This window comes from Ahaetulla prasina, chromosome 1 (assembly GCF_028640845.1).
Source record: "Ahaetulla prasina isolate Xishuangbanna chromosome 1, ASM2864084v1, whole genome shotgun sequence".
NCBI classification, from domain to species: domain Eukaryota; kingdom Metazoa; phylum Chordata; class Lepidosauria; order Squamata; family Colubridae; genus Ahaetulla; species Ahaetulla prasina.
In genome coordinates, this window is record NC_080539.1 from 55389406 (window position 1) to 55826452 (window position 437047).

At 38.6% G+C, this 437047-nt stretch overlaps 5 protein-coding genes and 1 long non-coding RNA gene across 19 annotated transcripts; 3 read left to right on the forward strand and 3 right to left on the reverse strand.

The window, feature by feature from the left end:
* Window positions 1-20934: 20934 nt before the first annotated feature.
* On the reverse strand, window positions 20935-293102 carry KCNH1 (potassium voltage-gated channel subfamily H member 1). Its single transcript, XM_058165313.1, has 11 exons — window positions 292966-293102; window positions 246085-246208; window positions 243781-243887; window positions 236266-236394; window positions 230800-230918; window positions 223792-224184; window positions 197060-197486; window positions 139744-139943; window positions 138079-138331; window positions 127905-128101; window positions 20935-21777 (listed from the first exon to the last, which is right to left on the reverse strand). The coding sequence occupies exons 1-11, from the start codon at window positions 293036-293038 to the stop codon at window positions 20935-20937; spliced, it is 2865 nt and encodes a 954-aa protein (XP_058021296.1). The 5' UTR covers window positions 293039-293102.
* An 18817-nt stretch (window positions 293103-311919) lies between these two features.
* RCOR3 (REST corepressor 3) lies at window positions 311920-340139 on the forward strand. 4 transcript variants are annotated; one of them, XM_058165314.1, is made up of 12 exons: window positions 311930-312221; window positions 313239-313295; window positions 323852-323929; window positions 326135-326187; window positions 327088-327249; window positions 328541-328665; window positions 329999-330077; window positions 330924-331142; window positions 332728-332805; window positions 334352-334409; window positions 336007-336245; window positions 336708-340139. In XM_058165314.1, exons 1-12 carry the CDS (start codon window positions 312056-312058, stop codon window positions 337050-337052), a joined length of 1659 nt encoding a protein of 552 aa, XP_058021297.1. In that variant the 5' UTR covers window positions 311930-312055; the 3' UTR covers window positions 337053-340139. The 4 variants fall into 4 exon arrangements, with proteins under 4 accessions (XP_058021301.1, XP_058021297.1, XP_058021299.1 ...); XM_058165316.1 differs by having other exon boundaries at window positions 312140-312221; window positions 326104-326187; XM_058165318.1 differs by lacking the exon at window positions 336007-336245 and having other exon boundaries at window positions 311920-312221; window positions 336708-336943.
* A 4648-nt stretch (window positions 340140-344787) lies between these two features.
* LOC131189270 (uncharacterized) lies at window positions 344788-371212 on the reverse strand. The gene is made up of 3 exons (XR_009152959.1): window positions 371082-371212; window positions 360059-360166; window positions 344788-345493 (listed from the first exon to the last, which is right to left on the reverse strand). It is a non-coding gene; the product is annotated as an uncharacterized LOC131189270 (long non-coding RNA).
* TRAF5 (TNF receptor associated factor 5) lies at window positions 346467-369834 on the forward strand. Of its 6 annotated transcripts, none has more exons than XM_058165321.1 (12): window positions 346467-346766; window positions 346998-347084; window positions 358781-359007; window positions 360365-360422; window positions 361017-361118; window positions 361767-361931; window positions 363618-363695; window positions 364032-364106; window positions 364347-364439; window positions 366542-366682; window positions 367574-367742; window positions 369082-369834. In XM_058165321.1, exons 3-12 carry the CDS (start codon window positions 358790-358792, stop codon window positions 369657-369659), a joined length of 1677 nt encoding a protein of 558 aa, XP_058021304.1. In that variant the 5' UTR covers window positions 346467-346766; window positions 346998-347084; window positions 358781-358789; the 3' UTR covers window positions 369660-369834. The 6 variants fall into 6 exon arrangements, with proteins under 6 accessions (XP_058021304.1, XP_058021306.1, XP_058021302.1 ...); XM_058165323.1 differs by lacking the exon at window positions 346998-347084 and adding an exon at window positions 355545-355768; XM_058165320.1 differs by lacking the exons at window positions 346467-346766; window positions 346998-347084 and adding exons at window positions 355059-355331; window positions 355545-355768.
* On the forward strand, window positions 371125-384495 carry LOC131189269 (protein FAM133-like). Of its 5 annotated transcripts, none has more exons than XM_058165335.1 (7): window positions 371125-371266; window positions 373045-373149; window positions 374220-374366; window positions 375824-375876; window positions 379466-379546; window positions 381430-381522; window positions 383225-384495. In XM_058165335.1, the coding sequence occupies exons 2-7, from the start codon at window positions 373080-373082 to the stop codon at window positions 383273-383275; spliced, it is 495 nt and encodes a 164-aa protein (XP_058021318.1). In that variant the 5' UTR covers window positions 371125-371266; window positions 373045-373079; the 3' UTR covers window positions 383276-384495. The 5 variants fall into 5 exon arrangements, with proteins under 5 accessions (XP_058021318.1, XP_058021322.1, XP_058021320.1 ...); XM_058165339.1 differs by having other exon boundaries at window positions 371146-371262; XM_058165337.1 differs by having other exon boundaries at window positions 371165-371293.
* A 3116-nt stretch (window positions 384496-387611) lies between these two features.
* RD3 (RD3 regulator of GUCY2D) lies at window positions 387612-405008 on the reverse strand. 2 transcript variants are annotated; one of them, XM_058165334.1, is made up of 3 exons: window positions 404365-405008; window positions 393217-393536; window positions 387612-391936 (listed from the first exon to the last, which is right to left on the reverse strand). In XM_058165334.1, exons 2-3 carry the CDS (start codon window positions 393510-393512, stop codon window positions 391639-391641), a joined length of 594 nt encoding a protein of 197 aa, XP_058021317.1. In that variant the 5' UTR covers window positions 393513-393536; window positions 404365-405008; the 3' UTR covers window positions 387612-391638. The 2 variants fall into 2 exon arrangements, with proteins under 2 accessions (XP_058021317.1, XP_058021316.1); XM_058165333.1 differs by having other exon boundaries at window positions 404075-405008.
* Between the last annotated feature and the right edge of the window lie 32039 nt (window positions 405009-437047).

Genomic DNA, 437047 nt, shown 5'->3' on the forward strand with positions numbered 1-437047 from the left:
CTCTGGGTTATGCAATGTTTTGAAAGTGCCATCTACCATCTACCTACTTATCTATCTTCTATCAATCTATATCTATCTATCATCTGTTTGTCCATCTTCTCTCTCTCTCTCTCTCTCTCTCTCTCTCTCTCTCTTCCCCCCTCTCCCCCCCCCAACTGATGGAGATTTTTTCAGCAACAGTATTTCTTTCCAAATTATTCCATAGATTTAAGAATGAATTCTGATAGATTATCTCCTCAAGAGCATATTTCTGAAGCATAAAATCTAATTCACCAAGATTCCTCCCCAGATACAGATATCAATATTGAGTGATGATTATTTTTTATATTACATAAATGAAATGATATCACCAAAGTCGTAAGACTTAATTCTTACTAAATCACATCTATATGATGGAAGGAATAAAAAGGTGGCAACACCCACTTTTAGCGACAAGGCCAATCATTACTCATTAAAGGAAATAACTGGATAATCAATCCAAAATTGTTGAATAAGATTTGATTGATTGCTCTGCTTGAGAAGATCTCTGATAAAATTCACATGCCTGTGAAATCGTTATATGAAATTGTTATTTTATCCCGATTTGTAGGATTTTATTTGTTTTCTAAATCACAAAATGAATACCTATCAGCATGTATGAAACTGGTATGATACAGGATTGCTTGGTATAGACCGCAGAATTAATGACAGCTGCTTCCGATCATGAACATGTATCTGCCAGTTACAGAAGTTCAACAGATCTGAAAGGCACTGTGTGCGCATCAAAAAAGGGCTCAAAAGAACAGCTTTAGACCTGTGAGCACAGCCTTTTCCTGACAGTCATTAAAGTGGCCTGCTGTTTTTAGGTTTTTGTGCAAAACTGGAAAATGATGGTGCAGCTTTAGAAAGCAAATTAACTTTAATGAGTAGATGCTTACTGTAGCAGCTGTTCTTTCTTCTTTCAAGCTGATGCAGAAGCCCTGGGAGGTTGGAGAAATGCTATGCATATTTGTGTGGGATTTGAAGCACTGGGTGCAGGCCCCTACTAGATTTCAGGAGGCTGGTGTTAGTCCATTACATCTGTAAATCCACACATTGATAGAACTCTTCTCCTTAAAATGTCCCAGGAGAATGATGTATGGATAAATCCTATGACATGAATTTTAATTAATTTGTAAATTAAACATCTGTAGGACACTTGGGATATTCCCTCTCTTCCCTCCTTCCCCACCACAAGGTTGATCAAGTTATTTAGGTACCTGAGGCAGACAGCTCAACAGTACATTCGTTCTTTCTTCACAGCGAAAATATAACATTAAATAAAACTTCTCTACATTTTGCTGATGTAAATCTAGATGTGTAAATCAGCTACTTCACTCTGAATGAGTTGGGGTGGCACTATGCAGTATAAACTGGGAATTGCTAATCCCATCCTCAAGCCAACATGCTGACAGAAATGCTCTAAGTATCGTTCCATCATTCCTGTTCAAAGCTTCAGAGAGCAAAACGAGACTTTGCGCTGGTAGAGTGTTCTTCCAGTCATTTTTTAAAAATACTTTTTATTAAACATTTTTTTAAAAAAAACAAAAATAAATTTTTGACATTTTTCTTTCCAACAAGTTTGCATCAGTAACAAATTTCTTACTTATGCATTTTTTCTCCCTCATTCTAATGTATCTTTTATACATATACTTCTAATATTAGTTTATTTATTTACATATATACTTATAAATAAGCGTTTACACAATTTCATTTCTTCAATTTTTGTTTCTTCCAGTCATTTTTAATGCAAGCGCCAGCACAAAATAGGTTTTGCCAATAACTGGGATCTTCTGTTCATCAAAGCATTTTACTGTTGTGCACGTTGCTACTGGTTGTTGCCACAATTTGCCCCTTGTCTTTTCTGGGAGAGAAGTTAAGGAGGAGACGGTCTACAATTTCCCACTAAGAAAAATCAATGGGCAGTGTTAATTTTTACTCCTGTCAAAATTTGATGTTTAGTCAAACGTTGTTGTTTTTTATTTGCATTTATATCCCGCCCTTCTCTAAAGACTCAGGGCGGCTTACACTATGTCAGTGTAACGTTCGTTTTCCTTTAGTCCTTCTGTTTCTTAATTTCTTCCAGCAGCATATGGCATCATTTCCTAGCCATTTTCAAGACCTGAGTAAATATATTTGAGGTCATGACAGAATAGATTGTGCATGACACAAGTATGACATCACAAATGTTGGGTTGGCCAAGTGTTATTATGCAATTCTAGGAGCGTTGTACAATTTGCAGCGTTGGCTTGTTTATATGTGTTGTCTGTCAACATGTGAAAAATGGTTGGGTTTAAAGTGTGGCACGTGTTTGGGTAAAAATAAAGGGAAAGAAAAACAAAAGCATTTACATTTGAGATCATTATAAAAGACAACTGGAAGATACAGATGAGACCTTTCTAAAATCTAGGTGATAGTTTTTTAAAGAGGCATGCAATAGTGATAATAGAAGATTTAAATTATTCTCACATCTGCTGGGTATCTAACTCTGCCAAGAATCAGAAGACCAGCAAATTCTGATGACAACTTCATTTGTCAGAAGATGGAAGAAAGAACAAGAAGTTATGTTATCCTGGACCTGTCCTCAGCAAGAGAGAGGAAATTATTGAAAAAATAACATAGAGTGCTATTGGGAAATAAAACTCATAATTATGGCCTTCACACTATCCAGGGCAGGAGGAGATAAAAAGAACTGACCTTTACATTGGATTTGGGGACAGAATGGATATCCAGGAAATATGTGCAATACTCAGAGTGTAAAGAAAAAGGATTTCTACAAGACAGAAAAGTAGATTTCTAAAGCCGGCTTGGATACATGCAGAGCTCTCTAACATACCAAAGAGAAAAAAGACATGCTGGGGAAATAAAAGGAGGGGAGCATAACAAAAGAACATTATAAAATGTAGGAAAGGTAAATCTCATAGTAGGCCAAGTTTTGCAGGAGAATCCAAAAACAACAAAGGGTTCTTTGAGTAAATTGGAATCAAAAGGAAAGGCAAAGAGAATGTAGATTTTGTTCCAAGGAGAAAATGATGCTGATGCTGATAATGAATTTAACTCTGTTTTTGGTCTGTCTTGCCTCAGAAGAGAATAAAAATCCTAGCTGCTCCTTATGCCAGAGGAAAGAAAGAAGAGGGAACTGCCGTTTAGAATAGATAAGGAGCAGGTAAGGGAGAATGTAGCTGATTCAAGCAAACTCAAGTCTCTAGGGCCAGATGGATTTCAACCTAGGATCCTGATGGCATTAATAAAGCAGATACCAGAACTGCTTTCACTAATCTTTGAGAAGTGAGGGACTGGTGAGACCCTAGAAGAGAGCAGAGGAGAACAACTGTCATTATTTTCAAAAAGGTGAATAAAGAGGGCTCATAGACATTTCAGCTTGACATCTATACTGTACTGGACAAACTCTTCAAACAGCATGTTGTAAGCAGTTGGAATTGGATAGATGTGTCATAATTAACAAAAGCCAGAGTGGGTTTGTCACAGCAAATCATGCCAGACTAACTGCATTTTTTTTTTTGAAAGGCTTACTAGTTTAATAGGCCAGTAGAATCTGCGGACATAGTTCTGTATATCTAGACATCAGCAAATCAGTTTGGCACATGATTATTAAATAGTAGAATATGGGCCGGTTGGATTCAGAGTTGACTGACTGACCATAGCAAGAGAATGTTCATCTATGGCTCTACTTCAGCTCAGATGGAAGTATCAAGTGGAACGTAAGAAGACTTTGGCTCCTCTGCTCCTCATTTTAGTAATAATTTTCTCTAATGGAATTAAAGGGGCTTTATAAGTGTGCAATAACAGGAAACTTATACTTTAGATTTAGAGGTCTTTTTTTGTGTGTGTGCTATTTTCAAGGAGCCCCTTGAAAATCTGGTGACATAAAGAGAACAGAAGGGAGGGGAGATCTTTATGAACCTTTCCTTTCTCGGAAATATATATATATATATTTAAATGTATAAAATAAAATTCTCTTGACACCAAAGTAGTAAAAGAAGATGATAAAATGAAGTGCATAGTTATACATTTATTCTTTCTCTTGGGGCCTAACGAACGGATAATCTCCATTTCCCTCCTAAGAAAAGGCTTTTTTAAAAGAATTAAGAAGTTCTCTCTTCTCACCCTCCCACATTATCATTTCACCACTTTCTCTTTCAAATGGACTTACATCCCCATTGGCTTCCATGTTTTTAATGTACTGTTTTGTGTTGTTTTGATATTACTGACATTTTTTGAAGCATCCACTTATTCTGAGCTTTAATATTTTGGAGGCAGGAGAGTGGCAGAGTTCCTCGTTTCTTTTTTTTTTTTTTTTTTTATAAAAAGTTTTATTTTTACAATCATATCAAATAATTCATCCAATGTACAGTTGTATACAATTAGTCGGGCTTGCCCAGTCACCACCCCTCTTTTTAACACTCTTCCCTCTTCTACCTTCTTTTACTTTCCAGACCTTCCTCTCCTTCTCTTATCTACATCCGCTCCTCCCTCCACCCTACACCTTCCTTCTCCCTCTACTATCCCTCTTCCTTCCTCTTCTCCTCTTTCCTACCTCCTACTCTCTTTTCTCCCTCCTCACCGTTCTAAAATGGTAACTATGCAGACCCGATCCTACATTAATTATATTTCTTCAATAATCCCTGTACATTAACCATCACTCCATCTCTACCAAACCCCCAGTTCCCTCCCCTTACCCCCACCCCCATCCCGACTTCCCAGAACAAAATGCAGGGTATCAAAACTAACAATCATAATCCAAAATAATTCCTAAATTATAATCTCTAGTCACACCACACTTAGTCACACTCTCAATTCCCCTCTCCTTCAAAAATATATCTAATACAAAATATTTCCTAAATTTACTCATATGCTATTCGATATTTTTTTATCTGATACTTATTTTGAATATAATCAATCCACATTTTCCATTCTAAAATATATTTTTCTAGTGTATAGTCTTTCAAGTAAGCGGAGATTTTGTCATCTCTGCCAGATTTGATACTTTGAGTGTCCATTCTTCGATTGTAGGTAATTCTTCTTTCTTCCAATACTGAGCAATCAAAAGTCTTGCGACTGTTATTAAGTTCAAAATCAATTTAGTCTCTATAGCTGTATAGTCCATAATTATTCCTAGTAGAAAGAACTGGAGTAAACTTAATCTTCTTTTCAAAATATTCTGCATGATCCACCATACTTTAATCCAAAATGCTTTAACTTTTTACAAGTCCACCATATATGGTAATAAGTAGCATCTTCACAATCGCATCTCCAACATTTAGCAAGATCTAATATGTGTTTCTTGTAAACAGGTAATGTCATTTTAAATTGTTTCAAATAATGAAATACTTTCCTTCTCTTCTACGGTGAGTTCAGGCCATTAACATTCCAAGATAGGAAACTTTTGGAACACCAGCCGCTGATCACATTTTACTCTAGGCCTTGCTCCTCCCACTGTTTCCGTTCTAGTAGTTGCCAGTTGTTGTTGTGCCTTCATCTCTTGTTCCTTGCGCTTAGCAGCAGCTCTTGCCAACCTTTGTTCTTTTGAATCTAAACCCGTCGTAGGTATTTCCAACACTTGTAATAAATCTTCTTCCATCACAATCTGTTCTTGTACCTGCTTCACTTCTCTTCCTTCACTTCAGCCTCCTTCTTCTAGCTTCCAATGGGGGAAGACTTCCAACTTTTAATACCTCAACATAAAATTCTCTTGCTTTTCCAACCGTATTGAAACGATGTACTTTCCCTGCATAATATACTATTATACCAGTTGGAATATCCCATCTATATTCAATCTGATGTTTTTAAGTTCATTCACCAGGAAGGCAAATTCCTTCCTAGCCCTTAACATTTTGGTGGAATTTCCTTTAATATCAAAATATCTTGACCAGCAATCTGAATCTTCTCCCCTTATATGAAGCTTGCAAAATCTGATTTCTCACTGTTCTGTTTGTAAAATAAATAACAACATCCCTTGGCAACTTTTTTGCCTTGCTATCCAAGAATTCACGATATATTTTATCAATTTGATAAGCCACATCTGCTGGACGAGCTGCTAATATCTCAGCAAATACTTCAGAAAAAATTTCCCTTAAATTCTCTTCCTTATTTTCTTTCAAACCTCGAATTCTAAGAGCAAATTCCATATTTCTATATTGTATCAAAACTATTTCATCCTCTGGTTTTCCATTTTACTTTGAAATTCATCCATTTTATTTTCTAATTTTAAATTATGTTGCTTAATTTCTTCAACCTCCTCTTCCAATAAAATCACATTCGTTGCCAAACTTCGTACTGCCATTACAAATCCTTCTTTAACTTCTTTATTTCCCACTTGAATTTCTGATATCTGCTCTTTCATTTCAGACATCTCATCAGTTATTACTTTAAATTTTTCTTCTATAAAGCCTTTTAAGTTCTCTTGTAACGCCTCTAAATTCAATGTTCTAGTCTCTGCTGTATGAGCTGGAGAGGCACCAGCTGATAAAGTTCCAGAGCTCTTTGTTACAGTAGACTTTAATTGTTTGGCTGCCATCTTCTATAAAATTATTTATTTATTTATTTCCAACTTAATATTCACTTTAAATCTTCTTAACCTCTAAAAAACACAGTCTTTTAAAGCAGTATTTAAAAATCTCCCCTAGATTCTATCAGCAGGCAGCAAAGAGTTAAAGAGTAAGAGCAGCAAGTAACATGCAAATTACCAACTGCAGACGGCAACGCTGAAAGTATCGCTTTCGCTTTCCACTCGTTAACTTGTTAACGATTCGCCTCCATTTTTTTACTGTTTTCAAGCTTGTTACAAAGTATCGGGGAATCGGCTTGGCTACTTGCTTAAAGTTCTCCCACTTTCGTTCTGTCCGGTATAATCCTTTATTGTCCAAAATAAATCTCGGCGTTTGGTCGTGGTGATTGGTTCCGCCAAAGCAGAAGAATCCTCGGATCTGGAGCTTGACTTCCGGTTTGGCACCGTAGGTGATGGTGGTGATCTTTACGATCACCAACCTCTGGATTATGTGGAATCGCTAGGACAGCTTAAACCCCCTCTTCGGGAGAAGGAGAAGGGGTGAGCTGAGGGCAGAGGTTGAATTTCCCTAAAGCCCCTGAGAAAAAAGGGGTTTGAAGGGTTAAGTTCCCTCCAGTAACCCAGAGTTCCTCGTTTCTGGAGACTACCTTGTATTCTTCTTTTACATTTCTTGTATGTTTCCTTTTTCCATTTCTGATACAAGTTTCTCTTTGTTGTTTTAGAGAGCTCTGTATATAAGCATGTTGGCCTCTTGAGATCTTTTCCATTTTTTTCCTTTCCTAAAACAAATTGTTTGTGGCTGCATCTTCAGCGTCCAATTTTATAGAATTTCCCAGCTTTTGTGGACAATTTTTTCCAGAAGAATTTTAAGCCACGATAACTTTGGTGGGCATGCAAAAAAAGCTAAAAATGCATACATGTTACAGGGGATTTTAACGATTAAATATTCAATTAAATCCAGAACCATTTTAGGTTTCATAACCTAAACTGTTAGAAAAACTATGACGATTACTCTAGTAAAATTACTATATGTACAAAGATAGGAAGATGCAGCATGTAGGATTGGGTGGTGAAATTGATAGAAATTGCTGAGATGGACAAAACTGATTTTTGACAACCAAACTTATTAGAGAAAAGATAATATGTATATTTATTGATGATTGAAATCCCCTTATATATTTTATGTGTGTGTAAAATAAAAAAGAGCTAAATTAGTTCTAGGATGATTGGACAGGGTAGATTATAGAAAGAAGTATGTTGTAACCATAGAGTAAGAGGTAAATTAATAATTGTATATTAAGGCTGTAAAGAAGCTACTGCTTTATATTTTTCTTTATATCTTTTTTCCTATTTTCTTCCGCTTTTTCTTTTATTGTACTTTTAGCTTTTTATGTTATTTCTCTTTTTTTCTTTTCTCTGTTCTGTTTTAATTTGTGTTAAGTTATATTATTATTGTTTTTAAGACTTTTAATAAAAATATGTTTAAAAAATGTTAAATGTTAAATGTTGGACTTACCTTCTTTTATAAATATCCTTCTGAAGCCGTCTGCTTCTTCTTGATTCCTCATTGTCTGGATTTCACAAATTTCAAGAATAGTTTTCCCTATATAAATGAATGGCTTACTTCCTTTCAAACATCTCAGCTCTAATTGTCAAAGATCTATGAAATGCATTTGTTCTTTTCTGAATAAAATTTCATATGGTATAATAATGTCTTATTTTGATAGTATCATGTAAGTAGTGCAACTAGCAGCAAGCAGCTTTGTGATGGACAGCTACATAATGATTCCCTAAAGTACTCTGCATCATCTAATTAAACTTGTGTGATTTCTAAATGACACCTCAACATAAACTGTGATGCCATTTTATAAATAAATATGGCTAAGTGGTTACCATTTCAGTTTGCAATTAACTAATTATGCTGACCTACTTTAACCTTCCTCAATTATGTTATTTTGTAGCTCTCCCTTTGGTATTTGGTTTTAGTAAAACTTTCAGTAACATTAACAAGGACAGCATTGCTCATACATATTACTTACGGGTTAACAGAGTTGGAAGGAACCTTGTAGATCATCTAGTCCAACCCCCACCCAAGCAGGAGACCCTACACCATTTCTGACAAATATTAGTCCAATCTCTTCCTGAAAGCCTCCAGTGATGAAGCTCCCACAATTTCCAAAGGCAAGCTGTTCCATAGATGGATTGTTGTTACTGTCAGAAAATTTCTCATTTCTAGGTCGAATCTCTCCTTGATCAGTTTCCAGCCATTATTCCTTATCTGGCCTTCAGGTGCCTTGGAAATAGGTTGATCCCTTCCTCTCTCTGGCAGCACCTTAAATATTGGAACATTGCTATCATGTCTCCCCTGGTCCTTCTCTTCACTAGACTAGCCATGTCCAGTTCCTATAACCGTTCTTCATACATTTCATTTCTCTATGTATTTCACATGTTAATTTTTTTTCATATAGGTGATGAGCAATTTTCTATTTCTCCTAAGGTTTCTGGGAAAAGTCATTCCCCCAAATCTTTACATGATCAATTGATGTGCTCAGAGTCAAGTAAGTAAGAAAAGAAGACTGCACTTCATGTAAGAGCATTGTAATCAAACCTAAAATTTAGAGGGCCTTGAACTCTGCTTATTGTGAATCTGGAAAGGGGACTTCTTAATCTCTCAGCCCTGCCTGGCCTGCTGAGCTATCATTGCTGGCATCGTAAGAAGTGTCTTTCTTAAACTGAAAGCAAACCTCAAAGGCAATCGCGCACGATTGTTTTCAAGCTCATCCGCTCAGCCTTTGGAGAGAAACAGTAAAAATGCAGTCATTTATCCAAACAGGAAAGCACACACTGCTGAGGAAAGGCATGGTAATGTATAAAATAGTTTATTACTATAATAAATAAAATTTAATTTTGTTTTTACAAATATTCTTTGTGCTTGTTTAAAAATGTCAGTAAGGGAGTATTAATGTTGGTGATGGCAATTTCATCAGAACATTCCAAACAGAAGATACAGGCCTCTCTCTATTGGCAGCTTCTTGGCTGACCACAAAAATAGTTTCTATTTATTTTGCTTTATTCATGCTTGAAAAGACAAAGTGACAAATGCAAATCATCAAAAGAGAGAGGATTCTGGGGGAAAAATGAAAACGAGTGACATACATTTGTAAAGTGCCAGAACAACTGCATTACGGTTTATTCATCAAGTGTCCATGCAGTGGTGGCAATGGAAGAGTCTGACCTGTTTCCAGCCAAGGGGGAAAAATACAGAGCATATGAAGATACAACAATATAACACATTCATTATGAAAAGTCATATTACTTCATAGAGCAGTTCATCCTGATACAAGATTATTGAAACATACTACCTATTATTCAAAGGGTTATTCTTTTTTTTAAAAAATGCTCATTTTAAAGTTAAGTAGGAATTATACCAAGGTAGTGGTGGGGGAAGGGATCGTTGCCCTTTGAAATTTCACTTTTAAAAAAATCCTCCCAACATAGGGCATCCCAAATCCAGTTACAATAATACGGTGGGATTCCTCACATCAAATCGTTTTGTACAACATTCAGGAGTCATGTGGAAAAAGACAATTACAGCAGCAGAGAGAGAGACACCCACTTGGTCAAGAGATAATGGAAGGATGGGGTCGGGGGGGGGGGAGAGGCTTTGATCAACAGACCAAGACAAGGCCCCGATCTTTGAAAGTGTCCATGATGAGGTGATCGAGGGTTTCCCTTTGGGGAAAAGGGGTAAAGGCTACAGCAAAACTAGTGCGAAGGCAGTATGTGGAAAAATCTATATAATTACTGACAAGTTATTCTTATTAGATTTTAAGAAATCTAATCAAAGTGCGTTATATCTTGAGGCAACACTGTAGTGATCTGCACTGTACAAAACATTATAAAGGGAGTCCACAACAGCATCACAGTTTCAGTTCTATCACTTACAGAAAGGCTCTTAAGGCTAAATGTTAAAATATCTTATTGCAGGAAGCTTGGTTTCTATTTAACTTGAATAAATCATCACCACAAGATTTGGGGTGGGGGGGAATACCCACAGATCAAAGAAACGGTACTAATGATAATGTGACTTATACCACCTGCATTGAATGCTTGGAGGCATCCCACTAAGGCTTCCTTCCTTCAAAGTGCTTATTCTTACTTTGAATGTTGGTGCCTGGTCACTACCCTTGTAACCTCTGAAGGCTGCCTTCCCTAATGGGTTTCCAATGAGTACATGTTAGCCACTGTGGCACAAAGTTAGGAACTTCAAAGCAGGGAAACACAGCACTGAATGGATGTCCCTCAATTTAGCATTCCTCCCCCAAATGTGTTTGGATGACAACCTCCAGGCAGGTGTCTATGCTGCTGGAAATCCTACAAGTTGTAACTCCAGTGCAACATGAGGTCATCAGGAATTGGGGAAGACTGCAGAGAGGGATACCTGAAAACAGCAGCACCCAGAAAGACTCTGTTTTGTGGAAACTGCAGTAATAATAAGCACTTTGGGAGGCCTTCTAACAGAGAGAAAATATCCTACCTCGGAGATATAGATGTTCTGCTCACAAACCAACTGTGCATTACAGAAATACAGTGGGAACCAACATAACATGAAAGCCCTGCTGTGAACATTAGAAATCTCAATGCAAAACATACAGAATATCACCTGATTATATTGGCACGTTTCAATAAAAGATGGAGGCAGGCCATTCTTGAAGTTACTAATGACATTTTCATTCATGAGACTTAAGGTTGCTCTTGCATCCACTGATCTACTACGCACACTGAAAGTTGTATTTCCAGTTAAGTAACACTTTTCCACAAATATTTAAATAAGTATAATTAATAATGACCAAGTATCTAAATATTTGAAGTGTGACTTAGCACTAAAGTTTAGCAAATATTGATCAGATCCGGTGTAAGTAAGTTTTCGTGCATTGAGCAACCATAGACATCATTACATTTCATTACTAGACTTTCTTTAGCACTGAAGGTTTGCCCTAAGGAAATATAATCTTGATTCCATAATAACCAGTTAGGGGTCACTCCTGTGCCTGTTTTTGCAGAAGAAAGAATGTAATGTCTTAAGCTTTGCTAAACATATTTCAGATTGCAGCCTAAATATTGTGCATTATATCCACTTATAATTTTTCAGGTTCTCCTGTCATCTTTTCAATTCCTAATTGTTGGGCAAAGAGTAGCATTTACAAACTGCAAGTCATACTTGGCGTAGTTCAAAATAAGCATTTGAACCACACGATAGGGAGAGGAATGTTATTAGCAGTTAATTTGACAGGGGAGCAATTTTGTAAAGTTTTCCTTAATATGCCAACACAAGCCCAACAATTCCCACTGATATTCATGCAAACTATCACGATGTAGTGCTTGTAGCAAAGAGCTTGTAGAAAAAGCAGGAACTTCTTGTAGGATCAGGAGGACATGTACACTCACCGAGAGAGCACTTCAGCTCTCTTTAAATTTTGTTCTCAAAAGCCAAAAGCAATATTGCATATGTGCATCTGTCTTGACTGTTTTGTTGTCCCAAATAATCAGTACATTATATTTCTAGCTGAAAGCAAATGTTTCATCTGGCTGTCATCTTTCTTATCCATGGTTATATAAAACCCATGCTATGGTGTACACACACACACACACACACAAACACACACACACAAACAAACAAACACAAAAATTCTTTTGGTAGCTTTCTTATTGCAATCTTGATATATGTGTTATATGGAACATTTTAGAACGTCAGTTTGGAGAATCAGAGCTTTTCAATATCAAAGCCATCTGATTTGTGTATGGTGTTTATAATGCCTGTCCATTTGATACCACATGCAATAATTCATGGCATCGTGCATGCTCCCTTCCACATCAACAAAAGGACATCAACAATCAGATTACGAGGCAAGTGCAAAAGCCCAAACTCATTTCAGGCTTGCATCTTCACTGCAGAGTAAATAGATTGCTGACTTACGACAATACTAAAAATTATATTTTTGGGCCTCGTGTTGTATGCCTGCTATCCTAACATTGACATTTTAATCTTGTCCTAAAGATGGACCTCGATGTCTCTGTTTTTCTTTCAGTGGCTAAATATGATTCATTTTCATATTTATGCTGAATGATTTATAATACATTTCAATTATATATCTGCAGATGTGTTCTAATCATTTTAAAATGTGTCGGGTCATCGTCCAACTGCATAATTGTAACCCACAATTTATAATACAAACTTGAACAATACCAGCAAAGAGAAATCCTAAACACAACTGGAAATAAATTTGATCCTTGTTCTCAACTGGACAAAAACAATCTATTATCCACGGATGGAAAAATGCCTTTGTTTTTGATACGTCAAAGGACAGAAATTATTTGCCCAAAAGCACCTGTTCTAAACTAATACCTATATGTGTGTGTCACATCTGCAAAATCCCATGACGGTCTTTTGTTAATATAAAAATAATGTCCTATGTGGTTTCATGCCAAAATCTCCACTCAGTCAAAACAAGAAAACAAAAATCAGCCAGGAAGTTCACAGCAAAAAGCTCTTTCAAGTCCTTACAGTGAAGTACTGTAGGAGTAGAACATCACCTTCTTGACGGTTAAACTTGATGTTCTCTGGAAAATCAGGACAGCGCTGTAAATGAAATTTAAAGCAAGAAGTGTGTTTTTAATATTGCACATTATAATTGTAGATACAAATACATATATTCCAAAGACACAAAGGGCTTTTAAAAATGATTCTAAGAAGTTGTATCATTTTATAGCACTTTTTAAAAACTAAGCCTGCAATTTAAACAAAAATCAAGTATTTTATCTGAACATCTCCAAGAAAATTTCAAAATATAATTTGTCCACGTAAGCATCTTTTTACCCTTATAAGTTTTACCACTATAAATTTCCTGTAAGTCGTGAAAACACACTAGATTACTCCCAATGGAGTCAATACTTAAAATGGGCTAATGAGTAATCTCTCATATATATATATACATGGGGTTGACCAATCATACTTAAAGACCCACTGAAACAATCTGAAATCAATTCTCTTTTCTGACATTTTCCATCATTTTTCATCATCATGCAGAAATTTTTGTCATTATGGTGATTTATCAACAAGTATTCTCAATCAATCCTTTTGTTTGAAGCTGTAGGCGTTCTGGGTTACAAGGCTTTTTCCCTGAGTAGATGGAATTTGGGTTATTTTTATAATAGCATTGGTGAAAGCATTAATACCCTCAGAATATAGACAAAAGATAGAAAAGCAGTAAACAAAATATCTATGGAGATTCTCAATCATCCAGGTCATCGTTGTCCCAAAGGTGCTTTTTGTAAAAGGCACCTGAACTTTCTTGGTTTTGGTTTTTGAGAATGTTTTGCTTCTTATCCAAGACCTGAAGACGTTTCTTGGATGAGAAGCACAATATTTTCAAAGCAAAAACCAAGACAGTCCACTTGCTTTTTGGAAAAAGCACCTTTGGGACAGGAAACAAAACCCAGTCATATTTATTTATTTAGTGTAGGGAACTCAATATTCTGAAGACAGAATTGTGTAATCTGGGACATCAGTGATGGTTGCCTCTATGGGAGTCAACAAAACATTTTTTACTTATAGCTGTATTGCAAAAAATATGCATATTATTCGGGAGAGGGGGAAAGATTTCATCATGTGGAATAAACCCATAACTTAGGAGTTTCTTGGCTCCAGTGTCTTTGGGCCTGTGATGAACAAACTTCAAATATAAACATGTCATACTTAGGAACTCCAAAAAACTTGTAGAGTATACTCATATCCTTACACTGAAGTTATATAAGCCTTATTCTAAGACACAGGACAGCAGGGGGGAAAATCTGATCTCATACCTGATCCTGCAAGTTGCCGTTGTCAGTGCATTAAAAATAATCTGTTGTTGATCTTAGTGATATTACATTTTTCCTTGTAGGGCACAGCTGAACTAATGGGGAGTAGGAATGGAAAAGATAGCAATGGCCCTATGTAGCATTGCCACTATTTTTTCCCCCTGTAAAAAGTTTACAGACTTTCTATACTTGCTATGTAGCAAAGCCTGTGGGCAGGTATTCCTGAACCAAACTGGCTTCAGAGTAGCCTCCAAAAATGCTTAGAATTTCAGTATCTTGTCTTCCTCCATTATTACTGTTGTTCTGCACAACCTCCTCCCACAAAATCTATCAGCCTGCCAATGCCTTGCTTTTTCAATCCTCTATACTTTTAAAAGTCACCAGGTGGCAAAATATAGACAACACGGGATCAATCGAGCCTATGCTGTGTTGGTCTGATTTAATTCCATTCAAAATCTCTGTTTAAATTCCCTTTAAAGACCAGAGCTTAAAATTCACAATCTTTGGGGATGCACTGCTCAGAAAACAGAACAAACAGCCACTGTGCTCCTTCCCCATTAGGGTATTTAGCCCTAGAAATTGCTTTTGGCTAACCAACCAGAAATTCAATTAGTCAAACCAGAGTTCATGTGGCCGTAGATGATAGTATATCATAATCTAGCAATGTCCCTCTCAGTGACCATAATCCTTCCATAATAAGTGTGCAACTCAGTACATTAGAGTCTGGACTTAAGGACCTCAGGGATAGTGATGCCCGTATGTCTTATCAGGACTAAGCACCACTTTGTGGCTGAAAAGAATTAAATATTTTAAAGCAAAAAGATAATAAAATGAGCACCAATACTGGCCCACCCCATCTATGGATTATCAAATAATAAAATGATCACTTGAAATTATGCCCTATGGCCACCCATAAACTATGTCTCTTTTATAATTTTTAAAAAGAATATTGTGATGAGCAGCAGTAGCATTTTTGCTATGTTAACATCCTGCAATAAGAAGGCATTCTATTTCACACATATTAAACTACAGCATCATTTTTTAAAATCACAATTACATTCTCTCTCTCTCTCTCTCTCTCTCTCTCTCTCACACACACACACACTTAAACGCTGTCACTTTTAATAACACATAGTACCTATAAAAGCCTTAATAATATATTAATTACATTTCTAAGCTACCTTACTCTAGATGATAAATCTATACAAGATTTATCTTCCTCATCTTCCTTTCTTACAAATGGCTATAAGTATGCCAAGGCAATTTTAAAAAACTCGATTAAAGATTTTCTACTTACAGTATACCTTTGTACATAGTGCAAGAATAATTTCCCAGTTGTACACATCTTAAACTATTAATGATATGGCTTTACACTGATTAACAGATTAATAAATTTAAAACTTCACAATTTTGCATATGGATAAATGATGATTTGAAGAGAAGAAAGCCTATTTTCAATAATGCACACCATATGTAATTTAGGATTGAAATGTTTATGTTCTTGGTATTCTCTGAATTTGGTTGTTGTCCTGCAGAGGTTTGGTTACCAAGCTAGATAACATATTAACACAAGAACTGTAGGAAAACATCCAAGCTCAGAGGCCACTAAGAACCTCAAGGCCCATTTTCTTCATTTTTGGTTGCTTCCTATATGACCACATTAAGGCTGTGAGAAATATGGCATCTTCACCTGATTGGAGAGAAGGAGCAATTTATCTCCTAAGATGGCTGCTCCCACTTACAGTTTTTATAAATTCAGACATTCAGACTAACTACATCAACAGGGATCCAAAGCACTTATTATATAACCAAAAATAAACTTCTGTCTGAAGTGGAGAAACTTTTGCTCTTTCTTTCAGCTGGACCCCACACATTTCCAAATGATGCTCTGAAAATACAAGAGGCCAGGATAGAAAAAAGGTAGCAGATACAGTAGGGTCCAGTACGAAAGAGCTGTATTCATAGGGATCAATATATAGGGAAATCTGTATTGTCAGATGGCAATGAATAAGCTGCTACTGTAGGCATTATGCCACAGGTCGGTTGGAATCCCCATCATTATCAACTTCATGTGCCTGCACAGAATACAGAAGTATTACTTTCCACAACAGAGATGAATGCCGTGACAAGATGAGAACTCTGAAAATCTTGAGTACAGCTCAAAGGGATTTCCAAAAGTAATAATATGGTTCTGCTTTTCATGTTAATGAAATCTAAATGTAGAATAAAGCTAGTCCTACATTTACAACTACAACGGGGACTGGAAAATTCATTAAGTGGTGCAGTCATTAAGTGAGACATCATGTGACTGCATCCAATTTTATATCTTTTTTTTGCTGTGGATAATAATAGCACTTAGACTTATATACCGCTTCACAATGCTTTCCAGCCCTCTCTAGGCGGTTTACAGAGTCAGCATAATGATGATCCCCACAATCTGGGTCCTCATTTTACTGACCTCGGAAGGATGGAAGGCTGAGTCAACCTTGAGCCTGGTGAGTTTTGATCTGCCAAACTGCTGGCAGCCGACACTCAGCAGACATAGCCTGCAATACTGCATTCCAACCACTCTGCCACCACGGCTCTCAGTGACCATCACGTGACCATAACTTGTGACCTTTCCTGCTGACTTCCCCATTGATTTTGCATGTCAGAAGCTGGGAAGGTTGCAAACAATGATCACACCTGAATCATGATTATGTGATCATGGAGATGCTGCAATGGTCCTAAGTGGATCGGTCATAAGTGTTGTGACCCAGGCCCAAGTAGGTAGTAAGAAATTTAGTCTGTAGAAAAATAAACTTTATTCGAACAGCTGGGAATTACTTCATTCCCAGCATCGTTCAATTCAAAGTAAAACAAATGCCTCCCAAACACAAATTCTTCAGTTATCTCACAAACCTTAGTCCAATTAGGCAAACTGCCAAAGGCCCTTCCTGATAAATGTCCAGAAGTCACAAAAACAAAGATATTCATGAAGCAGAGGACGCAGCTACAACGTTTTCCAGCAAGCTGAAACACTGGTGCTGGTCTGTTTTAAGCCTTATGGAAGGGGCCAATCATCTCTTGGCCCTACTCCTGAGTTGTCCTCTCTGCTTGAGCTGCTCTTGCCTTTTGGCAGCTCTTCTCATGCATGCATTAAGAACAGGCTCCTCCTGTTCCTCTGCCTCACTACTCTCTGGAGGCTCTGGAGTCCACACCGCACTTCCCGATGGCCCTGGCCTCACCTCAGTCTCATTGCTGTCTGATTCCGTTGCCAGCTCCATAGGCTGCTGACAGACCACAACACTAAGTCACTTCTTTTAGAGCTGTGGTAACTTTGAACAGTAACTAATTGAATGGTTGAAAATCACGACCTACCTCTAAATCAGATTATTTTTTTTTGGTCCTTTCTCTAGGAAACATTCTGTACCTCTCTTCCATATGCAAAGAATCAGCACAAATTCTACAAAGCACAGTCAAAAACCAAAAAAATATTCCTGAGCAATCAAGCTCTTTGCTCCTCAGCCTTCCTCCCACTCCCATTTTTGTTTTGACCAAGGTTTGAGATGCATTGAGGTTAATTAGGCTACACTGACTATCTATTTAATCTAACATATGATTACTGCCAGAGTGCTGCTAAACTCTGATCTAGGTAGGCAGAGGAAGGAAAAGGGCTGTTGCACTGTAGAAGGAAAGAGAGGAGGACAGGGGAATCAAATCTTAAACTTGGATCCTAGCTTCCAAACGATGGTAAGCAGGGTGGCATCACTATATCTGTATTCAATAATGTTGTTTTTATGGAAACCCTGTTCCTGTCTAATGATACAACAGTGTCACTAAATTTAATTGTTCTGACATAATTATATGCTGGATGTTTAGGCACAAATTCCCTGTTTAATTTAGAAAGATCTATTTTTTGACTGAATCTCCTGGCCTCAGAAACAAACACATAAAATTAGAACGAAAAGGCAGATACAGTGTTATGTATCTGATCCAGGAAACTAAGGAAGTTATGTCCAACAGCCCATAGACCAGCGGTTCTCAACCTGTGGGTCGCAACCCCTTTGGGGGTCGAATGACGATTTGCCAGGGGTTGCCTAAGACCATCGGAAATATGGGAAGTATACTTGCGAGTCGAAGAATTGCACTCCAATGGTTGACTCCACAAGCCAGCTGCAGGCTCTTCAAATCACTAGCCGAATTCGGCTTCAGGCACGATGAATTAAGAAAGAGAGAAATCTTTGCTCTGATGTCTCCCTCTCAAGCCAGCTACAATCACTCCCAATTGCTAGCCTAATCTGGCTTCAGGCGCGATAAACTTAATAGGGGAGGAGTCTCCGCTTTAATGCCTCCGTCCTCAAGGCAATCACAAGCAGTTCAGATCGCTAGCCAATACGGCTTCAGGCGCGATAAATTCAAAATGAAAATAATTTTACGGTTGGGGTCGTCACATTGTGGGGAATTGTATTAAAGGGGTCGCAGCACTATAAAGGTTGAGAAACACTGCCATAGACCATAGGCCAACAGCCCAAAAGAAGTATATAGAAAAGGAAAAATAGAGGTAAATAAAGGTAAATAGACCCAGCTGGCACTGAAAAGGATCTTAATTGGCTATTGCTATGTTATCTTTCTTCCTGCAATTGCTGCAGGATTAAATATCTCAAGACATACTATTTTAGTACTATGGTTGCTCCAATTGTGCACTAGCCCTGCTCTTAAAAACCAATACTTATAAGTTGCATCAGTTGGTTCCTTTATATGCTTTGAAATTATCCTACGATATCTTTTCTTTTATGTACACTGAGAGCATATGCACCAAGACAAATTCCTTGTGTGTCCAATCACACTTGGCCAAAAAAATTCTATTCTATTCTATTCTATTCTATTCTATTCTATTCTATTCTATTCTATTCTATTCTATTCTATATTCTACAGATGACAGATCAGTTATCCGTCCCAACAACCACCAGTCCATGGTTTTTCCTTATGTCCAATGCTATGCCAGGAATTTTAAAACATAAATTATTAAATAAGTCATTGTGGATTATTTTGTTCATAACACTAAATCATAATAGTGTGTATATAAAACAAAGAAAGCACATTATGGTTTAGTATAACCACATTCTGATTGTAAAAATAATTGTGAAATCTATGAGAAATCTTGCTGAATCACAGACCATATTTTCTTTGTCAAGCAGATTCGATTTCTCTTTGATGTGATTGTATTAGAACCCTTGCACGTCTTCCCCATTATGTTTCATTCATGACCTAATCAGGTTATCTTAAGAAAAGATCAGAGAATAATCAGAGCTTTTAGAATAAGAATAAACACTACAACACTTCTTCATGAGGTACTGGATACCATTACAATGAACAAATACATTGAAATGGTTTGTTTGTTATTAATGCATCATTGCTTCTAATGTATAAATATTTCAACATCCTTTGGTGTTTACAGTGCTGAAAAGAAACTCCATGATAAAATAAGTAGGTTTTTTTTAAAAAAAATGAAGTAAGTACAAAATGTGATAAATATTTAGTGTGGGCAAGAAAGCCTTGTCATTAATACCACTCGAGGTAAAAGCTTTTGTTTGAAAAAGCTTCGCTACTTCGGACGGCTGAGCTCCTTGGCCAATTAGTATTCTATTTTTGTAAAGAGATATTACCAACTATGTGGTAAGTTATAATGCCTGCTATGAATCATAGCTGAAATTAAAAACTATACTTCTTGATAACAAATTCCATAAATGTCATCTCATTTCTGGGTCTTTTCTTGGTTACTTCAACAGGAATCCCTAAAAATTCTGATGAAGGTGGGGGGAGGCAAAATAAGTTCATTTCACCAGGCAAGAACTTATTCAGCTACCCACCAACAAATTAAAAAAATGTAAAGTCATTTTTGCAACCTGAAGCTTGAAAAGGACACAGTTGAACTTCCCTGGTCCAATTGCCTAAAACTTAAGTATTTTTAAAGTGGAGTGGAGGAGATTTCTTCCACCATACATACACAATAACATCTCACATGAGAGAGCCACATGAAGCTTCCCACTCAATAAGGATCAAAGTTGTCACAAACTGAGTCTGGGGTTGTTGTTTTTTGTTGGTTTTTTTTTTTTTTTGTGGAGCCCTTCTATAGATATTATCTTATGATCAGGGAGAATTGGGTCTCACACATTCCATTTGAAGAGATTCTACAAACTTGGTAAATAATGTATGTGAAGCTAATGCTTGAACTTCAGTTCTCTAGTTTGTTTTTGTCAAAAATAACTTTGAGTGGAAAAGGATGCATGAATGAAGTAGGAAAAACATTATAAACTGTACCCTTGCTGTCAAAAAAGACTTCAGAGTCAGCTGCCATCTTGACATGAGGTTGCAATTCTTGTCACTGTACCATTAAGGGAGAGGGGACATGGTTAACAAGCTGGCCCCTCAAATCATGATCATCAAAAAAAAGAAAGATTAAATGTTCGTTTCCTTAAACACATTAAGTGGGTGTTGGATAGTGTTTTTAGGGATATTCAAATCACTCCTGTTTAAAGAACCACTCAGCTTGCTCCAAACATATCTTTTTCTGATTCTGGAGATTGGGGTCTTGATATTTCATACAGCTCCTGTGGTGTCTGAGAGCTTCTTCGAGAGGCTAATATCCTTAATATCTCAGAAAGCTGTTTTTCTATATTGGTCATTTTTGTATTTAAAGCTTTGATGTCCTCCTTCAATTCATGTTTCACTTCCAGCATAGTTGCCTGGAGAGTTTGTTCAGGGATAGGGTAAAAAGTGTGTTTGACTTCTGCAAGGATGGGACTTCGATCCTGAGGACTTCGTGTTTCCCCCACATTGTCCAAGCGCAGGTCACTTTTTGTGATGCCGCTGTCACAAGAGTCTGTCTTCTTCAATGTAGCTTCACCTGTTGCTTTTGTTCTTTCTGGCAATGTTTCCATGGATTCAGCTTTGGAAACTTTGTTCCAGTCCTCTCCCTTGGCACAAGCATCTTTGAATTTTGCCCAGCCTTTACGCTTTGGATAATCTCCTGTTGCTTTCCCACCAACATAGTCTGAAACTGGAGCTTGTAGTTTGGCCTGATCAGATACACCTGATGTTGAGGCAGACTGATAGGCAACTGGGGTTGCAGGGCTTTCCCTTACAGTGACAATGCTAGCTTTGACAACTGTGTGGGAAGAGTGGTCTCCTAAAATGTTGCCCTTTTCAACATCAAGGTCTTCTCTGCCTCCTCTTTCTGCAGCTAGTCGGGCTTCCTTCTGCTGCCGAAATCTTTGGAAAAGCCGACGGACCGGATGGTCAGGTGGCAAGACCAAAGGGGCTTCATTCTTCCTTTTCATTCTCTCTTCTTCTTCTCGTTTTACATCACTGATCTTCCGGAATACAATCTGTAGAGGGAGAAAAAAAACATGACAAAATAGGATATCCATTCCTGCATTTTGACCTATACATACGACTGCTGTATCACAGATTATTTATATTGAGTTCAAAATATGTTTTCCTATTACTTAAAAATGCACAAGTTTCCACATGTGGATTACATCCAACACAATAAAGGTAAAGGTAAACGACTAGCACATATGTTCCCGACCCTAGGGGGCGGTGCTCATTTCCGTTTCAAAGCTGAAGAGCCAGCACCATCTGAAGACATCTCCATGGTCATGTGGCTGGCATGACTAAATGCCAAAGGCACACGGAACGCTGTTACCTTCCCACCAAAGGTGGTCCCTATTTTTTCTATTTGCATTTTTACATGCTTTTGAACTGCTAGGTTGGCAGAAGCTGGGACAAGTAATGGGAGCTTACCCTTTATGCAGCACTAGGGATTTGAACTGCTGAACTGCCAACCTTTTGATTGACAAGCTCAGCATCTTAGCCACTAAGTCACTGCATCCCTCTCCAAGACACTAGGACAATATATATACAGGATATATATTTTTAGAAACATTGCTGTGGCCACTGGAATACCTGAATTGCATCAATGCTAGCATTAGATGAACAAATAAAAATTCATAGCTCAAATAGTTATAGAAAATATATTTATCACTATATTCCCAAGAACAGATTATGAGGATCTTAGTTTGCCTCAGAAAATAACTGAACATACGAAAGTTTACTGCTATAGACAATCATTTAGTGTTAATCCTTATTGCTTGAATATTTTGATGACCCATGAGACCTTATTTCACAATAAATTGGTCAAAAATGGAAGGGTCTTCGATTGCTGCTATATTTGTTATGTAATATATTCCTTCAGAATGTCATAGAGCTGAAACAATCAGTGGTCTTTAAATTAAATTAAATAAATAAACGCATAATCACTTCTTAGAAAACCCATCCAGGGTTTTCATAATACATTGCAATTCACTAGAATTCTTTACTCTTTTTGTTCTTACCCATTTCAAAATGTATGATAAAATTCCTATTTTCATTATGTGGACCTAGTTCTGAGGCTTTAAAAAATATTCCTTGCCCAAGGCAATACTGTTCCATCCATTAATGTGGGTACTTGACTACTTGTCACAAAGTAATATTTTGAGAGAAGATTCTTTGCCTTTGTAATGAGAAGCTAATTGGTACTTCTGAGAAGATGAGACAAAATATTTTTAGCTTAGAGACTTCATTAATTAAAACATTACCTAATAGTACTACTGTTGTGTCACCACTTCATCCAGAACACATACTCAAAGAAAAATATGTTTCTGTTTCATAAATAATGGATTCATCCTGGAACTTTTTATCAGAAAGCATACATAATGGAAGTAACTTAGATAAAAAGAGGTAACTAGTTTAGATTTTAAAAAGATAAGTCTTCTTCAAAAGGAAACTGGCTTAGCAACCAACAGACAGTTTTATTAATGGACAAGTTTCATGGAATATGAAATCCTCAGATGGTCAACTTGTGTTTATGCACAAGTAGATACAGATAGCTTGGTAATCATATGATGATGGAATTTTAAAAATTTCCTCTGCAAGAAGTTTAAAATAAGCAAGTTTAAAATAAATTAAGCAAAGATATATTACAATAACAACTGGTTGTCTGAACATTGTTGAGTGAAATGCCTTTATTCAATGCTTGTGGGATATGAAACTTTCCTCTTGATTCCAATCCAAACTGATAGAATCAAACTTTTTGAGAAATTGGTCTGCCTCCCTCTCTTCAAATTCAGGATAATGAAGCAATTTTTTTAAAAAAAGTAGAACCAATGTGATGGAATTGTTAAGTTTTAGGACCAAATCATCAGTCAACCATCAGATACTGAGTATCTTCCTGGCCACTCTGAAGTTCCCTGAAAAGTGGAAGAAAACTGAAAGGGAAAAAGAAAAGGGTAAAAATGCTGGAATGAAACTTTTTTCTATGGAAATGCATTAATGGAATTTAGAGTCATGTGACACTGTGATTATTTATAGCTTTCTTGTACTGAGGGTTGCTAAAATGCCACATGACATCAGGCTAAACAAAAACAAAAGAACAAGCCCCCCAAAAATCCTGCCTAGATGAAGGTCTTGGAAGTAAAAGGGCTTAGATAGTCATCAAAGGCATATAACAGAAAATGATGAAAAGGGGGGAAATGATCATATAATTTAGATCCTAGTGGACCAATTAGATAAAATGGCATATAGAAATAAAGGCAGGAGTGGATTGCAAAAAAACAACAACAACATTTGGAACAAATAGTCAATAACTTATTTGCAGGGGTTTGTGGTTGAGACAAACCCACAACCTTGCCTTATACACTGTAAGCCGCCCTGAGTCTTCGGAGAAGGGCGGGGTATAAATGTAAACAAACAAACAAAAAAACAAACAACCCCCTAGGTATAATCATATAGACAGGGACTGTTATTTTTCCTATCTTTCTCCTACATACACTGAATCCTAGAACTCCTGAGGGTGAATGAACAAATGCAGCTCTCTTATTTTCTATAAATGCTCTGGTGGTTAATATCAGACCTGGGAGCCGAGCTTGTTAACAACAGCCTTATACAATTTTCAGAGGCCAGCCTGACAGCTTTTAGATTTATAGAGGGTTTCCAAGTCCAGAGTCCAGAGACCACGGTCTTACAATGGCACATTTATTATGATATTGTTGCATTCATTAAAATTGTTTTGTGTGCTCATGCACCCTCAAAAGCATACATGCACGGAAGTTCAACGGTGAAATACCATTAAATCATTTACGTTGCAGATTAAAACTATTTTAAATGGCAGATTCTAGACTGAAATTGTGGCATGCTTTAAAATCTCAAAATTAAAATGGGTTGAGCAGAAAAATATGAAGATTCGTAAGTTCAGTTGTAGCCTCCATGAGCCATCCGCCCCTCTACCCTCCCCCGCCCCCAACATCCTCAGGGGGATATCATTTAGCTTGCAGCTACTCTCTGACACTTTCACTTGGCACAAGCATCACATTGTAGCAAAGACTGAAGCTATTATGTGGTTGGAAATAGCTACACAGCATGCATTATTTATACCTTTCACTTTAAATGTACTAATGCATTGCCTCTAACCCCTCAGACTCCTCAAACATTTGGCATATAATGGACCGTGGGTGAGGCAGCTTGAAAAGGAGCTATTGAACACCTGGTCCCCTAGGATGAAAACATTCGGGGGTGTGCCTAAGTGTGATTACCTGATGCACTTAAGACCAGTCTAGCTGAAAAGTACATTCATCTAATCTAATTTCACAAATCTTTACTGAATCAACTCAGCAACCATGTTTTATTTGTTTCCCATTTTAGCCATATTCAGGTATTTCCAAACCAAGCACACGTCACAACTGACGAACTGTGACGAATAGCCTCCCTAATATCCCTGACTATGGTTTACCCTCAAATTCTGTCATACCTTCTCTACCTGTCACGACTTTGAAGGTACTGTCTGTCCTCACTTTTTAATCTGGTTCCATTGTAGCCACAGCTATCTCTTCCAAGCAAGGAACTCATGCACCCCACCCATGCAATTCATACTTGCACCAGCTTCCAACCACCCTTGCCCCTCACAGCCACACCCAACAACCTCCCAGATTTGCTTCAAGAGGTTGAGCAGTCCGTATGGTTCTGGAGGTTTTAGAAGTTCCACCAAATATAACCACCATTCCTCATTCACCCTGGTGTCATCCAATTTCAGTGAGTTAAAAATCCAGATGGTTGGCAGATTGACAACACCAGGTCCAAATCCAACACAACAGTGCCAACCAAGGCCGAAGTATGGAAAGCAACAAGCCACAGCAGCTGTAGTTGTCTAGTCAAAGTGAGCAAACTCTGATCTGATATTGCCTCTGTTCCTTTTACCTCCCTCCTTTGCCACTCAATATACCACCTTTATTTTCTTGTTTGGCAAGAAGTATCTCAGGTGTTAAGAAAGAACACTCTACGCCAGCCCAGGATAACAAGGGGGGGGGAGTTCACACCAGATCACAAGCCTCACTGCATCCAGGTATAAAGGAAAACATGATATGCTGAGCTGCAGATTTCTTTACATTACATCAGTCTCGTGTTGACTTGCATAACTGCTGCTTGATCCCACATCTCTGCTTGGTCTCCACCACAGCGCACTAAAAATGGGGTTGCAACCAAAGCCACAAGGATTGCAGGTCTTCCAGGTGATTGGTAAATGCCATTCTGGCAATTCCCAAATCTCCCATTCACTACATAACCAGCCAAGCAATTCTGAATCCCACATAGCTGGCATAAACTTCTAGACACTATTTTTCTATGCTTAATATCCATGAGTAAATCATCAGAGTTACTGAAATAAATAGAAGCATTTAATAAAGCTTATGGATGGAGCATGTGAAAGACTAAACAAGACCAGCCATGGTTTTAATTAATGGTAATGATATCTTGAATTTTGAGAGGACTCTATGGAGATAATATAAATTAAAACATAACGAGCAAATCTTGATATTCAAATTAATTCCTACTCCCAAAGAGTAAAATGATACCCTTTATGCAGGTACTTCTTATACTGGTAGCTCGTTTTTAACAGGTTGCCTTCCTCATTTTTTTTAAATCAGAGGTCTCCAACCTTAGTAATTTTAAGGCTTGTGGACTTGAACTCCCAGAGTTCCTCAGCCAGCTTTGCTGAGAGGAACTCTGGGAGTTGAAGTCCACAAACCTTAAAGTTACTAAGGTTGGAGACCCCTGTTTTAAATGGTAAATTTTAAATACAGAGGGGAAAAAAGATCAGAAATGGACAATATATTTCAGAAATATCCCTTTTACGCAGAGACTTGATAGTAGTTCTCCAGTAGCTTGAAGGACTTTCACAAGGAAAAGATATGGGTTTAGAAGCTGAAAATAAAACAAGAATCAGAGGAAGATCCCAAGTTGAAAGGAGGATAAATTTTCTGACTATTAAGAAGTAGAACAGTCTGCTCCTGGAGTTGTGAGTGCTCCATCATTGGTTTTCTGTGCTTGCACACCTGTTCATTTGGAATGGGATGAGAATTACTACTTTGGGTGGGGATTGAACTAGAAAATGTCTAAGGTCTCTTTTGAATCTATCATTCTATGAATATAAATATTTAAAATACATTCTGTGTGAGGGGCAGGGACCCACAAGCATTTGGGTCTAACATGAGAAAAGGGCTGCTTCCAATCTGGCATGGGCACATTCTCTATGCCAGTGTTTCTCAAAATTATCAATTTTAAGATTTGTTGACTTGAACTCCCAGATTTCCCCATTTTAAAGTTGTTATAAGCATTCTTCATGTGTCCTCCTATATTTTTAATATTTTATTTGTATGAATAGCAGTTTTAACCAGATTGTATTAATAAGGTGAGCAAACATATTAGGATTGAAGGTTCTAAAATTCTCTCATCAGGATTCCTTACCAATTTTCCTTTCTTTAAGGACCTTGTACTTTGCTATATACCACAGCAGAAAATGGTTTATGTAACTTACAAAAGAAAAGTCTCTTTCTCTAAGACAGAAATATATTGTAAAGGAACAAGTCCATGGAATATAATGTTTCTTGCCACCCCCATGTATTCCCTTTATTGTAGCCAATGACACAAATCAAATGAACATTGGATATAGAACAAACAACAAGAAATAAAGGGCACTGGGAGGAAGGTTTTGCATTTAAATGAAAAGGAAGCATTAAAACAGAGAGAAAAAGAGAAGCCACGGTAGAGCTAATACAAATAATAAGCTTTGTAAAGTTTTCACCCTGCCTAGTGCACCTGTAGCAAGCAAAGATTTCATCTAAATGGTGACATGAGCAAGATCAACAACATTTGTATGTAAGTTTGATATTGCAATGGCTATATGAAAGAGATAGAATTCAGTTGTAATATCACACTGTACATTCTGTCATTTGGCTCTGCCCACCATTCTCTAACCTCCTCCAGATGTCTATGACTGCTCCCCTTTGCAGTAAAATGTACCAGGAGACGATGAGTTCTAGTTCTGCCTTACACATGAAAGCTGGCTGGATGGTTGTAAGTCATTCACTCTCTGCCCAACCCCCATCAGAGCTTGTTGTTGTGGGGAAAATAGAAGGAAGGGATATTAGATATGCCTGCCACCTTGAGTTATTTATTAAAAAAATAATAAAGGCAGAATTTAAAAAATCTAAAAGAAAACAAAAACCATTCTAACAAACTTTTCCATCGTTGCTTACAAATCTAATGATCAGTGAAGGTGGGTATAAGCCAGGAGAGAATTTTATTTGATATTTCCCATAAGAATATATATACTTTATCATACATTTATTTGGAGGCTTTTAAAAATTTCTGATGGGAATTTGGAAGCATTTTAAAAATAGCAGATGAGAGTGAAAAGAATAAAAGAAAGACTATGAAACGAGGCTGTAATGATGAAGTTATTCACTAGTGCAGGGGTCTGCAAACTTGGCTCTTTTAAGACTTGTGGACTTCAACTCCTAGAGTTCCTCAGCCAGCAAAGCTAGGAGTTGAAGTCCACAAGTCTTAAAAGAGCCAAGTTTGGAGACCCCTGCACTAGCCCAATAGAAGACTAAATGATAAGAAAAGCAAATGGAGATACTCCAAATTGGAACCAGTCAGAAGATAATACAACATGGAAGGAAGCAGAATCCAGATTAGAAAAGAAAATTCCTCTTTCTCAGGACACTGGCCATCTCAATGTGTGACATCAGAAGAGATTTCAGGAGGATGCTAGTTCTGTTCACATTTAGTTGTAACTTGGGGTAGTATTTTTACATCTTAAATTTATACAAAATTCATATTCTGGGAATCTTATTCACTTAAAATATTGTATTCATCTATTTTTTTTCTCACAAGACTGTCCTGATTATAGAAAGAATGATGTCAAAATTCCATCCCTAATCAATCTGGCATCTGCTGCTTGCACTTATTTTAGGAGCAGATCTTATTTTAGGAGCAGATACCGAGCCAAAGATGCATTTAATGTTGCTTCATTTTTTTTAAAAAAAGGGCATGAATCATTAACATAATTTTGTTCAGTGATACATCAAACAATGAAACAACAAAGAGGGCAGAAATTAAGCAAGAAAATAAAAAGATTGTATATATAGTTTTTTCATACAGGTTGCCGGGATTTTCACCTCACTGGGTCTACATACCAACAACAACTAGGATGCAGTAGATTATTCCGTAATTGTAGTTTACAACAAAAGGGGCATTTATTGCTTGATTTGCACAATCTTAATTGAGTCTCAAAATAATTTTTCACTCAGACTGATAAATCAGATTTCTGAAATGAATTCAGTTAAGGGATACATCACTGATAAATTGTTGAAGCTTTTCCCCCCCCATGATAGAATAGTGCTCAACTTTGAGAGGGCCTCTGTGGCTCAGACTGGTAAGACAGTCTGTTATTAACAGCAGCTGCCTGCAATTACTGCAGGTTCAAGCCCCACCAGGCCCAAGGTTGACCCAGCCTTCCATCCTTTATAAGGTTGGTAAAATGAGGACCCAGATTGTTGGGGGCAATATGATGACTTTGTATATAATATACAAATGGATGAAGACTATTGCTTGACATAGTGTAAGCCGCCCTGAGTCTTAGGAGAAGGGCGGGATATAAATGCAAATAAAAAAAAAACTTTATCAAAAAAAAGTCACATCACATAATTTTATTGTTCACACACACAAAATAGAAATAACTTCATATTATATCAAACATATGGTTTCACAGTGGCTCAGTGGTCAAGACTCTGGGCTTGTTGGCTGGAAAGCTGGCAGACCAGGTTCGAGACCTGAGTGCCACAAGATCGGGTGAGTTCCAGACTCGCTCCAGCTCCTGGCAACCTAGCAGTTCAAAACCATGCAAATACAAGTAGATAAATAAGTACCACTTCAGTAGGAATGTAACAGCACTCCATCATGCTGGCCACATGACCATAGAAATATCTTCAGACAGTGCTAGCTCAATGGCCTTGAAATGATGAGAACTACAACAACTAGTGAAGTAAAATTTTCAAGGACTCCTTTACTTTTTTTTATATCAGACATATCAATTTTAAAATTTTCTTTATATCTTTCTACTTATAGGTATGTTGTATTATTGATGAAGTATGAATTTTCTTTAAAATAATAGATCCATGTTATTTCTTCTTTTCAGATATTTCTATGGAGATTCTCAATCATCCAGGTCTCAAAAGTGCTTTTCAAAAGGCAGTTGGATTTTCTTTGTTTTTTTCTTTGAAAATATTTCACTTCTCATCCAAGAATTTTCTTCCATTCTGACTAAATGATGGGGAACATAAGGATTTATATTCTTTGTATTCATCTAAAGCAGTGTCTTCTGACTGTATAGATAAACTCCCAAGGGGCCTGAATGACTCCCAGAGAACTAATGACTGACTTTCAGACTGCAAAGAATATAAATCCTTATATTTCTCACTATTCAGAACTGAAAACGCTTCTTGGATGAAAAGTGAAATGTTTTCAAAGAAAAAGCAAAGAAAGTCCAGTTGTCTTTTGAAAAGCACCTTTGGGACTCTCTTCAAAAGCTAATGTGAGAACTTGAGGGCAACAAAGAATACATGTGTTCTATGAAAGAGAGGAATGATAACCACAGAATCCAAAAAAAATTCAGTTGTATTTAAAACTGAATTTTCTTATTTTCTTATTTGTCTAATGTAATTCATTATCCAAGGAACTAAAAATGGTGTACTGGAAAATATATCTGTGGGCATAATTGTCCAATATGTTATAATTATATAATTTTGGAAATGACATAAAGTATATAACTTGTATCATTTGCAGGGTGCCATGAGTCTTCACTTTGAAGACTCTGCCCAAAACTTGCCACTCTTTTTAACAAACTGGACACGGACAGCCACCACCACAAACTGGACACGGACAGCCAAAGAGACGGAGGAGGCCTACAAACCATAGAATGCCCAGGTCTATATTACGTCATGTTTGTATTATTACATCATATTTTGAGAAGTTTGGCAGATATAAGTAAAATTAACAAGTTCTGCAAGGCCCAAAATTAATTTTGTTGCTATGGCATCTTTGTCATTTTAATGTCACATGTGAAAAGTTAATAGAATTTTATTTAAAATCTTCTTATTATTAGAATAGAATAGATTTTTTTTATTGGCCAAGGAATTCGTCTTAGTGCATATGCTCTCAGTGTACATAAAAGAAAAGATACCTTTATCAAGAATCATTAGGTACAACACTTAATGATGGTCACAGGGTCCAAATAAGCAATCAGGAAACAATATCAATATAAATCATAAGGATACAAGCAACAAAGTTACAGTCATACAGTCATAAGTGGAAGGAGATGGCTGATGGGAACGATGAGAAGATTAATAGTGCAGACTTAGTAAATAGTTTGACAGTGTTGAGGGAATTATTTGTTTACTGCTTAAAATCAGCCACCTCTACGGGGGGAAAAATCCCCTCATACTACTTATAGCATTCATTAAAAACATCAAGAAAATGACAGGTTCTAGAGTTAACTAGAAACTCCATAGCTGATCAGAGAGAATATTTTCAAAGTTTTTGGCATTTATCATTATGTAAAAATAAGAGATCACTGAGAATATGAATGAGGCAATATGCATTTCTTTTTATAACACAGAAATATTCTTTTATAATGGCCACAGTAGGATGGAAAAAGTATGTCGGATGAAAGTTTACTTAGAATTTATTATTTTGAGTTGGAATAAATGTATTCCCATATCACTGATTAATGACACTGAAGAAAGGCTTTGCATTTTGAAAGGGAAAATATTGTTAAATTCAACTCACTTGTATCATCTTTCAGACTAAAAAGTATGTTTGCTGCCAAATGCTGTACTGCATTTGGGGAAAAAAACTACATTACAAGAATGCATCTTATACAATGTTAGTGAATAAGCTGGGATCAGAAACAAGCTTATCTCAGGATGTTCATCTTAACACAGTGGAACTTATTTTTGAGAAAAGCAAGCAAGGAGATAATACAGGATTAAAAAGAGGCGTGGGAAACGGGAGGAAAGGAAAAGAATGTTAAATTTTAATTAAGTCATCATCTGACCTACATACATTCTCCTGCAATAGTATAATAAAGTTAATTTTTTAAAAAAACAAGAAAATCAATTCTGGGCATTTTTTGCAGACATTATTTTTTTTATGGCAAATCCAAACCCAAAACCAAGAATCCAAGACTGAGGCCCTGGAGTGAGTTGCCTCTATGCAACTCACTCCAGGGCCTCGCTATGTCCTGGCTTTCATTGATGTGATATCCAGCTTTACATCTCAGCCCCAAGCTGGAGAGGTGAAGCTGACAATGTTCTGATTGGTGTCTGGAGGCTTTACATTTCCAGCTGGAGCACTCCTGACAAGACTGAGGGGCTGTGGCTGTTTGGCCCTCCTTGGGGTTGAGGAAATTTCCATCTTGGATGGGCAGTACTGCCCTGTTTGAGGCTGTGCACAACTTGGGGGCCCTTCTGACTCCCAGCTGCTCTTTGAAGTGACTGGGAGGGGCTTTGCACAGATTCAACTTATGTAACAGTTATAGGAAGGGAAAACCGCATATGTTTGAGGAATAGGAGAAAAACCACAACTAAGACAATGTCATATTTTTAAAAAATTGAGTCTAAGAAAGAAATATAATTTTTGAAAGCATCGCAGATTGGATCTTCTCAACTTCTCACAAAGATAAAGGGAGGAGGGAAATGTATTCAGACTTCAATGTAATGTAATAAATTAATATAATTAAAATCATCATCATCATCATCATCATCATCATCCAGCATAATTATCTCGTTTGCTGTGTATACTGTCATTTTGTATAACAACAACAACAACAGAGTTGGAAGGGACCTTGGAGGTCTTCTAGTCCAACCCCCTGCCCAGGCAGGAAACCCTACACCATTTCAGACAAATGGCTATCCAACATTTTCTTAAAAATTTCCAGTGTTGGAGCATTCACAACTTCTGCAGGCAAGTTGTTCCACTGGTTAATTGTTCTAACTGTCAGGAAATTTCTCCTTAGTTCTAAGTTGCTTCTCTCCTTGATTAGTTTCCACCCATTGCTTCTTGTTCTACCCTCAGGTGCTTTGGAGAATAGTTTGACTCCCTCTTCTTTGTGGCAGCCCCTGAGATATTGGAACACTGCTATCATGTCTCCCTTAGTCCTTCTTTTCGTTAAACTAGGCATACTGAGTTCCTGCAACCGTTCTTCATATGTTTTAGCCTCCAGTCCCCTACATTACATATGATTATATTACATCATATGATATATGATGTAATATAATAGTCATTTATAACTTTGGTTTCTTAGCCTGGTCTACCTTGGAAGAACTGACACAAAGGGGAAAAAATTTAAATGTCATACTGGACATACAAGTATGTTCCCTTTACCATTTTTTCCTTTGTGGATCTCTTAATTTCTTCCACAATATTTTAATTTATAAGGGCTTATTTTTCTCTTTCTGGATTTATGAATATTGATACAGTAGATTTCTCAATATTCTTTTTTCTCCATACACACCTTCTTTATTTCTGTTAGATACCACTTCATACATTGCTTTTTATTCTTTGAACTTCTCAAATCTCCTTTTTTCATGGTCTCATCAATTCTACCCAGCCCTGCCCAGTCACAGCTTACTCGGTCTTTCCCTCAACCCATTAATTCTTCCTCCATGTATTTGCTTCATGTCTCATTCTCTTTATATGGCAAACCACTTTAGAGTACCGGTACTTCTTTCATATTGTTAATTCACATTTGTATTCAATCCACATTAACTGAGTACTTATATAAGAAAGTAACAGCACTGGAAGAAACCTTGGAGGTCTTCTAGTCCAATCCTCTACTTAGGCAGGAAACCCTATATCATTTAAGACTCTATGTCTTCTTCTTTATGACAAACCTCAGTATCTGACTGTATTCTGCATGACTGCATGATTGTATTCTGTATTGAATCTGACTTCATTCGACCTGTTTCAAGTTTATCCTAACATCTCCAACTCAACATTGCATAACATACTGGGCAGAAACTTGCTCTGTTACTCACTTGCTCTCTCATCATTATGATTATCATCATCATCACCATCATTCTAGCCATTGTCTATCCACTGCAGGGTGAAGATTCTTCTGCATGTTTCCAACCAATACGGTCCTAAGCTTTCTTTTGCCAGTTGACATACTTGCTGATGTCATTGCTCCATCTTGTTTTACATCTCTTTTGTGGACATTTTTAATCAAGTGGAATCTATTCTATGACTGCCTTAGTCCACCTGCCATCACTTCTTCTTGCTAGGTGACCAGCCCATTTCCATTTCAATTCTTTTACTTTTTTTATGGCATCGTATATTTTTGTTTGTTCTCTAATCTATGCGCAGGTCTTTTTATCTTGTCTTATGATGCTGAGCATGTATACTTCCGTGGCTCTTTGAAACACTCATACTTTTTGTATAGATTGTGAGGTTAGTGTCCATGTTTCTCTGGCATATGTTAGAACAGGTAGCACACACTGATTAAAAACTTTTCTCTTCAGGCATAGGGGGATGTTGTTCTTGAAAAGTATGCTTAATTGCTCTTTCAGCAAACATTTAGTCCTTGCAACAGAAGGAATTCCTTCCATTACATCTTATTAATTGCCCTTCTACGAACATTTGCATGTCTTAAAATGTCTCCATCCATCTCCCCAGCTTCAATACATATATACTAACACATACAAATACATCTACTTGCTTTTTCTGCATTTATGTATAACATGGATCGCTCTTTTTTTTTTTTGCTGTCGAATATAAGTACTTTGGTCTTGGAAACATCAGTTTTCAGTTCAAAAGTCCTTGTTGCATCATGCAGGTTATTTAACATCTACTGCAAATTATTCAGGCTCTCAGCTAACCACAGGCTGATAGCAATTTACTTTCTAATAGTCTTGCTCTTTTCTTAAACGAACGATGGTCTTTCTGGTTGAAACAGACTCTAATGATGGCTAACAACAAAGCAATACTAAAACTAACCATTAAAACTCACCAGACAAATTTAGACAACAGTCATTAAACAGGAGAGGACAAAACCAAAAAAAATTTAAAAAACCAAAGAATAGACAGAATTAGCTAGAAGAAAACAAATTCAGAGAGCAACAAAAAGTCCTGAAAAAGTCTTACCTCAGTCTGCTATAAAATTGCTAGCAGATAGGGAAATAGAGCCAAACTACATTCTATAAAACTAGAGCTGCCATAGTTTAAAGGAATTCTTAGTTGGCAGCTTTGGAAAGAATACCTTTTTCAGCAGAATGTGCTCAGTTTTATGGTGAATATCAAAAAGCTAACACCTACTTCCATTCAAAATAATGTGTCAATGCCATAACTGGATGAAAGAGAATAACTTTTTTTTCTCCCACATAAAGAAACTTCCTTTCCAAAAACTTTTTGTTAATGGATGTAATTTTAGAAATACTTTTGTTTACTTTACTTCATAAAATGAAACACCAGGGTGATAAAAGAATGTGAATGAATAGAGCAGATGTACACTTCTAACACCTCGTTACATCCAAGAGTTGAAAACATTTAATTAATCTTCATAGCATTCCCTGCATATTCTGTTGACAAAATATAAAATATAAAAGGACAAAAACGGATTTTTGCGGAAAAAAGTCAATTTCATAGAGGAAACAGTGGCAGAAAAGAAATAGTACTTAATTTATAAGAGCAGGACCAGCCAGCATTAAACCCTTTGTGTGTTAGTTTTCTTAAAACAGGATTATGGGTTTCTGGATTTTTTTAACTTGAAGAGCTGCAGGAATTGATGGATACTTTTAACAACTCTCAACATCAAACAAACCCCTTGATTTTATAAGCAGGTACATACAGTATGCCAAAAGAACACAGCAATTTTTACCAATCTGATGCTATAATACACAGAGGATACAGTAAAGACTTAGTATCAATAAAGGACACTATTTGTAGCTCAGGGTTGAAATAAGGATCCTTGGTGCTCTCTGAACTTGGTTGTTTTCTTGCAGATGTTTCATTGCTTACCTAGGTAACACCATCACCATCAGTGTTAGTCTAGGAGTTCTTCAAGAAAACAACCATGCTCAGAGAGACTTCTGAAGACTTAGCATCTTGTGGAAGTGGTATTTAACTACTAGAACCTGACACCAGCATGTGAAACTTAGATCTTGAAGATTGTTAACTACAATTTCCAAATTCAAATGAAATGGAAAACTATGGCTATTGTTAATAGAAGACATCCTTGTTCTTTTATTGGCTCACAGGAGAAAAGATGCAAAATGTCTGTGTTCGCTCAGAAGAGCCATCCTATATGTTTCCCCACATGGATCACAAATATAAAGAATTTCTAATGAAAACTGTATGATGTAAGACAATATGAAAATGTTGCTCTTTGAACTTTGAGATATTCATGTGAGTTAATTAACTAATGGAATAACTTGCCTTCGGAAGTTGTGGGTGCTTCATCACTGAAGGCTTTCAAAAAGAGACTGGACAACCATTTGTCTGAAATGATATAGGGCTGTGATGCCGAACCTATGGCACATGTGCTGGAAGTGACACACAGAGCCATTTCTCCGGGCATGTGGAGCCGTCGCCCATTGCTCTTCCGGGTTCCAGCTCGCCAGCCAGCTGGTTTTTACACACATGGGCACACTGGAAACAGAAAGAGCAGCCACCCATTACGCATGCATGCTCCAGGAAGCAGATCTATCTGTTTTCAGTGTGCGCATGCAAGTCGGCCACTTGGTCTTCTGATTTCTGGTGCGCATGTACACACGAAGACCAGCAGTGGCAAGAGCAATGGGCCCGCGTGCCAAAAGATGTGGAGCGGGGAGCCCAGAGCTGTTGGCCAGGACAGGAGGGCCAGGGTTTCCCTCCCTCCCCACCTGAGCGGGATTCTTGCATGGCCCCTGGCGGTCTAGAGCACCTGGCCAGCTTGGGCGCCGCAGAAGAGCTGGCCAGCCCCATACAACCTCCCCTGCCACTTCTGCAAAGGAAGCGCAACCGCTTCCCGGTCAGTGCACTGTCTCCAGTGTTTCCCCTGCACAGCCCTGCCGCCCCAGAAGAGCAGCAACAATGGCAGTTGCAGGGGGAAAGGCAACAGCGTCAGGCTGGCTTGGGCACATGGGGCAGCAGGGCAGCATTTGCTGGCTGGGCAGCTGGCTGCCCTACCTGCTACTCCTTCCCCTAGCCATGTTTAACTTTGATGAGTTTGAGCGGCAGCTAAATGAAAAACAACAGAGTAAGCAAGTATGGTTGGGGGCAAGCAAGTCAGCTGGGTTCAAAGCCAGAAGAAGAAAAAGAAGTACATGATGGCAGTGGCTCTCCCCCTCCCCTTCCCTCTCCTTGCATGGCATGACAACGCAGTTCTCAGCACAAGGCAGCCAGTTGCTCAAGTGTCCCAGCCCACCAGGCGAGGGAAAAGCAGCAATCTTGGCTTAAAAGGAAAAAACTCAGAATCTGAGGCCTTTGCCACCCTGCCTGGGCTCCTCCCTGCTGGGAGCCTTTATGTTCTGTCCCCCTCAAACACCCTCCAAAAGACACATGAGCTGACTGTATTTGCCAGCAATTTATTCTTGCTACAGATATCAGCTCTGGCAACGAACCTGCGATTGCCTGCCAAGTCCTCCTTATCTCTTCAGTGCTACTGCGGTCTGTTGCTGGAGCAACCCAGAGTTCAGAAGTAAACAGAAGTCCGAAAAGCCAATTCCTGAGTCTCACAATAAAGCAGCCAAAGTTTCCAAAAGTCAGTTTTTTGTCCATCACGGAGCCCAAAGGCAGCTCCACCCACTTTTATACCCTGTGGGGTGTGGCTCCGTGACTCAGCACTCCCTGGGCCGGCCCCTTCCTTCCTTTTGCTGTGCACGCTTCACTCGGCGTCGCTGCCTTGCATCTAGCCATGATTGATCCTCCTCAGCTGGCTCTTGGGGCGTTGCCAGGTCAGGGGAAAGAGGCCATGTCAGCTCCTCCTCCTCCACCTGGCCTGCCTCTGGAATCTGGAGCGGAGCTAGAGGGGAAGGTTCTGCAGAAAGAAGCCCTGTCGGCTCTTCCCCCTCACTCTCCGAGTCACTCTCTGCCAGGAAGCCCGGCTTGGGGCCTGCAGACACAACACTTTGCAGCTTCGTGACTGCCCTGCCGGTCCACCACCCACAGGCTTCCCCAGCCACTTGCCAGCTGGAATTTCTGTGGGTCACAGCCGGGCAGGGCTTGCTGCTGCTTTTGTCTTGCCTGGTGGGTCCAGAGCACTTGACCAACCCAGCTGCCTCATGATGAGAACCGCGCCACCCCGCCATGCTCGCCTGGCTGACTGCAAGTCTTTAGGCGAGCTCAGCATGCATTGCTGGGATGGAAGGCAACCATGTAGCGGCCTGTTCCCTGGTGAGACAAAGCAGTGGCTCGCAGCCCTACCATCTTGGCCTCCGAACATGTGGCCTCCACCACCCTACCTGGGCTCCTCCCCACTGGGAGCTTCCAGCCAAGCAGGTGCTGCTGGCAGGGCTTTGGCGGACCAGCAGCTGGTGAGAGGGGGTGCTGGGTTGCCTGCACAGGCGACCCCATGGCCCATGGCCGCTCAGCGAGGCTGAGAAATCTTCTTGGCACGCTCTGCCAGCTGCGTGTGTCCCCTGGACTGTGGCCATCACCGCCTCCCCCTGCAGTGGCCAGAGAGCCCAACTGGCGGGGGTCGGATGGGGGTCCTGCACTGTTTGAGGTTGGGCGCTGCTGGCTGAACCAACGCCAAGAGCAGATGGAGCTGGTGTGGCTTTCGCCAAAGCCCCAAAGATCAAAGCAGCAGGCATGGCGGGGGTGCTGCTCCACCTGTAGATGGGCCTGTCGCCCAACTTCCAGCATGCCTGCCACTGCTCCATTGACTGAGCCAACACCAAAGAGAAGGTGTGGCTGGTGGGCTTTGGTGGACCAAAGCCACAAAGACCAAAGCAGCAGGCATGGTGGCTCCCAGCATGGAGGAGCCCAGACAGGGCAGCAGAGGTTGCACATTTGGAGGCCAAGGTGGCAGGGCTGATAGCCACTACTTTGTCTCAACAGGGAACAGGCTGGTACCCAGTTGCCCTCTGTCCCAGTGACACGTGCCAGGCTTGCCAAAAGACTTGCAGTCAGCCGGGCGAGTGTGGTGGGGCAACGTGGTTCTCGGCACGAGGCAGCCAGGTTGCTCAAGTGCCCCAGACCCCCCCAGGCAAGAGAAAAGCAAGAGAAAACCTTCCTGGCTGTTACCCTCAGAAAGCCTGGCTGGCAAGGCAGCAGGGGAGTCACAAAGCGGCAAGGCAGCTGAGGGACAGAGATTCAGCCATGGCCATCAGAGGCCACTGGTCTGTGGCTGCCTGGCTCCCTTTGTAGTCCACATATGTATTGACAATAACAGATGAATAAAATTTCCAAAGTGAAACAATCTCAGCTTAAAGGGGAAAAAAATTGTATCTCAGCTGAGAGTTAAAAAAAATGCTGCCCCGTGCTCTGGCCGGTCAGGTGGGAAGGGAGGGAAGCCCCAGCCCACCCATCTTTTAGCTGTCTGTTAACCGCCCTGAGTCCTTCGGGAGAAGGGCGGTATAAAAATTAAATGATGATGATGATGATGATGATGATGATGATGATGATTATCTTTGCCACCGCCATCTCCTTGCCCTGGGTGGCTGTTGCGCTGTTGCTTCTGGGCATGGAGCAGGCCGTTCGCGCCAGCAAAGATTGGTGCAGGATGCTTTCCAGGCCCAAAATGGGACACGGGGGGCCGTTGCACAGGGGGGGCTGGGATGCATGCACAGGTGGGGGTGGAGGTAGTGCGTGCATGCGCAGTCTTCTGCTTAAGCAGGGGGTTGAACTAGAAGATATCTGTGATCCCTTACAACTCTATTATTCTATTTTAGAATAAATTATTATTCTATTATCTATCTATCTAATAGATCTAATATCTATTATTCTATTTTCAATGTTCTAAATTCTTGATCTGTTGAATGAATAGATACACTCACTCCAGTGATTTAAAGCTTCTTTAAAATCTGAATTCAATAGTATCAACTGATATTAGTTTTTGATTGAATTACTAACCCAGTGTTTCAAATCAAAAGTAATAAATTAACTAAAAAAAGTTCAAAAATATAAAGAAAATATTATAGGCAAAAATAGGTAATGCACAAATATGCATTTCCAGAAATTTTGCAAGATGTGTTGCACATTCAGATGGAAAACATTTGGCTCACAACTTTCATGCTAGATAAATGCAGCGCAATAATGCCTTTTGTTCTCAATAATATTATCTACCTTCCCAGTGCCAAAGCCTATTTTAATGAAAGAGATGAGAATACTATGTAATCTCCACAAATCCTGGTTTTGCAGCTCTATGATACTGGCTACAGGATACATTCATTAAAGGAGACTGCAGCAAAGCAAATAGAGGAAACTAAATGGAGTCAGATGCTTTATCCTCCAACTCTTTTTGATATTGCACTGATCCAGAAATATATTACATTTGTTATATATAATTTCTATGAAGAATTTTTGTTATAATAGTAAAGTCTAATGTAAACTAATCTAAAGAAAGAAAAGAGAACAGAAAGGAGTAAAAAAATTGAAGAAAAAAGAAAAGAATAAAAGGAAAAGAAATATATAAAATTTTATATATAAATATATAAAATTTTATATATAAATATATAAAATTTTTATATATTTTTATATATAATTTTATATATAAATATATAAAATTTTATATATAAATATATAAATTTTTTATATAAATATATAAAATTTTATATATAAATATATAAAATTTTATATATAAATATATAAAATTTTATATATAAATATATAAAGCAAGGCTCGATTGGATGCCAAATCTGTTGTCCATGCCTGTATATTTCTTCTAGTTAGGTGACAAAATAAATGGTTGCCATCACTGCTTTGAAGATTATTGCAAGCACTATCTTATTTTTCTGTACCCAGTATTTATATTTTATATTTTGAATTTTCAGGACATTTTAACAAAATATTTGTGCTATTCCACGAATAAATAATTTATGTTGTGCTTGCATTGACAAAGTCTTTAATATGAGTCTAATAATTTTACTGAATCAGATCAAGAATCTATCTTATTTTTCTGTACCCAGTATTTATATTTTAGATTTTGAATTTTCAGGACATTTTAACAAAATATTTGTGCTATTCCACGAATAAATAATTTATGTTGTGCTTGCATTGACAAAGTCTTTAATATGAGTCTAATAATTTTACTGAATCAGATCAAGAATCTATCTTATTTTTCTGTACCCAGTATTTATATTTTAGATTTTGAATTTTCAGGACATTTTAACAAAATATTTGTGCTATTCCACGAATAAATAATTTATGTTGTGCTTGCATTGACAAAGTCTTTAATATGAGTCTAATAATTTTACTGAATCAGATCAAGAATCTATCTTATTTTTCTGTACCCAGTATTTATATTTTAGATTTTGAATTTTCAGGACATTTTAACAAAATATTTGTGCTATTCCACGAATAAATAATTTATGTTGTGCTTGCATTGACAAAGTCTTTAATATGAGTCTAATAATTTTACTGAATCAGATCAAGAATCTATCTTATTTTTCTGTACCCAGTATTTATATTTTAGATTTTGAATTTTCAGGACATTTTAACAAAATATTTGTGCTATTCCACGAATAAATAATTTATGTTGTGCTTGCATTGACAAAGTCTTTAATATGAGTCTAATAATTTTACTGAATCAGATCAAGAATCTATCTTATTTCCTTAATTTACATAATCCACTTTTATACACATCTACATCAGAGCCATCATCACTGTTTGTGGCACTCAAGTTATTTATTATTAGCAATAATATCTCGGTTACAATACGTGAATAACTGTCAACTCAATTGCTTTCATATTTTAATGCAAGATTCCATTTTTGATCCTGATAACCGCATAGCGGGCTTACTTCCTAAGCCATTGCGGGCCGGAGGTCATCGAGATTGCGGAAGCCCTGGCAGAGCCAACGCCGATACAATCGGTATCGTGGCCGACTCTGCAGACTTTGCTGAAGAACCATTTCGCACCGGCGCCGTCCAAATACGTGCAGCGGTTTGAATTCGGACGTAGACAGATGGAGGCGAGTCCGCCGGTGACTACATGGCGCTTTAAGAAGAGCGTCCAAGGACTGCGGATACCGAGACTTAGGCGAAGTGCTACTCGAGCAACTCATCCGAGGGGTCAAGGACATCCGTTCTGGCGGCGACTGCTAGCCAGGAGCAACCTGACACTAGCCACCGCTCTGGGCGAGGCCAGAGCACACGAAATGTCTACTAAAGCAGCAGAGACTCTGCAAAGCCTCTTCAATCCAAGGCGAGCGCAAAGCCAACGCCAGTACACCAGGAGGAGATTCAGTCCGAATCCGAAGGTGAGGCGAGGATGAGGAAGGGTCTGCCGGACGAAACGCGACACTGAGGACCGTGGCGAGTGCGGAAGCTGCGGAGGGCAGCATCAGCGCCAACGCTGCAGGTTTAAAGACGCAACATGCCGGCGGTGTGGGAAGAAAGGACACTTAGCTCAGGTTTGCAGGCGGCCCAACCTTCCGCCGAAAATTCAAATCGGCCAATCAAAGCGGAACCGGAAAGGCGGCCCGCGATTGGTTCAAACAAGAAAGGCGAAGTCTAACCAAACGACTGTCATTATAGGCGCGCCTCAACCAAAGTGGAAAGAAGATTTTCACAAAGCCCAAGATCGAGAGTACGGTGCAGGCTTGAAGTAGACACGGGATCAGCGATCACCATCATGTCCTGGGACACTTTGGCGAAGTCGCTGCCGTCCGTCCGCGCCACCTGCAAGCACACCACTACGAGTCCACGACTACCAGGGAATCGCATCCCTGTTCGAGGGACCACCTCCGTCCGAGTCGAGTACGGCCTCACAAGAAGACCCTGCCCATCACGATCGTCGAAGGAACTCTGCCCAGTCTGTTGGGACTAGACTGGTTTCGTGCCCTGGGCATGGGAGTGACTGGCATCTACAGAAGTGACTGCAATTTGAAAGACATTCTCTTTAACGAGTTCAAGATGTCTTCAAGGACTGCCTGGGCAAGTACAAGGGGACCCCTATTTCCTTCAACTTAGACCCCAGGTAGCCCCCATTAGGCTTAAGGCGAGGAGAGTCCTTTGCCCTAAAACCAAAATTGATAAGGAGCTGGACAAGCTCATAAATCAGGGGTTTTGGTGCCAGTCGATCACGCAAAGTGGGAGGCAATCGTCACCCCATCAAATCGGACGGGTCAATTAGAATTTGCGCTGACTACAAGGCGGCGCTTAACAAAGCCTTACAGAAAAGCTACCGGTTCCGTGGTGCAACATTTATTGCACTCCTTGGGGCAAGGGCAAGTCTTTGCAAAGTTAGACTTGGCCCAAGCCTACCAACAACTGCCAGTAGCGCCCGCTGGCGAAGCCCAAGCGATTGTGACGCACAGGGGGCATTCAAGTGCACCGATTGCAATTTGGGGTTAGTGTGGCACCAGGGCTGTTCCAAAACCTGATGGAACGACTACTGCAAGGGCTCCCAGGGTAGTTCCTACTTGATGATGTCCTAATTTCAGGGAAAACATGGAGGAATTGGGGAGCGGTTAAGAAAGGTCTTGAGCATTTTCCGGACAGCGGATTAAAAGTCAAGACAAATAAATGTCAGATAGGGGTCGAATCGGTCGATTTCTTGGGCTACGGATAGACAAGAAAGGAATTCACCCTACTGAGAGCAAAGTTAAGGCAATTAGGAAGGCTCCAGCGCCCAAAAACAAAGCAGAGCTGCAGGCATTCCTGGGATTGGTTAATTTTACGCGGTCTTTTAAAGAACAAAGCAACCGTTGGAACCGCTGCATAGGCTCTTAGGGAAAAATACTGTTTGGTCTTGGGAAAGTCAGAAAATAGGGCTTTTGAAGCAGTAAAGAACCTGCTCTCAAGTGATAGCCTGCTCATCCAATATCACGACTCACTACCCTAGTGCTGGTTTGCGATCGTCCCCTTATGGGGTGGGGCTGTACTCAGCCATAGACTTCAAACGGCACAGAAGCCCTATAGCGTTCTACTCTAGAACGATGTCCTCCCCAGAGAGGAACTACAGCCAATTAGACAAAGAAGCATTAGCCATTGTATCAGGGGTCAAAAAATTCCATGAGTATGTCTTTGGGCGGAATTTTGAAATCGTGACTGACCACAGACCGTTACTTGGATTACTGGCTGGCGACCGCCAACGCCTGTGGCACTTTCGCCACGCTTGACTCGATGGACTATATTTTAGCCGCTTACTCATACAAGCTGCAGCATCGACCGGGAAAAGAAGTGGGGCATGCAGGCGCATTGAGCCGATGCCCACTGCCAGGGCGATCAAGACCCCACTCCGGGACACCCATCCTCCTTATTGACTCGTTGGACTCTGGCCCAGTCACATCAAAGGAAGTGGCTCGGGCATCATACCGACATTGTGTTAAGGACTGTACTCGGTTGGGTACAGAGAGGGTGGCCGCTGCGCCGAGCAGTTCAAAAATTTGTTAAAAAGCGTGATGAGCTCTCGGCTCAAGGGGTGCCTGTTATGGGGTGATCGTGTAATAATTCCTGTTAAGTTAAGGGCAAGGTATTGGACCTCCTCCACGAGGTCACCCAGGCATCGTAAGGATGAAGGGTTAGCTAGAAGCTATGTATGGTGGCCACTCATGGACGCAGAGATTGCTGAGAGGGTAGGGAAATGCCAAGCTTGCCAAGAGTCCAGACCGCTACCCCAACAGCCCCAGTCAGAGAATGGGAAAAGCCCCAAGGGCCTTGGTCAAGAATCCACATTGACTTTGCTGGCCCTTTCACGGCCAAACGTTCCTAGTGGTGGTGGACGATTTTCCAAATGGTTAGAGATCATACTTATGAAGTCCACCACAGTCAAGCAGTAATCGCAACCCTCGCCACCTATTCGCAATCACGGGTTGCCGGACACTCTGGTGTCCGACAATGGGCCCCAATTCACGGCAGCCCAGTTTGAAGAGTACCTGGCAGAGGAAGGCATCCGACATGCCCTCTCTGCACCTTTCCACCCTGCGCCGAATGGCCTTGCAGAGCGCTCCGTCCGGAGCGCTAAGGAGGCATTGTCCAGGCTCAAGCCAGGTGACTGGCAAACAAAATAGACTTTTTCCTAGCCGTCCAGCACAGAACCCCAAGCACAGCCACTGGAAAAGCCCAGCCGAATTGCTAATGGGACGGAAACTCCGTGCCCACTTGACCGTTTGAACCCCATTACACACCCGAGGGTTACAAGGGGAGCTAGAAAAACAAGGGAAATGAGCATAGGCGACCGGTGTGGGCCGAAACTATGGGGACGGCCCTAGTTGGGTCGGGACAAGTAACAAAAGTAACAGGGCCAAAATCGTACGTGGTAGAGCTACCAGACAACCGAGTGTGGCGCCACATAGATCAGTTAAGGAAACGAATAACTGACCAAACCAAACCAACAGAGACAGGTAATGACCAATACCACTTTGAATCCACAGCTGACAATGACCGGGGGCGCAAGACTTAGCTGAGGTCCCAGAGTTCCAGCACGCCATCAGGTCCCGAGGAAACAGCAGGAAAATTCCAAAATTAATCCAAGGCCGGATGGCCAAGAAAAAGAGTCGGCCAATAATCCAGAGCCCGATGGCCCAGAGAAAGAGCTGGGAGGAGAAAACAGCCCCTCCGACCAGCTCAAAACACCACCCAGAACTGAACCGCGCAGGTCAGAAAGAACTAGGAGACGCCCAGGTTATTTGCGTGACTACGTCGAAAAATAACATGTAAATAAATATGTAAATAAGACCAAGTGTTTTCTGGGAGGGGAGGAGTGTTATGTATTAACAGTTGTGCCTTTAAATATTTGAGCGGGAAATCAGCACGTTGCTGATTGGACGAAGCCTCCAGCAGAACTGTATAAAAGGAGAGGTTTTTCCCCCAGCCTGTTGCTGGGTTCACCCTATATTAAAGAGCTGTTGTCACTACCCTGGTCTCCAGCCTCGTTACTTCCCGAACTTAACAATGAAACTGGTTATCTTGATCATATCTTATAAAAACTAACACAGAATTTATTTTCCATGAGTATCAGAGGTGGGTTTCAGCAGGTTCTAACCAGTTCTGGAGAACCGGTAGCAGAAATTTTGAGTAGTTCGGAGAACCGGTAGCAAAAATTCTGACTGGCCCCACCCCATCTATTCTCTGTCTCCCAAGTCCCAGCTAACTGGGAGGAAATGGGGATTTTGCAGTATCCTTCCGCTGGATTGGGGAGGGAATGGAGATTTTACAATATCCTTCCCCTGCCACGCCCAGCAAGCCACACCCAAGCTATGCCACGCCCAGCAAGCCACACCCACACAACCAGTAGTAAAAAAATTTGAAACCCACCACTGATGAGTATCCATTTGCTTTTTATAATTAATTACAAAATCTATCAAAGTGTCAATATTCCAATTTTCCTCAAACTGTTTATAACTTTCTGAGATAAAAATCTTATTTAGCTTTTTGCTATTTATTTGAGATTCTTTCAGATTCTGTCCTGTAGTCTCTTCATGAGGAGCAACCATCTGGAGCACATGTAAGCAATCTACTGTCCTTTTATTATTCTGAGGAACTGGTCTACTCATCAATTCCTTGGTTCCTTGACATAGTGATTGGCTTCACTTTCACAGAACCATCTTACATTTGCCCCCAATAGTCTTGAAATATACTTCAATTAAAAATATAAAGCAAGGCTCGATTGGATGCCAAATCTGTTGTCCATGCCTGTATATTTCTTCTAGTTAGGTGACAAAATAAATGGTTGCCATCACTGCTTTGAAGATTATTGCAAGCACTATCTTATTTTTCTGTACCCAGTATTTATATTTTAGATTTTTGAATTTTCAGGACATTTTTAACAAAATATTTGTGCTATTCCACGAATAAATAATTTATGTTGTGCTTGCATTGACAAAGTCTTTAATATGAGTCTAATAATTTTACTGAATCAGATCAAGAATCTATCTTATTTCCTTAAAGCAGAAGAAAAAAGCCTTCTCCTAAACTGATCCACATCATCACATATGGTTTCAGGTCACTCTGTCTAAGGCGAATAGCCTACAATTTGTTTCCTTAATTTACATAATCCACTTTTATACACATCTACATCAGAGCCATCATCACTGTTTGTGGCACTCAAGTTATTTATTATTAGCAATAATATCTCGGTTACAATACGTGAATAACTGTCAACTCAATTGCTTTCATATTTTAATGCAAGATTCCATTTTTTGATCCTGATAAAGCTCTTAGAACAGTTGATCATATATTTACAGATTTATAATTGAAATGACAGAGTAAATACAGCTAGGAGATAGAATATTAAAACCACAAACATCACAGAAAAAGAATCAGTTTCAGCACAGACCAAATGCCTGGCAAAATTAAATGGTTAAAGTATGGGATAGTATGTTCAATGGTACCTTTTTAGGAAAAAATTCCTTCATCCCTATATATAGGATCTTTTCCTGCATGAATACAAGTAAGGTGAACCTGAAGGCAATTCTTTCTGTAATGGCCACCATGTTTTGGAATATCTTGGCCCCGGAGATTTTCCTAGCACCCTCTTTATTAGCCTTCTGTAATAGTTACAGTGATTTTATTTGATTTTGCATTTGAAATTTAGATAGCTGACTTTGTGTGTCATCATGTTCTCTGTGATCTTTAACCCCGTCCATCATCATAATTTTTAGAGATTAATGGTAATAAAGAAATATTTAAGTTTGTCTATTCTAATGCCATTTTTCAGCAGGGCAGACTTTGAATCTGAATTTACGTATTATGGAAAAAAGGAGACACAGTCAGAATGCTTTCTATCAACAGGATGGATTGCTCATGAAGCTCACCAGCCCTCCCTGTTATCAGCTTCATATAGTTGTAGAACAGGGATGTCAAACTCGATTTCATTGAGGCTGCATCAGGATAGTGTTTGATCTCAGGGGGGATGGGGGGGATGGCCAGCTTGATGTCACTTGTGTTGGGGACACCTGTAGTGACCCAAGCACTCTGACAGCAAAAACGGGCTCCCAATTTCCATTTTCGGCTGCGACGGCCTCCTGCAACCCTCTGCCAGCTAAAATGAAAATTGAGGGCTGCGCATGACCCTCCTGAGTTCTGTTTTTGCTGGCAGAGGCACTGTGGGCTAGTCTTTCGCTGTTTCCAGGGTGGCCTCATGGGCCAGATCTAAGGACCCAGCAAGCCGGATCTGGCCTACGGGCCTTGAGTTTCACATCCCTGTTTTAGAATAATCCAGAGCAGGATGTGGATCCTTGTGAGGATGACAGGATGGTACTGTTGCATGAGCAGAAATTCAAGGGATATCACAAGTGCCTCAGTACTTCCAGTTAGATTCAAACTTACAACAACTTACAATTGTTATCAGAAATATTTTACATATTGATCAGAACCATCCAGCAGTCATTCTAACTGGCCAAAAAGAATGTCAAAAACAGCCTCCTGCCAATGCAGTGGTGTACTATATCTCATTTATCGTGTGTGATTTGTGGCAAGGCAAACAACAACAATAGCCTAAACCAAAAATAAAAACCAATTTATTTATTTATTTATTTATTCATATTTTTATACCGCCCTATCTCCCTAGGGACTCAGGGCGGTGTACAGCCATCTAAAAACAACATAAATATACACAGTAAAACATTAATCTAAAAAACTTATTAAATAGGCCGAATATTTAAAATAGACATAAATAATAAAAGCCCAAGTTAAAACCAAATCTAAAATTTAAACAATTAAAATTTAAGAATCTAGTCCAGTCCTGCGCAAATAAATAGATGTGTCTTAAGCTCGCGGCGGAAGGTCCGAAGGTCAGGAAGTTGACGAAGTCCTGGGGGAAGCTCGTTCCAGAGGGTGGGAGCCCCCACAGAAAAGGCCCAATTTAATGAAACACTAAGAAGTCTGGCTTTCTCTGAAAACATATGCATACACTGTATGTATAATCTCATTTTTCTCTTCGTTATTCATCTTCGTGTTATCTTCTTATGCAATATTCCTAAAAGACATAGCTACATTTTCTGCTAATTCTGCCTTTATTTTCTTTTCCATTATGTATGCTTAATTTATACATTCTTCCTTTTTATGTATTTATATTCTGACAGCAATTTTAAATCAGAAATTTCAAATTTCTTCTTGTGAATGCAGGGAGATATTTCTGAAAAGCTAATATTTTTAATATCCTTTTGCTACTTTTTTCTTTTTTGCTAAATAAAATATTTCATTTTATTGATAATCTTTTGCCAGTTTTTGCACATATCCATGTTGTATCACTGATGCTTATTGAAAAAATGGTACTGGTAACCCTATTTTTTTCCATACAGAAGCTTTTTCATTCTAACTCTCACCTACATTTTCTATACTATTTAAAATCTGAGTGTCCAATTTCATATGCTCCTTGTAATAACTCACACACATTCCCCTATCTTTCTTATTTAGCTATTCTGGCTAAATACAGAATAGCTTCATTTCAGTACAGTCATGCTCCCAATATAGTTTGTCAATTAATTTGGTTTTTAAATAACTAGCAAATTCAGAAGCTATTCAAACACTGCGAGCCTTTTAGCTAGGAAATACAATTTCTGGGGCCAAATACAAAGGTGACTGAGAGAGATGATGGATGACTAGCAATGGTATGGACCCATTTGAAACACAGAATGAATGAGATCTAAGACCTGCAAGCCTTCTTTATATCCAACAATCTAGCTCATTAGGTTAGCAAATCAAAAGCAATCAGATGTGAAATAGTCACATGATACTTTTGGGCAGTGTGCACATTTGTGACAGCATAGTCATCTTGGTAAAAGTCTTTTTTAAATTGAACTTTCTTCTTTCTTGAAGGAAATGTGCTAGGAATCAGGTACTTATTGATTCTTCCCCATCCCAATCACAGAATTTCCATCTGATTCTGTTCTCAGATGGGGCACTAGTTGTCTTAAGACATGGGTCTATCCTAGGGGCCTCTGGTGGCTCAGACTGCTAAGACAGTCTGCTATTAACACAGCTGCTTGCAATTACTGCAGGTTCAAGTCCCACCAGGCCCAAGGTTGACTCAGCCTTCCATCCTTTATAAGGTAGGTAAAATGAGGACCCAGATTGTTGGGGGCAATAAGTTGACTTTGTATATAATGTACAAATGGATGAAGACTATTGCTTAACGTAGTGTAAGCCGCCCTGAGTCTTCAGAGACGGGTGGGATATAAATGTAAATTAAAAAAAAAGATAGGGGGCTTGAAATGATAAAACAGCTTTTTAAATCATAGCTGCATACCCAACTATACTGACTTCACTAATTTGCTGCTCCAATCAACTGTGCATTTGCAGATAACTGGGAAAGACTTGAAAAATAGCTATACTCAGATTTCTGGACAATGCAACGGCCTCAAAGTTGGAGGAAGTGTGTTTTATTTGTTCCAATGTACTTTGTGAAGCACTTATATTATTTGCTTTCCTATGCTGAGAGTTCAATCTCTCCTTGTTTATTTTCGCATGCTGAGCATTAAAGTAAAGATGGGCTACAAACTTCATTAAATAATTGTCTTTCTGATTTTTCACCTAACAGTTTAATACAGCCCATTAAGCTACATCTCCTCTATAGTACACAAAGCTTTATTTGATCAGGATTTTCATCTCCAATCTCTCCAGGATTCAGTTTCAAGCTTTCTAATCAAACCTGTGATGCTTTAGCTAAAACCTTTTATAATGCCTTCTATTGGTGCAACTCATCCTGCAACCCATCCTTCAAACAGACCACTTCCCCCTTTCTTTCTTTCAAATGGAAACTGTACCATTAGTGTCAAGAAAGCAAAACTCAGAATGAGCTGAGAGTAACAAAAGACACCAAGAATAAGAGGAAAGGCTTTATTTCCTTTCAAAATAAGAAGAAAACATTCACACCACAATGCCCAATGAAGAAGGGAAAATGCTGATAGGCAAAGCAAAGACAGAGCTATCCAACTCCTATTTTGGTTCATTCTTCAGCAAAAATCCGTGTATATTTCACAAAGAAATTGCAAAGTACTAGGCAGAATGAAAATGCCATAGTGAACCTTGAGATTGATAGGAAACATGATCAAAGAAGACCTGTATTTTGAATGAGATTAACAGGATCAGAAGAATTGACTGCAAGGAATCCTGGAGAACTAGCATAATGCTAGAGAAGAGAAACTATTGTCCTTCTTTTAAAGGGGGACAAAGGGAAAATCCAACAAACGGACCAATGAGAGTTTGCCATCATCACCAGAGTTTCTACAGCAGCTTCAAAGCTTTTCCTGAGTTCAGGCAGTACAAAATGTTAGGGATGTGCTGTGTTTTAAATCAAAACTGAAAAACTGCTTCAAACTGGCACAACTAAGATGCTGTACTTATCATAGCATCCTTAAAGAAGTATCTTTTCTTGGTACTTATCCAATAGCCATTTGATGTTATTATGGCTCATCACACGGTCCACCAGATGTTTAGACTGGATTTTGCATTTTTGTCACCTGTTAAGTCCTTCCCAAGGACATGGGATAGGCAGATGTTATTTGATGGTTTTAAAAGTATCATTGTAAGCTGTGTCTTTTGCAATTGACTAATGAAATACTTGCTTGCAGTCATTCTATCTCTCTTTGCTGATCTTTGCATTTTATCCATTTTTTTTTCTATTTCACTGTTTCCAAGCATTGCCATGTCCATCATCCAGACCATTTTTTTTGTCTTTATTAATGACAATTGTTAAGTCTGGGCTGCTATTATTATAATTTTAACAGATGTACAGAAGAAATAGTATATCCAAAAAATGAATTAAATATGAAATTGCAATACCAAAATGAAGAAGAGAGAAAATAAACAGAACCGTTATAATTAAAATGCTAATATACATAAATATATACTATGTAATATAATAGCCACATAATTTTTTTAAAAAGTGTGTTTAAGTAGGGCTCTAAAAGGCTGCAACAAGATTCAAAGCCTGTTTTTGGCTTAAGATTTCAGGTATCAGGATGTTCTTACAAAATGTCTACTGCATGTTCTGCACTCATGAGACCACACCTGGACACCATATTTCCATAATGTGGATTGAATATAGGAAAGTGATAAAAATGATTCAACATCATGTCTTATGAAGACAGGCTGAAGGAATTTAGGATGTTCAATCTGGGCAAAAGAAGACAGAAGGAAACATGACACCTGTTTCCAGATATATAAAAGTATGCCACCTGAAAGATGGTTCAGAACTTACCACTGTTCCAGGATCAGACATAATGGCTTCAGATGGCAACTACCTAGTTTTCATCCCTTGGACCAGCTCTTTTGTTTCCTTATGACAGTTGCTGGTTTTGTAAGTGTCCACAGTAATTCTTCCATTGTTTGATCAGATAAGTTTTAATTCTCTCATCAGAAGAAATAAAGATATTTATTGGTTCAATTCTTTTTCTTTAAACACAGTTACAGATTTTAACTTGGTGAAGGCTGTTTTGGGCAAGAACACAAACATGTCACAAGCATTGCAGAATCCTATTCATTATCTTCACCTTTGTTTCTTAAGGCATCACCAGTATATAAGACTTTTATTTCTTCTTAGTTTCTTTTCAGGCTTTCTGATTAGGTAATTGCATCCTTTCCTCAATTACAGGGAAAATTTATTAGCAATTTCTCATTAAATTCCCCATCTAACTCCACTGATAAATTCTTTTGTGCTTTACCTACTTGTTTATTCACTTCTGTAACAAAATCAGCATTTTTCAGAATAGCAATAGCAGTAGCACTTAGACATATATACCATTTCACAGTTCTTTACAGCCATTTCTAAGTGCTTTACAGAATCAATATATTACCCCCAACAATCTGAGTCCTCATCGGAAGGCTGAGTCAACTTTGAGCTGCTCAGAATCGAACTCCTGGAGTGAGCAGTGATTTAACCCACAATATTGCAGTCTAACCACTGCGCCATCATGGCTCTTATGTTAAGGTTCTCTTCATATTTCAAAAATTTGTGCAAACATGTACAGATGAAGTATTACATAAAAACACATTTATTAGAATTGTACACGAAGATGCATACCGATTCCTAAATGGGTTTGGGTCTTTTTCTTTTTTCAATAGACTGACATGACTACCTTACCAATCAATTTTAGTATATCAAATCAATTTTAGTATAGCCTTCAACTTCAAAAATTTGCAATTGATCACTTAGGCTGGAATAATGGCTGAAATTAACAATGTTAAAAATATGACACATGGAACAAAATCACAATTGAATAACTTATTATTTCTAACTTTCTCTCATACATAATCTTTAAGAATATGGAATGATTTCTAGTATGAATAAGAAATGAAAAACTCTCCTTTTTAAGTGAAAATTGCATGACTGCACCTGTGGGCTACAATTGTACTTCAGAATTTCTTTGCTTTACAGCAGGGCTTTTCAAACTTGTGGGCCACAGGCAGGATGTGTCATGTGCTGGCCACGCCCACACCCAATTTAGCAAAGGGGGAAAAGTCACTATACGTCACATGACAATGCTGTGACAATGTGAGTTTGACACCCCTGCTTTACAGCCTCATAAGGCTATAACCCCAAATGGCCGGATGAGCCCAAATAGTAGGGAAGGCTTCCAGAATCTAACTCATGAGGAAACCAAGTAAAAGGGCAGAACTTACCACTGTTCCAGGATCAGACATAATGGCTTCAGATGGCAACTACCTAGTTTTCATCCCTTGGACCAGCTCTTTTGTTTCCTTATGACAGTTGCTGGTTTTGTAAGTGTCCACAGTAATTCTTCCATTGTTTGATCAGATAAGTTTTAATTCTCTCATCAGAAGAAATAAAGATCTTTTTCTTTAAACACAGTTACAGATTTTAACTTGGTGAAGGCTGTTTTGGGCAAGAACACAAACATGTCACAAGCATTGCAGAATCCTATTCATTATCTTCACCTTTGTTTCTTAAGGCATCACCAGTATATAAGACTTTTATTTCTTCTTAGTTTCTTTTCAGGCTTTCTGATTAGGTAATTGCATCCTTTCCTCAATTACAGGGAAAATTTATTAGCAATTTCTCATTAAATTCCCCATCTAACTCCACTGATAAATTCTTTTGTGCTTTACCTACTTGTTTATTCACTTCTGTAACAAAATCAGCATTTTTCAGAATAGCAATAGCAGTAGCACTTAGACATATATACCATTTCACAGTTCTTTACAGCCATTTCTAAGTGCTTTACAGAATCAATATATTACCCCCAACAATCTGAGTCCTCATCGGAAGGCTGAGTCAACTTTGAGCTGCTCAGAATCGAACTCCTGGAGTGAGCAGTGATTTAACCCACAATATTGCAGTCTAACCACTGCGCCATCATGGCTCTTATGTTAAGGTTCTCTTCATATTTCAAAAATTTGTGCAAACATGTACAGATGAAGTATTACATAAAAACACATTTATTAGAATTGTACACGAAGATGCATACCGATTCCTAAATGGGTTTGGGTCTTTTTCTTTTTTCAATAGACTGACATGACTACCTTACCAATCAATTTTAGTATATCAAATCAATTTTAGTATAGCCTTCAACTTCAAAAATTTGCAAATTGATCACTTAGGCTGGAATAATGGCTGAAATTAACAATGTTAAAAAATATGACACATGGAACAAAATCACAATTGAATAACTTATTATTTCTAACTTTCTCTCATACATAATCTTTAAGAATATGGAATGATTTCTAGTATGAATAAGAAATGAAAAACTCTCCTTTTTAAGTGAAAATTGCATGACTGCACCTGTGGGCTACAATTGTACTTCAGAATTTCTTTGCTTTACAGCAGGGCTTTTCAAACTTGTGGGCCACAGGCAGGATGTGTCATGTGCTGGCCACGCCCACACCCAATTTAGCAAAGGGGGAAAAGTCACTATACGTCACATGACAATGCTGTGACAATGTGAGTTTGACACCCCTGCTTTACAGCCTCATAAGGCTATAACCCCAAATGGCCGGATGAGCCCAAATAGTAGGGAAGGCTTCCAGAATCTAACTCATGAGGAAACCAAGTAAAAGGGCAGAACTTATAACCTACTTTCCCCACTCTCCTGGCCTTTGGCATGCTTACCCTTATGTTGGTGTAAGTAGATAACTGGTTGTTGTACTTTATTTAAATTCAATGGAGAGGAAGGGATTTTAAGAGAGTAAGCAGGCACACAATGAGGAATACATATCACAAGGAACCTGCTAGCACCAGCTGTTTGCCTAGTGCACTTGTAACTGTGAACCATTTGCTACCTAAGCAAATAAAAACCTTCAGTGTGAAACGGATTAGGGTCTTGTCCATGTAGGGCAGCAATGGAAGCTGGTGGGGCGATTCTAATGAGGTCTAATTAAGGTCACAACTGATCTTGTTGACTTGCAACTAACATTATTTTAAGGAATGTTGTGCTGTGGAGAAAAGTGGCTCAGGAAGTGATAGCTTGTTTAGGCAATCCACTTTGTGAGATGGGAGGAAGGAGAAAAAAGTGGGTCAGACATAGGAACACATTTACTAATTGAATGTAATAGCAAACACATAACTTAGAGATACTGCAAAGGTTGTAAATGTGGGCATTGGTTGTGAAATTATTTCTCTATAATTATTATTGCAAAAGGTCCGTGTCTAAGGCAGCTGCTAAATGACAACTATCTGTATCTTTCATCTGCCATCATATATTTGATCTAAAGACAGCAAAACCTGTAGCCTTGTCTCATCAACCTCAGCAGTACTTCAGCAATTCATAACTGTCCAGAAAACTGCTTAAAAATGTATTTCCTCCAATTACCTTTCACCAACTTGTCAGCTTCAGTGATTTGCAGCAAGCCATTAATAAAAAAAGTCTATGCTAATTATGCCAAGTCCGCTTTTCCTTCCAGCAGCAGCTTCCTAAATCCTGACCAAAAACTAACAAGACTAATTGATAGAAAGATAATAGTAAATCCCAACTTGTTTCTCTTTTGATGTACAAACACAAAATCATAAACCTCCAATGACATTGTCAAATATCAAATACAGTCATGATTTGATAATGTTTCCTTGATTTGATTTATTGAAAAGAAACAAAGCCAGTAACAAAAATTAATTTAATTTTCCTTAACTAGCAGGACATATTATTTAAGATAAAGGGTTATGTTTCTCTACTGATAGATGCAAAATCAGTTTGGGGGCAAAGAAGAGCCATCAAGTAGATAGCAAATTTGTTAGATATAGTGACATCATGATTAAGCAGAAACATTCATTTGTAAATCAAAAAAACAATTTAGCAAATAAGTGAAACTTTAAAACAGCTCAAGAAGAACCCATGGGATTATTTTTGTTTGTTTTTTTAATCAACTTTATATAGACATCCATATGATACAAGGTGACTCAGAGGGGGGTGAATAATAAAACAAATTAAAACATATAAAATTACTTAAAATGCTTAAGGAATAAGCAGAAGGTAACAAGGGGGGTCAAATCAAATTCGAATGTAAAATAGAATGTAAATTCAGAATGTTATACACTACAGGATCAAGCCAAATGTGCAGGCTCCCTGAGCCACAGATCTGGGGTGGGGAAACACATTTTAAGGGCTTTCTAGAATGTCATAAGGGTTGGGATTGAGTTCACCTCAGGGGAGGGGTTCATGTTACAAAGGGCAGATGTCACAGGAGAAAAGACTTGTCTCCTAGATCCCATCAGATGAAAATCCTTAGCAAATGGAACCCACACCATGCCTCTCCTGTCAAATTGACAGGTTGATGTAATTTGGAGAGGCAATCCCTCAAATAATCTTGCCCTAGGTTACAAAGGGCTTTAAAGTTCAAAACTAGCAGCTGGAATTGCTCCCAGAAGCAAACTGGTAATTAATATAGCTGATAGAGCAGAAGTTTGAAGTGTGTCCTCCTTGCATTTTATACAAACTGAAGCTTCCAGATACTCTTCAAAGGCAGCCCCATGTGGAATATATAACACCATCCACGAAGTGTTCATCGGTTACAAAAAACTGAGGAACAAAGAGAGAGAAAGAAAAAAAATTGGCCTGCTTCATCTTTTAATAACTAAAAAAGGCTTGAAAAGGAAGACCTAAATAGGGATGTGTGTTGTGGACTTAGAAATTGCTCTTGCTTTTTTTCCTCTCTAGGATCTACATTAAGAATATCCTCTAAAATGCTTCCCTGCCCTGTTGGCTTTAACAGCAGTACAAGACTCCTCCCCAGGAACTTTCCATTTAGATGCTGGCATTATGGTACCACTTTTTGTGTCAGACCCATACCTGTCATATTACTGTTAAGAATTCTGGTTGTTCCCTGTCAGAGACGTGGTTTATCTGCACTTGAAAAAGTCTGTCTGGGGACATATTGGACGAGGCATCAAGAATTGAAATAAAGCGATGCTTTATATAGCTTCTGCTTCTTCAAAGCTCTTTGCCTGTAGCTGTCTTTACACTGCTGTTTAGTGAAGTGGAACGCACTAATGCTGCCCGCCTTCTCCCAGCTGTAACCTTCAGAAGGCAGTTCTGAATGCGGTCAGCATGTAACCTGGTGCACGTAGTTTTCCTGGCTGTTGACAGGTCTCGCTAGGTTAGCAGTTAGATTCTAGGCAGCATGAAAAATCTGTGAATTTAATGGATGCTTAATGGCTGGAGTTTATTTGTTTATGATGAGATTTTGCCTTCAATGGTGTTCTAAACAAACCCCTCCCCATCAGCTCCATTATGCTTTCAGTTTATGACTAGGAATTCACACTGGCCAAAAGCAGTTATACCATCCTGGTGCAGTAATTTGCTGCAAGCATGGATGCACATGGACTTTTCCACCTGGAAATACTGTACTGATCACTTCATTTAAGTAAAAACTCTGGGCCTGGGTTCTTTATTACATGCATAACTTTTCTCTTTTAGCGGTGAGTGAAGTAAAATCTTGGTTTGATCAGAAACCAGACAAAAGTTTTTCAGAGGAAAAAAATATTTATGAAACAACTGAAGAAAATAATGATGTTTCCTTCAGTCCTTCAATAAGGGCCTCTGGTGGCGCAACAGCCTATTATTAACAGCAACTGCTTGCAATATTGCAGGTTCAAGTCCCACCAGGCCCAAGATTGACTCAGCTTTCCATCCTTTATAAGGTAGGTAAAATGAGGACCCAGATTGTTGGGGGGCAATAAGTTGACTCTGTATATAGTATACAAATGGATGAAGACTATTGCTTGACATAGTGTAAGCCGCCCTGAGTCTTCGGAGAAGGGCGGGATATAAATGCAATAATAATAATAATAATAATAATAATAATAATAATAATAATAATAATAATAATAATAATAATAATAATAATAATAATAATAATAATAATAATAATAATAATAATAATAATAATAATATTAAGGGCAGAGATTGATAAACATTATTTCGCATTCCGACAGAATAAATGGTCTTAAATTGTAATGTATGAAGAGAATAGAGAAATTGCAAACTATGGTTCTCTCTTCTGGAGACTTTAATGTCTAACAGAGAATCTTTAATGATCTATCAATTGAAAAAACCTTGTCAGTCACTTAAAAATCATGAACATGGGTTCTTAAATTGAGTTTCTTCAATGATGATTCTATAGCTAACAAGAATAGTTGTAAAGAATTTAGATCACTGACTAAAATGTAAATATCTACTTTGTCTCTCATTTACTTGCACTGACTAGTTAAATTTAACCCAGTTAAATTGGACAGGCTTCATGTAATTTTCATTAATGTAACTCTTCCCCTTCTATACACATACTAACTTCTTTATTTCTGTAAGCATATCTTCTGTACCCAGAGTCAAATCTTTATATTAACGTCTTCCTTTTAACCAGATCTTTTTCTTACAAATTCAGAGTTGCTGAACTATAGTTCCTTGACAAATGCCTTTATTAATGCTAATTAATGAGTTTGACCCTGTGGCTCCCGAGGACATGGACAGGTTGTTGGGTAGGTTGAATGCCACCACGTGTTTACTGGACCCGTGCCCCTCTTGGCTGGTGCTGGCCACTCGAGAGGTGACACGAGGCTGGCTCCAGGCGATTACGACCGCTTCTTTGGTGGAGGGTGTCTTCCCGGCCGCCTTGAAAGAGGCGGTGGTGAGGCCCCTCCTTAAGAAGCCGCCCTGACCCGCTGTTTTAGGTAATTATCGTCGTCTCCAACCTTCGCCGAGGCGAAGGTTGTAGAGAGTATGGTGGCATATCAATTTCCCTTGCACCTGGATGAAACTGTCTATCTAGACCCGCTCCAGTCCGGTTTTCGCCCGGTTACAGCACGGAGACGGCTTTGGTCGCGTTGGTGGATGATCTCTGGAGGCACAGGAATAGGGCTTGCTCCTCTGCCCTGCTCCTATTAGACCACTCAGTGGCCTTCGATACCATCGACCATGGTATCCTGCTGCGCCGGTTGGAGGGATTGGGAGTGGAAGGCACCGTTTATCGGTGGTTCTCCTCCTATCTCTCCGACCGGTCGCAGTCGGTGTTGACGGGGGGGCAGAGGTCGGCCCCGAGGCGCCTCACTTGTGGGTGCCCGCAGGGCTCGATCCCCTCGCCCCTTCTGTTTAACATCTACATGAAGCCGCTGGGTGAGATCATCAGTGGTTTCGGTGTGAAGTACCAGCTGTATGCGGATGACACCCAGCTGTACTTTTCTACACCGGACCACCCCAACGGTTATCAAGTGCTGTCCCGGTGCCTGGAGGCCGACGGGTCTGGATGGGGAGAAATAGGCTCAAGCTCAATCCTCCAAGACAGAGTGGCTGTGGATGCCGCATCCCGGTACAGTCAGCTAAATCCGGCTGACCATCGGTGGCGAGTCATTGGCCCCGATGGAAAGGGTCCGCAACTTAGGCGCCCTCCTGGATGAACGGCTGTCTCTAGAAGATCATTTGACGGCCGCCTCCAGGAGAGCGTTCTACCAGGTTCGCCTGGTACGCCAGTTGCGCCTTTCTGGACCGGGATGCCCTATGCACGGTCACCACGCACTCGTGACGCCTCGCCTGGATTACTGCAATGCTCTACATGGGGCTCCCTTGAAGGGCATCCGAGGCTGCAGTTAGTCCAGAATGCGGCTGCGCTGGTGATAGATGGAGCCCCGTGGCTCCCGTGATAACACCCATCCTGCGCAGGCTGCACTGGCTACCTGTGGCTTCCGGTGCGCTTCAAGGTTCTGGTGACCACCTTTAAAGCGCCCATGGCATTGGGCCGGGTTACTTACGGGACCGCCTACTGCTACCGAATATCTCTCACCGACCGTGCGCCTCACAGAGAGGGTCTCCTCAGGGTGCCGTCAGCGCGGCAATGTCATCTGGCGACACCCAGGGGAAGGGCCTTCTCTGTGGGGGCCCCCACCCTCTGGAATGAACTACCCCCCGGACTTCGTCAGCTTTCGGACCTCCGGACCTTCCGCCGCGGGCTTAAAACATATTTATTTAACTGTGCAGGACTGAGCTAGATTTTAAATTATCGGTTTTAAATTGGGTTTTATTCTATATTTTTAATTCTAAATTAACGGGCTTTTTAGAATAAGTTTTTTAATTGTTTTTTATATTGTATTTATGTGTTTTTAAATGCCTGTACACCGCCCTGAGTCCTTCGGGAGATAGGGCGGTATATAAATTTGATTAAATAAAATAAATAAATAAATAAATAAATAATTTAATTATTAATTTATAATTGCATTCTCTTGAGCTTAGTCAAATTACAATTGCAAAATAGCATCACTGGTTGAGTCAAGAAACAAAAATGCTTCATACTATTTGCCTGTACAGTATGTCTTGATTCATAATTCACCAGGACAAAGAGGTCTAAAAACCCAGCTCACACCACTTGTTAAAAAGGGCAGAATCCCAAAATGAGGCCTTCACTTCTGTAAAATTACTAATTAGCACTGAATATTTCTTGTGTAGAGAGGTTGAAAGGAGCAATTTAGATTCCAAGACACACAGATGATGTTCTTTCAGAAAGTCTATATCAAAATATTTTTAAAATCAAAATGATTGTACTAGTAGAAGGCAGCAATATAAATTTGAGATATCATCATAACTTGCGCTTTTTTTATATAAAATATTTTCTAATATAATATAATGGTAACAAGATGATACATATACTGTATCTTAAAGTTGAGAAACTGATTAAACGTAGCTGGTATTAAACACATATTAATGTGTTTAAATATTAAAACATAATTTAAGATTATTACTGCATTTTTCTAAGTTTATTTTCTTTAAAAGGTGTGTATTTTATTTTGGAATAGCAAAAGCAGCATATTTATAAAGAATACTCCTTATTTGGGGCTTTTATAAAACTTGAACATCATCATACAGGAAGTGGTCAACTTACAATGTTAAGAATTTCCATTCCTAACTAATGAGGCCAAAAAGTGTGACTGTATTGCTTAGTGACAGCAATCCTGCATTCCAGAGGTGGGATTCACTTACCTTTCCTACCGGTTTGCAAATGTGAGTGTGCACGCCCACCTTTTGTGCATGCTCTTCCATGCATGCTCTTCCATGCATGCTCTTTGCTCACATGCGCTCCTTCGGCGCATGTGCACAGTCTCCAAAACGTGGCTAAATAGGACAGCATTACATGCAGGTGGGTGGGTGGGGCCGAGGCCTACCGCATGTAATGCCACTACCGGACAGAACCAGACAGAACTGGCTAAATCCCATCACTGTTGCATTTCCAGTTGCCATTGTTTTAACCAAATGCCATAGGCATTAGGTGAGGCAACTTCCTGCTGGCCTCCCACAAACCAAAGTCAATTGGAAAGCCAGAAGGAAGTTGCAAGCACATAGGGGCTGAGGGAGGATGATCGCCCTTCCTTGCCAGCTTCCCCATTGACTTTCTGGTCCTAAGTGCAAACCAGTTGCCAACAGCCCAGATCATGATCTTGGTTCTGTGAGGGTGCTGGGACAACTGGAACTCTGAAGATTGGTTGCAACCACCGTTCATTTATAACTTAGGTAGCTGAACAAATGGTCATAACGCAATGATTACCTGTATACCATTACTCTCTTCCAATACTGCCTCCCAAATTCTGTTCACCTCAAAGCCAAATCTGTCAACAAACCAGTTTTCTAGGGTTTTCTGATTTACAGAAATGATTGTTTGATATTATCAAACTTTGGATTTAACTATGACAAACTATATAGATAGCAACAACTTCTATAGCTTCAAAGGATGAGAAATCTCTGGGGAATAACCTTATCAACAGTTACTACTTATTGAGGAGACAAGTTGGACCTTCAAATTAGCATTGATGCCTGGCAACTGCCAGGACCTGTCCTTACAGTTTTCTTGGCAAGATTTTTGGAAGCAGCTTATCGTTGCTTCCTTCCAGAGTCTGAGACAGAGTGACTGGCCCAAGGTCACCCAGTTGGCTTTGTGCCTAAGGCGGAACTAGAACTCTCAGCTTCCCAGTTTCTACCCTGGGACCTTAATCACTACACCAAGCTAACTGCCATGATGCTTATGTTACAGTATGTAGCTTAAAATCCAAGAGTTGGAAATAGTATGCTAAATACTAATTCCTTTGTGACTGCTATTGCTTTTGTACTCTGCTTGTGAACATCCCAAAGGCACAGAATAAGCTGAAAAGAGTTCAGAAAGCTAAATTAAATGGACTTTTGATGTGATTCATCTCTGCATTTCACATGTCCTCAGCAAATCAGAAGAAATTTCACAAGAATTAATAAATGCTAGCTACAGTGTTATCATTGCAGATAAGCAATAATTGAAGACAGTGCTCACATTGAATAACAAGGAAGAAGGGAAAGAAACCTAGATTTTGAAAAGATGACAACTTTTCAGTTAAATGCAGAATATAATTGGCAGCAATTTTCCTGAAAATAGTAAAGGCAAGCTAGCTCTTCTTGTCTCCCATGCAAACAAAACTCCTGATACTTCTAAGCAATGGATTCCTTGAGATGAGTAGAACTGTTCCATGTACAGTACAATAGCCAATAAACTGGATTAGGATATATGGATATTTGAATCAAACTGGGATTAAAATTTTAAAAACAAAAAAGTTTGAATCAAAAAAGCACTAAATGTGAACAAATATATTGGTCAGACTGTTGGAAAGACAACTGTGTTCTGGACAATATACCAAGCATATCTTTTTCCCTGATGTCTCATAAGATCAAACAGCCCTGGGACATTTTGTTAGAATCCTAAAAAAATTTCTAGGACAGTCAAATGTGATTAGCTGCCAATAAAAAAAAAAGCAGGTGAAATATACATCAGGTTTTGTTTACAAGATATATTTAATGCTTCTTCTGAAAGACTTACAGACAATTTTTTTTTCTGATGGCAGCTTAATGCAACAGCCTTATGGGACAACTTATGAGATAGATAAAAATACAAAATAATGGTGCTGTCATATCACCACTGTACAGGCGAGACATCTCGTTTGCAAAAATAATGTTTGAGTATCATTATGGTGATTCACAGAATCCTTGATATTGCATAATACAACCAAAAAGGATTGTGCTCAAATTGGCTATTATTTGCGAATGCAATTACAACTCTAAGTAGGCAATTTGTAAATGGGCTGTGCTGCATGTAATAAGAGAGTACAATGGAAAGCAAATGCAGGAAAGACTTCTTTTTATGTAAGTCAGAGGTTTGACTCAAAAGCTAAAACCAGAATCTGATGATAACAAGGAAAGAAATAGAAAACCCAGCTCTTGATACAACAGCACAAGTCCAAATAAGCATCCTTCTTTTGTCTTCATAATGTTGTGTCCAAGGAAATTAGAAAGAATTTACAAATATGGACGCTGCAAAGCTGTATGACTTGCTATTCCTTTTGTTGAAAAGTAGGCAGCAATCTTGTAAATATTATTGCAAATAACACAGCATTTTATATGCAATTAAATCAATTGTTCTCTTACACTTGCAAGTGAACAGAGCAAAAGCCTCAATTGATTATATAGAGCAATATGCTACAATCTTGCAGCTGGAGGTCCAAACGTTGGTTTCAGACTTCTAACCAGGGGTGAAATCCAGCAGGTTCTGACAGGTTCTGGAGAATTGGTAGCGGAAATTTTGAGTAGTTTGGAGAACTGGCAAATACCACCTCTGGCTGGCCCCAGAGTGGGGAGGGAATGGAGATTCTGCAGTATCCTTCCCCTGCCATGCCCACCAAGCCGTACCATGCCCACCAAGCCACGCCCACAGAACCAGTAGTAAAACAATTTGAATTTCACCAATGCTTCTAACATGCCTTTTTTGTGCACTTAGAACAGTTGGTGATATTCATCCATTTTGTCTGATTAATTTGAAAGTAATACAAGTTCTTAAGTTACTTATTAATATTGCTAGACTGCTCCATTCCCAGTCTACTCTGAATGATAAAAAATAAATAGTACAATTAAAACCACCAGCACTACTACATTTATTTTGCAATTAAAAATCAATATAGCAATAGCATTTAGACTTATATACCACCCCACAGTGCTTTACATTCTCTGGGTGGTTTAAAATGTCAGCATACTACCCCCAAAAATCTGGGACCTCATTTTACTGACCTTGGAAAGATATAAGGCTGAGTCAACTTTGAGCCAGTCAGGATCGAACTCCTGGTATGTGGGCAGAGTTAGCCTACAATACTGCATTCTAACCATAAGTTGAGGGACATAATGGATATGAGTTGCATAAGTAGTCTAGAAATCTGGCTCAGTCATTATGGGAGGGTCTTATGAGTGTTCCCTGCCTTTCTGAGGAACATATATTGTGGACAGATCTTTTCAGTAGTACTACTGAAAAAGATCTTTCAACAATATATGTTCCTTAGAAAGGCAGGGAACACTCATAAGACCCTCCCATAATGACTGAGTCAGATTGGCACTTTTAATTCTGGCAAGGCATCACCTGATGTATGGTTACTGGTAATAACCAGTAGTTTAAATTGAGTCTAGAAGCTTCTGGTCATTTCCAAAGACAACCCCAGGCAAGCAGTTATTAAGGTTTGAGTTATTATTGTCAGGGCATCCTAGTCTAAATATGGCCATAACTGGTACTTCAAATGAAGCTGGGTAAACACTCCCCATACCAGCTTTCATCAACTGGAGTCATAAATCCAGGAAGATTCACAAATCACAAACTGACTCTTTCAGGGGAGAGTGACAACAATAACCGCTGCTGTTTGGGTACCACAGTTCTTGTCTGATGGACAAAGTGCTTCATGTTGAAAACTAAACTTGTTTCACCCCATCCAGGTTCTCAGACCCTCCAAGCACTGTTTCATAACATTCATAACATTTCCAACTTAGCTCAGTATAATAAGATACAACTGGGTGTCATCTCTACATCAGGGAATCTCATTACAGTCAGCAAATGACCCCCATTAGTAATTTCATTAAATTGATAGTTAAAAGAATATAGGGAAGAATCCTGAGCAACTTTGCATGGAAGTAACGAAGAACCAATGCAGCATCAACTGGTATTGTCCTCTCAGGTAGTGGCAGAACCACCACTCCTTTCCCTGACAAGTGAGCCAAGAGAATGACATGGCCAGTGTCTCTGAATGCTACTGAGAGGCATTAAGAGGAATGCATTGGCCTATCAATGTCCCAAAAAAGATCACTCACCAGATAATAGTCTGAAATTTGGTATAGGTGTGATCTTTCTTCAAGAGCATCCAATTCTTGTATTTCCCAGTACTAAGTAAAAATTTCAGTTTCTTGCTGAATGTCCAGATAAATGGCTTTATTTTGAGCTCCCTGTTTGTTTTGGTTGCCCTTCGTAATGCCATTCCTGATAAAATTGGTGACTGCAGTATGTCTACCTTGTCCTTTGGTAACCCTTCCCACTTCTCAAAGCAATTACCCCTGCTCTTCTTCAGTGTGCAATTTTATCACATCCATGGTGGAAGGAATCTTGGGGTAGCTCCTCAGCAGGGGTGGGGAACTATGGCCCTTTTATGACCTGTGGACCTCATCTCCCAGGGAGTTGAAGTCCACAAGCCCTAAAGGGGCCATAGTTCCCCACCTCTGCTCTACCCAGAGGACTTTCACTGCCATTCTCAGCTTTTGTTGTCTGCTGTCCTTCTCAGTGCTATTGCCATTTCTCTTTCTCCTTTCACCAATGAGCTTTTTAATTGGACTCTTATGAATCCATCCTACATCAATTTAAGGGATTGCTGTTTGTTTACCAATGGCTTAGTTTTAGAAAATCCCATATTATGCACTTCACTTAAAAACCACTGAAACAATACTTTACACAAAACAAAAAACTCCTAAAAGTTTATGGCATAGGAAATGCATTCCTATTCTGTTGAGAACAAGTAAACAACTATTTGCATTTATTCCATGTGAGATTATGAAGTATTATATACTTTTTCATTTTGTATGCCAGCAGTACGTTGTAGGATTATTTTAGAGGCACCTGAATTATACATTGATGCACAAACTGAGTTGTCTTCTACACATTCCAAGCACTTGCACATAGAGAAAAGGGGAGTAAGTGAGTCTGGGGCTTTAGGATGGTGGGTGGAAGGGTTCAATCGATATTTCTCAAACTTGGCAACTTTAAGATGTGTCGACTTCAATTCCAAGAATTCCCCAGCCATCCTTTCCCCTGAGGCATTTCCCCTGGCTGGGGAATTCTTAAAATCTTAAAATCTTAAAGTTGCCAGGTTTGAGAAACATTGGGTTAGATAAATGTCACTGGGAGAAAAGTAGCTGACAGATTGCTTTGGAAAACCTTTCAAGGGAGATTTTTAAAAAGCAATTGTAAACATAATAAATATTGACTGCATGCTGTTCTCACATGAAAATGCAATAAAATCTGCTGTTTGCCAATCAAACAAAGGATCCAACAGATATTAAGCTTCTCCAGATGACTTAATTCAGCTCAGACAGACTTATGTAGCAAAGACTCATTCAAACTCACCTCCTGGTGTCTATGTGAACCTCTCTGTGTAATGTTTTTTTTTTAAGCAACAAGCACTTTACCACTCCCATTTTCAGGGATCCTTTTTCAATTTCTCAGTTCAACCTACAGCTCTGAAATTTCCTGTTTTTGATGCTGCTTAGCTTAGATTTGTTATGAATTGCCACCTGCTAAGGCTACATAACCTTTGAAAGAAGCAATAGTGGTAACCAGCAGTGATAAGACTGCAAAATAATTAATCAAAAATAAAAAATAGTTCTTATCTTTGCTCAGAAAGTAAACTTCAGAGCAAAGCATAGTAAGAGTTTTTCTAATTAAATGAAAAGCTTTCGTAACCAAAAAGTATGAATTTACACAGATAACGTGAAACTTCCCTATGGGTTCTACACATTTGAGAACTTCCTGAAGATACAAGCTGACCCTACGCATATGTAGTTTGTACTTATAAAGAGCCTGAATGAAGAATGATAGACAGCATCCTCTTGCTTTCTCTATATCAGTGTTTATACAACTTTAAGGCATATGGACTTCAACTCCCAAAATTCCACAACCAGCATGCTGTCTAAAAGTGGCCAAGTTTGAAAAACACTGCTATGATGTCACCTTTCAATTTTAGCAAAGGACTAAAATTTGACCTAGAAGTTGGCTGGAATCAACTGAACCCAAGCTTGCCATCTGGCATCAAGCAACTAGACCTTGGCATTATTAATTATGTCAGCAGTCTTACCCAAAGGCATGTCTCCTGCAAGATTTGTTTTTATTGCCAGCCACCTAGGTTGTAAGCACAAACAAAGAAGGCCTTGGTACAGTACAGCAGTCTTAACTGCATCATGCTCCTGGCAGTTGCATAAATAGTTTTATATTGGGGATTGGGAATCTGGGGCATTGCTAGAAACCATATTCAATCTTTTGGGACAGGAAGCAGAGGAAGTGAATGCAAAAAAACAAAACAAAGCATGCATGTTACAAATGGCTGGAATTGTGAAATTCAATATTATCCTTGGCTATGTGCTATTTCCAAGGTTTCATTTCTTTAGAGTTTCCCCCCAAAAAATCTTTGACCCTGATGACACAGATAAACCTTCAAGTAGCCTCAACGACTCTCTAAAAGAAGGCAAATGACCAGCTGTTTGCAAGGAGTATAAATCCTTCCATTCCCCACCATCCAGTCAGAGATGAAGAAGCTTCTTTGGAGGAGAAGCAAAATGTCTTCAAAGGAAAAAACAGCAAAAATTCCAATTGCATCTTTAAAAAAAAATAAAATAGAAATCTCCATAGACACTCTAAAGAAACTGTTTTATATGCTTTATATGTTTATATGTTTTATATATATTATTGGTGAGAAATGTCAACGTCAAAAAACAGCTATGAAGTGTCACCCAGTTTCAGGGCGTGATCAGAGGAGGGTCTAGGGCTACAATATAGTTGAGAACATAAGGTATATAAAACACCCCACCCCCACACGCAGTTTAGCTTTAGTATTTAATTTTCAAAAACCCAGTTTGGATCAGTAGTATTTTCTTCTAAATAACAATACTTTCTCTGAATCTTTTTTTTTTTAAAAAATACCATTGAAAATAGTTAATTATGATTGCTGTAAAGAAAGCAAATATCGTTTTAGTGCCATAGATAAATGAAAGCAATTAAGAGCTTGAAAAGTAATAGCAAAGATTAAGCTTCCATATGAAGCTACTAAATTAACTAAAAAGATTAACATTCAAAGGTGTGCTGTAGACAGTTTAAATTCACGTTTTGAATGGACCAGTTTCCAACACAGAGGATTTTTTTTTTCTTACACCCAATGGTTAATGTGCTCAATTTCTTCTCTTCAGCCATCTTACACACACAAACACACCATTCTTTGTGGTTTCAGAGCAGTTTGCAAAGCACTTCCCTATCTTCAAGCTCTGTGCTATGACAACTCTCTGTGGACTGCCGTGCCCTGTGTTTTCTGATAGTATTAACTGCAATGGTAATTTCATACAGTTTCCCATTGCCAGCGCTGCCAACACTGATCTCTAGAAAAAAACTGCAGGCAAAGCAGCAACTGGAGACCAATAAAATAGTACAGCACTGACACTGGCTGGAAACATTAAGCTTGCCACCTTATCTTGACTTATAGTGTATAAAGAGTCAATCTCTATGACAGGTCACTTTCTATTTTATCAGCAGCAACACGAGAACCACATATTCTTTGCAAGCTTCTGAATTTTTTTGCAGGATCCAATCTCGGTTGGTCATCAGGACCAGAGGTTTTATCTTTTGAGCCTTCAGACCGGGGTGAAATCTAGCAGGTTCTGACAGGTTCTGGAGAACGAGTAGCGGAAATTTTGAGCAGTTCAGAGAACTGGCAAATACCACCTCTGGCTGGCCCCAGAGTGGGGTGGGAATGGGGATTTTGCAGTATCCTTCTCCCAGGAGTGGGAAGGGAATGGAGATTTTGCAGTATCCTTCCCCTGCCATGCCCACCAAGCCATTCCCACTAAGCCATGCCTATAGAACTGATAGTAAAAAAATTTGGATTTTACCACTGCTTCAGACTCTTGCTGGAGCCCATCTTCAGGGAATTTCTCTCTGTATTTTTTCCAGAGGTGGTATTCAGCAGGTTCTGACCAGTTCTGGAAAACCAGTAAATACTACCTCTGACTGTCCCTGCCCCATCTATTCTCTGCCTCCGGAGTCTCAGCTGATGGGAGGGAAATGGGGATTTTGCAGTAACCTTCCCCTGGAGTGGAGAGGGAATGGGGATTTTGCAGTATCCTTCCCTTGGAGTGGGGTGGGAATGCAGATTTTACAGAATCCTTCCTCTGCCACACCCACCAAGCCATGCTCACCAAGCTATGCCTACCAAGCCACACCCACAGAACCGGTAGTAAAAATCTTTGAATCCCACCACTGATTAATATTAGAACTAGTTTGGTCTGCTGGTTAAGGTGCCAGGCTAGAAACTTAGACCATGAGTTCTAGTTCTACTTTAGGAATAAAAACAAGTTAGGTGACCTTGAGCCAGTCACTTTCTCTCAGCCCTAAGGAGGAGACAATGCCAAACTATGTCTAGAATCCTGCCAAGAAAACTGCAGGGACTAATTCAGACAATTGCCAAGAATCAAGACTGACTTAAAGCCCCCCCCACACACACACACACATTACAAATGTCTCCTTTTTCATCAAGTTGAACAAGAAAACTATTTTAAAAACGACACATGTGGGAATATGATGTCATATAAACATTAACCAAAATAGACCACAGGTCCGATTGGAAGGTAATGGTGATCCATGGAAATGGATTTTATTTCATGAAGGTATTAGAAATTACATATCATAACAATTGGTAAACTGATAAAAGTATTAACATCTCCAGTATAAGATATTATTATGTTAAAAATAACATTGTGAGCCCTATGAAAGTGGTACAATTATCCAGAAATGGATTATCCAAAAATTATCCAGAAATATCCCAAAAATTTCCAGCTATGTGAGTTTATGATAGACAAACAATATGGGCCAGAATAGAAGGTAGACCAAGTAATACAATGGCAGATGTTATAATTAACCTTGGTCAACCCTCAACAAAATGCCATGTACTAACAAGACAATACAGTATTCAACATTTAAAATAGTCAATACAATTTCTCCCTTTAAGCAAATCAAGGAAGAGAAATGGTGAAATAGTCTTCCTCAACACAGTATTCTCCAGGTGTGTTGGCATTGCATTTTAGAGAAACCAGCTAACATATCTGGACTGTACCAGGTTTCAGGAGAATGTAGGAGAAGCTGCTTCTATAGCAAGTCTACAGTTATTTTTTATTCAGCACTAATTAAATGTCAGTATCTCCCTTTTTACAACAGTGACAGCATTTATCAGTAGTAATCAGGTAACAGGTAACATTTTGTAATCAACATCCCTGAAAATATATGAATTACCTTTGTTATGAGCATCACATTTCATGTGTAGGAAAGTGAATTGAAAATGACAGTTGTTACCTAACATTTTCAGGAAATGCATACAGAGGACACACTTTGATCTAAAAGGCTTAATTGTTTTCCAGTTTGCATTTTGATACCAATTTTGTGCAAAAGATGTTGAAGTTTTTAACTGAGAAAAGTTCAAGCTGCATATGATAAGGGGCAAGCCGTACATGAGTCAACCCAACTAGACTTCAATCAACAATAGGTCCAAGCATGGAAATAGGATTATTTCCTGTTTGCAATTCTGTATTCTGTTTGATCCTGTGGTAGAGCTAGTTACAACTCCCTTGAGATAAATTGGAACTGGATAAAAGAATAGCTGAGGGTAATATTTTATGTAAAGTAGCTTTCTGGTTCTTCATAAATTACATAACTATTATGAAGGGGATAACACATATTCCCTAAAACAATAAAGGAGAAACAGTGATAGCCTTGCTCCAGCTAGTACACATTTAAAGGAAGCTGAAATGGCTGGGAATAGCCATTCTCCAATAATGGCAGCTTCTGAAAAGGTACAATTTACACACTGGTTTCTTAAAGTAACAGTGTACTAGATAATCATAGGACCTGAGCTACACTGTCACAAATACCCAAGTACAGCAAGGAGCCAGATTTATTTGCAGTCAGATTTTCCTGGGGAGGGATCAGTAGCTTTACCAGCTGTCATACAATATGGAAACATCCCTTATACTAGGTCAGACTTCTACTTCTATAAATCCTTATGATTTATATTGATATATTGATCATCAATTGTGTTGTAAATGTTGTACCTTGATGAACGTATCTTTTCTTTTATGTAACACTGAGAGCATATGCACCAAGACAAATTCCTTGTGTGTCCAATCACACTTGGCCAATAAAATTCTATTCTATTCTATTCTACTTTAACTATTGCCAGTTTCAGAGGTGGGTTTCAGCAGGTTCTGACCAGTTCTGGAGAACCGGTAGCGGAAACTTTGAGTAGTTTGGAGAACGGGTAGTAAAAATTCTGACTGGCCCTGCCCCCATCTATTCTCTGCCTCCCAAGTCCCAGCTGATCCGGAGGAAATGGGGATTTTGCAGTAACCTTCCCCTGGATTGGGGAGGGAATGGAGATTTTACAGTATCCTTCCCCTGCCATGCTCACCAAGCCACACCCACAGAACTGGTAGTAAAAAAATTTGAAACCCACCACTGGCCAGTTTGGACTTCTGGACAGAAAATCTTTCCTAACTGGAGAAGCTGGGGAATAAAACCGGCTTCTTTTGCATACAAGGTATATGCTCTGCTCTGAATTAAGTTTGCCCTTGGCAAAAGAACGATTAGTGAGGAATTAACAGTATATTTTTATCTTTAGCTCTACTATATCTCTATTTCAAAGTATCTTTTTTCTTTCTCATCATTCATTTATAAAGACAGACCATAATAATGCTTGATTTTGTATTTCTCTATGGCCTGATTTAGAGATGTGTTGCCTGTCTTTCCTTTGAATGCTGTTAAGTAATAGTTTTTGAGGGCCTAGCCTAGTTTCATATGCAATGTTTATTGTATAGTAAATATTGTTTTGCAATTTCAGGCTGCAGGTGAGGAATTGTATTCTTCAATGATCCCTGTATAAAAATGTCCTGGAAGCAAGAAAAGTAATATGCTTGGGCAATATATCCAATCGCAAAAAACAAAAATAAAGACCTTCTATGTTCATTGCTGAAATGCTGTGTCTGTGCTCTGGAGATCACGGTCTATTTCATGCTTAATCAAGCATTCCCAACTATGAATGATTGGTGACCAAAAACCCCCCCAAAAACCTCTTGCCAGTCACTGTAGCTTTGAGCCTTGAGAATACGGCCACATCTAATCAAAGAGAATTAAATGCGCTTGTAAAGATCTCGGTTACTTTCTTAAATTAGACAGGAAATGAAGCAGCAAAGGAGAATTGATCTCCAAACTAAGAACTCAGTTACTATGGCATTCATTCCTTTGGATCAGGGATCGGCAACCTTAAACACTCAAAGAGCCATTTGGACCCGTTTCCCACAGAAAAGAAAACACTGGGAGCCACAAACCCTTCCCGTGCCTGACTATTTCTTGAGCAGCCATAAAACTAGCATATGTAGTTGAATTAAACATTCTGTTTTCTTCTGAAACTTTTCTTTTCTTGGATTTATCCATGGTTGGCCTACAGGGGGCCAAACAGCTCAATAAATTGTATGCCAGATGGTGTCACACATTGGCAGTTGTGACACCTATTTTGAGCGACAGGGAGCCGCAGTAGAGGGATGAAAGAGCCACTTGCGGCTCCAGAGCCGCGGGTTGCTGACCACTGCTTTGGATAGAAAGAGCTAGTGAAAAAACAAAGGCATTGTATAGAACACGGGTAGTCAACCTTTTTATACCTACCGCCCACTTTTGTATCTCTGTTAATAGTAAAATTTTCTAACCGCCCATTAGTTCCACAGTAATGTACTGTGTATCATCATCTGCGCATGCCTCTCACGCATCGTGGATTGGATTGGGGGGGGGCGCTGGCTACCAGCTCTGCCTGTCTGTTACAGCTGGGTGGTGTGGGGGGAGATGCGCGAGTATTCTGGGTCGAGGCTCTTTTGTTTGCGGTTCCACTATAGCGCCATTTAGTTTCACTTACATAACGTGAACTAAACTTATGTGCGGGCAATATAAATAGTATATTTTCAGAAATTTAAATTGTCGCGGGGAATTTTATGAAAAACAAATGAAAATGTTTTTAAATAATGCTATGACATTTTTTAAAAAAGTCAATTAAATTAAAAAAAAGGAAAGTGCTTCAGTATCAGACAAAACCCCTACTGCCTACCATGAAAGCTGGAACGCCCACTAGTGGGCGGTGGGGACGAGGTTGACTACCACTAGTATAGAATTATGGCTACACTAAAACTGCGTAGCTATTTTATGTTATCAATATGCTCAAACCCTTTTATAAGAATCTAGAACTTGTTTTCTTGGAATCCAAACCTCAGTTCTTTCAGATCCTTTACACATGGCATTCCAGAACAGTGTTAAGACCTGGCTCTGCCAATTGGGCTGGAAGATCCAAAAGTGTTGTGCAATCCCGGATGTGATTGGTGGGCTGATGATGTTTCCTCTGCATTTTAATTTTTGCAATTGTTCCTTTTAACTTTGTTTCCATCCGGTTTTTTAACTTTGTTTTTAAATAGCTTCTATATGATTTTACTGTTTTCTTTGTAAACTGCCCAGAAGCATGCAAGTGGGATGGGAAGTAGTGAACTCCAAGGCTAACATGGAGCAATGGCAACACTCCTCAATTCAGATCATATCACCATTACCCTGAGAATTTTTTTTTTAAAAAAAGGTGTAATTTGTCACATTTACCAAGTTTTATGTTAGGTTCACAGCATGGTGACCAAGAACTCCTGAGCCACCTCCAAGAAAGGAAGGTTAAAGTCTCGCAATATCATAACCTTTGGGGATTTCAATGCACAACTAACGATGGCTGAATTTTAAAGCAATGGGCAGGAAGAAAGATGCTGGGAGAAAGAGATACATTTGGGAAAGGTGTACTTAATGTTTTATCTCTATTCTGCTTTCTACTATCATGATGAGAGGTCTGACTTGGCTTGTATTACCAAAACCGGTGATATCCACTCTGGCCACAGGAAATCCCCCTCTCAGAATTGGGGCCACCTGAGTTTCAAGTATGGCACCAGCCATGACCCAGAGTAGGAACAGTGGGGTGGCTATAATTAACAGAGAGATCTTGTAAGTTTTAAGATACAGCATTCCACAGGTGGCCAGTTGTGAGCCTCTGCTTTTTTATTTATTTTATTTTATTTTATTTTTATTTTATTTTGTCACAACAGTATATACAAACATCAACATAAACAATAATTCATCATGAGAGAAAAAGTATATATAAGTAAAAGTATAAGTAAAAGTATGCATATAATACTATAATGAAGAGAACAATAGGACAGGAATGGTAGTGATTAGATTGGATCGCTGCCAGTATAGCAACCTCCCGGCTGTTTAGTGGCTTCAATACTTGAGTCCCTTGAAGCCATATCTGGAGTATCGCAACTAATGGTACTGTGGACCTTAATGTGCCTTCCTCAGGCACAGATTCATGGACAGCTCAGGAATTCATGATCAAGATGGATCTGCCTTCAGTGGCTATGTATATGTTGGTTGGCCTTGATTGCTCCTATTAGTGTTATTTACATTATTCCATTGTCTAGTTTTTAATGTTTGGAAACTATATCATATTTCATATTACATTGCATTTTTAATTCCTTGTTTTCATGTTTATTGATGCTGTTAAGTTGGCCAAGTTAAAACTAATAAATCAAATATATAAATGCCAAAGGGAAGAAATCCTGGTAGATTTTCAGATTTCCAAGTCTGATGGCTAGACTTGACAACAAGAAAAGATCAACTGTAAAGTTCAGCCTAGCTCAGAGCCAAATCAAGCATCAAGCTTCAAACTTCCCTGTTCTCTATGATAATCAGACAAGTGGCAATGACTGCAAAGTAGAATACTTGGTCCCGAGCCTTTGCTGAGACACTTGCATGCACCAAGGTCCCTGACTGTGGATGGTGATAAAATTCTGCTTATGTTTGTGATGAAGCTAAAGTTGAACGATGAGCAACATACTGGTCAGAAAAACTTTAATAAAGACACCTGTAGTCACAATTATTACTTATCACAAGCATGAAGTGGAAAAGCAAGTCAATTTGCAAAGCTATTTAAAAAAACTAATTACATTTGGTCAGGTTGTAAATTGGACAAATTCATCATTTGTGTATTTTGTGATCAAAGAAAAGGTGTATGTTGTATCTAAGATGTTTAATTTGAAAGTGGGGTTGAGTTCTGATTCATTCTCAGTTAATCAGCACATGAATATACGTATTTAAAAAACCAGCATTTCCCTATTAACAGAACATTACAACCAACTCATAAATATGAAATAATAATACTTACAGTAGCTCATACAATTTGATATTCCATAATTGGTTTGCTTTATTTTGGGTTAAATATCAGTACCAAAAGCAATCTTTGGAGTTTGGCAATTATCATTTATAACAATATGTTATGAAACAAGACAAGTGTGGCTTATTCAACTATAGCTTAGCCTAACTGGTAAATACAACGTGATAATAATAATTAGACAAAATTAACATGTTTAAACATGAACATTTTAAAACAATGATGAAACACTAATAAAAATTAGTGCAGAAATTACATATTTTCTGTTTACATAAATCATTTTTATCGTATCTTATTTATAAAGGTCTCTGACAAAATGAAACAAGTAAGAACATCCTACTGATTTATTGTAAGAGACCATAGTCAGAAGCAATATGTAATGGGGCAATTCAGAGCTAGATACATAGAACAGTTGAATATAGTCATCTGTTCTAGAACAGTGGTCTCCAACCAGTGGTTTGCGGACCACCGGTCCACAGAGAAATATTTGCATTTCTCTTGAGGAGCCCAGCCGAAGTTTTCCACACCGCTCACGCTTCAGCACTTTGACTCCCAGGGATAGAATGGGGTCCTTCAGGCAGTTTGCTTGGCCACCCGTTACTGGAAAGAAGCGCCCAGCTTCAACCCTAGCTTTGCTGTCCATTGCAGCTAGAAATCTCAAATGTGGCCAGGAATGAATGTTTCTCTTGTAGCCAGCCCAGATGCTAAAATGACCCCTGCAAACTCTTATCTCTTGAGGAGCGCTCACTGAAGCAGTGAGGGAAACTTTGGCCAGGCTCCTCGAGAGACAAGAGTTGCAAGGGGCCGATTTAGTGTCAGCAATGCACAGCAAAGCTAGGGTTGACTCTGGCTGCTTCTCTCTGCTATAGTGCTTCCCAGATGTGGTTTACCACTCTGAGAGCCCCAAGCGACAGGAGACTAGGGCTGCCTTGGTACCAGCAGCTGATGCAAATATACCGCGGCGACGGCAGAATGCTGATGCCGCACAAATGCAAGTAGCGCTTCTCTCCCGCACCTTCCAGCCATTGTGCCCCCTCCGCCACAACAGCACCATTAACTTGGTCCAGCCGGTGAGGGCTGCACTCCTTTTTGCACACTGTACCACCTGCAAAGTTGCACATTGCATGTGCCACCCCCCATGGCGGAGATTTCCAGTCCCACCATGGGCCAGTCCCATATTCCAGAGCTGTAGTAGTCACAGGACTGGCCCTTTGGTCATCCTGGAGCAGCTCCTCCACCTGGGTGCACTGGCCTGCTGGCCAATTTTCCCACCAATGTCAGCAAGTCTGCCCATCTTCATTTTCCTTCACTCAGATTGACCAAACTTCTAGAATATATGTATTAAAAAAACCAGCACAAGGAACACAAAAGAGGTTTCCAGGCTCTGTGCCTGGACCAGGCGCTTTCTCTTGGGCCTCCCACCCGGATGCCTCGCAGAAGCAGACAGGTAGGCCCGAAAGGCAGCTGAGACCCCTGTTCTAGAAACCTGTGTATACATTTAATAGACTCAAAATTATTCTCAGAACTTAATACTACAAATGACTGTCATTTGATACTCTGTAACAATCTTGAATTTTCAATGGAAAACCTGCAATCCGCACAATGAAAAACTGGATATTTTTTTGACAAAATTATTATGGAACCTGATTTTACAGTCTATACTGTCAATCCTTTGAGGTAGGCCAGGTCAGGAAATAGACACTGTAAGAGCTATTACTGTACAACTTCATTTTCTAGACCCAGGCTTTAATAACTGAATTTTGAAAATCTGACAATATATCTCCTCCTCTCCCTCTTATACCAAAAGGAGCCAAGGATGGGCAATCTTAAGATTCTTTCTTATGTTTTCTTCTTTTCCTGGATTAAATTCTCATTTTACTAAGAGTCACTCTATCTTTTTCCAACAAAACACAATTAGTTTATTCCATTTAAACAGTCTATATGGTCAATCTTGTCAGTGTTTTGACTCTGGGCAAAGACAATAATCCAAGTAATTAGAAAGAATTAAATAGGCAATATATAACAATCCAGAAGTCCAATAACTGTCTTCTGTCTTACAGGTCAGTATGAAACAGCAAACACCAAATAACGAAACCAAACAGGGCTTGTCTAACAATCCAGTTTTGGTTCTTATGGGAAAAGACAGATCTTTAAACCCTACAAAAGGCCAACAGGGTCAGGACCATGCAGATCATGCAACCAAGAAGTCATATCCATGAGTTCCACAAGATAGCATTGCTTAACAGAAGGACAACGAAGCTTGGCCACCTGTCAGATCTGGTGGGGTAAGTAAACACAGTTCGAGATAAGAGATTCTACATGTAATCTCATTCTATATCAGGTAGGACTTTATAAACAAAAATATATAAAGGAACTTAATGGGAGGCAATGCAGCTTGCCAACCAGTGAGGTTACATGAGCACATTATGACAAACCCAAAAGGCCTGCGCTGCCTAATTCTGGACCATTTGCGGATTCCAAATGCTTTCTATCCAGAGTGCATTATAGTAGTTCAAAGAGGAGATAACTACTGTAAGACATGAGTGGCTGTGAGTAGGACCTCCTCATCTAAAAGTAGGCATTGTGTCACTTTTATCATTGCAAGGTAATCCTTAAGAAAGGCTCTTACCTTCTTCAATCAAGTACACTCTTCATTTTCTGAGAGCAGCACTCTAGGTATTACTTACGCTTCTTCACCACCCGGTTTTCTCTGTGGTCCACATACATCCATAAGGACAATTCAAGTTGACCTTTCATTCCATGCAGCAAGTAAGGCTTTTGGTCAAACCACTGCAGAAAAAACAATTGCTACCAACCTGCCTTCCATTGAAGACCTGTTTATTGCACGAGTCAAAAAGAGGGCTTTACAGACCCCTCACATCCTGGACATAAACTGTTTCAACTCCTACTCTCAAAACAATGCTATAGAACTAGACACAAGAACAATGTTTTTCCCGAACACCATCACTCTGCTAAACAAATAATTCCCTCAATACTGTCAAACTATTTACTAAATCTGCACTACTATTAATCTTCCCATCGTTCCCATCACCCATCTCCTTCCACCTATGACTGTATGATGTAACTTTGTTGCTTGTATCCTTACGATTTATATTGATATTTTTTCCTGTTTGCTTATTTGTAGCCTATGACTATCATTAAGTGTTGTAAGTGTTGTACCTTGATGACGGTATCTTTTCTTTTATGTACACTGAGAGCATAAGCACCAAGACAAATTCCTTGTGTGTCCAATCACACTTGGCTAATAAAAAAATTCTATTCTATTCTATTATCAGAACTTCAGGGATAGCCCCAGGGTCTCTCTTGAACCCAGTAGGATTCAATGGGTTGTCTGATGCAGACTGATCAAATTAGTCTTATTCCCTGTAGCAAGGGTAAAGCCACTGGGAACTCCAAGGCTAACAAGGAATAATCCGACACGGAGCAATGACAACACTCCCCAGTTCAGATCAGCTCACCATTAGCTTGAGATTAAAACAAACAAGTGTAATATGTGGTAGTTACCAAGGTTTGTGTTAGGTCCACAGCACGGTGACCATGAATTCCCGAGCCACCCCCAAGGAAAGAAAATTGAAGTCTCACAATATCATAACTTTCAGGAATTCCAACGCACAGCTACAGATAGTTGACTATTATATTTAGTGATAATTGTTTCTCAAAACAGTCATGGAGGTTAGAAACAAAGAAAAAGAAGTGTGATATTAAGATGTTTGTTTAAAGGTTTTTAGGTCAACTGCACAGCAGGTAAACATATGTTTAAACTATCACAGTTCATTTTCCCTTAGGCTACAGGTGGGGAGAGTCCTTTAAAGGATCTTTCAAGAAATTTTTATGCATACATAGTCAAAGATAATAATTTTCCTTTAATCTTTGGACTAAAAGAAAATAATAAATTATAAAGTAGTATAAAGTATAACAATAAATTAAAGAGTATAAAATAGGGGGAAACTTGTATCAAATATCACCGAAAGTACAATTAAACTCAAAATGTATAGTCTATCTCTAGGCATATGGTACCTCAATTATCACCGTGTATGTCTAAAGCTGAAATACCTTCCATGTTACCCACATTCTTTCCATAGTGTGCTTGTAATTTTAGCACTATTTGTATTTTGAAGTAATAAATGTTGACCAGAGATTCAGATAGATGTCTACGTTTCCCATCAAAAGTCTCCCATCTAACTACTATTTGCCTCAGAATATATTTCAAATATTGCTCAATGTGATTGATTTTTATCCAAAAAGAATATGGCAATTCTTAATTTGACCCCTTGACTCCACTACGGTCTCATTTCCTGTTTATCGGGAATGAAAAACAGCTTTTTGCTTTCTTTTAAATAGCTTGTAAGAAAGAATTGGCCAGATTATATGTGAACTGTATATCCTATGATATCTAGATGTCAGTGATTAAAAAGCTATGGGACAAACAGGAATAGGGTTGGTGCTTGTTAGCCATAAGTCTGAATATATTTTTATCAGAATGGATCACATTCTTTGGACTCTTTCATACCCAGGATATTTCTATACATGTCCTACAAATTATCACTGTATTTAAGCAACAGTGTGCCATAATCCCATTATAGGTTTTATAGCTGAACTATTCTGGTTCAGCTGCTTCAATTTTATCCTAATAAAAAGAATTCTAAAATGGGAAAGGCATGTCAACATACCAAAAGTTAGTCTAATATTTATTTAGGATCAGTGAGGTCAGAGACTGACATTACTCTCATTTTATTGAGGGCTTAAGTGGAAGAGGTGTCTTACAATCAGCTTTCCTTCTTTAAGCCCCCCTTCTAGTGAAGATTTGATCTTAGGGTCCCAGGTGAAGCCAGAAGAAGAAATTGACAGGTGGAATCACAGAGGAAAACCAGCTTTTAGGTAAATAGATAAAGCACTAAGACTGAGCACAGCACTCAAATGGACCATTTCATAAAGTATTTCACAAATTTTGTCTTGCAAATTTCCTCTTCATTATTGGGCTGTATGTAAAGGCAAACAGCTGGAGAGCTTTTATGGCTTCCAAGCATATAATTCCACTCTCAAAAATCTTGGCTCAAAATACTTTGCTGCCCGATGAAATGCACAATGTGTGTCCCCTTTTAATGCTGATAGACAGACATTCTAAAAAGTATTGCTGCATTACGTAGACATCAGTTCCAATTTTCAATTATTCTCCACCACTCTGAAGTTTTACCCTCTAAATAATCTGCTTTGCTTGTTATACAGTAGAATTTTTGTGCTGAAGTGTTTCTTTTTGTGTTTATGGTAGATAAAAGAAGCAAAAGATACAAACTTCATGACCAAGTCAATCAAATGACAGCCTGCTGTTTTTACCATACCAAATCTGATAATTAGATAAAACAAGGAACTATCCTTTAATTTCAAAAGTCCATCTGTCATTGCAATGCCATGTTTACTCAGCAATTAGCAACAGCTGCTCTGCCCTTATAATAAAATTTAGGAAAGGAAAAATTGTGGAGATTATCTTTAGAACATAATTATCAAGCCATATCAACCAATGATCCCAAAAATATATTTGCAAACTAATACTATTCCTTTCTAACTAGGCATTTGCCTTATTTTTGTTTGAGGCTGGCAGTGAAAAAATATAAACAGTGAAGTTCTTAAGATCACTGCAGGTGGCCAAAGTAATTATCTACTTTCTAACTAATCCAGAGATTTATTTGGTTCTCCTGGAGACTAATTACATTTGCCCAACTGGACTTTTTAGTCAACTATAGACGTTTGAAACGTCTACTGCCAAACAATTGTGCACCCTTTCTCTTACACAAATATATCAAGGTAATTATGGCTAAATGAAATTACACAGGGCCACATGATATGAAATTGGAACAATTCCTAGATCAGTTGGATCATATGGAGGCTTCATATGACTACCATGGGAATCCAACAGATATTTTACACCTAAGAAAAATGTTTCTCAACCTTGGGAACTTTAAGATGTGCTGTAAGAACATGCTGGCCAGTGGAATTCTGGGAATTGAAGTCTGCACCTCTTAAAGCTCCTAACTACGCTGCCTTCGACATGACCTCAGTTTAACTCATAGAATCATCTATTACAATGTCCTTCCTGTCGAAGACTACTTCAGCTTCAATTGCAAGCATACATGAGCACACAATAGATTTAAGCTTAATGTTAACCGCTCCAATCTTGATTGCAGAAAATATGACTTCATATTAACAACATGAGTTGTTAATGCTTGGAATACACTACCTGACTCTGTGGTCTCTTCCCAAAATCCCCAAAGCTTCAACCAAAAACTGTCTACCATTGACCTCACCCCATTCCTAAGAGGTCTGTAAGGGGTGTGCATAAGAGCACAAACGTGCCTACCATTCCTGTCCTATTGTTTCCTTTCATTATATCCAATTATAGTTATTACATACTCATACTCATATATACGCTGATATATTGTATAATTATTTCATGCTTATGTTTATATATACTATGTGAATAAATAAATAAATAAATAAATAAATAAATAAATAAATAAATAAATAAATAAATAAATAAGTTTGAGGAAAAACTACCTAGGAGGATTAGTGCTGAATACTGAATCTGAAAAAATTAAGAGATAGTGAAGGGAAGGTTAGCGCTCTAAGGTTAGAATTGTTAGAATCCCATTTTGAATGCATAGGTTACTAGGAATTTTTAATGCACTCCAATTTCCATTATTAGAGGTATTAACCCAAACACAGAAAACTTATCTTATTTATGCCATGAATGAAATCTGAAAGAAATATACGCTTTGAATATGTTGGTTGCAGCTAATACAATGACTAAATGGACATATCGACTCAGCTTTCCTAGCAATAGTATGATAAGAGTTTGCTTCCTTCTGGGATTTCATCCTCCAAGTTTTAATCAGGCTCAAACCTGCTTAGCTATAGAACCCAGAAAAGGATAGCCAACTGTTGCCATATACTGAGAAGCATGGAAAAAATATGCATCTAATAACGCACATAGTTGCTACACAAATATCTAGTTTCAACAAGCTTGTATCACAAAGTTGATACAACAAAATAGAAAGGGAAAACACTATGAGAAAATATATTTCCACTTACACATTATTAATCTATTCAAAGCAACCCTTCTAATGTTCCACTGCTGCCAGTTTTCATTATATATTCAGGGTTGTGGGGGCTTTTTTTTTTTTTTTTTTTTGGTATTCACAGGGGATTCATTTTATAAAACTCCTGCTGAATTCAGCTGGGACACTTGCTGACAGCTTGAATGGCATATTAGTCCTAAGCAGAACATTGAATAGTTCCAGAAATAGCAGAATAGAAAGTAGCTGCTCAAGAAGCAACATACAGTGCATAGAAAAGGAAACTCAGAATTGGCGATTGGTTAAAAAGGCAGTATAAATTATACATTTTGATTATTACCTTTATTTATGCCAATAGTGATTGAAAAATGTATTCGGAAGAGCAAGTTTTTTTAAAAAAAGATTGATGTACATAAAATTGATCAAACCATTACAAATTAATCAGCACAGACAAAAATTTAACATTCCATATTAGTGCAGAGATTTTGTGCTTTTTTGTACTTGGAATGCTAAACATTTCATTCATTCAAATTCATGATTCTGAGTTTAATATGTCATCCTTGAGATTGCAAGTTTGTCTATATTTCATGAGGTAGTTCTCAGCTAAAATAATACTGTACATATAGGGAAGGAGATGGAGTACCAAAACAAAGATGATGCCTGGATACTAAAGTTAGATGGAACAACTATGCACTGTAAATGTTTACATTTACATGAAAATTTACAATCTAATCTCAAAACTGATAGATCCTGATTTCTGAATCTCAAGCATGCAATAAACTTCAGGAATATTAATACTAAAGTTGTCATAGTCAAATATTGTTTGTCTTGTCATGCATGCATCATTAAAATAACCATGGTATAAATTAGTAAGAAGTTGCACATTTTATAGGAAAAGATACATCTCTGTTTCTAAATTTATTTATTTATTTATTTATTTATTTAGATTTTTATACCGCCCTTCTCCCAAAGGACTCAGGGTGGTGTACAGCCAGATTATAAAACAATACAATATACAAATTAAAACAGAGACTTAAAATAACATATTCCATAAATGGCCGAAAATTTAAAACCATCAAATTTAAAACCCATAAAATTCATAATACCCCAATTAAAATTATTTAGAATTTTAAAAAGTTTAAAAGATTTAGGCCAGTCCCACTTGAATAAATAAATGCGTTTTCAATTCACGGCGAAAGGTCCGAAGGTCAGGTAATTGACGCAAACCAGGGGGAAGTTCGTTCCAGAGGGTAGGTGCTCCAAAGAGAAGGCCCTTCCCCTGGGGGCCGCCAGCCGACATTGCTTGGCGGACAGCACCCTGAGAAGACCCTCTCTGTGTGAGCGTACGGGTCGGTGGGAGGCATAAGGTAACAGCAGGCGGTCCCGTAAGTACCCGGGCCCTAAGCCATGGAGCGCTTTAAAGGTGGTAACCAAAACCTTAAAGTGCACCTTTATGAAGATATGAAGATATCTGTTTACAATGATCTACATGAACCTACAGTACATGATCTGTCTCATCCACAAAATGAAAACTCTGGTCTTGAGAAATTGCTTGGTTATAGGAAACATTGGTTGCTGCTTTATGGTTATCAAGGAAATATAAATACAGGAGTTGGTGAAAAAAAACTAAAGAAGGCTCAAAATTATGCAGCAAAACACTTCTGCATCTATCCAAGCATAGTACATAAAATCATCTGCTACAATGTCCTACCTGTCAATGACTACTTCAGCTTCAACCACAACAATACACAAGCATACAACAGATACAAACTTAAGGTGTTAAACCCCTCCAAATTCGATTACAGAAAATATGACTTCAGCAACAGAGTGGTCAATGCCTGGAATGCACTACCTGACTCTGTGGTTTTATCCCCAAACCCCCATAACTTTAACCTTAGACTGTCTACTGTTGACCTGTTGATCCCATTCTTATGGGATCTGTAAGGGGCATGCATAAGAGCACCGGCTTGCCTACCATCCCTGTCCTACTGTCCCCATTTATTTGTATCCATTCCATGTATTCATAATTATGTTTATACTTATATCTGTTATCTAATGCATGCTTGACAAAAATCCAATTTCATCTGATTATATCCAAATACTGATTTCCTAAAGTTCAAATGAGTCAGGCAGACATTCAGCCTAGGAATGATACTGAATAATTTTCAACAATACTGAATTTTACAAAACTCCTCAGTTGAGGACATTATGTTTTCTCTACCCTGGCTAGCAACTGCTCATATTAATTTGACAGAGCTGTGAAGAAATGTTGAGAAGCTGATAAAAGGAATCACTTGTATGGGTGGGTTGCCTGCTCATGAAAAAGAAATGAAAAAAACTCCTATGGAATATGGAAGCATAAAACTTCAGTTGTGTATCAAACAGGTTTTAAGCTTTGAATTTTATATTCAAAAATAACTTGTCATTAAAACGAATAAGCCCATTTTAATTTTTTGTTATACAATACAAATTTACAAAGAAGAAAGGCTGGAATTCTTGGTTTGTCATTGTGGTTTGTCATTGTGTCACAAGAAAACGGAACTAGAAGTGATCAAGACTTAAAATCTCCTATATCAGGTTTAAAGTATTCTCATATTATTACATAAGAAAGCACAGAAAATAGGAGTTGAACTGATAATGCATCTCAACAATCATTTTTTACACTAGTGGCTTTGGCATAATTTTTCAAACAGTACATAAAATCTATGACTAATTCTTGCCCATCTTGAATTTCTCCTATAGATTGTGCAGGTACATTATAAAATGTTATCTGACCACAACAAAGCAGGAAATAGCTGACCACAAACTATTGTGAGGAGAGTTGCTTTCTCAGAAAGAAAGAAAACATGACTTGTGCTGACAGAAGAAGAAAATGGAGTTTTAAATTAAGACAAGATTTCACTCCATACAGAAAGGAGTAGGATAGAGGACCAATGAGAAGGATGGGTTTATAGCATAGCACTATAACCCAAAAGAAAGTTTAATAAGAGAAAGCTCTGCGCATGCGCAAGATGGCGCTGTTCTGAAGACTCGGCTCCGGCGAGGAAAAAGGCCCCTCCGATGCTGGCAATGTCCTGACGGCCCGTCTAGCCGCTTGCTGTCCCCGGCCCGGGAGATCTCTTTTCGAGCAGCCATGGGAGAGGTCTCTGGACCTTCTCTTACACATGGCTGCCGAGAACGAGGCCGGGTAGGCTGGCGGTGGATTCGGAGGCCATGTTCTGAGGCTCGGAGGTGGGGCGATGAGTCGGCGTTTTCTAGCCGGCCGTTTTTCGGCCGATTCGTCTCGCTGGCGGGCCTCTAGCCTTGACCTGCCTTCCGCCCTCTTCTGACCATCGACTTGGACTTTGGGGGTTTCAGCCTCTGCAACTTGGATGAGAGCGGAGGTATTACATCTACCCTTACTACTGCCATCTGCCTCTTGTGCCACGGTTTGTTGGCTTTCTCCCTGCTGCCGGATTGTGGACTTGGCAGCCTTCATATCCTCCAGCCTCTCGGAGAAGTTCAGCCTTTTATATGGGCCTGGCCTCTTGGGGGGATAAGGCTGGAGAGACCTGGCCTCTGGGGTGGTTAGGATTTATTCCTGGCCATGTCTGGAGGGGGTTGTTGGAGGTTTGCGGGGAGATGATGGAGGCATTCCGGAGCGGTTCCCCTGTAACCAGTCTGTGGTTGTGACTGTGATAACATCATCCATGCCCCCCTCGGCCTTTTTGGGACTTCTATGGCCGTTTTTGGTCCTATTAGGACTTTTTGGGGGAGACAATGGGACTTATTTGGGGACAGAGGAAGACGGAGGAGGATGTGCCCAAGGACTGGAGTGCCATCTCCCCTCACCCCCGGTTCCAGGATGTTTGGACTATACACTCGACAGAATACCACCTAGACTGTCATTTGGTGCCTATCGCTGTTCCATTCTGCGTCCGTCCTCATTCTGGACTAGTACCATCTGCTACCACCTGCCATTCGGAGATGGAGCTTTTGTTTTTGCCGATTCTTAGTCTCAGCTGCTACGCACTATACTTATGATGAACTCTTGCGCCTGCAGTGCCCCGCCTCGCAGGAATGGCCCTCCTCACTACCGAGGGCCGGCCTCCATGACGGGTCTTGGGACCCACAGAGGTGGCATGCGAAAAAGAAGAGCTTGTGGGGTTTTTTAGAGAGGGAACTTTTAAGGGGTGGGAGGGTAAGGGCGGGCAATGGGGGTAACCCGTCGGGTAAGGGGCCAGTCTCTGCACATGCTCGCGGCGGTCTTTCTTTATCAGGTTCGGAGGTTATGGGGGTGGAGGGTGTTCCTATTGATGAGGGTGGTTCTATTGACACGGTAAGTGGGAGAGGCAGATATGGCGGAAGCGAGGGGTCATACCAAGTTTCGGGAGCGCGTGCTCGATGTCTGAAAGCGATCATGCTCCGACCCCTTGGACTTCTCCTGCCTCGGATGGTCAGGATCCCCAGAGCCCGGGCCTTCGGTTGATGTTGTGCAATGCTCGGTCCGTGGTGAACAAAGCCCCCCTTGTTTGTGATCTTATTCAGGGGGGTTCCGCGGACCTTATAGGCATTACGGAGACCTGGTTGGGCACGGAAGGGGGTGTGCCCCTCGTGGAGATGTGCCCGCCGGGTTTCCGTGCATTCCATCAACCGAGGCCCAGGGTAGGGGTGGTGGGGTGGCGGTTGTGATTAAAGAGAGTCTAGAGCCGAGGGAGACCACTGTGCCTCAGATTGCCGGGTGCGAATCCTCTTGTGAGATGGGGTCATAGGTGTCAGATGGGTTTGCTGATCGCACCTGGCTCCTTGCTACGTGACAGCTGCCCTGCCCGAGCTCCTGGAGGTGCTGGCGGGGTGGCAGTTGAGACCCCAGACTTTTAGTCATGGGGACTTTAACTTGCCATCTTCCGCCCGCCATCGACAGCGGCTCGGGAGTTCATGGCTTCCATGACGGCCTTGGACCTGACCCAGGTAATTGATGGCCCTACTCACATTGGGGGTGGCACTCTGGACCTGATTTTTCTCTCTGGTCAGTGGTTGTGAGATCTGGACTTAAAGGAAATAGTCACTGTACCTTTGTCATGGTCAGATCACTCTTCTTCGCCTGGACTTTCTGACCGCCATTCCCCACCGCAGGGAGAGGGAGCCGACCCGTTGGTCCCGCCCCAGGCGCCTGTTGGACCCGGATGGGTTCCGGACGGAGCTTGGGCCATTTCCTGAGGGACTGGCTCACGGCACGGCCGGGGAACTTGTTGCGGCCTGGGAACGGGCCGCGGCGGGGGCCTTAGACCGAGTCGTGCCTTTGCGGCCTCTGACCCGGCGCAGGGCCCAACCGCCCTTGGTTCTCCGAGGAGCTGAGGGGATGAAGCGCCGGAGAAGACGCCTAGAGAGTTCCTGGAGGTCTAGCCGCTCGAAGCTGATCGACACTAGTGAAGTCCTATACTAGGACTTACCTAGTGGCATTGAGGGAAGCGAGGCGTAGCTACGCCTCCTCATTGCATCGGCAGATAACCGCCCGCCGCCCTGTTTGGTGACTCGCCCTCCTTCATCAGGGGAGCGGGATGACCCGCTGCAGGACGGGCTGAGGAGTTTAACGGTTATCTATACGATAAAATCGCTCAGCTCGGGATGGTCTGGACCAAGATTGCGGTGATGCGGGTGAGACGCCGAGGGTGGTCTTGGCGACATTATTTGGGATGAGTTTGACCCTGTGGCTCCCGAGGACATGGACAGGTTGCTGGGTAGGTTGAATGCCACCACGTGTTTACTGGACCCGTGCCCTCCTGGCTGGTGCTGGCCACTCGGGAGGTGACACGAGGCTGGCTCCAGGCGATTACGATCGCTTCTTTGGTGGAGGGTGTCTTCCGGCCGCCTTGAAAGAGGCGGTGGTGAGGCCCTCCTTAAGAAGCCTTCCTGACCCGGCTGTTTTAGGTAATTATCGTCTGTCTCCAACCTTCGCTGCGGCGAAGGTTGTAGAGAGTATGGTGGCATATCAGCTTCCCTTGCACCTGGATGAAACTGTCTATCTAGACCTGCTCCAGTCCGGTTTCCGACCCGGTTACAGCACGGAGACGGCTTTGGTCGCGTTGGTAGATGATCTCTGGAGGGCCAGGGATAGGGGTTGTTACTCTGCCCTGGTCCTATTAGACCTCTCAGCGGCTTTCGATACCATCGACCATGATATCCTGCTGCGCCGGTTGGGGGATTGGGAGTGGAGGCACCGCTTATCGGTGGTTCTCCTCCTATCTCTCCGACCGTCGCAGTCGGTGTTGACAGGGGGCAGAGGTCGCCCCGAGGCGCCTCACTTGTGGGTGCCGCAGGGTCGATCCTCTCGCCTTCTGTTTAACATCTACATGAAACCGCTGGGTGAGATCATCAGTGGTTTCGTGTGAAGTATCAGCTGTATGCGGATGATACTCAGCTGTACTTTTCACACCGAACCACCCCAACGAAGCCATCAAGTGCTGTCCCGGTGTCTGGAGGCCGACGGGTCTGGATGGGGAGAAACAGGCTCAAGCTCAATCCCGCCAAGACAGAGTGGCTGTGGATGCCGGCATCCCGCACAGTCAGCTAAATCCGCAGCTGACCATCGGTGGCGAGTCATTGGCCCGATGGAGAGGGTGCGCAACTTAGGCGCCCTCCTGGATGAACGGCTGTCTCTAGAAGATCATTTGACAGCCGCTCCAGGAGAGCGTTCTACCAGGTTCGCCTGGTGCGCCAGTTGCGCCTTTCTGGACCGGGAGGCCCTATGCACGGTCACCACGCCTCGTGACGCCTCGCCTGGATTACTGTAACGCCTCTACATGGGGCTCCCTTGAAGGGCATCCGGAGGCTACAGTTAGTCCAGAATGCGCTGCGGGTGATAGATGGAGCCCTCGTGGCTCCCGTGATAACACCTATCCTGCGCGGTCTGCACTGGCTACCTGTGGCTTTCCGGTGCGCTTCAAGGTTTTGGTGACCACCTTTAAAGCGCCCATGGCATAGGGCCGGGTTATTTACGGGACCGCCTACTGCGACCAGATACCTCTCACCGACCCGCGCCTCACAGAGAGGGACTCCTCAGGGTGCCGTCAGCTAGGCAGTGTCGTCTGGCGACGCCCAGGAAGGGCCTTCTGTGGGGCTCCCGCCTCTGGAACGAACTCCCCCCAGGACTCCGTCAACTTTCGGACCTTCGAACCTTCCGTCGCGAGCTCAAGACACATTTATTCATCTGTGCAGGACTGGCTTAGTTTTTTAGATTTTAAATTTAGAGGGGTTTTTAAATTGATTTTAATATCTATATTTTTTACTTTTAATTAATTGGGCAGTAGAATAAGTTTTTTAATGTTTGTTTTAATTTGTATATTGATGTTTTTATATGCCTGTGAACCGCCCTGAGTCCTTTGGGAGATAGGGCGGTATATAAATTCAAACAATAAATAAATAAATAAAATAAATAAATAAATAAAACTCCTGCTGAATTCAGCTGGGACACTTGCTGACAGCTTGAATGGCATATTAGTCCTAAGCAGAACATTGAATAGTTCCAGAAATAGCAGAATAGAAAGTAGCTGCTCAAGAAGCAACATACAGTGCATAGAAAAGGAAACTCAGAATTGGCGATTGGTTAAAAAGGCAGTATAAATTATACATTTTGATTATTACCTTTATTTATGCCAATAGTGATTGAAAAATGTATTCGGAAGAGCAAGTTTTTTTAAAAAAAGATTGATGTACATAAAATTGATCAAACCATTACAAATTAATCAGCACAGACAAAAATTTAACATTCCATATTAGTGCAGAGATTTTGTGCTTCTTTGTACTTGGAATGTTAAACATTTCATTCATTCAAATTCATGATTCTGAGTTTAATATGTCATCCTTGAGATTGCAAGTTTGTCTATATTTCATGAGGTAGTTCTCAGCTAAAATAATACTGTACATATAGGGAAGGAGATGGAGTACCAAAACAAAGATGATGCCTGGATACTAAAGTTAGATGGAACAACTATGCACTGTAAATGTTTACATTTACATGAAAATTTACAATCTAATCTCAAAACTGATAGATCCTGATTTCTGAATCTCAAGCATGCAATAAACTTCAGGAATATTAATACTAAAGTTGTCATAGTCAAATATTGTTTGTCTTGTCATGCATGCATCATTAAAATAACCATGGTATAAATTAGTAAGAAGTTGCACATTTTATAGGAAAGATACATCTCTGTTTCTAAATTTATTTATTTATTTATTTATTTGGCGAAGGTTGTAGAGAGTATGGTGGCATATCAGCTTCCCTTGCACCTGGATGAAACTGTCTATCTAGACCTGCTCCAGTCCGGTTTCCGACCCGGTTACAGCACGGAGACGGCTTTGGTCGCTGGTAGATGATCTCTGGAGGGCCAGGGATAGGGGTTGTTCCTCTGCCCTGGTCCTATTAGACCTCTCAGCGGCTTTCGATACCATCGACCATGGTATCCTGCTGCGCCGGTTGGGGGATTGGGAGTGGAGGCACCGCTTATCGGTGGTTCTCCTCCTATCTCTCCGACCGTCGCAGTCGGTGTTGACAGGGGGCAGAGGTCGCCCCGAGGCGCCTCACTTGTGGGTGCCGAGGGCCAGGGTAGGGGTGGTGGGTGGCGGTTGTGATTAGAGAGAGTCTAGAGCCGAGGGAGACCACTGTGCCTCAGATTGCCGGGTGCGAATCCTCTTTGTGAGATGGGGTCATAGGTGTCAGATGGGTTTGCTGATCGCGTACCTGGCTCCTTGCTACGTGACAGCTGCCCTGCCCGAGCTCCTGGAGGTGCTGGCGGGGTGGCAGTTGAGACCCCAGACTTTTAGTCATGGGGACTTTAACTTGCCATCTTCCGCCCGTCATCGACAGCGGCTCGGGAGTTCACGGCTTCCATGACGGCCTTGGACCTGACCCAGGTAATTGATGGCCCTACTCACATTGGGGTGGCACTCTGGACCTGATTTTTCTCTGGTCAGTGGTTGAGAGATCTGGACTTAAAGGAAATAGTCACTGAACCTTTGTCATGGTCAGATCACTCTCTTCTTCGCCTGGACTTTCTGACCGCCATTCACCACCGCAGGGAGACGGAGCCGACACGCTGGTTCCGCCCCAGGCGCCTGATGGACCCGGATGGGTTCCGGACGGAGCTTGGGCCATTTCCTGAGGGTCTGGCTCACGGCTCGGCCGAGGAACTTGTTGCGGCCTGGGAACGGGCCGCGCGGGGCCTTAGACCGAGTCGTGCCTTTGCGGCCTCTGACCCGGCGCAGGGCCCAACCGCCCTTGGTTCTCCGAGGAGCTGAGGGGATGAAGCGCCGGAGAAGACGCCTAGAGAGTTCCTGGAGGTCTAGCCGCTCGAAGCTGATCGACACTAGTGAAGTCCTATACTAGGACTTACCTAGTGGCATTGAGGGAAGCGAGGCGTAGCTACGCCTCCTCATTGCATCGGCAGATAACCGCCCGCCGCCCTGTTTGGTGACTCGCCCTCCTTCATCAGGGGAGCGGGATGACCCGCTGCAGGACGGGCTGAGGAGTTTAACGGTTATCTATACGATAAAATCGCTCAGCTCGGGATGGTCTGGACCAAGATTGCGTGATGCGGGTGAGACGCCGAGGGTGGTCTTGGCGACATTATTTGGGATGAGTTTGACCCTGTGGCTCCCGAGGACATGGACAGGTTGCTGGGTAGGTTGAATGCCACCACGTGTTTACTGGACCCGTGCCCTCCTGGCTGGTGCTGGCCACCGGGAGGTGACACGAGGCTGGCTCCAGGCGATTACGATCGCTTCTTTGGTGGAGGGTGTCTTCCGGCCGCCTTGAAAGAGGCGGTGGTGAGGCCCTCCTTAAGAAGCCTTCCTGACCCGCTGTTTTAGGTAATTATCGTCTGTCTCCAACCTTCGCGGCGAAGGTTGTAGAGAGTATGGTGGCATATCAGCTTCCCTTGCACCTGGATGAAACTGTCTATCTAGACCTGCTCCAGTCCGGTTTCCGACCCGGTTACAGCACGGAGACGGCTTTGGTCGCTGGTAGATGATCTCTGGAGGGCCAGGGATAGGGGTTGTTCCTCTGCCCTGGTCCTATTAGACCTCTCAGCGGCTTTCGATACCATCGACCATGGTATCCTGCTGCGCCGGTTGGGGGATTGGGAGTGGAGGCATAAGGTAACAGCAGGCGGTCCCGTAAGTACCCGGGCCCTAAGCCATGGAGCGCTTTAAAGGTGGTAACCAAAACCTTAAAGCGCACCTTTATGAAGATATGAAGATATCTGTTTACAATGATCTACATGAACCTACAGTACATGATCTGTCTCATCCACAAAATGAAAACTCTGGTCTTGAGAAATTGCTTGGTTATAGGAAACATTGGTTGCTGCTTTATGGTTATCAAGGAAATATAAATACAGGAGTTGGTGAAAAAAAACTAAAGAAGGCTCAAAATTATGCAGCAAAACACTTCTGCATCTATCCAAGCGTAGTAAACAAAATTATCTGCTACAACATCCTGCCTGTCAATGACTATTTCAGCTTCAACCACAATAATACACAAGCAGACAATAGATACAACTTTAAGGTAAACAACTCCAAATGAGATTGCAGATAATATGACTTCAACAACAGAGTGGTCAATGCCTGGAATGCACTACTTGACTTTGTGGTTTTATCCCCAAACCCCCATAACTTTAACCTTAGATTGTTTACTGTTGACCTCACCCCATTCTTATGGGATCTGTAAGGGGCATGCATAAGAGCACCGGCTTGCCTACCATCCCTGTCCTACTGTCCCCATTTATTTGTATCCATTCCATGTATTCATAATTATGTTTATACTTATATCTGTTATCTAATGCATGCTTGACAAAAATCCAATTTCATCTGATTATATCCAAATACTGATTTCCTAAAGTTCAAATGAGTCAGGCAGACATTCAGCCTAGGAATGATACTGAATAATTTTCAACAATACTGAATTTTACAAAACTCCTCAGTTGAGGACATTATGTTTTCTCTACCCTGGCTAGCAACTGCTCATATTAATTTGACAGAGCTGTGAAGAAATGTTGAGAAGCTGATAAAAGGAATCACTTGTATGGGTGGGTTGCCTGCTCATGAAAAAGAAATGAAAAAAACTCCTATGGAATATGGAAGCATAAAACTTCAGTTGTGTATCAAACAGGTTTTAAGCTTTGAATTTTATATTCAAAAATAACTTGTCATTAAAACGAATAAGCCCATTTTAATTTTTTGTTATACAATATAAATTTACAAAGAAGAAAGGCTGGAATTCTTGGTTTGTCATTGTGGTTTGTCATTGTGTCACAAGAAAACGGAACTAGAAGTGATCAAGACTTAAAATCTCCTATATCAGGTTTAAAGTATTCTCATATTATTACATAAGAAAGCACAGAAAATAGGAGTTGAACTGATAATGCATCTCAACAATCATTTTTTACACTAGTGGCTTTGGCATAATTTTTCAAACAGTACATAAAATCTATGACTAATTCTTGCCCATCTTGAATTTCTCCTATAGATTGTGCAGGTACATTATAAAATGTTATCTGACCACAACAAAGCAGGAAATAGCTGACCACAAACTATTGTGAGGAGAGTTGCTTTCTCAGAAAGAAAACATGACTTGTGCTGACAGAAGAAGAAAATGGAGTTTTAAATTAAGACAAGATTTCACTCCATACAGAAAGGAGTAGGATAGAGGACCAATGAGAAGGATGGGTTTATAGCATAGCACTATAACCCAAAAGAAAGTTTAATAAGAGGAAGAAAGGAGAAAAACACCTGGTGTCCCAGGTTGATCTGGCCCATTAGTTCCAGCTTCCGTCAGCCTCTGTTCTCTACCTCTGAGAAATCAATGAAGTACAAATGAACAGTGAGAACTCAGAACTTCAGAATATCCAAATGCAGAAAAGCAGTTCACCTTAGACATACCTTCACAAACATTTTCTTTTACTTGGCCTCCCTCAAATTATGATGCTGAGTTTTATAAACATTTACAAAACATCTAATACCCAATCTTGTAAGCTTTTATCCAGCCAAAGAACAAAGTGCCAAATGTGGTTTGATTCCTAATTCTCACAATTTAGTCAAATAGTCAAGAAAACATGTAATGTGGCTATACCACATTAGGTATTTCACGAGAAGAGTATACCACTTCTCTACTCGCAACAGAATCCCTTATGCCACCAGACTTGAAATTCTGGGCTTGGACAGAAGCTGCGCCCCCTGTGGTCTGATCTAAGGATAGTACACAAAATTGTCTGCTACAACATCTTACCTGTCAATGACTTCTTCAGCTACAACCACAATAATAAATGGGCAAACAATCAATACAAACTCAAGGTAAACTGCTCCAAACTCAATTGCAGAAAATACGACTTCAGCAACAGAGTGATCAATGCCTAGAATGCTCTACCCGACACCATTGTTACAGCCTCAAACCCTCACAACTTCAACCTCAAACTTTCTACTGTGGACCTCACCCCATTTCTAAGCGGTCCATAAAGGGGGTGTGCATAAGTGCACCAGCGTGCCTACCATCCCTGTACTACTGTCCCCATTTATCTATACTTACTTCCTTTGTTTATGTTTATGTTTATACCTATACCTGCTATCTTGTACATTTGACAAATAAATAAATAAAATAAATAAAAATAAATAAAATAGATATGAATCATATGATTGCACAAGAAGTAAAGTAAATGCAGGATCTCTTAGCAGAGATTTACTGGAAGTTCCCACATCAATACTATTCTGGGCTGCCAGTTATATATATATGGAGCCAGCATCTGATCAAACTCAAAGTATTTATTATAGCGATAAATCCTTTAGTAACATAAACTTCTGGCAGACTTCAATTTTTCTGTGTAGACAATGAGCTTTTTTTCCAGATAGTCCTGAGGAAAAAAAAATACTTTTTCAGAAAGTACCCAAAAGCGACCAGCATCTAGTCCAAAGTCCAACTTATCCAAAGCAGCATATGGATAGGATCACAGGCAGACAGAGATGGAACACTGTTACAAACAATTAATGAAACCACTGTTTCCTTTGTTATCAGTTTGGCTAATTTGCTGAGTCATGCCTCTTCCTTTCAAGTGGATGTTTGGACTTCCCTTGCTCTTCTCAGCTCATGACATGTTCCTATGCTTTTGCCTTATCTAGCTAAGTAGAGAGGACAACATAGTTTAGGCTCTGGATCAGACTTATGCCTTCCTGAGCACAGTCTCTTCAGCTAATTCTTGGTACAGGATGAGGCTGTCACTGGTCAAGCTCTTCTTCTGACTGATCCATAACACAGAGTAACAAACCCCTAACTATGCAGGACTTCTCAGTCCTGAAAAGTTGCATCGGGTGTATGGAACTTACTGACAGGCTTTGGTTGCTAAATGTGGGAAGCCCTGAGGGCCGAGGGTTATTTCACAGACTCTGAAATAACTTGACTGACAGACTCTGGTAAATGCTGGATATTCAAGGAGGGACTCCAGGAAGATTAGATCAACTGATTGATCTAAGTACATTATGTATATTTGAAAGAAGTTAAATAAACACAACCAAAGCCCAAACCGTGCACAACAGAATGGATTTGAACTTCACAGTTTGTAATCACTATGTGGTACCAGTAAGATTTTTACTATTTAATGATATTCCTTGAGATCATAAACTATTTATGTGTTGAAGGGGGACCTGTATCATGCAGTCTGACAAGTACAGAATTCCTAAAGTGTAAGTGTGAATGGTTTTGACACAGATTTTTTTTCATATATTTGGAAATATGTGTACGCTGTAGCTGTTGTCATCAAATTATAAGATGTTACAATATATAGATAGAGGTTATTGGAGCTGCAGAGACATTAATAACATGTAGAAATGATAGAAATATACATAAAAATATTTTCAAAATTATGATCATGAAAAAATTAACTATGATAATACGGTAGAAAATGACAAGCTTAGGCCAAAGTTTACAGAAAACTGCAAATGTTTATATACTATGGGAATATACTGTAAAAAAGCCTACCATTTTAGGGTTATATAAGAATGCCAGTTATGTATATATGCTTTCAAAGGCTGCATGCATAATTCTCCTCATATATTTCTTAAGAAACAATTATATTTACTTCAGCAAGATGGCCTTGAAGCTCTTTTAATATCTATCCTTCCACCCTCCCTATCATGAAATTCCCTTTTAGATAAGAAATGGCATGCAAAGCATGAAACAAGTAAGAAACGGGAAGCAAAAAAAATGATGGCATGTAGTAAGAAAAGAAAATCTATTTTATGCCAACACCATTCATTCTGTACTTTCTAAACTGGCAAATAATCCCTGATGAATTTTATAAATTCATATCCTTCACACATTATCTTTTGTTTTTTAAACCTTTATCCCTATCTTTTTCTGGCTTTCATTAACACCATCCAGATTTGCCTCTGTCCTCTTAATATACTTAATCTTGATGCATTTATTTTGTGACTAATATCTCATTCATGCTCTATATAGTTGGAAAAAGGAAAGAGGAAAATATAGGTGGATTGCAGGGTTTACTGAAACTGAAATAAAGCAGGAGACTGACATATCGGTCAGAAGCCCTGATGGTGCAATAGTTATAATGCAGCATTGCAGGCTAACTCTGCCCCACAGTCTGAAGTACGATCCTGGTGGAGCTCAAGATTGACTCAGCCTTCCATCTTTCTGAGTTGGTAAATTTTTTTTTGTTTTGTTTACATTTATATCCCGCCCTTCTCCGAAGACTCAGGGCGGCTTACAGTGTGTAAGGCAATGAGGAGGAGGAGCCAGGATTGTTGGGGACAATATGCTGACGTTATAAACCTCTCAGAGAGTGCTGTAAAGCACAATGGAGCAGTATATAAATCTAAGTGCTATTGCTATCATTCCATTTCTGCCACTCCAATGATTTTTTTCACAGCTAATATTTCAAACAACCAAAACAATTCCTTTATACACGGACATCACCAGATGGAATACATAGGGAAATCAAACTGACTATATTATTTCATATTGTTATATTATTGCAATTATGATATATTATTTTGTATTGCATATATTGATGCACTTATTAATTTAAAGAAGTTTGTTCAGAATTGCAGATGTTGCACATATGGGGGGGGGTGGCCAAAATATTTATGACATAAAATTGAGAAGTTAAATATAACTCTAATTTGAAATTATGGTTTCTTGAGATTGTTTTTGTCAATATCTGAATTAATCTTTCTTCAACAAATGGGCAAAAAAATCCAGTGTCCAAGCAAACTGCTCTAGTGAGGTCTTTGTATTGATGAAGTAACAATAATTTGATCTTATCCAATGAGATTTCAACCCAATGCCCATAACCATTGATAGTTGTCGACAAACTGCATAAAATTGTAGTAATTTAATCAAGAGTCCTAATAATTAAATCCTGTTGCAAATAAAAATGGAATTAGCCATGACTTGCTTCTATGAAATTGGTAGTCCAATCCTATGGACATTTAGATCTGAGGTTATTCCTAGTGCAGTCTCGCAAACTTCCTCCTTGACTACGTTCATCTCTATTAACATTATATCGTTTTTTGCTGAAAATATAATCATTTAATGTATCCTTTATGTTTCAGACTATATTGGGACGAATGAGAGAACTCATGAGAGAATATTGTAAAGTGCATATTCATTAAAAAGAATAAGAGAGCAATTTGATTAAATTGCTACACTGTGAATCAGCTTTCCAGAATGAAATGGTGTGATGTCAAGGGCCATAGTTATCCTCTACCTCAGAACAGTGGTGGGTTGCCCCCAGTTCAGACAGGTTCTATAGAACCAGTAGTAAAACGGGCAGGAGGCTCCGCCCACTGACCCAAATGTCATCAAAACTCTTCTGCGCATGATGTGAACTGGTAGTAAAGGTAAGTAAAACCCACCCCTGCCTCAGACTGATATTGCATTCTGCAATTACTGAGCAATTTCTTATCCCTCCCAAGCAAAAATGAAGCCTAGTACTAAAGGAAACAAAAATTAAAGTATTCATAAAAGATCTTTAGACTTTTTGCCAATTCTCAAGGTACAAAAAAGAACACTCTGACTGTAACACTGAACAAAATTAGACAATTATTTTAGCTCTTAAGATATTTTTCTAGATATTCAGGAGTAAGAACCCATTTTAAGTAATATGAAATTAAGGAGACATAATTTTACTATGTCAATGGAGAATATCAGTCATAGTACATAGCTGTACCAAAGGTTCTTTTTCAAAAGGCAACTGGACTTTGCTTTTCCTTGAAGAAGTTTTGCTTCTCATCCAAGAAGCTTCTTCAGTTTTAATACTCATGCACAGCATATATGTCACACAAAAACACCATTTGTGTCCAAATCAGGGATCCTAAACTACTTTAAAGTTGTGGGCAACTGTGTTTCAAATATACCTTTTTGCATGTGCCATGCATTTGTTTTGGATTAAATAAATAAGGGAAGAGATCTTTCACAAAAAGACTAGGAAGGGGTATAATTTTATTTATGTGTTACATTTATATTCTGCTTTTCTTTCAGGAGTCAAATATAAAACACCACTTTCTGTCTGTGACTTGAATCTGTCTTAGTCAAATATTCAACTGTATAATAACATACTGTTTCTTAATTAGAAAAACACACCTGTAGGCCATTTTTCAAAAATCAAACAACAAAATGAAAACATTACAAGAATCAAGATTACCGCTTCTTATAGTACAAAGTATGTAAAAAGCAGATTTAATAAAATTCCATCAGGATTTTGTGCATTCTTACATCAGATAAGCAATTGGCTTTTGTGGCCAAAAAATGCACTTTTGGAGAAGGAATGTGTGCTAATGGAAAGGTGTGGCCATCTAATGGTTCAGGGCAGTCTTTCAGAGTTATTTATCAGAGCTGCATATGTCTAACTCATGCTAATGCTGCAGAGGGAAACTTGTCAGTCACACATTTGAGAAACAAACTATACCAGGATTAAAGAAAAAAAATACTGCAAAATGAATTTTTGTAATAAAAGCTAAAAATGGTGTGGAAAACTGGAATGGGAATTTTTTTTTCAATGTTAATGCCTTACTCCAGGGGTGGGGAACCTTTGTCCTTTTCTGACTTGTGGACTTCATTTTTGCCTGGCTCAGAAATTCTGGGAATTGAAGTCCATAAGTCATAAAAGGGCCAAGGTTCCCCACCCCTGCTTTACCCAAACAGAATATTAAACCAAATATTAAAGAGAATCTCTCATTTGACATTCAAATGAAAATGTATTTGCTGTTACTAAAGTTTTATAAAATACATAACGGCGCCAATACTTGAAAAATGATTAAATAATTGCCAGCTGTTAAATGAGTAGACAAGGGATTTGTATACTGAGACTTTGAACAAGTCCTCTGCCAAACGATCTTAAATAAATATAGTTTTGTTAGAGTAAAAGGAAACATTTTGTAGGAGCAAACAAAAATATTGACTCTTTAACGTATCACATCCCAATCAGAAATGGGAAGCCAAGGATTGTAAAAATGATTTCAGGATTGTTGTACTTCATATCTAAATTGTCTAGAACAACTTCCTTCATCCTGGCCTAGGGAATCATTGTGGTTGTAAAGGTTATTTTAATAATTAGAATGTAGAAGTTTTTGGAAATAAATGGCTCAGATAGGCTAATGTGGAAAGAAATCAATAGTTCATTGATGCTAGGAGGAAGGTTGATTTCTGGGGAAATGCCTAAGCAAAGTTGGAAGCAGATTCTGGAAAGTGGCAGTAGGTACTACTACTATTCTCCTCCTCCAGTGAGGCTACCTGCTAGTTTGGAAACATTGGAAATGACTACCTCCTTAGAACCAAGAGAAGAGCCTATTTGCAGTCTGATTGGAATTAGAAAACCAAAAACCAAAAAAATCCTTCTGCCACTGCTTCCAATTCTAATTACTACCTTCCAAAACTGCCTTTGGCCTTAAAAATGGATAGGGAATATTTCATATACCTAATTTGACGCTCCAGTAGGTAGCCTTGTAAACATTGATAATTACTAAGTGTGGTAAAGTGCTAAGCAGGCAGTCAAAAGCTCTCAGATTGGAAGATGGAGCAATACAAGGAAGCACAAACAGTACAAAACATTCCTGTCCTCCACAGGTTCTCTAATTGGATTGGTATAATTTACTCTGTGTGGAGCTGCTGTTGAAAATTACTAGTAAACATTGGCTGGGGTTAATGTGGCTGCATACATCCTTACTGATCAGACTCAATATTATTTTGTGACATCTCTTCTTTGGGAGCTGCACTGACTACCAATATATTTCCAAGTGCAATTGGAAGTGGTGGTTATTACCCTATTAACTTTTTGCAAGGGATTTGGGTCAGATGTTGGGTCAGGGTAGAAGGGATATCTTGGTATTGATGTATTTTTTCAGAGAATGATGTTATTGCTTATCCTTAGGCATAGGCACTGGGGGTTATATGTTGTGAGTTTTTCTATATTTTAATATTTGTAAGCTGCCTATAATCACTTGTAGGTGGCTATATGGTTATATAATATAAATAAATATTAAAGCCCACTATAGCTTTGTATCTCTGAAGCTGCTTGTCCTGGTAGATCAAGGGTGTCAAACTGGTGGCCTGTGGGCCGGATGCGTCACATGCAGGCCACACCCACTCCAGCTTCACAAAGGGGGGAAAAGTCACGAAATGTCACATGACTCCGTGAGCTTGACATCCATGCGGTAGGTTGTGCCTGGCAAATATGGCCAAGTGAAAAATGGCTGATAAAAGGCCCTCCTTATCTTGAGGTGGGCATTTTCTGTGGAGTTTCTTTCCTACTTCATGGTCCTATGGAGATTTCTCAAGAAATGACTTCTCTAAGAGGCCTTTGAGGTTGATTTTTGACTGACTGAGACATGGTGCCAGATTTATATTGTTCATTTGATGTTACTATTTTGGTTTAATGATTGATTATATTTATTATTTATTGTGTAATTTCATTTTACACCTGCTAAGAGACCTCTTGTTAGAAGCAATATATCAACCTTATAAATAAACAATAGTCTATAGCCCATTCAGTCTCAGCAGGTAGCAGCACTTTGCCAACCTCATCTGGGCTCAAAAACAAAGGAGAATCGGGCCTGGTTGACAGTTGAATGGGAGACTTTGGCGAAATACCAGGGCTATAAACTAGCCTGAAAGATGAAAATGTATCACAGAAAATGCCACGTTGTACACCATTTCAGTCCTGCTCTTAAGAAAACAGCATGGATATGTCCATAAAGCCACCAGGAGATAATTGAGCTCTTTCTGAAGACTTTACCAATTATACTTAGGCTATGAAAGGTAATTCTTGAAACTATATGTACAAAAGGGCATCACAAAAATGATAGTTACAAATTAAATTAGCAAGGGGAAAACAGTATCTTTTCTAAGAAGAACTTCTGTCATAGCCAACATAACAATTCTGCAGTATTATGAAGCCAATTTTTTTTAGGAAAAGATTTTTTGCAAATCAATATTTGTTTTCAGAATTTAATATACAGAAGCACCTCTAAAATTATTAAGATGTCAGTTTCAGAAGAAAACAAATCTCATACTTGATGCCATTATGCAACATCTAAATGGCCTGAAGTTTTCTTGTAAGATTTTTCAGCACAAGGAAAGATACTGTAACTATTCTTTATAGGGAAAACACATAAGGAGTAAGAGTTAAATAGAAAGATAATTTTAGTTCTGAAGTTACTATACATGAAAAATGTGAATATTATATCCAAACACAGTCAGTTTATACTGATTATTGATGTCTTATAGTTGCCCACACTCTACAGAGAGAATATTAGGACAAAAGGAACTTTGATCTGCAAGTCAATTTATCTGAGCATTCATCCCTCATAGAAAAAAGTAATATATATTATGAAATACCAGTAACTTTTTAAACAAAAGAATTATCTTCCAAGCCGATTTTTGGCAATGCTATTACTGATCAATAGAAGAGTATTTTTATACTAAAATGTAGACACAAAGATTTTTATTCAGCCTCATTAATTACTATAAAGCTTGGCACTTAAATACTTGGAGAGAGTAGAGCAGCAATAAAACACAAGTTAAATTTTCTGTTCCTCAATGGAATACATGCTCTTCCATTTTTAAATGGCACTGTTCCCTTTCTATATCGATTATAAAACATAGTTCAAATCTAGCTACTATGATAGTAATCTTAAAATGAACATCAATATACAAAATCAGTGTGTTTGTAGATACTGCATAGCTACTTGGCTTATGGAATCAGAGTTAGAAGGAAACTCAGAGTTCATCCAGTCTAACCTGTGATCTTGTTGGAAATCTGCTATGTAGCATCTTTGATTGGTACTCTTTCAGTTCTGCTAAGAGACCTAGAACAAGAGAGGCATTCTGAAACCTTTATGCTAAGGCTGAAGAATTTACACTAACAGAAAAATTTTATTACAGTCTAACCTATAATCCTTCTCTTTTCTATTTTTCAGAGCACAATAAATGAGTTCAGTTATCTAAATGGCACTGAATTATACAATTTAAGATGATTCTTAAATAGCTTTGCTGTTATCTTTGTTTCCACCTTGCTCTTGGTCTGTACACTTCTCATCATCTCCAATACCATTTTTCCATTCATGTTTGTTTATCCTTCTTAAACTGTAGGGGCCATGATATTTCAGATGAAACGTAACTAATCCAGAAGAGAGTGCAATTCTACCTTCTAACAAGTTGAATATCATATTCTGTTCAAATGGCTGAGAATTGCATTATCCTTTTAAACTGATATCTATTACTGCTGACTAGGAGCATGGTGGCTCACATGGTTGAGTTGTTGCTGCAGGATGGGAAGAGTTCCTGTTATTTGCTCCAGCTCATGCTGATCCAGTAGTTTGAAAGTGGGCAACTGTGAGTAGATAGATACTACTTCAGAGGGCAGCTTAACAGGGACATGAAAGGAGCCCCCAAATGGGAATCCCCCAGGCAATAGTGATATCATTGACTAATCCTTTCAACTGGGAAACATTTCAGCGCTCCCAATATGACTCTAGTAGTAGTAGCACTGCTGACTCATGTTTTGTTAAATCAACTAAAACTACTAGATTATTTTTATATGTAGTGTTGTCAAGCAAAGCATCATCTATCCTGTATTTATGAAAGGGATTCTTCCTACCTAAATACAAAAATTTACATACTTTTATTTGGGGGAAATTTGTCCTATCTTGTTAAAACTATAGTAAATATTGGTTGGTTGAATATAAATTACCCCACCTGGTCCAGTAATTTCTCTGTTTCTTTTTCTAAGATATTTATAAAGATTTTTAGCAACATTACAGCTAGAGTAATACCCAGAGATACCAGATTAGTGGCTCAGATGACTTTAAATATAACCAAATACATTCAGCATGCTAAGTTATCAGATATAAGCAATCTTCGTGGGAGATAAATACAATTTTCCTCTTCAGAAAACAACACACCTTTAAAGATCATTTGCTGGGTAGTAAGGAGTAGAGAGTTCTTCTTAAGTCCCCACTGAGCTATTCTAATAAAGTCATGGTTAAATATTTTGCAAAATCCTAAGGGTTATCAAAATTTTATTCTTATTTTCTGGAAATCATACTTGCTGGAAAATCTTGCACATGTTTGAATAAGGTAAGTCAAATTTAGGCAAGTGATTGGACAATACAATATGGCCACCCTTGTGGAGATCTGGAGAATTCTTATCTGCCTCAGTACAGGGATATTATATCACTGGCATTTAACCTCTCTACAAATTTCAAATACAATACATAATTGCTATGCATGATACTATGTAATAAAAAAGGGATTCCCCCCCCCATCTTTGATGGGAACAGGGGTGGGTTCTAATTTTTTTTACTACCGGTTCTGTGGGTGTGGCTTATTTTGTGGGCATGGCTTGATGGTCATGTGACAGTGGGTGTGGCTTGATGGTCATATGACTGGGTAGGCATGGCCAACTCAATGTATCTCATGTCAAGGGGTACCTCGCCTGGCCCCTCCCCTCCCAGCCATTCCTTTCACACCCAGCCTCAATGTATCTATAGTTCTGCAAAAATGTTGTTCACCTTTTTTCAACTTTATTATCTACATACTATAGATCAGGGGTCTCCAAACTTGGCCACTTTAAGTCTTATGGACTTCAACTCCCAGAATTCCTCAGCCAGCTTTGCTGTCTTAATGTGGCCAAGGTTAGAGAGCTCTGCTATAGATGCACTTTCATGGACCACTGAAAGGAGGAAATGGCTCACATGTTTTGCCCAAGAGTGTGATAGGCAACAGTCTTTTAAGGGGTGCTAGAAAGAAGGGGGGGGAAGCATTTTCCAAAGCACCAGAAGGCAAAACAAGAAGCAATGGATGGAAACTCAACAAAGAGAGAAGCAACCTAAAACTAAGGATAAACTTCCTGACAATGTGAACCTATATAGGTTTCAGTCATAATTTTACATATAAAATAGCCATTCATGTAATACAACCTGCATATTGTTCAAAACAATCATTAGTATTATGGCTGATGTTTGACAGCAAGCCTAAAATCCCCATTCCCTCCCCACTCCAGGGGAAGGTTACTTCAAAATCCCCATTTCCTCCCCACCCCACTAATCTGTTCTGGGAAGGAATCAAACTCCCCCCTCTTCATTTCCCAAATAAAATATCCCAGATAATTAAGGAATAATCAAGCTGCTAGCAAGGAACCTGCCTGGAATTCCACATTCCTGCCAGCTGCATAAAGGAAACTTTGTAAGCAGAAAACAGCTACTGGTGCTTACAGATAATATAAAGTGGAAGCCGGAAGTTCGGCTCCATTTACAAGCAGGCAGAAAACTCATTCAAGACAGGATACTTCACAATGGAAATCGCCCAAACCTTTTTAGAAACACAAAGCCCATGTTGCACAAACCCCAAAACTTCAAAAACATTGAACCATATAAGAATTCCTCCTCTTATTCAATTTGTTGTTCAGCTGACCCAAAAAGGAGCTTCCAGCTCTGTCAATTTAAAACGAGAGCGGGTTTCCCCCTCCCTTCTTCTTTGCCAAGCGATCTCCTGGCTGAGAAGCAAGCCGATCAGTTAGGAGGCTTCTTGGCTTCTCAATTTAAAGTGACAGTGTCTTGTTTTTTTTTTCCTCTTCTTCGACAAATGAGTCTTGATTTTTTCCTTCTAGCCGATCAGTTGGGAGTTGGGACGCAGCAATAGATTGGGGGTGGGGCCAGGCAGAATTATTACTACCAGTTCTCCGAACTACTCAAAATGTTTACTACCAGTTCTTGCGAACTGGGGAGAACCGGTAGCAATCCACTACTGCGTGGGAACGCAATTAAATCTCAAAATTCTGGAAGAAGAATTTAATTATAGCAATGATCACTTTTGAATTCAATCCAGATTAATATCCTTTCATTCTTGACACTATTTCTTCTTATTTTCATCACATTCAATACCTCCTTCCCACTGCATTCAACTTCCTTTCATGTTTCTCTTGAGAAATCAAACATTTCCATAATATGTAGTAAGCTGTTCCATACAGCCAATTTAGCTTCATTTGACATTCAGTCTGCCTTTTCCACTTCAGATCTCAATAGCTGCTTATCCCTAGAAGTGAGGATGGTTTGCAAGGATAGAAAAATATGGAGAGGTAAAGTGAACAGTTTTGCCTAAAGTAGATTTAGTTGTATTTCCTTTCCTATCCTTATCTCATGCCTTTACTTATTTAGCTTATTATTGTTCATTTCTTTGCTATGCTTTAGATAATACTCCAAAATGGAATTATGTGATGAGTATGTAAAGTCTGCCTTTCTAATAGGGAGCATGGAGAATGATAATGTGTCTCATTGATTAAAGTTGCATTCACATTTCAGGGAAGAATAGCTATTTTAATAAGAACTGCCAAAGCGAGGGCTTCAAATGATTTCCTTTCAGCTGTACATTATTAATAGAATCAATTAGCCAAATTTATACTCCAGGAAAAATATTGATAAGGTAAAGGTTAAAGAATGATGAGAAGTGACTTAAATATGAAAATGGCATACAGTTTAAATGTACTATGCACATGCTATGAATAGTATTATCTTTTTAATTCATAAGCAGCAGCACTGCTAGCTTTTCTAAATTAAGTTGCTGGGGGAAAAGAAAATATATAACAGAATGATAGAACATGGAAACAGCTAATGCATTGTTTCTGATGTATAGCTTTCAGATCCCAGAATTCCACCACCATTTATGAGAATTCTAGGAATTAAAGTACTCACCCCTGAAAATTGCCAAATTTGAGAAACATTTATAGGAGTTTCCCAGTTCCAACCTGTTTGCCAGTAGGTGGCAGACTAGTCAATACAATCACAGTAACAGAACCGAGCAACATAATTTAATGCTTTGGGCATGAGAGAGAATTATATGCTTTTTGTGTAGAAAGAGTTGCAATCGCTTTGAAATATAGGCACACATACACACACACACTTGAATCCCATTTTAGGGCATGATAGTCAAGGACTATTTCCAAACTATACCTTCCATCATTTCTGGCATTTAAGGCTCTATTTGCAAAGGCTAAAAAACAGAAGATAAAGGAGCTGATCATTGCCCCAGCTCCCTAATGGAAATTAATCCTCCAGCTTTTCTAAGATCTCACAGTAGAGTCTTTGCTACTGCTAGCAAAAGCTGAACATTTCCACCAACCTCTGAGGAATGTTGTCACAACTGGAACAATGGGCAATCATGTATGTTTTGCATCTTAAATGACAAGTTGTGATTTAATCACCCAAGAGTTTATAACACACACTTTAAAGTAGCAAATAAAACCCAATATGTGTCAAATTCTCAGACTGCAGGTAGGCAAGATTATCTCTGTGTGTACAAAGATACTTCAGGCATTTCTCTTGAAGTATTGAGACCGCCTACTGTGACTCTTTCCCTCTGGGTCTCTTAATAAAAAAGAGGAGAAGCTGGATGATTGGTGCACAGCAAAGTGCCAATTTCCAGCCTATCCATTTACAAACCCATCAATTTGGGGTGATGTGATTTTCCATTTTATTCAAAATATAAAACTTGACTTATTTTTTAAATCCCAGATTTGTGACCCAGAAGAAGTCAGTCACTCTATTTTAAAAAGTATATAGAAATCAAATGGTTCTTCTCTCCTACAAATCCAAATGGCCAGCAGAGATAACAGTAGTCATTAAGTTAAATCTGCTTAAGTTAAGTCATTAAATCTAAGCAGTATGCTGGCTGAGAAATATTGTATATGAGTGCATTTTTGTAGGGCAGCAACTTGAGGAAAATTGAGAATTAGACTAGGGAAAATTTCACTCAAATTTCCACTCAGCTAAAACACTTCAGGGGTCTCCAACCTTGGTCCCTTTAAGACTTGTAGACTTCAACTCCCAAAGTTCCTCAGCCAGCAAAGCTCTGGGAGTTGAAGTCCACAAGTCTTAAAGGGACCAAGGTTGGAGACCCCTGTGTTAGATGACTGTGGACCTTTCAGCCAATCTAACTAGAAAGATTGTTGTAAGGATAACAGAATATTCTGGATATATCTGAGGAAGGGTGGGATAAAAAGGTCAACTTATTCTAGGAACATCTGCCACACTACAGACAAAGCTAATCAAACTAATATGCTGCGGATATATCAAAATGGTAATATTTTGATAAGAAAACCATAGGGCAATGTAATATACTGGATTTCACTCAAAAAAGCTGTTTGGAGTTACACAGAGTAGCTCTTTAAAGCAGAGGTCTTCAAACTTGGCAACTTTAAGACTTGTGGACTTCAACTCCCAGAATTCTCCAGCCAGCATAGCTGCCAAGTTTGAAGACCTCTGTTTTAAAGCAGACACATCTTTTCCTGGAATCATAAGGCAGCTATAAAGGACATTTGTAGGAATATTTATTTTTCAGATATCCAATAAGATCTAAACTTACTACATCAAAGTTGAATTTTGGTCATGGGGGCATTTTTGACCTTCTTCTCTTTTTACATACATATCATGAAGATGATATGGCCCAGCCTCCAGCTACATTTAGAAAACTTCATTTCATATTAATCACACTGGAAGCAATTATCTGTACACATGAGCCTATGGCATTAATCAAAAGCTTTGAAGTGTAAACTATATAAATACATTTCTCTCAATAAGTTCACATTTTTAAAATAAATTGGATCTGTACATATACAATAGAATAGAATTTTATTGGCCAAGTGTGATTGGACACACAAGGAATTTGTCTTGGTGCATATGCTCTCAGTGTACATAAAAGAAAAGATACGTTCATCAAGGTACAACATTTACAACACAATTGATGATCAATATATCAATGTAAATCATAAGGATCTATGTAAATCATAATATGACCACTGTTGTGCCCTAGGGTCATCTTATCATCTTTTGGGACCTTCTGACAAGCAAAGTCAATGGTGAAGCCACATTCACTTCACATCCATGTTACTAACTTATCTACTGCAGTGATTCACTTAACAACTGTGGCAAGATAGGTCATAAAATGGAGCAAAACTCACTTAACAAATGTCTCATTTAAGAACAGAAATTTTGGGCTCAATTGTGGTCATAAGACAAGGACTACCTGTATGGCAAAGACCAAGGAACCAGAGAGTAGAGCAGGTCCTTGGAACCTCTCTGGAAAAAGAGAATATGGAAGATCAACCACATGTGTTCCAGGCCAGGGGTCTCCAACCTTGTCAACTCTAAGACTTGTGGACTTCAACTTCCAGCTTTGCTGGCTGAGGAATTCTGGGAGTTGAAGTCCTCAAGTTTTAAAGTTGACAAGGTTGGAGATCCCTGCTCCAGGCAGCTACTCTTCACAAGGAGACTGCAGGTAGCAGTTTTCTGTGGGTTTGAGCACTGGGGAATGATGGGATTAGTCATCCTGCTTGCAACCGTAGCACAGATTTTTAAAGAACACTAAGTTTACAAACCTCCTTTCTAATCACTTTCAGAAATTTCTCATTAAGTATTTTAAAGCTATTAGAGACCTTCAGAACCTCACATTAGAAAACTGAGTCAGTCTTCAGTCCTGTACAAAAGAGCATTTTAGTTATAAGCTTAAGAATTTAAAGAATCTGAAACAGCAAAAAAACTAAATAAGAGTTTAATCTTAGAAAATTATTCATAGACTAAGGTTCCAGGTAAAATTGGAATATTGAATCTTTTACAGTAAGATTTTGGAATTAATTAATAAAGTACAAATAGTTTTTATGGAAAATAGATCCTCTTTTGGTTTTTACAAAACATAACATAGATAAGCAGTTTCATGATTTCAAAAATGGGACACTAAAAGGAAAATGCAGATGACAAACCAAGAGATATTTTTTCCTATTGGATTTGCAAAAGTGGTTAAAGGTTTGAAGAACTCTGCAATGAGACAAAGAAGAAATGAAGAGAAATCAAATCCTACAATAATATTTGAACTAAAGTTTAAGACTGTCAGAAATAAAAAGGAGGAATATAAAGTTGGTTTATTTAATCAAGGTTAAAACAACAGTTGTTACTTCTGGCTACCCTTTATGGACTTTCTGCAGACATCAAGACTGAACATGTTTTCATATTTTATGGATGTATTTATAGATAAGAGATGGAATGTGATATAACTTTAGTGGTGGTAATCAGTTACTAACTTTGTGTAAACTTGTGATAAAGGTTGGAAATAACTTCTTTGTATGCTACTTTTCTTTTTATTCTGATTTTTCTCTTTTTTCTTTTTCCATGCACTTTTTACTTCTCTCTTTTCTTTCTTTAAGTTTCATTTGTATTAGATTTTACTATTATAATCAAATGTATATATGGAACGCTTACATGTGCATTTAGAAGTACACCAAATTAATTCACTGGCACGTCTATCATTTCTTCTTTAACAAAACCATTTTTTTAACAATATGTTTCAGATCTTCCAAAAGACCTTACATAAAATATTTTATGTTTTAATTATAAATGTTTAAAAAGCTGTATGATTTTTAAGCTCTCCATATGCTGGTGTAATGATTGGATCTTGTTACGTTTGGTACTCTTGCCAATTTCCTGATCATGATTGTATTGGCATAATGGCTTGTAAATACTAGTGAACTTCTGCAATATTAGAATCTTTTGCTGAAACTTTTAAAAAAATTTAAAAGAACAAAATAAACAAACCATTACAGAAGTGCAGACACAGAGTTATTGAAGCAGAAGTCAATATGTTATAATTTGACCAAAATTTTCAGGATGGATACTACTATATGAAGGAATGTCAAAATGACATAATACTATACAAACATTTAATTTACCACATCATCTGCCAACTTTAAAGGAGAAACATGACATGAAAGTATGATGGGACAATAAATGGATTGTGTTAAAACCCAGAAATGCAGCCTCATGTTTCTCAAATGCAAGAGAATTCACTAGCACTTCAATCTGCAATTACAGTACAGCAAGATTATAGTTAAAATAGGACTTGAGGTAAAAAGTCTTTTGCAAATCACGATATGATTGTCAGAAGAAAAATACTGTGTTGAATGTGACAGTCAAAGAATGCTAAAATGCCTTCTCTATTGACCACATGGTATCTCAAATAATCTATGACACAGATTCTAACAGATTTATCATAAAATAAATAGCTTTAAACAAGGGCTGGAGACATATAAAGTACTGCTGTAGTGACTTAAACTCAAACTAGGCTAGCAATATGATACACCATTGAGGACCCTCCTGTTTTCATCCTGGGTTTTTAAAGGAACCTCAATAAAGCAATGCCTAGAATATCCTGGAGCAGAAAAAAAGCCATGATTTATATTTCAAAAGCAATAACTGGGTTGGGACTGTGATACATGAAAAAGGTATTTCATGTTAGGTATGAAATGGAGTGAGACTTGAAAAGAAAGAGAATATTGGATTGGTTTCACAAATCACATATGAGTTTGCAGGATGATTTGCATGTTGATCTTACTCAATTTATAGAAGTTAATCTCATGTTACTTTTTGGAAGCCACGTTTCACTGAATGCCTTGGAAGCAAACATTGCATCACTCTCAAAAGTCAGGGAGCTGCAGTTTATAGAAACTGACAAAATTGAATACTTTTGGTGAATGTTAAAAGGAAGTGAGGTAAGTAGTATGGTAAAGGAAAAATCCCAGCCTCCCCTGAGTAAGTCACAACAGCAGAGAATAAGCCCCAATATCAAGAATGAGTATTGACACACTTAAGCTTAAAAGCTATCATGATAATGGAGCAGATTCAGGGGTTGGGGAGGAAAGTTGAGGGAGATGGTAAACGTTGGAGGCAGTGGTGGGTTGCTACCGGTTCTCCCTGGTTCGGGAGAGCCGGTAGCAGAAATGTTGATGTGATAGTGAACCAGTTCACTCCGACCGTCAGCTGGGCCCTCCTGCCCGCCACTGTGCTATACCTATCTTTATTCCTTCATTTTTAGCCCAGCTGAAAAGCGCAGCAGAGCGGATTGCCATGCCTCAGCTCATTGGTGGGTTTTAAGATTTTTTACTACCGGTTCTGTGGGTGTGGCTTGGTAGGTGTGGCATGGCTTGTGGGTGTGGCTTGGTGGGCACAGCAGGGGAAGGATACTGTAAAATCTCCATTTCCTCCGGATCAGCTGGGACTTTGGAGGCAGAGAATAGATGGGGGTGGGGCCAGTCAGAATTTTTACTACCGGTTCTCCGAACTATTCAAAATTTCTGCTACTGGTTCTCCAGAACTGGTCAGAACCTGCTGAAACCCATCTCTGCCTCAGCTGTTCAGCAATTCAATGCGCTTGCGCAAAGTGCAAGTTTGGCACGCTTGCAAGCAATACGCAAAGTGCATGTGCGAAGTGAACCAGTGGTAACACTGGTTAGAACCCACCACTGGTTGGAGGTTGACAAAAAGAAACTTAGAAACAATGTACCTGACAGACATATCAATTCTGTATTATTACATTCCCCCCATCTTTCTATGTTGTCTAGCTTTGATAAAACCTATGGTCTAGACCAGTGGCCTCCAACCTTTTGGGCACCAGGAACCATTTCCATGGAGAGAGGTTTCCCTTCGGACCAGAGGAGGTGCGGTTTCATGGGCTGCCTGCAACCCCTAGATGGGGCTTCACTTGTTTGCATGGCCTGATTTCTGGCATTCCATGGACTGGTTCTGGTCCACGGACCAGGGATTGGGGACCCCTGGTCTAGACAGAGAATAGAACTGGTTGTTCAAGCTGCTTAACCAGAAGGAAAGAAAGGAAACCAGAGGCTACAGAAATAAGTACTTGCTTATATGCTCATTGGAAGCCTCATTGGTACTGTTAGTGAGAAAGTAACTCCTACATGCTACTGCCAGAAGAATTAACATTCTTGGTCAGGCATTTTATTTCGAGCATGACTTTGCATAGCTTAGGTTCTAAAGAATCTGTTTTTGTCCTCAAATCCTGTTCATAATTTCTCAAAGATTTGGGGAGAATAAACTTCACTAGGTTCTCTTCACCTTTGGAGATGCTGATGTTTGCTTTCTCTTATGTGTTGCCCATTTCTCTGTCTACAAGGGTCTCTGAAAAGCAAAAGTCTGAAAGTATAAAGTATATCTCCCAGATGTTCAGTGAATACTGAAAAAAGACGTTTCAGCATAGAGCTTACACTTTAGATATGATCAAATCTCTGTTTGTCATCAAGTGTATATTTAGCATGAGGATCTAACCAATATAACTTTTTACTGTAAAAGTAACAGATGTAGGTTCCTCTTATTCTCATGCTACATTCACATATGGAAGTTTGCCCCCCAGATTTTTTTAAATCAATTAACTTAATCAGATACTCATTCCATGTGATAGTGTTTTATGCATACTCAAGTTGATTACACCAGGTATTTTATAGACAAATTCCTACCCTTCACTCAAAAACAACAACAACAAAAAAAAAACTACAGCTTTCTCCTTTCTCAAATATACAACCAATAGCTCCTTTTTCCAATATTCCAAGTCAGTTTAGTCTCTCATACAGCCTAAAAGGCTTACATTTTAAATGATGGAGTAAAATGTTAAGGCACAAACCATTCTTAAAAGAGCTAATGCAGTCCTAGGAAGTAAGCAGATTCACATTCACTCTCTCTCACTCTCACTCTCTCTCTGGTAGGACATGAACAATCTTTTAATAGGATCGTGTGTGCTATGACTTGCATCTGCTTAAGAGAAAGCACATGTACCCAGCCATGGCTGGGAGAAAGTAAATTGAGAGCAATTGAGTACAAGAAGTGTGCACATTACACCAAAGCAAATATTTGCTAAAACCGAAGAGACAAGGCCTTTGCCAATGAGCCAATTAGGGGCATTCCATTGATGACTGTCAAGGAGGTTATTAAGGTTCCAAACCAGAAAGAGCAAAGAAAGGAAGTAAGCTAATAGTTGTGTAGATTTTCTCACAGAAACCTCTGTATACTTTTAAGAACTCTTCTAACGGATATAAGTATATTCCAGAAACCAGGTAATAGCCAATTATTGCCTCACTGCTGGTGCAACTGGTGACAATAAAGGAATGATTTAGTGTTTTTGATTAGTTGTCTTTCTGCAATGGTGCAAATATATCTTTGGCTGGGTATATATCAAAAAGCTTAAATATATTTATTCTGATTATAATTACTGCTCTTACTGCCAATGCACCTGGTTCTTTACAGAGCACACAAGAAAGTAAAGGAGATTTATCTAAGAAAGCATATCTAAGAAAAATTCCAGAATTTATCCAATGGGCACACTCATCCCTTTGGCAGCCTAACTGTTTTGAGGCCCACATTTTTTTTTACTCAATGCTCAACGGTCATGTCCTCTACAACAGGGGTCTGCAATCTTGGTCCCTTTAAGACTTGTGAACTTCAACTCCCAGAGTTCCTCAGCCACCTTTGCTGGCTGAGGGACTCTGTGAGTTGAAGTCCACAAGTCTTAAGGGGACCAAGGTTGGAGACCCCTGCTCTACAACAACTATTATTATTTAGTATTATTATTTATTATATTTGTATACCGCCCTTCTCCCGAAGGACTCTGGGCGGTTCACAGCCAATAAAAAACACAATACATACAATACAAATTAAAAACTATATAAAAAACTGATTCAATAATGGCCTAAAAATTTTAAATACAGTTTAAAACCCCGTTTAAAACCCTGATTAAAACCCTAAATTAAAACTATGTTCAAGCTAGTCCTGCACGTTGAAACAACAGCGTCTTCAGCTTGTGGCGGAAGATCCGGAGGTCAGGGAGTTGGCGAAGCCCCGGAGGCAGCTTGTTCCAGAGGGCGGGAGCCCCCACAGAGAAGGCCCTCCCCCTGGAGGTCGCCAGCCGACAACTATGCACTGTACTTACCTTGATGCTGTTTTCCTTTGTGAAAGAATCTTCCCTTTCTATTTTATTCACAGAGAATTTGAGAATTGCTTTCAAATGATTCTTTATGGTGCCTTCCTACTTATTTTAATGTTGGAGGTAAGGAAAGGCACCACTCCTGCTGCTTTCTTTTTTTAAAAAAAATATATGGTTGGTGGTATATTATTTTTGCTTCCACAAACCTGAAACCTCCCTGGCCACCTCTACTACTACATTTGAATGAGAAGTCCAATGAGAAGACATTTGCCTGGGCAGGGGGTTGGACTAGAAGGCCTCCAAGGTCCCTTCCAACTCTGATGTTATGTTTATGTTTATGTTTATGGCTTCCCTTCAGTTTTAATTGAAGTTGGGGAAAGCTGAGAGCTTTCAGAGCATTGAAGAAATAACTACACAGAGAAGGATGGAGCATTATCCAGAAACTGTTGTCTGTCTCTTAACTAACAATGTACGAGATAGTCCAGTACACATCACCGCTGAGAGTTTCACTGATATTTGCTTCTCCTCTGATATGTTTTCTTTTTCATACACAAAATCAAGGAAAAGGTTTCTGCACAGTGGTAGCTGAAATCCCATCTTGAGTTTGCACTAAGCCTGCAATCAAAACAAAGATATATCTCAAACAGTGACATATCCTTCAATGTCTGCTTCCTTTCTCTTCTCTCTACTTCCTTGTGTGCTCTGTAAAGAACCAGGTGCATTGGCAGTAACAGCAGTAATTATGATCAGAATAAATATATTTAAGTTTTCTGGTATATACGCAGCCAAAGAAATATTTGCACCATTGCAGAAAGACAACTCATGAAAGCACTAAATCATTCCTTTATTGTCACCGGTTCACCAGCAGTGAGGCAATAATTAGCTATTACCTGGTTTCTGGTATATAATTACATCCGGCTTGCAACACTCAGGCTGAATTGTAAATGGGCTGTCATTTCACCAGATGTTTTGCTAAGTCTCAGAAAGTCAAACAAGATCCATAATTAGCACTCAGCATCCCAGGCCCCTAGAATCAGCTGCTCTTACAGTTACAAAAGTTCTTTTATGTTGCTTACTCCCACTGAAGTTTCAGCTGACTGCTATAAGCATGAAGTCTGCTGCTTTGTAAGTGCTTAGGCAAAAGTTTTTGCTGACATTCATACTGATTGTTGGGTATTATATGACTGAACTATCTGATCAAGCGATCTTTTGTGCCTTGGGCATTATTTTTAATTGGGTCAATAATCTTGTTTCATAGCTTTTTTTTTAGTTCCAAAACTGTTTTTCCAACAACGTGTGTGATTAGTGGTCTGTAAAGGGTGGATTTCCAAACAGCTCCCAGCCAGAGTTAGTGTTGGGGATGATAACTACAGTTTACCATGGCTTTGTGAAATAATATTTACTCATTCAAACAATTTCACATTAAAACATTAAAATATAAAATAAAATTAAAACAATTCCACTAACTTTGCAAGCATTGCAATAAGAATTCTACACAAAAAAAATGCATTTTCTGTTTAATCCTACCAAGGTTCATAAATACTGACTTAGTTGAGACTTAAATTTAAGGGATTTTGCATGATAAATATGTTAAAGAAATCCTTCCTTTGGCTAACGTTTCAGTTACCACTTTGGATGTCTCTCCATATAAGCCACAAATAACAAATTCAATGAAGTACTTGTAAACAAGCATTCCCATTAAGGAAGCTTCTAGACAGTTAATTGCTATGCCAGACATCTTCAGTGACAATAGATAGGCTTTCATGAAAAATATAAACAAGCTGACACCCAATCAGGAAGGCAGGGTATATTTCAGATCCTGATAGTTAAAGAATTTCAACTGGTTAGTTCCAGGAAGACAACCTTCTCTGCTGTTACAGCTGCCCTTTGGAACATCTTACCCCCAGAGGTAAAGTAGGCCCCCATTATTCTAGTTTTCCAAAAGAGTGTTAAGACCAGGCTCTGCCAGTTGGCTTGGAGATTGAAGAGTGATGTGTGATCCTGGGGGTGGTTGGTGATATGAGGACACTCCCTCCACCTTTTAAATCTGTAATTGTTTAACTTTTTAAAGCTCTGTTTTATCTTTATTTTTAATTGGGTCAATAATCTTGTTTCATAGCTTTTTTTTTAGTTCCAAAACTGTTTTTCCAACAACGTGTGTGATTAGTGGTCTGTAAAGGGTGGATTTCCAAACAGCTCCCAGCCAGAGTTAGTGTTGGGGATGATAACTACAGTTTACCATGGCTTTGTGAAATAATATTTACTCATTCAAACAATTTCACATTAAAACATTAAAATATAAAATAAAATTAAAACAATTCCACTAACTTTGCAAGCATTGCAATAAGAATTCTACACAAAAAAAATGCATTTTCTGTTTAATCCTACCAAGGTTCATAAATACTGACTTAATTGAGACTTAAATTTAAGGGATTTTGCATGATAAATATGTTAAAGAAATCCTTCCTTTGGCTAACGTTTCAGTTACCACTTTGGATGTCTCTCCATATAAGCCACAAATAACAAATTCAATGAAGTACTTGTAAACAAGCATTCCCATTAAGGAAGCTTCTCTAGACAGTTAATTGCTATGCCAGACATCTTCAGTGACAATAGATAGGCTTTCATGAAAAATATAAACAAGCTGACACCCAATCAGGAAGGCAGGGTATATTTCAGATCCTGATAGTTAAAGAATTTCAACTGGTTAGTTCCAGGAAGACAACCTTCTCTGCTGTTACACCTGCCCTTTGGAACATCTTACCCCCAGAGGTAAAGTAGGCCCCCCGTTATTCTAGTTTTCCAAAAGAGTGTTAAGACCAGGCTCTGCCAGTTGGCTTGGAGATTGAAGAGTGATGTGTGATCCTGGGGGTGGTTGGTGATATGAGGACACTCCCTCCACCTTTTAAATCTGTAATTGTTTAACTTTTTAAAGCTCTGTTTTATCTTTATTTTTAATCTACGCTTTTACACCACTTTTTACATTTTTACTGTAAACCTCTCAAAGTCACTTAGCTGAGATATGCAGTGTAGAAATGTGATAAAGAATAAATAAAAAAACTCTTAGGGCTAAAGGATAAGTGATACAGAGAAAGCATGCTTACATATATTTGGAAAATTTCCCTCTTCCCCAAGAGCCACTATATTAGTGCTTATAATTTTATACCTTTCTAAAGGTATAATCTCTCATTTATTCATTTATTTCTCACCTTTATTATTTTTACAAATAATTCCAGGTGGCAAACATAGACAACACTACTTCTTCCTTCTTTTTTTCCAACAACAACCCTGTGAGATGAGTTGTGCTGAGAGAGTAACTGGCCCAAAGCCACCCAGCTGGCTTTCATTCCTAAAGTGGGACTAGAACTCACAGTCTCCCACTTCCTAACCTGATGCCTTAACCACTAGACCATGTCCACTTGTTCCTATAAACACTGTTAATTGTCCTTCAATTTGAAAGTCCTGTTGAAATCAGTGGGAATTAAGTTCAGTTAATTAAAGCTGTGGCAAACCATTTCTGAAAAATCTTGCCAAGAAAACTGCTAGGACTTGTCCAGGAAATCTCCAAGAATGGGGCATGGCTGAAAGAAAGAAAAAAAATAGCAATAGCACTTAGATTTATATGAAATTTGGGTCCTCATTTTGCTGACCTCGGAAGGATGGAAGGCTGAGTCAACCTTGAGCCTGGTGAGATTCGAACTGCCAAATTGCAGTCAGCCGGCAGTCAGCAGTAGCCTGCAATACTGCATTCTAACCACTGCGCCATCGCGGCTCTGATGAAGACTACAGTCTTATAGTTGATTTGCAAAGGCGTACATTAGCCTGCACTTGATCTGGATTTATGCATCATTCTAAACCATTATTTGTTTAAACATAAGTTTGTTGGATAATCCACAACTGTGTGGGGTGACACATCATATGGTTGACACAAATAGAAGTGGCAAGCAGTGGCGTTATAAACCAGCTTTTTTCAAACGTGGCAACTTTAAAATGTGGGCTGGAGAATTATAGCAGTTAAAGTCCACACATCTTAAAGTTGTCACATTTGAAAAACACTGTTGTAAACCAAAGAGACAAACTAAAAATAAATAAATTTCTCAGTCCAAGTGATAGCCATCAAGACTTCTTAAAAGAACTTACAGTATGAATTGGTTGGTACTATATGCAATTTCTATTTAAGGCTGATATACTCTCAATAACTGAAAATGTGTACCTAGTTTTTAAATGTGTACCTAGACCACAGCTGCGATATAAGGATATCTGCAAGAGGGACCTAAAGGCCCTGGGAATGGACATTAACAACTGGGAAACCTTGACCTCTGATCGTTCAGCTTGGAGGCTAAAGACACAGCATGGCCTTCTCCAATTTGAAGAGACACTTATTTGGCAGGCTGAGGCAAAGAGGTCCTGGAACCAGCAAAATCTGGTGGCTGGGCAGGGGCCAGAATGTATCTGCCCTCAGTTTGGAAGGGATTGCCACTCTCGAATTGGCCTTTTTAGTCACACTAGATGCTGTTGCCAGAGCACGATACCATAGTCTTTTGAGACTGAAGGATGCCAATAGAATAGTTTTTAAAAATGAATCAAGGGGTGACAAAAGAAATTATAGACCAAGTAAGCTGAACATCTAGCCCTATGAAAATGATTGAAGGAATTATTAAAATGGAAAGAAGCAAATACATTAAAAAAAAACCAACCTTGCACAAAAGGTACCAATATTTCTCTATTTTGTGTTGGGGGGGTCAACATTGGAAATCCAATAAATATTGTACTCTATGATGTTTAAACTGGATTTGGCAAAGTCCTCCTGTGCAAACAATTGCAATGAGATAAGGGAACAGGTGCTTTATGGACTGGCAATTGGTTGAAAGGTTGGAAACAGAAAGAATAAATATGCCATTCTCAGTTTGCAAGATATTCAGAGTGAGATCTCACAGGGACTAGAGTTGGAACTGACTTTGTTATAACTTGTATATAAGTTAAATACACCTTATTTTTTTAAAAAAATACAAGAACATTATTATGTCAACTAATCAGTTTGGAAGTGGTTTAATTAATTCGTGTAATTGCTAAATCAAAGTTCTCCCAAATCAAGAGAACAGGAAATCATCTTAATTTTATATGATGGCACATACTTTCCTCACAATTCTTAAAAGACTTTGGAATCAGTGAAAGAAAGTACAACAGAAATAAAGACGTCATTTTAATTAGTATTTTAATTTACAGTATGTACATACTGGATTCCCTACTGTTGGAAGAAATATCCATCTGGGTTCAGTTCCAAGTGGGGACAAAGACACTGGAAACATGGAGGCTGCTTGGAAAGATGGTTTAATGGTGGTCAGGATCACATGGCTTGAGTTCCTGAACAGAAAAGGGATGAGATCCTGTGCACTCCCTGGCTTTATGCTTTTTCTGAGCTTTGAACTTTTTGGGGCACAGGAAGAGTATCCCAATTGGTTGTCAGACTCTGGTTGTCAGACTCCCGGGGGGACGGGGGGTGTCTTAGCTAGCCTTGCTCGCTGATTTAATCTTCCCAGGTGTCATGTGATGAGTTTCAGTTGCTAGATGGGTCCTATTATGTTGCAGATGATGGCCCATTGACAAAGGTGGGGGGAATGAGTGAGCCTGGCTGATGCCTTAATGGCCCATTGACAAAAGTGGTGGGGAGGCAGGAAGCTGCAGGGAGCTACTTTGTCCTTAAAACATGTTTCTCCATTTTTCATCCAGGGAAATATAATATTATGCCCCTTTTTAATATGTTCTAAAATATTTCATTCTTCTAGGAGGGGGGTGGGTGCTAACTTCCTACACTACCTATAAAATGTTTTATAGTGCTTGACATTTCAGAGGAATTTGATATATAGGGAGTCATTCAGAATAACTTCTTCATTCACAGGAACTGTCTAGCAAATTAACTCAAATATGAAATAAGGAAGACTTAAGATGGCTGCCTGTTCCCTTCTTCCATTTTCTGCTATTAGGCCTTTTCTGTAAACTCTGATACCAGGTATGGCTTCTTCTTCTTAAATGATACCTCAAGTCAATATTCCTGTTCTTTCGTCCTCAAATCAAAACATTTCAGACTTCAAACCATGAGAAACTAGATGTTTATAAGAGTGCATTACTGTTTCCGACAGGATAATTAGTTGAGCACTTTTTTTCAAAACAAAACCATTTCCCCCCAAAAAGTTCCCATCTGGTATGCTTCATCCAGATTCTTAACAAAACATTTCCATTTTCTCCTATTTACTTTTCTCAAAACATGCCAGGGTGAATCTGAATAACTGATTCCAATTTGCAAACAACTTTTTTTTCACATAAATAAATACTCAATATCAATCAAATTTAACTATGTTCATTATATAGAACCATCATTCACTGCAACCCAATTAATATAATTATCTCAATAATCAGATAAAAATTATTACAGACTCTTCTCCCTGTAATAAATGTTTTATTGGCAATAGACGAAAAGAGGAAAATTGCCCTGCTTAAAAATATCTTTTCAATTCAGTCCCCTGAAACACTTTTTAAGCTTTAAAGAAACACTAAAATAAACCAATTTATTTTTCCTTTGTAACACTGTTGAGGAGCTGCTGATTCAGTTCTACAGAGGAATTATTGAGTCTGTCATTTGCACCACTATAACTGTCTGGTTTGGTTCTGCAACCCTACAAGAAAGACACAGACTTCAGAGGATAATTAGAACTGCAGAAAAAATAATTGCTACCAACCTGCCTTCCATTGAGGACCTGTATACTGCACGAATCAAGAAGAGGGCCGTGAAAATATTTACAGATCCCTCACATCCAGGACATAAACTGTTTCAACTCCTACCCTCAAAACGACGCTATAGAGCACTGCACACCAGAACAACTAGACACAAGAACAGTTTTTCCCCGAAGGCCATCACTCTGCTAAACAAATAATTCCCTCAACACTGTCAAACTATTTACTAAATCTGCACTACTATTAATCTTCTCATCGTTCCCATCACCATTCTCTTTCCACTTATGACTGTATGATTGTAACTTTGTTGCTGGCAATCCTTATGATTTATATTGATATATTGACCATCAATTGTGTTGTAAATGTTGTACCTTGATGAACGTATCTTTTCTTTTATGTACACTGAGAGCATATGCACCAAGACAAATTCCTTGTGTGTCCAATCACACTTGGCCAATAAAAAATTCTATTCTATTCTATTCTGTTCTGTTCTGCTGTAAATTTAAAATGCCAGTTTTACTTTTCATATTTCCCTCTTTATTGAGGTCTTGAAGCACACAGGACACATCTATGGAAAGTGGACTTCTATATTTCTTCTCATGCATTAAGAAGCTCTTAGCTTTTCACAGAAAATTATACTTATAGGACTGACATTATTACTCCTTGTATTAAGATTAGGTTCATAATTGAAAAGACTAGGAAGGGGAAGAAAGTCTCATTTGCCAGTGGTGGGTGGATTTTTGTTACATATGTAGCTATGTAAAACATTGCTGTTTTGCTTTATAAAGCAAAAACAAGTCATTTTTTTTTGGTGGCTGCTGTTGTGTATTTATTTTATTTTATTATTTTTTTTATAAAAAAGTTTTATTTTTACAATCATATCAAATAATTCATCCAATGTACAATTATATACAATTAGTCGGGCTTGCCCAGTCACCACCCCCCTTTTTAACTCTCTTCCCTCTTCTACCTTCTTCTGCCTTCTTTCCAAACCTTCCTCTCCTTCTCTTATCTACATCCTCTCCTCCCTCCACCCTACACGCCTTCTCCCTCTTCTACCCCTCTTCCTTCCTCTTCTCCTCTTTCCTACCTCCTAGTGTATTTTTTTTTTTAGGTCCTCAGGGACAGCCAAAAGCCACAGAGGCATAGTTATGATATAAAAGAAGGGAGGTTGGGATTTTTCAGATGGATTTACCCTCCCAATCCCCCCCTTTTAAAAAAGAAACAGGAAAAAAAATATATAGATATATTAAACCTGTTGGAGAATTAATGCATCTCTTTTGCTTTCCAACTAAAAATCAACAGAAGCCTGTGCTTTGTTATTTGGCAATTTGCCAGAGATATTCACCAGTCGTATGAGGACTTTGGACTGCCAAAAATACAATGTTGGAGGCAATGTAGTCTACAGGTCATTTGTCCCTAAGGTAAAAAAGCAGAGTACTTCAAGAGGTATCAATAATTATTCTACTTTTGGTAACGCCAAAGCCCTTCATTCCCTAGACTGCTCCAAAATCAATCTGCTAATATCAATCTGGAATTAATTAATTAGTTAGTTAGTTAGTTAGTTAGTTAGTTAGTTAGTTAGTTAGTTAGTTTATGATAATTCTGGTTGAAAATCATCTATTGAGAATCATCTATTGTAATGTCCTTCCTGTTAAAGACTACTTCAGCTTTAATTGCAATAACACAAGAGCAACCAATAGATTTAAACTTAATGTTAACCGCTTTAATCTAGATTGCAGAAAATATGACTTCTGTAACAGAATCATCAGTGCTTGGAACACTTTACCTGACTCTGTGGTCTCTTCCCATAATCCCAAAAGCTTTATAACCAAAAACTTTCTAATATTGACCTCACCCCATTCCTAAGAGGACCATAAGGGGCGTGCATAAGAGCACAAATGTGCCTACCGTTCCTGTCCTATTGTTTTTCTTTTTCTTCTTCTTATATATATATATATATATGCTTATACCTCCTAATATTTACTCATATATATGTTTATATACTGTATAATCTTTTTGTATGATACGTATATATTGTTGTGACAAAATAAATAAATAAAAGTCTTCGGAGAAGGGCGGGATATAAATGTAAAAAAAATATAAAAAAAATAAAAAAAATTAAAAGTTAAAATCAGACATTTAAACCAGGAACACTTGGGGAGGATGAAGGCTGAGTGGGGGGAGGTGGGATCAACCACCTCCATTGGGCTATTCCCCCACTGGGCAGACCGGCAGAATCATATCTTTAGGCCCTTATGGAAAGATAGGAAGGTTGGGGCCAACCTCACAGCAGGGGGCAAAGCGTTCCAGAGGACAGGAGCAAAGCTCTGAGGTCCTCAGAGAAGAAATAATGGAATAATGGAAAATGTCATCATGATATGAAGCCAAAATAGGAAAAAATAAAGCTAAGTCTTCTCTACAGATTTTTACGAAAAAGTGAAAGTGCAATATACAGTGTGAGTTTTTCCTATTTTGCTACATTTCTTTATTTCTTTTCACATTTTGTGGGTATAACACCAAACCCCCAATAATTTTTCACAGCATTTACAGTATATACTGCATACAACAGTTTGTACACAGAACACAAAAGTTCTTCAGTGGACAAGCATAAAGGTACTGATAATTTGTCAATTTGTTTTGAGCTTTTTGTCTTGTTGCTCAGAAACAATTAGTCTGCATAATTGTTATTTGTTCTTTTCACTTGTCTTCTTTTTGGTATCTTACAGAATACGGAACAACAGAGTTCTTGGAGGTCTTCTAGTCCAACCCCCTGCCTAGGCAGAAAACCCTACACTACTTCAGACAAATGGTTATAACTGTCTGGTTCGGTTCTGCAACCCAACAAGAAAAACACAGACTTCAGAGGATAATTAGAACTGCAGAAAAAATAATTGCTACCAACCTGCCTTCCATTGAGGACCTGTATACTGCACGAATCAAGAAGAGGGCCATGAAAATATTTACAGACCCCTCGCATCCTGGACATAAACTGTTTCAACTCCTACCCTCAAAACGACGCTATAGAGCACTGCACAACAGAACAACTAGACACAAGAACAGTTTTTTCCCGAAGGCCATCACTCTGCTAAACAAATAATTCCATCAACACTGTCAAACTATGTACTGAATCTGCACTACTATTAATCATCTCATAGTTCCCATCACCCATCTCTTTCCACTTATGACTGTATGACTAGTTGCTGGCAATCCTTATGATTTATATTGATATATTGACCATCAATTGTGTTGTAAATGTTGTACCTTGATGAACGTATCTTTTCTTTTATGTACACTGAGAGCATATGCACCAAGACAAATTCCTTGTGTGTCCAATCACACTTGGCCAATAAATAATTCTATTCTATTCTATTCTATTCTATTCTATTCTATTCTATTCTATTCTATTCTTAAAAACTTCCAGTGTTGGAGCATTTACAACTTCTGGAGGCAAGTTGTTCCACTGATTAATTGTTCTAACTGTCAGGAAATTTTTATCTTATTGTCATGTATTTAATTCAAATAGAATCAAAAGAGTTAGAAAAGGCTATTGAATCTAGTTTACTGCTTGGCCCAGGAATGAAATTTAAAACATCCTTGACAAATGTCTACTTAATTTATGCTTATCTATGCATTGTACTGAAAAAGGGCACTATGTTGCCAACTTTATGCTGAGTGCAACGAGTTCCGATGCAAGAATTAAAGGGTTGCATCCAGATTACTTCCAATTCATCCATCACCTGATATGTGACCATCGCTATTATGCTACAAAAATTGTTTTTAAGAATATTATTTCCAAACAATAGAACAAACCTAGACTATTTTAACATATAAGCACATAAGAAACCAGTCAGACTCTGCAAAGGATTGGATTCATAGATTCAAGCAATATCATAATCAAGATATGTGGGTGCTGCCAAGTATGCCCCAGGTGCTAATATATAAAATAAGAAAAAATATTAATGAAAATACTGCATTGCTTTGCACCCAACGAAGTAGCCATAGAGATATATTGAAACAGTTTTTGCAATATATGTTAGGAGAGAAAAGGGATATGTGGGCTGATTAATCTCCATACATCTTCTGAAATGTGCTTGAGCCTTGAAAAAATGTTTATCTGTTGTTATAGCAAACAACTCTATTTAAAATATGTCAGACTTCAATTCTACTCTATTCCATGCTCAGTTTTTCAGGAAGGCAAAATAATAACATTATTAAATATGTTTGCTACCAACTTAGTTTTCATAAATGTTAGCTTTTCTCTGGCAGAAGCCTAAAATATACTGGATATTATTGTATATTGATTTTGTTTCACTTAAAGTTGTAAACAAAAGGATAATTAATTCCATGCTGAATTTGAAGTTATTGTAAGAAAATGTCTTTCTAAAAATCACTGCATATTGCTAATCAAAAGTTTTACTCTTGGAATATATTTTTTTCCCAATATTCTACCATTCTGGTGGATAAAAATGGCTGCAACAATTTTGTCAGATATGTTTCATAAAACAAAAACATACATCTTGAAAATATATTTTCTCATTTATAAGAGCAGTTTCAGACCTAACAGACTACAACCATGTCAATATTGGCACATTCCATCTCTGCTCATGAGAATTTTTGCAGAAAGTTACAGAAATATAAATATGTATACAAAGGTATAGGATACATACACTTTATTTTAGTTGCATTCGTTAAATGGTTTGCTCTTGTGAAACTTGCTAAAACTGTCCTGAATGTTTATATACTTAATTTGGGTGTTAAAAATAAATACTTTTATTTATTTTCCACAACTCCCAACTTGTGAGATCATTAAATTTTCTGTTCACTGGCATTTATTCTATTTCAATGTGTATCACCATTTATTTCTAAATACCGTATCTAGATTTTTGTTATTGACAATCCCAAATAATTAGGAAACTCATATAAGACAGGATGGAAAAGCAAAAAACCCCAAACATTTAAGAATGGGAACAATGCTTCTTGGAATTAATCACATGAGTGATCCAGGTTCATTATGAATCATAGGGTGAACATGATGAAATGACTCTAAAAGGATGTATTTTTCCATACACCAATCTCCTCAGCATTCTAACTCTCTCTTGTCAAAAACAGAAACAAAGGAGTTAGAAGGCGTGAGGGTGTGAAGTGCTCACAAAATGTCTGTTTTAATACATTTAAACACCTAGACTTCACCTAATTTTTTTCTACCATACAGTAGATTAATATAGCTCTCCATAAAGTAGAAAACAAGTTATCCAAACATGAAAGCCTTTTTGATGCTGTTGAAAGGACCAACTCAGTTTATGTGTATGTTTGGACAAAAATAAATCCCAATATGCAGAGGTCATAATTAAAGAGAAAGATAATAATTTTGTTGTATTTTGCTGTGTACATCTAAGCAGTTTTCCCAAGGAGCAGTTGGAAACATATTCTGGCTGTTTCCCAGTAATTCTCACCTTCAAACCATGTTCTGTCTTTTGCCACCATGCAAATCAGTTGGACACAGCTAGAACCAAAAATAATATCATGCCTCTGATTTGTTTACATCTTCAAAGAGCAAGTCTGAGGCTGGAATCAAGAGTCAACGAACCACGAAAAGGTCAGAGGCTTTTCACATCAAATAAACAATTAAGTTAAAAGCATTATTTTCCCTAGTTCATGAAGTTCAGAGTTCTCAGCAAGAATTTCAATATATAATTTCAAATGGCTGCTGCACTGAGATAGTAATAAATTAAAACAATTGTACACCTTTTGGCTTTCCACTCAAGTGGTGTGATTACAGAAAGTGTATCAAGATAAGTTGATTGATTTGAATGTTGGTTTTTTGGCTTGGTTCCTGTTGACATCACTGGTTTTGGTTGTAATTTGGGTTTTTTTTTGGTTTTACAGTATACCAATCATTCATGTTGGGCAACCATACAAATCTAAATAAATAAATACATTCTTCTTGCCAAGAACACCTGGAAACTATAGCATAAGGTAGTACAGTTAGCATGCTAAGAATTTTCCATCCATACTGTTTATTATCCAAAAGCACAATTCCAATAAGCTCTTAGCTCTTCTTTCCATCCATTCCATAATACCTTACCCTTTTTCGCAAATTGTAGGTCAGGATGAGATTCCTGGAGAAAGAATGTGAAAAGGCTGTGTAGAACTCCAGCACTTTCTGTAAGGCATCCCTTTTAATTACATGAAGGTCACAGTAAGTCAAAGCCCTTACATTCGCACACGACTGGGCAAGAGTGGTCTCTTTCCAGAAGACATCACCAAAGACATCCCCTTTGCCTAGGGGGGAGAAAGGATCTGCAATCAATTAATTGCTTCCATGTTAAGAAAATTATCAAAATGTAACTGCAAATAATTCCAGAAAGTTTTCACTATTATTAAAAGTTACATGCCTTATTTTATGCACCAAATTAAACACAAAGGAAATATTTAACTAAAATGAGAGACTGGATACAGTCTTTGTAGCAATAAGCAGCCAATGAATATCATTTTTTAATTAGCACTGTCAGGCCTAATCAACAACCAAAAATTTATATAGATTCAAATCAGTAGGATTCATTATTAGAATAATTTGCATTCTTTTCTTTTTTTAAAAAGACTTATTTATAGCTATATTTTATGAACCTTGGCGCTTCACAGCAATTATAAAATATTGCAATAAAACAGCCACAGTAAATTAAAATAAAGCTAAACTTAAAATTATATAGCACAATCCTGCCAATGTCTTAATTCACCCAGGTGAATTGATCTGAAACATTTGGTGGGACAGACAGAAGAACAAAGTGCAGTGGAGTTTGTAATAGTTTCCGGAAGTTTTATCAGTGTAGCCAATGTCACCTCCAGATCTAGGATCATCTTGGACAAATAAACCTTCCAGACCCCACACCACTGGTGAAATCCAATTTTTTTTACTACTGGTTCTATGGGCGTGGCTTGGTGGGCGTGGTGTGGCTTGGTGGGTGTGGTTTGGTGGGCATGGCAGGGGAAGGATACTGCAAAATATCCATTCCCATCCCACTGTGGGGCCAACCAGAGATGGTATTTGCGGGTTCTCTGAACTATTCAAAATTTCCGCTACCAGTTCTCCAAACTGCTCAAAACGTCCACTACCGGTTCTGACAGAACCTGTCAGAACCTACAAGATTTCACCCTTGCCCCACACCTCTCATTTCCTGGAAATGGGGTACTACCAAACACTTCTCCCAAGAAAGACACCTTGGACAGGTTGAACCAACTGGAGGATGTGGTGCTGAGGAGATTCAGGTAATAAGTAATTATTAAGTAATATAATGTATATCACTCTATGTATATAACTCACTCTTCAGTATAATAATTTTGACAAAGACATCTATGGATATATGACAAAAATTATAAATGCTATCTAACAGCTTGATTTCTTTTCTTTTACTGGGCTTCATAGCACAGAAGGCAAAATGAATACCTGTTAAGTGTCATCTGAGATTCTTGTCTCAGACTTATTCTCTTCAGCCATATTTTTGTTTGATTTTAAGACCAACTGTCTTAAAGCATGTCTTTTAAGTTCTTTCATTGACATCTATTTTTTTCATATATTTTTTACCTGAAGAAACTCTGGATATTAGAATGTATCTTAGTATAAAGATCCAGAGGATAAAAGGATCTTGCCCCTGGAATCTGAAAGAATATTTATTTTGTCAAATGTCTGTTGTGTAAATTATATGGAAACAAAATACAGACTACTGACCACAATTGAGCCCAAAATTTCTGTCGCTAAGTGAGACATTTATTAAGTGAATTTTTCCCCATTTTATGACCTTTTTTGCCACAGTTGTTAAGTAAATCGCTGCAGTAGTTAAGTTAGTAACACTTCTCCATTGACTGTGCTTATCAGAAGTTTACAAAAGGTTACATGACCCCAGGATATTGCAACTGTCATAAATATGAGTCAATTGCCAAGCATCCAAATTTTAATCATGGGACTATGGGGATGCCACAATGGTAGTAAGTGTGAGAAACAGTCATTGTAACTTCAAATGATCACTAAATGAACTGTTGTAGGTCGAGGACTACTGGTAGATAGATATGTTCAGATCCGAAACAAAACAAAATCGTAACCCTTTTAATATTTATTTATTTATTTATTTATTTATTTATTTATTTATTTATTTATTTATTTAATTTCCTGCTTTTATTACTTTTTACAAATAACTCAAGGCAGCAACACACACAATATTCTTACTGACTCCTATTTTCCCTACAACATCCACCCTATGAGGTGAGTTGGGACAAGAGAGTGATGGCCCAAAGTCACCGAGCTGGTTTTCATGGCTAAGCAGGATTGAACTCACGGTCTCCCACTTTCTAATCTGGCACCTTAATCACGCAACCAAACTGGCTTTCTTTTTGGAATCAGTTTAGACAATGGTGGGATTCAGCCAGTTCGCACCACTTCGGGAAAACCGGTTAACTTTCTGAGCAGTTTGGCAAACTGGTTGTTGGGAGAAATCATTAGGGCAGAGAACCGGTTGTTAAATTACTTGAATCCCACCACTGAGTTTAGATTAATACGAAATTAGGTTTAACTGAAAATATCCGAAATAATTGCAACTGTACAAAGGGGTTTTGTTAGGTTTTTTGTTTTTTAAATAAAAGATTTCTAGAATAGAATAGAATAGAATAGAATTTTATTGGCCAAGTGTGATTGGACACACAAGGAATTTGTCTTGGTGCATATGCTCTCAGTGTACATAAAAGAAAAGATACGTTCATCAAGGTACAGCATTTACAACACAATTGATGGTCAATATATCAATATAAATCATAAGGATTGCCAGCAACAAGTTATAGTCATACAGTCATAAGTGGAAAGAGATTGGTGATGGGAACTATGAGAAGATTAATAGTAGTGGAGATTCAGTAAATAGTCTGACAGTGTTGAGGGAATTATTTGTTTAGCAGAGTGATGGCCTTCGGGGAAAAACTGTTCTTGTGTCTAGTTGTTCTGGTGTGCAGTGCTCTATAGCGTCGTTTTGAGGGTAGGAGTTGAAACAGTTTATGTCCAGGATGCGAGGGATCTTTCTATAGATCTTTGCTGTATCACTTTCCTGTTGCACTCAAACGTGATATAGTAGGGCATGCACTGTTTTGCCATGGTAGCACAGACCCACATTATTAGGTTGCTAGCTACATGGAACCCAGTTTGGCTACATGAACACCAAAGTTGCTGAGATTGTTTGAGGACACAGAAGAGTAGCTAGAGATTTATCTGGAGCACTTATGGGTTGGAGGTTCAGGTAACAAATGTCTGAATGGTGCTACAGCTATGCCTATGAGGTTAGGAATAGTTATCCATCTGGGTTTAATTCTGGATTAACCAAGCTTGAAGAAATCACAAGAAGGAACCATATTAAAACTGAACAGCACTTTCTTAGATCTACATTGAGTTCCTTTCTCTTTTTCTAATGGAAAATACCAAATTTGACCTCGGGTTTTTTTTAATCCTACACAAATAGATGGTGTTTTCAAAAGGAGAGCTGTTTTGTTTTCTAATGGAAAATACCAAATTTGAGCTTTTTTTAAAAAAAAAAAATCCTACACAAATAGATGGTGTTTTCAGAGGGCGAGCTCTAACTGTTATCACACAAAATATATTATTCCATTTTTCTCTGGAAAAGAAAGATGTCTTCTCATGTTGGACAATGTCTACTTGCCAGGAAAGGGAAGATCAGAAAGGCAATTGTAAGTCTAATGGTTCAAGAGGCCAGCTTTTTTCTTTGAAATCAAATCAGAGCAACCTGCCTTATTGCTGGACACAGTGAACTGGTTGCCTCAGTCTCCAGATGCTAAGTAAAGATTGGATTATTAGAGCTACAATTTGTTGATCACGCTAAAGTACTGTGAGCTGAAGATATAATATTTTTATGTGGAGATTTCCTGCAACCTGTACATTTTTTCCAGTTAAAAATGGTGAAAGGGTATATCTTACATGGATTAGGATAATAGCCTATGTTATGAAGCTAGTATGGATTAATGTGCATTATTCAATTGAAATTACCGAGTTGGACTTTTGTAACAGCAAGTTCGATGCTAGTTTACAGAATACTGTGTATTTATATCGTTAGTGGGCTTATTTCCAGAAAAGTATGCCTATGGTTGGAGCAATCTTTTGCTCTCAAGGAAGAATGGCAGAATTCCAATACATTATTAACTCCATGAACTATTCATTTCTTGATATAATAAAAACATCAGTCAATACTTTAATATAAAATACAATATGTAATTGAAAAGTAACATCCAGGTGGATTCAATATTCCCCACGGTCTGTTTTCCCCAACCTTTCAAATATGTTGAGCTTCAATTCTCAGGATATCCAGCTAGGATTTCCATTTAATTGCTGTTTAGTCATTTGCTCTTGATTTGACAAAATTCCAAGCTCTGTTTGTAGATTTGCAGAGTAAGATTCCTTGCTTTTCTGGGCAAGGTTGAGATATTTTTGTGCTTCTCTATAAATCTATTCCTCTGGGATACAACTAGCATCTCTGGCACCTCTATATAAATGAGGTAAAGCAATAAAGCAAAGCCATTTCAGATAAACATTACAACAACAACTATCTGAACACGTTAAGATGGCAATTAGATAAAATTAAAGCAGCAGGATTTTCCTTCCCTGAAGCAAATGGACCATTTAACACCCTCTTCATACAGAACAAAAGATACAGAAAGTTCTCCATAGGAATAACATTATTTTCTTTAAATTCTTCCTCCGGGATTATGGTTATGTAAATAATAATTTACTCTGGAGATCTGAGGACACAAGAGCCATGCTTGCCTTCAGTGCAAAGTGTTATCTTATTCAGAGTAAATAAATGAAACCACCCATCCCCTGGTGATGGTAAACAAATTAAAACATTCAGATTTGCGTCACAAAAGTAGGCTTTTTATATGTGCTTATGCCACAGTCATAATAACCCTTTTCATAATGCTTTCTATTAAGAGGCATTTCCCAATCTGGCGCAACTGGTTCATCTCACTAGCCAAATTTCAGGATAGCAGGTGAAAAACAGGACCTTGACTCTTCTGATAAATCAATTTCAGAAAGTACACATAAGAAGAAAAAGAATCCTACCTCCTTTAGCCTCAGGCGGCAGGCAGGCAGGCAGGCAGGAAGGAAGGAAGGAAGGGGGAGGGAAGGAGGGAGAGAGGAAGAAAGGAAGGAAGGAAGGAAGGAAGGAAGGAAGGAAGGGGGAGGGAAGGAGGGAGAGAGGAAGAAAGGAAGGAAGGAAGGAAGGAAGGAAGGAAGGAAGGAAGGAAGGAAGGAAGGAAGGAAGGGGAAAGAAGGAAGGAAGGAAGGGGAAGGAAGGAAGGAAAGAAAGAGAAAGAAAGAGAAAGGAAGGAAGGAAGGAAGGAAGGAAGGAAGGAAGGAAGATTGATTTATGAAGTTCCTGAAGAGAATGTGGAGGAGTGCAAGGAACATGGAATCACACAAAGCCAGCCATCCTCCGAATCTAATCCAGGCTGTAATAATAGGCACACATATTTGGGACTAAGCCTTACAGAAATTCATGGGACTTAATTCTGAATATGCCTACAACTGGGATTTTATCCTCTTTCCCTCAGTTACTTCTCCCAGGCTTATCTCACGTTATTTAAAACTGTTTGATGTTGAGAGAAGCTTTCAGGGGATTGTATGTGAAAGACAGGATGAAACTCCTTCTCTGAACTTCCTTGATTTATCTTAGGATCAAAGCCAATGTTTATTAAAATAAATGTCACACTTTCCTGTGGATAGTGTCAGTGCGAAAACAGACCAGCAGAAGCTAATATTCTAATAATGGAGAGTTAGCATTGTTACATTATTTAGAGTAATATTCTAGTTTTAAACAGAGTAACAGAAATCCTGTTTATATGAGAACTATTGATTAATAACTTCCCTGTGAAAGAAAAGGAAGAAAAAAAAAGAATCTTCTATCTATATTTGCTGATGTTTGACATCAGTACCTAAAAAAGTAGCATTTCACCTTTTCTTCATGCAAATTCTATCCACATTTCTTTCCGTCTCAGGATGTCTCCCACTAGCAGGTTCAATATCATTAACAAAAAGTCTCCCCAAAACTCCACTATCTTCTCTTAAGTGGTGCTTCCCGGCCAACTCTATTACACAGTGTTTATATATGCAGAGGGAGAAAAAAGCCCTTTAATTTAAAAGCCATTAATACATTCATTCACCTTTTTTAAAAAAATCAACACGAAGCATACAAGTCAAAGTACCATGGACTACCTATAAATTCAGTTTTTGGGTGGGTTTGGGTTTTCTTTTTGGGGTCCTTCTGTTACAGGGAACTGTGTGTTTTAATTAGTGCTAGAAACAGACTCAGATTACTGCTGGCTCTTGTCTAAGAGAAAATTGTCATGTTTTTTTGTTCCCAGTAGCCCTTGGTACACTTGACATCTGTTTAGCACTCAGGTTTTTTTTCTAGGCAAGTCTACATGACTGCACAGCTGGGTTGTAGCACACGCAACTTAATAACTGTTTCAATTGCATTGAAGGCTATTAACTCATAGCAGAGTCAGTAACCTACCAAAACTCATTACAAAATTCCAGCAAGCATTTAAAATCACAACAGCTTGAGAATGGAGAGATTCAAGAACTCAGCTTTTAGCAAATTTAATTATATGATTCTATGTGAAGGCAGGTAGCAAAATATTAGAGGTAGTCCTCATTTAATGAGTGCCTTGTTTAGCAGTTATTTGCAGTTATGGTGGTAATGGAAAAGTAACTTTTTGACCAATTCTCACATATATGACCGTCACAGGTCTGTAAAGCAAAGGAAAGCTGAAGAAAGTTTGTAAGCACAGCAGTGGTGGGTTGCTACCGGTTCACCCTAGATCGGGTGCCCCAGTAGCAACGGTGGCGGGAGGCTCCGCCCACCCACCCGGACACTTCTGCGCATGTGCGGAAGCATCGCACATGCACACGAGCACGCACGCGCCCACGAACGAACTGGTAGCACCAGGTTTTGAAGCCCGCTCCTGAAGCCCAGCTGTGGTTTCACAAAGCTCATCTATACTCCGTCTCCCATATATTAATATGGGATCTCAAAATGTGGTCCAGGAAAGTCTGCCTGTTGGTCTGCTTCAGCATTCTCTCAACATGGGGCAGAGCTCATTCATCACATCAGCTCATGAATGATGAAAACTAGCGAGAGGTCACTTGCTGCTTCGGATCTTATCTCCCCACAATGCTGAGCTTCCAACCAACATCTGATTTTAAGAATGGATCTCACATAGTGATGGGGCTGGGAAGAGGGCAGATGTGACTTTTTGATAGATGACCTATCATCCTACTTCAGGCTCCTTGCTAGTGTCAAGCCATTACCCAGTGCAGATGTCCAGAAGGAAGGAATATGTGTACTCCAACTGAAAGCAGCTAACAGAAGCTAGGAGATTCCACTCCTACTGTATCATCAGCTCAGGCACGACAAAGGGGCTACATATTAGAAGGGTCCTTCAGGAGAAATTGGTTTAGTAAAACCCTTGGCCTCAGCATCGGCTATGATACAAAGGTTGCATATGAATAGGTATTCATCAGAAATTATTAGCCTGGCACCTTTGAGCCAAAGTTAGGAGGAAGTGTGACTGTGCACAGTGTTCATAAAAGCCCAATCTTTCCTTTAGTTTTATTTTAACTTAATATCATTTTTGTTAGGAATTATGTCTACACATCCTCCTTGCAACAGGGAAAAGAACTGCATTTTAATTACTCTTAGCTGTATTATCTGTGTAAATATAGAACTTTAAAACACAAAGGACAGTTCACCTAGCATGTAAAATGCTACTGCAGCCAACTTTATATTGAAAGTAGGAAGCTGTGCCTCCTAGAACAATATTTCATTTGGTTAGGTTATTCTTCTTGGCTAACTGAATACATTTTGTTCCCTTGTATAATAAACTTACTATAAATCAAGTTTATCCAGAGGCCGAGGGAAAATATACTTCAATTCATGGTTTACAGGAGAAACAGAAGATAAGCTACAAACCCCTTCTCCCTCCCCAAAACTCTCATAACCAGTGGTGGGATTCAGCCAGTTCGCACCAGTTCAGGAAAACCGGTTGTTAACTTTCTGAGCAGTTTGGCAAACTGGTTGTTGAAAGAAATCATTAGGGCAGAGAACCGGTTGTTAAATTACTTGAATCCCACCACTGCTCATAACTCTCCTCTGTCATCAAGGTGGAACAAGGGAAGCCACAAAACTTTCTGTGATATCAAAAACCAAAAGAGGAACAACCCCAGTTACAAGCCCAACAAACAACCGAAGTGCCACAGCCAACTCGCTGCGGGATAACTTGCCGCAGGACAAAAATTACATAAGATAGAAGAAATGGTGAAATAAAATAATTAAGGGATTTTAAAGGATGCAAAAGGTGGGACAAAATGAAATGTGAATAACAAAAATTAAAATAATTTTTTTATTATTTTAAATAATTAAGTAAAATTGTTGAATTATCCTGCAACTAGTTTTCCCATGGCGAATTGGCCACAGCAAATTGTCCTGTGGCGAATTTGCAGCAGTGAGTAGGCCGCAGGCTGGTCATGGCAAGTTGTCCAATTCCAACCCAAAAAGACAAGCAAACATATACCAGTAGCTCAAAGGAATCCTTAACATAATAAAATTAACAGCCAGGGATTATTGGCTCCAGAAAACTGCACAGCAGACAAGGCATCCCTAAATTACCAATGCTGGAGTGCAAACAATTCTACCAAATAATGTTGTTTGCTTATATTTGGAAGCATGTGGAAATGTGGCAAATGTTTTCAATTTAGACATTACTCCCTTCCTATTAGCATTACGAATGTGGAGTCCTTAGTGCTCTCTGAGCTTGGTTGTTTTCTTGCAGATGTTTCATTACCTAATTAAATAATGAAACATCTGCAAGAAGACAACCAAAGTCAGAGAGCTCCAAGGAGTTCACAGTTCAACCCTGAACCCTGAATAGAACCCTAATATTCTATTAGCACTATGATTGCATCAAAATGCAAAGAGCCTGACTGAAGCTCTGTGCATGGGTATGTTGTGCATGTGCATGGGTTGTATGTCAGGGTTTTTTCAGGTAATTGTTTAACAAAGATCGTAAGTTTTGTGGTGACTGTACAGGTCCAACTACTGACTTTGGAGAACTATGTAAGTGGAGCTGAGCAACTGACAGGGGTTGAGGAGGTGTGTTGTGTCTTGCCAGCTTTTGCTAGTGCCTTCAATCAATGGACAGACTTGTGTGCACTAGACTAAAACAAGACCAAAACCATGTCAGAAAATATCACAATGAAAAAAAAAATCAGCAATGGGAGTAATAACAGTAAATAAAAAGCTCAATACAGGTAGTCCTCGATTTACAGTTCACCTAGTGACCATTTTAAAAAATGACTTATGACCGTTGCAGTATCTCCATGGTCACATGATTTACATTCAGATGCTTGACAACTGACTGACATTTATGATGATTGCAATGTCCCGGGGTCATGTGTCCATCTTTTGCCATCTTCTTCAAGCAAAGTCAATGGGAAAACCAGATTCACTTAACAACCGAGTTACTAATTTAACAACTGCAGTGATTCACTTAACCAATGTGGCAAGAAAAGTTATAAAATGGGGCAAAACTCACTTAACAAATTTCTCACTTAGCAACATAAATTTTGGGCTCAATTTTGCTCGTAACTTGAGGACTACCTGTAATAAAATTAGCACCGAAACAATAAAGGTCTAAAGACATTACTACAGTTTTTAAAAGAGCTGAGAAAACTAAAAGGCCAAAAGAGAAGGTAGCATAGGTGCCATAAGTTTTTCTACAGAAATATTTCATAAATAGAGTACCCCCATAAAAAAGATAAATCTGTCTATCAGCTTAGCTTTCTATGATTCCTTTATCATTCATTAAACAAATGTTGCTGTTTGAAAGAGCGTGGAAGGATGCTCTGGCCAAATCTAACAAGTAGACATTTTGTTTTATACTGCAATTCCAATACTAATTATTGCTATATAGTCTATGTCAGTGGTCTCCAACCTTGGTCCCTTTAAGACTTGTGGACTTCAACTCCCTGAGTTCCTCAGCCAGCTGGCTGAGGAACTCAGGGAGTTGAAGTCCACAAGTCTTAAAGGGACCACGGTTGGAGATCCCTGGTCTATATTACACGTTGCTAACATATTGTGAACCTTCTACCAACAGAATTACAGTTTGTATTTTATACACAGATATGCTCACAGATAGAATATAATAGAACTTACCCAAAATTGCAACAACTTCATCATCTTGGATCACCTCCAAGGATCCTGAAACCACAAAGCACAGATTGTCCACGCTTTCACCCGCATGGTAAATCAGATCTCCCGGAGCACAATGCACAGTCTGAAATTCCATTGCAAGAGCTCGCAGGCACCCATCACTAGCCAGTCTGAATGCTGGGTGCTCTTTAAAAACTTTTCGATTCAGATGTACACAGATATCTGCTCTCATGTCCTTAGGACAGATCTGTAAAACCTAGGACAACAGGACCAAAAATAAGTGTGTACAAGCCTTAAACAATGTGTTAAAACCCTGTGTGAGATTTAACTTTTGTTAATAATAATAATATTAATTAATCCTTAGTGAATTTGCCAATGAATTTATTCTTTCTTTCTAGTCAGTTCTAGCTAGAACTAGAAGCTTATTCTCTTCTGTTTCTCACTGTAAATGTTAAACAAAGGATTGTCGAAGGATTTAGAGGCAAGTTAAAGAAACAATGCCTGTTTGATCTGGGTTTTCCCACATTTTGCTTAATAATAAATTAAAGTAACTTCAGAATATTATAGTTTTACAAGGCCAGAAAGAAAATAGTGATTTAAGTCAAACTTATTTTCAGATTATGGTAATTAACTATGAAAATAGAATAAATTAATAAAATATTTACTTGTTATAAATACAAATAAGTATAATAAAATAACAACATCATGGTAAAACTCTTAATCTGTTTCATTTGACTGATAAACTTGTTGCTACATAACTGATCATCACAGTTTCTTCCAACTATTATTATGAACCTGTTAAGTATTATATTTCAAAAATTAATTCATAACCATAAAAAGGTCAGACTTAATCTTTCTCTTTATTAGCTTTAGTTTACATTCTTAAGTACAGGGGGTAAAATAAAATCTCAGGGTTTAGAGATTCAAGGGATTATATGAAATTTGAACAGATTTGCTCAGATAAGTATGTAACATAACCACTAGCACTAACTGCAGAGTACAAAACACACTTGTTATTCGTTTTGTAGCATTTTTCAATTTTTGTATGTATGCAAAATCGGTAGAGCTTGAGAAGTTGGCTTGAGAATTTGAAGATCAATATTAATCAACCATGTACAGGGATTATTGAAGAATTAATGTAGGGTCGGGTCTGCCCAGTTACCATTTTAGAACGGTGGGGAGGGAGAAAAGAGAGAGTAGGAGGTAGGAAAGAGGAGAAGAGGAAGGAAGAGGGGTAGAAGAGGGAGAAGGAGTGTAGGGTGGAGGGAGGAGAGGATGTAGATAAGAGAAGGAGAGGAAGGTTTGGAAAGAATGCAGAAGAAGGTAGAAGAGGGAAGAGAGTTAAAAAGGGGGGTGGTGACTGGGCAAGCCCGACTAATTGTATATAATTGTACATTGGATGAATTATTTGATATGATTGTAAAAATAAAACTTTTTTAAAAAAAATATATATTAATCAACCAATAAATTTGGTTGTTAAATAAATAAACCAGTACTTATTGATTTTCTACAAAACAAGAAGTCAGGGTGGCAGTAAAAATATAGGGTATTTTATGGTAGTTTAGTTTAGTTTTTAGTTTAGTTTACTTTATTGTCATTGCACCTCGTATAATGAAATTAAAGAGCAGTGAAAAGCTAGGTAATGCTAGATTTCTCAAGGGACCTCACCTTTTCAGTATCAATGCCCCTAGACATTGACCAGGTAGAAACAATGTAATCCATCACACGTTCACTCAAGCCTTTGGGCACTTGATAGAGCTTCAGGAAGTCCCGGACACTGTTCAGCATTTCGTGATATCGGTTTGTATTAGCATACATTTGCTGAAAGATAGTTGTCACATTCCCAAAAATGGTTGCGTATAACAGAGCTGCAAGTAGAAGAAGGTGGGGAAGGGGGAACAAAATGAAGGTGGGCCTTCTCTGAAAGAGGCAGATGGTTTGGCAACTACAGCAATTCATTGCAGTATTTGTGGGAGAAAATAGCATCAATTCCATTAGTTGCATCAGTAATAATTATCTTAATTGTTACAACCCTGAGCACTGATGCCATTTATTGCCTATTGGTACAAGCCTTTAGAGATGTCCTTTCAAAATTGCATGTATTACGTAAAAGAAGGATGCCTCGTCTTGATACAAATTCCCTTGTTTCAATTAACAGTGCCATTTTCAATTTGTTTTATGTTAAATGACTTACTGAGTAACTCCACAGCTGTGCAATTAGGGAAACATTTTCTAACCCTGGAGGCTGCTCATTCAATTCAAGCTTGATGTCACCTTAAATCACTACCTCCCATTCACTAAACTGTAGATAGGCACAGCCTCTTTCACTGCTGTAAATAGAATGCATATATTTATTAACTTTTGTAAGCTTACCATTCCCAAAGAGAAGTTTATGGAGTCTTACAAAACTTAAAAATGTCTTGTACAAAAAATGGACAGAAATTCAACAAAAGCCAACTCAACAAAAGCCCTTTAGTAGCTTGAGCATGAAAGGTCTCTGATTTTTTCCACTTGACAGATCAGATTATCTTCAATAAAAGTCAAATAAATGTGCTTAGAAAGAATGTTACAGTTGAGAAGCCACAACAGGAGAAGTTGACACTCAGGAAGATGTCAGATCCAGAAACAAGCCTCCATATTTAACAAGTGTCTGATTCTTTCATGCAAGAGATGCAATTCCACCTAAAAAGGAATCTAAGGAAGTATTGCTGGGGAAAACTCTGCCAAAGATTTTGAAATATTTCTGCCAGCAGTACAGTTCAGAGCTCTCAGGAAACCATTATACTAAGTTGTTCTATCTAACCCAGATGGGATGTACTGAGAAGACCATTGGGGATGGGCGGGGACTGATAGGCAAACTTAAAATTCTGAAAGCAGGTCTTGAATGCTTTCCCAAAATGATTGCTCAGAATTCTGCCAATTTACAAAATGGCTACCACAGGAGAGATAGTGATCACAGACCAATCTGCTGAAAGATGAAAAGGTGGGTTTATTAGTTCATGCTTATTAGTTCTTTTCAACCCCTATTAGGAAATATTAGGACTTGAACCTCAATGGTTTATCTATGGGTTGCATTATTCCTACAAGTATATTTAGGTCCTGTCCACTACTGTTATTTGAGCTAAGCCAGTATTGGTGCTATGCCTGTACATTCCCAAATCAGTGTCTTCCAAAGGAAGCTGAAGCCATTTTCCTTTGGCTCAGGTATGCCTTAACTCCATGTAGGATCTTCACTGGGAGGAGGCTGATTTTCCAATTGTGAGAACTATTATCTCACCCTATTCCCTACTACCTGAGCTTACTTCCTGGTAGATTTCATAGGGAACTTTATTGGCAAATCTCTTCTTAATCCCTCTAGTCAGTTTTATAATGCCTGTAAAAATGTGCTGTCCTGACCATCTCTGCTTATGCACAGATCCAACTATTGTATCAATCCAACCTCTGAGTAAAGGCCAAGGGTGAAATATAAAATTTGTTACTACCGGTTCTGTGGGCATGGCTTGGGGGGGGGTAATGTGACTGGGTGGGCATGGCCAACTTTTTTTTTTTATTTTTAAAAGCATTTTTTCTACAACCTCTTCGGTTGTAGGTTCTGGCAATCAGGCAACTCAGCTGGGATCACCAGAGGAGCCTTTTAAAAGCTTTTTTTTTACCAAAGAGGCCGAAGAGGTTGTAGAAAAAATGCTTTTAAAGCGTTCTGACGATCCAGATGAGCTGCGAGAATATCAGAGGCTTTTTTTTTTACTTTTAAAAGCATTTTTTCATCCGAAGAAAAAATGCTTTTAAAAGTTTTTTTAAAAAACCCTCTGATGATCGCGCTGCTCAGCTGGGGCAGGGGGGTGGGGGACAGGGATTTTTGCAACTGGTTCTCTAAACCACCACCCGCGATCACTACCAGATCAGGCGATCCGGTCCGAACTGGGAGCATTTCACCCCTGGTACAAGCCTTTACACACACTTTCTCTACACAGAGAGATTCTGGAACCATAGTTAAAATGTTGGGGAAAGTTCCTACTTGGGGTTGCAAATTTGTGATGTCATGGCATCTGAACAGCTTTTAACAGAAATTTATATCACTTTGAAAAATATCACCTTGACACCAGAAAACTTTCCACTCATATCAACCGCTCAGATATTTTGTGGATTTGCCAAAGACAAACAGTATATGCTGAAAGCACAAGGGGGAGCCAGTTATTTATTTTGAATGGGAATAATTTTGTAGTCTCCTATTGGATGACTGAAGGACACACTGAGTGGTTCAGAGTTCTCAACGTTTAGCACTTCAAATTAGGACAGGTCAGGAAACAGACTCCACAAGACATGCTGAAGAAGCTCCATCTCTTTATATAGGCTTTAGTAACAGAATCTTGGAATCCTAAAAGCCTCTCTTATATCAGAGAATCAAGTTTCTGATGATGTTACCTAGTTCGGTAATGAAACATTTGCAAGAAAATAATCAAGTTCAAAGAGCACCAGGGAACCCACAGAATCAAGTTTACATTTCTTTGCAACATTGCTTCTTTTCCTGGGCTTAAATTCTGTTTTGCTAACTGTAAATTCCTTCTCCAAGGTCATCTCTGTGGTCCTCAATCCAGAATTCCTTGTCAGGAAGAATGAAATAGACTGCAAAGTTTACCTTGAAATGCTTACAAGGAGGTGGAGAGTAGAAATAGTTCCCTGAGGAAATGCCCAAGTCTTATGCTAATATTAGGCCATTTTTTAAGTATCCCTAAGATGATGTTCATGTGATGTGCATCAGCATTAATGGAGAGATGGTTTATTATATAGCAATCATGTTCTAAACAATTTAAATTGCAGCAGTTGGTATCAAACTATCTTCAATCTTTCTTTTTCTTGGATAGGGTTGAAAGGATCACAGGCAATAGGTTCTTGAAAAGAAGATTAATCCCTGAGATAAAAATAACCAAGAATGAATGACCAGCATTTAAATATCTCAGCAGAAACAGATAGATTCAAATGGCCAATCATTCTAGAAATCTTGTTTTTTAAAACCAAAAACATGCCTCCTCCCATGTAGAATTGTCCAATTCCTCTGATCATCAGTAACGGTTATCTTGATTTTGTGACATCCTATGGAACTTCATTTAACACTAATCAGAAAGAAAAAGGTTTTGGTTGTGAGGCTTCTCTACCGAACAAGCTTCTCTCCTGAAATTAAGCATGTACCAACTTTATTATGGCTGTAGGTAAAAGATGGCCTTGAATGCTGTTTTTTGTTTTGAACAAAGTCAAACTAGAGTCTTGGACTTTAAGAGAGCTAATTTCAATAAACTTAGAGAGAGCTTGAGAAGGATTCCATGGATGAGAATCCTCAGGGGGAAAACAACCCAAGAAGCTTGGGAAATTTTGAAAAGTGAGATTATAAAAGCGCAGTCTAGCACAATACCAATGAAGAAGAAAAATAATAGATCTCAAAAGAAACCAGCATGCATGCATAAAGAACTATCTGACAAATTGAAAGACAAAAAGGACAAATATAAAAAGTGGAAAGAGGGGCAAATAACTAAGGCAGAATATCAGCAAATAGCCCGATCCTGTAAAGATGAAGTGAGGAAAGCTAAGGCTCACAATGAACAAAGGCTAGCGACAAAAGTAAAAAATAACAAAAAAAGCTTCTTCCAACATGTTAAAAACAAGAAAAAAGTCAAGGAAACAATTGACCCATTGCTGGGAGAAAGTGGAAAGAAGATGACAAGCAACAGGGAGAAAGCAGATCTACTTAACTCATTTTTTGCATCTGTCTTTACACAAAAGGAAAAAACAATCCAACCTATCAAAAACAGCACTACAAAAAACAGATTAGAAACACAAGTTAAAATAGGGAAGAAAATGGTAAGTGAACACTTGTCTACCCTAGATGAGTTCAAATCACGAGGACCGGATGGGTTACACCCCAAGGTTCTGAAGGAACTGGCAGACGTGATCTCAGAACCACTGAACTATATCTTTCAAAGATCCTGGAGCACAGGGGAGCTGCCAGAGGACTGGAAAAGAGCTGATGTAGTTCCCATCTTCAAAAAAGGAAAAAAAACAGATCCAGGAAACCACAGACCTATCAGCCTGACCTCAATACCGGGGAAGATTCTGGAAAAGATAATCAAGCAACGAATCACCGAACACCTAGAAGCAAACAAAGTAATAACCAAAAGCCAACATGGGTTTGTCAAAAACAGATCATGCCAGACTAATCTTATTGCATTCTTTGACAAAATGACAAAATTAGTAGACCAGAGGAATGCTGTCGATATAATTTACTTGGACTTCAGTAAAGCATTTGATAAAGTAGACCATAACCTACTACTAGATAAAGTAGAAAAATGTGGGTTAGACAGCACCACAACCAGATGGATTCGTAACTGGCTGACCAACCGCACTCAACGTGTAGTCCTCAACGGAACTACATCCACATGGAGGGAAGTATGCAGTGGAGTACCCCAAGGCTCTGTTTTAGGCCCAGTACTCTTCAACATCTTCATCAATGACTTGGACGAGGGGATAGATGGGGAACTCATCAAATTTGCAGATGACACCAAGCTGGCAGGAATAGCCAACACTCCAGAAGATAGGCTCAAATTACAGAAAGATCTTGACAGACTTGAACATTGGGCGCTATCTAACAAAATGAAATTCAACAGCGAAAAAAGAAAGGTTCTACATTTAGGCCAAAAAAACCAAAATGCACAGGTACCGTATATGTGGTACCTTGCTCAATAGTAGTACCTGTGAGAGGGATCTTGGAGTCCTAGTGGACAACCATTTAGATATGAGTCAGCAGTGTGCAGCTGCTGCTAAAAAAGCCAACACAGTTCTGGGCTGCATAAACAGAGGGATAGAATCAAGATCACGTGAAGTGTTAGTGCCACTTTATAATGCCTTGATAAGGCCACACTTGGAATACTGCATCCAGTTTTGGTCGCCACGATGTAAAAAAGATGTTGAGATTCTAGAAAGAGTGCAGAGAAGAGCAACAAAGATGATTAGGGGACTGGAGGCTAAAACATATGAAGAACGGTTGCAGGAACTGGGTATGTCTAGTTTAATAAAAAGAAGGACTAGGGGAGACATGATAGCAGCAATATCTCAGGGGTTGCCACAAAGAAGAGGGAGTCGGGCTGTTCTCCAAAGCACCTGAGGGTAGAACAAGAAGCAATGGGTGGAAACTGATCAAGGAAAGAAGCAACTTAGAACTGAGGAGAAATTTCCTGACAGTTAGAACAATTAATAAGTGGAACGACTTGCCTGCAGAAGTTGTGAATGCTCCAACACTGGAAATTTTTAAGAAAATGTTGGATAACCATCTGACTGAGATGGTGTAGGGTTTCCTGCCTGGGCAGGGGGTTGGACTAGAAGGCCTCCAAGGTCCCTTCCAACTCTGTTGTTATATTATATTATATATTAATGCGCTCAGCTCTTGGTATCTATGTATTTTTTTTTGCAGAGTGATGGAAGAGATTTGATTTTTATCCAGGATGCTGGTGGTGATGATGATAATTTTACATCTCACTCTAGTCAATTTTTTTTTTTATTTATTTATTAAATTTTTATACCGCCCTTCTCCCGAAGGATTCAGGGCGGTTCACAGTCAAATAAAACAACAATGAATAAATACAGAATAAAATCAATAATTAAAAAACTTATTAAATATGGCCCCAAATTAAAATGCATTTAGAACAATAAAACCCACTTGAAAATTTAAAACCAAATAATAAAAACTTCTAAAAATTCTATGCCAGTCCTGTGCAAATAAATAAATACGTCTTCAGCTTTAATAGACCTAGGTGGTCCCCCATTCTATATTAAACAATGTCAAACCTGCTAAGTTTCAACCAAAATTATCCCTACCAAGTTTTTTTAGATTTTAGGTACATGATCTCATCTCAGGGTTTTATCCTTTTATTTGTATTATTGGTGGTTTTTTGTACACTCAGCAGAGAAAGTAGCAAAGTGCTTATGGAAAAAGGATTAAGATGGGACATTATTTATTTGTACAGTGCTCATTTTCTGGAAGAGAACAGCGTAATGCACAGAGGAAAATTGCCATAAAAAGGCCCAATGGCTGATTAAAATTTTAAAAATGCAACATTAGGTATATTATTACTACAGTAATAAGCCGCCTGCAGTCACCTATGTATGAACTGAGCGATTATATAAATTTGTCAAACAAACAAACAAACAAACTCCGCCGACTCCAACATGATCTGTGTTTAACACACAGAATCATCTATTGTAATATCCTTCCTGTAAAAGACTACTTCAGCTTCAATCGCAACAATACAAGAGCAAACAATAGATTCAAACTTAATGTCAACCGCTTCAAACTTGATTGCAGAAAATATGACTTTTGTAACAGAGTTGTTAACGCTTGGAACTCACTACCTGACTCTATAGTCTCTACTCAAAACCCCAAAATCTTCAACCAAAAACTGTCTACTATTGACCTCACCCCATTCCTAAGAGGACTATAAGGGGCGTGCATAAGAGCACAAAAGTGCCTACTGTTTCTGTCCTATTGCTCTCTTCATTATAGTATTATATGCATACTTTTACTTATACTTTTACTTATATTACTTTTATCTCTCGTGATGGGTTATTGTTTATGTTGATTGTATATACTGTTGTGACAAAATAAAATAAAATAAAAAACAAACAAACAAATAAATAGTTCATGAATGCAGTTAATTTGGAGCCAGTTTGGTTGTGAAGCAGTTTTGGCTCTGCACGTGTTCTAGTAAGAATATTGTAAATTATTTTTAATCCTAAAAGCCAGCCATGCTTCTCCTGGAAGAAAATTTAATCACAGGACAGCATTTCCCAAAATAGTTTTCTTTGAGTCAGCATGCTACAGGCTAAAATCACAGAATAGTACCAACATCAATAGTTTTATTTTTTATGTGCTCATAACCAGATGTCATGTGCCCATAACCAAGTCATCCCCAATTTATGATAGTAAAGAATTTTAGGGAAGACAATCTTTCAAGTATTTAATACATTTACTGCTTTATTAATACTTTTCTTACTAAATTTATATACCACCCAACTCCCAGTGACTCCATGGAATCTTTTTGGTAGTGAAACTTTCTTTTTTAAAAAAAATATCTTTATTAAATTTAAAAAAGAAACGCTAAAATACAAATTAACATAAAGGGGAAAGGGAATAAAAGGATAAATTCAAAAGTGCCAAAAATACATCAAACAAATAGACTAGCATTCTCAACCTTTTTGACACATCTGAAATTTGAGAACATATTTGGCCGAACAACAACCAGACAGCAGCATTCAAATGGAACTCTTGGACCATATTTAAAGGTAGAAGATGTAGCATGCAGTGTCAGTTCAGTAATCCAATTGTGAGGACATAGGTCACTAAATTAGAATATTCCGTCCCTGGAATATATTCATAAATAGATAGCAATGGAGCAGAAATGATTGCTACATTTAGAAGCTTGAAAAGGAAAAATTATGACTTGGCAACGATAAGAAGGCATCAATAACTGAAAAGCAGTAGTTAGTCTTGATTTAGTTCAGTAGCCAATTATTTATACAGATATAAAAAAAATCATAGAAGAATTGAAGTTAAAAGATACAGTAATTTACAGGTGCATTCATGTGATGGAAATTCAGAGAAGGAAAACATAAAAGATGCGAATTTTAAGAAATGGTTTTCAGGTAGCAACTACCTAAAAGAACTACCTAACAACTACCTAAGAGAAAGCAAAATTGAGAAAGCCTAAATCAGGATCCTTTGATGAGCAATGTCATCATGCAAAGAAAGACCAATTCAATGTGATCTCAGTTTTAATCCAGATCTCAATAAAGGTACTGTCCTGTTTTTAAAATATTTACTCTTCTCAGGAAATGTTCAGAATAGAGGGAGGAATAACAATATCTGAATTATTTCTCAGAGTGGTCTTACAACGAAGCCATCACAATCTGAACAAGCAGTACATTGAGCAATCATTTATCTTAGGGATCTTTTTAGGATCATTCACTGTACAATACATCATCACAGCATTTCAGTATCTTTTCCTGAAGACCTCCACCATGGCTGCTGCACCAAGTGATAATCTGTGGTATATTTCTTGACTGCTTGTTTCTTAACTGTTGATGGTTGATCATAAAAGTCAGAAGCTACCCGCCACTTCAGTATCTTCATTGTCAATTCTAAGATTGGTTACAGATAGTCCTCAACTTATGAGAGTTTGTTTAGTGACCATTCAAAGTTACAACACTGAAAAAAGTGACTGATGACCATTTTTCACACTTATGACTGTTACGACAGCCCCATGGTCACATGATCAAAATTTGAACACTTGGCAATTGACTCATATTTATGATGGTTGGTCATGTGACCCTCTTCTGCATCCTTCTGATAAGCAAAGTCAATCGGGGAGCCGGATTCACTTAACAACCATGTAAGTAACTTAACAACTGCAGTGATTCACTTAATGGTGGCAAGAAATGTCGTAAATGGGGCAAAATTCTGTTAACAAATATCTCGCTTAGCAACATAAATTTTGGGCTCAGTTGTGGTCATAAGTCAAGGACTACCTGTATTGTACATGTTGTTATTAATTTGGTCTACTTTCTTTTAATTTCATTCTCATTTTTTCCATTCTGCTCCTGATTTTTATAATTAGGACTTGCAGATCCTTTGCATTTTTGGTTATCAGCATAGTGTAATCAGCATAGCTAAAATCAAATCGGTCAGTCCTAGAGGAGATCAACCCTGACTGCTCTTTAGAAGGCCAGATTCTGAAGATGAAACTCAAGTATTTTGGCCACTTAATGAGAAGGAAGGACTCCCTTGAGAAGAGCCTAATGCTGGGAAATTGAGGGCAAAAGAAGAAACGGGCTACAGAGAATGAGGTAGCTGGATGGAGTCACTGAAGCAGTAGGCGTGAGCTTAAATGGACTCCAGAGGATGGTAGAGGACAGGAAGGCCTGAAGGAACGTTGTCCATGGGGTCGTGATGGTTCGGACACGACTTTGCAACTAACAACAATAACGTTAAACCATGCTTATCTTCTTCCAATTCAGCTTCCCTATATTCAGTATATTGGTGAATATATAAGGGGAAACTATAAAGCCTTGATCACTCCTTTATCAACCTGGAGCCAGTGTATTTCACTGTGTTCTGTTTATACTGTGGCTTCCTGATTTGTATCTAAGTTTCTCATGTGGTCAATGAGATGTTATGGGACTCCAATTTGACTGAGCACTTTCCACAGCTTGACATGATTGGCACAATCAAAGGTCTTTCTACAATTAATGAAGCACAATGTGACTTCTTTTGGATATTCTTTGGCTTTCTCAATTATCCAGTGTGTGTCAGCAATAATATCTCAAGTTCCTTGGCCTTTTCTAAAGTCAGTCTGAACATCTGGCATCTATTTTTCCACAGAGGGCTCTAATCTGTGCTGAATGATCCTAAGCATTGAATTGAACTGAATTGAATTGAATTGAATTGAATTGAATTGAATTGAATTTATTAAATTTCTATACCTCCCTTCTCCCGAAGGACTCAGGGTGGTTCACAGCCAACATAAAACAGAATTCATACAATATACATAGATAAATTAAAAACACTGTAAAAATCTGATTAAATTTTGGCTAACAATTAAAATTAAGTTATTAAAATCAAATAATAAAACCCCAGTTAAAACACAACCCATTAGGCTAGCCCTGTGTGATGAAACAAGAGAGTCTTGAGCTCGCGTCGGAAGGTCCGGAGGTCAGGGAGTGATCATAACCCTGGAGGAAGCTCATTCCAGAGGGCAGGAGCCCCCACAGAGAAAGCTCTCCCCCTGGAGGTCGCAAGCCGACATTGTTTGGCCAACGGCACCCTGAGGAGACCCTCTCTGTGGGAGCGCACAGGTTGATGGGAAGCTACCGGTGGCAGTAGGCGGTCCCATAAATACCCCGGTCCTAAACCATGGAGCACTTTAAAGGTGGTTACCAACACCTTGAATTGCACCCGGAAGACCACCGGCAACCAGTGCAGCCTGCGCAAGAGAGGTGTTATATGGCAGCCACGAGTGGCTTCCTCTATCACCCGCGCAGCCGCGTTCTGGACCAGTTGGAGCCTCCAAGTGCCCTTCAAGGGGAGCCCCATGGAGACAGTGTTACAATAGTCCAGGTGGGAAGTGGCGAGGGCGTGAGTGACCGTGCACAAGGCATCCCGGTCTATGAAGGGGCACAACTGGCGAATCAGGCGTACCTGACAAAAGGCTCCCCTGGCGACGGCCATCATGTGATCTTCTAACGACAGCCGAGCATCCAGGAGAACACCCAAGTTGCGAACCCTCTCCATAGGGGCCAATAACTCTGCACCAACAGCCAGCGATGGAACCAGCTGACTGTACTGGGATGCCGGCATCCACAGCCACTCGGTCTTGGAGGGATTGAGTTGAAGCCTGTTCCTCCAGACCCGCACGGCCTCACATTATTTTGCTAGCATGTGAAATTAAACATATTGTACAATAGTTTACACATTTACACATTTCAAGATGGACTCAGCCTTCTGAAGTGGGTAAAATGAGGACCCAAACTGTTGAAGTTTGAAGTCTGTGTCTGTCTTGTTGGGTTGCAGAACCAAACCAGACAGTTATAGAGATGCAGATGACAGATTCAATAATTCCTCTGTAGAATTGTATCAGCAGTTATGGCCAGAACCCAACAATAAATTAGGTATATTTAAGACTGGTGATTTTAATGGCCTTGGAACACAGCCTGTAATAACATTTTCAGCAAAATTGGACTTAATTGAGCAACTTTTCCACTTTCAGCCTAATATTTCATTTTCATCAAGGCACTCCAAACATGTGTTCCAATTGTTAATTATAATTCCACATGCTACATTATAATTACACTTGCTCAAAGGCATTGTATTCCTGCATGAATGATCTTTACTTTGCTATTAGTTACTTACTGAAGAGACAATAAGAGCAGTGAAGACTTATAAGCACATGACGATAAGCTGACCCACCAATGTTTCTGTATAAAGTTTTAGCTCCATGCCTTTGTGACTCACTTCTTCAAGTCCTCTGCATTTATAAAACAAAGTATTAAATATTCTTAGTTTTTACCATTTTTAAACAACTAACAAGCAAAAAAGGAAAAAGGAAAAGCACACTTAACTGATTATGTATTTTCAACTCAGAGTAGATAGCCATGTAGATAGACCTTCTCCAGGACAATCTAGGAAAACTCACTGACCACGCCCATCTCACTAATGCCAACTTATTACAGCCATATCACCGCAGCCATTTTGCCACAGCCAAATTGCCATAGGACAACTCACTGTGTCCAGCTGGCAATGGGACAACTCACTGCGGGACAAGTTCACACAGGAAACTTGATGCAATAAATGTTATCCACCACTGTTTTCATTTTGGTCTATTGACACAATTCAGCACAGTTGAGTTATCCTGTGTGGAATTGTCCCGCAGCGAGTTGTCCCGTGGTGAGTTGGCTGTCGCATGTTATCCCATTTCATCACCAGGACGATCAATGGTTAACTTTGCTCTTCAGATCTTGCAGTAGTGCACTCATCACCACTGTAATTAAGTTGATCCAATAAATCCCCCAAATATCTGATATTTGATATATTACTTACCTAGCTACAAAATAAAATAAACTGAAAAAGGAAAAGAAGGTATTTTATTACATAGTATTACAAATAGCAGACAATATAGAGAAAAAAACTGTGTTAACATGCAGTATTTCAATATTCATCACATAAAAAGTTGCAATATGAAAAAAATATGTAGCTGTCTTATTTCCAGTTGGAAAATGAACAACTGTATATTTTTCTAAGATTGTAACATTTCATATTTGGGGAATGATTATTTTTGCAAGTTAGCATCTTAATAGTTTTCCCGCATTTCTTTTCTTTCTAGTAAACTTCCAGTTACTATCACATTGTTTACCAATTATTCTTTTTTTCTTTCTCAAAGCTCCTTTAATATTGCCAGGGAGCATAAATTCTTGAACATGAAAAAATACAGCTCCAGGATGACAGGGAATCCTGGCCTCTTTTCCCTTTGGCCTTGACAAGAAATTAATCACTCTGTTTTCTACTCCTAATGGAAATAGAAACGCTGCTGTTGGGATTGCTTTCATTGATATTTCTGCACTGAGCAAGGGATAGGATACAGTGCTTCTTCATGGTCCTTTCCAACAGTCATATATAATAGGCTGCTGAGGGAAATGAAATAATAAATAATGGAAGGAAACTATGACAGTGTATATCTATGTGACAGTGTGTAGGTCTTAGTTGGTCTTAGTCTTAGTTGGGTGGAGTCCTGTTTATTGATAATTTTAAACAGATATTTTTCAAAAGAATTCAGGTTACATGCACAATGTTTTATGTATGATCTATAAAGACATAAACTTATTCTCTTCTAGGACAAACTCACTAAATGTGTACAATGAACTCTGATTTAACAGTCCTATATTTACAGTATCTGAATGGAAAAGGTAAAGGTTTCCCCTCTGCAGTCATGTTTGACTTTTGGGGTCGGTGTTCATCTCCATTTCTTAGCCAAGGGAGCCAGTGTTGTCCGAAGACATTTCCATCATCCTGTGGCCAGCATGACTATATGCCGAGCCACACGGAACACTATTATCTTCCCACCGAAGGCATACCTATTTATCTATTTGCATGCTTTGAAACTGCTAGGTGGGCAGGAGCTAATGCAAGTAATGGGAGTTCACCTCATTGTGTCCTGCTTGGGTCTCAAATCTAGGTTGTCGACTTTGCAGCTGACAAGTTCAGTGCCTTTAACCAGTGAGCCATCATGCCCAGAGGTGGGTTCTACTTACCTTTACTACTGGTTCGCATGTGCGCAGATCACCTATGATGATGTCCGGATCAGTGGGTAAAGCTTCCCACCAATTTTACTACCAGTTCTTGTGAACCGGTCCGAACCAGGGCAATCCACCACTGATCATGCCCCCCTCCAACCTGAATGGAAGACTACTCTAAATTTAATAAGTTCTCCTTGAAAGAAGGAAGAGTAGACAGGGAAGAAAATTGTAAGCACAGATTATTCTGTGCTATACCTAGCTATTCTGCCTTGCAAACCTACAGTTGCCAACAGAAACAAATTATAAATATTTTCCCCATTCCCCCAATACACCAGGATGGGAAATGGGGTTCAGTTTTCCTTTTGTTCTCTCTCTCTTCAGCAAAGTGGCAGGTAGTTCCACAGATCAGCAGAAGAGAAGGTAGACAAGGAGGAGACTTCACCAAAACTCTGCTGAGGATTGTGAAAGGAGGGGAAATAGCACCAACTTATATTACACCTGGAAAGATGGATGACCCAATGGGTCGTGGGTTGTCTATTAACTACTACTGTGATATGAATGAGGCTCTTTTTTTTTGCTATACTCAATCTTGAATGAAAAGTTAAATAATTTTATGGTTTTAATATTGACATACTAAAATACTGTTAATATTATATATATATATATATATATTTAAAAATCTTACTCTCAATACTTTAAGCTTTCAAATAATGGAATGTTCATAATTTTTAATCTTGTTTCATAAATATTATTGCACTGAAATCTGCATTGAAATAATACAGCATATCCGGGTTGTGTTATTACATTACAATAAAGACAGGAGGGAAAGAACTTTGTTTTAAATCTACAAGGGCAAAATGTTTTTGGAAGCAGCACTACAATTAGGAAATTATTTCCACTAATTTGTTTGTTCAGCCTTTTTGGTGGCCCATTTTATTTTTTAAAAATATTTGTATTGTTTTGTTTACTTTGGCCTTACCATGACAAAATTTTATTTTGTTGTAAATATTGCTGCCATATTTTTGTCTTTGTCTATTATTTTATTGTTTTAAAAGATTTAAATTGTTTTTATGATGCTTGATATGTTATTCTTTGGACTGCTATTTATTTGATCAGTGTAAATTACCATAAACCAGCTTCTTGGGATCACTCAGGTATATATAAATAGGTTTAATAAATACATGCATAAAATAACTGTTAATTATTTTATTGGACTGGCCAAAATTTTATGATGAAAAAGGCCAGAACACTTTTTCATCATATTTAAACTCAATGTGTTATGTATTTGAATTATTGGAGAGAAATTTGGGCAGGAAAAAGCACGTTCCTGATTAGCTGGTGCCGCAGCCCAAATACTATATAAGGAGGGCTGTTCTGCTTTTTCCTTTGCTGGGTTCTCACAATAAACTTAAGAGCTGATGTCACCAATGACTTTCTCCTGCCTCCTCATTGCCCGAACTTAACGTTGGCGACAAGGGTGGGATGAGGTTGGCAGTGAGACCGAAAAAGAGCTGATTTGAAAAAATAGTTTAGAACCCAGCCAGTTATAGGGCAGCCACATAGGAATGAATCAAAATGACTAACTACACACTGCCAGCGCCATTTGACCCAGCAAAAGAGTAGTGGGGGTCATACATGCTAGTTTTGAATGCTTCCTCAAGGCTAACGAGTTGCAAGGGGTATCGGACAATCGGAAGCGTGCATACTTCTTGAGCCATTGACACCGCTGAATTGTTATCGTAGCCAACGCCCGTCCAGTCAGTGCCCTGGCCAGTGTTACAGATGATGCTCAGAGCGCACTATGCCCCGGTGCCATCGAAGTTTGTGCAGAGAGTCCAGAGTGAAGGAGAATCGATTAGCGTTTACATGGCTGCGTTGAGAAAAGCCGCGACCCATTGCGAATATAAGGACTTAGAGGACTCCCTTTTAGAGCAGCTTATTTGTGGAGTAAGGGACATTCATTTGCAGAGGCGGCTCCTCGCCAAAACTGACCTGACTCTCAATATTGCCCTAGATGAATCTAGGGCACATGAACTTTCCACTAAAGCTGCTGAAACATTACAAAAACCAACATCGCTGAGTTCACCTACTAAAGCGACACTAGTCCACAGTGAGGAAATCCAGTCTGAGTGTGATGGCGAGAATGAGGAAGAGGTTTTCCAAACGGGGAAATCGGAAAGAAGTGAGAACGATGAGTGCGCAAGTTGCGGAGGCCATCACCAGAGACAAAATTGCCGGTTTAAAGAAGCCATCTGCTGTAGATGTGACAGAAAAGGGCACCTAGCATGGGTGTGTTGAGCTCTCCAGCCGTGCCGCCAAAAGTCCAGAGCCAAATTTAAACCAGCCTATCAGCAGAACCCCAGCTCTGCGAAACACCCACCTATTGGCTCAATCAAAAAGGGCGCAAAGTTCAACCACACCACAGTACGAGTTGGCCAAGCCTCAATGAAACCGGAAAAAAAGATTTTTACAAGAGCCTGCATAGAAGGGGTGCCATGTAAAATGGAAGTTGATACCAGATCATCGATCACTATCATGTCCTGGGATACGATCACCAAAGACCTTCCAAGCGTCATGAAACGATAATTGCAACCTCAGAGACTAAGAGTCCAGGATTATCAAGGGAACCGAATCCCTGTCCGAGGCATCACCACAGTTCGAGTCAAGTATGGACAATATAAGAAATCGCTACCAGTCACCATCGTAGATGGACATTTGCCTAGCTTGCTAGGTCTCGATTGGTTCCGGGCCCTTGGGATGGGCATCACTGGAGTCTACAGTGTTGGAGACGACCTGAAAGAGGAACTGCTCCAGGAATTGGAAGACGTATTCCAGGACAGCCTGGGCAAGTATGTGGGGACCCCCATTTCATTTAATTTAGATCCAAAAGTAGCTCCGATTCGGCTCAAGGCCAGGAGGTTCCTTTTACCCTTAAACCTAAGATTGATAAAGAACTGGATAAGCTAGTGAAACAGGGCTTAATTCCGGTCGACCACGCCAAATGGGAGACACCGATAGTCACACCAGTTAAACCAGACGGATCTGTCCATATTTGTGCCGATTACAAGGCGACGCTGAATAAGGCATTGCAGAAAAGCTCATACCCTGTCCCCATAGTCCAACATTTGCTGCATTTGCTGGGACCAGGGCAAATCTTTGCCAAGCTTGATTTGGCTCAGGCATATCAGCAGTTGCCTGTTGATAACAAAACAGCTGAGGCACAGACAATAGTAACACACAGGGGTGCGTTTAAGTGCACCAGACTCCAATTTGAGGTCAGCGTTGCCCCTGGCCTGTTCCAGAACCTCATGGAATGTTTATTGCAGGGTCTACCAGGGGTAGTACCCTATTTTGATGACGTTCTGGTGTCAGCTAGTAACATGGAAGAACTACGAGAAAAACTGTGAAGGGTGCTGACCATTTTCAGAGCTGCTGGACTTAAAGTCAAGCTCAATAAATGTCAAATCGGAGTGCCCTCAGTCGAAATTTTAGCATATCGGATAGATAAGGCTAGTATCCATCCAACAGAGAGCAAGGTACGGGCAATTCAGAAGGCTCCCCCACCAAAAAACAAAGCGGAGTTACAAGCTTTTCTAGGGCTTTTGAACTTTTATGTGGTCTTTCTAAAAGACAAGGCAATTGTGGCTGAACCACTGCACAGACTGCTTGCTAAAAATACCCCGTGGACTTGGGGTAAGTCTGAATCTGCAGCTTTTGAATCTGTAAAAAAGCTACTGTCTAGTGACAGTCTATTAATTCAATATAATGGGATTTTGCCTCTCGTTTTGGTATGTGATGCATCACTTTATGGAGTGGGAGCTGTTCTCAGCCACAAACTACCTAATGGGACAGAAGCCCCCATTGCCTACTTCTCCCGCATCTTATCAGGAGTCGAGAGAAACTGTAGTCAATTAGATAGAGAAGCTCTGGCCATAGTTTCGGGAGTTAAAAAATTCCACAAATATTTGTTTGGGAAGCATTTTGACATTGTTACTGACCATCGGCCATTGTTGGGTTTGTTGGCGGGAGACCGCCCTACACCGATTGCCCTGTCTCCCAGATTGACTTGCTGGACCATATTTCTGGCAGCATATTCATTTATTTATTTATTTATTAGATTTTTATACCGCCCTTCTCCCGAAGGACTCAGGGCGGTGTACAGCCAAGGATAAAACTCAATATATATACAATTAAAACCAGAATTTAAAACAAAGCAAATTACAAAAAAGGCCGACATTAAAATTTAAAAATTTAAAACCCTAAAACAATAAAAACCCAATTTAAAATAGTAAAACTATTATGCCAGTCCCGCTTGAACAAATAAATGTGTTTTTAGTTCATGGCGATACCATCTGACCCACCAACCGGGCAAGGAATTGGGACACGCGGACACTTTAAGCAGGTGCCCCTTGCTGGACACGATTCAAGACCCGATTCCAGGAACCCCTATACTACTGATTGACTCTTTGGACACTGGTCCAGTCACTTCCACCGAAGTGGCTAGGGCATCAACTAAAGACATTATTATCCGCACTGTAATCGGCTGGGTGCAGATGGGGTGGCCCGTTGCAACGGGCGAGGAATTTAAACAGTTTGCAACTAAATGTTCTGAATTGTCTGTGCAAGGGGGATGTTTGTTATGGGGAGATAGAGTCGTTATCCCATTGTGTTTAAGGGAAAATGTATTGGATTTATTGCATATGGGGCATATGGGCCTTGTGCGTATGAAAAGTCTAGCACGGAGTTATGTGTGGTGGCCCCAGATGGACCAAGACATTAGTGACCAGGTAGGCAGATGCAAATCTTGCCAGGATTCTAGACCACTACCCGCAACGGCCCCGGTGAGGGAATGAGAGAAACCCCAGGGACCGTGGTCTAACGTGGCAAACATTCTTAATAATAGTAGATGCATATTCCAAGTGGTTGGAAATAATATTGATGAAAACCACGACTGCTGAAGCAGTCATAAGAGTATTGCGGCAACTATTCGTAACACATGGTCTGCCGGACACACTAGTTTCGGATAATGGCCCGCAGTTCACCGCCACTCAGTTTGAAGGGTACTTGGCTGAAATGGGCATCCGACATGCCCTTTCAGCGCCATTCCATCCGGCTAGCAATGGCCTTGCAGAATGTTTTGTAAGAAGTGCCAAGGAGGCACTGTCCAGGATTAGCCTGGGGGACTGGCAAGCCAAGATTGACACGTTCTTGGCCGTCCAGCATGGTACACCTTGCATGGCCACCGGCCGCAGTCCAGCTGAGTTGTTAACGGGAAGGAGACTGCAATGCCCATTAAACAGATTAAATACAAATTATTCCCCTGATGGGTATCTGACACTAAGAGATAAAACAAGGGTTTTTACAATAGGGGCTCCCGTCTTCGCCAGGAATTACAGTGAGGGTCCCCTCTGGTTGGCAGGAACAATCTTAGAGGTAACCAGCCCAAAATCTTATGTAGTTGATATGGGCGATGGGAGGGTCTGGAAAAGGCACATCGACCAACTACGAAAACGGTTAGAAGCCAAAATAGAAACACAACAACCAGGCCCTCATTACCCACTGTTTACACCAACAGCTGACTCAAGCCCGAAGTGGCCGGAGGACTTATCTGGGAGTTGCAAAGTCCAGCGACACCCCACGGTCCAACCAGAAGTCAGCAGGGAAGATTCTGCCCCTAATCCAGGTCCGAAGGGCCAATTGGAGGAGCTGGGAGGAACAGAGAGTCCCTCTGACCAGCTTGACTCCCCACCAGGGAGGTCAGCCAGGCTTAGGTTGCGCAGGTCAGCCAGGCTTAGGAGACGCCCCGGCTACCTGCATGATTATGTTTGTAAATAATATGTAAATACTGAACTAAGTGTGTTCTGGGATGGGAGGAGTGTTATGTATTTGAATTATTGGAGGGAAATTTGGGCGGGAAAAAGCACGTTCCTGATTGGCTGGTGCCGCAGCCCAAATACTATATAAGGCGGACAGTTCTGCTTTTTCCTTTGCTGGGTTCTCACAATAAACTTAAGAGCTGTTATCACCAATGACTGTCTCCTGCCTCCTCATTGCCCGAACTTAACACAATGGATCAATTTTACAAAGCTTTGTGAGTAAAACATGTAACCAGAGGGGCCATTCCAGCATACCGGAAATAATATGTTAGATCTAATATAACTGAATTCTTTCAAACTATCTTTCTGCAATAAACTTTGAATGTGTGCTGAAACGCAGCATCTGGTTTAAAAGTAGGCTAACTAGCTTGATTTCATTTGGACTGATTTATGTGTGATTCTTCCTTCTCCTTGTTTTTTCTATAATTCCCTATTGACAATCAATTCCTTTTTAAATCTAGAGCTTTGGCTTCATTGATTTCATAAGGTATTTCTCATTAAAATCTTCCTTGTATGCAAGACTGCATAGTGCACAGCTGTTCCCTAAACTTCAGGGTTTGCAAAAGTTTGTCTAACTTCTGTATTTCTGAACTTTAAGCAGATATATCTAAAACAGCTTCCTTTCTATTTTCTTACAGTTGGATTCAAATGAATAATCCTTTGGTTAAAGGCTAAGAATTCCCCAGCTGGTCAGAGAAGGGGATGTTGGGAGGTTCAGCCTAACATTCAAGCATAAACAGGGAGGATTTTGCTACTAAGATTTTAAATTATCCTTCCTTCCAGTTTTAACAGGAGTGTTAAAAAATTAATGTACAGAATCTTAAATATGCAATATTAGAACTGCCATTAATCATTGTGTTATATCAATTTAATAAAAAACATGGTTGACAATCCAAAAGGACACACTCAATCTATAGTTCTAATTCTGGTGCCGATATCACAACTATAAAAAAAGACAAACTTAGAATGCATCCATCACATCTACATCTAGCTGAATGATTTGCCACAACAGTGCTTCAATAGTGGGTTTGAAGGAGTTACGCTTATATCTTTCAAGTTATAGTTTAGAGCTTTAAAATTCCAAATGGCATCCAATACCTAAGCCATCTCGCATACTCCAGCTTGACTCCATTCAATTCATATATATTATCCAACCACACAGCTGTTTCTAATAACAGAACTGGGGTGTTGTTGTTGATTCACAAAATATCTTCTGATCGTGCCGACTCAGAAATGCAATCCTCCAAAATTAAATTATTTATAATCTTGCCCATTTTTAGAAAGGAATAAAAGAGATAATTTTGTGTCACCCTGAATAGCAAAAAACAAAACAAACAAACAAAAAGTTTCCCTTCAGCTAAGCTTTACTTTTGGTGGTTTCATAGGTGCCTCCATATTACATTCTTGGCAAGAATTTGAAAATAATTTGCCAATACATATCCTATTGGGATGATTTTCCACTTCCCAGTCTAGATTACTGCCTGAGACTTCCTGATGCTACTGCCATCCAAGCACTACCAGGTCTGGCTTCTGAATAGAATAGATTTTTTTTTTATTGGCCAAGTGTGATTGGACACACAAGGAATTTGTCTTGGTGCATATGCTCTCAGTGTACATAAAAGAAAAGATACCTTCATCAAGGTACAACACTTACAACACTTAATGATGGTCATAGGGTACAAATTTAACACTTAATGATACAACACTTAATGATAATCATAGGGTACAAATAAGCAATCAGGAAACAATATCAATATAAATCATAAGGATTACCAGCAACAAAGTTACAGTCATACAGTCATAAGTGGAAGGAGATGGGTGATGGGAACGATGAGAAGATTAATAGTAGTGCAGATTTAGTAACTAGTTTGACAGTGTTGAGGGAATTATTTGTTTAGCAGAGTGATGGCCTTCAGGAAAAAACTGTTCTTGTGTCTAGTTGTTCTGGTGTGCAGTGCTCTATAGCGTCGTTTTGAGGGTAGGAGTTGAAACAGTTTATGTCCAGGATGTGAGGGATCTGTAAATATTTTCACGGCCCTCTTCTTGATTCATGCAGTATACAGGTCCTCAATGGAAGGCAGGTTGGTAGCAATTTTTTTTTCTGCAGTTATCCTCTGAAGTCTGTGTCCGTCTTGTTGGGTTGCAGAACCAAATCACCCGCACTGGGAAGGCCACACCTAAGGATGGTTTAACTAGGTCAAAAACTCAAATTTATTTAAATTAAATTAATATATATTTAATCGTTTCAAACTCTTCATGTTAAAAAATATACTTCAGCAGAACTTTTGGATGGGCTTGGAACTGCATTCACAGCTTAAGGAGGATATCCATATGATAGGGAATGCCTCTGCCCATTTATGTATTTGTTCTGGGTGTGCTATGCAGGAAAAATATCTGATAAGACACACCATCATTCTGCAAGCATTCTGATCTAAAACTAGATCAGCCTCTCCTGGCCTGGAGTGGCATTTCTCCAAGTAATAGTGCTGTGCTTCTGAAGGATTCCAGGAGAAAGAGGAAAGAGGAGGAGGAGGATTATTGTTGATTTTTATTTTATTTATTTCCTTTTTCTCCTTTAGAACATTTTATGTGTTCTTTTCCTTAGCTGAAAGTCTAGGGCTACAGATATAATAGAAATAATGGATTATTTAAAAAACAAATGCAATACAATAAAAATAGCACTCCAGAGCCATAACTGAAATCAACAACTACAACTTTCATTTACAGTTTCAATGATAAAAGCAAACTGAGATTGCCAAACTATACAAATTGGAGGAAAAATGAGTAAAGTAGTAAAGACAATGATTCCCTCAAGTCTAAATCAACTCTGATGAATATGATAATTAGGGGGCTGGAAAACATATAAAGAACAGTTGCAGGAATTAGGTTTGTCTTGTCTAGTGAAAAGAAGGTCTAGGGTTGACATGATAGCAGTGCCCCAATATCTGAGGGGCTGCCACAAAGAGGGAGTAAGCCTGTTCTCCAAAGCACTAGAAGGCAAGATGAGAAACAATGGATGGAAACTAATCAAGGAGAGAAGCAACTTAGAACTAAGGAGAAATTTCCTGACAGAACAATTAATCATGGAGGGAATGGATTGCCTTCAGAAGTTGTGGGAGATCCATCACTGGAGGCTGTTAAGAAGAGACTGGACAGCCACTTGACTGGAATGGTGTAGGGGCTCCTGCTTGAGCAGGGGTATTAGACTAGAACACCTCCAAGATACCTTCATTCTGTAATGCTGAATACTTTAGCATAGCCATATATTTTCCTTTACATTGCCGCCTTCTAAGTTTTTTTTGTTTTTGTTCTATTACTTCCCAATCTAATCTATAGCCCTGAAATTTCCTGGTCATGTTTCATCCAAGGACCACCTAAAAGGGTAAAGGTTCCCCTCACACATACGTGCTAGTCGTTGCTGACTCTAGGGGGCGGTGCTCATCTCCATTTCAAAGCCGAAGAGCCAGCACTGTCTGAAGACGTCTCCGTGGTCATGTGGCCGGCATGACTCAACGCCAATGGCGCACAGAACGCTGTTACCTTCCCACCAAAGATGGTCCCTATTTTATCTGCTTGCATTTTTACATGCTTTCGAAACTGCTAGGTTGGCAGAAGCTGGGACAAGTAATGGGAGCTCACCCCGTTACACGGCAGCACTAGGGATTCGAACCGCTGAGCTGCCTACCTTTTGATCGACAAGTTCAACGTCCTAGCCCCTGAGCCACCGTGTCCCCCAAGGACCACCTAAGACACCACAAAACTGTACATGCTTTCATATGAATAATGTAATGCCTAAGTAAACAATTCTCTAGTTCTTCAGAAAATGAAAAACTAGATTTCTGAAGTATTTTTCCTACTAAAAACTCATAGCGCTTTTTTTCTTTGGAATGTTTAGTCCTTCCTGATCTAGCACCAACAGGTTTATCATCATCATCAATGTGTTAAAATTTATAACTGAGTTTATCCAAAGCCATGGATAAGCTGGCTGGTGTAGAGTTGTACAAATTCACCATGAAGGGAAGATGGCAGTAAAATGTGTCAAAATGTGCAAAAGAGTGGCGCTGTTGGAAGAAATATCCATCTGGGTTCAGTTCCAAGTGGGGACAAAGACACTGGAAACATGGAGGCTGCTTGGAAAGATGGTTTAATGGTGGTCAGGATCACATGGCTTGAGATCCTGAACAGAAAAGGGACGAGATCCTGTGTGCTCCCTGGCTTTATGCTTTTTCTGAGCTTTGAACTTTCTGGGGCACAGGAAGAGTATCCTGATTGGTTGTCAAACTCCCAGGGGGTCTAGGGGTCTTAGTTAACATTGTAGGTTGTCCCTCAAGCTTGCCTGAGCCTTGCCATGTGGTGAGTTTCTGTTGCTAGATGGGTCCTATTATGTTGCAGATGATGATGGCCCATTGACAAAGGTGGGGGGAGTCAGGAAGCTGCTTTGTCTTTAAAACATGTTTCTCCATTTCTCATCCAGGGAAATATATTCTGCCTTTTTAAATATTTTCTAAAATATTTCATTCTTCTAGGAGGGGGGTGGGTGCTAAATTCCTACAGCGCAATAGAAAAATAAGATGTATGACTTGCAGAATTTTATGTATTACAAAATTAAATCATCTTGAACATTAAAATGGATTTCCTTTTCCATTTCACAGTGCTAATGAACAGGTCTCTACTTAAATGAAGTCAGAGTCATTTTAGAATGTCGTTTTCCTTCTGCAGTTTATAGACAGTAATGCATGCGCCATTTTCAATTACATTGTTGAAATTAAATCTCCAATGAGGGATGCTGTTTTGAGCCTTTGTGACAATAACTCAAGCTTTTGCTTTCAGGTTGTTGCTTTTCCTAAACTGCAGAATTAAAGTGATAGTGTGAAATGCACCTTCAGGAGTGCTTGAAGGATGTTTTGGTTAGCCATGGAAGCCCTATAATACAGAATTTTCTAGAAAAGCAGAATGGTTTGCAGTATTGACAGAGATTTACTACGGTTCTCCATGAAGGATGAAAGGATTTGATGAATATTAAGGCAAAAAGAAACAACATTGTTATAAATGTATACTACAGGTCACTCAACCAAATAGAGGAAATAGGTGAACTTTTTTGTAGAGCCGGTTAGCGGAAGGGTGCAGAAAACACACCAATATGATAATGGAGAACTTTAATTACTCTGACATCAATTGGGAATGAAACTGCAGCAACTGGTAGATTGAACAGTTTCTTAGCTGACAATTTTGTCATCGAAAAAGGAGAGGAGAGAAGTAGAGGGTCAGGTATACTGGACTTGATACTTACTAATAGGGATGAAATGGCTAAGGGAGTAGAAATCTGAGAGAATGACCATGTCATAATAGAAAGTAAAGGTACTTTACAAGTCAGACTAGTGTTCTAGATTTTAAGAGAGCTGATTTCAACAAACTAGGAGAAAGAATAGAATTTCCATTCTATGGATGGAAATCCTAGAAAGAAAAACCATTCAGGATACTTGGGAAACTCTGAAAAAAAATGGGATAAAGGCCCAAACAGAAGCAATACCATAAAAAAAGAAAGATCAGAAACACCTGTTGAGACCAGCATGGTTGCGCAAAAAGCTGTCTGAAAAGCTGGATGTTTTCAAGAAAATATTGTAATAATATTTCAATAGGCATCATTTAAAAAAAAAGTTAACCAAAAGAAACACTCCAAAACTTCCTCACAAATTCAGAAAAATAGTATCTTGGGCCCAGGCACATATGTGACAAGGTCTCAACTACTTCACATCATTCCCATACCTACTGTAACTTTTGTACTCTCATAAAAGGTTAAAATAATCTCAAGCTATCCAAAGGTGTCCCAAAACTCTTTTAAACCATGATTTGTTGATAAATAAGCATAGTATGGTTTACATATAATGCTAAGCTATGGCTAAGACCACAAATGACATTAGGTTAAAAATAACTATATTTTAACATAGTAGAATGGAAAACAAGAGTTATTGTTACACCCACATGGACTTCATTTGTTTTAAGCTTCTTATATTTTCCTCCCTTCACCCATTTTACTGAAGAATTTTTTTTTAATAATCCAGAAACCCTTTTTCTTACTAGTATAATAATGGATTTTTCATATGACAGTATTGTTTCATTGAATACCTGAATAATACTCACTGCATAACCTCATAATTTAATATTTTTCTCACTCCTACTTTTTCTTTGGTGTGAGATCTAAGACCCAGGTTCTTTATGACCTTTGATGTTTCAAAATATAATAATATCACTCAAGATTTAGCAGATACCAGCATGATATAACTAATGAGGGTTGTATGGTAGAATACTGACTTTTATTGGGTTACTATTTTTCCTGTATTATTTAGTAATTGTATTTTATTATTATCCTTAAAAAAAATTATTTAGCAAAACTGTAAGTCATCTGGAAATCCAAGATCACATGCTTAATTTACCAGAAATAAAACCCAAAACAAATAAAAAATACAACATTTTATCAACATAGCATTCCTGTCTTCAGAATTAACAAATTATAAAACCATTTAAAAGTTGAAACGTGGTATCAATAATAGCTGCAACTCAAAAGCCAAGGGGTTATAAATTGTTACAAATCATGTATCCTAAATTTTATTTCATTTTTTAAAAAACTTTTAGAACAACATATGAAGAATTCCATTCAATGCCAAGAAATGTTTTCTGTTACTTAATTACATGTATATATTTGCCAAAAACTGAGTCTAAATAACTTACTTAGATCATATATGATATTGTAATCAAGTAGCAGCTAGATATAGAAACATTCTTCTACTTTATTATGTGTTACTATCAGTTGCCCCAGGACATTGCAATATATCAACATTAATGGTTTTTTTTGTTTGTTTTGCACCTCATCGTGTGTGATGTGTCACTTCCTCACATATCAGGAGATGAATTTCAGACCTTATATAGGAGAATACTTGAGACTTTAATAGAGAAATATTTAATATAATAAAAAAATAATATTATTTTAAACAAGCAGCTTAACCAAAAACAAGACAATAATTTCACCGGCCGTGGAGTTTAGCAGTGAATAGGGGCTATAAAGGAATAACATACAGTATCAATTGTAGAGTGAAAGGGCTGTATATACTAGTCCCATATATTACATTTTCCATGCATATTCATCTACTCTTATCAATTCCAAACCTTCCTCTGGTCAACTAAACACAGAAGTGCTAATGAGATGAGATGTCTGCATGAACCAATCAAAATGGTTCATTCTTCAGTCACACTATAACATTACAAGAACAACCATTCAGCCACGACTACGATAAGGGAGTTCTAGCCCTAAATATGAATGCTTCCATGGGAGGTGATAGCATAGACTGTGTGCATGGGAATTGTCTCTTGAGTGATACCACCTATGCAATCACTCTGGACTGCTCACTGCTCTTCCTGTATTGAGATCTGTACATGAACATATTGTCGAAAAAGGACTGTTGATTCAAAAACAACACAGTAGAATTCTATTTAAAATTATCTTGGCAACTGTGCAGAGAATGTTCCTTTCAGGAAGGAGCCACTATTTTTTTTTTTAAAAATGTCATTTGAAACGGCTTTTGAAAGGGTTGAAGCTGGTGCGATGCGATCCAATGATTTTCAAACCAGACAGAATCAGTATGGAACATAAAAATGGTATTTCCAATTCTTAAAACTAGCCAAATTTTGATTTCTGCTTTTTACTGAGGGCAAATCTTTTGCCTAAATGTGAATGGTTTCTTGTCTTAAATAAAGCAACTTATCTAGCCATGTGCAGTATGTGACTAGTTTACTGCTAGTTAATTCTGCTGAAATTTATTGCATAGCTTTGTGTGAAGTCTGACAGCTATTTCCCAGGAAAAGCAAGATGACATCTGTAGGAAAGGTGGCATTTGTGCCCTGTCTTCCTGGCATCTTTCATCTGTTGGCAGGAGTATAGAAAGAGAGAAAGCCCTCAAGAGGAATTCTATCCCACACTATGTCCTATATTGTTTGTGTGCTCATGAGTTCACACAAATGTCTAAAGAGGATTTGTTAAGTTTTGAGGAGTGCAGCTAAGAACTAGACCATTCTCTCCTTCAAGCCTTCAAATGATATAACCTAAGATACGAATCCTTAACCGTTTTAAATTGGTATAATACCTGGAATTTTGAGACCATGTAGCTACTGGTATAAATTGATAGCCATGCAGAGATTGGGAGGAAAAATGGAGGAGGAAGAAAGGATGGAGTGGAAGTTGCCTGAAGAGGACGTGGCTGGTTGGCTAAACTATAGAATGTGTGTATTTTGTATTACAACCTTTTCCTTTATTGCTATTTAATTAAATGAAGCTTTCTTGTACAGAATGTCCTCTGCTTGCACTTTTTGTATATACCTATGATGTAAATGTTATAATCTATTACTGTGTTTTAAACATCTGTTCAAGCACATGAAAGACAAAGTGTGGGTAATCTGACACAGATAAAATTTACTTCATGAATTTCAATAGATGCTATAATTTCAGGGAGTTAATATTCAAGAATTTTAAAGTAACATTTCTTTTAATGTAATTGAAGATAAAGCTTTTTAAAATTATTGTTTTGCTTGCACTTAATACTTACCTTACCTATTTTCTTAACAAAGACAGCTGAGTTCATATGGTGTAGCTATTGTTATACAATTTGTTTGATTTGGCTTACAATGTGATAATGGACAGAACACCTCTCTCTAGGTGTCTGTCCATTATCAAACAGAATCCTAGGGCAGCGACTTCTTCTCTGCTGTGAGTTCTAATTTGCGTTGTTCTTCCACAGAATGAAACAAACCTTATTTGAGATCTTATTTAAGATCTCAAATTAAACTAGGCAGCAATCCTTCTGCTGTCAAATGCTTCTCACGATCTCATTCAGCTCTAGAAACTACTGTACATAACTTTAACTGCCTTTGACTCAATTTTCTTATATGTTTATCTTAAGTACAAAAATATTTGAAGAAACTACAAATTAACAGATTTGTTAAATATAAGTCTCTTTGCTGCTTTCTCCAGGAAAACTGTTATTTTTAAACAACAGTGATGAAAAAATACTCTGCAAAGACCTAATGAGACAATTATCAAATAGTACTAATTTTTTGAACTACTTCTTACAGTTTTGTCTGTAAGCTGTCCTATGTATCAGCACTTTAAAAAAAACAACCTTACATATGAGAGATTGTTTGTTCTATTTCCAGTTATATAGGTCAAACGCAATAAGTAAAAGCAGAACACTGACTCTATTAAGAGGCAAAATACTGTTGACTCCATTAAAATGTAAACACTTGTGCCTACTATCATTATCACAGATGTTAGAGAAAGATTTACAAGCTCATGCATGCAAGACACTTTGTCGATTCAGTTCTGCATAATGAACAAATTACATTCTGCACTACATTATCTTGGAAAAATCAGCTGGGTAATTGGCCCAAAGCGGGAGAATTAAACTTGTTCTGAATTAATAAGAAACTGGTTAGTTTTGATCTCATGTTTCATACCCCAATGCACAGCATACTTTAAAAAAGCCAGTCAGGCATGCGGAATGATTATTCAATAGCAAACAAGATCTAGGTCACCAAAATGTCACTCCCTCCTGCCATTCTTACATCTTGTCTAAAAGTTATTTTAATCCTCTTGGGCAAGGAGAGTAGGAATTCCTATATTACTATTATTTCCAGGTCTAACAAGGGTTTCCCTAAGGAAGAGCAATAGCTTCACTTTAAGAATAAGTGACCAGATGCCCTCCAGATATTTCGCTCACTGGCTTTGTCACTGGCCTCCTGGTTGACTTGAAATCTATAACATATTGGTTCTTTTCCCATCTTCTAGCATATGTTGCACCTCACTCATCCATTTTATAGTTTTAATCCCACATCCTGATTAAGGTGTCCATTGCCACATACCATAAAAGCACACATATACTATGAATGCAGGTTACACCTGAATATTAAGGAGTCCTGGTGGTGCAGTGGTTAGAATGCAGTATTGCAGGAAAACTCTGCCCACAGCCTAGAGTTTGATCTTGACTGGGCTCAAGGTTGATTCAGCCTTCCATCCTTTCGATGTCAGTAAAATGAGGACCTAGATTGTTGACATCAACATGCTGATGTTGTAAACCACCCAGAGATTGCTGTAAAGCACTATGGAGCAGTATATAAGTTTGTGCTATTGCTATTGCTATATTAACCTGGGCTAAATTAGCTAATTCTTAAAGGTACAGTATTTCCTCAAACTGTTTCATTTTCATTGTGCTAGGGGAAAAGATTTTCAGATAAACTTCTCAATGTAATAAATCTTGGATTCATACATTGCTTTTTAAGATGACAATGGTACTTTCAACAAGGTCTCTTAGAAAATGGAAAAATGTGGGAATTATAAATTACCATTAGAATGAATGGTGTTCTTGTTTTATGACCATACTAGCCAAATGAATTCATTCTTTTTCTCTTCTTTCCTTTTGCTCTCTCCTCTTTCTCTTCAGTTTTTCATCTGCCTTCACTTTGTATACCAACACTGAATGTAATCTGCCCCAGAGGGTATTGCGTTCTATCTCCCAACCCATGAGATATCCCTCTTGCAAAAATTATTTTAGTATATTTTTTACAAAATACAGTGTTACCCTAAGCTTGGTAACTTCTCCAACAGACATCTATCTCTCTATCTCTAAATATTAATGTAATACATAGGCATTCGTGCCTGATCACCTGTTAGATCATAGCCAAGGTCTCATGAATAAATATATTTATTTACACATTTTTAAAAATACACAGAAAAATCCCACAGTTAGAAAAGTACACATGCTAAATCGAGAAAAGAGAGAACATAATAAAAAACAAAAGGCAGAACAGAAAATAGGGGAAAAACTGAGTAATCAAGGCAAGTTACCTGCATAGGAAGTACTAAAAGACACATGAAAATTTCAAAAACTATTGTAAAAATCATCAAATCAATGGCAAGTAAAATGTATCATTATTTAATTAGTGGGGGAAATTGACTTTTCAAAAATGGATAAATTACATATAGTAATTTAATATAGTAATTGAATATAGTAATTTAATATGTGAAATATAGTGCATCACCAATTTCTCAAAATAATTGTCTTAACAATTCCCTACACTTTAAAAATAGACATATGCCATAGTTTTTGAACACAATTCCACATAACATTAATGTTAAGAAATTCCCAGTAAATCTATTTTATATATTGAAATATGATTCCAAAAGGATGCCATAACTCATAAATCATATAGGTTAACAATCTCTCTTTTCTTTTTACCTCATGTACAGAGAAAAATTTGATATCTATCCTTTCAAATACAATAGTTGGGGCACCAATAATCAAAACAGAATCATCACCATACTTCTTCCCCATCATGGCATCGAGGCTACCAAGACTCTTGGCAAACAAATGAACAAATTTCACAGAGGGCTACATCCCCGTCTTACATAACATAACATAACATCAGAGTTGGAAGGGACCTTGGAGGCCTTCTAGTCCAACCCCCTGCCCAGGCAGGAAACCCTATACCATCTCAGTCAGATGGTTATCCAACATTTTCTTAAAAATTTCCAGTGTTGGAGCATTCACAACTTCTGAAGGCAAGTCGTTCCACTTATTAATTGTTCTAACTGTCAGGAAATTTCTCCTTAGTTCTAAGTTGCTTCTTTCTTTGACCAGTTTCCACCCATTGCTTCTTGTTCTACCCTCAGGTGCTTTGGTGAACAGCCTGACTCCCTCTTCTTTGTGGCAGCCCCTAAGATATTGGAACACAGCTATCATGTCTCCCCTAGTCCTTCTTTTTGTTAAACTAGACATACCCAGTTCCTGCAACCGTTCTTCATATGTTTTATCCTCCAGTCCCCTAATCATCTTTGTTGCTCTTCTCTGCACTCTTTCTAGAGTCTCAACATCTTTTTTACATCGTGGCGACCAAAACTGGATGCAATATTCCAAGTGTGGCCTTACCAAGGCATTATAAAGTGGCACTAACACTTCACGTGATCTTGATTCTATCCCTCTGTTTATGCAGCCCAGAACTGTGTTGGCTTTTTTAACAGCTGCTGCACACTGCTGGCTCATATCTAAATGGTTATCTTCACTCAACTATCTCTTTGCAATGAAAACTAGATCTCTATGGTCATCCACTACTGTCAGTCTCACCATACCATTATAGCTACAGACTGCCTTTCATCACAGACCCTACCCCAAGCAAGTTTACAACAACATGAGGAAAGACCAAAGCAGTGTAACAGCAGTCCTCTATCAAGGCTCTTTACCCGCTATCTCCACTGCCTGCTGAATGGCATTCCACAATAGCAGGCCATATGTTACTTTCCACCCATCTCTTCCTCCAGTTTTCATCCAACTATGTCTTCTCCTCCATCAGTACATGCCATCACATTCAGCAATCCATTCCTTCCCATCCCATAGATCTCTTCTTCTATCAATCACCTATCCAAATCCCACAGTACTTATACTTACTATCTATTCATTCCAGTTGAAAAATAAATCCCACTTTAAAGGCCACCACAGGCTCTATTCAAAATGACAATTTTTACATATTAACTCAACTCATACATATTAACCATTGATCCTTTTAGGAATAAAAGAGTAGAAAGTGCTTCCATTTTGAATAGAACCTTTTCTAACTTCAACAGCAAGTTTTTTCTTATTCTCTGACAATCTCATCTCCTTGCTTTCTTCCTTGTTCCTTAGTTCCAGTTCCTAGATTCTGGTTTTCCACACATTACAGACAGCTGCTTACATCCACGGCTCCCAATGAAAAGCATTTTTCTAGAGGATTTCTCAGCTGTTTTTAATTTCTTCTTTGAGGACTATGGCTAAGTGCTTTTTCCAGAGAAATTGCCCTTGTTTCCTAAAAACATCCTCAAAAACACTATAAGTCATTTATCTATGTAATATAATGGGTTATCTTTCCCTTATAGTATTGAGCACAAAGCAGGATTAATCAACAGTTAAGATCAATAAAATATTACAGCATTACAAAAGCCAGGAGTAGAGAGGAGAGGGAGAGATACATTTTAAAAAGCAGTTATTTATTTGTTAAATGTGATTCATCAGGAGCAGATATCAAGCGATTTTAAAAAATGAACCTTACTTCAGAATCTATGGTACTTTATATTGAATAAATTAAGATAGCCTTTGAACATTGAAAGTTCTGCATGGAAAGTTCAGTCACTCATCAAAGAAAGCTCAGCTTGAATTGAAGAACACTCAAGGCAAACAATCATTTGCCTTGAGTCAAGACAATGCCTGAATGAAAAAATTGTTTTTCTTGTTCCATCCAACACTTAAAGCATACACTATTCATAGCTATGAATTTGTCTCTTTGAGATGGATCTTAATTTTCAAAAGAACTCAAATATAAATTCATGCCTTTCAATTATTTCTAATAGTCCATATTTTTTTAAAAAAAGTCTAATGATGGTTTGATCATTTCTAAGACTGAAATCCCAGCAATGAGCCAAATTGAAAGCAGTGCTGACTGTATTAATCCACCAGCAGTTTCCTTTGTAATTTCTGATCTTACTTAATGGAAGAGTATATTTTCCTGAAAGTTAATTAAAAGACACATATAAAATCATTTACTCGGCTATTCTATACTACCGTATATACTCGAGTATAAGCCGAGTTTTTCAGCACGTTTTTTGTGCTGAAAAGCGCCCCCTCGGCTTATACTCGAGTCTACCCTTGCAGCTGGGCCGGCAGGATGAGCCCAAATGCTGCCGGCATGCTTTGCCAGCTCGGCCGGCTCGTTTTGGGGCGGCGGCTGGCCTCCGGCGTTTTCTTCCGCCGCTTTTTGATGGCGGCGGCGGTGGTCGGCGGAGGGGCGGAGGGGCGGGGCGGAGGGGCGTTCGACATTTTCGCCCCTCTCACTGCCTCCTCTCGCCTCGGAGGGGCGGAGGGGCGTTGTCACCCCGCCTCCTCTCCAAAAGCCAAATTGAGTGCGGCGGCAGTGGGGTGGGTGGGTGGGTGGGGAGGCCGCCGTGAAGTGCCGGCAGGACGAGCCCAAATGCTGCCGGCATGCTTTGCCAGCTCGGCCGGCTCGCTTTGGGCGGCGGGCCTCCGGCGTTTTCTCCCCCCGCTTTTTGAGGGGGGCGGCGGGGGGGGCGGGGGGGGGGGGGGGGGGCGGGGGGCGGAGGGGGCGTTCGACATTTTCGCCCCCCTCTCACTCGTCCTCCTCTCGCCCTCGGAGGGGGCGGAGGGGCGTTGTCACCCCGCCTCCTCTCCAGCCGAAATTGAGTGCGGCGGCAGTGGGGTGGGTGGGTGGGTGGGGACGCCGCCGTGAAGTGCCGGCAGGACGAGCGCAAATGCTGCCGGCATGCTTTGCCAGCTCGGCCGGCTCGTTTTGGGCGGCGGCTGGCCTCCGGCGCTTCCGCCGCTTTTGATGGCGGCGGCGGTGGTCGGCGGAGGGGCGGGGCGGAGGGGCGTCGACATTTTCGCCCCTCTCACTCGTCCTCCTCTTGCCCGCGGTGGGGCGGAGGGGCGTTGTCACTCGCCTCCTCTCACTGCCTCCTCTCGCCTCGGAGGGGCGGAGGGGCGTTGTCACGAATAGATCCCAATAAAATGCAAAGGTTTCAAAGCATGTTTTGGAAAAGCAGCGAGGATGGGGGAGAATGCTGCCTTGAATGTGAAAAGAAACGTGGAAAACTCCAACTACAGTATAAAAAAAACATTTGCACTCAGTACTTTTTATTTTATTTTATTTTTGCCAAGTTTTCCCAGGTTTTTTTCCCTATGGAAATTGGGGAGGTGGGGAGAAAGAGGTGAAAAGAAAAGCCTCTTGGAAAGCGGAGAAATACGGCAAGAACAAACGATTTCTCCCCGCCTCCCGGCGCCATCCTTCTCTCCCGCCAGTCACACGGTTCAGTTTTTTTTCAGGCTAACTATACTTTGCGTTTCACTCCCCCGAGTGAACATTGTAACCCAGATCACCCGAGACTTGCTCGTAAACAGCGAGCAAAATTACGGTAATCTCCTCTGCCAAATCTATTCCCAAACCCTCCGCCCCGCAACACCTCCGCTCCGCAAAGGCAAGAAATGAACGCCGAATCCGAGAGGGGGGCAGGAGGAGGAGGAGGAGGAGAGATGGGGGCATTGCAAGCTAGGGTGGGAAGAAGGAGGAGGAAGAAGAAGGGAGGCAAAAGAAACCGACCCTCGCGCAGATCAGCAAATTAGCTTTCCTTCTCCAAACCAATTTTTTTTTAAAAAAAAAACCCGTTCTACCCAGAGCAAATGGCAAATAAGCAGCCCGTTTTGAGTCTGATTATTGTTTCGCGGTGGTTGCCCTCTCTGATCTCCTTGTACATGACAAGGCACCTCTAACCCAGCGCTTTGTGTTTGTTATTGGTAATTCTCCTCTCCTTCTTCCATTGGAGTCCTCTCCTTCCTTTCCGAACGGGCGGGCGATTTACCTTCTCTGCCTCTTTTATTTTCCTGGAGGTGGAGGTGTATTCCTAAGGATGCCTTCAGTGCTGGGGAAGGATCGCATCCATGGACGGAAGGGGGGCGACGCTGCCGAGAAGCCGCTGCTTACAGAGAGCGAAAGAGCCAGGGAGACCTTGGCATAGGTGGGCGGCTGGTGTAAGGAAGGAAAAGAAAAGAAAAGGGGGAGTGAAAATAAGAGCAGTCCGAGCTCTGAACTGGGGAACGAGAAGGAAAGAAAGAGGGAGAGAGAGAGTAAGGACTGCCACTGGGGTCAGGGAGCAGAGCACCAGGAAACAGGGCGCCAACGCGCATACTACACACACACAAACACAGAGCCAGCTCCTCCCTGCCGCTGTTGAATCTTACTTCACCGCACTGAGTCCTTCGGGAGAAGGGCGGTATAATAATAATAATAATAATAATAATAATAATAATAATAATAATAATAATAATAATAATAATAATAATAATAATAATAATGATGATGATGATGATGGTGATGATGATAATGATAATGATAATGATAATGATAATGATAATGATAATAATAATAATGATGATGATGATGATGATAATGATAATAATGATAATGATAATAATAATAATAATAATGATGATGATGATAATGATAATGATAATAATAATAATGATGATGATGATGATGATGATGATAATGATAATGATAATAATAATAATGATGATGATGATGATGATGATAATGATAATGATAATAATAATAATAATAATAATAATAATAATAATAATAATAATAATAATAATAATAATAATAATATTCAGCCGTGCTTCGCTTTGATGGCAGCCTGACGTAAAATGGGGGGCAGGGGGATACATACACGGTTAGGGAAAAATAACAAAACAATGTTTTGGGCTCAATTGCAGTCTTAAATTGAGGACTACTTGCAATTTGAACCTTATTGGACACTTCATTCCTGGAGGGTTTTTAAAGAACAGACTGGACAATCCTTTGTCTGAAACAGTATAGGATCTCTTGCTTGAGGAGTGGGGACTGGACTAGAAGATCACTGTTAATTTGGGATATGTTCAAAGCCCACACATCTGATGACATAAAAAAATTGGCAAAGTCATCTCAAGTCACTTTGGCCGTTATTCCAGGTGGGCTTACATCTGTATTGCAGCCCCTAGATGTCAGTTTAAATAAACCTTTCAAGGACCGTGTGCGAAGGATGTGGCATGAATGGATGACATCTGGTCAAGCTCGTCTGACAAAAGTTGGAAATCTGAGAAAGCCAGACATAGAACTAATAGCACAGTGGGTTCGTGATGCATGGGAAGATATTCCAGAGGACATGGTGCAACGTGCCTTCAAGAAATGTGGCATTAGTAATGCTATGGATGGCAGTGAAGACAGCGCATTGTATGAGAGTGACAGCAGTGATGATGACGACTGTGAACTCAGTGATGGCGACAACGTATATGCGGATAACATCACAGAAGCTGAAGTAGCTGAAGCTCTGTTTGGACAAACAGATGATGAGGAGGAGAACTCCAGTTTTGAGGGATTTTAGCTCTCGTTAGCTTGGTTGCTGTTACTTTTAAAGATACTGTATTTTTGATACCATATTCTTTTTGGGGACCCCCTTTTGCACTTTTATTGTTTTTCGTTCAAATAAATATTCATGTTATTTTACTTGGCTCTATCTTTATTTTTTACATTGACCAGTAGCTGCCTCATTTCCCACCCTAGGCTTATACTCGAGTCAATAGTTTTTCCCTGTTTTTTGTGGTAAAATTAGGTACCTCGGCTTATATTCCGGTCGGCTTATACTCGAGTATATACGGTAAATTCATAAAATTATGGAAAACATGATAGTATTTGTTTCCACAACTGAAAATCAAATTATATCGCAGGAGTGGATAATTTACAACTCCCCAATCCCATTTTTGTGGCATTTGGAATACCATTATCATTAAATTTTATTAAATTTTATTAAATTAAAATTAAATATCATTAAATTTCAGTTTCATGAAATCACAGGCAACATGTAGTATTAGCGTAGTTTGGTTTCAAAAGAGCAAAACAATCCACCGCTACCGTAACAAACTAAGAAACCTCATCAGAGGCTCCATTTTTGCTTTCCCATTCTCTTCTCCTGGTGTTTACATCACAGTCCACAGCCACAATAAAAACTACCAAAATGACAATTACAAAAAAGTTGACCACTGCATGTATCTTCACTCTGCATGCAGATTGGGAAGAAAGCATTTTGTTGTGAACTGTATAAAATCAGCAATGCAGTTTTGGCAAAAACTGTAGGCCCGTGACAGGTGGCACGCAGAGCTATATCGGTGGGCACACGAGCATTGCCCTAGCTCAGCTCCCAGCTGATTTTTGGGCCTTCCAGTCCCACCAGAAGTCAGCAAACAGACCTCTAGAGGGCCTCCAGGCGGGGTGGGGAAGGCCGTTTTCTCCCTTCCCAGGCTCCTAGAAAGCCTCTGGAGCCTACAGAGGGTGAAAAACAGGCCTATTGGGCCTATCATTCCATCACGTGCCAAAAGTGGGGGGGAGGGGGCGTGCATGCGCAGGGGGGAGGGGTGCATTGAATTATGGGTGTGGGCATGCGCCACCACCACCATCCGCGTTTGGCACACAGCAGCAAAAAGGTTAGCTATCACTGCCATAGGCTATACTGAAAACTGAAGACCAGCAAGAAGTATACAGCTGTATTAAGGGGTTTCTAATGAATAGTAATATGAGTAATCTCAAAATTGGAAAACTGAGCAAATTCTGCCTAGAGAAAGTCTGAAACATTCAATGAATTTAGGGAAATCCTCAGGGCTCACTTCCCATTAATACTTTCAGTCACTGACTGAGACAATTCTACAAAATTCTTCAAAAAAGTATTCAATAACCTGGAATATAATTGTTTTCAATGTCGCAAATATGGGTACCTCTTAACTAAGGAATCATCTTGAATGTGGGATTTATAATGAAGTACTCCAATAAAGGTTTGTTGTTGTTGTTGTTTTGTAGTTAAATGTGAAATTTGCAGTGGCTCAAAAAGTGTCATTAGCTAATGAAACTACATCACTGATATCAAGGAAGAAATAACTAATGAAAATGCTATCCACATGAAACAGACTGAATAGTGGATACCAGGGTCAGCAGAAATTAAGAAATGCATCTTCCACAATGTGTGCAGACAGAGGTAGGTGTATAGGTAGTCCTCGCCTTACGACAGTTTATTTAGTGACCATTCAAAGTTACAATGGCACTAAAAAAGGTGACTTATGACTGTTTTTCACAGCTATGACCATTGCAGCATCCTCATGGTCACGTGACTAAAATTCAGACGCTTGGAAACTGACTCATGTTTATGATGCTTGCAGTGTCCCAGGATCATGGGATCCCCTTTTTGCGACTTTCTGAGAAGCAAAGTCAATGGGGAAGCCAGATTCACTGAACAACCTTTTTACTCACTTAACAACTTCAATGATTCATTTAAAAATGATAGCAAAAAAGGTCGTAAAATGGGGCAAAATTCGCTTAACAACTGCTCACTTCGCAAGAAAAATTTGGGGCTCAATTGTGGTCGTAAGTCAAGGACTACTTGTACTAAGCCTCTTCAGGTTACAATGGGTTGCATCGGTGCTCTGTGAACAGACTTAGAGAGATGGAATGCAGATTTTGTTTACAAAGAAGTCTTACATGAACTTTATTGATGATGAAGATCAACAGGTATATAACATTCAGAATCTCTGTGACAAGAAACTTCTGCAACAGTATCCATTGATTGTCTATAAGATGGAAGTCAATTCTGGACCTGCAGTGTTCATAATAAACAATAATAGTTTCTATTGTATCTTTTCAGGAGTTTCCTCCTATCTAATTGTTGCTATCGTGTTTTCTTATGATTACAGTGAAAAAGAAAACTTTTTTTTTCTTCAAGAAAAACTGTCAGTCATTATTCAGAAAAAAAACTCAGAAATGCTTTAGGGAGAAATTGGTTCAAAATCCCCAGAGGTTCTTCCCATTACTACTGACTAGCTAACACATGTTATTGACAGATTTCCCAAAGTACTTTCTGGGGAACTAGGAACTTAAAAGGGGAAGCCATTGTTATTCTAGTTGGATTCATCTATTGCAAAAATTTGTGTCAAAGTCAAAAATATGCCTTTTGCACAGCATTGGGGGAAAACGGAAGAGTTTGAAAATTTTGTCAAACAAGGACTTCTCGAATCAACAACTACATCAGTTCTGAAATTTAGCAGGACATACATGGAGAACATAAGTGTCCTATGAAAATAGTATCGTTCTACATAGACAGAGGTCAATCAACTGTTCCATGTTCTTTCCAGAAGGAAAGCCTTTGCAAAAGTTGATCTAACCCAAACTTGGCAACAAACAGCTATTGATGATATTACAGTAGATGTCCGAACCATGATCACCTACCATAGGACTTTCCAAGCTTAAGGATTTCAATGATCCTTGAACTTAAGGGTTTTGTGGATAGGACCCTTACTGAAGTTGTCACAACTGCATCCCATTGTCACAAAGATTGGTCAGGCTGAACAAATGATGTAGCCAGCCAAAGATTCCCTGAAGCAATGATGGCTAACACTTATTCATGACTTATGAAGCAATGATTGCTAATACTTATTCAGACTTAATTAAGGACTCACAAGATAAATACAAACATATTCTTGAGCAGGGGTCTCCATACTTAGTCAACAAGTCTTAAAGGTCTTAAAGTCCACAAGTCTTAAAGGGACCAAGTCCACAAGTCTTAAAGGGTCCACAAGTCCACAAGTCCACAAGTCTTAAAGGGTCCACAAGTCTTAAGTCTTAAAGACTTGAAGTCCACAAGTCTTAAAGGGACCAAGGTTGAAGACCCCTGTTCTAGAGACACTGTTCTATTAGCACAATTCTCTGTTCATTTACATCACAATTACAGTTCTCCCTCATTGGATATTAGCTAAAAATGAAATGATATTATGTGTTCCAGGTTCCTACTTTATTAAGAATCAAGCTAAAACAAAGAGGAAACAAAGAGAGAAGGAGCCACCTTTCCAGGAATCTATTTTATAAAAGTTGTTTGATCAGGGTTTTGAATCCCTGAGCTGCTGTAATATATTGTATAGCCCAGATTCTGTAAACAAGTTTTTCCAAAGGTATATAACTGGGCAAGATCTCATTTTCCAATCCAATGTCTGCTGAAAAGCAGAGACGGGCATGATCTTTTTAATTCTGCATGAATGACTTTCTGGTCTACATACCTGCAGAGAAGAATGAGAAAATGAAGGCTTCTTCCCTTCCCCCCTCCCCCCAATTTAGACTCTAGCCCATTGATGCATAGGCATCCTCAGATTTAAAGAGACATACTTGAAAATTCTCTTTGTGCATTGGATCTAATGCAGAATTCTGTCATTTGATACAGGGATTTCGATTCCCCAGATATCTCTCAAAGGACAAATGCAGCTATCTTTTTTAGGCCATCCAAGCAAAAGGAAGGAAGGAATTAATTATTTGCAGATCATCTGTTCCTTACTAGTATTGTTTCAAGACCTGATGCTTTGGTGCTAAACTAAAGCTGTTTAGTTCTTTATTTATAGTTCAGCCCCAGCTCACACCCCCTTGGAGTGACATGTAAGATCAAGAAAAGCTGACAGCAAGAGTTGCACTGTATTGGGGAAATGTTAGCTGTCAGAAACAAATCAACTGCAACAATAACAATCCCCCCTTTTTTTTTTTTTGAAAACCCCTCCACACAACTTTCATTTGGACACTCTGTATGGTTTTGGCAAGCACCTGCAGAAAACCTTTATATTCCCTTCTTGACCTTGTATGCAAAATTCATCTGAAATCACTTGAACAGCACCCTGTAATGTTCGGCATTTCTCTTTTCCTGAGAAGAAATGCCCCGTTGCTCAACCCTCTTCAGTGTTGCATCTTATTTTGTCTTGCTAATAAAAAAAGAAACAGCGAGTGGATCACCTTTCCTCTCAAGGGATTTATGTATCTCACAAGAAGTAGAAAGAACAAATTACCACTCGTTGGTTTTTTTTCTCTTCTTCCTGAGAAGCTTTGGACAAATCTATAGTTCAATCTAGTTCAAGCTTTTTCCTTAGAGATCCTAATTTTCATGGTAACAGCCACTCAATACTCCACAAAAAGTGCTCACAATTAAGGGGAAATGAGGTTTAAACATAACCAACATTTTTTTTATCACCCTCACCCTATTTTTCCTGGATTTTTTTAACTATCTCAACTGAGGGAGCATTCTTGAGAAGTTGACCAATTGCAATTACATAGGTTATATACTGACCATTCATCAAATTAAGGTATTTTCTAATAATGGATTTGGGATATATTTTTTCTCATGGGCAATAACAATAAATGATCTTTATCAATTTTTGAGATGGAGTGAGATGCACTCTAAATTGCTGTGTCTCTAGCATCAACAAATACAGCATGACAATCTGAATTATTCCCCATGATATTGTTTCTTAGAAGTCTCATAAGGGCTATAGCCCCTTTTTAAGGAAAAATCAGTTCTGTCCTGAATGTCTGCTCTCCTCACAAGCAATTCTAACAGTGAATTGTCTGTGCTTTTCAACACTGAAAAAGAGTATTCCAGTTTGTCAGCACAAGTGTAGGCACATTTCTGTCTGCAAAAATCTGTGTTTGATTTCATATTTCTATTTCCATCATCACTGTTATTCACAATAAATGGGAAAAAAGACTGCAATGGCTACGTATATGTGTTATATATAAAAAAAAATATTTAAATTGCCAGTACTTTATAAGTTTAAATTCCTGGCAATAGATTTCAACGTGAAACCATGGAAAGCTGCTGCCCAAGTAAATAATACACTAGACGGACCAATAATCTGACTCAATAAATGCAGCCTTTTGAACACTTATATTTTAAAATCAAGTTCCAAGTTTCATGACTTACATAAACTTAATTTTACATCAAATACAAACTAATTGATCAAATGCGTATTCCATTTAAAATCTCAACATTCTCTACGAATTGCTTTAATCTGGTGCTGAAAGGAGAACAAAAGGAATCTTTCCGGAGGACTTCAGTCCTCAGAATTGTAGCTGATCTTTACTTCTAGAGCAGGGGTGTCAAACTCAAGGCCCGCGGGCCAGATCCAGCCCATAGGGTGCTTAGATCTGGCCCGCGGAGCTACCCTGGAAACAGAAAAAGACCAGCCTGAAGTGCATCTGCCAGTGAAAATGGAGTGCACAGCCCTCCCGAGCTCTGTTTTCACTGGCAGAGAATTGCAGGAGATCCTTGCAGGCGAAAACAGAGATTGGGAGCCCATTTTTGCTAGCAGAGTGCCACCACAGGCACCCCTGACACAAGTGACATCGAGCTGGCCACACCCACCATGGCCACGCCCACTATGGCCCCCAAGATCAAATACAACTGTGATGCTGCCCTCCATGAAATCGAGTTTGACATCCCTGTTCCAGTGTATAAACCAGAATTTTTAAATCATTGTTGCTGAATAAGCCATAGTAGCATAGTTTACACATCATGCTAAGACACAATGGGTCAATTCATGCATCATTTTATTTACTGATTTAATTTATATAGCTAATTGTGCCAAGTTAAAACCAATAAAAACCCAGTACTGGGTGAAGCTGATCTATATTCCTTCCAAAAATTGAGTTTTTCACAGCCACTCCACATTGCATCCTTTAAAAGTAATACCTAACACAATGTAACATATCATGCTTTATTTATTTCATATATTAGATAGCATCAAATCACCTTCTACAAAATCTTTAGCATAAACTCTGAAATATTTCTTATAAAAAATCTATTAAGTTAATGGTGCTTTCACTCTTGATTATCTGACAAGCCCCCTTTTTCCATTCTTATTTACCCTCAAAAAAGCAGCAGGTTTCAGAACAACCCCTCTCTGAAAAACAGCCCAACAGGAAAAAAAATTACATGGCTCTTGTCAGAGACGAGAATTTAATTAGATGTAATTCAAATCCTAATGAGGTTAATTGCAGCATGCCAGCATCAACAATTAACTCAGAGCTGCCAGCCTTGTGCATCCAGCAGTTGCAATGCTTACAATTAACTGCACACTGCTTTCAGGTCCTCTGACAAAACCCAGGAAAGATCAAACACTTTTCTCCAATAATTACGCAGGGTCAGCAAAGTCAAAAAAGTCTGGTAAATTAAAAACAAGAAAGAGAAAAAGGTGAAAAAGAAATGGCCAGGTTGGCAACCTGAGATAAAAATGCCAGCAACATAATAGCAATTTTCCTTCCTTCCTTCCTTCCTTCCTTCCTTCCTTCCTTCCTTCCTTCCTTCCTTGCCTGCCTATCTTGCATGGGTACAAGTTTCTACTTTCACCTGTAAACTTCCTCCCTAAACACATATTTTTGTCTTTGAAGCTCAAGATCACTGTTTCCCGGCCATCCACATTTTGGTCTCACCTGGACCCCCACAACTAGAAAAACTAGGCCTGATGTTGGTTCTGCAATCTCTTTCTCAGCCTGGCCCTATGCCTTTGACAGCTGGCAGTCATCAGTCCATGAAACCTAAGTATCTCACTACTAACCCCCTGGCAGTTCTATCAACAGTGTTATCAATATCAGAGTAATAGCCAAGCCTGATATTCTTCTTCTCCTCCACCTGAGGTTCATTAAATGCACAGCTGGGCCCTGGACCACAATCCGGACAAGTCAAAACTTGGAAAACTGAAATTAAAATTGAACAGCAATCAGTAGACGGTAGCAAATCAGAACTAAAGCTTAAAACAAATAACAATTCCAGCGCAATATGTCAGAGAAGACCCTGATGCAAAATAATACACTTCTTATCCCAAAGGAACCATCTGTAGAATCTAAAATGCTATTTGCTAAGAATCTGTAGGTAGTCCTTTATGCTTCACGGAAAAGATGTAGTTTTCCCCTTCACCAGACAAAGGGTTGGTTCAACAGTTCTTACGATGGATGGATTGTTTTTACTTGAAAATAAAAGTTATGGGTGAAGAGATCGTGCTTAGGACTGTGTGGTATTAGTACAACCCATCATTCTCCTGCTTCACAACCCCTTCCCCAGTTTTATGCTTCCACAGGGGAACCTTCCATTCATACTTGATAGGTATTCAGAAGGCTTGTATTTCACCATGGACATTCAGGACTTTGAGAAGATGAGAAAAAATGTGCAGCTTCAGTCCTTCCAGCTATAGCTTTTTTAGTTCAAGATTTGAGGTGCATGTTTTTTGACTTGAGACCAGCTTTCTTACACCTCCATTCTGAAGCAGGGAGAAAATCCACATTCTTCCCATTTCAGCCTTATAAATGCAAGTAGAAGCCTTATAAATGACTTGCCTTCCCAGTTTATTTTTCCAGTGGAAAACTCTGGGAGCCTTATCAAAACATTTCTATGTATGTAAGTAGACCAGAGGTGGGTTTCAGCAGGTTCTGACCAGTTTTGGAGAACCGGTAGCAGAAATTTTGAATAGTTTGAAGAACAGGTAGTAAAAATTCTGACTGGCCCCAATCTATTCTCTGCCTCCCAAGTTCCAGATGATCAGGAGGAAATGGAGATTTTGTAGTAACCTTCCCCTGGAGTGGGGAGGTAATGGAGATTTTATGTCCACCAAGCCACACCACGCCCACTAAGTCACACCCACAGAACCAGTAGTAAAAAATTTTGAAACCCACCACTGACGTAGACATGAGGTTTCTGCAAAAGCAAGATTAGCAGTAGGATTACAAATGCAAAGAAAAACCTAGCTCTTTAGAGAAGGCCTGAGCGAGCAAAGGTAGAAAGAAAGAGACAATAACAAACAGTTATAGTAGCTATAGGTACTATACAGATTGCGACACATCCTCCTGGAGAACACATATCTATGTGATTGCTAAATCAACACTAACCTGATGTTACATAATCAATCATGTTAATAAGTATGTATAATGAATAGGTTCAGGGGTCTCCACATGGTATATTGTATGAATCCAGAAATGTTTTATAAAGACCGCGCTTGGAATACTGCATCCAGTTTCGGTTTCCCCAATGTAAAAAAGATGTTGAGACTCTAGAAAGAGTGCAGAGAAGAGCAGCAAAGATGATTAGGAGTCTGGAGGCTAAAACATACAAAGAACAGTTGCAGGAATTGGGTACGTCTAGTTTAATGAAACAAAAGACTAAAGGTGACGTGATAGCAGTGTTCCAATATCTCAGGGGTTGCCACAAAGAAGAGGGAGTCAATCTATTCTCCAAAGCACCTGAAGGCAGGACAAGAAGCAATGGATAGAAAGTAATCAAGGAAAGAAACAACCTAGAACTAAGGAGAACTTTCCTGACAGTTAGAACAATTAATCATTGGAAACTTGCCTCCAGAAGTTCCAACACTAGAAGATTTTAAGAAAAGATTGGACAACCATTTGTCTGAAATGTTATAGGGTTTCCTGCCTGAACAGGGGTTTGGACTAGAAGACCTCCAAGGTCCCTTCCAACTCTGTTGTTCTGTTAAACCATGATTGATGTCTTGGAGTGTTGTATTAATTCAGTAAGTGTTTTATTAAATAAATCATAATTAAACAGATATGGCTGAGCACAATGAATAAATCCATTAATAATTTCATTAACATTAGCCATGGTTATTTACTCTACTATGCTGCACATGTCATTTTGTTCAGCAGAATTTATTATCACATAAGAAAGCACAGGATTGTACCTTAGCCTGAAGTCACAATCATTCATTCACCCATCAGTCCTGCTCACTCACTGCAACTGCATAGTCTTATGGACTGACAAAATATAATTAAGATTTTCCCAAAGTTAATGCTGCTTTAATTTTCTTCTTTCTGCTTCTTGTCCCCTTATAGAGATACTGAATGGGTCCTTCATGAGTCTGACTAGGCTTAAATTTTGTCATTCACTATTATTTGCCCCATTTCTTCAGATTAAGCATACTTTTTAAATGCCGTGCTATTCTGTTTTCATCCAGCACATGCATGCCTGTATAACTCTACTGCTAGTCTGTGATGATTACACATAAGGTGGATGCACTACATTTTTATTACATTACAGAACTGGGCAAATGAAGGCAGAGGAATTGGGTTCTTTATCCCTGAAAAAGTGTGCGAATGAGTTTTGTATTACCTGATTGTTGTTCCCAAAAAATTCCTTGGTTCAGCAACAAAAGAAAAGCAGAATAAAATATTTTCAAATAGCAACATTTATTTTTCATTCCTCTCTTTGCTTTATCCTTGTTTTACTTGGCTGTAAACCACCCTGAGTCTCTTGGGAGATAGGGCGGTATAAAAATATGATTAAATAAATAAATAAATAAATAAATAAATCCTGTATATAGGGATGGAAAGTATGAAATATCTTATCCCTCTAACTTTTTGGAACCCTGGGAGAGGAGGTACCATCCATATCGCAGATGACACAACAGTGATCGGTGACATTCGAGACAATGATGAATCCGCAAACAGACGGGAGGTTGAACGACTAGCCTTGTGGTGCGACCGGAACAATCTGGAACTGAACACACTCAAAACCATAGAAATGGTGATAGACTTTAAGAGAAATCCTTCAGTACTTCTACCTCTCACAATACTAGACAACACAGTATCAACAGTAGAAACCTCCAAATTTCTAGATTCTACCATATCACAAGATCTAAAATGGACAGCTAACATCAAAAAAGTCATCAAAAAAGGACAACAAAGAATGTTCTTTCTGCGCCAACTCAAAAAGCTCAAACTGCCCAAGTAGCTGCTGATCCAGTTCTACAGAGGAATTATTGAGTCTGTCATCTGCACCCCTATAACTGTCTGGTTTGGTTCTGCAACCCAACAAGACAGACATAGACTTCAGAGGATAATTAGAACTGCAGAAAAAATAATTGCTACCAACCTGCCTTCCATTGAGGACCTGTATACTGCATGAATCAAAAAGAGGACTGAGAAAATATTTACAGATCCCTCACATCCTGGACATAAACTGTTTCAACTCCTACCCTCAAAACGATGCAACAGAGCACTGAACACCAGAACAACTAGACATAAGAACAGTTTTTTCCCGAAGGCCATCACTCTGCTAAACAAATAATTCCCTCAACACTGTCAAACTAGTTACTAAATCTGCACTACTATTAATCTTCTCATCGTTCCCATCACCCATCTCCTTTCACTTATGACTGTAACTTTGTTGCTTGTATCCTTACAATTTATACTGATATTGATTGTTTCCTGATTGCTTATTTGTAGCCTATGACTATCATTAAATGTTGTATCATTAAGTGTTAAATTTGTACCCTATGACTATCATTAAGTGTTGTATGTGTTCTACCTTGATGAAGGTATCTTTTCTTTTATGTACACTGAGAGCATATGCACCAAGACAAATTCCGTGTGTGTCTAATCACAGTTGGCCAATAAAGAATTCTCTTCTCTTCTCTTCTCTTCTATTCTCTTCTCTTCTCTTCTCTTCTCTTCTCTTCTCTTCTATCTCTGGGGGAATAGGCAGGGACCATTATAGAGAAGGCAATCTTCCTTGGTGCCATAAAATGACAACATTTAATAAAAAGGACTCAAAGCACATTTACTTTTCTGAATGTATTGGGCAGCCAGAAATGATTGGACCTAGGCAGTTTCTCAGGTATCCAGCCCTATGCCATGAAGAGCTTTAAAGATAATGACCAGCATTTTAATTCACTGCACATACAAAAACCAATTGGCAACCAGTGCAGCTCATGTAACAGAGGTGACATATGGACATACAAGATGAACCTGTACAAAAATCTTCCTGGCCAAAGCTGCCACCTGTTCTCCCAGCTGAAGCTGCAAAGGAATCTCAAAGTGCATACCAGTCTTAAATGGAGAAGAGTTACTCAAATCCAAGATCAACAATGAAAACAACCCTGATTGGGGGATGGGGGTGGGATACAATCACTAAGTCTTATCAGGACTGAGCCAATATCTGTTCTGCTGCATCCAGAACCAAACAACCACTGAGGTAAGAAGCAAACCACTGCAACACAGTGCCTCCTACTCCCAACCACTGCAGCTGGTCCAGAAGGATATAACATAACATAATAACAGAGTTGGAAGGGACCTTGGAGGTCTTCTAGTCCAACCCCCTGCCCAGGCAGGAAACCCTACACCATTTCAGACAAATGGTTATCCAACATTTTCTTAAAAATTTCCAGTGTTGGAGCATTCACAACTTCTGGAGGCAAGTTGTTCCACTTGTTGATTGTTCTAACTGTCAGGAAATTTCTCCTTAGTTCTAAGTTGCTTCTCTCCTTGATTAGTTTCCATCCATTGCTTCTTGTTCTACCCTCAGGTGCTTTGGAGAATAGCTTGACTCCCTCTTCTTTGTGGTAGCCTCTGAGATATTGGAACACTGCTATCATGTCTCCCCTAGTCCTTCTTTTCATTAAACTAGACATACCGAGTTCCTGCAACCGTTCTTCATATGTTTTAGTCTCCAGTCCCCTAATCATCTTTGTTGCTCTTCTCTGCACTCTTTCTAGAGTCTCAATATCTTTTTTACATCGTGGCGACCAAAGCTGAATGCAATATTCCAAGTGTGGTCTTACCAAGACATTATAAAGTGGTATTAACACTTCACGTGATCTTGATTCTATCCCTCTGTTTATGCAGGCCAGAACTGTGTTGGTTTTTTTGGCAGCTGCTGCACACTGCTGGCTCATATCTAAATGGTTGTCCACGAGGACTCCAAGATCCCTCTCACAGTTACTACTATTGAGCAAGGTACTACATATATGGTACCTGTGCATTTTTTTTTTGCCTAAATGTAGAACCTTACTTTTTTCACTGTTGAATTTCATTTTGTTAGATAGCGCCCAATGTTCAAATCTGTCAAGATCCTTCTGTATCTTTAGCCTATCTTCTGGAGTGTTGGCTGTTCCTGCCAGCTTGGTGTCATCTGCAAATTTGATGAGTTCCCCATCTATCCCCTTGTCCAAGTCATTGATGAAGATGTTGAAGACTGAAGATGTTTACTGGGCCTAAAACAGAGCCTTCGGGTACTCCACTGCATACTTCCCTCCATGTGGATGTAGTTCCATTGAGGACTACACGTTGAGTGCAGTTGGTCAGCCAGTTACGAATCCATCTGGTGGTGGTGCTGTCTAACCCACATTTTTCTACTTTATCTAGTAGTAGGTTATGGTCTACTTTATCAAATGCTTTACTGAGGTCCAAGTAAATTATATCCACAGCATTCTAATTTTATCATTTTGTCATAGAATGCAATGATATCATGGTCAATGATATTGAAAGCCACTAAAAAAACATGGAGCCCCAAGATAGATACTCCACCCCCATCCTGGCTCTGGTAAAGTTCATCTACAAGTACAACCAATGCTGTCTCCATATTACATGTGTGTGTGTGTCTGTGTGTATGTGTGTATGTATGTATGAATTCAATATGCAGATATTATAAACCTCTTATTTTCTATTATTTTTATGACAAGCTTGATTATTTTTTGCAGAGCTCTGTGATAATTAACTGCTAACAAATAACAAAATTAAAGTTGAAAAGTTAGTAATTTTTGGCTGTTGCATTCTTTCTCACTTCTAAACTGTAATATTTGACAAAAAAATGTATTTTCCTGTTGGTCTCCCATTTTTACTTTGGTTGTGAAAATGTTAAGATAAATATGAGGTGAAACACATAAGTAATTGGGAAAGTAAGATAAACCATATAGACCTCAGTTATTCTGAATAAATATAAAAATGCAATCTGCTTACTTTTTGGCTTGAATGGAAGGCCCACTGTATTCAATAATATCAAAGAAGTGTGTATTTGAGTACAGCCTCTCATTTCTCCAGTTTCAATGGAATATCTGCAAAGTATCGAGTGGACTAAGGGGTTTTTCTGTAACTGAAGTAAGAAAAGACTTTAGTTACAGAAAAATCTCCAGTTCACTCAATATCTGTTTATTTAGTTAAGAGATATAGAAAGTGAACATCACCAAAAAATGCATCATTCTAAGAAATCACAGCCTTCTAAGATGGTATACATTGCATACAATCAATGGTAGCAGTACTACACAACACACCTGATTTAGCCAAATATACCAACATTAAAATATTAAAATTTTCTGAATCAGAAGAATACTCATGGTATCACCACTCTTAAGTGTCATAGTAGAGACTGTAATGTAGAGTCTAAAAACTATAGCACCCACACATATACAACAAAAATATTGATCTGGTATGTAGATGAAACAACTAGAAAAGACATATGAAACAATTGACAACATCTTCAATGGAATAAAATTTACAAGGGAAGAGATGAACAGCAATACACTAACCTTCCTGGATATCTTCATCAGCAGTGGTGGGCTACAACTGGTTTAACAACCAATTCTGTGAGCGCACACTTTGCACACACGCGCCTAACATGCTAGGATGCAGTGTTCAAAATACCGCAATTTGAAGCTCAGCTAATTACCTTCTAAGGCAGCTGTGGTAAGTAGAACAGTGGAGGCATGGAAATCAGCTGTGCAGCGCAAATCAGATGAGCCAGAAAGAAGGAAATATAGGACAGGATATGACAGGGGTGGGTGGGCAAAGCCAGCTGATCGTCAGAACTACCAGTTCACCTGAACCGGTCTGAACCAGCATCAGCCCACCACTGGAAACAATGGTTATGCAAGTCTATGAAAAACAACCCACACAACCAAGTGGTCCACTATGAAAGTAACAATCCAACTTCTTACAAGAGGCAATCTGTAAGAATATTATTCAGATGCTCACTGCAGCGTATGCGGCCACAGAATCATTGCCTATTGGTTTCTCCTTAGCCAGCGGGAGAAATGAGCGGCCGTCATTGGCCAATAGTTGATTGCTGCTATATAAATAGCAGCTCTGAGAGAAGTTGGTTTGTTCGGTAATATTGCCTTTTTTTTACTTGCCGTTTGTTTTTGTTTTTTTGTCAGTGAGTTGTTAATAAAGAATTATTGCTTACCGTCAAGCTCTATTCCTTTCTTCATTTTTTGAATGAAGCACTCACTACCCAGAGTCCCTCTCTGAGGGAGATGGGCAGTAAAGAAGTATGAAATATAAATAAATAAATCGCACTGCAGCACCCAGGTCACCTATCCAACTTCTTCCAACAAAAATGGATACCCATGCAATTTTATCAAAAAGTGCTGTCCGTTCAACCCACTATAGCACAATCAACCAATCCTATGAAAAGGATAATAGCTCCATACATCAAAAATGTCTCAGAAACAACCGACAGCCTATTACAGCCCCACAACATCACCATAGCACACAAAACTGAAGCCATCCAAAATACCTTTAGTAAACCAAAAGACCAAATTTCTAAAGGGAAAAAAAAAGAATCCTTTACAAAATAAAGTATACAGCAGCCACTATGTAGGACAGACAGGCAGAAAATCAGCAGAGCACATCCATGAACACCAACTAGCAGTCAGAAGACATAATGAAAGCTCCTTAATTTCATAACACATGCACAGATTAAACCGTAATTTCAGTTGGGAAATTGTGAGCATCCTAGGCCAAGCTAAATCCAAATTGGGTTTGGCGAATTCCTAGAAGCTTGGCATTCAGATAAATCAATCCTCAACAGACACAGAGAGATAAGCTATATTTATTTGCCATTCAAAAAAGACAACAAAAAAAACTAACAAGGAAACAAAAAGACCAGAACATATTATCTCTAGCAGCAACAGCCAGATAAGCAGGAATTAACAATAGACCAAATAATCAATCAGAAAACAATACCCTAATCAAGAGATTGATTAGGGTATTGTTTTCTGATTGAAGAGAGAGAAAAAACCACATCCTTATCAACACAGGCAGTGCAAGGGGTGGATTATCATCTGTATGCTGATGATACGCAGCTTCACATTTCCACCCCGAACCACCCCAACGAAGCCGTCGAGGTGATGGGCCGGTGTCTTGAGGCCGTGCGGGTCTGGATGGGGAGGAACAGGCTCCAGCTCAACCCTTCCAAGACTGAGTGGCTGTGGGTTCCGGCGTCCTGGTACAGTCAGCTTACGCCATCGCTGACTGGGGGGGGAATACTGACCCCCAGGGGAAGGGTGCGCAACTTAGGCATTCTCCTGGACAATCGGCTGTCCTTAGAAGAACACTTGACGGCCGTCACCAGGGGAGCATTTTATCAGGTTTACCTGATTCGCCAGTTGCGCCCCTTCCTTGATCGGGACTCCTTACGCACGGTCACTCATGCCCTCGTCACTTCCCGCCTGGACTATTGCAATGCTCTCTACATGGGGCTCCCTTTGAAGAGCACCAGGAGGCTCCAGCTAGTCCAGAATGCGGCCGCGCGGGTGATAGAGGGGGCACCACGTTGCTCCCATATAACACCCATCCTGCATGGCCTGCACTGGCTGCTGGTAGCTTTCTGGGTGCAATTCAAGGTGCTTGCACCTTAAAAGCGTTCCATGGCTTAGGACCGGGGTATTTGCGAGACCGCCTTCTGCCACCGATTGCCTCCCAACGACCTGTGCACTCCCACAGAGCGGGCCTCCTCAGGGTGCCGTCGACCAAACAATGTAGGTTGGCGGCCCCCAGGGGGAGGGCCTTCTCTGTGGCGGCACCAGCCCTATGGAACGAGCTACCTCCGGGGTTACGCCAACTCCCCGACCTCCGGGCCTTCAAATGTGAACTGAAGACTTTATTATTTCACCAAGCGGGACTAGCCTAAGAATGTATTTTAGCGAAATTTTAATGGGTTTTAATCGGTCTTTGACCATTTTAGTGATTCGGCCATTAAATATTTGCTTTTAATTGTTTTTAAATAGTGTTTATTTATTATATTTATATTATAGTGGTATGTGTCTTTTAATATTGGCTGTACACCGCCCTGAGTCCTTCGGGAGATGGTGCGGTATAGAAATGTAATTATAAATAAATAAATAAATACAAGTTACTGCATATAAAGAAGGGAGCAAAACCCACAATCACTAATACTAATGATGTTACCTAGTTGAGTAATGAAACATCTGCAAGCAAACAACCAAACTCTGGAAGGCACCAAAGACTCCATTGTATAAAAATGTATTGAACTTCAGTAAAAAAAAAAATCTAAGAAATGATAATATAGCACTACATAAACTGGTCAGTACTCTGTCAAGTTTCCTAAAACTTTCATAAAATATTGGAACTAATACAGCTTTCAGTCCAAAAACTTGTTCGGTATTAAATACAGCTTTGGTGGCATATCAGTTTCCCCTACACCTGGATGAAACTGTCTATCTAGACCCGTTCCAGTCCGGTTTCCGGCCCGGTTACAGCACTGAGACGGCTTTGGTCACGTTGGTGGATGATCTCTGGAGGGCCAGGGATAGGGGTTGTTCCTCTGCCCTGGTCCTATTAGACCTCTCAGCGGCTTTCGATACCATCGACCATGGTATCCTGCTGCGCCGGTTGGAGGGATTGGGAGTGGGAGGCACCGTTTATCGGTGGTTCTCCTCCTATCTCTCCGATCGGTCGCAGACGGTGTTGACAGGGGGGCAGAGGTCGGTCCCGAGGCGCCTCACTTGTGGGGTGCCGCAGGGGTCGATTCTCTCGCCCCTTCTGTTCAACATCTATATGAAGCCGCTGGGTGAGATCATCAGTGGCTTCGGTGTGAGGTACCAGCTGTACGCTGATGACACCCAGCTGTACTTTTCCACACCAGGCCACCCCAACGAAGGGTAGGGGTGGGGGGGGTGGCGGTTGTTATTAAAGAGAGTCTAGAGCCGAGGGAGACCACTGTACCTCAGATTGCCGGGTGTGAATCCCTCTTTGTGAGATGGGGTCATAGGTGTCAGGACCTCACTAGTGTCCGATCAGCCTCTGAACGGCTAGACTTCCAGGAACTCTCTAGGCATCTTCTCCGGCGTTTCATCCCCCTCAGCTCCTCGGAGAACCAAGGAGCCGGTTGGGATCTGCGCTGGGTCAGAGGCCGCAAAGGCACGACATGGTCTAAAGCCCCAGCCGCAGCCCGTTCCCAGGCTGCGGCTAGTTCCTCGGCCGTGCTGTGAGCCAGACCCTCAGGAAACGGCCCAAGCTCTGTCCGGAACCTCTCCGGGTCCATCAGGCGCCTGGGACGGAACCAGCGTAGTGGTTCCGTCTCCCTGCGGTGTTGAGTGGCGGTCAGAAAGCTATCGAAGTGCTGTCCCGGTGTTTGGAGGCCGTACGGGTCTGGATGGGGAGAAACAGGCTCAAGCTCAATCCCTCCAAGACAGAGTGGCTGTGGATGCCGGCATCCCAGTACAGTCAGCTGAGTCCACGGCTGACTGTTGGGGGCAAGTCATTGGCCCCGATGGAGAGGGTGCGCAACTTGGGCGTCCTCCTGGATGAACGGCTGTCTTTTGAAGATCATTTGACGGCCGTCTCCAGGAGAGCTTTTTACCAGGTTCGCCTGGTGCGCCAGTTGCACCCCTTTCTAGACCGGGATGCCTTATGCACGGTCACTCACGCCCTCGTGACGTCTCGTCTGGATTACTGCAATGCTCTCTACATGGGGCTCCCCTTGAGGGGCATCCAGAGGCTTCAGTTGGTTCAGAATGCGGCTGCGCGGGTGATAGAGGGAGCCCCTCGTGGCTCCCGTGTGACACCTATCCTGCGCAGACTGCACTGGCTACCTGTGGCCTTCCGGGTGCGCTTCAAGGTTTTGGTAACCATCTTTAAAGCGCTCCATGGCATAGGGCCGGGCTACTTACGGGACCGCCTACTGCTACCGAATACCTCTCACCGACCCGTGCGCTCTCACAGAGAGGGACTCCTCAGGGTGCCGTCAGCTAGGCAGTGCCGTCTGGCGACACCCAGGGGAAGGGCCTTCTCTGTGGGGGCTCCCACCCTCTGGAACGAACTCCCCCCAGGACTTCGTCAACTTCCGGACCTCCGAACCTTCCGTCGCGAGCTTAAAACGCATTTATTCATCTGCGCAGGACTGGATTAGATTTTAAATTTATACTGGTTTTAAATGGGTTTTATTATTTATATTGCTTTTTAATAATTCGGCCATATAGAATAAGTTTTTTAACTGTTATTTTAGTCTGTATTTATATGTGCTTTTTTACCTGCCTGTGAACCGCCCTGAGTCCCTTGGGAGATAGGGCGGTATATAAATATGATAAAATAAAATAAATAAAATAAATAAAATAAATAAATACTTGTACAGCATTATAGGACAGATATGGACCACTACAGCATTTTTACTTTCAGTGATCTAGAATTTTTCCGCAAGTTTTTTTTTATTCTGCTTCAGTACTGAAGCATCTCAAGCATTAAATTAATTTTCAATATAGTTATTTCATGATGTCTCTAGCATTATCTAATACCCCCTTTTCTCTCTTACTGAGTCATGAGCTTCATCTTTCAAAGTAGCTTACGCATATAGCCTATTACTGCATTTGCAATGAATGAGGGAAAACACTTAAATAATTTTTGATTAACATTTACTGTTTTGCACACTAGACAAAGGGAACTTGTTTTCATAGTGGAAATGCCATAATTTGTAATTTTGCATTCATCACAACTATTCCCTTCATATTCCTCCCAGCCATCAAAATGTATCCTCAACAGACAATGGATTATGTGAGTTACTCTGGCCACAGACACTAAATTCTTTGAAGTTTTTTATTCAGTTTTATGCCCAATTATAAAAAACCATCTTGAATAATATACAAAGATGTATATTATTTGTGAAGTGCCTTGATTTCTCTGGAAATGTTTTATGCGATATTATTGTATTTGCTTTTCTGCTAGATGTTTCCTGAACAAAAACATCTAACCTACTGTAATTGCACAAACAACAAAACTTCACTGGACTCCAGTGAATTATTTGAGAGTTGTGTTATTTCTCTTGTCAGTGCTGATTAAAAGACTGGAGTTGATACTGTAAGGGGTTGTCAGGCACAGAATACTGCTACAGAAAATTGAAAAGGTCAGGATAATTATGAATTAAAGCAAACACACGTAATTGTGACAGATGTGTGCCTTGCTGTTTTATATATGGCACTATTTGTTGAACAGATTATTGCAACTTCCCAGGGCACAATACAGGAACCAACAACCCAGAATTTCTACTGCTACCACAATCTGTTTTAACAGAACAATTTGGGCATTTGTATTTAATATTAGTTTAATGAAAAATTCTCCATTCTGGGCACATATTTCCACCACCACTATCATTTCAAATAAGATAATATACTAGTGCACTAAACTTTTGCACTTACAGATTTCTTTAACAATATTTAAGGAGATTTACTGTAAATTAATGCCAGTAAATTAAGACTGTCCCAATACATTTAGAACTCACTCCAATTAAAATATTTGATACCTACAAAAGCCTCTGTATCCTTGTCAGTATAAACTCAATTAACAAATTCACTGTTCTTTCAGGAAACCCCTTACAGTATGTGCCTGAGGAGGCTGCTTCATGGTATATAATGAGCCTTCAGTGCCATCATGGGCATGATTAATTCTAACATCTATCCGCCAGACCTTTTTAAAGCCATATTTACTGCTATTTCAGCAGGAAATAAATGCTGATGGAAAGTGGTTACTAGAATTAATTCTGCAATATTCCAAAGTCAACTTACCCTTGTTCCAATCTATTCTCTCCCTATTTGCTGAATGCTTATTAGATTCACATTCTATGTAATCAGCTGTCAGCTTGCCACATGGTAGGTCACAGATGCAAAACATAAACAAATTATCTGATTTTTCCCCCTTGATCATCATCTTTATATAAAGATATAAAATTGGACCATTTTGTATTGGCCCTAGAGCTCTCCAATACCATGGCCAGCCATAGGGACTCATGCCTATTTGACTGGCCCACCCCAGGAAGCTGCAATGCAGTTTCAGAGGAAGCTTGAGTTTTTTCCCTGAAACTTAATACCTTATGCCACCAGACTTGAAATCCTGGGTTTAGAAAATTTAGAATTACGGCGCCTTCGGTATGACCTGAGCATAGTTCATAAAATCATCTGCTACAATGTCCTACCTGTCAATGACTACTTCAGCTTCAACCACAACAATACGCGAACACACAATAGATAGAAACTTAAAATGAACTGCTCCAAACTTGATTGCAGAAAATATGACTTCAGTAACAGAGTTGTTAATGCCTGGAATGCACTACCAGACTCTGTGGTTTCATCCCAAAACCCCCAAAACTTTAACCTTGGACTGTCTGCTGTTGACCTCTCCCCATGCCTAAGGGGGCGTGCATAAGAGCACCAGCGTGCCTACCGTCCCTGTCCTAATGTTCCCTTTAATTGTATTCAATTTATGTATTCAATTAATGCTTATACTTATATATATTATCTAATATGTACTCGAATAAATAAATAAATAAATAAATAAATAAATAAATAAATAAATAAATAAATAAAAAACTGCTACACGGCTCAGTCTTGTCACAGCTTGGAATGAACAGGTGACAAAGCAGGTAACTGAGGCCCTGGAATGAATTGTTCATTACTCTCCTCTTGGTTGCAAAAGATGGTGCATTCATCATGCAGCCAAGTAAAATATTGATGTTTAATGTCTCCTTGTTTATTATAAAAATGAATTGGGGGGAAAAATCTGATTTATCACGGAGAGCTGATAGTCAAAAATGATCCCTTCAGTTTGTGGAAGTGAATAAGATCCTGGGGGAAGGGGAAGGGAAAAATTAAATATTTTCTATAACTCCAATGTCTTGTTATTCCAGGGATTCCCCCAGCAGACTTGGGAGAGAAGACCAGAGGGATCTGTGAAAAGGTAGCGCAGTTTACAGAAAATCATACAGTTCGAAAGACTAAATTAAAAATTAATGCGTTGATACTTACAGCCAATCATCATCATAGCAACAGCAAAGATCTTCTCTCCATCTGTCGTTGGTGCAATGTTCCCAAATCCAACACTTGTCAGACTAGTCATTGTAAAATATAATGAAGAAATATAAACAGAATCCTTGCTTGGTCCGCCTTCCCATTTTCCAGTTGTTGTGTTCAATTGATAGGGCGATCCTATGGATTCCCCTAGCTGGTAGAGCCAGCTTTCATTTCGTATTGTGTTTTTATCCTCATTGATCACTTCATAGTCCCCAATACTGTACCAAATGCAGGCCAGCCAATGGGCTGCAAGACCAAAGACACACACCAAAAGAACCAAGACAGCCGCTCCATATTCAATATAGTGATCCAATTTTCGAGCCACACGACCCAGTCGAAGCAGCCTGACTACTTTAAGGGAACTGAACAGACTACTGATGCCCTAAAGGAACAAAACAAAACAACCCATTAGTATTTAGTATTATTTTATAATGTAATATTTTTGTGAAGAATAAGTTGACTACATATTTACATAGCTTCAAAGTCCCATTACAGTTGCAAAATTAAATTTATGGAGATCAAATAAGTAATTTACCTAAAGTCAGCTTTATATTTGATACATCCTATAAGTGAGAAGGATGAAGACTTAGATCCCAAATGTCAGAAAATTAGATTGATTAGTTTATAGTAAATCTGACATGTCTTAATTTCCATGGCAATTAAATTGCTTCAGTTGTTTCAGCAGAACTGAAGAAGAATTTGGATTGGGACACAAGATGCTGAACAATTATGCAGTTATGTAGTCAACATTGTTCAACAAATCATGGATTTATCCTTGTATTAGGATCTCATATATCCCTTTTCAATTTTGAAAGCATCCTAAAATATCCTAAAATTTTTAAGTATTTATTTAATAAGAAGTTTCTTTGATCACTCTATCATAAAAAATATTCCTCAATTTCTCTTAGAAATAACTTTCAACAAAAACTATGATCTACTCTTAAAATACATTTGATTTCACTGAATCAAAATAATTTCATATACAAATTGCTAATGATACATTAGCCTTCTGCAACCTAGTATACCTGTACCCTCGAACTATTTTGCATAATAAATCTCATTATTTCTAAGCAGCACTTTCACTGTATATACAAACTGATGGTTGATGCCAGATTGAAGAAGTCTGCTTTATATCCTTATAATCAATAATTTGCACATTAAAGGAAAACAATGCTATTTGGACTAATGGAAATTACTTCCTTACCATATTTCAAAATGCAATATACTTCTGCCAAACACACAACAATCTAACAATTTCAATTAAATGATTAAAGCAAGTTTAACAAAAGGAACAACAAATTAAGTATATAAAATAGTTTCAATGATGCCAGCAATTATTTGAACAAAATTCCTTTCTGAGTTTTTTTTTTATCAGCCCCTTTTTCATTTAGATGAAATGGGATCTGGCAAACAAAAATAGAACTGACTGAGCATTTTAAAGAAATTGTCATTGTAGCTTGCTTCTTCGTTTCTTCATTAATTATTTTTAAGGAAATATATGCCAGAGTCAAAAATTCTTTAGAACAGGGGTCTCCAACCTTGGCAACTTTAAGCCTGGAGGACTTCAACTCCCAGAATTCCCCAGCCAGCTTTATTGGCTGGGGGATTCTGGGAGTTGAAGTCCTCCAGGCTTAAAGTTGCCAAGGTTGGAGACCCCTGCTTTAGAATATTTAATACATCACTCAAATATATGAATTAGAAGCACCTATATATATTTCTATACATACTTAACAAAAACGTAGATTCCCCTGTGACCTATGGGACATATTTTGCAATGGCACTATAATCTCAAACAGACAGAAACACACACACACACACACACACACACACACACACACACACAAACACTTCACACAATATATGAAAAACTAAGTTATAACAGCAATTCAATCTGAAATATCAACAAGGTCTTAACATTTTTCAAAATTTCCCTTCTGCAAATGCTTATTCTGCCTTCATCTTATTGTTAAATTCAACATAGAATGGATCTATGCTAAAATACTATCTAGGGTCCACATGGGACTCCCCTTCAAAAACATTCAGAAGCTATAGCTGGTACAGTATGTCTGCCATTCCAGGAGAAGGGGCTTGCTGTGAAATCCTGTCTGTTCAGGAATTTCAGCTCAAGAACAGATTTTTCCAGTATGGTCCCAGCCCGGTTGAACATTCTGACACCAAAGGTGAGATCTACCTCCATCCTTCTGGGCTTCCAGAAAGGTCTTAAAAGCTGGTTTTGCCAGCTGGCTTCAGACCTGATGGGGGCGTTCTTCACTGGATGTGGTTGACAGGGTAAGAAGACTTCAGCACATGCCTTCCATCCCCTTGGTTTTAGTTCTTATTTAAGTCTTCTTAATTTTAACTGTTTTTATGTCCATCTTTTTACTATTTTTAAGCCACCCAAAGTCACCTTATTGCTGAAATGGGTGACGTACATATTTAATAAATAACTAAATAAAATAACAATGGTACAGAAAAGGTACAGTCCCTAAAGTCAGCCAAAATTGTGCCAAACAACATTGGCTTAAAGCAATGCTGCATGCATTAATTGTGATACTGAAGCGAAATAGGGCTACACAAGGTTTGTGCAAATCGAGTCTTTCTTTTTCCATGCCTCAATTAGGATTCAGAGAAAAAGTAGTCATTCGAAACAGCCCAAGGAGATAATACATGCAACTGCATAAAAGCTACCGCTGACACTAAAACAAAAAACGTTTAACAGCATTTCTCAAACTGAAAAAAAAGTCAGGTCACCTCTTGCAACTGAAGAGCTACCCAGAGTAGGGCCTTCCATGTTCCACCAATCTAACCTTTCATAGTGGTAGGTCACATGGAGGTGTGAAAGTTAGTTGGTCAAAAGTAAACAACCCAATCCTGGATCAAGGCACTATTAAAAAAGGATTGGATAGAAAGTGCACTCTCACAGAAAAGATAATTGTGTCTGGCCATTTACATAGAGTGGGCAGGACAAAGAGGCAAAATAAATTGGATTTTCATTGCAGTATAAATAGAACTGGAATTCTTTCATAATGGTTTCACAGTTCTGCTGCAATAAATCTGCTTATCTCAGTCTTCATGTCCTGAGAAACTCTTGCAGTATTTTGCCTTGCCAGCTGAGAAGCCTGATAGGAAGCATCTATAAAGCAGGAAGCCTATACAAAGAAGTAATCCAATCTCCAGGTTGCCTGGAGTGAGACAAGACTGTTTACCCTCCCCTTACTTATTTAGCCTACATACATGCAGAATATATATTGACGGAAGCTGGGTAGGAAGAAAATGAGTGTGGGCTTAAAATTAGAAGAAGAAAACTGGAAGAAGAAACATCAATAATGTGCACTATGATAATGACCTTATTCTTATAGCTAAAAATGCAAATAATTGGCAAGCTCTAGTAATGAAAGTCAAGGGGCACAATGGAAAATGGGACAAGGATTAAATGTAAAGATCACAATAATCACAATAGACACAGCAGCCAGTTCCAGAATAGACAATGAAAATATCAAAATGATGGATAGCTTCTGCCTTTGAAGATCATCTATCAATAGTAGAACCAGCAGTCAAAAATACACTGCAGACTAGCACTTAGTAAAGTAGCCATGAAGGAGATGGAAAAGATATTCGGATGCCATGATGTGTCTATACCTACAAAGATCAGAATTGTTCAGGCAATGGTTATCCTGGTGACATCTATGGAAGCAAAAATTGGACTTTGAAAAAGCAAGATAGAGAGAATATTGATGCTTTTGAACTTGGTGTTGGAGAAGACTCCAGAGAATCTCAAGGACAACCAAGAAAACAAACAAATAGTTCAATGAACAAATCAATCCAGAGTTCACACTTAAGGCACAGATGATCAGGATCACATTATCATAATTCCGATATGTTATGTAAAGACCTAGTTCTTTGGAGACGTTTATAAAAGTGTAAAGTTATAGTAAGAGAATCTTACAACTCTGAAAGCATTCTCCTCTCCCCTTTACCTTCATGAGAACTAGGGAGAGTTCTGTCTGAGACATTTACTCAGGTTACATTCTTGTTCTTGACTCAATCCTCTTTTATCTAAACCACTATCTTGAGAGTGGTTCTTTTCCTGCCCCTCAAGACCATGCCTGCTGCCCAAAACAGGTTGCTAAAAGTTGACACTAATAGGACATAATATATCAATCAACGAAAGATCAAAATTGCTTTTTTCATCAAACCTGGCCAATTGTCTCCTGCCCTAAAGTAAACCAGTTTGCAAAAGAGCCAAATGATCAACTTCCTTCAAAACTTGTGTGATTGTCATTTGCCTGACAGCTCTGAATAAAAAATAAAATAAAGTCTTAGAATAATGATGTAGTTCAAGGATCATTTCCTCACCACCACCACCTCTGAAAATTGCCTTATTACATTAAAGGATTAGGACAGCCTTCTCCAAGAAAGCATTAATCATGGGCATAATTTAGCTCATCAGTCTACCTCTGCAAAAGGCAAGAAGCTCTTCCAGCTTGTCCATGTCTACAGGTCAAGGTGAAACTCATCCATTATATTGGACAGCAGCTTTCTCAATTTTCCACTGTTCAAACCTTCTTTCAGGTTATGTACAAGTTTACAGCATGAGTCAGAACATGTGCAAACTATTTTTATCATTATGTTTTGCAAACTTGTCACAGCAGGTTGTAGGTGTTACGCAGAAAATCTTACCGAAGACAGGACAAGGACATGAAAGCCAAAAGGGAGTAATCAAACTGGGAAAAGTGGTTTCCAGCAGATGCAATTCTTGTTCAGGAACATGCTGGCTTATTTGCAATTCTAAACGTTGCTTAGCATCACCAGGATAACTATTTTTTGAGTACTTCTTGACACATATACAATCTTATTTATTCCCCAAGACTATGGCTAATATTTTTGTTTCAAATGAGATTCAGGTGCCCACTTGAGATTAATCCTTCAAGGGAGGTTCAATTCATAGAAACATATTAGGCCTAGGAACTAATCACATGACTGCAATGGATTGCATATAATGCACTAGGTCCATTCAAACATGTTCCAATCTTTTATTTAACACTTCCTGTGGGCAGTGGTAGAAATAATACAGGAGGTGGTTTTGTTCTCCTAATGCTTGCAAGTTTGTGTAGCAGCTGAACTATTACTAGCAGAGACTGGGCAACCTATTGCTGCATGCTGCCTCTGCAAGATTTTCACAGGACCCTTAAAGAAAAAGATGTGCTGAGCCTCCGGTAACTTAATGGATCTCTTTAAGTAAAATATTTTTCAATCCATAACTAAAATGTTGGAAAAAATAAATCTAGAATTCCAATCTCAAAACTTCCACTGATGTCCTTACATGGCTTGCAATACTTGGCCACTAAAACAGAGGTCTCCAACCTTGGTCCCTTTAAGATTTGTGGACTTCAACTCCCAGAGTCCCTCAGCCAACAAAGCTGGCTGAGGAACTCTGGACTTTGAAGTCCACAAGTCTTAAAGGGACCAAGATTGGAGACCCCTGCACTAAAAAATAATTCATAAGTGGAGATTCCATTCACTTAAACGTTTCTCATCTCTGTGCCGGTAGAACAGATTGCACAGCTACAGGAAGCCATACTTATAAGAGCCATGGTGTCCTAGTGCTTAGAATGCAGTACTGCAGGCTACTTCCGCTAACTGCCGGTTGACGGCAGTTTGGCAGTTCGAATCTCACCAGGCTCAAGGTTGACTCAGCCTTCCATCCTTCCGAGGTTGGTAAAATGAGGACCCAGATTGTTGGGGAAAATATGCTGCCTCTGTAAACCACTTAGACTGGTAAAGCACTGTAAAGAGATATAGAAGTCTAAGTGCTATTGCTCTAGTTATTGCAATGAAGTTGTAATGAATTGTGAAAATGCTTGTTCAGTGGAATGCATCATGCTCTGGAAAAGCAGAATCAAAATACCAGATCTGTCACTTGTATAAGAGGTAAGAGAAAAGTTTTAGGCTAGCAATCTTGTATCAATGTGCCAAGAAATATTAAGTAGCACTCCCCCTATTGCATTGTCTAAATTAAACATTGTCATAATGTCTATGGAGATTCTCAATCTTCCAGGTCTTGGTCGTCTCAAAGGTGGTTTTCCAAAGGCAACTGGACTTTCTTGGGAAAGGGGGGGGGTGTTCCTTAAAAACATTTAGCTTCTCATCCAAGAAATTTATTCGGTTCATGTCAGAACTAAACAGAACTGAAGAAGCTTCTTGGACAAGAAGTGAAACGTTTTCAAAGGAAAATAACCCAGAAAGTCCAATTGCCTTTCGGATCACCATCTTTGGAATGAACAATTTCATAAAGTGTGATGGAGATTTCTGAATTCAACTGAATTCAACTGCTCTCAAATTCTGAAATTGAATCTGCTGCCATGCTATAAAAATAAAATAAAATCCAGCAATAAAATATTCTGGTGAATCCAAAAGTAAAAAAAGCAGGCACCAAATCACTGAACAGTTTCTCCTGATAAGAAGCCTTTCCTGATGCAGGTAATTCTAATTTCTCACTACTACTGATATGACTTATTCAATCAATCCAAGTTGAAGCTACCTGTTAAATAGTCAGCCTGGAGAAGTCAATGTATATTGAACCACAAGGCTTATTGTGTAGCTTGGGGGTATCATTATTTCTCATCAGCCTAGCCTACCTTACAGGCCCATTGTGAATCGTGTATGCTGCCACGAGTTGTTTTCAGGAAAGCTGTAATTCAAATGTAATAAAGTAAAATTATAAAAATATAAGTGAATTATCTTCAGGGAAAGCTATCTGTTTTCTCTATGTTTTGAAATTGCTATTACCCGGTCACATAGGTATGCTGAGGCCTGAGAGAAGTGACCATGATATCTTGGTAAATTAGGAAAGGGAAACTCTTCCATATGGTCATGAAGATATACAGGTGGAGATGGTAGAAATAAAGTCATTAAGAATCAGGCCATGGTGTCAGAAGGCCTGGGTTGAATTCTAAGTGAATCTCAAAAAAGGCAGACATTAAAAATCCATAGGTCAGGACCAAGGCTGTACATTAAACATTGATGTCCCCAGGTGCCCTATAATGTAGGGATTAGCAATAAGTGCTGCAGACCAAGTGTTCCTTGTGCATCCTAAGCTACCTTGTGGTCTTCAGGCAAAGCTAATTCCAGGGCCAGTAATGAAGAAATCTACAAGTGCTTGTCCAATCAAAACCTATGTAGGAGAAGATGCCATCTTATGTCAGACTTTTAATATCTTTGGTCAGTACAGGTAGTGCTCAACTTACAACAGTTCATTTAGTGACCTTTCAAAGTTATAACAGTGCTGAAAAAAGTGACTTGTGACTGTTTTTCACACTTACAACCATTTCAGCATGTCCATGGTTCGGATGCTTGGCAACTGGTTTGTATTTATGACGGTTGCAGTGTGATCACCTTTTGCAACCGTCTGACAAGCAAAGAATCTGGGGAAGCCGGATTCACTTAACAACTGCAGTGATTCATTTAACAACCATTGCAAAAAAAATCATAAAATGGGGCAAAACTCACTTAAATGTCTCACTTAGCAACATAAATTTTGGGCTCAGTTGTGGCCATAAGTCTACTTGTACTGGAAATCCATATGACAATTATTTTAGACACTACCTAGCATTATGTATCTATAAATACGAGTGACTCTGGTGAAGTTGAATTCTAATGTGCCATTATTATGGCTTGAAACTAGGTTTAATAGATGTCCTTCTCCTAAAAACATTTACCTTGAATTCTAAGATTGCTACCTACTAACTGAAATTAGAAATGGTGAAAAGCAGAGCTACATATTCAATGGATAGAGACTGCAAGGCGTTATCTTTTTGGCAATGGGTAAATATGAACAGCTCATTCACTAAACTTTATATCCAATTTTAATAGTTTTATAGTATGTATATATGGGATATGATGGCTTAAACCCTGTTAATTCCAAATCTCTCTTCCTCTATCTAACTCACTGTCTACAACTCTTAGGGAGAGCTGACTAGGTTTATTATCACTAGCCATTGACTCTGGCTAAATTGTTTTTCCTCTGACTTACTGGAGAAATGCTAAGTAGCACCACCTCTTCCTTCCACATTCTGACTTGGTGGGAATGTGTATATTAATGGATAACTCTTTTTTCCAGAATGAGACTGTTGTATTGGCTCACTAAAAAAAAACACACCTTTATTTCTTGTAGAAAAATCAGAGACCCAGAGACAAAGAAAAAGGAATTGAAATTGCTTTCTAAAATGGTTGACTTTAGCTACTCTATTCAGACCCAAATTTCACATACGTTGAACCCAGAGGTGGGTTTCAGCAGGTTCTGACCAGTTCTGGAGAACCAGTAGCAGAAATTTATTTATTTCTTTAAATCCCATCTATTTTCTGCCTTCCAAGTCCAAGCTGATCGGGAGGAAATGGGGATTTTGCAATATCTTTCTCCTGGAGTGGGGTGGGAATGGAGATTTTACAGTATCCTTCCCCTGTCACACCCACCAAGCCATGCCACGTCCAACAAGCCACACCCACAGAACCAGTAGTAAAAAAAAAATTGAAAACCACCACTGGTTGAACCACCAAAACAGATAAACAGCCCAGTCTATAACTAAAAATCACAGCTGGTTTCACTGACTACTTGCCACCTGAACTCAGAATGGCACACACAGAATAATATCAGGTCACAAATTCCAGCTTTATCCTTACATCTCAACATCTGGATATTTAATCAGAAACAAAAGTTGAAATGAAATACCTTTTCTGGCCACTGGAAACAATCAGAACTCAGTATCTTATTCCGTTGTTAGAGTAAGAAAGGTAGCAGTCCACGCTAATTGCTATCAGTCAATCCTTTTTCAGAAAAATCATCCATTCCAAAATTTAAAACAATTTTGAAAACACAAAAATACACACACGAAAGAACCCAGTCAAAATGAGTCAGAATGCTGCCCCTCCCCAAGGTTCTGAGCACATAGTCAGCCTTCCGTTAATTAAATAAAATGAAATAAATGTTCAGTCAACACACACAGCACAAGGAAAACAAACTATTTATCTACATTATTTCATTAACACCTATTTTAGCAGTTTACAGGCATTAAGTGTTTTAAGTGCAGCAGGAAAAGCAAGCCACTGGAAAAAATAAGAGAACCCTAATTATCTAATGTAAATTGCATCATTTGCTTTGGGACTTTTTTTCCCCACTGTTAACAGCCAAGGATTGTATTCGCTTGATTCTGGCATATTACCAGAAATGAGAGGAGAATGAAGTACAGAAAACTAAGCAAGAGGTGCAAAAAAGAGTATAGCGAGACTAGGGCTTGTACTTGATCCATGGCAGTCACTGGAATTCTTTCGTAACTGCTTCGTAATTTTGCAACAGTTAATCTATTTGTCAGATTCTTCATGTCCTGGAAAATAATTTCTTGCAATATTTGCCATGTCAGCAAAAAAAAAGAATTGAATTAATTCTGGTGACTCCTTACTCCCACTATATTGGAGGCAAATTTTATGTTTTCTGTATTTAAACCATGGCCACAAACACCTCTACCAACCTTTAATCACCGAACAGGTCACTAATACCTTCCTTCAGCAGCAGACATACACAACCCAACATCAGAAGCAGGTAACTGCCCTGGATGAAGAGTTGACTCAAACTGTGGACCAAATGGCACAAATGTCCAGGCAGATCTAACAATTACCAGTTGTCATAAAGCTTACTACAACTATTTATTTATTTATTATATTTATTACATAATTATTCGAAGTAGAATAATTTGAGCTTCATCATTTGTGTTTCAATCAAAAGTTCTGAAGTGACTTGTTCCACAATCCATTTGTTTTCTTGACAACCCATGGTATTTTCTGAAGTCTTTTTCATCATCAGAGTTTATTTTATATGGCCACTCATCTCACTTGCATGAATGGCATACAGTTAAACCACAAGTAAGGTCATAATATTCTACCGTTAAAAACAATTAAACATTAAAAAAAATACATTTAAAATTCAGTAATAAAAAGACACGAGAAGAGTGAACTTTAACAATATAACCATTTAATGCGCTGCATATTTCCTTGGGATCTCACAGCCCAATGGTATTTGGGCCAAGTTTTAACGCCTTCTGGAAAGCCAGAAGGACTGGGGATCAATATCACCTTGGGAGAAATGAGAGGGCAGGTACAATAGCAGAAAAGGCTGTCTGTCTGGATTCTGCCAAATGAAATTCCACTTCTGCTGGCGCTGATGTGGCAGACTGATGTAAGTGGGACTATACTGCCTCAATCCTTGGATTCCTCGCCAGATAAATATGATGTTAACTCCAGTGAATGAAGTCCTTCATCACTCAATGAGAATAACGTGCCCCCATGAGACAAGGGAGATTTTCCATAGATCTGGGCAAGATTTATAATTGGATTCCTAACTAGGAGGTGGAGTGGCTGTCAAATGGAAAATCCACTTCCTGGAAAGCAGCACTCCTGTTCTGGATGATTAAAATTAGCCTTTGCCTTAACTCTCATCTCCTCAGCCAAATCTTCATATGTGGAAGCCAGCAGAATCCAATTAGCCTGCAGAAAGTAAAACAGGTGCAGAGAATATCCTTGTTTCAGGAGAATTGGGGTAAAATCAGCCTATTAAACTTCCTTTCTCTGAATCTACTATGATATATTTGTGGATTTCACTGATTGAGTATATGCTATCAAGTTACTTTCAACACTTAGCAGCCACTAAAACAGCCTTTCTCCAGGCTGATGTCTCCCATTCTAATCCTTTGGATCTTCCACTGGTATACCTATTGTAATTGAGTCCATCCACCTTGCCAAAAATCCTCCACTTCTTATTCGCCTTCCGATTTCCCCACTGTGAAAGACTTCTAAAAAAAGCAAGTTGTTTACATAATTATGCGAAGTAGAATAATTTGAGCTTCATCATTTGTGTTTCGATCAAAAGTTCTGGAGTGATTTGTTCCACAATCCATTTGTTTTCTTGACAACCCATGGTATTTTCTGAAGTCTTTTTCATCATCAGAGTTCAAGGGCATCAATATTCTTTCTATCCTGCTTTGTTCTACTTCCACAGAATGTTACATGGAAAATGATTGTCTGCACAATTCTTATCTTGGTAGGTATTCAACAAATCATGGCATCTGAATATTTTCTCCAAGGCTTTCTTTGCTCTCAACCAAAGTTTAGTTTATGGAATATTACTTGATAACTATTTCCTTTACTATGGATGGTCAATTGAAAAAAAATCAAAAATTATATCCCACCTTGATATCTTCACTATCAATCTGGGACTGGTTGCTGTATCTGTTGTCAATATTTTGGTCTTTTTCATATTTAATTTTAGTCCTGTTTCTTCACTGACTTCCTTGACTTTCATTACTGCAGCTTATAATTCATTTGCATTTTCATTCAGCAGAGTAGTTTCATCAGCATAATGCAGTTTATTGATGTTTCTTGCTCCAGTTTTAAAACCAGGTTCATCTCCTTCCATCGATTAGATAGGCATTTTTCAAGCAATTGCTGTAAATAATCCAAGCCTGGACTGCTGGGAAATCACTTACACAAATTCAAAAATGGAAGCATCTAAGAATTAACTAGGACTCAGACTTACTGTACCTTGCTCAATATCATAATTTGATTTTTCCTATTACTCTCTTACCACTGATTCTGGCTGTGTCATATATTTTGAAGCCCTGAGCGAATCTGAATCTACAGGAAATTTTACAAATTCTGTATTTGATGAAATATAAATACTTTATCTATTCAGAGAATAAAACCAAAATGAATTTTAAATTTTTCGATGGTAGATTCTTGCTTTTCATCTCACTGTTTTTGACCATTTTGAAAACTTGCAAATTTAACTTCTCCTTTAATGCCTTATAGTTATGTAGTGGTGTATCAAATATGGTGGCCAAGCTGGGGGCTAAAGGCCCAGAGATCCCCAATTATAATTGAATAATTTTTCAATTATTAAACCAATCCAATCTAATCATGATCTTCTGTCATGCATCCATAGAACTCAGTCATTTATAGAAGTCATCATGATGGATAGGAGCAGGTCAGCATGTGAAAATGAGTTGTGGGTGAACATGGTAGACAACCTCAAGTGTACGTACTGTGGTGTCGTGTGTGTGTGTGTGCACGTGTGTGTGTGTGTGTGTGCTTTCAAGTCAAGTGTGTGACTTATGGACTTGTGATGACTACCTGGACTAGACTCTGCTATTGCCTCCTTCTGCAGTTTAAGGGAAAGTAACTGGTCCAAGATGCCTTTTGTGTCTAGAATTAACAGTCTCCCTGTTTCTAGCCTTACACCTTAACCACTACACCACTACACTTGCTGGTGCCCCCTCCTCTGCTGAGAGATTGTGTATGCAAGTCTCAAACACCAGAATAGGTCTCTTCCTTCAAATATAGCAGCTAATTGCTTTACCGATTGCTGGACATCATTTGCCTTGCCTTGCCTGACAGCTGCATTTATTCATCTGCACTTATCTTTCAGTATTCGTACTTCTCAGAGTGTTTCAAAGTAATTTTAAAGAGAGAGAAAATCCACGCGAACAAGCAGAAAGAGCATTTAAACTATCCTTTATAAAACTGATTGTAAGAAGGTAGAAATTAAGCAAAAACATGTACCAAACTGCCTCCATTCATTCAAACATGAACAAAACAACATAAATGAATTGTGTGCATTTTATAAGAAGTCACAAACAGAGACAGAAATGACAGGAATGAATTGAGAACAGCTTTGTCCATAGTTAGAAGAGAGATTATGCACCTTCCAGCATGGACATCTTCAGGTGGATGAAAGGGAGAAATGCTATCTCATATGAGATTATGTAAATTGCGCAAGGGTGTTGTGATCCAACTGATGCAAATTATATAACTGGATTGTTTGTGCTGTGAAGTCATGATCCATGTGACTTCATTCTCACAGCACAGTAGGTTCTAATGGCATTACTGCTGCTTCTTATTCAGACGTGACTCTGCCTTCACGCCCAGAATCCACTCAGCTGGGTTGATTCTTCGTGCTGCCTAACTTTTATTAACTCGCCTGAGGTGCTTGTGCTCTATTCTAGTGCCAACTATAGCAATATAAAATGCTGTGCTTGCTGCAGTCATCTATGCTTAGGCACAGTTAGATTTTGATTTGTTTGTATCACACACATACAGAAACCCACACACCAAAGAGATGACATCTCCAATTGTCAGGCAATGTCCACTGGTAGGCATAAATTGTTTGTAAGTTATTTTTGGTTGCCACTGTTTTGCTTGTGTGGCTTTTGTTCTGTTTATATCTCTATATTTTATTGTTACATTGACACTTTAAACTCTCTGCCCAGAGTCACTTTCACAAGATAGGTGAACATACAAATATAATGAAATAAGTAAATCACTCCAAAAGCTATTAATGTTTAAAATTAAAAAGCGTAATCTCTTATATTATGTTTTTTTTTAAATGTAAATCTTATATGTATAAAATGCAAAACAAAGAGCCTCATCTAATATATTCTTGCACATGACAGGATATGAGCAATTTTAAGACAGCATAAAAAGCAGGGACTATTTATTACTTGAATCAAATTAAAAGTGTCAAGCCCATGATACATTTCAATGTTCACACTCTCAAAGCACTTTTTGTACAAACTGAATACAGAAACACATTTCTCATCCTAATGCTCTTCACTGGCACCTTCTGCTTGGACTTCGTTGTTCTCCTTTCACTATTACCAACGCTTAACAGAAGCTGTTTCACCATTTTGCTTTCCTTGTTCTCACTCATCTTTCATATTTACTCTGCCCGCAAAACCCTTGAGGGACTCCCCCATAGCATCATTACAGGACTAAGCAGGTGCTGAACCTGAATCTTCATATCGAACTTCTCTCAGTCATTTGTGAATGCTCCAACACTGGAAATTTTTAAGAAGATGTTGGATAACCATTTGTCTGAAGTGGTCTAGGTTTCCTGCCTAAGCAGAAGGTTGGACTAGAAAACATCAAAGGTCCCTTCCAATTCTGCTGTTCTATTCTATTCTATTCTATTCTATTTAGTAGCCCAACTGATCGCCGGTTGGCTTCATGCGATCCCTTCCTTGACCATTCATATTTTTTAAAATTAATTTTTATTTAAGAAAATTTATATGGGCGCCCAACTCACTCTCAGTGACTCCAGGCAGCTTACAAAGATAAAATAAGGATACATTATCTTTTCAAAGTGATGTAGTGATTTGCTGCAAATCTTGGAAGCCAATAGCCTCTTATTTATTGATGCTGTATTTGGTCAGTTGCTAGATTCCCATCATATTTATAAGCAAAATTGTAAATGACTTTTCATAGGTTTGTTTTAAACTTTTTAAACTCATTGACCTGAGCTATAATTCAAGATTGGCTACTCAGGTAATAGATCTATAAGCCTTCCCTCGCAGTTCCCTAATATTTTATATGTCCCTCAATCCAGAGACAAACACTGTACATTTCTGGATCAGTCCTATAGGTTCAGAGGTTTATATGCGCTACATAGTAGAACATTGTCAGATCATGCTGGTTGATTCAATGTCACAACCAGAAGGCCAAATTATGAGGGCATAGATCTCTTAGTTGTATAAAGTGCTGCTTTGGTAGTGAGTTTTCAAAGTACAATAATGTACAACTTAACAAGATCAACTGCACTTCTTTGACAACTGATGTTACCATATATAGTATTATCCCCGGGATATAATTTTAATCCTTACTTTATTCATCTTTAAACAGTCTGTAAAGGGCTGCTTATCTCTATTCCACCAGGTGGTTAGTCATGGCAAACGTATTTTTTCAAAGCAAAGGAATCATATCAGTTGATGAAGAAATAGTAAATGCAATCAGTAATATTTATTCAACATATTTAATTTAAACTATTGGATTTAACCAATTTTCTCAGTTCACACCAGATGATAACACCAGCTACACAAAAACCAGCCCTAATCTCTAAGGCATTAATGTTCTAAATTATTTGTTTAAGTGAGCATGGAATCATATCCATTGTTTCCTTCTGCTGTAATGGGAACAGCATGGTATTTCATCCAGAGTTGCTTCCACATTTGAGGTAGTTTATAAATGAATTAATAATCCTTCTTATCCCATTATTATTTCTCTGATTTGTCTGGGCAAGAAAATGTTATCTGCCACTAAGCCTAATAAGAATGAGAGATGATGCTCAATTTTGCAACTTCAGCAAGCCATCAAATAGTGTGGCTCCTGCCAGAATAAATAAAGGAAAACTACAGTTTTAAAATTACAACTTGGCTCAATCCAGATGTGGTTATATTTAGCATGTATCCCACGTGACATAACCAAGAAATTCAACAACCATGAAGCAGGCACTGCACTGGATAGAGAAGGGAATGGGAAGGCAGCAAAGCCATGTCTAAGTGAATTAATGAGTGGTTAGTGCAAGGTTGGAAAAAAGATGAGCCATGTAAAACCCATGTTCTGCAGCCTTCTTCTGGCATGAATAGCCAATGTGTGAATCAGGTAGGCTAGATGCCATGGTTGCCTATACAAAGAATTTTAACTTTTCAGGTCAATCACTCAAAGATCCTGACAGAAGTAAGCTGAAGATCCTTTTCAGGCCAATGGGGCACATTTAACAGAATAACAGAGTTGGAAGAGACATTGTCTTCTAGTCCAACCCTCTGCACAAGCACCAGACCCCATACCATTCCAGACAAGAATTTGAAATAACTGTCCCTTTAATTAGCATAGCTTTTTACAGTGCTCAACAGGGCCCAAACATGTCTCAAAAGTGATGAATCATTGTAGTCAGGTCTAGTGCTCATTTTTCTGACTGAACTGTATGCTACCAAGAAAGTAGGAAAAAGAGACCCTGTCAACAGGATCAGCCTCACTGGGCATCAACCTTATCCAGTACTGGATTCATTGTGCTGGATACTGAGGCGGAGTTTGCAAATTTACGAGACCGCCTGCTGTTACCCTTTGCCTCCCACCGACCCGTACGCTCGCACAGAGAGGGTCTCCTCAGGGTGCCGTCCGCCAAACAGTGTCGGCTGGCGGCCCCCAGGAGTAGGGCCTTCTCTGTGGGGGCAGTGACGCTCTGGAACGAACTTCCCCCCGGCCTGCGTCAAGTGCCTGATCTTCGGACCTTTCGTCGTGAGCTCAAAACATATTTATTCATTAAAGCGGGACTGGCATAATTAGTGATGTATTTTAATTGGGTTTTTTAATATTTTTTAACTTCTTAATTTAAATTTTAATAATCAGCCTTTAAAATTTGCTCTTTTTAATTGTTGTTTTAAATTGTATACATTTTTGTTTTATTTTGGCTGTACACCGCCCTGAGTCCTTCGGGAGAAGGGCGGTATAAAAATTTAATAAATAAATAAATAAATAAATAAATTACATAATACATAATAACTCTTAAGATCTCTCCCCCACCCACATACATATACACCATCCCATATGCATTATATTCCAGGATTCTTGCAAACTTTATAAATGGTGAAGCATTTCTAAAAATAAGGCAACTGGCAAAGATTGTGCTACATTCATTCTAAGTAGGGAATGATTATATCGAAACTAAATTACTCAGCTTACAACTGCTGTTCCCTTACAGTGCAAGAGAAAAAAAGCCAAAGGGAACAGAGTGTGATTTTAACCTTAGCTCATTTGATTAGTATGATTGAAACCATGTCAGTTCTCCCTCTAGTCATATTCTTGAATTCAGACAAGCTTGAATTCAAACAACCAGTTAGTCTAATCAGTGATTTAGCATGTCATGGGAAATATAACCATAGTTTCATATGCCCCATGGACAATATGCCATATAATGATTTATTTGTTTAACACATTTATTCATTAAAGCGGGACTGGCATAATTAGTGATGTCCTTCGGGAGAAGGGCGGTATAAAAATTTAATTAATAAATAAATAAATTACATAATACATAATAACTCTTAAGATCTCTCCCCCACCCACATACATATACACCATCCCATATGCATTATATTCCAGGATTCTTGCAAACTTTATAAATGGTGAAGCATTTCTAAAAATAAGGCAACTGGCAAAGATTGTGCTACATTCATTCTAAGTAGGGAATGATTATATCGAAACTAAATTACTCAGCTTACAACTGCTGTTCCCTTACAGTGCAAGAGAAAAAAAGCCAAAGGGAACAGAGTGTGATTTTAACCTTAGCTCATTTGATTAGTATGATTGAAACCATGTCAGTTCTCCCTCTAGTCATATTATATTCTATCTTCTTTTTTGTAAAATAAAAGTATTACACAATATGGCTAAGAGAAGCAGCCTCCAGATTTATTTTTAAAAGATATTTTCTCCTCTCCCCACATACTTGCCAATAAACCATATTTTTAATTCAATTATCTGATTATTTTTTCTCAAAGTCTATTGGCACTATTTCTAGCAATTGTACAGAAGCTAGAACAGGAAGCTTCTAGGAAGAAGAAACTGGAAGTAGCAGAACCTGCTCAAAAATTCAAAATAATAAATTCACTGTTTTCATCCCACATGAACGCACAAACTTGAATGCAGGATTTCAACAGCTGCTCTTCCAATCATTTTCCATAAAAAACTCTCCTCAGGACTTCTATCATACCCCTTAAAAGACTAAAATCTGTGTTTTCTTCAATCTATAATTTTCTACATATTTCAGAGTATATTTCCTTCAAAGCACTGGAGTGGATTATGGCAACTGGAATCATTTTTATAATTCACACTAGTCCAGGGGTGAAATGCTCCCAGTTTGGACCACATCGCCCGATCCGGTAGCAATGGCGGCGGGTGGTTCAGAGAACCGATAGCAAAAATCCCTGCCTTCCCCCCCCCAATGCCCAGCTGAGCCGTGCGATTGTCAGAGGTTGTTGTTGTTTTTACTTTTAAAAGCATTTTTTCTTTGGCCGAAAAAATGCTTTTAAAAGTAAAAAAAAAGCCTCTGATGATCGCACAGCTCAGCTGGGATCATCAGAACCCTTTAAAAGCATTTTTTCTACAACCTCTTCGGCCAAAGAGGCTGTAAAAAAATGCTTTTAAAGGATTCTGGCAATCAGGCAACTCAGCTGGGATCATCAGACTCAGAACCCTTTAAAAACATGTTTTCTAGAAGCTCTTCGGCTGAAGAGGTTGTAGAAAAAATGCTTTTAAAAGTAAAAAAAAAGTTGGCCACGCCCACCCAGTCACATTACTCCCCCTCACCAAGCCACGCCCCAGAACAGGTAGTAACAAATTTTACATTTCACCCCTGCATTAGTCATATTCTTGAATTCAGACAAGCTTGAATTCAAACAACCAGTTAGTCTAATCAGTGATTTAGCATGTCATGGGAAATATAACCATAGTTTCATATGCCCCATGGACAATATGCCATATAATGATTTATTTGTTTAACACATTTATTCATTTACTGCAGCTTCTATGCCAGCCAATTCCCAAAGTCTCTGAGCAACTACATCCACAATTAGCATTGAATAAAAAGGGTGATCAGCCAAAAAACCCCAACAACTATAAAAATACATGAACATAATTGTATCACCAAGAAACACGGATCTTCCACATCCCCAGACACACTTCTGAACAGCCACGGCTCTTAAGCGCTTCAGATACACATTATGTAGCTACAGCAATTGTGTTTTGTTTTCCCAGGGTTACATTTTTTTGTTGAAGCTTCCATAAGGATGCATCCTATGGGAAGAATTAGACATTTCATTTTCCCCTCTGGTAGAGGACTTAAGAACACAAGCATGTTCCTGACTTGGCCTGAGGACATCTAGCATTGCTCTAGCCATTTTAATTCTCATTTAGCTTGTTCTAAAACTTCTGTTATCAGTGGGAGAGGTGCAATGAATGCTGTTTATCAAGGTCTGGTGCTTCCCAGGTAACTCAGTTTTTTTGTTAGTTCTCTGCTGCATCTAGTTTTAGGATATGCGTCGTCATCATCAAAGGCCGTACAGTATCTTTCTAGCACTATGCTTATATGTTTGATGCAATGATTTTAACATTCTCACTGTATAGTCTTGGTCACTAACTGAGCAGTATACAAGTAGATTGGAAGAGACAATACATTTTAAAAAATAACTTCTCCCGTAGTTTTCCTCATTGAGATCGATAAAGACTATTCTGGATTTTTTTCCTTTCATGTAGAGAGCTTTTAAAGAATACAGGAAGGCAATACCCACACAGCCTTTGTGCTCCATGAAGTCACCAAAGCTAAATCAGTGATGTTTCCAGAGCTTATTTCAATATTTCCTAATTTCCTAGCAGGCTTTCGAAAGCTACTGATTTGATAGCAAAAGCAACTCATCTTATCCTTAGGAACACAAAATATTGTGACAGGAATTTTTAGAAGCAGAATAATGAAACAGAAGGAATATTGAAAGGCAATAAAAGTATAGAATTTATGAACCTAACACAGTAGTATGCTGAAGTATTTAATTTTTAGCTTAAATAATATTTTTCAATTCAGAATAGAGTTGGAAGGGACCTTGGGGACTTCTAGTCCAAACCTTTGTTCAAGCAGGAGACCATTATCAATACCCTATTTAAACAAGATTCTTAGAACCAAAACATAAATACCTTTAAACATATTGATAAATTATTCAAACTATGTTCAGAAGGTTTATATAATATATTGTTAGAATTTTAAGAACAAGAAAAATATTACAGGGCAATAGAAAAGATTATTTAATATTACTTTATCAGATATAATGGGAGGATTACACTAATTGTGAAAAAGCTATAAATTGGTTGGGACATGTTGGACATATAATTAAAAAAAATATTTTAGACATACTGAAATGAAAATTCACTGACTTTCACTCATTCCAGGCCTTCTACACCTTCAACAATCTCTGGAAAGCTCCAGGACAGATTTTTTTTAAATTCTTTTTTTATCTATCCTTTTTACTGTGTTATTATAAATTTTGATACGTTGTATCAAATACAGTGAAAGTCATACAATATAATTAAAGATAGTTGACATTCTCTTATTCAGATAGCTTAAGAATTTTGAAAATACAGAAAAAATATTCTATCATTATTAATTACAATTTAGGATATCAATATTACAAACACTTGGTGTTTATACTTAATATTAAAATATATCCATTGTATTATTACTTGAGATACATATTAATGAAAAAAGCTGGATTTATTTATCTTTAAATTTTTTAACAAGAATTAAAGTACCAAAAAGTAGAAAAAGAGAAAAAGAAAAGGAAATATTAGATTTCTGACATTCTCCTCTTTGCAATATTTGTAGATGTTGGAGCCCCTAATAAGTCTAAGTGATTATATCTATCATGCTGTGTGATGTATTTTGTGTTCCCAATCCATTGTTGTCAGAATTGTATTTTCCGGTACTTTGTAACATTTATTTCCACTGCTGTAAGCATATTTCTCATTTAATTATTATGTTTCTTGTTGGTTTTTTCTAAGATTATACCTAATAGGAAAAGTTATGTTTTCTTTTTGAATATAAATTCCAAATTTTTCTGCACTCTACTGTATATATCTTTCCAGGATTTTTGCAGGGTTCTTTTTACTTGTCTACCACAGGTAATAAGACATTCCTTCTGTTTCATGACATGGCCAATATTTACTATGGTATGATTTGTCTATCTTAAATACCATTGATGGAATTATGTATCATCTATAAAACATTTTGTACCAATTTTGGGAATGACTTTGTATGAATCTTATAGATTTAGTCCATTATTCTTTCCATTGCTGTATTGTAAGGGTTAAAGTTTTGCATCCATTTGATCATAATTTTGTTCGTTCTGTCTCTTTGTATATTTAAATATGCCATTGGTGGTCCAGGTTTTGTATTACCATTTCAAATTCTGTTTTTGCTTTTATGCTTTTCATTCCTTCTGTTTCATGACATGGCCAATATTTACTATGGTATGATTTGTCTGTCTTAAATACCATTGATGGAATTATGTATCATCTATAAAACATTTTGTACCAATTTTGGGAATGACTTTGTATGAATCTTATAGATTTAGTCCATTATTCTTTCCATTGCTGTATTGTAAGGGTTAAAGTTTTGCATCCATTTGATCATAATTTTGTTCGTTCTGTCTCTTTGTATATTTAAATATGCCATTGGTGGTCCAGGTTTTGTATTACCATTTCAAATTCTGTTTTTGCTTTTATGCTTTTCATTCCTTCTTAAGATCTGATTTTATGCCAATAGTACTGACTATTTGTAAATATATCAGCCATGGTATATTTGAGTCTTTACTAAGTAATGCTGTGTTTTTAGCCTATTTGTGGAATCTGAGTGAATCATATTTGTATATTTAAATATGCCATTGGTGGTCCAGGTTTTGTATTAGCATTTCAAATTCTGTTTTTGCTTTTATGCTTTTCATTCCTTCTTAAGATCTGATTTTATGCCATTAATTTAGATTAGCTAGAAAGCAGGAAATCCGACAATTCTAGCTAATACTGTATGACTGTAACTTTGTTGCTTGTATCTTTATGATTTATATTGGTTTTAAATGAGACGTTGTAAGGGACTAAAATTGCAGTGTAGAAAGTTAAAATCAGAATCACCCAATCCCAAGTAGTCTTGAAAACACAATAATGTAAAATGATATGTGGTGGGGTCTTTGGTGCTTCTTGCTTGTATTGTGGGAGGATTTCAGAGCCCAACTGCAAGACCTATAGAAATGGGGGAGGGGAGAGATAAATAAATAAATAAATAAATAAATAAATAAATAAATAAAATAAATAAATAAATAAAACTTGTCCACCACAAGTAATAAGACATTCCTTCTGTTTCATGACATGGCCAATATTTACTATGGTATGATTTGTCTGTCTTAAATACCATTGATGGAATTATGTATCATCTATAAAACATTTTGTACCAATTTTGGGAATGACTTTGTATGAATCTTATAGATTTAGTCCATTATTCTTTCCATTGCTGTATTGTAAGTGTTAAAGTTTTGCATCCATTTGATCATAATTTTGTTCGTTCTGTCTCTTTGTATATTTAAATATGCCATTGGTGGTCCAGGTTTTGTATTAGCATTTCAAATTCTGTTTTTGCTTTTATGCTTTTCATTCCTTCTTAAGATCTGATTTTATGCCAATAGTACTGACTATTTGTAAATATATCAGCCATGGTATATTTGAGTCTTTACTAAGTAATGCTGTGTTTTTAGCCTATTTGTGGAATCTGAGTGAATCATATTTGTATATATAATTACGTTGTTCTTGCTGTTAATTATCTCTGACATAAAAAGTATTAGTCAGGACATATTTTCACAGAAGAAAAAGAAGAAAGGGAAGCTTTCTTTCCTATTCTGTTAGTTGAAACTCTTTCAATAAAAACCCTCTTTCATTATATGGAGTAAAAATGCAGACAATCCCATGCATTTGGTGAAAATGTAGTTATGAAAATAATCTGAATTTTGGTACTCATTAAATATACAGTTCCTTTTGAACAGATTAATAACAATTGAAAGATGATTGCCAGGATATCAGTTGTATATGTTTATTAACATCTAAGAAAAAATCAGAACAGGTATTAAGGTCCTTTGGGGAAAAGAGGATGTTTTTAAAAGGGAAGAAGGGATATATGACTTAAGTTGAAATCCTTTGTGCCTGCTTGCATGGAGTTGAAAGTTTTTCGCAGAGAGCTCTTTCAGCCACCACCATCCCTCCAGAGATAAGAGGGAGCCCAAATCCAAGTAGGATTTTCATCCTCTGAATAAAAAGACAGTTCAATGTGACTCTGGGGAAAGTGGAGAAATCCTGGGAGGCCTGGCTCAGGTTGTGTGTGTCTCAGCGGTGAAATCCTCTGAAGTCTGCTACCAGTTCTGTGAGTCTGCTACCGAGCGTGTGCTTTGCACGCATGTGCACAGTGCTAAAAAAGGAACATTTTGAAGCCTTCCAAGTCTGCAAAAGTAAGTAGAATAGTAAGGGGGGGAATCCGCTATGCCATGCAATTTAGATTAGCTAGAAAGCAGGAAATCCGACAATTCTAGCTAATACTGTATGACTGTAACTTTGTTGCTTGTATCTTTATGATTTATATTGATACTAAGTGTTTCCTGATTGCTTATTTGGACCCTATGACTATCATTAAGTGTTGTACCTTATGATTTTTGATGAACGTATCTTTTCTTTTATACACACTGTGGGCATATGCACCAAGAAAAATTCCTTGTGTCTCCAATCACACTTAGCCAATAAAAAATTCTATTCTGTTCTATTCTATTCTATTCTATTCTATATAAATCGCACGTCACAGCTGATCACCACCCAGTTGATCGTCAGAAATACCGGTTCACTCGAACCGGTAGCATTTTTTACTACCAGTTCAGGAGAACCGGTCCAAACTGGTAGCATCTCACCACTGGTGTGTCTCCCTGCTCAAGGACTGAAAATCTAGCCTGGAATTTGGCAGGGATGATTTTCAGTTCCTAAGCAGGGAGGCAGTGCAGGGTTTGTCTCAGAAGGGGAGGGGAGGACAGTGAAAATCACATATAAGTGTCTCTTGGCTCAGGGGTTGAAAATTTTATTTGGATTTTCACGGAGGGGATTTTCAACCACTTAGCAGAGAGATATCATGTGTTGCCTGTGCTGGGCTTCTCAGGGTCTCCTCGACCCCACCCCACCCCCTGTGCTTTTGCGGTCCTTACCTGGGACTCACAAGATCACTTAATAACTGCAGCCAGGGATACTAAGATTATGGTTGTTGAGCAAAGCAGTCATATGGCATCTCACTTAATGACTCCTTCACTCAACATCTGAGATTCCTGCCCCAATTTTGTTCATAAGTCAAAGGCTACCTGTATAGTACAAATTATTTTACAAAATGCCCTTCCAAAGAAAAATTAATCACAGATCTTTAACACAAAAGATCTTACCTACGATACTGAACACCTTAAGACCGATTTCGAAATAGAATTGTGCACAAATGATGAACATGCAATTGCTAAAAAGTATAAACGTTTATTGAACTTTGAAACAGAAGAACAAATGAAAGAATAGTGAAGCATGTAAGATAAAGCAGGCTAAAATGTTTGGTTATAACAAAGAGATCAGACAATGGGTAATGTGGTTGAAAGGATTGAAACACTACAATATGTTATAATCTTAAAGAGAACATTTATAAAATAATGCATTGTTGTATATGACACCAGAGAAAAGGTTTATAATGTATAAAGCAGGGGTGAAATCAATTTACCTTCCCTACTGGTTCAGAAGCGCACACGCACTTCCGCACATATGTGCATTTGTCGCTGACTTATAACCTCCTATGGGCTTTTGGCATAAAACAAAAAAATGTATGTATGATTTATGGTTTGATTATCAGATAGGATAGATTATAGAAAGAAGAATGTCATGTAACTTAAGGGGAAAAGATACATGTATAATTGTATTTTTAACTTTTAAGAGGATCTGAATTTTTCCTTCTTTTCTTTTTCTTTTACTTTTTCTTTCTCACTTTTAACCTTCTCTTTGATATTTTTCTTTTTTCTTCCTTACCTTGTATTAGTTTATAGTAGTTTTTATCTTATTTTTAAGACCTTATTCACACACACACACACACACACACACACACACACACACACACACACAGGTTTTCTTTTTCAATCACATTCTGACAAAATGGATGATGCCCTCTTCCCCCACAAACATTCCCATATTCTTTCACCTATTTATTAGTTTCAAGTTGCCTATATCTCTTACTTTATTTCAAAATAACGAAAGAAAACAATTGAGCCTAAAAGTAAGTAAATTTCACATAGACTGTATTTGAAGTCCTTATAAATTAATAGTTGTAGTATAGGATGACAAAACAGCATTAAGGTAAGCATATAATATTAATAGAGAACAGCTGGTATAAATCCAGAAAACTGGTCTCTTTTCATTCTGTTTTGGTTCATGGTTTAAAATAGTATGGAAACAAAATTCATAGACTCACCTCATCAACATTCTCAAATGCATTGATCACATCATATGGCAAACAGGAGAGAAGGTCAATTACAAACCAGGTCTTCAAGTAATTCATGCGGATCAGCTTTGGATCAGAGATCACCTCTCCAGCAGGCCCAACAAATGTGGTGTGAAAATTAAGCACAATGTCTACCAGAAAAATGACATCTACGATGCTGTCCACTACCAGCCAGGCCACATTGTTCTGCTTGGTTTTAAATGAGACGTTGTAAGGGACTAAAATTGCAGTGTAGAAAGTTAAAATCAGAATCACCCAATCCCAAGTAGTCTTGAAAACACAATAATGTAAAATGATATGTGGTGGGGTCTTTGGTGCTTCTTGCTTGTATTTTCACGGAGGGGATTTTCAACCACTTAGCAGAGAGATATCATGTGTTGCCTGTGCTGGGCTTCTCAGGGTCCCCTCGACCCCACCCCACCCCCTGTACTTCTGCGGTCCTTACCTGGGACTCACAAGATCACTTAATAACTGCAGCCAGGGATACTAAGATTACGGTTGTTGAGCGAAGCAGTCATATGGCATCTCACTTAATGACTCCTTCACTCAACATCAGAGATTCCTGCCCCAGTTTTGTTCATAAGTCAAAGGCTACCTGTATAGTACAAATTATTTTACAAAATGCCCTTCCAAAGAAAAATTAATCACAGATCTTTAACACAAAAGATCTTACCTACGATACTGAACACCTTAAGACCGATTTCGAAATAGAATTGTGCACAAATGATGAACATGCAATTGCTAAAAAGTATAAACGTTTATTGAACTTTGAAACAGAAGAACAAATGAAAGAATAGTGAAGCATGTAAGATAAAGCAGGCTAAAATGTTTGGTTATAACAAAGAGATCAGACAATGGGTAATGTGGTTGAAAGGATTGAAACACTACAATATATTATAATCTTAAAGAGAACATTTATAAAATAATGCATTGTTGTATATGACACCAGAGAAAAGGTTTATAATGTATAAAGCAGGGGTGAAATCAATTTACCTTCCCTACTGGTTCAGAAGCGCACACACACTTCCGCACATATGTGCATTTGTCGCTGACTAATAACCTCCTATGGGCTTTTGGCATAAAACAAAAAAATGTATGTATGATTTATGGTTTGATTATCAGATAGGATAGATTATAGAAAGAAGAATGTCATGTAACTTAAGGGGAAAAGATATATGTATAATTGTATTTTTAACTTTTAAGAGGATCTGAATTTTTCCTTTTTTTCTTTTTCTTTTACCTTTTCTTTCTCACTTTTAACTTTCTCTTTGATATTTTTCTTTTTTCTTCCTTACCTTGTATTAGTTTATAGTAGTTTTTATCTTATTTTTAAGACCTTATTCACACACACATACACACACACACACACGCGCGCGCAAAGGTTTTCTTTTTCAATCACATTCTGACAAAATGGATGATGCCCTCTTCCCCCACAAACATTCCCATATTCTTTCACCTATTTATTAGTTTCAAGTTGCCTATATCTCTTACTTTATTTCAAAATAACGAAAGAAAACAATTGAGCCTAAAAGTAAGTAAATTTCACATAGACTGTATTTGAAGTCCTTATAAATTAATAGTTGTAGTATAGGATGACAAAACAGCATTAAGGTAAGCATATAATATGAATAGAGAACAGCTGGTATAAATCCAGAAAACTGGTCTCTTTTCATTCTGTTTTGGTTCATGGTTTAATATAATATGGAAACAAAATTCATAGACTCACCTCATCAACATTCTCAAATGCATTGATCACATCATATGGCAAACAGGAGAGAAGGTCAATTACAAACCAGGTCTTCAAGTAATTCATGCGGATCAGCTTTGGATCAGAGATCACCTCTCCAGCAGGCCCAACAAATGTGGTGTGAAAATTAAGCACAATGTCTACCAGAAAAATGACATCTACGATGCTGTCCACTACCAGCCAGGCCACATTGTTCTGTTTGGTTTTAAATGAGACGTTGTAAGGGACTAAAATTGCAGTGTAGAAAGTTAAAATCAGAATCACCCAATCCCAAGTAGTCTTGAAAACACAATAATGTAAAATGATATGTGGTGGGGTCTTTGGTGCTTCTTGCTTGTATTGTGGGAGGATTTCAGAGCCCAACTGCAAGACCTATAGAAATGGGGGAGGGGAGAGATAAATAAATAAAAAGTAAAAACATTTTTAAATTGAAACCTAAAAACTAAAACATTTTCATATTAATTTACATGAACCATCTTCCCTAAAAAGTTACTTTCCCTGTAGAGTTTGCCTGCTTTATCATCAGCACTGCTATTTTTAAGCCAGTGAAATGTGCTGTTCAAATATCTTTAGAGGATTGCAACATATGGGAAGCTATTTATATATTAGTTACTTACCTAATTATCTCCAACATATCTATGCCATTTAGTCAAGCAACTCCAGGCAGTTTACAGGAAGGAGACGATCAAAATAAGAATGCAGGAACTTGTTTCATAACTAATATCTAACCTTGATTTTATCTGTGTGTATATAAATACATACATTAAAGTCTGTATCCTCTGGTAAAACTCCTTAATCACTCTTGGGCAATGCACCTAGATCACAATACAGGAAACACCTATATGCCACAGTGAAAAAAAGATACATTTTGAGGAAAAAACAGTTGGAAGGGGGAAAAGGTCTGTCTGTTCTGACCTAGGCTTCCTGAGACAGTAAAAAGCACACAATTAGTCCCCAAAACCCTCTTTTTATTTCAAAGGCTGTGAATTCTGTTCATTCCCAGCCCATGATGAGTCACAAATAGTTTGTAAAGAGTCCGACAGAAGTCTGCCACAGTCCTTCGGGATAAGGCTGATAAGCACCCATCTTTATCTCCCTTGACATGCTGCCAAAGACCTAATTGCCAATTAGCTTTGCAAGGCCACATGGAGCACAGAGTCAAATGGAGCTTCAGAATTTAAACCGACCAGCACGAACAAAGTTGCTTCCTGCAAAGACTCACATGCCTTTGCTCCTCCTTTGTCTTATGGGAAGGGCCAATCATCTCCATGATTGACTCTCCCGAGTCACCCCTTTTGTTTTAACTGTTCTTGCCTTCTGGCAGCACTGTACATGCGTGCACTGGGAACAGGCTCCCTCTGTTCCTCTGCCTCACTGATGTCAGACTCTGGAGACTCTGAAGTCAGCACATAACTCCCAGATGGCCCTGGCCCCCTCTCTGCCACCAACACAGAGCCCTCATCCGAGCCTTCCCCAGACTCCAGGACTGGCCCATGTTCGTCCCCAGACTCCTCACTGTCTGACTCTGCCAGCTCCACAGACTGCCAGGGGACCACAACACTGTCAGTCCTTTGAGATGACGAGATAAGGCCCTTCATGACATGGGGCTGGGTTATCTGAGAGACTGTCTCTCCCCTATTTCATCTGCCCCATGCTATTAGGTTTGACAGAGACAGCATATTGTAGTCTTCCAGATAATTAAATTTAGCAGGTCTGAGGAGATGGACCTTCTCTGTCTCAGTCCCTGCCTTGTAGTATCTTCTCTCCCTGGAAGTGAGATTAGCGCCATCCCTCATATACACTGACTTCTTCTGAACATTTCACAAGTCCCTCAAGACCTGGCTATGTTACCAGGACTGCGAGTACCAGGAGACTGGGAAAAGTATGCAATGACTCCCTTACTGTAGTTAGCATTATTCTCTCCTGTTGTGTGTGTGTCAGCCTCCGCTTTAATTTAGTGTATTTCTCCTACTAGATTATCTGACTATTTTATTACCTTGTTAAAAGTTTGCTCTACTGATTGTCTTACATGCTTTATGGAGAAGGGGGGGGAGGTTTTCACTGTTCCCAGCGTCGGCTGACATTGTATGTGGGGAGAGAATGCCATTTTCAAAACCAGAGGTTTGAATTGTGTTGGCGCGTGAATGTAACGGCAGCTGCTGATTCCACATTCCATTCGGAAGATTGACAGAGGGAGAATATCGGAAGTGAAACTACACGTGGCTGAGGAGAAAGAAGACATTGGACTATTATTGTATGACCTCTAGTAGGGGGAGGGTTCAGGAGAGAATATGACTCTGGGGTTTTGATTTACTTCCAGTTCCAGCTTTGCTTTCACCGCATCCAGACTTGTATGATAAAGATTACCAAATTCTTCAACATGATGGAGTTGGGTTTTTATTTTCTCAAACACTGATCTGGGGCAGGCTGACAGTGTGTGTGTTTATAGTTATTATTTAATTATGACTGTTTTTATGTATTTATATTTTTTAATTAAGTGCTTTACACTGCCCAGAGTCACTTTCATGTGAGATGAGAGAAAGAAGAAGGAAGGGAGGGAGGGAGGGAGGGAGGGAGGGAGGGAAGGGGGAGGAGGAGAGGGGAGGAGAAGGAATCCCCTTTTCAAGGTTAGAACTAAATTCCTGTACACCATATACTCTGCCAGAATAACTCTCTCCCACAGTCAAGGGTGAGCCAGGTAAGTCATAAGAGAACTATACCTCCCTCCCATCCACCAGGTAGACTCAGCAGTTTGCCCAGTTTTACGGATGAAAAAGAGCCAGACGGAGTCAGGATGTTCCCCATCTCCCTTGTTCATGGCAACTACACCTGAAGTATCCACTGAGGCAGAAATGACCATTTCTTCTTCAACCTGGGCCTCACTGTCTGTTAGTGGCATTAGGTCATGAGAATGGGGTTTGTGTGGAATTTGCATACTGATGTGCAACATAAGATTTGGGGCATGAACATTGGTTGCCATTTCCCAGGACTGCTCTGATTCAGTGCAGCTGTTCCAGGGAATCAGATGTTCTAAGCATCCCCTTCGGCATTTAATCCAAAATTATATCAAAAGTGTTTCAAAAAAAAAAGTAGTCAATACATATATTGTTTATGTATTTCTGGCTTTTTGTGTATAGGTTATTGTTACATTAGTTCTGAAAAAAATCGTATCATTAAACAATAACAATTAAAACCATCCAAAATGGCTAAACATGAATAGGTATAGCAATGCAGGCAGAGTTCCTTTTTTGTTCCTGGGAGAGTTGGCAGCCATCTATTATGTAATGTATTTTCCAATTCTATGAGTGGGCATTATTCTTACATTAGCATTCTTTTTACAAGCTGAACTACAAAGCAGATCAAGTCACTTGTGGATGTATTTCATTTTCCCACAAATATGAATACATGAACTTGAATCCAAGCAGGACTGGATTTTAATAAAATCTGTAAGAAAGACAGCTTTGAATCTGAAAGTTTCTATTAAAGGATATTGCCAGATGGGCCAATTCAGCAACATTATACACTGTTGCTGAATTGCACACTGCTTGAAATGTACACTGTTTGAAAATGATGCAGAAGTCCTTTGGCTTTCACACAGGCACAGCATGACTTTGCTATTCATTACAAACATTATTTTTTTCAGGTTTCTGCATAATCTTGAAAATAGATGCTGTTTCTGCTTTAAGGAGTTGAATAATAATTTGACTTAAAATAGCCATAACTTGCTTAAAAGCCTGAAAAAGATGGATTGCTTTGATGGCTAGACGAGAAGTGTGATGTTCACAACTTGGTGATGTCTGAAGCACTTCTTCTAAGCCATTTCCAAAGTATTTTAATAGGACCTGAGCAGGTGATAGTACCTGGCTAATTTATCTGGACTTGGAAGCTAAGCAGAATTGTCCCCACTTAATGCTTGGATGGGAGATTAAATATAATTACTATAAACTCTGTTACCAAAACAATGGATAGATGTGTCCATGAAGGCATCAGAAATAAAGCTTGATTCAAGGAAAAAATCTTTTTTAGAAAAAATTGCAGAGCAGTTTGCAACTTTTTAAAAAATTACATAGCATGTATAAATCATTTTCTCTCCAGCTTGCACACTACTTTTTAACAAGGAGGAAAGAAGAAACAGACACATTCAAGGCCAGGCAAAGAAAATGATTACTAATAAAGAAAACTGGTCTTACAAACAAAGGTAGTAGAAGCTAGATAAGTTTGGTCTGAAGTTGGACCTTAATTCAGGGTTATGGAAACAATACATGGGAATGAGTAACTTAAGCAGTATGTATGATAAAACAAAAAGAGAAAGAGTTAAAATGACTGAGTATTGAATGAATATGGATTAAATAGAAATGTGAACAATCAGATGGAAAGAAGTAGTTGAGGTAGTTAAATCATATGGAAAGTATAAACAAGGATCAAGTTGCAAAACAAATTTATGAAGGAAGAGTGAATAGCATCAAGGAAGTTTTGAGAAAATTATGGATGGATATAGTTGATCAGATTCTTTTTAAAAAGTAGGGAATTTGAAGACAAAGGCAAGAAATTAATCAGTGGTAAAATAAAAGATGATTTGAAGGATAGAAAAGAATGGAGAAACATACTGAATGATATAAACTAGATTACATTATAGTAATTATAAATTAAACTTATTTAATTTCCCTAAATTTATTTAATTTCTTTTGCTTACTATATCTTATTTCATTTCTGTATTTTGCATGAATTTCTTTTCTCCAAAAAAGGGAATTGCAAGACGGGTACATATTATTATTACTGATATTACTGATATTAATCATATCTCTTTTGATGTCCTCTTCCCCATTGGGTTTTCTTTGCAACATCTGTTGATTCCTGATGAACTCTATTAGAATTTGGCTCACTGATGTTGAAATAATGAGTGCAATATTTAACTGGCAATTAATACGTGCAGAAACATTATCTTGACCTTTATTGTTTATAATTAACTCACCAGCTGTCCTGATTTAAATTCATATGAAGTCTTGTCAGATGCACCACCAGTTAGTACATAGTTGTCAAACAAAAAGCAAAAGGCCCCTTCAAGTGAGGTGTCACATACAAAAACAATCTACAACAGATCTTAACACTTGTTACATTCAGACTGAACGAAGGAAATAAGCCCGGTTCAAAAACCCATACATATGCCCAAGTTTGCATGTAAGTGAATTCTATGTTTATTGAAATCTATGCTGTATATCACCAATTTCAGGCAAAGAAACATTGCAGCCATGATAATTAATTTCTCCAGCTAAGTAGGATACTGTTTTGTCTGAGGGTTGTGTTGTTGTTGTTGTTGTTTTGTAATAATAGCATGAAAAGCATAGCTGAAGCATCATGGGGAAAGAGAGGCAATGTTTCAACATCCCAAAAAATCTGTTGTTATTCATAAGTTGCTCACTAAATAACACCCATTTTGCCAAAACAGGAAACATCAATTAACATATGCCAAAAACAGAATGCCAAGATGACATCAGGGAAGACGGCCTATATGCATGCTCTCCCAAACAAAATGGCAGTATTATATTTCTATTAAAATACATCTTATCACACAGTTTATGTTATAACCCAATCTAGTCTCAGTTCACAAGCTTAGGCAGAATGAATCAAAAATGACACAAATTAAAGCCCCAAAGGGAATAACTAAGAACAAAGAGAAAAGAATCATAACTTCAATCCCGACAGCATTATTCCAGTGATCAGCAGTCTGGGCACAGAACTACTCAGTTGTAGTAGGATTTACAAAGACTGGACAGTGATTCTGCCTGCAAAATATTTGCTTCCAGTGTTGGCAAAAAGAACAAGTAGAAAGAGATTAGCTGTGGAAGTTTGTACATAAAACAGCTTTTATGGGAAGAATCAGTGCAGCTTGTCTGTTTGTTTGATAATAAAAAGGGAGGCAATGGAATATCACTACAGCCTCATAAATGTAATATTCTGGCCTAACAGAATTATACCTACTTGTGAAATTTTGATCCAAAGGTTAGCACGTGATTTCAATGGCAGAAACAGCAGCGTACATATATGGCAAAACTAAATTTAAATCTAGATTGTTTTCAGAGTAGATTTCTTTACCTTTTATACTGCAAATAGTATGTGGGGCACATGATCTGTTACTTTAAATTACAGCCCTATAGAATCCATTGAGTAATACACCAATATGTTTGAATTACCATATAAGAGCATCCAATTTGTGTCTGAATTGTTTTTGTTCATTGAATAAATTTAGGCAGTTCTTTTATTGAAGAATTTTAAAATATAAGTTTAATGAACTGGGGAGTACTGAATGTTGGGACCCAGCCTAAAATCTATGGTCATTCATTTATGGTAAGAGACAGCTCCCAACTCTCACCTTCAGCTCCAAACTGGTACAGAGGAAAAAGACAAACAGCCCAGGCTTCAGCTGGAGAGGGGAAAAAATCTTCCTTAGTTACAGAGGGCTTAGTATCACTCACAGAGCCCCAGAATTCAAGCCTGTCTTTCAAAGCAGCCCAGCTCCACCTGAAGCTCCTAGGTAAAGTGTAAAACTGTTCATCTTGCCATAACAGGCAGGTCATGATTGGATCAGTGTTATGGGACTGTGGACCCTTAAATCTCCTTGATTTGCAATGTTAACTCTCAGCTGATTCCCCAACAGTAGATTACACTTCTGAGGGAAAGCTATTGGTTCCAAAAGAGTGGATCAGGGGTGAAATCCAGCAGGTTCTGACAGGTTCTGAAGAACCAGCAGTGGAAATTTTGAGTAGTTCTGGGGATTTTGCAGTATCCTTCCTCTGGAGTGGGATGGGAATGGGGATTTTGCAGTATCCTTCCCCTGTCAGGCCCACCAGCCACACCACACCCACCAAGCTACGCCCACAGAACCAGTAGTAAAAAAAAAATTGGATTTCACCACTGGAGTGGATGCTCTTTAAGTTATCACAACATTCATAACATTCAGATAGAATAGAAACATGGTGCAGACTTTACCTCTGCTAGACGGGAATGCTTGTGAACATTCTCTCCTTTCTGCACACTGGGGGCAAGTTGCTGCAGGACGCCTCGGCTGCTTGTTAGTGCACGTGTCAAACGAGCAAACTTTCCCCAACCTAAAGAAATTGCACAATAGTTACCACCACTCCAGTTGAACTGAATTTGAGCAAAAAAAAAAAAGGCTTTAACCTAAAACAATGCAGTGAATTTACACTGAATTAAGAAAAATACTGACAACAAAGGCCAAATGCTTATCATTCATCCCCTTAGGGCAATAATAAGCAATGGGCAGATTTTGAATGTGGAGATCTGGTCATAGGCATTCTCATGCAGCTATCTTTTGCATAATTAAAATGAGTCATTCATTATTAGAATGCAGAAAAAGTATAAAGTTTTATTTCAAATTGTCCTCCCACTGTATAGATAATTCATTTTAGCAGTTACCCTTTGAGTTACTGCATGTTTCTACTGCCACACATCTGGACATACTGTATATGTCAATGCACAGTGTTTTCAAACTGGTTACATATCTACAGACGCAAAATAAATAAGTAAGATAGCTCATTAGAATGAAATGTCTGTCTGAAACACTACAGTAGTAATAACAGTTGGCGCTGACCATGGTACTGAATAGCACATGCTGTTTGTTTTTAAAAGAAAATTCCAGTACTGTTCTTTTTGCTCCCTTATATTAGTTCTATTTTCTTGTGGGGTTTCGTTTTTGTTTTGTTTGTTTGTTTTAGGCATTGTCATGTACTTTTTTCATTGTTGTGGGTAAATTGTTTTTATATACTATGTATTTTATTTTACAAACCAGCTCACTTGATTTTGTTTTGTTTTGTCTTGTTTTGTTTTGGAGAGATTATATTTTGTTTTATTGTGTTTTGGAAAGAGAAGGTTTTAAAGTAATGGAAAAGCAGAGTGAAATAAGTCTGTTTTATTGCTGATCTTTCATATATGCACAACCCGTTCACACACATATACACAAAGTGGGTGTGGAGGGCATTCCTATTTAATTTTTAAAAGGATCTTTTTGCTCTTTAATTTTTAGGAGGGTTGAAAATATAAGACAATATTTAAAGTAAGAGCTCCTCCAGTAAATAAGAAGCAGCCTAGTAACTTTCTACTTTCATCTGACTAAGCCTTGAAAAGCATTGCTTGGTCTAGATAAGAGATATTGCAGAAGAACAAAAATAGACGTTGTTATCATGGTTGTAAAACCGCAATAATGAATAGAGGAAACTCAAAAGGGAGGCCAGAATCAGAACAGAACCAGGACTGAGGATGTCCTACTTCATCCTAGAATGCATAATTCTTGTTTACATCCACTTAATCTTATTGTAACACATCAGGAAAGAATCCTAAGGAGAGACAGAGCTGTCTCTCTTCCATAGAAAATAGTCAGGGACTGATTATTCACATTAGCCAGGCAAAATGAAAATGCAGTGAACTTTTGCTGTGACATGAAAAGCCAATGTCAAGAAAACACTTCTTTTTGAAATTTATTTTATGGAATTGATACGATATTAAAAGCAAACAAAAATTTCAAGAAATTCATAAAATGTGATTTTGTCCATGAGTTCATGTTATAAAGCATACCCTGATTCCAAAGAACTATGGAACTCAATTCTTCAATGTATTTCAGGGCACTTTGCAGCCTGATTCTGGCCATAGTTATTCTGAAGTAAATCCTGCTAAGGTTTTACAGGGCTTGTCTGTAAGTAAATGTCCAGGGTATTGGACATATTTTCCTTAATTAAAAAAGGCTTTCACATCCATGTCACACAAAAGTTGCCTTTGAATCTGAAGAAAGTTTCAAGATCAGATTATAACATGCTTTAGGTGCAGCTCAAGGTAGTTGATGAATAAAAGATGGCCTGAGATTATGTGGAGTAAACACAAACCCATTGTGTGAATCTCAGCTACACTTGGATATCAGAACGTAGCATATTGTTTTGTGAACTTAAAAATCTATCTCCAGATTTTCCATTTATAACTCTATGTAAGAGTTGTTTTCAATAATTTCTTGAAAAATTCTAATCAATAGGGAAGGATCTTGGTTCACTTGAAGAGCATGTTCCTAGTCCTCCATTCCCCTGATCTCCCAAAATGTTGACATTTTAGATGTTGATTATTTATTTATTTAGTCATTCATTCATTCATTTCTATCCTGCCACAACCTAAAAGATTCTTGGTGGCTTTTGAAGAATAAATAGTACAATTAAAATATCCATTTTGGTATAGTAGTTAAGGTATCAGACTACAAATTGGGAGATCATGAGTTCTGGACTCATCTTAGACACAAAGACAGCTGGGTGATCTTGGATCAGTCATTTTTTCTCAGCTCTATGACAATAACAAACCACTTCTGAAAAATCTTGACATGAAAACTGCAGTCCAGGCATTCCCTGGGAAACAGACATGATTGAAAGGAAGAAAAAAATGTCTAAAAATCAAAGTTATAAATAGGACAATAAACAATCTTAAACCAAAATAACTTAAGTTTCTTTAGGAAACATCTTATTTTATCTTATTCTACTAAGGCTGCATATTTACCCTAAGTGGCTAATTAGAAATTATATTTAATGGTTTATATAAGCAGACTTAACACTAAACAGCCATTCATGAACTGCCATTCAATGCAGATTGAATTTAGTCTTTTGGACAAAGATTAGTTCAGAATCCATCTCTGCCTATAGGAATTCATCTTATAACTAATCACCATTCATCCAAACATTGGAATTAGTATATGCTTAAATTGTTAGGGTTCAGCCACTGGATCTTCAGCTTAATAATACTGCCACCACTCAGCCTTAAGGAAGTGGCAATATAGCAATAGCAATAGCACTTAGACTTATATATCACTTTACAGTGCTTTACAGCCCTCTCTAAGTGGTTTACAGAGTCAGCATATTGCCTCCAACAATCTGGGTCCTCATTTTACCCACCTCAGAAGGATAGAAGGCGAGTGAGATTTGAACTGCCCAATTGCAGTCAGCCAGAGTCAGCAGAAGTAGCCTGCAGTACTGCACTCTAACTACTGCACTACCATGGCTCAGGTTTTTTTATAGATGGCAATAAACAATTTAAGCAAACCTGAAATACTCTTTCTAAAATGTCCTTAAGGTATTTATAGTGGATATTTTGGCATGTTTTTGTCTTGTATGAAGCAAACAGCTCAACGTAAAGTGTGGAATATTGAACCAGGTATCAATAACATGGCACCTCTAGTTTTACCTGGTATATACAATATGGTAATCTCCACGTTATTATTATTTTAAATTAATGTGTGCCAAAATTTCACAAGCTCTTGCCAAATATTCTTTCAATATTCTTGCTGGAAATATCCCAATATTTTCTCATTTATCGTGGTTTTCCTTGGATAATAATATAAAAGTAAATTACTTCAGTTTATAGTTGATTGTATTCATTCATTTACATAATCTGCCAAGTGTTGGGAGATTAAGCAATGATATGTTTGCATGTATTTTTGTGCTTACTCTGTTAATTGAGTGCATTTTACAGTTTTTAAAATGATTTTATTGGGAGCTGTCCAGAGTTGTGTGAAAGATGAGCAGCCATACAAATGTTTTAAATGAATGAATAACATCAGGTAGCTTTTTAAAGCCAACCAATTAATGTTTTATGTAATAACAACAGAAACTATTAATAGAAACATATGATTTACTTAAATGTTAGACTTTTATTGTGTCTGGAATGGATAATGCAGTTTATTTATGGGGTCTAATTTCATCCTTTGCTTTCTCATGCCATTTCTAAATAATAGGTTACTGTCATTTTCTGTCAAATATCACGTCTCACTTTTGTGATCTATATATGCAACAAAAATAGTTTCTACTTTGACAATAGCATTCATATGAAGCATACAACAATGAATATTTGTATGGAAATTACAGATTTATGCTAACTGCCACTAGTAATTCCATCGAAGTGTCACAGAAAGACCCTACAGATTGCCTAAACCTTACTGGTAGGGCACACCCAATCTAAGCCCCAAGGCTATATATCAGTGATGGGTTGCCCCCAGTTCGGACCAGTTCTATAGAACCGGTAGTAAAACCAGCAGGAGACTCCGCCCACTGACCCAAACGTCATCAAAACTCTTCTGCGCATGCACGATGAGAACCAGTAGTAAAGGTAAGTAGAACCCACCCCAGCTATATATAAGTCACAAAGTGTAACAGAAGAAAACAAGATTAAATATTTGGGGATAGCCCTATTTTAGTAGAGTGTAATTGGATCTGGATTACTCATTGCTGGGAGATGTGCAGAGGGCATAGTCTTTAGAAACTATTTGTCAGAACAGAAATGTTGCATTTACAAAATGAATTTATTAATAAAGGAGAATATTTGTAGTTCACAATTGAAAATGAGGGGTCCCATAAAAATAATAAATTCATGACGGGTCCATGGTGCTCTCTGAGCTTGCTTGTTTTTTTACAGGCGTTTCATTCCCTAACTAGGTATGAAAATGTCATCTAGTTAGTCTGCAAGAAAACAAGCAAGCTCAGAGAGCACCATGGACCCATCATGAATTTATTATTTTTATGAATAACTCAAGGCGGTAAACATACCTAATACTACTCCTTCTTCCTTTTTTCTCCCCACAACAACTCTGTAAGATGGGTTGGGCTGAGAAAGAGTGACTGACCCAAAGTCACTCGACTGGCTTTAATGCCCTAAGGCAGGACTAGAACTCACGGTCTCCCAGTTTCTAGTCTACATAGCAAATTATCTAATGATCTCAGTTGTTTTCAGTTATCTCATAATTGATCCTGCTTACATTACAAACAAAAACTGCAAGAAAAAAAAGTAATATTATATGGGGTTTCAAAGACTGCGTAGCCTATAACGGAAACATAAAGATAGTCACAAGGAAAAGGCATTGGATTGGGATATGATCTGTTCTAGGGAATGACCAAGAAATGTAATTCTGCAATTTCAAAAACAATCTCAAGGTCCAAGACATGGAGATGTAACTTGAAAAGGATAATGCACTATTGCCTCAGCTGAGAGCTTTTGAACTTGCTGATCAAGGCTGCAGTTCCTTGATCTGCAAGAAATATCATCAGAAATTTTTCATGGCTTTGCCATTGGTTCCATTAATTGTTAACATCTGAAAGAAAAGAAAGAACTGTCAGAGGCCTGGTTGGCGTGGCCTTGACATGCTGTTGTTGTTATTGTTCTTGTTGTTGTTGTTGTTGTTGTTGTTGTTATTATTATCATCATCATCATCATATAGAGCACAGGCCAGAAGCAGTAGTTTTCTATGTATTTCGAAAAATGTTTATCCTTCAGAGTCAGTTTGCACTAGCTTCCCTAGCTTCACTCAGATTCTTAACAGATCTTCTAAAACCAAAGCATCTACGAAAGAGAATTATTCCATTCTGAAATGCAAAACAAATTATATTTCATATGCAACAGAGAAAGTAAATAGCGAACCTTTGCATGAGTCATCCTCAATAGGCTGTTTGAAAGCTGTGATGTCACTGAAAGTGCAAAGAAACAAAACAACTTTGTCCTGTTCATTTCGAATTGGAGCAATTTTCACAAAGAACCAAACAGGAGTCCCTGGAGAGAAAGCACCATAGAAAAACTGGTCAATGACATAAAAACTGAACATCATCCTACTACAGCATTGTTTTTGCAAGCAAAAGAAATAAAAGAGTGTTTGCAAAGAAAAACCAATGCTGCGTGACATTAGTTTTCACTACAGAGGAAATAGGCAAAGCTGGAAAGGTCACATATAAATTTACCATAAGCACATATTCAGACTACTTGTAAAACTACAATAGAAATCATGTTCAAAATGAACATGAAATTCTGCCATTTCAAGTTGTTTAGTGTGGTTTGATTTTGCATAAATTCAGCCTGCAAAAGGATTTAGTGATTCCAAAGTTTTAATTTAAGGGTCCAGAGACATTTTACTAGAAGAGTACTCAAACCTCCTGCTCAAAATAAAATTCCCATTCCCACCAGGCTTGAAATTTTAGGTCTGGATAGCCTCGAACTATGCCGTCTATGTTCCGACCTATGCTTAGTTCATAAGATTATTTACCAAAACGTCCTACCTGTAAATGAATACTTTAATTTCAACCATAATAACACAAGGGCTATCAATAGATTCAAACTCAATGTAATTCGTTCCAATCTTGATTGTAGGAAATATGACTTCTGCAATAGAGTGGTAAATGTCTGGAACACTCTACCTGATCCTGTTGTTAGTCTTGCTAATCTCCATACCTATTACATTAAACTGTCCACCGTGGACCTTTCATGTTTCTTAAGAGGTCCCTAAGGGGGTGTGCAAAAGCGCACCAGCGTGCCTACCATCCCTATCCTGCTGTCCCCATTTATATGTAATAATTCTATGTGTTTATAGCTATATTTTGCTTATTTATATCCTTTTATTTGTGCCCATTTTTATCATGTGTCCATGTCTATGTCTATACAGTTACTTGTTTCCTTGTACTTTACTGTTGGAGTTGCAAGCAAAGAGCTGTGGTGGCACAGTGCTGCAGGCTACTTCTGCTGATTGCCGGCTGACTGCAATTTGGCAGTTCGAATCCCACCAGGCTCAAGGTTGACTCTGCCTTCCATCCTACCAAGGTCAGTAAAATGAGGTCCCGGATTGTTGGGGGCCATATGCTGACTCTGTAAACCACTTAGAGAAGGCTATAAAGCACTATGAAGTGGTATATAAATCTAGATGCTATTGCTAAGTGCTATTAGCATATACAAAGCTTAACTTAGCTATCTCATGAAATCAAGTCAATAATTTATACAGAGTGGCTGGCATCCTGAACAGAGTTGTCCCACACTACATCTACATTTACATCTACACTACATTTGCTTGAAGATACTACATATAAAGATTTTTCCAGTGGCACAACTCATTTCAACGGGATCATACTCCTGCCCTTTAGATGTTCAACAGAGGAATCAGAACACAAAGACATAGGCTCTTCCCACATTCTATGATTATAAAATGTAGTCTAACAATGTAGAAGAAAGGTTTAAAATTTCAAAAATTTTCAAAGTTTCTTTGAGACTAGAATAGGAGATGTTCATCAAGGGAAATTACATTTCTGTCATAGCACATTCAGCTTTCCTAAAACTGATTTTCAATCACAACCAGAGACTGCAGAAATTCAGGTCATAAAAGACCACTGCTGAAATACAACTGTTAAAAAGGGTTTTGAGCCAAACAGACCACAGCGAGGGCTATGTATGTTCTGTGGTAAACAAGTGGGATTTCTTCACTGAGACTATCTTAATTCTGAATAACATGTATAAATTAGGTCACCTGCCATTGTTTTGCTAGTTACGGAATGAGATCTGCCAAAAAAACATTGGATTGAAGATGAACTCAGGGAGCTCAAAAAAAATCCTCTAGAAAGAGGCCAAGAATTATCTTTTTTCTGGCTTGGATTAAGATCTACACCCAATATAAATTTCTGGCTTGTTGATTCATAAATCTACCTCAACTTCAAACTTTTAGACTTAAATCACATTGCTCTTAAATCACAAGCTCTATGGTGGATCAGAAGCTCATCATGATGTTTGGGAACCAGGACAGCTGAAATAATCCAAGCTATTTCTGATTTTTTTTTTTAAGAAACAACTTTGTTCTAAGCTATTTTGGAGCCAAAAACTGAAAGCTCCAAAATATTAAACATAAGCCGGGAATGCTGGGTTTAGAAGTCACACTCCAATGCCCAAACCTACTGCATGCTGAGTATAATGGAAATTATCCATTAGTGGGAACGGTTAAATATAAAACCTGCCATAGAATTCTAAGGGGAACAGTTTGAGAAATCTGCCCAAATAGATATATCAGCACTGAATGAAGTGCACTCCTCTCCGTCTTGCTCTGATCCAAAATCCACAAAGAAAAAAATAACAAGAAAGAAATACATCTGAAAAAGAATGGCTAAGTCATGTACAAAAAGAGGGTATTACAAATTTAAATCAGCTTTAAACTGCAAAAATTTATGCAACAAAGAACTTAAGAGAAATTATGCTAAAAGAGATTACGAAGAATTTACATTTAAAGAGTATATAAATTAGTCAAAGTTATGACTGGGAGAGGAGAGAGAAAAGTTATGTTAAAAAAAGCCCGTCATGTATTAAAAAAAATGATAACCAAAGTTGGTAACAATATTCTGAATGGATCTTTCTAAAAGGAAAATATCCATCAACCTGTCTATTAGTTTTCCTATCCCCAGTAGATTGAAATACTATTAATTTGGACAATAAAACAGAATACATTTATACTAATCTATGTTTCTCAGCCCTGGGGTGTTAGAGGTTTAGTTACTGAGACACCATAATCTAGACTGCCTGGGCTGTTAAAAATGAAATTGCTAAAAGTGTATAATATTTCTCTTAATTATATTGGCATAGTAAAGCACAGTACTGAATGCTGTTAACATAAGAGATAGAATTGCCTTTTGAAACTCTTAAACTAAAGCACTGTTGAATTTTAATGTTGTTACTGCATCAAGTGTAAGAGCCCATATATGGTATTTGCATTTGGATATGTGATACATCTGTTATCTATCTATCTATCTATCTATCTATCTATCTATCTATCTATCTATCTATCTATCTATCTATACTTATCTATCTACCTATCTTCTCTACAGTTAAGTGTGTTTAAGGCACAGGAATATCAGTTAGGGATTAACTGCTCTAGCATAAAAAAAGCAGAATATACAGGGGGAAAGTATCCAAACTATGATACAGGGCTTCCTGGGATTAGTGTTTCAAATCATGCCTTCAGTCCCATAAATATCATTTTGGACATCTTAAAAGATGCTATGAGTTCTGCCATTGAATCCATTTTGTGGGGTAGCTGGTACAAGGACTTAAGAAGCTCATTGAAGGATTGAAGTCTTTGGCGTTCTTCTAATCCAATGCTACAGCTGAAGTCTTCATACCATCCCAGAAAATTGGCTCTCCTGTCCTTTCTTGAAAACCTGCAAGTATGGAACAGTCATGAGTCCAAGAGGTAGGTTGTTCCATTGCTTAATAGCTCTCCTGGTGTATTCCTGAGAAATCCTTTTTTCTTCGTATGTCATTCCTTGATGTAAGCTACAATAACTCCAGGCTTATATTGTGGATATTGTCTCCCTTCTATTCCATATTCAGTTTAAAGCCCACCAGATGACCTGAGCACAATGTCTTCCATATATATTCTCCCCAGTCATAGTACCTTCTCCTCTGCCAGGTTATTCTTCAGAATGATTATCCTATGAGGTAAGTGGACTGAAAAAAAATGACTAGAGTACCGGTAAATACGTACATAACTGTGGAAACTGAATTTCCACCGTTAGGTATGTATTGGGTAGGTAATTTCCCTAGTTTCCCTAGCTCTTGTCCAATGCACAACAAAATGCATAAACCTATTCTTAAGTCCGTAGCTCTTCCAAAAGCTGCCACTAAATTGCAAGTTTTGATATGATGGGATAGGAGTCAGTTTGTTGAATTGGGAGGTTATAAAAATTGAATACCTAAACATAAATAAATATATTCTTACTAGCTGGACACCCATGCTTCGCTATGAAACTATGTGATCAGGCGTGATAAATTGAGACTAAAAGCCTGAAATTTAATATAGAATGTGTAACTCCATAGCATTAGAGCATGTTAATATAAGGCAACTGGTAGTTGGAACAGAAGGGGAGGAGGAGAAGAGTGTTTCACCCCGCAGACCAGATGAGTCACGCGCTGGCCACACTCACAGCCAGTTTAGCAAAAGGGAAGCATCAGAGCATGATAATATAAGGCAACTGGCAGTTGGGACAGAGTTCCTTTCAGGTGGGGAGGGGGAGTACAATGTCTAACTCCTTGGCATCAGAGCGTGTGAATATAATACTGCATATGAAATACTAATTATCTGATGGTCATTTCAAAAAATCTTTTCTTAGCAAGCACCTAGAAGCCAAGAGAAACATATGTGCCAAATTTCAAGTTTGTAGGCTTTACCGTTCTGGAGATTTTGTGATGAGTTAGTGGTATTTGGCTTTTATATATATAGATATACATGGAAAGTAATTAATTGCATTTGTTTTTATTTCATTTTAAACTTCAGTTTCAGTGGAAGCTTTTGTCCTGGCCCTATCTATTCAGTTCAGGCTGCACCTACTTTTCAGCATTTGTATCTAAACACAACTTGCAATGGCCAACAAGAAAAACTATAACCATACACATTCCTGTCTTAACCACTGAACCACACTGGCTCTAACTCTAAATAATAGTGGGGTTAAAACTTTGTATGCTTGAGTGAAAAATACCACAACATGGCATTTTCTGATAAAACTGAATGGTACAAAAAGCAAGTTGGATAAAAAGAAGCATTCCACATAACTACATTTTTCTACTCCCCATGTATGTTGGTAACCAACTTGGATAGAGTTCAAATTTTGATTAGACAGATTCATAGAGCAAAAATATACCAATGACTGCTAGTTTGAATGGCTATATCTTACTCCCACTGGAAGCCATATACTTTTAGTTAATGAAATCAATTGTGAGGAAATATGATCAGAATATATGTTTTTGTGCAGCTACTGAGGCTCTTGCAAAATAATATGGAACTAGATATTTTTTGGTGTGGTCCAACAGGCCATTTTTAATGTGATGCTTTTGTTATGCTTCTAATGTAGCAATAGCCCCAATTCACTTGCTCCGATTTCGTTTATAGAAGCTTTTCATGCTAAGTATGATGTGACTGACAGACTGACAATGACAGGTTTGTGCAATGGGACTGTTGCATCCAGAATCCTGTCTCAGAATTGACAATATCTCTCGCTATAACCTGATAGACTAGAAAGAGAAAAAATTAAACAAAAGATGACAACAGGCAATGATACAATGCTGAGTATTTACGTGGTTATTGTAATAGTTGTGCTGAGTCTTTGAAAATGGCCAAGCAAATATAACAATGTATCCAGATTGCCAGTACCAGTCAATGCCATGTGTAGCTTATTGTGAAGTTCCTCACATAAGTACATCACAGCTGGGACTTTATGGTGATCACTGCAGGGAAGCCAAGGACTAATTAAGTTGGAAGGCTGATATACTCTCATTCTTCCTATCTCTAAGCAGTTTTTTAATTTGTAGTTCTTATGCTAGCAAATGCCAGGAACCTCTGATAGTTTCTCTAGGGTTCTTCAGTCAAAAGATTATACACAGTGGTTATGCTACTGTGAAAGACAACTTGCCTGAGAGGATAAACCTTCTGCTAAAATAAACAGTCATGGAAATCATCAACTCTGTTACCAGTTTATGGAGAGAATTAAAGAAGCATAACAGACCAGAATTCTCTGGTTCTTTTTCTTAGCAAAAGGTGAAATCAGGATGTTAGGTGAACTGGAATCAACTATTTTTTTCCCTCATGGAACATTCCAAATGGAAATTGCTTTTATGAAGTTGTTGTTAACTATCAGGGATCAAGATAAATCCAGACAACGTAACACTCTGTATTAGAGACAATATCCCAGTCCATTTTATGTAGGTTTTTTTTAAAGATCCATTGAAAAGATTCTCAGCTATTTTCATTTGTAGCTTTTTTAAACGTAACATACATTTTTTCTAACATACTTAGTTATCAATGTAAGTCCCATAAGATATATTTGGTTTTACATGAACTGTTCCAATATGATTTGCTACAAAAATTATCTAATATAAACATTTTAAATATACAGATACATATGTAAGTTGTTTTTCTTTTTTTATATAATGCAGAACAACTTTCAAAAACGTATGGATTCTTTTTCCAAATGTGGAAAAGGAATCCTAAGAAAGAGGCTTTTTGTGTAGATTTTTAACTGGAAGTAGACACCAAGAGATTGGAATCTTTACCATCACTGGTCTCTCTGGAAAACTGCTTCCATGGCAAGTATCTTTGATATCTCTACTAGACAACCGGGGGTGAGGGAGCAGGCAAGTACAGAATGAGTATGAAAACAATGTATAACGAGATTGGGTATTTATATTAGAGAATTAAGGTGAGGAATGAATGATTAAGCTACTTCCTTGGGGGAAAGAATTCAATTTGTTGTATACATCTTTATCCCTAAGTAAAAGCTGTTGGGAAGTCTCATGATGGAACTTCTAAGTTCCAAGTAGCCCAGGTGTTAGCACAGTGGTAGTCAACCTGGTCCCTACCGCCCACTAGTGGGCATTCCAGCTTTCATGGTGGGCGGTAGGGGTTTTGTCCAATACTGAAGCACTTTCCTGTTGTTTTTTTAATTTAATTGACTTTAAAAAAAAAATTCATAGCATTATTTAAAAACATTTTCATTAGGTTTTCATAAAATTCCCCGTGACAATTTAAATTTCTGGAAATATACTATTTGTACCTCCGCGCATAAGTTTAGTTCACATTAGGTAAGTGAAACTAAATGGCGCTATAGTGCGACCGCAAACAAAACAGCCTCATCCCAGAATAGCTTGCGCATCTCCCCCCACACAACCCAGCTGTAACAGGCAAGCAGAGCTGGTAGCCAGCGCACCCCCCCAACCCAATCCACGATGCGCGAGAGGCATGCGCATACACAGCATTACTGTGGAACCGGTGGGCGGTTAGAAAATTTTACTACTAACAGAGATACAAAAGTGGTGGTAGGTATAAAAAGGTTGACTACCCTTGTGTTAGCATATGCCTTACCAATGTTACTCGATCTTCCAGTTTATCATTGGGTATGAAGCGTGTTCCATGTGTAAAATGTATTGATCTTGAAGTGAAAAGTAGAAAAGGCAGTTAGCATTGCAAAAATCATTCCAATGTAACCTGCTTGTTTTCTTAATAGGACAGAACTACACATGTCACTGGGAAACTATTCATGAAAAAGGACAGGGAGAGAAATACCTACAAGAGCCATTCCTGCAACAGTGGCAAGACATATTTCAGGGAACATTGTTGAAAAAGAAGCCAGAAAATTAACTTACTATTTTTCTTGTACATCAAGATTTCAAATGAGTTCACCTCATAGTTCTCAAAAGTTTGCCGAACCTTATCAATTGTGTCTTTATCTGTCAGCTCTCCATACATGAAACTGCGAGGAAATAAACAAACAAGACAGATGAGAATCACAAGCAAGACCTCATGGCACGACAGGCTTAAATTGTATTAAGTATTCGCTGAGTACTCTTTCTGAAGTCACTTTCATAGAGAGTGGGCTGGTTTATCTTATATGCCACTCCAATCAGCAACTGGCATTGAGAGGCTTACTAACCTTGCTCAATAATTAAAAAAAAAAATTATAGGAACCGTAATAACAGTTTGTTGTTAAGTGAGGTTATTAAATGATATTTGTCTGCTACAAAACCATATCCTGTTGGTGAGACCAATTCTCTTTTCTTCCTGTAATTCCCCAAATCTGTTCAAGAGGTTGGATGACATTTCAGAAAAGATGTGGATAGTATGGAGGGAAGGGTAGAATGATGAAATCCTGTCCTGAATAGAAGTCTGCTTGGGTATCTTTGGATACAGCTGAATTGGAAGAAGAGATTCCTCTCTAAAAGCCATTATACAATGAGAATTTCACAATAAATATTGGCTTCTACATATTATGTGCTTCTTTTTGCTGGGCCATCTCTCATGTGTATTTGCAGTTCTATGTGCACTCCTTAGAAGCCATTTCTTCTCAGGGAACTGAGGAATTCGATTTTCAAGACAAAAGACCATAGAATGCTCAAACGGAAGATTGTTGGTAATTCCCAAAAGTGTAATTCCCCCAAGATTCTTGGCAACCAGCAATGGCAATTAGCGTGCTATAAAACTGCATTAAGTTCATGGCAAGAGAAAGGATAAAAACCTGATTGGTGCAAAAAGGGAGATTCAATAGTTGCTTAGCTCAGTAGTGCTACATTACCCACTGTGGAGAAGGGTGGGGAGAATCAAAGAAATGAGGAGTCAGCTAGGGCAAAGAGTTTAGCACAGCAATTTCATACTGTGTTTTATTTAGACACAGGGAATTAACTTTGCACTCTTTCTTCAAGAGTAGCAAAGATCCCAACTTCTCCTCTTCCCAGAAAACGTATTTTAGGGTTTTGACAGTGGCAGCATCTAAATAACCTCAGATAACCTCAAAAAGTGAAGGCAAGTTCAATATGGTTAGTACTCTAATTAAAAAAAACCCACCTAGGAGTCCCACAGCACTGTCTGGATATTTGGTTGGTATGGAAAGCAAGAGTCAACCAGTTCCAGACTGTTGCAAGAAAACAACTTGAATGTGTCCATGTAGATACTATAAAGCAAGTTGGGAGAAACTTTTTTTTAATATTAACAACCCCACTGTGAAATCTGAATCCAGTTGGTAAAAGGCTAGACTGAACAATATGACTGCACAACAAACTGAGAAGGGAAGGGGAAACGGGAAGGAGAAAATAGGAAGGGAAGGAGGGTATGTGGGCATACATGTGGCACTGTTGGCACAATTTCTTACAAAGTACATTTTTTTACAAGATTGTAAAACCAATCAGTTCCTCAATAGTATTTAAAGTAGGAGTTAATTGCAGGTACACCATTTAATAGTATGGTAAAAGGTGGGAGAGTAAAGAAAGAAAGAAGGTATGACAATTCAGTTAGGAAATCTAGGTCAAAAGTTCATCTGAATAATCTCAACACATATGCATTAAGAGCCTTATGACACATATGACCCATAAAATCTGGGAATGTAGGGGGTTGTGATTTAACCTATGATGGGCACTAAATTTTGAAGGTAGGGTTACAAGCATGATTTATCAGTGGGAAATCAAGACTCATTGTAGATTGTATCTTAAGAAAATTTGGATCCAAATCCTTGTTCAGCCCTGTAGATTGTTACAAAACTCTGGCTGAGCAAATAAGAGCCAATTTGGTGTAGTGGTAAAGACACCAGGATGCTGTGAGTTCTAGTCCTGCCATAGGCACAAAGCCAAGTAGGTGATCTTGAGCCAATCACACTCTCTCAGCTCAGGAAGGAGGCAAGGTCAAACGATTTCCAAAATCTTGTCAAGAAGTAGTTGCCAGGAGTCAAGATTGATTTGAAGATACATACGCAATTTCCTTTAGATGGGAACACATTATATATAAGCTTCTTGGAAGATAGAAAGGATCCAGAATGTCGTTCCTTCCCTGATCTCAACAGTACCCGTTCTGTAGTTTAAAATTCAAGGGACTCATTTTGTTTAACCAAGAACACAGAAATATTACCAGTTACTTTACAGAAATATAAGCCAGTAACTGTAAATAAGCCTGTACTGAAATACCTGCAGGTGCTGCTCTTTTGCATAACTTCTGCTCGGTGGTATCCTGACAGCTTGCAGAATCCATCATTGCTGTATACAACAGGCCAATCCACTATCTGCGCATTACCCAGGACAAAATTTGTATCTGTTTGAAACAACAGTTCTGTTAGACGAAGAAGTTCCATGGCATATTAATTATACAATAGACTTCCTTGTTCTCTTCTCTAGGTCAAATATTATCCGGCACAAAAGAGTTAGAGAAACCTGGTAATCTTATGTTTATATACACATATTATATATGTTTCCCCACCTCAGAAATTAAGAATATTCTTTGGCCTGAGAGTCTTGCTTTCATTCCAGCAACTAATAGCTAAATTAGATATGACATTAATCGCCTGAATACTCTCTCTCTCTCTCTCTCTCTCTCTCTCTCTCTCTCTCTCTCTGTGTGTGTGTGTGTGTGTGTGTGTGTGTGTGTGTGTGTGTGTGTGTGTGTGTTTTAAAGAACATTAGAGTAACTGCAGAGAGTGGAGAAAGAGATTGATTCACCCCTTTCATTCCTGTCTTGGTCTTGATCAGATTGCTATTTGTTCACATCCTGGAGATAAACTGTTTCAACACCTACCCTCAAAACGACGCTATAGAGCACTGCACACAGAACAACTAGACACAAGAACAGTTTTTCCCCGAAGGCCATCACTCTGCTAAACAAATAATTCCCTCAACACTGTCAAACTATTTACTAAATCTGCACTACTATTAATCTTCTCATCGTTCCCCTCACCAATCTCTTTCCACTTATGACTGTAACTTTGTTGCTGGTATCCTTATGATTTATATTGATATATTGACCATCATTTGTGTTGTAAATGTTGTACCTTGATGAAGGTATCTTTTCTTTTATGTACACTGAGGGCATATGCACCAAGACAAAATCCTTGTGTGTCCAATCACATTTAGCCAATAAAAAATTCTATTCTATTCTATTCTATTCTATTCTATTTGCATCTGCAGTTCAGAGGCTATTTCAATTGTCCTTGTTAGAAACTGAACTGATAATGAATTAATATTTTGACGTTGTCACTGTGCTTTCACTTGTCTTGCATCATTTTTACTATGGGTATTATTGATATGTAGCTCTCCTCACTTCATGGTGCTATGCAGGCATGTGCAATGATAAAACCTGGCACTGAGCAAATCATTCTGATGCAGGCCAAAAGCCTATCCTAAGTTTAGCAGCCCATTGACTCAAACAGGGCATCCATCAAGAAACTGACTTGTGTAGCATAGCTTTTCCCCTAACAGCTGACTTTATAAATTGTTCCAGGAGATCCTGGGTTACTGTGGAAACTAAGAAGTGGTTCCTTGGTGGAAATATTGGTAAATAGTATTAATAAGAATAATAAGAATAAGAATAAATACAATACATTTCTCTAAGAGAGAGCTGGCCACAAAAAAAATCAGTCTTCTCCTATAACTAGTATAGTATAGCCTTTATTGTCATTGTACATCATGTATATAACAAAATTGGTTAGCTAGCAATTTATAGGAAGTATAGGAATCAGAAATTATTTTATTTTCTACAAAATGAAATGAGGACCCACATATACATAAAATATACATGGCCAGTTGGAGTCTCCTGAAAGAGCTTCCATGCCCTTGGCTTAATTTGTAGGCTTAATATTTCTGAAGTGTACCCATCCTCTTTTTTTGTCTATTCCCATAATTACTCATAGATTGCAGATGTGTGTATAGCTTATTTTAAATGAATTAAAGGAGGCTGGGTAGCAAGTGCAATGATATAAGTACAAATTTGATAGATACGTAAGTCCATTTTTGTAGGAAAATAATGGCAATATTAGAAAAAGGAAGCATACAGAAAACTAGAATCTATAAATTAGGAATAAAAATAGGAATTTACATATGATTTAATTCATTAGTGATCATTTAACATAATTAATATTAATTACTTTATTACAATAAAATATTACAATATAATTTTGCATATGTGAAATAAGATAATTAGCTATGATAATCATCACAGCACTTTTCACCAGTTATTAGTGAATAATAGGATTAATATGAAAATACTATTTTTTTAAAAAAAACCTTACATTTCTTGATCTTGTAATGGATTTCTGATATTTGTAAATCATTGACCATAGAAAGTATATTTTCAATTTCTTTCCCCAAACTCAAACCACTGTATTCCCAGCCAATTTTGTCAAGTAAATCTGAAGCTGAACTAGCAGATTGGCTGCTTCTGAGTTCAGGTTCTTACTCTTCCAAATTTGGCATGGATTTTATATTACACAGTCAAGAAATTAATGCCTTTATGACTGGGATTTAGGCTCAAAGTCTAGGGCTCTACATCACCATTCAGAGAGTAGCAAAATTTGATAGCTATGGCAGGAGCATAGTGGCCTTATGTCAGCACCTGGTTTGCCTTGGATATGCAGATATTCATAAAATGGAGACTACCTAACAACATCAGTCACTGAAGTCCACAGTCCCAGCTGCACCTCTAAATCCAATTATACTACAATTCTATTTCAACATTTGGCAGTCCATGTATTTGCTGCACAATATTTGCAAGCACTGCCAGAAATGTTTATCCAAGTGATGGCAAGAGTGTTAACAAAGCCATAATCACCATAAGAAACAATGGTCAGCAATTAAGCTCAGCCTGTTACCTAATAATACTCTGACGAGTTGCCCTGTTCTATAGCCTATTGCCCCAAAATAAGACATATCCTGATAATAAACCCAATTGGGCTTTTGAGCACATGGCAATAAGACCAAGCACTTATTTCAAGATTCAAAAAAATGTAAGTCAGGGTCTTATTTTCAGGGAAACACAGTAGCTAGTCTGAAGAATCATGTGTTGGCAGCATGATCCTCTCAGGAAACAAAGGCAATATGATGTACATCAAGCATGACCAATATTAACCAGCAATGTCATTCTCTAGAGATATTATCTTGAATTTCAAAGTCATTGACAGAATGAAGCACATGATGTCACATTTTCCATGCTTACATCTTTCCCTGTCATTGAACCATTATATGCAACATACCAGTGACAGCCTATCAATTATTACAGAATGTGTGCCCTCACACTATATCCTTTCATATATGCATATGAAGGGTTTCTGAAATGTTTCTTTATTCACAGGATCAAAAGGGGCGAGGAAGCCCCTCTCAATGAAGACTGCTGTTTTCTCTTCTTTTCCAAATATTTTAATAACTTAAAAACCACTAGGCTGCATAATTTCTTTTTCCCCCCAGTGTTGTGATACGTAATAGATAGATATTTATCTCCACCAAAATCCAAATAAATATTCTTATATTTGGAGGCAAGCTTAATTCCAACCAATAGCAATAATTAATGAAGATCAAACAGTCCTGAGATTTAAAAAAAATCTAAAGACAATTATATTAATTTGTGGAAAAGGTGGAAAATTATTAACAAAGCAAGGCAATTGTTACTTCTGGACAGAAACAAGTAAAGAAAGACTTTATGTATTCTGATCTTTTATTATATTATCACAACCCTAGAAGAGGATATGAAACTCTTCCCAAAGATCAGGTCACCATTTCCCACAAATAAGATTTGTAAAACCAGTTTTTGCTTTGGTTTGTTCCCTGTTCAATGGTTAGGTGATAACTTCGATGTGCTAAAATGCTTTCCAATATCACAAGTCTGATGTTGCTTCCAGAAATTAATCAATACAACCTCATGTTTCTTTTAAATAGATACTGAATGTGCATACATTACTTGATAAACATTCAAAACCATCTTTACTCATATAACAATTTATTGTGTTTCAGTGGTAGTCAATATGTGCAGTATGCGTGCCAGGAGTTATATTTGTAAATGTATGCCACATCAAGATCCTTGCAATGCAAGCATTATTCCTATAATTGAGGTGACATATAAATTGATATAACTAGAGGACTGTATGAATATAAAAGAATACAAAAAGCTGCATTATGTTACATCAGAATACTTAGGTGAGTATTGCTGACAGTATATGATTGCAATGAGTTTTATATCTAGCAAAAGGAGGGTGTTCACAAAATACTGAACCTAGGATCATTTGTATATCACTATAGAAGCCAGTAATATGTCTCTGGTTGATAGTTCGGTATCAAGTAATTAACTCCCCAGATGGGAGCTCCTGGCATTCCAACTCCTTGCAAGAATATCTCCTTTTCTAGTAGATATATTTGGCTCTATAAACAGTATTCCCCAGATACACTCTAGATGGGTTCTTTTCCCCCCATTTTATAGATAGTGTTAAAAAAAAGTTTCTGGGGATTTCTTTCAGTCAATTTCTACCCTGATCCCAAATCATGAGTGGAGAAAAAGCAGTCAAAGCTCTTTTAGCCTATAAATGCATCATACTACAGAGAAATTCTATAAGGAATCTTTAGCCGAGATCAGTAGGTCTACCATCCACTTAAATCTACTAAAAGTAGCTCTAAGACCAGTAACAATAAGTTTCATTTAACGAACTAAGGGTAGGCGAGCAACTTATAGCTTTCAGCCAAATCCCAAATGTTGCCTGCAAGAAATTGGCTTGGGCCTCTAGCCAGTGACATGTTCCTCTCTCAAAGCCTACTTGGTGAAAATAAGTCAAGAAGCAAAAGAAAAATCAGGATGAGAAAGAGGTAAATGAGTAAGAAACCAAGAAAGGGGAAGAGGACTGTTGCTCAGTTTAGCTTAGGGCTTTTACCCACTATCAACATGCAGTTTGCACAGATTTATCAGGGAGAAGTTTTTCAATCAGTCTACTAGAAGCAATTGGGTTTCATGCAGATAAAACATTTGAAAGCAAATGGCTTGTTGACCATGTGCAGAGGCTTCCAAATAAAAAGGGCTGAGACTCAAAATTGTAATCCTTCCTGGGGGTGGCTTAATGTGTTTATAGTGATAAAGATGCACACATAAGATTTTTATACAGTTCTACATTGCTATTTCTACATTTCATTTTTTGCAAAATAAAAAGATTATTCATATGGAGTCAGAAGAGACATTATTGCTATCATCAGCAACAGAAAGACACAAATCAGGGAAATTGGAACATTCAGGTTTATAAACCTTCCTCGCCCCAAAACTAAGAATACCCTTTTTTCCATGAAAAGTTTTTCTCATGCTAAAGCATGCAAAATTCAATCAAACACAACTTTAATGTTTATATCCACAGGTCAAATTCATTTACAACTGTTAGAAATAACTTATGTACCCTTTGCTGTGAAATATGATGACAATATAACAGCAGGACTTTTTAACTTCACTCCTGCATTGTTATATCTCTTCATTTTTACATAGTTTGTTGCAGCATTTTCCACTAACAGTATGTTTAACTTTACTGTAATTAATACTTCAAACAATTTCTCCCAAATTGTCTCCAAGCACTCCAAATCCTATAAAGATTAAACTCCTATTAGCTGTCTACATAGTTCCACTAATCTAGGCTGCAAGAACTGGAATACTAAAAAGGCAATACTACAGGTGGTCCTTGAGTTAACCAACAGCAGTTGCAATCAGAGTTTCCATCACTAAATGATGCAGTCGTAAAACGCAATGTCCCATAATCACATCATTTAGCAACAGGAATCCCGGCAATCCCAGCTGATGCTGCTAACCGAATCACACTAATTGTTAAGCAAGGATCCTCCCTGATCCAAGTCATTCATGGACTGATCCTTCCCAGCCCCAAGCCTCAGTAAGATAAGAGACTGTCTCCTCTTCAATTCCTCTTGTCCACCTATCTTCCCATCCATCTTTCTCTTTTGATCACACTCATTTCACCATCTCTGCCAGTCCTGCATTCTGCTGGCCCTGCCACTCCTAACTCCTTCCTCCTGTTGCTGCTGAAACACACCTAGCTGGCTCTTCACAAAGCAAATGTTTTGTGAAGCAAATTTTACAGTTAGCACAGGGCCCCCTCAAGGCTGTGTGCTCTCCCCACTTCTCTCTGTATACCAATGACTGCATCTCTAACAATCCATCTGTTAAACTACTGAAGTTCATGGATGACACAACAGTGATCGGTCTCATTTGAAACAATGATGAATCCGCATACAGACGGGAGGTTGAATGACTAGCCTCGTGGTGCGACTGGAACAATCTAGAACTGAACACACTCAAAACCATAGAAATGGTGGTAGACTTTAGGAGAAACCCTTCCATACTTCCACCTTTCACAATATTAGACAACACAGTATCAACAGTAGAAATCTTCAAATTTCTAGGTTCTACCATATTGCAAGATCTAAAATGGACAGCTAACATCAAAAACGTCATCAAAAAAGCACAACAAAGAATGTTCTTTTTGCACCAACTCAGAAAGCTCAAACTGCCCAAGGAGCTGCTGATCCAGTTCTACAGAGGAATTATTGAGTCTGTCATCTGCACCTCTATAACTGTCTGCCTTGGTTCTGCAACCCAACAAGGCAGACACACTTCAGAGGATAATTAGAACTGCAGAAAAAACAATGCTACCAACCTTCCTTCCATTGAGGACCTATATACTGCACAAGTCAAAAAGAGGGCTGTGAAAATATTTACAGATCCCTCACATCCCAGACATAAACTGTTTCAATTCCTACCCTCAAAACGACACCATAGAGCACTGCACACCAGAACAGCTAGACACAAGAACAGTTTTTTCCCAAATGCTATCACCCTGCTAAACAAATAATTCCCTCAACACTGTCAAACTATTTGACACTGTCAAAGTCTGCACTACTATTAATCTTCTCATCGTTCCCATCACCCATCTCCTTCCACTTACGACTGTATGACTGTAACTTTGTTGCTTGTATCCTTACGATTTATATTGGTATTGTTTCCTGTTTGCTTATTTGGACCCTATGACTATCATTAAGTGTTGTACCTTATGATTCTTGATGAAGGTATATTTTCTTTTATGTACACTGAGAGCATATGCACCAAGACAAATTCACACTTGGCCAATAAAATTCTATTCTATTCCATTCCATTCTATTCTATTCAATGTTCAGCCTAGTCCAAACTGCATGCAGCTTTCTCAGGAGTCTTTGGAAGACTTTGTCTTCCAAAACATCCAAGCATGGAAAGATCACGGGATCTCTGTCTTAAGTACTTTTTGCAACTTCATTACAAATTTGGAGGTGGACAGGAGTTTTTTCATTAACTGAACAACATTTAGCAAGATCTTGATAGTACTAAAAACCCTAAGCAAGGCACTTTTCTTCTCTTAGGAAAATAGGAATAAAGAGGAAATATAGAAATCTCCATCTTGTGAGCCATTTGGCCCATTTCTAGATCATCAGACCCTACTTATAGTCACTCATGCCCTAATCATCTCCAGATTGGACTACTGCAACATGTTCTATATGGAGCTGCCCTTGAAGAGTATCTCGTACAGAATACAGCATCATGGACAATTATGTGCACTTCTAGAACAGCACATTTTAATTCCTGTCCCACAATCTACATCAGCTGCCAATTTGCTTTCAGTTCCAATTCAAGGTGCTGGTGATAGATAGACAGACAAACAGGACAGGACAGAACAGGACAGGGATAAAATGTCTAAAATTATGCAAAACATAGCATGGAGAAAGGGATTATGAAGTTATCCCTTTACTGCAATATTAAAACCCATCGTCATCTGGTGAGAAATCAAAGGAAGCTTTTCCCATAGTGTAGAATTAAATTGGAAATTTAACCCTACATGATGTCTGCTATCTCTGACAGCTATAAAGGGTTGTTCTCTCAAAGTCATAAATCACAGACATTCAAATTATCTCCATCTTTAGGAAACCCACTCCTTATGAAGTGATACAGAAAAGTAAACCTTGGCTTAGAATCATAGAATTATAGGGCTGGAAGGGGCTCTGGAGGTCTTCTAGTTTAATCACTCACCCAAGACAATCCTTATACCATTCTGGTGAAATGGCTGTCCAATCTTTTCTTGAAAAGATTCTGGGAGGAAGAATTGTTCTGTCAGGAAATTTCTCCTTAGCTCCAAATTGGATCTCTTAAACAAGCTTCTACCCATTGGTTCTTGTCCTACCCTCAGGACCTTTGGAGAATAAGTCAACCTTCACATCTCTGTGCCTGCCCCTCATGTACTAAAAGACAGCTATCATGGCACCCCTAATTCTTCTCTTTGTTAGGCTAGAGATACCGAGTACCTTTAGCCATTCATCCAGACCCCTTATCAACTTTGTTGCTCTTCTCTGTGCTCTTTCTAGTGCAGCATCTTTTTTGTATTGTATAACCAGAACAAGTATGATGATATCCCTTCTTGTGATCTTGATGCTATCCCTCTGTTGATGCAGCAGTAGTCCATCAGGACACCTAGATCCCTGTCACAATTACTTCTGTTGTACCAAGTACTGCCTATTCTGTACCTGTGCCTAAGTTTTTCCTGCCTAAGTGCAGGACTTTACTTTTGTCACCACTGAACTGCATCTTGTGGGATGTGGCTCAATACTCAATACTGCCATGGACCACCAAAGCCAACCACCAAGAGTTATATTCCGGACCTTCGAACCTTCCGGCGCGAGCTTAAAACACATCTATTTATTTGTGCAGGATAAATCCAGGATACTGGATTAGAATTTTAACTTTAAATTTAATTTTAATGGGGTTTTTATCATTTTAATTGTAATTTTAAATTTTGGGCCTAGTTAAATAAGTTTTTAAATTAGTTTTTATTGTGTATTATATTTGTATTTTTATCGGGCTGTAAACTGCCCTGAGTCCTTCGGGAGATAGGGCGGTATAAAAATTTGATAAAATAAATAAATAAATAAATAAATATTCTGGAGTTGCTTTCCACCTTAGGCACTAGGGGTCACACTATCTCCCAAAGTAATCTAGGACTGTAGCCTTGGACATACTAAACACTCAGAAATCTCAAGGGCCCATAAATTGACCCATCAGTGTTGTAAAGTAACATGGAAAATGTTAAGCAAAGAGGCCTACAGATATGTCTCCCATTATAAGTCTTACTTGCTGAGGAAATTCTTATAACCTACAAAACCATCAAGGTTCCCTGAACTCCTTCCAAATCCAATATATAGTTCGACCAAGGAAATCATTTCTTATGTTGTTCTAAAACTGGCAAATGAAAGCAAACACAAGCCCTATAAGAGAATATGTCTTAGGAAGAAAAACAAGATAAACATTTATTTTACTAGGCACAGATAGCTTCTGGCTAAAATAGTCGCTTAAAATCAACACCCATGGCCTAACTAAAAGGCCTTCAAGAAAAGCCAGCACAATTTTTATTTTGATGCCCTTAAAATTTTACTCATCCTTCTCCCCCACATCTCTATTACTGAATATGATCCTTTCTTTTTTCTCCTCAGGTCAGCCATGCTGAAACAAAAGACAAGGAGCACACCCAGAACTACTAGCTTTAACTTTATTGTAAGATTACATTACCGTAACAAAATCTTGAAAGTCTGGAAGTGCAATACCTATCACCTTTACAGTCCAAGAAATTTGAATTGGGAATGCTGCTACAGAGCTGTACAGAACAGTATTAATAACCCTGTTAAGTTACCAATATCTGCATGAAGCCTGACTGAAGGAATCAAGAACTCCTACAATCTGCATGGCTCGCCCATTTTCTTTTATATATTACTGTCAGGTGAGAAATGAAGGCTGAGTGTTTGCAGAAATGATTGGAGACAGACCTCAAAAACTAGGCAGTCCCTGGATCACTATGGCTATGTATCTGAGAGAAATCCTCTATTTTCTTTGCTAAGCAGACAGTTTGATGAGGGAGAAATGAAGGCAAGGAGGATTGATTCTCTCCTCCTAGATTGATTCTCAGCAGGGAAAACCGCCGTAGCAGAAACCATGATGCTGTCCCTCTCTCTCTTACTTATACACACACTTCTCTATCAAGAAAGGTGTTGTCAAAGCCAGCCAGCTGTTGGGAATGAAAAATTGAAGGAAACAAGAAACAATGCATCCCTTGAATACTGCGTTTTCAGGCCACTTCTTACCAAATTAAGAGTCCTTAGATTCCATAAGAATATGGACTCATATCAATCCCAGAAGCACTAGATTTTATTGTTGCAGTTCTTTCCTTGTCTATATCAATAGATCCTGATTCTTCCCTTGCTAGTCCATTGTTAATAGTGGGTTGGAGTCTGTTGTCAGGGCATTCAAAAAATAGGCCAGTTCAACAAATAGTTTTCCCATAAACACCACAACTCCCAACAGAACAGGCCAGGACCCAGAAATTAATCATATCCTGAGAACGCTCAGAATATGTTAGTAGATCCTTGTGCCTACCAACTGCAAAGAAGCACATTCTTGCTAAGCAGCTTCCATGTCATGATAAAGCTTGAAGCGCAGCAAGCAAATTGGTCCTTCTGTCGCTGGTTCCATGGAGCTACTTTTCACCATCTGGCTCCAATAACTTGTTTATTTATACAGCCTGCTGCAGTCCAAATCAACTCTTGATGCTTTACCTAACATACCCAATTTAAAACATTTGTAATAAAATTTAAAAATTAAAAACAATTAAAATAAAACCAAACCCCAAAGATCAAATTAATCAGTAAAAATGTAAAAAAAAAAAGTTTTCCAAGTCTAAATAAAACACTCTGCAAAACAGCTAAAACATAGCACAGCCTGATACAGTTTTCCTGACTTGCCAAAAGTGAGAACTAAGAATATCTTCTTCCAAGATGATCTAATAGATTCCTCATTGGAGCAGATGGTCCTGCAGGCCTTCAGGTGTCAAGCTATAAAGGACTATAGAGGTGAAAGCCAGCACTTTCAATTTCATATGACAGCCAGTAAAAGGCCTGTTGCATTGCTTTCCCAGAGTTACATGCTAGTTAGTAAAAGGGTTCCTATAATTCTGGATCATCTCATTGTAACTTCCAAGTGGTCTTTAATGAAACCCATGTAGAGGATATTGCAATAGACAAGTGGGTGATAATGAGGACAACAACTCATACGGGTGACACCAAGCGTGCCTACTGTTCCTGTCCTAATGTTCCTTTTGATTGTATCCAATTTGTATGGTTATTTCATGCTTATACTTATATATACTGTTGTATTTGACAAATATAAATAAATAAATAAATAAATAAATAAATAAATAAATAAATAAATAAATAAATAAATAAATAATACTTCCTACACATGGTGGCCATTTCCATCTCATGGGCTGAAACAAACACAGTGACCATGAGGCACAAGTAGATCAAAGGTGGGGAGGAAAAGTATAATGTGATCTGGAGGATCGAGTAACAGTGGAAACATGGAGGGCTTAAAGCAGGGGTCTTCAACCTTTGCAACTTTAAGACTTGTCGACTTCAGCTCCCAGAATTCCTCAGCTAGCTTTGCTGGCTAAGGAATTCTGGGAGTTGAAGTCCACAAGTCTTAAAATTGCCAAGGTTGAAGACCTCTGGCTTAAAGGATTTTGCCTTTCTGCCTCTTTTCCTCTTTCAATACCGTGTGTTGTAAACCAGGGGTCTCCAACCTTGGTAACTTTAAGACTTGTGGGCTTCAAGATTTGTGGAAGTCTGTTATATTGTGGATGTAACTTAAATGATTATTTGTTTTAATTGACACATTTATAGACAGTAAAAGTTATGAAGTTAAGTTGGAAATATTGTATTTGAGAGACTTTATTCGTAATGATATTTGATTGATGGAGTAGTATTGGAAGATCGGACATTAAATGTTATGACAATTGAAGAAATATATAAGTGATGAAAATTTGAGCTCCAGAAGATGGACTGCAATTTAAGAAATGGACTTATGAAATTTGAAGGAATATACAAGCGAAAAAAATTTGAATTTGAGAAGATGGATTAATTTTAAAAATGGATTGTAAGAAGAAGTAATATGTGAAGTTGGTACTGTTTCTTTTCTTTTTTCTTATTCTTTCTTATCTCTTTATTTTTATTGTGAGGGGATCTAAAGTTTTAAAGTTTTGAGGGTGGGAGTTTATGTATATTTTGTATACTTTAGCTTGTGATTGTTGGTCATAATACCCGGTATTTGCTCTGGGAAGTCCGGGGGGGGGAAGGGGGAGGGGGGAAAGGGGGGGGAAATGATACATGGATTGGTTATTAATGTACAGTAATGTTTGAAGATATGAAATTAAAATTTAAAATGATATTGGGGCTGCCCGACTACCATTTCAGAAAGAAAGGGAGAGAGGAGTAGAAGGAGGGAAGAAAGTAGGTAGGAAAGAGTTGAGAAGGAGGAGGGGAATAAGAAGGTTAGATAGGGTGGAAGAAGGGAGGAGTGGAGAAGGAGGAGAGGAAGTAGGAAAGTGAAGGAGATGAAGGATGGGAAAGTAGTGGGGGTAGAGGGAGGTTGTGAAGAAAGGAAGTGGCAGTCGGGCAGGCCCGAATCAGTAATAAATAAAAATTAATGATTAATGATGGATAATAGTTTGTACATAAATACGATGTTGGAAAATGGAAATTTAAAAAATTTTTTAAAAAAAGACTTGTGGAAGTCCACAAGTCTTAAGGTTGCCAAGGTTGGAGACCCCTGTTATAGACCATAACTAATGCTTTAATATTAGAAAACTGGAGAGAAACTGGAGTAGTGATAATATCAAGTTGACAAAATCCCTTGAAGTCTTTTCCCTTTATAGTATTGGTTAATGAGATCTGACACAGAAAAATGGGGAAAGTGATAATTGAAATGGAGTTAACTTAAAAGAATTATACCAAAAGTCTTCTAAAACTTAAATAAAAATATAAGAATGAAAGATTTAATTTTAAAACGTGTGATTTTGCTGTTCCAAAGAAAACTCTGTTCAGAAAATGCAGTATACTATAAACACTGCATTGCTTCTCAGACCTTCCCAACAAGGATAAAAGAGAATGTGCTTAGCAAAGCAGTATGGAAACAGGTCCCTCTAGTGTTTGGTGTCAGGTGTCTGCACTATCAAGATGCATGTTAAACCTGCTGTGCTATATTATTAGAAAAAACATATCAGAATAACAGATTCGGAAGGGAGCTTGGAGGTCTACTAATCCAACCTCTGCTCAAGCAGGAGACCTTGCTTTTTAAAATTCTTTTTAATTCTTTTATTTTTTTTATTTTTAAGTAAATTCTCACTGAATTTACATAAACATACATTACCGCATAAAAGAGTAATCTGCAGCCTTCAAAAACAAATTAAGATATGATATGCAATCTATTTTTAAATACCATAATTTAAAATTACCTTTTTATTTTATTTTTTTAAAGGGCGACAATTGAAAAGTCAAGTCCCATGGAACATTCTCCATTGGCATCCTTCAGTCTCAAAAGACTGTGGTAGTGTGCTCTGGAAAGAGATCCTAAACCAGCATCTAGTGTATCTAAAAAGGCCAATTCGAGAGTGGCAATCCCTTCCACACTGAGGGCAGATACATTCTGTCCCCTGCCCGGCCCCCAGATTTCGCGGGTTCCGGAACTGCCTTTTTGCCTCAGCCTGCCAAACAAGTGTCTCTTCGAATTGGAGAAGGCCATGCTGCGTCTTTAGCCTCCAAGTTGAACGATCAGAGGTCAAGGTTTCCCAGTTGTTAATGTCCATTCCCAAGGCCTTTAGATCCCTCTTGCAGATATCCTTATATCACAGCTGTGGTCTCCCTCTGAGGCGCTTTCCCTGCACTAATTCTCCATACAGGAGATCTCTCGGAATCCAACCACCAGCCATTCTCACGACATGCCCAAGCCAGCATAGACGTCGCTGTTTCAATAGTGTATACATGCTAGAAATTCCAGCACATTCCAAGACTGCACTATTTGGAACTTTGTCATGCCAGATCATGGCAAGAATACGTCAGAGACAGCACATATGAAAGGTGTTCAACTTTCTCTCCTGCCGTATGTAAAGGGTCCAAGACTCACTGCAGTACAAGAGTGTGCTCAGGACGCAGGTTCTATAGACCTGGATCTTTGTATGTTCCATCAGCGTCTTATTAAGCCACACTCTCTTTGTAAGTCTGGAAATCGTGGTGGCCGCTTTACCAATACATTTATTCAGCTCAGTATCTAAAGAGTGTTGGAGGTAGTTGAGCCGAGGTACACAAAGTCATGGACGACCTCCTGTTCTTGTGCAGAGATTGTAATACAGGGAGGTGAATCCACGTCCTGACCCATAACTTGTGTTTTTTTCAGGCTGATTCAGTCCAAAGTCTTGGCAGGCCTTGCTAAAACAGTCCATAAGTTGTTGAAGGTCTTCGGCAGAGTGAGCAATAACAGCAGCATCCTCAGCGAAGAGAAAATCCCGTAAGCATTTCAGCTGGACTTTAGACTTTGCTCTCAATCTAGAGAGATTAAAGAGTTTTCTGTCTGATCTGGTCAGGATATAAATATCCTCTGTTGCAGTTTCAAAAGAATGTTTCAGCATGACAGCAAAAAAGCTCCCGAATAAAGTTGGTATGAGGACACAGCACTGCTTCACTCCACTTCGAATGTCAAAGGAATCTGATGTTAAGCCATCAAAAACTACAGTGCCCTTCATTTCCTCGTGAAAGGACCTGATGATGTTGAGGAGCTGAGGTGGACATCCAATTACGGGGAGAATTTTATAAAGGCCATCCCTGCTAACCAAGTCAAAAGCTTTCGTAAGATCTATGAAGGCTATGAAAAGTGGCTGTCTTTGTTCCCTGCATTTCTCCTGCAACTGTCTAAGGGAAAATACCATGTCAGTAGTGGACCCATTGGCTCGAAATCCACACTGTGATTCTGGATAAACTCTCTCTGCAAGCACCTGGAGCCTCTTCAGTACAATACAGGCAAGCAGCTTCCCTACAACTCTAAGAAGAGAGATGCCACGGTAGTTTTTATAGTCACCCCTGTCACCTTTGTTCTTATATAGTGTGACAATATTTGCATCCTTCATGTCCTGTGGTACTCCACTTTCCCTCCAACAAAGACAGAAGATTTCATGCAGTTCAGTGGGGAAGTTCTCTTTGCAGCACTTCAGAACTTCAGTAGGGATGCTATCTTTCCCAGGTGCCTTGCTGGAGGCAAGGGAATCCAGGACTGTGTTTAGTTCTTCTAAAGTTGGTTCATTGTCAAGCTCCTCCAAGACAGGCAGGCACTCAATGTTATTTAATGCTTCTTCAGTTACCATATTTTCTCTGGAATATAACTCAGAGTAGTGCTGCACCCAACGTGCCATCTGCTGTGCTTGGTCCTGGATAGCCTCACCTGTAGCAGATTTCAGAGGGGCAGATTTCTTCTGTGTTGGACCTAAGGCATGCTTGATGCCATCATACATCCCCATGATGTTGCCTGTGTCAGTTGCTATCTGGATCCAAGAGCAAAGCTGCAACCAATAATCCTGGTGGTCTGTTGAACTTTGCTACAAGCAGCTTGCAGAACCTGTAGGTTGTGCTCACTGGAACAAGCTTTATATGCAATTAGAGCTCACATTTTTTTCCTCGATGGCTGGTGTCAGCTCCTCCAAATGGGCTTCAAACCAATCTGCTGTCTTTCTGATCTCCTTACCAAATACTGACAAGGCGGTTTTATTACAAATAATTCTATTCTATTCTATTCTATTCTATTCTATTCTATTCTATTCTATTCTACTCTTTGTTCTATTCTATTCTATTCTATTCTATTCTATTCTATTCTATTCTATTCTATTCTATTCTATTCTATTCTATTCTATTCTATTCTATTCTATTCTATTCTATTCTATTCTATTCTATTCTATTCTATTCTGTTCATTATTCTATTCTATTCTATTCTATTCTATTCTATTCTATTCTATTCTATTCTATTCTATTCTATTCTATTCTATTCTATTATTCTATTCTATTCTATTCTATTCTATTCTATTCTATTCTATTCTATTCTATTCTATTCTATTCTATTCTATTCTATTCTATTCTATTCTATTCTATTCTATTCCTGTTCTGTTCTGTTCTAATTCTGTTCTATTCTATTCTATTCTATTCTATTCTATTCTATTCTATTCTATTCTATTCTATTCTATTCTATTCTATTCTATTCTATTCTATTCTATTCTATTCTATTCTATTCTATTCTATTCTATTCTATTCTATTCTATTCTATTCTATTCTATTCTATTCTATTCTATTCTATTCTATTCTATTCTATTCTATTCTATTCTATTCTATTCTATTCTATTCTATTCTATTCTATTCTATTCTATTCTATTCTATTCTATTCTATTCTATTCTATTCTATTCTATTCTATTCTATTCTATTCTATTCTATTCTATTCTATTCTATTCTATTCTATTCTATTCTATTCTATTCTATTCTATTCTATTCTATTCTATTCTATTCTATTCTATTCTATTCTATTCTATTCTATTCTATTCTATTCTATTCTATTCTATTCTATTCTATTCTATTCTATTCTATTCTATTCTATTCTATTCTATTCTATTCTATTCTATTCTATTCTATTCTATTCTATTCTATTCTATTCTATTCTATTCTATTCTATTCTATTCTATTCTATTCTATTCTATTCTATTCTATTCTATTCTATTCTATTCTATTCTATTCTATTCTATTCTATTCTATTCTATTCTATTCTATTCTATTCTATTCTATTCTATTCTATTCTATTCTATTCTATTCTATTCTATTCTATTCTATTCTATTCTATTCTATTCTATTCTATTCTATTCTATTCTATTCTATTCTATTCTATTCTATTCTATTCTATTCTATTCTATTCTATTCTATTCTATTCTATTCTATTCTATTCTATTCTATTCTATTCTATTCTATTCTATTCTATTCTATTCTATTCTATTCTATTCTATTCTATTCTATTCTATTCTATTCTATTCTATTCTATTCTATTCTATTCTATTCTATTCTATTCTATTCTATTCTATTCTATTCTATTCTATTCTATTCTATTCTATTCTATTCTATTCTATTCTATTCTATTCTATTCTATTCTATTCTATTCTATTCTATTCTATTCTATTCTATTCTATTCTATTCTATTCTATTCTATTCTATTCTATTCTATTCTATTCTATTCTATTCTATTCTATTCTATTCTATTCTATTCTATTCTATTCTATTCTATTCTATTCTATTCTATTCTATTCTATTCTATTCTATTCTATTCTATTCTATTCTATTCTATTCTATTCTATTCTATTCTATTCTATTCTATTCTATTCTATTCTATTCTATTCTATTCTATTCTATTCTATTCTATTCTATTCTATTCTATTCTATTCTATTCTATTCTATTCTATTCTATTCTATTCTATTCTATTCTATTCTATTCTATTCTATTCTATTCTATTCTATTCTATTCTATTCTATTCTATTCTATTCTATTCTATTCTATTCTATTCTATTCTATTCTATTCTATTCTATTCTATTCTATTCTATTCTATTCTATTCTATTCTATTCTATTCTATTCTATTCTATTCCATTCTATTCTATTCTATTCTATTCTATTCTATTCTATTCTATTCTATTCTATTCTATTAATAAACAGCATTCTAGAAATATTCCCATAGTTCAGATGCATTTGCTTCAGCAGGGCCTAAGAGAGTTTCCTTGAGTGCTTGTGCAAATTGCAGGTCTTGTTGATGTCGATTCTTGGTCTTCCTTACTTCTTCGAGTGATGCAATCTCTTTGTTTGCAGTTTTATTCTGCTGCACACCAAGGAGTGGTCTGAATCGCAATCAGCACCCTGATAGCTGCGTGTGATTATAATATTGGGATGGTTGGAGCGCCTGGTAAGAATCAAATCGAGCTGGGTGCTTCAATCTTGGATGTCTCCAAGAGACTTTGTGTTGAGATTTTGTTTTAAAGTATGTATTGCTAACACAAAAAACTTAGTAGCAGCAAAACTCCAGCATGCTTTGGCCATTTTCATTCATCTTCTGACTCGGATGATTCAGAAAGTGAGGAGAAGACCTGGCAAGCCCTGCTTCTCTTGAGCCCTTTCCTCCCTGGCACCCACTCAAAGGGAGGAGGAGGGCCGGCAAAGCCTGATTCCTGGAGCCTTCTTCTGATTTGGCAACGCCCAAGAACAGTTTTGAGTGATGCAAGACTGCGCAGGCGTGACCGCGCAGCAGCGGAAGAGTTGGGACAAAGCCAAGTAATGATTGTCATGCAGTGACATCTGCAGAGACTATAAATAGGAGGAGGGACTTCCTGGTTTTTTGTCTTGGATAAAGCAATGAATTTTCGCGGGCAAACTGTATCAACGGAGGGAAGAATATATTCGTGAGTAATTCTGGCCTTATCTGTAATTTCCTTGTTATCTCCAGAAACGTGGCAGGCCCGTGGGTAGACGTGGCCAGGACATTTATATATATGTAAATAAATAAGTGTTGTGACCCAGGTTCCTGGACCCTGACTCCTGGACTCGGATGATTCAGAAAGTGAGGGAGAAGACCTGGCAAGCCCTGCTTCTCTTGTGCCCTTTCTCTCCCTGGCACCCACTCAAAGGGAGGAGGAGGGCCGGCAAAGCCTGATTCCTGGAGCCTTCTTCTGATTTGGCAACGCCCAAGAACAGTTTTGAGTGATGCAAGACTGCGCAGGCGTGACCGCGCAGCAGCGGAAGAGTTGGGACAAAGCCAAGTCATAATTGTCATGCAGTGACATCTGCAGAGACTATAAATAGGAGGCGGACTTCCTGGTTTTTTGTCTTGGACAAAGCAATGAATTTGCGCGGGCAAACTGTATCAATGGAGGGAAGAATATATTCGTGAGTAATTCTGGCCTTATCTGTAATTTCCTTGTTATCTCCAGAAACTTGGCAGGCCCGTGGGTAGACGTGGCCAGGACATTTATATATATGTAAATAAATAAGTGTTGTGACCCAGGTTCCTGGACCCGGACTCCTGGACTCGGATGATTCAGAAAGTGAGGAGAAGTCCTGGCCAGCCCTGCTTCTCTTGAGCCCTTTCCTCCTGGCACCCACTCAAAGGGAGGAGGAGGGCCGGCAAAGCCTGATTCCATGGAGCCTCCTTCTGATTTGGCAACGCCCAAGAACAGTTTTGAGTGATGCAAGGTTATGTAGACTTGATCGTGCGCAGCAGCGGAAGAGTTGGGACAAAGCCAAGTCATAATTGTCATGCAGTGACATCTGCAGAGACTATAAATAGGAGGCGGACTTCCTGGTTTTTGTCTTGGACAAAGCAATGAATTTGCGGGCAAACTGTATCAATGGAGGGAAGAATATATTCGTGAGTAATTCTGGCCTTATCTGTAATTTCCTTGTTATCTCCAGAAACTTGGCAGGCCCGTGGGTAGACGTGGCCAGGACATTTATATATATGTAAATAAATAAGTGTTGTGACCCAGGTTCCTGGACCCGGACTCCTGGACTCGGATGATTCAGAAAGTGAGGAGAAGACCTGGCAAGCCCTGCTTCTCTTGAGCCCTTTCCTCCCTGGCACCCACTCAAAGGGAGGAGGAGGGCCGGCAAAGCCTGATTCCTGGAGCCTTCTTCTGATTTGGCAACGCCCAAGAACAGTTTTGAGTGATGCAAGACTGCGCAGGCGTGACCGCGCAGCAGCGGAAGAGTTGGGACAAAGCCAAGTCATAATTGTCATGCAGTGACATCTGCAGAGACTATAAATAGGAGGCGGACTTCCTGGTTTTTGTCTTGGACAAAGCAATGAATTTGCGGGCAAACTGTATCAATGGAGGGAAGAATATATTCGTGAGTAATTCTGGCCTTATCTGTAATTTCCTTGTTATCTCCAGAAACTTGGCAGGCCCGTGGGTAGACGTGGCCAGGACATTTATATATATGTAAATAAATCAGAAAAGGAGGCCTCTGACTGACTCTTTGCTGGGAGTATTGGGGGGAGGGAGACAGAACATTTTGTCCAAGACCTGACTAAAACATCTTCCACCAAAGATGGACCAGCAGCAGGTACAGCAGCAGTTACAGCAGCTACAAGCGGCTAATCAACAGCTCCAGCAGCAAGTGGCTCACTTGGCAGGCCCGTGGGTAGACGTGGCCAGGACATTTATATATATGTAAATAAATCAGAAAAGGAGGCCTCTGACTGACTCTTTGCTGGGAGTATTGGGGAAGGAAACAGAACATTTTGTCCAAGACCTGACTAAAACATCTTCCACCAAAGATGGACCAGCAGCAGGTACAGCAGCAGTTACAGCAGCTACAAGCGGCTAATCAACAGCTCCAGCAGCAAGTGGCTCACTTGGCAGGCCCGTGGGTAGACGTGGCCAGGACATTTATATATATGTAAATAAATCAGAAAAGGAGGCCTCTGACTGACTCTTTGCTGGGAGTATTGGGGAAGGAAACAGAACATTTTGTCCAAGACCTGACTAAAACATCTTCCACCAAAGATGGACCAGCAGCAGGTACAGCAGCAGTTACAGCAGCTACAAGCAGCTAATCAACAGCTCCAGCAGCAAGTGGCTCACTTGGCAGGCCCGTGGGTAGACGTGGCCAGGACATTTATATATATGTAAATAAATAAATAAATAAATAAATAAATAAATAAATAAATAAATAAATAAATAAATAAATAAATAAATAAATAAATAAATAAATAAATAAATAAATAAATAAATAAATAAATAAATAAATAAATAAATAAATAAATAAATAAATAAATAAATAAATAAATAAATAAATAAATAAATAAATAAATAAATAAATAAATAAATAAATAAATAAATAAATAAATAAATAAATAAATAAATAAATAAATAAATAAATAAATAAATAAATAAATAAATAAATAAATAAATAAATAAATAAATTTAAATAAATAAATTTAAATAAATAAATTTAAATAATAAATAAATAAATAAATAAGACCCAGGTTCCTGGACCCGGACTCCTGGACTCGGATGATTCAGAAAGTGAGGGAGAAGACCTGGCAAGCCCTGCTTCTCTTGAGCCCTTTCCCTCCCTGGCACCCACTCAAAGGGAGGAGGAGGGGCCGGCAAAGCCTGATTCCCTGGAGCCTTCTTCTGATTTGGCAACGCCGCAAGCACAGTTTTGGGGAGAGGCAAGACTCCGCAGGTGTGACCGCGCAGCAGCGGAAGAGTTGGGACAAAGCCAAGTCATAATTGTCATGCAGTGACATCTGCAGAGACTATAAATAGGAGGCGGGACTTCCTGGTTTTTTGTCTTGGACAAAGCAATGAATTTGCGCGGGCAAACTGTATCAATATATTCGTGAGTAATTCTGGCCTTATCTGTAATTTCTTTGTTATCTCCAGAAACTTGGCAGGCCCGTGGGTAGACGTGGCCAGGACATTTATATATATGTAAATAAATCAGAAAAGGAGGCCTCTGACTGACTCTTTGCTGGGAGTATTGGGGGAAGGGAAACAGAACATTTTGTCCAAGACCTGACTAAAACATCTTCTACCAAAGATGGACCAGCAGCAGGTACAACAGCAGTTACAGCAGCTACAAGCAGCTAATCAACAGCTCCAGCAGCAAGTGGCTCACTTGGCAGGCCAACTTGCTGCCAGGAATGTGCCTGCAGCCCCCCATCCTCCCATCCTCCCCCTCCTCCTCGTCGCAAGTGCCCGATAACCGTGCCGGATAAGTTTTCTGGGCAGCCTGAGATGTTCCCGACCTTCTTGGGACAGTGCCAGCTCTACATGGCTATGAGGCCAGAGGATTTCCCAGACGACCGGGCTAAGGTGGCCTTCGTGATTAACCTTCTTTCCGGCTCGGCTGCTCGATGGGCCACGCCCCTCTTGCTCCAGGACAGCCCCCTGCTGGCGGACCAACAGCGTTTTTGGCAGCACCTGCGCACCATGTACGAGGACCCCGTTCGAATGCTGACGGCAACCAGGCGCCTTAAGGAACTCCGTCAAGGGAAACGCCCCCTGCAGGAGTACATCGCCGAATTTCGTCTTTTGTGCCAGGACTCTGACTGGAATGATGCAGCGCTGGTGGACGCGTTCCAGGAGGGACTCTCAGAGGAATTGCAAGACGAGCTGGCCCGGGTGGAGGCGCCGCGGACCCTCGACAACTTGGTGCCCCTTTGTCTCCGCCTCGATGCCCGTCTGCAACGGCGACCGTCCCGTCGCACCCCCCGGGACCCGCCGTCGACATCTGCACCCCCACTTCCTGCACCACCAGCACCCCGGGTCGCCCCACGTTTTGTAACCGCTGCGGAAGAGCCCATGGAGTTGGGAGCGGCCAGACCTCGCCTGACAGCCCAGGAGCGGAACCGGAGGCGCCAAGGGGGATTGTGCCTGTACTGTGGGGAGCCCGGCCACTTCGCCGCTTCTTGCCCCAGAAAGCGAAGTGGGGCACGCACGCCGGTCCCCGAATCACAGCGTGACCAATCGGGAAACGGAGCAGGCCCGACCTCGGGGAAACCCTAGGTCGGGCACGTACTAAGCCCCCACTGGACGTTGTGGAAGTAGACTCTGGGCCCCCTCAGCATCTGATTCTGGACACACGGATATGGTTGGGGAACCAGTCGGACGGGCTCCAGGCGCATGCACTGGTGGACTCAGGGGCCACAACAAACTTTATGGACCAGGCCTTTGTGACCCAGTTTGCGGTCCCCGGGGTTCCGGGGGACCCTCCGGTGCGGGTAGAGACAATTGATGGACGAGAACTGGTGTCCGGCCCCATTAAATTCACCACCCAGCCTTTGCGCCTGGCTATTGGGGACCATGAGGAGGCGATCCAGTTTTATGTCACGGCGGACCTTCATTTTCCCTTGGTCCTTGGGATGGCCTGGCTTCGGACCCACGATCCTCAGGTGGCCTGATCGCGGAACGCCATCTCTTTCCCGAGTCTGCAGTGCGTCGACCACATCCGCCACACCTGTGCCGGCCAGAACGTCCCCACCGCTGCCATCACCTTGCCTCCTGAGCTGACGGACTTCGCCGACGTGTTCAGCGAGAAGGAGGCGGACCGACTACCCCCGCATCGGCCCTACGATTGCCCCGTGGACCTTCTGCCCAACGCACCACTGCCTGTGGGACGCCTGTATTCCATGTCGGAGCCCGAGTTGGCCGCCCTCAGGGACTTCCTGGACAAAAACCTGGCCCGAGGGTTCATCCGGCCTTCAAAGTCCCCTCTCTCGGCCCCGGTCCTCTTCGTGAAGAAGAAGACAGGGGACTTGCGCCTGTGCTGTGATTACCGCCGGCTAAACGCCATTACGGTGCGGAATCGCTACCCCCTGCCGCTCATCCCGGAGCTACTGGAGAGGTTGCGGGAGGCCACGATCTTCACCAAGCTCGATCTCCGGGGGGCCTACAACCTGGTGCGGATGTAAGGAGACGAATGGAAGACGGCATTCGGCACCCGATACGGACACTACGAATACACTGTCATGCCATTTGGGTTGACCAACGCTCCCGCCGTTTTCCAGCACTTCATGAACGACGTGTTCCGAGACATGTTGGATCGGTTCGTGGTTATCTACCTGACGACATCCTGATTTACTCCCGGTCCAGGGAAAGCCACCTTCGACACGTCGGTCTGGTTCTGCAACGCTATGGAGCAACAACTCAATGCGAAGCTGGAGAAATGCGTCTTCTTCCGGACTTCCATAGAATTCCTCGGGCATATCATCTCGCCCGAGGGCATAGCCATGGACCCATGTAAAGTAGAAGCTTTGTGTAGCTGGGAAGCCCCTCGTCGGGTGAAGGATGTTCAGCGCCTGCTGGGCTTCGCCAACTACTACCGGACCTTCATCCCGGGCTTCGCCACACTGACGGCTCCACTTACCCAGCTCCTCAGGAAGAAGGTTGCGTTCCGGTGGGGTCCCCCGCAGCAAGAAGCATTCACAGCCCTCAAGAAAGCCTTCGTCACGGAACCCGTCCTGAGGCATCCCGACCCGCTCCGGCCTTTTGTGGTGGAAACGGACGCGTCCAATGTGGCTCTGGGAGCGGTGCTGCTACAGGCTCCGACGAATGGTGGCACACTTTTTCCCTGCGCTTACTACTCCCGGAAACTCAATCCTTCCGAGCGCAACTACACTATCTGGGAAAAAGAGTTGCTGGCTATCAAGGCTGCATTCGAGGCTTGGCGACACCATCTGGAGGGGGCCCGACATCAGGTGGAGGTCCGAACGGACCATCGGAATCTCGAGCACCTCACCACAGCTCGGAAGTTGAACCAGCGGCAGATCCGGTGGTCGTTGTTTTTTGCCCGGTTCAACTTCCGCGTGACCTACATTCCCAGCGGTCACAACCGGAGGGCGGATGCCCTGTCCCGCAAGCCAGAGTACCTCTGCGCCAAGGACCCCCTTCCTCCACGGACAGTGCTGCCGGCAGAAGCCTTGGCCGCAGCACGGGAGCCAGTGGACTTGCGGGCCCAGGTGCGAGAGGCGCAGCGCCAGGACGCCTGGTCGCAGCAAAGGAGAGCGGAGGTGGGCCCCGCGTCTCCTTGGACCTTGGAGGAGGACTTACTCAAGTTTCGGGGGCGATTATATGTGCCCACAGGACCACTCCGAGCCCTCATGACCCAGTGCCACGACAACCCTGCAGCAGGACATTTTGGGTTCTTCAAGACCTCCACCTGGTGACACGGACCTTTGGTGGCCCGAGTGCGGCATGATATACATGCCTACGTGACATCCTGCGTACCGTGCCGGCAAGCCAAGACCGCCACGGGGCCCCTCCCGGCTCCTCCAGCCCTTGCCGACACCCGACAGACCCTGGGGCGATCTCTATGGACTTCCTGACAGACCTGCCGCCGTCCTCTGGGTTCACCACGGTGCTGGTGGTGGTGGACATGCTCACCAAGATGGCACACTTCATCCCATGCCGGACTGCCCACAGCCGCAAAACGGCCCGCCTCTTTCTGCAGCACATCTTCCGCCTCCATGGTCTACCGGACAGGGTGGTTTCGGACCGGAGTTCAGTTCACAGCCCGCTTCTGGAAGAGCCTGATGGCGCGTTGGAGGTGCAGGTGTGTCTGTCATCATCGCACCATCCGGAGACCGACGGGGTACAGAGAAGGTCATCGGTATACTGGAACAGTATCTCCGTTGCTTCATCAACCAGCAACAGGACAACTGGGCCGACTACCTGTCCCTGGCGGAGTTTGCTTTTAACAACTCTCAGCACACCTCTACTCAGATGACCCGTTCTTTGCCAATGTGGGTACCATCCGCGCTCTTCCTCTGGCACCACCGACTCTCCTGTTCCCGAACGCAGACCTTCCTGACGGAATTGCATGCGGTCCAACAGTTGGTACGCCAGCAGCTGAATCGGGCAAAGGAGGACTACAAACGGTCCGCCGACCGCTCCCGACGGGCAACGCCCCGCTGGCAGGTGGCGACCCGCTGTGGCTCTCCACCAAACACCTCCCCTCCGACCGCCCGGTAAAGAAGTTGGACCACCGATTCATCGGCCCGTTTCCTGTCGAGGCAGTCATCAACCCGGTAGCCTACCGACTGACCCTGCCACGATCCATGCGGATCCACCCCGTTTTTCACCGGTCCCTTCTGGTTCCTGAGGCCACACCGAGTCCCCTTCGGTGCCCAACAGCACCCGTCACTGTCGCCGAGGACGGGTCGGAGGAATACGAAGTCCACAGCGTACGAGACTCCCGCTGGCTGAAGGGTCGTTTCCAATATTTGATCGCGTGGAAGGGATACGGGACTGATTTCTCCTGGGTAGATGCCTCCGACGTTCATGCCCCTGACCTGGTGCAGGCCTTCCATGAGCAGAACCCAGCCCGACCGCATCCCGATCGTCAGCCCCGGGGGAAGGGCCCTGCGGTGAGGGATAGTGTTGTGACCCAGGTTCCTGGACCCGGACTCCTGGACTCGGATGATTCAGAAAGTGAGGGAGAAGACCTGGCAAGCCCTGCTTCTCTTGAGCCCTTTCCCTCCCTGGCACCCACTCAAAGGGAGGAGGAGGGGCCGGCAAAGCCTGATTCCCTGGAGCCTTCTTCTGATTTGGCAACGCCCCAAGAACAGTTTTGGAGTGATGCAAGACTGCGCAGGCGTGACCGGCGTGCGCAGCAGCGGAAGAGTTGGGACAAAGCCAAGTCATAATTGTCATGCAGTGACATCTGCAGAGACTATAAATAGGAGGCGGGACTTCCTGGTTTTTTGTCTTGGACAAAGCAATGAATTGGCGGGCAAACTGTATCAATGCCGCCGATGGTATCAATGCCGCCGATGGTATCAATGCCGCCGATGGTATCAATGCCGCCGATGGTATCAATGCCGCCGATGGTATCAATGCCGCCGATGGTATCAATGCCGCCGATGGTATCAATGCCGCCGATGGTATCAATGCCGCCGATGGTATCAATGCCGCCGATGGTATCAATGCCGCCGATGGTATCAATGCCGCCGATGGTATCAATGCCGCCGATGGTATCAATGCCGCCGATGGTATCAATGCCGCCGATGGTATCAATGCCGCCGATGGTATCAATGCCGCCGATGGTATCAATGCCGCCGATGGTATCAATGCCGCCGATGGTATCAATGCCGCCGATGGTATCAATGCCGCCGATGGTATCAATGCCGCCGATGGTATCAATGCCGCCGATGGTATCAATGCCGCCGATGGTATCAATGCCGCCGATGGTATCAATGCCGCCGATGGTATCAATGCCGCCGATGGTATCAATGCCGCCGATGGTATCAATGCCGCCGATGGTATCAATGCCGCCGATGGTATCAATGCCGCCGATGGTATCAATGCCGCCGATGGTATCAATGCCGCCGATGGTATCAATGCCGCCGATGGTATCAATGCCGCCGATGGTATCAATGCCGCCGATGGTATCAATGCCGCCGATGGTATCAATGCCGCCGATGGTATCAATGCCGCCGATGGTATCAATGCCGCCGATGGTATCAATGCCGCCGATGGTATCAATGCCGCCGATGGTATCAATGCCGCCGATGGTATCAATGCCGCCGATGGTATCAATGCCGCCGATGGTATCAATGCCGCCGATGGTATCAATGCCGCCGATGGTATCAATGCCGCCGATGGTATCAATGCCGCCGATGGTATCAATGCCGCCGATGGTATCAATGCCGCCGATGGTATCAATGCCGCCGATGGTATCAATGCCGCCGATGGTATCAATGCCGCCGATGGTATCAATGCCGCCGATGGTATCAATGCCGCCGATGGTATCAATGCCGCCGATGGTATCAATGCCGCCGATGGTATCAATGCCGCCGATGGTATCAATGCCGCCGATGGTATCAATGCCGCCGATGGTATCAATGCCGCCGATGGTATCAATGCCGCCGATGGTATCAATGCCGCCGATGGTATCAATGCCGCCGATGGTATCAATGCCGCCGATGGTATCAATGCCGCCGATGGTATCAATGCCGCCGATGGTATCAATGCCGCCGATGGTATCAATGCCGCCGATGGTATCAATGCCGCCGATGGTATCAATGCCGCCGATGGTATCAATGCCGCCGATGGTATCAATGCCGCCGATGGTATCAATGCCGCCGATGGTATCAATGCCGCCGATGGTATCAATGCCGCCGATGGTATCAATGCCGCCGATGGTATCAATGCCGCCGATGGTATCAATGCCGCCGATGGTATCAATGCCGCCGATGGTATCAATGCCGCCGATGGTATCAATGCCGCCGATGGTATCAATGCCGCCAGAGGTATCTAAGCGGCTGCCGGGCCGCAAAACGCCCGTCTCTTTCTGCAGCACATCTTCCGCCTCCATGGTCTACCGGACAGGGTGGTTTCGGACCGGAGTTCAGTTCACAGCCTTCTTCTGATTTGGCAACGCCCAAGAACAGTTTTGAGTGATGCAAGACTGCGCAGGCGTGATCGGCGTGCGCAGCAGCGGAAGAGTTGGGACAAAGCCAAGTCATAATTGTCATGCAGTGACATCTGCAGAGACTATAAATAGGAGGCGGACTTCCTGGTTTTTGTCTTGGACAAAGTAATGAATTTGGCGGGCAAACTGTATCAATGGAGGGAAGAATATATTCGTGAGTAATTCTGGCCTTATCTGTAATTTCCTTGTTATCTCCAGAAACTTGGCAGGCCCGTGGGTAGACGTGGCCAGGACATTTATATATGTAAATAAATCAGAATAAAACAAAACAGGATACTGTGGCTATAGAACATGTATTTTGCTAGACACACCAGCCTCCTCAGTCACAGATGGCCAGGTTCCTGGACCCGGACTCCTGGACTCGGATGATTCAGAAAGTGAGGGAGAAGACCTGGCAAGCCCTGCTTCTCTTGAGCCCTTTCCTCCCTGGCACCCACTCAAAGGGAGGAGGAGGGCCGGCAAAGCCTGATTCCTGGAGCCTTCTTCTGATTTGGCAACGCCCAAGAACAGTTTTGAGTGATGCAAGACTGCGCAGGCGTGATCGGCGTGCGCAGCAGCGGAAGAGTTGGGACAAAGCCAAGTCATAATTGTCATGCAGTGACATCTGCAGAGACTATAAATAGGAGGCGGACTTCCTGGTTTTTGTCTTGGACAAAGTAATGAATTTGGCGGGCAAACTGTATCAATGGAGGGAAGAATATATTCGTGAGTAATTCTGGCCTTATCTGTAATTTCCTTGTTATCTCCAGAAACTTGGCAGGCCCGTGGGTAGACGTGGCCAGGACATTTATATATGTAAATAAATCAGAATAAAACAAAACAGGATACTGTGGCTATAGAACATGTATTTTGCTAGACACACCAGCCTCCTCAGTCACAGATGGCCAGGTTCCTGGACCCGGACTCCTGGACTCGGATGATTCAGAAAGTGAGGGAGAAGACCTGGCAAGCCCTGCTTCTCTTGAGCCCTTTCCTCCCTGGCACCCACTCAAAGGGAGGAGGAGGGCCGGCAAAGCCTGATTCTGGACACACGGATATGGTTGGGGAACCAGTCGGACGGGCTCCAGGCGCATGCGCTGGTGGACTCAGGGCCACAACAAACTTTATGGACCAGGCCTTTGTGACCCAGGTTCCTGGACCCGGACTCCTGGACTCGGATGATTCAGAAAGTGAGGGAGAAGACCTGGCAAGCCCTGCTTCTCTTGAGCCCTTTCCTCCCTGGCACCCACTCAAAGGGAGGAGGAGGTCTTCTAATCCAACCCCTGCCCAGTCTTTGCCTCCTCAGTCACAGATGGCCAGGTTCCTGGACCCGGACTCCTGGACTCGGATGATTCAGAAAGTGAGGGAGAAGACCTGGCAAGCCCTGCTTCTCTTGAGCCCTTTCCTCCCTGGCACCCACTCAAAGGGAGGAGGAGGGCCGGCAAAGCCTGATTCCTGGAGCCTTCTTCTGATTTGGCAACGCCCAAGAACAGTTTTGAGTGATGCAAGACTGCGCAGGCGTGATCGGCGTGCGCAGCAGCGGAAGAGTTGGGACAAAGCCAAGTCATAATTGTCATGCAGTGACATCTGCAGAGACTATAAATAGGAGGCGGACTTCCTGGTTTTTGTCCTGGACAAAAATCTGGCCCGAGGGTTCATCCGGCTTTCAAAGTCCCCTCTCTCGGCCCCGGTCCTCTTCATGAAGAAGAAGACAGGGGACTTGCGCCTGTGCTGTGATTACTGCTGGCTAAACGCCATTACGGTGCGGAATCGCTACCCCCTGCCGCTCATCCCGGAGCTGCTGGAGAGGTTGTGGGAGGCCACGATCTTCACCAAGCTCGATCTCCAGGGGGCCTACAACCTCGTGCAGATGCGAGAAGGAGACGAATGGAAGACGACATTCGGCACCCGATACGGACACTACGAATACACTGTCATGCCATTTGGATTGACCAACGCTCCCGCTGTTTTCCAGCACTTCATGAACGACGTGTTCCGAGACATGTTGGATCGGTTCGTGGTTAACTACCTAGACAACATCCTGATTTACTCCCGGTCCAGGGAAAGCCACATTCGACACGTCGGTCTGGTTCTGCAACGCTTGCAGGAGCAACAACTCAATGCGAAGCTGGAGAAATGCGTCTTCTTCCGGACTTCCATAGAATTCCTCGGGCATATCATCTCGCCCGAGGGCATAGCCATGGACCCATGTAAAGTAGAAGCTTTGTGTAGCTGGGAAGCCCCTCGTCGGGTGAAGGATGTTCAGCGCCTGCTGGGCTTCGCCAACTACTACCGGACCTTCATCCCGGGCTTCGCCACACTGACGGCTCCACTTACCCAGCTCCTCAGGAAGAAGGTTGCGTTCCGGTGGGGTCCCCCGCAGCAAGAAGCATTCACAGCCCTCAAGAAAGCCTTCATCACGGAACCCGTCCTGAGGCATCCCGACCCGCTCCGGCCTTTTGTGGTGGAAACGGACGCATCCAATGTGGCTCTGGGAGCGGTGCTGCTACAGGCTCCGACGAATGGTGGCACACTTTTTCCCTGCGCTTACTACTCCCGGAAACTCAATCCTTCCGAGCGCAACTACACTATCTGGGAAAAAGAGTTGCTGGCTATCAAGGCTGCATTCGAGGCTTGGCGACACCATCTGGAGGGGCCCCGACATCAGGTGGAGGTCCGAACGGACCATCGGAATCTCGAGCTCCTGCAGTCACATGATTCGCTCACTCACCCATGGAACAGCTGCACGTATAAACTCTGATTTTTAGGTCAGAATAAAACAAAGCCATTTCAGGAGCCATATGAAAGAAATCTACAAGTCATCCAGGCGCTTAAGCAAAGATTTTAATTAGTGTTGTATTCCACTAATTTCCAATTAGTTAATTTCCAATTAATGGACAAGTACTTTATCAAAGAATGATCAGCAATTCTCCCTTAAGGTTAAAAAAAAAAAGCCTATTCCTATATACAAATGTGAATAGCTTACCAATAGAAGAAACAGCTTTTCTTTTAAAAAGTTCCAGTATTGATTTTGCCCAGGGAATAATACCCTGAAATCAGTAGTGTTGTTACAGATTACCCAATTAATTCATCTGAGTCCTTACCTACAGATAACTTTTTCTGAAGCAATGCAAACCAGTTGAGACAGCAGATTTCATGGGGGTGTCACTTTCCTGCCTCCTCTTCTATATATTAAAAATAAAAACAAAACAGGATACTGTGGCTATAGAACATGTATTTTGCTAGACACACCAGCCTCCTCAGTCACAGATGGCCAGGTTCCTGTTGACAGCTGGCACCATCAGGAACTCTACACTTCTGAGTATGAACTGCATCCATTTTTTGTAACCAGAAAACATAGTTCATTTTCTTTCTAAGTGAAATGTTCAGCCATACTTTGTCAAAAATGGCCCTGAATCTCCAAGATCAGGGGTCTCCAACCTTGGCAACTTTAAGACTTGTGGACTGGCTGAGGGATTCTGGGAGTTGAAGTCCACAAGTCTTAAAGTTGCCAAGGTGGGAGACCCCTGTCCAAGATCATATACATTTGGAGGAGAACCCGCAGTGGCTCTCTTTGAACGTATCTCTTCCATATCTGAAGGCCAGGCTGAAGTAAGAAGGAATACATTGGGAGAGGGAAGGAATAAGTACAAAGGGGTTATTTTATAAGGGAAAAGAGAACCATTTGGGGGGAGAGAGAGAATCTTAAAGCTCCAAAACATGGGCTAATGAACCAAAAAGCTTCCAAGGAGCCATTTCCCAAACACACATCCTGAAAGAATTACACCCCCCCACACCTCCCATTCCAACCACCATCCTAATAAGGATCATGACAGCTATTCGCATTTTTTAAACATGCTTGTTGTTGTCAGGTCTAGTCTGGGCTTGAATGTGATCTGAATTCAATTTAACCATGCCCTTGAATGAGATAGGAGAAGAAAGAAAAGGGCTTTTAGTATATCCCTTGATTTAATTACTCCAAAATTGTATACAAAGTAATAGGTTCTGATTACCCAATCACATCATTTACTGGCACATATCAAAAAATAGTTAAAATTGATGATTCACAGGCAGAAATACAAAACTGATTAAGGAAATTGCTTTTATTGTGATTAGCAACTGAATGGTTATCTATAAGTCTGTTGTTGACAAACAACATTTCTTGTCTATATAATTTTGGGATTTAACTGTATTTAGATATTTATCAATCAACCGACTATCTTCCAGATATGTTGAAACTACAACTTCTAGAATTCTGCGGTCCCAAGTAATGTGAGAGCATTCAGTCAGAGGACAGAGGACTGATAACAATTATTTGCAAAATAATGTCTTCTTTTAAAACAGCTTGTTCTGATGGTTAAGGCACTAGGCCAGTAATGGCGAACCTTTTCGGCACTGAGTGCCCAAACTGGAACACGTGTGTGTGCACATATGTGCGCACGCCCACTGGAGCCCCAGAAATCACCTTCTGGTTTCCAACTTGTGCAAGCAGCTGGCCAGCTGGTCTTCGCACACACCAGAGCCCTCGAAACTCGAAGATCAGCTGGCGTGCCAGGTCAGCTGGTGATGGCACACATGCCCACAGAGAGGGCTCTGTGTGCCACCTCTGACGCATATGCCATAGGTTCATCACAGCACTAGGCAATAAACCTGGAGGCCTGAGTTCTAATCCCACTTTAGGAATGAAAGCAAGTGACTTTGGATCCAGCATTCTCTCTCAGCTCAATTTACCTCACAGGGTTATTGTTGTGGAAAAAAATAGGAGAAAGAAGTGTTAGGTATGTTTACCACCTTGAGTTATTTAAAAATAATAACAAAGGTAGGATATAAATAAACAAACAAACAAACATTGGATGGAGTTAGGGTTAGAGTAAATCGTGACCCAAGGTTTTACAAACTCCAATGGCTGGATTCATACTAAGTTTAATAGATCTTATTTGAGCCAGATTAAAATTTGTGAGCTGCGGGGAACTCTAGCTTCTCTGAATGCCAGAAATTATGCTGGATCTCAGTTTATTCAGAAGTGAATTGAACCTCATTCAACAGAACTTCCAGACTAATAGTATAACAACTTTAAACATGAAGATTAATGGAATTTATACCAAGAATTTTATATTTAAGCTCTTGGTGCTAAGATGTAAGCCACTAAATATGACTTTAATGGAAAGAAGAATAGAAATGTTAGATGTAAAAGGTTGTGGTTTTTTAAAATATTCAGACTGTAGTATAAATAGCTCAAGGTCACAAATAATCCATGTTTGGTTTTTTGCATAATACAATTAAGTTAATTGCATAAATGCAGCACTCTTCTTACGGTTCTGTCATTTGCTTTCAAGATGTCGAGCAATCTAGATATATATACTAATAATAGGTACTTTGTGGTAAGAGCTTATTAAAGCATTTCTTTTATTTTTGTTATCAGTATGTTATCTAATTTGGTATAGCAAGTGATTGGACTGCTTACCGATTCTTTTTCTTTTTGACTAGGCGTGTACTCCAACTTTGCAATAAAAATTCAATTCCAATACCATCATATCAATACTTTAGAAACTCTATTATAATTAGAATAACTGCAGTCCTCCAACTGTAAGTATGAAATATTTTACTTATATTGTAATTAGTCAATGGTGTATAATATTTAGGAATCTACTGCAAAATGTTACTTGTATCTTGCAAATAAGCTAAATTGTTTCAGTTTATTGTTCTATGTATATAACATAGAATAATAGGGTTGGAAGGGAGTTTGGAGGTCTTCTAGTTCAGGGATCCCCAACCTTTTGGATTTCATGGACCACCAAGTTCATAATTTTAAATCCCGCGGACCAATAATACGAATCCAGAATGCCACTTGCTGAAGCGCCTGGACTCCCAGTGACGGAATGGGGTCCTTCAGGCACTCTCCCTCCTCTCTCTCTCTCTCTCTCTCCCCTTTTTCTCTCATTCTCTTTCTCTCTCTCTCTCCCTCCCCCCCTCTTTCTCTCTCTCCCACTCAATCTCTCTCATTCTGTCTCTTATTCCTCTGTCTCTTTCTTTCTCCTTCTCTCTCTCATTCTCTCTTTCATTCTGTCTCTCTCTCTCTTTCATTCTGTCTCTCTCTCTCTTCCCCTCTTTCTCTCTCTCCCCTCTCTTTCTCTTTCTCTCTCTCTTCCCCTCTCTCTTTCTTTATCATCTCTTCCCCTTTCTTTCTTTCTTTCTTTCTCTCTCTCTCTTGCACTTTTTCTCATGGGCCAGCCAGTGTCTTGGGGCTGAGAGGAAGTCAATCATCCCCCCAAGAGACTGAGGTGCAGGAGCACCAACAAGGGATGAAAGAAACTTGCACCTTTGCAACGCAGCCCTCGTCGGCTGGAATGAGGTAATGGTGCAAGGGGGGGCGGTGCAGGCGGGCTGAAGCAACGGCTGCTGGGAACCCCAAACTGTTTCTTCCCCCTGCTGTAACTTCCTGTTGGCTGAATCCACCAGTGGCTGTCCCCGCCCCTTGCCCTCCCTTCCCAGTCACTCCTCGCTTGGCAAGGGGAGGGGAGGGGCCGGCAAAGCCTGATTCCATGGAGCCTTCTTCTGATTTGGCAACGCCCAAGAACAGTTTTGGAGTGATGCAAGGTTATGAGCATGACCGCACGTGCAGCAGAGGAAGAGTTGGGACAAAGCCAAGTCATAATTGTCATGCAGTGACATCTGCAGAGACTATAAATAGGAGGCGGGATTTCCTGGTTTTTTGTCTTGGACAAAGTAATGAATTTGCGTGGGCAAACTGTATCAATGGAGGGAAGAATATATTCGTGAGTAATTCTGGCCTTATCTGTAATTTCCTTGTTATCTCCAGAAACTTGGCAGGCCCGTGGGTAGACGTGGCCAGGACATTTATATATATGTAAATAAATCAGAAAAGGAGGCCTCTGACTGACTCTTTGCTGGGAGTATTGGGGGAAGGGAAACAGAACAAGACCCAAGCAGTAGATCCCCCCTCTCCACACTGCTGAAATAGTCCAATGGAATGGTAGAGCCGATACGATTAGTTCCAGCTGCGTCACAAGAGTTACCAGAATGTGATTGTAAACAGTCACAAACTGCTTCCAGGACTCCAGCTCCAGATTTTGAGGTTGACTCCTGAAGCCTTTTCCAATAGTAGATATAGCCACAAAGCAGTGGAGATTTGAAATCAGAGTTTCCCTTCTCCTAGAAGATGGTTCTGCCGTTTTATCTGCCGTTGGGGCATAAAGCCCTCTTCCGCCTTCAAAACCGTTGACCATCTTCTCCTGTAACCCTGGAAAGAGGCTCTCACAAGGTGCTACCAGTCGGGCCAGCTGGACCAAGGGTTTGTTGTTGTTTTTTAAGGGAGGTATTACTCCTCCAGCACTGCTCCTCACTCCAGGACTCCTGCTCCAGATTTTGCCTCGAGGTTGATTCCTGAAACCTTTCCCATAGATGGGTATAGCCAGGGGTGAAATGTAAAATTTATTACTACCGGTTATGTGGGCATGGCTTGGTGGGGGTGGGTGGGTAATGTGACTGGGTGGGCATGGCCAACTTTTTTTTTTAACTTTTAAAAGCATTTTTTCTACAACCTCTTCGGCCGAAGAGGTTGTAAAAAAATGTTTTTAAAAGGTTCTGGCGAACAGGCAACTCAGCTGGGATCGCCAGAGAAGCCTTTTAAAAGCTTTTTTTTTTTACAATCTCTTCAGGGTTCTGACGATCCCAGCTGAGCCACTCGATCATCAGAGGCTTTTTTTTTTCACTTTTAAAAGCATTTTTTCAGCCAAAGAAAAAATGCTTCTAAAAGTTAGGGGGGGGGAAACCTCTGATGATCGCGTGGCTCAGCTGGGGTGTGGGGGGCAGGGATTTTTGCTACTGGTTCTTCAAACCATCTGCTGCCATCGCTACTGGATCGGATGATCCGGTCCGAACTGGGAGCATTTCACCCCGGATATAATCATAAGGCAGTAGAGGTTTGAGATTGGAGTTTCCCTTCTCCTACATGAGTTGCCTTCCATTTTTTCCCTTCCACTATCTAACCATTTTTTCCCTTGCATTCAACTAACAAGATTTCCCATTTACACTCAATCAAACAGCCACTCTCCCCTCCCCCTAAGAACAAGCAGATTCATTCATGAGTTGAGCTGGAGTGCCTTCCTGCCTGCGGTCACATGATTCTCTCACTCAGACACTCCCCTTCCCCCTAAAAACAACAGATTTACCTATGAGGAGAGCTGGAGCACCTTCCTCCCTGCAGTCACATGATTCGCTCACTCACCCATGGAACAGCTGCACGTATAAACTCTGATTTTTAGGTCAGAATAAAACAAAGCCATTTCAGGAGCCATATGAAAGAAATCTACAAGTCATCCAGGCGCTTAAGCAAAGATTTTAATTAGTGTTGTATTCCACTAATTTCCAATTAGTTAATTTCCAATTAATGGACAAGTACTTTATCAAAGAATGATCAGCAATTCTCCCTTAAGATTAAAAAAAAAAGTCTATTCCTATGTACAAATGTGAATAGTTTACCAATAGAAGAAACAGCTTTTCTTTTAAAAAGTTCCAGTATTGATTTTGCCCAGGGAATAATACCCTGAAATCAGTAGTGTTGTTACAGATTACCCAATTAATTCATCTGAGTCCTTACCTACAGATAACTTTTTCTGAAGCAATGCAAACCAGTTGAGACAGCAGATTTCGTGGGGGTGTCACTTTCCTGCCTCCTCTTCTATATATTAAAAATAAAAACAAAACAGGATACTGTGGCTATAGAACATGTATTTTGCTAGACACACCAGCCTCCTCAGTCACAGATGGCCAGGTTCCTGTTGACAGCTGGCACCATCAGGAACTCTACACTTCTGAGTATGAACTGCATCCATTTTTTGTAACCAGAAAACATAGTTCATTTTCTTTCTAAGTGAAATGTTCAGCCATACTTTGTCAAAAATGGCCCTGAATCTAAGATCAGTCTCATTCCTGAGAACTTTAAGACTTGTGGACTGGCTGAGGGATTCTGGGAGTTGAAGTCCACAAGTCTTAAAGTTGCCAAGGTTGGAGACCCCTGTCCAAGATCATATACATTTGGAGGAGAACCCGCAGTGGCTCTCTTTGAACGTATCTCTTCCATATCTGAAGGCCAGGCTGAAGTAAGAAGGAATACATTGGGAGAGGGAAGGAATAAGTACAAAGGGGTTATTTTATAAGGGAAAAGAGAACCATTTGGGGGGAGAGAGAGAATCTTAAAGCTCCAAAACATGGGCTAATGAACCAAAAAGCTTCCAAGGAGCCATTTCCCAAACACACATCCTGAAAGAATTACACCCCCCCACACCTCCCATTCCAACCACCATCCTAATAAGGATCATGACAGCTATTCGCATTTTTTAAACATGCTTGTTGTTGTCAGGTCTAGTCTGGGCTTGAATGTGATCTGAATTCAATTTAACCATGCCCTTGAATGAGAAAGGAGAAGAAAGAAAAGGGCTTTTAGTATATCCCTTGATTTAATTACTCCAAAATTGTATACAAAGTAATAGGTTCTGATTACCCAATCACATCATTTACTGGCACATATCAAAAAATAGTTAAAATTGATGATTCACAGGCAGAAATACAAAACTGATTAAGGAAATTGCTTTTATTGTGATTAGCAACTGAATGGTTATCTATAAGTCTGTTGTTGACAAACAACATTTCTTGTCTATATAATTTTGGGATTTAACTGTATTTAGATATTTATCAATCAACCGACTATCTTCCAGATATGTTGAAACTACAACTTCTAGAATTCTGCGGTCCCAAGTAATGTGAGAGCATTCAGTCAGAGGACAGAGGACTGATAACAATTATTTGCAAAATAATGTCTTCTTTTAAAACAGCTTGTTCTGATGGTTAAGGCACTAGGCCAGTAATGGCGAACCTTTTTGGCACTGAGTGCCCAAACTGGAACACGTGTGTGTGCACATATGTGCGCACGCCCACTGGAGCCCCAGAAATCACCTTCTGGTTTCCAACATGTGCAAGCAGCTGGCCAGCTGGTCTTCGCACACACCGGAGCCCTCGAAACTCGAAGATCAGCTGGCGTGCCAGGTCGGCTGGCGATGGCACACATGCCCACAGAGAGGGCTCTGTGTGCCACCTCTGACACATATGCCATAGGTTCATCACAGCACTAGGCAATAAACCTGGAGGCCTGAGTTCTAATCCCACTTTAGGAATGAAAGCAAGTGACTTTGGATCCAGCATTCTCTCTCAGCTCAATTTACCTCACAGGGTTATTGTTGTGGAAAAAAATAGGAGAAAGAAGTGTTAGGTATGTTTACCACCTTGAGTTATTTAAAAATAATAACAAAGGTAGGATATAAATAAACAAACAAACAAACATTGGATGGAGTTAGGGTTAGAGTAAATCGTGACCCAAGGTTTTACAAACTCCAATGGCTGGATTCATACTAAGTTTAATAGATCTTATTTGAGCCAGACTAAAATTTGTGAGCTGCGGGGAACTCTAGCTTCTCTGAATGCCAGAAATTATGCTGGATCTCAGTTTATTCAGAAGTGAATTGAACCTCATTCAACAGAACTTCCAGACTAATAGTATAACAACTTTAAACATGAAGATTAATGGAATTTATACCAAGAATTTTATATTTAAGCTCTTGGTGCTAAGATGTAAGCCACTAAATATGACTTTTATGGAAAGAAGAATAGAAATGTTAGATGTAAAAGGTTGTGGTTTTTAAAATATTCAGACTGTAGTATAAATAGCTCAAGGTCACAAATAATCCATGTTTGGTTTTTTGCATAATACAATTAAGTTAATTGCATAAATGCAGCACTCTTCTTACGGTTCTGTCATTTGCTTTCAAGATGTCGAGCAATCTAGATATATATACTAATAATAGGTACTTTGTGGTAAGAGCTTATTAAAGCATTTCTTTTATTTTTGTTATCAGTATGTTATCTAATTTGGTATAGCAAGTGATTGGACTGCTTACCGATTCTTTTTCTTTTTGACTAGGCGTGTACTCCAACTTTGCAATAAAAATTCAATTCCAATACCATCATATCAATACTTTAGAAACCCTATTATAATTAGAATAACTGCAGTCCTCCAACTGTAAGTATGAAATATTTTACTTATATTGTAATTAGTCAATGGTGTATAATATTTAGGAATCTACTGCAAAATGTTACTTGTATCTTGCAAATAAGCTAAATTGTTTCAGTTTATTGTTCTATGTATAGAACATAGAATAATAGGGTTGGAAGGGAGTTTGGAGGTCTTCTAGTTCAGGGATCCCCAACCTTTTGGATTTCATGGACCACCAAGTTCATAATTTTAAATCCCGCGGACCAATAATACGAATCCAGAATGCCACTTGCTGAAGCGCCTGGACTCCCAGTGACGGAATGGGGTCCTTCAGGCACTCTCCCTCCTCTCTCTCTCTCTCTCTCTCTCTTTTCTCTCATTCTCTTTCTCTCTCTCTCTCCCTCCCCCCCTCTTTCTCTCTCTCTCTCATTCTCTCTCATTCTGTCTCTTATTCCTCTGTCTCTTTCTTTCTCCTTCTCTCTCTCTCTCATTCTCTCTCTTTCATTCTGTCTCTCTCTTTCATTCTGTCTCTTTCTCTTTCTCTCTCTCTCTCTCTCTTTCTCTCTCTCTCTTCCCCCCTCTCTCTTTCTTTATCATCTCTCTTCCCCCTTTCTTTCTTTCTTTCTTTCTCTCTCTCTCTTGCACTTTTTCTCATGGGCCAGCTAGTGTCTTGGGGCTGAGAGGAAGTCATTCATCCCCCCAAGAGACTGAGGTGCAGGAGCACCAACAAGGGATGAAAGAAACTTGCACCTTTGCAACGCAGCCCTCGTCGGCTGGAATGAGGTAATGGTGCAAGGGGGGGGCGGTGCAGGCGGGCTGAAGCAACGGATGCTGGGAACCCCAAACTGTTTCTTCCCCCTGCTGTAACTTCCTGTTGGCTGAATCCACCAGTGGCTGTCCCCGCCCCTTGCCCTCCCTTCCCAGTCACTCCTCGCTTGGCAAGGGAAGGGGAGGGGAGGGGGAGATGAAGATTCACTCCATATTCCAGAATGCGAGCAAAGCTTTGCCTCTTGCTGGATCTTTCTCTCTCTCTCCCACTCTTTCCATGGGCCAGCCAGTGTCTTGGGGGTGAGAGGGTCAATCATCCCCCCAAGAGACTGAGGTGCAGGAGCACCAAAAAGGGATGGAAGAAACGGCCGCAAGATCCAGCAAGAGAAGAAGCTTTGCTCCCATTCTGGAATATGGAGCAAGTCTCTATCCCCCCTCCCCTTCCCTTGCCAGGCGAGGAATGACTGGAAAGGGAGGGCAAGGGGCGGGGACAGCCACTGGTGGATTCAGCCAACAGGAAGCTACCACAGGGGAAAGAAATAGTCCGGGGTTCCCACCACCTGTTGCTTCGGCCTGCCTGCACCGCCCCTCCCCCTTGCACCATTACCTCATTCCAGCCGGTGAGTGCTGCGTTGCAAATTTGCAAGTTGTACAAACTCCCACAAAGGCGGAGATTTACAGCCCCAGCATGAGCTACCTGGCCAGTCCCATATTCCAGAGCTCTAGTCACAGGACTGGCCATTGCTTATCCCAGAGCAGCTTCTCCACCCGGGTGCGCCGTGGACCACCAACATTGTCTTTCGGACCACCAGTGGTCTGCAAACCACCGGTTGGTGACCACTGTTCTAGTCCAACCCCTTGACCATGGCAGGAGATTCTATATTATTTCAGACAAATGGCTGTCCAGTCTCTTCAGTGTGGAATTGGTACTAGTTTCCAAATTATATGACTAACCTAACAATATTAACCATATGCTGAGCAAAAAACAGAGCCTATACCTGAGCCGAGATGGTGCAGTGGTTAGAATGCAGTACCGCAGGCTACTTCAGCTGACTGCTAGTTGCAGTTCAGCAGTTCAAATGTCACCGGCTCAAGGTTGACTAAGCCTTCCATACTTCTGTGGTGGATAAAATGAGGACCCAGATTGTTGGGGGCAATATGCTGATTCTGTAAACTGCTTAGAGTGGGCTGTAAAAGCACTATGAAGTGGTAGTCTTCATAGTCTCAGTGCTATTGCTATTGCTATACATAAAACCAACTTACAAAGAGGTCTGGCTATAGAGTCAATGTCTAATCACCTTATAAGCCCAGGAATACATATTGAGGCCTGAGGTGATTGGAGAAAGAAGGAAATACTTTAGACCAGTTTATCTGAACCTTGGCAGCTTGAAGATGTATAGATTAGCTGAGGAATTCTAGGAATTGAAGCCCACCACAAGTCCCCAAGGTTGGGACACATTACTTTAGAGGACTACAATGATGCCAGATGGATATTAAATCTTACCAAGATTTACCAAAGCCCTCCAAAACACACAATCGTTCCCCTCATGGAAAACCCAAAGGTATTTTTATGAAATATAAATATTAGTACACTGACAACAATTCTTTGCAAGGACTGTCTTATAATTAGGTAATTCATATAATATAGAATAGAATAGAATAGAATAGAATAGAATAGAATAGAATAGAATAGAATAGAATAGAATAGAATAGAATAGAATAGAATAGAATAGAATTTTTATTAGCCAAATGTGATTGGACACACAAGGAATTTGTCTTGGTGCATATGCTCTCAGTGTACATAAAAGAAAAAATACGTTCATCAAGGTACAACATTTACAACACAATTGATGGTCAATATATCAATATAAATCATAAGGATTGCCAGCAACAAAGTTACAGTCATACAGTCATAAGTGGAAATTTGTGAAATTTGTGAAATTGTAGTCATAAAACCACATTATTGCTCCATCTAATCCAAAATAAGCCTTTAGCAGGGTGGGTCCCCATCTTTTTTAAACTTTCTGGCTTCCTTGTGTCAAATTTTCTGTTTAAAAAACAGGTAAGTTCCTTTTATGCTTTTGGACTCTTCACCTGAACTTTCAGGCTACCTTTAGACCTGGCCCTTCAGTTTCAGCAATTTTACCATTTCTGACATTACCTTTTAACCAGAAATACAGGAAATTTAACTCCACAGACCTATTTAAGGAGAAGAAACATTGGCTCTCCAGATGGGAGGGCATCTTGGCATAGTTGCACAAATGCTACAGCTTCTTTGGGTAGTATCTTGGGAATATCAGCCGATATAATATATTAATCAATACCACTTAAAAAAACCTACACGCCTTCAAATCTGTTTGAAATATTGAAGCAAGTGGCCCATAAACTTACAGTTTAATCAGCCAATAGAAATGCATATTTTAGGAGGCCCTTTTCAAGATGATTTCATTTCTTTGTCTAAAAATGTCTCAGAACTTCAGCAGAATAAAAGCTGCTCTTAATTCTCAGCGCACTGATTTAAATTTTCCCCACTGTGTAGAAAGTCCCACAGTACAAGTAGAACCTTATGGAAGAAGTGCAAAATAATAGCAACCGTATTTCAGAAGGATGGATGCTGTTTAATCTCAAAATAATGATAGGCCAAGTGCATTTACTTGGGATTTAGCAATTCGATGTATTTTTTTTTTTAAATCAAAATCAAGCTAATTTCCATATCTACCAGGTGGCTGTCTTGTGGCCCTTTGTACAAACTCTCACCTCTTCTGGTCTAGTTTTTTATTCACTGGGAACAAACGCCCTCCCAGCCCAAATGCTGCTTTATTCTTCAAGCTGATTCATAAGCTTTTTAATATTAGTACAAGCACTCAAGCACTCAGGCAAAAGATTGCCTACAGTCCCTTGGCATATTAACATTTCTGCACAAAAATGTAGTAAATCTGGAATTAAGGTTTTTGAGACAAGGAGTCAAAAATCAAAGCCTGTGAGGGAGATTTTTATGATACCAATCTGTCTCCAGAGACTGAGCTGAAATACAAAAGAATTCACAAATTTGTCTTTTCTTAGGTTTACATTTTTACATTTTAAGACTCTATGCCTAGGGTGGGGAGAGAGAACTATGCAGTCCTGCAATGCTGCAAACTCCACCCAGTTTCATCACTTTCTACTCTCATTGGATCTGACTCCACCAATTCGTGACTCCAGCTTCACTGCCACTGGATGGGTCCCTTAGGTGATGGTTCCTCTTGTTTTTCCATTTGTTAGAAAAACATGTCCCACCCTAATTAATGCAGGCTTTAGGAAGGGACTTTTTTTTCCCCTTTATATGTCAGCTTTTACACTTACACTCTGATTGGGAATGAACAATATTATCTTGTTCAAAGTTGCATTCTTTCTGGAGTAATCTGATGGAAGTCAAGTCACAGGCCAACAGTAACCAGTGGGCAAAAAAGTCTATGTAGATTCTCAGTCATCCAGGTCATGGTTGCCCCAAAAGTGCTTTTTTAAAAGGCAACTGGACTTTCTTGTTTTTCCTTAAATATGTCTTGCTTTTCATCCAAGAAGCTTCTTTAGTTCTGACTGAAGAAACTTCTTGGATGAGAAGCGAAATGTCTTCAAGGAAAAACAAGAAAGTCCAATTGCCTTTTGAAAAAGCACCTTTGGGACAGTGAGCAAAAATGAACAGAAGCCAAAGTCAGTAGTGGGTGGGACCGTCCCCTTATTCTCTCTTCCCACAATCATCTTCCTCCTTCACACTGCCTTTCCTTCCTCATGCAAACAGGGAGAAAGGCAGAATGTTCTTTCCAGAGATTAAATTATTAAAAAGAGTTTTGGGGAATCTGGAAGTTGTCTATTGCTCATGAATTGCCTGTGAATGGTGTCCCCTCAACTAGAGATTTTTATGTGGCTTTCTAAAAAAGCTTTTGAAGTGGGGAAAATAGTGGGTTGTTTGCTTTCATTCATCTTATGCTAATCAGGTCTCAGATGAACATTGCTATTATTTTGCTTCAGAGGAACCACAATATTCCCTATTTCCAAATAAAGATAGTTTCACCATCAATTGAACAAGCTCCAGCTTTTCAACCCCACTTCCTTGCCTCTTGTCCTACTGGAAAATGTCAAGTGCAGTTTCCTAATCAATGCAGAAATCCAAATTAAAATATTTCAGAGAAACGGCTGCCTAGCCTAGCCAACTGCCATCATGGCTCCCACTCTTTGTTTAGAAGGACCTACAGCTATAACCTAGACATTAATAACCAGAGGATGCCATAAAAGAAATCTAAGATCAAGGATATGGAATGCTTAAATAATGGGTTACTAGATGAAGACTCTGTAGCCCATAAGTTGGATGTTATACAAATGCTCTCACATCCAAATCCTCATTCTCATCTATCTTTTTTCCACAGGCCCAATCCCCTAAATAAAGAAAAGTATATGCTTTGCTTACAAACATATCACAAATATTCAATGCACAATAACAATATTATGACAGTTAATTAGTCCAGTTAAAATTTCAAAACTTATCTGATCACCTAATAAAAGTTCATTTTAATGCAAAGGGCTTTGGATTAAAGATTCTAAAACAAGGCCAATGATGGCACTCCTTAAGTGATGGAAATGTGACAATACTGAAAACAGGCTGTCCTTTAATGACTCTTGGTGATCTCATACATTAATTGGGAGCTCATTTTTGATGTGTGGATCCTTGGGCACTTAAAAAGGTACAACCCAAACATAAGGAGGAAATAGTATCAGTTGGCTTTGGAGAATACAACTATTTTCAGAACTACAGAACAGCTACAGTGAATAAATCTTAAACTGGGATGGAGAGAGATTGAACATGTGCAGAAATTAGTATATCAGACTGCCGGGAGAAAAAAATAAATGGAATAAAGCCTCTGGATTAAAGAACTCCAGAATCCACTCAAGAACTTTGTGGCAGCCACTGAAGAAGTTGATTAAGGGCAATAGCTTTCCAGCCAGCCTTTTATTGGAAAAGGAAATTAGAAGAATAGCCATGCCAATTTCTACTAAGAGCTTTCTTCAAAATAGCATTTTAATGACAATATTATTCAAACACCAAAGACAGCCACTAGGTTGTTTCTTTTAAAATAGTTGGCACTAGCTAAATGGCTAGTCCATCTAGCAACAATGAAATAAACTGAGGAAATATAACCTACTTGCCATTGTTGGGTTGATGACTAATTATATTTTCCGTCTGCCATCATATGAAAACTTTCACTTGGGAAGATCATTGTGGAGGCTAATACTGTGAATTTTAAAAGAACATGGAAGGAACTGCTAACATTATTGGTTATGGTTTGCAGGCAGAAAGATCAAGTCTATTTCTTCCACAAAGTAACTTTCTTTTTAAAAAAAATCATGGCAAACCAATTCTGAAAGTTATTAAAGTAGTACATCTGCTTGATTATCCCACTGTTAAATATTTTCCAGCAAATTCAGAAGAAGCCTGCCTTCCTAGTTAGAGCCCAGCCCTCACTCTGTTTCATCAATACCTGAGCCAAGAACCCTAATTCATTCATATAGCAGCAATTAATCAGACAGGAAGGAATGAATGTAGTTCATGTTTAGACTGAGGGCTACAGTATCTTTAAATATTGATGGAAAAGAATTGAACAGCTTATCATTCAGGATTGGAAGAAGCTTTTTTTTTTTAAAAAAACTATATAGTAGAAAAAAGTACAGTACAGTATCCTTATCCCTCTCTTCCCACTTTCCATCCAGTTCCAGAAGCTGTTTAAGACACTATAGTACATTTGCAATAAAGTATTGATAGTGGGAAGGGAAGTAGGAAAGTGGAAGATAAACCATCTTAATTAACAGCCTTTTAAAGCAGACCTATGCAGAGAGAGAGCCACACCTAACTGTATCAGCCAAGCTGGGAATTGATTTCCTCAGTATTTTTAAACTAGGCTTCAATAGATGAAGCATTGTAGACCATCCTCTATGATACATAAATAAGGGGGAGCAATGTATTCCCAAATCAGATTTTTAAAAATCATTCCAATCTTTCATCTCCTAGTTCTGATTCCAAAGACTTAAAATGCAGAGTGGTTATTTGGTGTTGTATAATTAAATGTGTTTTTTTTTAAAAAAAACTATGTTTTAACATATCTAGATGCTAACTTAATCCAATGTCAACAATTATTTTTGGTCAAAGCTATCTATTTTTTTTAATGGAGCCCACCTGAAGTGTTTGAATAACTTCATGTCTTTAAAATAACATTTTCCCCCAGAAAAAATAAATATGACTTCTAACATGGTCCAGTTTCTGAGAATTTCATTTGAAATCTGCAAGTCTCACCAAGCACAAGAATGGATACTTAGGAAATAAAGACAGAAAAGGGAAGAAATGCCAGTAAGAGATTAACCTGAGTCCATCAAGATCAGACAGTCTTAGTATTCAGCTTCAAGAGTATTCCAAACTGCTCTTACACTGCAGAAGTGTTTAAATGCCATAAAGCAAATCAAGAAATCACGGCGGTTATCCTGAATCAAAGGGTTGGGTGGGGGGAGAAATAGGACATCACCAGATTGTTTTCACTTTTTAATGAAATTGCTTTTAGATATGATTCTGGAAGAGCATTCCGGATAGTTTCCGTCTGTAAAAAATACGAAGTCTTAAAAGAAAGAGGGTCTTTCCCCTCCTCGCTTTTCTCTTCTTCTCCGAGGATCTCACCACAGCCTCTGCAAAGACTTCCCAGGTCTGCATAGCGCCAAAATCTCGGTGCTAAGGGAGGGGGAAGCCCTTGAGAAATCGGGTTGGGGAAAGTGGGAAGGCTCGGGCAACGGGAAGAGGTCCCCACGAAAAAGGGAGCACCAAGAGCCCGTTGCAACCAGGCTGGTGTGCGCAGCCCTCCCAAAGCCTGCTCCGGGGCACCAAACACCGATTCGGGTGGTTTTGGTTTCCAACCCAACCCGGAGCAAGAAGCCTGCCCAAAAGGCACCTGCAAGCCGCTCCTGTCCTCGGTTCAGCTACGTTTCGCGGGTTTCTCCCTCCAAGACGTGTCAGGCACTTTCTTCTGCAGGACTTTGAGGCGATGCCTGGCTATGGGAAGCTTTCCCACCCGAAGACAGCATCACTTCAGCCCAAAGCTCACCGCGTCCCCACCCCGCTCGGAGCCAGCCTGGCCCAGCCTCACCCCTCTAAAACGCCCGGAGGGGCCCATGAGTGTAGCCCCCGCATTGGAGAATCCCCTTCCCCAGTTTTGGGTTTCGCTCTTCGGCTCCTCGCTTCCCACCCACCCCCTCCCCTCACCCCCACCCCAGCCGAGCCGCCCTCGCACCCCGCTGGCTTCCTCCTTACCGTTGGACCTCCGCACGATATTCTCCAGGAAGGTGTTCTGTGGAGCCACCAGCCCTCTCCTTCCCCCAGCCATAGTCAAGCGCGCTAGCTAACCGGGGTCGGCGAAGCTAAGCGTAGCCTCTCCACTCTTCTTCCCGCTCAGCGCTCCTCATGGTCCCCACCGGGAAAGGCGAGCGGCTTTGCAGCATCAGCTCCTCTTGCTTGTCCAGCAGTCAGCAACCCTCCCTTGCGCTGCATTCTTGCCGCTGCGCGCCACCGGGCCTGGACCTGTCCGGCAGCGCCCTCTGCTGTTCCGCGGTCACCCCCACTGAATATATCTTGTGCTGGACCGGAGCGGCGAAGGGCCACTCTGCTCAGTGGCCGCTGGGATTCTGTGGACCGAGGCGCCTTCGGAAAACCTGTGAGCTGCAGCGCCCTCCTTTGGATGCCGAAATCCAAAACGTCCGAGATTGCGGGACGGGAGTGGAAACGTTGCTTCCCCTACGGCTCCACTTCCAGGCTGATCTTAGGCTCCACGCGCATTTGGTACCCAGTGTTTACTTCCCGCCTCATTGAACTTACTTGCAGTATCCCTTTGATTTGGATAGGGTGGCTTCAAGACAGAATTGCTCACTTACGAATTAAGCACGAAGACCTCCCCTTTAAAGTAGCCTTGAACATGTGGTTTCCTCTCCAAATCCCTCCATCCTGGCTTCTGCAGATCTTGTAATGTGAAGGTGGGAGGAACATTAGGATTCAATTAGTTCACTTCTATAACCAATGGGGGTACTCTTAAAGTTATCTGAGCAATGATCCATTCTCTGAACTACCACAGATCCCAAAGGGACAAAAGTCTCCATCGCCATCATTCCACATGAAAGGGCAATAAAATAAATTGCTAGCACCCCACTGCTAATCCATGCATTATGCTTCACTACAACATGCGAGGGGAGGAGAGTTGAGAAAGAGCTGTTTTCCTCTTGCATTCAAAAAGAGCATTTCTTGTTGCTCTTATGACCGCCCTGTTGCTTCCTTTAGGACTCCTTAGCTCAAACTGGATTTTTCATTTAAAGAGTTGCCAAGAGCTACCAGAATGTGCCACTTGTGCCAGCCAGATCCATGTCACCTTTTCATATTAGGAACTGGAATATTACCCTCCCCTAATTCTGGATGATACAGAAGCCAGTCACCTGCAAGGTCTGCAGAGTTGCAGATTTACAAAAGACAAGACCAGTCTTGGTCTCCTTTCAGATAGTGAGAGAGAAACAGGAGAGAGAGAGAAAAAAAATTTCAACTCTGAAATCAGTGAGGTTGTGGGAACGGTAATTAAGAACTCGAACAAGGGAACTATGTGAACATGTCTTTTTATCTGTCATCATCACTATTGTGATCTGATGTCCTAAAGGATACATTTTCCATTAGCTGCACACCTAAGCCTTGATTTGGCTTCTCCCACAGATCCAAACCAATAATGAGTACATTAAAGCCTACACAGAAATGTCAAATAAACATGAAAGAAATCACTCTCTAAAAACAATTGTTCCAAAACTGAAGCAGACCAAAGACCCAGATCCAGCATCCCACAACCACCAGCCATATGTTTCTGAACAGTCCACAAGTTGAGGACAGATGCATCCATATTATCCTAATTCCTGTTCCTTGGCAGGTGATGATCTGGGAAGCAAACTGATTCTGGGTGCAAGTCATATGGAATAGTTATGACAGTGCAGTGCTGTGGATTTGAAGAAGGAAATTGATCAAAAGTAAACAACTTTTTTAATCAAATACATCTTTTTCCAGAATTGTGTGCCAGCAAAAGTACAGCTGCTTTAAGATGTCATTTACAAATGTTCTGTACGCACCAGGGATGAAATCCAGCAGGTTCTGACAGGTTCTGGAGAACCGGTAGCAGAAATTTTGAGTAGTTTGGAGACCCGGCAAATACCACCTCTGGCTGGCCCCAGAGTGGGTTGGGAATGGAGATTTTGCAAAATCCTTCTCCCAGGTGTAGGGAGGGAATGGCGATTTTGCAGTATCCTTCCCCTGCCATGCCCACCAAGCCACACCATGCCCACCAAGCCACGCCCACAGAACCGGTAGGGGAAAATGTGGATTTCATCACTGGTACACACCCACTCACACCCCAAATCACCTTTTCCCCTTCAAAACTGTTAGTACTACCTAGCCTTAGTGGCTCCTGGACACTGACAGGTATATCCTCCATGAGTTTTGTCTAATATTTTTAAGTTGCTCTGAATGGCAACCATAATAATATATTATTATAGCAAGTTCACTCTTTGACAAATGCTTGCTTCCTGAGAAATATGTCAGCATATCTGATGACATATTAGGGGGATGATTTTTAAGGGAGTATAAATCCGTAAAGCAGCCTAGTAAAGACTGGGCAGTAATGTTAAGAATCTGTTGGTAAAGAAAGTAGAACAGCACCTGAAAGGGACAGGAAAGGGATGGATTATCCTGAAAATGGCCGCAACTTCCTATTAGACTTGAACTGAATGTGAAGCCAATCCACCAAATATTTTCTTGTAAGTTCCACCTAAAAACTATAACTAGAAAAAAAAGAAAATGTTACATTATTTGATAAAATAGCTCTGGGTCAAAATAAAAACTGTTTCGTGCAGAGTTTAAAACATGATGATATTGGCAGTATTTTTTTAAAAAAAATAATATTGTTCCACTCAGAGTTAAAATGATCTTGGTAAATGCTCAAACAGATTTGCCTCCTAACTAAAAATTAGACTCTAATTCAAGACTCTTTTCTATTGTTCTCTCTTATTAATCAATTGGGGGGGGACAATTAAATAATTGCAAGTGTATCACAAAAACCTGGCTTGCATGATGATGAAGCCTCCAGTGGTTAAGCATAGTGTGTCATCCAAGTCTAAATCGTAACAAAAATTATGATTAATGTCAGCAACCTTATCCATAGTCAGAAGTCTTATTTTAACCATGGCCACAGATGTGAACCAAACCCAGAGGAACCACTCTTATAGTTTTTAAATATAAATGCAAAGGTCTATATCAGTTCCTAGTAAAGGAATAGCATCTGGTTACTCATGTCTGAGAAGCCCCGGTAAGAACAAACAGGGAGCAAATCCCACACTCACTAGTTCTGATGATGCTATCTAGTTGGATAATGAAATCTCTGCAAAAAACAATCATGCTCAAAGAGCACCAAGAGTTCCACAATTCAACCCTGAGCTACATATATTCTCTTCTATAAAAACCAAATGGAAGGTAATTATTAGCCAGCCACTGCAAATATTCCTGGGATAAGGCCAAGGAAAAGGAATAAAGCACAGCAGTAGCAGTTTTTCATATGGAATTGGGCTCACAATCAGGTTAAGTCTTTGACACATAGCTAACACTAGAAATACAGTAGCTCTTATCCTGGTTCAACAAATCAGGCATCCAGAACGGAAGAAACTACAGCTATCCATTTTTAATTGGGGTTAAATTGTTACTCCTCCTGATAGCTCATATGGTCAATAATCTACAAAATCATAATACTTGAAGAGACATTTAACATGATTTTGACAATATTTAGATATAATGGTAAGCCATAACTAAGCTGTGTAATAGTTAGCCCTCTTCATCCAGCAGACACATATGAAAATTGGACATTTACAACTATATAAATTGTGGTTAATCCTTGACCAAATTAATTTATTCTAAATAAACATGCTACAGTAGACATAACTTTGTTTCAGTTGAAACTGAGTTTGCCTGGGGTTGGATGTAAATGTAAAAATCAAGCACAAGTTTCTAAACGTTATGATATGTTGTATGTGCCTCTTTAATATCATAGCATTGTCTAAGTAGCCCCATAAGTGAAGTTCTGTATGCTGGATACTATTAAAGGCAGCCTGAATGAAAATCTCCATAGATTGCTGAATCCTACTTCACATAATTGTATTCTCTGACCACTTACACTGTACCACTTTGTCTCCAAATTACATAGTTTGCTTTTTGATCATACCTCTTATCTCAGTAGATTCATACCTTAGGATCCCAGCAGCTTTTCTTTTCAGCTTCACACGATCAGTTTTCCAATGCCCAAATGCATTCCAACCTCACAGCAAACACTGCTTGGAATTAACCACGTTTGTTTCTCTCCTTTTGTATTCTTTAGTTTATTTGCACCCATGGCTTGATGGCCACTTCAGTTTAGTGTGATACATTGGGGCCAGCTCTCTAAAAAGTAGGTGAAGACAAGTCCTACTTGAGAAGAGGGGTTCAGGGATTTAAGAATTAAAAAATTGTCTGGAACATCTACAAGACAGAAGAACTTTATTTTTCCCCTAAAGCCTGAAAGCCCCCTTCCATATATTTGCTTCTCAGATTTGGGAGGTTTTGGGAATCATAGAAGTATTTTTAAACTAGGCTTCAATAGATGAAGCATTGTAGACCATCCTCTATGATACATAAATAAGGGGAGCAATGTATTCCCAAATCAGATTTTTAAAAAAATCATACTTTTCATATCCTTTTTATCATTTTCTAGATAAATATCCTCTGCAACAAGCTTAGTTAATATAACTGTATTTAAATCTTTATATTATAGCAACATTTGTTATTGTGAATACGATTTCATAGTTTATTTATTTATTTATTTATTGTTTGTTTGTTTGTTTGTTTATTTGACTTGTATGCTGCCTATCTCACCTAAAGGGGACCAAAACCCTTCCTTCTTCTAGTGACAAAAAAGCAATGGCTGTTGTAAAACAAAGGGACAGAGCTCTATTAAACCCTGTGGGTGCTAGAAGAGATACAAAACTATCTACCATCTCTGATTAAAATTTTGCATTTTGAATTTGGAGAAGGTCCAGGTAAATAAAGCAGAGAATCCATGATGTGGATGACTGAGAATCTCTACAGACTTTTAGCTATACAATTTGCGATGAACACCCTTTGAATGGTGTGGGAGCAGGAATGGATTTCCAGAGAGAAAAAATTGCAGACTACAGGACCAGGAGCACTACTCAGGTGATCCTGAGGACACAGATCCAAGTGCTTCAACAATCTTTTAAAATGGGTGTCAAACTTGATTTCATGGAGGGCTGCATCAGGGTTGTGTTTGACCTCGGGGGAGGGGGGAAGATAGGTGTGGCTGGGGTAGGTGTGGCCAACTCGACATCACTCATGTTGGGGGTACCAGTAGTGGCCAAGTGCTAAGGCATGACTTCCCTCAGAACCTCCCTCACTCTCATTATAATCTCCTTCCTTTTCTTCTTTTTCCTTCCCTCTTCATTCTCCTGTCTTTTTCCTCCACCTTTCCTTATTTTTCCTTCCTTGCTCCCTTCCCATCTTTCCTTCTTTTTCTGTCTTTCCTCTTTCCCTTTCTCCTTTCCTGTCCCTTCTTGCATGCTCAAATGCAAAAGGGGAAACACTACTTTTGTTTCGTTTGTTTTGCTAGCAAAAATGGAGCTGGGGGGGGCGTGTGCGCACGGCTTTCCCGAGCTCTGTTTTCACTGGCAGAGGCACTGTGGGCCGGTCCTTTGCTGTTTCCAGGGTGGCCCCACGGGCCAGATCTAAGCACCCCATGGGCCAGATCCGGCCTTGAGTTTGATACAGGGGTATCAAACTGCTCTAAAAGGATGCAAATGACCAGCTGTCTGCAAGGAATATAAATCCTTCCATTCCCCACTATCCTGCCAGAGCTGAAGAAGCTTCTTGGATGAAAAGCGAAACATTCTCAAAAAGAAAAAACAAGAAAGTCCAGTTGCCTCCTGAAAAAACACCTTTGGGACAACCATGACCTGGATGACTGATAATCTCTACAGACTTAAAGCAGATAAGCTTTTGTTTCTAGAAATATTATTTCTGTAGAAATTCTCATAGTGAAGAATTTGTACTAAAATTATATTTACTGTTTTCTTCTAAAGCCTTTGTATCTCTCCATTATAGAACTGGATGGTTAAACTTCAGCTTCATCCATTTTTCAGGCTGCATGCATGAAGTTACATTTCTTTAGCTTTTATAATGTGCAGTGAAGTGTGTGCAGTATCTTCCCTAAGATTTAGATAAATATCTACTGTATTTATAATAAACCAGAGCCATCTTGTGATCTATCCAGAGAATTGCATTTGCCACCGGGCCTGGACCTGTCCGGCAGCGCCCTCTGCTGTTCCGCGGTCACCCCCACTGAATATATCTTGTGCTGGACCGGAGCGGCGAAGGGCCACTCTGCTCAGTGGCCGCTGGGATTCTGTGGACCGAGGCGCCTTCGGAAAACCTGTGAGCTGCAGCGCCCTCCTTTGGATGCCGAAATCCAAAACGCCCGAGATTGCGGGACGGGAGTGGAAACGTTGCTTCCCCTACGGCTCCACTTCCAGGCTGATCTTAGGCTCCACGCGCATTTGGTACCCAGTGTTTACTTCCCGCCTCATTGAACTTACTTGCAGTATCCCTTTGATTTGGATAGGGTGGCTTCAAGACAGAATTGCTCACTTACGATTTAAGCACGAAGACCTCCCCTTTAAAGTAGCCTTGAACATGTGGTTTCCTCTCCAAATCTCTCCATCCTGGCTTCTGCAGATCTTGTAATGTGAAGGTGGGAGGAACATTAGGATTCAATTAGTTCACTTCTATAACCAATGGGGGTACACTTAAAGTTATCTGAGCAATGATCCATTCTCTGAACTACCACAGATCCCAAAGGGACAAAAGTCTCCATCGCCATCATTCCACATGAAAGGGCAATAAAATAAATTGCTAGCACCCCACTGCTAATCCATGCATTATGCTTCACTACAACACGCGAGGGGAGGAGAGTTGAGAAAGAGCTGTTTTCCTCTTGCATTCAAAAAGAGCATTTCTTGTTGCTCTTATGACCGCCCTGTTGCTTCCTTTAGGACTCCTTAGCTCAAACTGGATTTTTCATTTAAAGAGTTGCCAAGAGCTACCAGAATGTGCCACTTGTGCCAGCCAGATCCATGTCACCTTTTCATATTAGGAACTGGAATATTACCCTCCCCTAATTCTGGATGATACAGAAGCCAGTCACCTGCAAGGTCTGCAGAGTTGCAGATTTACAAAAGACAAGACCAGTCTTGGTCTCCTTTCAGATAGTGAGAGAGAAACAGGAGAGAGAGAGAAAAAAAAACTTCAACTCTGAAATCAGTGAGGTTGTGGGAATGGTAATTAAGAACTCGAACAAGGAAACTATGTGAACATGTCTTTTTATCTGTCATCATCACTATTGTGATCTGATGTCCTAAAGGATACATTTTCCATTAGCTGCACACCTAAGCCTTGATTTGGCTTCTCCCACAGATCCAAACCAATAATGAGTACATTAAAGCCTACACAGAAATGTCAAATAAACATGAAAGAAATCGCTCTCTAAAAACAATTGTTCCAAAACTGAAGCAGACCAAAGACCCAGATCCAGCATCCCACAACCACCAGCCATATGTTTCTGAACAGTCCACAAGTTGAGGACAGATGCATCCATATTATTCTAATTCCTGTTCCTTGGCAGGTGATGATCTGGGAAGCAAACTGATTCTGGGTGCAAGTCATATGGAATAGTTATGACAGTGCAATGCTGTGGATTTGAAGAAGGAAATTGATCAAAAGTAAACAATTTTTTTAATCAAACACATCTTTTTCCAGAATTGTGTGCCAGCAAAAGTACAGCTGCTTTAATATGTCATTTACAAATGTTCTGTACGCACCAGGGGTGAAATCCAGCAGGTTCTGACAGGTTCTGGAGAACCGGTAGCAGAAATTTTGAGTAGTTTGGAGAACTGGCAAATACCACCTCTGGCTGGCCCCAGAGTGGGTTGGGAATGGATATTTTGCAAAATCCTTCTCCCAGGTGTAGGGAGGGAATGGCGATTTTGCAGTATCCTTCCCCTGCCATACCCACCAAGCCACACCATGCCCACCAAGCCACGCCCACAGAACCGGTAGGGGAAAATGTGGACTTCATTGCTGGTACACACCCACTCACACCCCAAATCACCTTTTCCCCTTCAAAACTAAAGTACTACCTAGCCTTAGTGGCTCCTAGGCACTGACAGGTATATCCTCCATGAGTTTTGTCTAATATTTTTAAGTTGCTCTGAATGGCAACCATAATAATGTATTATTATAGCAAGTTCACTCTTTGACAAATGCTTGCTTCCTGAGAAATATGTCAGCATATCTGATGACATATTAGGGGGATTATTTTTAAGGGAGCATAAATCCGTAAAGCAGCCTAGTAAAGACTGGGCAGTAATGTTAAAAATCTGTTGCTAAAGAAAGTAGAACAGCACCTGAAAGGGACAGGAAAGGGATGGATTATCCTGAAAATGGCCGCAACTTCCTATTAGACTTGAACTGAATGTGAAGCCAATCCACCAAATATTTTCTTGTAAGTTCCACCTAAAAACTATAACTAGAAAAAAAAGAAAATGTTTGATAAAATAGCTCTGGATCAAAATAAAAACTGTTTTGTGCAGAGTTTAAAACATGATGATATTGGCAGTATTTTTTTAAAAAAATAATATTGTTCCACTCAGAGGAAAAATGATCTTGGTAAATGCTCAAACAGATTTGCCTCCTAACTAAAAATTAGACTCTAATTCAAGACTCTTTTCTATTGTTCTCTCTTATTAATCAATTGGGGGGGGGACAATTAAATAATTGCAAGTGTATCACAAAAACCTGGCTTGCATGATGATGAAGCCTCCAGTGGTTAAGCATAGTGTGTCATCCAAGTCTAAATCGTAACAAAAATTATGATTAATGTCAGCAACCTTATCCATAGTCAGAAGTCTTATTTTAACCATGGCCACAGATGTGAACCAAACCCAGAGGAACCACTCTTATAGTTTTTAAATATAAATGCAAAGATCTATATCAGTTCCTAGTAAAGTAATAGCATCTGGTTACTCATGTCTGAGAAGCCCCGGTAAGAACAAACAGGGAGCAAATCCCACACTCACTAGTTCTGATGATGCTATCTAGTTGGATAATGAAATCTCTGCAAAAAACAATCATGCTCAAAGAGCACCAAGAGTTCCACAATTCAACCCTGAGCTACATATATTCTCTTCTATAAAAACCAAATGGAAGGTAATTATTAGCCAGCCACTGCAAATATTCCTGGGATAAGGCCAAGGAAAAGGAATAAAGCACAGCAGTAGCAGTTTTTCATATGGAATTGGGCTCACAATCAGGTTAAGTCTTTGACACATAGCTAACACTAGAAATACAGTAGCTCTTATCCTGGTTCAACAAATCAGGCATCCAGAACGGAAGAAACTACAGCTATCCATTTTTAATTGGGGTTAAATTGTTACTCCTCCTGATAGCTCATATGGTCAATAATCTACAAAATCATAGCACTTGAAGAGACATTTAACATGATTTTGACAATATTTAGATATAATGGTAAGCCATAACTAAGCTGTGTAATAGTTAGCCCTCTTCATCCAGCAGACACATATGAAAATTGGACATTTACAACTATATAAATTGTGGTTAATCCTTGACCAAATTAATTTATTCTAAATAAACATGCTACAGTAGACATAACTTTGTTTCAGTTGAAACTGAGTTTGCCTGGGGTTGGATGTAAATGTAAAAATCAAGCACAAGTTTCTAAACGTTATGATATGTTGTAGGTGCCTCTTTAATATCATAGCATTGTCTAAGTAGCCCCATAAGTGAAGTTCTGTATGCTGGATACTATTAAAGGCAGCCTGAATGAAAATCTCCATAGATTGCTGAATCCTACTTCACATAATTGTATTCTCTGACCACTTACACTGTACCACTTTGTCTCCAAATTACATTGTTTGCTTTTTGATCATACCTCTTATCTCAGTAGAGTCATACCTTAGAATCCCAGCAGCTTTTCTTTTCAGCTTCACACGATCAGTTTTCCAATGCCCAAATGCATTCCAACCTCACAGCAAACACTGCTTGGAATTAACCACGTTTGTTTCTCTCCTTTTGTATTCTTTAGTTTATTTGCACCCATGGCTTGATGGCCACTTCAGTTTAGTGTGATACATTGGGGCCAGCTCTCTAAAAAGTAGGTGAAGACAAGTCCTACTTGAGAAGAGGGGTTCAGGGATTTAAGAATTAAAAAATTGTCTGGAACATCTACAAGACAGAAGAACTTTATTTTTCCCCTAAAGCCTGAAAGCCCCCTTCCATATATTTGCTTCTCAGGTTTGGGAGGTTTTGGGAATCATAGAAGTATTTTTTTAAAAAATCATACTTTTCATATCCTTTTTATCATTTTCTAGATAAATATCCTCTGCAACAAGCTTAGTTAATATAACTGTATTTAAATCTTTATATTATAGCAACATTTGTTATTGTGAATACGATTTCATAGTTTATTTATTTATTTATTGTTTGTTTGTTTGTTTATGTTTATTTGACTTGTATGCTGCCTATCTCACCTAAAGGGGACCAAAACCCTTCCTTCTTCTAGTGACAAAAAAGCAATGGCTGTTGTAAAACAAAGGGACAGAGCTCTATTAAACCCTGTGGGTGCTAGAAGAGATACAAAACTATCTACCATCTCTGATTAAAATTTTGCATTTTGAATTTGGAGAAGGTCCAGGTAAATAAAGCAGAGAATCCATGATGTGGATGACTGAGAATCTCTACAGACTTTTAGCTATACAATTTGCGATGAACACCCTTTGAATGGTGTGGGAGCAGGAATGGATTTCCAGAGAGAAAAAATTGCAGACTACAGGACCAGGAGCACTACTCAGGTGATCCTGAGGACACAGATCCAAGTGCTTCAACAATCTTTTAAAATGGGTGTCAAACTTGATTTCATGGAGGGCTGCATCAGGGTTGTGTTTGACCTCGGGGGAGGGGGGAAGATAGGTGTGGCTGGGGTAGGTGTGGCCAACTCGACATCACTCATGTTGGGGGTACCAGTAGTGGCCAAGTGCTAAGGCATGACTTCCCTCAGAACCTCCCTCACTCTCGTTATAATCTCCTTCCTTTTCTTCTTTTTCCTTCCCTCTTCATTCTCCTGTCTTTTTCCTCCACCTTTCCTTATTTTTCCTTCCTTGCTCCCTTCCCATCTTTCCTTCTTTTTCTGTCTTTCCTCTTTCCCTTTCTCCTTTCCTGTCCCTTCTTGCATGCTCAAATGCAAAAGGGGAAACACTACTTTTGTTTCGTTTGTTTTGCTAGCAAAAATGGAGCTGGGGGGGGGCGTGTGCGCACGGCTTTCCCGAGCTCTGTTTTCACTGGCAGAGGCACTGTGGGCCGGTCCTTTGCTGTTTCCAGGGTGGCCCCACGGGCCAGATCTAAGCACCCCATGGGCCAGATCCGGCCTTGAGTTTGATACAGGGGTATCAAACTGCTCTAAAAGGATGCAAATGACCAGCTGTCTGCAAGGAATATAAATCCTTCCATTCCCCACTATCCTGCCAGAGCTGAAGAAGCTTCTTGGATGAAAAGCGAAACATTCTCAAAAAGAAAAAACAAGAAAGTCCAGTTGCCTCCTGAAAAAACACCTTTGGGACAACCATGACCTGGATGACTGATAATCTCTACAGACTTAAAGCAGATAAGCTTTTGTTTCTAGAAATATTATTTCTGTAGAAATTCTCATAGTGAAGAATTTGTACTAAAATTATATTTACTGTTTTCTTCTAAAGCCTTTGTATCTCTCCATTATAGAACTGGGTGTTTAAACTTCAGCTTCATCCATTTTTCAGGCTGCATGCATGAAGTTACATTTCTATAGCTTTTATAATGTGCAGTGAAGTGTGTGCAGTATCTTCCCTAAGATTTAGATAAATATCTACTGTATTTATAATAAACCAGAGCCATCTTGTGATCTATCCAGAGAATTGCATTTTATTTTAGACTGTTTCTTTTAATTTATTTGTAAGAAGTTGGTCATAATCTAGGCAATTCTGTAACCTCCTGCAGGTGTCAAATGTTTGCCTAATGAAATTTAAAGTGAAATTTTAATTTTGCATTTTATTTTCTGAAATAAAGTTGTATTTTGTTTATCTCTTGTGAGATTAGGAAGGAATGTCTGAATCCACTAGACCTTGTGTTTGTTCCACATAGTTAAGAGGTCACATTATCAAATGTTTGCCATTTTAATCATGAGAAGAAAAACACTTTTCTCTATCATACACTTAAGTTAGGTGGTGGATACTAGGTGAGTTACCTCCTTGAAGGTATGTGATAGCAACAGGAACTAAGAAGCTGCTATCCCCAGCGAATGAAGACCCAGCAGGCTTATAGGAGAGAAGTATTGAGATATTCACACTTACTTGCTTAAGCCATGTTATACTTTCATCATGCACTTTTAAGATTAGAAAACTCTGCAAACATTTGTCATAGCAATCTGTTCACTGTATCATGTCTTCATAGCACAAATTAAGGTAAAATTAAGGAGAAACTGTAGTAATTTTAATGCAGTACTTTCTGGTGGCTTGATGTTTAGCAGGAAAAGAATTTAAACTTCAGTAACAGTAACAGTGTTCCCTTCTTAGAAGAATCTTGACATCTGGCTTCATGTTCTGTGATTCTTGCCCAGAATCTAGGTATTTATGATCCTGGCTGGCTAATTGACTGAGACTTTATCTCTTCCTTGTCTTGGCAATGCAAATCTTCAGCTTTGCCTTGGACTGCTTGACTTGGAATTCGCCTTGTCCAGCTAAGTTCTCATCTGCAGATAATTCTTGTATTCCTGCTTTTGCCTTTTTCTCTGCTATCTCCTGCTGCTTTACTATTGAAAAGTGTAGCAACAAATCCTCCTTTTAACACTGTGTGTGGCTAAGATCTATGCCAAGCTCTTAGCCAAGAGTGATGCTAAGAAAGCCAGGATATGGAAGTCAGACTGTGGAAGGAGAGTTACTAGGATCTAGAACAGAGAGAGATACATCTGTTGCAGGAGTATTTGTATTCTATATGTTCTATTTCTTCCAGCAAGAAATAGTAAATTGCTTTTGCTGGAAGGAAAAGGGCACAAAAAATGTAACAAGGTGGTGAGACAAAAGATCAAAGGGAATAATAGAAAGCAGCTGGTAGTGCATCTACTACAGCATTGTCAGGAGCCTGGACCAATGAACCCCAGCTTCTCAGGGAGCTTCATCTTGCTTGTCCAAAATCCATTTGAGACAACTGATGAGCAGCTGTCAGACAGAGGAGACACTAGGAGTGACTTGGGTTCTTAAGACGTTATCTTCCTCACTGAAATGTTGCTTTAACTAAGCCACTATTATTGATAAGAGAACCATGATCATGAGTGAGATTGGAAATAACCTCTGAGGCATCACTCAGAAAAAGAAACAAAAGTATCTTTCTGTATCTGAGCAAGAAGCAGATGTCCTGAGATTTTTTTTTTTATTTATTTACATTTATATCCCGCCCTTCTCCGAAGACTCAGGGCGGCTTACAGTGTATAAGGCAATAGTCTCATTCTATTTGTATATTTACAAACTCAACTTATTGCCCCCCCAACAATCTGGGTCCTCATTTTAGCTACCTTATAAAGGATGGAAGGCTGAGTCAACCTCGGGCCGGGCTTGAACCTGCAGTAATTGCAGGCTGCTGTGTTCTAATAACAGGCTTCTTACCAGCCTGAGCTATCACGGCCCCTGAGATACACAGACTTGTGCTTTCTTGGTGAGCTTTCAAGCCCCAGTGAGGATGTAAATGATGAAAAAAATACTGTACTTGATGTTCAGTTAAGAGTGCATACAGCTAATACAACATCCATATCTGGTCCTCAAATGTAACCGTACAAACTTAGAATAACTTTACTGTCACTTTGTACACTAATCGGCATACATTAAAATGAAATAAGTTATAAGTGTAGACAGAATAGGGTATGGTAGAGACACAGGGAATAGCTACTGCCAAGTTTAATTCCTTAAATTTGTGGATCCATCGAAATGGAGAACTTTGCTGTACTGCATGGGTCATAACCAATGAAAAACTTCATTTTCCCCAGGACAATAAAAATAGAAATTTCCATCCAATAAATCAGTGTGAAATACCCAATAGTTAAGAGTTAGCCTGCTGCTGACAAAATGAAAGGTAGTGTATGCTGAAGCTGTGCAAAATGATTTGTGCATGACCCATTTCTTGCACGAATAGATAGTTCTTGGTGATTTGTGTCTTAATAGAGACATAGGTGTTTTGTAAACATGTGAAGCTGGGCTGTTTACAGATAGACATGGTTGTTCTGTGCAGAAATAATGGAGATTGATGGGAGGGTATAAAAACAGGAAAAAGTCGAAGACACCAACAGTCTTTAACAGGTAGCAAAAAAAGTTGGTGGGACACTGAGAAGATTGTAGGATGTAAAATACAATGTGCTCACTGTATCCTTCAAAGTGTAGTGTTGATGACTGGGTTGATTCTGTGTTCTAGGAGTACATTTAGAAATACCATCTCTTCTAAAATCTACCCCTATCACTGATTTTAGAAAGCAATTCAAAATAAAATCATGGAATTTCTACCAACAAAAATTAAACAGAAGTTTAATCTGAAGTCAGCAAGATTCTACTCTGATCTTCTGGATCATAAATCTGACAACAGTTATATGGAACAAATAACTTAAATGATGCATGTTGTAACCAGAGAAACTAGTGAAAATGCCCTTCCAGTGATGATTGTCAGAGAACATTTTATAGAATTTTTTTTTGACATTGGTGACACAATAATGAATGTGCTTCTTGAGAAACTGGAAGATATGGGAATTGTGATAACTGACATGACTGATCAGGACTGTGATAATGGTCCTGATGTTATAAAGATCATTCTGGAAAATAAAAGTGCTGACAGAAGAATGGCCCAAAGAAATAGAATCACCAAATCTTACTAGTGTGATGAGGAGTTCTAAAATATTCTGAAAGTAGCAAAAAAAATCACACTTATCTCAAGGCTACATTAATAGAATCTTGCAAATCTGAAAGTACAAACTTCCTGCCGCCACATTTAACTGCTTGATCCATTATGGCAGGGTCTTCCTAAGTTACTTTCTCTAATCGTTAAACCACTGGGGGTTTCTGCCTCTTTTGTCTGACTGTTTCCTATTGCTTGCTTCTTGCTGATTGGTTCTCTTTCCCTCATTCCCCAAGGTCATCCATACATTCCATTACAATCTCTGACCACTAATAAATACTAATGAGTTTATAGGATTTATAGAATTATAGTTCAAAGAAACACATTTCTGTTGAGATTTTTAAAATAATTTTAAACTGCAGTCCTCTTGGAAAATAGCCAACAGCTGAAGGAATATCACAAATAAAATCCCAATGATAGAAAAAAAAGAAGTAAGCATATTCTCAAATTAGTTTAATTTCTGTTGATTAAATTACCAGAAATCTGAAGTTTTCTTTACAACAGTATTTATTTATTGGGCTTATATGTAGGTCCAATCACCACCACTTTTGATGCATATTTACATGGCCCTTCTGTAAAATAAGGTTAAGAGTTATTCATAAAGTTTAAATAAGTAATAACCAACTCAAAATATCACACTGGTAACAATAAACAAGTACAGTTAACAGACCAGAAAATCACACTACAATGAAGTAAACTACAACACTAGAATAAAAACTAGTATTTTAGAATAAAAAAAGAGGAAAGACAAAATTGCAAAAATCAAAGAAAATCAATATAAATGATTGATTACTGATTATAAAGAAATTATTTCAAATTTTTTTACAGCAGTGGTAAGTATAATTTATATGTTGGAAAGAAAACCTAGCACTTTGTTTTTATATATGACATCAGCAGCAAGGTTGCTATATGCCCAAAGATGGAAAGATACACTCAATGGTAGAATGGGTTCTGAAATTAATGAAGCTAGTCCAATAGTGACTATTTTGCTTAGAGATCATAACTTGACTATATTTCTTATTTTTGTGACCTGGAGACCACTATTAGATTGTTTACAAGACAAGGAGAAAAATCAGGTTTTGACTTCAGGATTTGAGGCTTAGATTGAACTAGAGAATTATTGTAGCATTTTAAACATAAAGTTATTTACATTTGACTTATATGTTAGATTAAAACTAAGAGAATATTTTATGAATATTGTTATTTTAGAACATTGTTAGTATTTTGTTTTAAAGATTAGCATCATTTGTTTAAAGCTAGACAAGTTATTGTATTGTTATTATTTCTGGACTAAAAGAAACTCAGACGTCATCTTTGTGATAAATTTGGTGTATTTTTGTCACTTTAATTTGTTTTGCTGTTTCCTTTCCCTTTTCTAATATTTGACTGTGAAATTTCATAAAAGATATTTAAAAAATAATAAGGGATTTCCAATCATTATTAAACCTAAACAATATCTTATCTCTAATTAAAACAATTTGTCCATCTCAGAAAGTTCCATCATCTTTACTAATGATTCCTCTATTGTGGGTAAAGTTGATTTTTTTTTCACCTTTGTGCTTTACATAGTCTCACTGCAGTTGTCATATATGAAAATAAATATTATATTATATTATATTATATTATAGTTTTTTTTCTTTTTCACATTTTACCGACGGAAGCCCTGCCGGTGCAGTGAGAGGGCGGGCGGGGAGCCGCCAGCCTTCTCAGCTGAGGGAGGAGGGTTTCAACCGGTAGGTGCCTCATTTCCCACCCTCGGCTTATACTCGAGTCCCCAGTTTACCCCAGTTTTTGGGGTAAAATTGGGGACCTCGGCTTATACTCGGATCGGCTTATATTCAAGTATATACGGTATATTATATTATATTAATTATATTATATTAATTATATTATATTAATTATATTATATTATATTATATTATATTATATTATATTATATTATATTAATTATATTATATGCATTTTGCGGTTGTTTGCTTAAAAAACAACCCCAAAATAAAAGTCTCAGGTTTCAATTGTATATGAGTCTTTAGAATTTTTTGTATTATTATATGTAATTGATTCCAACATTTTCTGGCTTTTTTACAAGTCCACCAACCATGATAAAATGTCCCTTCTTGTTGGTCATAATTCCAGCATAAGTTTCAAGAACATTTATACATTCTGCCCAGTTGTTCCAAGGTATATGTACCAACAATGTATTTTATAAAACTTATCTTTAAGACCATAACATACTGTAAATTTCAATCTTTTCAATCATATATAAATTCTCCCACTGATCCATATGTATATTGTAATCCAAGTTTTTAGCCCATTTTATAATTTATTTTCACTTCTTCCTCGTTTCATATTTTGATAAAAAGTTGATACATTTTAGCAATAACATCATTTGTATACAATTCCATTTCAAATTCAATTTTACATTGTTCAAATCAAATTATTTTATCTAGTTTAAATCTTTCTAATAATTACCAATGACCTGAATATACTTCTACCACCAGCTCTCGTTTTTATTTTACATTCTCCTTAACAAAATTCTAATGTATCGAAGCAAGTTAACCATTTATGTCTAGTAATCATTTCTATTCTATAAAATGCTTCCTGCGCTGAGATCCACCAAGGCACAGCCTAGGTTTATATCTATTTCGTATTCTCAGCATGGCACATCTACAAAATGAATTTTAAAATCTACATTAACCTTAGTTTTAATGTATTTTAGATATCCATATCACACAAATCACAAAGCATTTCCTTCTAACTCCAAAAGTCTTCTATTTTACAGCAATATCCATTCTTTCATTTAAACCAGGGCTGTCAAATTCGCAGGCCAGAGGCTTCATGTGCTGGCCACACCCATGCCCGTTTTACCAAAGGGAAAAAGTCACGATATGTTATGTGACACTGCCTTGAGGTTGCAACTTTAACACCCCTGATTTAGACCAAGCAGCTGGAAGAGCCATGCTTTAATGGCCTAAACACTAGGAAAAAATTCCTATGGCTTTCTGAGGAATTCAGAAAGTCACAGCTTTTATCTAGAATACTTTGCTTTGTCTCCCCAGACTAGCCTCTACCTTTGCCACTCCTTTGGAGATCTTCTAGACAGGTAATATACGTGGGCCCAATTCTGCTTAGTTTCAAAGCCTAAACAATATCAGCCAGGAGTTGTCAACTGGTCAGACAAAACACAAAGTGCCAGGTACAGAAAAATGGTTTCAGTTATAAAATGACATGTGGAATGTTAGGAATAAAATCTGTTCCTAATATAGTAGCAAGAAGAGTTTGGCAGCGGAAGTACTTACCATGAAAAGTGCTGTGTTCCCCTTACAGGGCTGAGTTCAAGCAGAGGTGGGCATCTGCCTAGAGTACTTTTGAGTGCCTACCCTGAACAGCAGTTGGATCCCATCCCACTTGATTCATTTCACACGTGCTTATCATTCAGCAATGTTGAAATTACAAGTTCTCAGCCCAAAAGGACACCTGCTTAAGCATATCCTCAAAAACTCCAGAGTACTTTTTATGACGGATTATAACGATTTCCCTGTAACCCCATACAGAAGATTCCCCCCCCAATGTCCCCACACACCCACTCTTTTCACTACCCCCCGGGAATCTGAAAGCAAGGTTTCATCTTCCTCTTCCCCAATTCTTCGTGCCAATAACCCCAACCGTACGAAGTTCACGCCTAATACTTTGAAACAATGAAGCATAAAAATACAGGGTGACATTTTCAAGCAAGGAAAGAATCGCCGGAACGAGAGCGGGCAGAGAACATCAATCCTCGTCTGCCAAAGGAAAGCTCAAAGCTGCTTAACCCGGGAGCAAATCTTCCGATACGAGCGGGACCAACGTGCGCACGAGCGGATTCACGCGAGGGGTCCCGCCGAGGTGAAGGAAAGCAGCCTCGGCGCTCGGTTACCGAAGGCGGCTCTCAGTTAGCCGCCGAGGGACCGGGACCACCAACTCCGCGCGGCAGAAGACGAGCAGCAAAGCGCCGCCGCTCCCGCCTTCGCCGAACGTTCCCAACGTGTGAGGCTAGATCCGGCCGGGCTGCCGCGGAGGGATCCCCGATCCGTGGGCGGAGGAGTCGGGGAGGGTGGGGGAAGAGAAGGAAGGAGGCGCCGGCGCCGCGGCGGCCCGAGCCGCGGGGGGGGGGAGCGGGGGAAAGGGGCACCAACATGGCGGTTCCATATTAACTTTCCCCCCCATCGGCAGTGGCTGCCACCGCCGGCCGCCCTTCTCTTGGGTAGCCGTCATGCCGGGCATGATGGAGAAAGGAGCCGAGCTCCTGGTGGGCGCCAAGAACAGGGCGGCCCCCAACGGCACCAAGAACGGCGGTGGCGGCAGCAGCCCCGGTTCCAACGGGAACTTTTTCGAGCCGGAAAGCGGCGGCGGCGGCGGTGACAGCGGCGACGAGCACGGTGCGGGCTTTATCTTCCCCCACCCTTTTTTTTCTCTCGAGCGGGTAGATTTGGGCCTAGTCGCGTCGCCCGTGTGCACTGGCTGGCTGGTGGCAACTGCACTGAGCAGCTTCTATAGGTCTCTCTGTGCTGGGGTGTGTGCGCGCGAGCGAGCGCTCGTGCAGAAGCGTGTGAGAGGTGCGCGCGCGATAGGGTCTACCCAGGGTGCAGATAACGCGAGTGTGTATGTGGGGGGTGCGCGCGTCTAGGCGCGCGCGCCCTCGATTTCCTTCGGGCGCGCGCGCGCTCTGTGTGTGTGTGTGCCCGCTTGTCCGTCTGTCCATCATCCTTCTATCCCGTGGAGAGTGGGTGTGCATTTTCACAATGGGCACACGTGTAATGCAACCGCAGCTCAGGCGCGGTACTGCATGGCATTTTACGTGTGTGTACAATTGTACACGTTTAGTGGCATATAACCTTGCAAACGAGTACGTTGTGGGTATCTGGACTGTGAAAGGATTGCCATGAAGAGTGGTACACGCAGGTCTAGCTACGTGCAGCCCTTTCTGCCTTGTTTTTCTCTGCTAGGAATGCACTCGAGACATACACCCACGCAACATTGTGCTGCATCAGCACAATAAAGTAAAGGGACCGTTTCTGTATTTTTCTAAATTTAATTTAGCACAATTGTTGCCTTTCTGGAAATTAATCCCTACCTGGAATGTTAAAGGGAAGTAGGCATTTCTTTTTCCGGTGTATATGTGGTGGGGGGAGTAATCTTTTTTTCCCCTTCTTTCTCTCTCTCTCTCTCTCTCTCTCTCTCTCTCTTCCCCCCCCCCCACTTGCCCAAGGCTTTGAGGCTATCAAAGCAGCAAGGCTTGTGCTTATTGGTAATTGTCTATTGCATTGTCTGTGATGCTTCTAGATCACAATCTCCACATTTTAATTTGTAATGACTATACTTCAATCATTGAAGAGAAAGGCGTCCTTTCCCTTCCGCCCCTCTAAGAGATGCATTTATTTTTTCTTCCATTGCAGATGTAGGAATGAGGGTCGGAGCAGACTATCAAGCTCGCATCCCTGACTTTGATCCTGGTAAATATATATATATATATTTAAAATATATTTGTAACTTGGTATGTCTGATGTTTTCAAAAATGGGAGTTTATTGCTTGTGTTCGTTATAATGAGAATGAATTCTGTTGAATATTATTTGAGAGTGAAAGGAGGAGAGTTGCTTTTGTGAAGGTTAAAGGTGTAGGATTTTCTTTGGCACCCCTCCCCCAAGGCTTTGTGCAGCTTGTTCGTGGTCACTGAAGGTTTGCAGAGCCAGCTTTTGATGTTTGGAAGTTGAAATAAGCAGGCCTAATGCGTGGAGAAGGTGGCTCTTATCTTCTAAGTAAGAAAGGAAGGATTTAAAATTTTCAAAAACTTATCTGTCTTGCATCTATAGTAGTTTGAAAAGAGTATTTTAATCCAAGAATATTGAAAAACCATGCTTCCTTGATTTTCCAGTATTTAAAAGTGGGGAGTAATGAAGTTTTCAATATAATAAGCAGTACTTCTGTTCACCATGTGATGGAATAGACAAACTTGCACTTCTTGATACTGACTTATCTCAGTCTTAATTTGCATGTACTGTGTTCGCAGGGCATCACTATTATCCAAACATAGTCTTATTATTTATTTTATTTATTTGTCACAACAGTATATATAAGCATAAGCATGAAATAACTATACGATATATAAGCCTATATATAAGCATAAGTATGTAATAACTATGCAAAATTGGATACAATCAAGGGAATGGTGCTCTTATGCACATCCCTTACAGACCTCTTAGGAATGGGGTGAGGTCAATAGTAGATAGTTTTTAGTTAAAGCTTTGGGGATTTTGGGAAGAGACCACAGAGTCCTAACCATGTGTACAGGGAAGCACTACTAACTCTTCCGTAAACCTGGACAATCTATGTCAGTTGATTACTGCTGCCAATAATGGCACCCTTCTCTTGAAACTATTATTTCATTTTAAGGTGATTCTGAATCTTATGTTTTAAAGAAGAAGCAAACTAATTATCTTTTTTAGAAATATTTTATTATTGCTATTAAAATCTTATCAATTATAGATGTTTAATTTTATAGTTAGAAAACTGGTTTCAACAATAAAAGATTTGGGTTTAGTTTTGTTGTACCTGTCATATATACTGCTGGCTTTTGTTTTGATTCGTCATATTTTAAAATATTGTCAGTGGCTGGATTCTTGATTTTAAAAGTGCTTTGTACTTTTGCATATTTAATATAAATTAAATAATACCCTAAACAATGCTAGGAAAAGAAGAATTTGCAGTTGAAGTATTGTCCATTCTTAGTTTGTTGTGTTTCTTGTTGGTTCCCAGAAGTTTCTTTGATATGCCATTTAGACATTTAACAAAAGTCACACCTCTTTTACAACCTATTTGCCACTTCACAGCTGTTATTGTTCTTCTATGATGATAGAGTCCCTAATATTTAGTATGGTTGTAGATAATTTGGGAATATCATATTTGTTTACAGTTCATCCATTTGGTCTAAATCAGTGATACAACTATAAGAGAAGCATAAACTATCAGATAGGTTGCTGAGGGCTGAAATGTGGAACACAATCTCATAATCAACTAACTCTAATTATGTGTTCTATAAACCTTCTTGAGTCAAATGATTAATAATTTCACAGAACTGGGTATTTACAAGAAAATAACAGTAGATGATACCAACCATCTAATAGCTTTTTCTCTCTGACCAACTTAACTTCCAGGATTATTATGTTTGTCATTTTAAAATACATGAGAAAATATTATATCCTGAACTTATCTATTCATGTAAAATGTGGTATAAAAAGTGGTTTACACTATCGCATCCAAATTTCCTCTCAGTGTTTCAAATCTAGGATTAACATTTTGAAATAACCTAACCATACTATAATGCTTCTTAAGCAGTGCTATTAAAGATGTGTAGAATATTTTAAGGATGGATTGCCATTAGTATTTGGTGCCTATAGTGTGCCAGACTATTAAGAATTGTCTTGATTTCTCATGTAACCTCTTTCCCTAAGTTTACTTTCATTTTTTTTGCTTAATAGATTAAAGCTATGGATTTGGTTTTTATATATTTTACCTAGTTGTTTTCTTTAATTGAATTCTTTCTACTATTTAAATTTTACCAATTTTATCTTCACCCTGTTTACTTTCTGATACTGAAAAGTATCAGGTGAATAGCAATAACAATAGCACATAGACTTACATACCACTTCATAGTGCCTTACAGCCCTCTCTAAGTGATTTACAGAGTCCTCATTTTGCTCCCAACAATCTGGGTCCTCAAGTTACCCACCTCGTTCAGCATTGAACTGCTAGCAGTGAGCAGAATCAGCCTGCAGTACTGCATTCTAACCACTGCACCACCACAGCTCTTATCATATTTTTATGGTAATATATGATACTCTATTACTCATATTTTTTCTGTTCCTTAGGGAATTTGAAGCATCAAAGTCTAAACATTTTCTTATGAGAAATCACCATTTGTGTTAGATGGCATGTTACCTAAAGATATTTTCTTCATTTGCACTTATCCATGACATGAACATACTCTGGCAATCTTTTTTTTCCTTCTTTTCATGGCATTATGTTCATCGTGACCCATACCTGAGATAATTAAAGTTGCCCTCAGCTGCTCCTTGACAAAATAATATTTCCTCCTTTAAGCAGACAACAAGCTGTGGTAATTTTGCTGTGGAGTACAATCTGATATGTTTCATCAACTGAAACAACTATCACACTTGGCCAATAAAAAAAAATTTCTTATCTATCAGCATGGCATCTATTGGGCACTTTAGGTGGTATGAAGTATATGCCTTTTCTCTCTAGCTTTAGAGAGAAAAGTGACTCTATCAAATTGGGCTCTCTGCATCCTTGGGCGGGGAGGGGAGAGCTCAGCTTCAAAGCTTGGATGAGTATAACTAGCAGCTGATCAGCAATGAAAGCAGAAAAGTTGCAGAATGATGCAGGATATGCAAGAAAGAGAGGTTTCTAGTCATGCTTTATAGTGAAACTTCTCCAGTGCCTGTCAACTTTTGTTTGGGCTGCTCTTGATCATGAATGTAGTACTGTGCAGGAAGAGCACTGAAGCCATGTCAAAACGGAAAGCAAGTATCAGTTGATAATCAAACTCCCTTTGAATGGTGCTTATGCAAAATATATGTGCAGAATCAGAGCAAATTTCAATAAAAGACTAAATCTACCATTCTTTCCCCTCAAGGCCTAGCACCATCCCATGTTAAGGAGAGAATTTGGTAAACAATTTAATGTCAACTGGAGATATAATGGAATGGAAAAGAATGTCTTTCGGTCTACGTTTTAAAATGTCCAACGTGTCATAAAGAGAACACTATTTGCAGATGTTCTGTCTGTTCCAGGTTAAGTATTGCTTGAAACGGGGCAGCAAATTTTATGTTGAGACAGACATATAGTGCTTCAACTTTGTCAAAAGAAAGAACCCAAATCTAACTTGGGGACACAAGCAAAATCCAAAAAGAAATCTATCAGCAATTAAGAACAAATAAAATTGTCTGAGTGGTAAAATATATAGAATTAAACTCTCATTTGATTAAAAAAGATGGGAAATTGAAGAATTTTCTTTGGTGACTTATAAAATCTTTCACTAATAAGGCTTGCAGGGAAGCTAGGGCCCTGGTGAAAGGAAAATCCTGAAAAGAACCCAGAAAACGTATGGAAATTTTTCTCTTTTATTGCTGCTACTACTACTATAACATCGTTCTTTGTGTTTTTTCTGAAATAGTTGGAGAAATGAAAAGATCATTATAAAATGTTTCCTAAAAGGTTCTTTTCAAATTAAGATAAAAAATGTGTTCTGCTTGGAAATACATCAAATTAACAAAATACAGTATTAACATTGCTTAACATATTTATGAATAAAAGAATTAAATTAACAAACCATGAAAGGAGAGTGAAGCTTATTCCAGACAAAATAGATTTATATGACATGCTAAAAGTTTTTAAAAGGCTCAGAAGTCAAATTGCTGGTAGTATTTTAGATTCAGAAAAACTGAAATAATTAGCTATCACTTTATATGGCAAATATTATTCCCTCTTTTTTTTTTCTCAGCTTGTTTTGCCTTTGAAATGAATGCTTTTTGTATCTGGTATAACTGGAAAACAAAGTCCACATTATATAACATTTTTCTTTTATTGTTTCAATTTCTTGTTTTCAGATGAGTTATTTGGTGTCTTTTTTCTACAATTTGAAATAAGAAAATATGCTAAATTCCTAGAATTGCTAGTTTTTGTTGCAACAAAAATTAAAAAAATGTAAAGTTAAATTAAATCAATAAATGTATAATTATTGCATGATTCAATTATATTTTTCAGTTTTATTTACTAAGAATATTATATCTATTTTGCAAAGAATAAATTTTATAACTGAAGAATTCTTCCAAACTATTTTTTTCCTCAGATTTGAGAAAAATGTTGTTGCTTTGAAATTTCTAGAAATGTTGTATTTCTAGATTAATCCTATGCAATATTTTAGCTCCAACATTATCTTATATAATTTTTAATATCGTATAAAATGTTCTTGAATTTTTAATACTGGTATTAAAGTTTTTACAATAAAAATAAAAGTGTAATAATTCTGCAGGGTGGTGGTTTGGTAATGTTACAGAATAATTACCTTTTCCTTCTATTAAGACTGAAATTTATTTTTAGAAAAAAAATTATTTTTATTTGTTACCCTTGTTACCTTGTTTTGTTATGGCTATAATTACGAATTGCAGTATAGATGCCCAGAACCCAGCTGGGTGCTTTATCATGTCTTCTCTTTTAGTAATTATCTTCAAGGATATTAATAGAATTCCTCAGCTAGAATACAGGTAGTCCTTGGGCTACAACAGCAGTTGGGACCAGAAATTGTGTCACTAAATGACATGGTCAAAAGGGCAATGTCACGTGACCACGCTATTTATGGTAATTCCGGCAGTCCTTGTGGCTGCCGTTAAGCAAGGACCGCTCATGACTGCGACTTCCAACTTCCTGACAGCATTCCCATTGATTTCACTTGTGGTGAGCCAGCTGGAAATGTAAGAAATTGTGATCATGGGGATATTTCAACAGCTGCAACTACAAGGATCCATCATAGATACCATTCATTCAGTGCCATCATAACTTTGAACAGTTGTTGAACAAATGCTCGTGTTCCAAGAACTACCTGTATCTACCTTTGTGTCCTGGTTTTCTTCATTGATCATATGATCATTTTATTTACTGACTTGCCAACTATGGTAATTTTTAGATGCTTCTGCACAGAAATGATTCTGTGTCACAGTCAGATTTTATGTCATATACAAACTATTTAGTCATTATTTTTTTTATATATATATACAATACATTTATTTATTGCAATTTATATGGCTGCCATCTCAAATTCATAATTGAGCAGCTAATAAAAATTTAATATACAGCTTTAATAAATTTTCTCTGTTTTCTGCAGTTATGGTGGTTCTAGATTTTATCTCAGTTTGAAGATATTAGTGCTTGTGATTCTTTATTTTCTTGTTTTGAAAATATTCTTAGGCTTTTTGCTATAAATTGGAAGTGTCTTGATGAAACCATTCGTCATCTTCAGGCTTCAGCTTCGTGCTTCTGGGAGCAAGAAGCACAAAGCTGAAGCCTGAAGATGACGAATGAGACTTCGTCGAAACGTCGCCAAGACACTTCCAATTTTACACGGGAGAAAACCCGAACAACCAAAGACCTATATACAAACACCCGTGAAAACCTCAGAAAACATATATATATATGTGGACCCCTCCAATCCATACATGCAGCAGACTGACACCCACTACGAAGATGTAGCACGACCACGAACACGAAGCCAAACAGCAGCAGTGCAGCTCACCAGCTCAAATCCCCCTGCAACTCAGACTAATCTGAGCACAACCAAGTCCCCACCCAAACAGGACACACCCCCAGCCAATCAGAGCACAAAAAAACCCCCATCCAATCAGAGCACAGCCAAGCTCCCACCCAATCAGTTCAAACCCCCACTAGCAGTTAAAAAGGAAGAAACAGCTGCAATCACACATTGCTCCCAGAAGCACGAAGCTGAAGCCTGAAGATGACGAATGAGACTTCGTCGAAACGTCGCCAAGACACTTCCAATTTTACGCGGGAGAAAACCCGAATAACCAAAGACCTACATACCAACACCCGCGAAAACCTCAGAAAACATATATATATATATATATATACAATACATTTATTTATTGCAATTTATATGGCTGCCATCTCAAATTCATAATTGAGCAGCTAATAAAAATTTAATATACAGCTTTAATAAATTTTCTCTGTTTTCTGCAGTTATGGTGGTTCTAGATTTTATCTCAGTTTGAAGATATTAGTGCTTGTGATTCTTTATTTTCTTGTTTTGAAAATATTCTTAGGCTTTTTGCTATAAATTGGATTCAGAGTTAATCATACTAAAACAGATCCATTTAAATCGGCAAGTCATGACACATCCTTCTGATTTCAATTGATCTCTGAATGTGATTCCTTCCATATCCAGCAACACATATAGGAGGAAAGATTAGTGGGGAAAGATTAGTCACTGTTCTCGCAATCCATGATATCTGCACCTTGGGATGGAAGTAGATTTCATCTTTGATTACCAAATACTCATATTTATATAGCATCAGAAATGCTTGAACTTTTATTGCTGACTGAATTCCGCCCCTGTTAGATTAGGTACATGCAACTGAGGTTGACAATCAATTGCCCATGTCTTGTTGACTACATATCTTATTTTAGGCATGCTAATTTTGTTTCTGCTGTTTTCTCATCTTTCTCTTTTCTGCCTTGGGAGACTTCTTCAGCTTCTTTTCTGATCACATTTCCACATCATGCTTATGTAGATTTATTATTAAGCAGTGACTCCTTTCCTTGAGTGAGTATGGCAAGTAAGCTATATGGGATTTTTGGCCTAGATTAGCATGATGTAGGAATACAGGGCTATGAATTTATTTGCTTTCATTAAACTAGAGAGACTTTTTTTTAAACTTTCTGTGGCTTCAATATCAGGCTTCTAGTTTAATGATGCAACAGTCAAATGTTTATGTATCATGCCTAAAATAGGCTAAGTGAACTATAGTCAGCATTTTAATCATGCATATAGAAGAAAGGGGCAGACAAATTAAATGCATAATCATGAGATTGGATAAACAATGTGCAAATCTACGCCTTTTTCCCCCTATCAAGGACTACTTGATCAGGAACTTATTTGTAATTTCTTATGTCATTTTTAAAAATTATTCTAACATTTTATATGGCCAACAATCTTAAATACATAACTCTGGGCAACAAACAATCAATTAAAAAATCTATATAAAACTGTACCATCATCAGTACTCCAAAGCAAAGAAGACCTGAGGCATTATAATTACCCAAAATAGAGAAATGTGAATTGAGCTTGAGCTCCCCAACATCCTAATCCTAATGCCCTAAGGGGGGGGGAAAAAACCCCAGCCCTAGGTCCTCAAAGCCTTTCAGAAGATACTATGGGTCAAGGTCTTCTAAATCTCAGAGATGTGTGATAAGGCATGCCTGCTTAGTCCCGCAAGATGACACTATTTAGTAGTGGGAACCTAAGTATGCCTAAGTATCTGTTAGATTATGTTCTTTGGCCAGTCTGCTTACCTGGTGCGGGAACATTTATTTAGTGAATAATAAGAGTGACATAAGGATGTGGTGGCTCAGTGGCTAAGATGCTGAGTTTGTCAATCGAAAGATCGGCAGTTTAGCGGTTCGAATCCCTAGTGCCGCATAACAGGGTGAGTTCCCATTACTTGTCCCAGATTCTGCCAACCTAGTTGTAGAAAATAGAAAATGCCCACCTAGTAGAAAAATAGGGATCACCTTTGGTGGGAAGGTCATAGCGTTTTGTGCGCCTTTGGCATTTAGTCATGCTGGCCACATGACCACAGAGATGTCTTTGGACAGCACTGGTTCTTCGGCTTTGAAACCGAGATGAGCAAACACCCCTTAGAGTCGGGAACGACTAGCACCTATGTGTGAGGGGAACCTTTACCTTTTACCTTATGAGTGACATATAAAAAATAAATTCCTTCCCCCATCAGTGTGGCCTAAAGCTTTCTATTCCCAGTTAGACAATTTTCTTTTCACCTCATAATAGGATAAATTTGGAGCTAGTGGTAATCTTCAGCTCTAAAATTTCACATCATTTTTATTAATGATGTGAAAAACTAATAGCAGTCCTTCAAGAGGGATTGAATAGTCTTACAGTTGGAAAATTTTGCTTTAAGTTTTTTTCAGGAAATTTTTCATGGCATTTAGTGTTATGAATTAGTAATGATTCCATTTTCTGGGATTTTTTTATTTTCCAACCTAGTCTAAAATCCTGGGATTTTCTGGTGGCTTCCTATCCAAGTAGTAACCAAAGGCGATGCTTCATAGATTTTCAAGATAATCTAGAAGATGCTACTAGCTACGACAGTAGTTTGAGAAGCAATTCCTTATTAATGTAAAGAATGCAATATATTCCACAAGCTCATAAGAAAATAGATGTTCAGTTTGGATTTCAGATTTAATTTTATTTATTATTATTTATTGTTTATATTTATATACCGCCCTATCTCCCAAAGGACTCAGGGCGGTTTACAGGCATTTAAAAGCAAGAAATACAATAAATACAATTCTAAAAACAATTAAAAAACTTATTCAAAAGCCTTAATTAAAAATATAAAAATTAAAACCCAAGATAAAACCCATAAACTAAAATCTAACTCAGTCCTGCGCAATTAAATAGATATGTTTTAAGCTCATGCGGAAGGTCCAAGGTCCGGAAGCTGACGAAGTCCTGGGGGCAGTTCATTCCAGAGGGTGGGAGCCCCCACAGAGAAGGCCCTTCCCCTGGGCGTCGCCAGACGACATTGCCTCGCTGACGGCACCCTGAGGAGTCCCTCTCTGTGAGAGCGCACGGGTCGGTGAGAGGTATTCGGTAGCAGCAGGCGGTCCCGTAGATAACCCGGCCCTATGCCATGGGGCGCTTTAAAGGTGGTCACCAAAACCTTGAAGCGCACCCGGAAGGCCACAGGCAGCCAGTGCAGTCTGCGCAGGATGGGTGTTATACGGGAGCCACGAGGGGCTCCCTCTATCACCCGCGCAGCCGCATTCTGGACTAACTGCAGCCTCCGGATGCCCTTCAAGGGGAGCCCCATGTAGAGAGCATTGCAGTAATCCAGGCGAGACGTCACGAGTGCGTGGGTGACTGTGCACAGGGCATCCCGGTCCAGAAAGGGGCGCAACTGGCGCACCAGGCGAACCTGGTAAAACGCTCTCCTGGAGATGGCCGTCAAATGATCTTCCAAAGACAGCCGTTCATCCAGGAGGACGCCTAAGTTGCGCACCCCCTCCATCGGGGCCAATGACTCGCCACCGATGGTCAGCCGCGGATTTAGCTGACTGTACCGGGATGCCGGCATCCACAGCCACTCTGTCTTGGAGGGATTGAGCTTGAGCCTGTTTCTCCCCATCCAGACCCGTACGGCCTCCAGACACCGGGACAGCACTTCGATAGCTTCGTTGGGGTGGTCCGGCGTGGAAAGGTACAGCTGGGTGTCATCCGCATACAGCTGATACCTCACGCCGAAACCACTGATGATCTCACCCAGCGGCTTCATGTAGATGTTAAACAGAAGGGGCGAGAGGATCGACCCCTGCGGCACCCCACAAGTGAGGCGCCTCGGGGTCGACCTCTGCCCCCCTGTCAACACCGACTGCAACCGGTCGGAGAGATAGGAGGAGAACCACCGATAAACGGTGCCTCCCACTCCCAATCCCTCCATTTTTTCCTGTTACCTCTCGTTAATCATTTTGCAAAGATAGATGATAATAGCTGTCTTCCATACGCATTAGTTATGCCCTTCCTGACATGGTGTTAAGAGCTTTACCTTAAGGTAACTTTTTCCTAATGGGGATGAGAACTAAGTGTATTATTCTAAATGCTCAGCGCATGAAATTATTTTAGTTGTACCAAGGTTGATTACTTTTGAAAGCAAAGTTCTCATTGGAGTGAATTCCAGCCTATGCTACTTGAATAAGTTTTCCATTGTTTCTGTTTCATTACTTACAAGGCAGTGGTGGGTTTCAAAATTTTTTTACTACCGGTTCTGTGGATGTGGCTTGGTGGGCGTGGCATGGCTTGGTGGGTGTGGCAGGGAAAAGATACTGTAAAATCTCCATTCCTTCCCCAATCCAGGGGAAGATTACTAAAAAATCCCCATTTTCTCCCAATCAGCTGGGACTTGGGAGGCAGAGAATAGATGGGGGCAGGGCCAGTCAGAATTTTTACTACCGGTTCTCCGAACTATTCAAACTTTCCGCTACTAGTTCTCCAGAACTGGTCAGAACCTGCTAAAATCCACCTCTGTTACAAGGTGAAAAACACAGGATTGTTTTATTCAATTGCATATTAGCAATAAAACGTCAATCAGGTTATGCTTCAGCTTTGACTTCATAAATTTTAATGTTTTTATTATCTGAATTGAGTGTTCTTTGAAATACTGAACATATTAACTTGTCTTTCAGGAGCTACAAAATACACAGATAAAGACAATGGAGGAATGCTTGTGTGGTCTCCTTATCATAATATTTCTGATGCCAAATGTAAGTTTGATAAACTGCATTAAATAGAATCCTGGGAATTAATATGTATAAGGATTACATCACAGATTATAAATCACAATATATAAAACATTTAATTGCACAAATTAATGTGAAACTGTTGTACAGGTGATAAAGCATAGTTTTTTGCTCTCTCTCTATATGATCAGTCAACAATCAATTGTTACCTCTCTGTGGATATTGTATTGATTTCTATTTTAAAATGCTACTTGGAATTTTAAAATGTGCAGATGCATGTACTGCTTTCACTAAAAAAATCATCAGATTTTTAAAAAAATACTTTTTAAAAGGTACATCTCGAGTGCTATTACAATTTTGTGTTTTGACCTCAGTGCAATTAATAAGTTAAATTTTCAGGATGTAATTTACTTGTCTAGCAAAAATTATCCAATCTGGTAAAATATTGAAAATATATCCCTGCATTTGATATGAATACTAGATTGACAGACATGTGATGTGACATAAAATCAGGCATAGTGACAAGCAATAATCTTCTGTAGCAGGGGTCTCCAACCTTGGCAACTTTAAGCCTGGAGGACTTCAACTCCCAGAATTCCACAGCCAGCAAAGCTAGCTGGGGAATTCTGGGAGTTGAAGTCCTCCAGGCTTAAAGTTGCTAAAGTTGGAAAGCCCTGTTCTATAGCATACTGTGCATCTGGAACATCATGCAACAGCAAACCAAATATATATATGTGCCCAGTATTCTGATGCTTCTGAATCTGGAGTTTTAGATGAAGCATTGATTGGTTGCAGTGTATGCTGCTGTATTATAATCAATTAATGATGACTTAGAACAAAATAAAGTAAAATCAGTATCAATATAAAAAATTGAAGTAAATAACACATCCTAATAGATAATGACCAAATAAATCTGATTCCAGGTGTCATTCAGTTCCCAGGGGCTCTGAAAGGATATAGCCTATATTAGCTTCCAGAATAAATAAATGTATTAATCCAACATGAATATATGTGTATGTACTGTTATCATCTAGATACTTAGAATTTTTATGCAGTTTATCTCTGACATGGTAATGTAAGAGTATTATTTTGGTCAGAGGCTCATATATCTAGTATGGTGTCCTTGCATGCTAATATATATATATATAGCCAGTTTCATATATTGCATGATTGGCTTATGGATTCATGAACCCCTGTTCAATAGTCCCTTGCTTCAAAAGTACTTATAGATTCATGAATCCATGTTGCTATATTTTCCAGTTACCAAAAGAGGAAGGATTCCTAATTGTATAACTGTAGGATTTAATTCTTTTAAGAGTTAGATTTTAAGAGAAAAATGTTTTTTTTAAAAAATGGGGGAAATGACAGTTAAAATCATTTCAGTTTTGTCCTAGATTGTTGAATATGCCATAGTACCTAGTATGTTTAAATATCGGCATCTCCATTCAGAAAATTAGTTGCTCCAGTGTTAGAGAAATGGCATCAAATTAACAAATATATCATATTTTCATGTTGCATATTTCAGGGCTTAAATAAAGTCTGCCCTTCTAAATGAAATATTCTTGCTCCCTGGCTTTTATCAGACTTTCTGAACATGTCACATTTATCTTTCCACATTAGTTTTATACTTTTAGCTCCCTTCGTCTGATTCTCCTCTTTCCTTGCTACCTTATTTAACCATACAGATATCTAAGCTGTTCTTCAATAAAGATCAACAGTGCAAAAAAGGAAACACTGCATTGAATCTCCTTATATTGCACTCATATTTGAGTGTAATATTATTTCACTGAAGCAGAAAAGAAGCTAGAAAGAAGAAAACCCAAAATACCCATGCAGCTGATGAAAAGGTGTTTGAAAGCTCTTGGGTAGTAATGAATTGGATTTTAGACTTTCCATAGAATTACTTCAAGTTGGGCCTTTTTATGCTTATTGTTGGATTTTTTTACTGCACTTGAATCAATGTAGGATTGCAGTTTTGATCAACAGTTTTTTTCTATTCCTATAGAATCTTTTCAGTATATACATTTTTAGAGAACCATATAATTGAAGCAGGATATAAAGATAAACAAATAAAATGATAATTAACATGAGCACAAATATTTATTTCAGTATTTAAATAAACCAGAATGGAATAATATGGGTGAATGTAATCGGGATCCATGATCCTAAAATGTGTTTTTTTTCTGTAAATGTATTAGAAAATAATTCTAGCATCCTTCTGTTACACAGTGGATGAATACATTGCTATAGCAAAGGAAAAACATGGATACAATGTGGAACAGGTAAGAGTTTAATTAGTACAGACAATTTAGCATTTTTTTTCCCAGGGCTTTGTTAAGTAAAACCATATAATCATAAAATAGGGTGTATTGTTTGAGAAAACAGAGAAAAAAGTAATGTTCCATCTTCTATTCCTTCTAAAGGAAGTAAAAGGGAAAAGAGGAACATTCCAATATCCCCAGGGAAGAGCTCTATAATAAAAGGGTCACTGGTAAAAGTCTCACTTCTGATATCAGCTAACCTAACTTCCAAAATGAGTGGAATGTAGTGTTAAACTTCGGATTTAATTTAAATATAAAAGGGGAAGATCTTCAAATTACCTCAGTGTCAGCTTAGTTAGAAAATGAATGAAGCCTATGGACAATTAAAACGTCAACTCCCATTAGATCTAGCCAGCACTGTCAGAGATGATGGCACTAAATATTTTAGTCCCAAATTACAGTTTTATTTATTTAATCAAGTATACTTATTTCAGTGTAAATATTACTTGAGTACTGTAGCTCAACAGATACTCTTCAACAATCTACTTGAAACTTCTCCTTTGTGAGAATAATTCAATAATCTGGAAAAGGCAAAATTCATTTTTTTAAAGTAAACTCTTTGAACTTGATTGTAGTTCAGTGCAGGCTACAGAATGTAGAATATAAGCAGAAGCAAAGGATTAAATGGCAGTTACGTTGTTTGCAACAATATACTGTACGATGTGAAACTTTCCATTTCTTTTTTCTCATCAGAATATATAGTTTGTATTGGAGAAAGTATCAAAAACATTAAGTGCAACTAGGTGGGTAAAATGTGCCTTCTGACAAACCTGGATGTGATCTTGCACATCATTAAGATAAGAAAGTAAAAGGTCAATATGGCATACCATAAAACTTACACCTGTTTGGTTCTTTTTAAAGGCACTTGGCATGTTGTTCTGGCATAAGCACAACATTGAGAAATCCCTTGCAGATCTCCCGAATTTTACTCCTTTTCCAGATGAGTGGACGGTTGAAGATAAAGTCCTTTTTGAACAAGCTTTCAGTTTCCATGGAAAAAGCTTTCACAGAATTCAACAAATGGTAAGGAAATAAATGGCTGCCCCCCACCCCCTTCAGAGTATTCACAAAGGTCAAGAGAGTAAGTGGTATATAATTGAAGTCAGGCAAACTACAGTATGGCATGCTAAAAAGCATATTTTTCTTTCCCAGATAAAAATTCAATCTTATTTTATTTTGATCTAGTGGGCATATACAGAAATTAAACTGAAAGGAAAAATTCAAATTCATTGAAATAATACAATAATGATGCCATAGAAAAACATTTTCCCCAAATTAAAGATTCTTCAGATAGGAGTTTAGAAATATTCAGAATAAGTGGCATAAATTTGTAAAATATGGAAATTAATAAAAAATGTACAAAAATTAAAAGAAATTTTTAAAAATTACAAAATGGATGAAAAGATACAAAATCATATTTCCTGTTGATTGCATTTAAGAACATGAGAATAAAATAAAGATGAAGTGAAATAGTAAATGAGCTCTTGTTAGGAAAGTTATCACACTGAAAGTACTTCTTTCTGTTTTGGGGAAAGGAAGGATCATTGCACAAGGCTGCAAAATCCAAGTGATGCAGGTACACTCAACCAGTCTCTTCTTAAAAGCAGACGTGTGTATGTGTGTGTAGAGACAGATACAGAGAGATACAGATACAGAGAGAGAGAGAGATTATATTGATGTATAATATTTCCAATGATTACTTGTTATTGGTTAAATTGTGCATTTGGTACTAATTAAAACTGACCATATACTTAACTAATTAGTGAAATACATGTTGGTGTGTTATTTATTCTTTTTCATTTATAAAAGTTAAGATCTACATGTATTCATTCCTAATTTCTTTTTTTTCAGTTGTGAAGATATATTTAACAGTAATATAAATCTGTCTTTCAAGTTTCATCCCTTAACAGAAGTTAGAATCTGAGCCGACTTTAGCTTTAAAAAATAGACTTTAGAAGTAAAGGGAAAATACTTGTGAGTAATTAGTAATAGATTTATAAGGCTAATTGTATTTCATCAGAATTAATGATTAAGGTAAATTCCGCTTTCTAAGATTAAGAAATATTTATGTATCCTACTTTCCATCAGAAGAGGATGTACCTTTTATGGCAATGTTTCTCAACCTTGGCAACTTTAAGATGTGTAGACTTCATTTCCCAGCCAGAATGGCGACTGGGAAAGTCTGGGATTTGAAGTCCACACATCTTAAAATTATACCTTAGGATTTAAGGTTTTTTTTCACACATTCTAAACTATGTGCCAATTTTCCCATAGCATTTATAATTAGTGTCTGCATACTCTTACCATGTTTCAGCTTCCGGACAAGACTATTGCAAGCCTTGTAAAATATTACTATTCCTGGAAGAAAACACGTTCTAGAACAAGTTTAATGGACCGCCAGGCTAGAAAACTAGCTAATAGAAATAATCAAGGTGATAGGTAAGCAGTGCAATATGTGTTTTAAACAAGTAACCTGTTTAGAGAGAGTTTAGAGAGAGTTCTGTTTGTTTTTGTTTACCTTTGACTATTTCTAGTTTAAGGGAATAGGTTCTGTGCCAGTTTTGCCAATTTTGGTGCTTTCAAGTTTGTTGAAAGTATAGATCCCAGCACCGCAAACTGAAATTCTGGGACTTAAAAGTTCCCCACATTTCTGGAGGACTTCCAGTTGGGGAAAACTGTTCTATTTCTCTCTATCTGTTTTGTTAAGCAGATGGAAAGCCCGTTTCTTTATATCACTGCATAGAAGTTGTTAAATTATAGCCACAGATATTTTTGTGTTATAACCAATGAAAATAAAATGACATGCCATATACAGCATTTTTGACCTGGTGATCTCACATCTATAGTTTTTCTATTGTTAGAAATAGCTGAACACTTCTTAAAGTACCCCCCTTCCTCCCAGTTGAGTCTAAAAAATATTTAGAAATTTCTAGATATCTTACAAGGTAGAAAGGGGTTCTTTAAGATTTTTTTAGCCTGTTTCTATAATTATGTGGATTTGTTTCGATCATTGATAAAGCAATATGATTTTAAAAACCTCACACAATAAAGACAATTCACATTTTCTTTCCAATGCATGCATACAAGACCACAGCAATCAATTGTGACTATAGTGAGTGGTAGTCAACGTTTCTGTTTCACACTAGACTTCACTAGACTTCATTTGTAACTAATGCAGATTTCTGAACAGATAACATATCCATAGTTTAGGGAAGACTACTAGTACAGGTACTGATTTTTCCCTCAACCTTTCTGCTAGTTTTCATAAAAGTGAAATGCTTTTTCATACCTTTCCCAATATTTCTGATTGCAGCAGGGCACATGACACTGTATTATGAACCAAGTATTTCAATAATCTTTTAGCCATTCCAAAGCAGGTATTTTCTTAGGAAAATTATTAGATGATAGTGTGAGGTCTCTTACATTTTATACCTTCAGAGACGGTATCCTTAATTGCAGATTTCTTGTAAAATGAGTAGGGGTTTTGAACAGTCTTGCACATGAGACTGAGATGCTTTAAATAAACAGGATATGTTTTGATTTATTTAGTATGGATATATTGCTTAAAATTATTTTAAAACTAATATTCATATAATAAAAGACATGAAATTTTAATAATTTGTAGTTGTGTATTTAAAAATAACTGAATTAGTACTATTTAAAATTAAAGTGACATTTTAACATATAGAGTACAATAAACACAAAGTCTATTTGAGCACTTAGGGCATTGAGTTGTGAAAATAAATATTAACTAATCATTTTCAATCCTCAGTGATGATGATGTTGAAGAACCTCACCCTATGGATGGAAATGATAGTGATTATGATCCCAAAAAGGAAAATAAAAAAGAGGTAATACAAACTGAAGTTAAATTGCCACCTGAATTGGAGGTTCTGTTTTTATTGCTATAGTTTGGTCTTCAGATGCTGCAATCAGCGATAAGGATATTATGACATCGTAAAGGAACTTTGGCAGGGATTTTTGATCTCTCCCTCACCCTGCATTTATGAGCAGAATTTAAGTTTTATGAGGTTGCTGAGTATTTCAGAGATTTAATGTAATTAATTTCTTTTCCTGAAAATAGCAATAGCACTTAAGGCTTACATACCGCTTTACAGCAGTCTCTAAATGGTTTACAGAGTCAGCATATTGCCCCCAACAATCTGGGTCCTCATTTTACCCACCTTGGAAAAATGGAAGGCTGAGTCAACCTTGAGTCTGGTGAGACTGGAACGGCCAAATTGCACACTAACCAATGCGCCACAAATACATTGGAATTCGTTTATTTAAAACATGGATATCTGTATCATATAAAAATACATTGACATTTACACTGATAGATACAAAATGTAATTTAATTAACACCTATCATTATTCTTCCTGCCCACTTTTAATGCAAGTATAGTTATTCATTGAGAAATCTCACAAACTACTTATCATTTTAGGGAGTTATGGTAACGTAATGTTTGAGAACTCCCAACTTACCTGATCACATGTCAGCCATGTGTCCTGTTTTTGCCAAGAAAAACCTATACAGCTGGTTTTATTGTGTTGTCTGATCATATGGGATACGAAAAATACGTGTTAAGAAAGATTTTAGAAAAACTGAATAATAAAGTGATACAATTAATGTGATAATTTATTTTTAAAATACAGTATCATGCTTAATTTAAATAGAAACTTTTCAAACATTGCAGGGGAATCATGAACAGCCTGTGCAGTCCAGCAAAATAGGATTAGGTAGAAGAGATTATCAAAGTTTGCAACATCGTCATCATTCTCAGCGCTCTAAATGCCGTCCTCCAAAAGGCATGTACTTAACTCAAGACGACGTGGTAGCGGTTTCATGTAGCCCCAACGCCGCCAATACGCTTCTTAGGCAGTTGGATATGGAGTTGATCTCATTGAAGCGACAGGTATTTTAATTATTAGGTTTACTGGGGGGGGTGTTTTTAATATTTTAGGTTCTAATAAATAGGAAAATCTGAAACATGCCTATGATAGATTAAAAATACATTCAATGTGTGAGTCTCTGGATATTAAAATAGATTCATGAGTTGAGACTTCAGCATAATAATTGGTTTTCTCAAGACTACATAGATAGCAGTAGCAATAGCACTTAGACTTATATTCCGCTTCATAGTGCTTTTCAGCCCTCTCTAAGCGATTTACAGAGTTAGCATATTGCCGCCAGCAATCGGGGTCCTCATTTTACCAACCTCAGAAGGATGGAAGGCTGAGTTAGCTTTGAACTCATTAGGATCAAACTCCTAGCAGTGGGCAGAGTTAAGCAGCAATACTGCGTTCTAAGCATTGTGCCACCCCGACTCTTTATCTAAACTTATTGACTTCAGTATGAGTAAACCCATTGTTTCAGTTTTACTGTGTGGTTTTATCAGTAACTTAATCCTGTATTGAACTTTTAGGAGTTAAGGCAACAGGCTAAAAACCAGACAGTTTTGTGTTCCAGTCCCGCCTGGGCCGTTAAAGTCAACTGGGTGACCTTGGGCCCGCCTCTCTTTCTCTCTTCCTGTTGTGGAGAAATAAAGAGGAAGAAAGTGTGTTGAACTTGAGTTATTTATAAAACCAATAAAGGCAGAATATAAATAAATAAATAATCATATATGATAGAAGTTCCCAAACTTTCTTGGTTCATGGCATTTTAGGGTTTTAGTAATTTTTTTCACAGCACTCTTACTATGTAGTATGCACAGTGTCCAACAGATGTCAAGTATCACTTTATTCCACAGAACCCCTTTGAGTTTGCTGTCGTGTCCAGGAGTGCCTTGCTGCAGTTTGGATCCATATAGCATTTTGATTTCTAGTAGACTCAGTCCCTTTAAACTGGAAAAAAATTGGTCTAAACAGATAATAAATAAAAGTACACTCTTTCTAATGCTTTCCCATTTTCAGCAAGATAAATGTTTAAATGGAGTTATGAATTTATGTAAATACAAAATAGCACAGGGATGGTAAAACATGGAGAAAGAAGAGAAAGCAAGTGGCGATTCTATTCTGTGATGCTTAATCATGAGAATTTAATGAGCCTCTCCAATGAAACAAATAGCCCTGATTCTTAACTAGGTATAAGCAGACAACGATGTTGGTCTCAGGTTTTACACCAGGAATTCAAGATCTCTTTGGAAGCCACTATTTTATTTCTTGCTGTTTATTTTATAGTTTCCATATGCCACCTCAATTAATATAGATTCTAGGGGGTACACTGAAAGAAAATACAATCCTAAACCCATATTAAAACAAACAGTATTAATAATATTTAAATAATCTCACACATTTTACTAACCAGGTTTATTCTTTGTGTGTGGAAGCAGGCAATTGCTTTGCTCCTTGAAACAAGCTTCATCTCTTCAGAATTTTATTTTATTTCACTTTATTTCTGCTTAAGGCCTTTGGTTTAATTTTCAAGTAATCACTTAGCAGTGGATATTTACACTATTTTATAGCAGCTAATTTTCATTCCTGTTTTGTTCATTGCACAAGGTCCAGAATGCTAAACAAGTAAACAGTGCACTTAAGCAAAAAATTGAAGGTGGAATAGATGAATTCAAACCTCCTGAGGTGAGTCACTGAAATGTAGGTGAATTTTCAGTATTGCTATTGTGCTGGGAACCGAAGAGAATTCTGAAAGTATTTTGCTTTGGTGAAAAAAAATTGATAGGAACCCCATATTTTAAAGCATGTTTAAAATGTACCTAAAATATTTTATATGTTTTTTTGAATGACAACATTTTTCAATGCAAGTTCAAAAGCAAATTTCATTCTGTCATAAAACAAAGATGTAAACAGAATTTAACACTTAAAGTATTAACATTTACTTTTGGAAAGGGTTGCTCCAATTGTACTTTTACCCTAGTTTGTAGCCATTAGTAGCATACAAAAATCTAGTGGAAATTTCAGTATTTGCCAGTCTGTAGAATAGAATAGAATAGAATTTTTATTTTTATTGGCCAAGTGTGATTGGACACACAAGGAATTTGTTTTGGTGCATATGCTCTCAGTGTACATAAAAGAAAAGGAAAAGGAAAAAAAATACCTTCATCAAAGGTACAACATTTACAACACAAATGATGGTCATAGGTTGCATTTTAACCCTTAATGATAGCAACAAAAGTTAGTCAAACAGTCATAAGTGGAAAGAGATTGGTGATGAAAACGATGAGAAGATTATAGTAGTATAGATTTAGTAAATAGTTTGACATTGTTGAGGGAATTATTTGTTTAGCAGAGTGATGGCCTTCAGGAGAAAACTGTTCTTGTGTCTAGTTGTTCTGGTGTGCAATGCTCTATAGCGTGGTTTTGAGGGTAGGAGTTGAAACAGTTTATGTCCAGGATGTGAGGGATCTGTAAATATTTTCACGGCCCTCTTCTTTATTCGTGCAGTATACAGGTCCTCAATGGAAGGCAGGTTGGTAGCAAGTATTTTTTCTGCAGTTCTAATTATCCTCTGAAGTCTGTGTCTTTCTTGTTGGGTTGCAGAACCAAACCAGACAGTTACAGAGGTGCAGATGACAGACTCAATAATTCCTCTGTAGAACTGGATCAGTTCTATGAATCAAAATATGAATCAATCATTGTATGAATGATTGTCTCATTTGTTTCAACTCTGGAGTGGATTAGGCCTATAAGGTCTGTTGCATTAAAAAAGAATGGTGACAGCACCTTCTTACAGGATGGGCAATAGCTCAGTATCAGAGCAGTGCATTGCAGGTGGAGGGTTCCAGCTTCCAAATGTCCCTATCATTTTCATGTAAGGTTTCAAAGAATTCTTGTTTAAACTTTGATCAATGCTACCTTTATATAATATGTTTTGGATGTCAGCTGTTATTACTTTAGCTAGCATGCCCAGTAGCAAAGGTTTGTGGGAGTTGTGGTTCAGAATATCTAGAAAGCAACAGTTTGCCTATCACAGAGATAGACCAAGAATCGAATGTTTTAAAATATATTTTTGTATTCCTAATTCAGTTCATGGAGTTCTGGGGAAAGCATATTAAGCTCCTGAAATTGGCAAGCTAGATAATTGAAAGGTGGTCTTGTGGCTGAAATTTTCACAGTTTTCAGATACTTAATGGTTTGCTATGTGCTGTCATTCTTTGTTTCTTAATAGGCAAATCAAAAAATAAATGCCCGTTGGACAACAGAAGAACAACTTCTTGCAGTTCAAGGTACATTAGTGTTACTAATATTTTCTTTCAGATTGTAATTCTTAACATTTAAAAAAAACATTTTTTTAAAAATGTGGCTGTATGTATTTGTGTTTGTTGGGGCAGGAAAGAGTGGCAAATGAGGAAATATATATCATGATACAAATACCTCAACATAGATATTTGCATTCAAATTTTGGAATGCTAATAAATAAGGATGGAATTTGCACTGTGACATAATTTCATCATTTTAAAGTCAGAAAATATGGATAATGTGACTAGTTTAAAATAGAATTAAGGAGATTTTTTTCTGTGCTGCTTTATTAATACAAATGCTTTAAAAAACTGTCAGGCATTACAGTTTATTCAAAAAATGTAAATAAAATGAAAATAATAAGTCGAAAGATAAAATAGAGAGCATAGATTCAGAGTGGCTCACCCATCACAATTGTGAGGACCTACTTTGCTTAAAAGGAGGTGGCCAACTGCAAAAAGACGGGATGACTTTCCTAGTGGGAAAGCTGGAAAAGTTGAGGTGTAGACATTGTTTTGAGAAGCAGGCTTGCTGGAGAGACTTCTGTTAAAAAAATTGTCACTGAAAAGTTTAATCTTATTTTTAAAATACAATTTAAACATTTATCTGGAATATTGAAGATACTGTCCTAATTCTGCATATGCACAAAAAAACCATTGGTTAAATTATTTTTCTTGGCTGAAGGTTCTATATTCATTTCCTTAGTAATTCACCCCTTCAAACCGATAGAATAGTATTGGTCGGTGAACTTATTTCATGGACATTCTGAGTCTCTATTTCAGTATGTTATTTCATTCAGTGGAGTAACATTTCAGTCTGGAATCATCTCTGGAATTATATAATGACTTCCAGTGGATTAGTGGAGTACCAGAGCTTTAGAAATGGATTTATAATCATTTTTAAAATGGTTGGCATCAGCAACTTTTTAATCGAGGCTGTTTTGAGCAGGGTATGACATGCCTCTGGAGTCTGTGTGCTGAGCAATTCCCATTGATAAAGACCATCAGGTTCCTGAGATTTATATGGAACAGGGCTGGCTGAATTAGCCCTAATTGTTTAATAAAATACTCACTCACTTGGCCCTATTATCACTGTAATTGAACCGATTGAACTAGTTTAATTGCTTTTTCACACAATGAGATTGCTTACTGATGAATTTGCTTATCAAGTAAATGAAACAGGCACCACATTTTACTGTTATTTATTCACTCAGACTTCTTTTAGATATCAAGGCCGACGTGAATCCATGCAAAAACTCAGACATTCCATTGAAAGAAGGGGGCTTTTTTTCCCACAGAAACAACTAATGAACAGTTATTCTGGTTATGATTTACCTAATTAAAAAGTTTTGAATCAGATAAATGATAGTGAATTAACTGTGGTACTCGTAGAACTAGTGGTATTCACAATATTTGATCAGTAAAATACACCAACTACAAATAATATTACAGTGTTTTCCCCTGTGATCAATCTTTATAGAAGCACTACTGCTTTTAAAATTGGGGTTTCTTGTTGTAGAGGATATATATATCATGCAGATTTCTACTTATTAATTTGAATCTTAATTATTTATTCTTTTTTAAGGTGTCCGCAAATATGGTAAAGATTTTCAAGCTATTGCTGATGTAATCGGCAACAAGACTGTTGGCCAAGTGAAGAACTTCTTTGTAAACTACAGGCGTCGTTTTAACTTAGAGGAGGTATTGCAGGAGTGGGAAGCAGAACAAGGAACTCTGGCTTCTAATGGTGATGCTTCTGCTTTAGGGGAGGACACAAAAAATGCTAATGTGTCATCAGGAAAAAGTACAGATGAAGAAGATGAGGTGTGTTTCTGTGTACCAAATCTTAAATAAGCACGAGTTCAGCAATGGCATTTACATTTCCTATCAGAAAATGTAATATTTAACTTGAAATGGAATGCTCAGTCAACAGTGTCGGAAGCTTAATGCCTCCTGATTTGTAGAGCTCTCTCCTCATTGGGATTATGTAAACCAAACACTTCCAATCTGGGCTGCCTCTGGTTGTTCCCACAGTTCTAGTGATATTACTAATATGGAAAATATAGCTGAGTAATTCTGAATAGTATTAGATTCTTTTGTTATATTGAAATTTTTATTTCCTTACATTGCTAAATAATTTAGAACTGGTTGTTTCCAAAGAAGGGTTTCTTAGCTATAAATACGGCCAACCTAACAGTACTTTCCTGTTTCTGTAGGTAGCAGCAACCCAAACTGCATGATTATGAAGAATGGCTGCTTTTACGTATTTTATCACTTTATTTATAGGCCCAGATCCCACAGACTCCTCATTGTGTAGGGTCTTCTCCACCAACCCAGGCGTCTACTCCAGCACCAGCAACCCCTGTAACAACTTTGAACCAGCCTCCTCCATTGCTTCGTCCAACCCTTCCAGCTGCTCCAGCTCTCCATCGTCAGCCTCCACCACTACAGCAACAAGCTCGATTTATTCAACCAAGGCCAACCCTAAACCAGCCCCCTCCACCACTCATCCGTCCAGCTAATTCCATGCCTCCTCGCCTAAACCCAAGGCCAGCACTGTCCTCCACTGGCGGGCCACAGCCACCTTCACTTATTGGAATCCAGACAGAATCACAGTCCCCACTGCATTAAACAAATAGGACAGAACTATGGTAATTAAAGTAGTATCAGTGTCTATTTTCCTCAGCTAATGAAGAGGTGAAGGGAGGGAAAGCAAGCTTTCCACAGTATTGAACTGTCACAAAGAAGGTGGAAGTGGATATATAATATGTGAATGATCTGAGTGAGAGAAACTTCAGTGCAGTAGATTATTGCAAAGAAAACCATGTCTACAAAGTCAGCATTTTACAAAACTAACTTCTTTTTAAAAAAGAAAAGAAAATTCGCTGCACTGTGACTTCAACTGGTTTTTAGTCTATTTATTTTATAAAATCCTTTGTATTCAACTTCATGGAAGTAAACCATCTGGGTAGTGTAAGAGTTTCAATTTAAGATTCAAACAGGCTGTAAATGTTGATAAACTGGGGAAATTATTTTTACATTTTCCTATGTTAGGAGCGCAAGTATTACTGACAAGCCTGCCATTCAGATTTTGACAAATACCACCACTTCGTACATTTTTCTAGGCTTGTATTTTCTATATTTCTTCATAAAGTACTTTTCTTCAGTCTACTTGTTGGAAAAGTTTTGAAGAGTGCAAAGCTAAGGTACTAAAGAGGTTCAACTATATTTGTGGTCTTCTGATACTGGAAACATGACTTGCTAGTGCAAACTCTGTGATAGACAGCAAGTGAGTTACCATTTGCATCCAACACTAGTAGCCAGGCGGCTAATAAAGTCACAATTGTCTTCTTTTTAATAAACTTTGTAGTACTACTTCTTACCTGAAATTTTATTCTATTAAGTTCTGGAAATAATTTAGCAAGGAATTCTGAATTCCATACATATAGGGGCACGGTGAAACAGTCAAATATTAAGAATGTTTCCTGCTTCATTTCTTGGGATATCTCAGTCTCTTTTTGCTGTTCCTTGCCAATGCATGTCCCCTCATTTTTTTTCTTGGTATCAAAAAATATGCCAATTCATGCTTTACTTAATCAGTTGGAGTTTATAATCAAAATGACATGCTTTTAATTTTGGGCAAGAAATACCAAGTGGTGAAAATCTATTTTCTGAAAGATGTGCATCTCTTTAATACAATTGACTTCCCCACTTCTTACTAAAGCAACTGTTTTTTAACTTTCAAAGTTAAAATTCAGGATGATTTCATGTATAGCAAAGCTGTACTAGTCTCTTATGTACTGCATTTTACAGCTCAAATATCAAAACTTTTAGACCAACACTTTATCATGATTAAGGTGTTAAAGGGATTTGCCCATTAACTTTCATGTTCTTCATTTTTTAAAATTCTTATTTAAATCAAATTTCATTTGTAGTATATTAAATAGAAATTCCTTCAATGGATGTCTCTTGTACATTATCTGTATTCAACCAGAGTGTTTGGTTTTTAATACTGGCTTTTCAGTGGGGGAGTGGGCAGCATCACTACCCCTTGCCAGAATTCTTGGTACTTCGCTATATTTGACTTTGGTTCCAATGTCAATATTATTCCACTGGAATTCTTCCAATCTGCCATAGTCCTGTTTGTGCATTTTGGCATAACTCTCTAAATACCAAACTATTAACAATGCATCTTCAGTATTTAAATATGTAGATCAGGTTTCCCAGTGACTGTATTGTCCTTTTTTTTTTTTTTTTTTTGGCTAACTTTTGTCTCGTCTCTTGTTGCTAGAACTTCAGTATGCAGAAGATTGGGTGCTGCCATTTAAATGGCAATTTTAGACTATCGAAATTATAATTGGGCACTTGTGTGTTTGGGTATGATGGTATGGTATGTAGTATAATACTGCTTTACATACGCTATGCCACACAGTGACAAAATGTTTAGCATTTGTAGTACTGAATATGTACATAGCAAAATGTTGTCCTTTTAAAAAATTGTGTGCTTTCCAGATTATGTGCATACAGCTTGCACGTCCTGTTTTGGGTAGGGGGTTGTGTTAAGCAGTGTTTTTGCCTGGAGGAGTGAAATGCTTGCTGCTTAATCAAAGAATTAAAGTTTCCAAGGAATCTGTGTCTATTTTTATGTACCTTGTAATGGTTTAAGATACTTAGGCCCTATACTGTGATTCTCTTCTAAATTCATTTATATTTTTTTAAAGATTAGAAATAAAACTATACAATTTTTTTTTCATTTCAAAGAAGTTTTCTTTTTGGGCAATATTATAAAAATCTAGTTTGACTTTGTACCATTTTTACAAACCACAATCTATTCATCTTGGTTTATTTTTGTCACTTTATGAAATGTAAAAAAATTTGCACTCCCTTTTAAGTTGGGCAAAAATTTATTTCTTACAGTGGTTATGACAAATGTAACTTTGCATCTTCTTTTTATGTACAGTTTTCAGTTACAATAAAGAAATATAAAAACTTTTAAATGAATGGCCATCTATAAGGCCTATGTGTATATTTGGAGAAAATATTTCTAGGCTAAAGTATTACGTGGTTGGAAAAGAGGTTTGTGACTATACATGCAGACTGGATACTTGATAATATCCTTTTTTAATTAATTATAAATTTAAAATGATGGAACACTAAATTCTTGATATTGCAGTTATAATATATTCTTAAACAGAAAAAAAGTAAGGCCTATAAGACAGGTATGTGGGACACACATATAGCTTTTAGAATATATAGGATTGTGTAATTTTGAAATGGTTAGATTTATTTTTGGATCCATTAATCTGTCACAACTGAATAATATATATAATAACATAATAGTAATAGAAATCAAAGATTAGAGAAAAATATAAACTATTCTGAGCTTAAGCTAATTGATGAAAGTTAAGAATACATTAGAATAATCTTGAACTTTCTAAAGAGATTTTCTGTTAAAAGTGGAGTATAAGCATAGAAAAGACTTCCATCAAATAGCTTTCTAATACTTCCTGCCGAAATCATTCAGAGACTTGTGGCAATCGCGTTTGCAAATTCATTTGCAACCTACATTTCTTTTTCATGTTTTGTGTTCTAATATTCTATATTCTTCCCTCAAAGGTGCCAAAGCTAACAAATATGTATAATCTTCTCTGATCATTATGCAAATAGATTTAAAAGAGAAGGGAAAATTGAAATAATAAAAAAATTTGTTATCAAGAATTTTCTTCCATATTTTTTCTTTACTTTTTTCCCAAGCCCAGTTATGAACATGAGAGCTGTTTATTTATTCATGCTGTTTGTATTGTTTATATCCTGCCTTTTTATTATTTTTTTCAAATAAGGCAGCAAACATCCAACATACCTCCTCCTATTTTCCCCACAACTAACTTGTTGGGTTGAGAGAGTGACTGGCTCAAGGTAATCCAGCTAACTTTCATGGCTATGGCGGCACTGGAACTCACAGTCTCTTGCTTTCTAGTTTGGTGCCTTAACCACCAGAACATATATAACCTTTATTAATAACAATTTGGCACTTTAGTACTGACATTTATATTTATTAAATTTATATGCTGTCCAGCTTGCTATCCAAAGCGACTAGGTGGCTTGCAATAAGAATATGAAATCCAATCAAAATGTACTGAATGCTGCAGCAGACTCCACTGTTTTTGTACATGGTTACATATTCTATTGCTTTTAAAATACACTTCACCCTAAACTTCTGTTTCCACTACTTATGTGTCAGTGGTAAAGAAATAAACTTGGCTAATTGTCACATTAAGATTCTCTATAAAGTTTATTTGACATTATTTGACTATCAACCCAGTCTTTTACATATCCTTCATGTCTATGAAATCAACACCATTGTGAAGTGATGCAGACAAATATAACATGTATGTCAAAAAAATTGAGGGGGAAAAACCCAACATACTTTTAGAATAAGTTATGATTCAAGAGGTAAAACTAAGGCTGAAAGTTTTAGGCATGATGCTTGACTATCGAGCAAAGACTTTCAGCACCAGGTAAGAAAGGGCAGAGAAAGATGCCTGAATCATGAATACCAACAACTAGAGGAAAACAAAAGAAAAGTGAGTTTTTTAAAGAATATAGAATGCACGGGTAAATGTACAGATAAAGTAGGACTACTTAAGCCCTACTAGAAACTTCTAAGTGACAAATTAAGATAAAAGATGGAAGTACTATACTTGACTTACAACCACAATTTGAGTCCAACATTTCTGTTGTTAAGGGAGACATTTATTAAGTGAGCTTTGCTCCATTTTACGTCCTACCTTGCTTCAAGTTGTTAAGTGAATCACTGCAGTTAGTAATCTGGTTGTTAAGTGAATTTGGCTTCCCCATTGACTTTGCTTGTCAGAAGGTTGCATGACCTTTGGATCCAACAATGGTTATAAATATAAACCAGTTTTCAAGCGTCTGAATTTTGATCACATGCTCATGGAGGTGCTGCAAAGCTGTGACAAAACAGTCATAAGTGACTTCAGTGATGTAACTTTGTACGGTCACTAAATGAACTATAGTAAGTTGAGGACCACCTGTACTAAAACCTCTGCATAGGGGACTAGATTTGCAACATTTGTAGAGTTAATGCAAATACAGCATCTGATTCCACTTAAAAATGAGTTAGTTATTTATTTATTTATTTATTTTGTCACAACATCATACAAAAAGATTATATAGTATATACACATATAAACATATATAGGAAGAAGAAAAGAAAAACAATAGGACAGGAACGGTAGGCACGTTTGTGCGCTTATGCACGCCCCTTATGGTCCTCTTAGGAATGGGGTGAGGTCAATAGTAGAAAGTTTTTGGTTAAAGATATTAGGATTATGGGAAGAGACCACAGAGTCAGGTAAAGTATTCCAAGCACTGATGATTCTGTTGCAGAAGTCATATTTTCTGCAATCTAGATTAAAGCGGTTTACATTAAGTTTAAATCTATTGGTTGCCCTTGTATTATTGCAATTAAAGCTGAAGTAGTCTTTGACAGGAAGGACATTACAATAGATGATTCTGTGAGTTAAACTTAGGTCTTGTCGAAGGCGACGGAGTTCCAGGTTTTCTAAGCCTAGGATTTCAAGTCTGGTGGGATAAGGTATTTTGTTGTTTTCAGAGGAATGGAGAACTCTTCTTGTAAAATATTTCTGGACACGCTCAATTGTATTGATGTCAGAGATGTGGTGAGGGTTCCAAACAGGTGAGCTGTATTCTAGAATTGGTCTAGCAAATGTTTTATATGCTCTGGTTAGTAGTGTGGTGTTTTTGGAAAAGAAGCTACAAAATTAGGTTTACAACTCTTAGAGCTTTTTTGCTATGTAGTTGCAGTGGGCTTTGGCACTTAGATCATTTGACATGAAAACTCCAAGGTCTTTAACGGGATGGGGTCGTCTGTAAGGTAATGTCCATCTAGTATGTACTTAGTTTTAGAGTTCTTTTTCCTATATGTAAGACTGAGCATTTGCTGGTTGAAATTTGAGCTGCCAATTTTAGACCAAGCGTTAGATGGTCAAGGTCGTTTTGAATGATAGAAGTGTTGTCTGTGGTGTTAAATAGTTTGACATCGTCAGCAAAGAGAACACAATTACTTGAGATATGGTCACAAAGATCATTAATGTATAGAATAAAGAGTGTTGGTCCAAGGACGCTGCCTTGAGGAACGCCACTCTTGACAGGAACAGGATTTGATAAAGCATTGCCAATTTTGACCACTTGTTGTCTGTTAGACAGAAAAGCAGATATCCATTTGTGGAGGGGTCCTGAGATGCCATAGGATGTTAGTTTAAGGAGAAGTTTATCGTGTACTACTGAGTCAAAAGCTTTGCAGAAGTCTATGTAGATTGCATCTATTGATTTGCCTTGATCTAGATTTGAAGTCCATATGTTTTTGCAGTGGAGAAGTTGTAAGTTACATGATAACTTTTTCCTGAAACCAAATTGTTTGTTGGAGAGTAGGTTGTTAGTTTCTAAGTGTGAGGTAATGGATTGATTGATGATAGATTCCATGACTTTGCAGGTGACGAGCAAAGGGAGATCGGTCTGTAGTTTTCACTAAGCTGGGGTCTCCTTTTGAAGATGGGGATGACTGTGGCTAGTGACCAAAGTTTGGGAAGAGAACTTGTAGTGAAATCTATAGCAACGATAATACATAGCGGTTCACCTATATTAATGGAAAGTTATTTTATGATATATGCACATAGACCATCAGCTCCAATAGAAAGCGATGGTTTTAAGTTGTGAAGAGCTTTACCAACGTTGTCTTCTGTGAAATCTATATGAGTTAAATCATCATAGTCATTGCTGGTTCGTTTGTGGAATGTTGGATATGTGTTATCGGAGTTAACAAAAACTGAGCCAAAGAAAATGTTGAAGAGGTTTGCTTTGACTGTTTCGTCATTGCATTCTTTGTTGTTAGAATCTTTTAGTGGTGGGATGGATCTTGAATCTTTAAGTTTACTGTTGACAAAATTATAAAAGGCACGATTGGAATTTGTGCGTAGAAGGTTTTCTTCTTGCTTAGTGTGGTAATTTGTACATTAAGTTTAAATCTATTGGTTGCCCTTGTATTATTGCAATTAAAGCTGAAGTAGTCTTTGACAGGAAGGACATTACAATAGATGATTCTGTGAGTTAAACTTAGGTCTTGTCAAGGCGACGGAGTTCCAGGTTTTCTAAGCCTAGGATTTCAAGTCTGGTGGGATAAGGTATTTTGTTGTTTTCAGAGGAATGGAGAACTCTTCTTGTAAAATATTTCTGGACACGCTCAATTGTATTGATGTCAGAGATGTGGTGAGGGTTCCAAACAGGTGAGCTGTATTCTAGAATTGGTCTAGCAAATGTTTTATATGCTCTGGTTAGTAGTGTGGTGTTTTTGGAAAAGAAGCTACAAAATTAGGTTTACAACTCTTAGAGCTTTTTTGCTATGTAGTTGCAGTGGCTTTGGCACTTAGATCATTTGACATGAAAACTCCAAGGTCTTTAACGGGATGGGGTCGTCTGTAAGGTAATGTCCATCTAGTATGTACTTAGTTTTAGAGTTCTTTTTCCTATATGTAAGACTGAGCATTTGCTGGTTGAAATTTGAGCTGCCAATTTTAGACCAAGCGGTTAGATGGTCAAGGTCGTTTTGAATGATAGAAGTGTTGTCTGTGGTGTTAAATAGTTTGACATCGTCAGCAAAGAGAACACAATTACTTGAGATATGGTCACAAAGATCATTAATGTATAGAATAAAGAGTGTTGGTCCAAGGACGCTGCCTTGAGGAACGCCACTCTTGACAGGAACAGGATTTGATAAAGCATTGCCAATTTTGACCACTTGTTGTCTGTTAGACAGAAAAGCAGATATCCATTTGTGGAGGGGTCCTGAGATGCCATAGGATGTTAGTTTAAGGAGAAGTTTATCGTGTACTACTGAGTCAAAAGCTTTGCAGAAGTCTATGTAGATTGCATCTATTGATTTGCCTTGATCTAGATTTGAAGTCCATATGTTTTTGCAGTGGAGAAGTTGTAAGTTACATGATAACTTTTTCCTGAAACCAAATTGTTTGTTGGAGAGTAGGTTGTTAGTTTCTAAGTGTGAGGTAATGGATTGATTGATGATAGATTCCATGACTTTGCAGGTGACGAGCAAAGGGAGATCGGTCTGTAGTTTTCACTAAGCTGGGGTCTCCTTTTGAAGATGGGGATGACTGTGGCTAGTGACCAAAGTTTGGGAAGAGAACTGGTAGTGAAAGCTTTATCAAAGATAATACTTAGGGGTTCAGCTATATTAATGGAAAGTTTTTAAGAAATATGCACATAGACCATCAGGTCCAATAGAAAGCGATGGTTTTAAGTTGTGAAGAGCTTTACCAACGTTGTCTTCTGTGAAATCTATATGAGTTAAATCATCATAGTCATTGCTGGTTCGTTTGTGGAATGTTGGATATGTGTTATCGGAGTTAACAAAAACTGAGCCAAAGAAAATGTTGAAGAGGTTTGCTTTGACTGTTTCGTCATTGCATTCTTTGTTGTTAGAATCTTTTAGTGGTGGGATGGATCTTGAATCTTTAAGTTTACTGTTGACAAAATTATAAAAGGCACGATTGGAATTTGTGCGTAGAAGGTTTTCTTCTTGCTTGGTGTGGTAATTTGTGCATTCAGTTTTAATTTGGTTGCATATGTTTCTGTAACGGTTTCTGAAGTTTGTAACATAGCCTTTTTTGTTTCTTTTCCAGAAACAAAGAGATATGAGAATCAGTAGGGATCTCAGGCCAAAGGGTGCTGTCTACACTGTATTTGCTTCCATGATTGGAGCTATATAAATTAAGTGTTAAGTGCAGGGATACTCCAATGTCCATTCGTAACAGTAGGTGGCAATCATCACTGTTTGAAAATTTTAAAGGAGAGGGAGTTCCCCACTGTTCTAGGCAGTCTGTTCCTCTGTTTGGGAACTTTTAGTGTCAGGAGATTCCCCTCAATATTCATCCAGATTGACCCACACATTCCAACTCTGACTCTCAATTCTTCCTTTTGATCCATATGTGGTGGACATGTCCGGGAGCCAAAAACTATTGAGAGAAAATAAAGGGTTGGTTAGAAGAAATGACCCAACAACATATTGATTTAAAACCGGAGTTGTTTTTATTGGGGATCCTACCAGAGAAAATTAGTAAAGAAAATATTTATTTGATTATACATGTAATTACAGCAGCAAGAATTGTAACACACTGTAAGCCGTCCTGAGTCTTCGGAGAAGGGCGGGATATAAATTCAAATTTAAAAAAAAATAAAAAATTGGAAAGTAGAGAAAATACCCCTGGAAGGAGAAATTATTAGAAAAATTTTAGATTGTGCAGAAATGAATAGATTGATGATTGATGATTAAAGAAAGAGAGCATTCAGAACATTTTAACATTTCTTCTAACCAATTTTACCATTGGTTAGAAGAAAGGTACAGATAAGCAATGAATAATTATGCAAGAAAATGATGATAATGTATTTGTGTAAAAATGGTAATAGTTTAAATTGAAGTGAAGAAAGAAGAAACAATAAAACGATGGAGCCAGGAAGAAAACACAGAGACGTCACACGGAAGGAATTGCTGATGTTTTCAATGTATGTTTGTCTATAAAATTAAAAAAGAAATCTTCCTTTTGATCCAGAGGAAAACGCACCCGCTCTCTTCTGCACCTAAAGAGGCTTTCAGATCCCTGCAGACCATTACCAGATCTCCCCTTAAATTTTTAACTTTTGCCAGCTAAACACGCCCACGCCACGCCGTACAGTCAAGCTTTGCTTAAGGAAACCCGCGCTACCTATCCCGACTGACCAACCTAACGGAGCCGCGCGCTTTACAGTACTTCGGCCGCCCACAGAACCGAAGGCGGAACGGGGCCTCGCGCATGCTTACCGTGGGAGTCCCCGAAGTAACTCCCAGTTGATACTTCGGAGAAACAATATCGCCGATTGGCTGAATCGAAGCTTCGCTTGCTGCTTTTTTTTTTCTTTTTTTCCCCCACCACAAAAGGCTCCCGAGCTTCGTGGGGAGGAGGCGCGTATTCGCGAGGCCTCCCTTTCCGACGCCTCTGATCGAGCGGGCGTGGAAAAGAAAACCCCAAGTGCCGGGAGCCTCCGCGCCCCTCAGCTCAGTTGCTAAACTGGATCTCTTCACTCCTCCCCGACCTTAGTCTAAATCTCCTCGCCTCGCTTTCCCGGGTTTGCCTTCACGCGCGTCTTGAAGGCTGCCGGGGGGACCCTTTGCGCTTGTACCGCTGGAGGCTCGGCGGCCGCTGCGGAAGCGAAGGCGGGAAGGCGGCGCAGACGCTCCGAGACGCGCCGCAGGTAGGCGAGCGGAGCGCGTTTTAAACGAGAGTTTTAACGCTGTCTGTCCGAGCCAGTTAGGGCTTCCTTAACTTCGCGGCTCGTTTTTATAGTTTATAGGCTCGCGTTTTATAATTGAGCTAGTGACTTCACAAGGACGCGCGCGGAGTGTGTGCAACTGGATGGGGAAGAGGTGCTCGAGGCGTGGCTAATTCTGCAATTTTAGTTTTAAATCTTTTTTTTTTTTTTAAGCTTCGTAGGGAGAAAAAAATCCGTCTGGTTCAGTTCCAAGCTGGGAGGAAGACGCTGGAAATAAAATGGAGGCTGGCTGGAAAGAAAGTTGGTTGATGAGCAGAACCACGGCGTGCAGTTTGGGGACCGCTGACAAATTAGCTTGAGGAGCGCAGGGGTTTTTATACAGTTTCTGAAAATGCTGCAGGGATTGTGCAGTGTAGGGGAGCCTGATGTCTTCTGCTATTCTAATGGGGGTGGGATAATCCTATTACGTTCTAAAACAGGGGTCTCCAACCTTGGCAACTTTAAGCCTGGCGGACTGGCTGGGGAATTCTGGGAGTTGAAGTCCGCCAGGCTTAAAGTTGCCAAGGTTGGAGACCCCTGTTCTAAAAGGTCACGTCCTGTCCTTAGAATCTGGCTGGGGAAAGGAGGTAAATTTTAATTCCATCGCTGGAGATGAAAGTATTTGGTTTGTGGGCTGGCCCAGGATTTCTTAATGGGCATCTGCTGTCGGCTATTAAGAAAGACTGGGGACTGCATTCCACCTCTAAGAGCATGTTTCTCCATTTCTTCTTTGGGGAAATATAATATTCTGCCTCTTTTACTATTCCCCCAAATATTTCATTTGGGGGGGGCTTTCCACAGCTTCACTGTTGGAGGTTTTTAAGAGAAGACTGGGCAGCCACCTGTCTGAATTGGTGGTATAGGGCCTCCTGCTTGAGCAGGGAAGTAGGACTAGAAGACCTCCAAAGCCCCTTCCAGCTCTGTTCTGATTAAATCAAGATTTTTGCTCGTTTGCATTCCCGGATGGTTTGTTAGTTTGGCAGCACAATCACCTCAGCAGTCTAACTGACTAAATCTTACTGAAGTCAGCGGGTGTTAAGGTTTCAAGATATAAATGACTAGTTGGATTTGGGTGTGCTGAGTTTAAAAGAAAAGTGTATTCTTTCAAATACACCTGCGGGGTATAGTGGACCTGAACTCCTGAATTTTAAAACCGTAGGTGTAAAAACCTCTGAAGGTTCAAAAAGCATGGTAGGGAATTAGGAAGATCCTTTTTGAAAAATAGGAGTAAACATAACCTATGAGTAAACAGAAAAAGTACAGTAGGAGGCTGTACATCTTTCCTCAAAAATAAGTCCCATAGAGCTAGTGGGTGCATAAAGCAATAAATAATCCTCACATCTTAATATAGCATAGATAAATAGTCAAGTGATTCTGCTTTCCCAAAGGCATGCACTTCGTAGTGTACAACTATTCTTTCTTTCTGACATGAAAGAAACTGACAAACTGGGTGGAGTGGTGGTAACCTTCACCCACCTGCCCAGCAACCTTAATGCTCTTTTTCTGCTGTCCAAACAGGTCAGTGATTCTTAAACTGGGATAATTAGCCCAAAACGATAATTGGTGGATATTCTGGAGATAATAGAGCAATTTTGTAATTGCTTGTTTGGGAGTTCAGGATTCAGTTTGTGAATGCCACTCCTGTAAAAAAACTGTCTTGTTTTTTAATGGAGATAATTATATTATTTAAAACCAGAAAAGGGATTTGGTCAAACAGTTCAAGAATCACTGACTTATGAAATAGCTATCAAATCCCCATTGCTATGGTGATAAGTGATCAGCAGGGAAAGTGCAGTTATAGTCTTCAGAGCCTGCATAGAGCTTTAAAATACTACTTCTGGAACCAATTTGTGACATACTTACACAAGATTCTTTGTTGGTTCTAGAAATAATGTTCTAAACAATATAAGCTTTGGAATGAATCAAAAATCCCTCTACTATACAAGATCATTTAATGGAACAAGAATGTATATATGAGTGTGTTTGATTGATTGTTTGTTTGTTTGTTTGCCATTCTGGAGATAAAATGTGCAGTCATGCTCCTTGAAAACTACTGGGACATTGCAAAAAACCCATAAGCTACATTAGATTTTTACACTTGTAATACGAGTATGTGAGACAACCAACATAAGTTGGCCATAGTAGGTAAGAGGGATGGAGAATTGTTTCTATAGATTGTTAAATTTTCTAGTAGACCTTTTCTTCATAAGGATGTGCATAAGTTTTTCAGGGACTTTCCTTACCTCAGAATATAAGCACTGCCAAGAAAGAAAAATTAATTTGATTTAATGTAAATTAATGTCATTAATTTTAATTGCCTTTCAGAGGTTGAGGTTTTTTTGTTTTTACTTTTGAATCAGTATTGACTCCTGGCAACTTCTTGGACTAGTTTTTGCAGTTTTCTTGGCAAGATTTTCACAAGTGGCTTCCCATTACCTGGTTTCTAGGGTTGAAAAAGTGAGTGGCCCAAGGTTACCTACCTAGTTTTGTGCCTAAGATGGGCCGAGAACTCAGCCTGGTTTCTAGCCTGATGTCTTAATCACTACATCAACCTGGCTCTCTTCAGAGGGTTACTTGCAGTTAGTGCAGTAAATTGACTTTGCTTGTATGAAAGCTGCTGCATTAGTGTAAAAAAATAATGTATCAATGCAAAAATAATGTTAGGTAAACTGGACACAATATTGCAGATCCTGTTATGGTTCCAAATTGTCCTTGGTAATCTACATTACTTTTTTTTTCTTTTTTAGATAAATAATAGCTGATTTTTACTTATACTAAAGTAAAATAGAATAGTATTTTTTAAAGTTAGAAAAGGGAATGGAGAATAGCAATACATTAGTTATGAGGAAGATAGTAATGTATGTTTACATATGTGGGCATTTATACAATTAATACCCATAATTTATTTATACAATTTTCTGTACTGCATTATATAATATATTTTTATACATTTAAAAATATTTTAATATTTAATCTTGGATTAGTTATTAACTGTAATTCAAGTGATTTTGCTGTGAGAAATCAATATTAATTATAAACAGTTTCATTATGATGAAAGAATAATACTGACTCTTTGGAGATGCATAACCAATTAAAATAAACTCCAAGAGGTATAGGGGAAAAGTTTTTTGTTTGTTTTTTGCTTGTTTGCAAAAGCAAAACAACAGATTTTAATGCTATTCTTAAACATTTTTGCAATTGTCTGAATTAATAAGGGAAAAGGAACGTTGGCATGCATTCCTAATTCTAAAACGGATGCTGTGCGTGGGGGCAGACCAACTATGAGTTTGGGCCGTGCTGGGTGGGCACAGGAAGGGTGCCGAGGCAAGGGCGGCCATGAGGAATTAGCATTTTTTTTTACCTTTACCTGCATATCACATCAGATATATCATGTTTCCCGGAAAATATGACCTATCCTGAAAACAAGCCCTAGCCGGATTTTCACGCCTGCATCTAATATAAGCCATACCCCCCAAAATAAGCCCTGCCCACCATCTGGTTGCACGAGGCACATGCGAGGCATGTGCGTACAAATCAAGCTCAGATGGAGGGTTGAGCTGCCTCACACACCTTGTACCCACTTACCTTAGAACCACCACAGCCAAGCCTCCCATTCTCCAACACCTCTCATGCCGCTGCCTGAGTTCTTTTGCGGTGGTTTGTTGTGCCTGTGCTGCCGCTTGCCACAGGACACCATGTGGCGAGTTGGGCTGCTGCTGCTGCTCACGGCAGGACACTGCATGGCACGTTGTGCCGGTGCCGCCGCTTGCAGCATGATACCACAAGCCTCATTACACTAGTGCCACCAATCGCTTGCGCAACAGCACAACACACCACGCTGCTTCCTGCCACAAGTGGCAGCACTGGCGCAAGTGGCCACAGAAGTCGAGCACACAGGCACGACAGATGTTGGTGCATGGGAGGCCTGGCTGCGGTGGTTCTAAGGTAAGCAGGTAAGGCATCCTCTGAAAATAAGATCTGGTGCTTATTTTGGGGCCCAAAATAAAATAAGACTGGGTCTTATTTTGGGGGAAGCACAGTAGTCTGCTGATTTTATGCTTCCTGCATAAAACACAAATAGAAAAAAAATTAAAGATACAGCAGCACATGTGATTATGGCATACTTTCCATGTGCCCAGATTAATTTCATCCAGTTTATGTTTACTTCTTGGGGATTTTCCTTGGTGGCACAATGATTAGAATACAGTATTGCAGGCTAACTCTGCCCACTGCCAGGAGTTCGATTTTCACCAGTTTAAGATTGATTCAGCCTTCCATCCGAGTTGGGTAAAATGAAGACCCAGATTGTTGGGAGCAATATGCTGACTCTATAAACTGTTTAGGGAGGGTTGTAAATCATTATGAAGTGGTATATAAGTCTTACTGCTATTGTTAGTGCTATTTTTGCTACTACACCCAAGCTGGAAAAATCATTTTTCATCAAATGCTCTACTGGGTATTTCATAACATGCTCTACTGGATATGAAATTGACTAAGATAACTTACTTCTAAACATACTTGTGTTTTATTTCAATTTAATTCCAATTCAGGTAACCTCCCCTGTCTCTTTTCACCCCAAATCATGATTTGTATGTCTTAGAAATTTTGATTACCCAGAAAAGGGGAAATGTTTTCATAATTTCATTTTGTGAAAAAAAATTGTGCAATTAAATGTTGAGGTCCCCATGCCATCACTGTCTGTGTCCTCTATAGAGATAGGTTTTATTCTGTTTGTTTGCTAAGTGGAGAAAGGCAATTGTATACATCATCCAGTTGTATAAGTTTTCCCCCTTTCAGTTGTGTAGTTGTGGGAAAACAACAAGCATCTACACCAGTGGTAGTCAACCTGATCCCTACCACCCACTAGTGGGCGTTCCAGCTTTCATGGTGGGCGGTAAAGATTTTGTCCGATACTGAAGCACTTTCCTTTTTTTTTAATTTAATTGACTTTTTAAAAAATTTTCATAGCATTATTTAAAAACATTTTCATTAGGTTTTCATAAAATCCCCCATGCAATTTAAATTCTGAAAATATACTATTTGTATTGCCCGTGCATAAGTTTAGTTCACGTTACGTAAGTGAAACTAAATGGCACTATAGTGCGACCGCAAACAAAAGAGCCTCGTCCCAGAACAGCTCGCGCATCTCCCCCCACACCGCCCAGCTGTAACAGACAAGCAGAGGTGGTAGCCAGCGCCCCCCCCAAACCCAATCCACGATACGCGAGAGGCATGCGCAGAAGACGATACATGGTGCATTACTGTGGAACCGGTAGGCGGTACAGAGATACAAAAGTGGGCAGTAGGTATAAAAAGGTTTACCCGTAATCTACACAGTATATCTGAGGTATGATTGGGAAGACAGAGAAACTGGTCTGCAAAAAACCACACCTGACTTCTCTTAAGATTCAGGCTCTTCATTTCTGCTATAGATACTAAAATAGTTATTTCCTAGAATGCTCAACAAAACAATAAATAAATTAAAATAGAAGAACAGGTATTATTGATTTAATTAGATGTACCACATAACTGAATTTGTCTAAAAAGAAGATAGTTCAACTCAAGTCCCTCCAAATGAGGTGTAGCCACCTTACCCTCATCAGCCCTTAAGGATGGCAATTTCAGCTGAAACTAATCCTGGAAATTTCCCCCTGCCTAATAACTGTTTACTTATGTTAAATTCATGCATAAAATATATCTCTTAGAAGCCATTTTTCTAAAAAGACAAACCCAAGAGAAAAAAGTTAAACTGATGTTCAAAAATTATTTTTTTAAAAAAAATACTTATATCGGATTCCCATCTGTGTGTAACAGCTATTCTCTCATTCATATACAAACTAGTCTCATGTAAACAATTAAATGGATCTCTTATTTTGACGGAGATTGCCCGTAGTTCATAATTCCCCATGCATCGCAACTGGCAACTGGCTATGTGCTTATATGATCATGCAAAAGAGCTTGGTAATTGAGTATAATATGTTGCGTTTCTACCTTATTATCAAGTCAACAAAAGCCTTAATTCAGATTAATATTTTCTGAGTGGTAAATGTTGACGTTTTTTGGGTGCACTCATACCCTTTGAGTCATACAGGTGTGATCTACTTTTCTTTTCATGCCTTATCCTGCTTTGATAAACTGTATTGCTTCATACTGTCTTCTGATATGAAATGAAAATTATGTCCCACTTTTGGAATGAAAGGCATGAAAAACACTATTTTCATATTCACATTCTCAGCAATATGTGTAATTTGGACAAAATATATTCCAATTTTCATCTTTTCATCTACTATTCAAGTTGATAGGCATGCTCCATACAATGTGGTAGTCCTATCTTTATTTATTTACTTACTTACTTATAGTACTTTATGTATTTATTTATATTTTTTACTAGTATCAACTGTTAGCATAAAGCATGTTATAATTATGAGTACAGTTTAATGATTCTTTGAATACTTTTAGATTGGCTTCTTAATAAATATGCACACAATTGGAAATTAAGTTTTAATGCTGTATGTTTTCCTTGTTAGCAAAGAATTATAATCCAATGATGCTTTTTACTAAGAATTTATATTCTACAAAAAGAAATAAAAATTCAGATACAAAATCTGAGATCACATATATTAAAAAACATAATGACGTATTATATAACTAATGCTGCTATGATTTAAACTGCTTTGAAAGTTTTAGTAAATGCCAGCTTACTATAATTAGGTGCTTTTTTCAAGAACTGAGAAAGTCTTTTATTTACATACTTTCAAAATAATAAAAATGCAACAGAATGTTTTAGATCTATTTTAGGGAGTTTTGAATTACTGGAGTTATATTTGTTTCTGTAATATGAAAATAATCACAGATTTATAAAACCTAATAAGAAGGAATATTAATTGTTATTAATATTTAGGATTGTAGCTGCAATATACTTGAATATGTTAACAACTGAATAAAACTACGTAAAATGCTTCACAAAATGCACTTGTTTTAAATTGAGGCATGGCCAGTGTTAACATACATAGTGAACTAAATAGTGATATGCCATATCAATATATCGTGTTTTCCCCAAAATAAGACCTATCCTGAAAATAAGCCCTAGCATTTTTAAGTGTGTGTGTGTGTTTAATATAAGCCCTACCCCAAAAATAAGCCCTGGTTTAGATCTCGCCTACTCTATCCGACTGTCCAGTTGCTTGAGGCTGCAGTGGGGCAGCAGGCTGTGCAGCGCCAGTGCCGCTGCCACAAGTGAGGAAAGGTGGTGGTGAAGCTGACACACACAGCTCAGCACCCTGCACAGCCAGACCAGTCCCCTATTGGCGACCTACTCCTGCCTCTTCCCTTTCACTCCCCTCCTGAGCTGGACTGCCAGGAGGATGGGCGGAAAAAAATCAGTCCCCTTACCAATCCCCCTATACCGTTTCTGAGCTGGAGGGAGTGACAGTGAAAGGCCGCCACCACTGTGCATCAGTTGCATCCATCACTGGAGGGGCTTTCTTCAGTTCCCACCCCCCACCCCCCAGATTACCTGGCCACCACCGCCTCCTCTACCTGCTGCGCCGCCTCGTACCAGCTGCTCTCTGTTCATCGCCTGCATTGATGGTTTCAATTGTGGTAGCTCTGGAGGCCACTGGTAGGAAGCAGTGGCGAGCGGGGGGGATCTTTCTCCATATATACTGTACATACCATACAACTCTCACCAGCCCACCCACCTCTGCATTGTCTTTGGGCTGGCTAAGCTCTGGTAAAACTACACTGCCTGGAGCTGGGCGAGGAAGGCCATGCTCCTCTTCCCCAATGGTTCTGCAAAGAGGTTTTCCATGCAGGAGAAGATCGCTTTAATAATAATAATAATAATAATAATAATAATAATAATAATAATAATAATAATAATAATAATAATAATAATAATAATATTTTAATTTGTATACTGCCCTTCTCCCGAAGGACTCAGGGTGGTGAACAGGCAGATAAAATACAAATACATACAATAATTAAAAACATCCCTTAAAAAACTAATTTAAATGCCCAAATGTTAAAAAACATACTCCCCCATAAAATCACAAAATTTTAAAAACCCATCCAATAAAGATAAAAATCAGGCTAGTCCAGCCATACGAAATAAATAAGTTTTACGTCATGCGAAGGTCCTAAGGTCAGGTAATTGTCAAAGTCTGAGGGAAGTTCGTTCCACAGGGTGAGCCCCACAGAGAAGGCCCTCCCCCTGGGGGCCGCCAGTCAACACTGTTGGCTGACGGCACCCTGAGGAGTCCCTCTCTGTGGGAACGTACCGGACGATGGGAGATGGGAGATAGAGGCCGGCAGTAGATGGTCCCGTAGATAGCCCGGTCCTAAGCCTTTCTGCCTTAAAATCCAGAGCAGACATGTTTTCTTCCTGATCAACTGAAGAGAGCTACCAGTATGATTTTTGTAAGAAGCTGAGTGTATGGGTGAATCCAGCCCCCTTGTCACGGGCTGGCCCTGCAGAAAGAGAATCTCCTCCACCACCTCTGACTTCAGGTTAGTGTAGTTTGTCACTCTGATTAATGTGAAAGAATTGAGTAGAGTAATTTACTTAACAGGTCAGGCAAAAGTATTGGGTAGCTGAGTGCAGAACAGTTTTCTAGTTATTCTACCTTTTATTATATATACACACATCCCACCATCCATCTTTTGATTACAGGTGGTCTAGCAATAATTTAGACTTATATACAATTTCATAATGTTTTACAGACCTCTCTGAGCGGTTTACAGAGTCGACCTATGGCCCCCAACAATCTGGGTCCTCGTTTTACTGATCTTGGAAGGCTGTGTCAACTTTGAGCTGGTCAGGATCGAACTCTTGGCAGTGGGCAGAGTTAGCCTGCAATACTGTATTCTAATCATTGTGCCACCACGGCTTCTTGACTTAGGACCACATTTGGAATTAGAATTTATATTACTAACAAGATGGTTAAGTGAGTTATGTCTAATTTTACAATCTTTTCTGTCATGATGTGATCACTGCAGTTACTAAGTGAATGAGGAAGTTGTTAAGCATATCCAGCTTCCCATATTGTCTTGTCAGAAGCTGACTGGGAAGGTTGCAGATGGCAATTACATGACCCCAGGACACTTCAAACCATTGCAAATACATGCTAGTTGCCAAGTGTCCGAATCGTGAACACATGACTGTGCAGTTGCTGCAAAGATCATAAGTGTGTGGACCAGTCCCTTTTTTCATTGCTGTTATAACTTTGAGCATTTGTTAAATATCTGTAGTACAATACCATTTGGCATAGCTCAGTGTTTCTCGACCTTGGCAAGTTTAAGATGGATGGAATTCAATTCCCAGAGTGCCCCAGCCAGCTATGGTTGGCTTCTGGCAGTTAAAGTCCACCCATCTTAAACTTGCCAAGGTTGAGATACACTGACCATATCTTATAGAAATGGGTTTGCAACCAAAATAATCTGAATACCCGAGGGAAATGTCTGAACCTGGAGAGATGCTTTAATTGAAATGAGGTGAACCACACATGAATGGTGGTGCAGCTAATAAGGTACAAAATAGAGTTTAAAAACAAAAGAAATACAGTATATATTCTGTAGGAATGTTAAACGTCACGAGATACAATGGGTTAGAAGCAGGAAACATGTAGAAAAGTTGCTTCCTGTCTCACAAACTTAAATTTAGTTTCTGACAAATGGAAGCTGATGGAAATATGCATTATGTTTTTAAAAGTACCACAGCTCTGTGTGGTTTTTAAACTTAATTTCCTCCTTACAGTTACTCTAATATTTGAATCATAGTGTAAAAAGCAGTTTTATGAATCTTAATTTTGGAATGAAAACCTTTTGAGATTTTAATTTGCAACAATAAAAAAATTAAAAACATTAATTTAGACTATATAGTTTCTTGATATACTGTATGAAGTCAAAAAAAGAATTTAGATTTATTTTTTGGGTGTGTGCTGTATCTGTTATGATGATTTTTGTGTAATTAAAAAAACTGCTCCCACTGACCACGGGTTCAAAATGAATGTACAGTAAATAATTTTCAGAATGTGGGAGTCTACATCCATGTTTCTCAGACTCAGCAACTTTGAAATGTGTGGAGTTGAACTCCCAGAATTTCCCAAACAGCAGTGGGCAACTGGAGCTGATTAACTGGATAAGATCAGACTCTAGACCCTGTCCAGTTAATCAGCTCTATTTATCAATTCTAGGGTTAGATTAATGTTGGTTTTCTGTCATGTGTCATGTGGCCAAATTTAACCTTAATCTCATTAAATCACAGTATTTTCAGATTCAGATTATATATAATTGAGAGTACTATCATTTTGTTTGTGTTTAATTTTCCAGAGGACAATCATGATTCTCTCTCTCAGTGAAAATAATGAAGTGTTTAGCCATGTTTTGAAGAGAAATGCATTTATTATGTCCTACATTTTTGTAGATGGTCCATTCATGTGTTGCTACTTAGATGCCTGAAGCACCATCCTAGGAAATTTAACGAAGATACATTTAACAATTGCTAGGGAAGGGAGTGGAAGAAAATACCCAAGGAGAGATGGGAAACATCAACAATTTATTGTAAAAAATAGTCTATAGTAATCTGATTTGGTTCCGCAACCCAGCAAGACAGGCACAGACTTCAGAGGATAATTAGAATGCAGAAAAAACAATTACTACCAAGCTGCCTTCCATTAAGGACCTGTATACTGCACGAGTCAAAAAGAGGGCTGTGAAAATATTTACAGACCACTCACATCCTGGACATAAACTGTTTCAACTCCTACCCTCAAAATGACGCTATAGAGCACTGCACACCAGAACAACTAGACACAAGAACAGTTTTTTCCCAAACGCCATCACTCTGCTAAACAAAAATTCCCTCAACACTGTCAAACTATTTATTAAGTCTGCATTACTATTAATCTTCTCATTGTTCCTATCACTCATCTCCTCCCACTTGTGACTGTATGATTGTAACCTTGTTGCTGGTATCCTTGAGATTTATATTGACTTGTTTCCCTATGACTATCATTAAGTATTGTACCTTATGATTCGTGATGAATGTATCTTTTCTTTTATGTACTCTGAGAGCGTATGCACCAAGACAAATTCCTTGTGTGTCCAATCACACTTGGCCAATAAAGAATTATATTTAAAATGAATGCATAGCATGCTGGCTGCAAAATGCTAGGAGTCGCCAGTCCACACATTTTAAAGTTGCCGAGTCTGAAGAGACTTGCTATGGATGAAAGAGCCTTAGGCTTTCACTAAAGATAATGAGATCCTAATCATTGAGCTGCACTGATAATTCCTATCAACCTTACTCCCTGCTCAGGATGATGTAATTTATCAAAATAAAAGGAACATTAATTGAAACAGCAATTTTTAATGGTATGGGGCTTATATTTGGGGGTTCTCAGAAAGTGGGTTGTAACATGATGATTTTGAGGGGCAGGCGGAGAATGATGATGATATACAGTACCTACAATGTGAAATCACAGCTGCCAGTTCTTTAGCTAGTGTTGGACTTCATTAGCATCAAGTTGTTCCCAGGAACCTAAGATATCGTATTATATGTGTGGATTCATGCAGTTTGACTTTTTGTAATTTACAGATGGAAATTTTGTCAATACACAGTGTTGTTCTAAACTTTTTGGTATGGCATCCAGTATGCCAAAAACCACTGGGACCACCACTGCTAATTTATGCCATAATCCATAAACTTCAATTTTCTGATCTTGATACTTCATAATCTTCTTATTCTTTTTCTTCTATTTTACTATTGCCTGGCATTGCAGCTGTTTACACCAAGTGTTTTGATTTGTAGACAAATTGCTGGCATTATGTAATATTTTATTTTCCTTACCAAATTAAGGTAAGGATCTGGATAAATTTCTTAGTGCTGAGACACAAAGAGAGGGAGAAGTAACATTACCACTCAATAATTATATTTCTCTTCATGATTTTATTCATAGTTAAAGTCCATGGCCTCTGAAGATCTTGCAGGCCAGTTACCAAATCTGTACGTCCGACAGAACTCCTCAAATGCAGTTTCTCTAGAATTTGACCCTGATGTCAACTATCAGTTTGTGGAAATCTTAGATGAACGATACAAATGTACACGCTGTCACCTAGTCCTCCATAATCCACACCAGACAGGATGTGGACATAGATTTTGCCAGCATTACATTGTTTCTTTGAGGTATGAATGGCTTCTTTTTCTTACAATATTTGTGCAAATCAGTGCTGTCACTGTTTCCTTCATAACAATTATATAGTTTGTATTTCTGATTGTTATGGGGGGGTTAGGATTTGATGAGAATTACAGGAGTATAACTGATTTAGGAGGAAAAAATTTTAGCACATGCTTGTTTTATTTTTAACTATACCTTGTGTTTATTCCGAGAAGTTGGGGGGGGCTTTTTGAAGGGAGGGGAGAGGGGGGTTGGAGGGGGGAAAGGGGGGGAGAAAAAGCTTTTTTTAAAAAAAAATATTTCAATTAAAAAAAAAAAACAATTATACAGTTTGTGAATTTATAGAATGTGCAAGGCTAACCCATAAAAGGATGCTTATTTAATTTTGCTCTTCTGGGGGTGCTATAAAATTCCAGCAGACTTATGTATGTAAGTGCTCCTTAAAATAAATGAATTTCAGATATATTTAATGCTATCTGGTTACTATTCATAGTAATTTCCCCCAGTAACTTACAGCTAGACTGTACCAAAATAAGTAAAATGTGGGCAGATTTTGTATTTTGGCTGGGTAATGCTGTGAGAAGCACAAGGTAAAGTCCCTAGTAAGAAATGGCCCATATATTCTGAACATAAGATCTTAAATACTGTATTTTCCCATGAAGTTTTTTTTTCAGCACTTGAAATCATACGTGACTTAGAGCGCAAAAGCATTACAATGATTGAATCAAGTGTGGTTTAGTGTCATATCTTTACAAAAAATTGATAATTTTTTTTAAAAAACTTCTAATCTGATTGTTAAAAGTCTCATTTTGATCCACTAGGTTTTCATTAGAATTGCTGTTTTCTTTTTCTGAAATATCCAGAAGCTTCTGGTTATATCTTATGAATGAAACTGACATGATAGCTGTTCTCTCAAAGTGACATTTGCTAATTAGGGTGTTATTAATGAACGTGTAATGAACGTGTGAGGGCAAAGCTGTGTAGAATCATGTCTGGAAATACTGGCCTCAACTTTATCATTTCTTTCTTCTTTTTGTTGAATAAACCGCTCATACTCACATTCACCTGGTAGTGATCTTACTTCACTCAGATCATGTGGATCTTTGAACTTTCCACAGTAGCATTTTGAAACTAGAGAAACCTCTCATTTTGTAAGGATAGCTCTCTCTAAGGATATAGATATATGAAGATAGAGATAGAGATAGAGTTATTCTCATGAAATATATATTGCAAACTAACAATGCAAAATAAATGTTACAAATTTTACTATTTTTATGCACCAACAGCATAAAAATAATAAATAAAAAATATAAATACAAAAGTTTCAAGTCTATAACCAGAGAAAATTTGTTTCTGTCCTTATAGAGATTTAAATACAGTACCTACATGTCCTATAGACAATGAAATAATAAAACTTCAAGAGGTAAGAAAAGTAGTTTATATGACTTTATTCTTATATTCATATTCATACAATCAGTTTTATGCTATTTGGGGTAATCTGTTTATTGATTTTTTTCTTATTGTACTGCTAAATGGAAATTATAATCAAAGTAAGGGAAATTTAAACCCAAATGAAAAAGAAATATAAAAATTTGAAAATAATCCTTGCTAAATAGTATTCTCAAAATACTATTGATATACCTCCTTATATTTCCTCATATATATGTTTATATACTATATAATCTTTTGTGTGATGCTTATATATATTGTTGTGACAAATAAAATAAATAAATAAATAAATAAAATAAAGCTTGTATTGAGACTTAGCATTATTTCCAGATATGGGAAATCTTATCTTAATAATATAGTTCTTTCCCATTTCTTTCATTCCACACATAATGTTGCAGTTTGCAGAGAGAGTATCATCTCTATAAAATGCACATAAATAATATATAAAATGTAATAATTAATTTTAGTAAGGTTGCCAGGCTGTGTCTTTCAGGCAAAGGATTGTAATGAATTACTACTTTTTTGCTTCTGTGTATATCAAAATCATACTTTTTGTTTTAAATTTAAGGTTTTCAAAGATAATTGCTGCAAAAGAGAAGTACTCAATTTGCAAGTATTTTGTAAAAATTCACCAGCCTGCACTGCAAAGTTATGTCTAGGGCGATACCAGGTTTGTATTCCTGTATTATAATATCGAGCAAGTTGAAAATAAATGCTTCTAGAAACTGAAAACCAATCTTTCTTCACCTTTTTATCAACTATCTTTTTGAAGAAAATAAAAAATGTCAGAAAACTGCAATTCTTTCTCTATCCATTGCAATTTTTAAACTTATTATCAAAATGCACAAAGAAGTTTAGTTTCGTAGCCTAAACAAGTTCTTCCAAATGTATTGTTCAAGAATATGCAAAGACTAGATTTTTTCAGAAATCTGTTCTGTGTTCCCCTTCCCTCTATCTAGCTAATGCTGAAATGGAAGTTTAAGCTACATCATTCTATTCTATTGAGCTAGATGTTTGTCCATTGAGATAATCAGTAATGCCATTTATTAAGTGTGCCTTTGTTTTGCCTTTCTTTTGTTCTATAAATGAGCAGCTATGCTCCCCACTGACTCTGGGTGACAAACCGCATATATAAAATGCAGTGAGATAGTGGTCAAGAATAGCACTTTCCTTCACTGTCCCGCCTAGTTTTTATTCAGAGTTTGTTTGAGCAAGACATGCATGCTAAACAGAGCAGAATAGGGATCTGGTTTGGGAACACATGGCTTCTACAGTAGTAGTATTCTACTTATGCATTATTCTACTTTTCTATTTACAGGATCACCTGCAACAGTGTTTGTTTGAAACTGTGCAGTGTACTAATGAAGGCTGTCATGAAAAAATCATTTTGAAGGATTTAAAAGAACACCTTATTCAGCAATGTAACTTTAGAAAAGAACAGTGCCAGTACTGTAAACAGCCTATTATATCAGTTAATTTAAAGGTTAGATTTCAGCTAAAATGTTTTAAATTGTGTATTTTAAATTACATTATAATTTTATTTTTATAATGCTATGAATTATATATGAACACATCCAGAAGATACCATATTGGAGAAAGTTATAGATTACTGTCTCCCATATGATCTATCACAGTCTTGAAAATAGTGAAGGCACTCTGGATTATGCTATCATCTATAAAACACATAATTTTGAAAATGCAAATTAGAAGCATTTTTGACACTAGTTGAAATTCGTTGGCTGCTAAAGAGCTACCAACTGTGAGATGCTATTATTTCTGTATCAGATCTTATTAGAACTACAAGGAGTAGTTCATGTTGCCATAACTTTCTCAGAGGTTTCCTGAAATGTTTTGGTATTGCTGTTTCTTAAGTATCAAATCATTGTCATTTACAGCAGCTTCAGGCTGGGAGAGTAACATTTTTAGTTTATGCTTGGTTTTTTTCCAATCAGCAAGAGGAATACAAACTCAGAATAGAATAGAATAGAATAGAATAGAATAGAATAGAATAGAATAGAATAGAATAGAATAGAATTTATTGGCCAAATGTGATTGGACACACAAGGAATTTGTCTTGGTACATATGCTCTCAATGTACATAAAAGAAACAATATCAATATCAACTGCAATTTCTAAGGAACTAAAATAACTAGAAACAGATACTAGTTTTCTATTTTATAACCAATTAGTTTATTGCTAGTTGTTTCAACATATTTTCAGATAAGGACCATTTTCTTCTGCTTAAGCACAGCAGAAAATGGAGGAAAATAAAAACAAGAGAAACCAGTAACTATAATGGAACCTCCCATAGTTCTTTGGAAAGTAAAGGCCTGGAAGATCAGAAGTGCTTTTAAACATCTAACCTTACCTTATGATAGTGTTAAGTACTCAGGGTTTTGGTTTCTTGTATGCGGTATCTTGAAGGGCTGATATCAATTTTGCAAATCTGAAACCTCTTCTTCCCTTCCTTGCTGTCATTTTCCAGAGAACTATTGAGAGTCCCTTCTGAGTCACTTCCCACACATTTATTCCTTCAACGAGCTGAGACAGCTCTTGTCTAACCACTGACTTGTCTAACTATTGCAGCTCTTCTTCCTCCTCTCTCCAAGTTTATTCTCACAAACTATTACAGCAATATAATTAATGAAAGATTAGCAGTTTTAAATTAAATCTTTAAAATATTGTGACATCAATTCTCTTGATAGCTTATTTTTTATATAGCCCAAGTGCATCACCAAAATAGAGGTGTGTTGTGGTTGTGCAGGTGTTTGGGTGGGGGGAAAGAATTTGGACATACTCAGTCACCATTATATGCTAACTATATTTGGGAGGGAAGGAAATGGAAATATCTAGGAAGAAGACATAGCTGATTGCCTGGATCATGAACGGAGACTCCACATTGCTGCATTCTGATATTATCCATTAAGCAAGTTCAATAACCACAGATAGAACTTTTGGAAAAAGTAGTTACTCAACTGTATTCCTTCCAATAATGTCAATAATCTCCCTGTCCTTGTGAACTGTGCCTGTAATTGATTCTATTAGGACTTTAAATGAGCAGTGGTAAACATTTATTTACAATCATTTGTATGCCGCCTGTTTTCACTAACTGACAAGTCTCTTTGTTGTGCTTGTTAACTGTCATCACCAACTTCCAATGTATTTTCAGACCCATGAAAAAGTAGATTGCCCAGATTATCCCTGGATTTGTCCCTATGGCTGCATGCAGATGGTTCTGATGAAAGAGGTACAATATTATTTTTAGCTCATTAAAAGAAGAATTTTAAAATGTAATACAATATTTTAATAACAAACTATGCCTACTTTTGCTAGTTTTTCTCTGGTATGCAAAGAACTGTATTTAATCTTAGCAAAGTAATTCTATATTGCCATAAACGTATCTTGTAATATTAAAATTATTATTGAAATTGGAAATGATTATTAGACAATTTCCTTATTCCTAGGAAATTGTCTAATTTTTATCAAAGTTTTTATAGAATGTTGGTAAAAATTATGCTTATTAACCCTCGTTCTCCTACCAAAATATTTCATTAATGCCTACCTGAATCTCTGATTTTTACAGGCAGAATATCATGTTTTGGTATGTCCTGAAATGGAAATTGATTGTCCATATAAAACGTGTGGCTGTCCTAAAAAGGTATTGCACAATAAGACAGACATAATTGGTACTATAGTAGAAGCAGACTTTCCAAAACACAAAAGGGAACCAGTTAATCACTGAATATTTTTCCAGTCCTCTTTGAAGTTTGAGCAATAGTGAAGCTTTTCCCAATATCCTAATTATTTTAAAACCATGCTAAGAAGAGAATGTACTAATCAGGGTGCTTTCTCAATTATCTATTACATTTGATATAACTTCTACATCTATTTTTTGTAGATTAAAAGAAGCAAGTTTTTAGAACACGAGGATATCTTCTTGAGAGAACATATGCTACACATTGTAGATAAGAACTCAAAGCTGGAAGATCAGGTAAAGTGCACATTCTTGTAAATTCCCAAAAGTTGTTTTTAAAAATGAAAGCTGTTTTGGGAATTGATGTAGAATGAGGTTGGAAAAATGACTTCACATCTCATGGAGTACCATCATCAATGTGAAAATTGCTTTACTGCGTTAGCATTTAACTTTATCTTACTTGGGACATTTTTAGCGGTTTCCCATTTTGCTATTAATTAAACCTAAACTATTGAATTTATGTAGGCTGATTGCATCATGTTTCCTCAGAAGCATGTAACACAAAACTGACACCGACATCAGATCATTGCAGCAATTCTTTTGAAACAAGAATTTTCAAGGTTCTCCCTTGGCCAAAGGATGGACATAGATACTGTCGGCAAGATGAAATAGAGTATAATGTGTTCCAGTGGATGAAAAATTTTGTATCTTTTTTAAACACCATCAGGGCTTGAGTTACTTCTGACATGTCAAAAGATGCAATTACCTGAATGATTTTTAGCAGTGATTTTGAAAAGTTTAGTGCCATAACAATTCATTTCGATTCCTCTTACAATGCGAAAATTATGACACTTACACAATTTGGCAGATGGGCATTCATGGGATTCCCTACTTCTGAATTCCCCTTATTTTTCAGATTTATATTAACTATTTTCAGTTTTCTGTTGATTAAAAATTACTGTGCTTGTAGCATACATCCGAAAAACTTTTTTTAATTAAATATTTTGGACAATATAGTTTTCCAAGATGTGACTGGAAATTAAAGTAGTCAGCAGATTCTATTAGTACATGAAAGTGGGAAGTTATATCCTTGCATAGTAATTGAATGGTCTGAGTATCTTCTGACTCAGGATCCAAATGCAGTCCTTTTTCCAGGCATTTTGTTCCAGAAACATTGCTACACAGTTAGTAATATAGGAAACCATTACAGATTTAGAAAGCTGCAAGGTGTGGCTTAAGTTTGACAAGATGGTTATAATTCTATTTGGGAAAAAGTAAGAATGAGGGCACATAAGTACAAGAATGTGAAATGTTATGTTTGAGTCAAAAAATAGAACATAGGGGATGTTATTATTCTCCCAGGTGAATTTTTCTAGAAAGATGTGAATTACAGGTAGTCCTCCACTTACAATTGTAATTGAGTCTGGCAATTACAGTAGTTAAGTCATGAAAGTCATAAAGCAGGTCATGAGATGTGGTAAGTACCTTTTCTGAGGTCCATTGTAACTTTGAATACTTGCTAAGTGAACACTCTTAAGTTGAAGATTACTTGTAGTTGGCTTGTTGTTTGGTATAGCCAACCAATCCAACAACCCATTTTTGACCTGCAGAATGCTTCTGGAGGCAGGAGAACTGAAAAACTGGGCACGTGGATACCCCAGGAGGCCAAAAATGGGCCTGTTTTACCCTTTTTCATCAAAAACAGCTCATTTCAGCTCATTTTTGGCCTGCAGAATGCTTCTGGAGGTGGGGGAGTGAAAAACAGGGCGCACGGACATCCTGGGAGGTGCGTTTTTGGCCTCCCCCGCCTCCAATAGCACTCTATAGGCCAAAAACGGGGCACACAGAGGCCTCTTGGGGCATCCACATGCCCCGTTTATCTCCCCTGCCTCCAGAAGATAGAGTGAAAGAGAGAGATAGACGAGAGATAGAGTGAGAAAGAGAACCAGAGATAGATAGACAGAGAGAGATAGAGTGAGAAAGACAGACAGACAGAGATAGGGAGGGAGGGAGGGAAAGAGAGAGAGACAAGAGAGAGAAAGAGATTCCTAAACAACTGAAAAAGAGATCTAGTAAAAAGAAAAGTCAACCAAAAGAGCAATATGCAAACAAAAACAAATAAAACACCCCCAGGAGAAGCAAAACAAATTAAAGTTTAATTTGTGTGCATTGTTTAATGGATTGCTAAATTGGTGACGCCTACCCAGTCACATGACCACCTAGCCATGACCACCCAGCCAATCCGGCCCCTCAACAGTCTGAGGGACTGTGAATTGGCCCCGTTTAAAAAGTTTGAGGACCCCTGTTGTAGGCTGTACTGTAGCTGCATTTGTGTGTGTGTGTGTGTGAAAACTGTTTTTAATTGCTTACACTAACAGTTTTAATCTTTCTCTTTGCAGATTGCTGACCTTTATAAGAGCCTTAAATATAAAGAGAAAAAAATCTTGCAACTGTCAGATATGATTAAAAATTGTGAGAGAGAATTCAGACAATTATCTCACCTATTTTGCAAAAACAGCAACCTGCTGGCAAGCACTCAGGTAAAATAATTCTCCTTTCCTAGTACTTTCTACATCTCAATAGAAAATCAGTGAAAATCAATTTGTGAGGAGATTTTAGCTTTTTTTAAAAAATGTTTTTATTATATATTTGCATTCTGAAAACATTGAATAGTTTTTAATGTTAGTAATGCTTTATTGATATACTTTTTTTCAAATTTGTGTTTTTTTATCAGAATCAGATGTCCTAGTCATATCTCATTAACTGAGATGGTCCTTGATATAAGTCTGAAGCTTATGTCATAAATAAAAAACAATAAAAAAATAATTATGCATCTCATTCCTCTATAGAATGTCACAATTTCAAAAATGAACCAAATACTAGATAAACAATTGCCTGCATCCCCAAGGAACTGCTACAGTAAAAAAATGAGGAAGGAAAAGGCTGGAGGCTCAATTTTCTTAAGCCTCCCAAAAGAGTTGTATGAAAGAAGTCTTGTTACCATGTCACAGTGCTATTGCAGAGGGCACAACAGAGCAATTAGAATTTAACACTTCTACTTACTTACTCAACTCATATATGATATTACGGTTCATTCATAGATCACTTAGCTATCTGTAAGAGTTCAGGTATGGAATGCTACACTTTCACCATCTTGAATATTATTGCACAGAATACTAACACAAGTAGGATTTCTATTACATTCTCTCCTTCTGAGGTTTAGGGAATTTTTATTTTCAAGTAGTTAACATTTTGAACATAGCTTGTGGAAAATGTTGACTATTTGGAAAGATTCCAAAGGTTAGAAATTTTGTTCCTAATAGATTCATTGAAGGTTTAATAAAGATATTAAATAATGCTAGTTGCTGTATTTTTATTTTATTTTAAAATTGTGTTCTTCCTCTTACCCTTCATCAACAATGCAACTGAAGACTTTGGCCATTCACATTGATAAAAATACCTTTTTGGAAACACAAGTAAGACAGCTGATACAAAAGACAAATCAACAGCAAAGCAAACTGGACCTGAGAACGCTACTAGACACCATCGATAACCTAAAGCAGAAAGTTGCTCTTCTTGAATCATATGATCAACGTCTAGGTATTATTGGATTTACTTTCTCATAGATCTGATTGGCAACCCCAAGTAGAAGTTGGTAAAGAGGGTCATACAGATACCAGTTCTCAAACTTTTACTTTTGTCAGAGACAGTTCCCAGTTCTTGAAGTATTCCTTCAGTTTTTGTTGTCTGATTGTGTAATATTGATCTGTCTGTAGATGAGGGATCCACTTTTGTACATCTTCAATCAAAGCCAAAAAAGCCAAAATGGGTTGTGCCATCTTCTTTACAATAATTGGTATATCAATTAACTATATACTAATTCACTTAAATGCACGTTTGAGATCAGTCCAACCCAATCAATAGGTTTGTTATTGGAAAAACTGCTAGATATTCCCCTTGAGCCTCCTGTAGAGATTTGGGATAGACAGCTAATAAAAGAAGACACCCTTCTCTATCACCACACAATTTCCATGTAGGATATGTGTGTTTGTGAGGTGGGGGGGAGAGAATAAATAGCAGGAGCAAATTACTCATGACTAAGAACAGCACTTCTTTTCTTTGTGTCCTTTGCAACAGGGTAGTAATAATGACATTTTTCAGTTCCTGCGCTAAAGACCCCCTAATGTCTTCCCCCTTGATCATTCCTCGTTTCCCTCTGTGTAGTGGAAACACTAATTGTAACCACTCTGAGTTGTCATGGCTAGTTGGTGGCCTACTAACCATCTGCTTTCAACATGTTTCCTCTGGAGTGAAAACATTGCTTTGGTTCATTTGTTATTTGTGTGTTATTTGAACCCAATCACTGCATATTCAACCCACAATTTACCATTTTCTATAAGGCCATTTATGTTTTGTTTATTTAAACAATTTATATGACCACTCACCTTGCTTCTATCTGTGACTCCAGATGGCTAACACAATATAGCTTATTCAGTAAATACAATTAAGTAAACTTTGGCTTAGTAAAATCTGATAATGTTGCATTTGAGTTTACCTTTACTGATTTCTTTTTCACTAAATACGGGATTGTACTCTACAACTTCAGCGTTTTTTTCAGGGGGGACCAATTTTAAGTTTCAGAGCAGTCATATCCATATGTAATTAAAAATTACAAGCTAACTTACTACCAATTTTAAGTACAAAATTGGTTTCAATCAATAGAGAAATAGATTGGGTCTCAAAAAAAAGCATATATTCTTTATACAGAAAATTGTGTGATGGATTCTGAATAACCGATATAAACAATGAGATATTAATTTGGAACATTTATTTGAAACAATACAAATGCTGATTTCTAAATCTGCATGTCATTCTCACCTCATCCCTACCCCATGCCATAAAAAACAAATCCTGAAATGTACCTCTCTTACTCCTCTAGTTGTTTTAGAAGACTTGGCTACCCAACAAGACGCTGTCTTCAGAATGCACAAAACACAACTTAACAAAAACGAAGAACGGTTCAAGATTTTGGAAGGAGCAAGTTACAATGGAAAATTGATCTGGAAAATTACAGACTATAAAATTAAGAAGAAAGAAGCTATAGAAGGGCACAGCCTCTCCTTATTTAGTCAGCCTTTTTATACCAGCCACTGTGGATATAGAATGTCTGCCAGAGTATATTTAAACGGAGATGGCTCAGGGCGGGGAACTCATGTTTCGTTGTATTTTGTAGTGATGAGAGGAGAATTTGATTCATTATTATCATGGCCTTTCAAGCAAAAGGTTACACTTATGCTTTTGGACCAAAGTGGAAAGAAAAAACATATATGTGAAACTTTCAAAGCTGATCCTAACAGCAGCAGCTTCAAAAGGCCAGAAGGAGAAATGAATGTGGCTTCTGGGTGTCCTCGGTTTGTTGCACACTCTGTGTTGGAAAATGCAAAAAATACCTACATCAAAGATGATACACTCTTTCTGAAAGTAATGGTAGATTTGACTGATCTTGAGGAATTATGAGAATACCCATTATAAAACATTAGAGTGAACACTTTTTATGCTCTCTGGATTTTTTCAAACCTGTGAAAGCTGCTCTGTGGTCTACCAAGCTGTTTTTTGTACAGTTTTGAAAGACTGTTGTATTTTTGTACATTTAAAATGTTGTCTTAATAAAACATGTTAATGGTTCAGTGAATTATGAACATCCAGCAAAATTTGATTATTATTATGCTCTATTACTGTTTCAGTTTAAATGGTTGATTATGTTTTGGCAAGTCAGTGTTGACTCTTATGACCACATAGATAGATCTTCTCCAGGACAATGAGCTCAACCTGATTCTTCAGGACTCTCAATGATGTTCCACTGCTTCTCAGTGCAAAGAATACCTACAATCCATCACATTCTGGTTAACAATTAGATACTAACAAAATGATCCTTTTGAAATAAACCACTATTTATATTCTCTGCATCATTTGAAGTCAAACTCAATTAACAACTATGAAGAATGGAAAAATTACATTTTCTGGTGCCTTCAGATTTCATTATTTTTAATCTGTTCCTTCAAGCCAGATCCTTCATAAATCATTTTTCACAGCCCAATTCAAAAGTACAAACTTAATACACACATCATTCCAATTTTTAAATGGAACCCATTTGAAACTATTGTCCCAATTTAGATATTTTTTGCCTGCAAGAACAATCCATTTACAGTAGCATATCCATTAATTTTTAGTGCCTTCAAGTTACGGATCTGCCCGATTTTCTCTAGAATCCATTTATTGCAAATCGGAGATCACATCCCATGTATAGTTACGAATTTGAAGATCATTTGCACCAACCTTGTGCTAAAACACGGAAGAGTTTTTTATGCCAAACCCTGCTAGAGAAGGCAATGCAGTGCTTCTCTACACACGACTCATAATCCCATTGCTCCTGACCAGTGGTGAAATCCAAATTTTTTTACTACCGGTTCTGTGGGCATGGCTTGGTAGACATGGCAGGGGAAGGATACTGCAAAATCTTCATTCCCATCCCACTCCAGGGGGAAGGATATTGCAAGATCTCCATTCCCACCCCACTCTGGAGCCAGCCAGAGGTGGTATTTGCTGGTTCTCCAAACTGCTCAAAATTTCCGCTACCGGTTCTCCAGAACCTGCTGGGTTTCACTCCTGCCCCTGACTTATTGCTAGCTTAATTATGGTTTGCTCAAACGCAGTTTCCTGAATTCATAAGAGACTGAACCCCACTATTCATAAGCGAGCCTAAAAGATGGGTGAGGGCAAATGACAATAGTTTGTGCTTCGCCCCCTTTTTGAAGCGCGGTCCAAGCGGCTGAGGACAGACGCGAACGCCTCCCACTCCCTGCTCCCTTCTCTGCTTATGCGCTTCGTTCGAAACTACAGAGAGGCGGCCGGAAGCGTAGCCATACGATATTCGCTTACAATTATTTCCGGGATGTGGGCGCCAGCCTGGTCCCGACAGGCGGCAGAGCTCAACATTGTGGTTCCGGGTTCCGGGAGATCACGGGGCCGCAGCGGCTGTTTTTCGTAAATCGCCGCCGTCTCCGCGTTCGCTTCCGCTGTCTGCCAGAAACCCCTCCTGAGAGCAGAGGGAGGTGAAGTTGTAGGTGGGCTTCTCTGGATTGCTGGACCAAGTTCGTGCGGCTCTCGGTGCTATTGCCTAGTTCTGGGGACGCGTAATGCATCATTCGCAATCCTAATCCTAAGTATTTACGAGCACCGTCTTCCTGATTGAAACGGCGACGGAAGTGCAAATAAACCCGAGTGCAAATAAACCCGAGAGACTCCGGTTGCGAGGAAGAAAGCCTGGGCGGGGGTGGGGTCTGTGGTGGGGAGAGAGAGATCGCACAAGCGTCTACTGTAACCCGCAGCCTTTAGAGACGCCCCGTGTGAAATGAATTCGCCGCGTTTGCCACGACCACACTGATATTTGCATGTAGCTCCTTATGGCAGAGAGAGATTACAGTCCTCGTTTCTCCTTTTATAAATAAAGGATAGATATAATCGACTTTTCCATGGACCTGCATTGGGGATAATTTTTTTTTGTCCTTTAAAAGAAAAAAATAGGAAAAACAGCGGAGATTCGTAATACCTAAAAGAGATTTATTACACTATAAATGGTTGTGATTTGCTATTGAGAAAAATATTTGGTGCTTACCTTGCTTGTAGATATATATTGGGGTTTGCTGCATCATTTTCCGCCTTCACATGACACTGTGAAGCATAATGACATATACAGACTGGGTTTCTACACTGTTCAACCAAAATTGGCTAATTTATTGCTTAGTGAATTTTCTGGTTTCAATCAGCAGTCTCCTGCCAAAATCGTATTTTTTGTATAATGGGTCTTTATCTTACTTAATGTTTAACTGAACATTTCTATAGGTGATTTTTCATAAAATGTAATACAAAATGTTCATAAAGTAGCATATGTATTGATTGATTAACTGATTAATTCATCAAAAAAGACTAAAGGCAACACTTTATGAATGTTGCATCTCTGTAGCCTTTACGTCTATGGAGCCTTTATGTCTATGGAGCCTTTAAGTCTTAGCCCTTAAGGAATAGGCTTGGGGTTCTCGATACTGCTGTTTTGATTTGCTATGATAGATTGATATGGTTATTGGAGGTACTTGGCATCATAATAACGATGGTACTGGTATAACGGAGGTACTTCAGCAGCAAACTAAGTTACAGTAGTAACAAAACCATCGTGAGATAAAACATGTTAAGAATAGACAACCAATGTACATCTGGTAAAAGTTGTAGAGTTAATCTATAAGTATTTGGCTTATGTTCTGTATAACTTCCAAAAATTGGAACTGACGTGTATATTAAGGGCCGTTTAATTTGTGCTACTGTGAATTTTTATAAACTCTGTATTAAAGATTCATGCCAAATTGCTTTATGCAATATGAAGCCACTTTTCAGAAGCCTACTCCTTAAATTGCATATTTTATTATGATAGCAGATTTATCCTATAAAGAAGCCTATGAAGGTGATTATCACTTTGAAGAATTATATTACATGTGCATATATGTAATTGGGTTACTGCATTAACCCAGTTTTTTTAGTTCTCATGACACACTATAAATTGTAAATTAATCAAATTGTGTATGTATAGCCTAAAATGTAATTGGTTAGCTTCTGATTTACTGTATTATGAAAAGATATTCATAAATTTAAAACAGCGTGGAATCAGGACCACAAGCAAGTGCATCGATGGCCTGTTAGAATAATTAGTGCTGTTACATAAGAATTTGATGCTTCCTACAAGTGATATTTTGAAACTGTCTTATTAAGGAAGCTCTGCAGATCATAATTCAGTAATAGTGTGTATTAGAAATAGGCAGTTGAAGTTAACAGGTCATTTTCATTTCTTTAGGAAAAATAATATTTGCAACTGTGTGATTATATGATATGGATGACCACCATGAAGCAAAAGATGAGATGCGGTGTGCAACATCACAAGAGAAAACAAAAGTCAGAGGTAAGAATGATTGTTGTCCTTGTAACAGTAGCGTCCAAAAATATATTAGAATTTTTATTCGGGTGCAAGCTAAACACTACAGATGGAACTTTTAGTAATTTTTTTAAAAAACAACTACCAAAATTGATAATGTAGAACCAAAGTTGATAATTTTCCATTTTCTATTTTCAAACCTCTGACATTCAAAAATAAGCTTAATTTATTTTAAACGTAAAACTGATTGTAAGATGAAGTAATATTGATGTTTGCCAATCAATTATTGTCTGGAAGTACTTGTCTTGCTGAAGCTAACTTGGTCTGATTCAGATAAGGTAGTAATATTGCTTTTAATATAGGCGTTACTGTTTCCATTTGATTTGTTTTAATGTTTTTTAATATATTTTTTATTTCTAAATATACATCAGTATCAATACATGAACAGTGTAGCCCCTGGGTATAATTCATTTTGATACAAACATAAATAATGGTAATCATAATAATTTTTATATTAATCCAACTTCTATAATCCTAGAATTGATATACATTATTTTAAGGCAATTATTCAATATTTCAATATTCCATTTTAATGCCAATGATGTTATAAACATACATGGTAATGCCATCTTTCACCCTCTAGTGTCTAGTCTTTCCCATCAAATTGTTACTTATATTCTATTATATAAAAAGAAGGGGGAAAATTATATCTGCTAATATTGCCCCTAAATCAGGTCACTATTACTAATCCTAATATATAAAGATGTGTTTTCTTATTGTTTTAATGTTTTAATGCACCATGTGTTGCCTATGAGTGATTAAAGTGTAATAACACATTTTTAAAAATAGGATCTAGATATATTGTATATCAATCACTATTCTGTGCTTGTATTCTAGATGGAAAAAAGGCAGAATGTACTAGATAGATCCATGCATTTATTTGCTTATTTTTTATTTAACTGTTACTTAATGTATGTTTCAGTCATTCAATACTAAAGATAGCTGACAACCATTTAAAGGAGAATCTAACACTAATGCTACTCAACATGTGAAAACAGAAACCCTACTCAATCTTCCTGTTCTTTTTGTTTCCTTAGAGGAAAGTAAAAGGAAACAGAAGCGAAGCAGAAGCAGATCCTCCTCCATCTCTTCCTCTACATCTTCTAATTCTTCTACAACCTCGTCTTCAAGATCTTCTTCCAGGTCTTCTGCCTCACAAAGCAGAAGCAGTTCAAGTAGCAGAGGTAGGAATATTTTGTTACAGTTATGAAATTCATTTTGTAGATGCAGGCTTTAGATGTTATATAGCCAATAACAATTATTGACCTAGCAGAAGTAAATATAGGTAATCCTCCATAGATGCCCATTCATTTAACCACTGATGGAAGTTACGATGGTACTGAAAACATGAACTTATGACTGTTTTTCAAAGTCCTGGCTATTGCAGCGCCCCCTACGGCCATATTTGAACAACATTTAGGCCCACTTGCATTTACGGTCACCCGTTCTGCTCCTGCCACACATACACACATACCTAACTAACCGTCATCTTTGTTTGCCACTCCTGTGCTGGGTTCACCACCTTGGCTACGCACAGAGTAGACACTGTGAAAATATCCTGAGAGATACCCTCAGGCGGGTGTGCATCATACACCACTTAGGTGGACTTTAGGAGGAAATATCACCTAACCCAAGGGTCCCCATCCTGTGGTCTGCAGCCCATTACCAGGCTGTGGCTATGGGGCCACATGAGAACATGGCACCACTCAGTGAGCATCGTCACAGATGCTCATGGCCCCTCATGCAAGCCTTATCACAGGTGCTCACCCCATTCATGCGAGCATTGCCATGAATGACATGGGCGCTCATGTGTGCATGGACTTGCCCCTCCTACAAAATCATCCCCTCTTTCCCCCTCCCCCTGCTCCAGGCCATCAACCCAGAAAGCTTGGAGAACTCTGACCTAACCCTCAGTGACCTAAGCAGTATTTTCCAAGATTATACCCTTGGGCATCAATAATCCAATCCATTACCCTAAGATAGTAATTACTTTTAATTGGATGAAACAGTTTAAACAAATCATTATGGGAGTGAATTTCATAGTAATGTGTCGTTCTTTAGCTATTTGGAATGACAGAATTGGGGAATATATCTATATGCACCGCACCCTTTAACATGTCGCATAATATACCAAAATTATTGTTGTTGTTTTAATTTACATCATGTCTCCCATTCAGGAGCTTGGGAAATGTGCATAATACTTCCTTCAGTAATTCTTTACAATAAGAAAGTGTGTGTGTGTGTTTGTGTGTGTGTATGAATATATGTGTGTGTGTATGTGTGTACATATATACACACATACACACACTCTTAAAGTAAAGTTTTCATTTTCTTATTTTCTGGAAAGAAAACATATACATAAATATACAGATGTAATAGACCTCAAACAAAAATATCCATATAAATAGAAGCCCAAATTATGTTAATCACTGATCCTATATTACCCAGATTTGTTCTAAACAAATCATCATTTTGTAAATTATCAAAGATAATAAAAAGAAAATAAAAGTTGTATGGCAAGCACTTATGTATTAATATCCAAATAATAAAATTCCTGAAAATGTTGTATCTCAGTTTTAGTGACAAAAATCTATTTAATGTTCAAGCCTTAATATGCATTTGTTATATTTTTAATGCTTAGATTCTTCAAAAGTAAAAGCTAAGAAGAGGAAAAAGGAAAAACACAACAAAAAGGTAAAACTAAAATTACTAAAAGTATTAAGTAAAAATACAGCAGTGAAATGAATATTACTGTCATGTGCATATGATTCACATTATAAAGGAAAGGCTGTTACATCCCTATTAATTATATCAAAATTATTGTTTTTACTTTGCACTCAAGTATTAATCATGCTGCTTTGGAGCAACTCCCCCATAACAGATATTACAAACATGAATGGGGCAGGCTTGTTTTTTTCCTCTCTCAGTTTTCCCAAATAGCTGTGATCATCACTTTGAGCCCCGGTGGCACAGTGGTTAGAATGCATTATGGCAGGCTAACACTGTCCGCTGCCAAGAGTTCAATCCTGACTGTTTCAAGATTGACTCAGCCTTCCAGCCTTCCAAGGTCAGTAAAATGAGGACTCAGATTGTTGGGGGCAACATGCTGTCTCTGTAAGCCATTTACAGAGTACTATAAAAAGCATTATAAAGCGGTATATAAGTCTAAGGTGTGCTATAGCTATTGGTCTTACAATGATTATTTGTTTTTCAATTGATTCAGGGGTGTACTTGCATAACCAAATTCATGGGAACATGGGAATCTCAGTATTCAGTCAGTAGCCCAGTTACGTTGACTGAAGGTATTCCCTTATATGAGTTGTGTGCCTTTTGTAATAAGCATCTAGCATTAACTATGGTCAAATTTATTTTTTGGTCAAATTTATATTATTTTTGTTCAGAAGGTAAAGGTAACATGCATATTGTTCTGTGAAGCAGGTTGGGCTGAGTGGTTCAAAGCCACTTACCCTTTGTTCTTTCTCATTTTGGAACAAATCACAATGCCAGAAGGAGCTTGGGAAGAATATCAAGGGACTACAAGAAACTAGGCAGGAAAGCAAAACCATTTGGAGTAAAGATGATGTTTCCATCTGATAAATTCAACTAAATGTTTTAGCCTAAAGAAAGAATGAAAGATTCTAGAGGTGAATTGCTGGCTTGAAGAACATTGTCATCATGAAAATGTGAACCATCTACAGGAAGGCCTGCACCTTGGGAAGAATGGGAAGAGAGCTTTATGGGAAGGCCTGCACCTTGGGAAGAATGGAAGAGAGCTTTAATTTAAACTTGGAGGAGGGAGGTCTAAGGGAAGACATGATACATGAAGACTGTCACAGGAAGGAGAATGTGAATTTATTCTTCTTAGTGCCCAAAGGTAGAATCAGTGAGTGGAAGTTTTACTTGTTTGGAATGAATTTTTTGGAGATTTTTGGAGATCCAAATAAGGAGGAATTTCCTGATCACCTGACTCCCAGAATCCAGGAGTGCTCTATCCCTCAAGATTTTCAAAGAAAGGTTGGACAACTATTTATCTGGAATAGTCTGAGGATTCCTAGCCTAGGCTATAGGTTGAACAAGAAGACTTCCAAGGTAACTGCCAAATATTTGATAAATCATCTAGTGTACCTTTTGATTGAGTGTCGATTTGAATTTCCCTGGGACCTGTCCTTCACCTTAACCACTATACCCTATGCTGTCTTGATAGGATGAGAAAATTGGTTTGTTAATTCATACAGAATAGAAAGAATAGAATTTTTATTGGCCAAGTGTGATTGGACACACAAGGAATTTGTCTTGGTGCATATGGTCTCAGTGTATATAAAAGAAAAGACACCTTCATCAAGGTACAACACTTACAACACTTAGGGTACAAATTTAACACTTAATGATATAACACTTAATGATAATCATAGGCTACAAATAAACAATCAGGAAACTATCAGTATAAATCGTAAGGATGCAAGCAACAAAGTTACAGTCATAAGTGAAAGGAGATGGGTGATGGGAACAATGAGAAGATTAATAGTAGTGCAGATTTAGTAAATAGTTCGACAGTGTTGAGGGAATTATTTGTTTAGCAGAGTGATGGGGTTCAGGAAAAAACTGTATAATAATACATTATAATACAATATTATAATATATTATAATACAATATTATAATACAATATTATAACTCTGTATAATAATAACTCTAGAACCGTGATGGCGAATCTATGCCACCAGATGTGGCACGCAGAGCCATATCTCCGGGGACGCCAGCCATCGCCCATTGCTCAGCTGGTCTTCATGTCCGTGGGAGTGCTGGAAACTGGAAGAGCAGCTCCCCAGCACGCATGAGCGCGCCAGCCAGCTGGTCTTTGCGTGCACATGTGTGTTAGAAATCAGAAGACCTGATGGCCTGCGTGCACCGGGAAACTAAGCTTCTGGTTTCCAGCGCCCCCACGCGCGCATGTTGGAAAACTGCTCTTCCCATTTTCAGCGCTACGTGCGTCAGTGAGCTGCTCTTGTGGTTTCCAGCACACATACGCCTGTTTCGGCACTCAGTGCCAAAAAGGTTCACCGCCACTGCTCTAGAACTTATGTGAATATGTTTGAGTTTTCCATGGTCCCTTTCTAATATGAACTTTATGTTAACAATATTATTCTCATAGTCAAGTTGCCCTTTTTTTTTTAATTGAGGAAAAGATCTAAATTGATGCAAGCTGGTGATAGGCACTTAGATTTTGGGCCAAGGTAATTGTCAGGTTCGTCCCCACCCAAATCCTGATGTGCTGCTTCATTATGGCAGGGGAGCAGAGGTGGGTTTCAACAGGTTCTGACCAGTTCTGGAGAACCGGTAGCAGAAATTTTGAGAAGTTTGGAGAACCGGTAAATACCACCTCTGACTGGTCCCCATCTATTATCTGGCCCCCATCTATTCTCTGCCTCCCGAGTCCCAGCTGATCGGGAGAAAATGGGGATTTTTCAGTAACCTTCCCCTGGAGTAGGAAGGGAATGGAGAATTTTACACTATCCTTCCCCTGCCACTCCCACAAGCCATGCCACGCCCATCAAGCCATACCCACAGAACTGGTAATAAAAATTTTTGAAACCCACCACTGTAGGGGATGTTCCTGAATGTTGAACCATAAACATTGAGACCTTCTGCAAGGAATACAGTAGGGTCACTCAAGGCCTGAAAGGCTGCCCAGGTAAAGAAGGAAGCACCTATATTGAGGAGCAGCAATAAAAAAAAATGCTCGAGGCAGATTATCACTTTCATGACAATAGCAAAGAAATCAACTCATACAGTACAGGAGAAGGCAGTGGACAGCCAATCCTGTATTTTTACCAAGAATACCAAATGGATAAGCAATGATATTCTCTATGGAAGTAAAAGTTGGATTTTGAAGATGCAGAATTCGAAGAGTATTAGTGCTAGTGTTTGAGAAGACTACTGAGAATATTACGAACAACCAAGAAAGCAAACAGATTATTGAAGAAATCAACCCAGAGTTCCCACTCAGGGCACAGATTATCCTACGTCAGAGACCCTTTGCAGAGACCCATTTCTCTGGAGAAGACTCTGATGCTGGGAAAAGTCGAAGGAAAGAGAAGAGTGCCACCAGCAGCAAGGTGGATGGACTCAGTTGAATGACAAGGGATGTCGTGTTTGAAGAGCTGAAGGGCCAGGTTAGGGACAGATGGTCAAGGGGGAAAATCTATACTGTATGTGATTGCAAAGAGTAAAAAAATGACTTGACACATAATCACATTTTCAGGTATCTGGGGTTTTTTTTATTAGAAAAGGAAAAAAGAGAAGATGAAAAGAAAGAAAGAAAAGAAGAGAAAGAAAGAGAAATCAAGTCCTGTACAGCTTTCTAAAGTAAGTGTAAAAACCGAATGCTAACTCTGTGCTTTTCTTCTTCTCAGAATTAGACAGTCTGTGAAAAGTGAATGGAATGACTTTGATTAACTCTTTTCTGTAATTTACAGATTGTATCTTACTATTATGCTATTTCATGGTTATTTTTTTCTTCTTTTGTTTCCTTATATTTTCTTTTCTGGCATATTTCTCCAAGTAATCAAGGATGGCATATTTGAATCTCCAACCCATCCCCTTTTAGCTTTCAAAACTAATTAGCAGTTTAGGAAGTTAGACTTCAATCAGTGATGATTGACGCAAAGTCCTTCAGTGAATTTCTAAAGTAAAGATTTCAACCCAATTTTGTAAATCCAACTTTGACACGCTAAACATACCACCAGATCCCTTTTTTTTTTTTATCATTTGAACATCGTTTTGGAAAGTTCTAATTCTGTGATCACTGAGAGAGCAGGAGCCTCTAAGTTATAGATCAAATTAGCTCTTTTTAAGGAAGGAGAGAGATCTGCTTTTGGAGTGGGAGATCTGATGATAGAATAACCTTCTAAGATCCTATGGAAATCTGAAAGATTGCCTCTGAAACGTTTGCCTTTGTTATAATGAAACTTGGGGAAGCAAAAAGGTGAAGAATGAAAAGGCTCAAGATTACCCTTGTCAACCCTTGTGTTTTGTCCAAAAGTGTTTATGGGAAATTAAGACCAGCAATGGAATATAAGTAGTTCTCTTGGCATCAAACTTAACCCTGATAACTTCATAGGTATATCCACGTGTTGTTGGTTTTTTTGGCAACAACATTGAAATAATTTACCATTATTTCTTTTTGACTTATTTATTAATATCATAATTTCTGTACCACCAAATTCCATACATTTTGTCATACATACAAAAATTTATAACCCTGGTGTTTCCTCATTTTACCCACCCAAGAACTAAACAGCTGAGACTTGGGGATTTACATCAACCAAAGTTAATAAATTCAAGTTGTTCTTTTTTTTCCAGTGGTGCAAAAAAAAAGAGAGAGAAAAAAATATGTTAAAATGCTGCTTTTTCTTTTTCCTCCTGTTGGGAGCCGTCATTGCTTTGCCTAAGGCAGTTCAGATAGAATTAGTCTACCAAACAATTTAATTATTTGTGAGCAGAAATCATTTTTATTGGATTAATTTACAGGCCAGAAGGCTTTCTTAATGGTGGCAATATTTGCTAGCACTGTGTGTTTCAGTATATGGGGCTAATAGGACATCCATGTCAGTTTACTGAATATGCAGGTTGGGACTCTGGTTTTATCCAACCCAAAGAAAATAGAGGGAGAAAGCTAAAATATGCTTTCTGGTAGATTGTGACTTTGTGTTACAGTTTCATTCTTTCAAGAAAAGTCATGGTCCTATAAATACCATTACTTTGGGTAACTAAGCCACAGATATATATAGATAAATATAGATATGATAGATAGATAGATAGATAGATAGATAGATAGATAGATAGATAGATAGATAGATAGATAGATAGATAGATAGATAGATATACAGAGAGAGAGAGAGATGAGAGAAAGAGAGTCCATGCTTTACTTTCCATTTCTCAAATTTATTTGAAATTTGCCTAAGGTCAAGCAACTAAACAACAAAAATAGCAGGAGGATCCTGTTCCTATGAGAGAAAAAAATCCCTTTCCTCTTTTTTAAGTTGTTTCCTTGGGAACAGTATTCCTTCGTTTGGGGAACATAGGGTAGCTTTGGTTTCTTGTTCTTTTAATCAAGTTTTATTCAGCACAAATTCACACTTCCTTGTGATTGTTGTGACATTAAAACGGGAAATATAATTTATAAGTTCTTACTGATGTAATTTAAAATGTACATTTTATTTATAGACCACAATATTGTATTGTTTTAGTATCTCAAAGATAAAAAGAAGAATCATAACTACAGTATGATCACAGGAAAGAAAATTAAGATGAAAATAAAGAAGAGTAAAAAGGATAAAGAGGTATTTCTGAATATGAAAAACATATTTCACATCAATATGTTTAATGTTTAAAATTTTTAAACTTGTAAAAATGTTTAAAATTTTTAAACATTTAAAAATGTTTTAAAATGGTGTTACCTGCATTTATAATACATTAGCATTTAGGGTGTTTAGTAATTCAGTAATTATCCTGAAATATAGATAATTTCTTGCATGTGTTTCTTATATGTTCCATCTAATATGTTCGAACTTCATGTTTAAATTTGGAAAATAATGACATCTGAAAAACAAAGATGAGTCCTATGTAATAGGGCTACTTCAAAAATAAGCTAGAATATATATGCTTATAAATTAAAACAATTTCTAACCTTCAAACACACACAAATTTACAAAATATTGATGCCACTGAAATTTGAAGGGTAAATAAAAAAGTACCAGGAAAGGCAGCAGCACAAGTCCATTACTTATTACTGAAATAATCTGGTTATGAGCAGTGATATATGGAATGTACTTTGTAAATCTCCTGTTGGAACAAAATAAAGGAACACAAGGGAAATGAGAAAACTAGTCTTCTCAAGGTCATATCATGGAATTGGTCAACTTTAGCTACATTAACCTTATGTCATTTCGTAATTATTTGACTTGTGAACCATCATATCTATTTTTAATGCCTTAGATTATTACAAATTATAAGAAATATTTATTTAGACTATCTCTTACACTTGTTAACTATGCCATTCCCTCTCATATATAGCTATAAGTGCTGACTGCTGTCCTTGACTAGAAGAAAGCTAGTGGGGAAAGGAAAAGGGTACTTTAACTCTATTGCTGCTGAAACTCCACATGAAAAGAACTGAATAGACCTACAGAAGTTCTGCCAGGGTTGTCTGGAGACCTCATTATATTGTGTCTATACAAACTTCCCCCAGAGGAACTCCATGCCTTCCAGAGTAGCATTTCTTGTCATTATTCTGTGCAGAAGGACAGAAATGGAGGTGTTTTTGCAGAAGAAAAGGTAGAGAATAGTCATTCCCCTTCCCTCCCTATGGGGAGGGGGAAGGGAGGTCCTTGTTCAAGAGTCAAGGAGCACCCTCTGTTGAAAATGCTGTATGGCCCACAGAAGTATGTGGAATAAAAGAAACTAGACCTTGGCACAAATTCAGTTTCCTTCTCCTTTGTTAGGAGATGAGATAAAGTATACTAAATATCCCAGAGTTCATTTATTAAATATATGCTGGTTGTATATCATTTCCAGTTTTTAATCTGCAACTTTATCTAAGTGCATACAATTTTAGGAATACTAATTTGTCCTAGAACAATTGAGGGCAAAAGAAGAAGGGGATGGCAGAGAAAGAGGTGGCTGGATGGAGTCACTGAAGCAGTAGGTGTGAGCTTTAATGGACTCCAGAGGATGGTAGAGAACAGGAAGGCCTGGAGGAATGTTGTCCATGGGGTCGCAATGGTCAGACACGACTTTGCAACTAACAACAATAATTTGCCCTTGCTACGTAGATGCAAAGTCATAGTATCTATTAAAATTCCTTAGCTTTATTCCTTACATGCAGCCTTTAAAACTTAATTATGTATCTATGAATAACTGGGCAGCAGAATAATTTGAAAATAGTTAATGGGGGTACAATTTATTGGGAATAGTCTGAAAATAATCTGCAAAATGTATTTTTCATCACTTAAAATTAGGTTTTTAATGACTTTTTTTTTTCAGCGAGATCGGAACCGAGCAGAACTTCTTGATTTCTTGAACTCTACTTTTTAGTGAAAAAGCTGTTAAATGAGGACCAATAAGTCTGTCAGCTTATTCAGTCATCTTGCTCCTTAAAGCACCAAATACAAGCTCAGGGTGAAGCATGAAAGAACATCTTGATGCACAAGGAGTTGAAATTGTCCCACTATGAAGATAATTGACAACTCCTTTAAAAAAGGCAAAATAATTGGTGACATTTTATCAACAAAGAGCCATATTGAAGTTGAAAAGAACCTAACCAAACTAGGACAAAGGCATAATCATTCATTAAAGTGAAAGGATGTGTTGGAATTTCGGCCTACTGTGCATATCCAAATTGCATGCAGAATGCAACTTTACCATCTGTTGTCCTTGATCATTTTTCTGATTAAAGCCAAATAATAGCAGAGAAGTTCTTAAAGAAGAATCAGACCCATGTATATAGATATTTTTAGTATTGAGAATATTTGCAAACAGCAAAATACCTCTTTCTGAGTAGTGTACATTCTCTAAAGCATTGAGTAGATTTTTTAAATCATTTTCTTTTGTAAAGTGTTTTCCTTTTAAAGTTAGTAAAAAACACTATAATTTCAGTTTATTTAATGAGGTGCTAGGCATTTCATTTAAAAACTCTGGCGTGGTACAACTATTAAATGAACATTATGAAATTAGTTTACTGCCCACTGCTGCTTGGTTTTGTTCTTATTTTGGGTATGAGGATTATTGATCAGTATCAGTGATCCTTCAGAGATCAATGATCCTTCAGTATCAATGATCCTTTTGAGAGGCATGTATCAAAGTCCACATTATGAAGATCTTAGTGGGTACCAATTTCAGTTGAGTGTAATGGTATGGAGAACAGAATGCTCAAAAGAGTGGTTGTGGCATATAACCTCACAGTGTATGAAGTTTCATTTTGTGAGAAAAATCCAATAAAACGTACTGCTTCTGATATAAATTGTTTTAGTGAAATATTAACAAGTGTGAAGGAAGCATAGGGTTAGAATGATGCTGTTGAGAATTACAGCTATCACATAGGTTTTTCTTTCCCCAAAACCTTTAATAAGAAAAATGTCAAATGACTTAACAGTTTGTCTTCATTTTTTTTAATATTACATCCTTAGGTAGCTTGTTTACCACAAAAAAACATATAAAACAGTAAATACTTTTACAATTTTAAAAAATAATTTATTGAAATAATTTTAAATCAGTATTGTATAATTTATCAATAATTAAAATATAGTTATTATTCACTCTCCAAATGATCATTGAAAGAACTTTGTGGGGTTTTTAAATATAATCAAGATAGGGGACATCTGGATCTCAGGGTAGGGAAGAGATAATTCCACAGATGGAATAGTTACCATGAATGTCTGCTTCCAAGTTCCTATCCCCTAACTTTTTAAAAAGGGGACTCACAGCATTTTTCTTGGATTGCTTGGATAGCAGAAGCAGATTCTATTTGGAGAGATAGTTCATTACACAATCTAAATCCAAGCCGCATATTGTTTTTTTAGATCATTATCAACCTCTTCGATTTTAACCAGGAACAGTGCTTGTAATATTGGTGCTGCATTGTTGAAACAGCTCTCGCCTGATTACTTATTCCGAACAGTTTTGGGATAGTGTTCAAAGTCACTAAGAACAGCGCCTTGTAGAAATGCAGAAATAAAGTAAGGGGGAAATAAAGTAAGAGGGTGAGCAATTGAGTAAAGACATATCTTTTCTATCTGTGTCACCCGAAATCAATAGATGACCCACCCACCCCAAATGGTTTAATATAGATAATAAATAAGATGGGGAAAGAGGGGAGCGGAACTCTGAGCCGCCCCATAAATCAATGGCCAAGAGCTAAATCGCTTTCAATTTCTTTTGCAAAAAATGCTTCCAACTCTTCACCCTCACATGTATTCCAGCCTGACCTCAATTGCTGGTATCAGATGTTGCTGAAGGATATAATAGAAGATAACACTCACCAAGTCCTGATAGAGGTCATTGAAAAACCAATATAGTTTCTTTCCCTTAACTGGGTCTGAACTCTGATTGAAAAAAATCAAGGGAATGTAACTTTTTCCAGGGCCCATTGGAACTGCAGCTGCACCATCTCTAACACCTCTAAAGTTGAAGGAGGGTGTTGATTGGTTCAAGTCCTGCCATTTACTCATTTGTCTGCCCGAAGGAGCGAATGAAGGACATGGGTCAAGGCCAGATGTAGAGAGCATATGCTGTTATTCACACCGCTTTCTTAACACTCCACAAAATCAGAATTCCACATAGGCTTGCAGGAAGTCGTCCAAGTAATTTCATTTGATCCTACTAAGCTGGGGATAAGATCTGAGCAAATACAAATTAATTTATCTGTGAAATGTTTTGCAAACCTAACACAGCAATATATACGTTGGGAAACAATCTTGCCCCAGTCTGTGCAGATTGCATTGAAGAGTACTGCTAGATGTCAGTTTACTGATGCAATGACGTTCCAGTGATGGTTGCCATGTGGGAGGAAAAATGGAATATAATTATTTGTGATTGCAGTGTTTATAGTCCCCTACTTGTACATGATTCTGGGCACCAGTAAAAGCAGTGTAACAAGAGGAATAAAACAGCCATCCAGGGAAAAGAAACAATTCAAATTAGTAGAACTTTATTCTCAGTGGTAGGTGTGCATAGTGTCCTAGTGCAGTACTCGTGGAAAGAGCCACGTTTTCAAGGCAGGGTCAGAGTTCGGTGGATTTCTTAGGCTCTACAAGATGACTGCTTAGTAGGACTCAAAGCATGCCAATTCTGTTTATTATTTATTTATTAAATTTATATACTACCCATTTCATTGTAAAAAAGGATTATTAGATTTCACTGGACAGAGAGACACAACAGAAGGCAGGCAGGCCTACAACTTGATCCATATGAGACTTATAGATGACCATCAGTACTTTAAATTGCATTTGGAATGCCCTGATTGACCACTGGAAGAATAAGCATGATGAATGCCTATTAAAATGCCTTTAAATAGACATTTGGTTGATCCAACAGTTTTCTTCTGTGATTTGCCTGGATAATATGATGGGATAATTGATGGGATAATGATTATAATTCATAGTGTTGCTGTCCCTAGGATTTGACCCACTTAGTTACAAGATTCATGTTTTGCATTGTTCTTGCTTCAGTTCTTATAGCAAAGCTATCAACACACGATGCAGTTATTTTTCAGTTGACTTGTTACAAACTGGCTTCCATGTGACTAGAACATGGATTTTCCTACTCCTAATCCACCACCATAACCACTACAACATACTAGCACTCCACAATTCAAACCAGGAGTTGAGTTTGGCTCCTGCTGATGCCATGGACTTTGTAATAGTATGAAAAAGACCAATGACTTCTTGCAGGGTATCTAAAGTTTGATGCAACCCTTAAAGTAACACCAGAGGGCACCCTGTCCACTTGTAAATTTATCATGGATTGATAAATTGATGGAGAATTTTAAAAACCAATACAGTATTTTATTATTCACTGCCAATTTTAGCTGTTTAAAAAATATTGAGAGGCTCTGTTTAAGTACTTACCGGTACTTATACAGAATTGGCAATGAGTTTATTTATATATGATGTATCCAATATATTTAGAATGTGCATTTTAATGTGTATCTGAATGAATACAACTATTCCTTTATCTATGCATCTTAGGGTCATTATGGTCTAGAGGCTACTACAACATAAATTTTATATTCCTAAACCCTATAGTTACTCTTATTTTTACAAACAGAATTTTGAACTTTAAATGCACTTAATTTTTTTTATATCACACAACGCATCCCTATATTTTGATGTATCTCAATAGTATTCCTAGTGTCTAGTTCAACCTTTCTCAACTTTGGCAGCTTGAAGATGTGTGGACTCCAGTTTCCAGAATTAGAGAATTTTGGGAGTTAAAAGTTTACACATCATCTAGGTGCCAAAGTTGAGAAACAATTCTAGTATATTGACTCTATGTTAGAAAACCTAACTAGATCAGTTTAATCTTTTGTTAGATTTGATCTTTTTTTTTCTTTTTTCCCTTTTTTTTTTTTTGTAATTCAAGTGTATCACTGAGAAATTGGTTTCAGCACTAGGTAATTTTCTGATTAGAAAGCAAAGAATACTTTGCAGCTGGATAAAACAAGACTCTGTTAAGCAATTGGCGTTCACCTATTTCTGATTCCCATAAATTAAATTTTGCCTTCAATCTGCATTAAACAGGAAATTAAAATGGATACTCTCAGGTTGTACACGCTGAAATAAATTCCACATTTAATCTGAAGCCAGCCTATCTACCCATCAACCCATCTGTTTGTCTGTGTCTATCTCTATTTAAAATATTTATTTTATTCAGGTAACACATAACCAACTGGATGTATTATTTGGTCTTGATATCCTTCTTTTTGCTGTCTTTTTTCCTGAATAAACATTTTTATATCTGGATAAATGAACAATCATAAAAATCACCATGTTACAGAGAATTGCATAGTTACCCCCCCTTTGAGTGTGGTGTTAAATAGTTGTTTTAAAAAAAATTAATTAAAAACGTAAAAAGCTGTGGATTTTGGTTTGGTACTCATAAATAGGCTAAAGTAGAGGGTTCCTGGCAGAAGAGCTCTATCCAACAATAGCAAGCTTTCATTTCTTTCCTCTTACCTACCCCACAATATAACCTTGGAGAGAAGGATCTGCCAGTGGGGAAATGACTTTTTTTGTGATTTGTAACAAATTCAAAAATTAAAGCCAGATAGCATTATAATGAAACCTATTTAATTCCAAACAAAAATCATAATTGTTCCAATGCTTTATATAGTTTTCTTTCAAACAAATCTAAATCAGCTAGAGAAACAAAAATGCAGGTATTAGCACAATCCTCAGGGTAATGTTTAAAAGGATAACGTGGTGAAGAAAGCAGTTTGACCTTTGGACAATAATTTACGAATGCGGATAAAATTTGGGGAGGATCTCTTGTTGCTCTTCATATTTCCACTTTCTTAGACTTTCAGTGAGAAACAATTTGAAATATTCTTAAAAGCCCAACTATATCAATAGGTAGGTCATCTCATCAAAGAAAATTCAGATAATAAGATTGACTTTTCTTTATGAAAGTCACGCCAATTCTTCAGCATGCCAGCTGGTTTTGTGTTTCATAGATATTTATTTATTAAATTGATATGCCTCCCATTTCACTCTTAAACAACTCTGGATGACCTACAATATCAGAAAATAGTAATATAAAACAATTTAAACATTTAAACATTAAAAGGCCATAATAAACATCAAAAGTTAACAAAAAATTATGTAACAAAGGAACCAATACATAAGTCGGATGAAGGTGGGATCTTCTTGGTCTACAAAACCATCGAGAGTGGATGCCTATTTTTAATCAACCATTTAATAGGAATGTTTTCTGCGAAATCAAATTTTAAAGCTTCTCTTTCCACTTTACCAACCCTTCTTCCAGTTGTTTAATTTAGCAATTAGCACTGGAATCCTATGTGTAGATACTAAGATATATAATCCCACTGTCTTCTGTGGAATTTTCCTAGGGAGGTAGGAATATGGGATACAACCTGAGTGATACATAAAATCTTTCAGTCCTGTGCATGTGTTTCAAACATACAATTCTTCAATACTACTCACTCTCAGGTAAGAGTGGACACTACATTCAGATATAACTATATCACTCCTGAACACAGTCTCTATTTTGCTTATTCAAGAAATTGTATTTTAATAGTAGTAGAAAAGCATTGCTAATTGTAGTCAATATATATATTAGATACCTAAAGTAACACTGAAACTGTTAATAAACAGAACACAGCAGATCTGTATCTATCACAATCAATCACAAGGCAGCTAAAGTTAAGGAAAGCACTTTCGTAATTGAATGCAATGCAACAAGCATTTCACTCCTAGGTACAAAAGTGATCATGTGACTTGATAGGAAATGGCTTTCTATTTTTGTAGTTTTTCCCACAAATTGGATCCTAATGCAAAAAGGACCAGGCATCCAAAACACTAGACGCCGCAAAGAAGGAGCCCATTGTACAAGAGATGTAAATATTTAGCATGTTCAAAATGTGCTGTATAAAACACAGGTCCAATACAGACAAAGAGGATTCACCAGCAATTTCCTCACATTCTCAGGCTGCCTGAGCAGAAAGTGGGAAGACAGTCTCACAAGTTTCTGCTCTTGGCCTTTAAATCAGCCTTGACTGATGTACCCTCATCAATACTACATCATGTTGGGCTTATAACTCAGCATTCGGTTAGGAGTTGTAATTCCAGTCTATTTGGAGTTTATGAGATTTGACCAGACTACTTTAGAGTTAAGGTTACATATGTGCCAATATTTCAACACTGGAGAAACAGTTTAGAAATGCCACAATGAAAATAGTTTTCTTAGATGGCTTAGATGGTATGATTGTCAAATTGTCAATATCTCTATACTCCCACTCATGCATAACCGAAGCCATAAATCCACTTGGTATTAAACAATGCTGTTTGCTGGTGTCTTTGTCAAATATATTTGAGAAAGAAGGTAAGCAGGAGTAGAGAAAATTCTTCAGTGCATACTCTGCTTACTTACAGGAAATCCAACATTAGCAAAAGCATTCTAAAATAAAGCTGAAGCCACCACAAAATAAAAGAACCCCAACAGTCTTTTTGGGGAATTTAGGTTCTGCAAGCAGCACAAAACCCTCTTAAGTGCTCCATTAATTTTCAAGAACTGGTCTGAAGCTCTAATCAAAACCACCACCTGTTCCTGTATCAACAAGATATCGAGCAGAAACAGAAAAGTGTTTTTATTTAGATAGATGACTGAAATACCACAGTGTACAATTTGCACAAAAGACTATGGCATCAGTAAGACAGTCAGTCCTCCCATCTTCAACACCAATGTTACACAGTCTTTCTCTAGGGCTGTAAAACACCGAAGAGGACTTCACCTTGGCAGCTTGAGTTGTGCCTCCAGTGTGAAGAGAGTACACAAGTAAGGAGCCATGTCAAGAACTCACGTGACCATTGTGAGCTTATGGCTTTTAAATATTACACAAAAATAAGCCCAGTAAAATGTCTGACTGAAGTTTGGAGGTACATTCCATCGTGGTCACAGCAGCACTGTATTTCATTTTTTTTAAAAATCCAAAAAAATGTATACATCCAAGTGACAAATGTTTCTTCCTAAACCAGTGGTGTAGAAATGTGTGCAATAAGAATAAAAATAAGGGAAATACATTTTGTTGCATTGATTTTAGAAATTTTCAACTCAGGGGAGGGAAAATGGAAGCACTGCCTTGGTGATACACCTTGAAAATGGTGCTTCAAAGCATTCCTTTTTCCCCTAAGTGTAGGAACCCATTCCTTTTTTCAGTTTTTTCGGTTTTAAAGAAACATTTTGCCTTAAAATGTCAACATAGAGGTCCCTGTTTTTTTCAGGATAGAGATAACATGGCCTGTCCATGGTAGTCACTGATTAACCAAGATATATTGTATATAGTTAAGGCTATATAGCAACCAATTACCAAAAAGGAAGAACTTCCAGGTGCTAAAAATTTTCAACCATTTGAAAAATTCCTCCCCTCCCCTCAAATTTTGTAGCCTAAAGTACCCTGCAAGGCTCACCTTTCTAATTAGGAGTTATGTACACTGACAGCATATGCACCAAGACAAATTCCTTGTGTGTCCAATCATACTTGGTCAATAAAAAATTCTATCCGATTCTATTCTATTGGCATTCCTCCAGCTGATGATATTGACAGCAATGCCTGATAACATTTTGGCAAAAAGAAAAAAAAAAGGTTAAACTACTGCCATCTTATACTACTTACTTTTGTTTCAGATTTAATGCTGGGAAATTCTAAATGAGATATTTCTGCCTTTTTATGCATGGATCCTTGCATATGGCTGGTGGTTGGGTGATGTGCAGTTTATGCCAATGTTTGTACGATCATGGGCAAAAGGATTGAGAGAAAACCCAAAAGAAAGCTAAAATAAATAAGCATGCTTTTCACTATTATTCCCTGGGCCTCTCTTTTAGGTGACAAAAAGCAAATTTCTTGTAAGATAGGCAGCTATACAAATGTTTAATAAACACATAATTAGGCTGAGATATGTGCAGTTTTTCATGCAAGCTCGTAGCATAATAAATTGTTAAAAGTGAGGCTAATCTGTCTGAATGGTTTTTTTATGTATTTGCCCAAGGAAAACAGGAACCTACAGGCATAAATGCATGGATTAAAAGATACCTAAAAAGAATTCAGGTGAATTCCTCCCAATAGAGAAACAATTGGAAACAGGACAAAAATAACCATCCTGCAAATAAATAAAATAGTCTGTTTCTAAAAAAAAGAAAGAAAGAAACTAATGTTACAAATAAAGTCAGTAGTCCTTGGTATCCCTGAATTCAGGCATGCTCCACATTCTTTTGGTCGGCTCCATGCCCCTCTCCACGTCTTCTGAAATGGTCTTGATATCACTGCTGAAGGGGGAAATCCTGATGCGGGATCTGAATGTGGTGAGGGAGAGGCTGGTTTTGTTCTTGGTGTTCCATTGTCTTGCAAGTTTCTTGGCCTCCTCTTCCTCTTTGATCTTCTCTGTGGCATCGTGCAGAACAGAACGGAAAATCCGAGGTATTTCTCCAGGCTCTGGTTCATATTCAGAAATAAGTTGCCGAAATCTAAAAAATAAATGAGCAAAAGATACTAGCCTTAGAAGGGCATATACAGTCACCCTTCACTTAAATCCTCAGAGCAGAGAGATATAGGTGTTATCTTATGTCAGGGGTATCAAACTTGATTTCATTGAGGGCCACATCAGGGTTGTGTTTGACCTTGGGGGGGGGACTAGAGGGGCATGGCCGGGAGGGGCGTGGCCAGCTCGACATCACTCATCAAGGCTCCATTTTCGGCAGCAACAGCCTGCCCGGGTTCCATTTTTGGCCGTGAAGGCCTCCTGCAGCCATCTGCCAGCAAAAACGGAGCTCAGGGAGGTCACATGCGGCCAGCCCGGGCTTTGTTTTCGCTGGCAGAGGCACCGTGGTCCTTTGCTGTGGCCGGATCCGGCCCGCGGGCCATGAGTTTGACATCCCTGTCTTATGTCATTCTCTCATATATCAGGATTTTATATTCTGTATGACGTTTTTATTTAAACTGACCTGTATTTGACTTGTACTGTTTTTAACTTATTACAGTACAGTAGTTATACTTACTTACTTATTTATTTCTATTTCATAATTCTAAATCACCTATCTCCCTCCCTCCCCTCCTTAAACACACTGTTTCCTGGTGGTCAATATAAATGAAGGAAATAATAGCTCATCTATTTCCATAATTTGAATTTCACCATCTATATAAACTATGAGTCCTCTTTAAAAAGAATCAATTGGCATTATAAATTAAATGCAGTGACGTTAATTTGTTTAAATTGGTAGCAAGCAGAGAGTTATCCTGTTCAAATTCTGCCAAGCAAAACATTATAATAATCAAACTTCTTGATAAAACCTATTGGACAACTGCAAACTTTTGCATGTAAAGACAGAATATGCACTTGAAGCAACTGATTGCATTTGTGATATATTTCTGCAAATTATTCCCAGCAAGAATATCTAAACAGGCTCTCAGTACTGAGTTCTTCATACATACAAACAAAATGAACAGTCAATAATTGATTCTAGACATGTCATTTAGAAAGCCGTGAATCATTTTTTAATTATTCATAAACAGTTTTTAAAAACAGAAAATGATGGTTTACTCTGCTTCTTTTAGTCCAGTTCAGCTACAGGGAAAAATCAATCAAGTTTCATTGCTAGATATTCTACCCTATTCCCTGCATCTGGTGTTCTCTAAATGTGATGGATTTCAGAATCCATAATCTCCAGTCAGAACAATCTTTGGGGTTAAATTATTGCTACTTCACGCTCATCCTATATACAATGCATGACACATTCCAAGCAAATACCTAATAATGATTGGGCCACAATAGGATGGATGTATTTTGGAACAGATTTCCTCCAGCTGCAAACGTTCCCCTGGAGTGATATCATAGCCATGCTTGGGGTAGCTAACCAGCCAGCCATAATCAACTCCTGTTTTGATCTTGCGATACTCGTTTTCTTTCTCCCGCTGTTGTTTCTCAGCTTCTTTGATCTGCCAATCAAGCTCCATCATCAGGGTTTCAGTCACCATTTCCATTGGGCTTCTTTGAGAAATACGACTAGAAGGTTCGTTCCATCCAAACCAGGATGCCAGTGCCATGTTCTCCTTTTTTCCTTACTTTATCTACAAAGAGCAAGTGAAAACAAAATGTTTTTCATGTTTACAACAGATAGGGTGGGCAACTTATATGTCTATTCATAGATATATAAAGAGGGGCGTTCACATACAATACATATGTGCGCAGCAAGTCTCTGAATTCTACCATGTTCTCATAGTCCTCCTATTGACCTCCAATGGACATCTGAGGGAAGGAAGGAAGGAAAGAAAGAGGGAGGGAGGGAGGAAATCTCTTTAAGGAACTGGAACAGGGCTACCTGGACATGCTTATCCAGAGTCAAATTAATATTCTTTCCTTAGCCCAGACATTAGCTACAGAATTATATACTGAACTAGCAGCAGTTTGCTAATTGGCTTTTCAGAAATCATTCCCAGTCCAGTTGGAGATACCTTGATCCTCAGTGATAGAGCTGAAATTTCCCTAGTCTTTTTTTTTAGGATGAATATTTAATTTGATATTTGATTGATATTTCAAAAAAGTGGAAACTAAAGAAAATGGCCATCCTCACACCAAACATTGTTCCATATTCAACAATACCCTCCCACACAAGTAGCCTTTTCTGGCAATGGATGCACCAATTTTCATTCTCTGTACATGAGGATGATTGCATAATGGGCTTCCCCCACCTCTGTTGCTCAGGATTTTTCATGTTACCTCACAAAACAAGAAGAAGCTACTTGCAGCTAGTCTCACTTGGGAAGGAAGGACTTGAAAGATCAGCCATTCTCTCAAGGTTAAAAGGTTCAACATTGTTTTAAGGAACTCAAGCGTCTATAAAGTTAAACAATGAAAATTGCTCAGCTAGATGAGTTTCTTGTCCAAAATATGAGGTTAAGGTAGATGAAAAGGAATAGGAAATACGCTTTAAAGCTAAATGACTCTAAATAAATTTTTTAGAGACTGCAAATTAAATAATTTGTAGAAACAAGGGATAAGTATATACAATTCAGAAAGTTTCCAAGTGTGTCTGTTGGAAATAGCAAGCTTTTGGAGGGACGAAATGATTGTCAATTTACCATATCAGTTTTCAACTGTTTCAAACAAATGGCATCTACTATCCATTCAGGAGCCAGAAAAACCTGCACGTTTTCAGCAGTATGAGGGACTAATGAACATTTCCTTGTTAATCAATATATAATCATCATAATGACAAAGCAATCATGCCAACACAGAACTTACCTAAAACATAATTGTAAAGTCTTATAATGCTAATATAAACATCTAAAAATACAAGTATTTTTGAGAAAATAAAATATAGCAAATACAGTTAGTCCTCAATTTACAATCGCAATTGAGCCCACAATTTATGTTGCTAAGTGAGAAATTTGTTAAGTTAGTTTTGCCCCATTTTATGACTTTTTTGCCACATTTATTAAGTGAATCACTGCAGCTTTTAAATTAGTAACACGGTTGTTAAGTGAATTTGGCTTCCCCACTGATTGTGCTTGTCAGAAGATCGCAAGATATGATCACATGACCCTGGGACACTGCGACCGTCACAAATATGAACCAGTTTCAAGCAATCTGAATGTAAATCACATGACCATGAGGATGCTACAACAGTCATGAGTGTGAAAAATCGTAAGTCACTTTTTTCAGTGCCATTGAATTTTGAACGGTCACTAAGCAAAAGTTGTAAGTCGGGGACTACCTGTAAAAATAAAGTCAAATGCATTTTTAGTGATAACAAGAGTAAATGTGCTATACATTATTAGAGCTTACTTCTGAGACATATCTACTTTAAAATAAATCCAAATTTATTTGGAAATTCAATGGGAATTATACTCAGGTAGTTGCAAATTTATAGCTTTGCAGTCTAAAACAGATCTAAAAACAAACCTATTTCAATTGGTGAAGAAGGTAGAGAATTTCAAAACTCTGGCAAAGTCTTTGTTTCTTAGGAACAAAATAGTGTTAAGGACTCTTCTATCGCTCTGGATTCTAAATTCTCAGGTCTGGGATTTGTATCTTGCCATTCATATGTGGCTTCCCCGTTCCATTTCATCAATTCCTAAGCTGCTCCAGGATCATGTGCTAATATTCAATAATAACATTCTTTTCCAATAGGTCCAGGGTCTGCTTTTAGGATCAACAAACACCATTGCACATGATCAAAAGCAGCAACCAATCTAACTGGGTGATCTTCATATGTCCATGTCTATTGTGTTCTGTCATCTTTGCTTTGATCTTCCATGTGGACATTTGCCTGCAATTTTAAAGTGGTAGATGGCACAATGGTGTGAGGTGCTGCTGATAGGGCATGTCCATAACCACTGTAGGCACTTTTCCCAGATTTTCTGTTATTGGTGCAACAACCATATGCTGCTGGACTATATTGGTGCTGATGTGGTCAAGAAGGGAGATGCCTAATGATGCCAATAGAGCATTTGCATTTCCATGGTATGCAAAAGACATTCAGTACTTTAGGTAGTTGGTCTGCATTTAGCATCATACAGTGCTATTGGGCAACCATATTTTTATACACTTTCTATTTTAAGAAAGTTGACAGGCACCTATTACCAAATACCCCAGTTAATTACATTCATCCTCATGCGCATTTTCCTATTAATGCCACCGTCATTTTGCAGATGGAATCCTAAGTAACGGGAGGAGTTTGCTTTCATTAGAACTTTGCCATTGATCTTGACAGTGAGGTGCTCAGGCTGATTGCTAGATAATCAGTTTTCTTGATCTTAAGTCACAAACCAAATTGGCTAAGACTGTCATTCCATGTCTAGACAAAGCATGCAGTTCTTCCCTGGTGGATAGCTGTGAGCAAAACATTGTCAGCATAGAGCAAGGCCCAGGGGATGCTATAATTGCATGATAGTATCCATGATGAGAATGAACAGCAATGGTGATAACGCCTTGGCGCATGCTAACTTTCATCAGAAAGGCCAATTGTGCATCTTACTCTGTTCTGACATTCTTTCACAAGTTCACCATGCATGGTAAAATGTTTTCCACATTTGTAATACTGATTAAAAGTATCTTTATACCTCTTAGATAATTTCCCAGGTGTCATATATCAATGGTACATTATTTTGTACAAGTTATCTTTTAAATTGTAGCAGAGTTTGAACTTTACACTTTTAAACAACTTCTCTTCTCTTGCTCCATCTGTATGACCAAAATTCTTAGCCCATTTCATCATGTACTCTTTAACTTTCTCTTCTTCCATTTCAAATCTCAGCAAAAGTTTATACATTTTAGCAATCACATATTCTTCATCTGTACGTAACTCATTTTCAAATTCCATCTTATTTGTATAACTTCAGTTATTCTTATCTGTATTTCATCTTCTCTTAATTGTGCTTATGAAAACAAATGAAAACCAAATCCATCTGCAATCAATTATTCTCTTGCCTTCATTTTAAGTTCCTCATATAAGCATTAGGGTACTCGTCACATAGTGACTATTCACTCAGTAACTGTTTACTGAAGAGATTGGAGAGAAAGTAAATTGTTTTCTCTTCTACACATCTAAAATTATGCAGTCAAGATGGCAGCAGATACCTGGCACACTAAGATGAAACTGGGCTGGGGGCAATAAGCCAGAAAAAGTACTCCAGAAAAATGAGGGTACTAGTTAGAGAAATAGGGCCTCTGGTGGCTCAACAGACTAATGCAGTCTGTTATTAACAGCAGCTTGCTTGCAATTACTGCAGGTTCAAGTCCCACCAGGCCCAAGGTTGACTCAGCCTTCCATCCTTTATAAGGTAGGTAAAATGAGGACCCAGATTGTTGGGGGCAATAAGTTGACTTTGTATATAATATACAAATGGATGAAGACTATTGCTTGACATAGTGTAAGCCGCCCTGAGTCTTCAGAGAAGGGCGGGATATAAATGCAAATTAAAAAAAAAATAAACAGTGAAACAGCAGCTTATAAACCAGCATTGTGCAAGGCAATCAGCCAGCAATTAGCAAATTATAAAAGGTATGAAAGTAACAATTCCAGCAGAACCAGAGAAACTCCATGCTCTTGGACTACATGTTGGACTGCAAGTCAGGTGAATGGATGGATGAATTACTGCAAAAATGAAAGTGCATTCAGTGCAAGTTCTATTTCAATAAAACTTCGTAATGTTTGAAACTGTGTCCAGTGGCATGGCGACCTAGAGGGGCAAATGCTCGCCTCATGTTCAAGAGGCTGAGAGTTCAATCCTTGGCAGTGACAGACACTTCTTTGTCAGGGTGCAAAGAGTAAATATCTGTTGCGAACTCTGCATAGGCATCAGGAAGGGCATCCGGCCAGTAAACTGTCAGCTCCATTCAGTAGGTCCAACTCCACTCCTATACAAGGGATTACAGGGTCGTAAAAAGCAAAAACAAAACAAAACCCAATGTTTGAAACTATGTATATTTATAATTCACTAAATATTCTAAACTGATTATTTAATTGGCACCTAGAGAAATTAGGGAAAGGAACAGCACTGAGTGTTTGTGTGTTTTCTCTGAGCAATTTATTAGGGCTGTGCAACAATTAGCTCTTTCAGAAGGCCTGGTTGTAACTATTTGCAAATTGCTGATTACAACAAGAGCCTGTTTAATTTAGAAAGGAAAATTTTGTAATACTAGTTATATTTCAAGATTATTGAGCAACTGAAGTTTGTTTCTTTAAAAATGATTACATGAAATAATTCTTAATGGCAAATTATGAAGGATGAAAATACAATTATTACTCTAGGTCAACTTGTTAATTATACCTTTAAGTGTTTTGAGAAATTATAAAAAGAATATAATTTTCCAAACCTGGTGACTGACAACATATTCAATTAAAACATTTATTATGTTCTTAATTTGAACCTAAAGTTTTAAAACTCTCAGAAAATCCTATCACTTAACTGAAAAGTTAAATATAAACCAATCCTGCTTTTGATTTTTTATTTGAGTAGTTTAATAGTCCATTATAGTGGACATTCTGACTTCCCCTTACAGTGCATAAGTCTTTATATAAGGTATTTGAAGCAAGTTTCAGCAAAATATATTTTGCTTTATGAGGCATAACCCATCCCTTTCCAGCAGTTTATCCAGATAACTCAGAGCAGTTCCAGATACCAAATTTCTTCCATTGCATAAGCAGTTGCAATATTCTTCTTTCCCTTACCAATTTTATTCTGTGAACAGATGAGCTCTCTTACTAGATCTAATCCAGAATAATATGCTTATAACTGCTCTTGGAAGTATTGTTTGACTCCCACATTGATTACCAAGAAAGAATAATTTTCGATCATCTTGATAAGACTTCGAAGTTGTCTTGCAACATCCCAATCTATGCTCTCAGAAGACAGTACACTTCATAATCCAAGGGGTCCAAGTTGACATAGGTTTGATTCTGTTTTCTTTTAGCACTGAGTCACCATGTACTACAGTTTTTCTTTTTTGTCTTCTTGCAGAATGTCGTTGCTTTGCCCAGTTGCTATTTCTTGGTGGAACACCAAGAGCACCTTCTGACTCTTTCAATCCTTTGTACAAGTCCATAAAGAACTTGAGATGCATAAATTTTCAAAGCAATCCAACAGATATGAATGTAAAATATAATGTTGTTCTTAGCCAGTTATTTGGATTTCTCACCGATATCTACCCCACCACAATTTAATTTCAACTATTAATTTTCAGAATACAGATACTACAGATTTGGTATCTATGACTGTTAAAAAAAAACATCAGCTTTAATAACCAAGAGAAGTTTTTGAAAAAATAAATTGGAAATTGTTTAAGGCAGCAGCGCCCAATTTTTTGGGCACCAGGGACTGGTTCTATGGAGAGGGTTTTTTCCGAGGATCAGAGGGGGCATGGTTTTGCAGGCTGCCTGCATCCTGTGGCTGGGGCTTCGCTTGTTTGCGCAGCCTGGTTTCCTGCATGCCACAGACCAGTGATGGTCAATGGACCGGGAGTTGGGGGATCCCTGTATTAAGTATCACATGGGATGTTGAATCAACTGAATGACAGCTCAAGTCAATGCCATATAATTCTTGATATTACAGATAAAAATAAATGTGAATCTTCAGCAGAATAGACTGAAACATCCCAACTTTAATGAGATTAAACCTCTTAAGATCTATAACCAACCTTAAATAGAAGCTTACAGAGCAGTCTAAACAGGACATTACTTGTTTTTATATAGGCTGTTTTGCTTTTGGATGTATTTATTGATATAATACTAAATTCACTCAATTTGTGAGAGACAATAAATTGAGAAGAAGTCAAAATATGTATTCCACATCCATTGTGGTCAAGTCATAGGTTAGCCTTAAATTTAACCTATCCATATAAACTCAGGAATCCTTCTTTCTTTAAGGAGCAAACTAAGCAATGCACAGAAGTCCAAGTAACAATGCTCCACAATGCTGCCTGTATGTTAATTGTGTACATTATATTTCCTACCATAAATTTTATACCTAAGTTTCCAAATGGATTACATTTTACAAGAATAAAGATTTATGTGCTTATCTGGAAAGCTATAGATAAAAGCAACCATAAAGAGTTTAAAGAATTCCACCAAAAGCACAATTTTCAAACTTTCTTCGCCTAGCAAGCAAGCTAATACAGGATTACTTGCATTTGTCATCATAAACCCAATACATAACAGTATTTTTTAGAATGGGATAGAACATAGGTTCTATGTTCTATCCCTGTTGTGTCTCGCTCGCTTTCCCCGCAGCCGGGTCCTTCTTATCTCCTGCCGAATGCTGAGGAATGTCCTGGCATGCCTCCAGGCCCCAGCCCTGGCACCATGCCCAGGCAGGCCGAGCAAGACGAAGGGCCTGATGTGCCTCCAGCCCCCAGTCCTGGCTCCATGCCCAGGCAAACGGAGCAACTAGACCCCTCCCCCTCCCCCACAGCATGTGAGCCTGAGGAATGTGAATTGCCAACAGCTGGAGCCTGGAGGGATCCTCGCTTCAGGAGAATTGATAGGCAGCATCAGCAAAAGGAAGGGAGGGGCAGGCCTGGATAAGTGCTGAGTCATGGAGCCACACCCCATGGCCTATATAAAGGATCTGCTTTCTGGCATTCTCTGAGTCAGGCAAAGTCTACCTTGGATTGCTGAAGTCACTTCCTGGTCTCCTGCCTGCCTTGAGAACTTTGCTAGGACTTTGGCAGAGCTGCAGAGGCATGCCTGATACGGACTTCCCCGACCCGGCCATCAGCAGAGGAGTGGGACACGACTATCCCATAGAATAGATAGGTTCTATTCCCTCTTCCCCATTCATTTCTATGAGGTATAAAAGGACTTTCTGTCAAATTATGGCATAACGTTTGCCTCACTGTCAGTAGAAAACTGCTTTATTTATACAAATTTGTTCTTGTCCCCATAAGTATTGATTTTGTTACACAGTTAAGAGTTTTAAAACATGCCAAATTCATTTTTTTAATTCTGCATCTAAAATATACAAGTGTTATTATTTTAAAATGCCTAGCCTTTATTATCCATGAGACATCTGACCGTACAATTCTTTCATACACATTTCAAGTTCCTGTTGTCTGCAGTGGTGGGTTTCAAATTTTTTTACTACTGGTTCTGTGGGTGTGTCTTGGTTGGCATGGCATGGCTTGGTGGGCGTGGCTTGGTGGGCGTGGCAGGGGAAGGATACTGTAAAATCTCTATTCCCTCCCCACTCCAGGGGAAGGTTACTGCAAAATCTCCATTTCCTCCCAATCAGCTGGGACTTGGGAGGCAGACAATAGATGGAGGTGGGGCCAGTCAGAATTTTTACTACCGGTTCTTTGAACTATTCAAAATTTCCGCTACCGGTTCTACAGAACTGGTCAGAACCTGCTGAAACCTACCTCTGGTTGTCTGCCCAATGACCTTTCGGGTGCAGAACAACTGTTTGGAGTCAGGTCTCCACAGCACTGTAAGAGTGCTACTGCAAAGCATGGAAAGAAATATTGATTAATGGAAGGAAACTCGCTAGGTAGATAGTATTTGCTTAAACAATATTTCTTTAGTTTCTGCATTTAGGCCAGTCTTCTCGAACAGGGTGCCTTCCAGGTAGGCTAGATTCAGGTGAAAACGATTTGAATTCTATCCCAATGCAGTTGGAGGGCACCAGAGTCTAAAAAGCTAAACTAGGTTACTGTGGAGCACAGAAAAAGCAACAAACTTAGAAGTACAATCACCTTCTGAGGATACATGGATTTATCCACAATATTTAAATTTTCTTTCACTAAAAATCAACTGAATTTATAAAGTCCTTAATCTGGAGTTGGTTTTATGAAATGTATCTCACATTCTACAGTTTAGTACTTATTAAATCATTCTTTAGGGATAAAAATAGTATTGGTTCTTTAAGATCCACCAACTTATCACAAAAATATCCTTTATTTTAACTTATTGTATTGAAAAAATTCCATTATATATTATTGCATTTTATATTCTAGAAACCTACCATAGGGATCATCCCAATCTGTCATCCATTTAAACAAAATGGTTTTTAAAATAGAATATTCTCAGTTACAGCTTTTTTTAAAAAAATCACTGATTTGGTTTTTCACTAAATATAATAGCTATTAAAATTCAACACTTTTTCAATGCAAATGACATTCTAAAGTCATGTGATAAAGAGAGAACTATTTTGCTCCATAACATAAAACATTCCTAGTTTGCAACCTTTTCAAGAAAGCATTGACTAAACCAAGCAAGTTCCTATAAATAGCTTTGCAATAATGCTGCTAAACCTTAATACCTATGGGGGTGGGGGGTGGGGGTGGAGAACAGCTATGATTAAAATAATGCTGAAAATCCCCATTTTAAAACAAATTGCCAAAAAAAAATCCTCTACAGCTTAAATAAAATTGAAGTTAATTCACTATCTAATTTTTAATCTTCTTAATAGATTCCAGATGTTAATAATTGCTGAATGAAAACAATTTATAAATTCAAAATACAAATGTGGAACAATTAGAGAAATCTGATCCAATATTCCACTTGGTCTTTAAGTTTAATATAGGAACGGTGACTTTGAGATTCATTCAAATAAACTTAAATATTTTTTCTATCTGAATACTTCTCAACTCTTCAAACCCCAATAGCAAAGATGATTAAGAGGTAAGATGAGGAGAATGTGGTCCTTTGCACACATGTAGGTTAATTGTGTATAGATTAATGCCTATGTTAGGAATATTTTCTCCCAACAAATGGCTACTACTTTAAAGTGTATAAAAAGCAAATAGTATCTTTCAAGTCAACGCCTTCATTATTTCACGGACACAATTGTCATTATCATGACAGCAGTATAAAAATGTTTTGGCATTGCCTTTCTTCCAGATTTTTCCCCCAAGTTCTCAGTCTATTGAACACCCTCTTTACTCCTTGGAAGCCTCTTCTTCAGGTATTAAACAGACTAAAGTTTGCTTAGCTTTCAAGAATAAAGTTAGGTAGGTGTTTCTACCTACTGAAACCTCTTAAAGGACGATGTATAAAATAAATGGAAGAAGGAAAGATGGGAAAGATCATTACTCAAAAAGTGCTGAGCAACCAGTGATGTTAGTATTTTGTGGACTCCTTGGTGCTCTGTGAGCTTGGTTGTTATTTGCAGACATTTTGTTACCCAACTAGGTAATATCATCAGACCAAGTAATGCACAGTTCAACCCTGAACCCATAGTTCAAATTATATCCCCTTCCTTTGGAGGTGTTAGTATCAGTCATAAACCTTAATATAGGATGTACATTTCCCTCTTTTTCCTGCACTCTTTATTGTGCAAAGTCCTCTGTTTGGACAGGAATCCATGCACCTAAGATTATTTCCATTTACTAAAGGCTAGAAGGTTTCTGCATAATGCGCATTTTGGTACTATTTTCATGACAGTCTCCCAATTGCGGGATTCATTTCCTTCCACTTATTAGCTACATCCAGTGGTGGGATTCAGCCGGTTAGCACCACTTCGGGAGAACCGGTTGTTAACTTTCTGAGCAGTTGGCAAATTGGTTGTTGGAAGAAATCATTAGGGCAGAGAACCGGTTGTTAAAATTACTTGAATCCCACCACTGGCTACATCCCTGTACCTGGTCTTCATTAACTTTTCACTTACTAAGAGTTGAACTAAATTCTGACTATGCACAAAATCAGCACCTCCATGGTCAATATTCCAACTTCCCCCACTAGAATCATTGCTGCCTGAGAATTCTGCCAGTTTTTCTAATCTGTTCAAAGCATTCCAGATTCTGGTGAAATCTATATAAGGCTTTAAGAAAAGAATAGTCTATGGAAGCTGGACGAAGAAAGATTCTCTCTACATACAATCAAATTAAGGAATTACTTCATGTCTGTAATTTTTTTTTAAAAAGGTGTCCATTTAACATCTTTAAGCTTTCTTCCCTAACAATACTTAAAACTAAAGCAAAGGAAGGAGGCAGGTGAGAAATAAAATGAAACAGAGCAACAGGAATGAAAGCAAATACAGGCGCGTGCAAACTCCTTTCAAACCAGCCTCGAATCGGAAAAGAGAAAGTAACTATTGCTATTCAGGCCACTAAGTATACATCGCAAAATTTCAGAATTGTCTATACTCATCCTGTATTACACACACCTCACCATTTGTCCATTTGGAATAAACGACTTCATTGCAGAATACAATGATGTTCCACATCCAGTTGGAATTAAGCGCCACTGATCTTCAGCGGGTCTCACTTCCAAGCAGCATTTTATATGTGTGTGTGTATCTCTACACATACACAGAGAGAAAGTCTTTATTTACAACCTGGATGTTCGCACCGTCAACTGCGCTTTACTTCATTAGGAGGATTACTCAGGCAGAAGCAGAAAGCTAACCCTTGCCTCCCTTCCCGTCTGTCCCTCAAACTTTCTGCAAGTTGTCAACTTACCGGATGGCTTGTTCGCCCTGATAAAGAAATCCAAGCACAACTCAAAAAAAAAAAAAAAAGTCCCTCGGCCAAGGCGAGAGGGATGCTCCCAGACTGCGCGCCCGCCCGAGTGTCGGAAACCTAATTCAGCGCGAGGTTGCGCGCAGCAACTGCTTCTCCACCCCCAGTCCCTGCCTTTGCTTAAATAATCAGGGCGGGCTGAATTATTTTCTCCGAAGAACACCCCGCCTTCCTGGCTTCTGATTGGCTGTTGCTATAGTGACCACCCTAAGCTTCTTTGGCCTGTGGCAGGAGGGAGAGCCGGCTGTAGTAGGACCAGATGGAGGGAAAAGTCGGGGTAGGAGGGCGGAAGGAGGAAGGAAGGGGTGTGGAGGGCTCATGTGGAAGAAAAGTAGATGCAGGATGTTTTACCCGCTGGTGAATTATAGCACTGTTCACCTATCCATGAGGAGGCAGAAAATTAAATTGATTTGAAATACTCTCTGTCCATTGCTTATTCTTATTCTGTTTTTATTTGCCAGGGAGTCCAACTTCCTTCTAAGATAATGGGTGACAAAACCTATGAGATTGTACAAGCCTTGAGGCAGCCTGTCTTTGGATGGTTCTGGAATAAGAGGGAATAAGTACTTCTGTAAACACTGTAAACACTGGCCCAGCTAAGGGCAATTTAAGCCTTTTCCCTGTTCATATCATATGAAGGCACAAGCTTGGCTGTAATAAGTCTTTTTATCTGCCCAAATTAAAATCGGTGGAGCAAATAACTCATGACCAAATAAGATTACATGACAGTTCCACAAAGTATTTTTAATTTGTATAATTTTCATATTTTATACATCTGTATAATATTTTCTGTAACACATTTGCATTCTCAGCTGACATCATGGCATTGTCTACATATGAAACATACATTCACATCTGGTATATTTTTCTATAACTGCATTAAATAAAAAAAATAAACTTTCTTGTTTTATTCTTTATTCAGTATTGAATCATTGATGAAGCATTCTACTTATTTTCAGACCAACTATAGTGCCATCCATGCATGCATGCATCCATTCATATTTATATGGCCTCCTATTTCATAAAAAAGTGAGTGGCATACGATTTTTAAAAAAAATAATATAAAATATATGCTTTATATTTATAATATAAATACAATTAAGTAAAAATATTAAAATTATTATTAAAAAGCAAAGAGAGGGCAACAAATATTAACACAATAGAACGACATCAACAATTTACCATTCTCTTGAGATCCCCAGGCCGGATGACTTAACCAAGATTTGAGGCACTTGCGGACAGTTATTAGGGATGGAGCCAATCTCATCTTTGGTGGGGGGACAGGGAATGATATTCCATAAGGCAAATACTATGGGATAAAAGGACTATTTCCTGGGTCCCACTAGAGGTATAAAAGCTACTTAGTAGTTGGAACAACATACTTTTTCTGCTAACCTGATAGACAGATGTAATTGGGAAGAGATGTTCCCTCAAATAATTCCGCCCTATGAAGGACTTTACTCAGCACCTTGAATTGGATCTGGAGACAAAACAGTTCATGACATAATATAAATGTAATAAAACATTTCCTATGCTGTTGTTTGACTCTGCTATACTGTTCAACATAGGCTCTTTTCAAGGCAGATAAGTCTCTGAATGTAGTTCCAACTTTTCCAGTGAAGGCAGTACATTAGAAGTTCTGTCAATGTTAAAAGCATTGGTAAAGAAATATCTCTGAAAAGATGATTCAGCGAGTCCAAAATGCTCTAGTATACTATTAAAACTCACATATCTGTAACCTTCAACTGGGCAAAATGGTGTATCACAGGACAAAATATTTTGAACCAAGGTGCCTCAAAAGAGCTAATTCACAGAATGTGTCCAAAATCCAGGACCTATAATGAAATTGAAATTTAGCCATTTTTAAAAAATATTTTGACACAAAAACTATCCTAAACCATTTTATGACACTCTTCTTAAAAATCTCTGATCATGCAGCACCCACAGCTTCTGAAGACAAGCAGTCACTGTTAGAAAATTTCTCCTTAGTTCTAGGTTGAATCTCTCTTTGATAAATTTCCATCCATTACTTCTTGTCTTAATCTCAGGTGCCTTTGAAAATAGATTGTCCTGCTGTCCTTTGTGACAGCCTCTCAAATATTGAAAGACTGCTATCATGTCTCCCTTATCTTCATTAGATTAGACATACCCAGTTCCTGCAACTGTTTGTCGTACATTTTAGCCTCCAGACACCTAAGCATCTTTGTTGATTTTCTCTGCACTCTTTCTAAAGTGTGCTGTTTAAATGAACTACTTTCAAGGCAGATTCATCACTTAAAATCTACCTGAATTTTAAGAATTCCAGTTTTTCTAGTACTTTAGAAGCTCTCCCATTGTTGAAGGCATTGAGGAATCTGGTCCGGAAAGATTTCAGTCAGGTAATAAAATAATACATATTTTGTCAATTGCCTGTTCTTCTGGATGTCCCTGAAATGGCAATGTTTATGTACAAATAGAAAATCCAGATCGGCTGACTTCAATAAAAATACAGTCCTTGATTTATGACCACAGTTTGGACTAGAATCTCAGTCATTTAGCAAAGCAGTCATTAAGTGAGATACCACATGACCACTTCACTCAACAACTGCAGTCACAGCTCTTCAGGCTGAAGTTGTTAAGGGACCTGGCAGTTTCCCTCCATGTGCAAAAGGAAACTCCTGTGCTGGGCAGAAGAAAAAAAGCTTGGATATCTGCAATTTCTACTTCATTTCTCCAACCCAGCACAGGAGTTCTGTTCTCCTGCTGGGCTGGAGTATGGAAGTGAGGATCCTGAAGATCCATTCCTCATTTCTGCAGTCCAATGAAGGATTTCTGCTTGAAAATGAGATGAAATCCTTTGGCAGGCAGTAGCAGTTTGCAACCTTCCCTACCAGCTTCTCCAATAACTTTGTGAGGAATCTGGCAGAGAAGATTGTGTTGGGAAACACCAAGCTAGGCAGAAAGAGGCAGAATTAGCCTCAAATCCTTGCACAATTGCAAGAGGTCCAGAACCTATTTACCCTTAGGCTCCATAGAGCATTAGTTATCTGTTCCTAGGCTGAAGCTGGCAGTCTAGGCAGTATAATAGAATATAATAAAGTAGTAAGTTTGAACTATACACGTGTGGATCTGGTTGCTTGTGCCTGACAGTTTGCAAATGGTGATCACATGATCGCAAGGCGCTTGGCAACCAGTCATAAGTGCAGACAAGTGGCCAAAGACCATCATGTGACTGGGAAGTGGGGGTTCGCAATGTTTTATGGTGGCCAGGAGTGCTTTATGGACCATAAAGCACCTTTCTGAGCTATCATAAATTTAAATAGTCATTAAATGTCCAGAACTGTTTGTACAATACTACTATAAAATAATAAAACTGGGAAATATATAAATTAAACTACTGAGTTGAATTTCCAATTAATCCTGTTCAGTCATGATTTATTTGCTCCTCTGATTTAAATATGGCTCTGCTGCAAACATTATTATACTACCCATTATGTGCTTTATTTGGTTTCAGCTTTGTCTTATTCTTTGTGATTTTTAGTTTAGTGTTATGTAAAACAAACATATGGCTTGTTCAATAAATCATGGATAAATATAGTAGTTGAATTTAAAATGTGTATGAATATAAACCAATGTAATCTGAAGTAGCAATCATTAAAAAACAAAAGTGTAAACTGCATATTAACCATCTATGGAAATAAACATTGATATAAAACTTGGTATAAAAATCATTAGAGAGAGAGACCAAGCTGAATCTCTGCCTGGATCTACAGCTGTAGAAACATCTACAGAAATCTGCAGAAACATCTGCAGAAATCTACAGCTGCAGAAACACCTCTGAGCTGGTGTTGTTTCATGTGTACAACCATTACAGTCCAAAAGGAAGATGAATAGAATCTAGCAAATTTTAAGGCAATGAATTCCCAATTACCATAACACCAGGAGTCATAGTTCTAGCTCATTTGGATGGTACTGCTTTGAGCAATAAATCTGTAAAAGTTATGACTACTACTTTAACTTTAGAAACATAGAGATAACGTGTTTGATTTCTGGATTAAATTAAATCAAAAGAGTTTATTATCTAGAGAGGCCAGGTTGGGAAAAGTTAAGAGTTTATCCATGTCTAGCTTACAGTACTTCCAATAAAAATTATTGTTCCACATGTGCTCCTTAATTATTTTTTATAGTAAAAAAAAATAAAAGTGGAAGAACTGATGAGATAATTTCTAATGTCTTCTTCTCCCTTCAATTCTGTTTGGGATAGTGGGAATTACACTGTATAAACTTGTCTTGGAGCAACAAATGGTTGAAATAAAATGTAAGACAAAAGTCCACGATTTCATATGTATTCATGTGACTGTAAAATTTTGCTGGCCACAACAATTCAAAAGCGTGATTGAAGTGCTTCAGCCAAAGCAAATGCCATTTAAGTGCAGTCCAATAAAACAAAGGATAGTAAAATATTTGCATATCTCTGTTGTTTGCCATTTGTCTCTACTCATTTGTTTTTAGTTTATCTCTTCTATTAAAATCAATTAATTTAGGGTAGCCAAATAGTGAAGCTGAGTTACTTTTTAGATCAGAGAAGTTCAGATTTTTGAGGCACTGAATCTTTTTTCCTCAGTTGGTTTGTTCCACATTCAACCCTTGGCTCTGAAATGGACTTTTCAACACAATACTTATAAAAATGGTAAAAGTGTCAGAGCATGGGAAGTTTCTGGAAACATATGTAGCTGGAAATATCAGGGTGAAAAAATGGAGCAGATATGTCTAATTACTTAAAAAAATAAGAGATTTAGCAAGAACAGTTTTCATTTCATGTAACTGAAATTGTCTGTCAAGGCAAAAATAAAAATGGATTTTAACATTTTTATTAAATAATTCTACTAGACTAACCGAGGAGTTAGACTAATGAGGAGTTTTCAGCTCCCCATTAATCATGGAAGATTAAGTGTTTGTCGTCATAAATCTCAGCTTTAGTCGGACAGATTAGCTCCACTGTCCTGTATGTCTCAAATTATATAGTAATTAGTATATAATCTGTGTAGCATAAGCTTGCTAGGTTTTTAATTAAAAGTGAACTGAACAGATGACTCTGTCTCCATTGGTTGCCATCCAGAAATAACTTATTAGTTCTAATCAACTCAGAAAAATAACTTGTTATTTTCCAAATAATAATTTGACGCATAACAAATGCCAGGAATATTAAGCATCTGAGCAACATATAATTTGTAGGAATGCTTCATAGTTAATCTGAAATTTGTTTGAAATGGTATAGGGTTTTCTGCCTGAGCAGAGGATTAAGACTAGAAGACCTCCAAGGTCCCTTCCAACTCTGTTATTCTGAATTTGTAGTCATAAAATCATAAAACCTCTTGACTTCTGCTTCTTATTCAGTTGGAACCTCCATATAAGTTAGCCAATAGTTATATGGGAATAACATGGTTTATGAAGATTCCTTGTCTAGGGTAACAATCAGACTCAAAACATTCTTAATAGATTTTTTTCTTTTATATTAATTAACAGTTCTTCCTTCTGAATCAAATCATGAAATTGTTTTGTTTTGTTTTTCATTTATAGGCAAGTTGGAGTACATTGATGGTGAGCAGAGGGAGGAGCACATTGCTTGAATCTTGATCTACCTTCTTTAGTTCCAAAGAACTAAATTTTTTGAACTAATTTTTAGATCAATACAAAAGCTAATTACATGGAGTTACATATAATTTGCTCAATAACTTCAGTAGTAATAACACCAGCCTTAAGTTATTGGCAAAAAATTGGAGGCTCTGTATGGTCACCTTTGTTTAAAAAAGATGCACTTATAACTCATGATTCAGTTATATAATAATTTGCATGTGAAAAGTGTGGGTTTCTTTCAAACTACCAACCAACCTAAATTAGTTGGCTGCCAACTTCCATAGTAGCGTCTAAATTCATTAAATATTCAATTTTATGTGAATCAGGCCAAAATGATTTTCCTATCAAGAGGGGCTTCAAAAAAATTAGTGCTGAAATGTTACTTTCTGAAGCAGAAACTACAATAAATAACATATAAAAACTTCTATAATTATATATGTGATACTAGAAAGCCCTTTATAGCTTCTGATGCCATTCATAAAAGATGGACACCATTTATAGTTTTAATGTGACCTGGATAGGAACCAAGCAAAAAACAATATAAATCTTTTGCAAATAAAATAAAAAAATAATGTTTTCTGATCAAAATTGAAAATATTGACATGTTAAAGTCTCAAAATACTATCTATCTAAATATTTTACATTCTATCTATCTATCTATCTATCTATCTATCTATCTATCTATCTATCTATCTATCATCTATCACGACTAACCTCCATCAAATCCATATCTGTAGCACTGCCCAAACTGGTACCCTCCAGGAAAGTCAAATACAGGGCCTAGCAGTTAAAATTTCTCAGAAAAACTCTCTAGTTCCTATATCTATTAGTAGGCATCTATATTAGTTCCATTTTTAGCTGTCATGTTAATACATCTGCTCTCTGTAATGTTTTCTCATTTTAAAAACCATTTACACTCAAAGCCTTCACCACAATCCCAAAAATAAATTCAATATATTAATGTTTTGTTTGCATAGAGAAGTGTTTTTCATTTGGTTATTTCGTTTGATCAATTTCATTAACAACATACATGACCCTAATTTCCAGTCAGCTTTGAGAGAGGAAGGGGTGTGAATGAGAATCATTGCTCCCTCTGTTAAATTAGCATTAGCTTCACTATCCAGGTGCAAACAGTTGCTAAGAAACATATTCATAAATCTCTTTTCTTCAGGAGATTTTAACCACACTTCCTACACTTTCTACTTGTCGACTTTATATGCTGCCTGGCCAGCTTTGTGAGTGTACTGAAATCCAAAGTCTCTGGAACTATTTTGGAAAGATCCTTATCCAGTGGTGGGATTCAAGTAATTTAACAACTGGTTTTCTGCCCTAATGATTTCTTCCAATAACCAGTTTGTCAAACTGCTCAGAAAATTAACAACCAGTTCTCCCGAAGTGGTGCGAACTGGCTGAATCCCACCATTGTCCTAATCCATATATCTTGAATGCTATACAAAGTAAACATTAGACATATATGATTGTGAATGTTCATATACAGCAAAAGAAAATTCATATTCATGAAGAAAACATTCCTCAGGTTGTGGGTACTCATCATTGGAGATTTTCAAAAATAGACTGGGCAACCATTTGACTGGATGGTCTAAGGCTCTTGCCTTGAGCAAGGGGTTGGACTAGAAGACCTTCAAGGTCCTTTCCCAGCCCTATGATTCTATGTGCAAAAGAACACATCTCTCCTGAGCTTTCCTCTCTCTGGATATCTGGTCATATAATCTGTAACTTTTATAATAATTTTGCTTCCAGCCATGCATATGTGTTCCCACTTTGATCCCTGTAATTGCTGCTTTTCCCCTTTATTTCTATTGTTATTATTTCTGACTGAAGATTCCCTTTGCTTTATACCCTCACAGATTAATAGAGTGGTTAAGGTGGATTTCTACACCAGACTGTGGTTCTAGCTTCCCTTAGGCATTAAAGCTGGCTGGGTAACTTTGGGCTAGTCACACTCTCAGCCGAACACACTTCCTAGAGTTGCTGTTGTTGTAGAGAACATAGCAGACAAGCATAGGACATATATTTGCCACCTTGAGTTGCAAATGTACCTATATTTGGCTATATATAGGTATATTTACTATATATAGGCAAATATATGAGTTTACCTATATAGCTATTCCCATTCATGTATTTAATTTGCATAAACTAAAAGAGCTTTTGGTACATTCATACTCTTTCTTCATCCCATAATAAGGCTATTGTAAAAAAAAAAACCTGAGGTAACACTAATCATTTAATGAAATGCAAACACTGATGTATATTATATGTGTATGTGTTTGTAAATAAGTTAGAAAATTAATCTAGGACCCCAGTTGAGAAACATGAGCTTCAGAAATTGAACAATTGGACCTGAGAGTTGTTGTTAGGGAAAGATTAGGAAAAGAAGAAGTATTATCTGTGTCCACAACACTGAGTTACTTATAAAGTAATATAGGCAGGATTTTAAAAATTCAGATAAATAAAATGAGAAGACAACGTCCACTAAAGTTGTTCGTCATGTTGTACTCTCCGAATTTAGATGCAGAATCTACAGTTCCTGCTCTGAAGCCTTTGCACCAATTCTGGAATGAAATCAAGCTGTATGATCTAGTCGTTTTGTTTTGTTTCTTTCATTCAGTTGTGTTTGGTTTTCAGAGATTGCTGGGCAAGTCCTTGCAGTTTTCTTGGCAAGATTTTTCCAGAAGTGGTTTGCCATTGCCTCCTTTTATACTAGTCTACCCAGTGACAAATTATGTTTTATTATTAGTACTATTACACAAATTACTAAGGTAGGCCTCCTGTTGAAAAGATTGACTGTAGTAAGTAGAGTGCATGAATGGATACATAATGAGGAGAAACTTCCAAGCATTCATGATTTGATCAAGGATTAAGCAAGCTTTATAATTGTCACTGGGCAACAAGAAAAAGGATTGCCAGTGGATATGCTAATAAAACATTTTTCTTAATTGTTTGGTTTGCTTCTTATTTATTATGGAAAGTATCCAGTCAAAAACCCTGGAGAACAATATTCACAGCAGAGTCTTATGGACTGACTCATTATACTCTGACTCATTATAAAGCAGCTTCCTGACTTCCCATATTTATCACATGGGCAGTTCTAATCCCTGAAGTGTTCTTTCATAAAGCAAGAAATAAGAAATAAGAAAAAGATGTTGCCAACACCTATTTCTAATGTGGTACTGAGGAAGTGGAGGAAGGGTCTGTGGGATGCATTAGCTAAGCCATTGTGGCTTTATCCAGAAACTGTGATTGAAGCAACTTATGGCTTACTGCAACACATGAATTCAGCCAGACGTTTCACCATTAGTCATTAATGGGGTGAGACCAAGAGAAAAATTAAGGAGAAAAGGTGCTGGTGGAAAAAATATTGCTCCAAAATCACTTACAAGGAATGTGGGTTCTTTGCAAATATATCCATACTTTCTTAATCCTGCATAAATGATGTTGGAGAGGAACAATCTTTGGGTTCATCAATTAATGCTAAATTATGTTTGTGTGCATATGAATATGTATATACATCCTGCAGGATTGAATGAAACATTACATTACTGCAGCCGCATATACATCTCATAAGAAAATGTGCTTCTGAAGTCCCAAAGGTGCTTTTTCAAGAAGCAACTGGACTTTCTGGGGTTTTTTTGTTTGTTTTTTTATTTAATTTGTCATAACAGTATACATAAACATTGTCATAAGTAAAAACATATCATAAAATAAATATATATATATATATATATATATATATATATATATATATATATATATATGTATGTATATATGTATATGTATGTGTGTATGTATGTATGTATGTGTGTATATATATATATATATATATATATTTGTTTTCTGAGGTTTTCACGGGTGTTTGTATATAGGTCTTTGGTTGTTCGGGTTTTCTCCCGTGTAAAATTGGAAGTGTCTTGGCGTTTTGAAGTCTCATTCGTCATCTTCAGGCTTCAACCGTGCTTCTGGGAGCAATGTGTGATCGCAGCTGTTTCTTCCTTTTTAACTGCTAGTGGGGGTTTGAACTGATTGGGTGGGAGCTTGGCTGTGCTCTGACTGGATGGGGTGTTTTTTTGTGCTCTGATTGGCTGGGGGTGTGTCCTGTTTGGGTGGGGGCTTGGTTGTGCTCAATTTAGTCTGTGTTGCAGGGGGATTTGAGCTGGTGAGCTGCATAGCTGTTGTTTGGCTTTGTGGTGGTGCTACATCTTCATAGTGGGTGTCAGTCTGCTGCATGTATGGATTGGAGGGGTTTGAAATGGCTAATGTTGCAGCTGCGGTCTGGCTTCTGGTCCTTGGTCGTGCTTCATGATCAGTGTGGGTTTGGGTCTGCTTTCTGGGTGGATGTGGTGGTGACATCCTGTGTGGACCTCGTGAGTGTGGGTCTGGTGTCATTCCTCGTGTTAGGGACTCGTTTGTCAATAAGGGCGGGTTTCCAAATGGCTGGTAGGCGGGAGGTATCATCTCGTTTGTTCATGCTGTGTGGGCGTTTTTCTATCTCAATGGCTTCTCTGATTATTCTGTTGTTAAAGTGTTCAGTTTTGGCGATAGTTCTGGTCTTTTTAAAGTCAATATCATGTCCTGTGACTTTAAAGTGTTGGACCAGGGAAGAAGTTGGTTCCTCTTTTTTGACTGAGTTCTTGTGTTCTTCAATGCGTGCACTTATTCTTCTGTTGGTTTGTCCGATGTATGTGGTGGGGCAGGCGGTGCATGGGATTTCATATACTCCTTGATTTTCTAACTAGAAAATTTATATTGAGTTAGCTGCAGAAGGCCACCTTACTGGGATCTGCTCGCATAATTCGCCGATACATCACGCAGTCCTAAACGCTTGGGAAGTGTTCGACTAGTGATCTGTGATACGAAATCCAGCATAATTATCTCGTTTGCTGTGTAGACTGTCATTTTGTGTAAATAAAATAACAACAACAACAACAGAGTTGGAAGGGACCATGGAGATCTTCTAGTCCAACCCCCTGCCCAGGCAGGAAACCCTACACTACTTCAGACAAATGGTTATCCAACATGTTCTTTAAAATTTCCAGTGTTGGAGCATTCACAACTTCTGCAGGCAAGTTGTTCCATTCATTAATTGTTCTGACTGTCAGGAAATTTCTCCTTAGTTCTAAGTTGCTTCTTTCCTGATAAATTTCCGCCCATTGCTTCTTGTTCTACCCTCAGGTGCTTTGGAGAATAGTTTGATTCCCACTTCTTTGTGGCAACCCCTGAAATATTGGAACACTGCTATCATGTCTCCCCTAGTCCTTCTTTTCATTAAACTAGACATATCAAGTTCCTGCAACCGTTCTTCATATGTTTTAGCCTCCAGTCCCCTAATCATCTTTGTTGCTCTTCTTTGCACTCTTTCTAGAATCTCAACATCTTTTTTACCTTATGGTGAGCAAAACTGAATGCAATATTCCAAGTGTGGCCTCACCAAGGCATTATAAAGTGGTATTAACCCTTCACATGATCTTGATTCTATCCCTCTGTTTATGCAGGCCAGAACTGTGTTGGCTTTTTTGGCAGCTGCTGCACACTGCTGGCTCATATCTAAATGGTTGTCTGGTAGAAGCTGTTTTAAAAGCCACATTTTCTCAAAGCATCAGGAAAAATCTGTCTGACAGAGAAATATGTGACTTTCTGCAGAAATGACTTCATGGGGATCAATGATACTCTTAGACAAGTTAGTTCCTTTTCTGACAGTTGTGATTACAGGGGTTAGAGGAGGTGAAAGAAGTCAAGAAAGAAGCTGCAACTAGATTATCAAAATTCCACCCCTTTTCCATGTGCATCATGCCTGGGAAATGCATATTAAAATTTGTTAATTAAAATGTTGTGGGTGTCATCTTGACTTTTTTACAATCCCACCACCACCACCACAGGGTGAAAAGTCCCTGACATCATCCTCAGGGTGCCGTCCGCCAAACAGTGTCAGCTGGCGGCCCCCAGGAGTAGGGCCTTCTCTGTGGGGGCAGTGACGCTCTGGAACGAACTTCCTCCTGGCCTACGTCAAGTGCCTGATCTTCGGACCTTCCGTCGTGAGCTCAAAACATATTTATTCATTCAAGCGGGACTGGCATAATAGTGTTGAATTTTAATTGGTTTTTTTTAATATTTTAAAATTTTAAATCTAAATTTTTAATTATCAGCCTTTATAATTTTCTATGTTTTAAATGTTGTCTTAATTGTATATATTCTGTTTTTTATTTTGGCTGTACACCGCCCTGAATCCTTTGGGAGAAGGGCGGTATAAAAATTTAATAAATAAAATAAATAAATAAATAAATTATCATTTGGCTTTTAGTCAGAGTAGAGGTCAAATAGGGATTGACAATGGGAGCAACACATTTTATGTTGATATAATTTTCTGACAGAATATAACTTTAATTCAGTAATGGAGAAAACAATGTCCAACCTTTGGTTTTACATCAGTATGAGGTACATTACATACTTGAATCTCAAATAAATTAATATCTTCATTCAACATATATTCCTTGTTGTTGGGACATAGAAGTCCTGAACAATTTTTCTAACAGGCACAGAATCTTCAGATGGAAGTAGCCACCTTTGGAGTCACCACGGGAAGCTGTGCTTTTCTGAGGTGAAATTTGCTCTTGTTGTTGCAGTCCATGTGAATATTAACTCTTCTTTGAGAGCTTCTGAGCCACATCATGTCCCAGTATGTTCTCAACTGCTGTTAGCGTACGGCAGGGGTGTTCAAACTTGGCAACATTAAGACTTGTGGACTTCAACTCCCAGAATTCCTCAGCCAGCAAAGCAAAGCTGGCTGAGGAATTCTGGGAGTTGAAATCCACAAGTCTTAAAGTTGCCAAGTTTGGACACCCCTGGTTTAAGGGAATGGTCTTGTTCTGTAATTGAAAATTTCCCCTGTCAAAACAGTCCCCAGAATAAAAGACTACAGTGAAAAATGGAATCATAAGTCCAGAATTTATAAGTGCATGGGATGACTCTTGTGGCTTCTGATGTGGTCCCTGTGTTACCTGTTGTTTTATCCAATTTTAGCCCTTATTTGATATCACATGTTCAGGATGCAACTGTAAGCATTCACAGTTAACTATCCATCCCAAATCAATAAACCTGCTTAAATATAATTGCTTCATTGTAGAGTAGATGGAAAGTTATGTGCCTTTAGAACAATTCACCTATAATACTAAATAAGTAGAAAAGGCTTTCTACTTTATGTATTCTCAAAGACAGCTAGAACTGGAATTCCTTATGTAAAAGGAGCAGAACTTGTAAACAAAGCAGTGGTGTGTCCTGTGGGGTCAAAATCTGCAAGATGGTGGATGCAACAGAGTAATCCAAGATCCACACCTTTAAAGGCATACCTTTACGAAAGGGGCAATGTCCCACCTCCCACCCCCACTAGCCATCCTACAGATTTTAACACACCTTAGTGGAAACCACCAACAGCAAATATAGCATAAAGATGTATCTTGCATTCTTCAACTTCAGCAGAGCTTTTTCAGGCTTTTTCCCTGAAATGACAGCCCTATTTCTCAATGATCCAGCATGGTCTAAACTGCAAGGATACAGTATGTGAGATGGAGAGAGGCTTGCTACCAAAATGCATTTTATCTCTTTACTCATTCTCTCACTATCAATTTCATCATACTCCTTTCAACAAATAGCTAGGAAAATGATGTGATGATGATGATACCGACGATGTTAATTCATTCAGCTGGAAAAGTATTCAAATACAAAAAAAAAATTGGAATGGAAAGTGGAGTTCCTTCTATGTCCATCTTGTGGAACCACCAGTCATTTCCTTCATAGACAATTGCTCTTATGAGATTTGTTAAATAAACTTATCTTCTGTCTTTACTAAGTATTGAGTTAAGTAGCCAAGTAAAAGCAATGAACTTCTATTGCCAGAGTTGACACGACAAAGGCTCAAAAGAAATGGGTTGTGGCTTTTACCATCTAGTAAATACTTGTCTTTGTATTGTTTACGAGTGCAGGATTGTTGCTATTTTGGGGTTTTTTTTTAATGGTACATTTTTACAGTTATGCAGCTATGTTCCCAATAGTAACCTGCAAAAATGTGGTTAAATAATAATTAGTGTCATCCAATCTGAGGGAATAGAGATCAATTTCAAATTTCCTGTCAGTATGTTATCTCTATCTTTTCCCACACCCAAAGATTAACAGTAAGGATTTGGAAATAATTTTGCTTGAAAAATTCTAGATTTCTCCATCAAACCAGAAGGTTGGGAATCCATGCTTCTATTAGAACTAATGGACATGCACAAGGTTTAATAATTATAATATTGGTTTGGTCCCATTTTTTCCCAAAGCATTCTTGGGAAGAATTAGCAGTGAGAAATGGGCTAAATCTTGACATTTAAGGAGCCCACGTGTACGCACAATACATTCAAAATATATAATCAGACAAGTGCTCTTGTTTAAGACCTGTCAACATCTCTAAAATGATGCTGATTTGTTAGAAAGGTCTTTTTATGGAAATTAAGAACTTTACAACAATGGTGCTTTAATAACTCAAGTGAATGACAGAAAACTGACAGGGCAATTTTATCTTTCATTTTAGAGCATTACTCTGATTTACAAGAATAATACTTAGTTAATGCATTAGTTGTTTCCTAGGTTTATTAAAGAGCACATTTAGTGGAGGTGGAGCAAAAAAAAATATGCTACTCTGCATGTAAGTATAGGTTTTTGTATTATGGAATAGAAATTTTACTTTTGCTGTGAACTGTCTAAAAGATTTTGAAGATGGCAAGTCTACTTTTAGAAATGAAGCAGTGTGGCATGTCAAGAAAAATAATGATTCCTCTTTATTCCATACTAGCCAGACTGCAGCTAGAATATTGCATTCAGTTTTGGACAATGCATTTTAGAAAAAAAAAATTAAAAACTGTTCAATATTTGAAGGAGAATGATAGGAGTCCTGGAAGAAACAGCTTATGATTGGAGGCACTGAAAATATTTATCCTGGAGATTGCAAGCAATCATAAGTATCTGAAGGACTGTTATGCAGGAGATAGGTATAAATGTTCAAAGTTCTTCTGGAAGACAGGACAAAAACCAGTGGTTCGAATTATAAGGGAATGGAATTCAGGAGAACATTTTCAAAAACCCCATAGGTAAAAATTGTCAACAGTGGAATTTTTTACTTGAAGGAGGGTTGGATTCTACTTCACTGAAGAGGTTAGACAGCCATTTTTCACTGATGTTGTAAAGTATTCCAGCATGTATTTATCAGGAGATGGAATTAGATGAATTCCAAAGTCTTGTCTATTCTATAATGCCACACAATAACTTCCTCTGTATTTATTTTGCAAAAAGGTTACCCAGTCTGGACTGCAAAATATCTGGTTGACAAGAAGATTGGAGGAGAATTTTCTATCTCTCTTTGCTACCACCTCATTGTCATTGGGACTTTTGCAACCCATATCTGAGACGCTTATTTGTATTACATATTGCGGCATTATTATAAATCTTGTTTATACACATTAAACCGGCTTATACATAAAACCAATATCTAGTTCAGGGGTGTCAAACCCACAGACCAGATGCAGCATGCGCAGGCCACGCCCACCCCAGCTCTGCAAATGGGGAAAATGTCACAAAACCGCAACGCACCACAACATGACGTGGCAAGTTTGACACATGATCTAGTTAGTTTAACCATGATTTATTTAATCACACTTGGCTGGGTTTGTACAACACAAGCCATAATTAATGGCTTATCAAGCCCAAGAACTGGATTCACAAATCTTTTCAAGTTGAAATGAAGGGTGATTGAATCTAACTTAACTTACTGTCAATCAAACCATGCTTCACACACACACACACACACACACACACACACACACACACACACACACACAGACACACACAGACACACAGACACAGACACACACAGACACAGACACACACAGACACACACACAGAGACACACACACACACACACACACACAGACACACACAGACACACACAGACACACACACACACAGACACACACACACAGACACACACACACACACACACACACACACACACACACACACACACACACACACACACACACACACACACACACACACACACACACACACACACACACACACACACACACACACACACACACACACACACACACACACACACACACACACACACACACACACACACACACACACACACACACACACACACACACACACACACACACACACACACACACACACACACACACACACACACACACACACACACACACACACACACACACACACACACACACACACACACACACACACACACACACACACACACACACACACACACACACACACACACACACACACACACACACACACACACACACACACACACACACACACACACACACACACACACACACACACACACACACACACACACACACACACACACACACACACACACACACACACACACACACACACACACACACACACACACACACACACACACACACACACACACACACACACACACACACACACACACACACACACACACACACACACACACACACACACACACACACACACACACACACACACACACACACACACACACACACACACACACACACACACACACACACACACACACACACACACACACACACACACACACACACACACACACACACAACGCACCGCAACATGACATGGCAAGTTTGACACATGATCTAGTTAGTTTAACCATGATTTATTTAATCACAATTGGCTGGGTTTGTACAACACAAGCCATAATTCATGGCTTATCAAGCCCAAGAACTGGATTCACAAATCTTTTCAAGTTGAAATGAAGGGTGATTGAGTCTAACTTAACTTACTGTCAATCAAACCATGCTTTCAGAAAATCCAGGAATTTACTGTTGCAGTGCTAAAGTGTTATGACAGAAGGAGCTGTTGCATAAAAGATGTCTTAATATAAATACCTGATTGCCTCAGTACATAAGAAGGCTTGTTAATACCTAGCCTGCCTCTCCCTTTGGCTTAATGGAAAACAGATCAGAAGCAGAAAAGCAGATCTCCCATCTCTCTGATTAATTTTCCCAGGAAAGTGCCATGTGACAACATTCAAAGCTTATTTCCTGGATCTTGTTTTTGTGAAAGTGACATGACAGCTGTATTTTTCTGCAGAGAACTTGCACGTAACACATGCTCTCATGACCACATGGCTTGAGTCGGCTTAATGCGATAAGCAGAGCTTTAAACCTCACGTCAATGTCACTTCCAGCTGGTTCTAAAGCAAAATGATATATATACTCCCCAGCTTACATTTGCTGTGTAATTCAACTGCCCTGAATTCTCTAAGATGCCTGCATGTCCTGAAGTTGATTTGCTGATATATTTATACTCAGAAATTGTTTCTCAAGATGATAATAATTGAGATCAAAAACAGATCATGCCTGACTAATCTTATCGCATTCTTTGACAAAATGACAAAATTAGTAGACCAGAGGAATGCTGTCGATATAATTTACTTGAACTTCAGTAAAGCATTTGATAAAGTAGACCATAACCTACTACTAGATAAAGTAGAAAAATGTGGGTTAGACAGCACTACCAGATGGATTCGTAACTGGCTGACCAACCGCACTCAACGTGTAGTCCTCAACGGAACTACATCCACATGGAGGGAAGTATGCAGTGGAGTACCCCAAGGCTCTGTTTTAGGCCCAGTACTCTTCAACATCTTCATCAATGACTTGGACGAGGGGATAGATGGGGAACTCATCAAATTTGCAGATGACACCAAGCTGGCAGGAATAGCCAACACCCCAGAAGATAGGCTCAAGAAAGATCTTGACAGACTTGAACATTGGGCGCTATCTAACAAAATGAAATTCAACAGTGAAAAAAGTAAGGTTCTACATTTAGGCCAAAAAAACAAAATGCACCAGTACCGTATATGTGGTACCTTGCTCAATCGTAGTACCTGTGAGAGGGATCTTGGAGTCCTAGTGGATAACCATTTAGATATGAGCCAGCAGTGTGCAGCAGCTGTTAAAAAAGCCAACACAGTTCTGGGCTGCATAAACAGAGGGATAGAATCAAGATCACGTGAAGTGTTAGTACCACTTTATAATGCCTTGGTAAGGCCACACTTGAAATATTGCATCCAGTTTTGGTGTACGATGTAAAAAGATGTTGAGACTCTAGAAAGAGTGCAGAGAAGAGCAACAAAGATGATTAGGGGACTGGAGGATAAAACATATGAAGAACGGTTGCAGGAACTGGATATGTCAAGTTAAATGAAAAGAAGGAGTAGGGGAGACATGATAGCTGTGTCCCAATATCTCAGGGGCTGCCACAAAGAAGAGGGAGTCGGGCTGTTCTCCAAAGCACCTGAGGGTAGAACAAGAAGCAATGGGTGGAAACTGATCAAAGAAAGAAGCAACTTAGAACTAAGGAGAAATTTCCTGACAGTTAGAACAATTAATAAGTGGAACGACTTGCCTTCAGAAGTTGTGAATGCTCCAACACTGGAAATTTTAAGAAAATGTGGGTTAGACAGCACTACCAGATGGATTCGTAACTGGCTGACCAACCGCACTCAACGTGTAGTCCTCAACGGAACTACATCCACATGGAGGGAAGTATGCAGTGGAGTACCCCAAGGCTCTGTTTTAGGCCCAGTACTCTTCAACATCTTCATCAATGGCTTGGACGGGGGACTCATCAAATTTGCAGATGACACCAAGCTGGCAGGAATAGCCAACACTCCAGAAGATAGGCTCAAGAAAGATCTTGACAGACTTGAACATTGGGCGCTATCTAACAAAATGAAATTCAACAGTGAAAAAAGTAAGGTTCTACATTTAGGCCAAAAAAACAAAATGCACCAGTACCGTATATGTGGTACCTTGCTCAATAGTAGTACCTGTGAGAGGGATCTTGGAGTCCTAGTGGATAACCATTTAGATATGAGCCAGCAGTGTGCAGCAGCTGTTAAAAAAGCCAACACAGTTCTGGGCTGCATAAACAGAGGGATAGAATCAAGATCACGTGAAGTGTTAGTACCACTTTATAATGCCTTGGTAAGGCCACACTTGAAATATTGCATCCAGTTTTGGTCGCCACGATGTAAAAAAGATGTTGAGACTCTAGAAAGAGTGCAGAGAAGAGCAACAAAGATGATTAGGGGACTGGAGGATAAAACATATGAAGAACGGTTGCAGGAACTGGGTATGTCTAGTTTAACAAAAAGAAGGACTAAGGGAGACATGATAGCTGTGTTCCAATATCTCAGGGGCTGCCACAAAGAAGAGGGAGTCGGGCTGTTCTCCAAAGCACCTGAGGGTAGAACAAGAAGCAATGGGTGGAAACTGATCAAAGAAAGAAGCAACTTAGAACTAAGGAGAAATTTCCTGACAGTTAGAACAATTAATAAGTGGAACGACTTGCCTTCAGAAGTTGTGAATGCTCCAACACTGGAAATTTTTAAGAAAATGTTGGATAACCATCTGACTGAGATGGTGTAGGGTTTCCTGCCTGGGCAGGGGGTTGGACTAGAAGGCCTCCAAGGTCCCTTCCAACTCTGATGTTATGTTATGAGATTGATTTATATGTCTCATTCATACTCCTCCAATTGAATCTCAGTATGGTTTTTAGATGAGAAGCATACAATGAAATAATATTATTGTGCTCTTGTTATTTCAGAATAGAATAGAATAGAATAGAATAGAATAGAATAGAATAGAATAGAATAGAATAGAAATTGGAAGGGGCCTTGTAGGCCATCTAGTCCAACCCCTTGCTCAAGCAGGAGACCCTATACCATTTCTGACGGATGGCTGTCCAGTCTCTTCTTGAAAGCTTCCAGGGATGAAGTTCCCACAACTTCTGAAGGCAAGCTGTTCCATTGGTTGATTGTTCTCACTGTCAAAAAAATATTTCCTCCTTATTTCTAGGTTGAATCTCTCCTTGATCAGTTTCCATCCATTATTCCTTGTCTGGCCTTCAGATGCTTTGGAAAATAGGTTGACCCCCTCTTTCTGTGACAGCCCCTCAAATAATGGAACACTGCTGTCATGTCACCCCGGTCCTTCTCTTCACTACACTAGCCATGCCCAGTTCCTGCAACTGTTTTTCATGTGTTTTAGTCTCTAGTCCCTAATCATCTTTGTTGCTCTTCTCTGCACTCTTTCTAGAGTCTCAACATCTTTTTTATGGTCAAAACTGGTTGCAATATTCTAGATGTGATCTTACTAAGGCTTTATATAGTGGTATTAGTACCTCAGGTTATCTTGATTGAATCCCTCTGTTAATGCAATTTAGGATTGCATTGGCTTTTTTGCCTGCTGCCGCACACTGCTGGCTCATATTAATTGACTGTCCGCCAAAATACCTCTGACAGTTACTGCTATTAAGCCAGGTTTATAAATGTGTTTAATAAATAAAAATATTTTTTTTATAATTCCAGATGATAAGATCTGCAGGAACACAATTTTTCCTCTTCCTAAGATAAAATATGGTTAGAAAATACACATTTATTTGGAGTAGGTGGTAGTCAGTGAGGTTTTGTTTCCAAGGACATCACCATACATACAGAATAAACAATTCTAACCATAGGAGTGTGCTTTGAAAGCCAGAACTGAATAAGAACACAACTCTTAAGAAAACAAACACTTTTTTGTTGTTATTGAGGAATTTCTTCATTTCAGTGAAATTATATATTTGTGCAGAAATTGCTGCTAATGGAAACTTTAAATGGAATTTTAGAGTAATAAAAATAAAAGCACATAATGTACCACATTACTATATACACAGGTACATATCAAAGTAAGATTGTGTAAAACAGTAGAGATTTCATCAGAAAGCTATGGTGCTATTTAACTGTTTCGCAACTTCCGGTGATTGTTAGGCTTTCTTGGAAAATCTGGAAAACTGTGGCTCAGCCAAGGTTTGATCCCTTATTACTCAGATGCTAAGAGAGTTTAATCTTACTGAACTGAATAGGGTAACATATAAACTGGTCTCCATCTCCTTGTTATTCCAGCTGTTGGAATTGCTAATGCTGCATATTTGCAAACTCCAGCTCTCTGTAAATAAAGTCTCTGTTGTAATGTCTTGTATTAATGTCTCTATTATTGAATTGGTTAATATTCTCTTTTTTTACATATGTTTTCTGTTAGACCTACTGAAACTTCGGTATGCTATTGCTGCTACCATTAAAAAGTGAAAATCAGAATCAAGAGAATTTCCAATATCTACTAATCTATTGCATGTCCATTCCGATTGTGTTTTATATAATGTCACTTCATTATTGTTTGACTCGTCCTCAAGTAAAACTTTAAACAAATATTGAGAGACAATGTAATATACTAATGAGAGCTAGACTGAAACTGGAGAGACACAGTTTATGTTAGTCCAAAGTTAAATTTTAAAAGGACAGAGGTATATGAAAGAAGCATACATGTATATATAAGTTAACTATAATGAGGAATTAGCTGTTAAAAACTGTTGATATATCACTGGGATCTATTCAAGCTCTTTAGCAAACTTCCTGTTACAGGAAGGAACATGAGAAATTGCTTTAAATCAAAATCACCCATTGGTTTACCTAGATCTTTATTACAGGCAATTCATATCACACATGAAGAAGTATTTTTTCATTAAATCAGTACTACACTTTTAATGCTAAGAAAATGAGATGACCCCATACAGAACCATCTTATTTCTAAATATCATTCATTTACAATGAGTGACTATTATCATAAATCAATCATATTAGAAAAATCTGTATTAAAGGAGGAGTCTCATGCAAGCTACATCTATGCTCTTGGGATAGATTTCTTTTTTTCTTAATACTTATTTTTGACCTATAGTCTCACACTGCTTAGCAGCTCAACTGTGGTTTCTAAAATTAAAAAAAATCAACTGTCCCGCATAGTTCCTTGAGTACAATGAAACATTTAATAAAGCCTTGATTATTCATAATTACATTAATAAAATAAATAAATAAATAAATAAATAAATAAATAAATAAATAAATAAATAAATAAATAAATAAATAAATAAATAAATAAATAAATAAATAAATAAATAAATAAATAAATAAATAAATAAATAAATAAATAAATAAATAAATAAATAAATAAATAAATAAATAAATAAATAAATAAATAAATAAATAAATAAATAAATAAATAAATAAATAAATAAATAAATAAATAAATAAATAAATAAATAAATAAATAAATAAATAAATAAATAAATAAATAAATAAATAAATAAATAAATAAATAAATAAATAAATAAATAAATAAATAAATAAATAAATAAATAAATAAATAAATAAATAAATAAATAAATAAATAAATAAATAAATAAATAAATAAATAAATAAATAAATAAATAAATAAATAAATAAATAAATAAATAAATAAATAAATAAATAAATAAATAAATAAATAAATAAATAAATAAATAAATAAATAAATAAATAAATAAATAAATAAATAAATAAATAAATAAATAAATAAATAAATAAATAAATAAATAAATAAATAAATAAATAAATAAATAAATAAATAAATAAAGTCTCTGTTGTAATGTCTTGTATTAATGTCTCTATTATTGAATTGGTTAATATTCTCTTTTTTTACATATGTTTTCTGTTAGACCTACTGAAACTTCGGTATGCTATTGCTGCTACCATTTAAAAGTGAAAATCAGAATCAAGAGAATTTTCAATATCTACTAATCTATTGCATGTCCATTCCGATTGTGTTTTATATAATGTCACTTCATTATTGTTTGACTAGTCCTCAAGTAAAACTTTAAACAAATATTGAGAGACAATGTAATGTACTAATGAGAGCTAGACTGAAACTGGAGAGACACAGTTTATGTTAGTCCAAAGTTAAATTTTAAAAGGACAGAGGTATATGAAAGAAGCATGCATGTATATATAAGTTAACTATAATGAGGAATTAGCTGTTAAAAACAGTTGATGTATCACTGGGATCTATTCAAGCTCTTTAGCAAACTTCCTGTTACAGGAAGGAACATGAGAAATTGCTTTAAATCAAAATCACCCATTGGTTTACCTAGATCTTTATTACAGGCAATTCATATCACACATGAAGAAGTATTTTGCCTTCCAGGAAATGGTTGGTATGTGACAAGTCATGCCTGTTCTGGCAGTCATCTTATGAATGAGCATGTCTTTATTTATTTATTTATTTATTTATTTATTTATTTATTTATTTATTTATTTATTTATTTATTTATTTATTTATTTATTTATTTATTTATTTATTTATTTATTTATTTATTTATTTATTTATTTATTTATTTATTTATTTATTTATTTATTTATTTATTTATTTATTTATTTATTTATTTATTTATTTATTTATTTATTTATTTATTTATTTATTTATTTATTTATTTATTTATTTATTTATTTATTTATTTATTTATTTATTTATTTATTTATTTATTTATTTATTTATTTATTTATTTATTTATTTATTTATTTATTTATTTATTTATTTATTTATTTATTTATTTATTTATTTATTTATTTATTTATTTATTTATTTATTTATTTATTTATTTATTTATTTATTTATTTATTTATTTATTTATTTATTTATTTATTTATTTATTTATTTATTTATTTATTTATTTATTTATTTATTTATTTATTTATTTATTTATTTATTTATTTATTTATTTATTTATTTATTTATTTATTTATTTATTTATTTATTTATTTATTTATTTATTTATTTATTTATTTATTTATTTATTTATTTATTTATTTATTTATTTATTTATTTATTTATTTATTTATTTATTTATTTATTTATTTATTTATTTATTTATTTATTTATTTATTTATTTATTTATTTATTTATTTATTTATTTATTTATTTATTTATTTATTTATTTATTTATTTATTTATTTATTTATTTATTTATTTATTTATTTATTTATTTATTTATTTATTTATTTATTTATTTATTTATTTATTTATTTATTTATTTATTTATTTATTTATTTATTTATTTATTTATTTATTTATTTATTTATTTATTTATTTATTTATTTATTTATTTATTTATTTATTTATTTATTTATTTATTTATTTATTTATTTATTTATTTATTTATTTATTTATTTATTTATTTATTTATTTATTTATTTATTTATTTATTTATTTATTTATTTATTTATTTATTTATTTATTTATTTATTTATTTATTTATTTATTTATTTATTTATTTATTTATTTATTTATTTATTTATTTATTTATTTATTTATTTATTTATTTATTTATTTATTTATTTATTTATTTATTTATTTATTTATTTATTTATTTATTTATTTATTTATTTATTTATTTATTTATTTATTTATTTATTTATTTATTTATTTATTTATTTATTTATTTATTTATTTATTTATTTATTTATTTATTTATTTATTTATTTATTTATTTATTTATTTATTTATTTATTTATTTATTTATTTATTTATTTATTTATTTATTTATTTATTTATTTATTTATTTATTTATTTATTTATTTATTTATTTATTTATTTATTTATTTATTTATTTATTTATTTATTTATTTATTTATTTATTTATTTATTTATTTATTTATTTATTTATTTATTTATTTATTTATTTATTTATTTATTTATTTATTTATTTATTTATTTATTTATTTATTTATTTATTTATTTATTTATTTATTTATTTATTTATTTATTTATTTATTTGTTTGTTTGTTTGTTTGTTTGTTTGTTTGTTTGTTTGTTGTTTGTTTGTTTGTTTGTTTGTTTATTTGTTTATTTGTTTATTTGTTTATTTATTTGTTTGTTTGTTTGTTTGTTTGTTTGTTTGTTTGTTTGTTTGTTTGTTTGTTTGTTTGTTTGTTTGTTTGTTTGTTTGTTTGTAAGTTAATTATATGTAAATAAATTAATGCTATTTTTATCGCACCAGTCCCTTCCTTTTATTTTCATTTTTGTTTCCAGAATTACTAGTTCTTTTTAAGCATTTTTAGTGTCATCTAGCGGTGAGAACTGGAATGATACAAGGGAAATGGATGCCTATTGAAGGAATGGGAATACAGGCAGTCCTTGAGTTTACACAGTTCATTTAGGGACCATTTGAAGTTACAGGAACACTGTAACTTTAGTAATTTATGACTGTTTTTCACACTTATAACCATTGCAGCATCCCCATGGTCACGTGATCAAAATTCAGACACTTGACAACTGGTTCATATTTCTGTCTGTTCCAATGTCCCGTGATCATGTAATCAATTTTTGCAACCTTCTGACAACAAAGTCAATGGGAAAACCGGTTCACTTAACAACCATTGTTAAGTTCTGGAAGTAACGAGGCTGGAGACCAGGGTAGTGACAACAGCTCTTTAATATAGGGTGAACCCAGCAACAGGCTGGGGGAAAAACCTCTCCTTTTATACAGTTCTGCTGGAGGCTTCGTCCAATCAGCAACGTGCTGATTTCCCGCTCAAATATTTAAAGGTACAAACATGAATACATAACACTCCTCCCCTCCCAGAAAACACTTTGCCTCTATTTACATATTTATTTACATGTTATTTTTCGGCGTAGTCACGCAAATAACCTGGGCGTCTCCTAGTTCTTTCTGACCTCGCGGTTCAGTTCTGGGTGGTGTTTTGAGCTGGTCGGAGGGCTGTTTTCTCCTCCCAGCTCTTTCTCTAGCCAACGGGCCCTGGATTATTGCAGACTCTTTTTCTTGGCCATCCGGCCTTGGATTACTTTGTGATTTTCCTGCTGTTTCCCTCGGGAACCTGATGGCGTCGCTGGAACTCTGGGACCTCAGCTAAGTCTTGCGCCTCCCGGGTCATTGTCAGCTGTGGGTTCAAATAAGGATTGGTCACTATCTGTCTCGTTTGGTTCGGTTTGATCAGTTATTCGTTTCCTTATCTGATCTATGTGGCGCCTCCACTCGGTTGTCTTGTAGCTCTACCAAATACGATTTTGGGCGGTTGTCTTTATGATTTGTCCTGCGAGCCAACTAGGGCCGTCCCCATAGTTTCGGGCCCACACCGTCGCCTATGCCCATTTCCTTGTTTTTCTAGTTCCCCTTGTAACCCTCTGGTGTGTAATGGGGATTCAAGCGTCAAGTGGGCACGGGTTTCCGTCCCATCAACAATTCGGCTGGGCTTCTGCCTGTAGCCGTGCTTGGGGTTCTGTGCTGAACGGCCAGAAAGAAATCTATCTTTGTTTGCCAGTCCCCTCGCTTGAGCCTGGACACTGCCTCCTTAGCGCTTCGGACGGAACGCTCTGCAAGGCCATTCGGCGCGGGTGGAAAGGCGCAGAGAGGGCATGTCGGATGCCCTCCTCTGCCAGGTATTCTTCAAACTGGGCTGCCGTGGTGCGGCCCATTGTCGGACACCAGAGTGTCCGGCAACCCGTGAGTTGCGAATAGGTGGCGAGGGCTGCGATTACTGCTTCGGCCGTAGTGGATTTCATGAGTATGATCTCCAACCATTTGGAGAATGCATCCACAACCACTAGGAACGTTTGGCCGTGGAAAGGGCCAGCAAAATCAATGTGGATTCTTGACCAGGGCCCTTGGGGCTTTTCCCATTCCCTGACTGGGGCCGTTGGGGGTAGAGGTCTGGACTCTTGGCAAGCCTGGCATTTCCCTACCCTCTCAGCAATCTCTGCATCCATGAGTGGCCACCACACATAGCTTCTAGCTAACCCCTTCATCCTTACGATCCCTGGGTGACCCTCGTGGAGGAGGTCCAATACCTTTCCCCTTAATTTATCAGGAATTATTACACGATCACCCCATAACAGGCACCCCCCTTGAGCCGAGAGCTCATCCCTTTTTTTAACAAACTCTTTGAACGTTGCCCGGTATGACACCCTCTGTACCCAACCGAGTACAGTCCTTAACACAATGTCGGTATGATGCCGAGCCACTTCCTTAGATGTGACTGGGCCAGAGTCCAAAGAGTCAATAAGTAGGATGGGCGTCCCGGAGTGGGGTCTTGATCGCCCCTGGTAGTGGGCATCGGCTTAGCGTCTGCATGCCCCACTTCTTTTCCTGGTCGATGCTGCAGCTTGTAGAATAAGCGGCTAAGAATATAGTCCATCGGGTCAAGCGTGGCGAAAGTGCCACAGGCGTTGGTGATCGCCAGCCAGTATTCCTAGTAGCGGTCTGTGGTCAGTCACGATTTCAAAATCCGCCCAAAAACATATTCGTGGAATTTTTAACCCCTGACACAATGGCTAGTGCTTCTTTATCTAATTGGCTGTAGTTCCTCTCTGGGAGGACATCGTTCTAGAGTAAAAGCTATAGGGGCTTCTGTGCCGTTTGGAAGTCTATGGCTGAGTACAGCCCCACCCCATAAGGGAGGCATCGCAAACCAGCACTAGGGGTAATGAGTTGTGATATTGGACGAGCAGGCTATCACTTGAGAGCAGGTTCTTTACTGCTTCAAAAGCCCTATTTTCCGACTTTCCCCAAGACCAAACAGTATTTTTTCCTAAGAGCCTATGCTGCGGTTCCATAGCAGTTGCTTTGTTCTTTAAAAAAACCGCGTAAAAATTCACCAACCCCAGGAATGCCTGCAGCTCTGCTTTGTTTTTGGGCGCTGGAGCCTTCCTAATTGCCTTGACCTTGCTCTCAGTAGGGTGAATTCCTTTCTTGTCTATCCGGTAGCCCAAGAATTCGACGGATTCGACCCCTATCTGGCATTTGTTTGCCTTGACTTTTAATCCGGCTGTCCGGAAAATGCCCAAAACCTTTCTTAAACGCTCCCCCAATTCCTCCATGTTTTCCCCTGAAATCAGGACATCATCGAAGTAGGGAACTACCCCTGGGAGCCCCTGCAGGAGTCGTTCCATTAAGTTTTGGAACAGCCCTGGTGCCACACTCACCCCAAATTGCAATCGGGTGCACTTGAAGGCCCCCTGTGCGTTACAATCGTTTGGGCTTGGCTGTCGGGCGTCTGGCAGTTGTTGGTAGGCTTGGGCCAAGTCTAACTTTGCAAAGACTTGCCCTTGCCCCAAAGAGTGCAATAAGTGTTGCACCACGGGAACCGGGTAAGCGCTTTTCTGTAAGGCTTTGTTAAGCGTCGCCTTGTAGTCAGCGCAAATTCTAATTGACCCGTCCGGTTTTATTGGGGTGACGATTGGCGTCTCCCACTTTGCGTGATCGACTGGCACCAAAATCCCCTGATTTATGAGCTTATCAGCTCCTTATCGATTTTTGGTTTTAGGGCAAAGGACTCTCCTCGCCTTAAGCCTAATGGGGGCTACCTGGGGTCTAAGTTGAAGGAAATAGGGGTCCCCTTGTACTTGCCCAGGCAGTCCTTGAAGACACCTTCGAACTCGTTAAAGAGAATGTCTTTCAGGTTACAGTCACTTCTGTAGATACCAGCCACTCCCATGCCCAGGGCACGAAACCAGTCTAGTCCCAACAGACTGGGCAGAGTTCCTTCGACGATCGTGATGGGCAGGGTCTTCTTGTGTGGACCGTACTCGACTCGGACGGAGGTGGTCCCTCGAACAGGGATGCGATTCCCCTGGTAGTCGTGGACTCGTAGCCGTTGTGCTTGCAGGTGGCGCTTGCGGACAGCGACTTGCCAAAGTGTCCCAGGACATGATGGTGATCGCTGATCCCGTGTCTACTTCAAGCCGGCACCGTACTCCCTCTATTTTGGCTTGGTGAAGATCTTCTTCTCCACTTTGGTCGGCGCGGCCTATGACCACAGTTGTTTGGTTGAATCCGCGCCTTTTTGTTTGAGCCAATCGCGGGTCGCCTTGCCGATTCCGCTCTGATTGGCGATTTGAATTTTCGGCGGGAAGGTTGGGCGCTCGACAAACTTGAGCTAGGTGCCCTTTCTTCCCACACCGCCGACATGTCGCGTCCTTAAACTTGCAGCGTTGGCGCTGGTGTTGACCCCGCAGCTTCCGCATTCGTCTCGGTCCCCTTTGTCGCGTTTCTCGGTTCGGCAGACCCTTCCTCATCTTCACCGTCGGATTCGGTCTGAACCTCCTCCTGGTGCACGGGGTTGCCTTGCGCTCGCCTTTGGTGGGAGGCTTTGCAGTGTCTCCGCCGCTTGGGTGGACATTTCATGTGCTCTGGCCGTCCAGGCGTTGGCCAGCGTTAGGTTGCTCTTTGCTAGCAGCCGCCGCAAACGGATGTCTTTGACCCCTCGGATGAGTTGCTCGAGGAGCACCTCGTCGTCTGTATCCGCAGTCCTTGGGCGCTTTCTTAGGCGGCCATGTAGTCACCGATGGATTCGCCCTCCATCTGCCTTCGCTCTCCAATTCAAACCGCCGCACGTATTTGGGCGTTGGTGCAGTGGTTTTTAGTAAAGTCTGTAGAGTTGGCCCGACACCGACTCGGCGTTGGCTCTGCCAGGGCTTCCGCGATATCGATGACCTCCGGACCACAGTGGCTTAAGAAATAAGCCCTTTTCGGTTATCTGGAACTCCTTGCAGTTCGTTGGCTTCTAGAAAGCTTTGAAGCGGGTCATATCGTTCCCCATTTCTCTTTAGCCGGGTCAAACGGTGCGGGCGGAGTGTAACTGGCCATCTCCGCTTTTCTGCCCTGAGTTTGCTGGGTTCGGGTCTATCGTGCTTCAGCTCGGTTCTGGTTCTCCTTAGCCTCGAGATCCCACCTTCGTCGCCAATGTTAAGTTCTGGAAGTAACGAGGCTGGAGACCAGGGTAGTGACAACAGCTCTTTAATATAGGGTGAACCCAGCAACAGGCTGGGGGAAAAACCTCTCCTTTTATACAGTTCTGCTGGAGGCTTCGTCCAATCAGCAACGTGCTGATTTCCCGCTCAAATATTTAAAGGTACAAACATGAATACATAACAACCATGTTACTAACTTAATGATTGCAGTGATTCACTTAACAATTGTGGCAAGAAAGGTGGTAAAATAGGGCAAAATGCATTTAATAACTGTCTCTTTAGCAAGATGATCAATTGCGGTTATAAGTTGACAAGTCCCTATACTTCATCTTTTTTTCTTTCTTGTATTTTTTTTTCTATTTCTTCTTCCTTTGAATTTTAATAACACTATCAGGACTGCTATGTGTTATCATTTCATAAGCGAAGCCAATATCATTTAAAGAAAGCGGCTAGCCCTGGCGTGTTTCTTCAGCTTTTCCAGACATGGAGTTAAGGGATCTTCGGGTTAATTACTTATTTCTGAGCACTGCAATCCATAGCAGGTTTTAAATATGGATTGCCTGTTTCTTTGCTGACATAGCTTATTCTCGTCAATTTGAATGCAAATCATTTTATCAGGGATGCTTTATTATCCACACAAGCTGAAGCAATCGGTGACACATGAAATTAGTTAATTATATCTCCGTGGTCAGTAACATCATTTCTGGAAGGCGTTGAGCACTGTAATGTAACAAAGCCTTGTTTGTATATTTCTGGAACAACCAAATGAATAGTATACTTTGTTTCTCAGATGTGTGGTCAAAACCACCTTAGTTAATCCTGGGTTTTGAGTCAGCAGCATTTTTAAAGCGAGACCAGGCTGGCCACAACTTCCAAGGAATGAGAGAGTAAATTGACATTTGCTGTACCCGTCCCTGTTCTATATCTATCAGCCTCCTCCAACTCTAAGAAAACAGTTCTTTTTTTAAGAAATCTCACATGCTGGAATAAGGTGTATTGCCTCCAATTTGAGATAAAGAAAATTCAGTTTTCTGTATCTTTGTGCTGCCATCTACTGGTCATCTGCGGATCTGGTAGTCTTATAGTAGCTTTTACACCACAGAGGTAACATCAAAAGAGGCATTCTAAGATATTTTCCTGTGGATACTTTCACTTAATTACTTCTAATAATAGGTAGAAAATATTCTTCTTCTTCTTCTTCTTCTTCTTCTTCTTCTTCTTCTTCTTCTTCTTCTTCTTCTTCTTCTTCTTCTTCTTCTTCTTCTTCTTCTTCTTCTTCTTCTTCTTCTTCTTCTTCTTCTTCTTCTTCTTCTTCTTCTTCTTCTTCTTCTTCTTCTTCTTCTTCTTCTTCTTCTTCTTCTTCTTCTTCTTCTTCTTCTTCTTCTTCTTCTTCTTCTTCTTCTTCTTCTTCTTCTTCTTCTTCTTCTTCTTCTTCTTCTTCTTCTTCTTCTTCTTCTTCTTCTTCTTCTTCTTCTTCTTCTTCTTCTTCTTCTTCTTCTTCTTCTTCTTCTTCTTCTTCTTCTTCTTCTTCTTCTTCTTCTTCTTCTTCTTCTTCTTCTTCTTCTTCTTCTTCTTCTTCTTCTTCTTCTTCTTCTTCTTCTTCTTCTTCTTCTTCTTCTTCTTCTTCTTCTTCTTCTTCTTCTTCTTCTTCTTCTTCTTCTTCTTCTTCTTCTTCTTCTTCTTCTTCTTCTTCTTCTTCTTCTTCTTCTTCTTCTTCTTCTTCTTCTTCTTCTTCTTCTTCTTCTTCTTCTTCTTCTTCTTCTTCTTCTTCTTCTTCTTCTTCTTCTTCTTCTTCTTCTTCTTCTTCTTCTTCTTCTTCTTCTTCTTCTTCTTCTTCTTCTTCTTCTTCTTCTTCTTCTTCTTCTTCTTCTTCTTCTTCTTCTTCTTCTTCTTCTTCTTCTTCTTCTTCTTCTTCTTCTTCTTCTTCTTCTTCTTCTTCTTCTTCTTCTTCTTCTTCTTCTTCTTCTTCTTCTTCTTCTTCTTCTTCTTCTTCTTCTTCTTCTTCTTCTTCTTCTTCTTCTTCTTCTTCTTCTTCTTCTTCTTCTTCTTCTTCTTCTTCTTCTTCTTCTTCTTCTTCTTCTTCTTCTTCTTCTTCTTCTTCTTCTTCTTCTTCTTCTTCTTCTTCTTCTTCTTCTTCTTCTTCTTCTTCTTCTTCTTCTTCTTCTTCTTCTTCTTCTTCTTCTTCTTCTTCTTCTTCTTCTTCTTCTTCTTCTTCTTCTTCTTCTTCTTCTTCTTCTTCTTCTTCTTCTTCTTCTTCTTCTTCTTCTTCTTCTTCTTCTTCTTCTTCTTCTTCTTCTTCTTCTTCTTCTTCTTCTTCTTCTTCTTCTTCTTCTTCTTCTTCTTCTTCTTCTTCTTCTTCTTCTTCTTCTTCTTCTTCTTCTTCTTCTTCTTCTTCTTCTTCTTCTTCTTCTTCTTCTTCTTCTTCTTCTTCTTCTTCTTCTTCTTCTTCTTCTTCTTCTTCTTCTTCTTCTTCTTCTTCTTCTTCTTCTTCTTCTTCTTCTTCTTCTTCTTCTTCTTCTTCTTCTTCTTCTTCTTCTTCTTCTTCTTCTTCTTCTTCTTCTTCTTCTTCTTCTTCTTCTTCTTCTTCTTCTTCTTCTTCTTCTTCTTCTTCTTCTTCTTCTTCTTCTTCTTCTTCTTCTTCTTCTTCTTCTTCTTCTTCTTCTTCTTCTTCTTCTTCTTCTTCTTCTTCTTCTTCTTCTTCTTCTTCTTCTTCTTCTTCTTCTTCTTCTTCTTCTTCTTCTTCTTCTTCTTCTTCTTCTTCTTCTTCTTCTTCTTCTTCTTCTTCTTCTTCTTCTTCTTCTTCTTCTTCTTCTTCTTCTTCTTCTTCTTCTTCTTCTTCTTCTTCTTCTTCTTCTTCTTCTTCTTCTTCTTCTTCTTCTTCTTCTTCTTCTTCTTCTTCTTCTTCTTCTTCTTCTTCTTCTTCTTCTTCTTCTTCTTCTTCTTCTTCTTCTTCTTCTTCTTCTTCTTCTTCTTCTTCTTCTTCTTCTTCTTCTTCTTCTTCTTCTTCTTCTTCTTCTTCTTCTTCTTCTTCTTCTTCTTCTTCTTCTTCTTCTTCTTCTTCTTCTTCTTCTTCTTCTTCTTCTTCTTCTTCTTCTTCTTCTTCTTCTTCTTCTTCTTCTTCTTCTTCTTCTTCTTCTTCTTCTTCTTCTTCTTCTTCTTCTTCTTCTTCTTCTTCTTCTTCTTCTTCTTCTTCTTCTTCTTCTTCTTCTTCTTCTTCTTCTTCTTCTTCTTCTTCTTCTTCTTCTTCTTCTTCTTCTTCTTCTTCTTCTTCTTCTTCTTCT

Coding starts and splice junctions, on each gene's coding strand:
- KCNH1 (XM_058165313.1), bottom strand. CDS start 293,038: ATGGCTGGGGGAAGGAGAGGGCTGGTGGCTCCACAGAACACCTTCCTG. Junction 246,209..292,965: donor TATCGTGCGGAGGTCCAACG/GTAAGGAGGAAG, acceptor TGTTTCAAACAG/ATACAAATTTTGTCCTGGGT. Junction 236,395..243,780: donor CTTGATGTACAAGAAAAATA/GTAAGTTAATTT, acceptor CTTTCTCTCCAG/GGACTCCTGTTTGGTTCTTT.
- RCOR3 (XM_058165314.1), top strand. CDS start 312,056: ATGCCGGGCATGATGGAGAAAGGAGCCGAGCTCCTGGTGGGCGCCAAG. Junction 326,188..327,087: donor ATGGATACAATGTGGAACAG/GTAAGAGTTTAA, acceptor TTCTTTTTAAAG/GCACTTGGCATGTTGTTCTG. Junction 331,143..332,727: donor TGATCTCATTGAAGCGACAG/GTATTTTAATTA, acceptor TCATTGCACAAG/GTCCAGAATGCTAAACAAGT.
- TRAF5 (XM_058165321.1), top strand. CDS start 358,790: ATGGCCTCTGAAGATCTTGCAGGCCAGTTACCAAATCTGTACGTCCGA. Junction 359,008..360,364: donor CATTACATTGTTTCTTTGAG/GTATGAATGGCT, acceptor CTGTCCTTATAG/AGATTTAAATACAGTACCTA. Junction 363,696..364,031: donor AGATGGTTCTGATGAAAGAG/GTACAATATTAT, acceptor TGATTTTTACAG/GCAGAATATCATGTTTTGGT.
- LOC131189269 (XM_058165335.1), top strand. CDS start 373,080: ATGGATGACCACCATGAAGCAAAAGATGAGATGCGGTGTGCAACATCA. Junction 379,547..381,429: donor GTCCTGTACAGCTTTCTAAA/GTAAGTGTAAAA, acceptor GTATTGTTTTAG/TATCTCAAAGATAAAAAGAA. Junction 381,523..383,224: donor AGAGTAAAAAGGATAAAGAG/GTATTTCTGAAT, acceptor TTTTTTTTTCAG/CGAGATCGGAACCGAGCAGA.
- RD3 (XM_058165334.1), bottom strand. CDS start 393,512: ATGGCACTGGCATCCTGGTTTGGATGGAACGAACCTTCTAGTCGTATT. Junction 391,937..393,216: donor TGTGGCCCAATCATTATTAG/GTATTTGCTTGG, acceptor TTTATTTTTTAG/ATTTCGGCAACTTATTTCTG.